Source organism: Pelophylax lessonae (genome assembly GCF_965119305.1).
Source record: "Pelophylax lessonae genome assembly, chromosome: 2".
In the NCBI taxonomy this organism is placed as follows: Eukaryota; Metazoa; Chordata; class Amphibia; order Anura; family Ranidae; genus Pelophylax; species Pelophylax lessonae.
This window is the reverse complement of record NC_138769.1, coordinates 262,913,766-263,321,502: the sequence shown is the minus strand read 5'-3', so window position 1 is coordinate 263,321,502 and position 407,737 is coordinate 262,913,766. Positions and strand designations below refer to the sequence as shown.

Genomic DNA, 407,737 nt, shown 5'->3' with positions numbered 1-407,737 from the left:
TGCGTGCCATTCTGAGGAATAGTTTGCTATATTGGTGTGAATGCCCCCAGCATGAGCTTCCTAAAAGAAGAACCCTGCCTGTGTAGAATTGGTGTGCTCACCTGTGGAATGCTTGGTTCTTTTTACCCCCCCCCCCCCCTTTCCAGTGTCCACAGGTAGAAATGTGGACCATGTGACTGGCTCCCACTAAAAATGGAAAGTTGGCGTTGGTTTTTTGTATGTGCGCTAGAGGAAAATGGTACTTCGAGGAACGCAATTAGAAAGGCTGACGCCATTGGTTACCTATACCCCAGCAGCTCTATTTCTGTGAAACATTCATATATGTGTCGTCACATTGAGGAATTGTCATAAGGGCTTTATGGTTTGTTTATTATTTTGCAGTGTGAGAATGTCTTTATACATAAACAGTTTTTGTTTGAATTTTATATTATGAACAGGCAACATTTTATTTGTATACAGCCAATTTTACACTGTCAAGAATGGGACTTTTGTCTAGGTTCACATATGTGCGGGTCGGGAAGGCGCGCTATTTAGCAGACATGCGGGGGTGCCATTAATTCTTGGGCAGGTGCACCATGTGGCATGTTTTTAAAGTGACAATAAAGGTTAATTAAAAAAAAAAAAATAGAAAACATGTCATACTTGCTTGGTCTGAGCAGTGCCTTTGCCCACACTGGATTGCATGGTACAAATCCAGCCGCAGTGCGTTTCCAAAAGTTAGCAATGAGCTGAAAATGCACTGCCCTGAAGTGCATGCGGATGGCACAGGAGCACACAGTGCAATACTGTGTGATTCACATGAAGTTCTTAGTGTGATTGGGCCCTGATTGCACCCAAATCGTACCAGCTATCTGTACTTCAAGGTAACTTATTGCATGCAGTGCATTGTAGTGTAATGCAGGTTAAGTAACAGATGCCCATGCTTCTTTTAGGAGATTGTATCATCAGGTAGCCCAATTAAAATGAATAGGCTGCCCTAAATACAATGCACCTAAATGCACATGCACAACCACACCTGCATAGGCGTGAACAGAATGCACATGCACAACCACACCTGTATAGTCGTGAACAGAATGCACAACCACACCTGCATAGGCATGAACAGAACGCACATGCACAACCACACCTGTATAGGCGTGAACAGAACGCACATGCACAACCACACCTGCATAGGCGTGAACAGAATACACATGCACAACCGTACCTGAATAGACCGTAACAGAACGCACATGCACAACCACACCTGTATAGGCGTGAACAGAACGCACATGCACAACCACACCTGCATAGGCGTGAACAGAATGCACATGCACAACCACACCTGCATAGGCCGGAACACAACACACATGCACAACCTGCATAGACCGTAACAGAACGCACAACCACAGCTGTATAGGCGTGAACAGAACGCACATGCACAACCACACCTGCATAGGCGTGAACAGAATGCAGTGCACACACACAACCATACCTGAATAGGCGTGAACGGAACGCACATGCCCAACCACACCTGCATAGGCGTGAACAGAACGCACATGCACAACCACACCTGCATAGGCGTGAACAGAATGCACATGCACAACCACACCTGCATAGGCGTGAACAGAATGCACATGCAAAACCACACCTGCATGGGCTGGAACACAACGCAGATGCAAAACCACACCTGCATGGGCTGGAACACAACGCAGATGCAAAACCACACCTGCATGGGCTGGAACACAACGCAGATGCAAAACCACACCTGCATGGGCTGGAACACAACGCAGATGCACAACCACACCTGCATAGACCGTAACAGAACACACATGCACAACCACACCTGCATAGACCGTAACAGAACGCACATGCACAACCACACCTGCATAGGCGTGAACAGAACGCACATGCACAACCACACCTGCATAGGCATGAACAGAACGCACATGCACAACCACACCTGCATAGGCGTGAACAGAACGCACATGCACAACCACACCTGCATAGACCGTAACAGAACGCACATGCACAACCACACCTGTATAGGCGTGAACAGAACGCACATGCACAACCACACCTGCATAGGCGTGAACAGAATACACATGCACAACCGTACCTGAATAGACCGTAACAGAACGCACATGCACAACCACACCTGTATAGGCGTGAACAGAACTCACATGCACAACCACACCTGCATAGGCGTGAACAGAATGCACATGCACAACCACACCTGCATAGACCGTAACAGAACGCACATGCACAACCACACCTGTATAGGCGTGAACAGAACGCACATGCACAACCACACCTGCATAGGCGTGAACAGAATGCACATGCACAACCACACCTGCATAGGCCGGAACACAACACACATGCACAACCTGCATAGACCGTAACGGAACGCACAACCACAGCTGTATAGGCGTGAACAGAACGCACATGCACAACCACACCTGCATAGGCGTGAACAGAATGCAGTGCACACACACAACCATACCTGAATAGGCGTGAACGGAACGCACATGCCCAACCACACCTGCATAGGCGTGAACAGAACGCACATGCACAACCACACCTGCATAGGCATGAACAGAACGCACATGCACAACCACACCTGCATAGGCGTGAACAGAACGCACATGCACAACCACACCTGCATAGACCGTAACAGAACGCACATGCACAACCACACCTGCATAGGCGTGAACAGAACGCACATGCACAACCACACCTGCATAGGCATGAACAGAACGCACATGCACAACCACACCTGCATAGGCATGAACAGAACGCACATGCACAACCACACCTGCATAGGTGTGAACAGAACGCACATGCACAACCACACATGACTAGGCATGAACAGAACGCACATGCACAACCACACATGACTAGACATGAACAGAACGCACATGCACAACCACACATGACTAGGCATGAACAGAACGCACATGCATAACCACACATTACTAGGCATGAACAGAACGCACATGCATAACCACACATGACCTGGTGTGAAAAGAACGCACATGCACAACCACACATGACTAGGTGTGAACAGAATGCACATGCACAACCGCACATGTGTGAAGAGAGTCAGCTGAGGCTCCTGAACATAAGTCATGCATATGAATGAGGCGCTGGACACCACTTATTTACTATAGTAAGGCATATCACTTCTATAGATCATACCTATCACATCAATTTATTTTAGATATTTATATACTTCTATTTTGTATTGGTTTGAAAAAGAATGGGCTGCGACCTTTTCAAAATGTGTGCTGTCTGTACAATGCATCGGACACCATGGGAGAGATTTACTAAAACTGGAGTATGCAGATTCTGGTGCAGCTTCCAGTTTTTATTGTCAAAGCTTATTTGAACAAACTGAAGTTAAAAGCTGATTGGTTACTATGCACAACTGCACTGGATTCTGGGTGCACCAGTTTTAATAAATCCCACTCTATGCATTGCGTTGTGCTATAAAATTTGCAGTGCTCATGTGTTTTGGAGGTGCATTGGGGTGGCACGTAACGTGAGTGGGCCCCAAAATTGCTTTCAGTTAGGAGCTACCAGCATTGCAGCTGACAGCTTTCCACAGTATTTTATGAGTGTGAGCTCCATGGCCATAAGAACGGCTGCATGTGACAGGACTACTGTCGGTGAGTTCATTCACATCACAAGAAAAATGACAGAAAGTTCTGCTAAACCACAGCATGAAGCATTTTTTTGGGGGTGATCCATCAACATATTAATGACAGCCTGCTGGTGGATTACACTGCAATAAATAGAACTGCATGGTAAAGTTGACTGCTTCATGACTTAAAGAGGAACTTCACCCAGGCGTGTGAAAATGAAAAGTCAGCCGCTACAAGTTGCTGATGATTTTTAGGAAGTAGATATTTACCAGACCTAGAAGTCCAGTACTTCCTTCCAGGGCTTTACATCTTCGATGCTGCCATCTTGGTTTTGGGATCTGGCTGTCTTTTTTTCCTGATGACTCACTGTGCATGGGCGAGATTGAGGGGCACTGGGAGATTGGTCATGTAGCTTCCTGGGATGGGTGACCTTATCCCAGGGGGTTGCAGGTAGGGGGGTGGACTGAGACAAAATCATCCTAGGTTTAGGTGAGAACCTAGGAAGTGGTACCAGAGATATTCAATCCAGGGAATATCCGATTGTCTCCTGGGGGATCAGAAAGGAATTTATTTTTTCCCCACAAATTAGCCCATGCATCATTGTTTGTTTTTTACTTCCTCTGGATCAAATGTGGGTGTAGGATTGTGTATATGGAGATTTGCTATTTGTTTTTTCTGTTGATTGAACTAGATTGACTTGTATCTTTTTTTTTTCCAACCTGTCTATATATCTATGTAACTGGGAATGTGTACCATCCAAGAAAGGTACTCCACCCCCTGCAATTTATATAGAGATAGAGGCTGGGGGGGGGGGGGGGTTTACATAAACTTTGATTTTTGGGTAAAGATCCGTTTTTAAGACAGATGCTGTACTGCAATTTCTTTTATGAAGTTGTCAACCTAACTGCTCATCTCATTGTGGGTCTTGTCACAACACAGTTCATAAAATAATCTAAAAAAGGTGTCTGAAGCTAAAACCACATACACCCGCCCGGCGCTCACGGTCTAAAATGTATAAATACTAGTGGTCCAAGATAAAATATCTTAAAACCATAAGTTTAAAATATTCAAATAAATATATGTGTGACACTGGTGTGTACACTAGCAGCCACTGTAAACAGAAAATAAAGAAAATAAAGTAGAAAATCTGAATTACAGTGTTCAGGTCACACTTGCAAAGGCTTAAAACATAAATCTGGGACCGGGTGTACTGCTGCTCGCCATCCGCGAGCTGAAACGCCTCCTTACACTAGGATGTGACAGTCTGCGGCTTCGGGCGAGTTCCGGAATACCAGCTGGTAACTTCCTCGGTCTCCAAGGCAGAAATGTACGTGCGTACTGACGCGTTTCGTCACGTGGACTTCCCAGATTTATGTTTTAAGCCTTTGCAAGTTTGATCAAATGTAAGCAGATATATTGAGGGGGTACGGGGTGTTGTATACTGTGAAAATAAAGTCAAAGCAAGATTACACTATCCTCTGTTCCCTGTGGTCTACTTGCATTGATTGGCTGAGATACGGTGCCTGACCCTGTGTTGGAGGAAGCTATTAAAGGTGTCCTGGTTAAGCAGAATCACTGGAGACGGCTGAATATCCGGGGGCAAGGGCTCATGCAGCTGATGCATACAGGCTCAGACAGGGCCGGTGCAAGGATTTTTGCCGCCCTAGGCAAAATAAAAATTGCCGCCCCCCCCCCCCCCCATATGACCTACCTTCACTACATCAGCCAAGAGCCAGAAGATCTCTGCATTACGCAAGTGTGAGCGCAGTGGTTGATGTAGTGAGGTGGGAAGCAGTTTAAAGGAACACTGATGGGGGGTAATTTCTGCTGTGACCTGTGTACAGTCCCCACCAACCTCAGCTTCTCCTCCCGGTTGGTGGTTGGTAATAATGCAGCTTCACCGCCATCCATGTGAATAAGGTCATGGAGACAGCCAATCACAGATCACCATCAGTCAGACGAGGTCAGCATTTGGGTAGACGGGGACACTGTCCATTATACACAGCCCCCCCATATCACACAATACAGCCCCCCCCCCCATATAATACAGCACACCTCCCATATCACACAATACAGCCTACACAAAACAACCTCCCCATATCATACAATACAGCCCCTCCATATCATACAATACAGCCCCCCCATGATACAATGCAGCCCCTTCAATATGATACAATGCAGCCCCCTCCATATGATATATGGAAGGGGCTGCATTGTATGATATGGAGGGGGCTGCATTGTATGATATGGAGGGGGCTGCATTGTATGATATGGAAGGGGCTGCATTGTATCATATGGAGGGGGCTGTATTGTATGATATGGAAGGGGCTGCATTGTATCATATGGAGGGGGCTGCATTGTATCATGGGGGGGGGCTGTATTGTATGATATAGAGGGGGCTGCTATGATACAATGCAGCCCCCTCCATATGATACAATGCAGCCCCCTCCATATGATACAATGCAGCCCCCTCCATATGATACAATGCAGCCCCCTCCATATGATACAATGCAGCCCCCCCATGATACAATGCAGGCAGCCCCCTCCATATCATACAATACAGCCCCCCCCATGATACAATGCAGGCAGCCCCCTCCATATCATACAATACAGCCCCCCCCCATGACACAATGCAGGCAGCCCCCTCCATATCATACAATACAGCCCCCCCCCCATGATACAATGCAGGCAGCCCCCTCCATATCATACAATACAGCCCCCCCCCCATGATACAATGCAGGCAGCCCCCTCCATATCATACAATACAGCCCCCCCCCCATGATACAATGCAGGCAGCCCCCTCTATATCATACAATACAGCCCCCCCCCCATGATACAATGCAGGCAGCCCCCTCCATATCATACAATACAGCCCCCCCATGATACAATGCAGGCAGCCCCCTCTATATCATACAATACAGCCCCCCCCCCCATGATACAATGCAGGCAGCCCCTCCATATCATACAATACAGCCCCCCCATGATACAATGCAGGCAGCCCCCTCTATATCATACAATACAGCCCCCCCCCCCATGATACAATGCAGGCAGCCCCCTCCATATCATACAATACAGCCCCCCCCCTCCATGATACAATGCAGGCAGCCCCCTTTATATCATACAATACAGCCCCCCCCCATGATACAATGCAGGCAGCCCCCTCCATATCATACAATACAGCCCCCCCCCCCCATGATACAATGCAGGCAGCCCCCTCCATATCATACAATACAGCCCCCCCCTCCATGATACAATGCAGGCAGCCCCCTCTATATCATACAATACAGCCCCCCCCCCCATGATACAATGCAGGCAGCCCCCTCCATATCATACAATACAGCCCCCCCCCTCCATGATACAATGCAGGCAGCCCCCTCTATATCATACAATACAGCCCCCCCCCATGATACAATGCAGGCAGCCCCCTCCATATCATACAATACAGCCCCCCCCCTCCATGATACAATGCAGGCAGCCCCCTCTATATCATACAATACAGCCCCCCCCCATGATACAATGCAGGCAGCCCCCTCCATATCATACAATACAGCCCCCCCCCCTCCATGATACAATGCAGGCAGCCCCCTCCATATCATACAATACAGCCCCCCCCATGATACAATGCAGGCAGCCCCCTCCATATCATACAATACAGCCCCCCCCCTCCATGATACAATGCAGGCAGCCCCCTCTATATCATACAATACAGCCCCCCCCCCCATGATACAATGCAGGCAGCCCCCTCCATATCATACAATACAGCCCCCCCCCCAATATCATACAATGCAGCCCCCCATGTATGAAGAGTGAGGCCAGTGTCCGGGTGGGGGAGTGTACTGTGTTGTCTGTGTGAGGGGTGGGAGAGGACGGGACACACATCATCTCACCTTGCATGCTGTCCTCGGCATGTGATGGGGGATGGGAGACTGTCCGGTGTCCAGCAATCTGCTTCTGCCAGAAGTTGAACACGGAGCAGAGGGGGGGGGGCGTCTGGAGAGGCACAAGCCCAGCTCCCTGAGTGTGATTGGAGATCGGCTCCTGATCTTCTTCAAGCAGAAATCAGCTGGAGGGGCGGAGACCGGAGGGCAGTGAGCGCCGAGCTGGATCCCCAGGATTCTATGGAGGGCACTTCTGGCGCCCCGACTATTCTAATGTGCGCTCTAGACAAGTGGTGTGTGCTGCCTGGGGCTCGCTTGCTGTAGCGCTCAGGCGGCACAGCATGAGGAGTGCCACACCGGCCGGTCCACTACTGATTCGGGGTGCAGAATGGCGGCGCCCCCTGTTAAGCTGCGCCCTAGGCAGCTGCCTTAGTCGCCTTACTGGTAGCGCCGGCCCTGGGCTCAGATTAATGTGAGATGTGGTGAGTGTCCATTACTAAGGGGAGCACAGAAGGTGTGGTGAAGGCTACTGATCCTCTGTTAAAGAACACTGGTGTCTTTTAGTCAAGAACACTGCACTTTATATGTTTTTCCTGCACAAAGATTGGACATTCTCACTCTGAACACTATGAACAAGTCATGATATGTGGACAGATTATTAACATCATGGATCATTAACATGCTATTGGATAGTATGAGTGTGACCTGAACACTGATTCGCATTTTTTACATTTATATACAGTTCATAAAATGATTGCAGAAAAAAAAGGATAACCTATAGAATATATACTTAGGGGTGTATTGATAAACATTTGCATAACAATTCACATAGTTAAAGTGTATGTACAATTAATCTGTGCGGATGGGGCAAAAAATAAAAGGTTATTAGGCTATTTCCTGTTCTGGTCTATTTTTTACATTGATTTAAAATGGAAAATACCACATTTGGCCATTAGATGGTGCCAAGTATCATAAGACATTTCTGTGATACTTCATTAAATCACATACATATACATAGTTACATATACATAGTTAGTCAGGTTGAAAAAAGACACAAGTCCATCTGGTTCAACCAAAAACCCAACCATACAATCCCATATACACAATCCTTTACCCACAGTTGATCCAGAGGAAGGTGAAAAAACGTATCGCCATCTAGTGGCCAAATGCTGTCTTTTCCATTTTAAATCAATATACAGTATAATATTGACCCACACAGGAAATAGCCTAATAACACTAATTTTTACTTCACTCACACAGAACTAACGTACATGCGCTTTCACTTTGTAAATTGCTGTGCATATTTTTTTAATAAATATACCCAATAGTAACCAATGTAATTTGTCATCCTCTTACATTTACTTAAAAATGAGTGGCTATAGCCAACAACTCTGCATTTGCTGTAGTTTTCAAGAAGAAGCAACACTACATTGTTATTGTATGTAATGAGGCAGAGCCTTTTTTTCTAATCACATAGCAGCTGTCCTTATTTAAAACCATAAGTAATCTGTGTAAATGGCAAGATTAATTTGTGCTTAGTATGAAGTACTGGAAAATGGTTTTGGCAATCGCTAAGAGATCCGTAAAAGTGACTGCTGCCCTAGGATCACTAGTCAACTGTTTGTGTGTACAGGAGAAGATTGTTCAATAATCACAACAGTTTTTGAAGGAGTCTGGTAGAAGCAAAACTCTGGAAAATACAGTATTCAAGCTCCCAGAACCATTTGCGACCTTTACTCTAGAAAAGGAAAATGTTAAATTGATGATAAAATCTGTTTCCCACTGAAACAGAATTTATTTTCTTGATTATGTTCTCAATTTTCATAATTAACCATCCACTGTCTGAGGGAACATATGCTTAAAGTGTAAGGCTCTATTCACATACTGTATATGCAGTGTGGTACATTGCATGTGATTCACACAGGAATCACACCGCATTCCTGTGCAAATCATATGCGATGTCTGTTATGTGCAATTTGAGCCATTCATTTGTATGGCTCAAATCGCTCGGCATCTGCATACAAAAAAAAAAGGGGGTGCTCACACCTATGCAATCCAATTCTGTCAATCGCACTCTGTTTTGCGAACTGTTTTGCTGTTTTGGGGTGTCGTTAACTTAACACTGACACCAGCTGCGGCTCGATAGAACGATTTCAATGCAGTGCGGGAAACGCACCACATGTATGTAAACTGAGCCTGACTAAACTCAAAAGTAAAAAGCTAATATATTGCCATTTACCAATTCTTAGATATGATGGCTGCATTTGTTTTCTCTTTTAGGCCTCTTTCACATGGGCGTTCGGTATGTCCGTATATCATCCCATACATTTGCGGATGATATACGGACATAATGCATGTCAATGGGATTGCGGATGTCATCCGCTGACATCCGATTTGCGTCCTTTCAGTTCTGTTCCGTTTTTTGTAACGGAACAGAACCCTATTTTTTCTTCCGTTTAAAAAATGGAACGGTCGCAAAATCGGATGTCAGCGGTGTCATCCGCTGACATCCGCACTCCCATAGGCATACATTATGTCTGTATATCATCCGCAAATGGATGGGATGAAATGTGGACATACGGACCGGGTGACACAAATGTCCGTGGAAAAAAAAAAAAGTGCCGCAGTGGACTAAATAAACTGAGCGGCTGTGTGAAAGAAGCCTTAGACTTTTTTTCCTTCTTTTATTAACTGTGATCTAGCCAGTAAGTCTGTTATTTTTCAACTACAGGCGGTCCCTGGGTTACAAACAAGATAGGGTCTGTAGGTTTGTTCTTAAGTCGAATTTGTTTGTAAGTCAGAACAGGTACATTTTTTAAGTGTAGCTCCATCCAAAAGAATAATTTTTTAATTTTTTGGATAGCACAGGGAATGAGTAACATCCTGTAACATTTATTTTGTTGTCTGTAACCCTGTTCAGAAGATTTCCCCTCATTTTCTGTCCCTATGACAACTGGATTTTGAACATGTTTTAGAAACAAGGATTGGTGATAAAACTTCAGTGGAGACACCTTTTCCCCATGATCACTCTTACAGGGGTGAATTTCCTTTCCTAGAGGTAGATTTCCTCTCACTTCCTGTTGTCTCCCTCCGTTTGTAAGTAGGAGTCGTTTGCAGGATGGATGTTTGTTACCCGGGGATCGCCTGTACCTTTAACAGAACAAGCTGTCCAGGCAAAATGGCAGTTAGTGAATTGAGACAAACTATCTGTAACTGACAGGGGTACCTACAATGGTTAGCTTGTATTAATATATGTAAAACATTCTATCCCAAGAAAATAAAAAACTTTCTGTAACTGCTTAAAAGTGTTATCTAGGAGGCGTGGTTTCCGCCGTGATGTCTGGCTGTGCTTAGCGGGAGCTCCGGCACAGGCTTTAGCATCCAACAGTATCCTGACTACTAACAGCCAATCTGACCATCCTGCCGGGCCCTGGGAAGTCTCCTGCATCCGACCAACATGTCCGTGAGGGATAGACCGCAATCGACAGCCGAGCAGCTGTGAGACTTTGCCCGATCTGACAAGCAAGATGGTGGCTGCAGCCCTCCACATGTTAGGAGTGGTGGCCACGCGGCCGCAGATGACCCCAAGGCAACGTTCTCTCAGTCAGGTGAACCACAGAAAATGACTAGTGAGCAGGTAAATTTACAGCTTTTGGAAGCTATTACTTCCAGTAACACAGGTTTATGGAGGAGATAAAGATCGATATAGGCCTTCTCAGGCAAAACATGCAAAACATCAGGGATCGGATGACAGAGACAGAGCAAAGAAATTCTGCTGTGGAGGATGAGCTAGCCCCCATCCCCCCGTAAGGTCTCTGCAGCTAAGAAGCAGATTTCCTTCCTCTATCCCTCCCCAAAAGCTTGTCCTGAAAAATTGTAAGTTAGTGCAAATAGAAAAAGTATCACGGACAGTATTCAATTGTCTCTTAAGCCCCGTACACACGTACCGATTGTTGGCCATAAATATTCGGCCGACGACCGATCGGCCGATTGTAGGCTTGTTAATATGATGCTTCCGACAGCCGACAGTGCATTTTCGGCCAAACAGAATCTGTCGTGCAGGCGTTAAAATTTTTGTTGGCCAACACCAGAACGGCCGATTGTTCGCCAGTCAGTACAGATTTCGGCCGACAGGCAGCAGATTAGCAAGACTGGGCATGCTCAGAGAAGAAAAAAGACAAGGAAAGTTAACCATCACATGACATCACTTCTGCAGTCGGCTGTTGTTGGCCTACAAAATTCACGTGCAGTCTTTTGCAGTTTTCAACAGACACGACAGCCCTGGACAAAAGACGGCCGATCGTTCGGCCGACGATCAGTACGTGTGTACGGGGCTTAAGTCTATCAAAAAGCAGAGGATTTGGAGGATTGTCTAAGAAGAAACAATATCAGGATTGTGGGACTCCCTGAGAGAGAAGGAAGGCGAAAACCCAGGGGCTTTTGTGGAGCATGGATCCGCACTTCATTTGCCAACCCCACCTTTTCCTCTGCTTTCAAGGTGGAAAGGGCTCATAGGGTCCCAGCAAAACCCCCACTACTAGGGGAACCTCCTAGACCACTGCTGGGACATTTAGTCCTTTGTAAGGACCGACATCTTATCATATGTTACCGCGTCAATCTTCCCTGACTTTTCCGTGGAATTGCAGAAACAGCATGCCACATTTACAGAAGTCAAACGGAAGATGAGGGAGGTGAACATCATCTACTCCATGCCCTATCCTGCACGCCTTTGAGTGGTCAATAAAGGGAAAGTCCTCTTCTTTTTCACGCTGGATCAAGCCGAGGATTGGCTCCCTTTACAGCGCAGGCGTTCATCCTGATGAAATTTTACTTGTGTTTATTTGTTATCTATGTGGCCTTTTTTTGAGCCACTATTCAGCTTTAGGCTCTGTTGCCTCTGCTCCACTGGCTATATAAGTCTCTTGGGCTCCTGGGGCTTCTCTAGACATGTTTTATACTTAAGGCTGCATTCACATGTCAAGGTATTGATCGCGGGCAGAATCACAGCGATTCCGCCCACGATCCGGAAATCATTGCAAATCGCGGGACGCCTGTGCGTTGCCCTTGATTTGCAATAGCACCCCAAACGCTGTGCGATGTTGCCGCGATTTCTGCCTGCCGAATCGTGGTAACATCGCGCAAAAAAAATCGCAGGACGCATTACACTCCAAAGAAGCTCTTGTACTTTTTGGGCATAATGCGTCCCGCGATTTTCTTGCGCGATGTTACCGCGATTCGGCAGTCGGAAATCGCGGCAACATCGCACAGCGTTTGGGGTGCTATTGCAAATCACGGGCAACGTACATGCGTCCCGCGATTTGCAATGATTTCTGGATCGCGGGCAGAATCGCGGTGATTCTGCCCGCGATCAATACGCTGACATGTGAATGCAGCCTTAGATGAACTGCCGTGACTACTGACTTATGTTTTCTTCCATACTTTGTACAATTCTTGGCTGAAGACAGTTCACCTACTAAACCTCTGCCTTTTAAGCTATGTTTTGAGAGTTATACTTTGTTTTTGACCTTTATTATCTTGTAAAAAACAGGGTATGGAGAGAACAAGAATCCCCCCAGAGAAGGAGTCAACTAAGGACAAAATAAACAAAAATAAACTTTATTAGGCACATGTGCCAGTGCAAGGTAGCAAAATCTGTGTAATGAGGTGTGAGACAACATAAGTAAAATCAGATTAAAAACACAATATCATCCAAATGAAAAAACATCAACCCGGGTTGAATAAATGAGCTTCCAAAGATAATTAGATGGTAATACTGATGATAATAATCAAAGTGATGATGATGATGATGAGGGATATCAGGTTACATAAACCAGGGGGGTGAATGAGATCAAGCAATCCCAGGGTCAAAGAATCAATCACATAAGTTCAGCCGATGTAATTTCTAGTTGACTCCCTTTAAGATGCGTTAGAACTTAGCGCATTCTCCTCACCGAGGAGTTATTGAGGCAATATTCCCCACAAATTGCCTACATAGATGCCTGTGCACTGTAAGGGCAACGCCCTTTTGATTGCCGATTTTGTTTTATATGTTCAAACTGTTTATCTATTTTGCATTTTTTGTGACCAAGAGTTTGTTGTTAGATCTCACAATACATTATCAGTTTCAATGTTTTAGGTACAATGACCTTAATGCACTGTTCAGTGGCTGTCTCCATTACTCACTTCCATCCAAATTCACATAGTAATGACAGAGGTTTTTAATGCAGTGTCTTGGAAAGTTTGTGGTCTTGGCACCCCCCTAAAATGCATTCAAGTGTTTAATGTGATTAAACATTCCCGGGCAACTCTTGTTTGTTTGCAAGAGACCCATCTTACTAGTTATACCGTGGCATATCTGCGCAAGCCATGATAACAATGCTAAACTACACTCTAAACAAGGGATATGCAAACTGTGGCCCTCCAGCTGTTGCAAAACTACAAGTCCCATCATGCCTCTGCCTTTAGGTGTCATGCTTGTGACTGTCAGAGTCTTGCTATGCCTCATGGGACTTGTAGTTCTGCAACATCTGGAGGGCCACCATTTGCATATTCCTGCTCTAAACCATGTGGTGTTCTATGTACAGTATATATAACCCCCTAGTTTGTTGCAAAATACCCTGATGCATACGTATTGTGGATGGGAGACTTCAGTCCGTTGTTGGATCCAGTCTTGGACAGATACAGGGACCTGACAATAGGCCATCCTTCCAACCCCACAACATTTGCATGTCTGCTCTCTGATATAGGTTGGTTTGGCCTATGGCACTTTTATAATCCTACTGCCAGGTTACATTCCCTGTCAGCCCCAGGAAGGGGCAGTCTTTCCTACAAAGATCTAGCCCTGGGTAAGGACAAGCTGTTACCCTTAACTTGCTCAGTGACCTATTTGCCCGGGGAAGGGGGGGGGGGGGGGTTGTTATCGGACCATTCCCCTGTTTTTCTGTCTTTGACAATCAGCTCTATTAGCCCTAAACCTGACTGGAAAATTCACCCCTTCTGGCTGTTCCAGATTGGATCCAATGACCTTATTCCTGATCAACTTAGGCCTCTTTCACACGGGCGTTCCATATGTCCGTATATCACCCCATCCGTTTGCGGGTGATATACGGACATAATGCATGTCAATGGGATTGCAGATGTCAGCGGATGACCATCCGCTGACATCCGATTTGCGTACTTTAAGTTCTGTTCAGTTTTTTGGAACAGAACCCCATTTTTTCTTCCGTTTAAAAAACAGAAAGGACACAAAATCGGATGTCAGCGGTGTCATCCGCTGACATCCGCAATCCCATAGACATACATTATGTCCGTATATCATCCGCAAACGGATGGGATGATATGCGGACATACGGACCGGATGACACAAGTGTCATCCGTGTCCGTAAAAAAAAGTGCCGGAGCGGATCGCAATACAGTCCGCTCCGTGTGAAAGAGGCCTTACAGTGTTCCTGGAGGCACATGTGGACCCACCACCCTTAAAGTAGAACTATGGGCAAAACCTTTTTTGTTTTTCATTTTGGATAGAACAAGGGGGTGTTACAAGCTCTGTCAGATTTTTTTTTGCTATCTCTGTCCCATTGCAAAGATTTCCCTTCACTTCCTTTCCCATAGCCAAATAGGAAGTGAGAGGATATCTCTGCAAATTAAAGGAATTTATTGGGGACCCCCAGGTCACCAGAACTAGTGTCCCCATTGGAAGATTTCCCCTCTGTTACTTTTCTGGGGACAACCCAAAATTTGTGGTTTTCTTTTACTTTCACTTTCAATGATAATGGTAAACAGGACAAATCGAAAGGGTGAATATCCTTAATAAGGGCACAGACAGCAATACATTTGGCAGGTGCTCTAATTCCTCTCCACTTTGTCCAAAGCCAAAAAAAGTTTTACCTTTTAGTTATACTTTAAGGCTTATTTGCAATAAGGGGCTTCTATCTCCTTCATTAAAAAGGCCTCTAGGCAGAAGCAAGAGACATTGTCCAAGGCTCTTTTTCCACATTCACTTTAAACACCCCTGTTAGTAAACATATGCATTGGGAGAGTCTGTCTTGATTGTATCCAGTGCTAAAGGTAAACTATTTTTTTTACCACCAAAACAACTGCAAGGGAACCAGTCTAGCAAATTGTTAGCATACTTAGCTAAGCAGCAGTTCCCAAGTATAGCGATTACAAAGGTTAGGAATGCAGATGGAATAACAGTCCATCAATTGTAGACAGTTTTCATGCATTTTATAGGGATATGTTTATGTCCACGTTACATTGCACTTTTAATGACATTGAGCACTACCTATTCAGACCTGGTCTTCCCTAGTCTCTCAGAAGAACATGTTACTCTTCTTGACAAAGACATATCCAAACAGTATTGTATATAGCCTAAAGGAACAGTGCTCATGGAAAACTAAGTGGCTTAGCACATTACTCTATATTCAGAATGCAAGTTAATCAGTTCAGGAGCTTCATGTTATTTGTTGAAAACTTCGCTAGTAGGGAAGACGGAGGAATAGGTACCAGATCCAAGGAGAGAAAGGGGAATGGAATGAAAAGTGTAGGAAGGGGAGGGGGGGGGGGGGGTAAGGCCAGACCTGGTAATAAATTTTTTTAAAACTTTTTCGGGTAGCTCCGACCCATATATGTCAGTTTGTAAAGGGGCAGCACCTGGTTCACTAACTCTCTCCACTGCCCAACCGTGTGGGCCACAGATGTCTTCCATTTAAGTAGGATAAGTTTCCGTGCATAAAACGTTGCATAGAAAAGAAAGCACCATTGATGGAAGGAAACCTCCAACTTTGAACCCACCCCAAGTAATAAAAAGGCAGGCTCCAGAGGGACCCGTTGTTGCACGAAAACACCCAGCTCCTCCACCAACCCCCTGCCAATAGGGCTGGAGGATAGGGCAGGACCAGACCATATGTATAATGGCACTTTTCCACTGCAAGTACCGGCTCGGCTCCACTCGGCCCTGCTTGGCTCGGTTTGGTTTGCCACTGCATGGTACCGCATGGTACGGTGTTGGAACGGTTCGGTATGGTTTGGTATGGTTTGCTTTTCCACTAATATATTATATTACTAATATATATTAATATATTAATAATAATATATTACTAATATACTAATTATATTATTGATTCGATTATAATTCATAATATATATACACACACACACATATATATATATATATCTATATACACATATATATATATATATATATATATATATACACACATATATATATAATATATAACGCACAAATTATAATCTAGTCAATAATATAATTTTATTATATATATTATATATTAAATAATAAAATAATATTATTGATTCGATTATAATTCACTTGTTTGTGTTTTAAATTTATCACATCTGGGATGTCTACTAGAGACTTGTTTTGGTCAGGTTTAAGTCAGTAATTACTATAATACATAACGCCAAATTTCCATGAAAAGAATTGTACCGCTTTTGGAACAGAATTCCTGACAGAATCATAGCGCCAGGGAGGTTAAGTGAGCCGTACCGTTCAGTTCCATGTAGTGGAAAAGCGACCGCGTACCGTACCGAACCGATCCAACACCGTACCATGCGGTACCATGCAGTGGAGAAGCGCAAAAGCGAGCCGAACAGTTCGGTTCCATGCAGATGAAAAGCACCATAAATGTGCCCACCTCTGTTCCACACCTAGAGCAAGCCTGATGGACCCCAGGGTATATAGCAGATAGTCGCTGCAGGGTATAACATGCACGATGCAAAACTTCCAATTGGATAAACCTATCCCTTGCTGAAATCATCATAGGAATATTTTTTTGTATATCCTCCTTCCATTCCTCAGCAATTAGGCCTGGAATGTCCTTTTGCCACGTCTGATATAATTGAGTCAGAGATAGAGAGCGGAATGGATCCTATCCACATTTTTAGAGATCAAGAAGTGCTCAGCTGAGTGTGACTCAAGTGTGACCAGGTTTGAAAATGGCGCAGCATGGCGCAGCTGCAGATATCTAAAGAACAGTCGATTGGGCAACTTAAATTCATGCTTCAACTGGTCAAAAGTCAATGGGGAACCGTCTTTAAATGGGTGGTGATACCAAATCTATCCCATATTACAGGATCTGGAACAGACATCAAGTGTGGGAGAGATGGATTACCCATAGCGAGTGAAAGGCGAATAGCTATTGGGTTCCCCAATATACTTGGACATCTGCTGCCAAACTCTAACAGTGATAGACATTGGATTTGTTATGCCAGGGTTAGACTTTTGGCCATGAAAAAGCACATTACTCAGCTTGGCATAGGAACCGAACAGCGCCGCTTCAGAATTAACCACCGGGATCCCTCTCAGTTGACCAAACCACCACCTCACAGTCACAAGAACCGCTGCCCAGTAAAAGTATTTAAAGGAAGGGCTAATCCGCCTTGAGGTATAGGGAGCTGCAAGCTGGGCCAAGCTGGGCCTCGCCAGTCGGGAGACCCTATCCCGAGTAAGGAGTTGGTCCATTTTATCAAAGAAGACCTTAATGATCAAAACTAGGGTGTTTCTAAACACATAGAGGAATTTCGGCAGAAAGGTCATCTTTATTAGATTCACTAAACCTACTGGGGTCAGAGGAAGAGACTTCCATATCCTACATCTATGGGCAATTTGGGTCACCACCGGTTGGAGGTTAGTGGCTAAAAAGGTGGTAAGATCACGGGAGATCTGAATTCCCAAATATTTAAACTGGCTAACTACTGATAGTGGCAAATTTCCCGGCGGGTTCAGGGGCCCTTGTGCTAGTGGAAACAGAACTGATTTGTCCCAGTTAATACGTATACCTGAGAATTCCCCGAATGTGTCAATAGGAGTTAAAGCTGTACCCAAGGACGGACCAGTATCTTGCAGGAACAACAGAGCGTCGTCCGCATACAGGGATACATTTTTATGATAAAGCCCACTGTTATACCTACTACCTCTCCCGCCCCAGGTAGACGGTTCGCCATTGGTTCAACAGCCAGTGTGAACAAACCTGGCGAAAGTGGGCAGCCCAGCCTTGTCCCTCTAAACAGTGGGAAAAAAGGGGAAAGTAATCCGTTAGTGCGCACACTGGCTACAGGGTGTGCATAGAGGAGTTTGACCCAATCTGTAAATTTAGGCACAATCCCAAAGTTTTGCAGGACAAGCCAGAGATACCCCCACTCCACAGAGTCAAAGGCCTTCTTTGCGTCCAGAGAGGCCACCACTCCTGAGCTAGGGCCCGAGTCAGACTTGGCAATAACAGTATAAAGTCGTCGGAGGTTAATGTCTGTTCCTTTACCTGACTGATCTCCATGTACTATAGTAAGAATGACCAAGTTTAGTCGATTGGCCAGGAATTTAGACAGAATTTTAGCATATTTAGTAAAGAGATCAGGCAGTAGGAAGAGCAGAGAACTGGATTTTCCCTGGTTTGGGGACCACCACTATGACTGCCTCAGACATGGAGGAAGAGAGCCGGTTATCAGTGAGCGCCACATTGAGTGTCTCATAATGCGGAAGGAGAAGGTCAGCATGAGTTTTATAAAATTCAGCCGGAAGGCCATCCACCCCTGGGATCTTACCCGCTAACATAGATATCAGTGCTCAATTAATCCCATCTGGTGATATGGGGGCGTCTAAGCGCTGGCAGGCATTATCGCTAAGTACCGGGAAGTCTATCTCATCCAGATATTGATTCAGCTGTGCCATGGAAAATTGGGCTGTAGAGGTGTACAACTGCTGGTAATATGATGCAAAACTAGCATTAATCTGGTCAGGATCCCTCTGTATTTGCCCCCCCCCCCCATCTCCCTGTATATCCTCAATATGAGCAGAGGGAGTTTGATCCTTAGAGAGCTTACTCGTCTTGTCTCCTTGATCAAACACTCTCTGGGACTGGTGTAAAGGGATCTTATGGGAGGCTTCCACTCTAAGTAAAGAGACCTCTCTATAGACTAGAAGCATATCCTGGTAGACCATCCTCAACATACCGACCCTCAAGTTCTTGGGCCCATGATTTTGCCATAATCAGAGAAGCCTGGGAGTCTCATCTGGCCCCATTGATATGAAACATGCACTGCCCCCTAGTAAAAGCCTTGAAGGCATCCCAGACAATATCAGGGGAGGCCATCTCAAGGTTGCGTACCCAGTAGTCCGAGATAGCACTAACCATTTGGGGTTCAACCTTCTCGTTCAAAATCCAATATCTGGATAGTTGCCACAGTTTGTGCCGCCACAATGAGTTGGAAGCATTGGTGCATGATCTGAAATTCCTCGCAGGAGGATGGACACTTCTCGTATGGCTGGGAGCATTGCCACACTTGTGTACAAGAGGTCTATACAGGAAAAAGTCCCATAGGTGACCGAGTGATAAGTAAATCCTTGTTCCGTTGGGTGTTTCCATCGCCATAAATGATAAAGGTCAAAGGAATCTGCCCATTTGGAAAGGGTAGACTTAGTGGTGACATCCGGTGTTAGCCTTTCCAAACATGGACAGGGGGGTATAATTAAATCCCCAGCAAGTATAACATTTTCAGTGGGACAACGAGCTACAATCTGGATTACTTTTGCTAGCATGGAAACACTAGCCGGAGGAGGTAAATAAAGCCCCACTAAAACCATCTCCACCGTATCAATGACAGCATGCATAATTACATACACTGCCCTGCCAAAAAAAAATTTGCCACCAAAAAAAAGGTCACACACTCTAATATTTAGTTGGACTGCCTTTAGCTTTGATTACGGCATGCATTCGCTATGGCATTGTTTCCATAAGCTTCTGCAATGTCACAAGATTTATTTCCGTCCAGTGTTGCATTTATTTTTCACCAAATGATGGGAGAGTCATACCACTGCACAAATCCTTCTCCAGCACATCCCAAAGATTCTCAATGGGGTTAAGTTCTTGACTCTGTGGTGGCCTATCCATGTGTGAAAATGATGTCTCATGCTCCCTGAACCACTTTCACAATTTGAGCCTGATGAATCCTGGCATTGTCATCTTGGCATATACCCGTACCATCAGGGAAGAAAAAAATCCATTCATGGAATAACTTGGTCATTCAGTATATTCAAGTAGTCAGCTGACCTCATTCTTTGGGCACATGCAGTAATTATCCAATAGGATAGTTAGTTACTTCATGCTTAGTTTAGTTAGTTGCTTAGTTAATTCCAGGTGGCGACTTTTTTTTGGGGCAGTGTATTTACCCTCGGAGTCCAGAGGGAGATCTATTAGGTGAAAATTATGATTTTTCTGGATCAATATACTGACCCCCCCCCCCCCCCGCATTGGTAGAGTAAGTTGCATGGTAGTAATGGCCCACCCAGGTTTTTTTAAGACTCAAGATTTTGCTCCCTATCCAATACCAATATGGGGCTGGTATGTTTTGAGGTAATTAAATACTAGTGTGCACTTCATTTTAGCATTTAGTCCTCGGACGTTCCAGGAAATCAGCGTCACAGGAACCATATATACATGGCACAATATAAATTGACTTCAAATCTCCTACTTGCACCCCGGAATGATCCCGGCGGGGATAACAGCACAGAGTTGTTTTACATGTACCACAGAGCAGACATTTCAGATCTGTACGTACCACACAAAAAACAAAGAACCAAAACACAAAATAGAGAAAAAGAAAAACCAGGCAAAACATTCCCACCCTGCAAAATCACCCCAATTGTGATTTGCTTGGTACCCAAACAGTAACATGGTGAAACGAATCTGGAGGTTAAAGACACTAAAGGTAAGTCCACAAGGAGCTTTGAAGAAATCTCCATAGAGGGTTTTGGGGGCACCATCCTTAGTTGCATTCAAAATTTAACAGTCAAACTTGGAAGACCTCCCTCCTCCCAGAAGAGAGGAGTCAAAATCACAGTTGCCAAATAAGGGCAACTGTCCTACCCTGCTGTACCTTGTATCACTTATGTGAATAAAGGAACTTTTCTACATTGGATTCCGTGGTGGTGTGTGACCATTTTCTTCTTTCATGTTCTGCGTGTTCCCGTCCGCCACTGTCCACCGGTCGATAAGACCCCCAGAGTAAAAAAATGGTGTCTGTACCAAAGTTTGCTCCAGAATCATTGATAAAAGTAGGCAATAGAGCTCAGCTCTCACACATCCGCTCCCGTTGCATTCTTGGAGACACCATGAGTGGCCTTTTTTACAAGTAGCGTTACAAAGCTTTGTCTTTGGAGAGATTCTTAGGCATTGGGTTTCCATTTTTTATGCCCACTCCACATCCAATTCACTAGTGAATGGTACACTATCTCTATTGTTGACTTTATATTGGGGTACAAGACAAGGGTGTCTGTTGTCCCCACTTTTGTTTGCTATAGCGATGCAACCCTTGCCCTTACGATTTAGCCAATCCCCCCTATTTCCAGGTATCACAAAAGGGAACACCACTGACAAACTTGGACTATATGCAGATGACATTATTTTTTACATGCCAGATGCCACGGCTTCATTGACTGATATGGCACCTTTTCTGGTCTCCGAATAAACTGGCAGAAGTCAGCTTTAATGCCACTCCATCCCCAGTTATCGGACCCTGGCATTCCAGCATCTCCACTTAAAGGGGGTCTCTTCTTTTAAATATTTAGGGATCATAATAATAACACACTCTACTGCTTTAAAGGCTAATGTAACCCCTTTACTGAAATTTGTGCAACATAAATTGACTTTATAGGCTAAACGTCCATTTTAGTTGGTCAGATTAATTTGATTATAATGGTGCTCTTGCCCAAGTGTCTGTATATACTTATGCATTTACTTGTAATTGTCCCCAAGACATTTTTCAAAACCCTATTGGAAGATTTTCCCTCCTTTTAGTTTTCCGGTGTCAACCTAAAATTTTAGATTTTCCTTTGCTTTCACTTTGAATAATACGATAAACAGGGCAAATAGAGAGGGTGAAGATTCCCTAAAGGAGGCCGAGACCACAATAAAAACATGACGGGGGTTCTGATCCCTCTCCACTCTATCCAAAACTAGAAGAAAAAGTTTCTCTTTCGTTCATTGACGGACACAACTCCAGAATCTTCTTGACCAGTGGGTTATGCTGCCCCCTACAGGAGTAGGACACTAGGCAGGAAAAAGTGGGGCCTGCTTTAGGCATGCAGTTTTTCTCTGCCTAGTCAGGAGTAAGGACCTAGTCCCTTGCTGGGATCTCTGGTCCTAGAATTTTTACCTTTTTAAACTAATTTTTGTCCTCTTTTATTATTTTTTGTTCCTGTAAGAACTACAATTAACTGCTGGACTGGGTGACAGACTGGATATATTAGATCCTTATGGTCTCCCCAGTTCGGCCAGGGAGGGCGACCCGACCTCAGCTAGGCGCTAGGTCGGCCGCGACATAGCCCAACTGGGCTGGCTGGCGAGTTAAACGTCTCGCGAGGACGCACATGACCTGGTCGCAGCCAGAGTCACAGCGTGCCTCTGGCTCACATCACAGGACCCCCATTCTGACTGTGTGGTGGTCTACATGCAGTGGTGCCCACCGGGTTTCACGGTATGGTAAGTAGTGCTCCCCCTCCCCCTTGCAGGTTTTGGGGTGGACCTGGGCCCCTCCCTGGGACTCTGGGACCTCCAGGTACCCCTCAGTCTCCCTAGCCCCTATAGGGTCACTGTGGTTCTTCCGTACCCCTCCCTCTGGAGGTTCTGAGCTGGTTTTTGCCATATGCTCTGAAGGGGGGCTTCCTTTGGGGATGCTGCTAACCGGTTTCTCCGGGCGCACACCGGGGGTTATCACAGGGCCCTTCATCACCCTGGTGGGGTTAGTGACCTAAGGACTTCTGGCTGTTGTTAGGCTTGGGGAATGGATAACTTCACATCCGTGGGTCTGCGCCGCACGCTGCTGATCCTGACCTAAAATTTAGGCTGTGGCTCTGTGACCTACAGGCTGGACGCTATTTGGGGAGGCCCCAGTGAGGTGGCTGAAGCCACCACCCTCCGTTTGGGCATCCGCCCTCTCCCCTGTTTTTCCTGGGTGGTCGGCTCCGGCGGGCTTTACGCCTAGATGGCAGGGCGCCCTCAGAAATTTAGGCCGTGGCTTGCGGCCTATTAGGCCAAACTGATTTCGGCCTACTGGGCCTTGCGGCCGTGTGGGACGCCTCCGGGGAGGGGAGGGTGTCCTGTGGCCCGCTTCTATACGGCCGGGCCCCCACCAAAATTATTTTCTTGTGGGCCTCTATGGAGGGGCTCCATAGACCCTCTTTTTGGTTATTAGCCGGGTCCAGTAGGTGGTCCATTCGTGGGCCCTAAATCAGCGTCCCCCTGCGGGATCGTAGTCGGCGACCCTCACCTGCCTGTTTTGTGTTTATGCAACAATCCTGATTGGTATTTTTCAGGGTGAGCTTAGTTTGTTGCGACTCTACTGGGTCTGCGTCCACACACTTCGTGTGCTCTGATAGTGAGGATGATTCCTCTTCTACTGCAGCCACGATTGCAATAGCGCTGGTGGGTGCACTGATTGTATCCGTGCGGGCAACTTTAAAATTGGGAGTATGCAGCTGCCGCTGCGTCTGAGGTGCCGGTCTCCTTTGGTACCCGCAGCTCCCCAAAAGTGGCAAAAGGTGTCCCCTTTTTCTGCCTACTTGACAAAATTGTCGCAAATCAGTGACCTAAACGCATTATGTCGTTGCCTAAGCGTTTTTGCGAGACGTTATCCCTTTGAAGAGTCCCTATTTTAAAAAAGTGGACAGTCCCACCTGTGGTGGATTCTCAGGGTTTCAGGCCGAATAACTCCACTTTAATTCCGGTGGAGGAGTCTCCAGCTTTTAAAGACCCCTTTGACGGGAAAGCCAATACTTTGGTTCGCCAAATGTCTCCTGTGGCTTTGAACCACTTGTGCGGGTACAGAAGTTCTGAATGGGGTCCATTCATACAGTAGCGGCATTCCCACATCAAGGACGCTTACCTTCATATTCAATAATATGCCGGTCATCAGCGTTTCCTTGGCTTGCCGTGAGCGAGGAGCATGCTCAATTCATGGCGTTACCCTTTGGTCTCGCTTTAGCTGTTCACAAAAGTGTTGGCCCCCGGTGCTAGCATTGTTGCAACAATGGGGTATTGCGGTGCTGGGGTACCTGGATGATCTTCTTCTGCGAGCAGAGTCTCCGACTGCTCTACAGGACAACCTGGACATCACTGTGTGGACTCTACAGGAGTTTGGTTGGAATTTAAACTTCCAGAAGTCTGCTCTGGTTCCATCCCACAAGTTGGACTATCTAGGTTTGACTCTGGACTCGCCTCAGCCAGGGTGGTTTTTTCTTACACTGGACAAGCTCCAGAAGCTGCAGGATGCTATTCTACTTCTGTTGTCTCTCAGGACTTTCATGCGGGTGCTGGGCCTGGTGGTGTCTACCTTCAAGGCGGTTCCGTTTGCACAGTTCCACACTAGACCTCTGCAGAGAGAGATTCTTGCCAAGTGGGACAAGAATCCACAGTCTCTAGACAATGTGATCCTGCTGAGTCGGGGTACGAGAGGGTCCCTGATCTGGTGATTTTGCTCTCTGGCTCTTCTACAGGGAAAATCCTTCCTTCCCCTGTACTGGATGGTGGTCACCATGGATGCCAGCTTGTCTGTGTGGGGAGGTGTTTTGGGCACAGATCGTGCTCAGGGGGTCTGGACTCTGGAGGAGTCCAGACTACCAATCAATGTACTGGAACTTCAGGCGATCAGACTTATTTGGTCCATTGGACGGATCATCTTCAGGGGTGTCCGGTACTGATTCAGTCGGACAATGCCACAGCCGTGGCATATGTCAATCACCAAGGGGTCAAAAAGTGTCACTGCGGCTCGAGAAGTAGCCGGCATCCTAAGGTGGGCGGAACGTTTCATTTCAGCTCTCTCTGCTGTGCCTATTCCGGGGGGTGGACAATTGGCAAGCAGATTACCTAAGTCGACAGGCCTTAGACCTTCGGGAGTGGTCTCTTTATTCGGAGGTAATTCACCAGCTGTGTCTCCAGTGGGGAACTCCCGAGGTGGACTTATTGGCCTCTTGTTTCAACAGGAAGGTGCGGAGATTCGTGGCCAGATCTCGAGATACTCTAGCTGATGCCACGGACGCACTGGTGGCTCCTTGCGGCCAGTACCATCTAAGATACGCCTTTCCCCCTCTCAAACTTCTGCCTAGACTTCTACAGAGGATCGAGGCAGAAGCAATTCTGGTCATCTTTGTGGCCCCAGACTGACCTCGCAGGTTTTGGTATGTGGATCTAGTACGGCTGGTCGCCGATGTCCCTTGGTGACTCCATCTCATAGAAGACCTGCTGGCCCAAGGGCTGATCTTCCATCCTGCTTCACAGTCGCTGGCTTTAACGGCTTGGCTGTTGAAAGCCAGGTGCTGAAGGGTAGGGGATTGTCGGACTCTGTGATTCCCACACTGTTAAAGGCTAGGGAATATACCTCTAGGAAGATTTACCATCGAGATTGGAAAGCATGCATTGCTTGGTGTGAGTCTTTGGGGGTTTCTCCCTGTTCTTTTTCAGTGGCTCGCATTTTGGCATTCCTCTAAAGAGGTGTGGAACAGTGCCAAGCCCTGGGTACCATCAAGGACCAGGTTTCGGCCTTGGCGATTTTCTTTCTTTCAATATCTTTTGGCTACGCATTACTTGTTCAGGGAGTTCGCCACTTGGCTCCACCTGTGTGGCCTCAATTTGGTACTTTTGGTTTCTCAGAAACGGCCTTTTGAAAATATTTGTGAGATTCCTCTGCTCACATTGTCCCAGAACGTAGCCTTCTTGGTGGCAATTACTTCCGCACGCAGGGTGTCCGAGCTGGCAGCCTTTTCTTGTCGTTCACCTTCTCTGGTGGTTCACAGAGATAAAGTGGTGCTTCGCCCTTGTCATTTGTTCCTTCCTAAGATTGTCTCTGGTTTCCATTTGAATGAAGACATTGTGTTGCCTTCCCTGTGTTCTAAGAATCCTAAGGAGCTTGCCTTGTACTCTCTGGATGTGTGGCTGGGGATCAGGGTGTACCTAGCGGCAACCGAGTTGTTTAGGAAATCAGACTCACTTTTTGTGTTTCCGGATGGACATTGCAAAGGGTTGGCCGCGTCTGCCGTGACCATTTCCAGATGGATCAGTCAGATGGTAGTGCAGGCCTATTCGCTCAAGGGTCAGGTCCCTCTTTTCCCTGTTAAGCGCATTCTACGTGGGCGCTTAGTGCTTCCTGGGCCTTCCGCCATCAGGCGTCAGTGATGCAGGTTTGCAAGGCGGCCACCTGGTCGTCTGTGCACACTTTCACAAAATGTATTGGCATCTGCAGATGCTGCTTTTGGCCTCAAGGTTTTGCAGGTCGTTATTTGAGAGAACTTGGTCCTCTTTGAGGGTGTATTGTTTTTTTCAGGTGAGCTCCATTTGTTTCTGGTTGAGCTCCATGTTACCTGGTTGGCTAGCTTTAGTCTTTGGGATTTTTTTCTGCTGTGTTTTCCCACCCCTCATTTTGCTGGTTGGGACGTCCCAATGGTCAAGAAGGTTCTGGAGCTGCGTCCGTCAATGAATGAAAGAGAAAATTGGATTTTTGTCTTACTGTAAAATCCTTTTTCTCTGATATTCATTGAAGGACACAGCACCCACCCCTCTATTGAGTTGGGTTATTTTTCTTCTGACACTGCTTGCAACAAAACTGAATTCCTATAGCAGGAAGTGGGAGTATACCCCCCTGGGAGTGCCCCATAGGCATGGTAAAGCTTTTTCCTGTCTAGTGTCATACTCCTGTAGGGGGCAGCATAACCCAGTGGTCAAGAAAATCTGGAGCTGTGTCCATCAATGAACATCTGAGAAATGGATAAGACAAAAATCCAATTTTTGCCTTTAGTCACTTTTTTAAAATACTTTTGTTACACTTTTTTTTTTTTTTAATCTGTTTTGTTACATTTTAAAGTGATTGTAAAGTTTTCTTTTTTTTTCTAATAAAATAAACATGTTAAACATGTTATAAACATGTTATATATACCTGCTCTGTGCAGTTAGTTTTGCACAGGACAACCCTGATCCTCTTCTTCTCGGGTCCCTGGCTGGAGCTCCTGGCCCCTCTCTTCTGTTGAGTGCCCCCACAGCAAGCAGCTTGCTATTAGGGCACCCGAGCCGAGCTGCAACTCCGTGTATCCATTTAACATGGAGCTGCTGTTCGGCCCAGCCTCCTTTCTCTCCTGATTTGCTAAATGAATTTGATTGACAGCAGCGGGAGCCAATGGCGCCGCTGCTGTGTCCCAGCTAATCAGGAGAGAGAGAGAGTTCCAGATGGCTGAGGCACTCGTGGACATTGCTGTATAGAGGTGGAGCTCAGGTAAGTATTAGGGGGGCTGAGGGGGGTTGCTGCATGCAGTATGCTTTTTATCTTAATATGCATTAAGATAAAAAAAAAACTTCTGACTTTACAATTCCTTTTAATTTGTTAGTATGTAAATCTAAATATTCTAGTCTATGTTACACTATCCTATCCAGACAATACTACTGTATAAGGGTGCCTCCGTTGCTCCTTCATAGATAAGGAGACACCCTAATCCCTAGTTCACACTTTGGTGCGGCTTGGAAATTATGCTATTTCAGCGTAATTTCAAAGCCGCAGATCCGTGCGATTTGCACCTACAATTTCATTGCAGCTTACAACTTTGTTTAACAGAATTGCAATGAAGTCAGAAGTCGCAAGGAAATCAGAAAAAAAGTAGTGCAGGAACCTTTTTGATAGTCGCTGCAACATGAGTTGCGGCCATTTGAACGGTTCCATTTCTGACAATGGGGTGGATTTTTAATGCGATTTGGAACTGTCAAACCACATGACAAATTGCACCAGTGTGAATGGGGGCTTAGACATTAAGTATGTTACCAGCCAGATTGCCAGGTGACAATGAAGGGGAAAAAAGCCTAAAAACAACTAAATCAGCCACCACATCTAATGATTGGTAAACTGTGATATATTCGATTTTTGGTTTTGGGTTTAGATTTGCTTTAACTGCAGCAAAAATGGTGAAAATGTTGCTGTACTTTCTGATCGAGGTAATAGCAACGTGGTTATAATTATCTTTTGTATTCATTACAGCCTGTTGTGTTTTTGTGTCAGCTCTGGGGTAGATCAATCGCTCATGTCAGCAGCTAACCAGGAGACTGGCTGTTATGTGTGTGGCAGAAGCTGGCTTAGCTCTCCCTGCTGTGTGCTTCTGCAGTACAGCAGGACATTAACACTTTCTCCGCTGACAACCATACTCTAATGTTCTTTTGAGTTGGTTTAACAAGGAGGAAGTAGGGGATCCAGAGACCTGAACCGTAAAGGGCATACAGCAAACATATCCACCTTAGGGCATGTAGCAAAAGACAGTCAGGAAAAAGCGTTAAATTAAAACAGTGCTTTCTTTCTTCATCATCACAAACAACATATCTCTCAATGTGAACTTATTATCGTAAAATGCAGGCTGTAGGCAGACAATAAAAATCAGGGTCATTTTCCTTTTCACACTATATAAATAAAACTATGTGGGTGGTTTAGCGCCTTTTGATTTCTGTCAGGGTTGTGTTTCTGTGTGGTGCTGCAGAAAGCATATTTAGAAAGATTAAACGTAATACACCTGGTGCAGTAGTTAGGATGAACTCTTTTGATACTCAAAGCCTTGTACAATCTGGTATATACTTTATGCCCCTACGTATTTCATTACTAATTAACTACAGCAGCTGTATAAGTAAGTGGGAATCAAAGCAGCTGGCTACACTCATGTAAGGCTGATTTAATCATCACGGGGATTTACATAGGATTTGTGTACTAGATACTGAGCACAAAGAGGTGGGCTTAGTAATAGCGGTTTCTTCCAATAACTCAGACAGTCTTATAGATTAAAGGGAAAGTAGAATGATTTTGGGTTAGTTTTATGTTAGCTTTTTTCAGTATTTACTTTTTTTAACCTGTATGTTTTTTTTTTGTTTGCTGTGTTTACAGTTGTTTTAAAAATAAACCTTAAATACTTGACATAGGATTCTCAGAGCATGATGGGTTAGCTAAAAGACAGCGCAGTAGAGCTGATTTCTTTTGAACGGTACTTTGCTTGATTAAAACTTCAAACTGTGGCCATTTACATCAGTGTTCTGCTGCAATGCATGCTTTCGTTCTGACAATACACTTCATTCTCACATCAGATATATGTTTGTACAGTCTGGAAATTCGGACTTCGGTATAAAGCCCAGTTCAACAGCATTCTCTGCGCCCCTCCCTCCACTGTGGAAGTAAGGTTTCTTATTACTTGCCATTGTTAGGTCCAGGGTGGTGTCTGTGTTTTAAGACACACATTGGTCTTTCCCCTGTATCCTTCCCCCAGCACACACACATCACATGTATCAGCAGCAAGATGCCCCTCCAAAACAAAGAGTATGTGCATGAACCCATCAGAGACCAGTCTGTACTGTGTGTGTGCGCATTAAGCTCTTAAGCCTCGTACACACGCCTCGAAAATCGGCAGGGAATTTTCGTCCGACGACCGATCTGCTGATTTTCGGCTTGTTAGTATGATGCTTCCGATAACCGACTCTGACTTTTCGGCCGAAAAAATCTGGTGTGCAGGCTATAAAATTTTTGTCCACCGTCATAACACGGCCGATTTTCGTGCAGTCAGTACAGATTTCGACAGGGAAAAATCTAATGAGCAAGACTGGGCATGCTCAGACAAGAAAGAACACAAAGAAAACAAACCAACACATGACATCACTTCTGAAGTAGAATTTTGTCGGGCGAGAAAATTCGTGTGCAGTCAAGGCACATTCCAACCAACAAAACACCACTCTGGACAAAAGACGGACGATCGGTCGGCCGATAATCGTTGTGTGTGTACTAGGCTTTAGACCCCTTTCACATGTGGTTGGCTCTGTTGAGATCAGCAGGGGATCTGTCTGCCGATCAGAGCAGAGTGGGTGGATTACAGGTCCATGTCTGTTCACTTTTGTAGAACAAACATGGACAGAGGCCTCTCTGCTCTATGGACGGCTGGAAGTAAACAAACTCTGCTGTTTGTTTACACCCAACTGCCCTCCGATCTATTAACATGGAGGAGGACTGTTCTCCTTATGTTATTTCTTTTTCTAAACGGACTGAATCGGACCAGAGGTAGATGGGTGTAAACAGAAAAAAATTCATTGACACCCGCTGGTCCAGAATAAACTGTCTGATCAGGTCCGAATGAAAAACGAACAGACGGACCTGATTGGCCATCTTTTGTATCTGTTATGCCCATTTATTGTGTGTATCTCCTGCATGGGAGTTTTGCTATTATGCCTTTTTAAAAAAAACATTGTACCAGAAATTCGGCCGGTCCCTGCTGAGTTGAATTAATTTCCGTCAATGTATGGCTGTCCTTAAAGCAACTCTAGAATTTTATTAGGGTTTATTTTTTTACATTGTTAGCTGCTTGCACTATTCTATTATATTTTCAGTGGTCAGAATAGCAGGAAAAATTAGAGAGGTAAAAAAAACAATTCATATTGCAAGGCTCTATACGTATACATTCATATCTGCTTGCTATCTGACCCTCATGACCATCTTTTATTCTTATGGCTAGGACTAAACTCACAATTGAATCTCTATGCTACTGAGGGGTTTAACCACTTGTTAGCAGTTATGTCATTTGTAGCGCACTAAATTCAATGTGACACCAATTAGATAACTTGTCAATATGCAGTTGAATCTCCCAATAGAAAAGAGATGTAATCCCCCCCGTGTATCTCTAATGTTACAATTCAGTCTGCTCTCTGCAATGCAAGAGTAATGAATGCTTTTCCCTAGGCTTTAGCATGGTAGTCTTTTAGATCAATGACAGGAATTTGCTGAATTTATCAAATTCAGTTTTATATGAAGGTTGTATTGTAATTTATGAAAGTGTGAAGAGTTTAGGTACTTGCAGTATTTTAAAGTGCTTATATGCTTTTTATTTCTAATGAAAGATTGGTGTATAGTTAGACATTTTTTAAGCTTTGGAGTAGGGCAGGGTTAAAGTGTCACTAAACCCACATCATAAAAAAAACTATCAATAAATGCTGTATTACATGCTGATCATACTTAGTCATTGTGAGATTCGTTTTCTGTATTCTGAAAGAACCTGGTTGATCCCGCTGCTCTCTATCTCCACCTTCTGTCCAAGTCTAAAATTCAGCTAGGGATTTTGCAGCAGTGATGGCAACTCTGTACATGCTCATTCATCAGTGAGTTTCTGTGTTGAGTATTTCTTCCCTATCATATCCGAGCAGCCCATGTGACTATAGAGTCACACATGTGGGCGTATACACAGTGGTAAAGGACAGCCCACGCCGTCCCTCCTCCTCCTCTATGCCCACTAACCAGCTGAACACAATGGGGGTGGGATATTGCATGTATAATAATGGAGGCTTTACCTCCCTGTTATTCCAAGACACAAGCTGGTGGAGCGTGACGCAGCCTGTGACTGAAAGAGATCCGCCCACACCATTTTATTGCCAGAAAATAAAAGAGATTTCATTTCAAATCTATATTTGTATTGCAATTCAAAAAACCTATTGATATTGATTATTTATTTTTATTCCAAGGCTGTTTATTTTATTTATTTATTTTTTATTTTGAACATGTTACCAGCAGCAGAGAACTAGAAGTTGCTCCTGCTTATGTTTTCCCTGCAGACAGGTTGGAAGAGGGCTGGGACATGGGACAGCTGTTTATTAATTAGGAAAGAGGTACTTGAATTTTGTTTTTTTGTTTTTTAAATAAAATAATAACAGTGCCCTCATCCACATACAGAAATAGAAAGGACAATGTAAATTAAACTATGTGTTTTTAGTATCACTTTAAATAACATTTTATTTAACCCTGACTCTGTCCTTCCTTTTACTACCTGTTTTGGAGTTGCATTAGGACACATGTGTCAAACACAAGGTCCGTGGGCCAAATCTGGCCCTCCAGGCCATTTCATGTGGCCCTTGCACCTCTCTTGCATCTGCAGGTGAGTTCCAGCCCTCTTTTGGTCCTACTCCAGGCCCTGCACTTTCTGCTTCCCTGCAATGCCCCAGCTTCTTCCCAGCAGCAGCACAGGGTAAGGGGGGGGGTGTACTGTGATGTAAGGGAGGGTGGGGGATTCTTAACTTCTAAAGGTGGGGGGAGGGGCTCTTGACATCTGACGTAAGAGCGGGTGGGGTGCTCTGGACATCTAGTCTTACAGATTCAACCGGCCCTTTGAGGGCAATCATAATGCTGATGCGGCCCATGCAGAAATTGAGTTTCACACCCCTGCATTAGGAAGTGAGGGGAAATATCACCTTAGACCTCTGGTGCCCAACCTGCTGGCTGAGGGCCACATGCGTCCCTTTGTTATATGATGTGCGGCCCTTGGACCTCAACAGTTTGTAGTAGGAACATTGATTAGGGTAATAGCATTGATCTTAACAACCCCCATGTAACATGTTCCCAGCAAACCCCCAGCCAAATATATAGCATGTCCACACACTCTGACCCTCATCTCCTCTATTAGTTCTGCAGTTTCTGACAGTCTTCTTAAGCATTAAATATATTGAATTATGTGCGGCCAATTGGCAATGTCAAGGGCTGCACTTGAGTCCCTCTTTTAGCTTATAAGTTGTCAACCACTGTCTTAGACAGTTGTCACTAGAATGTGTCCCCATTTGAAGATTTCTCTAAAAAATCGTATTAGGCCCCTTTCACATGTCTCCGTTCCGTCAACGGAGCCGTTCTGTTCAGCGGGGGATTGATTGGCCGATCCCCGCTGAGTAGGCGGATGACAGCTCTGTGTGCAGAGACAGAGCTGTCAGATCCCCGCTGTCCTCTATGGGGGAATCGGATGAGAACGGACTCATCCGATCCCATCCGATCCGCCAGACTGATGGAAAATAGGGTTTTCCATCCATCCATATTTGACGGACAGGATCCGATTGAATGGCAGCGGGTGTCAGAGGAGATGTCTCTGCTGACATCCGCTGCCCCATAGAGATGCATGGAGGATCCGATCAGGTCTGCCTGAAAAACTGACAGGCGGATCTGATCGGACTGTATGTGTGTGTAAGGGGCTTTAGTGTGAGTTGAGGTATTTAACCACTTAAGGACCAAGCTTATTTCTGACATGTTGTTTACAAGTTAAAATCAGTATTTTTTTGCTAGAAAACTACTTAGAACCCCTAAACATTATCTATATATTTTTTAGCAAAGACTATGGAGATAAAATGGCGGTCGTTGCAATATTGTTTGGTCTTTCAAACGCAATTTTTTTGGAAAAAATACATTTCACTGCATTTAAAAAACGAAACAGTAAAGTTAGCCTAATTTTTTTGTATTTTGTGAAAGATGATGTCACGCCGAGTAAATAGTAAAAAACTGATGCAGCTGCAGGCATCATCCCGGTACAACCACTTCTGCAAGCCGACGTACAGGTACGTCGGTTTGCCGGAAGTGGTTAAAGCATTGTTTCTTGATATAGTTTTTAATTACCCTGTGCCTGCGTGGGTTTCCTCTGGGTACTCCGGTTTCCTCTTACACTCCAAAGACATGCTGGTAAGTTATATGGTTCCTGTCTAAATTGGCCCTAGTATGTGTTTGTATGAATGTGAGTTCGGACCTTAGATTGTAAGCTCCTTGAGGCAGGGACTGGTATGAATGTACAATATATGTGTAAAGCGCTGCATACATTGATGGCACTATATAAGTACCTGTAGTAAAAAAAAAGAAATTAAAATAAATTATACATGCATATGTGGACAGACTTATAAAACATGCTCTGCTTCCTGCTCCATAGTCCAGCAAAACGTTGTCTGTTGTTAGTCCTCTTAGCCTACTGCAAGTTCCTTAGACAAGTTCTGTGTGATGTAAAACAGATTCACTGTAGTTTGTAATGACATGATAAGCCCACAATGCTCCTAGTAGCAGAAGGCATGTGATCTACACTGCCTAGGCTTTTTAGGTCATATGAGGGGTTTTTATTTTATTTATAGCAAGCAATAATATTGTGATTTGGTAATGCTGACATATACTGTACAGATTAAAGCAGAACTACACTACATCTGAGCACCACAAAAAAAAAAAAGGAGGATTTTTAATATTCAAAGCAAACTTCCCCATCCATTCCATCCCTCACTGTAATTACCTTTTTGTTCCGCTTGCCTAATCCGATTAGATTGTAAGCTCTTATGAGCAGGAAATAAATTGAAAAGAAATGTATGGCGCTGCTTGTTATTTAACGTGGCTTTGAGTAGTGTGTGTCCCTTTTAAGTGCACCTAAAATTGGTTTGCTAGGAAAAGTGTTCTGGTGTGCAGATTAGCAATGATAAAGTAGATATGTAAACAACTCCTAGTCAATATGTGGTAACCATTCCTTATCAACAAAATCTTACATCTGTGACATGTGCTATGATGATACAATATAAACAATATAAATAGAAAGTGACTTGCTAAAAAGCAAAAAATAAGTCCATATTCCAAGGTAATTGGATTCACAAATCTTCTGATGTATTGGTACATTTCACACCTGCTCCCCCTTCTCCACCTCACTCACAAAAATCTCACCTTTTGGGTAAGCCAGCATTCACAGCACGTTGTGCTTTTCCCAGCACACCAATTTTAGGTACACTTAAAGGGACACACACTACTAAGGCTCCATGTACACGGGACGTTAGAAAAAACGTGCTGCAAAGCTAGTTCTGACGCCGGGAAAAAGCAGCTGTTAAACGTGCTTTCAGTAGCTTTTTCCATTGGCATTATTGCATGTTTGGCCACGTTGCTTTTAGCAGCCTTTTTTCTGCCTCCATTCAAAATCAATGGTTCCCTATGGGAGCCTATTGATTTGAATGGAAGTCGCACCGCAGAAACGCGGCCGAATGTGACCAAACATGACCGAACGTGATGAACGTACGTTCAGCCACGTTATACGTTTTTTTTCTTTCATTCAAAATCAATGGTTCCCTATGGGAGCCTATTGATTTGAATGGAAGTCGCACCGCAAGTCGGATCAGGATGATCCGACTTGCGGCGCGACTTGCACTGTGAGAATCTTGAGGGGGAACTCCACGCCAAAAATGGGAAAAAACTGCGTGGGGGTCCCCCCCAGGTTCCAAACCAGGCCCTTCGGGTCTGGTATGGAATTTGAGGGTAGCCCCATGCCGAAAAAACGTTGTGGGGTCCCCCCAAAATCCATACCAGACCCGTATCCGAGCATGCAGCCCGGTAGGGCAGAAAGGTGGAGGGGACGAGCGAGCGCCCCCCCCCCCCCCCGGACCATACCAGGCCACATGCCCTCAACATGGGGGGGTGTTGGTGCTTTGGGGCAGGGGGAGCTCTGCACCCCCCACCTCAAAGCACCTTGCCCCCATGTTAATGAGGACAAGGGCCTCATCCCCACAACCCTGGCCGGTGGTTGTGGGGGTCTGCGGGCAGGGGGCTCATCATAATCTGGAAGCCCCCTTTAACAAGGGGGCCCCCCAGATCCCGGACCCCCTCCCTATGTGAATGGGTATGGGATACACTGTACCCCTACCCATTCACCCCATAAAAGGCAGTGTATGTAAATAACGACAGGAGACGTTTTGGAAAGTTTATTAAATATCTTCATCTGTTCTTCTCTGCTCTGGTCTTCTCCCTCTGCTGGTCTTCTGGTCTTCTGCTCTTTTGCTGTCCGCTCTTCTGCTCTTTTGCTGTCCGCTCTTCTGCTCTTTTGCCCTCGGCTCTTCTCTTGTTCTTCTTCCTCCGGTCCTCCTCCGACGATGTCTCCGGTGATTATGCCGGTCTCCGGTCTCTGCAGCTTGTTATATAGCCATTGTGGGCGTGGCCCCCGATGATGTCATCGGGAGGCCCCGTCCCCTCATGTCACAGATGACGTCACTTTTTTTTTTTTCGGCGTGGGGCTACCCTCAAATTTCATACCAGACCCGAAGGGCCTGGTTTGGAACCTGGGGGGGACCCCCACACAGTTTTTTTCCCATTTTTGGCGTGGAGTTCCCCCTCAAAATTCTCACAGTGCAAGTCGCGCCGCATGTCGGATCATCCTGATCCGACTTGCGGTGCGACTTCCATTCAAATCAATAGGCTCCCATAGGGAACCATTGATTTTGAATGGAAGAAAAAAAACGTATAACGTGGCTGAACGTACGTTCATCACGTTCGGTCACGTTTGGTCACGTTCGGCCGCGTTTCTGCGTTTGAAAGCCGGGAAACACACGTTCGAACGCAAATAATTGCGTTCCAAAAAACGTCCCTGAACTCAACTGCCTACAAATGACTGTAAACGACCCTGTGTACATGGACAGATAAGATAAAATGTAGATGGGTTCAGGGGCTTCTGAAAAAAACGCCCAACTGCTCCTAAACGGCCATTTACAATGTCCCGTGTACATGGAGCCTAAAAGCCACGTTAAATAACAAACAGCGCCATACCCATTTCTTTTCCATTTATTTTGTGTGGACTTACCCACGATGGTAGTTTCTGTGGGGGCAACAGCTTAACAACTGCTTCCCTATCAGGTTGTCCATAGCGCTAAACTTTTTTCCTTTTTGTCTTATGAGCAGTGCCCTCTTGCATTTTATTGTATTGTAACTGTACTGTCTCCCTTTATATTGTAAAGTGTTGCACAATCCATGTCTCCTTTCCTTTTTATTTTGCTGTGAATTCACTTTGAAAAACACTCCTAGCATTCCTGGGCATGGCCATCTTGAGTAACTGCAGATAATTCATATAGCATTTACTTCCTGGAATCCATCTGCCCTAAGCTGAGGCATGCAGGCAGGATGGTGTGCTTAGCTGAGAAAACCCCTTCTCACCTTTGGAAGGCTCCTAGGATATGACCTCATTTGCCTAGGTCTGGCAATCAGGAAGTAACTGAAGAAATGTAAACAAAGTTTAAAACAATAAAAATGCTGTACTTTCCTATCTATTTACTAATGCTAGCAGCATAAGGATTGAAAAATAGTCAATGTTGATTGAGAAAGCGAACTTCCACCATAATGCGAATTTCCTTTAAATATGGATCCACTTTAAAAAACTTTAGGGTACTTTCACACTACTCTGTAGCAATGCCATCTTAAGAGCATTAAAGGGCCCCGGGCAATGCAGTGCACTAGGGCCCTGCCTACACAATCTCCCACGAGAATAAAAATGAAAATTATTGATAAGGCGATATTTATTGGTACAGCAGTGTCAGGCTAATGACAGCTTCCAAGTTCGGCTCCTGGGTCCGGTGAACACACACAGGGATGGGAGTTCTGGCTCGACTGTCCTGTGTGTGCCTGTTCCCGTGGAGGCAGACAGGCATTCCTGCAGTTGTGGGCTCCCCCTCCACGGCCCACGTGGCCTGACAGCAGCGCAGGGCCGACAGGCGCTTGCCACCTGCTAAGTTCGGAGGTGGGATGCACACAGGAATCGGGACTAATGCTTGGCTGGGTCGCTGGCCCCCCCCCCCGGGCAAGTGGGGGCCCCCGAGCAGCTGCCCAGTGTGCCCATTTGGTAAGATGGCCCTGCTCTGTAGCAAAATGGCAGTAAAAACGCATATGCGTTTTTACAGTGATTTTGTTGTGTTTCAGAAGCGTTTGCTGTGCATTTCTGGTTCATTTTTGTGTTGCCTACTCCTGTGAAAATGGACATGTGACTCAAAAACACATCAGAATCACGGTGCATTTTTACCGCAATTTTGCCTCAATTTCCATTGGTTTGCAGCATGCAGGACTTCATATTGCACTGCACCTGTAACGCAGTGGTGTGAAAAGTCCCATAGGATTTAAAGAGAAACCTTTTTCTTGCAAGGTAAAATCACAGGAAAAACGTATGGGTGTGAAAGGGCCCTATTGCACACCTAATACTTTCAACATTTTTTATGGTAAAAGGATGTAATTTAAGGGTTGCATATTTTCTTTTCTTGTGTCTGAAATTCACATTGTGTTGACAACTTCATCCTTTGCAAAGTGTTGCAAAACCAAATTGTTCTGAAAGGGATAACAATATTCCACAGTGTTTCCTGTGTTCTAGATTACTCAGTTGGTCTTCTCTTCCTGTAAAAGCCCTGTATGGGGTAAACTTTGTGGAGCACATATTCTCCGTGTTTGCTTTCTGGCCCACAGGGAACAAGAAACTGAGCATAAGGCTGACCATACATTATACAATTTTCTTATTCAATTTCCTTTAGATTTACCTTCAACTATGTAGTGCAAGGGCCTGCCTGATTGCATACAAATTGAAAGTGTTTAGGTTTGACCTCATATTATATGGTTTTGGTAAATCTAACAGAAAATTGTATAATGTTTTGCCAGCTACTAAATGTAATAGGGACATGGGGTGACATTTATTTTAAAGCCCGACTCCAGGTAAAATGGATACGGTGATGAAGGGTAAAGCCTCTGTCAGGTGTATATTGTTTGCATTTATATTAGGGAGTCAGGAAAGGAATATATGGAAAATCTAAACACATTTTTTAGCAGAGTTGGCAAGGACAAGAGTTTCTGACAATGTTTTTATTTCTGTTTCGCCTTCCTGCCCTGTTGACAGCTCCCACCCGTCGTCTCCCTGCAGGCATGCAGTGGGCCCATGTGTGCATTTGCACTTTGCTTTGCAAAATAAAACCCTATAAATAAGATCACAACCTATAGAGATCCTTTGCAATGCACACTGTAAAACTGAGTGCAACCTGATGAAATAGGCATTCTTTTAAGTGGATGTCCCTATCCACCAGCTACAGTGACATTTTATTCTGCATCCTTGTTTTTCTCTAATACTGACATATTAAATTGTTATGCATGTAGATGATCCATTGCATCTGTAATGTTTTAATGATCTAAAATTGTCTACTGAAAACTGCAAATCATTTCCATTCTGCCAGGGAACAGAAAAGAAGGTTAATTGAGTCCACTTCTCTATTTCATGGCCTTGAAAATTACTTTGTAGGAATGACATTCCCTATTAAAAAGCCTCTCTGCGTTCAAATGTCGTTGCCAAGAAAATGCGTTGTCCCCCATAAATGAGTATAAAAAATACAAATTACTATAAATTTGCTATTAGTAACAAACTAATTTCAAACTACTTTTATAGGAAATAGCTATTGATATTCTTAAATTGTATGAGGATGTGTTAATGTGTCATATGTGAAAATTTGAATCTGCGTTTCTCTTAAATCCAGTGCAATCTGTCTCTTTACACTCCTGACTGAGGATATGCTCATTGTAGCATTTGTTTAAATGGTAAAATTCATCAACTCTCATGATTAGGACTTTTGTCTCAATTTGGTTTAATTTGCTTATTTCTGCATAGTGTTTATGAATGACTTCTTTGGGTTTCCCCATTGTTGCAGTTTATTGCTTTCATTCTGCACTGTGGACAGAGCTGAACTGGAAATGATCCCTAGTACAGGTGGAGTGGCGGCCATTTTGTAGGAGACCAAATGCTGAAGACAACCTGTATTGGCAGAAAGCTGTGGACTGGGGCCACCCACTGGGCAAAGGGGATGTGGAGTAATATAACCCATGCTAAGGAGAGAGCATGTGGACAGCTGGAGCTACCTGAGCTGTGCGGAGTGAATGTGTGCAGGGGAGCCTCAGATAGTGAGGAGAACTGCTGTACGTTGCTTTCTGTAAAGACTATGCTATGCTGTTCAGGAGCGTTCAGGAGCTGTTTCAGCATGTGTGCCTGCAAGGTTGCGATGGTGGCAACTGTGAGTAGAAGAGTTGCTGTGCTACCACTTGCATATTGCTATATTACTAAAAGGAAAGGGTTGTGTTGTGCCTGCCAGGGACCGAGGTACATTTTGCACAGTGTGGTGTGACTGCAGAGAAGACTCCATGAGGGAAGAACTGTTGCAGGGGATGCTGCTGTTGTGTCATCTGGAGAGATGAGAGGTCTCTGCTGTTTGTTCCTGTTTTATCCTTGGAAATACCCCCAGTTGGGAGCAATTGCTCCAACCAAGGAACCTCAGTGCCAGCTGCTAACTGTCTTTAGAATTCACTGGATTAGAGGAGAAGTCCATGATATAAATTACTCCCCCCCCCTCCCCCTCCTCAGCAGTGCTACCTCTATTAAAGTGTTAATAAACCCAGGAGCCTGCATTCACTATATTGGGTCTCCCACAGCACACAGAGAACATGGAAATGCAATTATTTTAGTAAATGTAAACTGCTAAATGCCTTTTCTTATCAGAAGTATATAGCAGTCGTATGACTTCTATCAGTGTTCAGCCAATCACTTGTTAAAGCTTGTAGGAGCAATTTTCTGACTGTCCGATGAGACTGCAAGATTCCTGACCCTTTGTCTGGACAGTGCTGATTGGCCCTGTGCTGATCACATGCACTCTCCCAAGAAAAAAATCTCTGGCAATATACACCGAACTGAGCATGTGCTGCCTGACTCCATAGACTGTGTCGTCAGGACATTATCAGGGGTCAGTGGAAGGAGGGGAGGATCAGGGAAGACGGGATCAAACAGCCTTACCCCTTAGGTTCCACAGTGAGTATAACAAGCATGCTTTACTGCATATACAGTCTGATTTTACCGTTGTGGATTTAGTAACACTTTATTGGTTATGCCTACTTACAGTACAGTTGCCTATGTGAGCTTTATGTGTTGTATTATTGTGTGCAGCATAATTGTATTCTACTACAGTTAGTCATTGTTTGCCTATTAACTCTCAAAAAATACAACACTCAGAGTAGGTTCACACTAAGGCGACACGACTCCTTACTACTTCAGGGGCGACTTGTGCATTACCATGCACCACGACTTTGGAGCAACTTGCAGGGACTTCACATAATGGAAGTCTATGCAAGTCGCCCTCCGAGGTCGCCACGAAATAGTACAGGACCCTTTTTCTAAGTCGGAGCGACTTGTGTCGCTCCTATTAGAACGGGTCCTGTAGCGGTCAATGGACCGCGACTTGTCAGACTGACAAGTCGCCTGACAAGTCGCGCTAGTGTGGACCGGTGTTCTGTGAAAAAAACATACCCGTAAAAAATCCATACCCTCGTCACTTCCGGTGCACCTACGTCAGCACCTACGTCATTGAACAGCTGAGGAGCTTACTAGTGCGCATGCTCGGAGGGTATAGAATGGAAATAAAAAGGAGTTTGAATAAGCCCCCTTTTTATCGATGGGATAGTGACAGGCACAGCTTAGTAACAAGAAGGCAGTTTTAGGGTAGCTAGTGTGAGGTAAATGCTGTTGCTGGGTCAGAAAGTATAAGCAGTTTAGTGTTAGGCTAGAATAAGCCCCAATCAGATAGCTCCTCCTAGTAGCTAGGAAGGTTAGCTAGGATAACCAGTTTTTACCTGTCTCTCTCCCGCCTTTTGAGCCCGCCTGAGGATTATTTAAGGGGGCTCATCCTGTCAGGACTTCACATCACCTCAAGACCACCTCACCTCAAGATCTGCAAGCTGTGCTGTTCCCCTCCCCCCTCCCCTTTTGTTTGTGGCGGCCAGTTTTTACTTGTAGGGTCACCTTTGATATTTCAAAGGGGGACGATATTATATGTTTACAATCCAATTATAATATTTGAGGAGTTTGGATAATTCTTTAATGTTTTATTTATTTATTTAACCTGGACCGTAGTGGTCGGGTTAGTGCCGGTTCACACTAGGGGGACCTGTGAGGCGACCTGGTCGCCTCACAGGTCGCCGCAGGTCGCCTCCCATAGGGAAGCTGCGGACCCGTTCTAATAGGAGCGACACAAGTCGCTCCGACCTAGAAAAAGGGTCCAGAGCTTCTTTGGGGCGATCCGGAGGCGACCACCATAGACTTCAATGTTATGAAGTCCGTGGCGGCCGCTCCGAGGTAGCGGCGCGCTGCTCGCACCGCGACCTTGGAGGTCGCGGTGCGAAGTAGTGTCGCCCCTATGTGATTTCCAAGTTATTTATTATTATTTAAACAAGTATTAAACGGCCGCGGCCTTTTTAAATCCAACTTCAGAGTGTTGTGTCATCTTTTTGATAAGTTTAAGAATATAATAAAAAGTCCTGTCTGCTATCCCATTTTCACGGTAGAGTGTGTAACGTTACACCGCCTCAGCTGTTGCGGCGGTTACATTAAAACATCTCCGCTGCAACATGAATCATCTCCGCTCCTACCCCTGTCACTTCCCTGCTCTCGGCTACCAAATATAAAAGCGGCGGCGGGTGTATGAAAATATAAATCACGGAGCCGAGATCTCCGTCATTTAGATTTAATACACCCGCCGCCGCTTTTACATTTACTAGCCGAGATCAGTGAAGTGACAGGGGTAGGAGCGGAGATGATTCATGTTGCAGCCGAGCTGTTTTAATGTAACCTTTCATGTAGCCGCCGCAACAGCTGCTGCGGCGTAACGTTACACACACTACCATGATAATTCCATACCCTCTGAGCATGCGCACTTGTCAGCTCCTCAGCTGTTCAATGACGTATACGGAGCTGTGAGCATGCGCACTTCTACGCTGCTCAGTTGTTCCTGACAGGAAGTGACGTGGGTATGGAATTTTCACGAGGCATGGTTTTCTAACGTTACACCGGCTCTCGTAGCAAGATTCAATAAAATGCATAGCCCACTCACTACATGTTTGTAAATAAAATGCAAATCCTATAAATAGAAAAATACATGTTTCACATTGATAAAAGCACAAGGTGACCATTTTAAACAAATTGTGCAAAGTCATATGTGTAGAACCTCTCTTGTTGATATACTGTATGTACAGTGCTGGTGTATATACTGTAATATAATATCATTTAAATCACAAAAAAAGTCCATAGAAATATTGAATTTCTTTTTTAAGCAGACATGTGCAAATAAATCCACTCTTCTTCTCTTCCAGTGGCTCAGAATTACTCTCCAGATATATTTGACCTTTCATTACAAGATAGTCAAACAATGCTGTGTAATGATGCTAGATAAGCAGGAGGATGGATGGCTTTCTGGTTGCTTTATTATTTCCTCATGGAAAGGCTAATAGCGCAGCAGCGTAACTTTTTTTTAAAAACAATAAGTTAAAAATCATACTCATAAAGCAGGTGCTTAGCCTTAGCTCTCAGTATAAACAGCCTGCGGCAAATGTCTCTCAAACGCCACACAACTGCAACAACTTCTGTATCCCAAATCTAGTGTTTACAGATTCCTTTCCTCTGTGTATTAACATTACAGTGCCTAGCACATATCGTCACATTGGACGTCATCAGAAGTGGACCTCGGTGCTGATTTACTAAAGGCCAATGGACTGATCACTTTACAAAGTGCAGTTTCACTCTGCAAATGCAGTTGCTCAAAAGCTTAGTAAATGAGGTAAAGCTTCACTTTGCAAAGAACACCCAATCACATGCAGAGAAAAAATTTTTTGCTTGCACATGATTGGATGATGGAAGTCAGCAGAGCTTCTGCTTATTTACTAAGCTCTGGAGCAACTGTACTTGCAGAGTGCAACTGCAATTTGCAAAACGCACTGTCTAATTGTCTTTAGTAAATAAACCCCCATATGTATGCCTGTTGCCTTCTCTGAAACTTTTTCCTGGCCTACTTACCCAATACCACCCATGCAAAACTCCAGATGTGCCGATCTGGTACTGCCCGAGTGGACCATTATTTCCAAAAGCAGAAGGACCCAATCAACTAGCGGCTCCTCTGGGATTAACACTACACTTTTTAATCTATTTTCTGCACATATTTACTTCTAAGAAAACGTTAGCACATATTTATAACATATTCAGTGGTGACTACAGATAAATAATCAATAAGACCTAAGGGCAATCATTCTAATGTAAGGGAAGGTACTTTCAAACTATCCACCAATGTTTTAAACACCAAAAGGAATATTAAAAAAAAACTTTTTTCAAAGAAGGCAAAACAAATATTTGTACTGCAATCACTGCAATAGGAGAAAGTACTATCACAAATATACCTTGCCTTTATAATGCCATAAATATTGTGAATAGTACAAAAAGAACAAAAAATATACCATAATCATGTGAATAGTACAAAAATAACATAAAATATGCCATAATTATGTTAATAGTACAAAAATAACATAAAATATGCCATAATTATGTGAATAGTACAAAAATAACAAAAAATATGCCATAATTATGTGAATAGTACAAAAATAACATAAAATATGCCATAATTATGTGAATAGTACAAAAATAACAAAAAATATGCCATAATTATGTGAATAGTACAAAAGAACAAAAAAATATACCATAATTATGTGAATAGTACAAAAAGAACCAAAAAGCATATATAAATAATGATATACTGCTGCCCATACTCTCTGTTTTCTTACATGTGCCAGCAAAACATATATACCAAATTAGTGGCGCTCAGTACTTTAAATGGATGTCATAAAAATAAATCTGTATAATATGATAAATAATTCTCTGGTAAAAAAAAAACCTCAAAACATAATCTTATGCGCACATAATTCTTATCAAACTTGATCCAACTGTACCGTAAATTATCTTGATAACAGTACTTTCATATTCCTATAGATGAATCTCTGCACTGTCCTTTACCTTATGTCACCCTCCCTCTTTACCTTATGTCTGGCGGCCAACCTACCCCCCCCCCCCCCCTGGTGCCGACTCCACCTGCTCTATGCCACAGAATCTTAAGCTGGACATGCTTTCCCTATGCCATTCCTTAAAGGGGCATTTGAAAGTATTAAAGCAAGTTTTACATTAGGATTAGCGGCATCACACGCATGCTCCCCTATAATGTATTGTATTATATTATATTATATTGTATTATATGTCCAGCTTTAGATTTTGTGGCAAAGAGCAGGTGGAGCCGGCATCGGGGGTAGGGGTGACCGCCAGAGACGCCCTGTGGATTTGTAAATTACGTTCCAGGGTACCACAAGGGTTAAATTGCAGATGGGACCAGGACCTTCATCTTAGATGATACTGTGAGTTCTTTTCTTTTTTTTTCGGCACCCATCCCCATTAAACCACATTAACATTCTCTGTGCAGCACCCTCCTTGATTTGTGCAGGATGCTTCTCTGTGTTAGTTCCTTATTACAATTTTTTGGTCACACTTTTGTAACATTTTACTTTGTAACTTTCTGTAAAAATGTGTTTGTCTTATTTGTATCCAGGGAGTGCCTGTGAAAGGTGAAGTGAGCCTAATGCTATGCAGCCAATGAATTCATTCTTTACACTTTCTGCTCCTCCCCCTTTCTTATCAGGCATTTACCATATACAGTAAACCCCCCTCCATTGCGGGGGTTACATTCCGGACCCAGCCGCGAAAAGTGTAAATCTGCAAAATAGAAAAACCCTATTAAAATGCATTGTAGGCATGTTTTTTTTACTGTCACTGAACGTGTAAAAGCATTTTAAGGTCTTTAAACACACTTTTAAAACAATAGAAACTCATTTAAACACATAAAAGATACTGAGAGACATAGCAAGAGCTATGGAAAACACAAAAATATTTCATTTTTAATGATTTATATAGTAAAATAACATTACAAAAAAAAAAAAACGCAATATACCGGGACCGCAAAAACTCAACCGCGATAGAGAGGGGGTTTACTGTACTGTTTCACTGTTAATGCTTGTTATGACTAAGGCCCTTTTGGGCAGAAACACATCAACTTTTCTGTGAGTTTTTATCCTTGTGGATGAATTAATAAAAGGGAGATTTTACTGCAGCTCACATGTGCCAATCGATTTGTATGGGCTCAAGCTTTAACAGTAGTGTAGCTGATGATCTGGCTTCCCCTTGTCTACATCCACCTAATGCTGGATGTCAGGTTGCAGCACCACCCCCCCCCACCCTCACTGCCTTGTCTTGCAGATGTGAACCTAGCCTAACCTGGCTCCTTTCACACAGGGTAGACTCCATTTTGTTGGCTGATCCCTGCTGATCAGAGCAGAGCAGGCATATGACCAGTTTATGCAGAGCAGACACAGACCAAGCCCACTCACTACCTCTGATCCACCTACATGAGGGAGGATGAACCCCCTTCCATTTGTTTTAAGCAGACTGGATCGGATCAGAGGTAGGTGGATGGAAACAGACAGAAGCCTGTTTACATTCGCCGGTCCAAAGGGGTGAATAAAAAACCGACAGGCAGACCTGATTGGAACAGTCTTGTTAAAGGGGCCTATGAGTCCATTCACATGGGCGTCATCAGTTCAGACACGGTTTTTACTAAGCAGAAAATTGATGAATATAGATTCAAATCATTTTAGGTCAGTTTGCACATCCATATTCAGTTCAGTTCAGTTTACATCGGTTTATATCAATTTAGTTCAGGTCAGTTTACATCAGTGAATATCCTTTTTTCGCATTCTTTAACTACTTCTTTTTTTTATTTTAGTTGTCACAGAAACCAATCAGAGGTGACAAAAGTATAAACAAAAATGTTTCTTGCCTAAAAATGGGTATAAACTGAACGGATGTTAATAGATGGAATTCATTTACATCTGTTCAGAACCATGTGAATGGAAAAGGAGACAAACTTGTTCCATTTAAAAACATGGACCTGAACCGATATGGATGCAGACGGATGTAAACCTCCTTCCACACATAGACATATATTGTGGTTCAGTCTGGATCAGCCTGAAGAACATATAGAGGGACCTAGACTGATCATCCATGTGAAAGGGGGCTGAGGGTAGGATTTTCTGAGACTGTAATGGAATATTTTAGATATGCATAGTTCTTAGCAGAGTTCCTATTTTAATCTCACCTATCAGCCATTTTAAACTTTACAAAGGTGTGTGTACATTAAAAGGCACCACAAGGTTGTCTTGAGTCACCTTTTGTTAACCAGGAAACCCGTCTCTGTGTGCTCCCTAGTTTGTTAGCAAAGGCTTTACTTTCTTGACTTTGGAACAAAGTCCGTTCACCTGCCATACCTCTGCTCAGTGAAAATGTTTTAGTAGCGTATAATGGTGCTTTTTTACTGGACAAGGTTATGGCAGATTGAACATCAAGCACTAACAAAATGAAACCAGTTTCAGAGAAGTTTCACAGAGGAAGACTTTTAATGGATAATACATCTTATATCTCAAATGGAGGGGTGGACCTTTTAATCATCTATCTGGCATCCATTCATAGATCCAGTTTCATTCATAGAAGTGGTAGTAATGGCTTCTATGAATACAGGAGCTGGATGGAAGGGGTGGGCATAGTTTGGCACTCTTGATGAGAGCCTGTGATAGCTCCTCAGTTCTATTAACCACTTCTGGACCGCAAGGATTTGCACCCTTAATGACCAGGCCATATTTTGCGATTTGGCATTGCGTTACTTTAACGGACAATTGCGTGGTCGTGCGACGCTGTACCCAAATAAAATTAATGTCCTTTTTTTCCCACAAATAGAGCTTTCTTTTAGTGGTATTTGATCACCTGTGCGATTTTAATTTTTTTGCGCTATAAACAAGAAAAAGAGTGACAATTTAAAAAAAAAAAAAAAAAGCAATATTTTTCACATTCTGCTATATGACATTCTCAAAAAAAAAAAAATTTAAAATCAAAATTTTTTAACATTTCAGGCCATTTTTTTTCTGCTACATATTTCTGGTAAGAAAAATCGCAAAATTTATTAAGTCTACTAACTACGGAAAAGATTCATGTCATTGTTATTGTTTTTTGTTTTTTTTTACTAGTAATGGCGGTTATCTGTGATTTTTTGCGGAACATTGCAGCGGACAGATCGTACCAGTGACATTACTACAGAAATCAGTGATAAAAATATGCACTGTTACTGTAATAATGACCCCTGCAGGGAAGGGGGTTAACCCTATGGGTGATCAGTGGGTTAAATGTGAGCCTAGGGGAGTGATTCTAACTGTGGGGGGTGTGGCTTGTGAAATGACCATAGAGACATGTGATCCTATATAGAAGGATCACATGAGCTCTGTGATCATTTCAGGGAGAAATGTTTACAACAGCCGACCGTCCTTCTCTCTTAGCAGGGAGAGATCGCGGGTGTCAGGCGGCAATCAGAGCCATCTGACCCATGCATCGGCTTCCCCGCTGCCGAGTGGGGGCAGGAGCGCGTCGCCTGAGGCGCACGCTCGCCCCCTAGCTTCCCGCGCGTGACCGACAGGTCTACATCGGTTTGCGCAGGAGAGCCACCCTGCCGCAGTAAAACTATGGTGGGTGGTCGGCAGAGTTGTATAAAGTACTCGAAACCCATACTTGAGTAAAAGTACAAGTGCTCGATCAAAAAGTGACTTGAGTAGAAGTGGAAGTGCTCGATCAAAAAGTGACTTGAGTAGAAGTACTAAAGTATTCAACATTTTTTGTACTTAAGTATTGCAAGTAGTTTTTTTAAAAATGTTGCTACTCAAGTACTGAAAGTAAAAGTACCAGTAGTTTTGAAAAAAGTACAAGTACTGTGTTATGTAGTTATTCAAGAAAGAAGTCAAAAGTTTGAACATCATATTGTTTTTTATTATTTCAAATGCAGCTTTTATTTATACATTCAGTAGCTTTTATTTTCGTATGCGCTGATCAGGCCCCGTTCACATAGGGGCGACGCTACTTCGCGCCGCGACCTCGGAGCGGCCGCCACGGACTTCATAACATTGAAGTCTATGGCGGTCGCCTCCTGGTCGCCCCAAAGAAGCTCCGGACCCTTTTTCTAGGTCGGAGCGACTTGTGTCGCTCCTATTAGAATGGGTCCGCATCTTCCCTATGGGAGGCGACCTGTGAGGCGACCAGGTCGCCTCACAGGTCGCCCTAGTGTGAACCGGGACTAATACACATGTTTTGAGCTTCATGAAACCTGCCATCTACTGTTCTGGCAGTAGTAATTTTTATAATAGTAACGAGTAACTATGCAGCACAAAAAAAAATATCAGAGTAGAAGTATTGAAATCATTGAAAAAATGTAGTGAAGTAAAAGTGGAAGTAGGAGAAAAAAATTCTACTCTAGGAAAGTAGAGATACCGCCTTTCGGTACTTAAGTACAGTAGTGAAGTAGTTCTACTTAGTTACTATACATCTCTGGTGGTCGGGAAGTGGTTAAAGGATACATTCACTTTTTGTAACATGTTACATGTTACATATTCGTGGTAGTTTATTCTCTCTTCCTGTCAGATTGTATCTGCTTGCTTGTACGGGATGTACAGGCACACAGATACACTGGCAGATCTGCTGGAGACCTGCATGGCACCAGCGATCTGCTGATCGCTACTGCAATGTTTTGCAAAAAAAGTGCATTTATTATTTTTTTCAAAAAAGTTAACTTCTCCTTTAAATCTTGCATCACTGAAAGATTGCATGGGTGGGGGTGCAAAGGAGGACGAAATATTTTACTGAACTAGAAAGCAGAAGCACAATGGACACCGCAAATTGAAGGTAAGTAACATCCCTTGTGCTTATATTGTTTTTTTTTTGCAGGTAAACGTAGGCCAATACTTTTAGCTGTCTGTAAGACCGCATTCTTTATACTGACCAGAAATAGAAGAAGTAACTCCAGTGTAAGAGTGCCCCTCCAATAATCACCAGTGTTGGAGTCCTTCTCCCTTGCCCACCAGTGTAGGGAGGCACTTCTCTGCTGCCAATTAATGTAGGGAGGACCCAACTGCACTGTCCATACATGTAGGAGGGCCCTTGTATGCTGTCCACCAATGTAAAGAAACACAATTTTTGCTGTCAGTTTTTTTCTCTAGCCATTGTTATTTCATTTCATGAGTATTACTTTCTTCAGTCTAGTGAAAATTATTGTTGATAGTTTTACTAGTCATCTGGAGTTGCGGTGTGTGCATGTTTGCATACATATGTTCACTCTTCACTTAAAAATACTGCTAGACTGATAGTTTATGTTTTAATTAGTAAGATAAAGACATTTATTTTTGAGAAAACAAAACCCTTTCTTTCTCTAAAGCGAGGTTCTTACACGTTATGCATTATTTGCTGTAGAAACAAACGGAAAACAATTAAACTTCCTTCAAGTCTTTGCATCTGTAAAATAGACTTTTTATTCAATGAAGGCTATCAATATGTATTTTGTAACATGAAGCAGTCCACCATGGGAATTTTTGGGAGATGCAAAAGGATTTAATTCTATATCCACAGGGAGAAAGATAGTCCATTAAATAAAGGAGCATACTTAAGGCTGCATGGAAACCCAGGAGTCATGGAGGCACACAGAAAGACGGGATGCTGTGGAATCAATGAAAATCACTGGGTGCTCGGGAGTCACAGGTGATTCAGGGTGCTCTGGGGGCAGGTAATTGTAGCATTACCCCCACACCATCCTTTAAAGAGCTTTCCCACTTGTTGAGGTGCTGGTTTTAATGTAAATAAATTGAACTTCTCTTTCGTTCATTGACAGACACAGCTGCTCGTCTTCTTGACAGTTGGTTATGCTGCCCTCTACAGGAGTAGGACACTAGAACGGAAAAAGCTTGAGGGCAGTCCGATGGGGTATACTCCCACTCTCAGCTATAGGCATTCCGTTTTTTTCAGCCTAGTCAGGAGTAAGAACCTAGTTCCTTGCTTGGATCTCTGGTCCTGGCAATTTTTTCCTTTTAAATGGAATTTCTTCCTATCTTTGTTAGTAGGTTCTCACAGGAACAAACTATCAACTGCCAGACTGGAGAGACGAATTGGATAATCTAGATCCAGAGGTTCCCCCCAGTCTGGCCAGTGAGCGCACGCAGGCCCTTAGCGGTTGGGCACTACATTACCCCACTGATCGGGGGCTGGCCTGCAAGTTAAACATCTCACGAGGGCGCATACGACCTGGCGTTGGCCTGAGTCTCTGCTTTCCTCCTGGCCGACAGCCTCCCCTATTCCGATGGAGCGGTGGTCTGTCATCAGCAGTGCCCTCCCGGTTCCTGGTATGGTAAGTAGCTCTCCCCCCTCTAACCCTGGAGGTTTTTGGGGTGGACGTGGGCCCTCCCTGGGATGGTCATACCCCCGGGTTCCCCTCCTTAACACGCAGCACCCCTCCTCCTTCTCGATGGTGTTCTGCAGACTTGCTCACACCCTCCTCCCTCCCAAGGGGTGGCCATACCCTTTAGGTTGTCTCGGGTGTCAAGCTGGCAATGGGGGGTGGGGGAAGCGCGCCACCGGCCACCAGACGATCGACCTTTGGGAGGGGGCTGTTCCTGGTGGGGGTTGTACCTGGTGGGGCCTCCTGCCAGGGCCCCCCTTCCTGCTGGGATTGTGTTCAGTGCTTTTGGGGTCCCCCCTGGGCCCCCGGGAGCCAAATGGCGCCACGCAGGGTCGCCATTTTCTTGTAGCCTTTTGTGCTGTAGATCGGCTGCCATGTTTGTGTAGACTCGGTGGCCATTTTCTTGTGGTTTTCCTTATTGAAAATAGCGGGCCATGTTTTTATAGCTGTATAATGGGGATTTCGGTGGTGGGAGCCCCTCCTCATCCCCTAGTGCTTACCCCTGTTTTTTTTCTCTTCCTGATCAGCGCATGGTGCAGTTTGCCTGGTGCTGTAGTTGCCTGATTGGTGGTGGTGAGTCTTTTTGTGGTGTTTTCTCTCCCTCTCTCTACTATAGCAGTGGTAGTGCTCTGTGCTGGACCCTGTGGTGCCGCAAGCGCGGTGGGGTGTCCATGGCGGTGTTATACACTTTTTTTGTGTGAGTCCCCCTATTCTCTAATGGAGTCCCTGAAGCACATTTCCCCACCTGATCCCCTCTCAGAGGCTGCAGGACCCTCCGGGTTCCAACCATCCATCCATGCACTAATGGCGGTCCTGGAGTCCCTTGTGTCCCGGGTGGAGGCGGCTTCAGGCGACAGGCTAGTAAAAAGTGCCCCCACCTTCTCCTGCCTCATCTGTCTCATCAGATTCTGAATCTGATTTGGCCGCCGCGGACGGGGGTCACCCTGCTGGGTCTGCAACCACGTGCCTGGAATCCTCTGATAGTGAGGATGATTCCTCCACATCTTCGACTGCGCATGAAAGGGTGCTTGTGGATGCACTGATTGTATCTGTGCGTGAGACCCTAAAGATGGAGAACACAGCTGAAGCTGCGACGGAGGCACAGGTACCCTTTGGCACTCACAAGCCATCCGATGGCGGCAAAGGTGTTTCCTTTCACTGCCTGTTTTGACAGAATTGTCAAAAGACGACCAGAGCGTCCCCTTGGGGTTCCTGTGTGCTTTATTAGGTGTTACTGTGCGCTTTACTAGGCGATACCCCCTATGGGGAGTCCCTGCTTAAGATGGGGACTGTGCCACCGGGGAGAGTCCCTGGCCTTTAAGGATTCGGCTGACTGGAAGGCAGAGGCTGGGGCCCGCAATATGTACACTCTGGCTGGTTCGGCAATGAGGCCGGTATTCGCCATTGCCCTAGTGTCGCAAACTCTGACCAAGTGGGCTAAGCTCTTACGCTGTGACCTGGAGGGGGGACCAGTTCCCTCCTGCCTTTGCCGAGCTGGCGGACCAGCTGGTCCAGGGGCTACAGTTTATCTGTGATGCCTCTTTGGATGCTCTCCTGATGGCTCGCCTCTCTGTTTTGGCAGTGGTCCTTCGGCATGTCTTTGGCTCCAGTGCTGGTCTGCAGATCAGACTTTAAAAATGGCCTTGACTGATCTTCCTTTCTAAGTAGATTGCCTGTTTGGAGCTACCCTGAATGACATCATTAAAGATCTCACAGGGGGGAAGAGTACTTTTCTTCCACAAGCTACTAAGGGCAAGGAACCTTGTCGCAGACGTGGGCCTTCCTTCTCAGCTCATTAGAAGTTTTCGTACCTCAGGGTCAACTGACAAGGGCTCGAAGCCTTTCAGGGCCTCTTCAGGAGGATCCAAACAAACCTGGTTTGGCAAGCCAAGCTCAGGTTGGGGGGACATCTTCACTGGTTTCTGGATTTGTGGACTTTCCTGGTGCAAGACAACTGGGTCCACAAAGTCATTCGGTCCAGCTATCTATAAGATCAAGTTTCTCTCTTGTTCCCTCAGCGAGGTTTTTTTCCTTCCAACTTGTGCCTGTCTCCAGACTGCTGAAGGCCTTGTTTTGGGGCGGTACAAGACCTGTTCCCTCAAGGGGTGATTGTTCCGGTTCTGACTTTGGAACATTATCAGGGTTTTATCTCAAACCTTTTCACAGTCACCAGGAAGGAAGGCAAAGTGTGTCCAATCTTGGACCTCAAGAGCTCAACTGCTTTGTGCGGGTACAGAAGTTCAGAATAGAATCCATTCGAACAGTGGTGGCATCCCTGCACCAGGGAGATTTCCTCACCTCTATAGATATCAAGGATGCTTACTTTCACATTCCAATATGTGACAGTAACCAGTGTTTCTTCACTTTGCTGTGGGAGAGGAGCATTATCAGTTTTTGGCATTACCCTTTGGTCTCGCCTCTGCTCCTCAGGTCTTCACAAAAATGTTGTCCCTGGTGCCAGCTTTGCTATGCCAATGGGGATCGCGGTACTGGGCTATTTGGATGATCTCCTTCTGCAAGCGGAGTCTTGGTGGAAAATCTTGAGATCTCAATACGAACTCTGTTGCAAATTCGTCTGGATTCTGAATATTCAGTCTGTCCACGAAGTTGAACTATCTGGGCCTGACTCTGAACTTGGTATTAGCCAGATTGCTCCTACCTCTGGACAAACTTCAGAAATTGTATCATAAAGGGCCAGGTGTTGGCTTTGGTGTTCTTCTTCCAACGACCTTTGGCCACACACTCCCTGGTCCCTCCAGGGCAGGCCTTGGGATCTCAATTTGGTGCTTTCAGCGCTACAGAAGCCTCTCTTTGAAAATATTCGGGAGATTCCCCTCCTTACGCTGTCCCAATGGGTGGCCTTTTTGGTAGCTGTCATCTCTGCGGGTAAAGTGTCGGAACTAGCATTGTTATCCTGTCGTTCACCTTATCTGGTGATTCACAAGGATAAGGTGGTTCTCCACCCCTGTCTGTCTTTCCTTTCAAAGGTTGTCTTTGTTTTTCATTTGAATGAAGACATTGCGTTGCCTTCCCTGTGTCCCAGGCCTAAACATCTGAAGGAAATTGTCTTTCATGCCTTGGATGTGGTTCAGGCAATTTGGGTGTACCTGGCAGCTACGGAACCTTTCAGGAAGCCTTACTCTCCATGGACCTCAAAAAGGGTTGTCCGCATCCTCTGCGATCATTTCCAGATGAATCAGATAGATGGTGGTTCAGGCCCAGGGCTCAAGTCCTGGGGGAACGCATGGGAACGGCGTTCCTGTACTATTTCCACAGCAGGAACGCCGTTCCCATTCCCCCACAATCCCAGCGCCACCTCTTGCTCTTGGATGGCGGGTCGGTAAGCCCAGATTGCGACCCGCCATCCCCGAGCATCGCTGTAAACTCACTGTCACTGAGCCGCACTACAGGAAGCAGAGGAGGACACAGGCGCCATACAGGAAGCATCAGCACCTGCAGAGAGGGAGCCAGGGAGGTAAGAGAGAGAGAAAAAGAGCAAAGAGGGAAGAAGAGGTGGAGAGAGAGAAAGTAAAGACAGGTAGGAAGAGAGAGAGATGAGAGAAACAGAGAGATGGAAATAAAGCAATATGAAAAGACAATGTAACGTGTAAATGTGCTAGTCTGCACAATATTCAAAAATGAAAAAAACATTTGATATTTGTGCAATCATAAATTAATAATAGTGGAAAGTGTTGAGTGCCAACTCTACATGCCAATAAGCCAAAGAGAGTCCTGCCACATCCCTAAGAACGTATAAGAAAAAAGTAGATGGTATTGGTGTTCCAATACATCAGGCCCTGAGTAAGCCGATAAATTAATAATAGTTAAAAAAAAGTCAATAGGACCTTTATTAGCAAAGGAGAAAGAAAAAAGTGCATTAACCACTTCAGCCCCGAAAGATTTTACCCCCTTCCTGACCAGGCCCTATTTTGTGATTCGGCACAGCGTTACTTTAACGTAAAATTGCGCGGTCGTGCAATGCTTTACGTCCTTTTTTTCCCTCAAATAGAGCTTTCTTTTGGTGGTATTTGATCACCTGTACGATATTTTTATTTTTTGCACTAAAAAAAAGAGCAACACTTATTTTTCACATTCTGCTATACGTAATTCCCCCAAAAAAATTTAAAATTTAAAAATCAAAATTTTTTAACATTTTAGGCCATTTTGTTTTCTGCTACATATTTTTTGGTAAAAAAATCACAATAAGCGTATTTTGATTGGTTTGCGCAAAATGTTCACAGCGATCTGCGATTTCTAGCGGGAACGCGACAGTCCTGTGGACAGATCGGACCCCTGACTGACATTTTTGACACTTTTGGGGGGACCAGTGACATTACTGCACTAATCAGTGCTAACAATGTGCACTGTTACTGTAATAGTGACACTGGCAGGGAAGGGGTTAATGTATGCCTGTATGCTTACTGACTGTGGGGGGGGGGAGGGGGGGTTTGTGACAGGCACAGAGATCGCAGTTTCAGCTTAGCTGAAACTGCTGATCTGCCCCTACCTGTCTCACAGAAGATCCGCCTGGTTTGTTTACATAAGCAGGCAGGTCTTCTTTCCGTTTCCCGGATGATCACGGGAGGAAGGCGGCAATCGCCGCCTCTCCTCCTGTGGTCCGCCTCACGCTGTGTTTAAGTAGAGCGGGCTGTGTCCGTATCTGCTCTGCATATGCTGACACGGACCTGTCATCTGATCTGTCCGCTCCGCTCATTGTGGCCCGTGACCGGTTACCAAGTTGCTAAATTGGCCCTCGCTCCTCAAGAGGTATATATACACGAACACACACTTTTTTTTATTTTTGAGGTTGGGGGTGGTAATCTTGGGTGGGTTCCCACACTTATTTTCCCAGGACTTGACCCCTGTTCAGGCCTATTCCATCAGGGGTCAGGTTCCTCTTTTCCCTGTCAAGGCACACTCTACTAGGGTGCTTAGTGCCTCCTGGGCCTCCAGTCATCAGGCGTCAGTGACGCAGGTTTGCAAGGCGGCCACCTGGTCGTCTGTGTACACTTTTACAAAGTTTTTATGAGGTGGATGTGTTGGCGTCTGCGGTTGCTTCTTTTGGCAGCAAGGTTTTGCAGGCTGCTGTTTAGAGGACCTGACCCTCTTTGAGGGTGTATTGTTTTTTTTTTTTTCAGATGCGCTCCAGTTGTTTATGATTGAGCTCTGTGTTACCTGGTTGGTTACGGTTTAGCCTTGGGAATTTTTTCTTGCTGTTCCCACCCCTCATGTTTGACACTGCTTTGGGGCGTTCCAACTGTCAAGAAGATGAGTAGCTGTGTCCGTCAATGAACAAAAGCGAAAATGGGATTTCTGACTTCCAATAAAATCCATTTCTCTGATGGACACAGCACCCACCCCTCTGTGGAGTTGGTTTTCTTCTGACACTGCTTGTAACAAAACTTAATGCCTATAGCTGAGAGTGGGAGTATACCTCCTGGGACTGCCCCATAAGCTTTTTCCATGCCTAGTGTCCTACTCCTGTAGGGGGCAGCATAACTGTCAAGAAGAGGAGAAGCTGTGTCTGTCAATGAAGATCAGAGAAATGGATTTCAGGGTAAGTCAAAAATCCAATTTTTAATTTCAGCAGAGGAGCCATCATGTCTCACTTGATACATGACCAGAATCTTTTATCAGGGCCAAAGCCCTTCCAGTCAGTTTCCAGAAATCTTGGCATTCATGATTTGATCAGCTAAATCAGCAAGAGGAGTACTAAAAGATAAAGGATGGGAAAACCTACTCAGGACCAGAGATTTAAACAAGGTGACCTGGAAAGAATTTGGTAGCTTGTAAGTTTGTAGCAGACTGGATTAATCTTAGCAGTGATTACGTAAGGTCAGATATGATAGGCTACAAATTTCTGAAGGTAACCTTTCGATAAATGTTCTTTGGGCAGAAGCCAAACATTGATCCCCAGGTTGGAGAAGCAGAGCTTTTCAGTGCAATTTTTGAATCTGAGACTAAATTAGTTTTTTCCGCATAGCACATATTTCAGGAATCTCAGAATAACAAGGTATTGGCAAGAGAAGACATATTTACTTTATTTGGATATTTACCATAGACCATGAAGAATTGGGACTCTTTGGTGCTGGTATTGAGATGGTTATTGTGATAAAAATCTGCCCAGGCAGGAGGGTAAACGAATTGTCATGGTGGGCAGACACTAGGGCACAAAGATATTGTTCCATGGATTGGTTGATCCTGTTAGGTTTTCTGTTGTCCTCTCGAAAATAAGCCATGGGAATTTGTAAGGAATTATTCAAACACTTTGAGGCTCCAGAAGCAAGAGGTTAACAGTACCCTGAGATCTGAGACAATGTGGCTAGGCATGCCTTGAAGCTCAAAGATTTTCTAAGATGAAGAGAGGCACCATGGAAACAGCCAAAGGCAGTGAAGGAAGACGTACAAAATGCTCCGAGCAGTGAAAGGTTGGCAAAAGTTTGTTGAAAAATAGTGCCATGGTTCACTGGGTATAGTTAGCAAAAGAAGAGGACATGCTGGTACTTGGGTTGGTTTCTTAGTTTGGGCACAAAATGCACAAGCTTTTAACTAGTCCTCTACACCCTTTTGGGTATTATTAGCCATAATATGTCAGTTCCTTGGACACTTGGTTGTCCGAAGAGCTTGGAGTTGTGGGCCCAACATAGGAGTTTTCAAAGCTTTGATGACACTAGAGACTTGTTTCCCAGCTGCTGTTGACATTCCTTAATAAAGAAATTTTGCATCCAGACAATTTGACTATAATCCCTTAGATAAACCCTAAACTCAATAGTTGGTTGTGGGGGGTCTCATTTTTCCAGGCTAGTTCAACCATTAGAGTTTGAAACTAGGGGTGTAGAAGAACACTTGAGGAGGTTCAAGTAAGATCATAGAAGATTCTGCGGAAGGTGTCAGAAAATCAGCAATTTTGTTTGTCACTAGACTGCCTTTTTTTCCAGAGCAGGGATGCCCAGGCCAAGAATTCCCCAAAGAGCAGGGAAATTACTAAAGCCAGTTTAACATGGTCTGTAGAAAAGTTCTGTGGCTGCAGCTTGAAGTGAATATTACACTGGTTTTTGAATGTGCACCAAGCATTGGAATTCCCTGGGAAGCATGGAGAAGGCAGCAAGCAAATGTCGAGGGCACAGGTTTAAGAGCTAGCCCAAGATATTGCTGGAGGTTTGGCAGCTGGAGTGGGCGAGGCATGCAGTCAGGTCAAAAGAGCATGGACATGTTTGATCACCTGGACTTCACTGGCTTCCTAGGCATTATCCCTTAAAAAAAGAAAGAAAATACAGAGAAATACCTGAGGCTGCATGGAGACGAAGCATCATGGAAGAGCACTAAAGTGACAGGATGACACAAGATGCTCTGGGAGTCGACGAAGCATCATGGAAGAGCACTAAAGTGATAGGATGACACAAGATGCTCTGGGAGTCACTGGAAGCCTAAGTGCTCTGGGGGTCACAGATTATGCATGGTGCTCTGGTGTTACTGGGTGACACAGGAGTGCACAAGGATCCCAGAGTCACTGGAGGCACAAGAATGCTCGGATCACTGGAGACTCAAGGGTCACTGGAGTACACGCTTACTGTAAACGCTTACTGTACAAACTAAGGTACGTAGGTATGGACCATAGGGTGAGTACCTGAAGTAAGAACTGGCTCCGGGGGCGAGTTCAGAGGGTAGTGATAAATGGGGAGTATTCGGATTGTTCGGGTGTGGAAAGTGGGGTCCCCCCAAGGATCTGCCGTGGGACCAATCCTGTTTAATTTATTCATAAACTACCTAGAGAATGGGATAACTAGCACAATCTCAGTATTTGCGGACGATACTAAGCTAAGCAGGGCAATATCTTCTATATAGGGTGTGGAAACCTTACAAACAGGGGAGGACTGGGCCAGGGGGCAGGGGGACAATTGCCCCCTGGGCCGCTCTGATGCCCCGTAAAAAGGCTGCACCACTTCTGCCACAAACATGCCTAAAGGATTCCTGGTGAAGAAAAGTAAAAAGTCCTCACCACTGACGTACTGATTGCGGTTGAAGACAAGGAAAAATCGCAGCCCCCCCCCCCCCCCAACCAGCATGGATGGTGTAAATTGTGTCTGAGCAGAGGCCGGTTCTGTCAGGGTCTGGTTAAAGCTTGTAGGAGGAGTTTTCTGACTTTCCTATCAGGCTGCAAGACCCCTGACCCTCTGTCTCGACAGTGTTGATGGGCCTTGTGTTGATCACATGCACTCTTCCAAGAAAAAAAAAACCTTTCTAGCAATACACACCAAACTGAGCATGTGAAGCTTGACTCCATACATTCTGTGTTTTCATGAAATGATCAGGGGACATTGGAAGGAGGGGACGATCCAAAAAGCTGGAATCAAACAGCCTTTTTACACAATGGAAAGGATTAACCCCTTAGGTTCCACAGTGAGTATAACAAGCATGCTTTACTGCATAATCAGACTGGTTTTACTGTTGTGGATTTAGTAACACTTTAAGTCAAATCTGAAATCGAACTAGTGTGAACCAGGCTTTTGCTACTTACCTGAGCTTTCTCCATTGCTAGGATCACACTTATGTGGGTTCAGGCATGTGTGAAAATCAACCATGTTCCCACAACAGCAGGCAAAACTCACTGCCCTTTAGCAGACACGTGGGGGGTAGCATTTTTTCTTAATGGCACCCCTACTCTTTGAAAATGCAGCACAATTTCGGGTACATGAAACTACAAGGTGCAAAAGAACCATGCAATTTCAGTGTAATTATGATTTTGAAAAAATGCAGGGACCCTTTTTCCTACGTTTCTCACAGGTACAGCAACCAGTTGAAATGAATGGGCTGCTGTGCCCACGTAACTGAAGCACTCAGGAAATGGCTAGATGTGAACCTAGCCCAAGTTATACATCTAAGCACCAGATGAAAAGAGAACTGTACAAAATAGATCAAAGTAACCTGCAGTAAAATGTGTACTGTCAAGAGCAAATAATTCTCTAAAGTGAGGGGCAGATACAATGAAATCTCAGATCAAATAATATTTGCTTCATTTGAATTGGCTCTTATGGTTTCATGTTAGTCTAAAAGGCAAGCTTGTGATTTCTACCCAGTTTTTTATGATAGTAAAGTGTGGCAGCTACTGAAAGAAAGACAAGGATTTGCAGGAATTCAGTCAGTTTCCTGAGATGTAGCCACACATATCCCGTCTTTGTAAAATGTAACTGTCTCTATGATTGTTTCTAATACATAAATTCTGGAGCTTAAATTGACATGTAAAGTTACATATAGTAGGTGAGGTTGAATAAAGACAATAGTCCATCCAGTTCAACCTGTGTAGGTGTGTGTGGCTGTAATCATCTCACATAGCCCTGAATGTTCTGATCTAAGAGTCTTTTGAAAGCCACCATACTTCCCGCAGAAACCACCTCTTGTGGTAGAGAATTCCACAATCTTGTAGCCCTAACAGTAATGAACCCCCCATGCTGCCTGAGGTTAAAACGCTTCTCCTCTAATCGCATTGTATGCCCTCGAGTCCTCATGCAATCCCTTCGACTAAATAGCTTTTTTCTAAGCTGAGATCACCATTGAGATATTTATAAATTGCTATCATGTCCCCTCTCAGGCGTCTCTTCTCCAGGGAGAATAAATCAAGTGATTGCAGACGCTCTTCATAATTAAGGTCCTCCAATCCCCTAATTAGTTTAGTTGCCCTTCTCTGGACTCTCTCCAGCTCCAATATATCCCTCCTGAGGACTGGCGACCAGAACTGGACAGAATACTCCAGATGTGGTCGGACCAGAGTTTTATAAAGTGGAAGGATTATAGTCTTATCTCTGGAATTCATCCCTTTCTTTAAAGTGAAATTGTGGACTGTATATAGAGTGGAAACAAGATCAGTGAACACCAGCAGCTGTTCTAGAATGCAGTCGCTGTCCTGAGGGAGGATGACAACAGTGCCGATGTACCCATCTCACTTTTTTTTTTTTATCTTTACGTTTTATTGTCTGCGGAGCAGTGCAAGGTGGTAATTGTGATGCACCATGCTGTACTGAAAACATTTTTGAATGCGGTACTTTTTTTACTGCGCATCACTGCAGTACAACAGAATGAAATGCGGTGGTATGAACTTACCTGATAGAAGGCAAGCCATTTTGCTTTGTCTTGTGGTGTGACTACGCTGAAAAAGCTGCATAATGCAGTCCCACTGCACGTGGTGTGCATGAGACATTAAAGTTATAAGTGCAAAAAATACTTGTTGATTTTGCCAGAAATCTAGTGAGCTTATAACTTTCTGTGTTCGCTGCCTGTGGAAAAGGAGGGTCATGTGTTGAGGAGGTGGAAGAGAGATGAGAAAAGGTTGGTGATGTTTGTAATAGGCAGGGCTGACATCATGTGGTTTGATTTTCAGAACCAAAAATACACTGGGGGTTGATTTACTAAAGGCAAACATACTGTGCACTTTGCAAAAAATGTAGTGGCACTCTGCAAGTGCAGTTGATCCAAAGCTTAGTAAATGAGGTAAAGCTTTACTCTGCAAAGAATACCCAATCACGTGCAAGGAAAATAAAAAAAACAGCATTTTTGCTTGCACATGATTGGATGATGAAAGTCAGCAGAGCTTCTGCTCATTTAATAAGCTCTGGAGCAACAGCACTTGCACAGTGTAACTGCACTTTACAAAGTGCACAGTCTATTTGCTTTTAGTAAATCACCCCCTTAGTTTTGTTAAAGAGGAAGGCAGGAACACAACATGGGGAAAGGGGGATTTACTAAAACTGCAAACTCTCGTGCAGCTTTGCATAGAAACCAATCCGCTTTCAGGTTTTATTGTCAAAGCTAACTAACTAACTAACTAACGCTAAACCTGCTCTCTACCACATTCTAAACCCAATCTATTTAACCCGTAAAGAAAAAATTGCTGTACTTGCCTATTCTTTAGTAAAAGGCGAAAGATTTATTCGATCTGAAGAGAAACCAGAGTATGTACTTGCCTATTCTGCAGCTGATCTGATCTGGTCTGGTCTCCAGCAGCGAAAGCTGTGTGCAGGAGAAGACCGACAACAGCTAAGAAATGGCTGGGAAGTGACATCACCCATAGAGTTACTATAGGTTTTCTGCTGTCGGCTGCCTCTCCTGCACCTGCCTCCACAGTGAAGCCGCCGCTGACAGCTGATGCTGGGACTGCATCGGATTGGCTGCAAAATAGGTTAGTACAGTGATTTTTACTTCACAGGGTTAGATAGATTAGGTTTATAATGTGGCAGAGAGTAGGTTTAGCGTTAGGTTTTGCCTGAACTTGTACTTTAACTGAACAAGCTGAAGTTAGAAGCTGATTGGCTACCATGCACAGCTGCACCAGATTCTGAGTACTCCAGTTTGAGTAAATGCCCCCCCCCCCCCCAACCTCTATATTTCTGGCACATGAACAGCTATTTTTTACTTGCAGCATATTACCAGCCCATTTTCCAGTTTCAGTGCTATGATCTTTTGAGTGACAATTACTGACATGCAACAATAAACACAATTTTATTTTTATACCATTTTTTTTGTAACAGACCTCTCTTTGGTGATTTGTACTGCTCAAAAAAAATAAAGGAATACTTTGAAAACACATCAGCTCTAAATGGGGAAAAAATCTCATGCTGGATATCTATACTGATATGGACTGGGTAATGTGTTAGGAATGAAAGGATGCCACATCATTTGATGGAAATGAAAATGATCAACCTACAGAGGGCTGAATTCAAAGACCCCCCTGAAAATCAAAGTAAAAAAAATTATGCAGCAGGCTAGTCCATTTTGCTAAAATTTCATTGCAGCAACTCAAAATGGTAGTTTGTATGGCCCCCACGTGCTTGTATGCATGTCTGACAATGTCGGGGCATGCTCCTAATGAGATGATGGATGGTGTCCTGTGTATTTCCTCCCAGATCTGGACCAGGGCATCACTGAGCTCCTAAACACACTAAGGTGCACTGTGGCGGTGTCGGATGGACTGAAACCTAATGTTCCAGAGGTGCTCTATTGGATTTAGGACAGGCGAGCGAGGGGGCCATTCAATGGAATCAATTCCTTCTTCCTGTCGTAGACCAGGAGGAATTTGAATGAATTGACCAGCGAGCTGTTGAATGCCAAGGTATTATAATGAATGGGGAAATTTTTTAATAGAAGAATTCTGGTAAGAATGTTCTATTTCAGGGCGAGAGAGGAATTTAGAATTTCAGATGTGTAATAATTGACCTTAAAGAGGAAGTAAACCCTCCTCTGCAACTTGTACCTATAGGCAAGCCTATGATAAGGCTTACCTATAGGTACTGTAAATATCTCCTAAACATGTACCGTTTAGGAGATATTTACCTTACATGTCGCCAGTGACGTCACTGGCGCATGCGCTCTGAAGGAACGGCCGATCGTGCCGTTCCTTCAGAGCCCCGTGCCGTGACTGTCGGCTCCCGCGCGCGTGCGCGGGAGTGACGTCACCGCGGGCTCCGGCCAATCAGATGGCCGGATGCCGCGATCCCGGAAGACGGGCGACTAGACATGTCGCCCGTCATAGAGGTGAGTCAGCGGCACGGCGGGGGCTCGTTCTGAGGTAAGTATTGCATAATGAGCTAATATGCGATGCATACTAACTCATTATGTCTTTCTTTTGCAGGGTGTAAAAAAAAAAAAAAAAACTCAAACGAGTTTACAACCTCTTTAAAGCGTTTTTTTAGTCTTAAAAAAAAAAAAAAAAAGTACAAATACTTTAGCTGCTGACTTTTAAAAAAAATGACACTTACCTGTCCAAGGATCCAGCGCCATCCTCACCTGGGCTGGTTCTTTGCTGGTCTTTGGGCATGTTTACTAAGTAAAGTCACCTGTGAATCTTGAGCTTTCACTGCCGGCTTCCCACTGCACATGCACAAGTCGCTGTGCACTTTGTGAATGGACTCGCTTGCTTAGGCTTTCAGAATGGAAATGGGTATCTCCTAAAACTAGCCACTGGAACCGGAGTACTGTCCTAGTGATCATGGATGCACTCTCCACAGTAGCTGCATCTTTTGGAGAATCTGTGTGCTTTTAGTCTCTGGCCTGTCAAAACAACGGTTTTGACAGTGGAGGGCCTCTCATCGGGCTGCAGAATACTTTCCTAGCTGTATCTGCCTCAACAGGCCTGGCCGCTCTGAGCCGATATGAGGAATTAACCCCAGGGTATGTCAATGAACCCAGGGAGTTGTTGGGAATAGAACTTCCACATCCAATCACTGGTTAAATCTTGCCACCTTAACCTCCACAACATTTCCAGACTAACTCCAGATTCCCCTTCCTGAGAAATTACACCACAAAACAACAAATTCACTCCTTGGTTATTTTCCACCTTGACTACTGCAACTCTCTACTCAACAGTCTACCTTTTCACAGGCTATCCCCCCCCCCCCCCCTTCAGTCTATTGTGAATGCTGCTGCTAGACATACAATTTTTATAGAATTCTCTTGTACAACTTTTCTTTAGATTTACCAAACCCATGTAATATGAGGTCATACCTAAACACTTTCAAATTGTATGCAATTAGGCAGGCCCTAGCACTACATAGTTGAAGGTAAATCTAAAGGTAATTGAACAACAAAAACTGTATAATGTGTATCTAGCTTAATATACCTTACTAACCAATCCGTGACTGCTACTCCACTCTGGCAATCATTTCACTGGCCTCCCCCTACCCCATCGTATAAAATTCAAAATACAAAATCGCCCCCAGCTACATCAACAACCTCACCTGAAAATAGTGCCCAATTTGTCTTCTCCGCTCCCCCAAGACGCTCCTCCCTTGTTACCTCCTCCCACGCTCACCTCCAGGACTTCACCAGAGCCTCTCTCATTCTCTGGAACTCCCTGCCCCACTCTGTCCGCCTTTAGGCGATCCCTAAAAACTCACTTATTCAGGGAAGCCTACCCCACCTCCACCTAAGAACTGTACCCGAGTCACCTAGATCAGATCATCTCACCAGCTATTACCCTTTGTACCACCTCCCTTTAGTCCAGGGATCTTCAAACTAGGGCCCTCCAGCTGTTGCAGAACTGCAAGTCCCATGAGGCATTGTAAAACTCTGTCAATTACAGAAATGGCTAGGCATGATGGGAATTGTAGTTCTTGAACAACTGGAGGGCCATAGTTTGAAGACCCCTGTTTTAGACTGTAGGCTTCATGAGCAGGGCCCTCCTATTCCTACTGTATTTTAATTGTACTGTCCCCCTCTACATTGTAAAGCATGGCGCAAACTGTTGACGCTTTATAAATCCTGTATATTGATCATAATAATAACAATAAAGGGGCCTGTGCCTACACTTGGGCATGGTGTGCATGTACTTACAATAGCTAAGTCTCCTTTATTCAAGAAGGCTCCCCCCACATCCACTTGTGTTGTTGTTCAGACAATTAGAAGCATTGTTTTTAAAAGGAAGAGAAGATGACTGGCGAAAAGATTTAGTGACCGTATATGTTGTGTGAGTGTGTAAGGAAATTCCTGTTCTGTTTGTGTATTAAAACAATTCAAGTGTGTCTGGCTTCAGGCTATTTACAGTGAAAGACATTCTATTTATCTCCCAGCAGAAACATTACTATGTATTATTTCTCTTAAGCCTCATACATACAGTATGATGAGAATATCGGACAAATTAATATTATTATTATTATTTTTTTGTATGCTAGTCTAATTTTGAAAATGAAGAAGTTACTCAATTTACGAATAATCTCATAGGACAGAATACAACTTTGGAAGTGATGTAATTTATTGTAATGTATTATTTTGTTCCTGAACATACCTAGTCTTGCTCTTCCAATTTTTTTCAGACAAATACTCTACTAATTAAAACAAAAATCATACAATCTGGTACTGTACGAGAAAAATGTTCATAGTTACATAGTTAGTGAGGTTGAAAAAAGACACCAGTTCATCCAGTTCAACCTATGATGTGTGTGTGTAAAAGTGTTTGTCAATAGTACATTGTATACCCCTGTATGTTGTGGTCGTTAGGGTGCCCAGCTAATAGTTTTTTGAAACTATCGATGCTCCCTGCTGATACCAATGTTTGTGGAAGAGAATTCCACATCCTTACCGCTCCGACAGTATAGAACTCTTTACGTAATTTAAGGTTAAACCACTTTTCTTCTAACTATAGCGAATAGCCGTAAGTCCTTTTATATTCTCTTTTGCTGAATAGTTTGTTCCCTATGTTAGTGTCGTCGGTACAGTATTTGTACATTGATATCATTTCCCCTCTCAAGCGTCTCTTCTCCAGAGAGAATAAGTTCAATGCTTGTAGTCTTTCCTCATAGCTGAGATCCTCCAGTCCCTTTATTAGCTTTGTCTCTCTCCAGTTCCAGCACATCCTTCCTGAGGACCGGTGCCCAGAACTGGACAACAAACTCGAGATGCGGCCGGATCAGAGTCTTGAAGAGTGGGAGGATTATCGTTTTATCTCTGAAATGAATCCCTTTATTAATGCGTGCCAGTATTCTGTTGGCTTTGCTTGCGGCAGTTTGATGTTGCATGACATTGCTGAGCTTTTCGTCTACAAGAACCGCTCGGTCTTTCTCCATCTTAGAGTCCCCAAAGGCTCTCCCCCTAGTGAGTAACTTGCATTCGTATTTCTGGCACCCTAATGGCGGTTTTGACACCTCGGGTGTTTTTTTTTTAATTCCCCTCTAAACATCCCATGACTTTTCAGCATTACCATCAAATTAAATAAATACTAATAATGGGCAGAAAGAAAACTGGGACCATGAAAATGTTCTATCTGAATGTTATGTGTATATATATACAGGTGCGTCTCAGAAAAGAGTATCATAGAAAAGTTAATTTATTTCAGTAGTTCAATTCAAAAAGTGAAACACAGATAACATACTGTTGTATATTTCAAGCATTTCTTTCTTTTAATTTTGATGATTTTGGCTTACAGATAGTGAAAACCCAAAATTCAGTATCTCAAAAAATTAGAATATTACATAAGACCAATAAATAAAAAGGATTTTTAATACAGACATGTTGGCTTACTAAAAAGTATGTCCATGTACAGTATAGTATGCGACTTGGCATGGAGACGATCAGTCTGTGGCACTGCTGAGATGTTATGGAAGCCCAGGTTGCTTTGAGAACTGCCTTCAGCTCAGCTCGTCTACATTGTTGGGTCTGGTGTCTCTCATCTTCATCTTGACAATACTCCACAGATTCTCTATGGGGGTTTATGTCAGGCGAGTTTGCTGGCCAATCAAGCACAGTGATACCATGATCAATAACCACTTCAGCCCCAGAGGGTTTTACCCCATTAATGACCATGCCATTTTTTGTGATACGGCACTGCATAACTTTAACTGACAATTGCGCGACGCTGTACCCAAATAAAATGCATGTCCTTTTTTTCCAACAAATAGAGCTTTCTTTTGGTTGTATTAGATCATGTCTGCGTTTTTTTTTTTTCGAGTTATAAACAAAAAAGCTCAACGGTTTTGAAAAAAAAAACAATATTTTTTATGTTCTGCTATAAAACATACCCAATAAAAAAATCAAATTTATTCATCAATTTAGGCCATTTTGTATTCTGCTACATATTTTTGGTAAAAGAAATCCCAATACTGTAAGTGTATATTGATTGGTTTGCACAAAAGTTATATTGTCTACAAACTATGGGATAGATTTATGGAATTTAATTTTCTCTTACGTCCTCCGACAGTCGCCGCCTCCTCTAAGTCATCACTGTTGGGTATTGTCTTCCTATCCGTAGGAATAGCTAGGCATATAGACTTAGTCCAAAGACAAAAGGCATTAGCATATACACACCCATGGGGGCTGTCCCATCCGGTCAAAACCCCCTGCATCACCACTCCCAACTCAGTTTTAATCTGCCTAGCGTCAGGAATAGTCAGGCTTACCTTTTGCTGGGGCTTCAGTCTCAGCCTTCCTAATCTTTTATTTGATTTTCTTTGAAAAATGTCAGTTTTTTCTCTCACTTTACTAGCTGTTTATTTTGTCAGCTCTAGTATTAGTCTTCTCTTCGGATGAAGATGGATCATGCGGTGCTGGGATTCGGACTGACCGCCCAGGTTCTCCAGAGCAAAAGGGTCAGATGGACCCCCAGCCCACCATCGAGCGTTCAGCTATGGTTCGCCCTGGCATTACGAACTACCCATCCCTGTTCGCTGCAGGGATGCAGCCGTGAGGTGGCTACCTCACAGGACTAGTCTGCGGTGCTGCAGCATCATGTCCCTGGCTCACGGCACTCCCTGTCAGATGAGGACAGAGGTTTTCCGTGCATGGAGGCTCCCCCACGCCATCTGGTACAGGTAAGTACTTTTCTGTGTGGGGCCTCTGTCTGGGGTGGCAGTCTGTGTTGCTGTGTGTCCCCATGTCTGTGCCTGTGTGACTCCCTGTGCGATCCCTGCGGGGTTCGCTTGTGCAGATCTGTATGTTTGCCGGGGGGTCCCTGTCCCTGTGTCACCTTAGGTGCATGTTAGGGGTGCAGACGTTTGTGCTTGTGCGGCGAGCGCAGCAGGGAAAAATTTGCGCGGTCCGCCATCTTTACTGTGAGCACACATGTATAGCTCCTCTGGGGCGATTGTACATGTCATTTTGGCACCATCCGCTGCCATTTTGTGGGCGGTGGAACGATCGGTCCGACCGCATGTCGGCGGCCATCTTGGCGTAGCCTCCATGCATTCCTATGGGGCAGCCATTTTCCCGGGGTCTGACTTTAGTCCAGCCCTCTCCAGCAGCATTCCATCAGCAGCAAGGACACTGGTAGCAACGCTCTGCGGGCTCTGCAGGTTATCACTCTCATTTTCCCTCTGTATCTCGCTTCTGGCTCAGTTTTCTTTTCTCCCTTGGGGGTCTTCATCACTGTTGCAGTAGCGGTGGGGCTGCGCACACCGCAGCGCTTTTAAAGGGGACAGTACATCTTTTTTGCACTGTAGTTTGTTTCTGATAACTTGAGCCATGGATTCTCAGGAAAGCAAGTTTCCTCCAGCTCTAGTGGGGGGTCCCGGTTCTCCTGTGGCCCCGCTGCGCCCCGCTCTAACTGCGGTGGCGAATAAGGATCTGCTGATGTCTGAAGGTGCTGCGAGTAGGAGTCCCAGGTTGTCTCTCTCTTCTGATTCAGATGGGGATATGGATGCTGCTGTGAGCGTGCCCTTTTCAGGGTCCCGCTCATCTTTGGACCCCTTGGGGTCTGAGGGGGAGGCTGAGATGGAAGGGGTTGATGCCCCCTCCCCGGGGTCGCCTGCAGAACGGGCGACCATGGATGATTTGATTGTGTCTGTTAAGAACACCTTACATTTAGAGCATGAGCCCTGTCCTCCGAGCGTTGTGTTCCCATTTGGGACGCACAGGACCCGCAAGTCTGTGCAGGTTTTTCCCTGCCCAGAAGAATTCCATGACACTGTTGATGAACAGTGGCGCACGTTAAAACGTCCATTCCTGGTACCTAGTCGGTTTGGGATGCTTTATCCTTTTGATCTGGCTACGGAATCAGGATGGTGTGTGCCTCCACAGGTGGATCACACTGTGGCCGTGCTGAACAAGGCTACCTTGGTTCCTACTGAGGATGCTCCGGTTTTCCGGGGTCCCACGGACCGGCGTTTGGAGTCCCTATCTCGCCATTCCTATACGGTGGCGGGTTCGTTGCTCAAACCCGTTTTCGCGTCCGTTCTGGTGGCTCAGGCGGCTGCTGAATGGACTAAGATGCTTAAGCGCAATCTTGTGTCTGCTGGTGTCACACCTACCCGGCTGAAATTGGTGGATAAAATCCACCAAGGAGTCATGTACTTGTGTGATGCAGCTTTGGCCGAGGCCCCCTTAGTGGCTCGCCTCTCTAGTGTCGCGGTGCTTCAACGGCGACTGATTTGGCTGAAGAGCTGGTCGGCCGACCAGTCATCAAGGGAAGCGGTTGCTGATTCTCCCTATGCTGGCTCTCGCCTATTTGGCGAGGCATTGGACGCCCTGGTGACTGGCGTCCCGGGGGGCATGAGCTCTATGCTGCCCCAGAACCCGAAGACCAAGTCTTTTCGAGGCAGGCGGGGTTCTGCGTCTGGTTCCAATCGGGGGTCCTTTCGGGCCTTTCGGGCCCATCCCAAGGGCAAGACCTTCCAGGCCAAGGGCACCCAGAAGAAGCCATGGGCAGGTGAGCAGGAGTCCAGCAATGCCGGCTCGTCGGGTCAATCCGCCTCTACCTGAAGGGGCGCCCTCACCCATTTCAGGGGTGGGGGGACGTTTGCGCGGTTTCCTCCGACCTTGGCTGCTCCGGCTATCGGACAGGTGGGTCCAGGAAATCATTCGATCGGGCTTCCAGATCGAATTCCTTTCCCGGTTGGCGGACAGATTCTTCCCCTCCAATCTTCATCTGCTTCTGGGGCGTCTGCAGGACTTGCATCAAGCGGTGCAGGACCTGCTTGCTCAGGGAGTGATTGTCCCGGTACCCCATCGGGACAGGTTTCGGAAGTTTTTTTGTTCGAATCTGTTCACTGTGCCTAGGAAGGAGGGCAAAGTGCGTCCTATTCTGGACCTGAAAGCGCTGAACCGCTTCGGGCGTGTTCGGCAGTTTCGAATGGGGTCTCCGTTTGGTTGTGGCCTCCTTGAGTCCAGGAGAATTCCTGGCTTCGGTAGATCTGAAGGAGGCGTACCTGCACATCCCTATTTTCGAGGGTCATCAGCGGTACATTCGGTTTGCTATCGCAGAGGACCACTACCAGTTTGTGGCGTTACGTTTCGGTCTCGCTTCGGTACCCAGGGTGTTTACCGGGGTGTTGACCTCGGTCCTGGGCCTACTGTGATCTGTCCATCATGGTACAGACGCTCCAGGAGTTCGGATGGACCATCAACGTTCGAAAATCAATGTTGTCTCCGTTGCTTCGCCTTCCCTATCTGGGAATGGTTCTGGACTCTACTCAGGCAAAGGTGTTCTTGCCGGAGGACATGCTCCGGACTTTGCGGGACGGACTCAGGTCCCTCAGGGGATCCCCTTTGCCCAGTTCCAGGCGGAGATCCGGGCCAGGTGGGACAGACTTCTTCAGTCCTTGGATCTGGATGTCTCCTTGAGTCGCCAGACCAGATTGGCTCTTCTGTGGTGGTTCCAGTCCCCGTCAGTGGCGGAAGGCAAGTCCTTCCGTCCGTTGTTGTGGACAGTGGTTACCACGGACGCCAGGCTGTCGGGCTGGGGTGGAGTCCTGGGCAACCTGTCTGCCCAGGGCACTTGGTCAGAGGAGGAGTCCTCCCTCCCGATAAATGTGCTGGAACTACGAGCGATACAACTCAGTCTCTTCCAGTGGTCGGACAGTCTTCAGGGCCTGCCTGTTCACGTACAGACGGACAATGCTACCGCGGTGGCTTACATCAACCACCAGGGGGGCTCCAGGAGTGCTCGAGCGGCCCGGGAGGTGACCGACATTCTGTCTTGGGCCGAGACTCATGTCCCGGCGATCTCGGCAGTTCACATTCCGGGTGTGGAAAATTGGCAGGCCGACTATCTGAGCCGCCAGACCCTGGACCAGGGGGAATGGTCTCTACACCCGGAGGTCTTTCAGGTGCTGTGTGTGAAGTGGGAATCCCCAGACGTGGATCTGTTCGCATCCCAACTAAATCAAAAGATGGAAAGGTTCGTGGCAAGCACGCGCGATCCGTTGGCGGACGCCTCGGATGCGTTGGTGGCCCCTTGGCATCAGTATTGTCTGATGTACGCCTTTCCTCCGATTCAATTACTATCCCGGTTCCCTCGCCGATTGGTCTCGGGACCGCACATGGTGATTCTGGTGGCGCCGGACTGGCCTAGCCAGTCCTGGTACGCCGACGTTGTTCACCTGGCAGTGGCACCTCCGTGGCGCCTGCCTCTGCGGGAAGATCTCCTGTCTCAGGGTCCGAGCTTCCATCCTGCTTTACAGTCGCTGGCTTTAACGGCCTGGCTGTTGGGACCCAGGTCTTGAAGGACAAGGGTCTATCCCCTGAGGTTATCCTTGCCCTAATCAAGGCTAGGAAATCCTCCTCTGGTAAGATCTATTACCATACCTGGAAAGCCTATTTCACTTGGTGTGAGTCCAGGGGGTTCTCCCCTCATTCCTACTCGGTATCGGGAATCTTGGCTTTCCTCCAGTCTGGAGTGGATCAGCGCCTGGCGCTGGCCACGATAAAGGGCCAGGTGTCTGCACTGGCTGTCCTTTTCCAACGCCCTGTGGCGTCTCATTCCTTAAGGCACACTCTACCAGGTCTTTGAGTGCATCCTGGGCCTATTGGCATCGGGCCTCGGTGGCCCAGGTGTGCGCGGCGGCGACTTGGTCGTCGGTGCACACTTTTTTCCAAGTTCTACAAAGTAGACGTTCTGGCATCAGCTGATGCTTCTTTTGGCCGCAAGTTCTCAGTGCGGCAGTGCCATGATGGACCCTTGAATTTTTCTCTGGGTCCCTGGCTGTTGGCATTTGCTTTCCTGGGCTGTTGCTCCTGTTGAGTATTGTTTTTTTTTCTGTTGCCCCGTTGGTTCTCTTATGGTGCATGTAAGATTCCTTTCTCTGATGTGGGTACTGCGTTGCCTTTTCTACGGTTGCGTCTCCCACCCCTCATGTTTATACTGCTTTGGGACATCCCAACAGTGATGACTTAGAGGAGGCGGCGACTGTCGGAGGACGTAAGAGAAAACTGAATTTTTGTAAAATCTTACCTGTAAAATTCCTTTCTCTGAGTCCTCCGACAGTCGCCGCCCCCGCCCCTCTTTTGGGGTTCTTATTACCTACTGCTATGCTACCAAACTGAGTTGGGAGTGGTGATGCAGGGTGGGTATTGACCGGATGGGACAGCCCCCATGGGTGTGTATATGCTAATGCCTTTTGTCTTTGGACTAAGTCTTTATGCCTAGCTATTCCTACGGATAGGAAGACAATACCCAACAGTGATGACTTAGAGGAGGCGGCGACTGTCGGAGGACTCAGAGAAAGGAATTTTACAGGTAAGATTTTACAAAAATTCTGTTTTTTTTATATTTTTTACTAGTAATGGCGGTGATCAGCAATTTTTAACAGGACTTCGACATTGCAGCGGACAAATCTGACCCTAAGTGACACTTTTTTGGGACCAGTGACACCAATACAGTGATCGTGATAAACAAAAAAAAAAATGCACTGTCACTGTATAAATGACACTGGCAGGGAAGAGATTAACATCAAGGGCGATCAGGGGTTAAGTGTGCTCATTGGGAGTGCTTTCTAACTGTGTGGGGGATGGCCTAACTAGAGGAAGACAGAGATCTGTGTTTCTGCTAGCAGAAACACAAGATCTCTATCTTCCTCTGTGACAGAATGGCGGTCTGCCATCGCGGCCGCCAGACCCACTTATTGGCATGCCCCAGTCCCGCAGCACGAGCTAACATACAGATACGTCGGTTCACGCAGGAGGGCTGCCTTGCCACAGTTTATCTGCGTGGGGCAGTCCTCAAGTAGTAAAACCAGTTATTGGTACTTTTGGCAGTGTGGGCAGGTGCCAAGTCCTGCTGGAAAATGAAATCAGCATCTCCATAAAGCTAGTCAGCAGCGGGAAGCATGAAGTAACTGTGACTCTGAATTTCCTGCACTGACTTCAACTTGATAAAACACAGTGGACCAACACCAGCAGATGACATGACTCCCCAAATCATCATGGACCATGGAAAATGTTACATTTCATTTGCAAATCAAGGTCACAGAGTCTAAAGGAAGAGTGGAGACTGGAGAGGCACAGAATCCAAGTTGCATGAGGTCCAGTGCAAAGTTTCCACAGTCAGTGATGATTTACGGAACCATGTCATCTGCTTGTTTTGGTCCACTGTGTTTTATCAAGTCCAAAGTGCAGTGCAGCCCTCTACCAGGATATTCTAGAGCACTTCATGCTTCCTTCTGCTGACCAGCTTTATAGGGATGCTGATTTTATTTTCCAGCAGGACTTTGGACCTGCCCACACTGTCAAAAGTACCAATACCTGGTTTAATGATCATAGTATCACTGTGCTTGTTTGGCCAGCAAACTCGTCTGTGGGGTATTATCAAAAGGAAGATGAGAGCTTCAGATGAGCTGAAAGCCACTATCAAAGAAACCTGGGCTTCTAAAACACCTCAACCTCAACCCCCCCCCCCCCAGCCCCTCTAAAATTTCGGTGGTCACTGTGGGTCTTCTGGACTCTCCCACCTCCCCTCCCCGGTTAGGTTATGAGCTGGCTTTTGCCACAGGCTCTTAAGGGGGGCTTTTTAGAGTTGCTGCTGGCTGTTTTTTCCTGGTGCGCAATACGGGGGGGGGGGGGCTGAGCAGGGTTCCTCGCCACCCTGGGGGTTGGTGACTAGGGCAGGGATATCCTCTGGGTTCCCTGCTGCAGTTGTTGAGCTGGGGGAGTAGATGGTTTAGCATCCATGGGTCCGCGCCTCACGCGGCCAGATCCGGCCACAAATTTGGGCCGCGACTTTGGAGCTATGTGGGGCAGCCTCAGTGAGTGTGACTGAAGCCATTACTCTCTGTTTGGGCACCCCCCCCTCCGCTGCCCCTGGGTGATTGGCTCCGCTGGGGCTCGCGGCCAAGCGGCTGGGCATCCACAAAAATTTAGGCCGCGCCTTGCAGCCTACTAAGCCGCGGCTTGCAGCCTACTGGGCCATGCGGCTAAGTCAGGCACCCCCGTTGGGGGGCGGCCCCAGTGAGGTTAGCTGAAGCCCCCGCTCTCTCTTTTGGGCATTTGCCTGGCTGGGATTCGCACGCTGGTGGCTGGGCCTCCACAAAAACTTAGGCCGTGACTTGCGGCCTACTAGGCCATGCGGCCAGTTTGGCGCCTCCATTGGAAGGGGTGGTGCTGTGGGGGCAGTTTATTTTTTGATGGCAGCAATTCCACCATTATTGTGTAGGGCACCTGCCCTTATTTTTGCTGCGGGACAATCAGGGTACCCTGCTTGCGAGTCCGCATCATGGCGGGTGGCCCCTCTTGTTAAGGAGGCTATTTCCTATTATGCGGGCCTCTATGGAGGGGCTCAGAGGGTGACCCCCTTGTTTTTTTTTTTTTTTGCGGGACCAAGTAGATGGTCCATTCGTGGGCCCTTGGTTGGCGTCCCCTTTGCGGGATCACAGTCAGTGGCCTTCCCCTCATTATGTTTTCCGGATTAGCTTAGTATATAGAGTCCCCCCGCCCTCCCCTGCCTCATCTGTCTTATCAGATCCTGAATCTGTTTCGGCCGCCTCAGATGCGAGTCACCCTACTGGGTCTGCGTCCACGCACCCTGAGTGCTCATATAGTGAGGAGGGTTCCTCTGTTCCTCTAGTGCACATGCGTGAAAATTTAAAAATGGAGGTTACGGCTGATGCTGCGTCAGATGCGCGGTCCCTTTTGGCACCCACAGGCCCTCTAAAGTGGCGAGGGTGTTCCCCTTTTCCGCTTACTTTGACAGCATTGTCACAAAACAGTGGGGCTGTCCAAAACGCACTCTTGTGGTCCCTAAGTGGTTTGCTATGCGGTATCCTTATAAGGATTCCCTGCCTAAAAATTGGATGGTCCTACCTGTAGTGGACTCGCCAGTTTCCAGGTTAAATAAAGCTACCCGGCCTTTTAAGATCCGGCTGATAGGAGGGCAGAGGTTCTGGCCCGACATATTTTCACTGTGGCTGGTTTGGCACTTAGGCCGGTATTTACTATTGTCCTGGTGTCGCATATTCTGACCAAGTGGGCTAAACTTTTACGCCGTGGCCTGCAGGGGAAACCACTTTCCCCTGCCTTTGTGAAGCTGGCAGACCAGTTGGTCCAGTGATGCCTCTTTGGATGCAACTCCTTTTATTCTAGGCTGTCTGTTTCAGCAGTGGTCCTTCATTATCTGGCTGAAATGCTGGTCTGTGGAAAAGACTTCTAAGAAGGCCTTATCTGATCTCCCCCCTTGTAGGGGATTGCTTGTTTGGAGCTTCCTTGGATGACATCATCACAGGGGGGAAGAGTACTCTTCTTACGCAGGCTACCAAGGGCAAGGAGCCTCGCCGTAGATGTGGGACATTCTTCTTGGCTCATAGGAGGCCTTTTCATCCCTCAGGGTCTTGAGACAAAGGATCAAAACCGGAGAAGACCTGGTCTGGCAAGCCATGAGTGGGCTCTTCCAAACCTGCAGACAAGGCTTTCTCTGCATGAAGGGGCGCCCTCACCCGTATCTGGGGTGGGGGGACGTCTTTGCTGGTTTCTAGATCCGTGGACCTCCCTGGTACAGGACAATGGATCCGCAAAGTTATTTGGTCCGAATACAAGATCCAGTTTTGGTCTTATCCTCTGGGAAGTTTCTTCCCTTTCAACCTGCACTTGTCCATAGATCGCTTACGGGGACTCTTTGGGTCAGTGCAAGACCTATTACTTCAAGGAGTGATTGTTCCGGTTTCGACTTCAGGACGTTTTCAGGGGTTCTACTCAAACCTCTTTACAGTTCCCAGGAAGAAAAGCATGGTACGTCCAATTCTGGACCTTAAGGCACAAAACTACTTTGTACAGGTACAGACGTTTCGAATGGAGTCTATTTGCACGGTAATGATGTCCCTGAATCAGGGGGATTTTCCCGCTTCTATCGACATCAAGGATGCCTACCTTAACATTTCATAATGTGCTGGTTACCAGCGCTTTCTCTGCTTTGCTGTGGGCGAGGAGTATTATCAGTTTTTTAGCGTTACCTTTTGGTCTCACCTCCAGTCCTTGGGTCGTCACAAAAGTGTTGGCCCCGGTGCTAGCATTGTTGCGTCAGAGGGGGATCGCAGTACTGAGGTACCTGGATGATCTTCCTCTGCGAGCGGAGCCTCCAACTTCTCTGATGGACAACTTGGAGATTACTCTGCAAACTCTGAGGGAGTTCGGTTGGATTCTGAACCTTCAGAAGTCTGCTTTGGTTCCGTCCGCAAAAATTGACTATCTGGGTCTGACTCTGGAGTCACAGTGTTTCTTCCTCTGGAAACTTTCCGGACATTGCAAGAGGCAATTTAGACGGCGGGAAGGTGGTTGCATTATCTTGACCCGCTGTCATATGATGTTGTGCAGGATAATGCGCTCTGCGCGCCCCCGGTGTGTCACTCTGACACAGCGCATCTCCGATCTCAGTAAAGAGGCTACTGACATAAGCTCGTTACCATGTGATCACCTGTGACCAATCTCAGCTGGTCACATAGTAAATAGGAAGAGCCGTTGATCGGCTTTCCTCACTTCGTGCCTGACAGGCACGAGTAGAGGAGAGCCGATCGGCGGCTCTCCTTACAGGGGGGGTCTGTGCTGGTAATCAGAGCATTGATTACCAGTGCAAAACCTTTTGGGGGGGTGCCACTAAAGCCACCAGGGATGCCCACCCATGGCCACCAGGGATGCCCACCCATGACCACCAGGGATGCCCACCATAGCCACCAGGGATGGCAATCAGGGCTCAGGGAGCCTGCCAGTGCCCTCCCCATCAGTGCTGCCCACCATTGCCATCTATCAGTGCTGCCCACCAGTGCCCATCATTGCCATCTATCAGTGCTGCCCACCAGTGCCCATTATTGCCCACCAGTGCCACCTATCAGTGGCCATCAGTGCCGCCGATCAGTGCCGAATAGTGCCGCCTATCAGTGCCCATCTGTGCCACCTATCAGTGCCCATCAGTGGCGCCTATCAGTGCCCACCAATGCTGCATATCAGTGCTACCTATCAGTGACCATCAGTGATGCATATCAGTGCCGCCTATCAGTGCTCATCAGTGATGCATATCGGTAGTGCCCATCAGTGCTGCATATTAGTGCCACCCCCATCAGTGCCTCTTCATTAGTGCCTGTCAGTGCAGCCTCATCAGTGCAGGAAAAAACATATCTATTTACAACATTTTATAACATAAACAAAAAAACGTTTTTTTTTCAAACTTTTCGGTCTTTTTTTATTTGTGTAGCAAAAAATAAAAAAACCTTGCGGTGATCAAATACCACCAAAAGAAAGCTTTATTTTTGGGGAAAAAATTACATAAATTTGGTTTAGGTACAGTGTTGCATGACTGCGCAATTGTCATTCAAAATGCAACAGCGCTAAAAGCTGAAAATTGGCCTGGGCAGGAAGGGGTTGTAACTGCCCTGTATTGAAGTGGTTAATAGCAGTGCAAGTAGACTTGACTGTACGTAGGCAAAAAAATGTCAATCCTGACAACATGTGCTACAAATCATATACAAATCATATACAATATGCAGGCAACAGTCAATTATCTCAATATGCAGACATTAGATGTGCGATTTCACAAAACATTGACAATGTAGACAATATGCAAGGAACAAACAGTCAATCCTTTACAACAAATATGTGTCGAGAGAGAGTGTTAAAAGGTGGAGTAATGAGACAATTAGGGCATATTTACACCTATACAGCCCATTGTAGTACATCAATACATCCATGAACGTGCACTGCATTGATTTCCATGGCTTGCCTACACAGATAATCAGACCTCATGGACATACATCATTTGTACAGCAGCACTATACATGGTCTTAGTGTTATGATGCATTCCAAAATATTGGGGGCAATTAATAATGAATGACATTGCAGTACATGGCACAGAGAGGTGCCCTGATTTGCATACATAGGTGTAAATGGACTGTAAGAATAGAAATAAGAGAGGGAGAGAAGTAGGTAGAGAAAGTAGGCATTATGGCCAGATCATTGAAGAGGGAGGGTAAGAGGCAATAGTACAGGTCCGTGGAGGGGGTGTGAGAAAAGGTCCCATCAAGCATATATGATAGATAGATAGATAGATAGATAGATAGATAGATAGATAGATAGATAGATAGATAGATAGATAGATAGATAGATAGATAGATAGATAGATAGATAGATAGATAGATAGATAGATAGATAGATAGATAGATATCCTCTTCCTGCCAGCAATCTGTACATAAACACACTCCCAAAATTGCCCAATGCTGGGAGTGTTTATGTATGTTAAAAAGTTTGCAACTCTCCTTTTAAACAGCTTTGTGCAGATCAAACTCCTTTGCGTCATGCAGTTTCATGGACGTATAAAACACTTCTTTCTGGTGGTGTGGTTCAAATTCCCCAACATCTCCAAATGGGAGAGGGATCTCAGTGTTTCATTCTTCAGCAAGCAGATTGGAAGAATAGTTCTCTTCTCCTAATAAACTTCTTATTCGAAATATCAAGAATCAGGATTTAAAATCTTGACAACATGGTACTATACACCCCATTGGATTCAGAAGAGGTTTCCACAATGCACAGGGACGTGCTGAAGATGTGTGGAGGAGGTTGGAAACATGCTACATAAATCTCTTTTGTTTATTGACAGACACAGATCCAGAATCTTCTTAATCATTGGGTTATGCTGCCCCCTACAGGAGTAGGACACTAGGCAGGGAAAAGCTTAACCACGCCTATGGGACAGTCCCAGGGAATATACTCCCACACTCTGCTAGAGGCATTCAGTTTTTTTCTGCCTAGTCAGGAGTAAGGACCTAGTTCCTTGCTGGGATCTCTGGTCCTAGCATTTTTTTCCTTTTTAAATGGAATTTTTTTTTCTATTTTACTATTTTCTGCTCCTGTGAGAACTACAATCAACTGCTGGACTGGGCGACGGACTGAATATTCTAGAACCTTAAGGTCTCCCCAGTCCGGCCAGCGAGCGCACGCAGGTCTCAGCTCCCCGCTAGGTCAGAGTGACAACTGGACAGGGGCTGGTCTGCGAGTTAATCACCACGTGAGGGCGCATATGACCTGGTCCCGGCCTGAGTCGCAACGTGCCTCTTTGCCCGCAGCACCTCCATTCCGATGGTGCGGTGGTGTGCCCGTAGCGTTGCCCACCGGGTTCCATGGTGTAGTAAGTAGTGTGCCCCCTCTCCCCTGGTGGTCTTTTGGGGTGGGCGTGGGCCCCTCCCTGGGACAGTTGTGAGCTGACTTTGCCACATGCTCCTGTTGGCTGTAAGTTGCTGCTGACTGGGCTGCTGGCCGGGCTTCTGATGCTGATTGGGTTTTTCCTGGGGTGCAACAGGGGGTTGAGCAGGGTTCCTTGCCATCCTGGGGGTTGGTAACTAGGGCAGGGATTTACTCGGGGCTCCCTGGGGTGTTGTTGGGCTGGGGGATCGGATGTTTTACCATCCACTGGTACGCGCCTCACACGGCCGGATCCGGTCTAAAATTAAGGCCTACTTGGTGGAACCTATGTGAGGCGGCCCCTGTGAGGATGGCTGAAGCCACTACCTCCCGTGTGGGCAACCACCTTCCCCTCTGCTGCCCTGGGTGGTCAGAATTGCTGGGGCTCGTGTCCTGGCGGCGGGGCGCCCTCAAAATGTAGGCCGCGCATTGTGGCCTACTAGGCCATGTAGCTAAGTTGGGCAAGGCCTCAGTGGGTCTAGCTGAAGCCTCCAACTCCCCCTTGGTGCTTCATTTTTAGTGAAAAGTCATTATTGTGTGAGCGAGGGTACCCTGTCTCTGCGTCACGGTGGGTGGCACACCTTTAAGGGGGGCTATGTTCTATTATGTTCTATTATGTCCTTTCTAGTGGGATCTTATGGCGACCCCCTTGTCTTTTGCAGGGTCTCATAGGTGGTCCATTTGTGCATTCTTGTCTAGTGTCCCCTTGCGAGATCGCAGTCGGTGGTCTCTCTTTTCGGGCTGAGCTTAGTATGTAGCGACCATACTTGGTTTGCGTCCTCGCACTGCGAGTGCTCTGTTAGTGAGGATTATTCCTCTTCTACTGCAGTCACGCATGACACGGCCCTGGTGGATGCACTGATTGTATCGGTGCGGGCAACTTTAAAAATAGAGGATGCTGCTGCATTGGAGGAGCCGGTCCCCTTTGGTACCCGCAGCCCCCCCAAAAGCAGCAAAGGTATTCCCTTTTCCTGCCTAGTTTGACAAAATTGTTGCAAGTCAGTGACCTAAACGCAATAGGTCAGTTCCTAAGCATTTCGCTAGACAGTATCTCTTTGACGAGTCCCTGATTCTCAGGTTCCAGGCTGAATAAATCCACTCTAATCCGGTGGAGGAGTCTCCGGCTTTTAAATACCCCTTTGACAGAAGAGCCGAGATTTTGGTCCGCCACATGCTTACTGTGGCCGGTGTTCACCATAGAATTGGTGTCCGAGCCTTTAACACAGTGGGCAAGCTTTTGCGCCAGGATCTGGAGGGGGAACAGCTTCTCCCCTGCCCTTGCGGAGCTGGTGGACCAATTGGTCCAGGGGTTGCAGTTTGTCTGTGATGCCTTTTTGGCTGCGGCTCTCCTGATGGGGCTGGATGCGGCTCCCTTAGTTTCAAGGCTGTCCGTGACAGCAGTGGTCCTTCGGCGCATGATATGGCTGATATCATTAAGGGTCTTACAGGGGGAAGAGTACTCTTCTTTCACAGGCTGCCAGGGGCAAGGAGTCTCGTCGCAGGCGAGGGCCCTTTTTTTCTCGGCTCATATGCGCCCTTTTCGTCTCTCGGGATTTCAAGACAAAGGATCTAAGTCGTTCAGGAGGTTCTAAAAGGGCCTGGTCTGGCAAGCTGAGAGCAGGTTCTTCCAGACCTGCAGACAGGCTCTCTTCTGCCTTAAGGGGCGCCCTCACCCGTGTCTAAGTTTGGGGGGCGTCTTTGCTTCTTTCCGGACCCACGGACCTCCCTGATTCAAGACAGGGGTGTCCATGAGCTGGTTCAGTCTGGCTACAAGGTCGAGCTTCGGTCTTATTCTCCAGTGGGGTTCTTTCCTTCCAACCTGTGTTTGTCCCCAGACCACCTGCGGGTCTCTTTGGGGCGGTGCAAGAGTTTCTACTACAAGGGGTGATTGTTTCGGTTCCAAAATTGGAACATTTTCAAGGTTTTTAGTCAAACCTGTTTACATTTCCAAGGAAGGAAGGCAAGGTACGTCCAATCCTGGACCTCAGGGCTTTGAACCACCTTGTGCGGGTAAAGAAGTTCCGAATGGAGTCCATTCGTGCGGTAGTGGCATCCCCACATCAAAGGACGCTTACCTTCATATTCCAATATATGTCGGTCATCAGCGTTTCCTCAGTTTGCCGTGGGTGAGGAGCATTTTCAATTCATGGCATTACCCTTTGGTCTTGCCTCAACTTTTTGGGTATTCACAAAAGTGTTTGCCCTGGTGTTGTCACTGTAGCGGCAGCGGGGTATTGCGATACTGAGTACCTGCTGGACACTCTTCTTCTGCGAGCAGAGTCTCTGACTGCTCTAAAGGACTGTATGGACTCTGCAGAAGTTTGGTTGGAAATTGAACTTCCAAAAATCTGCTCTGGTTCCGTCCACCAAGTTAGACTATCTGGGTCTGACTCTGGACTCGGCTTCAGCCAGGGTGTTTCTTCCAGGGGAAAAAACTTCAAAAGCTGCAGGATGCGATTTGTTGTCCAGCAGTCGATCATTTTTCAGGACTTGCATGTGGGTGCTGTGCCTGATGGCGTCTACCTTGGAGGCTCTCTGCAAAGAGAGATTCTTGCCAAGTGGAACAAGAATCCACAGTCTCTAGACAATCTGATCCTGTTGAGCCAGGATATGAGATGGTCCCTGATATGGTGGCTTTGCTCTCCGGCGCTTCAACAGGGCAAATCCTTCCTTCCCCTATACTGGACAGTGGTTTCCACGATTGCCAGCCTGTCCGGGTGGGAAGGTGTTTTGGGCACGGATGTGCTCAAAGGGTTTGGACTCTGGAGGAATCAAAACTACTGATCAATGTACTGGAACTTTGGGTGATAAGATTTGTCTGGCTCATTGGTCAAATCGCCTTTAGGGGTGCCTGGTAAGGAATTAATGGGACAATGCCATGGCTGTGGTGTATGTCAATCACCCAAGGGGGCATAAAAAGTGTCCTGACGGCTCGGGAGTTTGCCATCGTTCGAAGGTTCAGCTGTGTCCCCGGTGGGGAACTTCCGCTGTGGACCTGTTGGCCTCTCATCTCAACAGGAAGGTACATAGAATTGAGGCAAGGTATCTGGATTCTCTGTCCGATGCCACAGATGCACTGTTGGCTCCTTGGGGGCAGTATCATCTAATAAAGGTTTTTTCCCAGCTAAGACTTCTGCCAAGGATCGAGGCAGAAGGGATCCGGCCATCCCAGTGGCTCCAGACTGGCCTCGTCGATCTTGGTACGCTGATCTGGTACGGCTGGTCACTGATGCCCCTTGGAGACTTCCTCTCAGAGAAGATCTATTGCCCAAGGGCCAATCTTCCATCCTGCTTTACAGTCGCTGGCTTTAACGGCTTGGCTGTTTAAAGCCAGGTGCTAAAGGATAGGGGTTTGTCTGAATCTGTGTTTCCCACACTGTTAAAAGCTAGAAAATCTACCTCTAGGAAGATTTACCATCATGCCTGGAAGACGTACATTGCGTGGTATGAGTCTCTTGGGGGTTATCCCCATTCCCTTTCAGTGGCACGGATTTAAGCATTCCTCCTAACGAGGTGCTGAGCAGCGCCTGGCCTTGGCTGCCATCAAGGGCCAAGTTTTCGGCCTTGGCAGTCTTCTTTTACCGTCCTTTGGTTTGCACCTTTATTAAGGGGGTTTGCCACTTAACTCCCTCAGTTCGGTGTCTGTTGCCTCCGTGGGATCTCAATTTGGTGCTGTCGGTTCTCCAGTAACCGCCTTTCAAAAATATTTGCTTCGAAAGCTTCCTCTGCTTACATTGTCCCAGAAGGTAGCTTTCTTGGTGGCTATTACTTCTGCACGCAGGGTGTCGGACCTGGCGCATTGTCTTGTCGTGGACCTTACCTGGTGGCTCGCAGAGATAAAGTGGTGATTCGCCCTTGTCAGTCTTTCCTTCCTAAGGTTGTTTCTGGTTTCTATCTGAATGAAGACATTGTATTGCCCTTCCTGTGTCCTAAGTCTAAACATCCTAGGGGGATTGCCTTGAACTCTATGGATGTAGGTCGGGTGCTCAGGGTGTAAATTGCGGCAACCGAGTCGTTTAGAAAATCAGCCTTACTGTTTGTCCTTATGGTTGGACCTCACAAGGGGTTGGTCGCATCTGCTGCGACCATTTGCAGATGGACAAGGCAGACTGTGGTGCAGGCCTATTCCACCAAGGGTCAGGTTCCTCTGTTCCCTGGTAAGGCGCTTTCTACGCATGCGCTTAGTGCCTCTTGGGCTTTCCCCCATCAGGCGTCAGTGATACAGGTTTACAAGGCGGCCACCTGGTCGTCTGTGCACACTTTCACTAAATTTTATAAAGTGGATGTACTGGCATCTGTGGATGCTGCTTTTGGCAGCAAGGTTTTGCAGCCGCTGTTTGAGAGGACCTGGTCCTCTTTGAGGGTGTATTGTTTTCAGGTGAGCTCCAGTTGTTCCTGGTTGAGCTCCATTTTACCATGTTACCTGGTGGGCTAGGTTTAGCCTTTTGGGAATTTTTTTCTGCTGTGTTTTTTTTCCCACCCCTCTTGTCACTGCTTTGGGACATCTCAATGGTCAAGAAGATTCTGGAGCTGTGTCCGTCAATGAACGAAAGAGAAAACTGGATTTTTGTCTTACAGTAAAATCCTTTTCTCTGATGTTCATTGACGGACACAGCACCCACGGCTCTATTGAGTTGGGTTATTTTTCGTCTGACACTGCTTGCAACAAAACGAAATGCCTATAGCAGAGTGTGGGAGTATATCCCCTGGGACTGCCCCATAGGCGTGGTAAAGCTTTTTCCTGCCTAGTGTCTTACTCCTGCAGGGGGCAGCATAACCCAATGGTTAAGAAGATTCTGGAGCTGTTTCCATCAATGAACATCAGAGAAAAGGATTTTACAGGAAGACAAAAATCTAACTTTTTTGGTCATGTGGTAGTCTCCAGGACTTTTGGTCAGATGTACACCACCTAACCCAGAAATGTATGAATAATCAGATCCCTGGGGACCATGTCTTCTTCCTTTCACATCACTACGATAACCCCTGTAGGACTTCTAGACATTCTATTGTTCCATTCCTTGTGAAGGCAGCAGAAAGTTGCATGCCCATTTTTTGGAAAGAGCGGCAAGAGATGCGGCCAATGAGATGGAGGAGGACTTAATTGTAAAAGAGCAGGGCAAGAGAGATACAGTGGATATAAAAAGTTTACCTATCCCTGTTAAAATGTCAGGTTTCTGTGATGTTAAAAAAGGAGACAAAGATATATAATTTCAGAACTTTTTTCACCTTTAATGTGACCTATAAATTGTACAACTTAGATGAACAACAAACTGAAATCTTTTAGGATGAGGGAAGTAAAATGAAAAACTAAAATAATATGGTTGCATAAGAGTGCACACCCTTAAACTACTGTAATACTTTGTTGAGGCGCCTTTTGATTTTATTGCAGTCTTTTTTTGTTTGAGTCTATCAGCATGGCACATCTTGACTTGCCAATATTTACTCACTCTTCTTTGCAAAAACACTCCAAATCTGTCAGATTGCGAGGGCATCTTCTGTGGACAGACCTCTTCAGATCACCCCACAGATTTTTAATCAGATTCAGGTCTAGGTTTTGGCTGGGCCATTTCAAAACGTTCTTCTTCTTCTGGTGAAGCTATTCCTTTGTTGATTTGGATGTATGCTTTGGGTCGTTGTCATGCTGAAAGACAAAGTTCCTCTTCATGTTCAGCTTTCTAGCAGAAGCCTGAAGGTATTGTGCCAATATTGACTGGTATTTGGAACTGTTCATAATTCCCTCTACATTGACTAAGGCCCCTGTTTCAGCTGAAGAAAAAAGCCCCGAAGCATGATGCTGCCACCGCAATGCTTCACTGTGGGTATGGTGTTCTTTTGGTGATGTGCAGTGTTGTTTTTGTGCCAAACATATCTTTTGGAATTATGACCAAAAAGTTTAACCTTGGACCATAACGCGCTTTCATGCTTTTGGGAGACTTCAGATGTGTTTTTGCAAAATCTTGATGGGCTTGGATGTTTTTCTTTGTAAGAAAAGGCTTCTGTCTCGCCACTCTACCCCATTGCCCAGACATATAAAGAATATTGGAGATTATTGTCACATTTACCACACAGCCAGTACTTACCAGATATTCCTGCTTCACCTTTAATGTTGCTGTCTCTTGGCAGCCAGCCTGACCAGTTTTTTTCTCGTCTTTTCATCAATTTTGGAGGGATGTCCAGTTCTTGGTAATGTCACTGTTGTGCCATATTTTCTCCACTAGATGATGACTGTCTTCATTGTGTTCCATGGTATACCTAATGCCTTTTGTACCCTTCTCCTGGTTGATACCTTTTAAGAAAAGGATTCCTCTGATGCTTTGGAAGCTCTCTGCGGACCTTGGCTTTTACTGTAGGATGTGACTAAGAAAATGTAAGGAAAGACCTACTAGAGCTGAACTTTATTTGGAGTTAATCAGAGGCACTTTGAATGATGGCAGTTGTGTACTGACTCGTAATTAACATGAGTTTGAGCCCTCGTTCACACTAAGGGCGGGTTTAAAATCACGATTTCAGCACGATTTCGAACCTGCATGTCAGTGCGAGTTCAGGGGCAATTTGACAGACATCTATGCGAGTTCCTGCACAGATGTCTATTAATAGGACTTTGCCCTTGAAGTCGCCAGAAGTAGTGCAGAAACACCGATTTGGACAGTGCCGTCGCGGGCAGTAGGCTCTGATTTGGCATGCGATTTGACATGTCAAATCACATGTCAAATCAGCCCCATGTGAATGGGGGCTAAACGTGATTGCTTAATTCTGAACACAGCTACATCCCCAGTTATAAGAGGGTGTGCACACTTATGCAAACACATTATTTTAGTTTTTTAATTCTTACCCCCCTTAAAAGATTTCAGTTTATTTTTTCAATTGAGTTGTACAGTTTATAGGTCACATTAAAGGTGTAAATGAGAGCGGAAATGATTTATCGTTGTCTCATTTTTTTACTTTCCAGAAACCTGACATTTTAACAGGGGTATGTGGACTTTTTATATCCACCATGGCATGATTTTATCTACTCAGGGTATACGGCCCTACTAAACATGATCGGAACTTTGTACTATTAGCAGTCCTCCAATTGACCATGTGAGATCGGGAGGCCAGGAAACCGGATCTGGCCCAAATTTCTAGGGTTCGGCTGAGCCAAACTAATAGATAAGCACATACTTTGATTTGCTGTGTTATACAATGTTCGCTTCCTGGTCACGATATTGTACTTGGAAATCCTGATGTGTTACTATTTTTGACATGGCTGCATATGGTCTCTGTACTCTGACCTTCTGTTAAATAAAGAATTGAAAAAAAAGGTTAGTACATGCAGCACCCTATTACTCTGAAAGGCCCTGGAGATTTTATCAGTAACTACTCTGATAAGGTGTCAGGTGCAAAATAAGTAAAGCTAAATTCTAGAGACACTGTCACCTTGTCTATTCAAGGCAAAATAACGATTTTTATGTAAGGGGTTCCCCTCTCCCAGTGATACTTACTGTATTATCTTCCAGCATTTGACCGTAGTTCCTTCCTCATTTGCAGCTGGCACAAATATCTAGAGTGTTGGCTGATGTGCTTCTTATTTATCTTTACCATAACAATGTAACCTTGCCAGAGAAAGAGGTACCTGCAAAGCGATGCAAACTATTTCATAATTTAGCTGTGCCACCTCATGCCCCAACGAAGTTTCAAGGATGCAAAGTGTAAAGCAGAGAATCAGGAATTAGCAATCCGGTGTGCATTGCTGGATGTAGGTATTTCCTTACTCGCATGGAGCCCTCTGATTGGGCTGGATTTCAATGTATCACCATCCTAGGTAGATGCTAGTGAGAGAGTATAGTTTTTGGCTCTGTCTGCCTGTCAGAGGAGCAGCAGGCATATCTATATTGCTTTCTGCCTACCAGAGAGCAGGATCTGTGAGTTAGGTCTGCTCATAGTGCTCAGTGTGTGATTCATCTGGTCTAGGGAGGGTTTCACACTGGTCCAATAGGGAGGCATATTGGACAGTGGAGGAAATCTGACCAATGGGTAAACAGGCTTTGATACTGCCCCAGTGATTGCAACAGACTGGTTGTCTCGTTGCATTCTGGGGTGTAGTATAAAAGCCAGGAGCACATGTGCTGCGAGGTCTTTGGCTGGTGAGCAGAGTTCCTAGAGGGAGGGTGGCGACTACCTCATCCTCTGTAGCAGTGGCACGTTGTTACAGGCAGTGGGCCTTGGGACCAGGAAGGAAGAAGCTGAACCCAGAGGTCCATGAGAGCTGACTGAAGGGGTAGAGACACTGGAGACCAGTGGCGGCCCGTGCATAGGGGGCGCCGGAGCGCCGCCCCCCCTAAAAAAAAAGAAAAAAAAATAGAAAAAAAAAATGACAAAAAAATAATAAAGTTTTGAAAAAAACAATTGGGTTCGCAGGCCTATGCGCTCGGCCTGGTGGATATGGGGGGGTGGGGTTTACGACCCAGAAGAGGCGCCGATTGGCTGCCTTCTGGGGGCGTAACCTGGGCGCAGCAAATAGCGCTGAGCCACCCCACCTTTGTGATATCCTGGCTGTGATTGGTCCAGTCTCCAGCCTGAAGCAGGCCTGTACCATCACCTGTGCCATCCCTATGCCATCACCTGTGCCATCCCTATGCCATCACCTGTGCCATCACCTGTGCCATGCCTATGCCATCACCTGTGCCACGCCTATGCCATCACCTGTGCCATCACCTGTGCCATGCCTATGCCATCACCTGTGCCATCACCTGTGCCATGCCTATGCCATCACCTGTGCCATGCCTGTGCCATCACCTGTGCCATCACCTGTGCCATGCCTATACCATCACATGTGCCATGCCTATGCCATCACCTGTGCCATGCCTGTACCATGACCTCAAAGTCATGCAATTTTTTTACCGCGTTTTTTGCCGCGAAGCAATACCTATTACATTTTTCTTTTTGCGCCCCCCTCCCAAAATTTTGAGCACCAGCCGCCACTGCTGGAGACGCTCGAAAAACAGTATTGTGAGTACAGGGGATCATGTCTAGGGGTCTGACCTGAGGAGGGCCATCCCGGTGTATGATAATCAGAGAATGGGTGTCAGCAGGTGGAGTGGAAGGGGGTACTAGGTGTGTATCCCGAAGATAATTCTTCCTAACAAGTCATCTATAATAGAGACCTAATCCTTAATTCATCTAAGTGGCAAGGTGAATCTGCAGCCTGGCTGCATCCTCAGACAGGAGTCCACATCTACTGTGAATAGTTCAAATTGGCGTATCCCACTCTTCCCTTCTCCCATCCCTAATTTAAATAAAACCACAAAAACAACTACATCCCCAATACTGTAAATTGACTGAGCCAGAGAGTAAAGAGTTAAATTGTGCATACTGCAGTTGCTAACAGTAACCCAGGGGGATCCCAAGGTGAACAATTCAGGAGTCCTTAAGGGGGCAGTGCTACATCTATGTGTATGAATTGCAGCGCAGTTTTGGAATTCCAGGGAAACAGCTGAATATAAACAAACAATTGGAACTTTAACATAAAAAATAACTGGCAAACATACAGGTTTTTTAATCAAGAAGAGACCTTCAAATTCAATTCAAAATGGCTCTAATGCCACTTTTCTAGTAGTACAGTAATCCCCCGCTCCATCGCGGTTCAGTTTTTGTGGTCCCGGTAATTCGCGTTTTTTTTTGTAATGTTATTTTACTATATAAATCATTAAAAATGAAATATCTTTGTGTTTTCCATAGCTCTTGCTATGTCTCTTAGTATCTTTTATGTGTTTAAATTAGTTTCTATTGTTTTAAAAGTGTGTTTAAAGACCTTAAAATGCTTCTACACGTACAGTGACAGTAAAATAAACATGCCTACAATGCATTTTAATAGGGTTTTTCTATTTAGCGGAATTTCACTTTTCGCGGCTGGGTCCGGAACGTAACCCCCGCAATGGAGGGGGGTTTACTGTAGTCCCTTTAGGAATTTCAGGCATATTTCAGACAAGCATTTGCGCCAGTGTCTGTAACATTACCGTTGTGGACACTACTTCCCCAGTGCAGACATGGACAAATTTATGAACCCATCTGTGACAGGTACATGAATTGGGCACAAGTACTGACACTTTCGCTGCTGCGCCCTGACTGAATTCTAAAGGTTGTCTACGACACCCTTTATGAATTCCTCTGGCTATGTTTTGTCTGCATTAAACTTGCCTGTACACCCTGTACATTGAGCTGTGCCTGCCAGCTAAGTGTACATTTTCGCCATTGTCAAATGGAATGAACTCTCGGGCATGCACATGAGGGACATCTTCTCAGCCTGGCCATTGAAAATGGCCAAAGAAAGGTACCTGGAAGGACCAGCATCGGCCGTCAGAGTGCTCCTGGACACAGCAGTGATGAAGTGAAATCGAGTATAGTTCCGATGATTTGATGGCTTTAAACATAATCCAGATTTTTTTTTAAATATAGCAATGTTTACATACAAAGAGAAACTAAATGATTCTCACATCCACAGCAACCAGTTTACTTTAGTCCTCCCCACAGGCGTGTAGGAGGAGGACAGAAGAGGGAGAATAGGTTTATTTATAGAAGCAGTGGCAGGGAGAAAAATCTGAGGAGGAAGTTTCACATCCCAGCTTTAGGTGTAATCTCAAAACAGTATGACAAATGAAAGCTAATCACTGCCTTTTTGCCCTGTTAACCCATTTCGTACGAATGTTGAATCAACTATTAAATGTGTAGAACACACAGTTTGTAAATAACGATCATAGTAAATGTTTACTGAGCAAAGCTAAAAATAAAACCATCAGGACCCTGCTACAGATTTTAACCACTTTCTGACCGTTTAACCTAGTTATATATATATATATATATATATATATATATATATATGTGTGTATATATATATATATATACATATGTACAGTTTGGGCACCCCAGGTAAAAATTTGTATTAATGTGCATAAAGAAGCCAAGGAAAGATGGAAAAATCTCCAAAAGGCATCAAATTACAGATTAGACATTCTTATAATATGTCAACAAAAGTTAGATTTTATTTCCATCATTGACACTTTCAAAATTACAGAAAACAAACAAATGGTGTCTGCAAAAGTTTGGGCACCCTGCAGAATTTATAGCATGCACTGCCCCCTTTGAAAGGCTGAGACCTGCCAGTGTCATGGATTGTTCTCAATCATCGTCTGGGAAGACCTGGTGATATCAATCTCAAAGGTTTTAAATGCCCAGACTCATCTGACCTTGCCCCAACAATCAGCACCATGGGATCTTCTAAGCAGTTGTCTAGAAAACTGAAACTCAAAATAGTTGACGCTCACAAAGCTGGAGAAGACTATAAGAAGATAGCAAAGCGTTTTCAGATGTCAATATCCTCTGTTCGGAATGTAATTAAGAAATGGCAGTCATCAGGAACAGTGGAAGTTAAAGCAAGATCTGGAAGACCAAGAAAAATATCAGACAGAACAGCTCGCAGGATTGTGAGAAAAACAATTCAAAACCCACATTTGACTGCACGATCCCTCCAGAAAGATCTGGCAGACACTGGAGTTGTGGTACACTATTCCACTATAAAGAGATACTTGTACAAATATGGTCTTCATGGAAGAGTCATCAGAAGAAAACCTCTTCTACGTCCTCACCACAAAAATCAGCGTTTGAATTTTACAAATGAACATATAGACAAGCATTTTGGAAACAAGTTCTGTCGACCGATGAGGTTAAAATTTAACTTTTCTGAGCAAAGGTACGTTTGGAGAAGAAGGGGCACAGAATTTAATGAAAAGAACCTCTGTCCAACTGTTAAGCATGGGGGTTGATCAATCATGCTTTGGGGTTGTATTGCAGCCAGTGGCACAGGGAACATCTCACGAGTAGAAGGAATAATGGATTCAATAAAATTTCAGCAAATATTGGATGGTAACTTGATGCCATCTGTGAAAAAGCTGAAGTTAAAGAGAGGATGGCTTCTACAAATGGATAATGATCCTAAACACACCTCGAAATCCATGGGGGATTACATCAAGAGGCGTAAACTGAAGGTTTTGCCATGGGCTTCACAATCTCCTGACCTCAACATAATTGAAAATCCATGGATAGACCTTAAAAGAGCAGTGCGTGACAGACAGCCCAGAAATCTCAAAGAACTGGAAGACTTTTGTAAGGTAGAATGGGCAAACCTCAAACAAGAATTGAAAGACTCTTGGCTGGCTACAAAAAGCGTTTACAAGCTGTGATACTTGCCAAAGGGGGCAGTACAAGATATTAACTCTGCTGGGTGCCCAAACTTTTGCAGATGCCATTTTTTGTTTTCTGTTATTTTGAAAGTGTAAATGATGGAAATAAAATCTAACTTTTGTTGACATATTATAAGAATGTCTAATCTGTAATTTGATGCCTTTTGGAGAGTTTTCCATCTTTCCTTGGCTTATTTATGCACATTAATAGAAATTTTTACCTGGGGTGCCCAAACTTTCGTTCACCACTGTATGTATATATATATATATATATATATATATATATACTGTATATAGCAGCAAGGCGTAGTATGTGATCTGACACTTATGGGTAGGGGCGTGGGTGCTCTGCCGGCGACCTGGATGTGCCAATCTGGCGGTAATCTGATCCTCATGAATTTACACAGGACAGGGCTTTGCCTATGTAAACAAGGCAGAACCCTGTCCTGTCAGCGGGGAGGTAATAGATTTTTTTTCTCTGGAATCGATTTCTTCCTCTAGCGAAAGCACCACACAAAGTATACATTAACACTTGCTAGGCACAGATTTAACCCATTGATTGCCCTAGATTGTGAACCCCTTCCCAGCAAGTGTTATTAGTACAGTGACAGTGCATATTTTTAGCACTGATCACTGTTTTAGTTTCACTGGTTCCCAAAAAGTGTCTGTCAGTTAGTATCCTAATGTCTGCTGCAATATCGCAGTCCCACTATAAGTTGCTGATCGCCGCCATTACTAGTACATACATACATTACGTCCATACAGTTATCAGAATTCAGTAAGGAGCTGTTACAGTGATCATTGAAGCAGGACCTGCTAAGTTCTGCTTTTGGTTACAAATTGGCACTTTGGATTTCAAACTGATAGCCAGTCCTGATGCCATGGTCATTTAACTGAAGACCTCCAGTGTGTATATTCACTATAAAAGGTAACAAAATAATGGTTTGTTAATATTTTCTACTGAACCCATAGAGAATAAAAATATATAAATCTGGCGATACATTATAAGATTTCTATCATTCAATACCACGGGCTGAACAAGATAAATCTATTGATTCCCAGACCAGGCTAAACAGTGTCAATGAAGGATTCTTTCCTTACCCATGGCTGTCAGAAATAGATGCCACTGCAGCTGACAATTTTCCACCCAGTTCCTTTCATTTTTAAATAGAAGGATGTCCAGCATAAGGGTCCCAACAGGATCACCCATGGCTCAAATTTTGGTCTGTTCAAAATTCGCTCTGTGTATGGCCAGTTTACTTTATAACCAATGTTTCTCAAGCTGTAACGTTTCATAACATGAAAACATGAAAGTAAACTGGCAAGTTGTTATCTTTTGAACTGCTTGTTCACATATTGTACCATTTGTAGATCTTTCATGTGTATCAAATAACCTTATGACACTGTTTATTTAGTATTATTAACTGACCTCCAGCTACAAAGTCACTGATATATATTTGTTTGCAATGGAAAACTTATAAAACTGTTCTTAGATTAAAATGTTTTAGAATCACTACATGTCAGCACAAAAAAAAGTTTAAATTGAGCCTAGTGTATCAGTACCTTTTGAGATACTTACTAGAGCATGGGTATAAAGCCCTGGCACTAAGCCGTACAGAGTATTTTTTTTAATTTCCTAGTAGGGATGAAGGTTGGCACTCCCCTTCCACTTCCCATCCATTTCTTTTGGCAAGTAAGTCCCTTCATTTTAGTTACAGGCTAGTAGGAATAGTGGGAAATTGAGAGAGGGCCAGCCAGCCCAATATACTAAAGTAGCCCTAATTTCAGAGTTCACCTTTTACAGGAAAGGTCATTAAATGTATACTAAAGTTTCTTTGATACATTAATGGTACTTACAGGTTTACTTTAAATAACTGGCTAAGAATCAGTGTATACAGTATATGTTCATATATTTACCAGCTGTCCATGGTTTTGATTTACTTCATAGTGATATAGGCTGAAAAAAAACAAAAGAAATATATCTAGTTCATCCAATAGAAAAATAATACATAGAAAACCTGCATATATACTGTACAACCCTTTACCCAGAGTTGATCCAGAGGAAGGCAATCGTATATGCCCTGGAATAACAATACCCCTGTTGTACCAATAAATGTTACTATCCAGTTACATTCTGTGCATTCAGCTCTTTATTAAAACAGTCTACTAGAAATAGTTCTTGAAGGAGTCCATTCCACATTTTCACAGCTCTTACAGTGAAGAAGCCTTTCTTTATGTGGAGGTTAAATCTCTTTTCCTCCAGACATAAAGCGTTCCTCCTTGTCTATTGTAATGTGAATAACTCTACACTTTATGGACCACCTATGTATTTATACATGTTGATTATATCCCTGCTTAATCACCTCTTCTCTATAGAGAATAATTTCAGTCCTGCTAATCTTTCCTCAAAGCTATGCTCCTCCATGTCCTTTATCAGCTTGATTTCCCTTCTCTGTACTTTCTCCAGTTTTCCATTGTATTTTTGTGAACTGGTGCTCAAAACTGAACTGCATATTCCAGATGAGGTCTTACTAGGGCCGGCCCTTACCATGGGTCCCGCTGGGTCCATTGGACCCAGGTGGAACTTGGAGAGGGGCAGCAAATTGACTGCGAAATATTTTTTTTTTTCAGCAGTTTTGTGTGTCATCAGTTTGCGGTGTGTTACAGGTGACATTTCCCCATCTTATACTGCCACCCGTAGTGGAAACTGATGAGTATATGGAAGCAGCGCGTCTCCTCCGGGAACGTCCCTCGTGTGATCGTGGTGTGCACAATAACATCAGACATCAGCACACTCCATTTTACGTAGGGCAGGCTGGATCTTCTAGGGCGGTGGCCGTGGCAGACACAGGAGTGACAGGAGGACTGGCGACAGACAGTGGGTGTTTGGTGGACTGGTCTGGTGGTGAGTTATGGAAGAAGATAACAGTATATATAATATTTTCTAAATTTTTTATGTATAAAAAATATGGATGTAGGGGCCTTTTGGTGGGCGTAATTTATTTTTTATTTTTTGGGTGGGGGCAGCATTTTATTCTTGGACCCAGGCAGCACAGTGTCTTGGGCCAGCCCTGGGTTTTACTAATGGCTTTGTATAGGGGCAACATTTTGATGGAAATATTTGAAGTTAAACCAATGCGATTTACAGTAGTTCTAATGATCATGGTAGAAAAGAGCCAGGTTTTATTCAGTATTATGGTAACCAAAATATCTTCTACAGGTAGCCTGTAATTTGTCATAATGCAATTTGTTCTGCTTTGTCCCTTGTTACTAAGACATTAAAAGTATTGTGACATACAGCATTGTAAATAAATTAAAAAATGGGAAAAAAAGTTTTTTTAATTGTATATTTTTGTAATACGGCACTATAAAAAACTGGTCTAATTGGCAGATAAAAATCATAATATTTCAGAGTAAAGACCGAGACCCTGTTTTAAAGCCTTGATTTTTACAGGAGCTTCTGTCATGGCTCCCAAGACATAGATGAGGACTTGGCTGCCAAACTGACAGCCCAGTCCCTGCAGATTTCTCCTACTATTTTGACAGCTGGGTCCTGATGTGTCTCAGGAACATTGTTAGACTTAGTTCTATACAACTAATAAATGCTGATCTGTGTATTGCGAGCCATTAAAGTGATTCTAAAGTCTCATTTTTTGGTGTTTAAAAATAATAAACATGTTAGACTTACTGTACCTGCTGTGTGCAGGGTTTTTACACAGAGAAGCCCTGATCCTCCTTTTCTCGGGTCCCTCTTTGGTGCTCCTGGCCCCTTCCTTCTCCCGAGTACCCCCACAGCAAGCAGCCTGCTATGTGGGAACCCGAGCCGAGCAGCAGCTCAGTGTGACCATTTAGACACGGAGCTGCATTTGGGCCTCGTCCCCCCTCTCCTCATTTGCTCACTGATTTTGATTGACAGCAGCGGGAGCCAATGGTGCTCTGCTTCTGTCTCAGCCAATTAGGTGGGCAGCCAAGTCTGTCCTGCAACATCGCTGGATAGAAATGGACTCAGATAAGTATTAGAGCTGCTGGGGGAGCTGCTGCACACAAGTGTTTTTTTTATCTTAATGCATAGAATGCATTAGGATAAAGACCCCCCTCTGCCTTTACAACCACTTTAACTGGGTTTCTGATACAGAGTGGGCTGGCTGGAAAACTGAGAGCTACACACTGTGTTTAATCTGCAGGCTCCACTGACAGCTGGGTCTCCAGGCCTACTGACGAAAGGGGATTCCACTGCCTCTGTGTCAGCTCAGCCCTAGCCCTGCAAGCTGTCATGGGTTTACAAGGGGGACCTGACCACATTCAAGCATGTAAACAACCACAACCTTATTGCTTTGCTGCATACCCTTAACAGCAAAATCATGTTAAACAGTTTTGACAACTATACACTTTTGCCCAGAATATGCCAGATAGTATGACCCCCAGTAAGGCCTTGAGGTTCCTCCGGCACCCCACTGTATCACTACTGTGTTCTGTAGGGAAGTAGCAGGAGTAACCACAACAACATAGAGGGGGAAAAACACACAACCTTCAGTATGAGATTTGTTTTTTTCAAGAATCATACTTGCCTATCGGTCCCCCACTCAATATAGAAGAAATGGCTGCACTCCAGGTATCATCAAAATTCTGGTTTATTAACCGAACATCCCAATGTGGCAAACAACAGGTAGATGCGTCTCACACACTAGCAAGTGTGCTTAATCATTACGATCGGTCCCCCGCAGGCTCGAAGACTGAGAACTGAGCGATCAAACACTGCTGATCACTCGGTTCTCAATGCTCCCTGAGCAGAGAGCTGGTGACTGTCTGTTCTGCCGCCCCCGCTCACTGGAAAGCTAGACTTAGGGGGCAGAAGCGGCCGGCTTTAGCTGAGTCTAGGTGTGTATGTAGGCTGATCCCAACCATATGGTCTCAATCTTTCCTGAGCCTGGATCAGCTCTGGGATGTCAGCTGACAGCAGACTTCAGTCCCCTGCTGAAAACGGGTCACAGGAGTGCGATCCATAGGAGAAATGCAGTCAAAAGAGCTTTGGCTGTACTTCCCCTTTTAAGTTTTGGATTCTTTTATTACAGGTGACTGTTAGTTGGATTTTTTATAGAAGTGACTGGTTCACTGTAGGAAAGCAGCATACACGTGCAACTGTATCCAATAATATTATTTTGTTGCGTGCCATAAAATGGTCTAAAGCGGGATTTAAAGATGAGCTCCAGGCAATTAACTCAGACCTGTAAATGTGTTACTTCAAGGAATTGTAAAGACAGAAGCTTTTTCTATGCATTAAGATAAAAAAACTTCTGTGTGCAGCAGTCCCCCCTCAGCCCCCTAATACTTACCTGAGCTCATCTCTATCCAGCGATGTTGCAGGAGTGTCTCAGCTGCCCAGAACTCCCCTCCTCATTGCCTAATACAATAGCGTGGCGCAATTGGCTCCCGATGCTGTCAAATAAAACCAGTCAGCCAATCAGAAGAGAAAGGTGCGGAGCCGGGTCGCGGCTCTGTGTCTGAATGGACACAGGGAACTGTGACTTGAGCAGCTTGCTGTGGGGGCACACAACAGAAGGGAGGGGCCAGGAGCACAGAAGAGGGACCCGAGAATAGAAGGATTTATAATTTATATCATACCATCCTTTTTAAATTCATGAGCCATTTTATTGTCTGACCATTGTTTGTATATTGGTTACATCCGACCCCCCTACAGTGGCCCAGAGCGCTTGCTTTATTTCCACTAGGAACAGAGCTGAGGCTGTCAATCAGCTGGAGATCCCACCTCGATCACCTTTTTTCTCTTGGTGTCAGGAAAACTTGTCAGAAGTGATTTATGTTGATAGCAGAGGAACAAAGGAGCAGTCAGAAATGACATTTAGTGCTCCTAACTTAGACAAGTACATACTATAGCAGGATATACTTGTTTCATGTCTGAGGTTTAAAACCACTTTAACCACCCGCCGAAGATGTACTGCGGCAGACTTGCTCGGCTGCGTGAATTGCCGTATCTGTACGGCGGTCCATGAAAGCAATCCTGGGGGCGCGCACCCCCATTATCCAGCGGGGCAGCTGACTCATGGGGCCGGCGGCCGATCACTCCCCATGGAGAGAGAACAGCGGTCTGCTGTTGTAAACACAGCAGACCATTGTTCTTTCAGAAATCAGCACAGAGCACCTGTGATCCTCCTAATTAGGATCACAGGTCTCTGTGTTGATTCCACAAGCCCATCCCCCTCACAGTTAGAAAACACTCCCTAGGCATACACTTAACCCTTTGATCGCCCCTGAGTTAACACCTTCCCCTCCAGTGTCATTATTACAGTGCACTGATTACGGTAGTAATGTCACTGGTCCCCCCAAAAATATCAGGGGTCCGATCTGTCCGTCGCAATGTCGCAGTGCTGCTAAACAACACTGATCGCCGGCATTACTAGTAAAAAATCAATAAATAAAGAAAAATAACACAAATCTTTCCCCTAGTTTGTAGACATGATAACTTTTGCGCAAACCAAACAAAATAGGCTTATTGGGATTTTTTTTTTACCAAAAATATGTAGCAGATTACAAATTGGACTAAAATGATGAGAACATTTTAATTTTTCCTTTTTTTTTTATTGGGAATGTTAAATAGCAGAATGTGAAAAATATATATTTTTTTCAGAATTGTCGCTCTTTTTTTGTTTATAGTGCAAAAAAAAAAATTGCTAAGGTGATCAAATACCACCAAAAGAAAGCTCTATTTGTGGGGAAAAAAGGAGACCAATTTTATTTGGGTGCATCATCGCATTAGTGCGCAATTGTCCGTTAAAATAACGCAGTGCTGAATCACAGAAAATGGCCTGGTCATTCGAGGATAAAACCTTCCAATCAAGAAGTGGTTTAAGTGGTTGTAAAAGTTCAAGGTTTATAACCTTCTTGCATTCTGTGCATGAAGATAAAAAATCTTCTGTGTGCAGCACCTCCAATATTTACCTGAGCCCAATTTAGATCCAGCGATGTGCACGAAAGCAGTGACTCTCCAGGGTATCTTCCTCATTGGCTGACACAGCAGCAGGAGGTATTGGTTCCCGCTACAGCCAGTGAGCCAATGAGGAGAGAATGGGGGCATGGCTGAGCCGCACTGTGTGTGTGAATAGATATACAGAGCAGCGGCCCGGGAGCGAGCCTGCTTAGGTGCCCCCGTAGCAAGCTGCTTGCTATGGGGACACTCAAGAGGAGGGATGAGCCAGAAGTACCGGTGTGGGACCCAAGAAGAGGGGGATTGGGGCTGCTCTGTGCAAGACCACTGCACAGAGCAGGAAAGTATAACATGTTTATTTTTTTTTTTAATCTGCCTTTAATATCCCTTTAGCTGCAGAAAATTCAGGTTACTCTCCCTGCCTTACAGGGCTGTGCCATATAAAACTTAGTAATGGATGGACAAAATAAAAATCCTTTTGTGAGTAAAACAGCTCCCTGATATAAATTTCACCTATGTACTAAGCTACTTGCCTGGAATTTAGCTTTATAGCATTTGTTAGCAGATGGAAACTGTTTGTTGCTCCTGTTTTTATTTGGCCAAGGGAACTGAACTAGAGCCTTGTTGCATAGAACAGCAACATGCCATTCAGCTGAGCAGATTATTTCTGGAAACTGTGACAGTTGGAGACATCTACAAAGTACAATGGTGGACTGAACTGTCATGAAAACAATACTAGCAAAAGTGTGCCTGTTCCAGAATGGTAAAGGTTGGGGATATATAGTAACAAACAATGCCAAAGCAGTGCCTTAGTACATGCAGGAGAGGAGTGCAGAAGGTAGGACAGTGGGCAGTTTGTACAGGAGAGTAATACACAGGGTATGACAGCAAGAGTGTATGCAGGCAAGGAGTACAGAGAATATAACCGTGGGCAGTTTTTGTAAAACAGTATACAAGGTATGACAGCAGGCATGTGTCATACGTGTCATATGTGTAGGAGAAAAGTGCAGGGGGTGTCACGTTGGGCAGTATGTGCAGGAAAGGAGTATGGAGTGTATGACATCAGGCAGTATGTGCAGGAAAGGAGTATGGAGGGTATGACATCAGGCAGTATGTGCAGGAAAGGAGTATGTAGGGTATGACATCAGGCAGTATGTGCAGGAAAGGAGTATGGAGGGTATGACATCAGGCAGTATCTGCAGGAAAGGAGTATGGAGGGTATGACATCAGGCAGTATGTGCAGGAAAGGAGTATGGAGGGTATGACATCAGGCAGTACGTGCAGGAAAGGAGTATGGAGGGTATGACATCAGGCAGTACGTGCAGGAAAGGAGTATGGAGGGTATGACATCAGGCAGTATGTGTAGGAGAAAAGTGCAGGGGGTGTCACGTTGGGCAGTATGTGCAGGAAAGGAGTATGGAGGGTATGACATCAGGCAGTATGTGCAGGAAAGGAGTATGGAGGGTATGACATCAGGCAGTATGTGCAGGAAAGGAGTATGGAGGGTATGACATCAGGCAGTACGTGCAGGAAAGGAGTATGGAGGGTATGACATCAGGCAGTATGTGTAGGAGAAAAGTGCAGGGGGTGTCACGTTGGGCAGTATGTGCAGGAAAGGAGTATGGAGGGTATGACATCAGGCAGTATGTGCAGGAAAGGAGTATGGAGGGTATGACATCAGGCAGTATGTGCAGGAAAGGAGTATGGAGGGTATGACATTAGGCAGTATGTGCAGGAAAGGAGTATGGAGGGTATGACATCAGGCAGTACGTGCAGGAAAGGAGTATGGAGGGTATGACATCAGGCAGTATGTGTAGGAGAAAAGTGCAGGGGGTGTCACGTTGGGCAGTATGTGCAGGAAAGGAGTATGGAGGGTATGACATCAGGCAGTATGTGCAGGAAAGGAGTATGGAGGGTATGACATCAGGCAGTATGTGCAGGAAAGGAGTATGGAGGGTATGACAGCAGACAGTATGTGCAGGAAAGGAGTATGGAGGGTATGACATCAGGCAGTATGTGTAGGAGAAAAGTGCAGGGGGTGTCACGTTGGGCAGTATGTGCAGGAAAGGAGTATGGAGGGTATGACATCAGGCAGTATGTGCAGGAAAGGAGTATGGAGGGTATGACATCAGGCAGTATGTGCAGGAAAGGAGTATGGAGGGTATGACATCAGGCAGTATGTGCAGGAAAGGAGTATGGAGGGTATGACATCAGGCAGTATGTGTAGGAGAAAAGTGCAGGGGGTGTCACGTTGGGCAGTATGTGCAGGAAAGGAGTATGGAGGGTATGACATCAGGCAGTATGGGCAGGAAAGGAGTATGGAGGGTATGACATCAGGCAGTATGTGTAGGAGAAAAATGCAGGGGGTGTCACGTTGGGCAGTGTGTGCAGGAAAGGAGTATGGAGGGTATGACATCAGGCAGTATGGGCAGGAAAGGAGTATGGAGGGTATGACATCAGGCAGTATGTGCAGGAAAGGAGTATGGAGGGTATGACAGCAGACAGTATGTGCAGGAAAGGAGTATGGAGGGTATGACATCAGGCAGTATGTGTAGGAGAAAAGTGCAGGGGGTGTCACGTTGGGCAGTATGTGCAGGAAAGGAGTATGGAGGGTATGACATCAGGCAGTATGTGCAGGAAAGGAGTATGGAGGGTATGACATCAGGCAGTATGTGCAGGAAAGGAGTATGGAGGGTATGACAGCAGACAGTATGTGCAGGAAAGGAGTATGGAGGGTATGACATCAGGCAGTATGGGCAGGAAAGGAGTATGGAGGGTATGACATCAGGCAGTATGTGCAGGAAAGGAGTATGGAGGGTATGACATCAGACAGTATGTGCAGGAAAGGAGTATGGAGGGTATGACATCAGGCAGTATGTGCAGGAAAGGAGTATGGAGGGTATGACATCAGGCAGTATGTGCAGGAAAGGAGTATGGAGGGTATGACATCAGGCAGTATGTGCAGGAAAGGAGTATGGAGGGTATGACATCAGGCAGTACGTGCAGGAAAGGAGTATGGAGGGTATGACATCAGGCAGTATGTGTAGGAGAAAAGTGCAGGGGGTGTCACGTTGGGCAGTATGTGCAGGAAAGGAGTATGGAGGGTATGACATCAGGCAGTATGTGCAGGAAAGGAGTATGGAGGGTATGACATCAGGCAGTATGTGTAGGAGAAAAATGCAGGGGGTGTCACGTTGGGCAGTGTGTGCAGGAAAGGAGTATGGAGGGTATGACATCAGGCAGTATGGGCAGGAAAGGAGTATGGAGGGTATGACATCAGGCAGTATGTGCAGGAAAGGAGTATGGAGGGTATGACAGCAGACAGTATGTGCAGGAAAGGAGTATGGAGGGTATGACATCAGGCAGTATGTGTAGGAGAAAAGTGCAGGGGGTGTCACGTTGGGCAGTATGTGCAGGAAAGGAGTATGGAGGGTATGACATCAGGCAGTATGTGCAGGAAAGGAGTATGGAGGGTATGACATCAGGCAGTATGTGCAGGAAAGGAGTATGGAGGGTATGACAGCAGACAGTATGTGCAGGAAAGGAGTATGGAGGGTATGACATCAGGCAGTATGGGCAGGAAAGGAGTATGGAGGGTATGACATCAGGCAGTATGTGCAGGAAAGGAGTATGGAGGGTATGACATCAGACAGTATGTGCAGGAAAGGAGTATGGAGGGTATGACATCAGGCAGTATGTGCAGGAAAGGAGTATGGAGGGTATGACATCAGGCAGTATGTGCAGGAAAGGAGTATGGAGGGTATGACATTAGGCAGTATGTGCAGGAAAGGAGTATGGAGGGTATGACATCAGGCAGTACGTGCAGGAAAGGAGTATGGAGGGTATGACATCAGGCAGTATGTGTAGGAGAAAAGTGCAGGGGGTGTCACGTTGGGCAGTATGTGCAGGAAAGGAGTATGGAGGGTATGACATCAGGCAGTATGTGCAGGAAAGGAGTATGGAGGGTATGACATCAGGCAGTATGTGCAGGAAAGGAGTATGGAGGGTATGACATCAGGCAGTATGTGCAGGAAAGGAGTATGGAGGGTATGACATCAGGCAGTATGTGCAGGAAAGGAGTATGGAAGGTATGACATCAGGCAGTATGTGCAGGAAAGGAGTATGGAGGGTATGACAGCAGACAGTATGTGCAGGAAAGGAGTATGGAGGGTATGACATCAGGCAGTATGGGCAGGAAAGGAGTATGGAGGGTATGACATCAGGCAGTATGTGCAGGAAAGGAGTATGGAGGGTATGACAGCAGACAGTATGTGCAGGAAAGGAGTATGGAGGGTATGACATCAGGCAGTATGGGCAGGAAAGGAGTATGGAGGGTATGACATCAGGCAGTATGTGCAGGAAAGGAGTATGGAGGGTATGACATCAGGCAGTATGTGCAGGAAAGGAGTATGGAGGGTATGACAGCAGACAGTATGTGCAGGAAAGGAGTATGGAGGGTATGACATCAGGCAGTATGGGCAGGAAAGGAGTATGGAGGGTATGACAGGGACCAATAGGTACTTGAGAAGGGTGAAGAGGGTATGTCATAAGGGGCATGTGTAGGAGTGTAGAGGGTATGACATCAGGCAGTATGTGCAGGAAAGGAGTATGGAGGGTATGACAGCAAACAGTATAATATCTACAGTGGGTACGGAAAGTATTCAGACCCCCTTAAATTTTTCACTCTTTGTTATATTGCAGCCATTTGCTAAAATCATTTAAGTTCATTCTTCTTCCTCGTGAATGTACACATAGCACCCCATACTGACAGAAAAACACAGAATTGTTGACATTGTTGCAGATTTATTAAAAAAGAAAAACTGAAATATCACATGGTCCTAAGTATTCAGACCCTTTGCTCAGTATTTAGTAGAAGCCCCCTTTTGATCTACTACAGCCAGGAGTCTTTTTGGGAAAGATGCAACAAGTCTTTCACACCTGGATTTGGGGATCCTCTGCCATTCCTCCTTGCAGATCCTCTCCAGTTCTGTCAGGTTGGATGGTAAACGTTGGTGGACAGCCATTTTTAGGTCTCTCCAGAGATGCTCAATTGGGTTTAAGTCAGGGCTCTGGCTGGGCCATTCAAGAACAGTCACGGAGTTGTTGTGAAGCCACTCCTTTGTTATTTTAGCTGTGTGCTTAGGGTCATTGTCTTGTTGGAAGGTAAACCTTTGGCCCAGTCTGAGGTCCAGAGCACTCTGGAGAAGGTTTTTGTCCAGGATATCCCTGTACTTGGCCACATTCATCTTTCCCTCTATTGCAACCAGTCGTCCTGTCCCTGCAGCTGAAAAACACCCCCACAGCATGATGCTGCCACCACCATGCTTCACTGTTGGGACTGTATTGGACAGGTGATGAGCAGTGCCTGGTTTTCTCCACACATACCGCTTAGAATTAAGGCCAAAAAGTTCTATTTTGGTCTCATCAGACCAGAGAATCTTATTTCTCACCATCTTGGAGTCCTTCAGGTGTTTTTTCGCAAACTCCATGCGGGCTTTCATGTGTCTTACACTGAGGAGAGGCTTCCGTCGGGCCACTCTGCCATAAAGCCCCGACTGGTGGAGGGCTGCAGTGATGGTTGACTTTCTACAACTTTCTCCCATCTCCTGACTGCATCTCTGGAGCTCAGCCACAGTGATCTTTGGGTTCTTCTTTACCTCTCTCACCAAGGCTCTTCTCCCCCGATAGCTCAGTTTGGCCGGACGGCCAGCTCTAGGAAGGGTTCTGGTCGTCCCAAACGTCTTCCATTTGAGGATTATGGAGGCCACTGTGCTCTTAGGAACCTTAAGTGCAGCAGAAATCTTTTTGTAACCTTGGCCAGATCTGTGCCTTGCCACAATTCTGTCTCTGAGCTCTTCAGGCAGTTCCTTTGACCTCATGATTCTCATTTGCTCTGACATGCATTGTGATCTGGAAGGTCTTATATAGACAGGTGTGTGGCTTTCCTAATCAAGTCCAATCAGTATAATCAAACACAGCTGGACTCAAATGAAGGTGTAGAACCATCTCAAGGATGATCAGAAGAAATGGAAAGCACCTGAGTTAAATATATGAGTGTCACAGCAAAGGGTCTGAATACTTAGGACCATGTGATATTTCAGTTTTTCTTTTTTAATAAATCTGCAACAATGTCAACAATTCTGTGTTTTTCTGTCAGTATGGGGTGCTATGTGTACATTCATGAGGAAGAAGAATGAACTTAAATGATTTTAGCAAATGGCTGCAATATAACAAAGAGTGAAAAATTTAAGGGGGTCTGAATACTTTCCGTACCCACTGTACATATAGAAAGGTTTCTTCAGAATAAAGTCCAGTAGATATGATGAGAATATCAGTCGAAAAAAAAAAAAACTATTCAGAGCGATCATCCCATAATCTATACATCAGTACACAGCTTTCGAGAGCCAATCAGGATAGTTCATGCATAAATATTTGAAGAGAAGCACGAAAATATTATTTGTACAAAACAAAATTGTGTAACTAAGATCACGCATGCTCGGAAACGAAAAAATATCAATACAATACAATACATTACATCACTTCCAAAGTTATATTCTGCCTTACATGAATTTTTGTTACTTTAGTAACCTATTGGTTTTCAAAATGACTAGCATGCAAAAAAAGAGGAAATAAACAGACAACATTCTCTGTGTGTACTAGGCTTAAGAGCTGTGAAAATGTGTAGTTGACTTCCTCAATAACAAGTTCTCTCGCAAGCTCAGTAGATTGTTTTAAAAAAGAGCTGGATGCATTTCTAAATGCAGAAAATATAACCTTTAGGCCTCATGCACACTGGACGTTATAAAGATGCTAGTAGGGTTAGCTGTAGAAAGCTGTAGCTGCAGAATGAGTTTAGCAGTGTCTTTTTGCAGTTTATAGCGGTTCTAGCCGTAGCGTTCTTAGCTGTAACTTTTTTTCGCTTTTTTTTTAGCAAAACTATACTCAACAAAAGCTTATGGCTCAAAAACGCTGATAAATGCCAAATAGTCGCATTTTATAGCTTTTTTCAGTGCTTTTTTTAGCCTTTTTAAGCTTTTATCAGTTAGAGAGTTTTTACAGCTGCAAAACTCCTCTTAAAACAACTAGTCTTGGGTTTTCTTTCCAGCTAGAAAACGTCCCTGCCAAAAAATGCTGATAACAGCCTATGTGTGCATGGGCACATAGGATAATATTCTGGGAAGTTTACTGGCTGCAGAAAAAACACCTGAGACCCGGTTCACACTTCTGCGAGTGCCGGGTTCGCATGTAATGTCGGAGCGCACTGCTCCGACATTACATGCGATCAGCTGTGCGGAGCGAGTTTAGCCATACAGTTTGTATGGCTAAATTCGCATCGCACCCGGTGCAAACACGCACAGGAGGCATTTTTGCAGCCGCATCAGGATCGGATCGCACAGCGGTTCACACTTGTGCGATCCCATCCTGTGCGAACTGCACGATCGCACTGCGATATGCGATCAAACTGGGGGTGTCGTTAAGATTACATTGACACCCCCAGCGTATCGCATATGGCAGTGTGAACTGCCGGGGGTGCGTGTGCGATGCGGGAAAAGGCTGCGAATTCGCAGCCTTCCCGCATCGCATATATGTGAACCGAGCCTGAAGCTAAAAACAGCAGCTGTAAAAATGTCCAGTGTGCATAAGGGCCTGATAAGCTAATGACACCAAAGATTGTTGATCCAGGGAATATCTGATTGCTTCCTGGGGGATCAGGAAGAATTTTTTTTCCCCTCGCTGGAGCACATTAGATTACGCTTTATTGTTTTTTTGTTTTTTTTTTTGCCTTCCTCTGGATCAACTGATAATATTTAGAATTGTGCATATGGAGGTTTTCTATTTGTTTTTTTTTTTCTAATGGTTGAATTAGATGGACATGTGTCATTTTTCAATCTCACTATGCAAGTATGTGCAGGAGACAAATACAGATGGTAGTGGAATATAGTGGAAATATAGATAGTGGAAAGTATGCACATATGAGGGTTGTGAATTCAATTACAGGAGGCAATATGTGCCAGAGAAGACATATTGCCTATACGGAGAGTAAGATTTTTGATGTGGTGAACTAAATAAATGGGGGATTATCGCACATAAAGGCCTCTTGATCCCTATAGGGAAAGAGAGCCTTGACTGATGGGGGCATGGCCAGGGGGCTTGGTTATAGCATGTGGGAGAAAGGATTGGATGGATTTTTGGGCATGGGGTTGGGCCTGAGCTCAGGTAAATATACCTTACCCAGGGAATTCTGGGTCTTTGAAGAAGAAACGTGGTTGAAGAGCTGAAGAGCAGAAGTATCCAGGATTAGCCTGCATGAGCTGGGTTCCTGGAAGCTGAGAAGTTAACATACAGACCTGGGAACACTCCTCAGCCTGGGGGAGACAATGCAACCAGGCTGAGGAGTTTGGTTGAGGATGTGATATTGGGAAGCCCTGCCATTGTGTGAGATTAGAAAATGGTTGGATATTGTAACATAGGCTAGCAGATTTAGATTTACATATGTGATTAACAAATTAAAGGAGTTATAAAGTCATTCTATGCATTAGGATAAAAAGCCTTCTCTGTGCAGCAGCCCCCTAATATTTACCTGAGCCATTAGCCCCTCTCCATCTAACGATGTCCACGAGTTCCTCAGCCATCCAGGATTCTCTCTCCTGATTGGGTAAGACACAGTAGTGGCGCCACTGGCTCCCGCTGCTCTCAGTCATGCTCAGTCAATCAGGAGAGAGAGGGGGCAGGGTGGAATAGCAGCTCCATGTCTGAATGGATAAATGAAGCTGCAGCTTGGCTCAGGTGCCCCCATAGCAAGCTGTTTGCTGTGGGGGCACGCAGCAGGAGGGAGGGGCCACCAGCATGCCAGGGAACTCCATATGGGTCCAATTCAGTGGCAGAACTACCAGGGTTGCAGAGGTTGCACTTTTGACCGGGCCCTAGTGTTCCGCCACTGCGTGGGTCCCCAGACTCCTTTTGCTTTCTTGCCTCTGCTATTGGCAGTCTCTAAACACAGTATTTATTAGAAACAAGAGTATAATCACATTTATATCAACCTTATGTTCAGCAGCCATGTGGGCTCCAAACCGGTAAGGTTTGGGCTCTAATCAGTGAAACCACTATCATATTTAATATTAGATCCAACTGGGAGCATCACCTGGATTGCATCCCAATCGGATGCGTCAACAATGTCAACAGAGAAAGCTATGTAGCGTAACCACTGCTAGGCAACCTGTGGGAGGCTCAGCTGTCTCCAACCAATTGTGCTGGCCCTCCTGCACATGCGTCCATCAGCCCCATAAAGTAACTAGCACTGGGTCCTAATGCGCTGCCGCCGCTGCCATAGGGGTAGGAGAGATAGAGAAGGCTGGGAACCCAAATGATGGTGGAATTGAGCTCTGTCATTTCAATTCTTTGTTTCTAATTTTTAAGGACTGGAATAGTACCACTGGATTGGCGTAGGGCCAATGTGGTGCCTATATTTAAAAAGGGATCAAAGTCTTTGTCAAGTAACTATAGACCTGTTAACTTCTGTAGTTGGGAACATACTGGAGAGTTTAATAAAAGACCACATAGATGAGTTCTTGCTGGAAAAAAAATATTTTAAAGTGGTAGTATACTCATTTTTTTGTAGCAGGCAGACCTTCAGAGTTCCTTGCCGGCTACTTGCCTGAAAATGACTCCCGCGTGCATGCGTGGGAGTGACGTCATCACGGCTCCGGCCACTCACAGCGCCGGAGCCGCCGAACCCGGAAGAGACACAGAGGGAGCATGTCAGCTCCCACAGTGGTGTCCGGGGGTCCGTGTCGGGGCTTCGTTTTAAGGTAAGTATTTCATATATGAGCTAGTATGCGATGCATACTAGCTCATTATGACTTTGTCTTGCAGGGTTTTTTTTTCCGTCAGTATACAACTGCTTTAAGCAACAGACAGCATTGATTAATGCAAGACAGAAGTTTTCAAACAAACCTGATTTATTTTTATGAAGTGGTATGTAAAACCTTGGACAGAGGGGTGGCTGTGGATGTAGTATACTTGGATTTTGCAAAAGTGTTTGACACAGTTCCCCGCACGCGGCTAATGTGTAAGGTAAAGTCTACAGGCTTGGAAAGATCAGTTTGTAAATGGATAGAAAATTGGCTAAAAGATAGAATTCAGAGAGTAGTGGTTAATGATTCTTACTGTGAATGGTCTAAGGTTATCAGTGTTGTACCCCAAGGTTCAGTGTTGGGACCCTTTCTTTTTAATATCTTTATAAATGATATAGGATCTGGGATTAAAAGTACCATTTCAGTCTTTGCAGATGGTGCAAAGCTTTGCAGTGGAATAACTTCCTTACAGGATGTCTCCAACTTACAAGCTGACCTCAATGCACTGTTTCATTGGGCAACTATGTGGCAAATGAGGTTTAATGTTGATAAATGTAAAGTACATACATGTAAATACATACTAGGGGGAGTAGAACTGGGGAAATCCATAGCGGAGAAGAATCTGGGTGTTCTGGTAGATCATAAGCATAATAATAGCATGCAATGCCAAGCTGCGGTTTCCAAAGCAAGCAAAGTGATTTCTAAAGAGGGGGGGGGGGGTTTCTTTTGAACACATATACATTAGTAGGTTCTGCCACTGTCCCTATATGAAATGTATTGGGGTTGCTGGTGCCTCAAACCAAGGAGAGTGGGACTTTATGGGCAAGTGGATAAATATACAAAAACAACAACAAAGTAAGATATAGGAAAATAAATGAAAATAATTTATTTACATTAATACTGATTCGATATATTAACGAACATTCAGTGAACAATGTGCTTGGGAAAAGAAACCCAAGTGTGAGGAAGATAAAGGTGATTCAGAAGAATCAGTGACAGTGGTGCATCTGGTGACATTGATAAGGATTTTTTCACTATTTTCCGATAGATGTTAGGACGGAAAATATTCCAGGAAAAAAAAAAAATCCCAAAATTGCTGACGCGTTTCGGCTCTATCATGGGCCTTTTTCAAAGCGTTAAGTCACTCAGTCTGTAATCTATGAGAATAATATACAGGATTATTATAAAAATCCTCAAAAAATCATGTAACATCTATTGTATATGTCAAAAAGGCTTAAAGGTACATACACGGGTGTAGCCACTATTTCTGCGCAGAAGCTTCTGTATCCGTTCACAATCACAACGGGAATCATATACTGCATAAAGCCTAGGGTTGTATTTGCAAAAGGAGTACTTGTTTATTGATAGGTATTCAGTTTAGTCACAGGTTTTTTCAAAAAGGTTTGTTTCTTCACTTACAATTTAAATTAATATTAATTAGTACTAATATTTTATAGTGAAAGTTGATTCAGGGAATATTCGATTGCCTCCCGGGGATCAGGAAGAATTTTTTTTTCCATGCTGTAGCAAATTAGATCATGCTTTGCTGAGGTTTTTCGCCTTCCTCTGGATCAACTGTGGGTATAGGATTGTGTATGTGGGATTGTATGGTTGTGTTTTCTTTAATGTTTTTTGTTTTTTATTGGTTGAGCCAGATGGACTTGTGTCTTTTTTTTCAACCTGATGATGTAACTATGCAACCATGTAAACAGAACCAGGTTGCATATGCAAACTTTCTGACCTTGGTATTTCGGTCATTGGTCCACAGTCCACAGTGGGAGGATTCCCCCATCCACCTGGAATCTGTAGATGGGGAATTGGATCTTTTTTTTTTTTTAGTTCAACCTAAGGCCCCTTTCAGATGGGGCAGACCCCACCCAGCCGATCCGCCTGCTCAGTGGGGAATCTCTCCGCTGATCCCCGCTGAGCAGGCCGCCTGCTCAGTGGAGAATCTCTCCGCTGATCCCCGCTGAGCAGGCAGATGACAGGTAAACATCTGCTCCACTATGCAGAATGGACATAGACATAGCCCACTGTTCTCTGTGGGGTGGTCAGATGGAAACAGACCGCCTGTCAGCTTCCAACTGCCTGTCATCTGATCCGATCTGCTGGACGAATGGGGACCCCATCTGTCTGTTTTTAGCAAATTGGATCAGATTAGATGCTGGTGGGTGTCAGTGGACACATGTCCTCTAACATCCGCTGCTGCATAAAGAATATTGGGTGGTCCGGTCGGGTCTGCCTGAAAAACTGCCAGGCAGACCTGATTGGTCTGCTGGTGTGGATGGTTGAATGAAAAAAAAAAAAAAAGCGCTCAATGTATGGGCTGGGTAAGTTCTAAGAAGTGAAGTTTGACAAGCTCTTGGAAGAACTGAGAGGGGTGGGAGACAGATAGGGGAGAGAAGGGAGGGAGATCAGGACAGTTCACTTCAGTGATCACTGAGCAGAGCTCACTCACCTGGGAGGTTGGTAACTGGGGACTCATCACTGACACAGCTGGAAACGTGTAGCAGGCTTCTGTTTTTCATATTTCCTGCCCACACATCCTCCCTCTCTCAGGCACAGCTGCACGCCAGAGATAGGAGTGTGAATGGGCCAGGCAGAGACAGGAGAAACAGGAGTGCGAGGAGGAAGAGGTTGTATTCCTCTCTGCTCCCCCATTCCTGAGGGGAGGGGGGAGTGTGCTTGCTGGGCTGTCACAGACACTCTGCTCAGCTGCAGCCACCGGTCTCTTCATTTATAGGCTGATTCTCCTGTCCTACGGATGGGAGAAATCAGGCTGTGATTTCAAACTGATGGGAGGTTGGCAACACTGCTTGGGCTCCCCCATGTTGGTGGAACTTCAGGGCCCATTGGCAAGTGCGACTTCTGCGACCCTGGTAGTTTGCCCACTGATAATGTCCAGATGATGAACTGACTTTGGAATATGTTAAGGTTAAGCTTGTGGATGAATATAAGTGTAAAACAAAACGCTTTAATAATAACAGTGCTTCTGTTGCATAGTCTGCTTTAAAGACAAAAAAAAAAAGAAATATAAACCGTAACATGCAACAAGAAATACAGGAATGTTTTGTGTGCAAGAAACAAGGTCATTTAAAAGGAGATTGCAGAATCTGGAATGCTAGAATGCAAAAACAAACTAAACTACAAAAGGCCAAATGTGTGAAGGAAGAAACTGATTTTGCTTCGGATAATGAATATGTTTTTCAATCCAAAAGTCACACCTCATCTTCTATGTCCCTGCTCCTGAAAAATCTTTTGTCAGTAAAGAAGCCCACAAAAGGCAATGTTAGTGACCTTCCAAGATGACAGTTGTGCCATCCCAAAAGGGTTTTTTTCTTATTTGCAAAAGCTAAAATTACAGATGAACTGTATCAGCTGAACTGCAATGAGGTGGTTTAATCCTGCCAAGGAGGAAAAACATTCAAACTGCATTCACACATGGCACAGACAACTTGGGCACAGAAGTCCTGACATATTAAAAAATCAACTAAGAATGACTATGCAAGTGGAATGACTATGCAAGTGGAAAAAAAATGAGTCCATGTGAGCAAACAATGAAATGCATCAGCTGTATAAAAGGAAAAATGATAAGACAAGCATTTCCAAAGCAGATTAACCAACAGAGCTAAGAAACCTCTGGCCTTAACTCAATCAGATCTTTGCAGCCCAATAAAAAATTGACCCCAGGAAAGAAGAGGTATTTTCTCACATTTATAGATGATTACTCTACGTATACTACACTATATCTGTTACACAACAAAAGTAAAGTACCAGAGAAACTTGAACAGTATTTGACTCAAGTATGCAAAAAATCTGGCACAATGCTGAGTATTGCGCAGAGACAATGGACTGAATATAACACACAGGGGTAGTATTTGAATATTTGAATATTTCAAACTACTGTACCATATGGCCCAGAACAAAATGGGATTGCAGAAAGAATGAACCGTACTCTATGTGAGATTGGAAGAACCATGCTGTTTGATGCAGATATGCCAACCATATACTGGGGGCAGTTTTGACCGCAAGCTAATCACCAAAATCGACTACCAGGAAAATCAACTGAGAAAACCCCATATGAACTATGGAATGGAAACGCCCTGAATTTAAACCATCTAAAACATTTTGGAAACAAAGCCGATGTACACATCCCAAAAGAAAAAAGTAAAAAATGGGATGTTTGTGCAAAGGAAGGTATATTTATGGGCTGCAGTGAATCTCAAAAGGAATGTAGAGTTTTACACCATGACACAAACCTAGTAGCCATCATTAGAAGTGCAATGAAACTTCAGTGTGTTCAATATTTCATGAAGCAACAGAAACGCTTCAAACTGAGGGAAACTCCACATCATTGTCGCATGAAGATAAGCAACAAAGTGACACAGAAATAGAAATTAACCCAGACAAACCAAATGCTGTAAAAGAAAAAAAACAGGCCACAAGAGGCTTCAATCAGGAAATTCGCCAGAAGCAATAAAGGCATCCCAGCCAAACGTCTGTCCTATTTTGCTTGCGTAGCATTAAAATAAGAGCCAGATACATGGGATGAGATGCAAAGATTTCCAACTCATGATAACCAAAAGTGGATCAGAGCATATGACAAAGCCGCTTACAAGAAACAGATTTATAGAACTGAGATCCAAAATGGGACTAGTATAAGGAGTAGTTGTTGAGTGGGGGTGTTGGAATACAGAATTGTATTTTGTGCAACAATTACTGTACACCTGTATTTAGTAGAGATATATTCTTTAACCTGTAGATGGCAGTGTTTTATAGGTTTGTATCTGCATCTATGGTAAACTCCATGTCTTTTCTCTGTATAATAAAGTTACTGTCTGTTCTGTAGGGTTATATACAGAATTTCTAACAATATGGATAATGAGGAGTTATGTGTGTATGTGTTGGGGCAGGATACAGGGGAAAGACCAATATGTGTCCTAAAACATAAACAGCATCCTGCACAACACATTGAGAAGTAATGATAAAATCTACTTCCACAAAGGAGGGAGTGAGCCAGAGACTGCTACTGAACTGGGCTTCACACTGAGCCCTGAACCTCCAGTGTCTGAGCTTAGTGTGCAATGCATATGGGGAGGACATGGACAGTGTGGAATATGCATTTTGGGTGGTGAAAATGAGTGGCTGTAGGCTAAACAATCTCTGGAGGAGAAACTGGAGCATGTGTGCTGGAGAAGGGATAAGTGGGGAAAGACCAATGTTTGTGCTGGCCTTATTGGAGAAGGACCAAGAAATACTTAAATACTTAAAGAGGAAGTAGACTCTACCTTTTTTTTTTCTATTTCCCCCCCTGCAAAATAAATGCATAATGTGCTAGTATGCATCGCATACTAGCACATTATGTGACACCTGCAACAAAGCCCTGCGTTGTCCCCGCCGCAGGCTGCATCAATCTTTGCCCATCTTCCTTCCGGGTCTGCGGAGTCCGGCTGTATTTCTGGCCTAAGCCGGGTGATATCACTCCCGCGCATGTGCACGAGAACCGCCGGTCACGGCACAGGGCTCTGCAGTAACGATACAGGCGGCCATTTATTCAGAGCGCATGCGCCGATGACGTCTTCCGCTGCATGCAATGTAAATACCTCCTAAACGGTGCAAGTTTAGGAGATATTTACAGGCTTACCTATAGGTAAAAGTCATAGAAGTGGGTTTACAACCACTTTAATTGCTGTATAATAAAGCAGATGTCTCCCTCTATGGCCTGCTCCAGATCGCATCCACCCAGCAGCCAGGGTTAGGTTCCTCCTGCTGCTCTGTCATTTCCCAAGCAGGTTGGTTGCTAGGAGCACTGGCCTAGCAAGTGACGATGCGCTTAGCCCAGCAAAAAGTTGGACTTTCCCAAGTTCCTACCTGCTCCGTCTCCTGCCCTGCTGCTACACCGATTTTAGCCCATCTGTAAGCAGGGTAGATGTAGAACACTGATAGAGAATCTGATGTAATGGGGGCTCTGAGGGGGACCCTGTTGTAAGGAGGGACTCTGATGGGGACTGAAAAAAGACCCCTGTAATAAAGAAAAGTACAGTATAAGATGTCAACAACAGACTTTTTACTAACTGCTTTTGTTATTTGTGTTGTCTGTTGGTGTACTGGGTGACTAGGTTGTTAAAGTGATGATAACTTGTCCCTGCCCCCCCTCCATGCCACCCCTTGGATCACTGGCTGTGATTGACAGTAGTGGGAGCTAATTGCTCCTGCTGCTGTGTCAGCCAATGAGGAGGAAGAGACTCGGTAGAGCTGTTGTTTTTGTGCACATTGCTGGATCGAGATAGGCCTCAGGAAAGTATTGGGGGGGGGGGGTTGGGGAGATGCTGCACACAGGTTTTTTTACCTACATGCATAGAATGCAGGAAGGTATAAAACCTTAATTATTTCAGTAGTTGGTTATATACACTGCTCAAAAAAATTAAAGAAACACTTTCAAAACACATCAGATCTCAATGGGGAAAAACACCATGCTGGATAGATATACTGATATGGATTGGGTAATTTGTTAGGAAGGAAAGAATGCCGCATTGTTTGATTAAAATAAAAATTATAAACCTACAGAGGGCTGAATTGAAAGATACCCCAACCCCAAAAATCAATTCGAAAAAATGATGCAGCAGGCTAATCCATTTTGCTGAAATTTCATTGCAGCAACTCAAAATGGTACTCGGGAGTTTGTATGCCCCCCCCCCCCCCACGTGCTTGTATGCATGCCTGACAACGTCTGCTTGTAATGAGACGACCAATGGTGTCCTGGGATATTTCCTCCCAGATTTGGACCAGGGCATCACTGAGCTCCTGAACAGACTGAGGTGAAACCTGGCGGCGTCAGATTGACCGAAACATAATGTCCCAATAGAGGTTCTATTGGATTGAAGTCAGGTGTGTATGGGGGCCATTCAATGGTATCAATTCCTTCATCCTCTAGGAACTGGGTGCATACTTTCGCCACATGAGGCCGGGCATTGTTGTTCACCAGAAGGAACCCAGGACCCACTGCACCAAGCGTAGGGTCTGACAACAGCTTCAAGGATTTCATCCCGATACCTAATGGCAGTAAGCGTGCCATTGTCTAGCCTTTAGAGGTCTGTGCATCCCTCCATGGATATGCCTCCCCAGACCATCACTGACCCACCACTAAACCGGTTATGCTGAACATTGTTACAGGCAGCATAACGTTCTCCACGGCTCCTCCAGACCTTTTCATGTCTGTCACATGTGCTCAGGGTGAACCTGCTCTCATCTGTGAAAAGCACAGGGCGCCAGTGGCGGACCTGCCAATTTTGGTGTTCAATGGCAAATGCCAATCGAGCTCCACCGGTGCCAGGCAGTGAGCACAGGGCCCACTAGAGGATGTCGGGCTTTCAGGCAACCTTTGTGAAGTCTGTTTCTGATTGTTAGGTCAGAGACAGTCACACCAGTAGATTGCCCTAGGTCATTTTGTAGAGCTCTGACAGTGCTTTTCATGTTCCTTCTTGCAGAAAGGAGCAGATAGTGGACCTGCTGATGGGTTAAGAACCTTCTACGGCCCTGTCCCACTCTCCTAGTGTAGCTGCCTGTCTCCTGGAATCTCCCCCATTCTCTTGTGCTGGGAGACACTGCAAACATTCTGGTAATGGCACGTATTGATGTGCCATTCTGGAGGAGTTGGACTGCCTGTGCAAACTCTATAGGGTCAAGGTATCGCCTCATGCTGCTAGTAGTGACACTGACCCTAGCCAAATGCAAAACTAGTGAAAAACAGTCAGAATAGTTAAAATTTCAGCAAAATGGACTAGCCTGCTGCATAATTTTTTCACTTTAATGTTTGGGGTGTCTTTGGGTTCTGCCCTCTGTAGGGTGATCATTTTAGTTTCCATCAAACAACGTGGCATCCTTTCATTCCTAACACATTACCCAGTCCATTTCAGTATAGATAATCCAGCATGATATTTTCCTCCATTAAGATCTGATGTGTTTTCAAAGTGTTCCTTTCATTTTTTGGGCAGTGTAGACACACCTGTGTTATATTTCTTATTAGTCTAATAGTATAGTAAATTCTCTTAGGCTAGGTTCACACCCATGCAGGTGCGGGAATGCATGTAAATCGCTTTCTCGCACTCGCTAGCAAACCTCGCTGATTTTTAGCAGATGTGTGAGGGTGCCATTAAAAATGCAAACAGTGTTTTTTTGGGTGTGGGAAACCGCATGGTGTACACCAGGGATCCTCAAACTACAGCCCTCCAGCTGTTGTGGAACTACACATCCCATGAGGCATTGGAAAACTCTGACATTCCCAGAGATGACTAGGCATGATTGGAAATGTAGTTCATGTACAACTGGAGGGCCATAGTTTAAAGACTCCTGGTGTACACCATGCAGTCTACATGTGGCTGTGATTTTAAAAAGATGCAAGGACCTTTTTCCTGTGTTTCCCACAAGTATACCGTAGCCTATTCAAATAAATCAGCTGCTGTTTTCACACAAATACGAGCCGCATCATACGCTGCAGTGTGAACCTAGCCTTATTCTTTCTTTGAAGTCCTATTGTCTTATGAAACTTCTTGCTAGTGTGAAGTGTTATTACATGATTTGAGACCCTTGCATGAACAAGTTTGTCTAAAATTTTGTATATGATCCTTGGTTGTAAAAAAAAACTGTAATAGTTTTGCAGATAAATGCTTAAAACTATAATGTTTATGGTTAATTTATTTTAGATTCTTTACAAGTTTAATTAAAATCTGTGTTTTACTGTATATCTTAATGTTTTTTTTTCATTATTTTCCCTATAACACAGAGAAATTTGTTTTCTAATACAAAAGCCAAAAACTGCCTGCTAACTTGACAAGCTAAAAATCCAAATGAGCTGTTTGAGCTAGCAGACTTAGCAAGAGATTTGTCCTTCATCTGACCCATTTAACTGTGTAATATGTTATCTACAGCCTCTAAGGCCTCTTTGCAAAAGTCTAGTCCTGCTACTTTCAACAAAACACCAAATCAGTTAGGGCTGGTTCGCACCATCAGTGCCGGGTCACACTTGTGCCAAACGGGAAGGCTGCGAATTCGCAGCCTGTTCCCGCATCGCAAACGCACATCTGGCAGTTCACACTGCCATATGCGATACGCAGGGGGTGTCAATTAAATGCGCTCCGATATTACATGCGATCGCCGAACACGGTATGGTGTGAACCGGCACTCAATCGCACAGGAACACGCTGTGCGTTTCTGTGCAATTCAAATGTGATCTGGGGTCAGCGTGACGGCTGAAATCGTGCCTAACCGCACCAAAAGTAGTGCATGTTCTAATTTACAAAGTGTACAGCAAACACAACCTGCATCGGATCGCATGGTACTAGTGTACCATGCAATCCGATGCAGACAAAGGCACTGCGTTTTGCAACCTGTGTTTGAGGTGTCCCTAAGTTGACACAGACGTTCACTGTAGATCGCAAGCAGTGCATATTGAACTTGGTGTGGGAGATTTGCACAGTTGGTGTGGAGTTTCCTGCACTGTTCTCTGGTGTAAACTGGCCCTTAATGAGGAGCTACAGAGAAGTCTTGAGTGCACTGCTGCCTGTGTGTGGTAAACGTGAAATATTCATATGTGATATTTCACATTCTTATTCAAATTTACTACCGGTAGAATTAAGCGCCAGTTTACACCAGAACGCGGTACAGGAAACCCATGCTCTATGTGCTTTTCTCACACAAGGTTCAAAAAGCACAGCACTTGCAATCTGTAGTAATGACACCCAAAAATTCAAGACACAAACGCAGTGCTTTTGCCTGCTCTGGATTGTATGGTACAGTAGTACCATTCAATCTGGATACTGTGCGTTTTGTAAAAAGTAGTGCATGTGCTAATTTTTGGTGCTGTCTGGTGCGATTTCAGCCTATTCAAATAGGGTTCTTGTGGTATTCATGGTGTGAACCGACCCTTAGAGGTACTTTAAAAAGCTATTATAACTTCATTAAATATGTTTATTATATATTATAATCAGAGTTGTATAAAGTACTCGAAACCCATACTTGAGTAAAAGTACAAGTGCTCGATCAAAAAGTGACTTGAGTAGAAGTGGAAGTGCTCGATCAAAAAGTGACTTGAGTAGAAGTACTAAAGTATTCAACATTTTTTGTACTTAAGTATTGCAAGTAGTTTTTTTAAAAATGTTGCTACTCAAGTACTGAAAGTAAAAGTACCAGTAGTTTTGAAAAAAATTGCTACTCAAGTACTGAAAGTAAAAGTACAAGTACTGTGTTATGTAGTTATTCAAGAAAGAAGTCAAAAGTTTGAACATCATATTGTTTTTTATTATTTCAAATGCAGCTTTTATTTATACATTCAGTAGCTTTTATTTTCGTATGCGCTGATCAGGCCCCGTTCACATAGGGGCGACGCTACTTCGCACCGCAACCTCCGAGGTCGTGGCGCGCTACTCGCTCATAACATTGAAGTCTATGGCGGTCGCCTCCTGGTCGCCCCAAAGAAGCTCCGGACCCTTTTTCTAGGTCGGAGCGACTTGTGTCGCTCCTATTAGAACGGGTCCGCAGCTTCCCTATGGGAGGCGACCTGCGGCGACCTGTGAGGCGACCAGGTCGCCTCACAGGTCGCCCTAGTGTGAACCGGGACTAATACACATGTTTTGAGCTTCATGAAACCTGCCATCTACTGTTCTGGCAGTGGTAATTTTTATAATAGTAAAGAGTAACTATGCAGCACAAAAAAAAATATCGGAGTAGAAGTATTGAAATCATTGAAAAAATGTAGTGAAGTAAAAGTGGAAGTAGGAGAAAAAAATTCTACTCCAGGAAAGTACAGATACCGCCTTTCGGTACTTAAGTACAGTAGTGAAGTAGTTCTACTTAGTTACTATACATCTCTGATTATAATCCATCCAACTGTTTATTTTTCATATGTCCTAAGTTAAGTGAATATGAATATTTCACATTTACCACTTCCTTGTCAGCAGATGGTGCAATCAGGGCTACTCTGCAACTCTCCACCAACTTATTTGATTCTATGCTGAAAATAGCAGGTATAGCCTGTTGCCAACAAGCTTCAAGTGGATAACTTAGATGACCTAGAGAGGTAGATGGGTCAGATGAAGGACTCGTCTCTTGCTCAAACGGCTCATTTAGGTTTTCTGTAAAGTTAGCAGGCAGATAAACGTATACTGTATATATGATTATGTATGCATGCACAATACATGTGATGGAGAGTAGTTCTAGTTCTATCTTCCACTGTGGGAAGGGAGGGATTATTAGACACTTAGAAACTGTGCAGAAGTAGAATTGTATACTTACATCTGAATACCAGCTTTTGAAAATCAAGTCACTCAAAAAATGATATAAATAAATGTTTTTGCTCAAACCCAACGATTGTCCTTGTGCAGATGCATTCTCTTGATGTTAGCGTGGGAGCTACAGTATGTGTGGCAAAGTGGGTCATTGTAGAGATAACATCTCTTTGGTGCCTGAGGTTGCCTGTGTATATGCTTCATTTAAAACGTTACTCGTATTAAATATGACCCCGTTATCCTTCTGCAGTTTTAAAGATACAATAACCCTTTTTCTGAGGTCCATGCAGTTTCATCAGCTGCTGTAGTGCAGCATAAATAAAAACCGTGGCACTCCCATGTGTTATGTGTCTTTGCTAGCAAGTCTTGAATCACATAAATTAACATCTCAAAAAATTAGAATATCATCAAAAAATTAATTAATTTCATTAATTTAATTCAAAAAGTGAAACATATATTTTTTTATAGATGTGTCACACACAGAGTGATATATTCCAAGCATTTCTTTTTTTTAATTTTGATGATTATGGCTTACAGATAGGGAAAAACCCTTTTGCACGCGTTACTCCATCAATGCAGCGTGGCATGGAGGTGATCAGCCTGTGGCACTGCTGAGGTAATATGGAAGCACAGGTTGCTTTGTTAGTGGCCTTCAGCTCATCTGCATTGTTGGGTCTGGTGTCTTTCATCTTCCTCTTGACAATAACCCAACGATTCTCTATGGGGTTTAGGTGAGACGAGTTTGCTGGCCAATCAAGCACAGTGATACCATGATCATGTGACCAGGTATTGGTAGTTTTGGCAGTGTGGGCAGGTCCTAAGTCCTGCTGTAAAATGAAATCAGCATCTCCATAAAGCTGGTCAGCAGAGGGAAGCATGAAGTTCTCTAGAATTTCCTGGTAGAGGGCTGTGCTGATTTCTGACTTGATAAAACACAGTGGACCAAAACCAGCAGATTAAGTGGCTCCCTAAATCATCACTGACTGTGGAAACTTCACACTGGACCTCATGCAACTTGGATTCTGTGCCTCTCCACTCTTCCTCCAGACTCTAGGACTTTGATTTCCAAATTAATTGTGACATTTTCCACAGTCTGTGATGATTGGGGGAGCAATATCATCTGCTGGTGTTGGTCCACTATGTTGTATCAAGTCCAAAGTCAGCGCAGCCCTCTATCAGGAAATTCTCTTCTGTGTGTTCCTGTTCATACCTAAATAAGGTAGAAATGTATTTAATGTGAGGGACAGAGGAAACTATTCAGAAACCTTTATAATGTAAGTAAACATACACTATAAGAAGTAAAGTGACTGAGAATGGAATGGAATTCAGCCACTCTACAAATAAGCTCAATATGAGTGGAACATGTCAGAGGGCAAGATTCAGGTGGCCTGACTTGCATTTATTAAATGTTTAATGGTGTCTTTTAATTTGGAATGTGTGGAGGTGGAGAACAGCCACTGGGGAGGCAGCACTAAGCCTGGAGTTTGCAGGTATAAGTATCTGCAGCAGATCAGCACCTTTTGATCTTAGATACTGTGCAGTGGTTGGAATTGTCTTTATGTTGACAAAGAATAAACACACATTTATACTTTCATAGGCGCTTATATTGAGAACCGTTCCCGAATGCCTTCTGTGGTTAACACTGGACTGGATCTCCTCTTATCTTCTTATGTTCTAGATAGAAGCCTAATATAGGAAATGGAGCTAGGACCAAAATGAAATCAGAGAATTTACAGTTAGTAACATCAGCCTTTCCTGACAAGGAGTATTCTACTAGATCTGTGAGCACTTCTTGGGCTTTTCGGCATCAAAAAACTGTTTACTTAAATTCCCTGGTCTTCTGTTCACATGTTTTCTAAGGCAGCCCAAGGATGATACAATTTTTCTTGTTCAACCAATGGGTTAAACGAAAAAAAAAAAACAGCCAATTTCCTCCAATCCACAAATTTGAGGTGGATGTGAGAATCTTCACCACTGAGCTTTTGTTTTCTGAAAATCTGCTATAGCTTGCATCTCTGATCAAGCAGGCAAAATCCAACTGGGTGCTTTTACAGAAGTCGATTGGTACCCATATATCGATAAAAATGCGTCAGATACCTGCTGCTTATGAATTTCAATCCATGTAGGGCCAGCTTAAGTTTTACCAGGTGAATATTAAGACGTCTTATGTTGTCCTTTAGACGGCTTTGATCTGTAGGCTGTCCTAGTTTTGTTGTCTTTTTCTTTTGAGCCTGTTAGTGTTTTATTGCTAATTGCCACCCCCTCGCATAGTGATAGTCTCCAAGTTCATGTGCCCCCAGTGGACTGAAAAGAAAATACATACAGTGCCTTGAAAAAGTATTCAAACCCCTGAAAGTTAACACATTTTGTTATGTTACAACCAAAAACATAAATGTATTTTATTGGGATTTTATGTGATAGACCAACACAAAGTGGCACATAGCTGGGAAGTGCAAAGAAAAAGATAAATGGCTTTCAACATTTTTTACAAATAAATATGTGAAAAGTGTTGTGTGCATTTGTATTCAGCCCCTTTATTCTTACACCCCTAACTAAAATCTAGTGGAACCAATTGGCTTCAGAAGTCACCTAATTAGTAAATATAGTCCACCTGTGTGTAAGCCCCCGTTCACACTGGGGCGACGCTACTTCGCACCGCGACCTCCGAGGTCGCGGTGCGAGCAGCGCGCCGCGACCTCGGAGCGGCCGCCACGGACTTCATAACATTGAAGTCTATGGCGGTCGCCTCCTGGTCGCCCCAAAGAAGCTCCGGACCCTTTTTCTGAGTCGGAGCGACTTGTGTCGCTCCTATCAGAACGGGTCCGCAGCTTCCCTATGGGAGGCGACCTGCGGCGACCTGTGAGGCGACCAGGTCGCCTCACAGGTCGCCCCAGTGTGAACGGGGGCTTATTCATTCTCAGTATAAAGACATATGTTCTGTGAATCCCTCAGAGGTTTGGTAGAGAACCTTCGTGAACAAAAAGCATCATAAAGGCCAAGGAACACACCAGACAGGTCAGGATTAAAGTTGTAGAAAAGTTTAAAGCAGGTTTAACATCCCACAGAGCACTGTTCAATCCATCATCCAAAAATGGAAAGAGTATGGCACAACTGTAAACCTACCAAGACATGGCCATCCACCTAAACTGAAAGTCCGGCAAGGAGAGCATTATTCAGAGAAGCAGCAAAGGTAACTCTAGAGGAGCTGCAGAGATTTACAACTCAGGTGGGAGAATCTGTCCACAGGACAACTATTAGTCGTGCACTCCACAAATCTGGCCTTTATGGAAGAATGGCAGGAAGAAAGCCACTGTTAAACAAAAATCATAAAAAGTCCCATTTGCAGTTTGCAAGAAGCCATATGGGGGACACAGCAAACATGTGGAAGAAGGTGCTCTGGTCAGATGAGACCAAAAGTGAACTTTTTGGCCTAAAAGCAAAACCCTATGTGTGGCGGAAAACTAACACTGGACACACCCACCGTGAAACATGGTGGTGGCAGCATCATGTTGTGGGTATGCTTTTCTTCAGCAGGGACAGGGAAGCTGGTCAGAGTTGATGGGAAGAATGATGGAGCCAAATACAGGGCAATCTTAGAAAAAAACCTGTTAGAGTCTGCAGAAGACTTGAGACTGGGGCGGAGTTTCAACTTCCAGCAGGACAACGACCCCACACATACAGCCAGAGCTACAATGGAATGGTTTAGATCAAAGCATGGTCATGTGTTAGAATGGCCCAGTCAAAGTCTAGACCTAAATCCAATTGAGAATCTGTGGCAAGACTTGAAAATTGCTATTCACAGACATTCTCCATCCAATGTGACACAGAGCTTGAGCTTTTTTTGCAAAGCAGAAAGGGCAAACATTTTACTCTCCTAGATGTGCAAAGCTGGTAGAGACATCCCCAAAAAGACTTGCAGCTGTAATTGCAGTGAAAGGTGGTTCTACAACGTATTGACTAAGGGGGGCTTAATACAAATGCACGCTGTGACCCGGGGGTTTACTGGGAAGCACATAAGGCGGTGATAAGTGGGATCCTTATCCGTAATGGGAGTCGTATCAAATGGGAAAGAGACACGCTTCTCTTGCAACTGCTTACGGAGATAGCTTCCCTGGAAGGTCAGCACAAACGGGCACTGGACCCTGGGGAGGGTGCTGAAGTGCAGCGCCTCCGGGACCAGGTGGCAGACCTCCTCCGTTACAGGGCTAAGGCAGCTCTTCAAAGCTGCAAGAAACTAGTGTACGAATCGGGGGATAAATGCAGCCGACTTTTAGCCAAAACTCTGAGGGACCAAGGAGCCTCCACTTACATTCCGTACTTGAAAGGGGATGGCGGCCTGAAAGGTTCATATCCCTGCAGACATCTCTCACCAATTTGGCACTTTCTACTCTCGCCTCTACGGATTGCCCCGATCCACGTCCCACTCCTCAACCATCTCATCTTACCTTGACTCGGTCCCTTTCCCGAGAGTCTTGTCCCCTGATAGGGAGACCTTGAAGTCCCCGTTCACCCCGGATGAACTCCTGGCGGTTATAAACTCTGCGAAAAGTGGGAAGGCGCCAGGCTCGGATGGATTCATGGTTCAGTCCAGGCTCGGATGGATTCATGGTTCAGTACTACCAGAAGCTTCACCCTCTGTTGGTCCCTCACCTGTTGAAACTGTTCAATGGCCTAGGTCACACCTCTGCATTCCACAACTCGAACTTGTTAGCACATATCTCAGTGATCCCTAAGGAGGGCAAGGACCCTTCACCGCGTGGTAGTTACCGCCCGATTTCCCTGCTTAATGCAGACCTCAAATTCTTTACCAAGCTCATTGCCACACGCCTTCAATCACTGCTCCCAGATCTGGTCCACTTGGACCAAGTAGGCTTTATTCCAACCCGCTTAGCCCGTGATAACACCACCAAAGTCCTCAACCTGATTCACCTTACCCGGTGCTCCAACACACCGACGTTTTCTTAAGCACCGATGCCGAAAAGGTGTTTGACCGGGTCAGCTGGCCATATCTGTTTGAGGTGCTGCGCCGTTTTGGGTTGGGCCTGCAGATGTTGCAGTGGATACGGAGTGCCTATGACGGTCCCCGAGCATATGTGAAAGCGAACGGTGTTCTGTCCGACCCGTTTCGGATAATGAATGGCACACGACAGGGTTGCCCCTTCTCACCCATTCTATTTGCCCTTTCCTTGGAGCCCTTTTTGATTAGAGTTCGCTCGAACCCTGACATCTCAGGTGTTCCTGTGGGCACCACCTCGTACAAGGTTTCGGCATACGCGGACGACCGGCTCTTCTCCCTTTCACAACCTCTGGTGTCCCTCCCCAATTTGCTGCAGGAATTCGATCTCTATGGGGTAGTTTCTAATTTTAAGATCAACTACTCCAAATCAGAGATCATGGGGGTCGCCCTGCCAACTGTGCTGCGTGAGTTATTGTCCCTTTTAAATGGACGACGGTTGCCCTTCAATACCTGGGAACAGGTCTCCCCCTGAACCCTGCGGATGTGTTCTATTTGAACTTCCCACCTTTCCTGAGCTCCTTCCGTACTTTGCTGGACAAATGGTCCTCAGGCCTCCACTCTTTGTTCGGTCGTTGCAACATCCTTAACCGCTTGCCGACTGCTCACAGTATATTTACTGCGGTAGTCAGCCCCTCACAGGCAGAGTGACGTAGGTCTACGTCGCTCGCCTGTGAGGCTCTGGGGAGCGAGCGCGCGCCCGCGGAGGCGCGCTCCCGCTCCCGCGCGGTCACGGACGAAGAGAGGGAGAATGTCAGGCAGCTTGTGTAAACAAGCCACCTGTCATTCTCCTCGCTGTAAAGACACTGATCACACGGATCTAGTATGTAGATCCGTTAATCAGTGTCCTTACAGCTCAAGCCACAGCCAATCACAGTAGAAAGCACGCCCCTAGGGATACACACAGCCCCTCCCTCCCAAATAAAGTTAACCCCTTCACTACCAGTGTATTTTTACAGTAACAGTGCATATGTTAAGCACTGATTACTGTAGAAATGTCACTGGTAACCCCAAAAGTGTCAAAAATGTCAGTCAAGGGTCCGATCTGTCCGCCGCAATGTCGCAGTACCGCAAAAAAAATCGCAGATCGCCGCCATTACACGTTAAAAAAAAAACAACAAAAATGACAAAAATCTTTCCCTTTGTTAGTAAACGCGATAACTTTTGCGCAAACCAATCAAAATACGCTTTTTGCGATTTTTTTTACCAAACACAGGTAGCATAAAACAAATTGGCCGAAAATGTTAAAAAATCTTGATTTTTACATTTTTTTGGGGGGGAATTTCATATAAAAAAATGTGAAAAAACGGAAAATTCCTATCATACTTACCGTAATTTTCCTTTCCTGGTGGTCTCCATGGCAGCCTACGTGTGGGTTAACCCCGCCTCCTCTCCAATGGTATAGGACCCCCCTCTATAAATTTCAGCTTGCAGGCACAGCCAGTGTTCCATATCTTAGCCGAATCCAAGACCAGAGGGTGGGAACTCCGGCTGCCATGGAGACCACCAGGAAAGGAAAATTACGGTAAGTATGATAGGAATTTTCCGTTTTCCTGGCAGTCTCCATGGCAGCCTACGTGTGGGAAATAACTAGCCCAAACCACACGGGTGGGAATGTTTCAAATCAAATTTTACTTCAAATTATTAGCAGACAAAACAGTCAAGCCAAAATTAACTGAAGATAAGGAGGCTGGCTCCACACAATAATGTGTCATGAACGTATTTACAGAAGACCATGAAGCTGCTCTGCAGACTACTTCTGGTGCAACATGATGTGAAGCCGCCCAGGACGTTGAGATGCTTCTCGTCGAGTGGGCTGTCACCGCCTCCGGAGGAGCCAAACCCTCTACACAGTAAGCTCGCTGAATGGCAGACACAATCCAGGCCGCAATGGACCTTGACGAGGCCCGTTTCCCTCTATTCTTGCCTGAGAAAAGGACGAAGAGATTATCCGATTGTCTGAAAGAAGACGTTGACTGGAGATATTCCATAAGAGTTTTCCCTACATCCAAGGGATGAGGTTCATTATCCTCTGAAGAACGAAAGGTAGGAAGTACAATCTCCTGGTTCTCATGAAAAACCGATGATACCTTCGGATTGGAATTGAGCATCGGAATTAGGACTACTCGGTCCGGGAAAAACGTGAGAAAAGGTTCTTTATAACCAAGAGAACTGATCTCAGAAACTCTTTTAGCTGAAGTGATTGCTACTAAAAAGGCTGTTTTAATGGTAAGATCTTTAATGGAGTCCGACAAACTAGATCTTGAAAGGACGTTAAGGACAAGGGGAAGGTCCCATTTTGGGAACCTTGGCTTCCTCTGAGGTCTGAGTCTGACCGCACCTTTGAAGAATTGTTGTATGAGTATATGCTTGGCCCAGGAGAACCCTGAGAACACCGATAAGGCTGATATTTGCACCCTGAGAGTCCCAACTGATAGGGACTTATCCAGACCTGCTTGAAGGAACTTCAGGACTTCTTGAACTCCGAAATTCAGGGAATGATTTCCCTCCGGGTACGTGAATTCCAAGAATCTAGACCAGACTCTACAGTAAACTCTGTTCGTGCTAGGTCTCCTAGAGTTCATTAAAGTAGGGATTGCCCCAGGAGGGCATCCGAGTGACTCCAACCTCTCCCTCTCAAGAACCAGACCGTTAACCTGAGCAAGGCGGGGCAGGGGTGTAATGTTGTTCCCTGCGAGAGAAGGTCTGGTTTGATGGGCAGGGGAATCGGGCTCCGATAGCTGAGTTGCAGGAGAAGTGGGAACCAGGGCCTGTTCGGCCAGTGAGGGGCTACCATGACGATCTCCACATCTTCCGCTTGGAGTCTCTGAAGAAATCTGAGGATGATGGGAAATGGGGGAAAAGCATATGCCCTGCTGAATTCCCATCTGTCGGTCAGAGCATCCGTTCCGCATGCTTGGTGACACTTGCTGCGTGTGAAGTACCGGACTAGCTTGTGGTTGCATGGAGATGCAAACAGGTCTACTTCTGGTGAGACCCCTAGGGACAGAATCCACTTGAATGAGTCTATGTGGAGAGACCACTCGTTGTGATTCAACTGAACTCTGGAAAGGAAATCTGCCTGAACATTCTGTGGCCCCGGAATGTAGGCCGCCGAGATGTTGGACAGATGGGCTTGGGCCCATGTCATGATTGGGTCTACTTCTTGAAGAAGGGAGAGACTCCTGGTACCGCCCTGTCTTTTCACATAAGCCACTGCCGTGGTGTTGTCCATTCGAAGAAGTACGGATTTGCCTTCTATTAGATGATGGAAAGCTTGAAGAGCTAGAAAAGCCGCACGAAGCTCCAGGACGTTGGAAACTGGGGAGTGGGCTTGCGGGGGCCATTTCCCTTGAGCCACCTCTGTCATGCAATGGGCTCCCCAGCCAGAGTTGCTGGCGTCGGTTGTAATGATGACCCATGTGATGGGGACTAGAGAATGGCAATTGAGCAGGTTCTTGCGTTGGAGCCACCAAAATAAGCTGCTCCTCATGCTGTGGGAAATAAAGATATGCTGATCGTGATCTTCCGGATTCCACTGCCGAAGGAAGCCCCTCTGAAAGGGCCGCATTCGCCACAGTGCCCACTTGACCATAGGGGCCGTCGAGACCATTGTGCCGATGATCTTGAGACACTGGGATGCCGTCAGAAAAGAGGATGAGAGGGCTGGAAGGATCCTCTCCCGAACCACCGGGATTTTCTCTAGAGGCAGAGAAAGTGTATTCTGAACGGTGTTGAATTGAGCCCCTAGATAGACCAGATGTTGAGAGGGCTCCAGATGACTTTTTTGAAGATTCAACAACCACCCGAACTCCATGAGAGTTGTAGTGACCAGGTCCCTGTGGAACAAAAGTTGATCCCGGTCTTGTGACAATAGTAGAAGATCGTCCAAGTAGTGATGTAGACGTACACCCTTTTTTCTGATTAGAGCCACCACAGCTAGAAGGACCTTGGAAAACACCCTTGGGGATGTGGACAGGCCAAAAGGAAGGCAGATGAACTGGAAGTGTTGATGTTCTACCGCGAAACGAAGGTACTTGTGGAAGTTTACTGCTATAGGCACATGGAAATACGCGTCTTTGAGATCTATTGACACTAGCCAGTCTCCTGGAAGTACTGCTTTCTGGATAGTAGATAAGGTTTCCATTTTGAACTTTTCGTTCTTGATGAACCTGTTGAGATAGGTGAGATCTATCACAGGGCGCCAGGATCCATTCTTCTTCTGTACTAGAAAGAGGGGCGAGTACACGCCTTGGAATCTTTCCTGCACGGGCACCGGAATTATTGCGCCCTGAGCTACCAAAGTGCTTACATAGTCGAGCAAAACGTTTCTTTTCTCGTCCTGAGAAGGCAAGCGAGTGGGAATAAATCTGGACACGGGATCTGTTGAGAAAGTCCATGTGTGTCCTGTGGACACTGTCCTGATGGTCCAGAAGTCTGAGATTGAGGCCGCCCAGACACGCTGAAAGTGGAGCAGGCGTGCCCCCACCTGGCATGTCTGAACGGGCCCAATCTCAAAAGGACTTCGAGGTTTCTTGACCGGAAGGTGCTGAGCCTCTGACCGGCTTACGAGAGGATGCTTGGCTGCTCTTCCAATTTCTCCTGTAATCTCGCCCAGGCCTATATGAGCGGGCATCCTTTGATCGCTCTGCAAACTGCTTTCTTGGTTGCTGCTTCTTAGGGCCAAAGAGGCGCCTATCTTGGGGAAGGAGACCTGACTTTCCACCCGTCACTTTAGTAATTGCATTATCCAATTTGTTTCCAAATAAAGAGGAACCTTCAAAAGGGATTTTGCACCAAGCCTGTTTAGAGGCTGGGTCTGCCAGCCAGGGACGCAACCACAGGGCCCGTTTGGCTGTGACAGAAGCCAACATGGATCTGGATAAGAGACGTAACACATCAATGGATGCTTCTCCAAGAAACACAGAAGCTAACTTCAGTTCCTGAACAGGAGAGTTCTCTACTGCATCTTCAGACACACTTCTTAATTTTAGTTCAACATCAGAAACCCAGGTTTCCATGGCCTTAGACATGGCTGCTAGTGCTAGCACAGGTTTACAAGCCGCACCGGCTGTGACATAAATTCTTTTTAAATCCAAGTCCATCTTCCTATCCAGAGGGTCTTTAAAGGACACCGCATTATCCAGCGGGAGTGTAACGTGTTTAGCCAGTCTGGAAACTGCAGCATCAACCAGAGGAGCTGATTCCAGGTGACTGACTTCTTCCGATTTAAAAGGATACAACTTGGACAGTTTGGAGGATAAGGAGGTCTTGCTGTCCCCTTTACTCCACTCTTCTAGGATGACATCCTTCAATTCTGACAGGAGCGGAAAGTTTAGCCGCTCTTTCCCCAAATGTTTGAAAAACCTTCTCTGTTTTACTTGTGGGGTACTGGGATCTTCCCATTTCAGAGCCTCTTTGACTGCTCTTATGAGAGGTGCAACAAGGGCAAAATCAAAACCCCCAACTGCACCTTCCTCTTCTTCCGAATCGCTCTCTGAGGATTTCCCGGAAGTGAAGCTTGGCTGAGAGGGACCTTGCTCTTCAGGAGCATCAGCAGGAGAGCTGGGAGTAGCAGATCCAGGTGTGGGACTAGCATTCCACTCCTTCATGGATTGTTGGACAATCCGTTTCACCAGGGATTCCAATCTCTGATCTTCAGACTCTCTTTCACCAGCTGCACGAGCGAAACAGGGCTCGCAAAGGGACTTGTCCTCCGGGACATGCGCCCCACAACCCCAACAGGCTCTCTGGGCCGTATGGCTACTGTGGCGGTGTGTGCGGTGTCTGGAGGAGGAATGTGAGCGTCTCCTCTCATGTCTGCTCCCTGATGGAGACTCACGGGGTCTTGACCTTGAAGATGATTCTCTTCGTGGCCTGACAGGGTCTCTTTCTTGACCAGACCTGGAGGAGCTGGGAGAAAGAGAAATCCAGGGAGACACAGGATTTAGCCATGAATCATGAGCCAGCATCCCTCCCTTCATATCCCTCTAAATGTACCAGCACTCACCTGTTGTGAGAGGGCTGGCCACAAGAGGGCGGTGAAGCAGGATCCATGTTTCAGGCAAAACCACAAACTCACTAGGAAGTAGAGCATACAGGGATCACTACAAAGCAATAAGGAACATTCAGGTGTTGTCCTAATATGCATCCAACCGCTCTCCCCCCCCCCCCTGCATACCACAAAAAGGTATGCAGCATCCGGTCCCCACATACCTGGTAAACAAACGGACAAGGTACCGGGAAGACGTCGCTATGCCCACAGTGCATTCCCAAATGCTCTGGAGCTGACAGGCGTTTAAATTTTCGCGCCAGGATGACGTCAGCGATGGCCGGCCGTGATCGCAAGTGCGCATGCGCGGACCAGGCCTCGCTTTCGATCGCGGCGAAGTGCGCATGCGCAGGCAGCGAGCGGAGCTCCATTACCACACAGCGCATGCGTCCGCCGGACTGAGCGGAGGGGAAGCAGGAAGGAGATGGCTGGAACACACGGAGCGTTCCAGCCGCCATTGGGCCACCAGGGATAGCAAAGAAAGATAGTTTGGAGACAAACAAACATAACAAAAACACTGCCATGGAGGAGACAAATCTTCAGACCCTGTCAGGATATCCGTCGGCCATCCGAAGCACCGCACAGTTATCAGCCAAAGGGGATTTTGAAATGTCACTCACCCGCCCGTGGCTGGGCCCTGGACATAGACACCGACTTTTCATTCTGAGGTAAGCCGACCAAATTCCAACAGGAAATAATCCAAATAGTTGATCCTTGGAGGAGGACAAAAAAGGAACACTGGCTGTGCCTGCAAGCTGAAATTTATAGAGGGGGGTCCTATACCATTGGAGAGGAGGCGGGGTTAACCCACACGTAGGCTGCCATGGAGACTGCCAGGAAATATTATTTTTGCAAAATTGACGCTCTTTCTTTGTTTATAGCGCATGATCAAAAAATCGCACAGGTGATCAAATACCACCAAAAGAAAGCTCTGTTTGTGGGAAAAAAAAGGATGTCAAATTCGTTTAGGTAAAGCGTCGCACGATCGCGCAATTGTCTGTTAAAGTCATGCAGTGCCGAATCGCAAAATACCCCCTGGTCAGGAAGGGGGTAAAATCTTCCGGGGCTTAAGTCGTTAAAAACTCTGAAAGCTGAAAATGAAAAACTCCAGATTTTTAGATAGGTTTGGTTATTTACGTTTACGTTTTGTGTACGTTCAGTTTTCACCATTTCACAAAAAGGTGCAATGATAAATTTACAAATATTTGTTATTTATTAACTCAATACAGGTTAAGCTTTTATATTTAGTAGGAATTTAGCAGGATTTTTTTATTTTTTTTAAATTGGCTGTGTTTGTAGCTGCCATAAATGATTTTAGTGTATTTTTTGTAAAAATTATTAATTTGGTAAACATTTGCGCAAATATCGTGGGGCCTTGAAAATCAGTAGCACCTTCCTTTTATTCTACTGGTCCTATGCTTTCAGAAAATATATGGTTTGGGGGGTCTTTAACAAGCTCTGAAAGCTGTAAGGGAACAATGAAAACCTTCCGATTGTTTTAGAGAAATGCGGTTGTTTACGTTCAATTTTCACCATTTTGCAAAAAGGCGTAATTTGAAAATTACAAATGTTTCCTATTTATTAACTTAATACAGGTTAAGCTTTTATATTTAGTAGGAATTTAGCAGGAATTTGCTGTGTTTATATCTGCTAAATATTAGAGAATTTTTGGAAAATATATATTTTTGATAAACATTTGCGCAAATATCGCAGGGCATTAAAATCAGTTACATAAGTTACATAATTACATAAGTTATATTGTGTTTATGTGTGCAAAAAAAGATTAAAGTGTTATTTTTTGAGAAAATAGTGATTTGATAAACGATCGCGCAAAAATCAGTAGCACCTTTCTTGCTTCTCTCCGCTGATATATCTCACTCTCGTGTTCACCTTCTTTGTATTCAGACTTATGGTACTGCACTTTCATAGGTGTATAGAGAAGGATGTGTTCAACTCCGGATATTTAGGCGTGACTGTTATTATTATGTCGAGGCTGTCTAGTACCTAGCAGTTTCTACCCATCTATTTGTACAGCCATGGCAGCCTTTACTTACTTATGTGGGCGTTTTGTTTTCACTCGGTACTGTTGGTATGATACTATGCCCATGCCACTGTCATTGCTTTATTTTTGTATTTCTGGTGCTGTTTACGGTTTTTCTTTACTGTTTGTTGTTTGTATTGTTCATCCTTCTGTACTTTCTTTGCATAACTCAAATAAAATATTTGCAAAAAAAAATCAGTCTTAAACAAACTCTGAAAGCTGTAGGGAACAATGAAAACCTCTAGATGTTTTGAGAAATTTGGATATTTCCATTTTTGCGTATGTTCCATTTTCACCACTTCGCAAACAGGCGCAGTCCAAAATTTACAAATAGTGGTTTGTAAATACAGGTTAGCTTTTACATTTAGCAGGATTTTTTTTTTTTTTTAATGTGCTGTGTTTTCATCTGCTAACAATGATTTTTGTGTATTTTTTAGCAAAAATATTGATTTGATAAACATTTGCCCAAATATCATTGTGCCCTAAAAATCAGTAGCACCTTATTTGTATTCTCCTGATCATGTGCTTTCAGAAAAAAATATGGTTTGGGGAGGTTTTTAACCACTTGCCGACTGCCGCATGACTATTTACGTCGGCAGTCAGCCCCTCACAGGCAAAGCGACGTAGGGCTACGTCGCTAGCCTGTAAGGGTTTTGGGAGCAAGCATGCGCCGCCGAATGCGCGCTCCCGCTCAGTCACGGACCCCCCCCCCGCGCGTGTGCACTTGCGATCCTCCGTGACAGCGGGAGAAAGGCAGGCGGCTAGTGTAAACAAAGCCGCCTGTCAGTCTTCCCTGTGTAAGAATGGAGATCACACGGTTCTACTATGTAGGACCGTTGATCACTGTTCTTACACATCAAGCCACAGCCAATCACAGTTAGAAACACGCCCCTAGGGACACACTTAACCCTTCCCTCTCAAAAAAAAGTTAACCCCCTTCACTGCCAGTGTCATTTTTACAGTAACAGTGCATATGTATATCACTGATTACTGTAGAAATGTCTCTGGTAACCCCAAAAGTGTCAAAAATGTCAGTCAAGGGTCCGATCTGTCCGCCCCAATGTCGCAGTCCCGCTAAAAAAAATCCTAGATCGCCGCCATTATGCATTAAAAAAAACAACAAAAATGACAAAAATCTTTCCCTTAGTAAACGCAATAACTTTTGCGCAAACCAATCAAAATACGCTTTTTGCGATTTTTTTTTTTTACCAAACCTATGGTAAAAAAAAAAATTGGCCTAAAATGTTAAAAAATTTTGATTTTTACATTTTTTTTGGGAATTTCATATAAAAAAATGTGAAAAATATTTATTTTTGCAAAATTTACGCTTTTTTTTTGTTTATAGCGCATGATCAAAAAATCGCATTGGTGATCAAATACCACCAAAAGAAAGCTCTGTTTGTGGGAAAAAAAGGACGCCAAATCGTTTAGGTACAGCGTTGCACGACCATGCAATTGTCCGTTAAAGTCACGCAGTGCCGAATCGCACAATAGGCCCTGGTCAGAAAGAGGGTAAAATCTTCCGGGGCTTAAGTGGTTAACAAACTCTGAAAGCTGTAAGGGAAAAATAAAAAAGCAATAGAAAAATTGCAAAAATGGCCTGGCCAGCTAAGTTTAAAAGTGGAGCACAGGGCCTGGCAGCGAAAGGGTTAAAGTGTTACTAAACCCAGGACCTTGCATTCACTATCTATGGTCTCCCACAGTACAAAGAACGTGGAATTGCAATTATTTTAGTAAATATAAAATGCTAAACACCTTTTCTCATCTACAGTATATATCAATCCTGTGACTTCTATCAGTGTCCAGTCGAACACAGGTAAAGCTTATAGGAGGAGTTTTCATTCTGCTCTGACTGTCTTATGAGTCTGCATGACCCCTGACCTTTTGTCTGGAGAGTGCTGATTGGCCCTGTGCTGATCACATGCACCGTCCCAAAAAAAAAAAAAAAAAAACTCTCTAGCAATACACACAAAAATGAGCATGTGTAGAGTGTCTCCAATGCTCTGTTCTATCAGCATATGGATTGGGGACAGGAAGGGGATGATCAAAGAAGACAGGATCAAAAAGCCTTTTTACACAATGCAGAAGGATAACCCCTAAGGTTCCACAGTGAGTAAAACAAGAATGCTTTACTGCATATACTGTACACACTGATATTTTTTTTTTTTTTTTTTGTGGGTTTATTAACACATTAAATTAGCTCATATGTCTGTACATGCAGACATATGAGCTAATTCCAATGTTGACCCAATTTGGTTTTTGGTGTCTGACTGGCTTACCTTTGGGTAAATTAGTCATGGAATTCCCTTATTTTCTTTTTTATTTAGACCCACGTATTAAAGTATACCTAAAGGAAAAATGTTTTTTTTTTAGGATTAGGGGTTAGAACCCCTTGTCAGGTTTGCATTGCTGTCTATGGCATGTTGAGGTGATTGTCCTCTCTATTTGTCCTGTGACCATTGTTCCCTCCCTTTCCTGACTTGCCGGGGTGCATGCTCAGGTAACAGTCTGGTATGGATTTTTGGGGGGAACCCACACCATTCATTTCTTTAAAATTTTGGCCCCCAGGGGCCATTTTTTTTTGCAGATTTATATATTTTTTTTATTGCTGGCAATTCTAATTTTTACATTAAGCTGTCAGCAGAGAAGCCTGCTGACAGCTGATAACTCATCAGTTGTTAAGGACGCAGCGGCCCGCTTCCTGGCCTGCTCCTTAACAACCAGCTATACACCGTGTGTTATGGAGAAAAAAAAGCAAAGCGTATCAAAAACGCATCAATAAAAGCATGTTCAAAACTGCAAAATGTGCTGCAAAACACAACTGAAAACCGTATAGATGTGAACCTAGGGTTAATGGGTATTGTACAGTGTGTTGGCACCAGGCAGGTAGGGTTTTCAAGAAAGGATTGGCAATGCCAGCCTGTGTACTTTTTATATGCCAAGTTTGCTTTATTATGGCTTATGTCAGCAGGCATACTGTCATTGATTACCAAGCTATGTTTCTATACTGCTTAAACAAAGTGCAGAGATAGGAATTCGACAATGAAAATTACTCAAGAGCGCAGATCTCTGTGAGATTTGTCCTGACATCTTGAGATACTGTTTTGCCAATAAAGGGACACTATCATTTAAAAAAAAAAGAACCCTCAAATGTCATGGTCAAAGAAAAACACATTTGCATTGATGTATAGACTGGAAATGATGCGCAGCTTCATGGAAAGCACATAGACAGATTTATAGTTACATATCGTAGTTTGGTTGAAAAAAGACACAAGCTCATTAAATTCAACCAATTGGTACAAAAAACAAATGGAAAATCTCTGTAAACACAACCCTATGATTACAGTTGATCCAGGTGAAGTCAAGGAAAAAAAAAACAAGGCATGATCCAATTTGCTGTATCCCCCAGGAGGAGATTGGATATTCCCTGGATCAACTACCACTGGTGTTATTACCTAAAAATGTTAGTATCCAGTTATATTTTGTGCATTTAGGAATGCATCCAGATATTTTTTAAAACAATCTACTCTTGAGGGAATCTATTCCACAGATTTTACTGTGAAGAAGCCTTTCTGTATGTGGAAGTTAAATCTCTTTTCCTCCAGATGTAAAGAGTGTACCTTGTCCTCTGTAATGACCTGACAGTGAATAACTCAACACAAAAGTATTTATATATGGTGATCATAACCCCCCTTAATTGCCTCTTCTCAAAAGAGAATCATTTCAGGTCAGCTAATCTTTCCTCTTAGCTGAGCTCCCCCTTGCCCTTTTATCAGTTTGGTTGCTCTTCTCTGAACTTTCTTCTATTCATTTTTAGTGAGCAGGTGCCCAAAACTGAATTGCATATTCCAGATTAGGTCTTACTAATGTTTGTACAGGGTCAAAATGATGTCTCTCTCTTCAAGACAAAACTTTTTTCGTTGTAGATTGAGTGGAGATGGATTAGAACACCTGTCAGATTTTGTTGTGGTTTGTGCCCCCATTGGATAGATCCACCCTCTCTATTTGTTCTGTTTACTATGTATTATTGAAAGTAAAAGGTGAAAGTAAAAGAAAATCACATATTTTGAGTTGTCCCCAGAAAAATAATAGAGAGGAAATCTTCTAATGGGGACACTAGTTCTGGTTTCCTGGGGGTCTCCAAGGGATTTCCTTAATTTGCAGGTATTTTCTCTCACTTCCTGTTGCCTGTTTGGCAATGGGAAAGGATGTAAAGGTAAATCTCCCCAATGGGACAAAGTTGACAAAAATAAACCTCATAGGGGTTATAACCCTCCCTTACTCTATCCAAAATTGAAAAAAAAAATGTACCTATAGTTCTAATTTAAAGCGGAGTTCCACCCTGGGACATTTTTTTTAATACAAATACCCCCGGGACAGTCAGGGCTAGTGCATTCCACAATGGCTAGCCTCTGATCTGTCCCGGGTCGCACTTACCTGCAAGAAGAAATACTTACCTTGAAAATGTATTGTCCAGCGCTGCCATCTCAGGTGTGGGCAGCTTGAAGCTAGCGCGATCCTCTTCTGTGTCCTCTTCTGTCTTCTTCGGTTCCACGATGCACTGCGCCGGCCCCGCCGTCACTTCCGGTGCCGCAGCGTCATCCCTGCACAGCTTCTGGGCATGCCCAGAAGCTGTTTAGCAGGGAATGACGGCGCCTACACCGGAACTGACGTTGGGCCAGTGCAGGCGCATTGATTCCTGGGAGCGATGACGTTCAGCTCCCAGGAATCATTGCACAGCCAGGAAGTGACGAATCGCAGTGGCCGCCGAGGGGAGGAAGAGGAAGTAAGGCAAGTATATTTTCTTCTAAACAAGGTATGTAAAAAAAAAAAAAATTGCGATTATCCATTTGTTTTTCAGGTGACCCGGAGCGAGAAGATGGAGGTAAGTTTAATTTTAGGTTGGAACTCCGCTTTAATACAAGAAACACTCAGATCCTTCTTGTAACGGAACTGCCGATCCCACAATGTGTGTGTGGGCTTCCGTCAGTATACGGCTTCCTCCAGTCTTGAACATAGATACTGTATCAGATATTCCAGCCGCCCTACATACAAAACCAGCCGACAACTTAGCTTGCATGTATCTGAAAACAACTAACTCCTTTATTGACAGTTTCACACTATTTTTTACACACATGAGGACCTCCCCCCCCTGATCAAATTACCCCATGAGGTCACGTGCCTGATTACATTATCATATGCAGATTAAATTGTGTATAGAAATAGAATCACCTGAACTAATTACTGTATCTATCCATCTGGATAGAAACAATATGTGAGTTCATTAACAATGGGTCACACCTCAATACACAGACAATAGGAATAGACCACCAGTGACAGACTGTCTGTCTCCTACATTGAAGCACATGGAACAGAGGCCAATCTGATTAGCTCTTTCAATGAACATGTTTAGAATCAAACAGGCCAGGAATAGTCTCCCCTGAGATATATGGCTGACAAATATTACTGTCCCATCTGAAGTATTCAAACCATATTCTCAGTGTCCATTAAGTAGATGTCTATAATTTCCTTGGTCACCTTGTGTCCCCAATAGACACAAGGTGACTTACACATAAGAGGGGTCTAGGGAGCTAAGACAGGGATTTCCCAACCTCTCTAAGGTAAGCTGGGTTCCACAGGCCCCCCAACCAAAGTGACTCCCGTCACACTTCTCAACCATTGACTGATTGTTTGATGCTTGCATGTTTTTTTCCTCCAAGAGCATACCTTTATAATTATCAGCAATAAAGCTCATTTATCTCAAAGCTGCCCAATTAACCACTTGCTGACTACCAGCAGTACATTTTATTGCTGTGGGCAGCTCCCCCAGGCACTTATGCATTGCACGTACTCTCTGGATTTGCAACCACTGTGTTCACCAGACACAGCAGATTGTGGTGTTCAGACACAGCTATGCGATGACTGTGCGATCACATGTCACATAGTAAACAATAGTCATGAATGGAATCCATTCATGACATCATTGTTTACTACTGTGTGTGATCTGTGAGCATGTAATAGCTGTGGGCCAGTTAAAGTATGACAATAGTAAACAATGAGTCATGAATGAAAGCCATTTATGACCGTCAAATGATTGCTGTTCAGGGTGGATAAAAATCAATGATTTTTTTTCTAAAAATCAAAAAAAAGCAGATTTCTTTTAAATTTAAATTGGATTTTGTTATTTAAATCGGATGTTTTTGATTTTTATCAATTGTATTTTAATAAAATGCTTTTGGAGTAAAAATCTATCCAAAGATAGTTTTCTATTTAAGATACATTGATAATTTCATTTATTCAGCATGAAATTGAGCTTAGTTATGTATACAGCATGAGGCTGTATATTCTGCAATATTTACATTTTTGGTAAACTCATTCAATGAATCCAAGCTCTGCATAACATGCACTGCATTGATGCATTCACGCAGTTTCACACTAACTACGAGCAAGAATGAGTTCTTACATTTAAAGAGCACCTGATATTTCAGATCCATCATGGCAGCACCTGTTATTGGGCATCCACTCACCTGCTGCTGCTACATCCCTCACCTTGTTGTATCACTGCCGCATCACCAGGTGTCCTATTAAAGTGAATGGGACTGTTGGTGAGTCAACAGCGGGTCAAAGGAGGAGCCGCTGCGGGACAGAGATGACAGTTGCTTTTTAAAAATTATGATTAAAATCAAGTTAAATCAAGCCTTTTTACTAATGATTGTGATTTAAATCGCTTTGATTTAAATCAAATCCACCCTGTTGCTGTTACAATTATCATCAATGTAACAAGCAGTACAGTGTAAAAAATAATCCCTGATCACCCCCACAGAGTAGTACGTATGTTAGTATGTTAAGAAAAAAAAAATTGAATAAAAAATTATTACATTTTTTTATTTTATTCAAATATTGTCATCAGTCAATATCCTTGATCACTGCTACACTAGTCATATGATTACACTGCACTGCACTGGTGACCGTATGTAGGAAAAAAAAAAGAAATTGTAAAAAAAAGTTTTTCAAAAAAATTGTAACAAAAAAAAAATTACAATTTAAAAAAGCTCACCATGCCTCTTACTAAACACATTGGACTGTCCACTTTCCAAAAAAAGGGTCATTTGGTGGGTATTTGTACAGTCCTGGCATTATAGGGCCTTAAGAAATGGGACTGGCAGTCAGTACATTAGGATTGATCAATTTTCAAACATACACTGTATTGTCAAAAGTTTTGGGACACCTGCCTTTACATGCACATGAACTCTAATGGCACCTCAGTCTTAGTCCGTAAGGTTCAATATTGACTTGGCCCACCCTTTGCAGCTATAACAGCTTTACTCTTCTGGGAAGGCTGTCCACAAGGTTTAGGAGTGTCTATGAGAATCTTTGACCATTCTTCCAGAAGCGCATTTGTGAGGTCAGGCACCAATGTGGGACGAGGAGGCCTGGCTCGCAGTCTCCACTCTAATTTATCCCAAAGGTGTTCTGTCGGGTTGAGGTCAGGACTCTGTGCAGGCTAGTCATGTCCCTCCACCCGAAAACTCGCTCATCCATGTCCTTATGGACCTAGCTTTGTTCACTGGTGCTCAGTTGTGTTGGAGCAGGAAGGAAGCATCCCCAAACTGTTCCCACAAAGTTGGGAGCATGAAATTGTCCAAAATGTCTTGGTTTGCTGATGCCTTAAGAGTTCCCTTCACTGGTACTAAGGGGCCAACACAAACCCTGAAAAACAACCCCACACCATAATCCCCCTTCCACGAAATGCTTTGGACCATGCACAAAGCAAGGTCCATAAAGACATGGATGAGTGAGTTTGGGGTGGAGGATTTTGACTGGCCTGCACAGAGTCCTGACCTCAACCTGATAGAACACCTTTGGGATGACTTAGAGCAGATACTGCGAGCCAGGTCTTCTCCACCACATCAGTGCCTGACCTCACAAATGCGCTTCTGGAAGAATGGTCAAATATTCCCATAGAAACACTCCTAAACATTGTGGACAGCATTCCCAGAAGAGTTAAAGCTATTGTAGCTGCAAAGAGTGGGCCAACTCAATATTGGACCCTATGGACTAAGACTGGGATGCCATTAAAGTTCATGTGTGTGTAAAGGCCAGCGTCCCAATACTGTTGGTAATATAGTGTATATATGCCAGACAATATTCTATAGGATAGTCAGGATGGCTGTCTGCCAGCTAAAGCTAAGAAGAAGCTGGGAGCTGCAGCAGCACAATTACCATAAGCATCAAAGTAAATCCACCACATTATTATTTTTAGTTATCCATTTCTATTTATTATTATTTTTAGATACTGCACCATTTGTGGGTTATTTTTTACCAGTATACTTCCCCTTACACTTCACAAGGGGCATTTTTTATTTCAGAGGTAGCGCCACCACCAATCTTCACACTTCTTTTATAAATCCACCACAGACTGGCTTTGGAAGGAGAAAATGTGCTTTTGGAAGTGGCCCAGTCAGAGCCCAGACCTTAACCTCACAGAGATGCCATGGAATGACCTCAAGAGAGCTGTTCACACAGACATCCTACAAATGTGTCTGAGCTGAAGCAGTTTTGTAAAGTGGAATGGTCACTAATTGTTCCTGAATACCAAAGAGAAGAGAACTTACTGCTCTAGGTGGTTCCAGAAGCCCGATGACACTCCGGTGCACGCCTCGGCTCGCCTCCATGGATAATTAATCATAGAAGAAATGGCTGCACTCCTGGTGTCATCAAAATTCAGATTTATTGGCTGAACATCCCAATGTGACAAATGTGGCAAGGTAGACGCGTTTCACACACTAGTATGTGTGCTTAATCATTACCAAATAATTAAGCACACATACTAGTGTGTGAAATACATCTACCTTGCCACATTTGTCACATTGGGATGTTCAGCCAATAAACCTGAATTTTGATCACACCTGGAGTGCAGCCATTTCTTCCTGAATGCTGACTTGCTTGAAGTCATTGATGACAAAGGAGGTTTGACCTGGGCTTGTTCAATAAAGACACAAGAAATTTGAATTTTTTGTGTGTTCTCGGCTTAATCCCATTGTGTTTGTCTATTGTTGTGACTTGGATGAGGATAAGATCACATTTTATGGCAAATTACTGCAGAAAACCAGTCAATTCCAAGGGATTCACATACTTTTTCTTGCCACTGTACATTAAGAGTGTAAATATGGTTCAATAGGGCAGTATTTTCTGTAAGATGAAAAATGGAGTTTCTGTAAAACTCCATTAGCCACTCTCCCCATTGGTTCCTGAACAAAATTAAGTGACTTCTGTACTATCTCATTTTGTCATCCCTATTACACCAATCTCTGAGGGCATTGAAATACCTTACTCTGCTATGCTGGACTCTGGGCCGGGGGGGGGGGGGGGGTCCATGCCTTGACTACAGGGACTTGAATAAAATCACTATTAAAAAACATTATCCGCTTCCCTTACTCTATGAAATGTTGAAAAGACTCCGCTCTGCCAATGTCTTTACAAAACTAGACTTACGGGGGGCATATAATAGAGCTGCACGATTCCGGATACAATGAGAACCACAATTTTTTTTTTTTCTTAGAATAAATGTCACGATTCTCGGCATAACATCATCTTTTACATTATACAAAAATTTGGGCTAACTTTACTGTTTAGTTTTTTTAAAAATATTTAAAGTGTATTTTTTCCTGTTTGAAAGACTTCTGCGCAAATACATTGTGACATAAAAAATCGCAATGATTGTCATTTTATTCCCTAGGGTCTGTACTAAAAATATATATATATATATATATATATATAATGTTTGGGGGGGGTTCTAAGTAATTGTCTAGAAAAAAAAATACTGATTTTAACTTGTAAGAAAAAGGCTTAGTCTTTAAGAGGTTAAACTGCCCTCCTTTACAGACGGAAGTTCATTCCTTTGATCTAAAAGAAAATGATACATTGTAAAACATTGTGTTTATAGTTATCTAGCAGCCTTAACAATGTTGATATACATTTGCTGGAGGCTCTTTTTTTTGACAGCTGTGAGTGAGTAGAGAACAACTCTGTTGTGTATGAATCGAGGAAATGCCGTTTTAAGATCGTGAGGGGGGTGAATTGAGATTGCGATTTTTTAACGATTAATCGTGCAGCTCTAGCATGTAACTTTGTCCGTATTCGTCAAGGATACAAAAGGAATACCGTCCTTTAGAACCAGATATGGGCAGTTTGAATCCTTGGTAATGCCTTTTGGCCTTTGCAGTGCTTCTGCAACTTTCCAAAACTTCATCTTCATCTTTTTATATCTATTGGACCAGTTTGTGACTTGCTTATCTGGATGATATTCTCATCTTTTCTAATAACCTGGAGGAGCATCGCAAGCATGTTTGCACTGTCTTTGAAGGGTTAAGGAAGAATCAGCTTATTTATTTATTTCAGGTACTTATATAGCGCCATCAATTTACGCAGCACTTTACATATTTGTACTTTCACATCAGTCCCTGCCCTCAAGGAGCTTACAATCTAAGGTCCCTAACTCACATTCATACATACACATACTAGGGCCAATTTAGACAGGAACCAATTAACCTACCAGCATGTCTTTGGAGTGTGGGGAGAAACTGGAGTTCCTGGAGGAAACCCACACAGGCACAGGGAGAACATGCAAACTCCAGGCAGGTAGGGTCGTGGTTGGGATTTGAATCAGCGACGCTTTTTTTGCTGTTAGGCAAATGTCCTAACCACTACACCACTGTTGGTTTGAACGAACACAGATGCAGTTTCCTAGGATATATTATTTTTCCTAAAGGAGTGAGCATAGATCCTGTGAAGATCAAAGCAGTGGTGGACTTGCCTGCCTCTGGAAATGGATTTGCCAACTTCTACAGAAAATTCATAAGAAACTTCTCTAAGGTGATAGCACCAATTACACAGCTGACAAAGGAAGCAGACAGCTTATATTAGGCTAAAGACTCTTTTCATTTCTGCGCCAATATTGATACATCCTGATCTTGAAATTCCTTGTATAGTGGAAGTGGATGCCTCAGACTCTGCCATGGGAGCTATTTTTTCCCAACGAAAAGGAGCAAGATGCTATTGCAGGCAATTAAGGAAGCCTTTCCCGAACAGAAGCATCTGCTGGAAGCAGCTAAGCATCCAGTAACTGTTCCCGCTGATCATAAAAAAATCTAGAATTAATTTGTTCTGCCAAGAGGATGTATTCTAGACAAGCATGTTGGTCGGTGTTCTTTTCCAGGTTTAATTTTATTATTTTGTATCGACCTGGGCCAAGGAGTGGTAAGGCCGATACCTTATCGAGGCTGTTGACTAAACCTCTCAAGGAAGTCAACTCTGAATGTACAATCCAGCTCTAAAAGAACTTCCTAGGGGCCACGAGTTTCAAGATATTCTTGAGTTTCCTCAGGGAGGGGTATGAAATTGACCCACTTCTCAATCATCCTCCTATAAATATTAACCTTGAGTACAAGAACGGCTTTTGGACTTATGCACATTGTCTCTGTGTACCTGAATCTTCTTGGAAGATTCTTGAACGGCGATGCGTTGCGCATGCTCCGCAACGCGTCGCCGTTCAAGCACACAGAGTCGACCAGGAAGTGACATCACGGCCCTCAATCCTACGGACTCACGCTGCCAGATCATCACAGAGCGATCAGCGCGTCCCGCACCAGGAGACCGCAGCTTATCCCCCGCAGCACCAGCTCCAACAGGACCTTGGGAGGACCCCCTGGACGAACTCTGCATACCCACCACTCAATCGAGATGCCTGTTTTTAACGTACTCCTGTGAGTAGTACTCCTGCTATTGCTAATAAAATGTTTTATTGCTACACTTAGATCGGCGCCCGGTCTTCTCTCTTCTTGTTTTCAATTTCTTTAGACTTTGTGGTAGATTTACCTCCCTCAAAAGAAATTACCACTATCTTGGTCGTCGTCAAACGTCTCACCAAGATGGCTCATTTTATACCTGTTAAGGGGGTACCTTCTGCTGATCAAACTGCAGAGTTAATGGTTCAATAAATATTTAAACTACATTGAATTCCTGATGATGTGATGTTTGACAGAAGAGTACAGTTCACATCAAAATTTTGAGAAAAGCTTTTTTTTGCTCAGCTTTAGGTGTAACGGTTAACCTGTCCTCAGCTTTTCATCCACAGTCTAGTGGGCAGACCTAGAGAACCAATCAAACCTTGGAGCAGTACCTTCAATGTTTTGTCAGTTTTCTTCAGAATGACTGGATGCATTATCTTTCTACAACAGAGTTTGCTTATAACAATTCAAAACATGGCTCCTCTTCTCAAAGTAATTTTTACTTAAACAGGTATCATCCAGTTTGTATTCCTGATCTCCCTATCTCAATTCCTTCTGTTACTAACAGATTAACTACATTGCAGGAAATTCAGGAGAAATTGATCGACACTTAGAGGGAGACTCAGGAATGTAACGAGAAGGCTGCTGATAGACATCGCAGATCACTTCCTACCTTTCATGTGGGGGACAAAGTTTGGCTGTCAATCAAAAAATTTAAAGATCCATGTTCCATCTGCAAAGTTGGGCCAAAAGTTGTGGTACCTTTCTAGATACAGTATCTGCTCAAATGAACCTGGTTACCTTTGGCCTAAAACTTCCTGACAGTATGAAGATTCACCCTGTTTTTTACATACACTATTCAAATTCAAACTGGTAATCTCAATCCACGCAGAGCTGATTACTAATGTTCATATAAAAGAACATTTGGGTAGCAGTGACATAACATGATTTAATTTAATGTAAACTGTAATCAACAAGCTCATACTGGAAATATAAAGACACTAAACTTTAAGAGAGCACATTTTCAAGGGTAAGGGCTGCCCTTAAAGACTTAAACTGGAAGGGAATATTGGCATCAACAAATTCAGCACATAAATGATAATTGTTTAAAAAGACATGAGCACATCAAAAAGTATATTCCCATGAGCAATAAGCTTAAAGGCTAAAAATAATATAAAATGTAGCTCATGGCCAAAGTTAAAAAGCTATAAATTATAGAAAATAAAGAAAAAAGCTTTAAAAATAGTATAAAATAGAAGGTACACTATCATTGTTTAAATGTTACAAAGACTATAACAGAATTTGTAAAAAGGAAATCAAGGCTGCAAAAATTCAAAACAAATGACAGATTGCAAAAGATAGTAGGACAAACCCCCAAAAATTCTTCCAATATATTTATAGTAAAAAGGTCAGATCTGAGCATGTAGGCCCTTTACATAATATTCTAGGGTGGATGACTGGGGACAAAGAGAAAGCAAATATGTAAAATACTTTCTTCAGCTCTTTGTATACAAAGGAGCATGGAAGAGTGGTATTGACATAGTTACATAGTTACATAGTTAGTGAGGTTGAAAAAAGTTCAACCTATGATGTGTGTGTGTGTTTGCTGCTAACCGTACATTGTATACCCCTGTATGTTGTGGTCTTTAAGGTGCCCATCTAATAGTTTTTTGAAACCATCAATGCTCCCTGCTGATACCACTGCTTGTGGAAGAGAATTCCACATCCTTACTGCTATTACAGTGAAGAACCCCCTGCGTATTTTAAGGTTAAACCGCCTTTCCTCTAGTCTTAGTGAGTGGCCACGTGTCTTATTGTACTTCCTTTCTCTGAATAGGTTTTTCCATATGCTAGGGTTGCTAGTGGCCGGACCAGAGTCTTGTAGAGTGGTAGAATAATCTCTTTATTTCTGGAGTGAATCCCCTTTTTTATACATCCCAGTATTCTGTTGGCTTTGCTTGCAGCGGCTTGGCATTGCATGCCACTGCCAAGCCTGTTGTCTACCAGTACCCCCAGGTCCTTTTCCATCCTAGACTCACCCAGAGGTTCCCCCCCTAGTGAGTAGCTTGCTTTCTGGTTTCTGGCACCCAGGTGCATTACTTTACATTTTTCAACATTAAACCTCATCTGCCATGTAGTTGCCCACCCCATTATTTTGTTTAGGTCCGCTTGTAAGGTTTCCACATCCTGCCCAGAAGATATTGGCATGCTTAGTTTAGTATCATCCGCAAATACTGAGATTTTACTTGATATCCCCCTCCTCTAGATCATTTATGAATAAATTAAACAGGATTGGCCCCAGGACAGAACCCTGGGGGACCCCGCTTTCCACACCCGCCCAATCTGAGTACTCCCCATTAATCACCACCCTTTGCAACCTCCCCTGGAGCCAGTTCTCTATCCAGGTACTCACCTTATGGTCCATACCTACCTTCCTTAGTTTGTACAGTAAGCGTTTGTGGGGAACGGTGTCAAAGGCCTTTGCGAAGTCCAGGTACACCACATCCACAGGCTTACCTTTATCTTGGTGGCAGCTCACTTCATCATAGAAGGTTAATAGATTGGTTTGGCAAGAACGATTTTTCATGAATCCATGCTGATTACTACTAATAATACCATTTTCATTACTAAAGTCTTGTATGTGGTCCCTTAACATCCTCTCCAAAATCTTGCAGACTACTGATGTTAGGCTGACCGGCCTATAGTTACCCAGGATATATCTCGGCCCCTTTTTAAATATTGGTACCACATTGGCTTTTTTTCAATCAGCTGGCACCATACCCGTCTGTAAACTATCCTTAAAGATCAAGAATAATGGTCTCTGGCAATCACCTGGCTGAGCTCTTTAAGAACCCTCGGGTGCAAGCCATCCGGTCCTGGTGATTTATTTATGTTAAGTTTCTCTAGTTTAGTTCTAAGTCTATCTTCTGTTAGCCATGGCGGTATTTTCTGAGGTGTGTTGTTTAGTTTGGCCTTACAAGCTGGGTTAGTGTAGCCCCCTAATTCTTTTGTGAAGACTGAAGAGAAGAAATTATTTAACACTACCGCCTTTTCCCTGTCCTCTGTGGCCAAAACTCCCTTATCGTCTTTTATGGGGCCAATGTGTTCTGGCCTTGCTTTCTTAGTGTTTATATACTTAAAGAATTTCTTGGGGTTCTTTATACTCTCTTCCGCTATATGTCTCTTGTGTTCTATTTTAGCCGCCCTGATTTCGTCTTTACATTTCTTATTACACTCTTTGTAATGCTTGAATGCTGCCAATGACCACTCAGCCTTGTATTTTTTGAAGGCCTTTCCTTTAGCATTAATATGCATTTTTATGTTGGAGTTTAGCCACCCAGGGTTTAGTTTTGCTCTTTTAAATTTATTTCCCTTTGGAATACACTGGTCAATCCCTTTGTTAAGTATGCTTTTGAAGCACTCCCATTTTTCCTCCGTGTTCTTTGTTCCAAGGGTTCTATCCCATTTGATATTTTCTAGCAGAGAGTGCAGTTTTGAGAAATTGGCTCTTTTGAAATTCAGTGTCCTTATATTACCCTTGTGTTTACTATTACTATAATTAATACTGAAACTAATTGACCTATGGTCACCGTTTCCTAAGTTGTCCCGTATTTCTATATCCGTGAGCAGATCTGTAGTAGGGACACAAACCCAAATGATCCATAATGGCTCAAAATTGATATGGTCTAGAAATATTAAGGCAGAATAAAGGTGAACAAAGCACCTGCACCAAATGGCATATATCCACTGATCCTAAAAGAGTTGAGCTCTGTCCTTTTTAAAGCCATTGTTTCTCATTTTTAGGGACTCTTTCATGACTGGACTAGTACCACTGGATTAGCATAAGGCCAATGGGGTGGCTATATTTAAAAAGGGATCAAAGTCTTTACCAAGAACAATAGACCTATTAGTTTAACTTCTACAGTTGTAAAGATACTGGAGAGTTTAAAAGACCACATAGATATGTTCTTGCGAAATAAAATATTTTTGAGCAATGCGAAACAAATATTTTTGAGCAACAGACAGTATGAATTGATGAAAGACCAAAGTTGTCAAACAAATTTGATTTCTTTTTATGAGGTAAGTAAAACCTTGGACAGAGGAGTGGCTGTGGTCATGCTATACTTGGATTTTGCAAAAGCATTTAACACAGTTCCCCCACACACAGCTAATATGTAAGGTAAAGTCTCTGCAGGCTTGGAAAAATCAGTTTGTAATGGATAGAAAACTGGCTAAAAGAATTCAGAGAGTAGCGATTTATGATTCTTATTCTGAATGGTCTAAGGTTATAAGGGGTGTACCCCAGGGTTCAGTGCTGGGACCCTTACTTTTTAATACATTTATAAATGAGATAGGGTCTGGGATTAAATATACCATTTCAGTCTTTGCAAATGACACCAAGCTATGCAGAGAATAACATCCTTACACAATGTCTCCAATTTACAATCTGACCTCCATGCACTGTTTAATTGGACAACTATGTGGCAGATGAGGTATAATGTTGATAAATGTAAAGTTATGCACTTGGGGGCTAAGAATATGCATGCATCATACACACTAGGGGGAGTATGTTTTTTCCAAATTTATAAATATTTATAGGAGTTATATTATATTCATGGCAAGCTTGCAAAATATATGTGGTTTCATGATTAATCAAAACATTTATATGTGTGAATGACCTTGATCAGGTGATTAGTGATAAAGTTCTTCTGCTGAGGCAGTAAAATGTAAAATATTTCTGGTGTATGTAGCTATTTGGAGGATGACATATAAGGTATCTGGTATAGAATGTCATGGGAAGTCAAGAATAAACAGGATCTATGTAATACGAGATAAAATACATACAGTATATTTGTTTAAATAATATTAGTTGGGATTAGTGTAGTCTCAGTCATAATTAACAGTATTTCTATGTATTTACTTAATATTGCATAACATAGTAATATGTGTTACCGTATATACTCGAGTATAAGCCGACCCGAATATAAGCCGAGACCCCTACTTTTACCACAAAAAAGTGGGAAAACTTATTGACTCGAGTATAAGCCTAGGGTGGGAAATGCAGCAGGTACTCGACCCAACTGGACCCAACTGGACCACCACGAGACACAAAACAGGGGCTGCGGGCATGGTACAGGAGATGGCGCAGGTCATAGTACAGGCATTGCACAGGTCATGGTATGGGCATGGCACAGGTGATGGTATAGGCATGGCAAAGGTGATGGTACAGTCATGGCACAGGGGATGGTCCAGGCATGGCACAGGTGATGGTCCAGGCATGGCACAGGTGATGGTACAGGCATGGCACAGGTGATGGTACAGGCATGGCATAGGTGATGGTATAGGCATGGCACAGGCATGGCACAGGTGATGGTACAGGCATGGCACAGGCATGGCACAGGTGATGGTACAGGCATGGCATAGGTGATGGTATAGGCATGGCACAGGTGATGGTACAGGTGATGGCACAGGTGATTGTACAGGCATAGGCATGGCACAGTAGGTACAGGCATGGCACAGTAGGTGCAGGCATGGCACAGGAGAGACAGTGCTGCGGGCATGGTACAGGAGAATGTCCTGTACCATACCCGCAGCACTGCATGAGGAAATGCAGGGGCTGCGAGGAGTCTCACTTACCTGTCGGTGAGGCGCCGTCTTCGATTTAAAAATCGCGCCACCCGGCGCCGCGAATACGTTACCGCAAATGCGCCGCCGATGCTCGGGAAACACGTTCGGCTATTTCCGGGCATGCCGCACATGCGCAGTGACACGTCGGCGCCGAGCGGCGCCATTTTTAAAAAGACTCTAGCCAGTGACTCGAGTATAAGCCGAGGGGTATATTTTCAGCATGAAAAAACATGCTGAAAAACTCTGCTTATACTCGAGTATATACGGTATACAGTATAGTAGATCTTTGGTTATATGACATTACATGACATTAGCCACATTACAAGAACAAGAATAGTGTGTTACATATGGGCTTGTCAAAGTCTGTATATGACTTTATGAATTTAGTACCTCCTCTTGTATAGAAAAAGCTGGAGTTAGCAGAAACGATGTATGCCATGCAAGGTTTTGAGCGTTGTTAAGTTATGACCTCTACATGTAAGCTATATAGCCAGTAGATCCATATACAAACACAAAGACAGTCCATATATTTTTTGACAACCTTAAACAGGTGCTTTCTGTCAGAAACCTAAAGGCATAATTTCTTGCTTCTTTCTTGAACATGCTACTTAGAGTAGAAGGACATGAAAGGACACACATGCCTGTACAGCCAGGAATTCAAGCATCAACATTTTTTTTCTTATATTTTTACCTACAATGAACTAAACTGTTATACTTTGTGAACTGTGTGACAATAAATTCACACTTTGTTTTTAAGTCAGTCTGGCTATCTATACTAATCATTTGGAAATGCCTAAAGATACTAAAATATTAGATATCTAATAGTACAACTGGGGGAATCAATGGTGGAGGAGGATCTGGGTGTTTTGGTAGATCATAAGCCTAATAGCATGCAGCGCCAAGCTGCAGTTTTCAAAGCAAGCAAAATCCTTTCTTTTATTAAGAGAGGTATAGATTCCAGAGAGAGAGAGAGAGATCATTTTGCCCCTCTAAAGATCCCTAATAAGACCTTATTTGGAATATGCAATTCAGTTTTTGGCACCAATTTGCAAAGAGGATATTGGGGAACTGCAGAAAGTGCAGAGGAGAGCAACCAAACTGATAATAGACATGGATTAGCTCAGCTCTAAGGAAAGATTAGCAGAATGTATTCTGTTTTGAGAAGAGGAGATTAAGGGGGGACATGTTAAACATGTAGAATACATAATTGGTCTATAAAGTGAACTTGGTGTTGATGTATTCACTTTAAGTTCATCACAGAGGACAAAGGGCACTCTTTACATCCAGAGAAAAAAGAAATGTAATCTCCAGATAAAGAAATGTTACTTTACAGTAAGAGATGTGAAAAAGACTCCCTCAAGAGATGGTTCTGGTCAGCTCAGTATATTGCTTTAAAAAAGGAATTATTTCCTAAATATACTTAATATAACTGGATTCCAAAATTTATAGGTAAAGTTGATCGTGGGAATCTGATTGCCTCTCAGGGGATCAGGAAGTATTTTTTTCCAGCTGGAGCAAGTTTGATCAAGCTTTGCTGGGGGTTTTGCATTCCTCTGGATAAACTCTTGGTACGGGATTGTTTTATTTTTTTCCCCTCTTTTATTGGTTGAATTAGATCACATGTATCAAACAAAAGGCCCGTTGGCGAAATCCGGCCCTCAAGGTCATTTCTTTTCAATGGTTTTTATTGAAAACATTTTCAGAGTACAAAAGTAAGTAGCAAAGACATTAAACAGTGGTACAACAATCCCAAAAGTCTGCCATAATAGCATAAAATGAAAAAAAAAATAAAAAAATACACCAAAGACCTTTACAGCATATCATAGGATATGTTAGGAACACTCCCTGTGTACACTGAAGTGCTGTCATGAATCTGCCAGTTAAGAGTTAACTTAGTGCAGACTAATTGCACTAATTGGCAAAAGGCTGGCCTATTTAAACACCACAGCAGCACTGAGCCATTGCTGTCTTGTCTGCAGCTTTACCTGTACTTCCTGATCCTGAACCTGCTGTTTCCTGTTGACTTCCTGATCGACCTCCCGGCTTGTCCACTACTTCGTCTGCTTGCTGCCCGCCCTGACCTTGGCTCGTTCCTGTGACCACTCTCCTGCCTTATCCTTGTCGGCTTATCTGCTTCTGATTCTGGACGTGTTCACCTCCTGGTGGGGCAACCCTGGGGACCGCGACCTGGTGTTAGCTTGCAGCGCAGTCTATCCCCACCACCAGGGGCTCTAGTGAAAACCAGCTAGCACTTAGACTCCGCACCTCAGACTAGCCCGTGTCTACCACCAGTGTGACCCGTCTGTGTTCCTGTTGTACCAGATCCCACGAGGCTACCTCTGCACGTCAGGCTCAGCCACCAGCACCATTACAGTACAAGACAGCCATGTCGGAGCCTGCAAGAGGGGCCTCTCCTCTGGACGAGATCTGCCAACACTTGGCAGCATTGTCGCAAACAGTCAAGTCGCTCCAGGACAGCTATGTGCACTTGGAGGAACGCATGCACTCTGTGACTAACCCGGGGATCCCTCCTGTTTCTTTGGTACCCCCAACTTCCACGACACCAACAGGTTCGGTCTCAGGACCCACAGTGGTGATGCTACCACCTGAACCCAGGGTTCCTACACCAGAGCGATTTTCAGGAGATCGGGACAAATTTAGGGCGTTCCGTAACGCATGCGAACTTTATTTCTCACTGCAGCCCCGGACTTTCTCCTTGGAAGCCACCAAGGTTGGATTTGTCATCTCCCTACTCTTGGATGAACCCCAGTCCTGGGCACACCGACTTCTTGAAGAGTGCAGCCCACACCTAGACTCCTTGTCTTCCTTTTTTGGTGCCATGGCTCAATTATACGATGATCCACAGCGCACTTCCACAGCAGAAGCTGCTCTTCATGCACTCCAGCAAGGCCGCAGAGCAGTAGAGGAGTACGTCTCGGATTTTAGACGGTGGAGTACTGATACCGAGTGGAACGACGCAGCGCTACGTCACCAGTTCCGCTCAGGCCTATCTGAGGGTCTGAAGGACGAGCTAGCCCGAGTTGGCATTCCAGACTCCCTAGAGGCATTGATTTCATTGGCTATCCAGATAGATCGCCGGCTTCGTGAGCGCCGTGCGGAAAGGTCTGTCCAGCACCCACGCCCGTTCTGGATGATGCCGCGGTTCGCAACTCCGGCTCATGTCACCTCCACCAGGCCCATTCCGGCCAACCTGGCTCCTGCTAACTTCACACCAGATGCCCCAGAGCCCATGCAGGTTGGCGTTATGCGGTCTACCCTAACCGCTGAAGAACGACACCGCCGGCAAAAGAATAACCTCTGCCTATACTGTGGTGAAGCCGGCCATTACGTACGTTCTTGCCCAGCAAAGTTACGTAAGTTTCTCTCCATCTCTCCTTCAAGTTATCCAGCATCCGCTGCCAGTGCTACTCACTTAGCGCTCCCTGTTTCGTTTCAACTCCCGGGAGGTACAATACCAGTCACCGCAATTATTGATTCTGGAGCGTGCAGCTGTTTCATTGATCTCACGTTCGCCATCCAACAACACATCCCTCTTCAAACCAAGACTCAAGGACTTTCCATTTTTCTTGCAGATGGGTCTCATATTAAGTCTGGACCTGTGACTCAGGAGACCCCTCCACTTCCTATGGTCACTTCTTCAGGTCACAAAGAGCTACTCAGCCTGGATGCTATTGCTTCCCCTTTATTTCCGGTTATCCTGGGATTGCCGTGGCTGCAGGCCCACAACCCGCAAATCGATTGGATGACAAGAACGATCAAATTTCAGTCTGATTACTGCATAAACTCCTGTTTACCGGTCTCTCTCAGCCCTGCCAGTACCCTGCTCTGTTTGGACTCTGACACAGATCTGCTTACTGCTGTGCCTAAGCCTTATCATGGCTACCTGGACGTTTTTAGTAAACGGGGGGCCGAGACCCTTCCTCCTCATCGCACATACGACTGCCCGATCGAGTTACTTCCTGGGGCTGGGATTCCATTCGGTCGTATCTTCCCTTTGTCAGAACGGGAATTGGAGGCTCTGAAAGAATACGTGGATGAAAATCTAAAGAAGGGGTTCATTCGTCCATCGACATCCCCAGCAGGGGCAGGAATCTTCTTCGTGGAAAAAAAGGACCACTCTCTCCGCCCCTGTGTGGACTATCGGGAACTAAATAAGATCACGGTCAAGAACCGTTACCCTCTTCCCCTGGTACCAGAACTTTTCCAAAGACTGAGGTCAGCCTCCATTTTCACTAAGTTAGACTTACGTGGGGCCTATAATTTGGTCCGTATTTGTGAGGGGGATGAGTGGAAAACAGCGTTTCGCACCAGGTTTGGGCATTTTGAATATCTGGTGATGCCCTTCGGCCTGTGCAACGCCCCAGCAACCTTTCAACATTTTGTAAATGATATTTTCAGAGACTGGTTAGATATCTTTGTTATTGTCTACCTGGACGATATCTTGATTTTCTCTGCATCCCTGGATCAACATCGGGGACATGTCAAAAATGTCCTCGGCAGACTCCGCCAACACGGATTATATGCCAAGCCGGAGAAGTGCGAATTTGAACGCCAGAGTATTCAGTTCCTAGGTCTCATAATTTCCACTGAAGGAATTAAGATGGATCCCCAAAAGGTCTCAGCCATCTTGGACTGGCCACCCCCGTCAGACAAGAAGGGGGTCCAGCGCTTCGTAGGTTTTGCCAACTTTTACAGGAGATTTATTAAAGGATTCTCTGACATCATTTCCCCCATTACACAGCTCACGAAGCAGAATACCCGGTTCAATTGCCCTCCTGAAGCCCAGACTGCCTTTCTAACCTTGAAAAGGCTCTTTACAACTGCTCCCATCCTGAGTCACCCGAATCCGGCCCTTCCTTACCTTCTTGAAGTAGATGCATCAGAAGTGGCCGTGGGGGCAGTTATTTCGCAAAGGCAGGGTACTAAAGATCTCATACATCCTATAGCCTTCTTCTCTCGTAAACTTTCCCCAGCAGAAAGGAACTATGACGTTGGCGATCGAGAACTTCTGGCCATTAAGGTTGCCCTTGAGGAGTGGAGGTACTTGTTGGAAGGGGCAACGCATCCTATCCTCATCTTCACAGATCACAAGAATCTTGAGTATTTAAGAGCTGCTAAACGGCTGAGGCCACGTCAGGCACGTTGGGCATTGTTTTTCTCAAGATTTTCCTTCCATATTACCTACCGGCCGGGATCTAAAAATGTCAAGCCAGATGCGCTCTCCCGCATGTTTGATGATCCAAAGGAAGTGCCAGTACCCGACACCATCCTGTCCGCAGGTAATTTTTTGTTATTACAGACCAACCTGATGGCCCAAATAAAGCAAGCTTCTGCAAAGAATCTCTGTCTCCCTGAGGTGTCCCTGGTACCCAGAGATGGGTTATTATGGCTTGAAGACAAGATCTTTGTCCCTGAAGAGGTCCGAGTGACGGTTTTAGGGTTATGCCATGACCACCCTCTGGCGGGCCATTTTGGTACTCCTAAGACCCTGGATCTATTACAACGAACATTTTGGTGGCCAGATCTGGAACAGAGTTGCAGGGAGTACGTGAAGTCTTGTACCGTCTGTACCCGGAGCAAGTCTGTAAGAAACAAGGCGTGGGGCCTGCTCAGGCCACTACCAGTCCCTGACAGGCCTTGGAAGATGGTCGCCATGGACTTCATAGTGGAGCTTCCCCCCTCAGAGGGCTGTTCCGCCATTTTTGTGGTCGTTGATCGTCTATCTAAGATGGCCCATTTCTTGCCACTCAGGAATACGCCCACGGCCAAGGAGACTGCAGAAGTTTTTATTAAAGAGATCGTTAGGCTTCATGGGGTTCCTGCAAATATTGTTTCAGATAGAGGGGTCCAGTTTACCTCCCGCTTCTGGAAAGCCTTGTGCGACGCGTTGAAGATTGAGCTGTCCTTGTCTTCCGCCTACCATCCTCAGACTAATGGACAAACGGAAAGGACAAACCAGACGTTGGAACAGTATATCCGTTGTTTCACCACATTTGTCCAGGATGACTGGGTGGCCCTACTACCATTGGCAGAGTTTGCATACAACAATGCTAAACATTCTGCTACAGGGCAAGCTCCATTCTTCGCAAACTACGGTTTCCATCCGTCCTTCTTACCGGACGTTCCCGCTGAACCCACAGTTCCAGCAGTACAGGATATCATTAGCTTCTTCAACCGCAATTGTAAACTGCTGCAGGATGCTATAATAAGGGCACAAGCAGCCTCTAAAAAGATTTTTGACAGGAAGAGGAGAGGGGAACTAATCCTTCAAACAGGTGACCAGGTATGGCTATCTACATGCAACCTCCGCCTAGCCTGTCCCTCAAAGAAATTGGCACCCAAGTTTATTGGACCCTTCCCGGTCAAGAGGAAACTCAACGAGGTCTCATATGAATTACACTTACCTGATTCTCTTAGAATTCATCCGGTGTTTCATGTCTCCTTGTTAAAACCTACAGTCCCTAACTCCTTCCCGGGCAGAAGCTCGGAACCACCCGAACCTGTGATTGTCGATGGGGAGGAAGAATATGAGGTGGAAGCTATTTTGGATTGCAGGAGGAGGAGAGGTCAATTACAGTTTCTCATAAAGTGGAAAGGTTACGGTCTGGAAGAAAATTCCTGGGAACCGGAACGGAATATCCATGCTAAAGAACTGATCTATGCTTTCTTTCGCAGTCACCCACAAAAGAAAAACCTATTGGGCACCCGGAGGTTGCCCTTAAGGGGGGGGCAATGTTAGGAACACTCCCTGTGTACACTGAAGTGCTGTCATGAATCTGCCAGTTAAGAGTTAACTTAGTGCAGACTAATTGCACTAATTGGCAAAAGGCTGGCCTATTTAAACACCACAGCAGCACTGAGCCATTGCTGTCTTGTCTGCAGCTTTACCTGTACTTCCTGATCCTGAACCTGCTGTTTCCTGTTGACTTCCTGATCGACCTCCCGGCTTGTCCACTACTTCGTCTGCTTGCTGCCCGCCCTGACCTTGGCTCGTTCCTGTGACCACTCTCCTGCCTTATCCTTGTCGGCTTATCTGCTTCTGATTCTGGACGTGTTCACCTCCTGGTGGGGCAACCCTGGGGACCGCGACCTGGTGTTAGCTTGCAGCGCAGTCTATCCCCACCACCAGGGGCTCTAGTGAAAACCAGCTGGCACGTAGACTCCGCACCTCAGACTAGCCCGTGTCTACCACCAGTGTGACCCGTCCGTGTTCCTGTTGTACCAGATCCCACGAGGCTACCTCTGCACGTCAGGCTCAGCCACCAGCACCATTACAGGATAGATCACAAAGTGCTCATGACCGAAGGCCTCCATACAATTTCCTGCTCCAGGGTAGCAGCCAGTAGAAAACTGAAATTAAGACAGAGAGTAAAATGCAATAAGTAACTAAGAAAAGAAAAAGGAGATGGGGCTGAACGTGGCCCTGTTGCGATTGCTAAGGCCGGCTGCAGACAATTAGCCGTACAGCCTTCTGAGAAAGTCCCGTGCCACAATTGTGACCATTAGGAGTATCTTACGAAGACACTCACCAAGAAGGCAAGTAAAAGAGAGAGAAGGAAAGAGAAATAATAGAGGAGGAAAGAAGTAGGAGTAAGAGAAAGAAGAAGTGGACCCAACCCCGCAACCCCCCCCCCCCCCCGTCCCCAGACACACCAGGACCCCTCAAGCGCTACCAGTAAGATAGCTGAGCCATGGTCCCATACTTTATGAAACTTGTGCATTTGTCATCTTATAAAGCCGACATTCGTTCGTTCACCATAATCCAGGATAATTTGTGCCTAAGTTGCTCGAATGGCAGGACAGGAGACCTCCAAGACCTTGCAATCGTAATTTTTGCTGCTGTAAAGATAAAGGTTATGAGCCGTCTCTTTGCCCTCGTGGCCGTATCCACCTTCCGGCCCAGTAAGGCCTGCTGTGGGGACTTGGTCAGGTTAACTTGCATAAGGGTGTATATGAAATTATACACTCTAATCCAAAAGTGTCTCACCTTGGGGCATTGCCACCAAACGTGGAACATAGTACCTTCCTGACCACAGCCACGCCTCATGGTCATTTCATGTGGCCCCCACATCTCTCCTGTAGCTGCAGCACCCCCCTTATCTCCATGTCCCCTTGTCTCAGCAGTGGGCAGCAGAGAGGAGGACAGAACTCCTCCTACAGATCTTGGGCCTCTGTGCAACCACAGCACCCTCTCCCTGACTCCTCCCTGGTCTCACCATTCAGCAGACTCCAGCCTCTCCTCCAGACCCTGCACTTTTAGCTCTACCCCCAGCTTCTTCCCAGCAGCAGCACATGGTAAGGGGGGTGTACTGTGATGTAAGGAAGAGTGGGAGACTCTTGACTTCTGATGGTAAGGGGGGCCCTTGACATCTGATTTAAGGGAGAGTGGGGTGCTCTGGACATCTAGTCTGACAGATACAATAGGCCCTTTAAGGGCAACCACCATGCTGATGTGGCCCATGATGAAATCAAGTTTGAAATCACTGAACTCGATGGACCTGTGTCTTTTTTCAACCAGACTAACTATATAGTATAACTACGTAATCCGTTTCATGAAAATCCTTTTTCGGGAAGAGTTCTTCCACCTCCTCCACCTGTTGAGGTAAAGGGTGAAGAAGAATTTGTGGTGGAGAAAAATCTTGATTCCAGGATCTTTAGGAACAAATTACAATATCTGGTTCAATGGGAAAGATATGGGCTGGAAGAAAATTCTTGGGAACCCGAGGAGAACATTCATGCCCCTAGATTACCAAGAGAATTCCACCAAAGGTTTCCACACAAACCTGGCCCTAAGATATCCAGGGGATGTCCCAGGAGGGTGGGAGTACTGTCGGGACTTGGACCTGGGACCTCTGCTGTGTCTGGCACTTATTCTTCTCGCTGGGCTGCCTGTGATGCAGGACATTGTCCTGTCTGATCCATTTGACAACCCCACCTTGTTCCTTGACTTCTGCTGAGCCTAGGACTCTTTGCTCCTCTCCTGAACTTTCTGATTTAGGCCATGTCTCTGCACTTCCTGTTTGTCGAATTGTTATGTTCTCTTTAGCAAGTATCTCATGCTCATCTTCCCTGCTGCCCTGCTTGGACTACACTTCTGCCTGATCTCAAGATGCAACTACTCTGTAATGACATTTTGACTTATTTTACTGACTACGCTTCTGTTTGATCCTTACCGGCTTATCCGCTTCTGGACACAGGCTTGCTCACCTCCTGGTGGGGCAATCCCGAGGACCGCGACCTGGTGCTAACAGGCAGCAAAATCCATCTCCACCATCAGCTCTGGTGAACACTGGTTAGTACTTAGACTCCGAATCTTAGGTAAGCCCGCATTATCTGCCAGGGTGAGTGCCTGTGTACCTCTCCTGCTGGTTGGTGGTAGTCCCACTACTCCTATAGCAATTGGTATAAAGACCTTCACTGCTGCCCTCTCTCTTTGTACAGGGTGACTGGAGTTGCAAACTCAGTACTGATAAATACCAACATTTTGCTAACTGTTAAGTGGACAGCAAATATAAATATCTCAAAGTACTATGCAAATGCACCCATGTGAAAAGATTGTAGTGAAAGCATATTTTATGGTTGCAATTGCTATTTAAAGCAACTTCTGCATTTAAAAAAAAAAAGTGTTGTTTATATTCACATGGCCAACTAAAGTTATCCATTCAGACCTAACAGCCATCATAAAGCATCATTTAGAATGAATCAGAAAGCCATAATATCTATTTTCAAACCAAGTTCTGCTGATGGTAAAATCTAAGTTTATGGTTTCCAGTTCCATGGACCCAAAGTGAGCAATTTTGTCCTGATCATGGAATCACTTCCTAGTAAATTGTTAGTATTTGGAAGAAGCATTCAGCCAACAAAGTCTGAAAACTCTTATCAGATACTGAAGTCGGGATAAGGAGGGCAGCTACAGACCTTAAAAAAATAATGAAAAGAAAAACAATAATGGCAATTTCCATAGTTTTATTCTAGAAGCTATCAATGTCTTTACCATGTGAAACAGATTGGTTAGTTTTACTTCTATAGTCAGGAAAATAATTGAGTTTCATTAAAGACCACATAGAAGAGATTTTGCTAGAAAATAATATTTTAATCACTTGCTTACTGGGCACATATACCCCCTTCCTGCCCAGGCCGATTTTCACCTTTCAGCTCTGTCACAATATGAATGACAATTGTGCGGTCATGTTTTACTATACCCATATGACATTTTTCTCTTTTTTTTTTAATAAATAGAGCTTTCTTTTGGTGGTATTTTATCACCACTAGGTTTTTTATTTTTTTGCTAAACAAACAAAAAAAGGTGGAGAATTCTGAAAAACAAAAAACAGTTTTCTTTTTTTTTTTTTTCCAATAAAGAGCTTTATTGAAGTTAATTAAGTAAACATTAACAACAGTAAAATGGCTTGTCAAATAAAGCGCATTGTAACAGTAATGAAATACAACAGTTTTCATAGTTTGTTATAAAATCTTCCAAACCGGTAATTTGTTCTCCTTCATTGTTGTGCGCTGATGAGGCACTTATAGGTTGCACTGATGGGCTTTGTTATCAGTGCCCATCAGTGCAGCCTATCAGTGCAGCCTCATCAGCGCACATCAATGAAGGAGAAAAATTACTTGTTTAGAAAATGTGTGTTTAAAAAAACGTAACATGAATAAATCACCAGAATCAGATGGCTTACACCTAAAAGTCCTCAAAGAACTTAGCCAGGTTATATTCAGACTGTTGATCCTAATTTTTAAGGACAGCTTATGATGCCAGCTGATTGGCAAAAAGCCAGTGTGGTATCAGTATTAAAAAAGGTCCAAGATACAGTATATACCTGGAAACTACAGATCAGTCATACTAACATTAATATTATGTAAACTATTGGAGGGAATAACAAGAGACTATATCCAAGAATTTGCTTATAAAAACAGTATCATTAGTAGTAATCAGCATAGATTTATGAAAGATTCTTCTTGCCAGACCAGTCTGTTAACAGACTATGAGGAAGTAAGCTATCATCTAAATAGAAAATGGCCCCTTGGATGTGGAGTATCTGATCTTTGCCAAAACATTCATTACAGTTCACCATAAACACCTAATATACAAATTGAGGTCTGTTGGCATGGAAAACATTTTATGTATCTGGATAGAAAACTGGTTACGCGGTGCATTCAAAGGGTGATGATAGATAGCGTGTACTCAGAATGTTCTGGAGTTGTAAGCATGGTACCCTGAGGCTCTGTCCTGGGATCAATTCTGTTAAGTCATAAATTTTATAGAGGTTGGTATAAATGGTTCAACCTTAGTGTTTGCTGATGATGCAAAGCTAAGCAGGGCAATCATTTTGCAACACAATATAAAAACGTTACAAGAAGTCCTCAATGGAATGAACTGCAAATCAACTACAAGGCAAATGAGGTTTATTGTTGAAATAGGTAAAGTAATGCACTTGGGGGCTAAAAATATTCAATACAAGTTACTCGCTAGGGGGGAGAAGCTTTGGGGGAAAAAATGGATGGATGGAAAAAAGATATGGGGGACCTAGTAGATAGCAGACTCAGCAATAGCTAGCAATGCCAAGCTGCGGCAAGCAGAGCTAGCAGACTATTAGCATACTTAAAAAGGGTATTTTCTCAAGAGATAAAACTATAAATTCTACCACTTTAAAAAAAAACTTTAGTTCGGCTACATCTCGAGCATGCTGTCCAGTTCTGGTCACCAGTTCTCAAGAAGGATGTGCTGGAACTGGAGAGAGTCCAGAGAAGGAAAACAAAGCTGATAAGGGGACTGGAGTATCTCCCTTACAAAGAAAAAATACAAGCAATAAAGTGGTTGTAAAGTCAGAAGGTTTTTTTATATTAATGCATTCTATGAATTTAGATAAAAAGCCTTTTGTGTGCAGCAGCTCCCCTCAGCCCCTCTAATACTTACCTGAGCCCGTCTCTATCCAGCGATGTTCACAAGTGCCTCACTAGAGGGATTCTCTCTACTGATTGACTGGGACAGAGCAGCGGCCCCATTGGCTCCCGCTGCTGTCAATCAAATTCAGTTAGCCAATCAGGAGAGAGAGAGGGGGTGACCCCATAGCAAGCTGCTTGCTGTGGGGGCACTCAACAGGAGGCAGGGGCCAGGAGAGACTATGAGGGACCCGAGAAGGGGAGGATCCAGGCTGTCCTGTGCAAAACCAACTGCACAGAGGAGGTAAGTATAACATGTTTGTTTTTTTAATAGAATAAAAAGAGACTTTACAATCTCTTTAAAGCATTAAGGTTAAAAACCTCTGTTGCAGCTGCCCCCTGGACCCCCCCCCCTTTTACCCTACCTGAGCCCTTCCGATGCAGCGATGTGCATGAGTGCAGCAGTTCCCACCACTGTCTCTCTCCTCATTGGACAGATTGATAGCAATAGGAGTGATTTGCTCACGCTGCTGTCAATAAAATCTGGTGACAAGTGAGCGGGGGGGGGGGGGGGCAGAGTCCCACTGTCTGTGGCAATGCACGCAGCAGCAGGACTTGGGAGCGAGCATGCATAGGTGCCCTCCATTGAAGAGTAGAGGCCTGGAGCTCCTGTGGATGTCCCACAAAAAAAGGATTGGGCCGCTCTGTGCAAAACTATTGCACAGAGCAGGGAAGTATAAGCATGTTTGTTATTTTTATTAAAAACAAAGCTTTGCAAAAACTTTAAGCATATTCTCCCTGGAGAAAAAATGCTCAAGAGGAGACATGATATGAGAGATTTAAAAGGACATGTGGCCACTCAATGAAGTTGGACAAGAGACTGTTTAACTTTAAACTGCGGAAGGGGATATTTACTTTTAGAGCAGTAAGGATGTGAAACTCCCTTCTCCGTTGTGTCAGCAGGGAGAGTCGATAATTTAAAAAACTCTTAGATGGGCATCTAATGGCTAGTTTCCACTGAGCGGTACGGTTCGGTTCGGTACGGTACGCTATTTTTGCCGTTTCCATTGTGAATGGTACCCTAATTCCGAACCGTACCGAACCATGGCTAACAGAGGATAGACTTAGAGCTAAACTAGAGAAACTTAACATAAATAAATCCCCGGGACCGGATGGCTTGCACCCAAGGGTTCTTAATGATCTCAGCCAGGTGATTGCCAGACCATTATTCTTGATCTTTAAGGATAGTTTACAGACAGGTATGGTGCCAGCTGATTGGAAAAAAGCCAACGTGGTACCAATATTTAAAAAGGGGCCGAGATATATCCCGGGTAACTATAGGCCGGTCAGCCTAACATCAGTAGTCTGCAAAATTTTGGAGGGAATGATAAGGGACCACATACAAGACTTTAGTAATGAAAACGGTATTATAAGTAGTAATCAGCATGGATTCATGAAAAATCGTTCATGCCAAACCAATCTATTAACCTTCTACGATGAAGTGAGCTGCCACTTAGATAAAGGTAAGCCTGTGGATGTGGTGTATCTGGACTTTGCAAAGGCCTTTGACACCGTTCCCCACAAACGCTTACTGTACAAACTAAGGAAGGTAGGTATGGACCATAAGGTGAGTACCTGGATAGAGAACTGGCTCCAGGGGAGAGTCCAGAGGGTGGTGATTAATGGGGAGTACTCTGATTGGGCGGGTGTGGAAAGTGGGGTCCCCCAGGGTTCTGTCCTGGGACCAATCCTGTTTAATTTATTCATAAATGATCTAGAGGAGGGGATATCTAGTACAATCTCAGTATTTGCAGATGATACTAAATTAGGCATGCCAATATCTTCTATGCAGGATGTGGAAATCTTGCAAGCAGACCTGAACAAAATAACGGGGTGGGCAACTACACGGCAGATGAGATTTAATGTAGAAAAATGTAAAGTAATGCACTTGGGGGCCAGAAACCAGAAAGCAAGCTACTCACTAGGGGGGGAACCTCTGGGTGAGTCTAGGATGGAAAGGGACCTGGGGGTACTGGTAGACAACAGGCTTGGAAGTGGCATGCAATGCCAAGCCGCTGCAAGCAAAGCCAACAGAATACTGAGTTGTATAAAAAAGGGGATTCACTCCAGAAATAAAGAGATTATTCTTCCACTCTACAAGACTCTGGTCCGGCCACATCTGGAGTATGCTGTCCAGTTCTGGGCACCGGTCCTCAGAAGGATGTGCTGGAACTGGAGAAAGTCCAGAGAAGGGCAACAAAAATAATTAGGGGAATGGAGGACATCAGCTATGAGGAAAGACTACAAGCACTGAACCTATTCTCTCTGGAGAAGAGACGATTGAGGGGGGATATGATATCAATGTACAAATACTGTACTGGCGACCCTAGCATAAGGAACAAACTATTCAGAGAAAGGAGATACAATAAGACACGTGGCCACTCACTAAAACTTGAGGAAAGGCGGTTTAACCTTAAAATGCGTAAGGGGTTCTTCACTGTAAGAGCGGTAAGGATGTGGAATTCTCTTCCGCAAGCAGTCGTATCAGCGGGGAGCATTGATAGTTTCAAAAAACTATTGGATGGACACCTTAAAGACCACAACATACAGGGGTATACAATGTACGGTTAAAAGCAAACACACACACACACATCATAGGTTGAACTGGATGGACTTGTGTCTTTTTTCCGCCTCACTAACTATGTAACTATGTAACCGTACCACTTTTTTTGGGACCCTTTTGTTGGGGTACCAAGCACGTACCAGCAGGGTGGAGCTACACTCTGCAGAACTTTGATTGGTTGACAGAGAATCGTCTATCACAGCTTTCCTGCTACACCACGCCTATCATGAAAGGGTACTATTGGCAGTGGAAACCCAAAGTGTACCGTTCCGAACTGTACCGTACTGAACCGAACCGTACCGTACCACTCAGTGGAAACGAGGCATAAGCAAACGCAATATACAGTGATATGAAAAATGGTATTGACATAAACACACCAACACAGATTTAACTGGATAGACCGGTGTCTTTATTAACCCTTACCAGTTATGTAACCATATGTGTTTCCTATTTATAAAATACCTGCCGTTCCTGCCATGAAGGACCTCATTCTGACACTTCCTTTTATAAAAGAACAACGCTTTGTCCCCTTCTCCTAGTTTGGCTTCTGCATTGTAACCCTGACATATGTATTTCCAATGGCCATTGCAGGTGCCTGTTACCACACATATTACCCAAGCATTGTCCTGCTATCACCATCAGGAAATCTGCCCTGAGAAATGCAATACAGCCATCCTTGGAGTGCATGCATGTAGATATGAAGTGGCTGTCAATAGGCTGTGGGGTTCAACAGTACTGAGTTGTTAAAAAAAAGAAAGAAAAAAAAAAAAACTATAAAAACAAGTGTTTTACTAAATACCCACAGTTAGAATCACTCCCCTAGGCTCACATTTAACCCATTGATAACCCACAGGGTTAACCCTTTCCCTGCCAATGGCATTATTACAGTAACAGTGCATATTTTTAGCACTGATTACTGTAGTAATGTCACTGGTACCCCCAAAAGTGTCAAAAATGTCAGTTATGGGTCCGATCTGTCTGCCGCAATGTCGCAGTCCCGACATTGACATAAATGTCTCCCATAGTTAGTAGACGCAATACCTTTTGTGCAAACCAATCAAAATACGCTCATTGCGATTTTTTTAAACATAATTATGTAGCAGAACACAAATTGGCCTAAAATGTTAAAAAATTTTGATTTTAATTTTTTTTTTTTTTTTTGAGAATGTCATATAGCAGAATGTGAAAAATATTGTTTTTTTTTTTTTTTTTTTTTTCAAAAATGTCGCTCTTTTTATGTTTATAGCGCAAAAAATAAAAATCAAATACCACCAAAAGAAAGCTCTATTTGTGGGAAAAAAAGACATCAATTTTATTTAGGTACAGCGTCGCACGACAGCGCAATTGTCCGTTAAAGTAACGCAGTGCCGAATTGCAAAATAGGGCCTGGTCATTAGGGGGGCAAATCCTTCCGGTCTTAAAGTGGTTAAACAAAAAATGATAGTTATTTGATACACAGCCCTTTAGTGAATTAAATGTAATTTGGTTAGGGGTTACATCTACTATACACCTATATACTCTTATAAATTGCTAGTGCAAAGTAGAAAAGGTTTACATGCTGTTTTTTTTTTTTTAGAATAAAGACAAGAACCTCAGTGGACACTGTCAGCAGTCTTTCCTTTCTTTACATACAGTGGGTACGGAAAGTATTCAGACCCCCTTAAATTTTTCACTCTTTGTTATATTGCAGCCATTTGCTAAAATCATTTAAGTTCATTCTTCTTCCTCATGAATGTACACATAGCACCCCATACTGACAGAAAAACACAGAATTGTTGACATTGTTGCAGATTTATTAAAAAAGAAAAACTGAAATATCACATAGTCCTAAGTATTCAGACCCTTTGCTCAGTATTTAGTAGAAGCCCCCTTTTGATCTAATACAGCCAGGAGTCTTTTTGGGAAAGATGCAACAAGTCTTTCACACCTGGATTTGGGGATCCTCTGCCATTCCTCCTTGCAGATCCTCTCCAGTTCTGTCAGGTTGGATGGTAAACGTTGGTGGACAGCCATTTTTAGGTCTCTCCAGAGATGCTCAATTGGGTTTAAGTCAGGGCTCTGGCTGGGCCATTCAAGAACAGTAATGGAGTTGTTGTGAAGCCACTCCTTCGTTATTTTAGCTGTGTGCTTAGGGTCATAGTCTTGTTGGAAGGTAAACCTTCGGCCCAGTCTGAGGTCCAGAGCACTCTGGAGAAGGTTTTTGTCCAGGATATCCCTGTACTTGGCCGCATTCATCTTTCCCTCGATTGCAACCAGTCGTCCTGTCCCTGCAGCTGAAAAACACCCCCACAGCATGATGCTGCCATCACCATGCTTCACTGTTGGGACTGTATTGGACAGGTGATGAGCAGTGCCTGGTTTTCTCCACACATACCGCTTAGAATTAAGGCCAAAAAGTTCTATTTTGGACTCATCAGACCAGAGAATCTTATTTCTCACCATCTTGGAGTCCTTCAGGTGTTTTTTAGCAAACTCCATGCGGGCTTTCATGTGTCTTACACTGAGGAGAGGCTTCCGTCGGGCCACTCTGCCATAAAGCCCCGACTGGTGGAGGGCTGCAGTGATGGTTGACTTTCTACAACTTTCTCCCATCTCCTGACTGCATCTCTGGAGCTCAGCCACAGTGATCTTTGGGTTCTTCTTTACCTCTCTCACCAAGGCTCTTCTCCCCCGATAGCTCAGTTTGGCCGGACGGCCAGCTCTAGGAAGGGTTCTGGTCGTCCCAAACGTCTTCCATTTAAAGGATTATGGAGGCCACTGTGCTCTTAGGAACCTTAAGTGCAGCAGAAATCTTTTTGTAACCTTGGCCAGATCTGTGCCTTGCCACAATTCTGTCTCTGAGCTCTTCAGGCAGTTCCTTTGACCTCATGATTCTCATTTGCTCTGACATGCATTGTGATCTGGAAGGTCTTATATAGACAGGTGTGTGGCTTTCCTAATCAAGTCCAATCAGTGTAATCAAACACAGCTGGACTCAAATGAAGGTGTAGAACCATCTCAAGGATGATCAGAAGAAATGGAAAGCACCTGAGTTAAATATATGAGTGTCACAGCAAAGGGTCTGAATACTTAGGACCATGTGATATTTCAGTTTTTCTTTTTTAATAAATCTGCAACAATGTCAACAATTCTGTGTTTTTCTGTCAGTATGGGGTGCTATGTGTACATTCATGAGGAAGAAGAATGAACTTAAATGATTTTAGCAAATGGCTGCAATATAACAAAGAGTGAAAAATTTAAGGGGGTCTGAATACTTTCCGTACCCACTGTAGATATTGCAGGGGCTGTGACCCCCCCCCCCCCTTGTGTTCCACAGGGCTAGTAAGGTGTGGAACGACGCAGAGCAGGTGTCAATCAATGTATGCAAAGGGATAACATCCTCTTTAATGCTATTGGGATGGTACAGTATATTCAGACTGTCAGTATTTAATTTATTTTAAGCCACTGTTCCTAGAATAACATCATTTCCCTCTGCGTGTTATTTATTTATGTAGGTTTAAATATAGACCTTACAGTTTCCAAGTAAATAGAAAATGAGAAGTAATGTAATCCAGAAAGCTCTGCTCTTCTCCACATTAGGCAGTTCTTGTGGTTCTATTCAAATGGTTTCTAATAACAAGAATACCTGTTATTAAAATCACATGCAAAACAAATTATGGTTAGACAGGTTTGGATTGCACTAATCACTATTTAATCACGGGTGATCATGCTGGATACAAGTTACCTTGTACATAATATTAACTTTGTTGGCCTGGCAATGAAAAGGTTCATACAAGTGATTGCCAGGTTACAAACATCCGACGTACAAACGGAGGGAGACAACAGGAAGTGAGAAGAAATCTCCCCCTAGGAAGGGAAATTCACCCCTGTAAGAGTGATCATGGGAAAAAAGGTATCTTCACTGAAGCTTTATCACCAATCCTTGTTTTCACAACAACCCAAAATTTTCAAAATGTAATTGTCATAGGGACAGAAAGTGAGTTGAAATCTTTTGAACAGGGACATTGACAGCAAAACAAATGTTAGAGAGGTGTTCACCCTTCCCTATTCTATCCAAAAAAAAAAAAACGTAAAAATACTTTTTTCGGCTGGAGCTACAGTTAAAAAATTTACAAGTTCCGCCTTACATACAAATTCAACTTAAAGGGGGTTATAAAGTCAGAAGGTATTTTATCATAATGCATTCTATGCATTAAGATTAAAAAACCTTCTGTGTGCATCAGCCTCCCTAATACTTACGTGAGCCCCCTCTCTATCCAGTGATGTCCACGAATGCCTTACCTGTCTTGGAATTTCTCTCCTGATTGGCAGAGACACAGCAGTGGGGCCATTGGCTCCCGCTGTCAATCAAACAAATTTAGCCAATGAGGAGAGGGGGCGGGGCAGAACGGCAGCTGCATGTCTGAATGGATACACGGAGTTGCAGCTCAGCTCAGCTGCCCCCCATAGCAAGCTGTTTGCTGTGGGGGCACTCAACAGGAGGGAGGGGCAAGGAGCTCCAGCCAGGGACCCGAGAGGAGGAGGATCTGGGCTACCCTGTGCAAAACCTTTACACACGGCAGGTAAGTATAACTTGTTTTGCTATTTTAATAGAAAAAAAAAAAGGGAGACTTTACAATTGCTTTAAGAACAAACCTATAGACTTTATCTTGTTTGTAACCTGGGGACTGGCTGTATACTGTATGTAAGCTGGTAATGCACTATTTATAGGGAAGGGCAGCGTATGAGTGTTTTCAATCTTAACAGAAGGATGGGTTTTGTTTGCTCAGATTGGGCGAGATATCCCTGGGAACAAATTGCATTTAAAAAAAGCAGAAGTAGCTGCACCTTAAAGGGAAGGCAAAGGGAACATTAACGCTTGCAATGGCTCTGTATGTTGGAGAATGGTATTTTTAAACCTACCGTGCTAAAAATAATAGGTATGGGATGATAAGATATTGGGAAGAGGTATACAGCACTGTTTAACAGAAAGAATCTTCGCACTTTCTTCACATCTATAAGATGGTGATAAGAGATGCAGCAGATGTAGTCCACCCACATTCTCTCACTCTGCTCCTTTCTTAGCCAGCCTGTATTTTGGTCTTCTCCTTGCAGATATCATTCTCTGAAGTATTGATTCATTGTCACCTGTCCCTCTGCGCAAATTTGTTTGTAATCTGACTTTATACATACAACCTGTCTCTATTTATGGCAACATTTTCCTTCTTCGAAAGCTCTCCTCCTCCATTATTCCTTTAAACATTTGTGATTTTCAGAATTATCCCTTGTGCTCCTTTCGTATGGGATGTACTTTTTTTTTTTTTTAGGTTTTTTTTTTTTTTGTCTTTTGCCCATGCCTTCTTATTAATCAGTTTCACATACTGTATCCATTCCTTTTTCCTTTTCTTTGGTCTCTCTTACACTCTTTTTCTCTCCTGCACTTGTATGGTAGGTTTCCTCTGTCACCATGAACAAGGTGAAGAACTTCAAACGGCGATTTTCACTCTCTGTTCCTCGAACTGAAACTATTGAAGAGTCTTTAGCAGAGTTTACAGAACAGTACAACCAAATTATCAGCAGGCATAATGAACGTGAGTACATATATTACAGATGAACATTTACATGATGATGACTGATTAGGTCATAGCAGATATATGACTAGGTTGTACTCTGATATGTATGTCAATTCTATTTGTGCAGTGTGCTCTTTAAAAAGAATGTGCCATAAATTGGTAAAGCATTTCTTATCTGTTGCCTCTTTATCACTTAGCAATAAACATAATCTGTTATTATATGAGGTATTACGGTCCTATATCTGTTGTCTTTTGACAGATGTGGGCAAATTAACCTGTCAGACAGCCTTGCCTGCAGTAAAGCAACGCTGGTCTGCAGACTATACAAATGGCCCTCTTCATCTATACCTATAAGAGTGTGGACAAGGCAGGCATCAGTAACAGTCATGCTAAACTTTGTACACATGCTATTGAATGGACACATGTACTGAATGTACTGAAAGCAATATTTAGGCTGCATTGCGTCTGTTTCTGAAAATGCCAGTTGCCTGCCATGCCAGTTGCCTGCCATGCAGAATAATAGCTTCAGCACTATCTGGTTTACTGACCAAAAAGTATGCAAATTAGGATTTCAACTTCATTGGCGGTGTTCCAGGTCAGTGACTCAGAAAGTAATAAGGTCAGAAATGGCACTTTCAAATAAAAGTTCAGCAGTGGGAGCCTGGGGACAGGTTTCCCTTTAACATGGACATTTTCCACTTATAAGACTATGCTCAGGTGCAGCAATGTCTTACATTAAACACAGGGGAAAATAGTATCTTTTAGCCTGGGGTGCTAACACATCTAAATGGCCCTTTCACAGAAGTTCCAACCAGTGGCGGCTGTTGCTTAAAATTTTTTAGGGGGCGCAAACAGAAAAACGAGTGACCAGCGTGCCCCCAATCAATGCAGAGTGCCACAGCATGCCCCCAATCAATACAGAGCGCCACAGCATGCCCCCAATCAATGCAGAGCGCCACAGCATGTCCCCAAACAATGCAGAGCGCCACAGCATGCCCCCAATCAATGCAGAGCGCCACAGCATGCCCCCAAGCAATGTAGAGCGCCACAGCATGCCCCCATCAATGCAGAGCGCCACAGCATTGTCCCCAATTATAATGCAGAGCGCCACAGCATTTTCCCCAATTATAATGCAGAGCGCCACAGCATGCCCCCAATGAATGCAGAGACCAGCGTGCGTGCTCCCTTCAATGATCCAATGCACTTACCTGGCGGCGGCTCGGCTCCCGTCGGCGGCTTCTCCCTTCCTCGATACTCCGTCCTCTTCTGCGGCGGCGGGAAGGTGAGCGGCTTCTCCCTCTCGGTCTCTCCTCTTCTCTTCTGCGGCGGCGGGAAGGTGACCGGGCGGTGACGGTGAATGACTGATGCACGCACCGGCACCGCCCCCAACGAGGTCAGCAGGGATGTCCTGAATCATGATTGGTCCAGGCTGGAGTCTGGACCAATCATGATCCAGGACATCACAAAAGGGGGAGTGTTGTAGCGCAGTGCTCTGCGCCCTGGTGACCCCCTGGAAGGCAGCCAATCGGCGCCTCTGCCGGGTTGAAAACCCCACCCCCCCATAGTCACCAATGAGTCCGGCGGCCCTAGTGGGCCGCCACTGGTTCCAACCTATATCTGGGTTTTACCTACTGTATGTGCAAACATGCCAAAGCCACCTGAAAGTACTGATTACTTTAATTACTGTGGAATCTACAGCACAATGTACAGAGTGAAAAGATATGGAATATAACAGGTATAAAGTACAATAGTGTACACTAGGAAATGCTAAGCACAACATATAGAATGGGATTGTGTAAAATTTAAAATGTAAAACGCAGCATGAAATACAGAATGTACAGTACCATGTACAAAACAGGAAAAATTAAAATGTAAAAAATATAGCACAAAGTACAGAGCTGGGATAGTGTGGAATGTGAAACGTACAACTAAAAATAAGTTATGGACACCTATTTGTATGCATTTCCTCACTTTAGGACAATTAAAACAATTAATAGAAAAAAAAAAAAACATCCTATTCTTTCTAGCTTTCTAACCAAATTTTATTTAGGCCCATTCTCATACCCTCCACTGTTTAAATAAACCCTTTTAAGCACTCTAGATTGTACCCCTGTCAGCACATAGAACAGTTTTGTGTAGTGTTTTTTTATTTTTTTATTTTAACAAATTTTCTTAGGGCCAGGCCAAAGCAGTGGCAACTTACCTTCGATGGGATCAAAAAGACAACTCTCCTGCTCCTATGGCATTGCTGCTGCAGAGTTTTGGTCAATGAGGGAGCAAAATTGTAAAAGCAGGTCATTGGCCTGTCACTAGATACTGTCACTAGAAAGCTGCCACTGGGTACAGAATTTCTGGTATGATATTGTATAGGTGAACAAAGAAGCAAACAGTTGGAAATTTGCTTGGTACTCTCACCATTTACTGAATGTTTTGCTCTGGTTCCAGTAGAAGAGGTTTTAGAGGTTCTTTTTCAACCTGTTCACTGTCCCCAAGGCAAAGAAAAGTATTGCCTTTGTCTTGGGTGTTCTCTGATTGGACAAAGCGGAGAGGAGGTTTACACGGCATTCTCTGATTGGACAAGGTGGAGAGGAGGTATGGTGACATCACAATCTCCATCTCATCTAATTGGAGAATGCTGAATGCTTTGTATTCATTGGAAAAAATACAAGGTGTCTGTGAGTGGCAGCAGGGCATGTGGTCAGTTGGGAAACTACTTGGCACAGGAAATGGCAGATCACTGTAGTAGCAGTCGCTCAGGTATGAGATGTGCATGCTTAAATTGATTTAAGCTAGCCAATTTAAGCATGTATATCTCATACCTGAGGGACCGTTGGCCAGAAGTTTTTTTACCCTAATGCAGAGAATGCTTTAGTTTGCCTTCCTCTACAGATTTATATAAATCAAGGAAGTGCATTCTTTATTTACTGTACTGGGCCTCAAAAATTAAATTATAGTCATTACATAGTTACATATATAGTTAGTCAGGTTGAAAAAAGACACAAGTCCATCTGGTTCAACCAACAAAAAGAAAAAAAAAAAAAAAAAACAGTATTGAAAACCCAACCATTCAATCCCATATACACAATCCTATACCTGCAGTTGATCCAAAGGAAGGCGAAAAAAACAAGCAAAGCATGATCCAATTTGCTACAGCAGGGGAAAAACATTCCTTCCTGATCCCCCGAGAGATAATCGGATATTCCCTGGATCAACTTTACCTAAAAAAAATTTAGTACCCACTTACTGTATATTAAGTACAACCAGGAAAGAATCGAGACCTTTTTAAAGCAATCTGGTGAGCTAGCGTCAACCACATCTGGAGGGAGTCTATTCCACATTTTCACAGCTCTTACGGTGAAGAAACCTTTCCGTATTTGGAGACAAAATCTGTTTTCCTCTAGACGTAAAGAGTGCCCCCTTGTCCTCTGTGTTGACCTTAAAGTGAACAACTCAACACCAAGTTCACTATATGGACCCCTTATGGATTTATACATGTTGATCATATCCCCCCTTAATCTCCTCTTCTCAAGAGAGAATAAATTCAGTTCCCCTAATCTTTTCTCATAGCTGAGCTCCTCCATGCCTCTTATCAGTTTGGTTGTCCTTCTCTGCACTTTCTCCAGTTCCCCCATATCCTTTTGAAGAACTGGTGCCCAAAACTGAACTGCATATTCCAGATGAGGTCTTACTAATAATTTGTACAGGGGCAAAATAATATCACTCTCTCTGGAGTCCATGCCTCAAGAAAGGACTTTGCTTGCTTTGAAAACTGCAGCTTGGCATTGCATGTTATTATTAAGCTTATGATCTACCAGAACACCCAGATCCTTCTCCGCTATGGATTCCCCTAGTTCTACTCCAACTAGTATGTATGATGCATGCATATTCTTAGCCCCAAAGTGCATAACTTTACATTTATCAACATTAAACCTCATTTGCCACATAGTTGCCCAATGAAACAGAGCATTGAGGTCAGCTTGTAAGCTTTGAGACATCCTGTAAGGAAGTTATTCCACTGCATAGCTTGGTGTCATCTGCAAAGACTGAAATTGTACTTTTTAATCCCAGACCCGATATCATTTATAAAGATATTAAAAAGTAAGGGTCCCAACACTGAACCTTGGGGTACACCACTGATAACCTTATACCTTTCAGAGTAAGAATCATTAACCACTACTCTCTGAAATCTATCTTTTAGCCAATTTTCTATCCAATTACCGATCTTTCCAAGCCAGTAGACTTTACCTTACACATTAGCCGTGTGTGGGGGGGCTGTGTCAAACGCTTTTGTAAAATCCAAGTATACTACATCCACAGCCATCCCTCTGTCCACCCCTCTGTCCAAGGTTTTACTTACCTCTTCATAAAAAGAAATCAGGTTTGTTTGATAACTTCTGTCTTTCATGAATTCATGCTGTCTGTTGCTTAAAATATTTTTTTCCAGCAAGAACTCATCTATGTGGTCTTTTATTAAACTCTCCAGTATCTTCCCGATTATAGAAGTTAAACTAACAGGTCTATAGTTACTTGGCAAAGACTTTGATCCCTTTTTAAATATAGGCACCACATTGGCCCTACGCCAATCCAGTGGTACTATTCCAGTCCTTAACCTCCCTGGCGGTATGATTATGTCTGGAATTACATACCAAAAGCGGTACAATTCTTTTCATGGAAATTTGGCGTTATGTATTATAGGCCTATAATTCTTAGTAATTACTGACTTAAACCTGACCAAAACAAGACTCTAGTAGACATCCCAGATGTGATAAATTTGAAACACAAATGCATGAATTATAATCGAATCAATAATATTATTTTATTATTTAATATATATAATAAAATTATATTATTGATTAGATTATAATTCATGCATTATATATTATATATAGATATATGTGTGTGTGTGTGTGTGTGTATATATATATATATATATATATACATATATATATATATATATATATACACACACATATATATATATAATATATAACGCATGAATTATAATTGAATCAATAATATAATTTTATATATATATATATATATATATATATATATGTGTGTGTGTGCATATTATATATATATATATATATATATATATATATATATATATATATATATATGCATATATATATATATATATATATATACCGGTGCATATATATATATATGCATATATATATATGCATATATATATATGCATATATATATATATATATATATATATATATATATATATATATATATATATATATATATATATATATATATGATATAAAGTGTGTTTTGTGTTTTGTGCAACGTTTTTTTTTTTTTTTAATTTCCCTCCCTAGTTCCGCTCCCATGCAGCATTGCTGCTGCAGGGAACGGAACTAGGAAGTGATCACACCGACGGAGGACGGAGGAGCGGCGGGACTCTCGGCTGGCGGTCGCAGCAATGAGAGATCATCGCTGGATCGCCAGGATAAGGTAAGGGAACACCGCTGAGCTCTCTGCAATCCACCCCGAGCGTGACTCGGGGTTACCGCTCCTGATATGAAAAATCAACCCCGAGTCACGCTCGGGATTACCGCTAAGGTGGTTAATAAGTCCCTAAAAATTAGAAACAAAGGCTTTGAAATTACAGCGCTCATTAATGCTATAAATTCCACTAAACATTGTTTCCTTTCTTTAAAAAAAAAAAAAAAAAAGAAATCTTTGATTCTCTTCTAAAAGAGGAAATTCTCTTTTAACCACTTTACCACTAGAGCATTTTGCTGTCTTACGTCTGGGCCACTTTTTGCGATTCGGCGCTGTGCGACTTTAACTGACAATTGCGCGGTCGTGCGACGCCGTACCCAAACGAAATTGACGTCCTTTTTTTCCCACAAACAGAGCTTTCTTTTGGTGGTATTTGATCACCTGTGCGATTTTTACTTTTTGCGCTATAAACAAAAAAAGAGCGTTTATTTTGAAAAAATAACAATATTTTTAACATTTTTTTATATGAAATTCCCCCCAAAAAAGATGTAAAAACCAATTTTTTTTTACATTTTTGGCCAATTTGTTTTCTGCTACCTATGTTTGGTAAAAAAAATCACAATAAGCGTATTTTGATTGGTTTGCGCAAAAGTTATTGCGTTTACTAACAAAGGGAAAGATTTCTGTCATTTTTTTTTTTTTAACGAGTAATGGCGGGGATCTGCCATTTTTTTTGCGGGACTGCGACATTGCGGCGGACAGATCGGACCCTTGACTGACATTTTTGACACTTTTGGGGGTACCAGTGACATTACTGCAGTAATCAGTGCTATATATATGCACTGTTACTGTAAAAATGACACTGGCAGGGAAGGGGTTAATTTTATTGGAGAGGGAGGGGTTAATGTATGCCTGGTGCTTACTGACGTGTGGGGGGGGAGGTGACTGTGTGAGACAGGGACAGATCGGATGTCCAGCTATGCTGAACAGTCCGATCTGTCACTCCCTGTCACTGAGGAGATCCGCCCGCTTGTGTTTACACAGGCGGGCGGATCTCCACACTAGATCCCCAACGATCGGGGCAGAGCAGCGGCGATCGCCGCTGCTCCTCCCCTGGCCCGACTCCCGCTGTGAATGAAAACAGCGGGAGCGCGCCTCCGGCGGCGCGCGAGCGCCGCCTACAGGGGAGGAGTCTGGCGACGTAGGTCTACGTCGTCAGACGGGAACGAGACACTTTGCCGCAGTACTATTCAAGTACTTAGCGGTAAAGTGGTTAAATAGGCCCTTCTAATATTCCTCTTCCAACTAACCTACAAAAAAACTTGGCAAACTAACTGAATACTTAGTACATATAGCACCTGCATATAAAAATCCTCATTACACCAAGAACATTTTTTACAAAAAGAAACATTGAATATTTATATACTGTAGACTCCTTCTGCTCCAATTTTTTGTAACTTTATTTAACAGTTGTACATAAGTATAAAAGTACATAAATAGTACTAATAGACTAAGGGTCCTTTCACACAGCGTGGCGATCGATCCGCCGATCCCCACTGAGCAGGTGGATGACAGCTCCGTCTCCACTCTGTGTGCGGAGACAGAGCTGTCAGATCCCCGCTCTCCTCTATGGGGAGATCGGATGAGAACAGACCGCCTGTCTGTTCTCATCCGATCCTATCTGATCCGATCCTCCAGATGGATGAAAAATAGGGTTTTCATCTGTCCAGATCTCAGGATCGGAAGCAAATAGCAGTGGGTGTCAGCGGAGATGTCTCCTCTGACATCCGCTGCCCCATAGGGATGCACAGAGCATCCGATCAGGTCCTCCTGAAAAACTGACAGGCGGATCTGATTGGATCACCCGTGTGAAAGGACCCTTAGTCTAGTATCAAATAAACAAAAAGGTGTACAGGGAAGAGGGAGTTGTGGTAAGGTGGTCAGCACAGTAAACACTTGTTGGCAGAAGTCAGATATAATCTGACAACCACAGACAGGAGACAGATATGTGTGTGGTATGCTATTGAATTGAGTAATTGAATGAATCTATTCTTAACCTTTGGTGAGACTATATTATAAGAGAAGCATAAATCATCCCATTCCTCTGGGCTCATGAAAAAAAAAAAAAAAAAAAGAAAACATACGGTGCCCTACAGGGCAAGATGAAGAGTCCACACAGCATATCTTGGGAGGCAACAGTACAGGCCACCAAGCACAGAATCTTATGGAGATGTCATAATGATGGTCCCATACAGTGCAGAAGAAGTGGCGCAGTAAGCCCCTCTTATTTTGCTTGTAGAATCCCAGTAGCATACATAACAGGGTAATGGTAGGAGTGTTAGAAACTCAGTCGCCTAACAAATTGTATTACAGTTGGAGAATTTTATCCCAATAGGGTGTGATTAAGGGGCATGTGCCCCAGATATGGGCCATAGTACCCGGGGCTGACAGACAGCGCCGGCAGGTATCAGAAATCTAATCAATTGAAGCCATGGTACATTTGTAGAAAGCTGTAGAAGAAACTGGTGTAAATTTAGCCTCTCCTGTAATTGCACAAATGAGTACATTGTTCCTTCCCGGTAAATGTCTACAAGAGTTACAGTACCTTAGGATGTCATTAATGCAGTATCTGGAATCATGCTAAGCTGTTCTAGTATATAGTTATCCCTAAATAGGATAGGTTATAAGGAATGTCCTGAAATAAAGTGAGGAGTTTACCACCAGTGTGGCCAGTTTCAGAAATATCAACAACAGTTTGGTTTCAAGAACATGTGCAAAGTGTTCTTCTGCGCTATGGGGAACTACAGGAAGGACCTATGTGATCAGGTGTTTTAGCCCCCCTGCGAGGTAATGTAAAAATATATCCAGCAAGGCCAGATTGGCTTCTTCTTTAGACATTTGTAGTGTGGCTAGTGTGGCAGAGTGCTGACAGGGTCCAGGAAGCAATTTGCGACCCAGAATTCTCAACCAGGCAGGTTGAGGGGCTCCAGTTAGCTTGTGACGTGAAGAGGAAACTGACTTTTCAGTTTCCTCTGTATTTTATAAAGTCCAGTTTGGGACCTGGAGCCTGGAGATTTCTAAGTGATCCGGGTGGGATGAAATCTCCAATCCTGGGCCCCGCTATGCAATACAGCCAGCAAACTAATTAGTCAGGTGTGTGCTGGGCTTCTAATAATGACTTGACCATGGTTTATTGCTCCACGCCTGCAGACAGGAGGTCTGGCCCAGGAGTCAGAAGGGCTCCACGTGGGAGTCGGTGCGGCACAAGGCTGATATCCGTGTGCACCCTGTTGGGTAAGCTAAGTCTGTAGGAGACAGACAAAGGCCTGGAGTTTGAGGCCACAGCAGCAGCGCTGCAAGTACAAGCCAGGAGGGCTGAATGATCGTTTATTTTGCTTAGGACTGAAATGCTGAAACCCCTGCGAGGGAAACCCTGTAATTTTTCTGTTTAATGAACTTTCCTTTAATAAAAATGCGTGAGGAAAGCCCTTAAAAGAAAGAAAAAGCGAGTGGCGGGCCGGTGACCTTTAAATGCTCTACACTTGATGCGAGTCTCACACTAGTTTCAGTTAAGGTCTAGGGGTACTCCATATAAAAGTTGAGAATAGAGAGGTAGGTACATGGAAGAAGAATTTAGAGACTTTCAATAGCACATGTGTAAATACATAGATACATTTAATTATTATTATTATTATACAGGATTTATATAGCGCCAACAGTTTGCGCAGCGCTTTGCAATATGAGGGAAGACAATCCTGTTACAATACAATTCAATACAGGAGGAATTAGAAGGCCCTGCTCCTTACAGCTTACAATCTAGAAGGGAGATCAAAAGCATAATTGTATTTAAATTGATTTTGGCTGTGAAAGACAGGGGCAACTTTGACCATACCTGCAGTTTACCCACAATAGTTTGAATTAGTTGACCAATGTTATTTAAGATGGCGTAGGACAGGTCCCTTGTAACTACAATACCCAGGTATAAAAAGGAAGACTCAATAGTGAGAAGAGACTGATGTGATGTATAGGACATGTCTTCAGATGCCAGTGACATAAAGACAGACTTTTGCCAGTTATTGTTAAAGTGGTTCCAAGGGCTCAAGGTTTTTTACCTTCGTGCATTCTATGCATGAAGGTAAAAAAACCTTCTGTATGCAGCAGTCCCCTCTAATACTCACCTGAGCCCCATCGCAATCCAGCTATCTGCATGACAGCCTCGACTCTCTGGGGACTCTCCATCCTCATTGGCTGAGACAACAGAGGGAGCCACTAACTATGTAACTATGTAGCCGTTGGCTCCCACTGCTGTCATCTGCAGGCAGTGAGCCAATAAGAAGAGGAAGGGGGTGGTGCTGAGCTGCGGCTCCCTGTCTGAATAGACATGCAAAGCAGCGGCTCTGCTCAGGTGCCCCCACAGCAAGCGGCTTGCTTTGGGGGCAGTCGGTAGGAAGGAAGGATCAGGAGCACCAGTGGAGGGCCAGGTAAGCCCACCATGTTTGTTTTTTTTTTTTTTTTTTAAGAAAAAAACCTTGGCTTTAATATCACTTTAGAGGCCCAATCATTCTTTAAAAATTCTTTAGACATTTAAATGGCCAAAGGTATAAAAGGCCTGTATTGTGAAGATATATTAAATCATCGGCATATACTGTAGGCTTATTTCTTCTTTGCCCATGCCTACAAAGTGCTCTCTTCAGTGAACAATAATGGCAAAAGTCTCTATTGCTGTAGCAAAGAGGAGGTGACAGCCCTACCTCGTACGCCTTTTAAAACAAAAGGTTGGGCAATTTAGGCATTTAACCAGTATATTAGACCAGCCCTCAAATTTTTCACTCGCCTGCTCGCATTTTGCGAGTGAAAAATGATTGAATGCGAGCAAGGAGAGGAAGAGACAGAACACTGTCTGGACGTGCAGGGGTGGGCAGTGTCCATATGTGTGATGAGGGGGGGGACGCACTGGGAGCTTCTGTCTTCACCTGCCTGACAGGAGTGAATGTCATTCTCCCTCCTGTTATTGCAGCAGCACAATGCATGATTTCTGGACTCCTCTGTTCCAGCCACTTATCTCTCCTGCAGCCATTAATCATTTCTCTCCTTCCAAGCTCCCCTCCCCTGTTGGTTTGTTCTACTCGGCCAGGTTACTTTCACTTTGTCCGTCTCCTCGCTCGCACTTGTCTTTATCTTCCCTGCACAATCGTAAGTCAGCAGCGATTCTTGTACTCCTCTGTTCACATTAGCCCTTCATCTACTTCTATCTTTCAGCTGTCCTCTCCATAAATCAGTACTGTATGTCCTGCAGCCTCTGTCCCAGCTCTGAGCATTCCAAGCAGCCATTTAGCTGACCCTGTCCTGTCCCAAAATACAGCCTTAGCACTTTCTCTACAGCCCTTCACTCTGCTCTTCATTAATATGTATTATTACAACCCAGACCCCCCCCTATTCAGTCTCTTATCCCTAATAACTGGTGAACTGTGGTCTGGCCAGTGTAATTGTATGTGCATTTTACCTGGATTTTAGGTGTATTTCTATTGAATTTCTATTACAAAGTGCGTTTTCATGAAAGCGCTTTAAAGTCCTGCATGCTGCATCTTTGATGCGGCTTCAGAAAATGCACTGTGTAATAGAATTCAATAGAAATGCACCTAAAATCCAGGTAAAATGCACATACAATCACACTGTTATTAATATTTATTTGTGCAACTTCTACAGTCATGCAAAAACATTTAACAGTGTAATTTTATAAAATATTTTTTTGAGGGCGCATCTAGGGGTGGGGCAGGGTAGGTGTTAGGTGGGGCAAGTAGTGGCGAGTAACCCTTAAGGCCTGGCAAGTAGCTCAGGACTTGAAATTTTGAGCCCTGTATTAGACTTTAGGAAAGCGTCGAGGATGGTAATCCTTTTTTAGAATTTTGGGCTGTAGGCAAAGTGTACATGCATGTACAAAAGGGCCATTTGCTAAAGATGCCAAGGGAAATCTCTAGAATGTATCATCATAGTTAGGTCACTGCTTGTTTCGTCAGATATTAAAGTATTACTACACCCAGGACCTTACATTCACTATATCTGGTCTCCCACAGTTCACAGAACATGGAAATGCAACTATTTTAGTAAATATAAACTGCTAAATACTTTTTCTCATCAGCAGTATATAGCAGTCTTGTGACTTCTATCAGTTCCTAGTAAAACTTGTAGAAGGAGTTTTCATATAGCACTGAGCTGTCCTATCAGGATCCAGGACCCCTGAGCCTCTGTCTGGACAGTGCTGATTGGCCCTGTGCTGATTACATGCACCCTCCCAAGCAAAAAAAAAAGGAAAACTCTCTAGCAACACACACCAAACTGAGCATGTGCAGCTTGACTCCAAAGGCTCTTATCCAGACATGTTCTGGAGTCAGTGGAAGAAGATGAGGTTCTGTGCACACAGGATCAAACAGCTATTTTACACAATGCAGAGGATTAACCCCTTAGGTTCCACACTGACTATAACAAGCATGCTTTACTGCATATACAAACTTTACTGTAGTGGGTTTCGTAACACTTTAATTGCAGATGACTTCTCTGATATAAAACCTGTTTGATCATTGTGAGTAGTACACAGTTTGACAGTGCTCAGTCTAATAGTCTTTTTTTTTTTTATTTTGTAAGTAAGTCAACATAGAAATGGGTCTATAGGAGGTGCATTATACAGGGTACCTATCAGGTTTTAACCGAAGTACAGTAGTTGCTTCAGTAATATTTATTAGTATTGCATAAAAGCTTCTCCAGAAACCTGTTTTAACCTCCCTGGCGGTATGATTCTTTCAGATTTTAGGTGCTGAAAGCAGTACCATTATTTTGCATGTAATTCTTAAGAACGAGCAGCCCAAACCAATTATTTACATATGATTTTTTTTTACTGTGCGTTCTTCTTTGAAACATCTCGGGTATGATAAAGTCTAAAACACAAAATCATAAATTACAATATAATAAAAAACTATAAATATGTTAAAGTATGTATGTATATATATATATATATATATATATATATATATACTATATATATATAGATAGATAGATAGATAGATAGATAGATAGATAGATAGATAGATAGATAGATACGTGTATATATATATATATATATATATATATATATATATGTCTGTATATATATATATATATATATATATATATATATATACACACACACACACACACACACACACATATATATATATATATACATAAAAAGTACAGTAAAACTGCAGTAAAGGGCACTGGGGGGGGGGCAAACTAATGTGAATTTATTTTATTTTGTACTGTATCAGTGTGTTTGGTGTGTCTTACATTTTAATTTGCCACCGGTTCCACCCCCCTGCGTACGTCACGTCGCAGGAGACGGAAGCCAGGGCACGGGGAGGTTCGGGAGGAAGATCCGCCGCCAGACACCGCCGGGACACATCGCTGGATCCCGGTGACAAGGTAAGTAACCCCTCTACCAGGATCCAGCGATCTTCCTAGCGGTACCCCGAGTGTGGCTCGGGATTACCGCTTTTGGCACTGAAATTTAACCCAGAGCCACACTCGGGAATACCGCTACGAAGGTTAAGACAAGATCTGAGAATGTCTGTTTAATCCCATATTCTGTGATTTATTTTTCCAACATCTGAACCATCTGCAATTGTGCTTTTAAGTAATATTGAATGCTATCTTGGGTTTTAGTGCGCATACATTTGCCCTATAGCAGTTACAGAAACTATTTAAAGTAGTTGTAAACCGTTAAATACACACAGCGAAGTGACTAGCCTCTGATACAGAGATTACATAAATCCTCCTACATAAATTGAACCTGTTTATCTGCAGTCTTCTCCTCTCTACAGGCGTCCAAAGTCCAGAATTTTTAAAGCTTATCTGAGCTGTCAGAAAAGACAGGGGCGGAGAGCTGATATTGCACACTGCAGAGCCCAGTGAGGAGAGCTCTGAGAGCTGATTTAAAGGAAGGGACACACCTAGAGATGGGAAGGCCTGGAAAAAAATCCTCAAAAATTGGGGGAAAAATATGTTTTTTCCCATTTCTTTTCCTAAGCCGTTTTTTTTTTGGGGGGGGGGGGGGTTCTGGAGAAATTGAAAAAAATGTGAAATCTCATCTTTTTCAATGATAAAAAATATATCTATCACATGGAATTAAAACTATATAACAAAAAATCTTAATGAAAGATTTCTGAGACTTTATGCAGAGTCTTAAATGATTGCAAGTTCTCTGCTGATGACTTGTGGGTTCCATCTTGTACCTTCTATAGTTGGTTGATTGTTGGAATACAATATATGATAGTTTCTGTCCTCTCAGGCATTAATTGACAGGTGGGAGGGTAAATTTGTCTGACAGATTAGTCTATCTTTATAACCTTTAAATGATTTATATTAACCAGTTCGGGACCGCCCACCGCATATATACTGCGCAGGGTGGCCCGGCTGCATGTACGTGAACTTGTGCAGGTGATGTAGGGGGCGCATGCGAGCGCGTGCCGTCAGAGCGCATGACTTGATTGAATGACCGGTCTGCTTATGTATGACAAGAATGACAGAATGGCGGTCTGCTTATGTAAACAAGCTAGACCGCTGTTCTGTCGGTGAGTAAAAGAGAGATCTTGTGTGTGAGCTAAACTAAAACACAGATCTCTCTCTTCCCCCAGTGCATCCACTCCCCCCACAGTTAGAAAGCACTTTTTTTGTTTATAGCGCAGAAAAAAAAAAACAGGTGATCAAATGCCACCAAAAGGAAACTCTATTTGTGGGGAAAAAAGACATCAGTGGTATTTGGGTACAGCATCGCATGACCGTGCAATTGTCAGTTAAAGCAACGCAGTGCCGTATCGCAGAAAATGGACCTGTCAGGAAGTGGGTAAAACCTTCCGGAGCTGAAGTGGTTAATGTTCTCCACCATCACATCATAGTGTTTATCTATAGTCTGGTCAGTGAATTGTTTTTTCTTTTCCTACTCTCAGTAAAATGCTGAGACCAATATCTAGAGTTTGGAAGCCTTTCCACTGCACTATTTCTGCTGAAAGCAAAGCTGCTATTTGCAAATATTGTGAGAAGAAATATTCTTTTTCAAATGTTACAAGGATGACACGACCCATCTTAGCATGCCAGAAGTGTCCTAAAGACATTTAAAAATACTTTTTGGAATGAAATGGTAATAACCATAATGAAAGTGTAAGTAGCTTTCCCTCCAGAGTTCTCATTCCTAAAACACTCTTTCTGCTGCTTCTGGATCATCACAAAGTGTTTCTTCACCAGCAGCACCTTCAAGTAAGGTAGTGTTGCAAACCACTGCCTCCTAAAAATACACAATACAGTCCTTGTTATTCCATTTGTAATAAAAAATAAAACTTTAAAAACCAAGTTTAGTTTATTTACTGCATAAGCTGTACTTTTATTTCAAGAATAATACTTTTATATACACTGCATTTCATATTCCCAGTGTAACAAAATTACTTTCGAACGGTAACTACTCCACACTAAATTTTTTTTCTTAAATTTTTCCCAAAAATTGCAATTTTTGTTCCCCAGAATTTTTTTTTTTTTTTGGCTTTAAAATGACAGGAAATTTCACATCTCTAGACACCCTCCTTCGCACAGCATGCAGAAACGTAGCTGAGGCTGTCAATCAGCTAGAGATCCCACCCCAATCACCTTTTTTCTATTGGTGTCAGGAAAACTTGTCAGAAGTAACTTATGCTGATAGCAGAGGAATGAAGCAGCAGAACGGAATTACACTTAGTGCTCCTAAGTGAGACATGTACACACTTTAGAGGGATATGCTTTGTTTATATTTCATATCTTAGGTTTATAACCACTTTAATATTCCTTCAGAAAGAGTAAGCATTGAACCCTCTGTACTAAAAATTTTAAAGATGCTTAGAAATATAGTTAATAATTTGCTACAGTGGTTGACACACTTAAAATACTTCTGTTTACAAAGATCAGTTTCCACTCATGTACCCTGATCATATGTAGTCCTCACATATTCTCCGAAGCCCAATTCTGGGGGGGTTGCTATCAAAAGAGTTTCAGCAACATCATAGGCCTCACCTAGTTCCTCATAGGCCTGGTGGAAGGATTTGTTAATTAAGTAAATATTGGATTTAAGCACTCCCTAAAGAAAACCTTCAGTGTGCCCCAAAGGGAAGCATTCGTAGTAGAGTTTTTATGGGCTTCTAAGAACAATGGTAGATTATCTGGGGTTCGGTCATTAGACTCTTTTGGATCGAGCCATAGGGGGTGGATTTCCACTTTAGCATTAAAGCTCTGCCAAATGGAAGGCTGGATGTAGGGGGTTTTGATGCATTCCCATTGAACAGATTTATGACCCACTAAGGAAGTATCCCTGGATATCCCGGGATATTATGGGAGTAGCTATACCACTTTAAAAAAAAAAAAAAAAGGTATTTATAATGTGCAAACGTGTTAGGCAGGTGTAAAGATGTACTGTATATTAAGAATGCTTTCAGGAATAGAAGTGTTAATAGTTTATTTTGTATCAGTTGACAAGATGGAAAGTAAATGAACATAAGAGAAATCCAAATCAAATCAATATTTGGCGTGACCACCCTTTGCCTTCACAACAGCATCAATTCTTCCAGGTACACTTGCACACAGCAGGTAGATTGTTCCAAACATCTTGAAGAGTAACCACAGATCTTCTGTGGATGTAGACTGCCTCAAATCTTTTTTGTCTCTTCATATAATCCCAGACAGACTCGATGTTGAGATCAGGGCTCTGTGGGGGCAAAACCATCACCTGCAGGACTCTTGTTCTTTTTTACATGGAAGATAGTTCTTAATGACATTGGCTGTATGTTTGGGGTCGTTTTCCTGCTGCAGAATATATCTGGGGCCAATCACATGCCTATGGCATTAAGGATGAGTATCTGCTCATATTTCTCGGCATTGAAGATTCCATTGATCCTGACCAAATCTCTAACTCCATTTGCAGAAATTCAGCCCCAAACTTGCAAGGAAGCTCCACCATGCTTTGCTGTTGCCTGCTAACACACATTATTGTACCACTCTCCAGCCCTTTGATGAACAAACTGCCTACTGCTACTGCCAAATATTTCACATTTTGACTCATCAGTCCAGAGCATCTGCTGCTATTTTTCTGCACCCCAGTCCCTATGTTTTCGTTCATAGTTGAGCAGCTTAGCCTTGTTTCCACATCGGAGGAATGGATTGGCTGCAGTTCTTCCAGGAAGACCACTTCTGGCCAGATTTCCCTGGTCAGTAGATGGGTGTACCTGGGACCCACTGGTTTTCATCAGTTCTGTGCTGCATTGCTGAACATTTTCCGATGTCGAAGAGAAATAAGTACGATGCGTCTATCATCTGCATTACGTTTCATTGGCCAACCACTGCATCTACAGTCCTCAGCATTGCCCATTTCTTTGTGCTTCTTCAAAAGAGCTTAAACAGCACATCTTAAAACCCCAGTCTGCTTTGAAATCGTAGCAATACAAAACGATCACTTCCAGTGCTTAGAGGTCCTCCACTGTTGAAAAGAACTGTGCAACAATTTCAAATGCTAAGCGGATGCAGCCTTCAATAGATAGGGGAATCCAAAGCGGAACTACAAAAACAAGGAGACAAAATTTATTTGAACAAATAAAAAGGATAAAAATTGGATACTTACAAAAGGGCAACTGGTAAAAACACATAGACCCTAAGATGCCATATAGTGTGAGATATGTATGCTCCAATTGTATCCCGCTGTATAGTCAAGCTGACGAGTTTTGGGGGCGCACGCCCTTCCTCAGAGCTGAACTCTTAACCTCCCTGGCGGTATGATTATGTCTGGAAGTTCATACCAAAAGCGGTATAATTATTTTCATGGAAATTTGGTGTTATGTATTATAGGCCTACAATTCTTAGTAATTACTGACTTAAACCTGAGCAAAACAAGACTCTAGTAGACATCCCAGATGTGATAAATTTTGAAACACAAAATCATGAATTATAATCTCATAAATAATGTAATTTTATTCAATAATGCAGTAAATAAGGAAATTTGTCAAAGAAAGAAAATTCAATACAAATGCTGCGTGTGATAAATCTTGAAACAAGGAACTACACAAAGTCCAACGTCACAGTCAGGACAATGGAACCTGGTTTCCTTTCGGACTTTCTTTCCATTTCTATCGCGTTTCGAGCAGCAAACAACACACATCCTGGTTGGTGCTGCCTTTTTTGCAGTTGGCGGAATATAGTCTGCAAAGTGACGGCCGGTCAGACGCTCTGGGTTGACCACGTCAATAGCGCGACGTGCAGGTCTATTTTCAACTCCTGATGGTGTCTGGTACTTTGCAAAAATCTGCTCAGCCACCTTCCAGACAAACTCGGAATGAGCAAGAGGGTTGTCACTGTTGGCTTTGTGCAGGATGTAAGCGTTCCATAGACATTGTTCCATAAGATGTCTAAATATTTTTTTATAGTATTTTTTTTGCTGTTTTCGTACAGCGGGATAGAAGGTCATGGCCTGATTGGCTCTGTCCACACCTCCCATTGTTTTGTTATAGTCAATTACGACCTGTGGTTTCAGCACATCTGTCCCACGTTTTGTATGGACCGTGGCAGTGGAGGTAGTGTGAACAGTGCTCATAAGACACACATCCTTCTTGTCTCTCCATCTCATTGCCATCACCTTTCCCTTCTGCCAGGCAACCATTTCTCCGGTTTTTAGTTTTTTTTTGGCAAAAAAAGATGGCATGTCTCGACGGTTAGGCCGAACGGTACCATATGCGTCGGTTCTATTTTGTAGCAAAACATCATATAGTTCCGGGGAGGTATAGAAGTTGTCCGTAGTCAAACAATATCCCTGGTTCAGCAATGGCTCCAGAAGTGTCAGGACGGATGATGGGGCCATCCCATAGCCGCTGTACCTGGGGTTGAATTTAGTGCCTTTGCCGGTGTAAATTACGGAATTCCATATGTACCCCGTGGATGACTCGCAGAGCATATATGATTTGATGCCAAACCGCGCTCTTTTTGATGCGATGTACTGAATCCAACTTAGGCAACCCTTGTAGGCCATCAAACTCTCATCCACGCTGACGTCCCTTTCTGGCATGTAGGTCCGCTGGAAATTGCCCACAATAAGTTGCCATACCTCCCAGATCTTTTTCAGTTTGGGCGCAGGATGCGTGGCCTCATCAAATTCCTCATTGTTCGTGAAGTGGAAATACTTCATAATCAGGGAGAAGCGATACTCAGACATCATGGTGCCAAAGAACGGAGTGGCCAGTAACCTGTTGGTGGTCCAGTACCATTTTTGGAACGGTTTCTCCACCAACCCCTGAAGAAAGAGGAGTCCCATAAACAGCCACATGTCCTCTTTCGTTACCGGTTCCCACCTTCTGCTTCGGGAAAGCCTGGCATGCAGCGTAGCGGATTGCTGCTGTTGGTAGCGATTCGTCTCCATGACAATTTTTTCCATTACCTCCTCAGTGAGGAATAATTGCAGGTAGGCCAGAGGATTGTCACGCTCGACATCTACCTTCATCCCAGGTGATCCGGTGAAGGGGAATCTTAGGGGCGCTACCTGGTCCGCATCGCAATCAATAGCGCATCAAGTGCGCACATCGCTCAGGTCAGGGTCATCGCCGTTGTCACTTGCCAGATCCGTGTCAGTGTCAGTGTCGGACGACAAATCACCGCATGACTCGCTATTGCTCACTTTGGCGAGCACCTCCGGGTCGCTGTCGCTGCCGCTGTCACTCAGCTGGTCCAAAAGCGCTTTAGACTGGCGCTTTTTTGATGCCATAATATATTTTTTTTTTTGGGCACAAATCACAAGTTTACTGTAAGAAGGGGCACTGTACTGTCAGATGTGTGATTATCTGTGGTGATACAGTGTAATCCTCTCAGATTACAGTGTATCACCTCTTTTATTTTGTTTCACTTTCAAATTTCCCGCCCAGTCCCGCTCCTGTGCGCCGCCTCTGCTCGCAGGGAACGGAACCAGGAAGTCAGACGCCGGTCACCCGGCGATCGGAGCGAAGGACATCGCTGGATCGCCGGGACAAGGTAAGTGAAATGCCTCTGGGAGCCAAGGGGGGCTCCGCTGGCACTCTGCAACTCTACCCCGAGCGTGACTCGGGGTTACTGCTCCTGATATGAAAAATCAACCCCGAGTCACGCTCGGGATTACCGCCTAGGTGGTTAAGAGTCTATGTGTTTTTGCAATAGGTGCTTGCGCCTTCCTGTCTCCTTGTTTTTGTAGTTCTGCTTTGAAATCTTTGCCTGAGAGAGAGTTTGACTGTTATTCGCCCTGTTTTAAGTCTCCTACAAAGCTGTTTCTGATTAAGCTGGCCATGCATTACACAGTTTTCTTATTCAATTTTTCTACAAAATCCCTGAGTTTGTGCAAGTGTAAGAATAGATGCTGTATTGAAGACAAAGGGTAGTCACACCAAATATTGATTTGATTTAGATTTTTCTTCTGCATTTTGCAAATTGATAAGAAAAAAACAATTAAGACATGCAGTATATTTCGAAAGCATTCTTACTTTACAACATTTTTTTACACCTACCTAAAACTTTTGCTCAGTACTGTACACACACACACACACACACACACATGTTTTGTTAAATTAGTTTTTTTTTTAAATGAATGGGTTATGTTGCAAGGGGTAGGGTTCACAAATACATTAATATAGACCTTTTGTAAATAATGTAATGTATAATATCGCCATCTAGTGGCGGTCATATTATAGTGGCATTTCACTCCAAATCAACATTGACAATTTTTAATCCTAAGGCTCCGTTCACATCTAGGCGTTTTTGGGGAGTTTTTCTGCTCTAGGATCAGCTCTCAAAACGCCCAACAAGACAAATCCTATTCAATTCAATGGCCCCTGTTCACATCTGAGCGTTTTGACGCTGTTTACAAAACGCCCAACGCTCAAAAAAGTACATGAGCTTCTTTTTGGGCAGATTACAGGCGTTTTCCATTGGTATCTATTCAATCAAAAAACGCCTGCACAAAAAACGCCTGTAAATCGCGGTAAAAATCGCGGCAAAATCGCGGTAAAAATCGCGGTAAAATCGCGGTAAAAAACGCGCGAAAATGCTACGCTCAGGTGTGAATGTAGCCTTATGCTGCTAACATTAGTAAATAGGAAAGTGTATCATATTTACTTTTTTAAACTTTTTTTTTTTTTTACCATTTCTTCTGTTACTTTCTGGTTTCCAGGCCAAGGCAAATTATGTCAAACAACTCAGGAGTCTTCAGGAGGGGGGTTTTCTCAGCTAAGCACACCTACCTGCCTGCATGCCTGAACAAAGTGCAGATTGGTTCCAGGAAGTAAATGCTACATCTGCCCCTATGGCCCAAAACGCTTAGGGGTGTTTATCAAAGTTATTTCTCAGCAAAATAAAGCATGGAGACATGGATGGATGGGTGAATTTGCTTTAAATATTAAAAATGAATTAAACTGCCTTTTTGGTTCTGGTGCTCAGATGCAGTATAGTTCCGCTTTTAACCACTTGCCGACCAGTCACGTTGACTGTACTGCGGCAAAGTGGTTAGTTATCGTCCAGCCACGTAGACCTACGTCGCTGGACTCCTCCCTTTGTGGGCGGCGCGCGCGCGCCGCCGGAGACTCGCTCCCGCTGTATTCAGTCACAGCGGGAGTCGGGCCAGGGGAGGAGCAGCGGTGATCACCGCCGCTCTTCCCCGATCATCGGGGAATTAAGTGTGGAGATCCGCCCGCTTGTGTAAACAAAGCGGGTGGATCTCCTAAGTGACAGACAGGGCCAGATTGCAGGGTTCAGCATAGCTGAACCTGTGATCTGTCCCTGTGTCACTCAGTCACCTCCCCCCACACACGTTAGTAAGCATCAGGCATACATTAACCCCTTGATCACCAATAAAAATTAACCCCTTCCCTGCCAGTGTCATTTTTACAGTAACGGTGCATATGTATAGCACTGATTACTGCAGTAATGTCACTGGTACCCCCAAAAGTGTCAAAAATATCAGTCAAGGGTCCGATCTGTCCACCGCAATGTTGCAGTCCCGCAAAAAAAAATCGCAGATCGCCGCCATTGCTCGTTAAAAAAAAAACACCAAAAATGACAGAAATCTTTCCCTTAGTTAGTAAACGCAATAACCTTTGCGCAAACCAATCAAAATACGCTTATTGCGATTTTTTTTTTACCAAAAATATGTAGCAGAAAACAAATTGGCCTAAAATGATAAAAAATTTCGATTTTTACATTTTTTGGGGGGGGGGGGGGGGAATTTCATATAAAAAAATTTGAAAAATATTGTTATTTTTCAAAATTTTTACTTTTTTTTTGTTTATAGCGCAAAAAGTAAAAATCGCACAGGTGATCAAATACCACCAAAAGAAAGCTCTGTTTGTGTGTAAAAAAAGGATGTAAATTTAATTTGGGTACGGTGTTGCATATTCGCGCAATTGTCAGTTAAAGTCGCACAGTGCCGAATCGCAAAAAGTGGCCTGGACGTAAGACAGCAAAATCCTCCGGTGGTAAAGTGGTTATGGATGGCAAACTGTCCAAAATCTGTACTAAAAATATAAGCAATACCAGAAGAGGACATTTAGTATTCATTGTTCATAAGAAGTTTTGAAAGAACAGGAAAGTAGGAACTTGGATCAATAGCAGTGTTTCTCCAACAAGGGATCACTTGTAGTACTGGGGAAACAAAGTTCTGCTCACCAGGTGAAAGTGGAAAATGTAGCTGGCAGACAAGCAAGGAGGTCTCCAATAAGATTTGTTTAGTGAAAAGCCTGTCCATAACATATTCAGGAGAAATAACCAAATGTAGTTTCCAATCATCAATCACACAGGTCATGGAATAAATGAAATTTTTTTCACATAATTTGCATTTAGTTTTAATAAATGTGGCTCTTTGTTTCTCATAGGCTATAGTGTTTTTCTGTCTGGCCTTTCGTAAAATCAGTTTATGGCCTTTATCTTTGAGTATTCTAGCTAGAAGTGGCTGTGGTGAAACGCCTGGGCAAGGGGGTTAAGCTGGTGCTCTTAGTGCCCCTTTAACAGCAAATGCCATACAGATGTGAGAATCAGGAAATGGATTTTGCAACCTTTTTTTAACAAAGGTTTTCAAATTTTGTCCCTTTGTTTTTCTCTGTCCAATAATACAGATAATATTCTGCAGACAGTATTGAAGATCATCAACTCTTTAGCACCAAATATTAACTTGTTTCTTCTTATTTGCTGACAATCTTCCAGGGAGGTATGTCTATTTTTTGTCTCTGTCACCCTCCACCTTTTTGTTCATGATAGATGAGGCCTGTATCAATGTTAACATCTTCTATTTTCCCAGTCACAGATGTATTACATCCTGCAATTGCTGGCAGGACTTGTGAGTTTACGTTTTCTAGGATATGCTTCTGGGGTATTTCTGTCACCCTTACAGACTGAGCAGCATCTGAGGCAGTGTGTGTGCCCATTCTGGTGTGAGGAGGGCTCTGGCTGCCATCTTGTGAATCAATTTGGGCAAAGTCATAAAACCATTTTTTGGCTTTTTCTGCTGCTGCTTGTCTGTGCTCATAGCTAGATACTGGAGGGAAGACCCCCCTCCAATTTATTCAATTCAGCTTTCTACTTTTATTTCGCAGACTAACCACTAAGGATCCCATGTCAATGGTACAAAACAAAATGTCCTCTTTCCAATGCAAATCTTCTACTGTTTTGATTATGTCAAAGAAGTCCTCTGTAAAGGAGGATCTCAAGTGCAGCCCCTATCTTGTCCAGTATAGCTGAGTTTTTTTTTTTTTTTTTTACATTTTACAATTATCATTAGAATGGTATTCCTAACATATTGAAGCATTTGTATGGGGAAAACCTTTTTTTTTTTTTTGGGTGGGGGGGGGGGGGTGGTATAGTGGAAAATGGTTAAAACGTCTGTTAGGTTATTCTTTGTTGTTTATGCACTGCTGCAGATATTCCTTTTCACTTCCTTTGCTTAAGAGGCAACAGGGGAGGAGAGGAAATCTAGAAAAAAGAGAGGTATCTTTCACAAATATCACTAAAACCTTTGTCACTCTTTGTTAATTTACCCTTCCTATTTGCTCTGGTGACAACTCTAAAATTTTGGATTTCCCCTTATTTTCTACCTTGGTAACTGGTCAAATATGAGCGTGATACTCCCCAGCCGGGACAAAGACTAAAGCCAAAATTTGACAGAAAATCCAATTCCCTATTCTGTTCAAAGTAAAAAAAAAAAAAAGTATTGTCTTTACATTATAACAGTTTCTTATTACCAGGCATCATAACTCATCCAATTAACAAATATGACATTACTAGTCTAGTCCCTTTGTGGGTAGGATTAGAAGCCAGCTGACTGCAATCCCCTGGCTATATCCAGTCTCCTGGAAACTTCCAAAAGCAGAACCCAGTTAACTGGTCCAATCATTATATACTCCCCAAAAGTCTGAGATGGAGTCAAATATTTATGTGGATTACTTTTGCCACATTTCCTATTTCATTAATTCCTTAAAATCTTTTATGTCCTTCTGGATTTACTAACCCTGAGCTTTTAAAACGTTGGGCAACCTAGTTACCCCAATGGTTTCAAAACATTTGAAAACCTCCAAGATGAAAATAAACTGCCAACTACTGAAACACTGCAATATCTTCAGGTCATCATTTTCCCCTAACCACAATCTCATACCCTATTGCTCAACTAGCGATCACTGCCTATGAACAGAGATGTAAGGATGACTGCTATTCAAACAGTTTCATTTATCTCTTTTGACTATGCTTTTACACCCACACATCTGCCTAAATATGTGGCAATTTAATGACTTTCAACCAGCTTTCCCAAAACAAACTGGATGAATAATAAAAATCAACCAACAACCATTTAAGTCATATCACACAAGCAGCGTCCTGTTTCTCAGTCAATCCCAAATCGGACCCATGCACACTGCTCTAATCAGCAGTGCTCCCACTCCCCGAGCAGCCATGTGCTCTCCTTCAGTTGACCATTGAGCTATTAGGTCTATATTTTATAGACAGCCCAATATCCAACTGAAAGAGCTCAGACGGCTGCTAATTGTGAGACAGTAGCTTAGTGTTGTCATAATGCAACAGGAAGTTCTGTTAATGGCAGGATATTGTGGTAAAAGATTTTGCAACAGATTAAAAAACAAATTAATTTAATAAACTTGTGAATGACGTTGGCATGATGTCAAACATACTAAAATAGATTTGGGGTTTACGTATACTTTAATACAAATTTAAAACTAGATGCAATCATATTGCTTTTGCTGATATCGCTCATCAAAACATCTTATTTCTGTTTGAAAGCTGTCATTGGAACATATATTCCCTTTAGCCACTTAAGCCCCGGAAGATTTCAGCCCCTTCCTGACCAGGGCCTATTTTGCGATTCGGCACTGTGTGAATTTAACGGAGAATTGCGCGGTCGTGCGACGCTGTACCTAAACGAATTTGACGTCCTTTTTTTCCCACAAACAGAGCTTTCTTTTAGTGGTATTTGATTACCTGTACGATTTTTTGATCATGCGCTATAAACAAAAAAAGAGCGTCAATTTTGCAAAAATAACAATATTTTTCACATTTTTTTATATGAAATTCCCCAAAAAAAATGTAAAAATCAAAATTTTTTAATATTTTAGGCCAAATTTTTTTTTACCATATGTTTGGTAAAAAAATCGCAAAAAGCGTATTTCGATTGGTTTGCGCAAAAGTTATTGCGTTTACTAACAAAGGGAAAGATTTTTGTCATTTTTGTTGTTTTTTTTTTAGCGCGTAATGGCGGCGATCTGCGATTTTTTTTGCGGGACTGCGACATTGGGGCGGACAGATCGGACCCTTGACTGACATTTTTTACACTTTTGGGGTTACCAGTGACATTACTACAGTAATCAGTGCTATATATATGCACTGTTACTGTAAAAATGACACTGGCAGTGAAGGAGTTAACTGTATTGGAGAGGGAGGGGTTAAGTGTGTCCTAGGGGCATGCTTCTAACTGTGATTGGCTGTGGCTTGATGTGTAAGAACAATGATCAACAGTCCTACATAGTAGAACCGTTTGATCATCATTCTTACACAGGGAGAACTGACAGGCGGCTTTGTTTACACTAGCCGCCTGCCTTTCTCCCGCTGTCACGGATGATCGTGAGTGGCCGGCGGACATCGGGTCCGTCGGGCACACGCGCGGGGGGGTCCGTGACCGCGCGGAAGCGCGCCCCCGGTGGCGCGCGTTTGCTCCCAAAACCCTCACAGGTTAGCGACGTAGCCCTACGTTACTCTGCCTGTGAGGGGCTGACTGCCGACGTAAATAGTCGTGCGGCAGTCGGCAAGTGGTTAAAAGTTTGCCCTTTACCTCCTGTTTTTTGCAACAAGTGTAAATTTATGGATTTCCCCTCTCTTCTTGTTCCAGTGACAACTTTCTCCCAAGACAAACCGGGGTTAATGTCCTCAATAGAAACAGACAGGAGTGGAAACGTATTTTTGGGTTGTTGAGTAACCCACTAATGTATATATAACTTACAATACTGCTCAGATCCGATTTTAAAATATTTAAAGGTTCAAATAAGTATTCAGAGTGGTATGTGTGTCCCCCAACATTTTTGTTGTACAACCCAAATATATTTTTATGTTTATAACCAGCTCCATCCTATCTTTAACTAAAATCAAGTTTTTATATAAAAATACAGTTTTCTTTCCCAAGAAAGTTTATAATTGATTGTATTAAATCCACATATTTTTCCACCGATTACTATAATACACAATGTGATGCATACATTGGAGTATAAAGCAGCAATTGTAATCAATGTCTGTTATCTCTTTTACACTTGACTGTGCTTTCATGTCCCTTCCTGCAAACCTGTATAAATATTTGTCTATTTAACCACTCACAACCAGCTTTCCAGAGACAACTAGATGGATGAAAAAAATCCACCACCAATCATTTCAATAATTATCACAATTTTAATATATGCTTGTGCCATAATGGCTTCTTTAGAGTCACATATACCGTTATGGTGCAGTGCTTAAGAACGACAGATAATAAATCTTGAATGAAGAATAATAGTAGCGCAAAAAGTCACTTATGATGTAACTCACAAATTGCATAAAATACAACCATAAAATAAGGGGTGTTTTAAAACACTTCAATATAGGATAAAAAGTCCTTTAAAGTCCATAGACCGTCCAGGATAGAGTGATGTTGTTAATGGATCACCTTTTTCAACCACCACCAAGTGTCACACAGTAGAAGTGGCAACTCACCAGATATAGTGGCTCAGGTGTTCTCACACAAGAGCACAAAAAGCAGGAATCAAAGGTATTAATGATGGGTGTCAGAAACAGCCTTGATCAATCCTTGCTGTATACACTAGATCCGATATCCCTTCCACTAGGCTCCCAGTTGGAGACTGTTTCAGCCAGCAGACAGGAGGTCTGTTCGTGGGGAGTCAGGAGGACTCTGATACTCTCCGGGAGTCAGTGGCTGCAGGTGGCAGCCGGAGCACATGTGTGTTTGCGCGTGCATGAGATAGGAGACGGCCTGAGGACCAAGGCCACAGTGAAGCAGTTAGCTTCGAGGAGTTCATGGTCTGGGGACCAGTGAAAAGAGCAGGGGTACTGCTATTGGAAAACTGCACGAGAGTGTGAGAGCCAGTCATTTTACCTTGCATGTGGCCATTATACTGAGTGGAGTTTGTGGAAGGGATATCGGATCTAGTGTATACAGCAAGGATTGATCAAGGCTGTTTCTGACACCCATCATTAATACCTTTGATTCCTGCTTTTTGTGCTCTTGTGTGAGAACACCTGAGCCACTATATCTGGTGAGTTGCCACTTCTACTGTGTGACACTTGGTGGTGGTTGAAAAAGGTGATCCATTAACAACATCACTCTATCCTGGACGGTCTATGGACTTTAAAGGACTTTTTATCCTATATTGAAGTGTTTTAAAACACCCCTTATTTTATGGTTGTATTTTATGCAATTTGTGAGTTACATCATAAGTGACTTTTTGCGCTACTATTATTCTTCATTCATGTTTTTCCAAGTTATACGATATTTGGTTAAGTAGCAGCAGTTTGTTTGTTTTTAGCAGTTAACCAGCTGACTCCTCCAGCAAGCGCAGAGATATCCTGCTTTGACATACGTGTGTCCAGATATATATTTATAGATAATAAATCTTGTTTTCACTTCCCAGGATGTTTTTTGTCCTTTATTCAAATTCTCTGGATTAATTAGCCTACATTGATATGTCTTTTCTCATATCCACATCAAATGGTTTGATTTAACTAATCAAATTATTACAATTATTTTTTTTTTTACCATGCAATATAAAGGGGTTGATATTGAACTCTCTTTGCCACGCTGCTAGCTATTTTATGTATTATATCTAGAGACATGGATTGCAATACTATCTTTATCCTTTATTGTATGCATTTATTTATTCGGAACATTGTTAATCTGCTTTCTATCTGCGATTGTGAAGAAATCCATAAGCAATCTTTGACCATTTGTAGAAAGAATTTTGTCCTAGTGGACTATTTTAACCACTTCCCTCTGTGATGGGCGGTAAACTGGTGAATGACTGTGTTCAAGTTTTGGCACAGTTATGACACATTACCTGAGACTTGGGAGAAGGATGTCTTTTTTTCAACAGCCATATAAAAGTTAGAATTTTTAATAAAAATTTGAATAGCTGTTTGTTCATTCAAACTGCAAGTACATTTGTTCAGTGGACTTGGGGCAAAATTAAATGTTTTAAAGTTATATTTCCTGTATCTCGTTTTTGTGGCCACTGGGTGGCGCGGAGTATCATAGGAAATAAGTATGCATAATAACAGTAAAAAACGTACTTAAATACTGCTGTTTTAGATTCCCCATACACCTTACAGCTCCCTTTCACATTACAGCCCCCCCCTCCTTCACACACGTAAGTTGAGCAGTATGGACCTGTGTCTTATTTTCAACCTCATAAACTATGTAACTACAGGTTCTAATGTTGTATTTTTCCAATTTGCAGATTGGATCTGCAAAGAATATAGCCTGAGAACATTCAGTTTTGCCCCATTTGCATAGGACAAATGTACATGCAATTTCAATGGATGAACAGCTATGCAATTTTTTTTATAAAAACATCCCTAAGTATGTATTAGGCAAAAATGATCATAGTGAACCTAAGACTGGGTCAACACTGGTGGCTTCAGTGTAAGTGTTTGTGCAGTTCTCATTTGTTTTACCCACATTTTTAGCTGCTGTCCCAGAGATAGTATTAGGTCGCGCATTTTCTGGAAGTGCACCAAAAGTCCTGCATTTTGCATCTTTGATGTTCTTTCAAAAAACGCAGCAAAAACGTGCAACCTAATAGATTTCTATGGGGCTGCAGCTAAAAATGGGGGGCAAATGTCCAAAATGCACGGCTACATACACCGCAGCGCTCCAGTGTGAACCTGGCCTTAGCCATTTACTGTATATTTTGCCTCATTTTGGCAGGTTGAAATAGTGATGGGCCTGATTTGAAATAGCTGAAATAGTTCATGCCTGATCAAAACCATCAGTCCTTATTGCTTTGTGAAAATGTGAATTTCATATAAAATTTACTATATGGATTATTGTCATTTTTGAATAAATATGTGGATGTGATACTATCATTTATGTCACACATGTTCTCAGAGAAGAACTTTGAGATTTTTTTTTTTATTATGAATAATAGCCTGGAGATGTTTATGAACAAAATAAAATAAAACATTTTGGGATTGGACAATAAAAGCGTTGGTGGAGATACACTTATGATACAACTCTGAACATACATTTGAAGCTTTTAATTATTATAAGAGGTTTCAAACCGGATCTGAGTTGCAACTGAAATTGTAAGTACAATCATATAAGTATTATGTATACCAGGGGTATTTAAATAAAATATAAGGAGGTCCAGTCACTAAAAATTTCTTCCAGCCGAGGCCTGAATTTCAACTCTGTGCCATGAAAGATTGTACGCGTCTACTTTCCTTTTTTTGGCACAAGCCATGCTCTCTGGTGCTTTTTTTACGGTTTCTTCCACACACTCTGGTAATACTCAGTAAATGTTAATGTACCCAGTAGTGTACCCCCTTCCATCTGGTGTGCCCTCTTACATCATTTATTCCAATCAGAGTGCCACCTTACATAAGGTGTCGTCATCAGAATTCCCCTTTACATCAGGTGTCCCCATCACATCAGGTGTGCCCATCAGAGTGCTCCTTTACATTAGGTGTGCCCATCAGAGTTTTCCTTTACATTAGGTGTCCCTATCACAGTGCCAGCTTACATCAGGTATTCCAGTCAGTGTGCCCCCCTTACATCCTGTGTCCCCATCACATCAGGTGTGTCCATTAGAGTGCTCCTTTACATCAGGTGTCCCCATCACAGTGCCACCTTACATTAGGAGTCCCCATCAGAGTGCCCCCTTAAAATACATGCCCATCAGTGTGCCCCTTTAACATATGTGCCCATTAGTGTGTCCCCTTAACATATGTGCCCATCAGCATGCTCCCTTAACATAAAATATGCCCATCTGCATGCCTCTTAAAGAGGTTGTAAACCTCCGAATTTTTTTTTTTTTTTTTAAAAACACCTGAAAGACAAACACATAATGAGCTAGTATGCATCGCAACAAAATGTGCCCATCGGCATGCCCCTTAAAATAAAATGTACCCATCAGCGTGCTCCTTAACATAAATATGCCCATCAGAGTGAACCTTAACATAAACTGTGCCCATCAGCATGCCTCTTATTTTATGTTAAGGGGCACGCTGATGGGCATATTTTATGTTAAGGGGCATGCTAATAGGCACATTTTATGTTAAGGGGCACTCTGATGGGCACATTTTGTTGTGTCCATCAGAGTGTCCCTTAAAATAAAATGTGCCCATCAGCGTGCCCCTTAAAGAGGAAGTAAAGCTCCCTCTGTAACTTGTACCTGTAGGTCAGCCTATGATAAGGCTGACCTATAGGTATTGTAAAGATCTCCTAAACGTGCACTGTTTAGGAGAAATTTACATTGCATGCAGCCAGTGACATCACTGGCACATATGCTCTGAAGGAACGACCGCCCGTGCCGTTCCCTTCAGAGCCCTGTGCCGTGAACGGCGGCTCCTGCGCGCATGCGCGGGAGTGATGTCATTGTGGGTTTGGCCAATCACAACGCCGGAGCCCACGAACGCGGAAGAAACACCGGGGAAGATGTCGGCCGTGTCAGCGGTGTGTGAGCGCCGCTGCTGGGGCTTCGTTTTAAGGTAAGTATTTGATTTATCAAGTATTTACTGTAATGAACTAATATGCGACACATACTAGCTCATGCCTTTGTCTTACAGGTTTGTTTGTTTGTTTGTTTTTTAAATGGGTTTACAACCTCTTTAAGAAAAAGTGTGCATATCAGCGTTCCCCTGTAAATATCACACCCCACATACCTTGAGGGCAGGCAGAGAGCAGGAGCCGGCAGAGGTACCATGCTGCAGGGGGTGGGAGCTGTGCTGGGAGTCTTGCTAAAGGGGGCAGGGCATGCATATGACCTCACTCCATACTTCACGGCCAGCAAGAAGTGAGAACCGTGAGCTGCGAGATAACAGGCGTGCATGTGAAGTCACGCCTTACCTTGCCCAGAAGGGAGTCCCAGCAACCAATGACAACTGAGCAGTGGAAGTGGCACTTTACACTGGCTGCCTTATGGTCCGTGTTTGGACCGCAGGCTGCCGTTTGATGACAGCTGATGTATACAAGTTTAAGAATATTTCAATAAAATTGGTATATTTTACCAAATTAGTGGGTTTAGTAAACAGCTCAAAATGACCAATTTTCCTTTTTAACTTGTATTATTTTCATGGAGGTTCACTCTGCATCTGTTTGTGGTATGAGTGGGGTAGGATGTAAAAAACAAATTTTAGTTAGCAGTAAAACCCTGACAAATCCTCTACCCCAAGGGTATTGGCCAAGTTTTCTTCCTGTAGGGTTCCAAATCACATGTTTGTACTAGGTCTCAGATCCTTCACACAATCCCCCCCCCCCCAAACTTTGCATCACAGTCCCCTCTTCATAACTGACCCCCTTCACATCACCGTCTCCACCTCAAATTACAGTTTCCGGTTTATATCAGTGACCTCAGTCCCTCGTTCACATCAAAGCCACCACTTCACATCAGTCACCCATACACATTTCGGACCCCCGCTTTACATTACAGATCCCCTTCACATCACAGCCCCACCTTCACATCACAGTCCCAGTCAAATCAGCGTTCCCACTTCCAAATCTGTGAAACTAGTAACTTACCATTGATACAGGATCCCATTCTGTAGTCATTTTGGAGGATGTACTTTTTTGTCATGTAACTATCTACTATGTATCCGTTTAACCCTATTGGTGAGATTCAACTTGCGACCACCATTTCTGTTTGTCGATGCAGCTTATTATTACTTGCTATTACATTTTTAGCATTTTTTGAAATAATGTACCTAGCAATTAAAGCAAAGGATTTTTGATTTGTTTTTTAGAACTCTGATGTCTCGTGTAAATTTCAAAGTTTATTCATCTAAATACTAAATCATCCTTTCATAGATGGTACTTATTACTAAGTAGAAATGTAATAAATATGGCTTATTGGCTTACCCCTGCAATTGTATACGTAATTATGATTAAGTTACTTACCAGTTAAGTCTTTTGTTTTTTAAGCCACAAATTACCAATATATATAAGCATTCAAAGCAAGGTCATAACTTTAGCCACAGACCATGCAACTGCTGTGGAGCCCAAAAGCATGGGGTGTCCAGCATTTCTCTAGTTACTGTACACAGTGATTTATATAGGTAGGAATAACATTTGGCAATAAGACTTGATCTGAATTTATATGTAATTTGGGAACCTTCAAAAATTCTGAATCTATATTCTGAATTATTAGCAATATGGCTTTTGAGATGGAGATTAGAGAGGCAGGTTCCTTAATAGTATTTCTATTGGGTCCCATAACATATAGTTATAGATATAGATGAAAGTGTGGAATTGCCCAGATAATGTGTAAACATTTATTTTATTTCATATTACTATTGTTCATGTTATTATTTGTCAATGTTAGGTTCAAATCATTGGTAATCAGGATTTAACACCACCATACAAAAAAAATGCATTAGCCAAAGCTTGCTTCTAGGGGCCTAGTGCCATCTTTCTTTCTTATCTCTTCCCTTACCTCTGCCATTCATGACATTGTTCTATTCATCAAACTATACATCCATTAAATAATCATACATTTTGCAGCAATGACATGTTTGCAGATTGTTGGCCTTCTAGCCATTAGTTTGTGAAGATTTTCAAGGGATATTTCAATCTGTCACTTCTGTAGGTTATCCTAAATGTGTGCTTGGTTTCTAGGACATTTATCCCTGAAGATGCAGTAAAGCTGACTTGGCCATTCTTAATTCACTTTTCCAATCATCCAATATCTATGTTCTCTTGTTCATTTTATTATTTTTTTTCGTTTGGTGGTTTCAGCTTTTCTTTAAAACTCTGCATCCTTGAAGGCAGGTTCACAGTAGGAATCGCATATAAATGTGGTGCTCATTCCTAGGCGATTCACATGCAGTTATGTGCAGTGCAATTTCAACACATTCATTTTGAATGGGCTGAAATCGCACTGCACCAAATGTAGTGCATGCAATACTTTTGGAAATGCACTGCAACCGCACTGCAACCACATTACATGACACTTGTGCACCATGAAATTCAGTGCAGGCAAACACACTGCATTTTCGACCAGCATTTGATATGCCGTTAACATTTTACTGACACCGGTGCAGATCGCAAGCGGAGTGCACTTTGAATGCAGTGTGGAAAACATGCACTGAACACAGTTTTCCAGCACCACATTTTAGTGTTAGTCTTCTTTTCACTGCTGTAGATGACACTGGCTTTGGCATGTAATATTTAAAAAGCACCCTGTAAGGCATCTGTCTCACAAACTGCAGATTGTGGTCTACATATGCTCTTGTGCATCTAGACTTAGGGTCAGCAAATTGTCGATCGTGGATAGGTGATGGGCAGATCGCGTCCCTTGGTTGCCGACCATGAAACCTGGAGAGGAGAGGCAGTGGGGGCACAATTTAGTTGTACTGATGGCTGTATTTACTAATGCCCGCTTCTCTTCCTTCCACAGGTGTTCTGCTGCTGCAAGGTGGAAAATACAGCCTGTTTCTTTTTTTGCCTGGTCCCCTGTGTGCTCCCCTGTTCCCCCCTACCCCCCGGCAGCACTTCCAGCTTTTCCCTCTTCTCTCAAAGTTTAAGGAGGGAGAGGGGGAGAAGGGGCCTGTAAATATGTGTTTACTATGCTTCAGTTTGTGAATGGACAGGAAGCAGTTCAGCACAGAGCACTTCCCATTCATTCACTGTTGAGTGCAGCTAAGGTTGCACTGAGGACACTGGGGAGTCTCTGTCCTCTATCCCTTACTGTTAGTAGGTCAGTATTAGCTCAACTTTATAAGACCCCTGCGGGGTCTCAGCCCTCTTTCCAGCTGGCTCCAGTAGTTCTTTTCATAAACAATGATGCCAGAAATCCTCAGGTAAGCTCCTAAGATCTCAAAAAATAAAAAAAGATAAAAAAAAAAAAAAAAAAAAGATAAAGATAAAAAAGATCTCAGTGTAAACCTTTTTATTAGATCATGTTGAATAAAAATGACACCTTATAATTACATGCATTGCTGCAGAGCCACTGTCCTGTCTCCTCGAGTGTGGTCATTTCACTAGTCCTGCCTCCCTGATGCGTTGCGGCCTCTGGACTTTATCAAAATGCTACAACAGCATTGTCTACTTTGACTGAGATGCACTTAGGTCATCTATACCCTGTGCAAGGATTATGGAGGACACTCCAACTTCACCTTTTCCTACATTCTTCCATCCCCAGATTGCTATTCACGCTCTTTGATGATGCCTTTTGAACTACTGTGTAGAGACCAGGGACAGATTAGGCAATACCCTTACTATATTATCCACAATGCTAGTTGGTAGGGATGGAATGGAACTTTTTCCATTCTTATACAGTAGTAGTGGGAACAGGAACTACAGATAGCCTTTACACCAGAGCAGGAAGAGTAGACATTATATTTTACACATAAATCATTCATTAATACCATTATCCAGGAAACAAGCATTAAGGTTATAACTAGGTGGTACAAAGTCCCCAGGCGAGGATACAGTCCTCTGTTTTTTGGGCAGGCTCCAAAGTCTCAGAATTTGAGATAATGTGAAAACTATCACCCCAAACGACCCTACCTTAATTTTATTTCAGCACAACACACTACTAAGAAAGATGTATACAGTGGCGTCTGGTGCTCAAATTTTTTTTGGGGGGGGGGGGGGCGCAAATAGAAAAATTAATAGGCATTTTATTGCGGCAAAAAACGCTGTAAAAAATTGCATGACTTTGAGGTTGCAAAAGTGTGAAAGGGGCCTTCAGTAATTAAGGTATAGTGTGCCCTCTTTCAATGCAGAGAGACCAGCGTGCCCCCTTTCAATGCAGAGAGACCAGCGTGCCCCCTTTCAATGCACAGTGACCAGCGTGCCCCCTTTCAATGCACAGTGACCAGCGTGCCCCCTTTCAATCCACAGTGACCAGCGTGCCCCCTTTCATTGCAGTGACCAGTGTACATGCCCCCTTCAATGCAGAGATCAGCGTACATGCCCCAATGCAGAGACCAGCATACATGCCCCCTTCAATGCAGTGACCAGCATACCATTCCCCCAATGCAGAGATCAGCGTACATGCCCCCAATGCAGTGACCAGCATACATGCCCCCAATGCAGTGACCAGCGTACATGACCTCAATGCAGTGACCAGCGTACATGCCCCCAATGCAGTGACCAGCATACATGCCCCCAATGCAGTGACCAGCATACATGCCCCCAATGCAGTGACCAGTGTACATGCCCCCAATGCAGTGACCAGCATACATGCCCCCAATGCAGTGACCAGCATACATGCCCCCAATGTAGTGACCATCATACATGACTCCAATGCAGAGATCAGCGTGCGTGCCCCCAATGTAGTGACCAGCATACATCTCCCAATGCAGAGATCAGCGTGCATGCCCCCAATGCAGAGATCAGCGTGAGTGCCCCCAATGCAGTGACCAGCATACATGCCCCCAATGCAGAGTACATGCCCCCAATGCAGTGACCAGTGTACATGCCCCCAATGCAGTGACCAGTGTACATGCCCCCAATGCAGTGACCAACATACATGCCCCCAATGCAGTGACCAGCATATATGCCCCCAATGTAGTGACCAGCATACATGCCCCCAATGCAGAGATCAGCGTGCGTGCCCCCAATGTAGTGACCAGCATACATGCTCCCAATGCAGAGATCAGCGTGCATGCCCCCAATGCAGAGATCAGCGTGAGTGCCCCCAATGCAGTGACCAGCATACATGCCCCCAATGCAGAGTACATGCCCCCATGCCCCCAATGCAGAGATCAGCGTGCGTGCCCACAATGTAGTGACCTCGGCCAATGGCAAGGGGTTTGCCTTGCGGCCAATCAGGAAGCGCATATCGGACGTGCTTCCTGATTGGCCAGGAGGAGGATTGGTGTGACAATAGCGAATTTTCACAATGGGTGGGCTCAGGACGCACTGCTCTGCGCCCCGGGTCCACCCTTTGCATCGCCCTATTAGAGCCTCTGGCTCTAATCAGGTGATGAAAAAAAAAAAAAATCCCATTGAACTCCATGCGTCCGGCGCCCCTGCATGCAGATTAGGAGGCCGGACGCATGGATGGGGGGGGCGGCGCCCCCGCACCCTCTGTACACCGGCCGCCACTGGATGTATATGAACTCTTTTATAAGTATCCTGGTTAATACTGCCAGGACATTTCAGGTGTTCCAGCTCCTTGGCACAGGCAGGACTTTCCTAGCATGTCACAGTGGTCAGCTCGCATCGTGAAATATGCGTGTCTTCTAAAGAAGTCTGTCATCATAAGTGGTTTTACTGAAATCATATACAGTAAATTCACAACAGAACAAGGCAATACATGACCCTACAGACAACATTTTCTCCTCTTTCTGCTTTCCTGCAATTAAAGTGATTGTAAAGGTAAATAAATAAAAAACAAAAAAAACAAACATGTCTATACTTATTACATAGTTACATAGTTAGTGAGGTTGAAAGAAGACATCAGTCCATCCAGTTCAACCTATGATGTGTGTGTGTGTCCGCTTTTAACCGTACATTGTATACCTCTGTATGTTGTGGTCTTTAAGGTGTCCATCTAATAGTTTTTTGAAACTATCAATGCTCCCTGCTGATACGACTGCTTGTGGAAGAGAATTCCACATCCTTACCGCTCTTACAGTGAAGAACCCCTTATCTGCTCTTTTCGGGTCCCCCACCGGCGCTCCTAGCCCCTCTCCTCTGTTCAGTGCCCCCATGGGAATCTGCTTTCCATGGGGGCACTTGTGCGTGCTTGTACCCGAGCACTGCTGCTGCGTCTATTAACACAGACAGTGGGACTTGGCTCGGCCCCCCCGCTCCCTCATCACTGGCTTTGATTGACAGCACTGGTAGCCGAAGGCTGCCGGTGCTCCTGCAAAGCCAGTAAGACCCGAAAGTGAGGGGAGAGAAGAGCTGCAGACGTGCATGGCGCTGGATCGAATGAGAGCTCAGGTAAGTAAATGGGGGGGGGGGAGGCGATGGGGGAATGCTGACACCTAAACATTTTTTACCTTAATGTAAGGAATGCATTAATGTAAAAAACATTTAGCTTCTTCTAATGCTATTACTCCCTTCTTTCTTGTACCTTGCTTTCCCTGAAGCCATTCCATCCCCACCTAGCCTCAAGCCCCCTTAGTCTATCATGTCTTCACTACCACTTTCACTACACTGCTATAATATTTTATACGGACATGCAGATCTAGCTCATTTTTTAGCTGGGTTCTGCGAAATATATAGAAGCCATTGAATCCTACTGTACTTTTCAAGAAATTACATTGTCTAATTTTTTTCTACATCAATCATGTAAATCCTAAAATTGTTATGCCATTATTACATTACATAGTTATAACAGCTTTAAATTATGGCAATTATATTACCCATTTTACAATTACACTTAAAATTATACTTCTGTATGTTTCATCTTGCTATACGTGCAATGAAACTGTAAAGTAATACAGATAATCTGGTAGGGGGGAATCATTGTAAAGGCATTGTATAAAAATTAATAAAGGAAGTGGACTAGCTATGACATATAAATGTGACCAAATTTATTAGTACCATTCATCAAATAAAGAAAAAGAACCCACAGTTTTATCTGAAATAATTGGAAAGTGACCAAAGTAATTTCCATCCACCATTGTTAGTTCCATATTCAATCAAAATCGGACTTTGCTTTTGATTTTTGATTTAATAGAATATTTAATTTATAAAACAAATGAAAATAGCATGATCAAAAATATTACCCCTAGGCTAATTTTTTTATTGCACAACTGTCAGGTCACCTGTGGCCAGGTGACAACTGCACCCTGTTGGAGGCAGGGGTGCAGCGCAAGGTAGTGAACCCGATAGCTGACTGCTGCAGATGGACCAGAACGTGAGCCCAAGATTCCCCAGGGCACGGAGTCTAAGACCCAGCAGGTGTTCACCAGAGCCTCTAGTGGTGAGGATGGACTTGGCTGCAGCTGGGCCCAGGTCGCAGCCCCTGGGGTCCCCCGGGTCACGCTCCTTAGGGAGAGAGGGGAAGCAGCCACTCAGGACACACGGAATGGTAATGGGTAAGCCGAGGTCAGGGCAACGACCGAGCAGCTCCCGAGCCGCATCGGTCGTTACCGCCGGAAAGCTGACCACCAGCTCTAAACAACGGTACTGGGGTGATGCCTCTAGCTAGAGGCATCACTCCGGTATATCACTGCAAAGTCTGCCGACGTACCCCTACGTCACTTTGCGGTAAGTGGTTAAATGTATAGTTTGGTGGTATTGTCCCTGGCCTCCCGCCCAGGGACAAAGCCCGCTTGGTCGTTTTGGATCAACGATGGCAGGAGAGGGGACAGACAAGTGGTTAAAAATTTTGCAAAAAGTTTTATGTCCAAGTTAAAGAGGTTGTAAACCTGAAGAAAAAAAATTCTCTTCTTTTTGCAACCTGTAAGAGAAACACATAATGAGCTAGTATGCATCGCATACTAGCTCATTATGAAATACTTACCTTAGATCGAGCCCCCGCCGTGCCATCCGCTTACCTCTATGACGGGCGACATGTCCAGTCGCCCGTCTTCCAGGATCGCGGGATCCGGCCATCTGATTGGCCGGGGGCGCGGTGACGTCACTCCCGTGCACGCGCGCTGGGAGCCGATGGTCACGGCATGGGTCTCTGAAGTAACGGCACGAGTGACGTCACTGGCTGCATTTAAGGTAAATATCTCCTAAACGGTGCATGTTTAGGAGATATTTACAGTACCTATAGGTAAGCCTTATCATAGGCTTACCTATAGGGAAAAGTGTCAGAGGAGGGTTTACTTCCTCTTTAAAGAGGGATATTGGCCTATAGCTACTGCATTGAGAAGGGTCTTTACCTGGTTTGGGGAAGATAGAGATATTGGCGGATAGCATTTCTTTGGAGGGTACGTGGGAGTCATCAATGGTATTAAAGGTTTTACTCAGTAAAGGGGAGAGCAGTGGGGCAAAGAGTCTACAAAATGTTTGCGAAAACCCATCTGGACTGGGATATTTGCCCCGTTTGAGGCTCTTTATGGCACCCAAAAACTCCAACAAAGGTTTATCCAATTCTATTGATGCTTGAGGATCAACAGTGGGTAGTGAAGTTTCTAGAATGTAGGACGTCATTTTGGAGGATGAGAATTTAGATGTTCACTGTTCTGTGCAGGGTGGTAAAACGTACAGTCGGGAATAATATTGTCTAAAGGCAGCTGAAATACCTTGAGTAGTATATACCTTCTGTTTAGCAGAGTTATGAACTAGTTGTATAGGGCAGCGTGGAAGAACCCTGGCCAGATGTTGGCCGCATTTATTAGCAAGTGAGTAATGGTAGTTGCAGGCCTTATCGCGTGCAATAGGGGAGTGGAAATCGAGCAGTTGGAGTAATTTGCGACGGGCATTTGAGAGGTCCACATAGACAGTGGGGTTCAAATTCGGTTTATGTGTATTCTCCAAAGCTGCAATAGTAGAAAGCAGTTGTTTAAGCACGGGTCCTCTTTAGTCAGAGGAAAATACCACGCAGAACACATTTCAAGGCCTCCCACTGTATCAATGGGATAGTATCATCAGTCCCATGATCCAGGACAAAGTTCCGGAACGCAAGCTTGATGTTCGCTACACAGGGAGAATCTACGTGATTTAGGTAGATGATCTGGTTCGAGATGTATAGGTGCATGGTCCAACCAGAGAAGGTTGCTTATAGACGTGTGTATGGGAACATCCAATAGGGACTGGGACACAAAAAAATAGTCAGTGCGACTGTAGGAGTTATGGGCGGTTGAATAATAACTGTGGTTCCTCTCCGAGGGATGTTGTATACGCCAGATGTCTACTAGTTGGGCATTGTGTAAAAGTGATTTGAGCTGTTGCAATGTGGAGTGGGCAGGAAACGACCCTGTTCTTGATTGGGTCTGTAGATGTTCCCCACTGTAAAGATAGATAGATTGGTATTTTAATTTGAGAAATACAAAATGACCAGAGGGATCAATAAGACATTCTAAAACCTCTGGATCGAAGGACTTATGAAAAGCTATTGAGACCCCCTTTGATTTGGCCTGTGGGTTAGTACTATGATACCAGGTATGGTAGTAACGATTGCGAATGGCAGGGATGTTACCAGAACAGAAGTGCGTTTCTTGCAGGAATAACATTTTAGTACACGCTTTATAGAAATTGTATAATACCTGGCTCAGCTTCTTGGGTGTATTGAGGCCTCCGCAATTATAGGAGGAAAAAGTAACATGATTATGTATAGCCATTATCGTGGTAAATTTGGGTAGTGAGCATACCACAAAAAAAGTTCCTAGGAAAAATGTGGCATTGGATCTGGAGGGAGTTCTGAGGAAGAAGCCCAAGTGGGAGAAGAGAAGGAAAAAAGAATAGAGATAGAATAGATAGAAGAATGAGGAAATGTTTAGTAGGTGGGTGGTGTCCCATACTCCCCTGGCTAGATAAAATAATATGTAAGCCTTGGGGAGTGAGAGGCCACCAGTACCTGAAGTACAATGAGCCACTAAGTGGCATATTAACACTGAAATTCGTCAGTATATAAACCTTATAGTTCACAAAACTAGTGAGATAGCAAACAGTGCATGCAAAGGCACTGAGGGGCCGGGGGTGTGTGTCATGAAAGGCACATAAATGGCTCCCGGTTCCAATTAACCACGGAACATGGATAAAAATAATAAGATGAAGATAACAACAGTAGAAAAGAACCTCCCCAACAAAGAATGTGTATAATTTTAAGACCAATAAAGATCATACTAGAAGCTTTATATATAACATGGTTGCATGTAATTTAACTCTACTGGAGTGGGTTCCTGCTGTACACCCTAGGAAGCATGGCAGAAAAAAACAGAAAAAAAATCACATGCACCAAATAGGACAAATGAAAGAAAAACATGGATAAGAAGTCAGAAATATAACCACTTTAGGCAACCAATTGTGCTTGGCACAATGACCTGTCAGGAGCAAGTCTCTGTTTTTCATAACAGTAGTGTTATACTGCCCCCTACAGGAGTAGGACACTAGGCAGAAAAAAAGTTTTGGCTATACCAATGGGTAGTCCCAGGTGGTATACTTTCTCTCCCTGATATAGGATGTCAGTTTTAATCTGCCTAGTCAGGAGGTAGGACCTAGTTTCTTTGCTGGGATCTCTGGTCCTGGCAAGAGTTTTTTTTTCTGGATACTTTTTTTTAAATAGTTTTTAGTCACCGGATTTTTTCCTGTGAGATCTACAAGCAACTAAGCCAGATCTGGGTGACGGGCTGGATATATAGATCCAGTGGTCACCACAGCCGGCCAGCGAGCGCGCACAGACCCCAGCTCCCCTCTAGGTCAGCCGCGACCTAGTCCCACCGGATGGGGCTGGCCTTGAGTACTATCAAGGGTCAGGTCTCGGCCTTGGCAATTTTCTTCCAGAGGCCACTAGCCACCCATTTCCTGGTGCACAACTTTATCCAGGGGGTGCGACACTTGGCATCGCCGGTGCGACCTTCGTTGCTACCTTGGGACTTTAATTTGGTGCTGTTGGTTCTCCAGAAGCCTCCCTTTGAAAATATTTGGGAGATTCCCCTGCTTACCCTATCCCAGAAGGTGACCTTCTTGGTGGCTATTACTTCTGCGTGCAGGGTGTCGGAACTGTCCTGTCCTGTCGTTCTCCCTATCTGGTGGTTCACAGGGAAAAGTGGTGCTTCCTCCTGGATCCGTCCTTCCTTCCGAAGGTGGTTTCCAGTTTCCACTTAAATGAGGACATTGTGTTCAGTGTCAGAATGGCCGGCTTGCACATCTGGAAAGGTACTATTAATGCTAAAAGATATAGCCAGGTTTAAGAGCAACATATACTGCCATACAGACATCTTTTTCAGGGAAGGCCTTGCATATATCAACAGGACAATGCTAAACCACATACTGCATCTTTGACAACAGCATGGCTTCGTAGCAGAAGAGTCCGGGGTGCTTAACTGTCCTGCCTGCAGTCCAGACCTTTCAACAAATTGAAATATTTGGTGTATCTTGAAATAAAAAATACGAGAAAGAAGAGCCAGGACTGTTGAGCAGTTAGAACCCTATATCAGGCAAGAATGGGACAACATTCCTCTCCCAAAACTCCAGCAACTCGGCACCTCAGATCCCAGACGTTTACATAGTGTTGTTAAAAGAAGAGGGGATGCTACACCGTAGTAAACTTGGCCCTGTCCAAACCTTTTTGTGTTGCTGCTATCAATTTCAAACATTTTATGTGTTTTCTATTGTCTATTGTGAATTAATTATGGGTTTATAAGATTCGCAATTCATTGCATTTTGTTTTTATGTAGATTTTACACAGCGCTTCAACTTTTTTGAAATTAGGGTTGTAATTAGAAGGGATGCATTGAATGATTTTAGAAGAAAAATGGGGTGTGAACATTTCCTTTCATGATTTAGTGCAGCACATTTCCCCTTTGCTGCATTTTACAAAATAAGGCCCTGATTTTTACACAGAAAAGAAAGTGGGTGTAAAATAAGCCCCATCGTCAGTAATAGTAACCTCCAGCATTGGTGTCAGTGGGATAAAAAAAAAAAAAACCTTCACTGTTTGGTCACTGGCAGTAAAATGAAAGCCCCCTTTTTATTGCTGGCCAGTGTCAGTGTAAATCCCCAACTTTTATTTGTGGTAAATTGCGGGTAGTAATTAAAACCCCCAGTATTGATGTTTTTTAATTTACTTATCTGATCACATAATTCTGTGCTGCTGCTGCTGCTTTCCCATCATTTTGGGCTGGGACTATACCTCTAATGTTAGGGAGACATCACCTCTCTCTTTTGGGTTATTTCAGTGCCAGCACCCTACTGAAGTCCACACCAACTTTTGCGATGTTGCTGCAGCACACCCCAAATGGTGGTGCAGGCACCTTTCTCTTCCTCAGGTACATCACTGCCCAGACATACTGTATATCAACATCACTAAATAATATTATATATTTGAGTAAGCCTCTTCTTCTGCTCAAAGCTCCATCATGTCACTTACAGTCTAGGCAAAAATGGCATAGTCTTTGGCTACTTATTGCATTGTGAGTTATTGACATCATTCAGGATTGCAGAGTCTTTTGTTACATTGGCGTTGGCAGACCTTATCTGTGAGCTAAGAGGATCAACTTTTCTGTACATGTGTAATTATAAACTATTTCTACAAAAGGGGGTTTCAAAAACCATTAACACACTACGATTAGATTGTGTACAGTGATTTCTTTCATGCGTATATCTAAATTATATTAAAAAGGCTCTCGGCCCACATTCCATCACTTTACTGATCTGCTAGACTTTACAGTTCAGGGCTTGATTCTGTTGCTTCCACCTACAGAAGTTTTCATCCTGTCCCTCAGTCTTTCATCAAATAGGATGTAGAGGTCACAGTTGCAGAAGCTCACAGTGCCGTGCATGATAAATTGATTTTCACCATGTACCGGAGAGAGAAGCCACATAGACAGATCCTTAATTAGAAAGGGAATTTGCAGGGGACAGAACGGAGTGTGTGGGCACAGGGATAATAAGAGCAAGGGAGCATCAAACACACGGGGGTGCCTAAATCCAGCAGTTCTTTCAAAGATGCTCATTATCTGCAAGCAGTACAGGATAAAGGATCCCAAAAAGCCTAACCTTTTATATCAGGGATTCACTAGAATGCGCACACCATTATCTTTATTTTCTTTTCTTCTTTTTCACTTGAGGTAATACCACCTAGTGCTGTTTAATTTTCGGTTTTATAGCTATCATTCTTTAAAGACAGTTTTACCAAACACAGAATGGCTGAATGCATTTAAACATGTTTTCCAGCTAGGTGTTTGCCATTGGCTCTTGGAGGACACCCAAGTTCAACAACCCTCTAGATGTATGCAGCGACTGCTCTGTATTTGTTGCAATAATTTATGATATTTTACAGACAAAGCATTTTTCTAATGTGTGAGAAGAGAGAATGACATTGCCTCAGCATCACTTCTAAAGCACCACAGGCTGCATAGCTGATGTAACCTCCTTCATTTCTCTATAGCAATCCAGACATTCTGTAGAGGTACTGCTAAAAATAGAGCTGTGCTACCCATTTTTTTACATCTAGTGATATTCTCATATCCTACTGTTGAGAGAGATTGTAGTTCCTAGTAAACAGGGTAGTGCTTTTCCTATTTTGTGAGCACTGGCATTAGACAAACATTTTTCCTGCCATGTTTTGCTATTATGAAGAATGTCATTCTCCGTGATCCTTTCAAGAAGGAATGAATGCTAGGCTTTTTTGTTTTTGGTTCCAAAATTAGCCCTTGGACAAATTATATTGTGCTGTTTTGGTGCTCTCTGATTGGCTCTTCAAGTTTAATTCTAGTTTTTATAAACAAGTCTTATTTTTTATAGTGATAATAAAGTGACACTGAAATCTGGTTTAAAAAGAAAAAGAAAAAGAAAAAATCTATTCCAAGTACGTATTCTTAAGGTGGTTCTAAAGACAGAAGGTTTTTTTTTTTTTTTATTTTTTTTTTACCTTTAATGTATTCTCTTGCAAGTAAAAAACCCTATGCATGCAGCTCCCTCCAAATAGTTACCTGAGCCCAGTCTCGATCCAGCTTGCACCAGAGCAGAGGCTCTCTCTCTGATCATTGGCTCAGACAATTGTCTCCTGCTGCTGTCTATCACAGCCAGTGAGGAGGGAGCATGGGTGTGGCTGAGCCATGCTCTCTGTGTATGTGGATACACAGAGTGGAGCTTTTTTTTTTTTAAAATATATGTTTATTGAGTTTTAAAGACACACAAAACAACAGAACAACAACTGCAACACATTGCTTGGTCCAAATCATGAACAATCTTCATTCAACTATCTCACATGTCTCTCATGAGCAGTTATCAGTTAGAAAGAATTTACAGTTGCACAAGTGTTTTAGTATCCTTATAAAATAACTACCAGAGAGTGGTAAATAACAGACAACAACACATAACACAGGCAGTCAGAACTCAATTTATAGGCAAAGGAGTCCGTGTCAAGGACTAGCCCCAAATTTTATTAATGTTTGACTCTTTTTCAGAGTTCAAAGGTGAGTCTATACAAGGGGAGGGAATCATTAACCAATTTCAGCCACTGAGACCATGTAGGTGCCATTCCAGGACAGTAAAAGGGACTTTTTCGCATAGAATTATGGGATGCAAACCATCTCTTGGCATAAGAGGGAATTGGCAGATCACCAAGGATACCCAAAAGGCAGTTCTTGGGATTCACTTCCTTAGTCAGACCCAGAGTGGAGGAGATAAAAGAGTTTATGTCCACCCAGAAGTCGTGAACCATGGGGCAAGTCCAAAAACAGTGCATAAAGTTAGCAACCTGGCCACATCCTCTGAAGCATTCAGCTGTGGGAGATAAGCCCATCTTATTTAGTCTGGCAGGTGTAAGGTGGGACTGGTGGAAAATCTTAAGTTGAATAATACGGTCTTTGGATGAAATAACAGAGGTTTTATAAGTATCACTAAACTTGGTTCAGTCTGCTTCTCTAAGGGGTATATCTAGGGACGTCCATTTCTCTTGGGCCTTTTAAAATCTGGGATTAGATACAGTCATGAGGGTAGAATAGTAGGCAGATATAAGTTTAGTGGGGTCTGATCACCTCAATAATTTCTTCAGGGGGGGGGGGGTACCTGAATTGGGTTATCTAGAGAACCAAATTGTGCATGTACAGCTCTGCCTAATCCTGAGTGTCCACATGCCAGCTGAAGGTTTTTCCTGGTCTATCCATGTGTAATGATATTTGTTAATTGCTGTACCTTTAGCCTGGATTTCCTCCATATTCTAATGAAATGTATATGATGCTTATAGCTGAGAGTTCGCCTTTGTCTAGATAGAGGAGCTGTGGGGAGATTTTTGCATTTTGGAGTGCTGCCTAGGGTTAGATGCAAGAGGTAGGCTAAGAGCTCATGTACACATAGACTAGGTTGAATGCTGGCCGCAGGAAACTGCAAAATGTGATAAAATCGTGCAGCAGTTTTGCGGCCAGGGGTCAAAACGTTTCTATCCTGAACACGATTCTTTTGCGTTCAGGAGAGGGAGGTTGAGCCTCCATTAAACCGCATCAGCTTCTAAACTCTTGTAAAAGCCTGTGTGTGCATGGACACATTGGGGTTACATAGTTACATAGTAGGTGAGGTTGAATAAAGACAATAGTCCATCCAGTTCAACCTGTGTAGGTGTGTGTGACTGTAATCATCTAACATAGCCCTCAATCTCCTGATCCTTGAGATGTAAGTCTAAGAGTCTTTTGAAAGTCACCATACTACCCGCAGAAACCACCTCTTGTGGTAGACAATTCCACAATCTTGTAGCCCTAACAGTAAAGAACCCCCCACGTTGCCTGAGGTTAAAACGCTTCTCCTCTAATCGCATTGTATGTCCTCGAGTCCTCATGCAATTCCTTCGAATGAACAGCTTTTCTTCTAAGCTGAGATCCCCATTAAGATATTTATAAATTGCTATCATGTCCCCTCTCAGACGTCTTTTCTCCAGGGAAAATAAATCGAGCGATTGCAGCCGCTCTTCATAGGTAAGGTCCTCCAACCCCCTAATCAGTTTAGTTGCCCTTCTCTGGACTTTCTCCAGCTCCAACACATCCCTCCTGAGGACTGGCGACCAGAACTGGACAGAATACTCCAGATGCGGTCGGACCAGAGTTTTATAAAGTGGAAGGATTATAGTCTTATCTCTGGAATACATCCCTTTCTTTATGCATGCTAATATTCTGTTGGCTTTGGAAGCTGCCGCTTGGCATTGCATGCTGTTGCCTAATCTATCATCAACTAAGACTCCCAGATCTTTCTCCATTTTTGATTCCCCCAAGGGTTCCCCTCCTAACGTGTATTGTGTTTTTATGTTTTTGGTCCCCAAGTGCAAAACCTTACACTTCTCCACATTAAACCTCATTTGCCATGTCGTTGCCCACTCCGTAATTTTGTCCAGGTCATTCTGTAGGATATCTGCTTCATGCTGTGCAGTTATTGCCCTGGCCAATTTTGTGTCTTCTGCAAAAACTGATAACGAACTACTGATCCCTTCCTCAATGCTGTTTATGAATAAATTGAACAAGGTTGGTCCCAGGACTGAGCCCTGGGGCACCCCGCTTACTACCTCAGACCAGTCTGAGTATGCGCTGTTTATTACTACCCTTTGGACACGGCCTTTTAGCCAATTCCGTATCCAAGAGCAAACCCTGCTGTCGATACCTGCAGACCTTATTTTATAAATTAAGCGCTTCGGTATATTTACTAAATCTAGAGAGGGAAAAATCTGTCGCAAATCTGCAGAGAAACCAATCTGCTTCTAACCTCAGCTTCTTTTATTAAGCTTTAGCAAATAAACCTGGAAGCTGATGGGTTTTTCTGCAGAATTGTGACTAATTTAAATTTAAATAAACCCCATAGGCTTTTATGAAGTAGAATTTTGGACTTAAGAAGCAAACGCCAAAAGCTTCTAAACTCAAGTTTAGAAGCTGTAGTGTACATAAGCCCTAAGGGTTTTGGGAACACCAATACTTTGAGAACTACCAGGCACCTTGTTACCATAGAAAAAACGATATCCTTCTCTCTGTTTTATGAATAAATCCAAATCCAGATGGTATTTTGCAATAAGGAACCCACAGTATTTCTCTCTCTAGCTAACTTTTTAGTAAACTATAGCTCTTTCCCTTGTGATTTCACTGTTGTATTTAGCAACCTGTGTCAAGTTACCAAAAATCGTTTTTACATTGTGTCATATTTCCTTAGTTTTTCTTTCCATCAGCAATCAAAACAATTATATTTGCATACGCATCCATATTTTTTTTTACTTTTAATATTATATCAATATGTTATATTATATCTTTGTACAACTGTATGATTGGTGACTGCAAGCACCTTTATTAACCATCTGGCACTAAGCCATGCCACAACAGTCCAATGTAAGGACATCTACTGTTGGGCAAAATTGAGGACAAAAGTTAAGCTGAGGATCTAGCATATGTCCAGTATCCAGAGGATCTAACAGAAAATGAGCTTAGATTAAACAAGGATATTTGTGCTTCCACTTAGGGGATTTTGACAGTTGGTACATTTTCCAAACTGGCAGATTTACAATAATGACTTTTTGCATAAACTGGAAAAAATATGTTTTGCTTTATCTATTTTCTTTTGTGTCTCAGACGGACTAGGTCACTCCAATCTGCAGATGGCTCACTTGAGTCCTGGAAGTGCAGCACTAACTCCATCAGATGTAGAAGGTTTATCGCCCACAGCACTGGATTATAGGAATACCACCCATCGTCGTCTCTCCATGGAGGTAAATATGCAGTTTAGTGCTACCATTAAGGCTCTGTTCACACATTGTGACTGGACTGAATTGCATGTTATCAAAGGCAATGTTAAAGATAGAACCTGTTAACATCTGTGCGCTGTGCTGCAATTTGTTCTTTTAGATAGCTCTGGTCTGCTAATTTTGTCTGTTTATTGCATTTATGGGCTCATAAAAGTCAAATGTGATATTTAAAAACAAATATATGTGTTTTGCATTTATTTTCATGTGTTTTCAGCTCCTAGTAACAAGCCAAAATATTTTTTTTATTGGCCAACATTAAAAACGCCCAAAAAATATGTCAACGCATGTGCAAAAGATGCATCAAAGCACATTGAAAAATGTTGTGAACCTTTATGTGGATCCATAAAAAGTACAAGCCGGCAACTCAACAACTTTTTCATTGAAAAACTTTTATTTAAGCATCATAACAGTTATAAAATCCAAAATGCTGACACGTTTCGGGCTAAGCCTTCATTTATAGTCTAGCCTATATGTCCAAGAGAAGTAGGAGAATTTTTGGCCGATAAATCTGGATATGAATGCTTTATTCCACTGGGCTTTTATACTGTAACTTACACCTATCTTACACAGCAACCATCTGTAAAGCAGTGGTAATTTTGGCAGCAAATTTCAATTTATTATTAGACATAGTCTTTTGACTAAAATGCCATTTTCGTTTTAGTCCAATTTAAGTCTATTGACTAAAATGCTGTTTTAGTTTTAGTCGTTTTTTAGTCATCTGAATTATTTTAGTTTTAGTCATATTTTAGTCTACTAAAATCTCCAGTACATTTTAGTAGACTAAAATCTCATACATTTTAGTCAACTGCAAATCGAATGGGTTTAGGTAAATTGTAATGCATTATTTAAACTATTCTCTATAATTTCCAAACTAATTAAAAACTCCTTGTGTAAAAATCTAATAATAGGTTATTATTTATGGTATTAAGTTTTAAACATGCACTACAGACACAGATCTAGCCATTGTGATATATAACGTCTTTATAAATAAAACCAAGTTTCACAAACAAGCAAAAATTTAGCTTTTTGACAAACAGAAGTGTAACTTTAAAATACAAAAACCCAAAAAACTGTTAACTCTATTGGCTGTAATGTAATTGCACATATTACCTGAATATATTACCAACATTAATTATTAGGAAAAAATATAAGAAAAAACGTTTTTTTTTAAATTTTTTTCTCTTTCAGCAGCTTAGTAGATGGCCCTTACTTATGCGGTAGTGCCATACATGTTTAAACTTTCATGTGCTATTACAGGCTCTGGATGGAATTGTGTTGCCGATTTAGAAATGGCCAGCAGAGTAGTGTTAATTTTGATGTCAATTTTCGATTTAGTTTTGGTGGTAAAATGTAATTTTAGTTTTAGTCGTATTTTAGTCTTATGACTAAAATGCCATTTTAGTTTTAGTCGTATTTTAGTAATCTGAATTGTTTTTGTTTTAGCCGTATTTTAATCGAGTAAAACAGTGGTGATTTAGTCGACAAAAATATTTTAGTCGACTAAATTAACACTGCAGCAAAGAGAATAGGTTCATTTTCTAGCCTCTATGTCCAGGAGAAGTAGGAGAACTTTTGGCAGATAAATCAGGATATGAATGCTTCATTCCACTGGGCTTATATACTGTAACTTATACCTTTCTTACACAGCAACCATCTGCAAAGCAGTGGTAATTTTGGCAGCAAATTTCGATTTAGTATTAGTCATAGTCTTTTGACTAAAATGGCAAAAATATTTTAGTCGACTAAATTAACACTGCAGCAAAAAGAATAGGTTAATTTTCTCTCATCGGCTCTGGTCTTATTACCTTGAGTTAACCTGTACATATTGGAACATTTTGTGCATTTAGGAATGCCTCCAGTTTTTTTATTACTTATACATGTTAGCAAACTGCTGAGAGGCTGAGCCAGACGCTTCCAAGCTCTCCACAGCCCAGCACTCTAGTGAGCACTGGAGGGGCGTGGCAGAGAGCCGGTGACTGACAGGCACGTTATCTGCAGGCTGAGAATTGAAACCTGAGTGATCAGCGGTGTTTGATTACTCAGTTCTTAGTCTTAGAGGTGAGGGGGGATAGCTGCAGCTGGAACCGATGCTGCAGCCATCTAGGTGAGTATATTTCTTTTTTGTATTCCCATACTTCTCTCTTCCCCCAGCTATTCTCCTAGAATGTATGGTGTATGCATATTTTTAGCCCTCATGTGCATAACTTTAAATTTATCAATATCAAACCTCATTTTACACAGTTGCCCAAATAAGCAGTGCATTAGGGCCTGCTTGTAGGTTGGAGACATCACTAACTAACACTAACTAGCTTGGTGTCATCTGCAACAACTGAAAAGGTACTTTTAATCCCAAACTCTTTATCATTTATAAATATGTTAAAGAGTAAGGGTCCCAAAACTGTACCTTGGGGTACACAACTAATAACCATTAGACCATTCAGAGTATGAATCATGAATCATTACTCTTTGAGTACCATCTTTAAATCTTTTAAGCCTGTAAACTTTAACTTCGACATTAGTTATGTGTGTGTCAAACATTTTTGCAAAACATAATGTACAAGTACATACACTCACCAGCACCTTTATTAAGTACACCTTGCTAGTACCGAGTTGGACCCCCTTTTGCATTCACAACTGCCTCAATTCTTTGTGGCACAGGTTCAACAAGGTATTGGAAACATTCCTCAGAGATTTTGGAAAAAAACACACAGAAGGATGGTCTCTCATAAGTGGCCCATACAAAGGTTAAATTGGAGCGGGGAAAAGGTATACACCACTTGCTCCGCTCTCTATACCACTAACTGCCCCAGTGGGGGCTTATGGGTCCGTTGACTTAAATAATTGTATCAACAAACAAAAGAAGAGAAAAGTACTCCTCAAAGGGTCAACTATGGACACGAAATATTGGAAAAAACACTTTATTCAAATTTATGAAAAAATCCATGAACTCCCAAGACAAAAATAATCTAAAGTAAAAAACATTGATGGTTAAAAACAAATTCATGGGAGGGTCGTGGCCTGGAGCGGCATGTGAGAGGACGCATCTCACCGAGCTCCCGCTGATATCCGTACCTACGATCCTTTCCCCGGTCTCCACCGTAGCTTACCGGGTCACCGCCGCATCCCCGCACCTTAGGGCACACGCCGGGACTCTCTTCTCCTCGTGTCCGGGTGATGCTCCGCTGCAAGACCCGTGGGGACACCAAGATGCCGGGAACCAAGATGGCGCCGCACCCGGCCTCCCGCAGCGTCCTTCCAAGAGCTCGGAGAAGTCTGCCTCCTCAAGTAAGTCCTCTAAACCCCCGAAGCACCCGCCGAAGGAGCCACAGCGCGACATGCGCTTTTATGCTCAAAAATCCCATGGCTCTGTGGAGAAGGGGAAGGACTCGAGCGCTGGTGCCAGCTCTGGTGACCCTGGGCCGGTCATCCCGAGAGGAACTGAGCCTGGGGATGAGGCCTGTGTTGCTGAGTTCCCAGAGGGCATGGAGGAGGGGGATGGGAGTGAGGATGTTCAGCGATGTGAGGATGGAAGCGCACCACTGCAGTAGAGGGGCGAGTCAGCGACAAGGAAGATCAGCTTCCCCCCCTGACCAGGGAGTCCAGACATACTGCGGGTCTAGCCAGGGCCTTGGAGCAGGGGGCTGAGGATGTGGAAAACCGTCCCCGGCGGAACAATGTGAGAATTGTTGGCCTCCCTGAGAAGGTGGAAGGCAGGGACCCCACGGAATTTGTGGAATCATGGCTGAAGGACACTTTTGGCGGGGACGCCTTTTCCTCTCTGTATGCTGTGGAGCGAGCCCACAGGGTTCCCCCCCCCGACCTCTGCAACCGGGACGCCCGCCGAGAACCATGCTAGCCCGCCTGCTTAATTACCGAGATAAGGAGACCATCCTGAGGCTGGCACGGGAACGGCAAGATGTTCAATACAACGGGGTGTGTGTCTCGTTTTATCCGGACTTTTCTGCTGAGGTGCAGAGAAGCAGGGCGAAATTCTTCAATGTCAAGCAATGGCTGCAGAAACTACAGGCTTCATATGCTATGCTGTACCCGGCGAAGCTTCGTATCATTGCTGGAGGTCAACACCACTTCTTTGGGGATCCGTCCGAAGCTTCGTCCTGGATTGACCACAACGAGCACCTCCTTCGCCCACGTCAGCCACCGCCGAATGATGGTGCGGATTGAGCCTGGGGTTTGTGCTCTCAGCCCTGCCATTTTGTGGGGTGGTGACCCCCTACTCCCCCTTAGTGTTTTTATCCTGGAGATCTGATGGGATACGTGATTTTTTCTATGTTCTGTTTTGGAGCTTCAAGGATCTGTCCATACCGCAGAACTTTGGTTCCCCTGCTTGTTTGCTCGTGTCCCTTCCCCCACTTCCCCCCCCCCTTTTTTTTCTTTTATGTTTTTTCAGCTGCGGACAGTTTGCTTTCTCCCTGTTGCTGCTGGGACCTGTTTTCCTGGGTGAGGGTGGGGGTGAGGATTTGGGGGTTTTCCCGGGGACACTGACTGCTGCTCTGGTGACTGTGGACCCTGCTCCTGGGAGCTTGTGTACTGGGTCGGGGTCCCCACGGACCGGAGTACTGTTACTTTACTTATTGTTTACCTGTTGGAGGGTCCTGTTGGCCTTCCTGCCTTGGAGTCTGGAGCCTAAAAACAAATTCACTAAGTTGTTGCAATAACCGAACACATCATTAAGCTTGTGAAGAAATTCAGATGTGGGTAAATAGAGACCCAGTGATACATAGAACACAGTCCCTAGTAAGTAGTATAATGCAAAAAAGCTCAATTATTAGGCAGAACAGGATCCATAGGGATTCAGGGAACAATCCAGTATAGGGGAACACAGTTCAGATAAACTTTAAGGAGGGATGGCTCCCTATAGATGGCCGGATGTGTACAGACTTGAAGCCCAGTGGTAACAGTCCAGTGAGGTGGAAGATTGCAATACAACCCAGCGTGATTGAAACTACATAAGGCAATTGAACATGAGGCTATACAGAAGATTCTGTTGAACTTCCCTAAATCATGCCTGCCTCTCAGCATATCTTATTAAATAGGCCCCCCCCACCTCCCCCTTTTCTTGGTATGCCCCCCCCCCTCTTTCGTTCTCTACGTTCTTTGGTTTTTGTTTTTTGACATCCCTCCTTACAGTTTATCTGAACTGTGTTCCCCTATACTGGATCCTGTTCTGCCTAATAACTTTTGTGCTCAATTAGTGACTGTGTTCTCTGTATCACTGGGTCTCTATTTACCCACATCTGAATCTCTTCACAAGCTTAATGATGTGTTCGGTTATTGCAGCAACTTCGTGAATTTGTTTTTAACCATCAATGTTTTTTACTTGAGATTATGTTTGTCTTGGGAGTTCATGGATTTTTTCATAAATTTGAATAAAGTGTTTTTTCCAATATTTAGTGTCCATAATTGACCCTTTGAGGAGTACTTTTCTCTTCTTTTTTTCCTCAGAGATTTTGGTCCATATTGACATGATAGCATCATGCAGTTGCTGCAGATCTGTCAGCTGCGCATCCATGATGCGGATCTCACGTTCCACCACATCCCAAATGTGCTCTATTGGATTGAGATCTGGTTACTGTAGACGCCAATGGAGAACAGTGAACTCATTGTCATGTTCAAGAAACTAGTTTGAGATGATTTGAGCTCTGTGACATGGACATGGTCAGCAACAATACTCAGGTAGGCCATGGTGTTTAAATTATGCTCACTTGGTACTAAGGGGCCCAATGTGTGCCAAGAAAATATCATCCACACGATTACACCAAACCCATCAGTCTGAACCATTGATACAAGGCAGGATGGATCCATGTTTTTATGTTGTTTCTATCATCTCGAACCCGTCTGCCCTTTCTCCTCTGACATCAATAAGGTATCTTCATCCACACAATTGCCACTTACTGGATATTTTCTCTTTGGACCATTCCCAGTAAAACCTAGAGATGGCTGTGCGTGAAAATTCCAGTAGATCTGCAGTTTTCGAAATACTCAGAAAAGCTCGTCTGGCACCAACAACCATGCCACGTTCACAGTCACTTAAATCCCCTTTCTTTCCCATTGTGATGCTCGGTTTAAACTTCAGCAAAATATCTTCACCATGTCTAGATGCCTAAATGCATTCAGTTGCTGCCATGTGATTGGCTGATTAGCAGTTTGTGTTACCAAGCAATTGAACAGGTGTACCTAATAAAGTGGCTGGTGAGTGTATGTGAAGTTTCAATTCCACTAGAAGGTCAGCAGGTTTTTTACTTTTCTATGTGTAAAGTACTCAGAAGGGAACCATTTTATTCTAAAGAATATCTGTTTTCAGAAAATATGTTTCAGAGGTTTTAACAAATTTTAAGGCCTAAAGTGATTTTCACAATGTGTGCAAAAGAAAACGCAAAAATGGACCTGACGGCAAAAGGGTTAAAAGTGGAAGGATAGGAAACAGAATGGGAAGAAATATTATGAGCTCAGTTTTGAAAAGATAGAGTTTAAGAATGCTAATATGTCCAGTGGAAGTAGTGATGTGTGAAGAAATTGAAGGGATGAGCTGATTGGTGAGAAAGATTTGGGTGTTGTTAGCATAGAGATGTTATTGGAATGTGGGGGGTTATCTGCTACCCAGGGAGGAGGTGTAGATATAAAAATGAAAGGGGTAAAGAACAGAGACAAAAACAGAGCTTAGGAGGAACCCTACAGAGAGAGGAAGAGGAGAGCAGAAGATAGAGTTATAGGTGACATTAAAGGTGTGTTGAGATAGGTACGAGGAATATCGGCCAAAAGCAGAGTTTCAGGGGCCAAGCGAGTGGAGTTTTTGTAGGGTGAGCAGGTGGTCAAATGTAGCAGTGTGGTGTAGTGGCCATTGGTTTTAGCAATGAACACAGTTGCTGGGTATTATTGCGGGTGGATGCAAGAATTAAAGAGGTTTGAGATGGTTGTTGGAGCTGATATTTCTGACATTCGTAAAATAGACACTCTACTAATTTGGAAGTAAATGGGAGAAAGGAGATGGGTCTTAAATTGTTCACACTGGTGGGATCTGGCAAGGGCTTTTAAGTATGGTGGTGACTAGTGCATGTTTTAGAGTAAGAGAATGATGCCAGTGGATAGGGAGAGATTGAAGATGTGAGTTGAAAAGCATAGAATCAAACAAGATGGTGACTGGGGTAGCTGTGAGGGAACGGGGTCCAAGGGTAAGTGGTTAGGTGGGCATAAAAAAGAAGTTTAGCAACCTCCTCTGTGGTAACAGGGTCAGACGAGGAAAGTATTAAATTGGTTAGTAGACATGGTATGTTAGGTAGGAGAGATTTCAAGGCAGTGGAGATCTCATCACTAATTGCATTTGTTTTGGAATAATTGGCAATCTCCTAGGAAGAGAATTTGTTAGTAGGTAAAGGCAGTGGGGGACAAAGTAGAACAGTAAAGATAGAAAAGGCAGTTAAGAGTGATGAAGGAGGTCTATTGTAACGCTCCTGCGTTTTACGTATGATGTGGATTTTCAGCTGCAGAAATATTCCACTTCAGTAGTCATGTAGAGAAACGCTGAGACACCAATCCCAACTCTCAATGACTCATCATGTGTGGATGATCTCAATTCAGCAAGTAAATACACACACTCAATAAGATGTTTCCTAGAGTGACTTATGTATATAGTAACACAGTGATGATAGGCTGAAGAGACAGGTTGGGTAGAGATGGTAGATGACAGACACTTGAAAGGAAATGTTCTTGAAAGTAAGATAGTAGCAGATGGGATGCAGATAGGTTTAGCAATCATGTATGGTAGCAGATGACAGAGTAGCAGGTGGACATACAAGAGAGATCAACCCAGTGCAAGAACAGGTGGTAGTAGGCTCAAGAGCTAGCAATCTTAGATAATGCAGATGTAGTAATAGTCCTTAGTATGCAGAGCTAGATAATGTAAGCTTTAGTATAAAGGTTATAGAGGTTTCCCCTGTGGGGTACTTATCACTAATAGCAATGTAGCAGAGGAGAGGTTCGGCAAGAGCGGATGATCCGGTAGCGGGATACAGGGATCAGCGCAGCGTGGTTCCGACAGCGAGGTATGCTTGCAAGCATGAGAGCTTCAAGACAGGTTAGCATCAAGGCACAAAGCAGTTTGAACGAACACATGTGAGTGAGAGCCGGCGATCTAAATAGCCATCCAGTCCGGCGCTCAGTGATGACAGCATCAGTCTTAAAGGTGTATGCGCACCTTACCAAAAGAGAATGGTGGGGCGCATACACTTATGAAAGAGTAATTAGGGTACCCAAAGGTACCAGAACATTACAGTACCCCCCCCCCTTAAGGCCGGCTCCTGAAGGCCTCTGGAGCTGGTTTGTCTGGGTACTTCGCATGAAAATTGCGGATTAATCTAGAGGCATGTATGTCAGAGGTGTTTAGCCAGGTGTCGTCTTGGGGCCCATAGTTCTTCCATCGAACCAAGTACTGAAGTCTTCCTCTGTGGATACGAGAATCCAGAATCTCTTTTATCTCATATTCTTCTCCACCTTCAACTTGTACAGGAGGAGGAGGTGGGATAGTAGGCCTTATTCCTTGGTCAGGAACATGGGGCTTCAGTAGTGACACATGGAAAATGGGATGTATTTTGAGGTCTATTGGCAATGTAAGCTGTACTGCAGCTTTTCCAATAAGTTTCTTGATTGGGAAAGGTCCCAAGAACAGAGGTCCAAGCTTTTTGCTAGGGATTTTCAGTCTTAAATTTTTTGTTGAGAGCCAAACGAGGTCACCGATAGCGTACTGAGGAGAAGGTCTTCTGCGAAGATCATAGTACTTCTTTTGTTGACTATGAGCGTGTGCAATAGTAGTATTAAGCAAACCCAGAGAGTCCTTTATTTGGGTAAGATAGTCTGAGGCTACTGGGTTATTTGAAGGAAGGATGCGGGGTGGAAGAATAGATGGATGAAACCCATAGTTCAAGTAGAACGGACTCTGCTTGGTCGTACTGTGGGTTGCGTTGTTGTAGGCAAACTCTGCCAGAGGGAGAAGATCCACCCAATCATCCTGTTGGTAAGAAGTGTAACAACGTAAATATTGCTCGATGCATTGGTTGACTCTTTCAGTCTGTCTGTTGGTCTGCGGATGGTAAGGAGAAGTGAGCTTCCGCTCGATCCGTAGTATGTGACATAGTTCTTGCCAGAACTTGGAAATAAATTGTGATCCACGGTCAGACAGAAGAGTTTTTGGGATACCATGTAACTTAAAGACATGTTTCATCAGGAGTTCTGCCGTTTGTTTGGACGAAGGTAGTCTGCGAATAGCAATGAAATGTGCCATTTTTGTCAGATGGTCCACTGACACTAAGATGGTATTAAATCCTTTGGAAGGAGGCAATTCCACTATAAAGTCCAAGGACACAACTTCCCATGGAGTTTGGGGTATTGGTAGACTGCATAGTAGACCGGATGGTCTCGTAGTGTCAATTTTGGACCTGGCACAGACATTGCATGAAGAGACGAATTTTTGTATAGATGTTTTCATGTCAGGCCACCAGAATTGCCTGGTAATCAGATTAAGAGTCTTTGTCATACCCATATGTCCTGCCATAGGCACATCATGCGATAATTCCAAGATCTTGGTGCGTATGGTAGGTGGTATGTAAAGTTTGTCGTTGTAGTAGAGGAAGCCTTCTGCATCAGTATTTAGTTGTGGTGGGGGTGAATCCAAACTTATACCATGCAAAACCTCTTCCTTCAAGGAACGGACAACTCCAATAATGCGTTTGTGAGGTATTATAGGAACGGAAGGGATTTCGAAGTAGTTTTCTTCAGTTAGTCGTGATAGTGCATCCGCCTTTTTGTTCTTATCTGCAGGTGTGTAGGTCACTAGGAAGTTAAACCTTAGAAAGAATAGTGACCATCGTACCTGTCGGTGAGAGAGAGTTTTGTTAGTCTGAAGATATTGGAGATTTTTATGGTCCGTGTATATAAGTATTGGTAATTGGGTGCCTTAGAGTAGATGTCGCCAATTCTCCAGAGCCAATTTTATAGCAAGCAGTTCCTTTTCACCCACGGGGTAATTTATCTCTGGACTGCTTAGGGATTTAGAAAAAAAGGCGACTGGATGAAGTGGTGAAGTGTGAGTTGGTCATTGGGAGAGTATTGCTCCTACTGCCATGTTTGACGCATCTACTTCCAGAATGTATTGGAGGGATGGGTCTGGATGGCGTAATATGGGAGCAGAAGTAAACCTTGTCTTTAACAGGTGAAAAGCTTTATTTGCTTCATCTGACCATTTGAATGGTTTTTTAATGCTAGTGAGCTGTGTGAGGGGTCTCACAATGGCAGAGAAGTTTCTGATGAACTTCCTGTAGAAATTCGAAAATCCAAGGAATCGCTGTAGCGCCTTGCGTGTGGTTGGTGTAGGCCAATCCTGAATGCAGGATATCTTACTCATGTCCATCTCGATTCCTGTTTTGGATATGATGTAGCCTAGAAACAGTACCTCTTCTTTATGAAACAAGCATTTTTTCAGTTTCACATAAAGGTTGTGTGCAAGCAATCTCGATAATACTAGTCTTACATGTCTTATGTGTTCAGACAGGGATCGTGAATATATAAGTATATCGTCCAGATATACCACAACACAGACATCTAGTAAGTCTCTGAAAATATTGTTTATAAATCGTTAAAAAACTGCAGGGGGCGTTGCATAGCCCGAATGGCATTACAAGATATTCGAACAATCCGTATCTGGTTCTGAATGCAGTCTTCCACTCGTGTCCAGCACAGATTCGAATGAGATTGTATGCTCCTTTCAGATCCAATTTTGAAAAATAGGTAGCTCCACGCACCTGCTCAATGAGCTCAGGGATAAGCGGTAGAGGATAGCAATCTTTTATTGTAATAGCATTCAATTGCCTATAGTCGATGATAGGCCTGAGACTTGAGTCCTTATTGCGGACAAAAAAGAGTCCTGCTGCTGTGGAAGAAGTGGAAGGTCTAATAAAACCTTTCTTCAAATTCTCATCCAAATAGTCTTTGAGATGGGAAAGTTCATCCTGTGAAAGAGGATAAACATGACCGAACGGCAATTTGCTATTTGGGAGTAGATCAATGCTACAATCATAGTCTCGATGGGGATGTAGTGCTTGAGCATTTTTCTCAAGAAAAACCTCAGAGAGATCCTGATAACATAGTGGTGCAATCTCATCTGTCACCACAGACAGGATCTTCCCGAAAGACGGGAGGTTACACGTACCCTCGCAATAGCAAGAGAGGAAGGCCAGGGTCCGTTCCTTCCAATCTATGGTTGGTTGATGTGTGTGCAACCAGGGAAGTCCCAACACAATGGGAAAGTGGGGTGAAGGTATTAGATCGAAGGTAGTGGTCTCCATATGAGACCCGTTAGTAGTGACTAGGAGTGCCTGTGTCTGATCAGTGATCAGACCAGAGGATAAAGGAACACCGTTAATAAGACTTACTGAGACAGGTTTAAGTTTAGAAATAATAGGAACTTTATTTAAAGCAGCAAAACGTATGTCAATATAATTTCCACAAGATCCTGTGTCAATCATGGCCTTAGTAGTAATCCTGTTCTGGTCCCACTGTAATGTTAAGCAAACAGAAAGGTAAGGGTTAGTGATTGAAGTTGTCAATCCCCCTAGGAGGACATGTGAACACTCACCCTTCTTTTTGTAGACTAGGGGACAGACGTTTATCTTGTGATCCGGGGATGCACAGTACAAGCAAAGATTACCAGATCGTCTTTTGGCTCTTTCCATAGTTGATAGAGGTGGGCGTATGGTTCCTACCTCCATAGGAACGGGGTCAACGGCCGAAATCCGAGAAGAACTGGATAATGGCATTCCCATTTTCTCAGCCTTTCTCGTAGTCTTCTATCTATGGTGATACTGAGTTGTATCAATGCATCCAGGGTTTTTGGCAGATCCGCTCGGGCGAGCTCGTCTTTAACGGCCTCTGATAGGCCAAGCCTAAATTGGGTTTTCAGAGATGCATCATTCCATTCTGAATCAAGGGTCCATCTCTTGAATTCTGCGACAAAGTCTTCTACAGGTCTCCTACCTTGTTTCAAGGATCTTAATTGAAAATCGGCAGTACTCTGCCTATTGGGATCATCATATAGGCTAGTGAGTTCTGCTAGGAACAAGGCATAGGAGTTGAGAAGCTGGTCGTTTTTCTCAAAAAGAGAGTCTGCCCAGGCCCGAGGATCGCCTGTTAGGTAAGAAATAATAGTACAAACCTTAATGTGATCAGTAAGGTAGGTACGGGGTTTTAGCAAGAAAAGTAACTCACATGCGTTTTTAAATTCGCGAAATCTTTTGCGATCGCCTGTAAATACCAAAGGAGGATTTATTTTGGGTTCAGGGGACTGAGCAGTGGTAAGTTGTGTCAGTCTAATTACCTGCTGTGACAGAGCCTGATTGTCTTCTTTTAATTCAGCAAGTGCGTGTATTAACGCAGTTACTTGCTGTTTTAATTGTGTCATCTGAGTGGTTAATTCTGCTGAATCCATTTGTGGTTCGTTCAATCTGTAACGCTCCTGCATTTTACGTATGATGTGGATTTTCAGCTGCAGAAATATTCCACTTCAGTAGTCATGTAGAGAAACGCTGAGACACCAATCCCAACTCTCAATGACTCATCATGTGTGGATGATCTCAATTCAGCAAGTAAATACACACACTCAATAAGATGTTTCCTAGAGTGACTTATGTATATAGTAACACAGTGATGATAGGCTGAAGAGACAGGTTGGGTAGAGATGGTAGATGACAGACACTTGAAAGGAAATGTTCTTGAAAGTAAGATAGTAGCAGATGGGATGCAGATAGGTTTAGCAATCATGTATGGTAGCAGATGACAGAGTAGCAGGTGGACATACAAGAGAGATCAACCCAGTGCAAGAACAGGTGGTAGTAGGCTCAAGAGCTAGCAATCTTAGAAAATGCAGATGTAGTAATAGTCCTTAGTATGCAGAGCTAGATAGTGTAAGCTTTAGTATAAAGGTTATAGAGGTTTCCCCTGTGGGGTACTTATCACTAATAGCAATGTAGCAGAGGAGAGGTTCGGCAAGAGCGGATGATCCGGTAGCGGGATACAGGGATCAGCGCAGCGTGGTTCCGACAGCGAGGTATGCTTGCAAGCATGAGAGCTTCAAGACAGGTTAGCATCAAGGCACAAAGCAGTTTGAACGAACACATGTGAGTGAGAGCCGGCGATCTAAATAGCCATCCAGTCCGGCGCTCAGTGATGACAGCATCAGTCTTAAAGGTGTATGCGCACCTTACCAAAAGAGAATGGTGGGGCGCATACACTTATGAAAGAGTAATTAGGGTACCCAAAGGTACCAGAACATTACATCTATTTGGCAACATTTTAAGAGGGAAAATTTATATGGGGTGAAGACTTGTAGAGATTTAGTTTTATGTCATAGTCGTTTAGGAGCACAGCTATGTCTTTTGAGCACTTCTTCGTTGTATTTCAAAAAATTTGTGTCTTAGCTGCTTTAGGGTTGCTTAAACGATAAATAGTCATATATACCTCAAGCAATATGTGATAACTAGGAGCGCAGAGAGTGAGAGCACACGGAGGCAAATTCACACAGAACTTGATGTGTTGGCATTTATTGGGGAACTTGGGTATACAGGAGAGGGCGGCAATAGGACACACAGACAGTCCACAGGGTAGCAATATGGTGCAGCACTGATAAATAGTTCACAGAGTAGCAATGAGTTACAGCATGGATAAACAGTTCACTGAGTAGCAATGGCTCGCAGCATGGGTAAACAATTAATATGGTAGCAATATGGCACAGTGCAGATAAACAGTCCACAGGTAGCTAGCTATATGGCACAGCAAGGGGAAATGATCCTTAGAGCAGCAATATAGCACAGCAAGGGGAGATGATCCTCAGGGCAATAGAATGGCAAATCGAGGGCTAACAGTCCATGGAGTGGAAATATGGCACAACAAAGGAAAATAGTCCACAGGGTAACAATATGGCACAGCAAGAAGAGATAAGGGGCTGAAGGGTTCAGAGACTCGTGCTGCGGAAGCCTGACTGTCCTGAGTAGTGGGTGTTGTGGTCTTGGTGTTGGGGGTTTCAGGCAAGGAAATCCATGGAGACCTTTGGGCACACAGCAGAGAGAGGACAATCCTTGGAGAACTCTGAGCACATAGCAGAGAGGACAGAAATGGCAAACCATGGAGGACTCCGGACACACACCAGTCCTGGGCCCCCACAGGTTCTGGCAGCAAGTGCCTCCTGCAGAAAAGGGTCTTCAAAGTGGGTAAAAAGTGGAGTTTCAGTGCCTGGAAAGCAGCAGGGACGGAACTACAAGTTACAGCAGTCCCAGTGTCCAGAAAGTAGCACACAGTCCATACAGAATTATCAGTTTCAGTTATATGCACCTTCCATTCTTGTTCTACTGGAACCTGCAGCCATGAGTTCCTCTGTGTGCATCACTGGGGTAAACTCAGAAAATGTCTGACACTTTACTAAGCATAGGGTTATTATATGGTAATTTGGATTTGGCCAAGACCTCAGCCCCCAAATTGTTGGTGCCAGGTGTCTGGCTCTATCCTGGTACAGGATACAGTAACTTCTGTGCTACCTGCTGAGAGGAGCCTCACCTCCAACCCCCTATGTGGGCAAAGGAGCTTGCAGATCAATCATGCATTCAAAGTGATTTATTCACACATGGCCTCTGGATCAAAGATTGTAGTATTTACAAAAATGATTTAATATTTCTGACTTATGTTACACAATACAGAATATTTCAATTTCAATGGCAAGCCCTGCATTAAGATAAAAAAAAACCTTCTGACTTTACAACCCCTTTAATATTGTGCTTGCAGGTTGCCTCCATATGTACGAGCCAGACTTGTAAGTGAATATTGATTAAAAATGTCTAGAATTTTTCTGTTGAAAGAGTATTTTATATTTTCAAGAAGCTGTGAAGCACCTGGCTAATTTTGATGCTTCATATACTTTAAGACTGGTATCAGATGAGCAATCCCCAGTACAATACATAAATTCCCCAGTACAGGCTCAAGCTAGTAAGCCAAAAAGCATGTTTATACTGTTTCAACATGTTGGGTAAATAAAACAGTATATGTAAAATGGGCACTCCAAAAGAATCTGGTTCCAAAACAGAAACAATTGACATTTAACACTCTTTGAACCAACAAATATATTTTTTTCCTCCACTTAACCTAAAACCTGGACTGATAAAAAAAGGTTGTGAAAGAAATGAACAAGAAAGGTGAAGGTATTCATTTTTTTTTTGACAGATGTTTCCAAAAATAACTGATGCCAAGATTATGGAAGTCATATCTGTTGGTGCCACAGATCAGACACATCATCAATGACAAATGGTCAGAGAAAATCACTTGGAAATCATTCAAGGGTGTATTTGAAAATTTTCTTGGCAATTACAGAGCATCTAACTACATTTAGCTGGTTGAAAAAACTTACAGCATACAAGGCCATGAAATGCAACATGTCACTAAAGATTAATTTTCTGCATTTACACTTGGACTTCTTTGCCAAAAATCTAGGTACAGTCACAGGTGAACATGATGGAAGATATCATCAGGATATTGCGACAATAGAAAAACGGTATCAGGGTAACAAAAATCAGCAGCAAAACAGCCCTGTTAAAACATATTGTACAGTGGTAATCGAAAGTTTGGGCACCCCAGGTAAAAATTTGTATTAATGTGCATAAAGAAGCTAAGGAAAGATGTAAAAATCTCCAAAAGGCATCAAATTACAGATTAGACATTCTTATAATATGTCAACAAAAGGTAGATTTTATTTCCATCATTGACACTTTCAAAATTACAGAAAACAAAAAAATGGTATCTGCAAAAGTTTGGGCACCCTGCAGAATTTATAGCATGCACTGCCCCCTTTGCAAGGCTGAGACCTGCCAGTGTCATGGATTGTGCTCAATCATCATCTGGGAAGACCAGGTGATGTCAATCTCAAAGGTTTTAAATGCCCAGACTGATCTGACCTTGCCCCAACAATCAGCACCATGGGATCTTCTAAGCAGTTGTCTAGAAAACTGAAACTGAAAATAGTTGACGCTCACAAAGCTGGAGAAGGCTATAAGAAGATAGCAAAGCGTTTTCAGATGCCAATATCCTCTGTTCGGAATGTAATTAAGAAATGGCAGTCATCAGGAACAGTGGAAGTTAGAGCAAGATCTGGAAGACGAGTTGTGGTACACTATTCCACTATAAAGAGATACTTGTACAAATATGGTCTTCATGGAAGAGTCATCAGAATAAAACCTCTTCTACGTCCTCACCACAAAAATCAGCGTTTGAACTTTGCAAATGAACATATAGACAAGCCTGATGCATTTTGGAAACAAGTTCTGTGGACCGATGAGGTTAAAATTGAACTTTTTGACCGGAATGAGCAAGGTACATTTGGAGAAGAAGGGGCACAGAATTTAATGAAGAGAACCTCTGTCCAATTGTTAAGCATGGGGGTGGATCAATCATGCTTTGGGGTTGTATTGCAGCCAGTGGCACAGGGAAAATCTAACGAGTAGAAGGAAAAATGGATTCAATAAAATTTCATCACATTTTGGATGGTAACTTGATGCCATCTGTGAAAAAGCTGAAGTTAAAGAGAGGATGGCTTCTACAAATGGATAATGATCCTAAACACACCTCGAAATCTACGGGGGATTAAGAGGCGTAAACTGAAGGTTTTGCCATGGCTTTCACAATCTTCTGACCTCAACATAATTAAAAATCTATGGATATGTAAGAATATTTAATAATAATATCTCGCGGTCGTACTTCATTATGTCAGAATATTTATACTGCTCTGAACATAACAGTGTCTATTTATGGTTAATAAGCAAAGATCTGTGCGGTAGGAGAGTCTCCGCTTATTTCCACAAATCAATATGTAGTGAATTCTTTTTAATTGATTAATTTCTTTTTAAAAGCATATACCAATCTTAGTGAGTACAGTCTACATTATGGAATATATAAAAATATTTATTCACCAGACATGTATTCACAATATATGATCAAACAAGAAATGACACAAAAAGATAACTCTACAGAAAAAATACTAACTTCAAACAATCAATGCAATGTGATGTTTAGCTCAATAATGAAAGTGAAACTGAAACAAAGTGAAAGCAAAACGAAAGCAAGATTACCATTTCTCTAGGTATAGCATAAACCATATGTGTTCTATATAAACAGACCACAATTGTCTGCGGATCACATAGCCGAAAGTCATTCCACTGCAGATGGAGCGAGAATAAGCCATGCAAAACGGAAGACTAAATTTGCAATAATGCGCTAAATCTGATATTAATAAAAATGTATAAAAACAAAAATCAGCTATTTAGAGAAAAATCTACTATGGTTTATACGGCTGGGATTGTAATCCTATTACCCTTAAATATGCAATATTAACATATAAGGAAGGAAATAAACAATATTGAATAAAATCAAATAACATAGCATGGCATATTTACCACACTTAAGATGGCGGCTAGCTTCAAATGGTCGTTACCAGAGTCCTAAGATGGATGCCTTTCTTAAGATGGTGGCTTCCCTCCAAGTTTCAGATGAATGATGGAGCAAGATGGAGTATGTCTGGATGAGTCTATAGATGGATGTAGTAGTGTGTGTGTGATGTAAGTGTAAGTGTGTTGTCAGTAGTGGTGTGTGTGTCCTCTCTCATATCTGGGTTGTTCTTTTATATGATATGAACAAAGGGCTATAAAAATTACCATAAGTTAAACCCAGAGGGATGAAACATTATTTCCATTGGTTGGGATATTCTATACCTTAACTGGTGAGGTCAGAGACACGCCTCTTTTGATAATTAACCCAATGTATGATAATAAAATTAAAGGATGAGTCCTCTATATTTAAGATTAATCATATAACACAACATAAAACTTTGTCCATACTCCCAGTACATACATAAATGTCCATCTGTATCTCCATCATTCACCTTGGCAAGTAATGCCATTTCAATAATTATATTTTTAATACAATATAATATTTCTATATGGGAAATATCTGAATTATCTCAAAACTGCATTTGGTATTTCGTCTATAGAGGGCAGTATCGTACTGTTCATTCGATTTTGTATGTAACAATAATTACCACTATTCTTATCTGATGATCTTTGACCTGTTGGCTAGTGAAAGTCCATTAATTATTTGACCATGCCATAGGCTGTCAGACATTTAGTCTAGGACTGGTATTTATGATACCTTTGAACACTTAAACTAGTCCAAAGCAATATAAACACTCCTACCACATGCCTTAAAATGAAGTAATTAGTATTCACTCTAGTCTTAAGTCTAAGTAAGATTACTACTGTAAGAATATAAACCCAAAATGGGATATAACATTCCTAAATATATATGTATATGCCTTACATAATATAATGACATAATTATGGCTAATATCTTCACACACATAATGATGTATCTTTTAAAACTTATAGTTTAAATGCACCTATTGTTCATCTTTAGAATACAGACAATTAAGGAGATATCACCCCTTAACATAGCGTCAGGCTGACTGAGTCTTATCTAAAAGAACGTCAGTTTTCCACTTATTTATGCCCAAAAGAAAACAGAGACATCTGCTGAAAGTATAAGACCCTATTGTAAGAGAAATTTTACAACAGAGCATATATGAACTTTATTTCACCTTAAAACAAGATGGACGCTGCACCATTCAGAATCTTATATGCATAAGATGAAATATACATGGCTTTTTAAATCCATGTTTTTTTTTATTATTATATTAATCACCCCAAATAATCCCGACAGATATACCTTAAAAGAGCAGTGTGTGAAAGACAGCCCAGAAATCTCAAAGAACTGGAAGACTTTTGTAAGGAAGAATGGGCAAAGATACCTCAAACAAGAATTGAAAGACTCTTGGCTGGCTACAAAAAGCGTTTACAAGCTGTGATACTTGCCAAAGGGGGCAGTACAAGATATTAACCCTGCAGGGTGCCCAAACTTTTGCAGATGCCATTTTTTTGTTTTCTGTTATTTTGAAAGTGTAAATGATGGAAATAAAATCTAACTTTTGTTGACATATTAAAGAATGTCTAATCTGTAATTTGGAGATTTTTCCATCTTTCCTTGGCTTCTTTATGCACATTAATACAAATTTTTACCTGGGGTGCCCAAACTTTCGATCACCACTGTAGTAAAAACAGTGTGCAAAAAAAGAAGCTTTATAGACATAAAGAGTTATGTTTATATTTCACAAGATTCCTATGTGATACCTTCATTCAGAAATTATAGGTATGTGTATTCAGTTTAAAGGGTTCTATCATAATCACCAAAAGTTTTTCAGTAAGCAAAACTTTTGAAAAAAATTAGTTGTCCAGTGTTACCACCAACAGAGTGAAAAAATTGAAAAAAATAACTCTAATTTGTAGCACAGCTCACGTAGGAATCGCTAGTAATAACTATAACTAGCCCTTCCCCAAACAGTGCAGAGGCCACCAATCACCCAAGCAACAGTCCATTCACTTCTGGCTTTAATAAGCAGTCTAGGGGTTGTCTCTTTATGATTTATTGCTTGTAAAACTTGGGATGGGAAAGGGGTAAGAGTGGTATGGGATACTCAAGGCACACTGAATAGTATCGGGGGGGGGGGGGACACTTGACTAGGCTAGGCTTCTCTGAACAATATTTCTGCCAAGGGTTAATAGGAATGGCCAGAACTGAGACACTGCAAGAGCTGTCTCAGAAACAGCTACTGTTGGCACTTATCCTTCAAAATGGCACAGAGTCATTTGGATCTTGAGTTTAGGTCTATACTCAGAATGTCTCTCCTGGACAGCTGAACTTCCCCTTGTTTATTACAGACATACCTATGTCCCAGGACAACTGCTTAGTTCACAGCTTCCACCAGGCATTCCTCAGTGAGAAGGAGGTTAATACTCACAATGCCATTGGGCAGCTAAACACCTTTCAGCTCTCCAGACCCTTAAGTCCTTAAATGAAACTGCTTAGTTAGTTCAAAAGTTGATTAGGGATAGTCCCCCTAACCCCCCAGATCTGCCACGGCTGGGACCTTGATGAACTGCAGCAACTCTAGTAAGCTGTCCCAAAGGGGCAATAGCTCCTGAGAATGGGAACATCTCCAGCAGGACAAGAATCTGGCTACTCTAGACTCCAGCCACCTACTCGGTACACCTCTCCAGAGATTGGCTGTAGAACAATAAATATTCAAGCTGCCCATTTGACTCTTCCAGTCTCCTATGTTCTTAAAGCCTCTATAAGGCAGAGAGGAGCAATAAAACCTGTGGCCTGTGAGATCCAGAACAGCCCAAAGAATCAAAGAATAAAAAATCTGCTCCAATGATTACAGACGAACCACAAAGAACTACATTTACCTATCAAGCTGCAGTAAGCAAGGGTAAGGGTATTTGCTCAGAAGATGAAACTATGCTTCTGCCACTTTACAAAACTCTGTTTTGGCCGCATCTTGAGTATGCAGTTCATTTCTGGTCACCAGTAGGGTTGAGCGGACACCTAGATGTCCGTGTTCGACGGGTTCGGCCGAACTTTAAAAAAAAGTCCGGGTCCGTGTCCCGGACTTTTACCGAACTTTTCCCGGACACCGAACCCCATTGAAGTCAATGGGGACCCGAACTTTAAGGCACTAAAATGGCTCTAAAACACCAAAGGAAAGGGCTAGAGTGCTGCAAATGGCAGCAAAACGTAATTAAGAGCATGGCAAGTGCTCTGCAAACAAATGTGGATAGGGAAATAACTTAAAACAACAAAAAAAAACAGAAAAATAAAACAATGTTCTTCTTCATCTCTGAAGGACGAGGCCCATATGGAGTAGGAGGGAGGTTGAGGTGGTGGTGGATGTGGCGGTGACATAGGCGTGCGCACAGGGTGTGCTGGGTGTGCCTGGGCACACCCTAATCACCTAGGGCACATAGCATTGCCAGTGAGGAGATGGGAAAGATCTCCCTGGGACCTGCTCTGCTCTATTTCTCCTTGCCTACAGGTACATGGCCCCGATACATTACTCTCCCTGCTGGCAAACACATGCATGTGTATTTCAACTTTGGGGTGCACACCTTAATGCAATAGGCTGCGCACACCTATGGGCGGTGTAGGTGGAAGCGGCGGTGGAGGAGGACCAGGGCCGGATTAACAGCATCATGGGCTTGGTGCTGAGGATTTTGAAGGGCCTTAAGGGCCGTGCCTTGCCATGCACCCAGAGGAGGAAGGGTGCAGCCATGCATGCCTAATTCAACATGGGATGCTGTCTCTGAAGCCCATAAACACATCCATGCATCGCCAACTGTCCCTCCTTGTCCGGCCTTCACGCTGTGTGGGGAGGTTCTGAGGGTGCTGCCTGGGGAAGCGAGCATAGAAGCCAGACTTCTGTGTTTACAAGTGACAGAAGAGCGGTAACAGTGAATATGGCCAACCCGGGGCCTATATAAAAGGTAGGGGCCTGGAGCTGCAGCTCCAATAGCCCCTACATTAATCTGGCCCTGAGGAGGAGGACGAGGTAGCCAACACTGCTTCTTTTCAAAAATTTTAAATGAGGGTACACCCCAAAAGAGTGAGAAAGAGCAAAAATGGAACAATGGGTGGGTAAGGTCGGTATCCATTGCTATTCTGCATAAGGTACGGAAAAGTCCCGTGGGATCCATGCCTGGTTCATTTTAATGAACGTGAGCTTGTCCACATTGTCTCTGGACAGGCGGCTGCGCTTGTCTGTTATAACGCCCCCAGCCGTGCTAAATACCCGTTCAGATAATACACTGGCTGCAGGGCACGCCAGCACCTCCAAGGCGTAAAGGGCAAGCTCAGGCCATGTGCCCAATTTGGAGACCCAGAAGTTGAAGGGGGCAGACCCGTCATTCACTACATGTAGGCGTGTGCACACATACTGCTCCACCATGTTGGTAAAATGCTGCCTCCTGCTAAGACGTTCCATCTGAGCTGCTGGTGCTGCTGTTTGTTGTGGCGTGCTGACAAAGCTTTTCCACATTTCGGCCATGCTAACCCTGCCTTCTGAGGTGCTGGCGGTGCCCTGGTTGCGTTGGCGACCTCCTCCTCCTCCTCCTCTGCCTTGTGCTTCCACTGTGGCCCCGCTGTCAGATGGGAATGCCAGCAGCATGGCGTCTACCAGCGTGCGCTTGTACTCGCGCATCTTGCGATCGCGCTCCAGTGAGTGAATTAAGGACGGTACGTTGTCCTTGTAACGGGGATCCAGCAGCGTGGCCACCCAGTAATCAGCACAAGTTAGAATGTGGGCAACTCGGCGGTCGTTGTGGAGACACTGCAGCATGTAATCGCTCATGTGTGCCAGGCTGCCCAGAGGCGACGAAAGGCTGTCCTCTGTGGGAGGTGTATCGTCCGTGTCCTCTGTATCCCCCCAGCCACGCACCAGTGATGGCCATGAGCTGGCCTGGGTGCCACCCTGCTGTGAACATGGTTCCATCTCCTCCTCCAGCTCCTCCTCCTCCTCATCCTCCTCATCCTCCAGAACTGTGCCCCTGCTGGACAATTGCGTCCCTGGCGTTTGCGTGTGCAGGAACCCACCCTCGGAGCCCCTTGCGAATGACTGCCCTGAAAGCCTTGGAAATGTTACCTCTTCATCCTCCTCCTCCTCCTCATCCTGTGCCACATCCTCTTCCATCATCGCCCGAATTGTTTTTTCAAGGAGGCATAGAAGTGGGATAGTTAAGCTGAGAATGGCGTCATTGCCACTGGCCATGTTGGTGGAGTACTCAAAACAGCGCAACAAGGCACACAGGTCTCGCATGGAGGCCCAGTTAAATTAAATAGCGGAATAGAAAATATGATCCAAAAAAAGTGTATGTATATCACACGTACACAACCACACTGGGCCCCAATTACTATTGTTTGTACCCCTAAAAGGCTAGATGAGGAGTAGGGGGAGTATGGAACAGGCAGCACCCTCAAACCTTCAGAAGTATGAGATGAACCCCAACAACTTGGAAAGGTGGATCTCTCTCACACGTACCAACACAGACTATCCCCCAATTTAACTGATCCCCAAAGGTTTTTGATTAAATAGCGGAATAGAAAATATGATCCAAAAAAAGTGTATGTATATCACACGTACACAACCACACTGGGCCCCAATTACTATTGTTTGTACCCCTAAAAGGCTAGATGAGGAGTAGGGGGAGTATGGAACAGGCAGCACCCTCAAACCTTCAGAAGTATGAGATGAACCCCAACAACTTGGAAAGGTGGATCTCTCTCACACGTACCAACACAGACTATCCCCCAATTTAACTGATCCCCAAAGGTTTTTGATTAAATAGCGGAATAGAAAATATGATCCAAAAAAAGTGTATGTATATCACACGTACACAACCACACTGGGCCCCAATTACTATTGTTTGTACCCCTAAAAGGCTAGATGAGGAGTAGGGGGAGTATGGAACAGGCAGCACCCTCAAACCTTCAGAAGTATGAGATGAACCCCAACAACTTGGAAAGGTGGATCTCTCTCACACGTACCAACACAGACTATCCCCCAATTTAACTGATCCCCAAAGGTTTTTGATTAAATAGCGGAATAGAAAATATGATCCAAAAAAAGTGTATGTATATCACACGTACACAACCACACTAGGCCCCAATTACTATTGTTTGTACCCCTAAAAGGCTAGATGAGGAGTAGGGGGGGTATGGAACAGGCAGCACCCTCAAACCTTCAGAAGTATGAGATGAACCCCAACAACTTGGAAAGGTGGATCTCTCTCACACGTACCAACACAGACTATCCCCCAATTTAACTGATCCCCAAAGGTTTTTGATTAAATAGCGGAATAGAAAATATGATCCAAAAAAAGTGTATGTATATCACACGTACACAACCACACTAGGCCCCAATTACTATTGTTTGTACCCCTAAAAGGCTAGATGAGGAGTAGGGGGGGTATGGAACAGGCAGCACCCTCAAATCTTCAGAAGTATGAGATGAACCCCAAAAACTTGGAAAGGTGGATCTCTCTCACACGTACCAACACAGACTATCCCCCAATTTAACTGATCCCCAAAGGTTTTTGATTAAATAGCGGAATAGAAAATATGATCCAAAAAAAGTGTATGTATATCACACGTACACAACCACACTAGGCCCCAATTACTATTGTTTGTACCCCTAAAAGGCTAGATGAGGAGTAGGGGGAGTATGGAACAGGCAGCACCCTCAAACCTTCAGAAGTATGAGATGAACCCCAACAACTTGGAAAGGTGGATCTCTCTCACACGTACCAACACAGACTATCCCCCAATTTAACTGATCCCCAAAGGTTTTTGATTAAATAGCGGAATAGAAAATATGATCCAAAAAAAGTGTATGTATATCACACGTACACAACCACACTAGGCCCCAATTACTATTGTTTGTACCCCTAAAAGGCTAGGAGTAGGGGGAGTATGGAACAGGCAGCACCCTCAAACCTTCAGAAGTATGAGATGAACCCCAACAACTTGGAAAGGTGGATATCTCTCACACGTACCAACACAGACTATCCCCCAATTTAACTGATCCCCAAAGGTTTTTGATTAAATAGCGGAATAGAAAATATGATCCAAAAAAAGTGTATGTATATCACACGTACACAACCACACTAGGCCCCAATTACTATTGTTTGTACCCCTAAAAGGCTAGATGAGGAGTAGGGGGAGTATGGAACAGGCAGCACCCTCAAATCTTCAGAAGTATGAGATTGTGTTCACTGTACCCCACAAAGATTGAGTTCACTGCACCCCACAATGATTGTGTTCACTGCACCCCACAAAGATTGTGTTCACTGCACCTCACAAAGTTTGTGTTCACTGTACCCCCCAAAGATTGTGTTCACTGCACCCCACAAAGATTCTGTTCACTGTACCCCACAAAGATTGTGTTCACTGCACCCTAAAAGGATGTTGTTCACTGCACCCCACAAAGATTGTGTTCACTGCACCCTAAAAGGATGTTGTTCACTGCACCCCAAAAAGATTGTGTTCACTGTACCCCCCCAAAGATTGTGTTCACTGCACCCCACAAAGATTGTGTTCACTGCACCCCAAAAAGATTGTGTTCACTGTACCCCCCAAAGATTGTGTTCACTGCACCCCAAAAAGATTGTGTTCACTGTACCCCCCAAAGATTGTGTTCACTGCACCCCACAAAGATTCTGTTCACTGTACCCCACAAAGATTGTGTTCACTGCACCCCAAAAAGATTGTGTTCACTGTACCCCCCCAAAGATTGTGTTCACTGCACCCCACAAAGATTCTGTTCACTGCACCCCACAAAGGATTTTGTTCACTGCACCCCAAAAAGATTGTGTTCACTGCACCCCAAAAAGGATTTTGATCACTGCACCCCAAAAAGGATGTTGTTCACTGCACCCCAAAAATGATTTTGTTCACTCCACCCCAAAAAGATTGTGTTCACTGCACCCCACAAAGATTGTGTTCACTGCACCCCAAAAAGATTGTGTTCACTGTACCCCCCAAAGATTGTGTTCACTGCACCCCACAAAGATTCTGTTCACTGTACCCCACAAAGATTGTGTTCACTGCACCCCAAAAAGATTGTGTTCACTGCACCCCAAAAAGGATGTTGTTCACTGCACCCCAAAAAGGATGTTGTTCACTCCACCCCAAAAAGATTGTGTTCACTGCACCCCACAAAGATTGTGTTCACTGCACCCCAAAAAGATTGTGTTCACTGCACCCCAAAAATGATTTTGTTCACTGCACCCCAAAAAGGATTTTGTTCACTGCACCCCAAAAAGGATGTTGTTCACTCCACCCCAAAAAGATTGTGTTCACTGCACCCCAAAAAGATTGTGTTCACTGCACCCCACAAAGGATTTTGTTCACTGCACCCCAAAAAGATTGTGTTCACTGCACCCCAAAAAGGATGTTGTTCACTGCACCCCAAAAAGGATTTTGTTCACTGCACCCCAAAAAGATTGTGTTCACTGCACCCCACAAAGGATTTTGTTCACTGCACCCCACAAAGATTGTGTTCACTGCACACCAAAAAGGATTGTGTTCACTGCACCCCAAAAAGATTTTGTTCACTGCACCCCAAAAAGATTGTGTTCACTGCAGCCCAAAAAGATTGTGTTCACTGCAGCCCAAAAAGATTGTGTTCACTGCAGCCCAAAAAGATTGTGTTCACTGCAGCCCAAAAAGATTGTGTTCACTGCAGCTCACACACAGAAAAATGGATGTGGATCACTGACACCTGCCTATCTCCAATCCCACACCACACAGCAATATCGATTGTAGTTTGTAGAACACAGTTTCCCTAAAATTCAGCAGACTCTGTCCCTAACAGGATTGAGAAGAGATCGTAGATCAGGATTGAGTGCAGATTCACCCCACCCCCCACACAGCAATATCGATTGTAGTTTGTAGAAGACACTGACCCTATAATTCAGCAGACTCTATCCCTAAAATGCCTACAACTCGCCCTGCCTAAACACTCCGACCTGTCCCTCAATTCTATCCGGACACAAATGGTTTTTTCCTGCCTATCTTTCCCTAATCAGCAGCCAGCACATTGATGTGTGCTCTGTCCCTTAGCTAAGCAGCAGAATGACGCTGCTGCGGCGGCTGCCTCGAACTTATAAAGACTTGGTCACATGCTTCAGACGGCCAATCACAGCTACTAAGACATTTGCAGGCATGGCTGGGATGGCTTAAGGCACACCAGTTAAACGATTGTTGATTGGCTGTTGAAAGCCCGCCATGAAAAGAGCGCCAAAGCATGCAAAACCCGGAAATAAAACGACCGAACACGGATTTTTACCCGAACATACAGTAAAGTGTCCGTGTCCGTGTTCGGGTAAAAAAAATCCAATTATTCGGTACGAACACGAATAATACAGTCCGTGTTCGCTCAACACTAGTCACCAGTCCTCTTAAAGGATGTACTGGAACTAGAGATAGTCCAGAGAAGGGCAACAAAGCTAATAAGGGGACTGAGTGACCTTATTCTTCCTGAAGAAGAAACGCTTGAGAAGGGATGTGATTGCGATATACAAATATCCTAATTGTCTCAGGTTACTCAAGAAGACATATAGCCACTCAGGGAAGTATGACGAGAAGCAGTTTAACCTTAAACTGCATAGAGGGTTCTTTACTGTTAGAGCAGTAAGGATATGGAATTCCCTTCCACTCACTCTGTATTTTTAGCAGGAAGTGTCACTAATTTTAAAAAAGGTTTAGATGGTTATCTTATTGAACACAATATACAGGGATTTGGGAAGTGGTAGAGACATAAACATAAACACACATTCACACCCACGCAGGTTGAACTAGATGGACTGGTGTCTTTATTCAACCTTACTCTGAAACAGAAGGTTATTTTTTCAAATTACACACACTTGAGGTTGTAGAGTAAAGCCCCGTACACACGTACCGATGGTCGGCTTACAAATGTTCCTCTTTTCTCCCCGGGATGTCGGTGTCTGCTGAAAAGTGCAAAGACAGCACAAGGACAGCACAAGAATTTTGTCCGCCGACTGCAGAAGTGATGTCATGTAATGGTTAACTTTCCCTGTGTTTTCTATTTTCTGAGCATGCCCAGTCTTGCAAATCTGCGGTCTGTCGGCCGAATTGTGTACTGACAGGCGAACAATCGTCCGTTCTGGTGTCGGCATACAAATATTTTCATGTTTGCACGAAAGACTTTTGTCCGCGGATTGTGCGCAGACATCTGTCGGAGGCACCATACTAACACGCGTACAATCGGCAGATCCTTCGTCCACCGACGTTTGTATGCCGACGATCGGTACGTGTGTACGGGCCTTAAGTCTAAGTTTTAGGTTAAGATTACAGCTCACAGCATATGGAGGGAACATGTGGATTAATTTACTAGAGGCAAATAGAATGTTGTACAAAGGGAAGTTGTATTTTGCAAGGGAATCATCCTCAGCGCCTAATGAGAGGTGAAGCTCATCATTTATTCATGTGCAAGGAAAAATGCTGATTTTTTTTCTAAATGCTGTTTTTTTCTTCCTTGCATGTGATTGGGTATTCTTTGTTAAATGACACTTTAGCACATTTGCTATGCTCTAGGGATAATTCCCTTGCAAACTGCATCTTCTCTTGAAAAGCAAACAGTCTCTTTACTTTTAGTGAAGCAACCCTTAATGTTTTTCTTGTCCTGTCTTGAAAACTACCAGCCCTGGGTTCTATTTCCAGAAAATGGTCATTTATTTTGTATTACTGTTTGCTCGCATGCTGCATAGAATTGTACTCATTGCTTTGGCAAAGAGAAAATGGTAGTTGCTTATACCATATCAAACATTGGTTTAGAGTGATTTAATTACGTTTCATCTCTTTCTATTTTTCTTTCATTTATTATGGAGAGTGTGTGAGGAAGTAATATATCTTATGTTTCTTTTTTGTCCAGGATGTCAGTAAAAAGCTGTCTTTACCCATGGACATTCGTTTACCTCCAGAAGTTCTTGCAAAACTGCAGATGAATAATACAGAAGATGATCCAAAACCTTTAACAAGGATATCAAGAAGAGCTTCTTTGGTTAGTAAGTTTACACCTGGATTTGCTGATTCTATACACTAGTGGGAATTTCAAATCAGCTTTAGACTAGATTCACATATATGCGAATTGGGTGCGTTTTTACCCACATCCAATTCGCATAACATGTGATTGTGACCTGCTTTCAATTGAGCCGGCTCGCACATGTCGGGGGTGGCCGCGGTGCTGTTTTGAAAAGGGTCCTGTGCGTTTTTGTGTCCAGTTCAGGTGCGAATTCAGGGAAAAATTCAGCCCTGAATTTCAGCTGAACTAGTAAAGAGAAACGCACCAGCCTCAGTTGTGTTCAGGTAGCCTATGGAAGTGGAAGAGATGCAGCTACTACACAAAGAGCCGCTTGTTAAAATTTGACGACATCTATGCAGGACCGGCTGCATGGCCCCAAAAGCACAATATTTGTATTCACAGCTGTAGGCTGCTGCATGCAGCTCAGTGTGGATGCAGATGCCAAAACAAATGCCTCCTGCACACAGTAAGGGTGCCAGCACCTGTCTGAATGAGGCTGTGTGAAAATTTGCACACACCTTTTAGGGCATAGAGGACATTGGTGGTTGCAGTAAGTAAATCATGGTGGGCCAGTATCACATGTAGTCATTAATTACGGCAGTCAGTATGCAAATTCATCCAGTCTAAAAACACCCATTCATCCAGACTGACATCTGCCTATCAAGGAATTTTGATATTGCATAGCTCCCTTTGAACACATTGCTTATATCAGGGCTGAGTAGGGTTTCCACCTCATCCCTTTAAACCCAAACACATTAACCACTTGCCGACCGCCGCACGACTATCTACGTCGGCGGTCAGCCCCTCACAGGCAAACTAACGTAGGGCTACGTTGCTTGCTTGTGAGGGTCTAGGGAGCGAGCGCGCGCCCCGGGGGGCGCGCTCCCGCTCCCGCGTGGTCACGGACCCCCCCGCGCGTGTGACCAGCGGACCCGATGTCCGCCGGTCACTCGGCGATCGGCGGGGGAGAAGGAGAATGTCAGGCAGCTTGTGTAAACAAACTGCCTGTCATTCTCCTCGCTGCAAAGACACTGATAAAACGGATCTGGTATGTAGATCCGTTGATCAGTGTCCTTACAGCTAGAGCCACAGCCAATCACAGTAGAAACCACGCCCCTAGGGACACACACAGCCCCTCCCTTCCAAATAAAGTTAACCCCTTCACTACCAGTGTATTTTTACAGTAACAGTGCATATGTATAGCACTGATTACTGTAGAAATGTCACTGGTAACCCCAAAAGTGTCAAAAATGTCAGTCAAGGGTCCGATCTATCCGCCGCAATGTCGCAGTACCGCAAAAAAAATCGCAGATCGCCGCCATTACGCGTTAAAAAAAAAAACAACAAAAATGACAAAAATCTTTCCCTTTGTTAGTAAACGCGATAACTTTTGCGCAAACCAATCAAAATACGCTTTTTGCGATTTTTTTTACCAAACATAGGTAGCATAAAACAAATTGGCCGAAAATTTTTAAAAATTTTGATTTTTACATTTTTTTTTGGGGGAATTTCATATAAAAAAATGTGAAAAATATTGCTATTTTTGCAAAATTGACGCTCTTTTTTTGTTTATAGCGCGTGATCAAAAAATCGCACAGGTGATCAAATACCACCAAAAGAAAGCTCTGTTTGTGGGAAAAAAAGGACGTCAAATTCGTTTAGGTACAGCGTCGCACGACCGCGCAATTGTGCGTTAAATTCACGCAGTGCCGAATCGCAAAATACCCCCTGGTCGGAATGGGGGTAAAATCTTCCGGGGCTTAAGTGGTTAATTATATAGTTGCCAACATATGAAAAAAAGTTCCAGGGAGACTTTGCAGCACAGCTATCAATTACTTACCACACACACTTCCCTGAAGCTCTGCCCACTCCGCCTAATTAATCCCGCCTACTTATCAGATTATAGGGCCTACTCAATAAAGAGAGAATTACAGAAAATTAAAAAGGGAATTTTAAACTTGAGGCCAAAGTAGCAGAGTTGGAATAATTCTCCCATTCAGCCGCACTACTTACATAGTTACATAGTTACATAGTAGGTGAGGTTGAATAAAGACAATAGTCCATCCAGTTCAACCTGTGTAGGTGGGCCTTCTGTGAGTGTGCAGTCCCCTCGTCCCAGTCAATGTCGGGATAATTGAAGTCCCCCAATATGACGACTGATCCCAATTTTGCCACTTTACTCATTAGTGCTAAGAATTCCAGCTCTACCTCCTCCCCTTGGTTAGGTGGCCTATAGCAAACCCCCACAATTACTTTCCCCTTTTCTCCTTCCCTATGGAGTTCAACCCACACAGATTCTAAATCCATGCTCATCCCATCCGTAATGTCACTCCTTTCTATCACCTTTATATTGTTCTTGACATAGAGACATACCCCTCCCCCTCTTTTTCCTACCCTGTCCTTCCGGTACACCGAATACCCTTGGATATTGGCCAGCCAGTCATGTGAGGGGTCGAACCAAGTCTCTGTTATTCCCACAAGGTCTATGTCCTCCTCATGTACCAATATTTCCAACTCATCCATTTTATTAGCTAGGCTCCTGGCATTAGCATATACCCCTCTTAGTTTTACGGAAGTTAAGCGCAATTGGCGGTTATGTTTATTCCTGTTTGGTCTGAGATTTTCCCTCACAGACCTGCCAATTGACATTGTGGACCTACTGTCGCTGCTGACCCTACAGCTGCCTTCAGTCCTCTGCTCCCTCCTGACTGACTCTACTTCTGAGCCCTCCCCCCCGTCTCCTAGTTTAAAAGCTCCTCCAACTTGGTGGCCATCTTTCTCCCCAAAAGAGCTGTACCGTCCCCATTAAGGTGCAGCCCATCCTTACTAAAGAGCCGGTAGCCGACTGAGAAGTCAGCCCAGTTCTCCAGGAACCCAAACCCCTCCTTCCTACACCAATTCCTTAGCCACTTGTTAAGTTCCCTAATCTCCTTCTGCCTCTCCTGTGTGGCTCGAGGTACAGGCAGTATTTCAGAGAAAACCACCTTGGAGGTCCTTTTCCTCAATCTATTACCTAAGTCCCTGAAATCGTTCTTAAGGATCCTCCACCTACCTTTAACTTTGTCATTAGTGCCCACATGCACCATGACCGCTGGATCATCCCCAGCCCCCCCCATCAATCTGTCTGCCAGATCTGCGATGTGCCGAACTCGGGCGCCCGGTAAACAACAAACTGTTCGGTTCACGAGATCTTTTTTACAGATTGCCCTCTCTGTCCTCTTGATAATTGAGTCCCCAAATACCACAACCTTTCTAACCTTTCCTGAGTTACGGCCCCCCTTCTTCCTGGAGCCGACCCCCCCCTGGCAGCTGGGGGAGGGCGTGTTCTCCAGCTCTGCCACCCCTGAGTTGATATCCCCCTCAACCTGCAACTCGGCAAATTTGTTAGGGTGTACCAACTCAGGATTGGCCTCCCTGGCACTCCTCCCTCTACCCTTCCTAACAGTCACCCAGCTGCGTACCTCTGCTGCTTGCGTCTCCTCTGTTCCTCCCTCCTCTATGCTGGCCCCTACCAGCTCCTGATAGGCAATGTCCAAGCTCCTTTCCAGGTTGTTGATGCCACGCAGTGTTGCCACTGTGTTCTGTAGGTCCAGGATCTGGTCTACCAGAGCAACAAGTCGCTCACATCTTGCACAGCAGTATTCGCCCTCGATTGGTTCATCAAGGAACGCATACATGCAGCAAGAAGTGCACTGAGTAGCATCCGCAATCCTGTTGGACATTATTACCCTCTACTCTATGGGGATAATATTAACGACCTGCTCTTCCTTACCTACACTACCTCTGTCTCCCCTGGTACTAAACCTGGGGTCCTCACCAGTCGCTAAGATACTCACCAGTCGCAAAGATCCAACAGACGCAACGATACTCACCAGTCGCAAGGATACTCACCAGTCGCAAAGAACCAACAGACGCAAAGATACTCACCAGTCGCAAGGATACTCACCAGTCGCAAGGATACTCACCAGTCGCAAGGATACCCACCAGTCGCAAGGATACCCACCAGTCGCAAGATACTCACCAGTCGCAAGGATACTCACCAGTCGCAAAGATACTCACCAGTCGCAAAGATACCCACCAGTCGCAAAGATACCCACCAGTCGCAGGATACTCACCAGTCGCAAGGATACTCACCAGTCGCAAGGATACTCACCAGTCGTCAAGATACTCACCAGTCGCCAAGATACTCACTAGTCGCAAGGATACTCACCAGTCGCAAGGATACTCACCAGTCGCCAAGATACTCACCAGTCGCCAAGATACTCACCAGTCGCAAGATACTCACCAGTCGCAAAGATACCCACCAGTCGCAGGATACTCACCAGTCGCAGGATACTCACCAGTGGCAAAGATACCCACCAGTCGCAAGATACTCACCAGTCGCAAAGATACTCACCAGTCGCAAGGATACTCACCAGTCGCAAATATACTCACCAGTCGCAAAGATACTCACCAGTCGCAGGGATACTCACCAGTCGCAGGGATACTCACCAGTCGCAAGGATACTCACCAGTCGCAAGGATACTCACCAGATACTTACTTCTGCCTGAAGTTTAAAATTCTCCTCACAATTCCTTGCAATTCTAAAATGTTAAATGTGCTCAGGTGTGACCATACAAAAAATTTAATATGTAAATACAAATAAAGTGCAAGGTGTAAATAAGTACAATAAAACCTAATTATACTATCTGGTATAATTAGGTTTTAATGGTGCCAGGTGGCCCCATTACGTAACTGCACATGCTCCCGCCCAGCCGAGCTTGTACGAGCTTTCCTGAGCACGGCAGGCGTCGGGTTGGGGCATGCGCAGTTACAATGTCAGCCCGCCACCATTTTTATTACGTGCATCGGCTGCCCGTAACGGGGCATTTATGGGCAGCCGGACTGACGGGCACTTGCCGGGACAATGTAAATTACCTGAGACAGGCTCCTATTTGCTGAGACTGTCCCTGCAAAAATGGGACAGTTGGCAAGTATGTAATTAGACAGGTTCTGAGACTAATTTAATGCAGATAAGGCACTGAGTTTTTTTACCACCTTCATCAGCCACAGAACCTGTGTAAATAATATGTATTCGGGTTTAAAGGGATGAGATGGCAACCCTAGGGCTGAGGACGCTTGAGAGGAGTACTGAGGGATAACACTGTGATCATTTCAGAATCTGTGAATAGCATTCTGACAGCTCTTCCCTCCAGCCATGATCTAAATGTATTACATGCTGAAGCACAGGTAGACAGTGGCACTAAAAGAAGGTATGCATTTAAAAAAAGGCATTCACATTTTATTGATGGTTAAATGAGGGACCAGGGAAGGCAAAATACAAGTAGTATAAAGTTCGGCATTAAAATGGCATTAAAAAGATAAATAAACCCAAAAAATGTAGTTTATTGCAATTCACTAGTCCTTAGTTATGGTGGTTGAATTAGTTTTTTTCCTGCTTAACATTTTCATAAATTATGGAAAATACCTGTTAATTTTGCCTGAAATGCAACGTCCCTGTCATTTCCTATGAGCTGACCTAGAAGCATAAAACAATTTTATTTTTCTCTTATTTTTCTTGTTTGAAATGCTAATCCCATCACCCCGCATGAACTAAGGTGGACATGTTTGAAGTCAAACCTGAGTGAACCATTGCTTTCTTCAAAGATTCAGTAGAGAAAAGCCTAGTGCACATGATGAGATTATCAGACGAATGATCGTTCGTTTTTTTTTTTTTGTTGCATGCTAGTCTCCATATCGAAAACAAATAGGTTATTAAAGTACGAAAATTCTTATATGACAGATTAAAAATTCGTAAGTGATGTAATGTATTTGTATTGTATTTTTGTACAAAAACTAAAAACTGTACTGATTTAAACTAAAATTGTACGTTCTGGTATTGTGCTTGTCCCTTTGGAAATTTTCGGACGAAACCTGTGTACTAACAATCGTAGGATCATGTCAAAAGTGGTATTTTGTGTACGATATCCTGATAGTGTGTATGGGGATTAAAGCAGAGCTCCATACAAAAGGGGAAGCTCTACTTGCTTGCTTCCACCCCCACCCCCTCCGCTGCCACATTTGGCACCTTTCGGGAGGGGGAGGGGAGCGGATACCTATCAAAACCAGGTACTCGCTCCCACTTCCAGGTAACATCACTGGAATTGTGCGGCGATCTACGAAGCATTTCCGGCCCCTCCTCCTTTCCCCCCACTGCGTTCTGGGAGACACCCAAGTCCCAGAAGACAGCGGGACCATTCAGAAAGCACAGCACGACTCGCGCATGCGCAGTAGGAAACAGGCTGTGACGCCAAAAGGCTTCACTTCCTGTTTCCCTTAGTGGAGATTCCGACACCTGCACCTGGAGCCAATGGACGGATCGACTTGGGTGCCGACATTGCGGGTTCCCTGGACAGGTAAGTGTCCAGTATTTGTAGCTGCTGACTTTAAATGTATTGTTTCCCCAGGCTGGAACTCCTCATAAAGTTTGTTATTTATGGGATTACCAAGTGAAAATAAAAAAAAGAAAATGCCTGGGAAAAAAAAACTAATTCAGGCGCCTAATATAAGAAATTGTAAGCTACAATAGATTACATTTTTGGTTTTTGGTTTAGATATATTTTAGAATTGTTTACATCTAATGAAACTGTTGTACAGGAACGGCAGTCAGTACAGTTTCTACCTATATATAAAGAGGCATAGCCTTGTATTAGACACAAAACAACTGAGAAATGGTTAAGGGACCGTGTGTGCCACTTTGCACTAGTGAAAATTGCAGCAGCTCTCTGTGTCTGTTTGACTAGCTCCAGGATGGGCAGATATGGTCAGTAATATCATTCTGATTATCTTCCCATCTCTTGCCTTCCTTTGTTTTGAACATTCCTTGCATGAAATAGAACAAGAAAATTACTAATTTGAGTCCATTTGCCTAGCATTATTGTTCCTCCCTTTTCTACACCCAGTTCTGGGTTTACAAGGAGATAATATAAAGTAATATTTATGTACTTCTACAACCTCTATCTTGAAATATTTTTAATAATTACTAATGTACCCTTTTATTGCAGTCAGATATTGGATTTGGAAAACTTGAGACATATGTGAAGCTGGACAAACTGGGAGAGGTAAGACAGAATCTATTGGACTAACATTTGACTGTCTCTTTCATTTTATGATTCTTTCCCTGAACAGCCCTTATTATTTTTTTTTACTAAATGTAATTGGTACTGTGGTTTGATATTAATAAGTATACACAAAACAATAGTAGAGAAGGGTAAAATTCCTCATCAGGTTATTATTATTTATTTATTTATTGTTTTTGCCTATGCCCCAGCGGGAAGATTTTTTTTTCACTTCCTGTTTTGAATATGCAACAGGAAATTATAGTACACTGATTAAGAGAGAACTAGGCTGATGTAAAAAATCCAGTTTGTTTAATAAGCAAGCAGTAAGGATAAAGAAGCACACACAGGTTGAAGGGGTGGGGGGGGGGGGGGGGTCAGCCTGTCAGCGCTCAGACCATATGCCGTACACTGCATCAAATTGGTCTGCATGGCTGTCGTCCCAGAAGGAATCCTCTTCTAAAGATGGTGCACAAGAAAGCCCGCAAACAGTTTGCTGAAGACAAGCAGACTAAGGACATGGATTACTGGAACCATGTCCTGTGGTGTGATGAGGCAAAGATAAACTTATTTGGTTCAGATGGTGTTAACCTTCCTAGCGGTATTCCCGAGCGTGATTCGGGGTTAGATTTTAGAGCCAAAATCGGTAACCCCGAGCCACACTCGGGGTAGCGCTAGGAAGATCGCTGGATCCTGGTGGAGGTTTTACTTACCTTTTCTCTGGGATCCAGCGATGTATGCGGGCGGTATGCGGCGGCGGATCTTCCTCCCGATCGTCTGTCAGCCCCGGCTTCCGTCTTCGTGACGTCCGCCGGGGGGTGGAACCGGCGGCAAATTCAAAAAGTATAACACATAAACACACTGATACACTGTAATCCTATTGGATTACATTCCCTAAATAAAATAAATTGACCTTTGATTGCCCCCCAGTGCTTTCTCCATTGCACTTCCTGCATTATTCCTATACACTGTATCTGGATCATTGCAGAGCGACCATGGCCTCAAACAAGCGTGCCGCAACATCAAAAGCGGTGTATGACCTGCTGGGCGAGAGCGACAGCAATCCTGAATCGCATGCAGAGTGGAGTGACAGTGATTCATGGGGAAGCTCGTCATCCGACGCTGAAAGTGAGTTCAGTGATGATGCTGTGACTGTGCCGAGCGATGTGCGTACTTGGTGCGTGATCGACTGCGGTACAGAGCACGTAGCCCCCCCAAGGTTCCCGTTTACCGGAGCACCTGGTCTTAAAGTCGATGTTGAGGAGGATAACCCCTTGGCGTATCTGCAACTTTTTTTGACTGATGAGGTTATCGAAAAAATTGTTGTGGAGACCAATCGGTACCAGGAACAACAAGCCGCAGCACATCGGCGGTTTTCAAGGAGCAGGATGTGGGAACCCGTTACCAGTGCGGATATCTGGAAATTCCTGGGCCTAATTATTCTGCAGGGAGTGGTGGGGAAATCCCTGCAGAAGTGGTATTGGACCACAAACAAATTATTGGCCACTCCTTTTTTTAGCACCGTTATGTTGGAGTACAAATTCTCCCTTATTATGAGGTATTTGCACTTTGCCAATAATGAGGATTTTGATGAGACTTCTCATCCGGCTCCGAAGCTGAAAAAGATCTGGGACATTTACCAATTAATTTTGAAAAATTTCCAGTAGTCCTATGTCCCAGAAAGAGACATTTGCATAGACGAAAGTCTTATGGCATATAAAGGGAGACTTAGCTGGATCCAATATATTGCGTCCAAGCGAGCACGCTTTGGAATCAAATCTTTTATGCTCTTTTATACACCGGGAGAGGAACCAAGTTCAACCAAAGGTTCAGCAGCTATGGGATGGCAACTGCTTCTGTTCTGACGCTGATTGAGCCTCTGCTGGATCAGAGGTACTGTGTCACCACAGACAATTTTTATACGTCCCCAGAACTATTTGAGTTCCTCCTACAGCATAAGACAGATGCGTATGGGGTCGTCAGAGCAAACCGGCGTGACATGCCCCCCAGGTTTGCCAACAAAAAACTCAAGCCCGGAGAGTTAGTTGCCTGGCAGAAAGGAAAAATGTTGGCACTTAGATGGCGTGACAAAAAAGATGTCTGCCTCATGAGTACCATCCATAACACCGCCACTGTCATGGTACATACAAAAGGGGGAAAAGATGTTCTGAAACCGCAACTGGTCCTGGATTATAACAAAACACCATGGGAGGTGTGGACAGAGCTGACCAGGCCATGACTTTCTATCCAGCAATACGGAAATAGCAGAAAAAATATTATAAAAAAATATTCAGACACCTCCTGGAGCAGTGTTTGTGGAATGCCTTCATTCTCCTAAAAAAGAAAAGTGACAGGCCTGTGATCCATGCGGACTTTCTCAGGCACCAGACACCAACAGTAAGTCGATCCGGACGCTGTGCTGCTGGTGTTGTGAACCCCGAACGACTGACCGGTCGTCATTTTATGGACCACATTCCGCCGACGGAGAAGAAGACTGCACCCACAAGAATGTGTGTGGTGTGCTGTTCCAAGCACGACGACACCGGGCGGAAAATAAGAAAGGAAACGCGGTACTACTGTCCAGACTGTGATGTTGGACTTTGCGCTGTACCCTGTTTCAAAATTTTCCACACCCGGGATGTTTATTTAAGCAGTATGACAAGTAATATTGCATCCTTTTTGGGAAAAAAAAATATATTGCATCCTTGTTTGACAAAAAAAAAAAATGTCAGTGTTTTTGATTACATGATTTACTATAATTTATTGAATAAAAAGTGTTATTTTTTGGAAAAAAAAAAGTGTTATTATTATATTATTATTTTATAGTTATTTATTATATTATAATTTAGGATTTTGTGTTTCAAACTTTATCATACTCGGGATGTTATAAAGAAGAACACACGGTAAAAAGAAATCATATGTAAATAGTTGGTTTGGGCTGCTCATTCTCAAGAATTGCAAGCAAAATAATGGTACCGCTTTCAGCACCTAAAATCCGAAAGAATCATACCGCCAGGGAGGTAAAAGCGGAGTTCCGGCCTCGGAAACTATTTTTCAATAAAAATACCCCCGGGACAGGGCTAGTACATTTCATAATGGATAGCCTCTGAACTGTCCCAGGTTGCATTTACCTTTTTAGAAGAAATACTTACCTTGAAAATGTCTTGTCCAGCGCTGCCATCTCAGGTGTGGGCAGCTGAAGCCAGTGCATCCTCTTCGGCATCCTCTTCCGTGTCCTCTTCAGTCCCACAATGCCCTGCACCGGCCCCGCTAGTCACTTCCGGGGCAGGCGCGTCATCCCTGCACAGCTTCTAGCAGGGGATGACACGCCTGCCCCAGAACTGACGAGCGGGGCCGGTGCAGGCGCATTGATTCCTGGGAGTGATGACGTTCAGCTCCCAGGAATCAATGCAAGCAGTAAGTGAAGGCAGAAGGAGGAAGTTGAAAAAAGGTAAGTATATTTTCTTCAATATCAAGGTAAGTAATTGGAAAAAAAAATCGTGACTATCCATTTCTTTTTTAGGTGACACTGAGCAAGCGGATGGCCCAAAGTGGATTGTGAGGCCGGAAATCCGCTTTAAGCATGTGTGCGGCAACCAAGTGAGGAGTACAAAGACAAGTGTGTCTTGCCTACAGTCAAGCATGGTGGTGGGAGTGTCATAGTCTGGTGCTGCATGAGTGCTGCTGGCACTGGGGAGCTAAAATTCATGGAGGGAACCATGATTTCCAACATGTACTGTGACATACTAAAGCAGAGCATGATCCCCTTGCTTCGGAGACTGGCCTGCAGGGCAGTATTCCAACATGATAACGACACCAAACACACCTCCAAGACGACCACTGCCTTGCTAAAGAAGCTGAAGGTAAAGGTGATGGACTGGCCAAGCATGTCTCCAGACCTAAACCCTATTAAGCATTTGTGGGACATCCTAAAATGGAAGGTAGAGGAGCACAAGGTCTCTAACATCCACCAGCTCCGTGATGTCATCATGGAGGAGTGGAAGAGGACTCCAGTGGCAACCTGTGAAGCTCTGGTGATCTCCATGCTCAAGAGGGTTAAGGCAGTGCTGGAAAATAATGGTAGCTGCACAAAATTTTAACACTTTGGGCCCAATTTGGACATTGTCCCTTAGGGGTGTATTAACTTTTGTTGCCAGCGGTTTAGACATTAATGGCTGTGTGTTGAGTTATTTTGAGGGGACAGCAAATTTACACTGTTATACAAGCTGTACACTCACTACTTTACATTGTAGCAAAGTGTAATTTCTTCAGTGTTGTCACATGAAAAGATATAATAAAATATTTACAAACTTGTGAGGGGGTGTACTCACTTTTGTGAGATACTGGAGGTGTAGTGTTTCCAGCCATCTCTTTGTGTTGAAAGTTTGGTAATCCAGGAACCACTTTTAGTTACCTATTTACAATTTCTGACACACGGATAGCCTGGTACATTAAACTAACCATATTAAGAATTTTCTGATAGCCACCAATCAGACTCAATCCTACCTGGAAGTTTGTATCTGATTAGTAATACAACATTAAGTGGGACAAACAAATTTCCCTTATATCTGGAGAAAATAATATTTTCACCTGCAAAGTAGTTTTTAACTTCCTACTGCCTGCACTTTGTATATAAATATCTGATCTGCAGCACAATGTCCTGGATACCTATTTTATTGTCCCTGCTTTGAGAGCCATCATCTCTTTGCATGGCTAGTGGCTCTTAATCTTAGCTTTTATTAAACCTCAGACCCCCATTGACAATTTGGAGTTGATCAAATTGGTTACCAATACTGTGATCACTATGTTTGTTAAAACATAGAGGAGTATTGATAAATAGTGAGTATTACATTTACTGCTTTATAAATACCCTTCAAAGTGATCACATGCAGGTTGGAGGTTTCACAGGAAATAAAATAAGTTTTCAGCCTACAGATAAACACCTTCAGGCTGCTATGGCATTTGTAGTGCTATATGTTTAATACTGTAATTGTCTAATACAACAGCATCTGTAGATTACAGTATTAAAAAATACAGAATAGGGAAAAAGAATAAACTGTTGTTTAAAAAATATTTTTTTTGCGCATGTTGGCCTATAATGAAAAAACAAGGCTGAGTTATTGTCAATTGATGCATGCTGATGTTGCCAAATACAATAGACAATAATGAATAGTAGAAGGGGGAGGGCTATGATAGCTGGTAAGGAGACTCCCATGTTACAAATGACCATTGGCTATTATGATACTATTTGTACTACAAAGAAAATATGCAAAACACAAATGCTAAAGCCAACAATTGATGCAACTGTTTGTTCACCAATGCCAGAAGTCTCGGGTGTGTTGGACGCTTTGATGCAGCTTTCAGAATACAATGGCCCAGTGTATCCACCTCGTTTGTGCGAATGGTGGCATCTAGTTGAGTGGAAAAATAACAAAACTGTGTGCTAAATAAGTACCTGTAATAACGAAAATAAAAAATAGAAAGGTCAGGTCTGAGCATGAAGATCAAGATCATTTAGAGTTAGTGACTAGGCGAAAAGAGGCAAATGTATTAAATACCTTCTTCAGCTCTTTGTATACAAAGGGAAATGGGAGCGCTGAAGTCCATAATGGGGAGAGTATTGAAATAGCCCTAAAAGAACCACAATGGTTTAAATTAGTATGGTTCAAAAACATTTAGACAAAATAAAGTTGCATAAATGCACCTGGACTAGATGGCTTATACCCACATATTCCCTGAGAGTTGATCTCTGTTATTTCAAAGCCAGTGTTTCTAATTTTTAGAGACTGTTTAATGACTGGCCTGGTACCACTGGATTGATGTAAGGCCAATGTGGTGCCTATATTTAAAAAGGGATCAAAGTCTTTACCAAGTAACTATAGACCTGTTAGTTTAACCACTTTCTGCAAACGGATGTACCTGTACATCAGCTTGAAGAAGTGGTCGTACCTGCAGCTGCTTGGCTGTTATCTTCTGCTGCTTTGCCCGGGTCTCCCGTGCCACCGGCTGGTTGAAGTCCCGGTGTTCTGTCAGAATACCATACCCTATCAGAATTCCATACCTCCGTCATTTCCGGTTGCGGATCAGCTGTGGCTTCATCATGAATCAGCTGTAGCCTCGTCACAAGTCATACTGCGCATGCGCAGAATAGGTAGGGCATTTTGATAACATTGTAAGGCTCTGATTGGCAGAGCGAAACGCGTCAACTCGTTACTCTCACGCACTACGTCACTTCCGGTCCGAGCGGGTGGAACGCAAAGGAAAGAGTGGCGTCCCCGTATTAGGAGCCGATACCGCATATTATGATGTTACTTGCCGTAAGTGCAATTTTGAATATGTTTAAATAAAATTAGTAATACTGCATGATAAGGTCTCTCGCCATTTAATGTGTTTGGTGGACCTATAATCCTGGATGATATCAGAGATTGCTGCAAGCTGTACATAAGGAGATACACATCTGAGGTGCTGATAATTTGGTGCGGTCCTGGGATCTTGATCATTGGTTTATACTTATAAGGCTCAATTCCTCTTACAGCCCGGTGAGTAGGGGACTGAGAGGGGAGCACCCGGACATCTGAGCACTGTGCACTTTGATCAAGTTTTGGCATAAGACAGCAGACAAGCACTGAACACTTTTTTGTATGAAGAGGAGATTTATTTAAACATTGTCACTGAGCACTGGACACTTTATTATTTGTTTTAATTATACTTATGTATATGTAGCACTTTACAATTTATATGAATTTGGTATATTTATTTGGATTTATATACACATATACTTATGAGATGGTTTTTTCACTGAGCACTTTTTAATATATCGTATATGGGAGGATATTAATTTATTTAATGACAGTTGTACATATATAATTAGCACTAGCACACTTTATAGATGTATTGAGCAGCGCTGATATTTACCCATTTTAGCTTATGTACAGTAAAAGGTTTTCCTTTTTTTCAGCAGCAGCTCATTTTTTTTATTGGTATTTCCTAAGCGCAGGCTCTTTTACATTTAACTAAAGTGGTAGTAAATCTAAAAATCAATAAAAATTATTGAAATTTAAAGTGGTAGTAAAGCCTAAACATTTTTTCCCTAATGTTTTCCCTGCAGTTAGGTTAAAAAATGTTTAAGTATCAGTATCACAAACCGTTACCCCCTACTTATACTTACCTAAATCCTCACTTGATTTAGTGCTGAGTCAGTTTGCAGCGGCTCTGTCTTCTGTCTTCTCTCTCTGCTCTCACAGGTTTTGCTAAGGCAGCGGGAGCGATTGGCAATGCTATTGTCAGTCAAATTCTGTGACAGGTCGGGGCCGAGACACTGTGTCTATGTCTGTGGATGCAGGTAGTGCAGCTCGGGATCGAGCTTGCAGGTGTGCCACCATAGGAAGTGGCTTCCTGTGGTGGCACCCCGAGAAGAGGAGTAGTTTCCCCACTGTCAGAATAACACTGATCAGTACTGATTGAGCACCATTTATCTGACAGCCTGGTTGTACAGAAGTAGATTGGTAGATGAATATCAGTACAACCACTTTCTCAATACATGGATTGAAATTCGTCCAGTCCCTCCTGGCCAGCCAAACTTTGATTCATGTGTGGCCTGTTCAAGCAATTAGATGCAGTGTTCTTAAACATTGGTTAATGCTTATTCCATAAAAAGGCTTCAGAACCACAGCAATTAGGTCTAATATGGGCTTTTGGTTGGGGAAAAAGAAACTCTTTCAATATCATTTTTTATTCATTTGTTATGTCTTAATGTAACAGATAAATACACAACACAGAATGAAAAGCCCTACAAGTTTCAAGGCTTGGAGTCTGATTTTGAAGATTTTAATATAATATATATTTATTATAACAAGTAACCCAATCCGGCTTAAAGCTAGTTTGATCTCCGTAATTAAGAGTGGGATTACATTTTTTAAGATGGTTGTAAACCTTAGCCATGAAATATGAACAAAGCATATCCCTTTATAGTGTGTACTTGTCTCAATTAAGAGCACTAAGTGTTATTTATGTCTGTTGCTTTGTTCCTCTGCTATCATCATGAATCACTTCCAACACATTTTCCTGACAGCAAGAGAAAAAAGGTGACAGGGAAGGGACCTCTAGTACACAGTCTGTGATTGACAGCCTCATGTCTGTTCATGTGTGCTGTGTGAAGGGGGATGTGTTCCTTCCCTCCAATCAGCTCTCAGAGTTCCCTTCACTGAGCTCTGCAGAGATTAACTTTTAGCTCTCCGCCCCCTTTTTTTTTAAAGCTTGGGCACGCTTTAGAATATCTGGACTTAGCCGATGCAGAGCAGAGAAGACTGCATATAAACAGGTACAACTTGCGTAGGAGGATGTGTTTCATCTCTGTGTGTCACCTGAGGCCAGTCACCTCACTGGGTATATGTAAGGGTTCTCAACCACTTTAACTGTGTTGGTAAAAATTCCACAAGCATTTCTAAGCATTGGTATAATGCAAATGACATTGATTGTATTTCCTGGCTTTAAATATTAAACCAAATATAAGAAGCAGTAGGGAATTCCGAACAACATTACAGTCTCTAAATACACAGTTTAAAATCATATATAGCATTTTTTTACCTTACAAAATATGTTTTCTTAATTTTCATGAGATTTATACAACCCTGTCAGTTGCACAGCCAGGTCGTCGACCTGCTTCATTTAAGCAATACAGCATGGCCACCTCCAAACTGTGACTCGACCAAACCTAATAAACGGACTAGTGCATACTCCACTAATTATTCTGCTGTTTCTTTTTGTCAGAATGTTTATTATAAGCGCATATGTATTAAAGCATACTAGGCTGGCCCCAAGTGCTGGCTGTCAGTCTAAGCTCATTTGCACTTAAATATGTATTCATTTTTATTAATTTTATTTACAAATACATACGTTCAGTGATCAGTGTTTTTATATATCTGCATGAAGTTCCACATTAAGCAATTTAAATATGTAGATTTCCGTGCGATTAAATACTTTTTGCCAATCAGTGAATAAAATAGCTTTTTGGGTTAGAAAACAAAAAACAAAAAAAACAATTAGCCACTGCCCTCACCTATAACTGGCCTTTGCAGCAAGTAGCACTGGAAGGGCAACGTATTTCAAATAAAACCAAAGAAATTTCAAAGCTCAACCTACCGACCACCATGCGACCAACCAAATTGACCTGTCTAATAGTATTCTTTAACAACAGGGGTTTAGTCTGCATACATTTGCAAATACAAATAAAATACAATATAAAATAAAATACAAGTAGGATACAGGCATTGTCTAGACACCCCAGGTTTAGTGGATAGCCTTATGTTATGGGATAGATTTGGGCGTTAAACTCAAGCTTGTGATTTGGGGTAGATGTTAGGTTACTTTTATATTTGGATGTAATCATATTGGGTCCTATTTATAAAGCAGAGTCATACTGGAATGTGTATGCCATTTTCTTGGACATCACTTTTCGGAGCAAGTATGCCATCCACCTTCCACTATTTATAACATAACAGCTAGCTGGTATATTAAAAAAATGATGACCAAAATGTGTAACTTCTGGAAGAAGGAACAAAAAGGCATACATCTGCAGAACAGAAAAAAATATACTAAACTAAAATGGGAGTGGCTATATTATAGGTAACAATATATTTCCATTGTCATAGTTCTGTACTAACTGTGCATCTTTGTTCACAAAGTTCATGTAAGGCACTTTAAAATGTTCTATATTTCAATAAAATATTGCACAAATGGGATCCAAATGCTTTATAAAGAGCAAATGGCATCCATCGCCTTGGGGGGCGTGGCTTGATGGCAGACTGAACAGTTCACTGATGCGGGAGCTCTGAGCCTTCTCTGACATTTTGCACCAATCTGATCCCTTTTGGCACCGATAGATTCCTCCGGGGTTGCGTGTATCTCCTACGCTACAACAATGGTAAAAATAGGTCAGAACAAAGCTCCTTCAGCGACCAAAAAGCTGGACAAGTACTTCAGGCAAGATGGTGCCGGTGGCCTTCCTCCCGTGGCCATTTACTCACTCCCTTAGCAGGGCACGCAGGACGACTTCTCTCATCTTCCTCAACCCTTAAATCTTGAGGTCACAGGCTCCCAGAAAGGCTCTGTAGCCAACTGAAGTCACGGGTGAGCCTGACTCACTTCTATCTAAACCCACTCTTAAGCCCCGTACACACGTACCGATCGTCGGCATACAAATGTTCCTCTTTTCTCCCCGGGATGTCGGTGTCTGTTGAAAAGTGCAAAGACAGCACAAGGACAGCACAAGAATTTTGTCTGCAGACTTCAGCTGACTGCAGAAGTGATGTCATGTAATGGTTAACTTTCCCTGTGTTTTTAATTTTCTGAGCATGCCCAGTCTTGCAAATCTGCGGTCTGTCGGCCGAATTCTGTACTGACAGGCGAACAATCGTCCGTTCTGGTGTCCGCAGACAAAAATTTTCATGTTTGCACGAAAGACTTTTGTCCGCGGATTGTGCGCAGACATCTGTCGGAGGCACCATACTAACACGCGTACAATCGGCAGATCTTTCGTCCGCCGACGTTTGTATGCCGACGATCGGTACGTGTGTACGGGCCTTTACTCAAATTATGTCAGCTATTCAGGATTGCAAGGCTGCCCTAACAGAGCAAAAAAAAACTATATACACTGTTTAAAAAAATGAAAGGAGCCCTTTTTTACATAGTAGAGCATCAAGTCATTAAAACTCCTGGGATATTGATCTGGTCAGTTTAGTAGCAGAGGGGTTTTAAGTACTTTGCCCAGTTCAAAGACTAATTTAACGTTCCTTCCTCCTTTTTTTTTTTTTTTTTATTGTCCACTCCGTCATACTCTTGGAGCACAATTTGGCTTGCATTTGCCCCCATTATCTATGGCCCCATTGGAGAAAATACTAAGGTCAGACACCACTAAATAAATCTCAGAATATTACTCTACCCTAATGACGGATTCTAATCCTAGGTTTGTTGCTGCACAACTGCGTTGAATATTATTTCTTACTCATGAGGACTGACTGAATTCATACATACACACAAGAGTTCAGTAATATCCTCCAGAGATAAAATTAAACAAAACAAGATTTTTCACCATAGCCACCTTACCCCTTATTGGATGTGTATTATGAGCTTACGCCCCACATCTGAATGTTTGAGGCTGTGGAGATTCTGCTGATTGAATACATTGTTTTTGGTCCTGCTCTATAGTTCATACATTTTGGTCAGAAGTTGACTCATTTTTATCTACTGGGTTTACCTAATATTTTGCACTCTAAAAGTTTTTTTACTAGGTATCTTTAGTGAACTTACTTTTCCTGCATATGTTAAATGTCTATTACGTTTACTGTATTTTTTTGCTAAGAAGACTATACAGTAAACCCCCGCTCCATCGCGGTTCAGTTTTTGCGGTCCCGGTATATTGCGGGTTTTTTTGTAATGTTATTTTACTGTATAAATCATTAAAAATGAAATATTTTTGTGTTTTCCATAGCTCTTGCTATGTCTCTCAGTATCTTTTATGTGTTTAAATGAGTTTCTATATAGGATAAATGGGTATCTACCCCCCCCAGTACCCCGGCATCTTTGGATCCTGGATGTTACTATAATCTCTTTATTTTTTACTAAAATAAAATAAAATAATTAGTTCCAACCTAGGATGTGTGCAACAAGGCTGTAACCTGCCTCAAGTATCCCAACACGTGGGATATGCAATTGAATAAAATATAGGAAAGAGGTATAGGTGGCACTGCCTGTGTGATCCTCATAAAAATATATAGTGAATAAATAAAATTAAAATGTCAATAAAATAATAAAGGTGCTATCTCCTTGAAATAATTCATACAAAAAACATTAGTGATATTACATAAATAATCCAAAAGGTGATCAAATATTTTGTTTTTTTTCTACAAACCTTCAAAAAGAAACGAAGATCCTTCAATTATACAAATTACACAGTCTTTTTTTCTCCCACTCCTAACCCCTCTCCCTATCCCCTCCTATCCCCTTAGATTTACCCTGTTCCACCATTTTGGTCCTATCCATCTTTTCAGCGTACCTCTAACACATCCTGATCATGCTAGTTTCTCTGCCTTTCCCATATTCGTATATACTCTTTAGTCCAACCACTTTCTCCACTTTTTCGAAAAGCTGTAAACTCGTTCTTCATCTCTACTGCACATATACTCCATATTATATACAGCAGCCCTCAAATTTTCCACTCGCCTACTCGCATTTGCGAGTGGAAAATTATGTAGGGCGAGCTACTGTCAGGGGAAGAGAGGAGAGGGAAGACGGCCGAAGGATTGGATAATGTCAGCGGCGGATCATCCCGCTGTAACAGCTTTAATTGTAATTGCCGGGCGCTCGCCGACATACACAGTTCCGTCTCCTAGCCCGGCTTCTTTGATAGACAGAACACCTGGCCAACCAGGACGTGTGACGTCTATCAAAGAAGCCGGGCTAGGAGACGGGACTGTGTATGTCGGCGAGCGCCCGGCAATTACAATTAAAGCTGAGCGCGATGATCCGCCGCTCCGACATTATCCGGCCAGCAGTACTGATGGAGGGGGTCAAGCTGATCATCTCACCCAGAGCCGGTACAAGGGATGGATGGATGGCTGCCCTGGGCGTCTGTGTCATGGGAGGTGGAGGGGGCGCTGCCAGGAGTGTTTCTGTGACTAGTGACACGAGAGAGCGGGATGTGCTCTCTCTGTCTTCTTGCCGGGCTTCACACTCCTGTGAGTATAGCAGACATCAGATCGGGACTTCTGCTCCCCTAAAGAGTCAGAGTGGAGGTGGAGCGGAGGAGAAGACAATTAATTTCTAAAGCTTTGCACGGACAGCTGGCGGGAGAGATGCGGCTGCAGAAGGGGAAGAAGATTGCGGCTCAGGAATGACATTGGATGTCAGATCCGGACTATACAGAGTTTGTTATCCCCTGTCCTCCGAGTCAAAGCAAGCAATGTGGAAAGGGGGCGGGTAACAAACTCTGTATAGTCCCGATCTGACATCCAGTGTCATTCCTGAGCCGCAATCTTCTTCCCCTTCTGCAGCCGCATCTCTCCCGCCAGCTGTCCGTGCAAAGCTTTAGGAATAGGCTTCTCTTAGGCTCCTCCTCCGCTCTGACATATGAAGAGGAGGATCACAGAGCGATGTGCCGCGCTGTATCTGAGGTCTGCATGCTGGAGGAAAGGGAGAACTACACTGGGGTACAAATCTTATCCTGTCACCTCCCAAATTCCCATCTCAGCACAATCCCCCCTCCCTCCTAGCACAACCCCCCCCTCCTAGCACAACCCCCCCATCTCAGCACAATCCCCCCTCCTAGCACAACCCCCCCATCTCAGCACAATCCCCCCCTCCTAGCACAACCCCCCATCTCAGCACAATCCCCCCCTCCTAGCACAACCCCCCCATCTCAGCACAATCCCCCCTCCTAGCACAACCCCCCCATCTCAGCACAATCCCCCCTCCTAGCAAAACCCCCCTTATCTCAGCACAGTCCCCCCCTCCTAGCACAACCCCCCCATCTCAGCACAATCCCCCCCCTCCTAGCACAACCCCCCATCTCAGCACAATCCCCCCTCCTAGCACAACCCCCCCAATCTCAGCACAGTCCCCCCCCTCTTAGCACAACCCCCCTCCCATATTGATCCCACCTAGAAGTAATCATCTTCTCCCCACCCCTCATGCTACAAATTCTCTTATTCCAACCCCCCCCCCAGGGACAATCCCCCAAAAAGTATTTGTACTAGGAGGGGTGGGGAGAAGATGATTACTTCTAAGTGGGATCGATATGGAGGGGGCGAGGGGGGTTGTACTGGGATGGGGAATTTGAGAGGTGACAATATAAGTTTCTTCTAGCAGGGGAATTGGGGGGGGAGGGTACTAGGAGGAGTGATTTGTGCTGGGGGGGTGAGGATTTGTGCCAGGAGTGGGGATTTGGGGATCGTCCTTATAGAGATTATTGGAATGGGGTGGGGGGATGGATTTGTGCCAGAACAGGAAGTCTTGGGGCTGTTAAAAAGGGGTATTTGGGGGGGGGGTTGTGCCAGTAGGAATAATGGGGGTTTTTGTGCTAGGGGGAAAATTTTGATGGGGGGAGGATTTGACGGGTAGGATTTGTTCTAGGAGGTGAAATTTGGGGGGGGGGGTACTAGGAGGGTGATTTGGGGGTTCCAGACCCTTGATGGGCACTGATTAGGCTGCACTGATGGGCACTGAAAACGTTGTTATTAATATTTATTTTTGTAACTTCTGCATTAATACAAAAACATTTAACAGTGTAATTTTATGAGATAATTTATGAGGGCGTGTTTAGGGGCGGAATTAGGGGCGGGGCATGGTAGGAGTTGGGTGGGGCAACTGGTGGCGAGTAACCCTTAAGGCCTGGCTAGTAGCTCAGGCCTAAATTTTGAGCTCTGATATACAGTGTATATATATATATATATATATATATATATATGTGTATATATATATATATATATATATATATATATATTAAACCCTTCCACACCATTCTCTAACAGTAGGGGCTTCTATTTCCAACCATTTTTTTGGGATTGTCCCCTTCGCAGCATTAAGCAAGTTTGGAGCTATTGAGTTTCTATAATGCTTTAGAGGTCTATTTGTTTTATGAAAAATACGTATCCAAGGATCGTTCAAGATATACTAACCCATGATTAGGTTAATAACTTGTTGTATCTTTAACCAATACTCACAGATCTTGGGATATTCCCACCATATATGGATCATTGAACCTTCTGCCTGACATTCCCTCTAGCACATATTTGATTTTTCTTGTTGACATCGGCGTGCTTTGATCTGTGTAATATACCATCTTGAGAGGCACTTATAGTTAATCTCAATGGTATTCATGTCTCTAGCGGTGCAGCAGGCAGTTCTCAGCACAGTTTCCTCCTCATGATCTTCTATACTAATTCCAATTTCTCTTTCCCATTTTTCTATAAAAGTGACCCTCCTCATTCCCACCTGATCAGTTAACATCTTATAGATCTGAAACAAACCATGTCTTACCTTTGTTAACGGGTTACAGAGGTTTTCCATAAGGTTCAACTCTTTTTCCGATCTGATGGGTTTAGGCAAGTGTTTTAGTTGCATATACAGTTGTGCTCATACGTTTACATACCCTGGCAGAATTTATGATTTCTTTGCTATTTTTTAGAGAATATGAATGATAACACAAAAACTTTTTTTTCACTCATTGTTAGTGTTTGGCTGAAGCCATTTATTACCAATCAAGTGTTTACTCTTTTTAAATCATAATGGCAACAGAAACTACCCAAATGACCCTGATCAAAAGTTTACATACCCCATTTTTGAATACCGTGTATTGCCCTTCTTTAACATCAATGACAGCTTGAAGTCTTTTGTGGTATTTGTGGATGAGGCTCTTTATCTTCTCAGATGGTAAAGCTGCCCATTCTTTCTGGCAAAAAGCCTCCATTTCCTGTAAATTATTGGACTGTCTTGCATGAACTGCACATTTGAGATCTCCCCAGAGTGGCTCAATGATTTTGTCAGGAAACTGAGATGGCCACTCCAGAACCTTCACTTTATTCTACTGTAGCCAGTGACAGGTCGACTTGGCCTTGTGTTTAGGATCATTGTCATGTTGGAATGTCCAAATATGTCCCATGTGCAGCTTCCGGGCTGATAAATGCAAATTTTCCTCCAGTATTTTTTGATAACATACTGCATTCATCTTGCCATCAATTCTGACCAAATTTCCTCTGCCTTCGTAGCTCACACATCCCCAAAACATCAGCGATCCACCTCCGTGTTTCACAGTAGGAACGTTGTACCTTTCATCATAGGCCTTGTTGACTCCTCTCCAAATGTAGCGTTTATGGTTGTGGCCAAAAAGCTAAATTTTGGTCTCATCACTCCAAATTACTTTTGCCAGAAGGTTTAAGGCATGTCTCTGTGCTGTTTGGCGTATTGTAAGCGGGATACTTTGTGGCATTTGCATACTAATGGCTTTCTTCTGGTGACTCGACCATGCACCCCATTTTTCTTCAAGTGCCCCCTTATTGTGCATCTTGAATCAGCCACAGCACATGTTTTCAGAGAGTCCTGTATTTCACCTGAAGTTATTTGTGGGTTTTTCTTGCATCCCGAACAATTTCCCTGGCAGTTGTGGCTGAAATTTTAGTTGGCTTACCTGACCATGTTTTGGTTTTAACAGAACCCCTCATTTTCCACTTCTTGATTAGTTTGAACACTGCTGATTGGCATTCTCAATTTCTTGGATATATTTTTATATTCCTTTCCTGTTTTATACAGTTCAACTACCTTTTTCCACAGATCCTTTGACAATTCTTTTGCTTTCCCCATGACTCCAAAAACGTCAGTGCAGCACTGGATGAAAGATGTAAGGGTCTGTCAGGATTCCTGAAACTCATTGACCTTTTAGACACACACACTAATTACAAGAAAACAGATCACAGGTGAGGATGGATACCTTTAATAGCCATTTAAACCCCTTTGTGTCAACTTGTGTGCATGTTATCAGGCCACAATCACCAGGGTATGTAAACTTTTGATCAGGGTCATTTGGGTCGTTTCTGTTGTCATTATGATTTAAAAAGAGTAAACACAGTTGATTGATAATAAATGGCTTCAGCCAAACACTAACCATGAGTGAAAGAAAAGTTTTTTTATGTTATCATTCATATTCTCTGAAAAATGGCCAAGAAATCATAAATTCTGCCAGGATATGTAAACTTATGAGCACAACTGCAATTCCACTTTTTTATGTCAACTTTCACATAGTGTTGAGTTCATGAAGTGGCCTAATCTTCCCTTTGTGTATTATGTCTCTTAATCGTAAATCTCCTAACCCACCCCCAAACTGTTTCCCGTATCCAGGTAAAAAAAATTTGTCCCACTAATGGTAATAACGAAGTATTCACATCTGGCCTACTTATAAAGCACATCCCATGTTTTGTATACAACTCTCATTATTTTGTGTATGTCCGCCTGTATTACTCTATAGTTTGGTGGAATCCAAATGTTCCTATCTATTTGTGTTTGACTTATCGTGATTTCCAATTTAACACAACTTTTGTCAGATTTTTTTTTCATCCAATCTGTCATTCGTGATAGCACTGCTGCTATGTAATATCTTTTAATATCAGGTGTCCCTAGTTCCCCTGACAACTTGTCTCTGCTAAGAGCCGCATACTGCACCCTAGGTTTATTGCCTTGCCATATGTACTTTAATAATATTGTTTTTATTGTTTTAAAATATGCCGATGGGATTGCAATGGGTAGCATTTGGAATCTATATATTATTTTAGGCAAGATTTTGAACATATTTATTTTACCCAACCAAGAGATTGGGCGAGTTGATATATTCCTATTGTTTTGGTTTATCTCCTCTAACAGGGGTAAATAATTAACTAAATAAAGACCTTCCGGTAATGGTGTTATATTTATCCCTAGATATTTTAATTTTGTTTTTGCCCAAGTCAATGGAAATTCCTTCTGAAGTGCCTGTTCTTCTTTCTTATTTTGTCCAAAATTTAAAATTTCTGATTTTATTGGATTTATTTTGAAGTTTTTTTTTTTAATCAAGAACAATTTTATTTAGATGCCAACAACAATACATTCATAACAGATGCATACATTCCTTTATACCAATTCACAAACATATAGCTCCTATCGCCTCTGCAGTTCCTCCCAGGTAACATAATGAATGCCATTATTGGCGCAGCAATCTATCCAGTACCAAGTCCGCAGGGGCTAGGCCCGGAGTAGCCAACCATCTACCCCACACCTCAAATTTGTAAGGGGAGCCCCTATGTTGATATATAAGTTTTTCAATGCGCAATGTATTACTCAACTGTTCAAGCCACATCTCATGCGTGGAAGGTTCAGATGCAGTCCAGTTTACTAACTAAAGTCTACGTGCCTGAAACAAGGCTCTCGCTGCCGCCTCCCCAAGACATCTGTCCTGGGTGACTGGGTGATTTTGAAGTTTGACAGTTCTCCAAATCTCTTCAGTTCTTTGATGACATTTGGAAGACTTATTCTAGGGTTACTTATGTAGAACAAGATATCATCTGCACATGTTGCAATTATTTGTTCGTCCTGCCCACTCTTCTTCCCTTTTATATCTATGTTTTCTCTGATAAACGCCAACAAAGGCTCCAATGACAAGACGAACAACAGGGGCGAGATAGGGCAAACCTGTCTCATCCCATTACTCATCTCAAACCTATCTGACAGACTGCCATTTACTTTTACCAGAGCAGAAGGGTTTCTATATAGAGCTCCTATCCAGCGGTTCATCCTAGGTCCAACGCCCAAATTCTTAATTGTTTCAGCCCTGAACTCCCAATCCACCCTGTCAAATGCATTTTCAGCATCAATTGACAACAGGAGGGCCGGGACTTCCCAGCTTTTGGGCCTATGCAACAACAGTTGTGTACTGATCCCATTGTCTTTACCCTCTCTTCCCGGGATGAATCCTGTCTGATCTGCATAGATCCATTCCGGCATTAGATCCTTTAATCGGGTCGCCAAGATCTTTGCGTATAATTTTATGTCTGTAGTCAACAGTGCTATTGGCCTATAACTAGAACATAGGGAATTACTGGTATATGTGCCTGCAGTAATTCAGTTATCATTTCCCCCTATATGCTATCTCATTCATATATGAACAGACTTTTGGGACCAGTATTTCCTTGAATCTCTTATAGTAACTGGTTGTATATCCGTCTGGGCCAAGGCTTTTTCCAGTTGGAGTATTTTTTAAAGCCTCTCTTACTTCCTCCTGAGAAATTGGTGCCTCTAGGGCTAATAATTTCCCTGTATCTATTTTAGGGAGCTTTGAATCTTGAATATATTCCACAATTTGTTGTTTTCTATAGTGTTCCGCCTCTGGTACATCTTTTTGATGAACGGTATAAAGGTTGTTATAGTAGTTTTGTAATGCACTCGCTAGGTCTGTAGTTGATAACACCATTACTCCTTTACTATTTATTATTTTTTCTATATAATTATTTGATTTTTTACTCTTTAATAGTCCAGACAGATATTGTCCCAGTTTATTTCCCCACTTATATCTCTCCTTGGCCACCTTATTAAAACATTGTCTTGTTTCTTCTTCAAGTAGATTTTTTAATTCATCTCTTTTTAACACCAAAGGTTTTTGTATTTCAACCTCTAAACTCACTTTGGAAAAGATTAATTCGGAGTCTGTGTTTTAACCTGGAGTCTTGCCAGCATCCCTAATGAATATTGAACAATAGAAAACCCCTGAGGAGTGGGACTTTAAACGGCAAGAACCAGGACTTGAGTATGAAAATAAATAATTTTTTTTTATTACAAATATTACAAAAAATAGATTGACAAAGACAAAAATAACATGTATCATAAAAACATGGTTATAACTACGTCTTGGAACCGAGAGAGTCTGAGATGTCTGGACCGGACTAGACGCGTTTCGGTCAAATTGCCTTTCTCGATAGTCCAGGAAACACCAGAGCTCAGACAGATATGCAGAAACTCTGTAGACTCCAGGACGGAGGACCAAGTGAATGGATCTTAACGGGTTAGGAAAAAACCTTCAGGTATCCTTGACCACAAGTAATATATGCCAAATTGGCTGGGTCTACACATGGACCTGAGATGATGTATATGTACGGGCTTCAAAAGGGAAGTTAAATGGTTATAAACCAGATTCAAGTATAAATAAGTAGTAACTTCACAGGTGACAGTGAAAAAGCTCCCCGATCAGAAATTCCCACGAGGATCTCCAAAACGGGGTCAAAAACACAGGTCGTCTGTAGAGTTGGAATAGAGTGGGGATATCTCCAAATATGTATAGTGCTGGGCGTATCCAGCACTTGGTCCCTTTTCAGCCCTGTTCGGTTTGGATAATGGCGGTGCACTCCGTTCAACCGTTTTGGAGATCCTCGTGGGAATTTCTGATCGGGGAGCTTTTTCACTGTCACCTGTGAAGTTACTACTTATTTATACTTGAATCTGGTTTATAACCATTTAACTTCCCTTTTGAAGCCCGTACATATACATCATCTCAGGTCCATGTATAGACCCAGTCAATTTGGCATATATTACTTGTGGTCAAGGATACCTGAAGGTTTTTTCCTAACCCGTTAAGATCCATTCACTTGGTCCTCCGTCCTGGAGTCTACAGAGTTTCTGCATATCTGTCTGAGCTCTGGTGTTTCCTGGACTATCGAGAAAGGCAATTTGACCGAAACACGTCTAGTCCGGTCCAGACATCTCAGACTCTCTCGGTTCCAAGACGTAGTTATGACCATGTTTTTATGATACATGTTATTTTTGTCTTTGTCAATCTATTTTTTGTAATATTTGTAATAAAAAAAATTTATTTATTTTCATACTCAAGTCCTGGTTCTTGCCGTTTAAAGTCCCACTCCTCAGGGGTTTTCTATTGTTCTAAACTCACTTTGTGTTTCTGTTCTAACTCATATACTTCTAATATTAATCTATTTGTATTTGCGGTTCTTTCTCTCTTTTTCCTGGAGCCTGCTGAAATAAATATTCCTCTTATATATGTTTTATGAGCTTACCAAATTGTGGCCAATGAGACGTCGGAGGTTTTATTTACCAGGAAATACTGGTCAAGTTCTTCCTCGACTCTTTCCCACTTCCTCATCATGCAATAGGTCTCCATTCAGTCTCCATGAGTTTACTTTATTATGGGACCCTGGGAGTTTTATTTCCATTACTATTGGGGCATGGTCAGAGATGGTCATTGTCCCTATTGATGTACTAACTACTGCCTCTAACAACCTATAATCTATCATTATATAGTCCAATCTTGAGTATGTAGAGTGCACTGGGGAATAGAATGAATAATCTCTCTCTCCTGGATGTTGAATTCTCCAAGCGTCTACCAGTTGACATTGATACAGCTTGTTTCTTACTTTCCCAATCTGGCATCCTTCTTTCACTTGTGCACCCAACATACAATCCATAGATGGATCCATACAAAAATTAAAATCGCATGCCAGGAGTAAATTGCCCTTTAAAAAAAAATAGATTATCTATTACTTTCTTTAGATAACCTTTTGGGTTTTTGTTTGGGCAGTTTATATTTGCCAGTGTACAATCCAACCCCTGTAGTTGTCCCTTCAGAAAGATATCTTTCTGGGTCGACCAATCTTTCTTCCAGGGAAAACCTTAGATATTTTGCAAATCCTATAGCTACTCCCTTTGCTCTTTTAATGGGTGAATTGCCATAGTACCAAATCGGAAAATGTTTTGAGTATATCTTCACATTTGTATCTTTCGCGATAAAAGTCTTCTGTAAAAAGGCAATCTTAATAGAGTTATGTCTAAGCTCTTCCAGTAACCTATGTCTTTTGGTTGATGTATTCAGCCCTCTATTCCCCCCCCCCCCCTTTTTTCCATCCTGATGTTTCCTGATCAACTAATGATCTTGTAGTAAGAGATGAGGAAGCTCGACCCTATCCTCTCTACTTTTCCTTAGGGTGATGCTCAACTAACCCACTCGTGGAAGGATCCCTCCCTCCTTATTAGGTGAAAAGGACTCAGAGCTCATCTGGGCAGCCACATCCCTGTCCGGTCCCATCCCATCCTCTCCTAGCTCCACAGCACCCCCTCCCCAATACCCCACTCCCATTTATTCAATAGGCGGGTTTAAATCAGTTCTTCTTTTTTGAAACTAAGCGCCACTTTTCTTTACTTATTGTCTCCTCCTGCTTCATGTTCTTTAAACCAGCCTGGTATTTTTGGGATGGTGATATCAAATTTTTTACAAAAGTCTTGAGTTTCTTCTGGAAATCTTAATCTTACTGTTCAGCCATCTCTTTTTCCTATCAAGCAGGCTGGAAAACCCCAGTTATATTGAATTTTCTGTTTTTGCAAAGATTTCACAAGTGGTTTCAGTATCCTTCTTCTTCTTAATGTGGCTTGTGACAGGTCTGTAAAGAACTGTATGTTCGCACTTTCATAACTGATAGGTGATTTCTTTTTCAAGCTTGTCCAGATCTGAGCCTTATATGCATATCTTTGGAACCTTATAATAATATATCTTGGGGTTTCTACTGAGATGTTTCTTAATTCGGTGTACTCTCTTGAATATGGCCTTATCCGTTTCTCCTCTATCCAGTAACGGTTTGAAGATTTTTCTCATCTTGTCAAGTAGATCTTCACCAGGCTGTTCCAGGAGACTACGTATTCTCAGATTTTTTTCCTCCTGCTCCTGTTCTCCTGATCCTCTATCTGATAGGCGAGGTCCCTATATCCCATTTTTATTTCCTTCACCTCTTCTTTTAGAACATTTATTGTCCTTGTGTAACCTTCTTGATTCTTTTCCAGATCTTCTACACAATATAGTAAGTGGGCTAGATCTTTACTGATAGCTGTTAAATCAGTTTTAAGGACATTTCCAGTGTCTTGAGCATGGTAACAATTTTTCCACTTTGTAAGTAGTTGGTCACTTGATATGATTCCTACATTTTGGTCTAATCCGGCATCTACTTCCAAGGCCTGTTCTGATAGAATTTGTTCCCCAGGGGTCAGGCCTATAGAGGTTCTGTTTAAGTCCCTTCTTGCTACTGTCTGTTTTGAGTGAGCCCCCTGCAGTTTCTCAGACAGTAATTTTTCCAAACTGACCTCTTGTACTAAAAATGTTTTAATTGTGTTAGGGCTGGCACTTACTTTTGGTGTTTTTTCACACTACCTTTTTCTGGCCTACCCCTCATGGTTACTTATTACTTATAAAATGCTATTCGTCCACTTATCAACTTTTCTACCTATCCGCTTTGTCTTAGTCTTTCCTTTTTCAAAGGGGGTCCAGATGCTTAGCTGTTTGGAATTTTTTTACACTTTTACACTGTTCCGCTATTTCAGTGGATCTCAAAAGCCATGCAGGCGCAGGTATATAGACATGGGGAGGGGGGGGTTTAAGTGTCTGATCTAGTGTAAAAGTCATCAAAGGTCATCGAAGACATCCAAAGACTCACAAGTTCATCAAGAGTAGTCAGTTGTATCACATAATTGAGATATAGAGAGGTGATTTTGACAAAAAAAAAAAAGGAAACCAAAAAAAAGCAGCAAATGTAGTATATATAAAAAAGGAAAGGGAAAAAAAATCTCACCACTCTGCAAAGACCTAGGAAGATCAAGGAGAAATCATGGAGTTAGAAGATCTAAAAGTGTCCAGGACTGTATTTGCTGAATCATTTGATGTCAGTCATAGGGAGGAAAAATGGCTACCAACTCATCGCTTGTATCAAGTAGAGTTGCCAGACAAAGTAGCAATGTATAACAATTTAATACCTTCACTTTTAGGAGTTGGAGGGGGATCCTAAATTCCCTCCTCATTGTGCACCAGACATCCTCACTGTTGGCTCCCGGCACTAATAGCCGAACGTGGCCTGAAAGCAACAGACAGCAGGCAGCAGTTAGGGAGACCAGTTGCCTACGCGCATACAGGGGCACTTTGCCGCACAGACCTTGTGATCCGCAGCATTCCCCGCCGGTCCGACGGTCCCCACTGCCAATATCTGGGGTGTCCGAGAGTCTGAGGCTGAGGGACTTTGGATGTCAAGTGGAAGCTGCCGTCCGTGCCTGCCCGTGGTCTGGCTAGAAGTGGCGATAAACTAGGTATACCAGCAAGGCAGGCAAACACTAGCAGCCACAGGATGTAGGAAGCCGCAGGACGGGGCTAGGCGGCTAGACGGCTAGGACGTGGAGCTCCGTCTCTGCATAGAGGGTTGGCGCCCAGCATCCCCACTCTCTCCATAGAGGCTCCTCCCCCCAAAGGCAATCAAATATAACAAGCTCCATCACACTATGTCATATGAATCATGCAAAAAATAATGCAAAAAAATGCAATACACAAATTATCACATAAGTATCATAATCCAAAAAATTCACGAGTCCTTGTAGGATAATAAAGTGATAAGTGCAAAAAAGTGCAATAGCAGTCTCTGGTGGTGAAATACATAGGTGAATCCACTCGTGCTCCCCCCTCTCAGGTCCGCCCTTACCAGAGGATTAAACCCCTACAGGGGTCACAGACACCAACAGGTAACTGGAAAATGGTATATCTTTTTCTCCACCTCAGTATGTCAGGTCACTGGGGGGCTCCCATCACAGGGTATATGGATAAAAAGAGGCATCTCATAGTGTAACTCAGTTTATTACAAATGTATTAACCACTTTAGGACCGGAGGATTTTCCTGCTTTACGTCCAGGCCACCTTTTGCGATTTGGCACTGTGTGACTTTAACTGACAATTGCGCGGTCATGCAACGCCGTACCCAAACTAAATTTACGTCCTTTTTTCCCCACAAATAGAGCTTTCTTTTGGTGGTATTTGATTCATTTTTTGCGATATTAATGAAAAAAAGCGACAATTTTGAAAAAATAGCAATATTTTTCTACTTTGACAGTTAAAAAATATCCAATATATTCAATTTTTGTCATATATTTAGGCCAAAATGTATTTAGCTACATGTCTTTGACAAAAAAATTCTCAATGAGCGTATTTTTAACCGCTTTAAGACTGGAAGATTTTACCCCATTCCTGACCAGGCCATATTTTGCGATTCGGCACTGCGTTACATTAACGGACAATTGCACGTGCAATGCTGTACCCAAATTATGTCATTTTTTTCCCCACAAATAGAGCTTTCTTTTGGTGGTATTTGATCACCTGTGCGATTTTTACTTTTTGCGCTATAAACAAAAAAAAGCGACAATTTTGAAAAAATAACAATATTTTTCACATTTTTTATATGAAATTCCCCCCCAAAAAACTGTAAAAATCAAATTTTTTTAACATTTTAGGCCAATTTGTTTTCTGCTACATATTTTTAGTAAAAAAAAATCGCAATAAGCTTATTTTGATTGGTTTGCGCAAAAGTTATCGCAGCTACTAACTACGGGAAATTTATGTTATTTTTATTGTTTTTTTTTTAACTAGTAATGGTGGCGAACTGGCGGTGATATGTGATTTTTTTGCGGGACTGCGACATTGCGGCGGACAGATCAGACCCTTGACTGACATTTTTGACACTTTTGGGGGTACCAGTGACATTACTACAGTAATCAGTGCTATAAATATGCACTGTTACTGTTAAAATGACACTGGCAGGGAAAGGGTTAACTTTTAATGGTGATCAAGGGGTTAATGTATGCCTGGTGCTTACTGACATGTGTGGGGGGAGGGGACTGTGTGACACAGGCACAGATCGCAGGTTCAGCTATGCTGAATCCTGTAATCTGTCCCTGCATGTCACTTAGGAGATCCGCCCGCTTTGTTTACACAAGCGGGCAGATCTCCTCACTCGATCCCCGACAATCGGGGAAGAGCGGCGGTGATCACCACCTCTCCTCCCCTGGCTCGACTCCCGCTGTGACTGAATACAGCAGGAGCGAGCCTTCGGCGGCGGCGCGCGCGCCGCCCACAAGGGGAGGAGTCCAGCGATGTAGACCTACGTTGCTGGACGATAACTAACCACTTTGCCGCAGTACGCTCAATGTGAGCAGTCAGCAAGTGGTTAAAGAAAGTAAATGCACTTACAATAAAGCAATGAAAAAAGCTGTATGTGAAAAGCCGTCCTTCCGTATGCTGTATTCGAAACGCGATGCGTCCAATTGACCGGAAACACGAGGCGTCACTTCCAGTTTAGTTGGACGGCTAAGTCTTGGTAGGTTTGCAGTTGTGGCATACTCTTTCCATTTTCAAATGATGGAATGAACAGTGCTTTGCGAGATGTTTAAAGCTTGGGATATTTTTTTTTATAACCTAACCCTGCTTCAAACTTCTCCACAACTTTATCCCTGACCTGTGTGGTGTTTCTTGGCCTTCATGATGCTGTTTGTTCACTAAGGTTCTCTAACCAACCTCTGAGGGCTTCACAGAACAGCTGTATTTATAGTGAGATTAAATTACACACAGGTAGACTTGATTTACTAATTAGGTGACTTCTGAAGGCAATTGATTCCACTAGATTTTAGTTAGGGGTATCAGCGTAAAGGGGGGTGAATACGAATGCACCCCACACTTTTCAGATATTTATTTGTAAACAATTTTAAAAACCATTTATCATTTTCCTTCCACTTCACAATTATGTGCCACTTTGTGTTGATCTATCACATAAAATCCCTGTAAAATACATTTACGTTTTTGGTTGTAACATGGAAAAAAGTGGAAAATATCAAGGGGTATAAATACTTTTTCAAGGCACTGTATATCTTATTTAGACACAGGAGGCATAGTTTGGTTCTGTTTGTAATCTGTTTATTGTTTCTTGTACTTTCTGTATAACAGTTGGAAAATTCTCAATAAGCCCCGGTTCACACTTATGCGATGCGGGAAGGCTGCGAATTCGCAGCCTGTTCCCGCATCGCAAACGCACCCCTGGCAGTTCACACTGCCATATGCGATACGCTGGGGGTGTCAATGTAATCTTAACGACACCCCCAGTTTGATCGCATATCGCAGTGCGATCTTACAGTTCGCACAGGATGGGATCGCACAAGTGTGAACCACTGTGCGATCCGATCCTGATGCGGCTGTAAAAAAGGGTCCTGTGCGTCTTTGCTGCGGGTGCGGTGCGAATTTAGCCATACAAAGTGTATGGCTAAACTCGCACCGCACAGCCGATCACATGTAATGAAGTAGCAATGCGCTCCGACATTACATGCGATCGCCGCAGCCGCACTAGTGTGAACCGGCACTAAACATACCTCTAAAAGAAAAAAAGCAAATGGCATACCAGAACAAAACCTCCTATTCAATACAAAAAGTGAATAATGTACAGTAGTATATCCACTCTCTGCTGAACATTATAGTGATTATTCCACATTTCTCCTGCATTTTACATTTAATTCATAACATGCAGAATGTAATGTTTTTTTTGTCCTACGGCTGGTCGTCTGTATAACACGGTGTAGGAGGAGAACAAGGTCAAGACAGGTTTCTTCCTTTCAGCTTTTTTCCTTTACCATTCATTAAAATGAATAGGACTGTGCTTGCTTCAGAGCCCCGGAGCAAATGAAGTGTAAAGCACATTTGTAAAGCACACAGCTGTGCTTTATAAATGGGCTAGATGATTTGTTTTTATTTTTGGAAAGCTGTGGTGGACCCCTAAATATTTATATAAATGTTGTGGTGAATTATTTCTACAGTAGAGTTATGTGGTCATACTCAGTGATGACATGTGTGGTCCCCTGTCCTAAAATCTGTCTGTAAACTGTTTTGCAGGGTACATATGCCACTGTGTTTAAGGGACGCAGCAAGCTGACAGAGAACTTGGTGGCTCTTAAAGAGATCAGACTAGAGCACGAGGAAGGAGCACCATGCACAGCTATCAGAGAAGGTATGAGAGAGGAAACCGGTAAATTGTTGTCACAGAAAATTTTAATTGACACTACAAGTAAAAGCTTTTGCCTGAACAATTAACATGTTTTTGGGCTTTTACTCGTGTTTTATTAATATGGTGCCTTAAGTTCTACTCCTATTTACTTCAACGGTCCTTGTTTTTTCCCGACGCCGGCATCTTCTCCTGGGTGTCTTCATGGATCGGCTTGGAATGAGGACACTCCTGCACATATTTACTAATATTTTCTTAATCGTACATTGCACAACACACTATCACTATTTAGGTACATTGAGTTAAGTTGCTGCCCTCAGGAGACTGAACAAGCAAAACAAAGCTGTAAGGATGGTCTAATATAACCCCTCCTCAGTTTTTTGTTACTGTTATTAGAAAACTGATGTCTTCTTTACACTTTCTGGATCAGCTGAACCTCTGTATTGCCCAGGAAGTTGTACCCTGATCCAGCTGAGAAGAAGTAGGGCCAGCCTTTTATATACCTTTTTGACACTGTGTAAGGCACTTACCTAGTTACTTATGGTGCAATGCATTGAGTCAGCCGCAGATTGCTATACAGGTCCTGGGTCGCAATGCTCTCTGTCCCTGAAGACGCCTTAGGGGGTATGCCACATGGTGAAGACAGGCTGTAGCAGCATGCTCCTTGGATTCTGCCTCTCTATCCCCTGATCTACCTGATAAGGGGTGTCACAGGGGCTTTTCTGTGAATGGTCTGCCCTCTGCATGACACGCGGAATCTTATCACTTATTATATCACTTGTTCCCGCTATGCGTAGTGTAAATGGGGCATAAGGTGTGGACAAGTGAAGGGAGATTCTTTAAAAATACTTCTGTGAAAGAGGACAGTGCCATACTATGAGAAAATTAAACTGCAAATTATTATTTTTTTTTTACTTTTGAAAAGAGTCGGAAAACCCAACTTTTAAATGTGGGTTATGTCCAGTTCAGAAGATTTGTTTGCCACATATAAATACTGTATGTGTCCCCATTGAGTAGATTTCCCCTTATTTCCTGTTCTATCTGACACTGGTGAACCAGAAGTAAGGGGAAATGTGCTTAATGGGGACGCATTATGCAAGTAAGTCTTTATTGGTGTCTGCATCCAGTTGGGTCTCTCCTGTGACTTAATTTCCAGTAGCCAGGAATTGGTGAGAATTTTCCTCAATGTTCTGACTGCACTTTTGAAGTAAGGAGAACACTTCTAAAAAAGAAAGTGAAGAAAGGGATTACGTTGACACAGGTTCTGTATTTCCCCCCCTAAAAAAAGGTTTTAGCTAGAGTTTAAGATTTGAGATTTAAATTGACTCTATGAAAGAAAAAATTCCCCAGCTGTTCCCTGTAAAGCAGGGGTGGGGAACCTCCGGCCCACAGGCCGCATGCGGCCCGCACGACCCTTCTGGCCGGCCCGCACAATCGTTGCGATCCGCCCCCCCGTGCCGCTGTGTCAGAAGGAGCCGATGGCTCCGTTCTGACACTGTGAGTCTCCGAGAAGGGTGGACCCGAGGGGGAAGAGCAGTGCGCCTCGAGCCCGCCCATTTGTGTGACAATAGCGAATGAAAATTCGCTACTGTCTCACGGATCCGCCTCCTCCTCGGCCAATGTCATTGACCAAGGAGGAGGCGGGAGGCGGGACGCGGGAGGTCTCGAAGAGAGGAAGCCGCCCGCCGCTACAACAGGTAAATTAAGTGCACTGGGGCTTGGCACGCTGTTCACTCTGCATTGTGGTCAATCCCTCCGCATTGAAATGGGGCACGCTGTGGGCACTCCGCATTGAAAAGGGGAACGATGTGGCCACTCCGCATTGAAAAGGGGCACGCTCTGGGCACTCCGCATTGAAAAGGGGCACGCTCTGGGCACTCCGCATTGAAAAGGGGCACGCTCTGGGCACTCCGCATTGAAAGGGGGCACGCTCTGGGCACTCCGCATTGAAAGGGGGCATGCTGTGGGCACTCCGCATTGAAAGGGGGCACGCTGTGGGCACTCCGCATTGAAAAGGGGCACGCTGTGGCCACTCCACATTGAAAAGGGGCATGCTCTGGGCACCCCGCATTGAAAAGGGGCACGCTCTGGGCACTCCGCATTGAAAAGGGGCACGCTCTGGGCACTCCGCATTGAAAGGGGGCACGCTCTGAGCACTCCGCATTGAAAGGGGGCATGCTGTGGGCACTCCGCATTGAAAGGGGGCATGCTGTGGGCACTCCGCATTGAAAAGGGGCACGCTGTGGCCACTCCGCATTGAAAAGGGGCACGCTCTGGGCACTCCGCATTGAAAAGGGGCACGCTCTGGGCACTCCGCATTGAAAGGGGGCACGCTCTGGGCACTCCGCATTGAAAGGGGGCACGCTCTGGGCACTCCGCATTGAAAGGGGGCACGCTGTGGGCACTCCGCATTGAAAGGGGGCACGCTGTGGGCACTCCGCATTGAAAAGGGGCACGCTGTGGGCACTCCGCATTGAAAAGGGGCACGCTGTGGGCACTCCGCATTGAAAAGGGGCACGCTGTGGGCACTCCGCATTGAAAAGGGGCACGCTCTTGGCACTCCGCATTGAAAGGGGGCACGCTCTGGGCACTCCGCATTGAAAGGGGGCATGCTGTGGGCACTCCGCATTGAAAGGGGGCACGCTGTGGGCACTCCGCATTGAAAAGGGGCACGCTGTGGGCACTCCGCATTGAAAAGGGGCACGCTGTGGGCACTGCGCATTGAAAAGGGGCACGCTGTGGGCACTCCGCATTGAAAAGGGGCACGCTCTGGGCACTCTGCATTGAAAGGGGGCACGCTCTGGGCACTCCGCATTGAAAGGGGGCACGCTCTGGGCACTCCGCATTGAAAGGGGGCACGCTGTGGGCACTCCGCATTGAAAGGGAGCACGCTGTGGGCACTCCGCATTGAAAAGGGGCACGCTGTGGGCACTCCGCATTAAAAAGGGGCATGCTGTGGGCACTCCGCATTGAAAAGGGGCATGCTGTGGGCACTCCGCATTGAAAAGGGGCACGCTCTGGGCACTCCGCATTGAAAGGGGGCACGCTCTGGGCACTCCGCATTGAAAGGGGGCACTCCGCATTGAAAGGGGGCACTCCGCATTGAAAGGGGGCACGCTGTGGTCACTCCGCATTGAAAGGGGGCACGCTGTGGTCACTCTGCATTGAAAGGGGGCACGCTGTGGTCACTCTGCATTGAAAGGGGGCACGCTGTGGTCACTCTGCATTGAAAGGGGGGCACGCTGTGGTCACTCCGCATTGAAAGGGGGCACGCTGTGGTCACTCCACATTGAAAGGGGGCACGCTGTGGTCACTCCGCATTGAAAGGGGGCACGCTGTGGTCACTCCGCATTGAAAGGGGGGCACGCTGTGGTCAGTCTGCATTGAAAGGGGGCACGCTGTGGTCACTCCACATTGAAAGGGGGGCACGCTGTGGTCACTGTGCATTGAAAGGGGGCACGCTGTGGTCAGTCTGCATTGAAAGGGGGCACACTATACCTTGATTACTGAAGGCCCCTTTCACACTTTTGTGACCTCAAAGTCACGCAATTTTTTTACAGCGTTTTTTGCCGCAAAGCAATGCCTATTACATTTATGCATACATTTTGTACGGCCCCCGAATGATGTTACAAAAATCCAAATGGCCCTTGGCAGAAAAAAGGTTCCCCACCCCTGCTGTAAAGTAATAGATTGTATACTTTCCTGTCCAGCACGCAGAAAATGAATTCTTCACTTTCTTGTAGACCGGTGTGCACTACTCCAGTGTGCACTAGTGCTATCCAATTTTTTCAGTTGTGTCAGATAGTGTGCTCCCCACAAGGGGCTGTGGTTCCCTTCTGCCAGCCCCTACATCTACATCACTACAGTGACTTGCAGGGGGGGTTGACAAGAAACCCAACGCCTATCAGGGGGACACACAATCTAACACAACTAAAAGTGGCCATAGATCGTCATAAGAAATCATTTTTTACTAGCAACAGCATGCCTTTAGGTGTAGAGTGATACTGTGTTTAAGCATCATTTTTTTTCACAATGGATGTCATATGTGGTCATCATTCTTTTATTATGCAAAAGAGAGATGAATAGTTCCAGGCAGATCTTGCTGGCTTGGAGTGGCCATAGGTGACTCAATAATCAAAACTGATGCCTGTTATTTCAAGAATCATTTATGACTAATGAGACATTTTTGGTTTTCCAGCAGTAGTCTTAGCACTTTTTTAGAATTTGATATTCTAAATTTCCCTGTGAGTAGCTCCATACTTTGCTATACAGCAGAAGTAAAGTTTAAAATGCTGTGAGTGACAAATGCTTCTAAAAGCTAAAAAAAAAAAAAAAAAAAAAAAAAAAAAAAAGGTCCTGTAAGCTGGCACAAAAATACTATTTTCAGCATTTTTCATCAAGCGTATTTTTCTAGCTTTTTTTTGAGCTTATGAGAAATGCTAATGTGCATGGAGCCTTAGCATTTCTGTGGAACATTGAGGTAAGGGTAAACAGGTGAAATGAATCTGATTTATTTTAATTATGCAACTTTCCTCTGGAATTAAACTCCTACCCCTTACTAATTCCTAATTGTGCAAATGTTAGTAGAGAAAATATGTATCATTTTGATTTCTATCTGTCTAACCTTTAATTGTAGTTTCCTGCTTAGGATTGCAGTTATAGGGATTGCAAATACACATAAAAAACAGTCACATAGATTTTGCTAACTGCTAGGCAGCCTGAATTGCATATAATGTGTTGCTTTGGTGTCAAAACCCCTAACTACCATCAAGAAACCATCTTTGTGAGTCTTGGCACTCTGACGTCTTGTTTAAGGGCAGGTAGGTATACAACCTGTCCATTTTTCTCATAAAAATACGTACACATCCTAGTAAGTAACCAGTCTATCCCACTTTCTGATCAGTTATCAGTTAAGAACCCATTCAATCATTTTAAATTCTGTACGGTAACATCTTGAATTACTGTAATTAATATTACTTACATGTGAAAACTTGTTTGATTCTATGCATTTTCTCTTTCCCAGTGTCCCTTTTGAAGAATCTGAAGCATGCTAACATTGTAACACTTCATGACATCATCCACACAAATTATTCTTTAACTTTAGTCTTTGAATACCTGGTAAGTTTAAAATACCTAACATATGGTTAAAAACAAGATGCATATGGGGTATTGTGTTAAGCAATTATAACCTTTATCAGAGAGACATCAGTTATTGCCTTAATGTTATTTCCAATAAGAATTTTCTGCTTAAACCTATCCACCATCATAACTTACCTCTGGCTGGATCTGGGCCTGGATTGTATTGTACAACCAATTGATCCAGATCTTCATTGTGTTGGAAGTTATAGTACATTGTTTACTTTAGTTAATACTGTAAGGCTTCATGCACACTGAGCTTAAATAAATGGCAGTTCCCTTGGCAGGAAAAAAAAAGCTCACATAGACCGTTTTTTGTACAGAGTTAGGTAAGTTTATGACAGTTTTGCGTTTTTTCTGCCAGAAGGCTCCCAATCATAAACCAGGCTGTGTAGGTGTATGGCAGGTAGGCAACCAGAGCAGCATACAGCTTAAGAAAAGAATCGAAGAGGAAAAGGGATAAAGTAAAACAATAAGGGTAAGAAAGAAGAAGTCCGGCAAGAGCCCTGCCCCCCCACCACTGGCCAGCACCTATTCAGATTTAGCTTGTAGGTAGCGAAGGCGCAGATTCCAAACCTTCTCGAATGTAGCCTGCGTGTCTCGCAGTATACTGACTAATTAACTTCTCAGTTTGACAAAATTGTTATTGATATCTTTCTTGAGCCTTTTTGACTACTTCCTCTTTCTGTTTTTGCTACATATTAGAAATCAAAGCCACCCGTTGTAGCATGTTTACAGGAAAAAAATAAAGGGGAAGCAAAAATGTGAATTAAATGATCCCAGCTTATGTGTTTTGTTCAGTCTGAAACAAATCGCTTAGTAACGGCTAAAACAGGTGTGACCTATATTACATCTGAGCAAAGTTGGAAAGTCTCCTTTTTTATGTCTAATATAGCACACAGATTGGCAAAATAAATTCTCTTAATAATTGTCACCTTGTAAAGAAAATGGCCAGATCCATAATGCCTACATAGGACCTAAAAACTGTATGCATTGGATGTTGCCCCTTATAATTCAAATATCCAGAGTTGTATAAAGTACTCAAAACCCATACTTGAGTAAAAGTACAAGTGCTCGATCAAAAAGTGACTTGAGTAGTAGTGGAAGTGCTCTATCAAAAAGTGACTTGAGTAGAAGTACTAAAGTATTCAACATTTTTTGTACTTAAGTATTGCAAGTAGTTTTTTTTTTTAATTTTGCTACTCAAGTACTGAAAGTAAAAGTACCAGTAGTTTTGAAAAAAAAATTGCTACTCATGTACTGAAAGTAAAAATGCAAGTACCATGTTATGTAATTATTAAAGAAAGAAGTCAAAAGTTTGAACATCATATTGTTTTTTATTATTTCAAATGCAGCTTTTATTTATACATACAGTAGCATTTATTTTTATATGCGCTGATAATACACATGTTTTGAAACCTGCCATCTACTGTTCCGGCAGTGGTAATTTTTATAATTGTAACTAGTAACTATGCAGCACAAAAAAAAAATACTAGAGTAGAAGTATTGAAATCATTGAAAAAATGTAGTGAAGTGAAAGTGGAAGTAGGAGAAAAAAATTCTACTCTAGGAAAGTACAGATAACGCCTTTCGGTACTTAAGTACAGTAGTAAAGTAGTTCTACTTAGTTACTATACATCTCTGCAAATATCCACAGTTAATTACAAAATAGGGGACTAGTTATTCTCCATATGAAACACCATATACACAAAGGCTAATTGTGCAACTTGATTGACTGTGACTGAGTTATCTAGTTCAAAGATGTTCTTAATGTACACGTTTCTCCTTTCTATGGAATCCACATTCTGTGCAAAGAGAGTCTAGTATGCCATAAGGTCTTCTCCCAAACCCACTGTATATAACAAGGATTAAATCAATGCAATATAGTGAAGAACTCTATGGTGCAAACCATCATGAAATATTGTAGTAATAGTAGTTTAAACTGGGTGTGAGTGAAAAGCTCTTGGCTACCTGCTTAGAAAAAGCAATGTTGTTTATTGTTCATAAGGACCAAACTAGTTTTATGCCCCATATGTCTACATCTATCACTATCTAACACATTCTGGTAAATACCCACTTTGCAAAGAATACCCACTTGCTTGCAAGAAATTAATAAAAATAACTTTTTTTTTCCTTACAAATGATTGAATGATTAAAGCTTCACCTCATCCTTTGAGCTAAGGAAAAATTATCTTGCAAAGTTGAAAATCCCTTTGCTATGAAAACAAGCTGTGCTTCTTTTTTTGTTCAAAAGTTTTTATTTACTGCAAAGCAAAGAACATAGCATTCAGCAATACAGCATTAATCTTATTGCTATGTTGTCTACAAAAAAAATCACATATAAAATGATAAATGCAAAAGTACTCAGAAACACTGTTAGGTACCCTTACAAAAACTGAACATATGTAGAAGTAAGGAAGGGTAAGAAAGGAGAGAGTGCGGAGAAGGGAGGAGTCCCTAGGGCTTTCTTCTAAATGTAAAAGAGATACTGAGCAGTCATGGATAGGCAAGCATATAGGTCAGGGCTTAAGCAAAGATTCAACTAAACCAGTAGGGAGGAAGTGGGTCCCCCAAGGATGTCATCATTTAGTGTATGCAGACACCCTATCTTATAAGGTGACTCCATGAATTATGGCCTGCATAACCCTGTTTGTAGTTTCAGTAAAAAAGACTAGGCATTTTCTAAGCCTTTGCCAGCATCTGCTTAGCAGCTGTGGTAACCTGCATAAGAAGTTTAAATTGCTGATTATGAAACTAAAAAGCATTTCTGTTTCCGGAGCGCTACAGTGGCTCGGGGAAAAGAGGTCTATCAGGATCCTGTACACTTCAGTCCAAAAATTGTGCACCAGGAGGTAGGTCCACCATATAAGAAGATGAGTTTCCTCCCCACAGACCCTAAAAGAGGAGAGCAAATACATTGGAACATATTTACTAATCCACACAGGGACCAAGTACCACCACAAAAGCAATTTAAAGCTGATCTCCAGCTTTACTTTCACTTTAACCACTTCAGTTTACAAAGATTTACTGCCCTCCATGACCAGGCCATTTTTTGCAAAATAGCACTACGCTACTTTTACTGGCAAATGTGCAGCTGTGCGACGCTGCACCCAAATAAATGTATGTCCTTTTTTCTCCACAAATATACAGTAGCTTTCTTTTGTTGGTATTTGATCACCTCTGCATTTTTATTTTTTGCGTTATGAGCAATAAAAGACCGTCAATTTTGAAGGAAAAAAAAACAATATTTTTTACTTTCTGCTATAAAACATATCCAATAAAAAAAAATTCTAATTTCTTCATAAATTTAGGACAATATGTATTCTGCTACATATTTTTGGTAAAAAAAAATCCCAGTAAGCGTATATTGATTGGTTTCCGCAAAAGTCACTAATACAGTGATAATTGCTAAAAAATATGCACTGTCACTGTACTAATGACACTGGCTGGAAAGGGGTTAACATCAAGGACGTTTAAGTGGTTAACTGTGTACCTAGCTTGTGTTTTACTTCAGTGTGGGAAGTGCTTGCACAAGTGCTTTCACTTTTCACTAATGCTTTCCCTGCTTTGCTAAGACACAGAATCCCTGCCTTCCCTCCTTTCAGAACAGCGATCTGCCTTGTTTACAAAGGCAGACCGCCTTTCTGTGTCTCTGCAGAAGGATCGGCAGGTATAAGCAATGTAAGCAATTCAATTATCTGTTTAGTGTAGCGATGCTCATCTTCCCATCAATTTCTGGGAACTGTAAGCAATTCAATTGTCCAATGTCCAATGAACTTCTCAGCTGCAAGCTTACCCAACCACAATCCAGCCTGGCAACTGAACTGAATATTCCTGCCCTGTTTCTATTTTTTAGAGACTGCTTGCCTCTCATTCCTTGGTTTGATTCACAGTGCTATGGTGGTGGCTTATGTCAATCACCAGGGTGGAACAAAGTATGTGTTGGCAGCCCTGGAAGTAGCCGGCATTCTCCAGGGGGCAGAACGCTTTGTTCCGGACCTCTCTACCGTACACATTCCAGGGGTGGAAAACTGTCAGGCGGACTATCTCAGTCAGCAGGAGTTCGACCAAAGGGAACGGTCCCTTCATCTGGACGTGTTTCATCAGATATGTCTCCGGTGGGGCACCCCTGAGGTGGATCTGTTGGCGTCCCAGCTCAACAGAAAGGTAGCAAGATTTGTGGCAAGGTCATGGGAACCTCTGGCGGATGCCACAGATGCTCTGGTGGCCCCGTGGGGCCAGTATAGTCTGACCTATGCCTTCCCTTCTCTCAAGCTTCTCTTGCGGCTTTAGGATTAGGGCAGAAGAAACTCCGGTCATTCTAGTGGTCCCGGACTGGCCTTGCCGGTCTTAGTATGCGAACCTGGTTCGGCTTGTCGTCGATGTCCCTTGGAGACTGCTTCTCGGGGAGGATTTGCTGCCCCAAGGGCCAATCTTCCGTCCTGCTTTACAGTCGCTGGCTTTGACGGCCTGGCTGTTGAAAGCCAGGTGCTGAAGGATAGAGGTTTGCTTGGATTAGTGATTCCGAAATTAGTGATTCCGGAAATCTACCTCTAAGACGATCTACTATCATAGGTGGAAAGCGTACATTTCGTGGTGTGAGTCGATTGGTGTTCACACAAATTTTTTTTTTTTTTTGGTGGCTCGGATTTTGGCCTTCCTTTAACGGGGTATCGAGCAGAAATTGGCCTTGAGTACCATTAAGCGCGTCAATCTTGGCAGTCTTCTTTCAGTGACCCCTGGCCACACACTCTCTGGTGCATACCTTTGTTCAAAGAGTTCGACATCTGACTCCAACGGTGCGGTCTCCTTACCGCTGTGGGATCTGAACTTGGTGCTTTCAGTTCTCCAGAAGCCTCCCTTTGAGAATATTTGCGAGATTCCCCTGCTTACGCTGTCCCAGAAGGTGGCCTTTTTGGGGGCTATTACCTCTGCTCGCAGAATGTCAGAGCTGGTGGCATTATCTTGTCATACCCCCTACTTGGTGGTCCACAAAGATAAGGTGGTTCTTTGCCCATGTTCGTCATTCCTTCCTAAGATAGTGTCTGATTTCCATTTGAATTAAGACATTGTGTTGCCTTCCCTGTGCCCCAGGCCAAAGCAAGGAATTTGCTTTGCATGCCTTGGATGTGGTTCGGGCAATTCAGGTGTATTTGACGGCCACTGACTCTTTTCAGAGGTCAGACTCCCTGTTTCCTCTGTGACCATTTCCAGATGGATCAGACAGACGGTGACTCAGGCCTATTCTTTCAAGGGTCAGGTTCCTCCTTTCCCTGTACTGGCGCACTCTACTTGGGCTCTTAGTGCTTCTTGGGCCTTCTGTTGTCAGGCGTTAGTGGCATAGGTTTGCAAGGTGGCCACTTGGTCGTCCCTGCACACTTTCTATAAATTCTACAAAGTGGATGTGTTGGCATCTGCGGATGCTTCCTTTGGCTGCAAAGTTTTGCAGGCTGCTGTTTAGAGGGTCTGGTCCCTCTTAGGGGATGTATTGTTCAGGTTGGACTCTAGTTGTTTTTTTGTTGAGCTACTGTTTTACCTAATTGGCTATTTTATTTAGCCGTGGGATTTTTGTTGTCCCACCCCTCATGTTTGGTACTGCTTGGGGACATCCCAATAGTTCAGAATAATGTAGAAGCTGTGTCCATCAATGAACGAAAGAGAAAATGGGATTTTTGACTTACCATAAAATCCATTTCTCTGAGTTCATTAACGGACACAGCACCCTCCCCTCTATGGAGTTGTAATACTTCTTCTGACACTGCTTGTTGCAAAACTAAAGGCATATGGCAGAGAGGGGGGGTATACTATCTAGGACTGCCCATAGGCGTAGCCAAGCCTTTTTTTCTGCTCCTGTAGGGGACAATATAACCCAATGGTTCAGAGTAATGGAGAAGCTGTGTCCGTCAATTAACAAAATAGAAATGGATTTTACGGTAAGTCCAAAATCCAATTTTTGCCTTGAGTTCCTCTTTAATCCTTTGTTCAGCGTGTCATGCATATTGCTCCCCTTATATTGATACAGTGGGATCTCAGTGTGTTATCTTGACGCTTAAGAGGCCACCCTTTGAACCTGTTAGGGATATTACCTTATCTGATCTCACTCACAAGGTAGGTATTACTCTCACCTTCATTCCCCATGTCCTTCTCTGAAATATCCTAAGGAAATTCCTCTCCAGTGTCTTAAAGTAGTACATGCTGTGTGGGTCTACCCTTGGCTAGAGCTTCCTAAAGGCAATCAATTTCTTATTTGTCTTTCTTGAGAGTTTTTGCAGGGGACCCCCTGCCCTCTCACTCTACCATTGCTAGGTGGATTAGACAAGTCATATGAGAGTTTATAAACCTATTACAAGACAATTTTATGGTCTAGTTCATAGAGGCCCTGACTAGGGATGATGCTCTGCTGGACCTGGTCATCTCAAACCATGCAGAGCTTATTACTAATGTTCATATAAATAAACTTCTGGGTAGCAGTGACCATAACATGATTTTATTTAATGTTAGCTGTAAACTACAAACTTACTGGAAGGATAAAAACACTTAGCTTTAAGAGAGCACATTTTTCAAAGATGAGGGCTGCTCTCCTAATATTAGACTGGGAGGGAATATTGGCATCAATGAACACAAAACAGAAATGGGAATTCTTCTAAAAGATTGTATGTTAAACGCACTGCAAAATATAGTCCCATGGGCAATATGTTTAGAGGGCTAAAAATAAAACCACTGTGGCTCACGACCAAAGTTAAAAAATAGCTATAAATAATAGGAAAAGCGCTTTTAACCACTTTACGACTGCTCACAGTAATATTACTGCGGCAGAGTGGCTCGTTATCGTCTGACGACGTAGTACTACGTCGTCAGACACTCCCCCTTCTGGGCGGCGCTTGCGCGCCGCCGGAGGCTCGCTCCCGCTGTTTTCATTCACAGCGGGAGTCGGGCCAGGGGAGGAGCAGCGGCGATCGCCGCTGCTCTTACCCGATCGTCGGGGATCGAGTCTGGAGATCCGCCCGCTGTGTGTAAACACAGCACTGATAGGCACTGATAGGCAGCACTGGTGGGCAATAATGGACACTGGTGGGCGGCACTGATAGATGGCAATAATGGGCACTGGGGGGCAACACTGATAGATGGCAATGGCGGGCAGCACTGATAGGGAGGGCACCACTGGCAGGCACTCTGAGCCCTGATTACCATCCCTGGTGGCCATGGTGGTCATCCCTGGTGGTCATGGGTGGGCATCCCTGGTGGCTCTAGTGTGGCACCCCCCCCCCCAGGGTCTGCACTGGTAATCAATGTTCTGATTACCAGCACAGATCCCCCCCTTGTGATCAGTGAGTAATTAGCAAAAAAAATGCTTCAAACTCACTTATCCCCTGGCTGCAGCACAGATCATCTCTTCTTCTCCTCACTGACAGGATCTGTGTGAGGAGAAGAAGAGATCAAAGCCGTTACAACGGCTGTATTTACATTACATGACGGCTGTGATTGGACACAGCCATCGTGTGATCAGGAGGGACAATCACAGGGCCCTCCTGCCAAAACGTGTTGCTATGTGTCTGAGGGACACAGGCACATTGAGATTGCGCCGCTGCGTGTGACTGCGGCGGCGCAATCTCGCTCCTTCTGCAGCACGTTCGGTAACGTCCGATCAGAAGGACGAGACTCCCACCCCGGCCGTATATGTACAGTGGCCGGGTGGGAGGTGGTTAAAGAATATTAAAATGGGGGAACATTATCATCAAATAAATGTTACAAAGAGTATACCAGAATATGTAGAAAGAAAATCAAGAACGCAAAAAATCAAACGAATGACAGATTGCAAAAGACAGTAGGACAAACCCCCAAAAATTCAAATATGTTATTAGTAAAAAGGTCAGGTCTGAGCATGTAGGCTCTTTACAAAATAATCTAGAATGAGAGACTTCGGACAAAGAGAAGACAAATTTATTAAAAACCTTCTTCAGCTCTGTGTATACAAAAGAGCATGGGGGAGTTCATGGCCATAATGGGGATGGTATTAACACAGCCCCAAATGATTCACAATGGCTCAAAAGTAAAATGGTCCAGACATTTTTAGACAGCAAAAAGGTGAATAAAGCACCTGGACTAGATAGCATACACCCACGGATTGAGTATTGAGCTCTGTAATTTCAAAATCATTGTTTCTCATTTTTAAGGACTTTATTGACTTGGATAGTACCACTAGATTGGTGTAAGACCAATGTGGTGGCTATATGTAAAAAAAGAGTTAAAGTCTAGCCTGTTAGTTTAACTTCTTTAGTTGGGAAGATACTGCAGAGTTTAATAAAAGACCACATAGAACAGTTCTTGCTGGAAAACAATATTTTAAGCAACAGACAGCATGTACAGTCAGGTCCATAAATATTGGGACATCGACACAATTCTAATCTTTTTGGCTCTATACACCACCACAATGGATTTGAAATGAAACAAATAATATGTGCTTTAACTGCAGACTTTCAGCTTCAATTTGAGGGTATGTACATCCAAATCAGGTGAACAGTTTTTATATGTGCCTCCCAACTTTTAAGGGACCAAAAGTAATGGGACAGAGTAACATTCATAAATCAAACTTTCACTTTTTAATAATTGGCTGCAAATCCTTTGCAGTCAATTACAGCCTGAAGTCTGGAATGCATAGACATCACCAAACTCTGGGTTTCATCGCTGGTGATGCTCTGCCAGGCCTCTACTGCAACTGTCTTCAGTTCCTGCTTGTTCTTGGGGAATTTTCCCTTCAGTTTTGTCTTCAGCAAGTGAATTGCATGCTCAATCAGATTCGGGTCAGATGATTGACTTGGCCATTGCATAACATTCCACTTCTTTCCCTTAAAAAACTCTTTTGTTGCTTTCGCAGTATGCTTCAGGTCATTGACCATCTGCACTGTGAAGCGCCGTCCAATGAGTTCTGAAGCATTTGGCTAAATTTGAGCAGATAATATTGCCCGAAACGCTTCAGAATTCATCCTGCTGCTTTTGTCAGCAGTCACATCTTTAATAAATACAAGAGAACCAGTTCCATTGGCAGCCATACATGCCCACGCCATGACACTACCACCACCATGGTGAGGTGGTATGCTTTGGATTATGAGCAGTTCCTTTCCTTCTCCATAGTCTTCTCTTCCCATCACTCTGGTACAAGATGATCCTGGTCTCATCTGTACATAGGATGTTGTTCCAGAACTGTGAAGGCTTTTTAAGGATGTTGTTTGGCAAACTCTAATCTGGCCTTCCTGTTTTTGAGGCTCACCAATGGTTTACATCTTGTGGTGAACCCTCTGTATTCACGCTGGTGAAGTTTTCTCTTGATTGTTAACTTTAACACACATGCACCTACCTCCTGGAGAGTGTTCTCAATCTAGCCAACTGTTGTGAAGGGTGTTTTCTTCACCAGGGAAATAATTATTTGGTCATCCACCACAGTTGTTTTCCGTGGTCTTTCGGGTCTCTTGCTGTTGCTGAGCTCACCGATGCGTTCTTTCTATTTAAGGATGTTCCAAACAGTTGATTTGGCCACACCTAATGTTTTTGCTATCTCTCTGATGGGTTTGGTTTGTTTTCTCAGCCTAATGATGGCTTGCTTCACTGATAGTGACAGCTCTTTGGATCTCATATTGAGTTGACAGCAACAGATTCCAAATTCAAATAGCACACTTGAAATTAACTCTGGACCTTTTATCTGCTTCTTATAAATGGGATAATGAGGGAATAACACACACATGGCCATGGAACAGCTGAGCAGCCAATTGTCCCATTACTTTTGGTCCCTTAAAAAGTGGGAGGCACATATACAAACTGTTGTAATTCCTACACCGTTCACTTGATTTGGATGTAAATACCCTCAAATTAAAGCTGGAAGTCTGCAGTTAAAGCACATCTTAATTGTTTCATTTCAAATCCATTGTGGTGGTGTATAGACCCAAAAAAGATTAGAATTGTGTCAAGGTCTCAATATTTATGGACCTGACTGTATTCATGAAAGACAGACGTTTTCAGACAAAGATGATTTCTTTTTATGATGAGGTAAGTAACACCTTAGACCAGTGGGGCCCAAACTTTTTTCAAAGAGGGCCAGATTTGATGAAGTGTACATGCACATACACATACATACATACATACATACATACATACATACACACACACACACACACACACATATGACACATACATATATACACACACACACACACACACACACATGCATACACACACACATGACACATACATACATACACACATACATACAAACACACACACACACACACACACACACACATACAGACAAACACACATACACACACACACATACATGCATACACACATACATACATACTGTAAAGTTTGGGGGTTCTAGCTCCACCGGATTGAGTGCACAACCGTTTAAAACATAAACAAAAAGGCTTTATTTCAGCAAACTTGAACAGGCTTCCAGCAGTGCATAAATCAAACACAAAATAAAGTCCGCTTTTCTTCAGCACAAAGGAATAAAGTAAGGAAAAAAGCACATACATTTTTTTGGATGGGTCTTCACCCCAAGGTTTGTAACAGTCCTTAATAGACCTCTCAGCAGCTTCCAGCAAACTTGCAGCTCCTTCAGACAGGTGCAACCAAACTACTCCTCCCCCACACTCACCTATTGCTGCTTCCTGTCTCTTAAGGACTGCTTCTCATGGGTCTTAACCCTGTGTGTGCTGGAATCCCTTATGGTCAGGGGTGGGGGCTCTTTCCCACCCGAATATCACTACAGAGCCCCCCAAATTCCGGGTCCCAAATATCTCTCTATTCAACACAGAGAGAACTGCGATTCAGTCCTCCTGATTTTAGCTATTTCCAGGAATTTCTCACCCGTCTTGGGTGACCCCCTGAACATTTCCCAACTTCCCTTAAAGAGTCAACAACCCAAACACAGGAGATATATAGCGACTGTCCAGGACCCAACCTTGGCGTCCTTTACATATCCCCCCCCCCCTCTGCCTCAACGCGGAGGTGTTGGAGGCACCACTCGACAGCATACAGTGGACTCAGGAGAGGGCATCGGCATTCTGATGCTGTCTCCCGGGTCTGTGTTCTACCACAAAATTAAACTCCTGGAGAGAAAGGAACCACCTTGTCACCCTGGCATTGGTGTACTTGTTCTGTCTCATCCAGGTCAATGGGGCATGGTCTGACACCAGGCGAAACCTCCTACCTAGGAGAAAATACCGTAGGGAGTCCAAAGTCCACTTGATGGCAAGACACTCCCGCTCCACCACAGCGTAGTTTCTCTCTGCTGTCGTTAGCTTCCTACTCAGAAAAACCATGGGGTGTTCTTCCCCATTGACCACTTGAGAGAGGACCGCTCCTAATCCTTCACTTGAAGCATCTGTCTGCACTACAAAATCCTTGGAGAAATCGGGAGCTACGAGCACCAGATGTTGGCATAATGCCGCCTTAAGCTTCTGAAAAGCTTCTTCGGCATTCGCGCTCCACTTTATCATCACTGACTTTCTACCTTTGGTCAAGTCAGTCAATGGTGCAGCAATGGTGGCAAAGTTGGGGACAAACCTCCGGTAGTAGCCAACTATGCCCAAAAATGCTCTGACCTGCTTTTTGGTTAGGGGACGGGGCCAGCCCTGTATGGCTTCTACCTTATTCATTTGGGGTTTAACCAGCCCTCTACCCACAATGTACCCTAGGTACTTGGCTTCCTCCATCCCAATTGCACATTTCTCTGGATTGATGGTGAACCCTGCTCTTCTCAAGGAGTCTACGACTGCCTGAACCCGGGGAAGATGGGACTCCCAATCAGTGCTGAAGACGACTATGTCATCCAGGTAGACGGAAGCATATCTTTGATGTGGACGTAAAGTTTTATCCATGGCCCGTTGGAATGTGGCAGGGGCGGGGTGCAGACCAAATGGCATCCTTTTGTACTGGAAGTGGCCTTCCGGGGTGGAGAAGGCTGTTTTCTCCCTGGCCTCCTTGGTTAGGGGAATCTGCCAGTACCCTTTTGTGAGGTCAAGCGTGGTGATATACCTGGCTGGACCCAACCTCTCAATTAACTCGTCTATCCGGGGCATAGGATATGCATCGAACTTGGAGATTTCATTAAGCTTTCTGAAGTCATTGCAGAAGCGAAGAGTGCCGTTGGGTTTAGGCACCAACACAATTGGACTCGACCACTCGCTCTGCGACTCTTCAATGACATCAAGCTCAAGCATTCTTTTTACCTCCTCAGACACTGCCACCCTATGAGCTTCTGGGATACGATACGGCTTTAACCGGATTTTTTCATTGGGCTCGGTTACAATGTCATGCTCGATGACATTGGTGAGACCAGGTAACCCTGAAAACATGTCCCTATTTCTTTGCAGAAATTATTTTGCCTGTTGGGTTTGGGGCCTAGACAGGGTAGCAGCAACCTGCACCAGGTCAATCCCTGCAGGGTCCCCTGACTGGACACCTATCACTGCAGACACCTGTTCTCTGTCTCTCCAGGGTTTCAACAAATTTATGTGGTAGATCTGGTATGGCTTTCTTCTCCCAGGCTGGTGTACCTTGTAGTTCACTTCCCCCATTTTTTCCACTATCTCAAACGGACCTTGCCACTTGGCCAAGAACTTGCTCTCCACCGTTGGTATTAGGACGGCCACCCGGTCTCCTATTTAAAATTGTCTGATTTTAGCCGACCGGTTGTACACCCTTCTTTGGGCATCTTGAGCCTTCTGCAGATGCTCCCTCACCAACGGCATTACCTTAGCCACTCTCTCTCGCATTTGGAAGATATGCTCTACCACAGTTTTGTGTGGGGAAGACTCACTTTCCCATGTCTCCTTTACTAGATCTAGCAACCCCGGGGCCTTCGCCCATACACAAACTCAAACGGTGAGAAACCTGTTGATGCTTGTGGAACCTCCCGGATGGCAAACAACAGGGCAGGGAGTAACATATCCCAATCCTTCCCATCTTTCTGGACCACTCTTTTTAACATGCATTTTAAAGTTTTATTGAACCTCTCGACTAGGCCATCAGTCTGCGGGTGATAGACGGACGTCCGCAACTGCTTAATCTGGAACAGTTTGCACAAGTCCGCCATCACTTTGGACATAAAAGGGGTGCCCTGGTCCGTCAATATTTCTTTGGGGAACCCCGTTCGGGAAAACATTTGAAATAGTTCCCTGGCAATGGCCTTAGAGGAAGTTTTCCTTAAAGGGACTGCTTCTGGATATCTAGTGGCATAGTCTAGGATGACTAGTATATATTGGTACCCCCTTGCTGACTTCACCAGGGGTCCTACGAGATCCATTGCAATTCGTTCAAATGGTACCTCGATAATTGGCAGGGGTACCAGGGGGTTTCTGTAATGGGACACCGGGGCAGTTAACTGGCAAGTCGGACAGGACGCACAATACCTTTTAACCTCGGCCTTTACCCCTGGCCAGTAAAACCGGTCAGTTACCCTGGCCTCTGTTTTTTCTGCCCCCAGGTGTCCTCCCAGTACATCATTGTGGGCTAGATCAAGAAGCATCCGCCTATAAGGCTGGGGAACCAGCAACTGCTCGACAGTTTCCCCTCGGCTTTCAGCCACTCGATAAACCAAGTTATCTTTCAATGCAAAATGAGGAAACCTCTGGTCTGCACCTGGTATTTGTGGGATCCCATCAATAACAGAAACCTGCTCTCTAGCATTGACCAAGGTAAGATCCTGCAATTGAGCGGTGCCAAACGCACCCCTGGATACGTCCAGGTCTGGATGCACTGGCCTTGAGGAGGTTTCCCCTTCACTCTCCTCAACCTGGGACTGTGATGGGGAGAGTTCCTCATCATCCTCTCCCAGCATAACCTGTAACGGGGAGACTTCCCCCCCCTCAGAGGTCAGCTCGGTCTTGCGACCTGAAACAGAAACAATATCGTCCACTTTAACATTTTCTGCAATGTCATTGTTAGTGACAGGTACCTCCCCATCAGGGGGTTGTGTCGTGGGGATTTCAGGCCCGGACCCCTCAGACTCTGTTCCTTCGAGGCCGAGGGTCCCCAGTCCCCTTGGTTGTCCAGGCTGTTCACACTGTACCTGGTTCCATAGTTCAAAAAACAGTGGGCAGTCCCGCCCCACTATGACATCATGTATCAAATTTCTTACCACCCCGACTTCTTGTGTCACGGAGGTACCACCATAGGCAACAGTCACTGGCACCAGGGGGTACTCTCTGGTGTCCCCATGGATACATACTACCCGTAGAGTCTTACTTACTGGGCCGAGTCTTCCGATCACCCTGGTATGTACCAGCGTTACCATGCTACCAGAGTCCAGCAGAGCCTTGGCAGGAAGGTGGTTCACCCATAGTTCACATTCAAACTGTCCGGCCGCTATATCAAGATGGGTGGCACATGCTCTTTGCACATAAAAAGAGCTTCTCCGAACAGTCCCGCACTCCATAGGCTCCTCCTGAAGTGGGCATTGTGCCCGGGTATGCCCCCAGGACCGACATCGCCAGCACTGTATGTCTCCCATCCTTGGGACAGGAACCAACCTCCGTGGTTCTGCTGAAGAAGATACCGGTTTGTGGGTGACAACGTCTGGCGGAGCTTCTCTCCTAGGTGCTGTGGCTGGCCTGCCCTATGTGAGGGTTCCCGATGCTTGGCAGGCCCGAGCAGGTCTTCCACCACAGTGTATCTTTCGACCAACTCTACCAGCTGGTCAGCGGTTGCAGGGTCGCCATGGCTTACCCAGCGCTGTAGGTCATCTGGTAGGGACCGCAGGTACCAGTCCATCACTACCCGTTCCACCATTTGCGGGCCTGTCAGCTTCTCTGGTTGCAGCCATTTTTTCACCAGCTGTACCAGTTCGTGCATCTGGGACCTGGGTGGCCGATTAGGTTTGTACCTCCAGCGGTGCACCCTCTGAGCCCGGACAGCTGTGGTCACCCCCAGGCGGGCCAAGATCTCTGCCTTCAGACGCTCATAGTCGCTGATGTGCTCAGTTGGAAGGTCAAAGTAGGCTTTTTGCGGGTCACCAGTAAGGAAAGGGGAGATAATGCCAGCCCATTGGTCACGGGGCCACCCCTCTCTCTCCGCTATCCTCTCAAAAGTTGTGAGAAAAGCCTCCACATCATCACTGGGGGTCAGTTTTTGCAAGTAATGGCTGGCTCTCACAGATACTGGGTTGCCATCGGCAATGACTGCTTGCTCTCGTCCCTGAGCCAAACGCTGTACTGCCTCCTGCAAGGCAGCCACCTGTGCTTGAGTGGACTCCTGCTGGGCAGTAAACTGAGCAGCTAGCAACCGTGTGCTTTCCTGTTGTGCCTTTACAGCCTGTGCCAGGGCTTGCTGCTGCTGAGCCATTGCTTCCTCATGGCGACGGTTTGCCTCTACTGAGGCTTGCTGCTGGGTCACAGTGGCTTGCACCAGTGCTTTAATAACCTCCTCCATGCCTGCTGTTTGCAGTGTCTGAGCTGTTTTCACCCAAGACATACTGTCTCTTTACATGTCAGTTTTTGGTTTTAAACGGCTTTTGCGGCTGCAAAATGCACTCTGCCCGCATCCGAGACACCAGTTGTAAAGTTTGGGGGTTCTAGCTCCACTGGATTGAGTGCACAACCGTTTAAAACATAAACAAAAAGGCTTTATTTCAGCAAACTTGAACAGGCTTCCAACAGTGCATAAATCAAACACAAAATAAAGTCCGCTTTTCTTCAGCACAAAGGAATAAAGTAAGGAAAAAAGCACATACGGTTTTGTGAAAGGGTCTTCACCCCAAGGTTTGTAACAGTCCTTAATAGACCTCTCAGCAGCTTCCAGCAAACTTGCAGCTCCTTCAGACAGGTGCAACCACCAAACTACTCCTCCCCCACACTCACCTATTGCTGCTTCCTGTCTCTTAAGGACTGCTTCTCATGGGTCTTAACCCTGTGTGTGCTGGAATCCCTTATGGTCAGGGGTGGGGGCTCTTTCCCACCCGAATACCACTACAGAGCCCCCCAAATTCCGGGTCCCAAATATCTATCTATTCAACACAGAGAGAACTGCGATTCAGTCCTCCTGATTTTAGCTATTTCCAGGAATTTCTCACCCGTCTTGGGTGACCCCCTGAACATTTCCCAACTTCCCTTAAAGAGACCACAACCCAAACACAGGAGATATATAGCGACTGTCCAGGACCCAACCTTGGCGTCCTGTACAATACATACATACACACACATACATACATACACACACACATGCATACACACACACACACACATACATACACACATATACATACATACATACATACACACATACACACACACACACACACACACACACATACATACATACATACATACTCACTCACACATACATACATACATACATACATACATACACACACACACAAACATACATACACACACACACACACCCACACATACATACATACACACACACATACACATACAAACACACACACATACATATATATATACTGTAAGGGGTTGGCTCGGTAGCGGGTGTTGGTGATCCCTTGGGTGGGTTCGTTACACAGAGAGACAGCCGAGGAGTGGTTGAAAACAACAATCTATGGTTTATTCTTCCAATTTGCTGGAAACAAGTGCAAGCATCCAAACAGCATAAATCAAACAAACATATAAATAAACCCTGGCCACTTGGGGCTTCTGCCTTAACAACGCAGGAACCTACCTATGGTGTCTGTCCCAACCTACTGCTGGGCAGACACTGCTGGTGATACAGCAGAAAACCAATAGTCTATTTGTTTTCTTTTCACACAGAAAAAGTCCAACACAACCTCACCTTCAGAAGTCTCTCAGCTCACTGCTCTCCTTAACGCATAAAGCCTCAGGATGCAGCAATCAGTAGTCATCTTCTGGATAACTTATAGAGGCCTTAATTGCCTCATTCTGAATAGCTGAAGCTTTTTCAACGTCCTAAACCTTTCTGGCTACCTCTCACAGCCGACACCTAATAGTAATTGGTGAATTGTCTAAACAAGGCATAAATGTATCTCCCGTCTGTGACAACACCCACAGATTTACCTGACTTCCTGTCACAATATATATATATATATATACATATATATATATATATATATATATATATATATATATATATATATACAGTGGGTACGGAAAGTATTCAGACCCCCTTAAATTTTTTACTCTTTGTTATATTGCAGCCATTTGCTAAAATCATTTAGGTTCATTCTTCCTCATGAATGTACACAAAGCACCCCATACTGACAGAAAAACACAGAATTGTTGACATTGTTGCAGATTTATTAAAAAAGAAAAACTGAAATATCACATGGTCCTAAGTATTCAGACCCTTTGCTCAGTATTTAGTAGAAGCCCCCTTTTGATCTAATACAGCCAGGAGTCTTTTTGGGAAAGATGCAACAAGTCTTTCACACCTGGATTTGGGGATCCTCTGCATTCCTCCTTGCAGATCCTCTCCAGTTCTGTCAGGTTGGATGGTAAACGTTGGTGGACAGCCATTTTTAGGTCTCTCCAGAGATGTTTAATTGGGTTTAAGTCAGGGCTCTGGCTGGGCCATTCAAGAACAGTCACGGAGTTGTTGTGAAGCCACTCCTTCGTTATTTTAGCTGTGTGCTTAGGGTCATTGTCTTGTTGGAAGGTAAACCTTCGGCCCAGTCTGAGGTCCAGAGCACTCTGGAGAAGGTTTTTGTCCAGGATATCCCTGTACTTGGCCGCATTCATCTTTCCCTCGATTGCAACCAGTCGTCCTGTCCTTGCAGCTGAAAAACAACCCCACAGCATGATGCTGCCACCACCATGCTTCACTGTTGGGACTGTATTGGACAGGTGATGAGCAGTGCCTGGTTTTCTCCACACATACCGCTTAGAATTAAGGCCAAAAAGTTCTATTTTGGTCTCATCAGACCAGAGAATCTTATTTCTCACCATCTTGGAGTCCTTCAGGTGTTTTTTAACTAACTCCATGCGGACTTTCATGTGTCTTACACTGAGGAGAGGCTTCCGTCGGGCCACTCTGCCATAAAGCCCCGACTGGTGGAGGGCTGCAGTGATGGTTGACTTTCTACAACTTTCTCCCATCTCCTGACTGCATCTCTGGAGCTCAGCCACAGTGATCTTTGGGTTCTTCTTTACCTCTCTCACCAAGGCTCTTCTCCCCCGATAGCTCAGTTTGGCCGGACGGCCAGCTCTAGGAAGGGTTCTGGTCGTCCCAAACGTCTTCAATTTGAGGATTATGGAGGCCACTGTGGTCTTAGGAACCTTAAGTGCAGCAGAAATCTTTTTGTAACCTTGGCCAGATCTGTGCCTTGCCACAATTCTGTCTCTGAGCTCTTCAGGCAGTTCCTTTGACCTCATGATTCTCATTTGCTCTGACATGCATTGTGATCTGGAAGGTCTTATATAGACAGGTGTGTGGCTTTCCTAATCAAGTCCAATCAGTATAATCAAACACAGCTGGACTCAAATGAAGGTGTAGAACCATCTCAAGGATGATCAGAAGAAATGGAAAAGCACCTGAGTGTCACAGCAAAGGGTCTGAATACTTAGGACCATGTGATATTTCAGTTTTTCTTTTTTAATAAATCTGCAACAATGTCAACAATTCTGTGTTTTTCTGTCAGTATGGGGTGCTATGTGTACATTCATGAGGAAGAAGAATGAACCTAAATGATTTTAGCAAATGGCTGCAATATAACAAAGAGTGAAAAATTTAAGGGGGTCTGAATACTTTCCGTACCCACTGTATAGGAAATAATAAGCATCAGTGCTTTATGAATACACTTACAGAAACAGGCAGTAGGATTATAGAAGTGACACCTCCTTGGTCAGCTCCACAAGATCCTCGGTCGGCTCCTACAGGTGGCTGTGTGCGGTGAAGGAGAGAAGGCATGCAATTTTCAAATGCATTCCACACTCCCGCGCAGTCGTAGGCAGCGCCGGGCAGATAGAGCCGAGCGGGAGGCGGAGCGGGACTCGGGAGCAGCAGAGCTGTCCAGGGAGGCCAGAGGCCCTGCCCCTGAGCCATCGCATCTGCATCGGGGGGCGGGGATGTGAGGAGTCTCAGAGAGAAAAGCATTGACAAAAGTCAGCTGTGTCTCAGGGGGCTGTATAAAACTAAAGGATGGGGCGCAACTGGCCTGCGGATCGGACTTTGGACATGACTGCCTTAGACAAAGAAGTGGCTGTGGACGTAGAATACTTGAATTTTGCAAAGCGCTCAACACCGTTCTCCACACACAGCCAATGTGTAAGTTTAAGTCTATAAACCTTGAAAAAATCAGATTGTAAATCAAAAGAAAACTGGCTAAAGGGCTGTATTCGGAGAGTAGTGGTTAATGATTCATTCTTTGAATGGTCTTGGGTTGTTAGTGGTGTACCCCAAGGTTCCGTGTGGCAACTATGTAGCAAATGAGGTTTAATTCATCAAATCCAAAGCTGCGCTAAAATCAATAAGTGCTCTATAACTGTTTAACCTATAAATAGAACGAACTATAGGAGAATAGAAGATTATAAATCAATAAAAAGTCTTTGTGAAAGAAGAGATTCTCCTCTTGAGTGCAGGCTGAACCAGTGTAATTCCGTCACCAAATAAACAATAAGCTCCTTGTATGAACCAATACATGACCTTCTATCTCTAGACAGGTCATAAAGGCTCAGGAAAAATATCCAATTATATATTATCAGAAAATGGCTCCAAACTCTCACTTCCAGGGGACCAATGATCTCATAATGGTACTCCGCCAAACATCCTCCCAATAGAATGTATATAGGAACATAGAAAACAAAATGCTCCAATAGCATAAAATCCTTTTTATCGTTTATTAAAATTTTAAAATCACACTTACATCCAATTGAGATGAATAGCGCTAAACCGTAATTTCCTCACCAGCAGTAAACCAAACACCCGCACTTCCGGAATTGTGAAGATGCGGTGACGTCAGCATATAGTTCCGCCCTAGGCATTTAGTCAAATGTGACATTGTCCAGGGCATGGGCGCCATGCTGCGCCATCACCATTTATATTTAAAGAGCATCACTAAGCTTGGATTTGAGCTGCGAGGCAGCTAAACATGTCCAAGCCTCTATTTGAATTATGGGGCAGCCATTTCTATCCAGACAGCCAAGCCTCGATTTAAATAGTTACATAGTTAGTTAGGTTGAAAAAAGACACAAGTCCATCTGGTTCAACCAACAAAAAAAACAATATTGAAAACCCAACCATACAATCCCATATACACAATCCTATACCTGCAGTTGATCCAGAGGAAGGCGAAAAAACCCTGCAAAGCATAAATAGGGTTGTCATGGTTATTACTAACCAAACATGGCCAAGTCTCGATTTAAGTGATGGGGCAATTATATCAATCAGAACTGCCAAGTCTCTATCCGAGTGAGATTGTTAGAAATATTGCCACACATGTCCAAACCAAAATGGTCTGTAGGTATAATTTAATGGGAATAAGTATTATCTTATGCCCTGTTTTGCATAAACATATTATTACTAAATAAGATAAACCAGGACCGATTCTAATAATCACAGGCCATCTAGTGGGCAAATATGATACCAATTGCCAAATACCCACCCCATGTGTATGGTTTGTGGCCATCCTCTTTTTGAGCTGCATGAATATACTTGGGTGGGTATTTGGCAAATTGCTGTTTTTTTGTTTTTTTTTGCCTTTCTTTTGATCAACTGTGGGTATAGGATTGTGTATATAGAAATGTAATTGTTTTGCTCCCCTTTTATTGGTTGAACTAGATGGACTGTTTTTTTTTTTTCAAGCAGATTAACTATGTAACTATGAATCTATGGGCTAAGACAGGGGTCTCCAAACTTTCCAAAAAAAAAAAAAAGGACTAGTTTACTGTCCTTCAGACTTTAGGGGGGCAGGACTGTGGCCATTGGGAGTAGAAATTGTCCTGGAGTGAGTGTGAGTAAACACTGCATCTTTAGCATTAGGGGGAGGTATAGTACACCATTGTTGGTGCCCTATTGTTAATGTCAGTAACAGAAATTATGCCCAACTGTTGGTGTCAGTGGGAAGAATAGTGTCTTGCATCAGTGGGAGGAAAGGTGTCCAAGGGCCGGGTCACAGCAATCAATGGGTCGCATCTGGCCCCCTGGCCGCAGTTTGAAGACCACTGGTCTAAAGGATGAGGTTCCACCTTTATTTGTTAAGGCTCACTCTGCCAGATCCATTAGTTCTTTATAGGCTTTTACAGAATACAAGTCCTTCCCCCCTATTTTTTATGATCTCCCTATCGCTTACTGCAAAACTGAGGCTAGCTAACAGAGGGAGGGGTTATAGAGGGGATGTCCCTGTAGCTGATTTATCAGTGTCCAGTCACCTAAATGTAGCTGCACATAACATATGGTTTTGACTAGGGATCCTGTGTCCTGTTCTGTACTCTAAGAAAGGGATTTTACAGGTAAGTCAAAAATCTTATTTTGGTGCATTTAAAGTAAAATCCTCTACTACATTAGCAAAAGACTAATTGCTTCCCTGATATTTTTTCATGCTTCTTTCCAGGATAGTGACCTTAAACAATATCTGGATAACTGTGGTAGCTTGATGTCAATGCACAACGTTAAGGTAAGAGGCATAGACCGTAAAAAAGTTTTGTTGTTTCTTTTATTATTATGTTGCCTCGAGTTGATGGTAACTCCTGGTTTCCACTTGGATAATGTTGCTCCAGAATGTCTTTTGTTTGTGTCTTAAAGTGGACTTACACCCTTCTGGCAGCGGCTAGGTGCAAGTATGTACAATATATTTGCACATTACGACACTATTACTTTGTAATTGTCAGGGTGCCAGGAAACCAGACCACACGAAGATGCAAGTAAAATAAGGCATTTTACTAGAGCAACAACAATAAACCCACAGCAAGAGTGAGGCGTGAAGTCACTCTGTTGCTAGTACTTCTATTTAATTTATTCTTTGTCTAACTCCAGCACCTTGAGTTTTAGCTGCTTTTATTGTCTGCGCCAAGATGATGTAACTCCTACATATATGCTTGATAATTCATTCATCCCAGCACCCAGCACTTACTTCTGGTGTCTGTAATATGCTATGATTGTACACTGAGCTGTGCATGTGCTGCTGTCAGTGCACAAATAATTTAAAGAAATTGTAGCCGGCAGGGGGAACAATTTTATATCAGAAGAAACATACATGGTCCCTTCTCCCATATATTTGTTTTAGAAGATTTCAGATTTGTTTCACTTTAAGTCTTTGCAGTGTCATGTTCATAATTTCTGTGACTGTATCTATCTACCTTATTGTTGTCTATTTTCTTATTTTTCTCTTCAACAATTCCAAGCATAATTGTCATTTCTAGTGAGTTGGGTACTATAAGAACATAATATATCCAAAATATGACAGCTTGAATCTTGTCTTCTAATGACATTTGCAGCCGTCCACTAAAAAACATTTTAATTAGGGTAGCAGAATTTAATTTAGTGGATATATTTCTAACCCTAACCCTGGATAGCTGACAGAACTGAATTTTAATGTTGGGTCTCAAGTTAAACAGAAAAAAGACTCCATAAATCTTTTGTCGGAAACAGTTGCTATTTTATTTATATGGGAATGACAGTATGTACCACACCAAACCAGAATCATTATGTGTGGTTAAATTTCACAAAAATAAAACCATGTGAATTCCCTAACGATTAAGTTTTTGTAATTAATAAATAGACGTGTCCTATTCTGATAAAAAATAAATAGGTGTTGTAGGGGAGCATCCCAGAGAGAGCTGGGAAAAGTCCTGTTCAGGGTTAATACATCTCCCAGGCTCCTCTCTTACACATTTAGGGATCTCTGATCCACAATCCAGTTTGGGTTTTGGTCCTCTCCCCCAGGCCAATTTAGGCTCACCTGGGACAGACAGCCAGTGCTCTCGGCCTGGGAATCAAACAACTCCTGTCTGTGAGAGCAAGAGGTTGGTGAAAACTTACAAGCTGTAAACTGTATGTGGAAGCTGAAAAGCTGTAGGCTTGCTCAGCCTGGTAGTTAGGACCTGTATATTTTGTATAGTTAGTACCGAGATATGGCTAGGTTTTTGTTTTGCTATTTTTTTTTTTTGTTCCTATTTGTTTTCTGAGACACTGTACAGCACCTGTATATACGGTGAGGGAAAAAAAGTTTCTCTTACGTCCTCCGACAGTCGCCGCCTCTTCATATTCGTCACATATGGGGTATTAGACTTTGCTCCGAAGGAGTAGCTAGGCAACAGAATATGTTAACAATAAAGCTTTAACATATCCCACCCTCAAGGGGTGGTCCCCTCAGTCAATACCCTCCTACTTCCTGCAACCATATCTCAGTTTTAATGTCTAGCTTGTCAGGAGTGGCTGGCTCTCTCTGTGCTGGGACTTTTTGTCCCAGACTCTTTCTTCTTTTTAATATTTTATTTGAGTTTTTTCTCTACCTTTACTTAGCTGTTGTTTTTGTCAGCATTAGTTAGTTCTTCGGACGAAGAGGATCATGCGGACTGGGTCTCGGGCTGATCCCCCTGATCGCAGGTCGTGGGTCAGTGGCTTCCCAGTCTGCCATCGAGCGTTCAGCCAGGTAACGCTCCTGGCACGGTGAACGACCCATCCCTGTTCGGTGCAGGGATGTTTGGTGAGGTGGCTACCTCACCGGACGCTGTGCGGTTTCTTAACCGCCATTGTGTGCGTCTTGAATTGCGACTCTCCCTGCCTCATGTGCAGCGGCTTGTTCGCCTGTGCGGGTTCCCCACGCCATATGAGGTAAGTGTGTCTATGTGGGGACCTGTCTGTCTGGGGGGGGTCTCAGTCTGGGACTGTGTAACCTGCCTTTAAATCACACTGCTTGTCTCCCTATCTCTCGGCTGCATGCTGTGGGCTGCAAGGGGGGGGGGGAGCTGTATGACACTGTGTGTGTCAGGCTGGGCAGTGTGGGAAGCTGTGTGCTGTGGGGCATGTTTTTAATGGCATGTTGGGGCATATACAGCGATCGCTGCGGCGATCTAACATGTATCCATATAATGGGATGAAATTGTGTGTGTTTTTATGCACTGTGGAGCGGCGGTTTCGGCGCCAAACGACGCCATTTTACCGGCGCCCGCTCCAGCCGCATGGTTTACATGCACGGCGGCCATTTTCTTGTAGCCTCCATAGGCTTACATAGAGCGCCCTGGCAGCATCACTTCCTTTTTCCTGGAACACCGGTCGAGGCAGCAGCAGCAGCGGGGTCTCCTCAGGTTTTATCCTTCTATTCCTGTTGTCCATTGCCTGTATTCAGTCTGTATATTCCCTGTGGGGGTCTCATTGTGCCTGAGTGTGTGCGGTGGGCTGCGCTTACCGCGCTTGCTTAAAGGGGGCAGTTAACCCTTGGTTGTCTGGCGTACAGGGGCAATGGATTCTCAGGAGGGCAAGTTTCCCACAGTATTGGTGGAAAGCCAGGGGACCGCTGTTTCCCCCCCAGGGGGGGATTTAGCCACTATTGTGGCTGGCCTTGCTGCCCAGGTGCAAATGCTGGTGGCTGCTCAATCTACTAAACGGCCCAGAGTTACTCTGTCCTCCGATTCTGTGGGTGAAGGTGATGGGGCTGTTCTGGCAGGGACCCCCCTATCGGGGTCCCGCTCCTCTCTTGATCTAGTGGGGTCTGAGGTAGAGGCTGAGGTTGAGGGGGTTGATAATTCTCCCCCTGGCTCGCCTGAAGAGCTTGCAATCATGGATGAGTTGATTGCTTCCATTAAGCAGACGCTACGTTTGCAGGACGAAGTGTGTCCCCCCGCTGCCTTGGCGGCTTATGGGACGCAGAGAAAACGCAGGACGCCGCAGGTTTTTCCCTGCAATGCTGATTTTCAGCGCGCTGTAAAGGATCAATGGCGCGATCTGCGCAAACCTTTTGCGGTACCAAGTAAATTCAAGCTGCGTTATCCTTTCTCCCCTGCCACTGATGAACGGTGGTGTGTGCCTCCACCAGTGGATCAGGCAATTGCGGTTTTGAACAAAGCCACTGCGATTCCTGCAGAGGGATCCCCTGTTTTCCGTGATGCCACGGATAGGAGACTGGAGTCTCTTGCCCGTCATACTTATTCTGTTACGGGTTCTATGCTTAAGGCTCTATTTGCTTCTCTCATGGCGGCCCAGGCGATCGCAAGTTGGACGCAGATGCTTAGGCGCGTCCTAGTGGCCGATTCGGCCTCGGCGGCGACCCTGGACATGGTGGATCAGATCCACCAGGGTGTCATGTATCTGTGTGATGCGGACCTGGACCTGATTCCGTTGGCTGCACGTGTGCACAGCGTGGCGGTGTTGTCTCGCCGCCTGGTTTGGTTGAAATGTTGGTCGGTGGACCAATCTTCACGTAAAACCTTAGCCAATCTGCCTTATGATGGGTCTCGCTTTTTGGGGAGTCCCTGGATGTGTTGATTAAGGGGATCACCGGGGGTAAGAGCACTCTCTTGCCCCATTTCCCCAAGGCTAAGGGGGCTTCTGGGAAGAAGCATGCGAATTTTCGGCCCCCTCAGGGGTCCTTTCGTGCCTTTCGGCCGCACTACAAGGGCAAACCGTTCAAAGGCCAGGGCTTTCAGAAGAAACCCTGGTCTGGGAAACAGAAGTCCGGCCAATCCGGACCTGCGGCCCATAACAGTTCGGCCTGAAGGGGCGCCCTCACCCAGTTTTGGGGTGGGGGGACGCTTGCTCGGTTTTCTTCAGCCCTGGTTGGCCCGTGTGCGGGACAGATGGGTTCTGGAAATCGTTCGATCTGGTTACAAGATCGAGTTTCTCTCTCGGCCAGAGAGCAGATTTTTTCCCTCAAATCTACAACTGTCTCCAGAGCGCCTGCGGGATCTGCACCTGGCGGTGCGGGACCTGAGGGCTCAGGGAGTGGTGGTTCCGGTGCCTCATCGGGACAGATTTCGGGGGTTTTATTCCAATCTGTTCACCGTGCCCAGAAAGGAGGGCAAGGTTCGTCCGATTCTGGACTTGAAAGCTCTGAACCGCTCTGTGCGGGTTCGCAAGTTCCGCATGGAATCCCTGCGCTCGGTGGTGGCTGCCCTGGTTCCGGGGGAATTCATGGCCTCCATCGATTTGAAGGATGCGTATCTTCACATCCCCATATTCGAGGGTCATCAGAGATACCTTCGATTTGCCATTGCGGAGGATCACTACCAGTTCGTGGCGTTGCCCTTTGGGCTCGCCTCGGCTCCGCGGGTCTTCACCAAGGTGCTTGCACCGGTTCTGGCATTATTGAGGGCCCAGGGCATTTCTGTCCTGGGGTATCTGGACGACATTCTGATTCGGTCTGCGACCAGTCAGGGTCTGGAGAAGGACCTGTCTGTCACGATGCAAACTCTGCAGGAGTTCGGTTGGACGATAAATGTTCCAAAGTCGACACTGAGTCCGTCGGTTCGTCTTCCCTATCTGGGAATGATACTGGACTCGGTGCAGGCGAAGGTCTTCCTGCCGGAAGACAAACTCAGGACTCTTCAGGAGGAAGTCAGGTCCCTCAGGGACGTTCCGTTCCGAACTCGTCTCTGCGGACGTGTATGAGATGTCTGGGATTGATGGTCTCGGCTTTCGAGGCGATTCCTTTCGCGCAGTTTCACACGCGGGGTCTCCAGGCGGAGATCTTGTCCAAGTGGGACGGGCGACCTCAATCTCTGGATCTTCAGATCTCGTTGAGTCATCGCACCAGGGAAAACCTTCTGTGGTGGCTCCAGTCCCCGTTGGTGTCCGGGGGCAAGTCGTTTCGTCCGATCTCGTGGACGATAATCACCACGGATGCCAGCCTGTCGGGCTGGGGTGGTGTTCTGGGCGTTCTGTCCGCCCAGGGGACCTGGTCGGAGGGGGAGTCTTCCCTCCCGATCAACATTCTGGAATTGCGTGCGATAAGGCTCTGTCTTCATCGCTGGACGGACCGGCTGCAGGGCTGCCCGGTTCGGGTGCAGACGGACAATGCCACGGCGGTGGCCTACATCAACCACCAAGGGGGCACCAGGAGTGCCCGAGCGGCTCGAGAAGTGGCCGACATTCTGTCTTGGGCCGAGACTCATGTCCCGGCGATAACGGCGGTTCACATTCCGGGAGTGGAGAACTGGCAGGCGGACTATCTGAGTCGCCAGACCCTGGATCAGGGGGAATGGTCTCTCCATCCGGCTGTCTTCCAGATGTTGTGCGCGAAGTGGGGTCTTCCAGATGTGGACCTGTTCGCGTCTCGCCTCAACTACAAGGTGAAGAGGTTCGTGGCAAGGACGCGCGACCCTCGGGCAGACGCGTCGGACGCGTTAGTGGCCCCGTGGCATCAGTACAGGCTGATGTACGCGTTTCCACCGATTCAGTTGCTGTCCCGGTTCCTTCGCAGGTTACACTCGGAACGCAGCACGGTGATTCTTGTGGCACCGGACTGGCCTCGCCGGTCCTGGTACGCAGACCTCGTGAATCTGGCGGTCGACGCCCCCTGGCGTCTGCCTCTTCGGGACGATCTACTGTCTCAAGGACCGATTTACCATCCTGCTTTACAGTCGCTGGCTTTGACGGCCTGGCTGTTGAGACCGAGGTCCTGAAGGAGAAGGGTCTCTCTCCAGAGGTTGTTCATACCTTGATCAACGCGAGGAAGTCTTCCTCGGGAAAGGTTTATTACCGTACTTGGAAGGCCTATTTTGCCTGGTGTGAGTCCAGGGGGTTTTCACCCCGCACGTACTCGGTTTCCCGTGTGCTGTCTTTCCTTCAGACGGGTGTCGATCAGCGTTTGGCGCTGGCTACGATAAAGGGTCAGGTGTCTGCGCTGGCCGTTCTGTTTCAACGTCCCGTGGCTTCCAACTCCTTGGTTGGCACTTTTATTCAGGGTGTGCGGCATCTGGTTCCTCCTAGGAGGGATCCTTTGCCCCCTTGGGACTTGAATCTAGTCCTATCTGTGTTACAACGTGCTCCTTTTGAACAGATCAGGAGATCTCGTTGTCTATGTTGTCCAAAAAGGTCGCCTTTTTGGTGGCGATCACTTCGGCTCGCAGAGTGTCGGAACTGGCGGCTTTGTCCTGCAAGTCTCCGTACCTGGTTGTTCATTTAGATAAGGTGGTCTTGCGACCTAATCCTTCTTTTCTGCCGAAACGAGTTTCGGAATTCCATCTTAACGAGGATATTGTTTTGCCTTCGTTGTGCACGAAGCCTAAACATCCAAAGGAGGTGAGATTGCATTCTCTGGATGTTGTTCGGGCGATTAGGGTTTACCTTACATCGACTGAGTCTTTTCGAAAGACGGACTCCTTGTTTGTTCTTCCAGAGGGTCCTCGGAAGGGCATGGCGGCTTCCGCCTCTACCATTGCCAAATGGATCAGGCAGACCATTGAACAGGCCTATGCCTTGCAGGGGAAGGTTCCCCCTGTGCCTGTGAAGGCGCACCCTACTAGATCTCTGAGTACGTCTTGGGCCTGTCGTCATGGGGCTTCTGTAGCCCAGGTGTGTAAGGCGGCGACTTGGTCGACCGTACACACTTTCACAAAATTCTACAAAGTAGATGTTCAGGCATCGGCGGATGCTTCCTTTGGCCGCAAGGTTCTTAGTGCGGCTGTTCCCTAGGGTCCCTTGTTGGGGACTCCTGGCTGTTGGGATAAGTTTTGTATCCCCTGGTTTTTTGTCTTTTCCTGGGTTGTTGCTCCTGTTGAGCACTTATTTTTGCTGTTGCCCAGCTGGTTTCCTTCCTTTGGTAAGGTTCCTTTCTTTGATGTGGAGACTGCGTTGCCTTTCGGCGCGGATGCGTTTCCCACCCCTCATGTTTGCACTGCTTTGGGACGTCCCCATATGTGACGAATATGAAGAGGCGGCGACTGTCGGAGGACGTAAGAGAAAACGGAATTTTTGTAAAATCTTACCTGTAAAATTCCTTTCTCTGAGTCCTCCGACAGTCGCCGCCCCCGCCCCTCTTTTGGGGTTTGAATGTATACTCTACTGCTATTCCACTAAAACTGAGATATGGTTGCAGGAAGTAGGAGGGTATTGACTGAGGGGACCACCCCTTGAGGGTGGGATATGTTAAAGCTTTATTGTTAACATATTCTGTTGCCTAGCTACTCCTTCGGAGCAAAGTCTAATACCCCATATGTGACGAATATGAAGAGGCGGCGACTGTCGGAGGACTCAGAGAAAGGAATTTTACAGGTAAGATTTTACAAAAATTCCGTTATTTGATCCCCTGCTGATTTTGTACGTTTGCCCACTGACAAAGAAATTATCAGTCTATGATTTTAATGGTAGGTTTAAAAATTGATTTGAATTTTAATGAGTGAAAAAAGTATTTGATCCCATATTCAGCAAGATTTCTGGCTCCCAGGTGTCTTCTATACAGGTAGTAATGAACTGAGAATTGGAGCACTTTCTTGAAGGTAGTGCTCCTAATCTCAGCTTGTTACCTGTGTGAAAGACACCTGTCTACAGAATCAATCAATCAGATTCCAATATATCCACCATGACCAAGACCAAAGAGCTGTCCAAGGATGTCAGGGGACAAGATTGTAGACCTACATAAGGCTGGAATGGGCTAGAATGGGCTACAAGTCCATCGCCAAGCAGCTTGGTAAGAAGGTGACAATAGTTGGTGCAATTATTCGCAAATGGAAGAAACACAAAATAACTGTCAATCTCCCTCGGTCTGGGGCTCCATGCAAGATCTCACCTTGTGGAATTTCCATGATCATGAGAGCGCTGAGGAATCAGCGCAGAACTACACAGGAGTATCTTGTCAATGATCTCAAGGCAGCTCGGACCATAGTCACCAAGAAAACACACTACGCCATGAAGGACTAAAATCCTGCAGTGGCAACAAGGTACCCCTGCTCAAGTAAGCACATGTACAGGCGCTTTTGAAGATTGCTAATGAACATCTGAATGATTCAGAGGAGAACTGAGTAAAGGTTTTGTGGTCAGATGAGACCAAAATCAAGCTCTTTGGCTTCAACTCAACTTGCCGTGCTTGGAGGAGGAGGAATGCTGCCTATGAACCCAAAGACACCATTCCCACTGTTAAACATGAAGGTGGAAACATTATGCTTTGGCGTTGTTTTTCTGCTAGGGGACAGGACAACTTCACTGTATCAAAAGGGACGATGTGCGGGGCCATGTACCGTCAAACCTTGGGTGAGAACCTCCTTCTCTCAGTCAGGGCATTGAAAATGGGTCGTGGATGGGTATTCCAGCATAACAATGACCCAAAACACATGGCCAAGGCAACAAAGTAGTGGCTCAAGAAGAAGCACATTAAGGTCCTGGAGTGGACTAGGCAGTCTCCAGACCTTATTCCCATAGAAAATATGTGGAGGGAGCTGAAGGATCTAGTTACCAAATGTCAGCCTCAAAACCTTAAAGCAGATCTTCGGTCATTTTTCCATCTAATAACTCCTTTTCCCTTGTTGTTTTAACTTTGTATAGTAAAACATTTTTTTTTTTCGGCCAGTAAATACCTTAATGCAGCCCACTTTCTCTTTCTTGTCTGGTAATTATTCTAGGCTAATGACATCATGCACAGCTCTCTCTCTCAGCCCCCATTCACACTGGGGCGACCTGTCAGGCGACAGAAGCTATGGACCCGTTCTATTAGGAGCGACACAAGTCGCTCCGACTTAGAAAAAGGGTCTGGAGCCTTCTTTGGGGCGACCCAGAGCGACCTGCATAGACTTCAATGTTATGAAGTCCGTGCCGGCCGCTCCGAGGTCGCGGTGCGAGCAGCGCGCCGCGACCTGTGAGGTCGCCTGGGGAAGTCGGATCGCCCCAGTGTGAACGGGGCCTCACTCTCATGAGAGTTTGCCTTTTTTGTAATCTGTAGAGGTTTGTATAAATAAAGAATGTTTGAATCACCTGTAACAACGTTTTCTATCTTTACAGATATTTATGTTTCAGCTACTTCGGGGCTTATCATACTGCCACCACAGAAAAGTCCTACACAGGGATCTCAAGCCACAGAATTTATTAATCAATGAAAAAGGAGAGTTGAAGCTAGCAGACTTTGGTATGTGCATTCTGTTGCAATGATATAAGTGTCTTTGTCATGCCATGTATGCACAGAGAACTGGCTAAATAAAAAATAGTTTATTCTTCTAAATGCTTTGATTAACCTTCTTAGCGGTATTCCCGAGTGTGGCTCGGGGTTAAATTTCAGAGCCAAAAGCGGTAACCCCGAGCCACACTCGGGGTACCGCCAGAAGCATCGCTGGATCCTGTAAAAGAGGTTACTTACCTTGTCACCGGGATCCAGCGATGTATGCGAGCGGTATGCGGCGGCGGATCTTCCTCCTGATCCTCTCCGTGCCCTGGCTTCCGTCTCCTGCGACGTGACTTTCGCAGGGGGGTGAAACCGGCGGCAAATTCAAATGTAAAATACACCAAATACACTGATACCATTCAAAATAAAATAAATTCACATTACATTGCCCCCCCAGTGCCCTTTCCTGCAGTTTTACTGTACTTTTTATGTATATATATATTATATATATATATATATATATATATATATATATATATATATATATATATACATATACATATATACTTTAACTTATTTAGAGTTTTTTATTATATTATAATTTATAAATTTTGTGTTTCAAACTTTATCATACCCAAGATGTTATAAAGAAGAACGCACAGTAAAAAAAAAAATATGTAAATAGTTGGTTTGGGGTGCTCATTCTCAAGAATTACATGCAAAATAATGATACCGCTTGGAGGTCAATTGTTGCTGGTGGGAGATCTATTGTTGCTGGGGTTCAGTTGTTGCTGAAAGGGATCTACTGTTGAGATAGGGTCTATTGTTGCTGGTTGCTAGGGAATCTACTGTTGCTGGAGAGCATCTATTTTTGTGTGTCAGTTTATTGTTGCTGGGGGGGGGGTGTCTATTGCTGCTGGTGGGGAATCTATTGTTTCTGGTTGGGCTTATGTTACTAGGGGGTCAATTGTTACTGGGAGGGATCTACTGTTGAGGGAGGGGTCTATTGTTGCTGGCTACTGGAGAGACTATTGATGCTGGGCGGGCTGCTGGTAAATTTGTTGTTGCTGCCAGAGTCGATTGTTGTTGAGGTCCACTGTTGCTGGGGGTCTATTGTTGCTGGGGAAAGTCTGTTGCTGCTGGATGCAGGGGATCTACTTTAATGCTTATCTTGGTATTATTCCATAAATTTCATACAAATTACTTAGTACCACAAAACGATACCTCTGTATCCTCTAATGATAGCTCTATATTCTCTAAAAGGGGTGGTACTGGGAGGTGGGTAGGGGGTGGTTCCAAGGAATGATGCTCGGAGGTGGGTAGGGGGCGGAGACAAGTGACCCAGAAGGGTTCCTGCATCTATTCTCTGAGAAAAAAAGCCCTTGGTATTACAATGTAATTTTCTTTTGTTATGCTTCATATGTAGGTCTTGCAAGAGCTAAATCTGTACCCACCAAAACCTATTCCAATGAAGTAGTAACATTATGGTACCGACCACCAGATGTCCTGCTGGGATCAACAGAATATGGCACACCTATCGATATGTGGTGAGTGAATATCGGTGACTCCGTTTTGCTCCTAGCACAAAACTATTTATTCCCTAAAATAAACCATTCTTTTTTATTTCCCAACATGTGAATGTGCTCCCTTTTTTTAAAAAAATGTTTCATTTTCATTATATAATCTGTTATGGAACCAATTGCTGATTAATACGGAGCTAGAAATCAGATTAACCCTTTCACTTCTGGCCCCTGCTCTCCATATTTTTCAAACTATTTTTTCAATTTTGAGTTTTTCTTTTAAAATTTTTCACTTACAGCTTTCAGTTTGTAAAATACCCCCAAACCATACATTTTCTGAAAATATAGGACTAATAGAATAAAAAGAAAGATATTGCTACTGATTTTATAAGCACCAAGATAGTTGTGCAAATGTTTATCAAAACAATGCTTCTGCTAAAAATACACTAAAGTCATTATCAGTACACCCAAACACAACATAACTTAAAAAATTCCTACTGTGGAAGGGAGTTCTACATACTGTTCGAACAGTAAAGAACCCCTTACGCATTTTTTGACTGAACTGCTTTTTGTCCAGCTTTATTGGCCGTGTGTCTTCTTTAGAGGCCCTAGGTTAAATAGTTTCCTCCCAATGCTAGGGTCCCCATGAAAAGATTTGTATATTGTGATTATATTTCCTATTAAAGCAGAGTTCCAGCCTGTAAAAAGAAAAAAAAATTAAGTCAGCAGTTACAAATACAGTAGCTGCTAACTTTTCATATAAGGACACTTACCTGTCCAGGGATTCCGCAATGTCAGCACCCCAGGCCTGTTCGTACATTGGCTTCGGGTGCAGGGGCCGGCATCGCAAGTAATGGAAACCGGCAGTGAAGCATTCAGGCTTCATAGCCGTAGCTGGTTTCCTCCTGCACATGCGCAAGTCACGCTGCACTTTCGCAGTGGCTCCGTTGTCTTTTCGGAAACACACAGGTCCCAGAAGGCAGCGGGGGGAAGGAGGAGGGGCCGCACATGACACAGTGATCTTACCAGGAAGGAGGAGCAGGTACCTGTCAAAACCCCTCCCCCCCCCAAAAAAAAAAGTACCAAATGTGACAGTGGAGTATAAGTTAACCACCTCCGGCCTGTCGTATAGACAAATTACGGCGGGCCGGGTGCTTTTTTGTTCTGGAACAACTTCATATGGCGTCGTCCCACTCTTGCCGCGCTTGCGCACTCGCGGGGGCACGTATCATCTGTAAACACTAAGATTGAATGATATATTCCAACTTATATTTAGTTTAAGAACAAGTTAAATAGAATTTTTCCCAGAACAGAGTCCTGGGGTGCCCCACTTACAACTCTAGACCATTCAGAAAATATGCCATTAACCACCACTCCCTGGATGAGCTCCTGCAACCAGTTTTCTATCCAGGTACGATTTTTATCAATGCCTAATGAGTTTAATTTGTACAGTAAACAGTTATGCGTTACTGGCCTTTCTCTATCTAAACTACAGCTCACCTCCTCATAGAATGTTAAAAGGCTGGTTTGGAAAGATTAGTCTTTCATAAATCTATGCTAGTTACTTCTAATGATACTATTTTAATCAGTAAATTCTTGGATACGGTCCCTTATTATTCCTTCCAATAGTTTCCATACTATTGATGTTAGGCTGACTGGTTTCCAGGCTCTGTCCTTCTTTGAATATTGGTAGCATGTTTGCTATTCGCCAATCAGATAGTACCAATCCAGTCAGTAAGCTAATCTTAAAATTTAGAAATAAAAGTCTGGCTATAACATGTTCAAGTTTTTTGTGAAGTTTTAGGTGTAAGCCATCTGGTCCTAGTGATTTTTTCACGTTAAGTTTTTCTTATCTTTTTTGAAAACTGGTCTCTGTCAGCACATTCAGTATATTGTCAATAATCTCACTGTCTTGTTTATTATACCCCTTCTGTTTTCTTCGTATATGTGGAAGAGAAGAATGTACGTATTTATTACAGTTACCTTCTCCCTGTCACTTGTGACCAGCTTCCCCTGATCATTTTTAATGGGACCAGTATGTTTTGACCTTTTTAATATTAATATATTTGAAAAAACATTTTTTGTATACTCTCCTCAACAATCATTATCTCATAAACTATTTTAGCTGCCCTGATCGCACTCATGCATTTTTTATTTCATTCTTTAAAGTTTTGGAATGCCGAAGATGACCTCTTATATTTTTAAAGAGCAGTTTTTTTCTCATTTATATGCTTTTTTTATGTTGGTAATAGTCACCCAGGTTTATTGGTTCTTTTTTATATATATTGCCAATTGAAATGCACTGACTAATGTAATTGTTTATTATATCCACTTATCTTCAATGTTGTTTGTTTCATGAATTTTATCCTATTTAGTGTCATGTAGTATAGAGGACAGCTTAATAAAGTTGATTTTTTTTTTTTAAAATAGAGTGTTTTTGTCCTACCTTTCTGTCTCATTTTCCTATAATTTATGGCAAACATATTTACTCTGTAATCGCTATTTAGTAATGTGTTACTAAACCCACAACAGTAAAATCAGTTTGAATATGCAGTAAGGCATGCTTGTTATACTCACTGTGGTACCTAAGGGGTTAATCCTACGCATTGTGTAAAAAGGGTGTTTGATCCTGTCTTCTCTGCTCCTCCCCTTCTTCCACTGTCCCAAATTCATCTTCTGATAATAAAGAGGCTTGTGGGCACTCTACACATGCTGATTGGGGTGCGTACTGCTAGAGAGTTTTTTTTTCTTTGTAGTGTGCATGTGATCTGCACAGGGCCAATCAGCACTGTCCAGACAGAGGTCAGGGGTCCTGCAGCCTCATAGGACAGTCATAGGAAAAAGAAAACTCCTCCTACAAGCTTTAACCAAGCACTGATAGAAGGCATACGACTGCTATATACTGCTGATGAGAAAAGGTATTCAGCAGTTTATATTTATTATAATGATTGCATTTCCATGTTTTGTGTACTGTGGGAGACCATATATAGTGAATGCAGGGTTCTGGGTTTAGTAACACTTTAAGTTAATCCTTACTTTCACATCTGCAATCAGCTCTGTGTTGTTTGTAGTTAATAGGTCCAGCAGAGCATTCTTTATAGTTTAGGCCGCTACCATTTCACTTATAAAATTGTCCTGCATTACATTCAAGAAATGACGAGCCTTAGTTGAGTGAGCAATTCTTTCTCCCCACTTAATATCAGGATAGTTGAACTCCCCCAGAATTATAACATTGCCCTTCCTCACCCCAATCTCTAACTGTGAAAGAAGATTGGTTTTCTCCTCCTCTTTACCTTTAGGGGGCCTATAACATGCACCCACAATGAATTTATCATTTGTTTTGTTCCCTTAAAGCTCCAGCCAAAAAGAGTCCACCTCCTCACTAGCCCCGTTGGTAAAGTCATCCCTCATATTTACCATCAAATCACTCTTGACAATGCACACCCTTAACCCTCCTCTACCTACCCTTACCCTTCGATACATTGACTACCCGTGGACAGTCACAAGCCAGTCACGTGGGCTTTCAAACCAGATTTCTGATATTCCCACAAAGTCAAAATTCTCTTCACATAACAAAACTACTAGTTATTCCATTTAATTAACCATACTACTAGCATTTTTGCACATGCCTTTTAATTTTGTACACACGCATATCATTTTATCCATGTTCACCCCTAGGTTACAGCAAGATTCATCCAGCCTATGAGAATTGATCCTTGGTATATTAATTGCACTATCATCTGGTTTTAGCCCCCCAACTTTGTCCTCATCTGTACACCAGAACCTTGCTCACTACACTGTATAACCTTTTACTGATCCCTACCCTCAACACCATAGTTTAAAAGTTCCTCCAACCTTCTAGACATCTTCTTCCCCAACAGATCTGCACCCTCCCCTCTTAGCTGCAGTTCCTCCCTGCTGTAGAGTTGGTAACCAATCGCAAAGTAAGCCCAGTTCTCTGAACCCAAAACCCTCCTTCTTAACCAGTTCTTCAGTCACTTGTTAAGTTCCCTAAGCTCCTGCTGCCTCTCTGGTGTGGTTTGAGGTACAGCCATTATTTCTAAGAATACTACCTTGGAGGTCCCTTTCATTAATAGACCACCTAAGTCCCTGAAATAATTTTTTAAGGACACTCTATCTTCCTCTGACTTTGTCTTTTGTACCAATATGTACTGTACCATGACAGCTGGGTCCTCCCCAGCTCCACCCAACAATCAGTCCGCCCAACCTACAATGTGCCTAACCCCACGCCTGGCAAACCAACATACTGTTCTGTGATCATGGTCTTTGTGACAGATTTCCCTATCTGTCCTTCAAATGATTGAGCCCCCTGCCACCTGTATCTGTCTATCCTTGGTTGTTATACTTTTGCCCCCCTTCTTACTAGATTATTATTATTATACAGGATTTATATAGCGCCAACAGTTTGCGCAGCGCTTTACAATTTGAGGGAAGACAATACAATTACAATACAGTTCAGAACAGGAGGAAATAGAGGGCCCTGCTCGTTAGAGCTTACAATCTAGAAGGGAGGATAAAGTAAAACAAAAGGCAATAACTGTGTGGGATGGGTTGATAGAGAAAATGGAGGTACATTTATTAGGGTCTGTAGGATAGGCTTCTCTGCAAAGGAGGGTTTTCAGAGATCGCCTAAAAGCTAAAAGAGTGGGAGATAATCGCACAGATAGGAGTTCCATAGGATTGGAGAGGTTCTGGAAAAGTCCTGGAGGCGAGCATGGGAGGAGGTGACGAGGGGGCTAGAGAGTAGGAGGTTTTGAGAGGAACGAAGAGAGCGATTAGGTTGGTATTACTACATTAGTTGTTCCCCTGGCAGCAAGGAGAGGTAGTCAGCACCTGAGTCGAAATCGTCAACATCAAGCAACCGGGCATATTTGTTGGGATGTATCAACCCAGGACTAGCCTCTCCAACACTCTTCCCTCTACCCCGCATTTTAACTGTTACCCATCTAGTTACCACTGTCGCCTGCACTTTCATATCACTACCTTCCTCTATACTGGCCCCAGCCAGCACCTGGGGGGGTAGGGTTCACACTCCTATTGATGTTGCTGATGCTCCTCACTGTTGCCAGTTGCTTCAATAGATCCAGAATCTGGGATTCCAAACAACTTGCTGACATCTCTCACAGAAGTATTTACAGTTGTTCAAGATCAAAAACAAAAGGGTTCCCCTGTGGGTGGGACTTTAAAGGCACTGATATTTCAGAAATTACACATAGGTAAGAATACAAAAATGTAGCTTTATTGAAATTGTTTATACAAAATATATAAAAGATAAAAGCAGAGGCAAGCAAAATTATACATCACATTACAGGGTTGAACATCCACCATAGGACCCCCATGTAAACACCCGACGCGTTTCGGAGAAACACTCCTTCTTCAGGGGTGCCTTGGGAGGGTGGTCTGTAAACAATCAGTGTAAATGTACATATTATACATATTTGCAAAGTCAATCTGGCAAGAAAAGATAATCAAGTCAAAAAAAAAAAATTAAAGTTAAAAATTGCACTTACATGTTTCACTGTAATGGTTAAAGAAAGAGTGCCTGCCTGCAAGGCTAAAAACAGAACATCGACAATGCCAGCGTGGGTCTATGGTAAGCCGATTAAATTCGATGGGGTTGGCTTCATACAGAAGGAGAATTTTTTGATTTGTAGAATTGAAGTTAAATCAAGGTTGCTTGCTACCAGACAACTGTGTGGGTCTGGGTGGGGACAGCTGAGATCCCAAAAAGAGGCAATCCTGCTGGGCAAAAAGCTAAAGTAAAGAAGAAAAAAAGAAAAGGAGTATATGGTAAATAGTGTGTCATATGAACAAGTCAGGGGACACACAAGACACCTAGGGGTTAATCTCACCAGAGAGCTACTACCCATATAGGAGCTACAGGCTCTCTGAGGTGAGGGAATCATCCTGGAGGCTCCAATGCTTATAGATATATAGCCAAATAGATTAGTTATTGAGTAATTTAATAAAGAGAGGGGGGGGGGGGGTTTGGTTCTTTTTTCTCTAAGTGAACATTACAACTACTTAAGAGCAGAGGAGCCAACAGGAATGGAGATCCCAAAAACAACAATCAAAAAGGGTAAAATATGTCTAAGAAATATAGAAATACCTTTTCAAATCCAATCTTGGCAAAATGAATGCAATATCAGGATAGATGTTGCTCCACGCTCGGCAAGGGAACATATGAGTCCGACGCCGAGCGTGGAGTATAAATGAGGAATTGCTAATCAGCTGAGAACTACATATGTACAATTACAGTTGTTCAAGGAACGTATACATGGAGCAAGATGTGCAGTGGGTCTCATCACTACTCCTGTAGGACGTTTCCCTCTAACATAATAGGGATAATCGAAAATGTGTTTTTTTTTTTTTTTTATGTATTTAAGTTAATTTTAATTGATGTATTTTATTGTAATCTCTATTTGTTTGCCCTGAACAGTTTGAGAAGTAACAGGAATCCCCTCAGTACTAATATGCCCTTGGTTTACTCACAGTACCCCCTCAGTACGGCCCCTCATATTTATTCACAAATTGAAGGAGATCAGTTAACATGAGAAGTCACATTTTTTTTATAAATGGCTGCAATCAGCAACTTGCTATTCATTTTTTAGCAGTCTCGGGTGCCCCATTGCCAGAAGTTAATGATCGCTCATGAAGTGCCTGAGGAAATGCAGCCACTGTAAGGGTTACTGAGCCACCCAGCTGCAAGCAGCTCTGCTCCACTGTAGCGCTTATGTCTTCAGTAGTGAAAGGGTTAACACACGAGATACCTCAAACTCACTCTTTAGCTTCGCCAACATGGGAACACATAATCTTACCCTTTTTTTTTTTTTTTTTTTTTAATCACTCTATTTATTTACTATGGGGGGACAGAAATATTAGCTCTAAATCAATGCAGTGTGACAACTGATTATTTTCCATGTCTATAATAAAACAACATATCTGCAGAATTATGATTGTAAGGCCTCATGCACACAGGGCGTGCTATTAGAAGCGTCAAGCGTTTTTTTTTTTTTTCAGCTTAAAAATGCCCCTCCATGTTATTCTATGGCCTCATGCACACACAGGCTTTTAGGAGCCTAAAGTGGCATAGGCAATTTTAAGCTGTAAAAAAAACTCAGGGCCAGTGCGTTCTGGAGCAGCAGCGTTAGGCTGTAAAAACTCCTGACGCTGCTAAAGGCTGCATACAGCTTTAGGCCACGTCAGACGTTTTTAAGCTGTAGTAACTAGATTTGAGGTTGGAAAATAGAAGAGAGCAGAGAAAGGCTGCTAAACGTGGCTAAAACGCGCATTGACGCCCGTACAAAACATTTCTAAAAGCATGTTTTTACAGCTACTTTTTCCTGCCGTCAGAACTGGCTTTGCAGCTCGTTTTTTCAAACGCCCTGTGTGCATGAGACCTTAAATCCAAAATATGTTTTCATTGTCAGTTCTGCCATGTGCAGTCTTCTTTGGTTATTTCACTTTTTTGTTTTTTCTTTCTTTAATGTCCACATCAAATATTATTATAAAAACAGTATAAATGTACTTCTAAGGCAAATGTGTGGTAAAGAATAAATCGTTTTACCCAGGTTTACACAATCTGATCTTTCTTTATAGGGGAGTTGGTTGTATTTTGTATGAAATGGCCACTGGACGGCCAATGTTTCCTGGTTCTACAGTAAAGGAGGAACTGCATTTAATTTTTAGACTTCTTGGTGAGTCGGAAGTTTTTTTTTTAAATTATTTAATATTTACAGTGTTAGCATGATGTTTAAAAAGGTGCAGGTGCAAATCAACTATTCTCAACCTGTTATACTGTGATTAGTATTTCTGTCGCTAGGTGGTAGTATTATGTTTAATGTATTGTTCTTTTAAGTGGAACCACATGGCTATGATGCTATTTCTGTCCCTGTGTGTTCTACTTGTTTTCAATAACACAAAAGGGCTCAACCATGTGTCCAACACCAGCTTGACAGTTAAGAGTCATATCTGTACCAGGATTCCAACAGGCCATGGACCCAGCCACAGCCAAAATACTAAATACTGCTACAGATATAGCTCAGTTACAGCAAAATAGTCTCTGCAAAAGAAAAAGGTCAAGCAAATATGATGGCTACTAGCAGTTGTTCAACAAATTTCTCAGTTTTTATTCTGACAAACCACAACTACCAGTTGTGGAAATTTAAAATGATGATGTCCAGATTGAACCTATAGACCAGTGAACAGGGAAAGCTCAAAAAGCTCAGAATAATATATGACTGAGCATAAACGATGATTTAATTGTGGGCAGGTGTAAAACCACAAAATAAATGTGGGAGGAGCTACAGAAAGTACACTAGAGAGAAAACTATACCAAACTAAGCTAATGAAAGATAAGCACATGCATATCTATATAAGATGTACTCTAGAAATGGTTCAAGCTATACAAGAAGAAATGAAATACTTCCATATAGCAGCACTGCTACTCAGTGGTCTCCCAGACACCTGTGAGACCCTTGTTATAAAACCTGATGCTTGCCCAGTTGATACCTGGAATAAGTCAAAGGTAAGTGCAAACAGCGAAAAATTTTCTAGGGCCTCCTAGTGCCTAAAACACAGCTCACCTAAATGCAAACTACAGAATCTGGAAATCTAGAATGAATCAGCAAAATTCACCCCACGGGGTCTGCGTCCATGCACTTCGAGTGCTCTGACAGTGAGGATGATTCCTCTTCCACTACATCTGTGCAGGAAAAGGCACTTGTGGAAGCACTGATTGTATCAGTGTGGGAACTTTAAAAATGGAGGAGGACACAGCTAATGCTGCATCGGCCGCGCCGGTGCAATTTGGCACTCGCAAACCATCCAAGGTGACTAAGGAATTCCCCTTTCCTGCCTATTTTGACGAGGTCACTGTTAGTCAGTGGGGTTCCCCGAAATGCTTGGTTGGGATACCTAAGCATTTCGCTAGGAGATATCCATTTGAAGAGTCTCTCCTAAAGAAACTGACTGTTCCACTGGTGGTGGATTCCCAGGTTTCCAGGTTAAATAAAGACCCTGTAGACAGGAAGGCTTAATCTCTGGTCCGCTACCTTTTTACCATGGCAGGTTCAATTTAGGGTCAGTGTTGCCATAACCCTGGTCTCTCAGACCTTGACAGAATGGGCAAAACTCCTGCATCAGGATTTGGAAGGGGGTCAGCATCCTCCTGAGCTGGCGGAGCTGACGGACCAGTTGATACAGGGGTTGCAGTATATCTCTGATGCCTCCCTGAACATGGCCTCTTTAGCCTGCAGGGTGTCTGTGACAGCAGTGACTCTGCACCGCATGATTTGGTTGAAATGCTGGTCTGCTGACCAGGCCTCCAAAAAAGTGCTGACAGATTTCAACTTCGTTGGGGACCGCTTGTTCAGAGCTTCCATGGAAGAGAAGGCAAGAGCACCCTGCTTCTGCAGGTTACAAAAAGCAGAGCCTCGTCACAAGCGCGGTCCTGTCTTCTCTGCCCACAAGCGACCCTTTCGTTCCGCGGGGTGCAGGACAAGGGATCAAAACCTTCCCATGTCTTCTCGGGAGGTTCCAAGAGACCCTGGATTGGGAATTTAAAAGCGGGTTCCGCTGTCCCCGCAGACAAGACCTCCTCTGGCTGAAGGTGTGCCCTCACCCATACATGAGGTGGGGGGATACCTTTGCTTCTTTCCGGAACCGTGGACCTCTTTCATTCAAGACAGATGGATCCACAAGTTGATCCGGTTACAAGATCGAGTTTCTTTCCTTTAAAGGTGAAATGGGTGCGCTGATAAATAAACGTGAAGCTGCTACCAAAGATCCAATTACCTGATTTGGAAAATAGTTGTAAAATAATTTAGGTCTGGCGCACTAAACAAATATAGTGCTAAATAACATATATGTGATTCCAATGAATATACTGTACAATAGTGTTTTAGCAATCACGAATTATGTGAAAAATCAAATAAATCAAATACAATTGTGTGTATAAATCCAACAAATAAAAGTCGTACTTTTAAATACAAATAAAAGTCAGTGTGAAAAACTCCAGTAGTAAACAAATCCAAACGTTGAAAATCCAATGAAGTGCACAGTGACACACATAGGGTTCCCACCACCTTCAGGATTAACCTCTTACCAGCAGATAGGGATGGGTTGGCGGAATGTATAACACTTTGAAGTGATAGCACCCCGGTACCATGAAGGAAAGATTACACACCTGTACACCTCTTATACTGAAAACAGATATAGTGGCCTCTTACCAGGTGTAAATATACACCGGCGTGTGTAAACTCTTATTACAGGGTCTTCCCCACCATGGTTACAAGGAATGCCAGGATCTTATAATCTCTCTCCTCTTCTTACTCTCCCCCGCAGATATGCTCATGCAGATATCAGGATAAAAAAGTAGCCAATAGTGCATTATCCCAATTACTTTATTAGTAAAAACAGAGTTGCATTTACATATATAGGACAAAGACCGGCTTGAATCAATCAAGTGCTTGCGGCTGCCTGCAGTGCGGACCGCAGCTGTTGGTTGTGACGGTGCGGCGCCTCCTCTATGACGCGTTTCCCCCGACGGGGCATCCACCGAGATAGGAGGGTGCCTGCGCCGTCACTTCCGCCTTTTTATTTGTTATTAGAATAGCACTTCCAGTGTCTGCTACGAATGACCTGATACGGTCATCTAGGACACTGATTTGCCCTTCTTCCTCCCCGGAATCCAGATATAAAAACCTGAAGGACTCCCAGACAATGAGAAACAAAATTCTCTGGTCTGATGAAACAAATATTGAACTCTTTGACCTGAATGCCAAGCGCCATGTCTGAAGGAAACCAGGCACCGCTCATCACCTGGCCAATAGCATCCCTACAGTGAAGCATAGTGATATCAGCATCATGCTTGTTTTTTAGCAGCAAGAACTGTCTAGTCAGGACCGCAGCTGTTGGCTGTGACGGTGCTGCGCCTCCTCTATGACTTGTTTCCCCCAACGGGGCATCGACCGAGATAGGAGGGTGCCCGCGCCGTCACTTCTGCCTTTTTATTTGTTATTAGGATAGCACTTCCAGTGTCTGCTACGAATGACCGGATACGGTCATCTAGGACACTGATTAGCCCTTCTTCCTCCCCGGAATCCAGATATAAAAACCTGAAGGACTCCCAGACAATGAGAAACAAAATTCTCTGGTCTGATGAAACAAAGATTGAACTCTTTGACCTGAATGCCAAGCGCCATGTCTGAAGGAAACCGGGCACCGCTCATCAACTGGCCAATAGCATCCCTACAGTGAAGCATGGTGGTATCAGCATCATGCTTGTTTTTTAGCAGCAAGAACTGTCTAGTCAGGATCAAGGGAAAGACGAATGCAGCAATGTACAGAGACATCCTTGATGAGAAGCTGCTCCAGAGCGCTCTGGACCTCAGACTGGGGCGAAGGTTTATCTTCCAACAGGACAATGACCCTAAGCACACAGCCAAGATAACAAAGTGGCTACGGGACAACTCTGTGAAGGTGCTTAAGTGGCTCAGACTTGAACATAATTGAACATCTCTGGAGAGATCTAAAAATATCTGTGCACTGACGCTCCCTATCCAATCTGATGGAGCTTGAGAGGTCCTGCAAAGAAGAATGGGAGAAACTGCCCAAAAATTGGTGTACCGAGCTTGAAGTATCATACCCAAATGGATTTGAGGCTGTAATTGGTGTCAAAGGTGCTTCAACAAAGTATTGAGCAATGGCTGTGAATACTTATGTACATGAGATTTTTTTTATTTTTAATACATTAGCAAAGATTTTAAACAAACTTCTTTCACATTTGTCATTATGGGGGTAATGTTTGTAGAATTTTGAGGGAAATAATGAATTTAATCCTATTTGGAATAAGGCTGTACTATAACAAAATGTGGAAAAAGTGAAGCACTGTAAATACTTTCCGGATGCACTGTATATAGTTCGTAGAGCACCACAGCCTGAAACAGCTTCATTGGAAGAAATTAAAAAGGCTTCCTTTTCATGGAAAGTAAATGTGGAATAAAGCTGCATATGAAGTTATGGCATTTCTCAACAAGCTCCAAGCTTGAGCATTTACCGAATTTCCTGAAAGTTGACAAAGAACAATACACACAAACACGATGGACAGTACAAACAAGCAATACACATCAAAACCACTATCAAAAGTCAAAGTTTGAAGAACTCCAAAACAAAATGTATAAGATGTAGAGGTAGTTAGTACAATTTCCACCATGAGCACTTGTATACCTTTCGTCCACAGGGTGGCAGTGTAGGAAGACTTTTTACTCTGAAATTTTTATACATGAATTTCAATTTCAGCCTTGACTTGATAAACAAAAGTTGTAAATACTATATATTAAATCTGAATATTTCTGTACACCAAATATGTACATATGCAAAACACTGCATGATTACCTAACTTCAGCTATTTAACTAAACACAGCTTTTGTTACCCTATAAATGCCTTTGCAACAGTTATGCATTTTCGGTAAAATATATAGCACGTGCGATATGTCAGACACCACCAACGTTATTCACCTTGCTTCAGGGCCGGAACCGATTGTTCCTTAGAGACCTCTGCGATATTTGCACCAATGGAGAGCCTTACTGTAATCTAGTGACACTCATGTACAGTATGTGTTCTGTGATTTTGCTACCTTTACCCTCCAGTAGAATATTGGTGTATACTGTTATCTATACTACTATAACCCAAGCAAATAGCTTCCTTGCTGGCCACCCCAAACATAAGAACTTCGGAATTGGCATAGCTATCAGCTATACCTTATGCCTTACCACATATATTGACGAATGTTGCCGTGCCCTCATTAAATTGTAGATGTATTGTAATAAATAAGCTCCTGAGGAAGCGAGACATCACAAAACATATCAAGCTCAAAAATGTCACGCTGACCTACTCCAATTTCGCTGGGGTTCGCTATAGTGTTCTGGCTTACCAGCTGGTTGTTGTCTAGCTGTTAGAATTTGGTTACATAGTCTATCTAGCTCAACCAATAAAAAACAAAAAAGAAAACACAACCATACAATCCCATATGCAAAATCCTATGCCCACAGTTGATCCAGAGGAAGGCAAAAAACCCCAGCAAAGCATGATCCAATTTACTACAGCAGGGGAAAAAATTCCTTCCTGATCCCCCGAGAGGCAATCGGACAGTGGCTGCCCATCCATTAGGGGCGCAGGGGCGCTGCCCCCCATCCATGCATCCGGTCCCTTAATCTACATGCAGGGCGCCGGATGCATGGATTCAAATCAGGGTTTATTTTTTTAATCACCTGATTAGAGCCAGAGGCTCTAATAGGCTTCAAAAAAGGGTGGGCTCAGGAAGCAGAGTACTCAGTTGTTTGACATTAGCAAATTAACATTTGCTTTTATCACACCTATACATATACATAACCTATACATAACTTTACCTATACATATTAGTACCCAGTTATATTATGTACACCCAGGAAAAAATCCAGGCCTTTTTTAAAGCAATCTACTAAGCTAGCCAGAACCACCTCTGAAGGGAGTTTATTCCACATTTCCGCAGCTCTTACTGTGGATTAGTCAAATACTAAATATAGTAGTCTGATAAAACTACGTATTGTATGTGATTTCATGGAAATATTTGTAATTTATTATCCTACTTTGAGGTAAAACAACTTTCATCCAATTTTTTTCATAAATAATCCACATCTCCTTCTTATTAGGAACACCCACAGAGGAGACGTGGCCTGGAATTACTTCTAACAGTGAGTTCAAAGCATATGGATTCCCACAGTACCGACCACAACCCTTGAAAAGCCAAATACCAAGGTAAATGACACCTATAAATAGACTTCTTTTCTTTTTAGTGATATCTCTTTCCTTAGCCTACTAGCCAATCTCACCTAGCCTAAAGATCTAGGAAAAGTCTGCACAAGTGAGAGTGGTATGTGGTATTTCATGGAGTATGTAGGAAGTACTGGGAAAAAAAAGATACAGAAGCAATAGCTGCCCATATCCATGATCAGACATAATAATTTGCCTGCCACAACAACTTTTCTAAATTTATATGATCAAGGGTTGTTTAGGAGTCTTTATCAGTGTATATTACTGTTGATAACCACACATGTTCACCCAAAAAATAGTCTACCTGTATTTAAGACTTTGTCATAAAATGTAATCCTGTAAAGCAGGGCAGCAAATTAATCAACAATGTAATTAGGATTTATTAACAATCTTGTTTCTGTACAGTAATGTACTAACTGTAACTGTACATACTTTTAAAATATTATTAAAATATTAGGTATGGCTCCTGGAAAATTTTACATTTTGCTGTTAACCATGATCAGAACATAACATGCATAAATAAAAAAAATAGTCTACACTCATGCTGTCATTTGTTTCTTTTGAACACACCCTTTTATAGTTTAAAGTGTCATTAAACCCACATCTTTAACCACTTAAGCCCCGGAAGATTTTACCCTCTTCCTGACCAGGCCCTATTTTGCGATTCGGCACTGCGTGATTTTAATGGACAATTGCGCGGTTGTGCGACGCTGTACCCAAATGAAATTGAAGTCCTTTTTTTCCCACAAGCAGAGCTTTCTTTTGGTGGTATTTGATCACCTGTGCAATTTTTTGATCATGCGCTATAAACAAAAAAACAGCGACAATTTTGCAAAAATAACAATATTTTTCACATTTTTTTTATATGAAATCCCCCCCCCCCCCCAAAATGTAAAAATCTAAATCTTTTAACATTTTAGGCCAATTTGTTTTCTTGTACATATGTTTGGTAAAAAAAAAATCGCAATAAGCGTATTTTGATTGGTTTGCGCAAAAGTTATTGCGTTTACTAACTAAGGGAAAGATTTTTGTCATTTTTATTTATTTTTTTTAACTAGTAATGGCGGCGATCTGCGATTTTTTTTTTTTTGCGGGACTGCGACATTGCGGCAGACAGATCGGACCCTTGACTGACATTTTTGACACTTTTGGGGGTACCAGTGACATTACTACAGTAATCAGTGCTATACATATGCACTGTTACTGTAAAAATGACACTGGCAGGGAAGGGGTTAACTTTATTGGAGAAGCAGGGGTTAAGTGTGTCCCTAGGGGCGTGCTTCTAACTGTAAAGGGATGTGGCTGTTTGTGTAACTACAGAGATATATACGATCCTACATAGCAGGACCGTATGATCTATGCACCTACACAGGGGAGAATGACAGGCGGCTTTGTTTACATTAGCCGCCTGCCTTTCTCCTTCTGTACCGGACAATCGCGAGTGTACCGGACAATCGCGGCGCTCCCGCCCCCTAGAGCCTCACAGGCTAGCGACGTAGCCCTACATCACTTTGCCTGTGAGGGGCTGACTGCCGCTGTAAATAGTCGTGCGGCAGTCGGCAAGTGGTTAAAAACTATCAATAAATGCTGTATTACATACTAACTCAGTCATTATGGAGTTAGTTTTCTGTATTCTGAAAAAAACCTGATTCCCTGTCTCCCCCTTCTGTCCGTATGCCCATTGCAGTTGGGGATTTTGCAGAGCAGTGTTGGCAGCAAGTGCACATGCTCAGTGTTTAGTGTATTTTATACCCCGAGCATTTCCTTCTTACACACATCTGAGCAGCCCGTGTGACTATAGAGTCACACATGTTAGTGTATACACAGTTGTAAATGACAGCCCATTCCCCCCCTCCTCATCCATGCCCACTAACCAAATTTTTATATGTATGTATGTGTGTGTGTTTAAATGTGTGTGCATATGTGCATTTATATAGGTGTGCGCATGCATGTGTGTGTATTTATATGTGTGTGTGTATGTATGTATATGTGTGTGTCTGTTTATATGTGTATGGATATGGGCATTTATATGTGTGTGTTTATATATGTGTGTACATATGTGTATGCTTATATATATATATATATATATGTGTGTGTATATTTGTATATGTGTATGTATTATGTGTGTGTGCTTATAATTATGTATTTTTAATGTGTGTGTATGTGGGTACTTTTGTGTTTACACGTGTGTGTTTTTGTATGCACATTACTTTTAATCCTGTTGTGTACAATCTGAACTGATTTTTTTTTTTTTACTGCTTGTTCATAGTACCAGCAAGAAAATGCTGTTCCTCTGAAAAGCTATCCATGCTCAGATCGTTTTTCAGAGGCATTTGACAGGCAGTAAAAAGGCATTATGTTGCCACTTCACCGCCTATTTTAATCCTCTAAATGCATCATCACTATGCTGCAACTGTGTGCAATGCACAATTGCGGGGTGCTTGTAGTCCAGCCCCATTCACCTAGGGGATACTTCCAGCCGCAGCCACAGCATGTGTACACTCCCAGCTGCTTCCTTTGCAGCTACAGGAGGAACAGTTGGGGGAAGTAAAAACACAGCTAAAGTGTGTGCTTTTACTACCTCTCATCCTCACATGTGAACAAGCCCGTAATTTACATCTGTGCAGCTGTGTGCTGCTTATGGTGCAGCAAATTAATTCCAGTGGGCTGCCCCACAGAATCACATGGAAAAAAATCCCTTATCTTTTTTTTTTCCTTTAATTGCGCTGCACTGAAAATGCACAATGTTTGCCAATGCGTAGGGGTACCATAATGATAAATGACACCCCTGCATGATTGTCTGCATGTCAAGAACACATGTAAATTTGCGTGTATTCTGTGACACGGGGTAATGTGAACCAAGCCTTAGACTGGGGTGCCTCTGGACTAAAAATACTTTCAAGAGTGCCCTGACTAGAAAAAGATTGAGAAACACCAGCATAGAGGAACCCATCTCTCCATTTTCCTCCTGAAGCCGCTGAATGCCCGTAGGAAGGAGAGGAGGAGAAGCGGGGTTGGGGAATGAAGAGATTGGTTCCTTTATATGCAGCCGCCCCCAAAGCTCCTTCTTTGCAGCTGCTCTCCAGCCCCCCTGTGTGCTCTCCATGCCCTCTCCTGCCCCCTTTCCCTGTCCCTACAACTCTGCAAGGTCCCCCCCTCCTCTCTCCCAACCGATCACTGACTCTGTCAATTCATAACTGAAACATAGCAAACTGTGTTTACAATGCTTCAGTATGTGAATGAATGGGAAGATCTGTACAGGGCTATTCCTATTCAATTATTCTGTGCAGCTGAGGCTGCAGAGAAGGAGATGGAGGGTCGTGTCCCCCATCTCCTTTCTCTGTCCCAAAGATGGAACATCAGAGGTCTGTTTAGACTTCTGACATTTCACCAAAGCCTCCCCAGCGGGGTTCCCAAAATAAAAATTAAAAAAAAATAATATTGTAAATTAAAAATGAAAAAACAAATGGTAGAAATATTTAATAAAAATTAAAAACTACTGACACCAGTGGCAGAACTACCACACAAACGTCGCACTAGTGATCGGCCCTGGCATTCCGCCACTGGGCTCAAAGGGAAGGGCCCCATCCAGGGGACAGGGGGGCCCTTCCCTTTGAGCCCAGTGGCGGAAAGGGGGATAATGGAAGTTAGCAGAGCTTCCCCTTGTTTACTAAGCTCTTGAGCAATTGCACTTGCAGAGTGAAACTGTACTTCCAAGTGCAGTCTATGTGCTTTTAGTAAATTAACCCCATTGTGTCTTTGTTCTTGACAATAACAGTAGAACCTTATGTCTGTTTCAGACTTGATTCTGAGGGGATCGATCTTCTACACAGCCTGTTGTTGGTATGTATTTTATATGGTACTAAGAGCTGTATTGATATACATATTATTTATTTTAAAGTGTATAGGTTGTAAAGGCATTTTTTTTAGTTTTGGATAGAGGAGGGAAGGATTAGAAACTTTGGGTGGGGGATTTACTAAAATTAGAGCACCCAAAATCTGGTGAAGCTGCGCATGGTAGCTAATCAGCTTCTAACTTCAGCTTGTTCAATTAAGCTTTGACAAAACCTGGAAGCTGATTTCTATGCAAAGTTGCACAAGATTTGACACTCTCCAGTTTTAGAAAATCCCCATCTTTTTCAAGTTTATTTTGCTGTCTGCTGGGGGGAGTCACCCTTCTATTTTTCCTGCTTACCCTTGTAACAGCGATAGGAAATTTTAAATTTTAGACAAAATTTTTTAGGAAATCATTCATTGAAGATACCTATTTCTATGACAGCTCTCTAAGTTGAAAGTTATATTTAATTTACAGTGATTTCCTCTCATTTGCTGTTTTCTATTGCTTCCAATGCAACAAGTAAAGGGAATTTTCCCCAGTAAAAAATAACCTAAACAAAAGGTTTGGCTTTAGATACACTTTAATGTAATTGTAAAATGTATAGCTTACCTCTGAACTCCAATGAGAAATCCTCCCTTGCAGTTGGGCTGCCCCTGCACTGCAAGGGTTAGAGGCTGGTTGAGGTCTAGGGCTCCAGCACCCTCCCTCCCATCTGTAAGACTGGTCCCCTAGCCTCTTCTCTCCGGTGCTCCAGCAGTCCATCGCCCTGCATTGGCTGAGAGGATGTGGAGGGACAGTTCTAGGGGAGTAGAGTAGATCGCCTTTTGCCAGGGGAGTGGAGGATTGGGTAGATTAAAACTACTCTTTCTCTTTTTTGTTCATTGATGGACACATCTCCATATCTTTTTGACCCTTGGGTTATGCTGCCCCCTACAGGAGTAGGACACTAGACGGAAAACAATTTTCTATGCCTATAGGGCAGTCCTAGGGGGTATACTCCCACTTCCTGCTATAGGACTTCAGTTTTTTTCTGCCTAGTCAGGAGTAAGGACCTAGTTCCTTGCTGGGATCTCAGGTCCTAGCATTTTTTCCTTTTTAAACCAAGTTTTTTTTCTTTTATTATTTTCTGTTCCTGCGTGAACTGCAATTTAAGCTTGTTCCAGTGAGAACTACAATCAGCTGCTGGACTTGGCGACGCACTGGATATCCTGGATTTTTACAGGCTTCCCAGTATGGCCAGCGAGCGCAACCCGACCTCAGTCCGGCGCTAGGTTGGCCGTGACATAGCCCCACTGGACAGGTGCTGGGCAGCAAGTTAAACGTCTCGTGAGGACACATAGCCCTGGTCATGACCCTGGTCACAACCTGAGTCGCAGCGTACCTCTGGTCTGCAGCACACCCATTCCAAGATGGTGCGGTGGTCTGCCCGGAGTGGTTCTAAGGTGTGGTGAGTAGTGTCCCCCCCCCTGGTGATTTCTCGGGGTGGACGTGGGCCCCTTTCTGGGTTGTTAGGTCCCCCATGTGTCCTTCCTCCCACATAGCTCTCCCCCTCACTATTGGGGTCCCTCTGCGGAATACCTCCAATTCACCCTCACCTAGCTCCCCCTTAGTCCACCGCCGGGGTGGCCATGCTGCTATACATGTGTTGGAGTGTTAAGTGGGTGATGCCAGGGACCCCCTTGCTAGCTTAATGTATCTGGGGGTCTCGGGAGTCGAGTGGCGCTGCCATTTTGCCATGGATAAAAAACAAAACACAGAGCGCTACGAAGACCTCCAGCATATGAAGGGTGGATGAACAGAACTAATAAGCAGCTGAATCCAGGGAGGGGGGGAGGGGAGGGAAGGGGAAAAAAAAAAAAAAAACACAGGCAATAAAAAAGGTTGTAGCTGCAAATGGACATAGGCATAAAATGGTACCATACAATAGGGGACAATGGGATACCATAAATAGGTTGATGATCCTAAAAGGGATAAAGTCCGTGGGCACTGAGCTGCTCTTCCACAGATGAGGAGGAAGAATCTGTACAGACAAAAAGAAGAGGGGAGAAGCGCTCTAAGTGGAGGAGCACCTGATGAAAGAGCGCGCCGGGTGCAGAGGACCCCGCGCATGCTCAGAAACGCGTCGTGCATGCCGTAACACATCGGACAGATCCCACCATCCCTGTGGGTGAGAGTGCCTCCATCCATCACTCGCAACACGGAACCGCAGATCCGAGCCGCTTGACCGCTCACCGCTGATGTTGTGGGAGACAGCCGGCTTTCTTCCCTCCCACCGCCAGTGACAGTACTGCATACGGCTTCCTGTGACCAGAGGACACCCTCCAGAGGATGGCTGCAGGATTGCTTTGACACATACAGCTTTTCAGTCTTCATGTCTAGTGAGTGTATATCACCTGCCTTGTTATCTGCAATAAATTGTCTGCACTTAGAGCGCTTCTCCCCTCTTCATTTTGCCATGGATGGCTGCCCTCAGTATTGGTAACCATGTTTGTGTAGCTCGGCGGCCATGTTTTGGTAGTTTGCCATTGATTTCAATGCAGCGGCTGTTTTTTGCAGGCTGTGGAGCGGTGAATCGGGGGTGGGCCTCTAGTGTCAGTGCCTGCATCTCCTCTTTCTGTCTGATCACTGCACGGCATGCAGCTTGGCGCTTTGTGTCCCTCCTGAGTCGGTGGTGGTGAGTCCCTGTGGGTGTACAAAGCTCCCTTTTTCTGCTACATCAGTGTGTTTGGTGCGCTGGGACCCGTGGTGCCACTGGTGCAACCATGGGGGGAATTTGCACAGCCATTTTTTTTTCTAGATTTTGCTGGCGGTCCTTAGGTTAACCTGTTGGAGCTGGAGAAAGTCCAGAGAGGGGCAACTAAACTAATTAGGGGAATGGAGGACCTTAATAATGAAAAGCGCCTGCAATCGCTTGATTTATTCTCCCTGGAGAAGAGACGCCTGAGAGGGGACATGATAGCAATTTATAAATATCTTAATGGTGATCTCAGCATAAAAAAAGCTATTCAGTCGGAAGGATTGCATGAGGACTAGAGGGCATACAATGCAATCCTGGATCTCAAGGCCTTGAACTGCTTTGTGTGGGTTTAGAAATTTCAGATGGAGTCCATTTACATAGTAGTGGCATTGCTTCATCAAGGGGATTTTCTAGCCTCTATCGATATCAAGGATGCTTATCTTCATATTCCAATATATGTCGGGCATCAGCATTTTCTCAGCTTTGCTGTGGGCGAGGAGCGTTATCAATTCTTGACGTTACCCTTTGGTCTCGCCTTAGCTCCTCGGGTGTTCACAAAAGTTTTGGCCCCAGTGTTAGCCTTGCTCAGGCAGAGGGGGGTTGCAGTACTGGGGTACCTCGACGACCTTCTTCTGCAAGCAGAATCTCAGATTCCCTTAAAAGACAATCTGGATATCACTGTGCGAACCTTGCAAGTGTCCGGCTGGAAACTGAATTTTCAAAAATCGACTCTGATTCTCTCCAACAAACTGGACTATCTGGGCCTGACTCTGAATTCATCCTCAGCCTGGGTGTTTCTTCCAGAAGAAAATTTCCAGAAGTTGCAGGATGCAGTTCGGCTCCTGTTGTCCAACCGGCGGTCATCTCTCAGGACTTGCATGCGAGTGCTGGGCTTGATGGTCCCCACCTTCGAGGCGGTTCTGTTTGCTCAGTTCCATACCAGACCTCTGCAAAGGGAGATTCTTGCCAAATGGAACAAGAATCCACAGTCCCTAGACAATCCGATCCTGTTGAGCCAGGGTACGAGGGGGTCCCTGATATGGTGGCTCTGCTCCTCGGCGCTTCGACAGGGAAAATCCTTTCTTCCCCTTTTCTGGATGGTGGTAACCACAGGTGCCAGCCTGTCCGGGTGGGGAGGCGTTTTGGCCATGAATTGTGCCCAGGGAGTTTGGACCCTGCAGGAGTCCAGTCTGCCGATTAACATCCTGGAAATTTGGGCGATCGAGCTATGCCTGTCCCTGTGGACGGATCGTCTGCAGGGGCGCCCAGTAAGGATTCAATCGGACAACGGCACGGCTGTGGCATTTGTCAATCATCAAAGGGGAACCAAAAGTGCCCTAGCAGCCACAGAAGTGGCCGGCGTTCTAAGGTGGGCAGAACACTTTGTCACAGCCCTCTCTGCTGTGCATATTGCAGGGGTGGAAATTTGGCAGGCGGACTACCTTAGTCGGTACGTGCTTGATCAGGGCCTCTCCACCCGGAGGTGTTTCAACAACTGTGTCTCCGGTGGGGGACTCCGGATGTGGACCTGTTTGCCTCTCGTCTCAACCGGAAGTTTCAGAGGTTTGCGGCAAGCCCCCCGGATCCTCTGGCCAATGCCACAGATGCTCTGGTGGCCCCTTGGAGCCAGTATCGTCTAATGTATGCTTTTCCTACACTGAAACATCTGCCGAGACTTCTGAGCAGAATCGAGGCAGAAGGGATTCTAGTCATTCTGGTGGCCCCAGACTGGTCTCGCCGGTCCTGGTAAGCAGATCTATTCTATTAAGACTGGTCACCACTGTCCGAGGAAACTCCCTCTCAGAGAAGATCTTTTGGCTCAAGGACCGATCTTCCATCCTGCTTTACGGTCGCTGGCTTTAACGACAGCCAGGTGCTGAAGGACAGAGGGTTGTCGGAATCGGTAATTGCTACGCTGTTAAAAGCTAGAAAATCTACTTCTAGGAAGATTTATCATTGTGTCTGGAAGGCGTATATTGCTTGGTGTGAATCTCGAGAAGCTTCCCCCCGTTCCTTTTCGGTGTCTTGTCTCTTGGAGTTTCTCCAAAGAGGTGTAGATCAGCGTTTGGCCCAGGGCATCATCAAGGGCCAGATTTCCACCCTGGCAATTTTCTACCAATGCCCATTGACCACAAATACCTTGGTTCACACTTTCGTTCAGGGGGTACAAAACCTGGCTCCCCCAGTAAGGTCTCCGTTGCCTCCGTGGGACCTCAATCTGGTACTGTCGGTACTTCAGAAACCACCTTTTGAAAATATTTGTGATCTTCCTCTGCTTACTTTGACACAGAAGCTGGCCTTCTTGGAGGCTATTACTTCTGCACGCAGGGTGTCAGAGCTGGCTGCGTTGTCCTGTCGGTCACCTTACCTGGTGGTTCACAGGGACAAAGTGGTGCTACCTCCCTGCCACTCATTCTTTTCTACAGTCACCTCTGGTTTCCACTTAAATGAAGACATTGTGTTGCCTTCCTTATGTCCTAAGCCTAAGCACCCTAAGGAGATTGCCTTACATTCATTGGATGTGGTTCGGGCAATCAGGGTGTACCTGGCGGCAACTGAGTCACTTTGAAAATCGGATGCCTTGTTTGTCTTTATGGATGGATCTCGTAAGGGGCAGGCCACATCTGCTGCGACCATTTCCAGATGGATCAGTCATACAGTGTTGCAGGCCTACTCCATTAAGGTTTAGGTTCCTCCTTTCCCTGTTACAGCACATTCTACGAGGGCGCTTAATGCCTCCTGGGCCTTTCGTCATCGGGCGTCAGTGGTCCAGGTTTGCAAGGCGGCCACCTGGTCGTCTGTGCACACCTTCACAAAAATTTTACAAGGTGGATGTATTCGCATCTACGGATGCTGCTTTTGGCTGCAAAGTTTTGCAGGCCGCTGTTGGAGAGGCTTAAGCCTCTTGAGGGGGAATTTTTTTTTGCCAGGTGAGCTCCTGTGTTACCTGGTTGGCTACGTTTAGCCTTTTTGGGAAGTACGTTTTTTCCCACCCCTAATTTTGACAGTGCTTTGGGACATCCCAAGTGTCAAAGAAGATATGGAGCTGTGTCCGTCAATGAACGAAAGAGAAAACTGGATTTTTGTCTTACCGTAATATCCTTTTTTCTGATGTTCATTGATGGACACAGCACCCACCCCTCTGTTGAGTTGGTTTATATATTCTTCTACTGCTTGTTACAAAACTGAAGTCCTTTAGCAGGAAGTGGGAGTATACCCCCTAGGACTGCCCTATAGGCGTAGTCAATTATTTTCTGCCTAGTGTCCTACTCCTGTAGAGGGCAGCATAACCCAAGGGTCAAAGAAGATATGGAGCTGTGTCCGTCAATGAACATCAGAGAAAAGGATTTCACGGTACAACAAAAATCCATTTTTTTGCAGCTCTCTAGACCAGTGGTTCTCAATCAGGGTTCCATGGAACCCTAGGGCTCCTCCAGAGGTTGCTAGGGGTTCCTTGAGCAATGAGCAATTTCTGCCTCTTAGATACGTTCCCCTGACACCATTGATCTTTTGGTTAATACTGGCCTGAGAGATATGTGTAGATTACTGTTGACCAAGCTAGGTGTCTATTTTTCATGTTAATCCAATTTTTTTAAACACATCAGTTACTAAAAGGAGCTAAGTATTACATGAGATCAGGTGCTAACTTCAGTTGCTACCTACTTGCTCCATGTCATTGAATCGAAAAATCTTGAAGTCAGCAAATCAGTATTACAGTCAAAATACTAACGTAAACATTTTATTTAGCACAGCTTAATTTTACCTTTCCAGTAGCTGTTCAAGTTTTGATATTTTGCATTGGAATATCCTTCTGTAATAATTAAATGGCTTGGCTTTCATTCTGAAATAGTTGACAGCTGAATACAACATACATGTAGGCAATATAAACCAGATCTTTGACAGTGCTATGTTTTGGCCATTTAAAACACACAATGGGGTTGATTTACAAAGGGCAAATAAGCTGTTCACTTTGCAAGAGAATTTTCACTTTGCAAAGAATACCCAATTAGGTACGTGCAAGGAACGTATAAAAAAAAAACAGTATTTTTGCTTGCACATGATAGAATGATGGAAGTCAGCATAGCTTGACCTAAGCTTATTGAACATTCTCCTAAAAATGGAACATACTTATTTGCTTTAGTAAATGTGTATGCAAAATATTACATTTCTCTTGAATCAAACTATCTCACTGCTAAACATTCCTTTTTTCAACACCTGTATATGTTTTCCTCTTCCAGTATGAGGACAAGCAGAGGATATCTGCAGATGAAGGTCTAAGACATCCTTATTTCAAAAGCCTTGGTGAAAGAATACACACGCTGCTAGAGAGTAAGCAATTAAATCATCCATAACGTTTTCCAGAATATTACAAAAAATAAAAAGTTCATATTGTTTTCTATAGTTTTTATTCTCACCAGTCTAAATATTGTTATACTGTGCTGTCTCTGTGTAGATGTCTCAATCTTCACTCTTAAAGAAATCCAGCTTCAGAAAGACCCTGGTTATCGTGGCTCCATCTTCCACCAGACAGGTATTATTTTTTCATTTCCAGTGGATTTGTTTTGGTGTTCCTACTAATGACTTAAGTCACTAAGCTACTGGAATCATTATTTAAATTGTATTAAACCCAAAACCAAAAATTTTAAATATTGGTGGTTACCAAATATTAGATGTGGTGGCTGCATTAGCTTTCTTTTTTTTAAGCTTTTTTGTCCTCAGTTTTTACCTAGTGCTCCTGTCAGTAACACCCTGCCTGTATTAGAATTCCCTAATATGGATGAATGAGCACAGGGGGCACCTTTGGACAGATTTTTCAAATCAAAGCCTAACTCCAGCTAACACTTTATAAACAGTTACAGTGGGGATTGAAAGTTTGGGCACCCCAGGTAAAAATTGGTATTAATGTGCATAAAGAAGCCAAGGAAAGATGGAAAAATCTCCAAAAGGTATCAAATTACAGATTAGACATTCTTATAATATATGTCAACAAAAGTAAGATTTTATTTCCATCATTGACACTTTCAGAATTACAGAAAACAAAAAAATGGCGTCTGCAAAAGTTTGGGCACCCTGCAGAATTTATAGCATGCACTGCCCCCTTTGCAAGGCTGAGACCTGCCAGTGTCATGGATTGTTCTCAGTCATTGTCTGGGAAGACCAGGTGATGTCAATCTCAAAGGTTTTAAATGCCCAGACTCATCTGACCTTGCCCCAACAATCAGCACCATGGGATCTTCTAAGCAGTTGTCTAGAAAACTGAAACTGAAAATAGTTGACACTCGCAAAGCTGGAGAAGGCTATAAGAAGATAGCAAAGCTTTTTAAGATGTCAATATCCTCTGTTCGGAATGTAATTAAGAAATGGCAATCATCAGGAACAGTGGAAGTTAAAGCAAGATCTGGAAGACCAAGAAAAATATCAGACAGAACAGCTCGCAAGATGGTGAGAAAAACAATTGAAAACCCACGTTTGACTGCACGATCCCTCCAGAAAGATCTGGCAGACACTGGAGTTGTGGTACACTATTCCACTATAAAGAGATACTGGTACAAATATGGTCTTCATGGAAGAGTCATCAGAAGAAAACCTCTTCTACGTCCTCACCACAAAAATCAGCGTTTGAACTTTGCAAATGAACATATAGACAAGCCTGATGCATTTTGGAAACAAGTTCTGTGGACCGATGAGGTTAAAATTGAACATTTTTGCCAGAATGAGCAAAGATACGTTTGGAGAAGAAGGGGCACAGAATTGAATGAAAGGAGCCTCTGTCCAACTGTTAAGCATGGGGGTGGATCAATCATGCTTTGGGGTTGTATTGTACCAAGTGGCACAGGGAACATCTCACGAGTAGAAGGAAAAATGGATTCAATAAAATTTCAGCAAATTTTGGATGGTAACTTGATGCCATCTGTGAAAAAGCTGAAGTTAAAGAGAGGATGGCTTCTACAAATGGATAATGATCCTAAACACACCTCGAAATCCACAGGGGATTACATCAAGAGGCGTAAGCTGAAGGTTTTGCCATGGCCTTCACAATCTCCTGACCTCAACATAATTGAAAATCTATGGATAAACCTTAAAAGAGCAGTGCGTGACAGACAGCACAGAAATCTCAAAGAACTGGAAGACTTTTGTAAGGAAGAATGGGCAAAGATACCTCAAACAAGGATTGAAAGACTCTTGGCTGGCTACAAAAAGTGTTTACAAGCTGTGATACTTGTCAAAGATATTAACTCTGCAGGGTGCCAAAACTTTTGCAGATGCCATTTTTTTGTTTTCTGTTATTTTGAAAGTGTAAATGATGGAAATAAAATCCAACTTTTGTTGACATATTATAAGAATGTCTAATCTGTAATGTGATGCCTTTTAGAGATTTTTCCATCTTTCCTTGGCTTCCTATGCACATTAATACAAATTTTTACCTGGGATGCCCAAACTTTCGATCCCCACTGTACAGCATACCATTATTTTAATTTTGGGATAAAGGTTTTACATAAAACGTATCATTATAAATACCCCCGTCTGTATTGAATGGTTTACATATATCTGCAGGAGGGCTTGTTCTTTTGAAAAACAATAGACTTACTGGGCATATCACCAGGTAAATATCAAAGAAAGAAAGCCTAAAAGAGAAAACGAATGCAGCTATCACCATCTAAGAATTAATAAGCTGCAATATAATAAATGTTTACTTTTGGGTTTAATATTGCTTAAACATAGCAATTGTTATTTCCATCAAAAACAGCTGCAGATAGGTTGGGTGTCTGAAAATAATGATTGATATGTGTGCTACAGCTTGATAAACTGAAGCTTATATCTTGTGAACTGTTATTTCCTAATAACACAGCTAGTAATACAAAAAACTTCTACTTTATCTAGCTCTGGTATGAATGGGCCCTTAAATCTCAGCTTTATATACTCTACATGAAGCCCCTGGTCACACTGGTGCGACTTGTCATTCGATTTGACACTTTCAAATCAGAGGACAAGTCGCACCCTATTGTCCACAACGGGGGCAGTCAAATCAGAGTCGCAGCCATTTTTAAAGTACTTCCTACACTACTTTTTCCAAGTTTAGGTGTGAAGTGCATAGACATTTGTCAATGAAGTGGCATGGATGTCTTCCAAGTCGCACCTGAAGTAGCACTAAAATGCTACTTTGAAATCATGCTATTTCAAGTGAAGAAACACGATTTCAATAATACAAAAGGAAAGTGACTGGTCTGTACAAAAACAAATACAGTAAACCCCCGCTCCATCGCAGTTCAGTTTTTGCGGTCCCGGAATATTGCGTTTTTTTTTTTTGTAATGTTATTTTACTATATAAATCATTAAAAATTAAATATTTTTGTGTTTTCCATAGCTCTTGCTATGTCTCTCAGTATCTTTTGTGTGTTTAAATGAGTTTCTATTGTTTTAAAAGTGTGTTTAAAGACCTTAAAATGCTTTTACACGTACAGTGACAGTAAAAAAAACATGCCTACAATGCATTTTAATAGGGTTTTTCTATTTCGCGGATTTTCACTTTTCGCGGCTGGGTCCGGAACGTAACCCCCGCAATGGAGGGGGTTTACTGTATTCTCTTTCACCCAGCGCTTAGGATGATACAATGTTACTTGCAAGATTAATATACTAGCTGCTGCTATAAAATGTAAGACCATATACTCATGCTTCCATTGTCAACATAAAATTAAATATTGAATAAAATGAAAAACAATGTTCAAATTAGCAGCCCTTAGGAGAGTGATAATTCTCCTCTTATTTAAATCATTAAAGTCCTTTATCCAATTAGCCACATGCTTAAATGATAAAAAAAACTTTAGCCAGGGAGTGTGAATGGTGAAACAAGGTATGTTCAAACGATTCAGAAGGATCTTTCCATCACTACACCTCATGCGACCTCTCCCCTAGGTATTAAACATTCACCAGAAATCAATCAAAAATGGGCTTTTGTTATTAACATTTCAGATCATCCCTTCTGGGTTCGTCCGCTGCTCCTCCTCCACTACCAGCCCAGTGTGAACTTCAGAGCTGTATTGAATCCTTCCTTCAATCACACTGATTTTCACCAAGCAATCATCTCTCACACTCCCTGGCTAAAGTTTTTTTATCATTTAAGCATGTGGCTGAATGGACAAAGGACTTTAATCATTTAAATAAGAGGAGAATTATCGCTCTTCTAAGCATTGCTAATGTGAACAATGTTTTTCATTTTATTCAATATATGATTTTATGTTGACAATGGAAGCATGAGAACACGATTTCAATGTCGCAATCGGTGTGACGGGGTGTAAAAGTATGTATTTTCCATTTGATACAACTATTACCTAAAAAAGGGGTCTAGTCAGAAAAACAAACATTTGTTAACTTGTACATAAGGTTATGTGCATTCTGTTTTTTTTTTAAATCCATTCTCAGTTGTTAAAAATAAATTTACATTAAATAATGTGCATGTTTTACTAGATGTAATGAGCCATTATGGTTGTATCCATGTGCCTATATACAGTCAAGTCCATAAATATTGGGATCAAACAATTGTAATCGTTTTGACTCTATACACCACCACAATGGATTTGAAATGACACAAACAAGATGTACTTTAACTTTCAGCTTTAATTTGAGGGTATTTACATCCAAATCAGGTGAAAGGTGTAGGAATTACAACAGTTTGTATATTATTATTATTATATAGTATTTATATAGCGCTGACAGTTTCCGCAGCGCTTTACAACTTGAGGGTAGACACTACAAATACAATACACTTTAATACAGTAGGAATCAGAGGACCCTGCTCCTTAGAGCTTACAATCTAAGAGGGGTGGTCAAGAGATACAAGAGGTAATAACTGTGGGGGATGGGCTGATGGAGAAAATAAGAGTACAGTTGTTAGGTGGTTGCCAGATAGGTTTCTCTGAAGAGATGTGTTTTCAGGGATCGTCTGAAAGTAGACAAAGTTGGAGATAGTCGGACAGATGGGGGTAGAGAATTCCAGGGGATGGGAGAAGCTTGGGAGAATATACAGTGCATTGTGAAAGTATTCGGCCCCCTTGAACTTTTCGACCTTTTGCCACATTTCAGGCTTCAAACATAAAGATATAAAACTGTAATTGTTTGTGAAGAATCAACAACATATGGGACACAATCATGAAGTGGAACGAAATTTATTGGATATTTCAAACTTTTTTAACAAATAAAAAACTGAAAAATTAGGCGTGCAAAATTATTCAGCCCCCTTAAGTTAATACTTTGTAGCGCCACCTTTTGCTGTGATTACTTCTGTAAGTCGCTTGGGGTATGTCTCTATCAGTTTTGCACATCGAGAGACTGGAATTTTTGCCCATTCCTCCTTGCAAAACAGCTCAAGCTCAGTGAGGTTGGATGGAGAGTGTTTGTGAACAGCAGTTTTCAGTTATTTCCACAGATTCTTGATTGGATTCAGGTCTGGACTTTGACTTGGCCATTCTAACACCTGGATATGTTTATTTGTGAACCATTCCATTCTAGATTTTGCTTTATGTTTTGGATCATTGTCTTGTTGGAAGACAAATCTCCATCCCAGTCTCAGGACTTTTGCAGACTCCATCAGGTTTTCGTCCAGAATGGTCCTGTATTTGGCTCCATCCATCTTCCCATCAATTTTAACCATCTTCCCTGTCCCTGCTGAAGAAAAGCAGGCCCAAACCATGATGCTGCCACCACCATGTTTGACAGTGGGGATGGTGTGTTCAGGGTGATGAGCTGTGTTGCTTTTACGCGAAACATAACGTTTTGCATTGTTGTCAAAAAGTTTGATTTTGGTTTCATCTGACCAGAGCACCTTCTTCCACATGTTTGGTGTGTCTCCCAGATGGCTTGTGACAAACTTTAAAGGACACTTTTTATGGATATCTTTAAGAAATGGCTTTCTTCTTGCCACTCTTCCATAAAGGCCAGATTTGTGCAGTATAGGACTGATTGTTGTCCTATGGACAGAGTCTCCCACCTCAGCTGTAGATCTCTGCAGTTCATCCAGAGTGATCATGGGCCTCTTGGCTGCATCTCTGATCAGTCTTCTCCTTGTATGAGCTGCAAGTTTAGAGGGACGGCCAGGTCTTCGTAGATTTGCAGTGGTCTCATACTCCTTCTATATCGCTTGCACAGTGCTCCTTGGGATGTTTAAAGCTTGGGAAATCTTTTTGTATCCAAATCCGGCTTTAAACTTCTCCACAACAGTATCTCGGACCTGCCTGGTGTGTTCCTTGTTCTTCATGATGCTCTCTGCGCTTTAAATGGACCTCTGAGACTATCACAGTGCAGATGCATTTATACGGAGACTTGATTACACACAGGTGGATTCTATTTATCATCATTAGTCATTTAGGTCAACATTGGATCATTCAGAGATCCTCACTGAACTTCTGGAGAGAGTTTGCTGCACTGAAAGTAAAGGGGCTGAATAATTTTGCACGCCCAATTTTTCCATTTTTTTATTTGTTAACAAAGTTTGAAATATCCAATAAATTTCGTTCCACTTCATGATTGTGTCCCACTTGTTGTTGATTCTTCATAAAAAATTACAGTTTTATATCTTTATGTTTGAAGCCTGAAATGTGGCAAAAGGTAGAAAAGTTCAAGAGGGCCGAATACTTTCACAATGCACTGTACATATTAAGGGTTTGTATAAGGTCATGAGCGCGGTAGTTTCAATTTGAAAGAACATCACCAGGACATGACCTGAAACTCATTTTTTTACTAAAAGAGTAGTTGCTGCTTGAACAGGCTTCCAGCACAGGTTCGGAGTCAGTCAACAACAACAGTAAGTGAATTTAAACATGTTTGAGAAAAACAATCTATACTCAGACAAAAAGGATAAAATAGAAAAAACAAAACAAAAAGACTTGATGGACCATTTGGTCTTTTCTCTATCGTTCATCGACAGATGCTGCTTCTTATCTTCATGACTCAGAGGGTTATGCTCCTTCTAGGAATAGGCACTAGGCAGGAAAAAACTTAACCACGCCTGTGGGGGCTGTCCCTGCAGGCATAACCCCTCAGACTCTGCTATCATCAAACAGTTTTTTTCTGCCTAGTGTTAGGAATAGGACCTAGCTCCCTGCTGGGACTTCGGTCTGAGCTGCAACAGGGAAAGTTTGTGCCTTGTTGGGGGATCTGATGATCACGGTCAGAACCCTGCAGGAGTTCGGTTGGAACATCAATTTCAGGAAATCCGCGCTGACTCCGGTTCTGAGACTGGATTACCTGGGCTTGACTCTGGATTCAGCCTTGGCGAGGGTTATTCTTCCCCCGGACAAGCTGCAAAAATTGCAGGGGGCGATTCAGTTGTTGTTGGAAAACAATCTGTCCTCTCTACGAGTTTGCATGCCAGCCTTGGGTCTGATGGTATCGACCTTCAAGGCGTTTCTGTTTGCTCAGTTCCTTACAAGGTCTTTGCAAAGAGAGATTCTTGTAAACTTGAACAAGGATCCAAAGTCCTTGGATTCTGTGATTCGGTTGAGCCACAACACAAGATCTGCTTTGTTGTGGTGGATTCAGTCTCCAGCACTGTACCAGGGCAAGTCCTTCCTTCCATTGTTTTGGACTGTGGTAACCACGGATGCCAGCCTGTCGGGCTGGAGCTGGGTGCCGGGGAATCTCTGTGCCCAGGGTACCCGGACGATGGAAGAGTCAAAACTTCCGATAAATGTTTTGGAGCTCAGAGCAGTAAAGCTTTGTCTGAGTCATTGCGTGACTCGTCTGAAAGGTTGTCTGCTTCATATTCAATCAGACAACGCCATGGCTGTGGCTTACAACAGTCACCAGGGGGGGCACCAAGAGTGTCTTCGCGGCCAAGAAGGTGGCCGACATTCTGGCCTGACTGGAAAGCTTTGTGCCAGCCCTCTCTGCTGTACACATTCCAGGTGTGTAAAACTGCCAGGCGGATTACCTGAGTCGTCAGGTGTTGGTTCAAGGGGAGTGGTCCCTACACCCAGAGGTGTTCCGCCTCCTGTGTGTTGGGTGGGGGACACCTGAGGTCGATCTGTTTGCCTCTCGCCTCAACAAGAAGATGCAGAGATTCTTAGCCAGGTCTCGAGATCCTCTGGCCAACGCCACAGACACACTGGTGGCTCCTTGGGGTCGATATCGGCTGATTTATGCATTTCCCCTATTGAAACCCCTGCTGAGGCTTCTGTGCAGAATAAAGGTGGAAAACATTCCGGTCCTTCTGGTGGCTCCAGACTGGCGTTGCCGGTCTTGGTACGCAGACCTGATAAGGTTGGTCGCCGATACCCCTTGGAGACTTCTTCTCAGGGAAGATCTGCTGTCTCAAGGTCGCTGGCTTTAACGGCATGGCTGTTGAAAGTCAGGTGTGGAGACATAGGGGTCTTTCTGACTCTGTGATTCCTACACTCTTGAAGGCTAGGAAGTCAACCTCCAGGAAGATCTACCATCGTACGTGGAAATCGTCCATTTCATGGTGTGAATCGCTGAAGGTGCACTCTCGCTTGTTTACGATCGATAGGGTTTCGGCTTTTTTGCAGAAAGGGGTTGAACAGCGGTTGTCTTTGGGTACTTTTAAAGGCCAAGTTTCAGCTTTGGCTATATTTTTTCAACGCCCGTTAGCCACGCATGTCCTAATCCGGACTTTTATCCAGGGAGTGCGCCATATGGCTCCTCCGAGGCGATCCTCGTGGGATCTAAATCTGGTGTTATCTGTTCTTCAAAAGCTTCCTTTTGAAAAAAATTGGGAGATGTCACTGCTTTCTTTGTCTCAGAAGGTTGCCTTTTTGGTGGTGATCGCTTCTGCCCACAGGGTATCTGAATTGATGGCATTATCTTGCCGCTCACCTTATCTGGTGGTAGACAGGGATAAGGTGGTACTTCGACCTAATCAGTCATTCCTTCCTAAGGTGGTTTCTGATTTTCATGTAAATGAAGACATTGTGTTGCCTTCACTTTGCCCTAAACCTCAGCATTCTAAGAAGTATGCCTTGCATTCTTTGGATGTGGTTCGGGTGATCAGTGTATACCTAGTCCTTTAGAAAATCAGACGCTCTTTTTGTCCTTACTGATGGACCTCGTAAGGGATTGGCTGCGTCTGCTGCGACCATTTCCAGATGGATCAGGTAGACGGTGGTACAGGCTTATTCACTGAGGGGTCAGGTTCCTCCTTTCCCAGTGAAGGCTCATTCTACAAGAGCGCTGAGTGCCTCTTGGGCTTTTCGCCTTTAGGTGTCGGTGATACAAGTTTGCAAGGCGGCAACTTAGTCATCTGTGCATGCGTTCACAAAATTCTACAAGGTAGATGTGTTGGCATCCGCGGATACTTCTTTTGGCCGCAAGGATTTTCAGGCTGCAGTTTAAAAGGAAACTCTGTTTAGTTTCTCTTTGGGGGTTCAATTTTTTCCGGGTGAGATCAAGTTGTTCCTAGTTGAGCTCCATGTTACCTGGTTGGCTAAGTTTAGCCATTGGGGACTTACGTTTTGTTTCTGCGTTGTTTCCCACCCCTCATGATTATACTGCTTTGGGACATCGCTATGAGTCATGAAGATAAGGAGCTGCATCTGTCGATGAACGATAGAGAAAACTGGATTTTTGTAAGAACTGACCGTTCTCAGAAGTTCATCGACAGACGCAGCACCCGCCCCTCTACTTCTGAGGTTTGTTTTTTTTTGTCTTCTAAACACTGCTTGCAACTAAACTGTTTGATGATAGCAGAGTCTGAGGGTTTATGCCTGCAGGGACAGCTCCCATAGGCGTGGTTAAGTTTTTTTCCTGCCTAGTGCCTATTCCTAGAAGGAGGAACATAACCCTATGAGTCATGAAGACAAGGAGCTGCGTCTGTTGATGAACTTCAGAGAAAAGGATTTTATGGTAAGCTTTTACAAAAAAAACAGTTTTTCTTCCATGGCTCTTCGTTTTTTTTTTTTTTTTGTTTGTTTCTATTTTGTTTTTTTAACTAAAGCTCGCTTTTTTTTTTAACAGGGCGTGGAAGAAACAGACGACAGAGTATATTCTAAAGCAACTACAGGGCACCCAGTGACTTTCCTCCTCCACTGCCAGAGACTCCTGCAGTTATGAAAAAATGTTTGAGTATTAAAATCTTATTAGTTTGCAGTGAGTCTGATGCCAAATGTACTGTACTGTCAGTGTCAATACAAGGGAAAGTAAAGCAAGGGGCCTGCTTGTATTATGGCAATTAGCCTCTTCTGAAAACCATTTCCAAAATGTATTTAACTCAAATACTTTATGCACATGAGTTAGTAGACTTGTGTTGATGTTCTTTACTGTGAGATTCTCTGGTTGCAGATGTCTTACCACAGGGAAACATATTATATTACTTGCCTACGCAACCAGGGAAGAATCCTAGTACATTCCAAGATTTTTAGAGTACCCTGATTTGCAGACATATCATCCTGGCTACTCTGCCACTATACTGTATGTTCACCCTATTTCCAGCTAACTTTATTGTAGCATAGTGTATTTGATGTGATTAAATCTACAGAAAGATAATTATTATTTTCATGTTCCTAGTCTTTAAAGAAAATATTGGTTCACTAATTGGTACATCAGCTACGCTTTTATCGACTGCAGATGACGTTTCTCTACTAAACTACAGATTTCCCCTAATTCCAGCTGTCATATCTCTTGAAACCGGTATCACCTCACACCCTTGACATCAGCTCAGTGCACATGACAGTATATTTATGTTTATTGCTGTATGGACATTAGGACCAGTCAGAGACATTTACAGAATAGATCTGAATTCTGTCAATTTCACAATTGAAATTGTTGTCATGAAGTAATGGCTGAAATAATGAGCAATTTACAGTTTAGTGGAGAACATTTTTTAAAAATATAGTCGAAGTGGCTTAGATGTGTCATAATATAATCGGTCAGGTATAGCTTTGTATTGGTGATCATCTGCTACAGTTTTATGTTTTACAAAAAAAATGTTACGCAAGCCTTAATCAAAATGAATTTATTTTATTGCAGAAAAATGTGACACTGAGAAACCTCAAATGGTGCAAATAGAGTGAAATAAAATATTTGAACATAAGTTCATGTAATATATATTATAGGGAATGGGGTTAACGTTATGTGCCTTGTTTGCTTACTGCATCCACTGAGATTCCCCACTCTGAGATAGTACTGCTGTTTTCATGAAGATGGGTTTGCACCAATTATGCTGCTCTTTCAATATGTTTAGGCTGCAGAGGCAAGGAAAGCAGTTAAAACCATGCCTAAAGAAAAAGTTCATCTAATCCTTTATCTATCTAAATTGGCATAACACAGCACCATAGTCCGCTTGGAATACTCTCAATTCTTTGTTATAAGAATAAAAATACTCTAAACAGTCAGCAACACTTGCATATGTTTACAGGTCTGCTCAGTAGTCATTTGCTGTTTTGCGTGTTTTATATACCATAAAAGATAAAAACTCCACTCTGCTGCTGTTCTAATGCAGCACACCTAGCATTTGTTAAGATGAAAACTGAGCTAAGAGCTGACATATGCATCCTGAAGTACTGTTTTTGCAATTTTTGACAAAATCTGGACTTTACTGCTGTCTATAGTACTACACTAAATCCGGAAACCTAGATAGTGGGGCACATACATCTAATTTGTTTGGGAAATTGAGAACTGCTTGTTTACATGTAAACTGGTCTTCCAAAGCCAGAAAACCATAAAGAATGAATACAAAGGTTTATATAGATTCTAACCGCTTGTGGGCTTGGTGGGGTCCACTTCACATAGTTCACCTCACCTCTTCTCTCCTCCCGTGCATGCGCTCATCAATGCCCGGGACCAAATGTGGCCACGTTCGTATGGAAGTCAACATTAACTACTTCAGCCCCAGAAGGTTTTACCCCCTTAATGACCAGGCCATTTTTTGCAATTCGGCACTGTATTGCTTTAACTGACAATTGCGCGGTCGTGCGACGATGTATCCCAAAAAAAATGTATTTCCTTTTTTCCCCACAAATAGAGCTTTCTTTTGGTGGTATTTGATCACCTCGGTTTTTTGTTTTCGTGCTATAGACAAAAAAAAAGTGCGTCAATTTTGAAAAAACACCAATATTTTCTACTTTCTGCTATAAAACATTCCCAATAAAAAAAAAATTAAAAATCTAATTTTTATATCAGTTTAGGCCAATTTGTATTCTGCTACATATTTTTGGTATAACAAATCCAAAAAAAAGCGTATAATAATTGGTTTGTGCAAGTTATAGCATTTACAAACTACAGGATAGATTTATGGACTTTTATTTTTTTTATTAGTAATGGCGGCGATCAGTGATTTTTATCGGAACTGCAACATTGCGGCGGAAAAATCTGGCACTAAGTGACACTTTGTGGGCACCAGTTACATTAATACAGTAATCAGTGCACTGTTACTATAAAAAATGACTCAATACCCGCATCCTCCACCAAAAAAAAATAGAAAAATGACACTGGCAGGGAAGGGGTGCGGGGGGTGGATTGAACTCTGAGAGACCGGTGATTTAGTTTAGCTGACTTACACGATCTTTGCCTGCCTCTCTGACAGCAGAGCTGTCTTGCATTGTTTACATTACACTTACATTCACATACACTTACCTGTCCACTAATTCAGTGGTGTTTTCACACCCAAGCCTATTTTTCAATTCGCTCTCAGGTGCTTCCGCCACCATTTTGAGTAAGGGAAACCAGCAATGAAGCCTTGCGGCTTAACAGCCAGTTCTCTACTGCTAATGCGTCAGTCACATCAGTCACTGTGAAGCCCTCTCCCGTGTTTTCTGTCTCTGTGAATAGACGAGACAGATGCAATGTATCTGTCTCGTCCATTCATAGGGAGGGAAAACACAGAGGCAGGCTTCACAGTGACTGATCACTGTTATAGCCAATCAGAGCCTATCACAGCGATCATGTGGCCCAGAATCAATCATTCCGGGTCCCGATCGTTAGAACGGGGCCTGGGACTCTCGGTGAGACCCTGGTCTCTGTGTTGATAGCGTGGCGTACTCCCAGCAGAAAGGGAGATACGCAAAGAGGTGGTCCCACGGAAAAAAGCCCAGTCCAGTGGGGCCGCATATTTGTGTACGGTCATCATGAAAGGGTTTATTATCTCCTTCACTCTCCCATTCCATGCTGGATGCATGTGGCCTCTGAACCCTGGGTTCGGTCCCAGTTACTGTTTGGAGGGAGGCGGAACACTGATTCCCTCTATATCAGAGGACCTGTCATCCAAGCCTGGCACTGCTTCTCCCTGCCTGGCTGCTAGTCATTTCCCACCAGTTCATGGTTACCCATGGCAACTACATGCCTTCTGACTCTTCTGCAGGGTTAAATCTTCCTCTTGCACCCCGTGTGTGCTTAACAAGCCCTGTTCTTCTGATAGGCCACGTACCACCATGCACCCCTTTGAATAACTTCAAACCAGGCTTAAAGCAGTTTGCTTTACTTCTGGCATCACAAACACATAGTACAAGTTTACAGGTACTAGTCCACAATTGGCAAAGACTTTGTAGATGCTTTCTCTTAGGGGGGTAGTCTAGGATGGTTCCGGGTTAAATCTTCATCTGGACATGACCATCTTCTCTTGCCATGAGGTTCCACTCTCTCTCTCTGAGCCCAACCTTCCCCTTGATTTATATGCAGTACAGGGTGGAGGGCAGAACCCAAAATGCCCGGGAAACCGGCAGACTCAGAATTAACCCTTCCCCACCTGGGCAGCCCATACTGTCTAACTAATGGTAACCCACCAAATAGACACCTGCCTGCACACTCATTCATGGTCTATGCACAGATTTTGTTTAGATAAATTTTCTCTTTTTATATACATTTGTTCTTTCTTTCTCCAGACATTTTTTTGATGATTTCTATTTCTTACCTGTTTTTCAGTTAACTAATATTTATAAAAGTACAGTAGGACTTTCGAGATACATTCATATTAGTTATTACATTGGATGGTTGCCTTCATCCTGCTTAAAACATCCCTGGCCTTCAGAAGTGTTATGTGCACTTTTATCAGAACCATATAGCTTAGATTTAGGTAAAAAGAAAAAAGCTGTTCATCAGGATACAAAACATGAAATGTTTTAAACTATGAGTTTAACAAACTCATTGTGAAATTATACAATATGGCACCATAGAGGTTTGTGAAACCTCATGGTTGTCTTACACCATGGGAAAATTCACTCTCTAATTTCATTGTATCCATTCTTGGAATCCTGGCAATAATGAACTCCAGACAACTTTTCATGTCTGTGCCCCAAGTGTATCAATGTATTTGTTAAAGAACCCTTAAAGGTTCATGCACATGAGGCCATACAACACCCAAATCAGCATATTTGGAAACACTTGGTCTTACTCGCCAACCATCAGTAGAAATACGCTAATGAGGGTGATGTACAGCCCTAATTAACCATGTGCATAAGCCCTAAAAAAATGTACTCTTCAAAAGAGACAGCGGATATCATATGATAAACTGGGAACCTCGAAAATGATTGACCTTTACCTTTGTATTGGGGACACTGAGAAATTTCTGGTCAAATATTTATAACCGAAGTACGTTTATACAGGTAATGGAATACTTGTATAAAGCAATCTCTATTTTTACAGAAGATGAATAATATATTATTTTGTATGATGTATTTAGTTTTGGTAAATACCAGCCTTCTTGTATAAGATGAACCCCAGCCTTTGCTATTCAATTCCATGAAATACTTTCAGAATGTATAAGTCATGTGACAAAAAGTAACATCCCACTTTTTTTTTTACAGAAATGATGTCCCCACTGTGGAAAAAATGCCTAGCAATTTTAGCAGGGTCTTTTTAAAGTGAAATTGTGCCCAGACTATGCCCGTTAAAGTATTTACATATTTTGAACACGCAGCAAAGGTGCATTAAACCAAGCCTTCATTCATGCCTGTAGCTATATGCATTCATCTTTGAAATTTACAACAGGGGCAGTAAAATCACTGCATCTTTCCCGTTTACTTTCTGTGGAAGCAGAATCTTGGCAGCTAGTCCGCATTTTAATATAATGTAAATGCAGGCTTTTTTGTGATCTTTGCGGACAAATTACTTCACAGTACAAGCAGCTACAGAGGTCAGCAATGGAGTATTTTAAAGCTTATTATTTCTTGTTAAGAATATGTAAATACAATAATGTTCAAAGTCTGGGCACAGGTGCACTTTAGGGATATGTTCAATTTTATTCTGTCACTTGCCTTTGTAGGTCTGAGTTGGTACTACTATTTTTACAGTAACTGTTAGAAAAAATGCTTGCAGGGTACAAAAAAACGACCCTGTCATAAGAGTTTTATCATTCAGTTTCTGTCTGTTTTCAGGGAATGACCTCATCATGTAGCACTTTTTTCATGCTTCCTGTGTGAATTCTGTACTGTTTAGAAGCACTTGTAGCTGTGAATGGACTTTGTCCAAAAATTCTCCATCTTAAAAGCAAAGAGATGTAAACGGGTAAAGAGCAGACTATTTTAGATGCTAATGAGATACTTTGTTATTTGCTATTTTCTTCAGATCTGATTTTTATTAGACAGCAGCAGCAATATTTTCAGCTAAGATAACGTTTCATCATTGTATAATGAACTTGCTATGTTACATTTTTTAGCATATTAAGGAAAACACAAATGGACCTTTTCAAATTTCTTATGGAGATGGGGAAGGAATAGAACCTTCAAAATTACCTCTCACTACATAAAGAAGTATTCTTTTACCTATTTTATTGAACTTAAAAAGGAACTTCACTTGCCCCCCACTGTTTCCCCCTTACTTTTCTTGTTGGGTCATGCACAGAACATACTTACACACCCAGCAATTCAGCAGTGTCCTGTAGGGATCTGTTGTGCTGCTGCAGAATATGGGGTCCTGCTCCACTATCTTCTTTGTTGATGTCATCAGGTTTCTCAGAGACAGCGTCCTGATGACGCCAATGTACTACACTGCATCATCTGGGGGCCAGCTGCAAAAACCAATAAGAGATAGCCAGCCTTCGAATGACTGAATGCCACACATGTACAGTAGATTCCCTGCGGCCTCCTGGGGTGCATGACGTGGGTATCCCACGAGGCTGCAGATGCTGCAAATGTCATTCTCACCTAGGCAAGAATAGAGGAAGTGTGGCAATGTGAAAAAAAAAGGTAATAATTTTAAATTGAATGAGAGGGGGCGGGGGGGAATACAGTGATCTAAATTAAGTTGTGAGGGCGAAAGTCCTCTTTAAAGTTTAAAGAGGTCCAAGGCCTTAGCGTTTCCTACTGTGGAGCACATAAAAACATTGTTAATTACTCCATACACCTAAATGCATTTATGTGGTCAGATCCCAAAAGGAATCTCAGAGATCACATGCCCTAGTTCACACTGATGCTATTTTGGATGCGTTTCAGAACCCATGGAATCGCATGACAAAATAACATGATTTTCTATGGAGGCTGTTCACACATATAAAGTGTGAATGTGATGCGTTTTAAAAAGTATCCTGTGCGTCTTTAGAGTGGTGCCATAGACTTCAATGTAAATCACATGTCAAAAATAAGGGGAATCTAGTGCGTGCAAGAGAGAGAGAGACCAGGACATAAATCCAAATCACGCCTGTAGACAAATTGCATGCAAAACGCATTGGTATCGCTACATCAACGCACTCTAGAGATGATACTTGAAATCGCACTAGAAAACTCAAATCACCATATTAGTGTGAACCTAGCCGCTGACTTTCTTTGGGTGACTATAGGCAGGAACATCACCCTGTTAGAATGAATAGGGGAGAAATAAAATGCTCATCCTTGAAACATTAAGGTGCCAGTGGAACTCACTGGGATCTCCCTCTCAATTGTTTCCATTAAGTCTTTTTTTTTTTGTTAGAATTTTTACAAATATGTTTTTTAACATGTTGACTGACCTGTATGCTATCAACACAGTAATACATAGACAAAGCATTGATACATTCATGAGCAGAGTTTTGTCCAGGTATGTAATGCATTTTACTGCTCAAATCGCAGATACCGCCTTATATAATTATGGTAGCACAAATTGAATAAATGTATTTTAAATCTGCTAAATACATTCTAGGTGAATCAAAAGAAAAAGGTGTTTAGTGTCTTATGTTTTTTTTTTTTTTTTCTAAAGCAGCCACAGTGTGAGTAGAAAAGCCTGCCCCCTTTCAGCAGCCGCAGAGTTGGAATCATTGCTGACTGCATGGAAGCATCTCTGCAGAGAGTTCACTGCTTCCACACAAAGGGAAATGATCACACTCTGCAGCATGCTGGTAGGATACAGGCTTTTCTACTAAGGCTGTGGCTGCTTTTTAAAGAAAACAATATGACTTTGAACGCTTCTTGCTTGACGCACCTTCAAAATATTTGGATGATTTACATTGACAGTTCAGTTGGGCTTTAAAATGGAAGATGCCTTTAAAATAGTGAAAAGACTTTACTATTTAGCAATTAGGTTATTAAGAGCCCATTCACACAGGGGCGACACGACTTGCTGGGGCGACCTCTGAAGTCGCGGTGCACCGCGACCTCGGCGCGACATGCACGGACTTCATATAATTGAAGTCAATGCAAGTCGCCTCCAGGTCGCCCCAAAGTAGTACAGGACCCTTTTTCTAAGTCGGAGCGACTTGTGTCGCTTCTATTAGAACGGGTCCCGTGCTAATCAATGGCAGGCGACCCACCGCGACTTGTCAGGCGACCAACTCGCCTGACAAGTTGCGCTAGTGTGAATGGGGTCTAAACCTTTCTGCCACTGCTGGCTAAATAAACATATGTAAAATGACAGAAACTGCAAGTAGATATTGTAGACTGCTAATTTTATTATGTACAGTGTAGGTAGGCCAAAAACTATTTAGTAATAAAACCCCATATTTGTGCCTGACCAATAAGATCTTGTATATTGTTAATATGATATAATATTTATGGACACCTAGCAACAAAGTGTAAATGTGAGCGTGCTGGTCTGCATGCGTGTCTGTATATATCTAACTATATATTTATATACGTGTGTATTCACATATGTACACACATATACAAGTGTGCTACAGGTGATTTGACTCTCTGGGTAAACTAATTTATAAAATATAAAGACGTAAAAAGATTTATGTATAACTGATGTTTTAATATTATATAGGAATTTTAAAAAAAAGCTTCCAATTTTAATGTAAGATTTTTTTAAATCGCATTGCAATCAAAGTGTAACTCAACACATTATGTTATTAATAATCCAGTATTTTGTGTGATTATTGTGTTGTTGTTAACAAAAGAAGTAATTTGAGCAAATTGGGGGCTGAGTTAAATTCCACATGGAATTTCTGAGGACTGGTAAAAAAAAACATACCAGGAAACAGAACATCCACAGACATCAAAAAGTAGCAAAAAGCATACAACTACAGCATGGTAACTGGCAATCTTGCAGGACTAAATTCAATGATCACTTTATCCACTCTATCTGTATGAAAATTGTATATTTCCTCCTTGTTTGTATTGGTTTTCTTCAGGTTCTGGCTTTCACCTGAAAAAAAAAAAAAAAAAAGTTTAGAATAATTGACTTCTAACCAAAGTTAGAGTGAATGTGTGAGTGCTTCTGTGACTTTAATAGACAACAGAATGTAAGTTACTCCAGAGCAGGGATAGATATGAATAGGAAATATACTTTGCAATGTACCACATAATATTCCAGCAATACAAAAATATGCAAAAACCTATACACCACAAATATTCATAGTTAAAAAGACATTTATGATCCCTTTGAATTTACGGGATTGCCAGGTATTGAAATCTTGAAATAAGATATTGCATTATAAAATTGACCTCACTTATTGATTTCCAAACACTCCATTGTTCTACTTATATGGTGTATATAAATAACACTTTGCAAACAAAAACTTTATTTGATTTATGGATGACTGCACTCGAAGAACTGTAGATTATTGAATGTTTGCTTTTTTGTTCCTGAATATCTGAAAGTAGATTTGTTTAATCTTCAAAGATTCAGAGAAACCAGGCAATCATAATTCACCAATTGTATGATTCTATACAGATTGTACATATTTTCGTAAAGGAAATTCCCCAAGTCAGCAAATCACTTCGTTTTCAGTTTGATTTTTTTTATTACTGTGGATGTGAAACTCCTGTGCACAATATTTTATCTCCTCAACCTAAGATCCAGCCAATAGAAATGGATTTGACACTAAGGGCTCTTTCACACGGTCCGCCTCTGTAGGCGGATCGGTGTTGCTAAGCAGGGGGATCATAAACGCAGATCCCCGCTGAGCAGGAAGGTGACAGCTCTCTCTCCGCTCTGTGAGCAGAGAGGGAGATGTCAGAGCCCCATGCATTTATATGAGGGAATCAGATGAGAGCGGACCGCCTGTCCGCTCTCATCCGATCCCCTGGATGGATGGAAAATAGGGTTTCCATCCATCCGGATTTCACGGACAGGATCGGATGGGGATGGCAGCGGGTGTCAGTGGACATGTCTCCGCTGACATCTGCTGCCCCATAGGGATGCATGGAGGATCCGATCAGATCCGCCTAAAAAACTGACAGGCGGATCTGATCGGATCGCTCGTGTGAAAGGGGCCCTAATGCTGCACATAAACACAAGACACTTGTCTAAGGAAATGGGGGATTTTAACTCAAATGTTTGTTCATACAAATATCTTTTTGTAGGTAACATTGCCAAAAAATATATATTTTTGTTTGTGAACAATTTTTTTTACATGCCTACTTTTACATATCAAGACAACTGAACAGTTTCAAACATTATGTACTTTTTATGTACATAGAAACAACATTTCAATAAAAACTGACATCATCACATGTGTAGTTTGCAAATGAGCCATCAGATAGAAGAGAATATTATTTCATATAATAAGATCTTTGTACATTGCATCCAGAAAGTATTCACAGTGCTTCACTATTTTCCACATATTGTTATGTTACAGCCTTATTCCAAAATGGATTAAATTCATTATTTTCCTCAAAATTCTACAAACAATACCCCTTAATGACATCATGAAAGAAGATTGTGTGAAATCTTTGAAAATGTATTAAAAAAAAAAATCACATTTACATAAGTATTCACAGGCTTTGCTCAATACTTTGTTGAAGCGCCTTTGGCACCAATTACAGCCTCAAGTCTTTTTGAGTATGATGCTAAAAGCTTGGCACACCTATTTTTGGGCAGTTTCTCCCATTATTCTTTGCAGGACCTCTCAAGCTCCATCAGGTTGGATGGGGAACGTCGGTGCGCAGCCATTTTCAGATCTCTCCAGAGATGTTCAATGGTGTTAAAGTCTGGGCTCTGGCTGGGCACACTCAAGGACATTCACAGAGTGTCTCATAGCCACTCCTTTGTTATCTTGGCTGTGTGCTTAGGGTCATTGTCATGTTGGGTAGATGAACCTTCGCCCCAGTTTGAGGTCTAGAGCACTCTGGGGCAGGTTTTCATCAAGGATGTCTCTGTACATTGCTGCATTCATCTTTCCCTCGATCCTGACTAGTCTCCCAGTTCCTGCCACTGAAAAACATCCCACAGCATGATGCTGCCACCACCATGCTTCACTGTAGGGATGGTATTGGCCAGGTGATGAGCGGTGCCTGGTTTTCTCCAGACACAATGCTTGCCATTTAGGCCAAATAGTTCAATCCTTGTTTCATCAAACCAGAGAATTTTGTTTCTCATGGCCTGAGAGTCCTTCAGATGCCTTTTGGGAAATTCTAGGCGGGCTGTCATATGCCTTTTACTGAGGAGTTGCTTCTGTCTGGTCACTCTACCATACAGGCCTGATTGGTGGAGTGCTGCAGAGATGGTTGTTCTTCTGGAAGGTTCTCCTCTCTCCACAGAGAAACACTAGAGCTCTTCTTTCCCGAATGCTATGTTTGGCCAGGCGGCCTACTCTAGGAAGAGTCCTGGTGGTCCCAAACTTCTCCCATTTACTGATACTGGAGGTCACTGTGCTCACTGGGACCTTCAATGATTCAGACATTTTTCTGTACCCTTCCCCAGATCTGTGCCTCAATAAAATCCTGTCTCAGAGGTCGACAGACAATTCATTGGACTTCATGGCTTAGTTTGTGCTCTGACATGCACTGTTAACTGTGGGACCTTATATGGACAAGTGTGTGTCTTTCCAAATCATGTCCAATCACTGAATTTACCACAGGTGGACTCCAATTAAGTTGTGGAAACATCTCAAGGATGATTAGTGGAAACAGGATGCACTTGAGCCCAAATTTGATTCTAATGACAAAGGCTGTGAATACTTATGTATTTGTGATTTTTTAGTTTTTTAGTTTTATTAAATTTACAAAGATTTCAAACAAACTTCTTTTATCATGGAGTATCATGGCGTATTGTTTGTAGAATTGTAGGCTGTAACATAAAATGTGGAAAAAGTGAAGCGCTGTGAATACTTTGCAAATGCACTGTACTTTTACTAGTTTGCCAGCACCTGATGTGTCTACTGGTAGCATTAGGCTGGTCATAGAGATTAAAGAATAGCTATACTGACAGAATAATATTGCTTACTTTTCCTTCTGACAATTCTAGTGGTCTGATCCATTGGCTTCAGTACTTTTAGAGGCACTGACGTAGAAAGTATGCAGAATAGGATATCTGAATCTGCACATTCGCTTTCTAATTTGGATGCCAGTTCCAGGTGATTCTGAAAGAACACAGAAAGGCAGTCCTCATAGTTCTCTCAATGCAGGTTCCGTTTAATGATAGTTGGACTGTTAAACATCTATACTCACATCTCTGCACATTCTTTTAAACTGTTGAGACCCCATATGTAGTGATTCTATTTAAGGAACATCAAGTTTTTGGCTCCAAAATTGAAAGTCTGTAGCATTTTGCCCTGTAAAGGTTTCATAAAGAGATCAGGTGCAGTTGCAAGTACGTGGTACACTGCTCATTTAAAGGTATAACAAAGAGCAGTATTGTGCAGTAACTCATAACAACCACATTTCATCTTTAATTCAAACTGTCTAACGGCAAAAGATGATTTATAGCTGGTTGCCATGAGTTAATCATTGGAATAGATGGACTAGAGATGCAGGTGTTTGTGATTCTTTATAAAAAGCATAACAGAACAGATTGAAAATGAAAAATCCTACTATAAATGCATCAAATTAGTCTATCTAGACCAGTGATGGTGAACCTTGGCAGTGACACCCCAGATGTTTTGGAACTACATTTCCCATGATGCTCATGCCCTCTGCAGTGTAGGTAAGCATCATGGGAAATGTAGTTCCAAAACATCTGGGGTGCAAAGGTTCGCCATCATTGATCTAGACTATTTTGATTTAAGGGGTCTTTACAGTTTCATTTTTAGTTCTCAGTAATGCTTACAGTACATACATCATGATTCCTCCTTTTCACATAAGCCAGGGGTCTTCATACTTTTCAATATGAAGACTGCATTGTATGTTTCGGAAAAATTTGTGAGCCCAAAAAATTCCTCATCAGGTTCCCCCTTACATCTAGGTCCCTATTAGAGACCCTCATACATCAGGGTCTTTATTAGAGTCCCCTCCTATATCAGGGTTCCCATCACAGTCCCCCTTATATCAGGGTTCCCATCAGAGTCCTTGCTTACATCACGGCCCCCATCAGAGCCCCCATACATCAAAGTCTCCATTGGGAATCCCCCCTTACATCCAGGCTGTCATCAGATACCCTCCCTTATATCTGAAGTAGAGACCATAGGCATTAGGGAAATGCCACTGAACCTAGCTGAGGGCCAGATAAAATCTTGTAGTAGGCCAGATATGGCTCACAGGTTGTAGTTTAGAGATCCCTGACATAATTATATCGATTTTGCCACATCTCCAGGCTTACTGTGTGATACCAGGCATCAACATAAAATATTTGCTCCTCAGACTTACTTCCATTATTTTTTTTTTATATATATTCAACCTCTCTGATAATGGAGTTTGCATTTGATTTACTCAAGAGCATATTTTCTGCAGCATTTTACAATGTTTTATCAAAGAGACTTCTAAAAATAACTTCCAAAGAAAAATGAATCATGGAGAATTTTCTTTAATTATTTTTACCTAATAACTGTAGGTTTTTGTATTTAAGTGAAAAGGCTTTGCTGATAAAGAATGACAGAGATTGTATTTTGGAAATGCTGCTCTGAATGTTTTGTTTTTTTACAGATGTTTAGTTTTTTTTGTATGTAACCTATTGTGATGATATGTATGATGTTGCTGACAAATTATTTGTGGACTGTGAATGTTGATAAAATTAAAGATTATTGTTGCTAATTATATAGTCTGTTGTCCTTTTTACAGCACACAAATATATTAAATCTTTGATATTGGTAATATGTAAATGTAGAGATATAACAAGTTATATTGGGGGAATTTTATTAACGCAATCCTAAATCCTTTTTTTTTTACGAGTGCCCCATAACAAGCCATGTGGGCACGCACCTAAGCTGGGTTGTGTGTGTCCATAGACACACACAGCACAGCTTGCTCCCTCCGCTTCCTCTTCACAACATTTGGCTGACAGCAGCAGTGTAGTCAGCATTGTGATCCAATTGCTCCTGCTGCTGTGTCTGAGCCAATGAGGAGGCAGAGAGCTACGAGAGCCTCTGCTCTCATGCACATAGCTGGATCAAGATTGGGCTCAAGTAAATATTGGGGGGGGGGGGGTGGAACTGCATTTTTTTAAAAAGTTTTTTTTTACCTTAATGCAAAGAATGCATTAAGGTTAAAATAAAAAAAAATTCAGCCTTTAAAACCACTTTAATATTTAAACTTTTTAAAATGTATTTTCTTTTCTTTAGTTTAATACAGTAAAAGTCTTCTTTTTTTTTTTTTTTTGTAATATTCTTTTCAGTTTATAGATTGCATAGAAAATAAAATCATTTTAAATAATAAATCATTTTTGCAAAGCAAAACCATCAAAAGAAAGCATTGTTTGTCCCAAGAAAAAAAAAAAAGGTATATGTATTACATTGTTATCTTAAAGTGACAGTCATCAGGTATATCATATACTCAGTTCCACATTGAAGATCAATTATTTCTAGCCTTTTTCTTTTACTCTGAACGATCTTTAAGTTTGTAAAATTACTTTGTGAAGATCCTAACACATTTACTTGCTTGGGTTCTGTGACACATATTGACTATACCCTGTGAGTAGGCACTGCTGTGCCACACATTTCACTGAGCATACTTTCTGAATTACAGAGGTGCAAGGAGGAGGAGTATCAGAAGATAGAGTCACTGTCAGTACAGGAATCACTGCTTGTAGGCACCATGGAATACTTAGCACTTATAAATTGAAAGTAAGCAGGAGAGGGGAAGCTGCAAAACATGCTGGGAATCCAAGAAGTGGCTACAAATTTGCTAGAAAAAATGTAAATCTTTAACCACCTTCTTCCCAAGCCTATTCTACATGTAAAATCTTCTTATTTTTTTTTTTTGTTGTTGCTAGAAAATTACTCAGAACCCCCAAACATATATATATTTTTTAACAGAGACCCTATAGAATAAAATGGTGTGTGTTGCTATTAGACCCCAGATCTCTCCTCTGGCCTAGCATGCTGCCGATGAAACTGAGATCGGTCCTATCGGCTGCTTCTCTGGGCGCTGGTGGCTAGGTAAACAAAGGGGCGGAACCGGAAGTGATGAATACTCGTCGCTCCCGTTTTCCAGGGTTACATAGGGAGGGGAACAATGTCAGTTCCTTTCTCTCTGTCCCAGGCAGCCATCGCCGCCGGCCGCTGGCTGAAGAAAATGGTACTGGGATGATGCCTGTAGGTGAGGGCATCATCCCGGTATAACCACTGAAACCCAAGGACGTACAGGTAATTCCTTGGGTGGGAAGTGGTTAAACCTGTGGAAACCTCATCATCCCAGGGCTGCTGCCACTGCCTCTTGCCATTCTGTCTTAATACCAAAAATATCCACTATTACTGTTTTTTTAACCCCCAGGTGTCTGCTTATCTACTGTTCTTTCAAGCCTGCTGCAAGCTTGCTATAATACACTGCTCAAAAAAAAATGTAAGGAACTCTTTTTAATCAGAGTATAGTATCAAGTCAGTTAAACTCCTGGGATATTGATCTGGTCAGTTAAGTAGCAGAGGGAGTTGTTAATCAGTTTCAGTTGCTTTGAAATTAACAACAGGTGCACTAGATTGGCAACAATGAGACAACCTCCAAAACAGGAATGGTTTTACAGGTAGAGGCCACTGGCATTTTTATTTTTATTTTTCTTACTCCTCTTTTGTGACAGTTTTTCTCTAGTTTTGCATGGGGCTAGGGTCAGTGTCTCTACTGGTACAATATAGGCTATTTGGGACTTTAAGTGAGACACCAGCAGGTAATGCCCAGCATCTCCATCCCTGTATCAGAAAAACTGAAATTTGAAAGGATTAAAATAGGATTAAAAGAGGTGCATGGAAGCCAGCCCCCAGTCTGATGTACTCACCCTTCAGTCTGTCACCAACCAAGTAGACCTGTCTCACGATATAAATAAAGAACAGGGATTGAGTTGACATGCATTTGCAAACGCATGTGTAATCTGCAGGGCCTCTACACAGCACCCTGTTTTACTTGCAGTCCTAACACTGACTATTTTGAGTGTCTCCACAATGGAAGCACATGGATGCTAATGGATAGATGGGAGACAGGTGGGAGGGAGGCAGCCCAACCCGCTCCCATCTATGACTGGTCTAATATATCATAGCTCTAATAGCTATGTTGTAGTGATGGTACAAAACTGAAAGGGACTAGCTGAGAAGCATACACCTCCATCCCCTTGGTGGATACAGTATAAAACACAGATTGGGACTTTGTATGAGGCACAACACCTCCATCCCTAATTTCATAAAATATTTGGGACTTTAGATGAGACACAAGCAGGTCACGCAATTGGTCTCCATCCCTGTATATGAAAAAACTGAGGTCAAATCAGACTGCATCCACCAAAAACGCACGAAAATCGCATGGTGGGACTTTAAATGAGGCACCAGCCTGTAGGCACCGTGCCTCCATCCCTGGTTACATGAACAATATGGGACTTTAAGTGAGACACCAGCAGGTAATGCCCAGCGTCTCCATCCCTGTATCAGAAAAACTGAAAGTTGAAAGGCATTAAAAGATGTGCATGGAAGCCAGTCAGCCCCCAGTCTGATGTATTTACCCTCCAGTCTACAACAAATCAAGTAGACCTGTCTCACGATATAAATAAAGAACAGGGGTTTAGCTGACATGCATTTGCAAATGCATGTGTAAGCTGCAAGGCCTCTACATGGCACCCTGTGTTACTTGCAGTCCTAACACTGACTATTTTGAGTGTTTCCACAATGGAAGCACATGGCTGCTAATGGATAGATGGGAGACAGGAGGGAGGGAGGCAGCCCAAACCTCCCCCAACCCGCTCTCATCTATGACTGGTTTAATATATCATAGCTCTTTCAGTTTTGTACCATCGCTACAACATAGCTATTAGAGCTATGATATATTAGACCAGTCATAGATGTGAGCGGGTTTGGGGAGGTTTGGGCTGCCTCCCTCCCACCTGTCTCCCATCTATCCATTAGCAGCCATGTGCTTCTATTGTGGAGACACTCAAAATAGTCAGTGTTAGGATTGCAAGTAACACAGGGTGCCGTGAAGAGGCCTTGCAGCTTACACGTGCATTTGCAAATGCGTGTCAACTAAACCCCTGTTCTTTATTTATATCGTTAGACAGGTCTACTTGCTTGGTGGCAGACTAGAGGGTGAGTACATCAGACTGGGGGCTGGCTGGCTTCCATGAACCTCTTTTAATCCTTTCAACTTTCAGTTTTTAGTGTCACTACTGGTAGCATGAGGTGATACCTGGACCCAATTGAGGTTGCACAGACAGTTCAACTCCTCCAGGATGGCACATCAATACATGCCATTGCCAGAATGTTTGCTGTGTCTCCCAGCACAGTCTCACGAGCATGGAGGAGATTCCAGGAGACAGGCAGTTACTCTTGGGGAGCTGGGCAGGGCCATAGAAGGTCCTTAACCCATCAGAAGGACTGGTATCTACTCCTTTGTGCAAGGAGGAACAGGATGATCACTGCCAGAGCCCTACAAAATGACTGGTGTGAATGTCTCTGACCAAAAAATCTGAAACAGACTTCATGAGGGTGGGGGCCGGACATCCTCTAGTGGGCCCTGTGCTCATTGCCCAGCATCCTGGAGCTCAATTGGCATTTGCGATTGAACACTAGAATTGGCAGGCCTGCCACTGGCGCGCTGTGCTTTTCACAGATGAGAGCAGGTTCACACTAAGCACATGTTACAGATGTAAAAGGGTCTGGAGAAGCTGCGGAGAACATTATGCTGCCTGTAACATCGTTCAGCATGACCAGTTTGGTGTTGGGTCAGTGATGGTCTGAGAAGGCATATCAATGGAGGGATGCACAGACCTCTACAGGATAGACAATGGCACCCTGACTGCCATTAGATTTTGGGATGAAATCCTTGGACCCATTGTCAGACCCTAGGCTCGTGTGGCGAGAGTATTCAGCCAGTTCCTGGAGGATGAAGGAATGGATACCATCTGTCGTTTCATTAGGACCATGCCCCGACATTGTCAGGCATGCATACTGATCGGGTAAATGGAGTAGCCATTTTATTTATTAAACATGTATTTATGATTATCAAACATGAATTTATGATTAAGCAGATATATTGGATGTATATGTTGTTAGAAGTCATATTGCATAACAGATGTTGTGTTCACATGCCATTTACACCTCCAGCTGTAAAGATTGCTATCTCTGCCTTTGAAGACCTGTTTGTCCAAGGAGCCAAACTACTAGAAGTAACAAGCCTATGTGAACAGCTATTAGCATATCACTGAATGTCATCAGAGACACAGATGAAACTTCAGAGAAAGTCCCATCTATCTTAGGTTGAAAAAAAAGTATTACAAGTCCTTAGCCAGTTAGAGCAATTGTTTTGAAACCAACACTATGTTACTGTATTGCTCTCCAAACATGTCTTTCTACCTACATGTTTGTAAAATAAATACATTTTTCAATCTGGCTTGAGTTTTGGGGTTTCCAGTACAATACAAACACGTGGGGGCCATACAAACTACTGACTACCATTTTGAGTTGCTGCAATTAAATGTCCGCAAAATGGACTAGCGTGCTGCCTCATCTTTTTACTTAGATTTTCGGGGTGTCTTTAAATTCAGTCCTCTGTAGGTTTATAATTTTCTTTTCCATGAAACGATGTGACATCCTTTCATTCCCACATTACCAAGTCCATATCAGTATAGATATCCAGCATGAGATCTTTCCCAACTGAAATCTGATGTGTTTTCAAAGTGTTCCTTTAATTTTTTTTGAGCAGTGTACAGTATATTTTTTTCTATAAAAGCTTTGTTATAAGCTCAGAAGAGTACAAAGTGAAAAGAAAAATTTTCTGACAAGTGTATCACCAAAAAAGTATGCAACTGAAAGAAAATTTAAAAAATAAGTAACAAAATGTGGCATAATCTTGCAAGCCCACTATGTGTGTATAAACTACCACAATAATCGTGAATGACTTCTTCACACTAGCATACTCTAATAAATGCATATTAGTAAATCACAATATTTAGTGCTCTACAATCTGTATCTCCTGTGTATAACCCAGACTTAGGGTCCTTTCACACGGCCGCTCCGTGTGAAAGGTCCGCTGCGGGACATTTTTTTTTTCCACGGAGCGGATGACATTTCTGTCATCCGCTCCGCGTGCCCGCATATCATCCCATCCGTTTGCGGATGATATGCGGACATAATGTCAGTATATGGCACTGCGGATGTCAGCGGATGACACCGCTGACATCCGATTTTCCTTCCTTTCCGTTTTTTACACGGAAGAAAAAATGGGGTTCTGTTCCATTCGAAAAAACGGAACAGAACTGAAAGGAAGAAAATCGGATGTCAGCGGATGGTATTCCGCTGACATCCGCAGTGCCATTCACTTACATTATGTCCGCAAATCATCCGCAAACGGATGGGATGATTTGCGGACACACGGAGCGGCCGTGTGAAAGGACCCTTAAAAAAAGAGAAAATTATTAGTATTAACGAATCAATATGTAAACCAAAATAGCAAAAAAAAAAAAAAAAAAGTTCCAAAATGTTCAAAAGTTCATTCTGCTATGTGATCAGCAATCTGTGGATCAATTTCCTTAGTTAACTTCAGGTATATATCACGCTGCACTCTGCAAACACATAGCATATTCTTCTCTGAGTAATATATATTGTCACTTCACCACTTCGTGCTTATATCTGCCTGCAAAAGTGCACACCCTTCACCAAATAGACTCTCACCTTAATCTTATGACCCCCCACTAAAGTTGGGTCACACTGTGCTTTTGTCCCACCTCTGGGGATTGGACTGACTCTGATATCTTTCCTGGTGGTCTGTTATGGCAACTTCTGTGTTCTTATGGCTTAAATCCCTAATTTAGCCCCGTTCAGCCATGTATCTGTAAAATATAGAAACTACTGCACAAAGTGCTTTATCATTTAAAAACCTACATGTATTTAAAAAAACATAAGACATACACTCACATGTACTCGGTGAATTCCCATTCCACATAGTGCCACAGTGCTTCGGCCAGTAACAAATAAATTGCTCCAGTGCTTACACCCCAGTGGTTTGGATTTCTCACCAGAAACAAGTGACTTTCTAGCAAAAGCAAGGTCCATCAGCACTTTAAGGTGAGTCATTTCAAGCCAGCACAGAAACCTTTACATTCATATACATCGCTTCAGTTGAATTTTAGTACATTGATTGATACAGAGATTTGATTGTTTTTGATATTACACTTTCATTCATTGTTTTCTTATGAAATTATAATATATATATATACACACACATACAGTATATTTATCTTTTTTTTTTTTTTTTTGTATATTTAAGCGCTGCAGTTTACACTTTTAATCTGTTTTTTTACTGGGCTGTTAATATTAGTGCTGCAGCTCAGTTTCTCTTCTGTTACAAACAAACTGTGCAAGAGTTATATAAAAGACATTAGTGACATATACACTGTGTGTATTTTCTCCCAATACAGGGTACCAGACTTAGGCCCCGCCCACAAGTCTTAATTTCCTTATTTTATTCCATCATCAAGTTCCCAGGAAATTAGGTGATCATAAATGTTACACATAGATAGTCCAAATCTGTTAAAAAAAAAAAAAACTTTGTGTATAAAAGGTTCATCTCTTTCCTCAATATCTAACTTTGTGATGTCTTCAGGAGCTATTTATAGCCCTTTGTACCCTTACAAACCACAAAAAATGACCTTAAGGAGACACACTTCCAAAAGTGTTGATAACTAAAAATTGCTGCCATACTTCTCGTAATTTTTCTTTTCTGGATGCTCATCATGTAACCCTATTAATGGGTCGGCTCTGCCCCACGGCCCCACAGGATAACCTCCTGAAAAGGGAAAAAAGGCATAAGCTTCCAACTACCTTACGCTCCTGGACCTCGCAAGGTGTAAGATCCTGGTACCTGCGGTACCTTTCCAGCCTATTATTTGTACATTATAGATAGGTGGAACGCATCTAGTACCTGTCCCTTTAAATTCCATGACCTCATCAGTGAGTGCCGCTCTGAGCGGCTATGTCAACCGCCGGCATTCACTCACATGTGTTCATGCAAACCACTTGCTACAGCATTACCTAACGCTGCCGAATCCTCCAGCTATTCCCTAATACCTGGATTGACCGAAGACTTGCTACAACATCTTGTATCTCGCTACAAGATCATTACCTCACCGCCGGAACCCTCTCCTTACAAACCTACCAGTGATAAGTACCCCACAGGGGAATACCTTCCTAATCTACTTTCACTACTACTTTGCTTACTAAAGACTATTGCTACTCTAAGAACTATACTGTTACATCTAACATCTGCACCGCTACTTAGATTGCAAGCTCTTGAGCCTATTACCATCTTGTCACTGCACTAGCCTAGCATCTCCTGTACACTTCATCTGCTCTTCACTACCACCTGTTACCTGTACATGATTGCTATCCTAAGTGCTTACTATCACCATCTGTTACCTCTTACCATTGCTATCACTATCCACGCCTGTCCCCTCAGTATCACCTCTATACTTTCACATATAAACATATCACTCCAGGAACATCTTTAATGAGTGTCTGTGTTTGTGTATGTGCTTGCTGAGACAGGCTGATGCACAATGATGAGTCTTGAGAGTTGGATATGGTAGTTCAACACATCTCTACATGACTACATACAACTATCACAAAAGGTAGATTCATTAATTCTTTCACTTACTGAAGTGAAAAATGAAAACCAGACCTTGAGACAGCAGATAGCCCGTGTTTCACAGCTCACTGCTGCCCAACCCCGTGAGCCCAAAATAAACCCTCCACAAGTGTTTACGGGTGATCGGAAAAAATTCAGTGAATTTAAAAACGCATGTCAATTGCTTTTTAATCTAAAACCTCGTACTTACACTACAGACCAATTAAAAGTCTGCACCACTATATCATATATGTCAGGTGATCCACGGGCTTGGGCAGACTCTCTTATTGAGAAAAATGACCCTCTTCTCAACGCCTATCCTACGTTTTTAGCAGAGCTCTCTAGCCTATATGAAGACTCTAATAGGCAGAGTACTGCTGACAGCCAATTGAGGGCTTTAAAACAAGGAAGGAGACCTGTTGAAGATTTCGTAGCAGAGTTCAAGAGATGGACCCTTGATTCAGGGTGGAATGATGCATCTCTGCGAACCCAGTTCAGGCTTGGGTTATCTGAAGCCATAAAAGACGAGCTCGCCCGAGCGGATTTACCTGGCACCTTGGATGCCTTGATACAACTTAGTATCAAAATAGACAGACGATTGCGAGAGAGGAAGGCTGAGAAAATAGGAATCCCATTACCCAACCCTTCTCGGGAGTCGTCCTTCGATCCTACTCCTATGGAGGTAGGAACCATCCGCCCACCAATATCGTCTACTGAAAAGGCCAGGAGAAGAACAGAAAATCTCTGTATGTACTGCGCCTCCGCCAAACATTTGATAAGCGTTTGTCCCCTTGTCCACAAGAAAAAGGGTGAGTGTTCACAGGTCTTGCTGGGGGGATTAACGACTTCTTTTACTAATCCCTATCTCTTTATTCGTTTGATCCTACAGTGGGACCAAATTAGGATCACCACCAAGGCCATGATCGACACCGGATCTTGTGGGAACTACATTGACACTAGTTTTGTTGCTTTAAATAAAATACCTATTATTTCAAAACCCAAACCTGTCTCTGTTAGTTTGATTAACGGTATTCCGTTATCTTCTGGTCCAATTACCACTCAGACACAAGCACTCCTTGCTACTGCTAACGAGTCTCATGTTGAGACCACCACGTTTGATGTGTTACCCTCACCACATTTTCCCATTATTTTGGGACTTCCCTGGTTACATATACATCAACCAACTATTGATTGGAAGACACGGTCCCTAACCTTCCCTTCTCACTATTGCGAGACCACGTGTAACCTCCAATCTCAAAAGAAAATCCTGTCCATGGTGTCAGAGGAAATTACACCACCACCATGCTATCAGGATTTATCAGAAGTCTTCCTTGAGAAAAATGCTCAAGTGTTGCCTCCCCATAGGGACTACGATTGTTCTATTGACCTACTCCCTAATAGTAAGCTACCTTTCGGTCATGTTTATCCTCTTTCTCAGGATGAACTTTCTCATCTCAAGGAATACTTGGATGAGAACTTAGCGAAAGGGTTCATTAGACCCTCTACTTCCTCTACAGCTGCAGGACTTTTCTTTGTCCGCAATAAGGATTTAAGCCTTCGGCCTATTATTGACTATAGGCAATTAATTATTACGATAAAGGATCGCTATCCCTTACCTCTCATCCCGGAACTGATTGAACAAGTGCGTGGAGCCACTTACTTCTCAAAGTTAGACCTTAAAGGGGCTTACAATCTCATCCGCATCCGTAGTGGGGATGAGTGGAAGACGGCATTCAGAACTAGATACGGACTATTCGAATATCTAGTGATGCCGTTTGGGTTGTGTAATGCTCCCGCAGCATTTCAGTGGTTCATAAACGACATCTTCCGAGATCTACTCGATGTCTTTGTCGTAGTATATCTGGACGATATACTCATTTACTCTCAATCCTTGTCTGAACATAAAAGACATGTAAGACTTGTGTTGTCCAGATTGCTCGCACACAACTTGTACGTAAAACTGAAGAAATGCCTATTCCATAAGGAAGAGGTGTTATTCTTAGGATACATCATATCCAAGAACAGCATCAAGATGGATATGAGCAAGATATCCTGTATTCTGGATTGGCCTGTACCAACAACTCGTAAGGCCTTACAACGATTTCTTGGATTCTCAAACTTCTATAGGAAGTTCATCAAGAACTTCTCGTCTATTGTGAGACCACTCACACAACTTACAAGTGTTAAGCAAACATTTAAATGGTCTGAAGAAGCAAATAAAGCGTTCAGCTTGTTGAAATCAAGCTTCATTACCGCTCCCATACTACGCCATCCAGACCCATCCCTCCAATACATCCTGGAGGTAGATGCGTCAAATATGGCTGTAGGAGCAGTTCTTTCCCAACGACCTACGAATACTTCACCACTTCATCCAGTTGCCTTCTTCTCTAAATCACTAAGTAACCCAGAGGTGAACTACCCAGTGGGTGAGAAAGAGTTACTTGCCATGAAGTTGGCACTGGAGAATTGGCGACATCTACTTGAGGGCACCCGGTTGCCAATACTCATATATACAGACCATAAAAACCTCCAATATCTCCAGACCAACAAGACCCTTTCCCACGACAGGTACGTTGGTCGCCATTCTTCCTAAGATTCAATTTCTTAGTGACCTATACACCTGCAGACAAAAACAAGAAGGCAGATGCGTTATCACGGTTAACCGAAGATAACTGTGCCGAAATTCCTTCATTACCTATAATACCCCATGACCGTATTATTGGTGTTGTTCGTCCCTTAAAGGAAGAGATTCTGCACAGTCTAAGACTGGATTCACCACCACCTCAACTAAGTACTGATGCAGAAGGCTTCCGCTACTTTAGCGACAAACTCTACATACCACCCGGTATGCGTACCAAAATCTTGGAGTTATCCCATGACGTACCTATGGCAGGACATATGGGTATGACTAAGACATTTAATTTGCTCACTAGGCAATTTTGGTGGCCTGGGATGAAGACGTCTGTACAAAAATTCATTTCTTCATGTGACATCTGTGCAAGGTCCAAAATTGACACTACAAAACCTTCTGGTTTACTTTGCAGTCTACCAATACCCAAAGTTCCATGTGAAGTTGTTTCTTTAGACTTCATAGTGGAATTACCACCGTCCAAGGAATTCACTACCATCCTAGTGTCAGTGGACCATCTGACAAAAATGGCACATTTCATTCCCATTCGCAGACTACCTTCATCTAAGGAAACAGCGGAATCGCTAGTAAAATATGTGTTCAAACTACATGGAATTCCAAAGACTCTTTTATCTGACCGGGGCTCGCAGTTCATCTCTAAGTTTTGGTAAGCTCTATGTCACATACTGCGCATTAAGCGAAAACTTACTTCCCCCTATCACCCACAGACCAACGGACAAACTGAAAGAGTCAACCAGTATATTGAACAATATTTGCGTTGCTACACCTCATACCTACAGGATGATTGGGTGGACCTCCTCCCTCTGGCAGAATTTGCTTATAACAATGCAACCCACAGTACTACTAAGCAAAGTCCGTTCTACCTGAACTATGGGTTCCATCCCACAATTCTTCCACCACGCATCCTACCATCAAGTAACCCAGTAGCCTCTGACTATCTCACCCAAATAAAAGACTCTTTGGGCTTACTTAACACCACCATCTCACATGCTCATAGCCAACAAAAGAGGTACTATGACCTCCGCAGAAGACCTTCACCTCAATATGCTATTGGGGATCTTGTTTGGCTATCTACGAGGAACTTGAGGTTGAAAATTCCTAGTAAGAAGCTTGGACCTCTATTCCTGGGACCTTTCCCAATTGAGAAGCTCATTGGGGAATCTGCAGTTCGACTCACTTTACCGGCAGATCTTAAAATACACCCCACGTTCCATGTATCTCTATTGAAGCCACATACACCCAACCAAGGGATTAGACCTACCATCGCGCCTCCACCTCCAATACAAGTTGAAGGTGGAGAAGAATTTGAGATTAAAGAAATTTTGGATTCTCGTATCCACAGAGGAAAGCTCCAATATTTCATAAGATGGAAAAATTATGGTCCCCAAGATGACACCTGGTTAGATGCTTCTGACGTCCACGCACCCAGGCTTATACGAAGGTTCCACTCCAAATACCCGGAGAGACCAGTGTTATAGGCCTTCCGGAGCCGGCCTTAGGGGGGGGGGTACTGTAAGATCCTGGTACCTGCGGTACCTTTCCAGCCTATTATTTGTACATTACGTTCCACCATATAGATAGGTGGAACGCATTTAGTACCTGTCCCTTTAAATTCCATGACCTCATCAGTGAGTGCCGCTCTGAGCGGCTATTTCAACCGCCGGCATTCACTCATGTGTTCGTGCAAACCGCTTGCTACAGCATTACCTAACGCTGCCGAATCCTCCAGCTATTCCCTAATACCTGGATTGACCGAAGACTTGCTACAACATCTTGTATCTCGCTACAAGATCATTACCTCACCGCCGGAACCCTCTCCTTACAAACCTACCAGTGATAAGTACCCCACAGGGGAATACCTTCCTAATCTACTTTCACTACTACTCTGCTTACTAAAGACTATTGCTACTCTAAGAACTATACTGTTACATCTAACATCTGCACCGCTACTTAGATTGCAAGCTCTTGAGCCTATTACCATCTTGTCACTGCACTAGCCTAGCATCTCCTGTACACTTCATCTGCTCTTCACTACCACCTGTTACCTGTACATGATTGCTATCCTAAGTGCTTACTATCACCATCTGTTACCTCTTACCATTGCTATCACTATCCACGCCTGTCCCCTCAGTATCACCTCTATACTTTCACATATAAACATATCACTCCAGGAACATCTTTAATGTGTGTCTGTGTTTGTGTATGTGCTTGCTGAGACAGGCTGATGCACAATGATGAGTCTTGAGAGTTGGATATGGTAGTTCAACACATCTCTACATGACTACTGAGTGTAACTTCCGCAGCTGCAAATCCACACCACACAAATAAACGCCGGAGCGTTACACAAGGGAACACTAGGGTGGGAAATCTAGACTGATATTATGAACATCCAAGAAAGGAAAATTACAGAAAGTATGGCATCATTTTTTTCCTGGAGCACATCATGTCAGTCTTCTGCTGGGAAGTTGCTAGCAGAAAAAAAAGTAAAATGAAACAACAGAAACCCGAACATACGCTGCAAAAGAAAATTATTAAACATTCCCCCTGGACAAAGCTGCAGAGAGAACCGAAGTACCCACATCATTTTAAAGACCGTAAGTAGCTGGCACATAAAGGTGTTGGGGACAACATACTTGCTGCTCTGCACACCATTTCTTCCGGGACCTTGGCGTAGCTTGCCCACAAAGCTGTTGTTGCCCTTGTAGAATGAGCTGAAAGCTCCTCCAGAGAGGGAAGACCCAACATCTTGTAAGCCTGCTTGATTGCTTGTACTATCTAAGACAAGATGGTTCTGGGAAAGGCAGCCTGACCCCTCCTTGGTTCATCCGACAGGATGAACAGTTTTCCTCTTACCCTCTCGCCCAATCCCCCTGGTCTGGAGACTCCATTACTGGCTAAGGGATAGAATAACCACCACCCAATTCAAATGAAAAGTGGCTGAAACCTTCAAGAGAAATGCAGAAGTCAGGCGAAGGACTACTTTGTCCAGGAAGACTTGACAAAAGGGAGGTTTCGAAGAAAAAAGGCTGGATCTCTGACACCCATCTGGCCGATGTCAACAGCACAGTCTTCAAGGTCAAAAACCTCAGAATCTCATCTATCCAAAAAGGTTTCCACGGTAATGCACATAAAACCAATGGCAAGTCTGACTTTGGAAAAGTTGACCTTTGAGGAGGTTTTCACTTCAAAGCTGCCCTCAAGAAGTCATCTGTCCAACAAATATCAGTCAGAGCAGAAAGTGGCGAAACTTGACCCTTGATGGTATTGTAACTTAGTCCCTTATCCGAGGCTTACTGCAGAAATTCCAAATTATTATTTCATGAAGGCACCAAGGGGTCCAAACGCTTAAGGGCAGCAATTTCAAATACATTCTTCCGAATCAGATAATAGGTAGTATTAGTAAACTACTTTCTAGCCCTGAGAAAGATATTTTGGACCTCCTCTGCAATATCTAAGCTGGAAAACCTGCCCCTTTCAACCGCCATACTGTCAAAGTGAGGTGACTCAAATTGGGATGGACATTGCTGTCCTGCTGGATGAGATCCTTGGCTAAAGTAAGCGAGATTGGAGGAGCTGTATCATTTGCCTCAGCATTGGGAAACATGGTCAATCATGTCATGTACCTGGTGGAGATTGAGCTGTAGAGGGGGCTTCTCTTGCACCTCTTGTCCAACACCCCTGGTAGTGATGATAGGAGGTGTGAGTGGCATGAGAGCCATTGTAACAGGCAGCTCCAGCTGAGGTTTGCAGAAAGCAGATGACTGTAGTCACCAGGCAGGAACGAGGAACTAGAGTACGGTGTAACTTGATCAGTCAGCAGGATCGTAGCCAGGACAAAAGCCAAAAGGTCATCAACAGCCAAGCAGCGAAGATACAGATACATCAGGCAGAGGCAGAGTCAAGGTACAGGTCGGGGTTGGTACACAGTTGGGCAGCAAGACACAGGTGCACAAGACAAGAGCAGGGTCAAAGAACAAGTGGAGGTCACAGTAGGCAGGCAGGAATCCAGAGATTAGTCAAGGGCAAGCTGGGTTATGCACAGGTAGACTGTTATAGCAGGTCAAGGAGCAGGTTAGACAGGAACTAGCTGAAGACCACTCAGAAATCTGTTCATACTATAGTCCAGCTATTTTGGCAACAGTGTGAGTACGTGTGTGCATGACTGTGCACATCGGGTTCTGTAGTGAGCCTTTGCTCAGAATTATGAGCATGTGCATGAAATGGTCTTCTGGTTTCAATGCACACTGAGCTTCTCTTACAGGATAAAAGAATGACTACAATGGCTTACACCCTCCTGCAGTGAATATTCAGTGGCCTTTTCATAAGTAGGGACAAGTAAGAGAAAGACATAGACTAGCAGAAAGTTCCAATAGTGCAACAATGCCCCTCCAGGCTTTCTCAAAGGAACTTTTGAAGCTTATTCACAGATACTCCAACCTCTAAGATAGAGTTAAATGACTCTTCTGAAAATTCACTAGCCATCCGAAGATTCAGAGAGGCTGAAAAGCCTCCTCCCAGGGAGAGGTCAGACGTTGCCTTGAATCTGGTAAAAGAAGAACATTATCCAAGTAATGGAAGATCTTCAAACCCCATACACAGGAAAGTTACCACTGCTAGCAATAGTTGCAAGAAGATCAGAGGAGCTGAGCTTAGGCCGAAAGGAAGGCAAACAAACTGATAATGATGACCACAAACCTGAGATATCAGTGAAAGGCTGGGTGAATCGGGACATGCAGATAAGCGTCTGCCAGATCTATAGAGCCCTTACAAAGGCTTCAAGACTGAGATGATGATACTTAGGTACGCCACACAAAACTGCTGGCCTGAGGAAGGAATTCAAAATCTTCAGATCCAATACTGGCCTGAGCTTTCCTGATGAAATCTTCACCAGAAAGATTATGCAACAGACCCCCTCTCCTTTTTGATATATTAGATGCATTGAGGCATCATATTAGCTCTCATACATATTCCTTCAGAGCAAGCCTTCTTTCCCTTGAAGACGGTATATGAGTTTAGATGAAATCATCGCCCCGGGGGGGTGCCAACCACTCCAACTGGTGTCCCGTCTTCACTACCAAAATCACTCAAGGATCCTGAAGGTGCTCTGCCCAGACCTTGAACAAGAGGGATAGCCTTGCTTCCACCGGGAGAGTCTGGACAGGCAGACCTTCAGAAAGATCTGGGCTATTGCTTTCTCTTACTTTCCTGTGGAATGAGGCCTGACTTACCACCAGTATCCTGGTGAATAGCCTCATTCCGGGCTATTCCAAAAATCCATTCTTGCTAAAAAGAATCTTTGCCCTCTTAGAAAGAGAATCCACCATCCAATGCTTCAGCCACAAGGCCTTTTTGGCTGACACTGACTGGGCCATTATCCTAGCGGACAACTGGACCAGGTCCACTGTTGGGACCACAAAATCCGCTGCTGACATCAGCTCCTCCAATGACAACAGGTCTGCTTCCTGATTAGCTGACAAACTGCTAGAGACTACTCAAGCTCTCATGGGTCTGGTTACCGAAGTCAAGGCCACTGCCGCTCCACTCACAGCCCCAACCGTCGGATAGATTCTCTTTATTTCCACATCTAGCCTTCTATCCATGACATCCCTTAGCTAGCCTATTTTGCAGATAAACCTTCTTGTCTGGCTTCACCCATTTCTCTTCAATCAACTCATTGGTCTCAAACATAACAGCAAAAGTCGGTAGAACTTCTTTCAGATTGGTAAAATACTTCCTAACCTATTGAGGTGGCTATTCTGGCGGCTCCTCCCATTCAATCGCCTCTGTGACAGCAATCACAAATTGCGGTACAGTTGCAAATTCAGAAGCAGACACCTCTGGAGGATCCTTGGAATCAGAAGAGGAGTGTGCCTCTACCTGCTCTAATTTAGGAGAGGACTCAGGGTCCTGGACAGCTCATTGAGTGCTCGGTCTTGCACTTGAAGATTTACTTGAAATCTCTTGAACACTCTCTGCCACTGCAAATACCCCCCCCCCCCCCGGGACTCCACCTGCCTGTCTCTAGCTGCCTTACAACCATCACAGACCAATTTAAAAGACATAGAGGGAGAACTGTAAGCCTAGCAATTATGCACTGACTGTCATGCGGAGGAATGCCTCGAAGCCCTGTGAGTATGACGAGAAGGCAAGTGTAATTCCTCCCTGTCAGGCCAAGTTGACTTGCAGCTTCTAAGATGAGGTGAGGAGAGATGGGGTAGAAAGACTGGTGGGATCCTTATGGAATTTGACTTATGCTTTCCTTCATTTAGGTCTTACCCTGCAAGCATAAGCAAAGTCTATCAGCACTCTTTTATTTACCTCTATAGCCCTGAAGCAAAAACCTTCCACAGTTCCATACGTGGATCTACTTGCTCTTCATGCCTCAGTCTCTGGCATGGGTACACTTACCCATAAGGAGCACAAGGTAAAATGAGCCCTAAGCCTCCCCAGATCTACCCTCACCTGTCCCCGACAGTAAAAAAAAAAAAAAAGCACCATGCCTACCAGCCCCTGGTTGTCTCTTTAAGGCACAGAAGGTGGGACTAACAACCGGAGAATGACTTCCGGTTCCCAGTGATGTCACTTTCCGTTCTGGGAGACAGAGGAAGTGATGTCAGAGGCCCATACACATATAGCTGCGCCCAATACAACTCAGGGCATCAGAGGGGCAGAGCCAGGGAACCTACCTAGGAACTAATTCAACCATTCCACTCACACCTTATATCCAAGGGGTGTGAGAGTGTTCTGATACACAGCTCCATAGACTACCAAGAACTGGACTGTTCTGTTGATACTGAAGGTAGACTTGTGTTTTTGACAAGCCGCATATATATTTTACGCTGTATTCTACCATTTATCTATATACCACCCCCATACAATAATAAGATCCTAAGAACCTTGTTGGCATACCAGTTGCGATGCCCAGAACTACCACTGTTTATCATGGGGGATTTCAACTGCTGGTTAGATCCAGCACTGGATAAGCACCCCCTGCTCCTACAGGGCACGGTATCCGCTACACAGCCCTCTTAAAGTTTTCTAGTGAGCTGGGATGGGTTGATCCTTGGAGGGGCATGCATCCAGGGGAGCGGATGCTCTCATGTTTCTCCAAGACACACACATCTTTATCTAGGATAGACCTATGCCTATGCAATACCCAGTCAGCTAGATATGAGTGACATTGAATATACCACCCGGGGAGTCTCTAACCACTCTGCAATTCTTGTGTATGTGGAGGTTCGGCCCTTGTCTGGGCTGTTGAAGGCCCCTTGGAAGCTCAACGCCTTTTGGTTAAAACTTATACCCACGCACACTGGTATCAGAGCTTCAATATCTGGATTTTGACAGGATCACGCTAATCACCCACGTTTGGGTGCTGTCTGGGATACTTTCAAGGCCTTTTTGCGGGGTCGCTTCATCTCAGAAATGCAGGCTGGTAAAAGGGCAACAGCGGCACAGGGGGAGAGGGCAGAGTGACTGGTGCGAGAATCAAATAGAGAAAAGGTGGTTAGCAGCACAGGAGGCACTTTCTCACATAACCACTTCTGCTGCCAAAAGCGTTTTTTTAGCAGGTTGGCATTCTATGAGGAGGGTGAGCAGGCGGGTCACCTACTGGCTAAACTTGCCCACCCCCCATGGTCTTCCCCAGGTATTGGAGCATTGAGAGATCGAGATGGCAAAATAGTTACCACACATGAGCGGATCATGACTGAATTGGTCAATTTTTATTCCACCCTGTACCTATCTTAACAAACGCATTTGGAAGACCAGCTGATACGAGATGTGGTTGATATCCCTTTGCCGTCTCTCTGCTCGGTGGCTGGAAACATCTTAGAAGCATCTCTGATGCTGGATGAGAGGGGGGGGGGGGGAGACTAGTCTGTTTCCTAACTCGAAAGCACCTGGGTAGGATGGTCTGCCAATGGAGGTGTACTCCAAGTGTTTAACGATGCAAGGGCAAATGGATGCCTTCTCCAAAGCATGATCAGGGCTAATATTATCTTCTTGCTGAAGCCTAGGAAGGATCCACTGGATCCAGGGTCCTACAGGCCCATTTCCCTTCTACAAAGCGACATTAAGATACTCGCAAAGACACTGGCCCTTAGGCTAAGCAAGGTTATAGCATCTATTATACCACAAAAATCTACTTCAATTAACCTACGCAGACCATTCCTCAACCTACAATCTCCAGGAGATAATGTTGGAGACAGAGCGTGTTGTCACTTGATGCTCATAAAGCCTTTGACAGCATTGAATGGACATACTTATGGTCAGTAATGCTTTAATTTGGCTTTGGCGAGGGTTTTATTTAATGGATCCAATTACTTTATTATACCCCAAAGGCGGCTATTAGGGAGGCGGGAAGGATCTCATCCAGCTTTGATCTTCATAGGAGAACAAGACAGGGCTGCCCCCTATCCCTGCTTTTGTTTGAGCTGGCTATTGAGCCAATGGCTGTGCTCATCCGATCCAATGCGAAGATTTGCAGGTTTAAATATGGGAAGCTACAGGAAAAAAAAATGTTATAAGCAGGAGATACCATGCTCATGTTAGGTGATACCACGACCTCTCTTAAAGAAACAATGTCAGTAATTACGGAGTTTGGATAATTTTCAGGTTTACACATAAATTGGTCGAAGTCCGCCTGATGCCTCTGGATGTGGGCCCGGGGATGCTTTCACAGGTTACAGCCAACATACCTATTTCTTCCATGTTAAAATATCTAGGTATTCAGGTGACACCCCGCACTTTAGATTATTTAGCCCTAAATTCAACAGCCGTAATTTCCAAATTCAGGAGTTAAGATATGGGCAAAACTTAAAATGTCTGTGGTAGGTCAGATCAACATTATTAAGATGATGTTGTATATTCTTCACAACTCCCCGGTGGTTATCCCACTGAAAATGTTTTGTATCATTAACACTATATTCAGATTCCTCCTCTGGCTATACAAAAACTCGAGGGTGAAATTGGAGCAATTCCAGAGGCCAAAGGATGCAGGAGGTTTGGCTCTTCCTAGTCTATGGCTATATTATTTGGCACTGCGTTAGTTTAACTAACAATTGCGCTGTCGTCCGACGATGTACCTAAATACAATTGATGTATTTTTTTTCCCCTCAAATAGAGCTTTCCCCCCTCCCCCCCCCCTCAAATAGAGCTTTTGGTGGTATTTGATCACCACTGCGGTTTTAGATTTTGCGCTATAAACAAAAAAAAAAAAAGCAACAATTTTGAAAAAAAAACACAATATTTTTTACTTTCTGCTATAAAACATTCCCAATAAAAACATGTAAAAAATTGAATTTTTTAATCAGTTTATGCCAATTTGTATTCTGCTACATATTTGAGCAAAAGTTACAGCGTTTACAAAATACAGGATAGATTTTTGGACTTTTTATTTATTTTTTTTGTTTTTATTAGTAAGGGCGGCGATCAGCGATTTTTAGCGGGACTGTGACATTGCGGCGGACAGATCGGACCCCTAACTGACATTTTTAACACTTTTTGGGGACCAGTGACATTAATACAGTAATCAGTGCTAAATAATATGCACTGTTACTGTATAAATGAAACTGGCAGGGAAGGGGTTATGTGCTTACTAACTGTAGGGGGGGAGGGCTCTGTGACAGGCACACAGAGATTGGTGTTTCAGCTAGAGCCGCCTGCTTTGTTTACATATGCAGGTGGCTCTCCTGTCAGTTTCTGTGAAGATTGCGGGAGGCCGGGGGTGATCGTGCCCGCTGCTCCTGTGGTCTGGCTCCCGCTGGGTCTAATCAATCTAGATCAACGCGATTACGTGCAGCCGAGCCACCCTGCTGCAGTAAATCTGTGTGTGTGTGTGTGGGTGGGGGGGGGGGGTCGGCAAGTGGTTAATTACTCATACAGTTGAGGTGAGAAGAATTGAAAGCGGACTGGAGGGACGTAAGTTTTGCAAATCCAATAAATTATATTCCACATATGCCTTAATGCAAAAAACCTGTTAGGCAGGCAACAGATACTGGGATTTATGGGATTTAGCCCCATCTGGAACCATGCGTACTACCCCGAAGTGGATAAGATGGATAATGGTGCGAGTTGGTCACCTTATGGGATGACCCAACTACACCATGTCTTTACTAATGGTAGGCTGTGCTCCTTTCTGAAGTTACAGGAAAGGGGTCGCCTCCCTGACTCGATGTTCTTCTATTACATGCAACTTTCTCATGCGGTAAAAACACAAGGTGGGCCTGATATATGGATACAATTGCCCCCTCCGATATTCAGTTACATGTATGAGGTAGATTCATATAGGGGTTTCATCTCCCAGTGTTACTCAATGCTATTAAACAGTTTTTTAAAGGAGCACCCCATGAGTGTGGTATCTAAATGGGAAAGGCATGTAGGAGCTTTCGAGGAGGAACAATGGGAAGAGGCTCTCTTGGCAGTCAAGCAGTGCTCCATGAATGTGGCACAGCATCTCTCACAACTATATTTACTCATACAATGAAAATCATACAATGTATGGGCCAAAATCTGAAAAAGTAACAATAACATATGTCTAGGGATAACTGGACATAAAGTGCATAGTAATTGCACATATTAGGCTATGCGCTGACAGACAAAGTGCCTGGAGGTATATATGAGGGAGAGTTTCTGATAATGTGAAAAGGAGGAAAGGTACAATAGCATAAGTCTCCAGTGAAGAACAAAGATGAGGGAAGGAAATAGGGACATTGTCTGCCCCTAGTATGAAAGAACCACCACATACAGTGTACATACACCAAAGAGACTAAATGCCAGAGCAAGGACAAACCATCACCTCTATACTGCCGTGACTAGCCAAATGGTGCCTGGATGGCAACAATAATACCTCCATCATCACCATAGCTAAAGCCACACAGCATAGAATAGAGAGGAGCTCCCACCATTGCAAGTAATATTAGATTCAAAAGGGCAGTGTATCAGTCCCAGTGTAATAAAAGCAGTTCCCACTCTATTGCACCCTTTGTCCTAGATATAGCACAGCGCCTTATCCAATACAACTTACCTCAGATAGCGTTAGGTCGCATAGGCGTTAGATCGCATAGTACACTGGGAAGGAGGCAGCCGCGTCCATAACGCCGGCTGCCTCCTTAATGTATGGGACTCCACCGGAAGTGACGGCGGAGCAAGCCACCTTCTTGTCTGGCAGTCCATCTACACCCAGGGCTGCTGTTAGAAATCGCGGGGCCCCGTACAGACTACCTGGCAGGGCCCCCCCCCCCCCCAGAAAGTATTAAAGATATATTTAGCTAATATTTCAACAAATGTTAATCTTAAATAAAAATGAAGTTGAGATAAGAAAAATATATAGGCTGGGCAGTTTGTAGCTCGGTGATTAGAGAGACAAAGAGAGAGAGAAACAAAGTTACAAATAAACTCCTGAGCAGAGATAACATTAGAGCCAGTGCTGGGAGGGGGGCCCACACAGGGAGGGGGATTAGTGAGGGACGACTGTCTCTTTCTCAGCAGATAAAAGCTGATAGCAGGGAGAGGGACACAGATCAGATTCAGGTGCTGGAGGAAGATTTCTGTATTTGTTGTCCATCACTAATCCCCCTCCCTGTGTGGGCCCCCTTGTGTGCTGGGGCCCCCTACAAGAGGGCTGGTGGTCCCCCCCTATCAGCGGCCCTGTCTACACCTCTATTGTTATTTGAGTCATCTGGCAATTCATCTACACCTCTATTGTTATCACCAGATATACGGATGAACCTTATACTCTAGATCAGGGATTCCCAAACTACGGCCCGGCAGCTGTTGCAGAACTACACATCCCATGAGGCATTGTAAAACTCACTGACATTCACAGACATGACTAGGCATGATGGGAATTGTATCAGTTTATGCAACTGGAGGGCCGTCGTTTGGGAATCCCTGCTCTAGATGGTTTATTTACCATTGAGGTGAGCGGCCATTGCACTTATTGGTAGATTGTTTGTTGGGATTTTCTCACATATGGCACCATGTGGATGATTTTTTGATCACATTTAGGAGCACTACTACAGTATATTTATTATAAATCTATTGCACATTCACAGGAACCTTTTTTATGGGCTTTTACTATTTATCTTTTTTTAATCACATTTAAGTTATCTATTGCACATTCAGTTTTTTATATTTATAGATTTTTTTAGGATTTTTTATATTTATCACTATCAATGAACTAATACATATATGTGTCTTGCATTTTAATTATATACTTTGAGATTGTTTTATTGTATCCCACATTAGAATCAGCGCTGGTCTATATTATTACTATTATCGTTTTTATTGGTATGTGGTAACACTACACAGATTTGCAGCTCTTTCCTTTATTTGCTATCACACATACACTTTATTTTTAGTTTAAAAAAAAAAAAAAATGTTTTGGTAGCGCATTGGTTCTTTACATTTTATATAGGCAGACTGCTTTCCTATGGGGAAACTCTGCATACCCCAAAAGATCCACAGAAGGAGCTCCTAGTCTTAACTGTTCTGTTAGCAGCCCAAGAACAGGGACTGCGCACGTTAGAGGCTGAACTTGTCGGAAGCTGCCTTTGGCAAAGGTAGGGACATACAGATACTCTTCACCAGTCCAGCGGGATGAGGAAAGAAAAAAAAGAGAATGATGGGGGAGGGGTTATGTCTTTCTTTTATGCTATTCACTGGTCCTGAGGGAGGAGTCGATGTGGAGCTCTATAATCTGTATGCTGCCATGGAGGCACCAGGAAAAAATAGTAGTGCTGCACACAGGAATAAGGCTGCACTTCAATGGTCACTTTTGGTTGTTTAACGGATGTTTGCATTATATGAACTTTAGATTTATTTTTTTAGTCACATGGATGTTTTTCTATTATTGTACCTGGTAATGTTTATGGGATTGTTAGCTCATGGGTAGCGCTCACCAGTGAGTACAGTCCACATCACATATGCTGTTTAAGGGCTTGTTGGCCCACTTTTATTTAAACAGAAAAAGAGTCCAAAAAAAGAAATGGCTTCCCTTGCAAGGGTTCCCACCATCAACATGAAATTAAATAATATTCAGTCTCCTGGCTCTCTCTAGTAGCACCGCTTTTCAGGCCTTATGCCTTGGTTCTCCAGACCACCTAACAGCACCCATGTGTTAATGTATAGCCACTGTACCTCTGCCAGTTTTCTCAGCACTGTAGATTCTCTTTTCCAGCACCCTGTTTGCTCTTGGCTTGGGGTCTCTGTATGTTCTATCACAGACTGCACCTTACAGATATGCACACTTCTGGCTGCTCCCTTGTCACCACATGGACTCCTTGGGAGGGTGGAGCCCCGTTCTACTGGCAGGTACCAGACTATAGCAGCTGTGAACACCTGCACCATCAGCCCACCCATCACTCCCAGGAATTAGACAATGGTCTTCCCACCCAAATCTCTTTGAAGTCTACAAGCTCCAGATCCCGATTCCAGTAATTACAAAACCCAGAAAAAAACAAAAGCTTAGTTTTCTCCACTCTAAACTGTACCCCTGGAGCCCATCACTCGGAATATGTGGAAATCCTGTGTACCCTTTCATCCTACCAATACAATGGCAATGCTACCTCACTCCATAGTTAGGGGATGATCTATGTAGTTAGTCCCACTTTTCTCCTTCACGTTTTTGCCTCTTTTCACCACATGTACTGTACTTTTTCTGGACCTAGACACAATATGACCTTTTGATCAATCTGACGATCATCTATTTTGATCTACACAAGTTTTGGATTAAAAATTTCTACGATCTGCAAGATGTCATTTGGATTGATTCACTGTCTGCCATATAATTAATGGCATCAGTTATAGAAATCATGATTTCAGTGCTCACAAAAGCAGAAGCAGAACAGGGCATTTACTGTATATATTTTATTATTTTGTACTTACCACAGAATTTTTCTTTAGAAAAAAAGAGCCAAAAAGAAAAAAAAAAAGACAGTCATGACAAGGAATAAATAATCAGAAAAAGAGAGGGACAGCAACAACAAAAAAATGAGAGTCTGCCAGAAAAAAAAATAAAGACAGCTAAAATGGGACAAGAAAAGACAACCACAAAAAGAAAGGAAGAGCCAAAAGAAAGAAAGAGACACATAAAAGACATAATGAGAAATAACCACAAAGACTCTAGAAAGACAAATGCAAAGACGAATGCGAGAGTCACATGAAGCAAGAAAGAGAAATAAGGAAAGACAGTTTCACAGGTACCTGTCCCCAGATTGCCCCTTCTTTTACAAATCCCCATTGCTCCCTACACATAACCCACCATTTACTTGTCACTTACGAGAAAAGGTTGCCCAAAGAGTCGCCACCCTGCCTCCAGGAGCATGTGCTTAGCTCCTGCTACTCTGTGCAAAATATATGTGGGGCACCAGGCAGTCAAACCCCATGCTGAGGCTTTCCATTCCCCTTGGAGACACAAAGTTTGAGAGGGCATGATCTGGGTCTTCTTCCCACGCTCTGACAGTCTGAGACAAAAGACATGCTCCCAGTCAAGCTCCTGATGTAAGTGGGGCTAAACTGAGCAGTGGGTGTTGCTGCTAGGGCGGCCCAGTTCTAAGGAGCAAGCTGCTTCTCTGCAGGATCACATCCTGGCTCAGGTTTAAATACCTGGGCAGAAGTTAACAGCCTGGCAGGCATTTTCCTGTGCCTTGTTGAGCTGCTGGTGTATACATGTAACAGGTTGTTAGACATGTAATTTTCACTTTTCACCACTAGATACCCTGACATGGCCCCAGTGTGCCCTCTGCCAAGGACTTCAGGCGCCACATTGGGAAAGCCTGTGTCTGATTGGACAGATTTCTTGGGATTTGAGCAGCCATCTTCGAGAAAGAAGGATTATATATAGTCCCTGCTATGTAATTTTGGGGAACCCCCAGTGTGGGAAGTTACAGGTGGGGACAAAGACCCGTTTCATAAGGGAGAAGTAGCCCTATTTACAGAGATAGGTTCCTGGGAAGAAAAGACAGTATAAGGAATTAGATGGATGCCTGTGAAGACAGCCTCCTTTAAATCTACCATCAACTATGTAGTATTAGAGTCTGCCTGATAGTGTCAAACTTCTCACGTAAATGACTGGTGAGCCCGATAGTTCAGAGGAAGGCCTGCCTTACATATCTGACTCGCGGCCCCTGGTAAAGCAGACAGGTGGCATGGGAGTGCAGAATGGTATGAGTGCCTGGTGGGTCAGCTGTTGGGTGGGCTCCAAGGTCCAGAATACTATAGTGGTGACAACCAGCTGGAAGGAGAATCCGAACAGCAGACAGGCTGGTGTGGATTCAAGCGGAGGTAAGGAGGTTGGTTAGAGCTCAGACGGGAGATGCTGGAGCAGGGGCCACAGGCAATCGGGTCAAGTCACAGGCTGGTGTCCTGTCGAATAATGCCACCTGTCGAAAAATGCATCCGACGAACTGCGCATGCTCAGTAAATGATGTCACTCCAGCTGATCTGTCGCTCAGCTGGCATGACAATTACAGTTTGTCATATACGTTATCCGATGAGAGACAGAGAGCAACGGGACGAGAATCTAATGTCAGATTCTGCCTCACTCTCTGCACTATCTGCGCATGCGCTCAACGGAAATCTATTCTTATTGGGCGGATTATTCTCATTTTAGATTCGTATTGGCAAATGGTGGGAATATTGTCGTGATTACAGAACACACAGCTCTGACCGGGACACATTAAAGGGGCACTCTGATGGGAACACTGATGTAAAAGAGGACTCTGACGGGGACACTGATGTAAAGGAGAACTCTGACGGGGACACTGATGTAAAGGGGGGACACTGATGGGGATACCCTGGATGTAAAGGGGCACTCTGACGGGGACACACTGGATGTAAAGGGGCACTCTGACGGGGACACACTGGATGACAATGACGGGGACATAGACACAGCCTAATTGAAAGTGGGGACACAGGATGAATGACGGCGGGGGACACAGGCTGCATGATGACGGTGGACACAGGCTGCATGACGGTGTGGACGCAGGCTGGATGATGAGGGACACACTGAAGTTGCACAGATGAGGTACAAATGAGCACTGATGAGGCAGAGATGGGCATGGATGAGGCAGAGATGGGCATGGATGAGGCAGGGGTGGTGCCGATCTGTGTGTACTGCGTGCGAGGAGAGAGCTGAACTGGACATGCAGCGATTTTTTGACAAATGATCGCTCCGTCATCGGATGAAGCGATCACGTGGTAAAGGGCCCCTGCCATTGGCCCTTTACCACAATCCGCGGGAAGCACGTTTCTGGGAGGAGGTCCTCCCAGAATAAGCTGACCGCGCTGTAACTGTCATTAGGCAAGTAGTTAATCCCCATAGTCTTAGCTATCGGATAGTATCCGTGGGCTTTGCATTACCTATGTTCCGCAGTATTTGGCCAAAGACGAACACTATACCAGTCCCTGTGAGATTTAGTCATTGCCCCAAAAAAATTGTATGGCTGCTGGAGGTGCTCTAGTATAAGTTTGCCAAGTATGGTGCCCTTAACCCCCATAGTTTGGGCCCTACATTTATAGTAGCTTGGCCTGCTATGTTAAGGGCAGGGTCTTAGTCTGGAAATTTTAGGGGCTACAGCTTGGACCCCAAACGAGTCTGGGGGCCCAAATTTGGCTCAAACATTTTGAAGTCAATTTTTTCTAGGGCCCCTTGAGAGTATGTGGCCCCTGGGCCGTACAGCACAGCAGGAAGTGCTGGATACCCCAGGAATCCCTTGACTATTCTGCGGTGGTCAGCTGAAGTCTACTCCAATGCAGGTCCCTGTGAAAATTAAGCATTGACCCCCAAAAAAATGTATGTGGCCCCTGGAGATCATATAGTATCCCTGTCCGAAAACCTGGTGACCCTGGGCACCATGGTTCGGCAAACATAGGGTGTGGTATTGACTGGCAGCCATATGCACCTAAGTGACCCCAAAAAAATTTGACAAAGATATTTTGGGCTAATGACTCCAACATTTTTGGGATGGTAATGGTAAATCTCCCCTACCTCCCTGCCAAATTTGGACCTCCCGGACATGTTCAGGGCCCGAGCTTTGGCCTTGCAAATGTGCCAATTCCAAGCTTGCCATACTGCACCAAGCTGACCTAACCCCTGGGGCTAGGGGCACCAAATTTGGCATAGGGATACTAGAGGCATTTAGAGATAGACCTCCCCTATCTCTGTGCCAAATTTGGAACCCTGGTCCCTCAAAGTTCACCTACTGTGACTTCACCTAAAGTAACATGATGGGCCCCCCACTCCTCTAACCGCTTATTCTGCCCCTGGACTGACAGATCCCTCATCTTCATGCTACAGCCACTGTGAAATCTCCAGGAATAAGCACTGACTGTGTCCCCCCTCATCCAGCCTGTATCCCCCTGTCATTCAGCCTGTGTCTCCCGCCATCAGTTAGCCCGTGTCTCCCGCCGTCATGCAGCCTGTGTCTCCCGCCATCATGCAGCCTGTGTCCCCGCCGTCATTCAACCTGTGTCCCCGCCGTCATTCAACCTGTGTCCCCGCCGTCATTCAGCCCGTGTTCCCTCTATCATGCAGCCCTTGTCTTCGCGTCATTTGGCCTGTGTCCCCACCGTCATTTAGCCTGTGTTCGTGTCCCCATCAGAGTCCTCCTTTACATCGAGTGTGTCCCTGTTAGAGTCCTCCTTTACATCCAGTGTGTCCCTGTCAGAGTCCTCCTTTACATCCAGTGTGTCCCCATCAGAGTCCTCCTTTACATCAAATGTGTCCCTGTTAGAGTCCTCCTTTACATCCAGTGTGTCCCTGTCAGAGTCCTCCTTTACATCCAGTGTGTCCCTGTCAGAGTCCCCCCTTACATCAGTGTCCCCATCAGAGTCCCCCTTTACATCAGTGTCTCCATCAGAGTCCACCTTTACATCAGTGTCCCCGTCAGAGTCCCCCTTTACATCAGTGTCCCCATCAGAGTCCCCCTTTACATCAGTTTCCCCATCAGAATCCCCCCCTTACATCAGTGCCCCCATCAGAGTACCCATTTACATCGGTGTCCCCATCACAGTCCCCCTTTGCATCAGTGTCCCCCATCAGTGTCCCCGTCAGAGTCCCCCTTTACAACAGTGTGCATGTCAGAGTCCTCCTTTACATCAGCATCCCCATCAGAATCCTCCTTTACATCAGTATCCCGGTCAGAATCCTCCTTTACATCAGTGTCCCCAACAGAGTCCACCTTTACATGAGTGTCCCCGACAGAGTCCACCTTTACATCAGTGTCCCCGTCAGGGTTCTCCTTTACATCAGTGTCCCCATTAGAGTTCTCCTTTACATCAGTGCCCCATGAGAGAACCCCCTTTACATCAGTGTCCCCGTCAGAATTTCCCTTTACATCAGTGTCCCCGTCAGAGTCCTCCTTTACATCAGTGTCACCATCAGAGTCCTCCTTTACATCAGTTTCCCCTGTCAGAGTCCTCGTTTACATCAGTGCCCCTGTCAGAGTTCCCCTTTACATCAGTGTCCCCATCAGAGTACCCCTTTACATCAGTGTCCCCATCAGAGTACCGCTTTACATCAGTGTCCCCGTCAAAATTCCTCTTTACATCAGTGTCCCCATCAGAGTTCTCCTTTACATCAGTGTCCCCATCAGAGTTCCCCTTTACATTAGTGTCCCCATCAGAGTTCCCCTTATCAGTGTCCCCATCAGAGAACCCCCTTTAAATCAGTGTCCCCATCAGAGTCCCCCTTTACATCAGTGTCCCCGTCAGAGTCCTCCTTTACATCAGTGTCCCCCTTTACATCAGTGTCCCCGTCGGAGTCCCCCCGTACATCAGTATCCGCATCAGAGTATCACTTTACATCAGTGTCCCCATCAGAGTCCCCCTTTACATCAGTGTCCCCGTCAGAGTCCCCCATTACATCAGTATCCCCATCAGAGTATCACTTTACATCAGTGTCCCCATCAGAGTCCCTCTTTACATCAGTGTCCCCGTCAGAGTCCCCCCTTACATCAGTATCCCCATCAGAGTATCACTTTACATCAGTGTCCCCATTAGAGTCCCCCTTTACATCAGTGTCCCCATCAGAGTACTCCTTTACATCAGTATCCCCGTCAGAGTCCCCATTTACATCAGTGTCCCCGTCAGAGTCCCCCCTTACATCAGTATCCCCATCAGAGTATCACTTTACATCAGTGTCCCCAGAGTCCCCTTTACATCAGTGTCCCCATCAAAGTTCCCCTTTACATCAGTGTCCCCATCAGAGTTCCCCTTTACATCAGTATCCCCATCAGAATCCTCCTTTACATCAGTGTCCCCGTCAGAGTTCCCCTTTACATTAGTGTCCCCCTAAGAGTTCTCCTTTACATCAGTGTCCCCATCAGAGAACCCCCTTTACATCAGTGTCCCCATCAGAGTTCTCCTTTACAACAGTGTCCCCGTCAGAGTTCTTCTTTACATCAGGGTCCCAGTCAGAGTTCCCCTTTACATCAGTGTCCCCGTAAGAGTCCTCCTTTACATCAGTGTCCTCATCAAAGTCCCCCTTAACATCAGTGTCCCCATCAGAGAACCCCCTTTACATCAGTGTCCCCATCAGAGTCCCCCTTTACATCAGTGTCCCCATCAGTGTCCCCCTTTACATCAGTGTCACCGTCCGAGTCCCCCATTACATCAGTGTCACCGTCAGAGTATCACTTTACATCAGTGTCCCCATCAGAGTCCCCCTTTACATCAGTGTCCCCGTCAGAGTCCCCCTTTACATCAGTGTCACCGTCCGAGTCCCCCTTTACATCAGTGTCACCGTCAGAGTCCCCCATTACATCAGTGTCACTGTCAGAGTATCACTTTACATCAGTGTCCCCATCAGAGTCCCTCTTTACATCAGTGTCCCCGTCAGAGTCCCCCTTTACATCAGTATCCTGGTCAGCGTCCCCCTTTACATCAGTATCTCCGTCAGAGTCCCCATTTACATCAGTGTCCCCATCAGAGTATCACTTTACATCAGTGTCCCCATCAGAGTCCTCCTTTACATCAGTGTCCCCATAAGAGTCCCCCTTTACATCAGTGTCCCTGTCAAGAGTTCTCCTTTACATCAGAGTCCCCCTTTACATCAGTATCCCCGTAAGAGTCACCCCTTACATCAGTATCCCCCTCAGAGTATAACTTTACATCAGTGTCCCCCTTTACATCAGTGTCCCCGTCAGAGTTCCCCTTTACATCAGTGTCCCCGTCAGAGTTCCCCTTTACATCAGAATCCCCGTCAGAATCATACTTTACATCAGTGAGTGTCCCCATCAGAGTTCCCCTTTACATCAGTGTCCCCATCAGAGAACCCCCTTTACATCAGTGTCCCCATCAGAGTTCTCCTTTGCATCAGTGTTCCCATCAGAGAACCCCCTTTACATCAGTGTCCCTGTCAGAGTTCCCCTTTACATCAGTGTCCCCGTCAGAGTCCTCCTTTACATCAGTGTCCCCAGAGTCCTCCTTTACATCAGTGTCCAGTCAGAGTTCCTTATTACATCAGTGTCCCCATCAGAGTTCTCCTTTACATTAGTGTCTCCATCAGAGAACCCCCTTTACATCAGTGTCCCTGTCAGAGTCCTCCTTTACATCAGTGTCCCCATCAGAGTATCACTTACATCAGTGTCCCCATCAGAGTCCCCCTTTACATCAGTGTCCTCATCAGAGCCCCCCTTTACCTCAGCGTCCTAATCAGTGTCCATGTCAGAGTCCTCCTTTACATCAGTATCCCCATCAGAATCCTCCTTTACATCCGTATACCCGTCAGAATCCTTCTTTACATCAGTGTCCCCGTCAAAGTCCTCCTTTACATCAGTGTGCCCATCAGTGTCCCCCTTTACATCAGTGTCCCCCTTTACATCAGTGTCCCCATCAGAGAACAACCTTTACATCAGTGTCCCCGTCAGAGTCCTCCGTTACATCAGTGTCCCTGTCAGAGTTCCCCTTTACATCAGTGTCCCCATCAGAGTTCCCCTTTACATCAGTGTCCCCATCAGAGTTCCCCTTTAAATTAGTGTCCCCATCAGAGTTCTCCGTTACATCAGTGTCCCCATCAGAGTTCCCCTTTAAATTAGTGTCCCCATCAGAGTTCTCCTTTACATCAGTGTCCCCATCAGAGTACCCCTTTAAATCAGAGTCCTCATCAAAGTCCCCCTTTACATCAGTGTCCATCAGTGTCCCTGTCAGAGTTCCCCTTAACATCAGTGTCCCCGTCAGAGTCCTCTTTTACATCAGTGTCCCCGTCAGTGTCCCCCTTTACATAAGTGTCCCCGTCAGAGTCCCCCTTTACATAAGTGTCCCCATCAGAGTCCCCCTTTACATCAGTGTCCCCATCAGTGTCCTCCTTTACATCAGTGTCACCATCAGAGTCCTCCTTTACATCAGTTTCCCCTGTCAGAGTCCTCGTTTACATCAGTGCCCCTGTCAGAGTCCCCCTTTACATCAGTGTCCCCGTCAGAGTCCCCCATTACATCAGTATCCCCATCAGAGTATCACTTTACATCAGTGTGCCCATCAGAGTCCCTGTTCTGTCTCAGCATCGATTGTACCTGTGTCCCTCTTGTAGATACCCAGTCTGTTAATGTGTGCAGCAGGTTGAATGATGGCTTTAACAGATAGTTTACTCAATGAATAAAGACTCCAGAGGTGTTCTCCAATGCTTCTTTATGCTTCAAGTTAGCAAAGGCATAAACATAGAGGCTTTTCCATAGATAAATTTACAATGAAGTTACACAGCTTCCACACTCTGCAGTCTCCTCATAACAACTAAACAAAATGGCAGTTACAGCAGGAAAATGGAGATGGGAGAAACCATCTAGCCAGAAACAGCAGGGGTGCTAGGAAGATACCAATAACATAGCATAACATAACATGTAATAACAACTGCTAGACAGTTAAAGCTGCGTGGCAGCACAGTCCCCCTTTACATCAGTATCCCGGTCAGCGTCCCCCTTTACATCAGTATCTCCGTCAGAGTCCCCATTTACATCAGTGTCCCCATCAGAGTATCACTTTACATCAGTGTCCCCATCAGAGTCCCCCTTTACATCAGTGTCCCCATAAGAGTCCCCCTTTACATCAGTGTCCCTGTCAGAGTTCTCCTTTACATCAGAGTCCCCCTTTACATCAGTATCTCCGTCAGAGTCACCCCTTACATCAGTATCCCCATCAGAGTATAACTTTACATCAGTGTCCCCATCAGAGTCCCCCTTTACATCAGTGTCCCCATCAGTGTCCCCATCAGAGTTCTCCTTTACATCAGTGTCCCCCTTTACATCAGTTTCCCCCGTCAGAGTTCCCCTTTACATCAGAATCCCCGTCAGAATCATCCTTTACATCAGTGAGTGTCCCCATCAGAGTTCCCCTTTACATCAGTGTCCCCATCAGAGAACCCCCTTTACATCAGTGTCCCCATCAGAGTTCTCCTTTGCATCAGTGTTCCCATTAGAGAACCCCCTTTACATCAGTGTCCCTGTCAGAGTTCCCCTTTACATCAGTGTCCCCGTCAGAGTCCTCCTTTACATCAGTGTCCCCAGAGTCCTCCTTTACATCAGTGTCCCGTCAGAGTTCCTTATTACATCAGTGTCCCCATCAGAGTTCTCCTTTACATTAGTGTCTCCATCAGAGAACCCCCTTTACATCAGTGTCCCTGTCAGAGTCCTCCTTTACATCAGTGTCCCCATCAGAGTATCACTTTACATCAGTGTCCCCATCAGAGTCCCCCTTTACATCAGTGTCCTCATCAGAGCCCCCCTTTACCTCAGCGTCCTAATCAGTGTCCATGTCAGAGTCCTCCTTTACATCAGTATCCCCATCAGAATCCAACTTTACATCCGTATACCCGTCAGAATCCTTCTTTACATCAGTTTCCCCTGTCAGAGTCCTCCTTTACATCAGTGTCCCCGTCAGAGTCCTCCTTTACATCAGTGTCCCCATCAGTGTCCCCCTTTACATCAGTGTCCCCATCAGTGTCCCCCTTTACATCAGTGTCCCCATCAGAGAACAACCTTTACATCAGTGTCCCTGTTAGAGTTCCCCTTTACATCAGTGTCCCCGTCAGAGTCCTCCGTTACATCAGTGTCACTGTCAGAGTCCTCCTTTACATCAGTTTCCCCTGTCAGAGTCCTCCTTTACATCAGTGTCCCTGTCAGAGTTCCCCTTTACATCAGTGTCCCCATCAGAGTTCCCCTTTACATCAGTGTCCCCATCAGAGTTCCCCTTTAAATTAGTGTCCCCATCAGAGTTCTCCTTTACATCAGTGTCCCCATCAGAGTACCCCTTTAAATCAGAGTCCTCATCAAAGTCCCCCTTTGCATCAGTGTCCATCAGTGTCCCTGTCAGAGTTCCCCTTAACATCAGTGTCCCCGTCAGAGTTCTCTTTTACATCAGTGTCCCCGTCAGTGTCCCCCTTTACATAAGTGTCCCTGTCAGAGTCCCCCTTTACATAAGTGTCCCCAGAGTCCCCCTTTACATCAGTGTCCCCATCAGTGTCCTCCTTTACATCAGTATCCCCATCAGAATCCTCCTTTACATCCGTATCCCCATCAGAATCCTCCTTTACATCAGTGTCTCCATCAGAGTCCCCATCAGAGTTCTCCTTTACATCAGTGTCCCTGTCAGAGTTCCCCTTTACATCAGTGTCCCCATCAGAGTTCCCCTTTACATCAGTGTCCCCATCAGAGTTCCCCTTTAAATTAGTGTCCCCATCAGAGTTCTCCTTTACATCAGTGTCCCCATCAGAGTACCCCTTTAAATCAGAGTCCTCATCAAAGTCCCCCTTTGCATCAGTGTCCATCAGTGTCCCTGTCAGAGTTCCCCTTAACATCAGTGTCCCCGTCAGAGTTCTCTTTTACATCAGTGTCCCCGGCAGTGTCCCCCTTTACATAAGTGTCCCTGTCAGAGTCCCCCTTTACATAAGTGTCCCCAGAGTCCCCCTTTACATCAGTGTCCCCATCAGTGTCCTCCTTTACATCAGTATCCCCATCAGAATCCTCCTTTACATCCGTATCCCCATCAGAATCCTCCTTTACATCAGTGTCTCCATCAGAGTCCCCATCAGAGTTCTCCTTTACATCAGTGTTCCCATCAGATAACCCCTTTTACATCAGTGTCCCCGTCAGAGTCCCCCTTTACATCAGCGTCCCCATCAGAGTTCCCCTTTACATCATTGTCCCCGTCAGAGTTCTCCTTTACATCTGTGTCCCCATCAGAGTTCTCCTTTACATCAGTGTCCCCATCAGAGAACCCGCTTTACATCAGTGTCCCCGTCAGAGTCCTCCTTTACATCAGTTTCCCCTGTCAGAGTCCTCCTTTACATCAGTGTCCCTGTCAGAGTTCCCCTTTACATCAGTGTCCCCGTCAGAGTCCCCCTTTACATCAGTGTCCCCGTCAGAGTCCCCCTTTACATCAGTGTCCCCGTCAGAGTCCCCCCTTACATCAGTGTCCCCGTCAGAGCATCACTTTACATCAGTATCCCCATCAGAGTCCCCCTTTACATCAGTGCCCCCGTCAGAGTCCCCATTTACATCAGTGCCCCGTCAGAGTCCCCCCTTACATCAGTATCCCCATCAGAGTATCACTTTACATCAGTGCCCCCATCAGAGTCCCCCTTTACATCAGTGTCCCCATCAGAGTCCCCCTTTACATCAGTGTACCCGTCAGAGTTCCCCTTTACATCAGTCTCCCCGTCAGAGTTCCCCTTTACATCAGTATCCCCGTCAGAGTTCCCCTTTACATCAGTATCCCCGTCAGAATCCCCCTTTACATCATTGTCCCTGTCAGAGTTCCCCTTTACATCAGTGTCCCCATCAGAGAACCCCCTTTACATCAGTGTCCCATCAGAGTCCTCCTTTACATCAGTGTCCCGTCGGAGTCCTCCTTTACATCATTGTCCCGTCAGAGTCCTCCTTTACATCATTGTCCCCATCAGTGTCCCCCTTTACATCAGTGTCCCCATCAAAGTTCCCCTTTACATCAGTGTCCCCATCAGAGTTCCCCTTTACATCAGTGTTCACGTCAGAGTCCTCTTTTACATTAGTATCCCCGTCAGAATCTTCCTTTACATCATTGTCCCTGTCAGAGTTCCCCTTTACATCAGTGTCCCCATCAGAGAACCCCCTTTACATCAGTGTCCCCATCAGAGAACCCCCTTTACATCAGTGTCCCATCAGAGTCCTCCTTTACATCAGTGTCCCGTCAGAGTCCTCCTTTACATCATTGTCCCCATCAGTGTCCCCGTCAGAGTCCCCCTTTACATCAGTGTTCACGTCAGAGTCCTCTTTTACATTAGTATCCCCGTCAGAATCTTCCTTTACATCAGTGTCCCCATCAGAGTTCCCCTTTACATCAGTGTCCCCATCAGAGAACCCCCTTTATATCAGTCTCCCTTTCACAGTTCCCCTTTACACAGTGTCCCTGTCAGAGAACCCCCTTTACATCAGTGTCCACTTCAGAGTTCTCCTTTACATCAGTGTGCCCATCAGAGTCCCCCTTTACATCAGTGTCCCCATCAAAGTTCCCCTTTACATCAGTGTCCCCATCAGAGTTCCCCTTTACATCAGTGTCCCCATCAGAATCCTCCTTTACATCAGTGTCCCCGTCAGAGTTCCCCTTTACATCGGTGTCCATGTCAGAGTTCTCCTTTACATCAGTGTCCCCATCAGAGAACCCCCTTTATATCAGTCTCCCTGTCACAGTTCCCCTTTACACAGTGTCCCTGTCAGAGAACCCCCTTTACATCAGTGTCCACGTCAGAGTTCTCCTTTACATCAGTGTCCCATCAGAGTCCCCCTTTACATCAGTGTCCCCATCAGAGTTCCCCTTTACATCAGTGTCCCCATCAGAGTTCCCCTTTACATCAGTATCCCCATCAGAATCCTCCTTTATATCAGTGTCCCCGTCAGAGTTCCCCTTTACATCAGTGTCTCCCTCAGAGATCTCCTTTACATCAGTTCCCCGTCAGAGTTCCCCTTTACATCAGTGTCCCCATCATAGTTCCCCTTTACATCAGTGTCCCCATCAGAGAACCCCCTTTACATCAGTGTCCCTGTCAGAGAACCCCCTTTACATCAGTGTCCCTGTCAGAGTTCCCCTTTACATCAGTGTCCCCATCAGAGTCCTCCTTTACATCGTTGTCCCTGTCAGAGTTCCCCTTTACATCAGTGTCCCCATCAGAGTTCTACTTTACATCAGTGTCCCCGTCAGAGTACTCCTTTACATCAGTGTCCCCATCAGAGAACCCCCTTTACATCAATGTCCACGTCAGAGTTCTCCTTTACATCAGTGTCCTTGTCAGAGTTCCCCTTTATATCAGTGTCCCTGTCAGAGTCCTTCTTTACACTAGTGTCCCCGTCAGAGTCCTCCTTTAATGTGTCCCGGAATGCCCCTGTAATGTGTCCCAGTCAGAGTGCCCCTTTAATGTGTCCTGATAAGAGCTGTGTTCTGTAAACAGACAATATTCCCACCATTTGTCAATAAGAATCTCAAATAGGAATAATCCGTTCCGTCCCGCACATGCGGAAATAGTACAGAATCTGACATTAGATTCTACAAACTATGTCTCTCCCATCCAAAAATGCATCCGATGGACTGCGCATGCGCACCGATTACGTCAACCCCAGCTGATTGCAGAAATCAGCTGGAATGACGTCACTTACTGAGCATGCGCAGTCTGTCAGATGCATTTTTCAATGGGAGGCATTATTCGACAGGACACCGGGTAAACAACTGGGGGACAGCGTGGAATCCAAAGGAGCAGGAGGCAGGTTCAGGGTCAGAGGTGAGCCGAGGTCAGGTGCAGGCAGAAAGCAAAGATAGTCCAAAAGTCAAGCTGGGTTATACAGGAGATCAATCACAGAAGCAGGTAAATGGGAGCAGGGGTCACAGGAAACTGCAGATTAGACAGCAAAGACACAGTGCTGCTGAGGAGTTTAACCAGTTCCCAACCACCACCCGTCTTTTTACTGCAGCAGGGTGGCACTCCTCCTGCGCAAACCGATGTAGATCTACGTCGGTCGTGTGCGGGAAGCTAGGAGGCGAGTGCGCACCCCTGGCCCCACTTGGGGGAAGCCAATGCGTGTGTCAGGCAGCTCCGATTGCCGCCTGACACCCGCCATCGCTCCCCGCTGGAAAAGAAGAGTAAACACAGCTGACCGTTCTTCTCCTTGGGATGATCATAGAGCCCCTGTGATCCTTCTAGATAGGATCACATGTCTCTATGGTCATTTCAGAAGCCACCCCCTCCCCCCCCACAGTTAGAATCACTCCCCTAGGCTCACATTTAACCCCTTGATCACCCACAGGGTTAACCCCTTCCCTGCCAATGGCATTATTACAGTAACAGTGCATATTTTTAGCACTGATTACTGTAATAATGTCACTGCTACCCCCAAAAGTGTCAAAAATGTCAGTTAGGGTCCAATCTGTCCGCCGCAATGTCGCAGTCCGGCAAAAAAAAAAAAAAAAAGGCAGATCGCTGCCATTACTAGTAAAAAAAAAAACAATAAAAATTGCATAAATCTTTCCTGTAGTTAGTAGACGCAATAACTTTTGCGCAAACCAATCAAATACCAGAAATATGTAGCAGAAAACAAATTGGCCTAAAATGTTAAAACATTTTGATTTTTAAATTTTTTTTTCTTGAGAATGTCATATAGCAGAATGTGAAAAATATTGTTTTTTTTTTTGTTTTTTTTCAAAATTGTTGCTCTTTTTTTGTTTTTAGCCATAAAAATAAAAATCGCACAGGTGATCAAATACCACCAAAAGAAAGCTCTGTTTGTGGGGGGGAAAAAAGGACGTATATTTAATTTGGGTACAGCGTCACATGCCTGCGCAATTGTCCATTAAACTATCGCAAAATAGGGCCTGGTCATTAACCTTCCGGTCTTAACCGGTTGCCGACTGCGCACAGTATATTTACTGCGGCAGTCGGCCCCGGCCAGGCAGAGTGACGTAGGTCTACGTCGCTCGCCTGTCACTCCTTCTAGAGCCAATAGCGGGCGGGCGCGCGCCCGCCTCGGCTCGTTCACGGAGGAGTGCGGGAGTGTGACTGGCGGACCCGATGTCCGCCGGTCACACTACGATCGCTGGTACAGCGGGAGAAAGACAGAGCGGCTTATGTAAACAAGCCGCCTGTCAGTTCTCCCTGTGTAAAAGTGAAGATCAGACAGTTCTACTATGTAGAACTGTTGATCTTTGTTTTTACACTAGTAGCCATGTCCCTGCACAGTTAGAATCACGCCCCTAGGACACACTTAACCCCTCCCTGTCCAATACTGTTAACCCCTTCCCTGCCAGTGTCATTTTTGCAGTAACAGTGCATATATATAGCACTGATTACTGCAGTAATGTCACTGGTACCCCCAAAAGTGTCAAAAATGTCAGTCAAGGGTCCGATCTGTCCGCCGCAATGTCGCAGTACCGCAAAAAAAATCGCAGATCGCCGCCATTACTCGTTAAAAAAAAAAAAAACACCAAAAATGACAAAAATCTTTCCCTTTGTTAGTAAACGCGATAACTTTTGCGCAAACCAATCAAAATACGCTTTTTGCGATTTTTTTTACCAAACATAGGTAGCGTAAAACAAATTGGCCGAAAATGTTAAAAAATTTAGATTTTTACATTTTTTGGGGGGGAATTTCATATAAAAAAAAGTGAAAAATATTGTTGTTTTTGCAAAAATTACGCTCTTTTTTTGTTTATAGCGCGTGATCAAAAAATCGCACAGATGATCAAATACCACCAAAAGAAAGCTCTGTTTGTGGGAAAAAAAGGATGTGAAATTTGTTTAGGTATAGCGTCGCACGACCGCGCAATTGTCCGTTAAAGTCACGCAGTAAAAAATCACAAAAAACCCCCTGGTCTTTTAGCAGGAAAATCCTCCGGTGGTAAAGTGGTTAAATAAGGCAGCCTGTTGCCAATCACTGAATTAGTCTGCACTAGGTTAACCCTTAGGTGGCAGACTCATGACAGATAGGATACAAACTGATAGCATTGTTTAGGGTTTGCACTTGGAAAATCTAAAGGGATTGTACAAAGATTGTACCCATGATGTGAATGCGCAAACACACATATGTGAACCCAGGCTAAAGGTGTAGTTGTTTTCTGATTTGCTGCCAGAGCTAAGTTTGGCTTTTTTGTTTTTAAATATGGGAGTGCATAGAAAGTGCATGTAAAGTGCATTTTTGACAGAGTTTTGTGTTTAAAATCCAGTCTAGAAAACAAACACATGAAGCATGAAAAACGCAC

General features: G+C 43.7%; 1 protein-coding gene across 1 annotated transcript; it reads left to right on the top strand.

Moving 5' to 3' along the window:
- The first annotated feature begins 28,465 nt into the window (after positions 1–28,465).
- Positions 28,466–356,181, top strand: CDK18 (cyclin dependent kinase 18). Its single transcript, XM_082245560.1, has 16 exons — positions 28,466–28,482; positions 170,907–171,045; positions 219,400–219,536; positions 248,011–248,139; positions 255,204–255,260; positions 282,514–282,628; positions 287,646–287,740; positions 309,276–309,338; positions 318,593–318,716; positions 320,116–320,236; positions 327,830–327,927; positions 333,923–334,028; positions 337,844–337,886; positions 344,857–344,947; positions 345,072–345,149; positions 354,584–356,181. Exons 2-16 carry the CDS (start codon positions 170,922–170,924, stop codon positions 354,616–354,618), a joined length of 1,416 nt encoding a protein of 471 aa, XP_082101686.1. The 5' UTR covers positions 28,466–28,482; positions 170,907–170,921; the 3' UTR covers positions 354,619–356,181.
- Positions 356,182–407,737: the final 51,556 nt, after the last annotated feature.

Coding starts and splice junctions, on each gene's coding strand:
- CDK18 (XM_082245560.1), top strand. CDS start 170,922: ATGAACAAGGTGAAGAACTTCAAACGGCGATTTTCACTCTCTGTTCCT. Junction 171,046..219,399: donor TATCAGCAGGCATAATGAAC/GTGAGTACATAT, acceptor TTTGTGTCTCAG/ACGGACTAGGTCACTCCAAT. Junction 344,948..345,071: donor AATACACACGCTGCTAGAGA/GTAAGCAATTAA, acceptor GTCTCTGTGTAG/ATGTCTCAATCTTCACTCTT.